Below are 549,487 nucleotides of genomic sequence, written 5' to 3' on the forward strand. Positions count from 1 at the left end.
TCCCCCATGACACGTTCTTAGCCACAGGTACACGGAGAACATAATACTGGTATTCAGTGCTACATAGCCCATGACACGTTTTTAAATCAGGATTAAATCTGGGCTGGCAATCGATTTTCACAGAGACTAAAAAAACAGAGATTAGCACCACTAATCAGTACTGCGAGCCCCCAGAATATTAACGCCAAGGACCGTATAGCAGAATGTCCATGTATCATGTTTTTTCATGCTTTTGCGGTTTTCTTTCTGCTAAAAAAAAAAATCTAGGTGCCCCGCTTGGTGGTGTGTGTGGGCCGGTGTTGGGCAACTCGATATTATCTCAATATTTTAAAATTAAAATAGCCTATCACATTTTGTTAGACATGCTCCAGCCCTAGTACACGGATATTTCTAAAGCATTATGTAGAAACTGCCATGAAGTTTGTTCTCAGATTGTGGAAACTTCTTCACTCAGTCCAAAGTATCTTCCTCAAAAAACTTTTGGTACAATTTTATCCAGTAAAATGTAAATCTGAAGACTGATGTAGATTATGCTTGGCGTACAGTGGCAACAGTTATCATCATACATTTACATAATACATCAACAGAATCGGGAAGTCCTAACAGGGCAGGGTGTCATGTGACACGTGACGCCTCCCATTCTGTCCCCCGTCACATGCCACGCCTGGTTTGTCGGGCCGAGGGCCCACCCGCAGCCCTCAGGTCATCTTCTTGCGCTTGTGCTGTCGTTTGGGTTGGTCATATTTCACCAGAGGCAGTTCCAGGGTGGCCAGCCGGTGCTCCTCCTCCAGGCCGGCCATGTCACCCGCCCCAGGGTAGCGCTTGCTCAGCCTCAGCCCCATGGACTTGGCCACCTCCACCATCCTGTGAGATCAAGGACGGGCAGCTCAGAGGCAGTGAGAGCACAGGGACCCGCTCACCAATAGGGGTATCTAGACGTGTACTGGTTCCACATTACATTTACGGCATTTGGCAGACGCCCTAAGCCAGAGTGACTTACATAAGCGCATAGAAGTCTAAGTGAATACATTCTGATACTGGTTCAACAGAACCCGGCTAAGAATACTATCACTCTAAAAATCTCTATTGGCAGGTAATACAATTTTTTAATGAGTATAAATCCTAGAATTACTAATCCAAGTACTTTCAAAAGAGGTAAGTTTTAAGTCATTGTGTGAAGGCACCTGACGACTCAGCTGTCCAAACATCTAAGGGGAAGTTAATTCCACCACTTAGTTGCCAAAACAGAGCAGAGTCTAGATGATGTCACTGTCATTGTCATACTGTAACTGTACATTACAGGACCCCCCCCCCCCCCCCCCCAGCACAGTCTCAAGGAAAAAGGGGCTGAACGAGGCTCTAAAAAGCTCATCCAGGTTCGGTCAGTCATGCTATCATGTAACAATGTCCTTCTATGCCGTCTGAAGTAGATAAGAAGTGAATATGTTTCATGGGATTTCAACTCATCCAAGGAATGTCATCAGGGATGTTTCTAGGATTTTTATAATTCACCAATGATCTGCTTCGAATCGGTGAGTGAAGGCGGAGGCAGCACCTGGTGGGCCAATCAGCCGCGGCCCCTGTACACACCTTCCATCCTCACCCTCCTGCACCTCACACCACCCCTCTGTAGGCCACTAGGCACCAGCTGCTGCACCCTCAGCAAAGGCCCCAGATTCATGGACCCCCGATGCGGGGATTGACAGCAGCCAATCACACGTAGGCTGGAAGGTCGACCCAAACACCAGGCCCTCCTTACTTGGTGTCCGTCAGGCCCAGGTCGCGCTGCAGCAGCGTCAGTTCGGCCGTCCACTGGCCCACGTGGAGCAGCAGAGCCAGGCAGTGGGCGGCCAGCTTCACCCGCATCGATGTCGGGACCACGCTCTGCAGCCTGTCGGGCAGAAAGGCGCTTCCTCACAAGCCAGTCCTCAGAGATGCAGCAAACGGAGCAGCGACGGACCCCAGCGCAGAGAGGCAGAGCCGCTCAAATCTGAGGACACACTCACCGGCCACTATTAAACACCTCGATGGTGAAGGTCCTCATTATTTTATTGTGGACCACACGGGGGCAGCCTTCGCCGAAAGCTGTGGGCGTACAGAATCGCAGATTACAAAAAAGAATTGAGACATGATATAAGCGACACTGAGCGTGACTTTAACAGGAGTCAGAGTGCAGCCACCAAATTTCACCTTTACGGTTGATGTTCATCTTCTGGTGGGACAGTCTGACGAGCTGGTTGAGGTACCAGGCGCAGCGAGCTTGGCGTTCCCGCGCCTCTGTGTCCCTGGGGAGGGTCTGCAGCAGCAGGAGCACCGTCATGGGACTAAGAACACCACAGAAGCCACCATTAGCCCAGAAAGGGGTCACGGCACAAACGCCACACCGGGACGGACGGCCCCGCGCAGCCCACCTGCCCTCCTGCTCCATCTTCTGTAGCTCCTCCGCAGAGAGCTCCGCGAACTTAGAGCCGGCTTCCTCCAGGGCGGCGTACTCCACTGGGGACAGGACTGGCATGTGGATAAGGAGGGCTGACTGACTTCAAAGCGGCACGAAGAATGCAGAACACGCAACCTTTGTCACGGTGAAAACTAAACGCTGATTAACTATCGGCAGCTTAAGTGCCAGAGGCAGCTGGAGTTAGGAAACAGAAAAAACTGACTATAAACAGGCTTGTGGGGTATGATGATATTATCGGTAATTGATATCATCACACAAGCAACCCACAATATGATAGTGACTAAATGGCGATTATCGCCTTTGTCAGGGAAGTAGGTACAGGTGACACACAAATCAAAATAACAGAAGGATTTACGATTCGGCTTTCAGTTCAGTCTCCTAGCTAACATTCCTAATGCGGTTTTAAAAAATCTTTTTTTTGCCTTGTTTGATATGTAAACATCAGTCATGAGGGTGATACATGGCTAGACCACCCCCCCCCCCCATCTACTTCCTTCCTTCCCACTAGTATGCAGAGAGCATACCACCTTCTATGGTGGTTCGTGGCTGTTTGTAAACCACTACTTTAGATGGGTTTAGAAGGTTCATGACATATTTCTGAACGCCAGCTGTTTTAGCAGATTATCAGTATTCTGTTTTCTCATGCTTTCACATTTTTCTTTCGGCTATAAAAAAAATGTAAGCGCTCTGCCACGTGCACTTTTGTGCGTGTCTGTATGTATGTATGCGCGTATGGGTGATGCTGGACAACTCTGTATTTTTTATCCCAATATTTTTAAAGTGAAATATCACATCAAATTTTCTTTAGATATCACCCACCCCGAATAAGAAGGGGGGGGGAGCCTTTTTGTTTTGTATTATGCTCAGGTAGTGACACCACACACACTCCACACTCCCCCCCCCCCCCCCCCCCCCCACTAGAATTGATATTGAACCACACAGACATACATGAGGGGACAGATGCGTAGGAAGGATACGCTCATCGAAGGGATAAACGTCTTCAGGCCGGGAAGCGTCGACGTGGCAGGGTGGGAGGTGGTGCATGATGTCATTCTGCGCCTGTGATTGGGCCACGTCCTGCTCCAGGGCTGGGGGAGCACAAAACCACAGTGTACCGGTGCCATGGAACCCAGAGGCATTTGGGTACATTCCTTGATATGTAACTTCAGGTTATACAAGCGGCAATGGGAGTCACATGGAATGAGCAGCGATGCATAGTTCAGGTCCAGAAAGCAAAAATCCGGACCAATATTTTGTTTCGACCAACCAGCTGAGTACTTTACTTTCAGCACCTGAACTATCCGCTTCTGGGAATGAGAGGCAGGCTGAGAGTGTGTGTATTTGACTGCTGCGTATGTGTGCATCCCAGCTACCTTCCACGCCCCTCTGCTTGATGATGCCGTCAGCCGCTTTGGCCACGGCGTGGTGCAGAGCCTCACTGCCCACTAGATTCAGCCTCCTGGAGTTCAGGGCCCGTTTCTGCTTGTTGGTACCGAAGGCCTCGATCAGAGAGTCCACCTGCAAGGACAGGCGAGATGTAAGGGCCAATGGGTGAAAGGGACACCGGCCAATTGGCAAACAAACACAGGCGAACAAAATGACGAGTGACCGGTACCTTCTCCCGGTAAGATGTGGCTGTGCTTTTTTCAGTCTTGTCCTCAGGGATGGATTCCCCTGTAACAAACAGGAAACAGATCATGACACTTACAGTAGATGTGAAATTGAAACTGTCTTATGTGGTTCAGCTTAAATACCTGGGATTATAGGGTGCATATTGAAGAGCTGAGCACTATGCACTTCCATGCGCTTGGTGTTCTTGTCAAGGACGCCTACATAATACCTGCGGATATAACAACCGGCGTATTTTACACATGGAATTTGCTAAGTTAGCAATATTACACCTTTTTCCACTTTTAAAAAGATTTAAATACCTTACTATCAGACGCTCAAAAAGTATCGCGATATCATGGTACGACAGAACACTGTTGTACTTGCAACATGTACTTGCAAAAAATTGTATTACCTGCCAATAGAGATTGTTAGAGTGAACGTACTTGCAAAGGGTGTTACATTTCAACGACTCGGGTCCGAAGTTATTCGCAACGTAAGAAAGCCTGTCCGTCTCAGCCACCTGCAGAAGGGTAACAAAATTAGCCCGGAACACGGCCAACAGAAAAACAACGTTTACCATAGATGGACATAAATGTACCTGTACTCGTATTTGTACAAATGGAAAATACATGTTTATTATTAGATTACAAAGGACAAAACTGGCCCGGCTTACAAATCACGTCAACCTACAACAATGCGTCTGCTCTTTTTCCTGGGGGCATTTACGTCGATATTCCTGTATAGGCTGAAGTCCACATGGTCTGTATTTTTCAAATTGCCGTTGGAAAACTGAACTAGGAAAAAAACAAATGGGTCAAAATTAAACATCATATATAATATTAAGCAACAATATGACAAAAGATGCAAACGCTTGCCGAGGATGATGCAGAAATACCCACGTGGGCACCCGAATAAGATTCTACATATGTTAATTACGAAAGACGGTTCAAACATATAACTGTGAAACACACTTTCCAGTCTACAGATTGCAATAATTTATGAAACAAACTGGAATTACCAACTACGGCACTGTTACAGGCCGCCTGTTCCCTCTCCTGGTCGCAGCACTTCCAAACACAGGACGCAGCCATTGCGCTGCCGTAACACTGTCAACATCCGGGCCGCAAACTGATCTGACGTCAGCCATGAACGCAGCCAATCGCGACAAAACAAAAGAGTACATAGCAGCATTAAGTAGTCGCTATATATTTCACAGCGCCACACCGAGGATCTATATGTTACTGCACAATTTCATTACCAGATGAATCCATAATCGCCATGACAAGGTTTCGTTGTCGGGACATTATTGTATGATTACATTATTAAAACTTATTACTGTTTTCATTTAGACTGTTTTAATACTCACGGCGACCCTCAATAAGAAAAATCACGTGGGAAGATAGATGGTCAGTACACACTTTATTTAAAGCGAATCGTATAGTTGAACTTTTTATATTTTATTTGCATATGGGTATAGCTCGGTTCATTCAAGTACTCGACTACTCGCCAAATACTCGCCCCCCACCCCAAAGGCTGCGCATCGCCACACACAGACATAATTCAGCTCCGCATCCTTCAGAGAACCTGAACGCAATTTGCATGCTCCACGGCATCACTCGTTTGCCTTTTCATAAATGGTGCGTCTACGCTGAAATAATCAAGTATTTCGATGAAGTGGAAAATGCAGTAATTTCACGTTCCCAGTTTCTGTTATCAGTGTGTACGGAGAGCCTTAGTGGAAACTGCAGTAATATTTACAATTACTTTAAATGTGTGTTTTTGCATGGATCTACATGTTGCAGTTTAAGTGACAAATATTAGGAGAAAAATGACTGGGAAATCAGACCGCCACACACACACACACACACACACACACACACACACACACACATATATATATATATATATATATATATATATATATATATATATATATATATATAAACTAATGATATATAGATGGAAAAAGAGAATTGTTGATATGGAGAGATTAACTAAGAGTTATGTCTCATATATGAAATAATATAAAAATTAAAGTATAATTAATAAAACGAAATTCGTTTTCAGATCTAACTGATTGGCCAAAACATCTTAAACTGGAGTTAAACACCAACTAGCCCTCATTTGATATACAAATGAGATACTTAAAACCCCATCCGGCGCGTCAGTGAGCCCGTCACCGGGAAAGGGAGTCCCCCGCACGCAGAGAGCGCCTTGGCTGCCCGTCAGCCCGCTTTCCACCCCCTGCCTGTGTCTCCGCCTTGTTCGGCAGAGGATCCGCACCGGGACCTTGCTCTACTTTCTGCCCCCCCCGCCTGCGTCTCCACCTCGCTCGGCTCGGAGGTCTTTCATACGGCTGCGCGGTATCGGGGCTGGAAGCCGCGCAGACACGGCGCTGAGACCGGCTCTCGGGGGCGGGAGGGGGCTGTACCGAGAAGCGGCCGCGGCTGTAACACCATACTGCCGCCCAGGGCCCTCGGCCAGGCGAGTCCGGAGAGGAGGGGGGTTCCGTGCTTGATATGTGCCCCGCCGTCCGCCGTGCTGTGGATTTCACGGGGATAAGGTAGCTGCCGCCATTTACCGAGCGCCTGATGATCATGGTCGTGGGGGTGACTATCGCACAGGCGGCGGGGATCGGACGGGAATGCGATGCCGGGACTGTGCATCCGGACGGCCTAGCGGACACCTCGGCTCCCCGTACCGACAAGATGTCGGCGGGTCGCAGTGCCAAAGCGCTCCGCCGGTGCTGCGGGGTTTGCGAGCTCCGGGGGGGGCGCTGTGCCTGGCGGAGTAAAACCGCTGAAAACTGGAGGACGGCGCGACGTCCGGGGGGGGGGGGCGATTTAGGGGAGCAAGTTACGCTCAGGGAGCAGAAACAATGGGGCGGGCAGAGCGCCGGCACCCCGTAGGGGGGAAATCCGAGGACATGGACGCTCTGTTACGGGTTTTATTATGGCGAAAGTTTGTGGCTGTGGGATTCGCTGCCACGTTTTAAAGGAAAAGCTCTCGGGCGTGTGGGAGAGGAAGGAGCCAGCGGTGCGGGGGACTGAGAGGCGGCTTCACCTCGCATGAACCCGCCGCGGAGCGCTGCGGCTGTTCCGCCTTCGCTGAGGGCAGCCTGACGCTGGAGTCCAATGCTTTTTATTCAATCAGAAGGGGGGGACCTAACCAGAAAACGCGGACTAAACATACATAGATGGAAAAAGAGAACTGCTGATATGGAGAGATGAACTGAAGGAGTTATGTCTTTAGCTAGAAACTCCCACTGTACCGTTTCTACTAAAATGTGTAGGGGAGATTTTGCACGTGTAGGTCATTTGTTTGTCATGTTTTGCGGAACAAAATGACACATAGTAATGCTCATTGGTTAAAGCCTGCTTGTCCCTCAGGGGAATGTCCCGTGACACCTTTGTTCACGGATCTCTCTCCACCCCCTCACCTGCAGGGTATGGATTTCCCAGGCCACTTCGACCAGATCTTCCAGCAGCTGAACTACCAGCGGCTGCACGGCCAGCTATGCGACTGCGTCATCGTGGTGGGCAGCCGGCACTTCAAGGCTCACCGCTCGGTGCTGGCTGCCTGCAGCACGCACTTCCGTGCCCTGTTCACAGTGGCGGAGGGCGAGGGCAGCATGAACATGATCCAGCTGGACAGCGAGGTGGTGACGGCGGAGGCCTTCGCCGCCCTGGTGGACATGATGTATACCTCTACCCTCATGCTAGGCGAGAGCAACGTCATGGACGTTCTGCTGGCCGCCTCGCACCTGCACCTTAACGCCGTGGTCAAGGCTTGCAAGCACTACCTGACCACGCGCACACTGCCCCTCTCGCCCCCGGGAGAGGCCACCCTGCACCCGCAGGAGCCGCACCTGGACGGTGGAGGTCCCAGACCGCAGCGCTCCTTCCTGCTGCAGCAGTTGGGCGTCAGTTTGGTGAGCTCCGCCTTGAGCGGGGTGGACGAGGGTGCTCCCGGTGGCGGGGCGGTGGAACAGCGTGCCTCATTCCCCATCCGGCGCTTCCATAAACGGAAGCCGACGCTTTCCTCGCTGGCTGTCGACGAGCGCCCCCGGCACCGGATCCGGACCTCCGCTACCATGGAGGGGGCGCCCCACAACCGGGGAGGCTCTGGCGACCTGGGTGAGGGGGACTTCTTCTCTCCAGATTCAAAACTGGACACAGGCATTGCCAATGACGTCAGCGGAATCCCGGAACCGCAGGCGGCGCAGGATGATGCCCAGCTGCCAAGCCAGTCAGACGGTGACTGTGGACAGGACCCACTGGGGAAGGTGGAGTATGTGGGCATGCCGCCGCAGGAGGCTGGGCTCCTTGTTAAGGTCAAGGAGGGGGAGGAGGAGGAGGAGGCACCGCAACAGATGCAAGTGGTGGTGAAGAGCGAGCCCCTGAGCTCGCCGGAGCCTGCTGACGAGACCAGCGACGTGGCCTCGCAGGCCGAGTGCAGCGACCAGGTGGAGCCTGGCGCTGAGAAGGTGGAGCTTAGCCCCGGGGGGAGCGACCGCAGCTTCTCGGACCCGCAGTCGAGCACGGACCGCGTGCCGGAGGTGCACCTGCTGGACGGGGCTGCGGACGGGGGAATCGGCGGCGGTGGCGACCAAGAGACGAGGATGTCTCGAGATGTCCTGGATGGCAAGCAGGGCTTTGGGATGCCATTTGGGGGCACCAAGGGCTACGGGTCAACACCCTGCAGGCGGGGGCTGCTGCCTGATGACAGTCTGCCCAACACAACCACAGCAGAGTGCGGGCCTGACATGGAGGCTGGCGGCTACCTGCGGAGCCCAGAGTCCCTCAGCGCCTCATCCTCCCTCCTGTACCCAGGCATGCGCCACCCCCACCAGCACCTCCTCTCCAGTGACGTGCACTCCTTTGGCGACATGCAGGCGGACTCCTTCTTCCTGCGACCTGCGCAGGACGGGCTGGGCTACCAGCCAAGCCGTGCATCCGACTCATTCCCTCTAGACTACCAACGCTCAAGCCTAGGCCTGCACTCTCTGCCCCACTCACCCAGGGGAGGAGGCGCCGGCGGTGGCCCGGGCTTCCCCTCCTACCGCCGCATCGCGCCCAAGATACCCCCAGAAGGCAGCTCCGGGCTAGCTCGCAAAGATGGAGCTTCTTCCTCATCCTGCGGAAGCTTCCAGGGCGGGCCTGGATATGGCGGCCCGGAGTCCCAGCGAGGCGCCGGCGTGGCCGCACCCCCTCTGCTGACGAGGGCCTCGGCCGACGTCCTCTCCAAGTGTAAGAAGGCGCTGTCGGAGCACAACGTGCTGGTGGTGGAGGGTGCCCGCAAATATGCCTGCAAGATCTGCTGCAAGACCTTCCTGACACTGACGGACTGCAAGAAGCACATCCGCGTACACACGGGCGAGAAGCCCTACGCCTGCCTCAAGTGCGGCAAGCGCTTCAGCCAGTCCAGCCACCTGTACAAGCACTCCAAGACCACCTGCCTCCGCTGGCAGAACAGTGGCCTGTCCGGGGGCCTGCTTTGAGCATGCTGGGGGTGGGACCAGGGCTAGGGGTGGGGCGTGGACGAGGCATGATGTGCCTATGGGCGGAACTAGGAGAGACACACCTTCTTCTTCTTTTTTTTTTTTTTTTTTAATTAAGGAAACTTATGAAAAAGTCCAGTTATTTCAGTGGTCACTGTCTCATGACTAATTTCTACACCCCCGTGCCACATCACTCTGATCTGTTTTGGGTGGAGGAGCCACTCGTGGACACTGACATGTGCCCGAAGGTACGTCCCTGTCGGGAATGTGGATCAGCCGCATAAAGTCATTAATGCAGAACTGCCTTTTATCTGCGTCCTTGCAGAAGGTGACCTGCATGGTTGCTAAGGAACAGGCCGGTGAGTATGCGAGGTTGGCTCCCTGCTTCCCCGCCCTTTGGTTTGGTTCTGAAGGCTAAACTGTTTGTTTTTGCTGGAGGGGTAAATGCGCCTGACTTCACAGGAAAGGGTGTGGGCGGGGGAACCTTTGTTTGTGTGTTTTGTCACAATTTCTCAGCCACTACGGCTATTATAATGGTGACTTTAAGTGGTATCTTCAGATTATACTCACTGATTTCGTTCTCTGTTGTTGGGCAGGGCCCCAAGGCTTATGTGTGTGTGTGTGTGTGTGTGTGTGTGTAATACACCACACTCTTGAAAGCAGCACACTGCTTAGCAGTGAAACTTTGGCTTCATTGGGCAAAAAATACAGAAAGATTTTTCCAGAGGGGATGTTCTCTTGTTTTCCGTGAGGGTTTCTTGAGGTTCTTGGTGAGGTTGTAGGAGTGACACAAAATGCATAAGCTGTTCGAAATGTAAATATGGCACATATCTGCAGAAGGCACGGTTGGCGTGTGGACTTTGTTTCACGTGAGCTTTGCAGGTCTATTTTCAGCTGATGTTTTCCTTCAACCAAAATGTCCCACTCTGTTGGGAAAAGTCTTCATAGTAAGTAACGTTTTTGTGTGTGCGGCTTGCACTGTAGGTTGATGTACATGATCGGAAAAATGAAAACCCTACACAGTGAATACTCCCTGTCTTTTAACTCCCGTCAGTGTTGTTCCCATGTAGCTTACTCTGAGCACTACACTCCCAGTGTAGGTGTGGCGGTGACCCTCTATTCTGTTACTAGTGGCAACTGTACTCATCATGGTGTCGAAGATTGAAAGTTGCGTGGTGTGTCGTATTTGCTTGTGTTTTCAGGTCTGCACCAGCAGCCAATTAACACGTATCCAGCGTGGGTCCTGGAGATCTCCATACAATAGCATTCCTTACATCACCTAATGTCGTCCCCTGTGCAACCTTCATGTGCTCACAGTCATCCTAAACAAGTGCCTGTCCTATCAGGAACTACCAGGTCAATGTTCTCCTTTGTAACAGGTGATGTACGTAAGATCATCTGGAAGGGGACTCTGCAGGACCATAACTGGGCACGTCCTCTTGTTGAAAGAGAGAATTACTGCAAAAGCAAAAACTCAACCAATCATTATGTCATCGGACAGAACATACCTACACAGTAATTATTTAAGGTTACCGGAGAAGGTGTGAATGCGTTGACCTACTGTGACAAATTTGAGCATAGCTGTGTCGTGACTTCCTTTCAGATCAACAGGACATGCTTGTTTTATTTTGTTTTTCAAAACCTCTGTTGTGTTGGTGAAACTGAGTCTTAGTTGTTGACCCCCCCCCCCATGGGTAAATATCCTCAGAATTTCCTTTTGTTTTAAAAATGGAACCGGACCGCCGTGTCTTCCACACAGCTGGAGCCTACTTCCTGACTTAAGAGTTTCCTCTGAGCCTTGGTGTGACCTAAGATCATCCATCCAAATGTAACGTTGGCTTGAGCCCTTGCCTAGGAAGAACACTGGAAACAAGCTGTGTCACCGACATGTTCCTGTGTATCAACGACATGTTCCTGTAACTAGCAGAGTTCTAGTTTACAGAAAAACCAAAACACACTTAGCATTCTCAGAGTTTCCACTAATAACACTGGAACTGAAGCTGACTTTTATTGCTGTCAAAACGTTGCTGTTGTACAACAATGCATCTGAAATATTTTCTTTACTAATTTATTAGAGTTTGGTCATCATAGTTATATTAGCCCTAACTGCTTACATGAAAGTGCACTGTTTGACTTACCTGCAATTGTGTAGCTACATCAATTAAAGACTTTCCATTTGTAAGTTTTACCATTCAAAGTGGAGGGACAGGCCTCTGCCTTAAAGCTCCTGTTTGAAAAACTAGGGCTTCGTTATGCCAAAACTGACAAACTGACGTGTCCTGTCACTTACTGTTGTGACTTTTAGAAGACAACCTGCTTTGTAGAGAAGTAACAAAAACTGTATTTTATTTCATTTGTTGTACAAGAATAAAGATGGAAATGTCTGTGTGTGTCTGGTCTCTGTGTGAGTTGTCTTAGAGGCCCTGGAGTCACTGATGTACTGAAAAAGCAGTATGGGATGTAGATGGATACTGTTCATTAATTGTTTTAGCCAGAGTTTAAAATGATGCCCGCCTCTGTGATTGTTTTGCTGGGACAGTTCAGGTTAACTGCCTTGCTCAGGCGTGCTGCTGAAGAACCTACCCTGACACGTCAGACCGCAGTTTTGGAAACTTCCCTCCGATGCGCGGTCTGGCGCCCTCCGCCCGCTGGCACAAGCAACTACAATTGTTTGTGTCACGTGGTAAGGTCTAGCTTTCTAACCGGAACTTTAGTAGCGATGAGGCCTGCTTTGGCTACGATGCACCACCAATTTAACGTTCGTCGGCAAAGCATAAATTTACTTTGTAGCCTTTGTCTGTGCTGTAAACCTTGCTTGGGCGACAGGGTACGACTATGCGTGTCCCTGTGAGATGCAAAGATATCCTCAGAATCCGTTTGCTTCATTGAAAGGAAATAATTAAAAATATTCAAAATAATTAAAAAATAGATGTGTATATGAAACGTGTGTGTGTGAATTACAGGAAACTGGTAATTCGGTCTATGTGGCCCGTCGATTGCGTAATCTCGCGAGAACGTTTCTCTGCTCGTTCATAAATCGCGCCGTCAGGTGCGTGTGGCTTTTTCGCAGCTCGCGGATTAATGATCCGGTAAAGCTGGGGGCTCCGCTTTAGGTGTGGGGTTTGATAATTCTATTAGCTCGATAAAAGAAGGTTGTCGCCGTGTTTAGATCATGGCAATCAGGCCGCATCCATTAAAATAAGCTAATATCAAGTTTTAAAAGTTTGTTTTTTTTTTTGGTGATGGTATTTAAGAGTTTGGAATCAGTCGTTTGTTAACGCTGTTCGCACTCTGCCCAATGACAGCTGTTTGTAATTTTGTAACAATGCTTTAGTCCCTTTTGTAATGTTTAAACAGTCAAGTAGTATTTAAGGACTGTATGCTTGTAGCATCACTTGTCTTTCAAATGATTTAAGCTTCTGTTTTTTTCGTAACCGTTAACCGCAGCACGGAAACCGTACCGCTGTCAGAAATATCCATTTCTTTAGGCGAACATGGAGACGCTGGACGCTGAACAGGTTAGTTGGTAACTTCATTTATAAAAGAACGAAAGCTGCATATTATTGGCTGCTAGGAATGTATACTCATATTTGGTTTTATGCCTCTTGTTAAATCCTGGCTCAAAATCGATCAAATGATGGGGACCTATGGGTAATGCTGTCATTGGTCGACTGAGCGTTTTTCGTTACGAACACAAGAAATTTACAAACGAGAGGAGGATATTCGGCTCATCAAGCTAATTTGGGGAGAACTTAGCTAATAGCTCAGAGTTGTTGAAGTCTTATCTAGCTCTGATTTAAAGGAACCCATGGTTTTAGTTTGCACTACATTAAAAGGGAGACTATTCCATGCTCTACATGCTGTGTAAAGAAGTGCTTTCTCAAATTCATTTTAAAATGTTCTCCTGTTAACTTCCACCTATGGCCATGAGTTCTAGTATTTAAACTAATATTGAAGTAGCCATTTGTCTGAACAGCATCCAGACCCGTTAGAATCTTATACCTGGATCATGTCCCCCCTTAGTCTCCTTTGCTCAAGGCTAAACAGATTCAGCTCAGCTAACCTCTCCTCATAAGACTTTCCTGTAAGACCAGGAATCATTCTTGTAGCCCTACGTTGTGGTTCTCTGTTGGCGTTTCTTCACAGAATGCAGTGAAGAGGTTGCTGGACCTCCCCCTGGTCAGCTCCACTTGTTACTTGGTGTCTGTCGTGTACTGCAACATGAAGGAAAGTCACCCTCGCGTCAAGCCGTTCTGTGAGGTGGCAGAGACTGGCGTGAAGACCATCGCCTCTGTGGCTGCTACCGGCGCCGCGCCCATCATTGTCAAGTTTCAACCTCAAAGTAAGAACGGTGGTCTTCAGATGCTGTTTCCGAAGCGTGGTGCTCGGAAGCATGCTGGAAAGTAATGTGTGTACTACTTCGTTTTGCAGTTGCTGGCGCAAACCAGCTGATGTGTAAATACCTGGATAAGACTGAGGAGGCTTTCCCGGTCCTCCAGCAGCACTTGGCCCAGGTTTGAGCCCCCTGTCCTTGGCTATATATCACCTTTGAATTGTCTTCCCGAGTGTCATTATGGCAATGGGAATATTATTCAAAACCAGAGTAGTGTGAAGGTCATGAGATCAGCCTCCTTTAATCGTTTTTGTTTGTGGTTAGTCTCCGGCTTCTGCAAAGGACCACGCAGTATACTCTATTTCCAGGTGGTGTCCAGGCCTGACAGTGTCCTGACCACAGCCAAAAATGCGAGGGCAGTGATTGTGCACATGGCTAAGGACGCAGTGATGGTAGTTAAGGACAAGGCTGGTGTGGTGTTGCGGGAGGCTATGGTAATGACCAAGTCCGCGCTGGATGGCGGCTTCGGCGCTGTGCTGGGCAGCCGTGCAGCCCAGCTCCTGAACACCGCCATGAAGACGTCCCCGACAGTCCACGGGACGGCGGCAGCCCAGTGCCCCACTACGGCAGAGGATTCTGGTGAGGGCAGGATGCCTTTTTGTTTCGGAGCTGCTGTATAGTTAGGAATTCAGCCTAACGTGCAGATTTTCCTATGGTATTCAGCCCCAGTTACCCCGGAAGGCATACTAAGACAATGGAAGCCAAACTGGAATGGCTATTGGTTTGCAGAAGTTTTCCTTAGTGTCCAACTTGGACAGAAACCAGAATTAATGGCAAGCTTGAGTAAGCCTGACTTTCCTTGCATTAGCACTAAGCCTGTCGTTCCTTGCACTTTTTTCCTTGTAGTAAAGAATGCTGCTTTCCACAGGCACTTTTTTCCCACTTGTGTTGCTGATTCTAATTACAGTGGGGTAGATGCAGAATTTCTATAAGTAAATCTTTCACCAAGAGTTCAAGAGGGAGGTCTGAATATGCATTTGAATCTTTTTTTCCTCTTCCTCCAGGGGAAGTCCCTGACTCTGCCTGCAAAAAGCCTGGCTATCGTGCCTGTCTGCCCTTGATCTCCACCAAGGTGTGCCACAGGGCTGATCGTACCACTGATGGGGAGCAGGATGTTAAGGTCAGGAGTTCCCAAGAATCGACTCTGTAGCTCTGAGTTTTGGTTTCATCCGGCGTTTCTCATGAGCAGATGGAATTGCATGCCGTGGTCACCTCCAGTGGGCTCACCAACCAGCTGCAAACCCTGTGCCTGACCGTTGTCTCCAGTCTACAAGGCTTCCAGCAGAATGTTCAGATACAGGTTCTGGCTGTGGCCGTGTCTGCCTCTGAGGTCTGCAACAGCTTATGGAAGGCCTATGTCCGTGGAGAATTCTCTGACCAGACCGAACAACCCCAAAGGGCCATTGGACAAGGTGCTTCAGTACTAGGCTTTCATCTGTATGATGGACAGACAAGAAGGTTGAAATGATCTAAGGGCTGGAAACTTACCCTTTGCACTGTGAAATGCACCTTTTAATGTGCAGGTGGAGGGTGCAATCCTGTGGGTGTTCACCTCTAGCTTAGTTTTCTTCTTCAATGGTTGAAATGCAAAACATTTTGGCAATGGTATCTGTCACGCATTTAGAATAATTACTGGAATCTGTACTCCGAAATAAATGAAAAGCAGTTTGACATTTTCAGATTTCATTCATTTCATGTTGGAAATTGTTTGCGTAATCATGCAGTGCATCTTAATTTACTTTCACGTCCACAAACTGGAGGGGCCTTGACTGGTTTTAAACTTGTGTGCCAGATTCAGTTCATGCAAAAAGTAGTTTTAAATCCAGGCTTGCACTTTGGCTCCACCTGGTGGTGTCTTAATGTAGGCCTGCAGCAACCATGAAGAGAGACGGAGTTTCAGACCACTTGCAGAGTTTCTGGGTGTCTGCTTGGAATTGTTTGGGCCTACAGTGCCTTGCAAAAGTATTCACCCCCCCCTTGGTATTCTCTTGTTCCCTTATAACCTGGAATTTAAAAGGAAATTTGGGGGGTTTGTATTTCACTTACACAACACATTTACACAACACAATTACCACTTTGTGGAAGCTTTTTTTTTTTTTTTTATTGTGCAATTAGTGACAAGTCTCTATGGTTACATCCCCACAAGCTTGGCACATCTACCCATTCTCATGGCAAAATTGCTCCAGCTCCAAGTTGGATGGCGCTGCCTGTGTACTGCAATCTTAAAATCATACCAGAGATTCTCAATTGGATTGAGATCTGGGTTTTGACTGGGCCATTCCAGGACGCCTGTTTCTCTTTAAACCACTGGAGTGTTGCTTCAGCGGTGTTTAGGGTTATTGTCCTGCTGGAAGGTGAACCTCCATTCCAGTCTCAAATCTCTGGAAGACAAACCAGGTTTCCCTCAAGAATCCCTCTATTTTGTGCCATGCATCTTTCCTTCAATTCTGACCAGTTTCCCAGTCCCTGTCGATGGAAAAACATGGGGGCATGATGCTGCCCCCACCGTGCTTCACTGCTGGGATGCACGGGAAAAGAGAGCTGATTAATGCCAGTTTTGGTGGACGACCCTCTCGGCAGATATGCTGTGGTGCCATAATCTTTCCATTTTCTAATAATGGATTTGATGGTGCTCATTGGGATGTTCAGGGTTTGGGATTTTTTTTGTAATGCAAGCCTGATCTGTACTTCTCTGCAACTTTGTCTCTGACCTGTGTGGAGAGTTCCTTGGTCTTCAATTGCTCACAGGTGTATCTTATTTAACTAATTAAGTGGCTTTTGAAGGTAGTAGTTGGGGCTTCAAAGCAATGGGGGTGAAAACATATGCATGCAGCACTTTTCAGTTTTATGTATTTTTAGAATTATTTTAGTTTTTTCCCTTTTAATCTGTAGCTTTTCTTGTAGGTCCATCACTTAAAATCAAATTGAGAATCCATTTAAATTCCAGGTTGTAAGGGAACAAGATTGATAGAATGCCAAGGGGGGTGAATACTTCTGCAAGGCACTGCACCTGCCACTTTCTGAAATGTGAGAATTATGCTCTCTGATTAATCAAACATATTTCAAACAGGAAACGGTGCCAGTTTGGACGCACCTACCCATAGGTTTACTTGTACTAACATTTTATAATTACAAAGACATCAAACTATAAAATAACTTTTAAAGTTTGATGTCTTAACTGTAATTATAATAATTATAATTTGTAATATAAAATTTTAAGTACTTTTGTCAGTGCATAATTCCATAAAATAACTTTTATGGAATTATGCATTAAAAGTATTTAAAAAAATATTTGTTGTGGACAGGGGCAGCTCTGTAGGTTGGGACTCAGAAGGTTGTCTGATCAAATCCTTGGGTCGGCAAAGTGATCCCACCATTGGGCAGTTGAGCAAGACCCTTACCCCAAATTGCTCCAGGGACTGGAGCCTTACATTCTCCTCCATGCCAGTTCCATGAGGTGGCCTCCTGGGATGCTTTTCCTGCTGTCCTGTAGGAGGTCCTACATATATGCTGAGCTCTCATTGACCGCTTGAAACTCCTCCAAAACCATCTCTATCATGTTTAGGTGAGGTGGCCAGGTCACCGTCACTCTCCAATGGAGGCAGCTTGGCGTATCTTAACTTTTGATTGCCTTTGTAATTCCAGAGACATGAGCTAATGTATGACCACCAAGCCAAAAGACAAACCGATTGTACCTTCACTGGAAAATTGGAAGTTATGTCAACATCTAATCTAAGAACATGAACTAGTCTAACGACTATTATTGTCTGGAGCGCGGTGTTTACAGTATGTTTCGGTACACCAAAGATGATGGGTGTTCCTGTGACTACTCCTAATAAGATCCCCATTATTTACTCCATGTGAACCATTGATTCGTTATCTTAAACCTTCCCAGAAACTGACAGCATGAGGATGTGCACGAATGACGTGAACTACTGTCAAAGTCATCCTAGCTTAACCTCAGACTCCATGACTCAGTTTCACTTCTGTTTTACTGTACCTCTCGGTACTTAACCGGGGAAATTGCTACGTGCATTTTTTTTTTTTACGATACAGCAAAACAGCTGAAATCAGTGTAAAGACATAGTTCCTGATTTGTGCCTTTAGATATCTTCAGTGATTCCCCTGCCACAGTAAACGCTATTGTAATCCAGTGATTATAAAAAATAAAAAAACAACTATGAGGCTCCTCCTCTCAGAAAACACTCCAGGTCCCGAACGAGAGGGACATGATAAATTCCCACCAATGGGCGAGCTTCTTAAACACTTTCATCCTCTCATGAAATACACTTTGTTTTGCTGTGGTACTGCTTCAGTCAAGGTGTACAGTACGATGTCTTTGTGATTGATATATCCGACCACGGCCCCTGACTGGGTGCACGTAGCGCTTCCGTGGGTTTCCTCCTGGGACTCCCATCTCCCCACAGACCAAAGGCTGAGATAAATTGGAGACCCCCCCCCCCCCCCCCGCGTCTGTGAAAGCGTGTGACTGCTCTGCAGCCCCACGCTGGGTGTGTCTGGCTTTATATCCAGGGTTTCCAGGAATATGCATAAGATGACTAAAAGAACAACTGGAAAATCCACTTAATGAGAAAGGATGCATGATAAATGATGATTAATTTACTAGTTCATTCGTTGCGTCGCTCTTTCATAAATCTAAGAACATTACAAGGCGCGATAACTGGATTTGAGAAGAATCTCCACTCTGTGCCATTAAATTGCAAAAGTATTCATTTACTTTTGCATTTCTATTTATTTGGCAGATACATTTTTTTGTCAATATACGCCAATACATTGTAATATCTAGAGCAGGGGTCTCCAACTCCGGTCCTGGAGAGCTACTATCCAGTAGGTTTTCTGTCCTACTTGACTTCTGATGAGCCACAGCTGGCCCTGGTATTTACCTGAGAACAGCTGTGGCTCATCAGAAGCCAGATAGGATAGAAAACCTACTGGATGGTAGCTCTCCAGGACCGGAGTTGGAGACCCCTGTCCTAGAGGTTTTTTTGTTTTTAATAAATCACTGAAAATGATGGACGACAGTGCCGGATCTGAGGCTAGGGATCTGTGCCAGCAACTGGAAGGTTGCTGGTTCAAATCCTGTGAATGCCCGGGGTGATACTACTCCACTGGGTCCGTGAGCAAGGCCCCTAACCTGCAATTGCTTCATCTTGGTTATGACATTAATCTACAACCAGCCCTGCAAGCAGGTCCTCCAACTTACAGGGAATAACTTGGGGGTTGGTGGCACGATTCGCACTCCAGCCACTGGAAAAAACCTCACACTGGTTCATTCGGACTAGTGTGGTGCTGAGGTATCACCTGCTGCATGGCTGCACTCAGGTTTGCATCCCTGCGGTGGTTTGTCGTGTGGCAGGTGCAGCAACGCACTGTAATCAGCGCATGCTCCTTACCTCTCTACTGAAAATTAACCTAAAGTCGAAACATTAGATACTGCAGTAGTGCGATCTGAAGAAACAGCACATGACATAAATTCAGCAAATAATCTGTAAATTTTACTCTGGCAAAACTATTTTTCATTACGTCAGGCTTTTGAACAGATTTGGACATTTGATATTTGCAAAGGTAAAGGAAACTTCTTAAAATGTCAGATTTGTCATAGACATGCAAAAAAGAAAAAAGAAAACTAAAAAATAATGTGGAAGCGCTCTCAGTAGGGGGCGCTAACATTTTTGATGTCAGTGTGTGACTGACCAACGAAAAGTCACTTCCTATATATGGTGTTCTTTCTTTTTGTGTGACACCTCCGTATGATTATATTATAAGATAAACTGCGGTTAATATGCAGTTATAACAATCTTACATAATCCTTCAATATAACACGTCGCAGCAGACGCATTCAAATTTTCATGTTCCGATGAATAAGCTGTAGACGTCATTTGGATTAGGCGGCCAAATAAACGCTTGCAGTAGTAAAATTAGCCTGGGTTGGACTAGGAATTAAAATAAGCCCTGGACTTTGGGGTTCCCCCACTAAAACCATCCCACAGTCCACCGAGAAAATGTACGGAATGCCTGAGTGCCAGTCCAGCCCAGACACAGATATAATGACTAGGCCTAACGAAGAGAGTGCTGGCTAATAAAGCAATTAGATACTTAAGCAAAAAATGTAATTGCAATATTTCCCGTGTTTTCCTTTGATATGTCTATGGACACATTTGGAGAGATTATGTCATAAAATTTCACCAGTTTGAGTGTAGACTTCTCAGATGCGCACCATTATGGTGAAGATCTGCATCGACACCCTTAATTCTGTCACGAGTGATAAGATAAAATGATCCTCAAAACACAAAACCCGGATTCATAAAGTAAAAGCGTCCATGTGCGAATGTCGTACTGTGAGTAGTTGTACGGTCACTGCTTTTATTCTCTTTTTGAAAGAAGACACTGTCTTTCTAAAAAGAAAAAAAAACTGTAATAAACAAATACAATTCCTTTTTTGATAGAGTTCCCTTTGACCTAATATTAGTTACAGAACCATTTCGTACTGCATGATTTTTCATATATATTAATATATTTTCATGTATATTTTTTCATATATACACCCACTAAATCATTTTATGTGACATTTTAGACACTGTACTGCCCGCCTCGGCAGAGCCATTGCGGGCGGATTAATGTGCGGAGCCGCAAAGCCGCCGCACAGACACTCATCACGGGGAACGCGGTGAAAATGCGGACCCTCTCCGCTCCGGACCCCAGACACCTGTTGCTACCGGCGGCGGCGTCTCCGGCTCAAAGCGCTGAGCAGACCGGCCTGACGAAAGAGCCGGAAATGGTGTTTTCTCGCCCCAGTCGCTGTACCTATATGGGCGGGTCCAGTCCGCCTCCAGTAGCGGACCTCCGCAGCCGACAAAAGTAAGAAAACAGAAACATGGCGCCGCGTCGCCGCTGAAAGGCGAGAGCGGGCAGCAAACAAGTGGAGAACAAACTTTACGGCTGTCATCCGGAAGGAAGGAAAGATCAATTTAAGAAATAACTGCGTGGCTATATCCGTGAGCTCCGAGCCAGGCTTTTATTATCTGCGTCAGGGCGGAATATATCCCTCTCTCTCGCTAACGAGAACTGGAAGTTGTCTTCATGTCAGCGTCTCCCTCAGTGCTGTAAACAGCTGGTAAGTGCGCCCTAATTAATTTTTTTATTCGGTATTTTAGTTAATTAGAGTAATTGACTCTCGGGTCTGGAGCTTTATTCTTCTTATACTTGGTGGAAAGTAAAGGAGCCTCATCCGTGGGCTCGATCGGAAGGGATCCACCGCGATCCGGTACGCTGGCTACACTGTAGTACTCCATAATGTATCACCATTTATTATAACAATATATAATGCGTGCAATGTCGTGTCACACTTCGGGTGGATCCTTAGCGGGAAACAGAGTCACTTTGGCAGACGGATTTCGGTGGTTATATGAAGAGCTGGGCATGCATTGTCGTGCAGGTTTCAAAGGGCTGGGGGTAGAGTTTCACGACCCATTCGACTCGGATGAAAGATAAATGCACTTATTACCCTCCATGGAGAGTATAATGCATCATTTAAACCCTCGATGTGAAGAATAGGATTTATCTAGAAGCTCGAATGGACGCGGGTACGGGCTACCATTATATTGCGCGGTATTTGCTTTCAGAATGAGAAAAAACCCTGCAACATGAATAAGTTGTCAGGAAGGAAAGTTCAATATTTACACATGACTCAAACTTTGGGATTGTTAACCCTTCGTGATCAGCCTTCCCTCCTGCATCTGTTGCGGCATTTTTACAGATACGTCTTTAAATATGGATTAAGAAAGTAATGCAGCCATGTGTTCCGTGTGGATGATCGAAGCTATCTTGACTGTCAGCCGAAAGCATCGAGTTTGTCGGGTTACGTCTCAGTCCAACGCAATGTCCCTTCATGATCTCCTCTCCAGTGCCCCGCCCCCTTGCCCATCAGTTGCACCCGGTGTAGGGGCAGGGGACGGGGGTGGTGCTAGTTATTTTCTGAATCTCATACCGTGTTTATTCATAATTTCAGAGCGTCCAGAAACATCCGGGTACTTTTTGGGATGCGTAATGGAGAGTGTTGTTAAATGTGACCCTTTGGTTTGGAGCTTTCGGACTTGTGTGGAATTATTCTGACACATTGCTTTTCTATTTTCCATTACATGTTATGAATTATCTCATTTGTCATCATCACAGCCCCAGTCCCCGGAGAGCAGAACCTGTCTTTTGACCCATCCTTGGCAATGCAGTGTGTGAATTGTGCCCCGGTGGTAACACCTACTGCATCGCAGCATCCCTGTAGCAGATATCCCAGAATGCTGTGCTGCTCTGGGTCATCTGATGCTGAGGTGTGTCGGCCTCTCTAATTCGCCGAGGCCTCGTGTTCGGGTGATGCAGGTGTCGCCGTAACCATAGCAAATCCGCGGTTTTCAGTTACCTGTTTTCGCCTCGTTGGTTCTCCGCGGATCGGCACTGGCACCGGTCATTCTCACATCCCAGTTGTGAAACTGCCGTTCAGCCGCGGCCGTATACTGGTTTTGACCGGTATGCACATGCTTTTTCTGTTTTCCAGGAAGTAAAACCCAAATCAGCATTGCTAAGCATGTTATTTGGGGGGCCGAACAATTTGTTGGATCTATGCGATGAGCCTTTGCCAGTCATGCACGGTCGTCCGGGAGCAGACGGAAGACTTGACGCAGTCTTGACAGAACTTTGTGTCACTGCAGCACTTAAACAGTACTATAGTACTTTAACCCCCCCCAGGGCCAAGGAAGCTCACAGTAGGCTAGGCTGCCGCAAATGACAGACCTGTGTCGTACGACTAGGGAATGAGAGAGTGTCATGGTTTTGGCTGCTGGTAGTTTACGACCAGGTAGGTATCTTGGGTGAACATCCACACCGTAGGACGGTATTCAATCTTGGCCTCTGTTTAACTTCGCTCTGCATGCGTCCTTCACCTCAGTAATCCCATACTTTATTTATAGACATTTTATTTAGCAATATATCGGGCTGTAGAGAAACATTGTGCTGTAACGCACGGTGGTTTGTCTGAGGGCAGGCATCCATACCGAAGACGTGTGCGTTGATCGTCCCTAGGAAGATGACCGGCACTGATACGTTAAGGCAGAGCAGTAGACAGAACCTGAACACCTAAGAAGGGTTCATGTTTATTCCTGGGACTGCCGGGCTGTTCAGTGTTAGGGGACTCCTGTGTGGTGTCCAGTTATTACTGGTGTGTCGAGTGCCATTCAGCTGTTGTGTCATGTGCTGAGAATTTACGCAACTTTCCATACGGCATGTGGCTGATCGCTATACAGCTCCATCACCTGCCATTGGCAAATGTATAATAATAATAATAATAATAATTTTTTTATCTATATGAGAATGTGTGTGTGACGTGCTTCTACCTTATTGTACAATACTTTCAGTTCAACATCCAGCTATATTGATGCCTGTTATGTGTTTTTTTTATTATTTAGTGACCAGCTACATGTGTAGTACTGATTTTCTCTTGCTGTTCATCATCCCTCCTCTACACCCTCGTCCATCACGCTTTTAATAGCCTGTCAGCGACCTCTTTAACCGAGAAAGTTAATCGCGGTGATTGGCGAGCTTGTGTCGGCCTGCTGTGCCGGACCGCGTAAAGCGATTGTCGCCTCCGTGACATTTTGAGGCTCTTCCTGGTGGCATTTCCAGAACGGTCTCCTTGTGGTCAGGCCCGCAGGATGGTACAGTGAGTAGGTGGTGGTGGTGGGGGGGGGGTCGTAAACGTCACGAGCGGACCCTGTGAGGTGAAGCCTCGTGCCGTTATGGGCTGGTGAGAAGAGAGGCTTATAAGTAACTGATATTAACCTGAGGTGAGTTGTCCATTAATAATGCAACTCCCAGGCCCAGAATTGGCACCCATATCACGCGTGCCCTCTTGGGAAGAGGTTTGCTATGTTAACGTCTTGTCTTGAAAATCGCAGCTCATCCATGGCACGTGTAACTCATTTCCTGCTTTTATAGAGTGGCCTATGATGGGCAGGACACAGCACTCAGCCTCATACCCTTTCAGGCGATGGTGGCTGGGCCTCTTATGGCAGCTGCTTAGCTTGAACAGCCCCTAAGCGTCCCGTCGCTCTCTCCCTGCTAACAGCGAATGCAGTTCTGCTTTCCGCCGGGGCTGTCTCTGTAAATAACGCGGTGGATGTGCACGCACTGCTGATTATTTGTTTACCCTCGTCTCCTATCAGACGCTACGTGATTCGGTTTGTTGACCCAGGGCTGTCACATTCTGTTCCCGCGTCAGAAACAGGATGGAGTATTACCTCATAGCGCAAGAGATTATGTTTCCCTATACTATATAAATAGAAGTCCGCTTGTTGTGTATGTTGTTGTAATGCTGTTGTTGTTATGGGTGTAACGATTCATCGATTCTAATCAATATGTTGATTGTTAAGGCCATAATACGATTTAATCAACTCAGTTTACAAATTGATTCATATCATTAAACCATGATGATGCACCAAAACGGCAAAAAAAAACCATCAATGAAATAATCTCACACACAAAGTAGTCTAGAGACTCACCTTAGTAGAAAGCTGATTCCAATACATTACAGTATATGTTATGTAATTTAGTACACCTATGTTCCTGTGTTTTCAGAGTACATTTTTTATTCAAGTACAAACACAAGATGGAATGTTTCTTGCGCGTACATTTTTTTCTTGTTTTTGAGGCGTGCGTTTTTTTTCAATATTCAGTTAACATAAAAAAGTAGCGTTTATTATGTCTTTTTGAATCAAAATTAATTCCACTAAAATCAGCTTATGTTTCACTATATTGAAAATATTGATCATGTGATCGATATTTGAACCGATTCGTGTTGTATCATTTCAAATCGCCGGATATTGACTGGCTGCCTTGCGAAATTAAAACTAACTGTAACTGACGTTGTTTTCATTGTCCATACAGGCAGGAGTCTAATGTGAGTCATGTGACCCCCCAAAAAACGTCTCCCATTCACAGTAAGCAAGTACTGCTGTTGTTCAGTTTCTTAGGGACTGAGTTTCTCATTGAAGATGGCAGTCGGTTCAGGTGAGTTTGTGCCCCCCCTCCATTGCTGACCGGTGGGAGACGGGGCAAGAGATGTGCAACTAATAGTTACGTCTGCTTGGAGTGTGACTCACCTTGGAAGCGGAGTAAACTTAAGCTGTCTTCGTTTTGCGTTTCGCATCCTTCATATTTACTTGATCCTATCATCGAAAGCAATTTTACAGGCTTTAATGAAGTGGGAAATTATGCACCCGATTCGCTGCAGATTTTCTGACCGCTCATGGGACTTGTAACTGTAAATCTCCGGGTTAGACGTTCATGTCTTTAACCAATGAGCTACCAGTCGACTCTTAATTTCAATGTTTTGACAGATTTTTATTGTGTTTTTATCTTAGTACTCGGACTTCAAATGTACAGGTTGTTTGCTTGTGTTGATTTTTTAAATGGGTGCGTGACGTTGTAGCTCATTAGTGGTGTTAAAGTTAGCTGCGTAATGATATTACAAGATTCTAGCAAGTTCCCCAGGTCCTGCCACCTGCTGGTTTGTGCCTGTCCTTCCACACACTCATGTAAAAATACCAGCGGGTAGAAGGAGCAGCCAAGTCTGACACCTGATCTATGTCTCCAACCCCCCACCTTGCCTAACATGCCCCCCCCCCGTGGGATCTGTATTGTGTGACATCACCAGCTCGGCGTGTAACGAGGATCTGGCCGCTCCCGTGTCGTTTTGGTTCATATTGCTCTTTGCGTGTTCGTGCGTGCGTGCGTGCGTGTTCGTGCGTGCGTGTGTGCGTGCTGGGTGAAGTGAGGTTTGGGAATAGCTAAAACGAAGAGGGCAGCAGCATTGCTTTGTGCCAGAGGCTTTGTTTGACTGTTTAATAATGAAACAGAGCAGGTCTTTGCCATGCGGGACCCGTACCTGTACCTGCCTGTCCTAGGGTGTCTCAGGTTTCAGCTGGAGACTCGGTCCAGACCAGAGACGCGTCTGGAGCTCCAGGGACAACTGGCTCCGTCTGACGAGCCTGGCTCACGGAGCCATTTCCTTGGAAAGGCTCTGCGATGGCGGAGCGGGAAACCACTGGGAATGTCTGGTTCTCCCCCGCAGGCAGACTAGTGAGACCTTCCTCCTTCCTGGGGAATATGTGGCAGTGACGGCACCTCCATGAGGAAGTGGTTGGCTGGGCTGCCATGACGCAAAAGGATTTAACAGGAAGCTTATGGGGGGGGGCTGTTTTGTTTACAGATCTCAACCAATGGCCTGGACTTTCCTTATATTTAAAAAAAACAAATGCAGGTTTTTGTATAAATAGTGTGGTTTTGAATATGAAGCCATCAGGTCGCCTCACTGCCAGTGATGATCTGCATCTATCCCTCCACTGCATGTTACCACACTGCCTGCCCTTTATCGACATTATATTCTCGCATGCTCATGCCCATTTCGCATGACGTATTATAAATTATTCTTTTACTGCACAGTCTCTTCTTGTATCACGCTACTCTTTATCCTGTCCCTCTCTCTGAACCAATCATTTTTTTTTTCGTTCTGCCCTCACACAAAAATGTTCTAAGTGAAATTCCCATGACCTCACGGTGACCACCTGCCAGGGACTGTGAACCTCCATCTTTGTCTCCATCCAGCCTTGATCCAGCCTCGGTGCAGCTGTAGTTTTTGCGTCCCAGAAGCGCAGGTCTGACTCAGGCTTGGTAAAGCTGAGCCAAGTCGGTCTTTCCGATTCCTCTTTGTCAGCTTGATGTCACCTCCAAAAACCGGTTATTGCGAATACCCTGTTCCTCATTTCTTACCCAGTTGGGAGTTTGGCCACCATTGTGCCAGTTTTAGTTCTGATTTTGCTTAATATAGTTCAGATGTATTACGGTCAGTTGCAGTGAGGAAAAATATAATAAAGAGTTTCATTCAGTGGTGGCATCGTGAAGCAGCAGCAGATCTTTGCTGGAATATGAGGAATGAAAGACTGTATGCATCTCTGCAATTCCAGGTTAATCATGATGTGGCATAATCCTTCTAGACTGCATTCTGCCAGAAGGATGACCTCTCCGTCTTGCCGTAATCCTTGCTGCATCGTACTTACTGTTTCTGTGATGATTACCTCATCCAGACGTGCTTTATCCTCAGTTAGTCAGGAGTCGTATGTTTATAACTCGGGAAGAGGTGGGGAACGGGCTGTCATGCGAGACCGTCTCTGCCAAGTAGCGAAATGGTTTTTGGCTTGCGGTGTCCTTTAAGAGCGACTGGCAGTACGTGTGTGAGTGTGGGGGTCAGATGTACATTACATTGTGGGGACCATTTTTTGGTCCCCTCAGGAGGAAACTCGGTTATATAAAAAATCTGTGACTGCAGTCAAAGAGAACTGAAAATGCCAAAAGTGTTTTGTTTGGTTACTTGTTTTGCCCATAGAAATGAATGGACGGTCCCCACAAAGATATGACTACAGGCCTGTGTCTGTATGTGTGTGTCCGTGTCTGTGGTCAGAGCCATAGCAACGGTCACCTGAACCATCAGTCATAGCGGCTTCTCTTTGAGTCACTGTTGTTGTCCCCCCCCTCCTGATCTTCCACGGGTTATTTAACCCCTTGTTCTCCTGCCTTTTGTCCGCGGATCCCTGTAATGGGGATACCTTTTCGCAACCATCATGCCGATTATTGCAGGCTACTGGAATATGAATGTAGCAGGTCTGTTGGGAGCCGGCCGGCTTGATCAGGCCACACCGGCCCGTCTTCTCTCACGGCCCCCCTAGTGTGCAGCCCTCCTGTGGTCTGCAACAGGCAGCCTGTTTAATGACCCACGGCTATCAGATTTTAATGTTGCTACGGTTACAGCCGTGAGGCACCGACACACACAGCCTTCAGCCCCCGGTCGCTGTTATGAGCGCAGCAGCCTCAGCCACTGGAAGTTGAGGAGCCGGAATCGATTGCAGTGCCGTTTGTACGATACTGAATACAAAACAGCCTCGGGGGTTGGGTGGGGCAGACTGGTTGTGGGGGTGGGCGGCGGGCGGCGGGGGGCAGTTACACAACTGAAGGAACTGAATGACACCAGTTCTGTAGGTTATCGGATTCTGCATGACAAATTTCACCCCCGCCTTTCTTGTAAAGCATGCCACCGTACGTGTCTCCGTGTTTTGCAACAGGACTATCTGCTGCCTAGAGGAGATCTTTGCAAATTTCTTAATTACTGGTATTGAAGCACGGCTCTGTTAACATGTTGAACCTCAAATTGTAAGAAGGGAGACGCGTGTCACCCTTGGAGTGAGGCATGCCTCATTGATGCCTTTCCCTAATTTGTTTGTTTTTTTTGTGTATTTCAAACATATTCACATATTCACATTCACCATATTTACATAACATATTTCCAGTCTTTGATGTTTGAAAAGTAGGCCGAAGTATAAACTTATTTACCCCTACCCCCATCCAATTATTCACAGCTCACTTTAAACACTTTTTGTCAAATAAAGAAAAGACAGCACAACAAAACAACACTCTTACTGTCATATAAAGACTAAACACACCAAATGACACATTTTGTTCAAAATGAAAGTTTCGAGTTAGAGGATTTTGCTTTGCGGTGGGAAAAGTCCGACACTGTCATTAAAGCCCTGAATGAATGATTGGCAGGTTGCAGTTAAAATCCCAAGAAAGGCAGTTGGGCTGGACCAGTGTCTAATTGACAAGGTTTGCTTACTGAAACTAGTCTTGGGTAAGGGGACCACCAAATCCATGTGGGGGGGGGGGGGCACTGTGAGCTAGGAGAGGGTTTGTAAAGTGCCATTTCAATGAAAAGACCTGGATTTCACTTTTTAGACTTAAGCAGAGACCTTAGAGCAGAGACCTTTGCTGCACCTACCCAGTTTTCTAACTAGACACTGCGCTGTTCTGACCAGCAGTAATACAAAGTAGTTTTCCATGCACCTGAAGAATGTACAACCCTGAGCACAATAGCAGAGCGAAATGTCAGCTTTGTTGTGTTTTCCCCAACGTCTTCAGTATTTGGATCACTTCGTCTGGAAATTCGCACTGTAAGCCAGATGGCAGAAGCCAGAACGGCCATATTTGCATATTTATATTTTCCAGTGATGAATACAAATATTAATTGAAAGGAAGTCTGCCCCCTCACACACAACCATCATCTGTGTCTTTAAAAAATAGTCAAAGCATGAATCATTTTGTATTCGTGGTTTCTGCCAAAGTCACAAATGTCATAGGATCATTATATGACCATGGCTTGGGTAGATGTAGCCACGATGCAGTGAACTTTGGGGCATGCCAGGACAAAGACCCATTTCAGATGGTCCTGGGCAGGACAGCAGACTGTCACCTGGAGAAAGTCCCTGACTTACCAGACATGGGGCTCTTCCATGACAGCCAGTAGGGCTGTGTATCGCTTGGCCTTGGGCAAGACGAACCGTGTGACGATACAATCAACCGGTTTGCAGGACATAAAAAAGCAACGACCTGTATGTATTATCAACTGTTCAAATTTATAACAGCAGAATTCCGAATGTTCTTTGTCTTTTATAAATTCAGAAATGTCAGTCATCGATAGTTTACAGTTGCATAGGCACACGACTGATGCCCTTATGTTTAAAATTCTTTAGTTTCAGTCTCGAGTTTCTGGTTCCTCCACTATATTTCAGCTCAGTACGGCAAGTTTTACAAACAAAATGGGACTCATCTTTTATAGTAAACCCAAAATATTTCCATACTTTGGACGTGTACTTAGCAGGGACATTTTGGAAAGTGGTTTACAAACGACAGCTATGTGTCATGAGGGTATTAGCACCTATATTCAGTTGATCAAGTACTGTAGGCCTCCTCTGGAAATACAAGAAGTTCCAAATAATGTTATTAGTCTTCGTTTTTAATTTATTTGAGATGTAGCAATTAAATAATGACGCATTCCACATCATTACATTTGTTTGAAAGATGAAACGAGGCTGGTAAAAATTTTATATTTGTTTTTACGAAAGTATAAACATCAGGCATCCAAATTATAAGCCAGCACGTCGTGACTCATCTCTTTGACTCGCCTTTTGCCTCGTATTGGAGGCTGTTTCAAAGTGAGGTTATGCTGGCGGCTGAGCCACCACGAAACATCTGACCTCAGGTCCGCTCCCACTTGACGTGGCCAGTCAACGTGCAGGACTTTCATCTGTAGCTGGTCCAAAGGACCATGCATTCGACTTCCCTTCCCTTTCAGTTCTGCGGGGAAAAAAACGGGTTAGATCTCAAACCCAGTCACTGTGTGGGATGATCTGTGAGTATAATTCTTATTCTGATGGCCCCCCTCTCCTGAAGCAGACCCTTTTATTACACAGGATACGCTAAAGGCTTTTCTTACCAAGCTGATCAAAGGGTGAGTCAATCCACGCGACAGCCCAGCATGGTGCCTGTGCATCTGGGAAACATGTCGGCTTGGCTTCAGGAAGGCGATGCTACATTTTAGAAACGGTACCTGTATGTTAGATTTAGATTTACCGTCAATGAAAGCTGTGCATGTGTACTGGCCAGTCCGGGAGCACAAGATGGCTGCCTGATGGCCTCCTTAGCCCCAGTCATATATTCATGCGGCTGTAGATCCTGTACATTGTGGATGACCCTGTCCTTTTCGCTTCCACTTGAAAGGCTGCTGACTTCAGACTTCAAATGTGTCCATTTGTGATGTTTACTGTTCAGGCTGTGTGTGTGTGTGTGTGTGTGTGTGTGTGTGTGTGTGTGTGTGTGTGTGATAATTACAGACTGTGGTCCCACTATCCAAGCAGAATGGCTCGGCCAGCACGCTACCACACAAAGAACCAGTGTTTTGCGCTGAGTGCATCTTTTCTTAATACTTCTGTGAGTCCGGGATGGTGGCTTTTCGTAAACAGCTATTATGGCGTCCGAGTAATTCATGTTCGGCGATTTCACGTGAATATTCATAGACCACGGGCCAATCGGCGGCAAACCGTGTCAGAGCAGCTGAGAAGACTTGAAGGCAATCAGGGGTTTATGGCGCAGAACCATAAATCTATTTCCATAAATTCCCCGGCTTCTGACGCGAAGAGCCTCCTGTCAGACTGTTAAGCACCCATGGACGGAGCAGCCTGTGTCCGCCAGAGCTCGGCCTTATCGGATTCGTGTCAGACGGAGGCTGAGAAACGGCCTTATTTATGAGGTTTCACCTTTCTGGTTTTGTCATTAGGGCAGATAGGCCCGACGTCAGTGTTTGTGCTGGTAATCCTCCGCCGTCTGCTTCCTACATTCCCAAGCTTAGAGTGACGACAGTCATCCCTTTTGATTGATGTCCAGTGCTAAACTGAAAGCTTTTTGAGGGAAGCTTGAGTGCTTTACCCCTCCTGTAATCACTTATGCTACTATCAGCATTCAGTTCAGATCTTTCAGATCAGTTTAAGCTTTTATCTGTTCTCTTGTGTCCATTTCTCTAAATGAAGAATGTTAGAAGAATTTTAATCAAGTTCCGACTCTGTAAGGGTATCCTACATGAGTGCCTTCTTGTGAAACTGACTGAATCATGATCGGCATGTCTAACCAAGCCATTGATCTACTTTTCAAGTGTCGACCGTTCCCTCAAGGCTCTGCGGCAGGATTGTCACTGATGCCTGGTTACCTACTACCTGTGTCCTTCAACCTACAGTACATGCAGCCATGATCGAGGACAAAGGTCACCGAGTTACGGACTACTTCGTGGTGGCCGGCCTGACGGAGAAGTCCACCCCGATTGAGCAGGATCTGTCGGAGACCAAGTCCAGCGGGCCCAAGGCACCCATCACCGACCTGGCCGTTATCAACCGGTCGGCAGGCGAGACGGTACCAGAGGGCTTCACCTGTGTGGAAATCACTCCAGGTGGACAGCCGGCTAACCTCAACCATGGGAGTTTGAAAAGCCCAGAGCTGTTTCTGTGCTACAAGAGAGGACGAGAGAAAGCCCCGCTTATCGACATTGGGTGAGAATTGATGGTGGGGGGGGGTACATTATCATTAGGAGGAACTCCTGTCTTTTGTCCTATATGCTAAAGCTCTAGGGAAGTTGCTGCTCTGACAAAGCAACCCTTCCCCTATTGTTGTCTAAGAGGCATGTCCTTATTCCTGTATAGTAGAACTTAATGACTAACTCTCACCTAATGACTAACTCTATGTGGAATCTGAATATGTTTTGAGTATTTTGTGCCAAAGCTGGCAGAAGGAGCAGTGATTTACTAGGCAAATCTGCCAGCAGGGAGGTCTGCAATTCCAGAACATCCCCAGAAAACAGCACCTGACTCTGGGAACAGTGTCTTCTTGTCAGTAGTGAGCAGTGGGGCTTTCCATTAAACTGACAACCATTCAACTTCTAGAAGACAACTTAATTTTGAGTTTACGTTTACATGCCTCCACTGGTCTTAAGAGTGCTGAGGTCCGGAAAGTTCTGCTGCAGCTTCTGGTTCCCTCCTTTCCCTGGGCTGGTAGCGGGAGAACTGTTTATCACAAGCAAAACTGTTGTTGGCACATCAAGAATGAAAAACCGCGTCAGAGATTATTCATCGTGCTGCTGTCATCCTCGTGGTGGAAAACCAGTTCTCTGGAGCCAGCTTTCCATCTGCATCTGTGGGCCTCTTTACCAAGAGCGTGAGTGAGGTTTGGGGGCCAGTAGGACTACTCACTCACCATATCATGGGGGCTGGTCAGGTCCACTCTTGGTAGCCTGTCATGGTACAGTCCTCCAGCAACCTCACCGACCTCAGCAACCTCACCGACCTCAGCAACCTTCTCTCTTTTCATGTTTGAGTATCTTCAGTGATGGACCCATGTCAGAATCTTTTCCTCCCTGTTGGTAACTCAAACTTGCTCTCTGTGATTTTTTTTTTTTTTAAACTCCAATTAGCCAAATTGACGTCCCGACTGTGCCAGCCTCCCTGTCAAGGGGTTTAACTGAAGTCTGAAGTTTCCCAAAAATAGATCTTCATTATTCCTCTCGGAGCGTATGTATGCAGGCGCGTGTGTGTGCCTTTAAATCAGGTCCCGCTGCTTGTTACTTGTATGAAGTTTCCATTCCCTTTAAGCCCTCCCTGAGGTCATTTTGACAGATACGAACAAGAATGAAACCATGCAAAGGAAACGATAGGAAATAGCATTCATGCTCAAAGGCGGGAGTGACTCAGAAAGCAGAGACTCCAGCAATTGGAATAGGAAGCCAGCCCTCCCTGTGGGACAAACAAGTCCATCTCCACATGTGAGAAGTCTGCTGTGTTTCAGCTCCACCTACGTTGTAGCCATGATCTGCTGTCGCCTTGTGTGTTTCTCATGGTCTCCTGAGGGCAGCAAACTCACTCGCATCTTTCAGCTGTTTTTAAACTGCCGTTCCGTCCATCTGGAGAAGTAACAGCTGGGAAGCGGGTTCTATGCCGCCGCCTTTGTTTTGTTCTTTGGGGGCCCTCGAGGGAGACTTGCTTTTGTGCCACGCTGCGGTCCCGCGCCGTCTCGTGTTTCAAACGCGCAAAACTGCGTGCCTTCTGTTGAACTCGCCTGTTGACTCTACCCAAGTCGTTGCATCACAAACCAGTAGAGAGTCAAGCTTAGTTAGTCAGATAGCCTTGCATGGACTTGCAGGTAAAGGTGTGTGCATTTGTGTGTTAATGTGTAGCCAAACTTGAAGGGTTGGACGGCCTATGTAGAAAATGTGGTTCGTGTGCTGGATTCTGAAGGGTCCCGTTTAGACTACCCCATCACTGAAGCTGCCGGTCACACAGTTTTGCCGTCCCTATCGTAGTGGGTTCTTACTGTTCCCTGGTGGCCCTGATCTTTCAGCGCGCTCTACGAGGGTAAGGAGAGGCTGATCCCGGGCTGTGAGGTCATTCAGGCCACGCCCTACGGCCGCTGCGCCAACGTGAACAACAGCTCCGCCACCTCGCAGCGCATCTTCCTGACCTTCCGCCGAGCCCCGGCAGTCCGGCCGCAAAACACTCTGGCTGTCACCGACGTGTGCGTCATCATCGGCAGCAAAGGCGAGACGCCGCCACACACCTTCTGCAAGGTGGTCAAGAACCTCAACGCCGGCATGGTGAGCCGGCACGGTGTAGGGGTGTATGACTTGTGACGTTTTAGATTGGATGATTTGTCGAGGCTCGAGCTTCCGGGTAGAGAGTGCTGATTGGACTCTGTATAGTGCCTTAACTTTGCTTCTCCTTCAACATCTAGTGGGGTTCCAGCGTGTTCCTCTGCTACAAGAAGTCTGTCTCGTCGTCCAACTCGATACCTTATACAGCAGGTAGGTTCTGCCTGTTTGCCATGTCTTGTATGTCCTGGTTGTAAGATATGGGATGTGTGGGTAAGCCTGACGGAGACTTAGGTTGTGTTTGTTGATCTCCTGCTGGATTTCTTTTAATGAACCAGCTTTTATGCTGAGATGCATCCATAAATATCAAATATTAAAAGTCAAATGGGACACAAGATCACAGCGAGTCTCATTAAGACTTGTACATTCGCAGTAACGGCTTCCTTGCTAGAGGCAACATGGTTTAAACCAAGCTACACTTTATTTTTTTTCTTACTGCTATATTTAGTTTGCCTGGGGAAATGGTCTCTGTTCATGGTGACATTGTGTTGAATTTATTTCTGTAATGAGGAAGGTATAGAGTTTTCATCTTCTATCATGTGTAAAGCACAAATGTCTTTTTAGGTGACCCAGGACAGACTATTCTGGATACTTAACATCTCAGTAATTCTGGGATAGTTGTCTGGTCAGCCTGACTTTGACTCAGTTGAGGTCACGTGTGGTTCTGCGCCTTCTGGCTTAATGGCTTTTCTCTGTGTAAATTGTCAACAGAAGTCTGTTTGTTTCCATTTGTTATTGTCGGTTTTGCAGTTTTCACCAATCTGCTCTGCATCAGGGCTGAGTTGTTGTGTAACGCCTATGAAGACAAACCTCTGAGGTCTGGCCAGACTTTTGTTGGTTGACACGGTGCCAGTATACAGTGCGTTATCGTGATTAGTTTAGTTTACAGTAACAGTGTTTTGATTGGTCTCCGCACTGGTGTCCCCTTGAGCCGACCATGGCAGTGAGCTCTCGGATTGGTCAAGAGCGTCGCCGTACGTTGAAGGTCGTTGAAGGTCGTCTGCCCGACGCACCTCAGTATGTCTGTCTTGTGCTTCATTCCAGGCCTGATCTTCAGGTACCCGGCTGAGGATTATGAGTCCTTCCCCCTGTCCGAGTCTGTGCCCCTATTCTGCCTGCCCATGGGAGCCAGGATTGAGTGTTGGGAACCCAACACCCGCTATCCGTTGCCAATCTTCTCCACGTTTGTCTTAACCGTGTCCTCTGGGGAGAAGGTATGTGCTAAAAACCCAACAGCTCAGACCCTTGAAGCGATCAAGACTGAACTCTTCAGCTACCACAGATGGTAGTAATAGGGTTAGTCTTAATGTCATGCAAAGTAGTTTTGGACTTATTCCCATAACGTTATTTCTTAAATGGATTTGAATAGCATGAGACAAACTAGGTAATACGGCTGTTTAGCCTGCCCCTCGTGTTTGGGTAAGCTGCACTGGATGCTGTTATAGCCAAGTATTACAGGAGCAGACTGTCTTAAGTGCCCGTTCGCCCTGCAGATGTATGGAGCTGCCATCCAGTTCTATGAGAAGTACTCGCTGGAGCTGCTAAACGAGAAGCAGAAAGTCCAGTTGGGCCTGCTCTCCGTGGTGGACAAGCGACCCATCCCCAACCGCCTGGTCAACACCAACAAGTGCATCTGCCTGCTGTCCCGGTGGCCCTTCTTTGAGTCCTTCCGCAAGTTCCTCATGTTCCTCTACAAGCTGTCCGTCTCGGGGCCACACCCGCTGCCCATTGAGAAGTGAGGCCCCGCCCACCCGCTTGGATCCGCTGCCTGACGTTTACCAGTCGTGTCGTCTTTGATCCGTGTCTCCGTCAAACGTTGACACTCAATCTAATTCCCTTGAATCCGTTTGGCAAAAGTCATGTTTGAGAACATGAATTCTGAGTAGGTTATAATTTGCATGTAGACCTCTCCAGGGTGCCTTTAATACCCCTCAGTCTGTTGATACATTCGCCTCAGTACAGCATCGTGGGTCTTTTCTTGATGAGTTCTTGATTATTCTACCCTCATGTGATGCTGTGAGCCCCTGATTGGGTGCTGCCTTCTAACTGTCTATCATGTGGCTTTTTGTTTTTTTTTTTTTTTTTGTTTTTTTTTGTGATAATTAATTAATTGGCTTCCCCCCCCACTTTCAAACAGGCACATCTCCCACTTTATGCACAATGTGTCCTTTCCGTCTCCCCAGAGGCCCCGGATTCTGGTCCAGGTGAGATCCTATGTCTGGGTCGCTATGTGCTTACGGTGACGGACGACCTGCAGAATACACATTACTGAAAGAAGCGCTCCATGCTAATTGTGCACGGAATGCGTTTTATAGTAGAGACGTGTCCGTCTGTTCCCGGATCGCCTGATCCGCGCACCTGTATTTAATAAGAGTCTCCTGCGTCAGCACGTCTGTGGAATGTACTGCCGAGCTCTGGAGGACAGGAGCGGCAGCCCGGCCTGTGCTCCCATGCAGTATAGAAACTATCTGTACTCTGCCGGCTTTTCGGAAGAGAGTGACGAGCGGCGTGTGTTGTGCTTATCCTTCTAGCTCTCCGCTCACGACAGCCTGATCCTCTCCCAGCCTGTCTGCACGCCTTTACCTCTGAGGTAGGTCTGTTTTGTTGCTGGTTACTTCCCCGCGGTTCTCGCTGCCGGAGTCCTGCCCACCTGCCTTTCAGGAAGAACATCTCGCATGATCATCTAGTGGCCTGTTATTTAAAATCACGTAAACGGTCATTAGTGTCCCCTTTCATTTCCAGATCACACTTCCTATCCCCTTCAAATGACAGTCTGCTATGTCCTCTGGGGGTATTAATAGTTTTGGAAGCAGCCCGGGTCTAATTAGAGTCTAACAGTAATCTTTTTACTCTCTATGCTGGACTGAGAGGAATCTGTTGATCTCATTTCCCTCCTTCATAATTCGCCTGTCTGTTATTCCAGCTTCTGCACTGGTCTCCATGCTTCTACCCAGTGGCACAGTCCTTCCCTTCAGTGGCATGTTAAGCAGCCACTCTGCCCCCCCCCCCCCCCCCCGGCTTAGCTGCACTGACTCAGAAAACCTCCCTGAGCGCCTGTCACCATGTAAGCAGCCTCCAGTAGCTACCAGGAGAATAAACAGTTTTACCAGGCTCGTATTAGCCGGCTCCATTAGCAGAGAGGGGCTGTCTCCCCGTCACGGCCGGCTTGCCCAATCAGCACGAAGAGGCTCGGAGTAACAGATCCCATGACAGCAGTGTGGTTTGTGGTCTTTGAAAACCACCTCACATCCCCTGCATGGGTTCCTACTGTAACTCTGCTTGCGCTTTTGTCTTCTCATTCATTGTGGATTCCCGCGTGGCGCGGTGCGGGCTGTGCGGGGGCTTTCCGACAGAGCCACGTGCCGTGGTGGTGGCGGGGGGAGGGGCTTCACAGTTAAAGATTTATGCCTGAGAAACACTGCTCCAATAAGCAAGGGGGTTAATGGCTGATTGAACCAGCGTAATGAAAGCAGATGTGTTTACTCAAAATGGCTGGGCGGGGGGGGGGGGGGGTTTGAGATTGGATACTGCCTGGTATCTCGGTAAGCAGCAGCTGTTAAGCAGCATGTTCAGAGATGCCGTAACAGGCCCCCTCTTGGGACTGGTGTCAGCTACTTTTCATTTGTAAATTGTAAATTTACCTGCAGGGCTTCTGCCTCGAGTGAATCAAGTGTCCTGCCTTGAAGCAACAGGGCCTTTTCAGCGCATAGTCAGCGAGTTGGTCAGACACTAAGTGGTGGGTTAGGCAGCCTTTGTCTAATCCGGTAACAGAAATCTCAGCAGATGGGGGGGAAAAAACAGGCAGGAAGGCCCTGCGGCAGCCCAGGTCTGGAAGTTTCCAGAAGAAACTCCCTTCGTTTTGAAAGCGATACTCTGGATGCCATGGGGACCTCAGTGAAGATCCTGTAGGGGATCCAGGTCGTTTTTAAATCTGTAGATACTTTTATGACATAAACACGTTTATCTTTGCTGGCTAAAGCGTCTGAACTTTGCCAGGTACCCTGTAGGAATTAGGAGGGAGACAAGAATGTGGTCCTATATCAAAGATGTCAGTCTGCAAAAGCATTTTTTCCAGTGTTTTCTTAAATATAGTTACTCCATAAATCACTGTTCTCGTCCTACTTCTGTCCTTCCCCATTACATCTGCATGCCCGTCAACATATATCCCATGTCAGCTCAGAATATCGTATAACCCCCCCCACCCCCTTTTTCGAGGGCTAATATGTAGTTCGCTATTTTATTTATTTATTTTTTAAAGGTGTAGGTCCTTTGAATGGAGCATCATTAGTGCGTAATGATGAAGCGGTCTGACTTCCGGGATTAGGGTTCTAACCTGGCTCTGCTCCCTTCCGTCCGTCCGCCGCAGCGGAGCCGACTTCAGAACCCTGCTGTCCAACCTGGGGGCGGAGCACTGTGCCACGGTGCTGCACTTCGTCCTGATGGAGAGCAAGATCCTCCTGCACTCGCTGCGGCCGGACGTGCTGACTGGCGTGGCTGAGGCGGTGGTGGCGGTGAGTCCACGGCGGGGGGGGGGGGGGGGCGCGTTCCCCTCTCTGTCAACCCTGGAAGATCGTTCCGGAAGCTTCCTTCCAGTCCTGGCTGTGTTCGCCTTCACACTGATGTCGCAAATAAGGGAATGAATTGTGATTAAAACGTCTTTGGCTCCGGCGAGTCGTAGTCTTGCCCGGGGGTTACAGTAACGTAATCCTGTCAGACTGTTCTATGCTGAACAGCTTATACTGAACTGACGGTGGGAGCAAACATCGGCTGAGGTGATATTTAGGCCACCGACGGCCCTGTCTTGTGACACTGCAGTGACGGCGTTTTGCTTTGTGCAGATGATCTTCCCCTTGCAGTGGCAGTGCCCCTACATCCCCTTATGCCCTCTGTCCCTGGCGGGGGTACTCAACGCCCCCTGCCCCTTCATTGTGGGCGTGGACTCCCGCTACTTCGATCTGTATGAGCCCCCTCCCGACGTGGTCTGCGTGGACCTGGACACCAACACCGTCTACCTGTAAGTCGCTGCACCCCCCCCCCCCAACCCCCACCCTACCCATCGTACTTGGGTGTTTCTCCTCTGTCTCTCAGACCCGCGCTCCGTCTGCTCTGCAGGTCTGATGAGAAGAGAAACTGCAACTGGAAGAACCTTCCTAAGAAGCCAAGCAAGAACCTCCTGAACTCCCTCGGCAGTCTGTACCACCAGCTCACCACAGGTGGGGCGGTCGATCTTTTGTCACCCACTCATGGGTTTATGGGAGATAGGGGTCTCATCTACTGCTGGTTTTTCCATATAATTCTCTCGAGGCCTCTGTAGAATCAGCGATTTCATTCACCCATCCAGCAGAGGGTCAGTAGGGTTGTGTTATGAGTCCTGGTCGTTCAGAACTGTGAGCATCTGTCTATGTCTATGTCTTCTGTCTATGTCTTCTGTCTATGGGCTGCATAGTCCTCAAGACATCCTCGGAGGAACAGGTGTTGGACATGGCTCCCATGGAGGCGGACTTCACCTGGCACAGGAGGAAGACGGGCCTGGAGATGGAGGTGCAGGAGGCCTTCCTGCGTTTCATGGCCTCCATCCTGAAGGGCTACCGCTCCTACCGCAAGCCCATCACCCAGGCGCCCTCAGAGAAGGCCACCGCCTTGGACTCGCTGTACGACCTGCAAGGTGCTGCAATGCTGCTTTTTAAATGTCTGTCAGTTTTCAGTCTCATGAGGGCGTTGGCCTTTCCGCTAAGGGGGAAAGTAATTCCGCTGATCGGGGGCATGGCAGGTCCGCACTCGTTCAGACCTGCACGGTCCAGTAATAACAAACGGGTGAGCAGTCACAATGGCGGCCTTCAACACAGGATGTGCATTGGGCCAGCAGGCACCCGATCCGGAATGCAAGAGGAACTCGGGGACACAATGGAATGGAGAGCAGCACGGCCCACCTTTCTAAAACACTTTAGCCGCCTTTCCCAGATCTCTGCTGTCGATAACGACTTTGTAGACCTTGGCATCATTGACATCATTCTCCTCTAAAAATATTTTTTTTACAGAGCTGCCTCAGGGTCTCCAGCAGCACATGGGAATAATGTGATCGAAAGACACGGTCTAACTACATCCGTGTCGATTTCTCGCACCAGGGTTCCTGAAGAGCCGAGATCGAGCCCAACAGAAGTTCTACACCCAGCTGACCAAAACGCAGATCTTCATCCGCTTCATCGAGGAGTGCACGTTCGTCAGTGACAAAGACACTGGCCTGGCCTTCTTTGATGACTGCATTGACAAAGTGAGCTGGTTATTCGGCGTAACGATTTTGCGTGCCTTTTGTTGGTTTAAAACCATCATTCCTGACTAGGGTTACACATGGGTGGAAAATTTCTGGAAACTTTCCAGAATGGAAATATTCCAACTTGGAAACTTTCCATGGGAATTACAAGCAGTATTTAATTAATGGGAAAATTCCCACTCTTACACATAATGATTAAATACACTAATGCAGAACCGAGATTCATTGTTGAACATGGTACGACGCCACTTGTCATCAGTCCATGCTTCCCGATTACGGCACTGCAGTGCCAGTTCCTAGCAAATCGAATCATTTACATATCCATCGCTGGTCTGCACGTGTCCCAAATGACATCCAAATCGGACCATGACTTCTGGGTGCTTAACTTTTTTTGTCACTGAGTATGGTTGACTTTGTATTAGAATCTTTTTTGCAAACTGTCTTAGTCCTAGAGATTAACGTTGGCACAAAGATGATCAACAGCCATAAAAATCTGGTGATATCCCTGTTTTATTTTGTTATCTTTCAGCTCTTCCCCTCCGATAAAGTGACGGATAAAGGAGCCAAGGTAATATCAGCATCTCTTGCTTCATTGGTTCTGTGTTGATCACATGTTCCAGTCCTCTGGAGTCACATGATCTGGCTCTTGAGCACTTGTTGGGGTGGATTATGAAAGCGTGGTGGAGTCCCATCACGTGGCGCCCAGCTGTGTGGTGGTCTTCTGCAGTTGGCTTCATATCCGTATGTTACCGTGACTGGAGGTGTGTGTGTTTGTGTGCAGATGGAAGGGGAGACTGTTGAGGACACCAGGCTGATAGAGATGGATGAGTCTCAGAACAGTGACCTCACAGTGTTCGTGATGCCCCCAGAGCCGCCGACCGAGGAGGGCGAGGTGCCAGTGGTCCGCTACAGGTCAGTGTTTGGTCGGGGGGGGGTCAGTAAAAACATAGACACATGGTTTGTAGAGACGCCCGCTGCCTCGGGTTCTGCTGCCAAGATGACAGAACCCTCATGCATATGTCTGATTGCTGTGGCTGCCCTTTTATCTCTGCCGGCATCGCCTTAGCCGCTATGTTGCGATCGTGCTGATGAGTCAAATCAAATCAAATCAGATGCCGAATGAGTCACTGCCAGGCCTGGCCGCTGCATTTCTGCAGTGTGTCTGCCTAAGCATCCGGACACTCTAGCTAAAAGCACAGTATGGACCGGAGAGCTAACAGCTTCGAATAGCTACCACTCTCTGCCTTGGCCTTTTCTGTTCCAGGGTATATCCAGGCTATAGGGTGTGTTTCAGGGTGTGTTTCATGCTGTGAAGTCACGTTCGCCAGTTGACCTACACTCCCAGTCCTTGAGCCTTATCGCTTGAGTTTCCTGCTGGTTGCTTGAGGCCGAGTCTCCATATCGGATCTCGTATGATAATCTTGCCGCTACACAGTGTGTCAAAGCCTGTTATGTAGGACGGGTGCAGCTGGAATGTCGGGTTGTCTGCAGATTGGCCAAGGCTGACAGCTGACAGTCCTTTCTTACTTAAATAGATCTAAGTTATTTTTACAGCCTATTTTGCTGGTGGCCAGCTGTGTGGATGAACTTACTGGCCAGGCTGCACTGTAGTGCTGAAATTTACTTAGTTGTAGTGGGTGTGGCTACATGAACCAGTTTACCAGACGTCATCTGTGGGATCCTCTGTAAGTCTGATTCATTTAAGATAACTTTAAACTGTCGCCTTCGTTAGTGACACAAGCGGTAGCCCGTGTGCAGTGCGATAGCAGTGTGCATTTGCAGATAGTTACCTGGCAACCAAGCTGCCTAGAGTCTTAAGGGCCGCAGTGGGCTGCAGACACTTCCAGTTTCTGGAAGCTTAGGAGTTGAGGAGGCTGGTAAACAGATCTACCCTGGGATTAATATGCAGGATAATTAGTTGTGTTGGGTGTGTTAACTTGGCAATGATTGATAATGAATGGCAGCTGGCTTCCCACACCTGCTGTTCCTCCCCAGCTATGAAAACTTCCCTCGTCTGCGACTGGAGCTCTTTGACTGCCCCCAGGAGCTGCGGCCAGCCCTGAGCCGCAGGACAGCTGGTGCCAGCGTGTCCAGCAGCCCCGCCTTGCTGTCTAAGAGGACCAAGCAGGTAGGACCATGGACCATGTACAGGACCATGTACAGCACCATGTAGCCTGCCCCGCCCCCTCATAGCACTGGTGGTTTGCCTGCCTGACCTCCCAGGTCATTATCCTTTAAGGCAGTGTTTCCCAACCCAGTCCTCGGGGAACCCCGGACAGTCCACGTTTTTGCTCCCTCCCAGCTCCCAGCCAATCAGGAACACCGAATACCTGGTACAGGTGCGCTGGGAGCTGAGAGGAAGCAGAAACGTGGACTGTCCGGGGTTCCCCGAAGGCCCTGGGGTTGGGAAACACTGCTTTAAGGAGCGTCATCCTTCTTTAAAGCTAGCAGGATCTTGGGGACTAGGTGACATGGCTTTTATCGGGTGCGTTTGCCATGGCTGAGCTTCCTTAGCTGAGACATCAGGGAAACATCCCCTCTAAAGAACATTCCTCCTTGGAGCATGAGAAATGAACCTGTGTCTCACCTACAGTAGTGATCCAAATGCTGAAGCCCTAGGTGATTTGGTTTGGGTTGTAGGGTTAGGGTGAAGGACCGGAGGTTAAATTGGGACAGGACGCGGTGGTATTCCAGGGGGGGGGGTGGTCGCAGGGCACGGAACCCACCCCAGCTCACCATCCAGACCCAGTATTTGTAGCCAGCCATTGTTCTGGAGCGAGGCTCGTAGAGGAAGGGACTTTGGAAACATCCTCACAGGATATCGGAAGCAGACGCGATGCGGATTTGTTCTGGGGGCCCGTCAGGATTGCGGGGGTGTGAATTACACGCACGGCCCTGTGTTCTTGCACCAGCTAGACTGATGGCCTCCAGGGGATAATGGTGGTTTATACTTGTTTAACCAAAGTGTTTGCGATGAAGAGCTAATCCAAAATGCATTTAAAGTGAGCAGTGCGATTAGTCAGTAGGTGTGGAGGAGGTGTGCTGGCAAAGTTTAGCTAAATTAGGTCATTATTATTCTCCGTTGTTACTACTTTACATCTGAATTATTCATTGCGTGGATGAAGAACAAACAGTAGTCAGAAATATTCTGGGAATTTTGCAGAAATCCTTGTGTAAACCTCGTTAATCCGCCTCGTGCTGCGCACATCACCCCGCAAGCCGCAGAATCGCGTTTTGACGACCGACCTCAGCCCGCCTGTTGAAATGTGACCGCAGGAGATCAAGCTGGCCTACAAGATGGCGAAGCGCTATTACTCTCATCCGCCCCTGTGGGCAAAGTGCCTGTTCAGCCACTGCTACAGCCTGTGGTTCATCTGCCTGCCGGCGGGGGTGCGGGCCTCCCGCTCCAAGCTGCACGCCATGCAGCAGGCCTACAATGTGCTGCTGAAGATGCAGAGCACGGAGGTGGAGGTCCTGGACGAGGCGAGTACCCCCAAGTCCCGGAGAGGCTCAGTGCCGGTGCTTTGCCGGTGAATCACGAGTGCGTTCTGTACTAAGGGGCGGAGTCTCTCGTCGTCCATGTGCAGGTGTGCTACCGTGTGGTCATGCAGCTGTGTGGGATCTGGGGTCTGCCCGTCATGGCCGTGCGTGTGCTGATGGCCATAAAGAAGGCTGGGGTGGAGCCCAATGCAATCACCTATGGATACTACAACAAGGTACACTGCTCTGCTCGGGGTCGCCACCTAGTGGAGGGCTAGAGGATTGTCAGGTTGAAGTGCTGGGGGGGGACTGTTCCATCATAAACTGAATGCCTGATACATGTGTATAATGGCAGGCAGTTAAAAGTGATAACCATCAGTCGCATTTTCTGCATTTGCCGTTTGTCTGCTTGCAAAATGTACGTCGCATTGTCAGATCGATGCTAAGTTTGCGGTTTTACCACCGTGGCTGTCTTCGCTCTGGTGCTCCGTCGTTTTGGAGCATTCGGTTTTTCTCGGGGTGGCTGTGTGGTTAAAGGTCCCGCCGTCTCGGTGCTTCTAGGCCGTCCTGGAGGGGCCCTGGCCCAGCCAGAACAGGAGCGGCCGCTTCAGGTGGGCCAAAGTGCGCAACGTGGTGCGGGCCATGGCGCATTTCAGACAGGCCATCGCCGCCGGACGTGCCAAAGGTAACGTGCAGAGCAGGTCTGCATGCACTGGGCATTGCGGTTGGGAGCTTGAAAATTGTATGATGTCACAAGACTGCTCCTCGTGTGAAAACGGGAAATGACATCACTGCGTTCTCCCCCAGGCTGTGCTGGGGCTATGGCAGCCAGTTCAGACATGCACGACGTGGACCACATCAGCCACGGCAGTGCAGACAGCAGCAGTGACGTCAACGGGGAGGAGCACACGCTGTTTGCACGTAACCTGGTGGTGCCCGATGGCACAGACAACCACGGCAGCACGGGTGAGACTCCTGAGTGTGATGGACAAGATGGGGCACTGTGCTCTCAGCTCTGGGGTCGCCTGAGACACACAGCTTGGCTTAATATTAACCAGCCTCACTGTTTTTCAGAGAAAAGTAGCCATGTTACTGCTTCAGAACAGTCTCTCCTGCCTCTTCTGTCACCTTAGCTTTTCAAAGCTCTTACAAACAACTTTTGTGAACATGGGCTGTTTGATGGTGTTTCATGGTGTGTGTGTGTGTGTGTGTGTGTGTGTGTGTGTGTGGGGGGGGGCTTAGCATTGTGCCGCATCATCTCCCTTTTCATCTAGAGCAGCGTTTCTCAGTCTGGTCCTTGGGGATCTCCAGATGGTCCATGTTCTTGCTCCCTCCCAGACAGTCCAAATTTTTGCCAAACCTGAACAAAGACGTGGACTGTCTTGGAGTCCCTGAGGATGGGGTTGGGTAAACACTGATTTAGAGGTGGATGGGGGGGTGGTTGTCTGCCTCTGTAGTCTCTGTATTATGTAAGGCTTGGCTTGGCATAGGGGGTCAGTCCACCAGGCAGCTGTGTGTGTGTGTGTGTGTGTGTGTGTGTGTGTGTGTGTGTGTGTTTGTGTGTGTGGTGCACTTTGATCTAGTAAAGGGTCTGATGTTTAAAAAAAATAAAAAATAAATCTCACCTCTGTACTGAAGCAGTCGGATGAGTGTTTTTTCACTCCGTCTTGATACTGCTCTATCGACACTGGTGTGGATCTTGGAAATCGGACCGTGAACATTCGTAACACTCAATGTGGTGCCAGCTTCTTCAGTATGTGAAAGACGGGCGGAGAGACCTGTGACGGCTCCGGGCCGGCTTGATGGTACTCAGGATAGCTGTGCCGTTCTCCGTCCTCGCAGGTGGTCAGTCAGACCAGGGATACGGGTCAAAGGACGAGCTGCACCAGGAAGTGTTGGATGTTCTCGGCCTCCCTGCTCCCTCCTGCTCTGAGCTGCCCAGCAAAATAAAAGCCCCAAACACAGGTAACAGAACATGCTAATATGATGAACCACTATCAGGGGATGGGATGGTTACAAGCTGGAGATGAGGTGGTCTTGGCAGCAGATGGCGCTGTGGAGTTGCTCTGCTGAGGCTTTATGCTTGAATGCCTGGCTAATTGCCAGGTATTGATGACCCTGCAGGAGATCCCGTAGAGGGAACGGGGGATGGTGTAGTGAACGACGCCAGCTCAGTAGGTGTGCCGTCACCAGGGCCAAGTATCGTCAGATTGTCCACGGGGAGTTTTGACAGCAGCCTGGCAAGAGGGTCCAGCGGTAAGATAATAAAAGGCCATTTATTCTCACTGTGTTTTCAGGAAGGTACAGACTGCCTCTGAATATTCCCCCTCAGCTTCAGCCGCCTTCTGCAGAGATACTGATGAGTCACCGAACCGGCGAAACTTCCCCTCTCTGATATCTCGCTTTGTCCACCAGGCGTCGATGGAGGCAAGCTGTTCACCTTCCGAAGCCCGAGCGAGGAAGTGGCTCTGCCTGATGTGGGCGGGGCCCTCGTGCTGGGGGGTGGGACCAGGGAGGCGAGCTCCCAGCTTCAGCGGCAGCGGGCCTTCTCGGAGCGAAGCTGCAGCTTCAGCGTGGAGAGCCGTGCGGGCATGCTGCTCAAGAAGGGCAGCCTGGAAAAGAGTGTGGACCAGATGGTGACGGAAATGGGCGCCGACGCCAAGATCCTGGCCGCCGCCCTCTCTGGGAATAAGACGCCGCCTCCCGAACCCATGGACCTATCAGAGAAGGGCTTGAGGCACTCCCACAGTCGGCAGTTGGGTGAGGACAGCGTGTTTCCAGAAGTCAAGGAGCTGGCCGAGTCAACTGGCCTGCTAGTCGATATAGCTCAGCAGAACCCTGTGGCCAAGATGGATCCAGAGGTGGTGAGGAGGAAGGAAGTGAAATATGGGAACCCTTCCAAGAGGAACAGCTCCCACTCGCGAGTGGTGGAGAGGGAGGATGTGGAGAAGGGCGCTGACCCCCTGTCTATAATGGCCACAGCGGATGAGGAGAGCCTGTCGGTGCGGAGCGAAGAGCCTGTAGCCTCAGTGGCGTCGCGTAGACTGGCAGATGAGATTGAGATGTACATGAGTCTCAAGAGTCCCCTGGGAACCAAGTCCTCCAGCATGGAGTTCCACCAGGAGGCGGCCAAGCAGGTTCCAGCAGACACTGCTGCGCAGAACAAATCTCTAGAGAGGAGGTCCAGTCTTCCAGCTGATCCTATCAAGCAGCCCGGGTCGGACAGTGGGACTTCGAAGCGCAGCCCAGCTGTTCCCCGTTCGAAAACCTTCATGGCAAAGCCCAAGAACCAGACCCAGCGGTCATCCTCCCTGTCAGCACTGGTCCGCTCCTCCCCGAGTGGATCGCTGGGCTCCGTCATCAACTCCATCTCCGCCATCAAGATGGACAGCTTGCTCCCTGCACACAAGTTAGACACATTCAAGTCAGGCATGAAGCAGGCCGCCAACGTGGCCAGCAGAGTGTGGGGGGCAGTGTCCTCGGTCTACAACTTCTCTGACGATGAGGTGAGTCCAGTGGAGCTGGTGGATCTGGTGACGGTCGGGAAAGCTGAAGTCGTACGCTAAAGTGAAAGTTTACTGGGAACCGATGGCAAGCGATATATGACAAGGGCTTCCACTCTCCTAGGATGATCATCCACAGGGCGATGGCTGCTTCCCTGCCAGGCTGGATGAGAACCTGCTAGAGGAGAGTGGGCGGGCAGGTTCGGGCCCAAGGGCACTTATGCCAGGCCTGACCTCCAGTGAGCTGACTCAGAGCAGGACCAGCCTGAGCAGTACCAGTAGCAGTGATACTACGAGAGTCTCACACCCAGCCCGTAAGCCTTGCATACACGCATTCATACACTGGAGCTGGTCATCCATTGCCATGGATACCTGAGTGATTGGTGCACCCATTAATACTCTGCTTATCCATGAACACACAGGCCACAAGTGCCAGGTTACCATGTGACGTGCATAACCTGTGAGTTAATGTATGTAGATATTTAATTAGTGTTGCTTTAATTACACAGACATGACTCCAGGGAAACCATTGAGGGGTTCGGAGTCTGAGAAGCTAGAGCAGGGCTCTTCTCATCATGCCAGCTCCTCTAGTATCTACCAGAACTGTGCCCTTGAGGTGAGACTACTGCCCCCTACTGCTTGGAGGACTTGCACATATCTTCATAACTCCCTGATTCCCATTGGCGGCTATAAATCACAATTCTTATTACTATATAAGGAATGAATGCACAAGACGGTGTTAGTGAAATTTTGTTATGTTAAAAGGTAGCAAATCTTGGGAGAATGTTTGTTTTGTTTTTTTTTGGCAAAACATACCTATTAGAAGAGCATCTGTTTTTGAGATGAGGTCCAGTGAAGTCTTTCATTGGTCAACGGTGCTCCCTGGTAGGTGCTGATGTCCAGCTGCTCAAAGTGCCGTTCCTGCGAGGCTCTGGTCTATGATGAGGAGATCATGGCCGGATGGACAGCAGACGACTCCAACCTAAACACCACCTGTCCCTTCTGCAAGACCACCTTCCTGCCCCTCCTCTATGTGGAGTTCAGGGACCTCCGAGGCACATCCAGGTGAGCTTGACCAGCAGAAACAGGGCAGACCTTCACTCTGGTAGACATCCAGCCTAGATGCTAATCACCTGTTGACCTGGTTCATGGACGAGCGACCCCCAAAAAGCCGTGTAATGTGTTGACCTATACGCCCCACCCTAGCTTTCTGCTGAAGCCCAGCACATCAGGAGACAGCATCAACAGCAGCAACAATGTGCCCTCATCCTCCCTGTCCACGGAGCCCAGCAGAGACCCTACAGACCTCATCAGCTTCGATGAAGACCCAGGAGGGAAGCCCCCAGATGTCCATGAGAGGTAGGGAGACCACTGTTAGATCGGCTGGGAATGAAGGCATTGTCAACCAGTTATGGCACTAAGGGAGTATCGTCTTGGCCCGCTTTTCCACCGCACCAGGTACCAGACTTTTGGTACTTCAAGAAGGTACCAAAAGTAGGGTACTTCAAGCTGTTGGTTTTCCACTGGCGTAAAAGCTGGCATTGGCGCTGAATGACATCCCAAACTATTTTGTATTGAATTCGAAAAATGGCTACAGTAGGACTGGACGACGTGCGATATTAATACCAACATCACATGTTATGCACATCCAATTCTTACATCACTAGTCAGCTAGCTTAAGATCAGGCTTGTATCTGTTATCCTAACTAGATTGCAATTTAAGTTTGGGTGTTTCAGTTGAACCTTGCATCCAGTATTATAACTTTTTACGTTATTGTTGTTTTCTGAGTTTGCAACTTTCTTCAAGACAGCAGATGTTTTGTGTTTCATAGGCAGGCTATTTGGATAACCAATTGACAAAGAAAACGGTTCCATCCTACCCCAGTACCCAGCACCAAAAACTTACACCAGTTGCTTTGGCGCTTTAGGTTTTGGTACTTGACCGGAAGTCAGTGGAAAAGAGAAGGTGGTTAAGTGCCCGTAGAGGTTTTAGTGTAGTGACTTACTGTCCAAAATGAGTAGATCTTTCAAGGAAAAGGCTCGTGGTCTAGGTGCTAGGAGGTGTCACATGATCACGTATTCCACCAGCAGCTCGGGGTCCGAGGATATACGCGTGGATCTCCCCGAGGGAAAAAGGAGCACCTCCCTAACCCGCAGCAACAGTGTAAGCGGACCCCTGCAGAGCCTGGAGCTGAACCAGCGACCGTCCCATGGGGTCTCCACCAACAGCTTGCCTAGCAGTTTGCAGGAGGCGTCGGTGAGCGTTGGTCCTCCACTTACCCTGTCATGGTGGCTTGAATCTCTGGTGCTGATATTACTAATGTTAAGAGTGGAGCTATTTACATATTTGAAGTGTTCAGACCAAATCTGTACTGAACTCGCACTGAATTGCCTGAATTTATCTGTTTGTCCAATTGCTGAGGCAGGAGCTTGAGGTAAACCAAGTATGTCTTTTGTATACCAGAAGAACAGTTAGTGGCCAACTAGATGATGCTCTGTTCAAGAAAAAAAGGGCTCAAAGCATGCCCCACAGCAAACCAAGAGCGCCATCTTGTGGGGTCAAAAAATATTGCAAATGGTTCATGTAGCTTCATTTGGCCATCACTACAGAACAGCAGTGTAAATGTTTTCTGTGCTTCCCAGGATGCACTGGGGCAGAAAAGGCCCAACCCGCTCCCTGTATCGGTGCCCTACCTCAGTCCACTGGTGCTTCGCAAAGAGCTGGAGTCGCTGCTGGAGAATGAGGGGGACCAGGTCATCTACACACACAAATTCCTCAGCCAGCACCCCATCATCTTCTGGAACTTGGTGTGGTACTTTCGCCGGCTAGACCTACCCAGCAACCTGCCAGGCCTGATCATAACTTCGGAGCACTGCAACAACGGCGTGCAGGTCAGGAGTCTCTCAGTGGTTCTGATGCACCCCCTGGTGGTAGGGGAGGCTCACTGCACTTGAATGATACCCCATTTTTTTCAAATGCTTTTTCTTCTACTAATATTATTCATTCCCCCGTATTCTTTCTTTGACTGGCGTGCTCTCTATCTCTTTGCCTCCCTACAGCTGCCACTGACATCCCTGTCCCAGGACAGCAAGCAGGTGTATGTCCAGCTTCTGTGGGACAATATCAACCTGCACCAGGATCCCACCGAGCCACTCTACCAGCTGTGGAGGATGTTCCGTAAGTCCCTGAAACCTGCACATCCCAGCTCTCCGCGGCACCCATTTCCCTTAACATCCTGGTCCACAGGGCGGTCATTCTCTTTGCCCACCCGACCCCCCCATCCTCACCCTGAGTTCAAAGTCTAGCAGCATCCAACTGTTTGCAGTCGATTCAAAGACAGTTCACCAAATAGCAGAAAAGTCACGCTCTCCGGCTAACATGTAGTCCCTTAACCACCATCTCCTGGCAATAGAATGCAGTCTGTAACCATGGTTTGGGCTTCTGTCTGTGGCAGTGAGGATGAAGGGCCAGTTGAGCCCCACGGACTACCAGGAGACCAGGTCCCTGCTGAACAGCATTGTCAGGAGCATCCAGGGCAACAGTGTGTCTACACCCATCGACCTGCTCCTCCAGGAGGTGAAGAAGCACCCGGAGGTCAAGCGGAGGAGGTTAGCGTTCGGCTAGGTCATTTGTCAAAAAAAACCAAAAAGCCGCTTCTGTACTTTAATGAAGAAAGATGTGATGCGAGTGATCTTTGTTGCTAAACAGGAGTATATACAGGGAGATCTTATTCCTGGCACTGGTGGCTCTCGGACCAGAGTATATCGACATCGGTGAGTGTTGCTTTTGTCTCTTTTTTTCTGCGCATCCATAGACAAGAAATACTTAAGGCTGTTGTATCCCTTCCTGATGCTCCATCTTCATCCGCCCTCTCAGAGGCCTTCGACCGCGAGTACAAGCAGGCCTTCAATGAGCTCAGCCCAGAGAAGATGAAGGCCCTCGCCCCAATAGATCAGCCTCCCGTCAACAGCGTGCAGTGGTGCCTCAAGTGTTTCGGCTCACTGGTTATTTGAGTGCGCCCCCTGCTGGACGCCAATTAGGGCAGGGATGGCAGCGGGCCAACCCACACTGCATCACGGTGGCAGACTGGGAAAGAAAAATGGAAATTTCCCCCAAAGATGGTACTTCATAAATTGTATCAGTTGGCTTTGGTTGCCCTGCCTCACTTACCTGCCTTAAGTTATTACATCATCTGTATTTTTGTATAAATATATCGAGCCCTCACTCTTCGGCAGTGATGCTCAGTTTCTATATTTCAGATGCTTAATGTATATTGTTATGCACAGCATAAGCTCTGTATTTCCTCCTAAAATGGGCTCTTCTCTCTAATCCTACTTATGGTTAAACGACGTCTGCTTTTGGACTCGCGAGAACGTCGCAGGTGAGCGGAGCGTCAACTGGCATCTTCTTTGGGGTAGTTGCCCATGTTACATCTGTGTGTATGAATTTCCTGATCGTTTCCCTCTGTGCTCCCCGCCCCCCCAACACACGTTTACCCATCAAGGTTGCCTCGGGGACCTCACCTTTTGCCCTGTGACCATCTCTACAGATGAAATCTCTTAAGCGGCTGTGGGCCTGGGCCGTGGGTAGCCCTCATGCTACCGAGGGCCCACAGGCCCTGGTCATTTGATGGAGTAGAGCTGGCCAGGCATGTGGGCTATTTTTATACTGCTCTGTATATAGCGTTGTGAACATGGGGGTCCAGGAGAAAAGGGGACCATTATACCCGTCTGATGTTACGAACCTCCATGGGCTTAAAGGGTTTCTGCTAAGCTTAGCCTGGGAGAGGCACGGTCTATAGGCTGTGAGTGCGGTCTAACCCATGTGGGAACTGGAATGTTGGGAATACCTCCCTCCTCCTGTAGGCCATGGCACCCCCACCCTGAACTATGATCAGTGTTCAGCTTGGGGTGGGCATTGCAGTGAAGGGTGGATCTGGCCCTGTTGTGTAAATGGTCATTAATAGTTTAAGGGAACCCCCCCCCCCCCTTGTGAATGTCCTCATAAGCACAGAAGACAGAGGCTGTACTATTAGGGAATGCTAACATCAACTGCCCCCCCCCGGGAAAGAACGGGTTACTTTTCAATTTCTAGATGTTTAAATTTAAAAATCGGGGAAAACACCTTTGTAAAGATTGTTCGTAGTAGATGTAATTTATGACTGTGGCTACTGAAATGCCACGACTAACACAGTTCAAGTGTTTTAATTTTTGTATTTTACGCAGTTTCGGTATATATAACAAAAAAAAACCTCCAGGGATGGGGGTAAGGAACGCATCTAGCAAAAACCTGTAGAGCTTAGGACCTAAAATGACCAGTAAACACCTTATAGTACCAGCAAATTAGAAGCAGAATAATGAAGGAATTAACAGGCCCACTAAACAGATTTCCTGCAAAAGACATGAGTTCAAACCAAGACAAATGGTTCATGGACCTTAAAACAGCCACCAACCCCCACATTAAGCCAAATGCATTAACAAGGTCGTCTACCTTTTTTTTTTTTTTTGGAGCAACTAATCAACTTAAGAGTAACAGGGACCACAAGCGCACGTACGTGTGTGTGAATGAGAAGCAAGACTGTCAAGCTTCAGTACAGGAATCACTGGCGTTACATCCGGTGTTCTTCAGTGTAAAGTCTGTGCATTTGGTTTACAGTGACCTGACCTGCTCTGTAGAAGGACCAGCTTCTGTTGGAGTTGATGGTTGTCAATGGGTAAGACCTGGACCAATTTTAATGCTCACGATTGCACATTCCAGCCTGTACGAGACCTGACGTGACTCACGGACGGACGGGCTGCCGGTGACTAAAGATGAAAGCAGTTCTTACTGTCCTGCTCGATTGTGGTCAGATTTGTATATTCTAGTGTTTCGCTCCTGCTATGAAGTGTCGCAAACGTGCATAACCACCCTCCCCATATGTCCAGTGTTCTGTTTGTCCTTCATTATGTTTAAATGTATACAGCCATTAGACTAATAAATGGGCCTTTGAGCTGAAGCTGTCACCCTTCTTTTGTTGACATGCACACTGTAGGAATCCCAGAGGAATACTCACCTTAATGAGCCCTAACTTGTCAGCTGACAGCTCTGAGCGCAGAACAGGAAAAAAAGACATAACCCGATTGGTTGGACCCACTTCCTCTACAATCCGATTGGCTACCACTCAACCATGTTACGTTCTGCCCAGAGAACATTTTTTGTGTATGAAACTCCCATGAGCACCGATTGCACAGATCACAGGCGTGAAATTCAAAGACAGGACAACGTGTTTGAGTGCCACTTTTAATGGAGGAGTTTTTACACAGTAAAAAGTCCATCAGACTCATTTCTGGCTGGACTCTGACTTGGAGGTGGAGGCCCGCAGAGAGGAGAGCCGACGACGCTTGGCAATCTGCTCCTGCTTCTTCTCCTTGGCCTCCTGCAAGTGAGATGCAAAGCTTTACCATTGGCTGCCAGTAGAGGGAGCCTCTAATCAGCAAAAGACCATTTTAACTAGGCACTGCCGAACAGCATGGCTTCTACACACAAACTGAAAGCAAGGACATATCTCTCCGAGTAAGAGATTGCACCAACCAAGTGGACTGGGTGGAGAACTTGGCCAAGAAATGCCAATATCTGCTACCATCGAGGCAGGAAAAAACCCAGAATATAAAACTTGGAAAACTAGAAGAATTATCCTGTTGTATATAAAGTCCCAGTAAGTTTTTTTTGAGGGGGGGGGTGGGGGCAGCTTGGGGGAGCGATGCAGTTCAACCAGCCACGGGTCAGCGGTCAGGTCGCATCTGGTGAGCAGCTCCGCGGTTCCTGTCGCACACACTGTCCCACCTTAAAGGCTACGGGGTCAGCCAGGAAGGGTCTACTCGTGTGCGGGGGATCAGTTTAACAGATGACAGCTGAGCAGATCGGTGCCCTTATTTCTCACCAGACGGGGGCGCTCTGCCTCAGTGCCGGTCATCCTTTTCCATGGCAAAGTGACCCCACCCTAACCCACACTACACGCCCCCGAAGCCAAGCGACGGCGCTGAGTCTGCAGGACCCGCCCACCTTGGTCCTCTTGGCCAGCAGCTTGGCGTATTCGGCGGCCTCCTCCTTGTTCTTCAGCGTGCGCTTCCTCTTCAGGGCGATGCGCTGGCGCTTGTGCTGCAGCACGCGGGGCGTCACCAGACGCTGGATCTTGGGGGCCTTGGTCCGCGGCTTCTTGCCTAGACAGACAGATGGCCGAGCACTTTAACCCACCAAAAGACAGAAATAACCAGCAGGCTTCCTGTATTTGACCGAATACTCTCCTCCCCCAAAACATATAATCATAATATATGATTTAAAGTACAGGCTTCCATTTTCCTAACAATTTAAACACTGTCCAAATGCTACTGGACTGCAAAATGGTTAATATGCACCACTACTCATGTTAAATTTACACATCTCATCAGCCAACCAATGATAAAGATCCACACAGAAACAGTGCAAGATTTAAGACCAGCTCCTCAGCCAATAGCACGTCCTGGCAGCCTGTGCTCTTTGAACTCCCGGTAAATATAAGTGGGGTTAGACTTGGGGGAGCGATGCAGTTTCAACCAGCCACGGGTCAGCGGTCAGGTCGCATCTGGTGAGAAGCTCCGCGGTTCCTGTCGCACACACTGTCCCACCTTAGAGGCTACGGGGTCAGCCAGGAAGGGTCTACTCGTGTGCGGGTGACCAGAGCCTGCGGGCGATCGACACGCCGCCGTTTTCCGTGCCGACTCACCTTCCTTCGTGAGGGGCCTCCTCACCACGTACTTCCGGACGTCGTCCTCCTTGGACAGGTTGAAGAGCTTGCGGATCTTGCTGGCTCTCTTGGGGCCCAGGCGTCGGGGGACGGTGCTGTCGGTCAGGCCGGGGATGTCCTTCTCACCTGGGACGCAAGCGCACAGTCATCCAGAGGCTCAGCCGGCACACACACACACACACACACACACACACACACACACACACACACAAAGGACTCCCTGTTGACCCTCCTGCAGGTCAATGGAGGGACCCTGTATTTTAGGACGCCTGACACAAGCCTGAAGTTTCTTCAGTCAGGTGGACCGGCTTAGGAACTTGGCTTGGGAGTTGAACTGGCAAATTTAAGCCAGAATTTAAAAACTCTGAAATCTAGAAGACTTATTCTGTTACAGATAAAGTCCCAGTAATTTTTTTTCCAGGGAGAGGGGTTGGGGGAGCGATGCAGTTCAACCAGCCACAGGTCAGCGGTCAGGTCGCATCTGGTGAGCAGCTCCGCGGTTCCTGTCGCACACACTGTCCCACCTTAGAGGCTACGGGTCAGCCAGGAAGGGTCTACTCGTGTGCGGGGGGGGGGTTCAATTTAACGTAACAGCTGAGCATTAAATGTTGTGGCATCATTGCTATGAACAGCAGCACTTTTAACTGGGAAATTAAGTCGACGTTCCATGAAAGGATTTGTTGCTGGTCCTTAAACACTGCTCGACCTAAACTGCACAGCGAACCCCCCCCTCCCCCGACTGTGGTCAGATCAGTACATTCCAGTGTTCTGCTCCTGCTATGAAGTCTTGGAAATGTGCACTACCCCTCTGCCCCCCAAAAAATAGTCCAACTTGTGGACCCTCCACAGTCCAGATTATTGCTCCCTCCCAGCACAAATTATTAAGAATACCAAACACCTGGTACAGAGATGTTCAGGCAGCCGGGGATTAGGTCGAGAGGCACTGCTTTTATCCAAACGAGCGTACCAAAAGGACAGTTAACGAAAAGCACCTTTTCTGACGATGACCAAGTTGAGGACGCTGAGGTTGGCGTCGACGATGCAGCCGCGCACGGACTTGCGCTTGCGCTCGCCGGTCCGGCGGGGGCGGTAGCACGAGTGGCCCTTGCTGAGCAGCAGGCGCACGCGGCCGTGCGTCAGCACGCCTTGTTTCATGGGAAAGCCCTGCTTGTCGTTGCCACCGCTGATTCGCACCACATAGCCCTGGAACCCAACAACAGCACGTCTGGCGGTGAAAACCAAAACCCGTCACAAAGATAGCTGCATAACGAAGAATCACGTGTGCAAAGCAACAGTTCAATTATATACGCCTCCCGGGATGTCACTGGACATCCCTCCAGCGTCAGAGAACAACCTCTCCATCCCTTCACACCTCACCTTCCACTCATCTCCCAGAGTGTCGGCAGCCACCTCCGTGGCCATGCGCTTCTCGTAAAAGATGCGCAGCTTACGATCATCGTCGACCTCGATCAGCTTCTGGCAGCCGGTGGCCGGGAAAGAGATGTTGAGCTAGAAGAACCAGGGACAACCGACACGTTAATACCGAACAGACCAGTCAGGGTACATCAGTATCAAACCGCAGAAATTGGCCCCGTACAGCAATACCACAAGGAACCGGGAAAGAACATTTACCTGCCGGCATTTCGGTACCAGCTGTCCGGTAGATAAGGTAAAGACACTTCAGCTTAAGTTTAATTAGCATTTGCTTATCCATAAACTTATCTACCGTTTAGTTTTCTAGTTCCGGGCATCGAGATTAATCAAAGAGCTTTGCCGCCCCACCATTCGAGACCAAACTGCCTAAATTTAGCCAATTCCTCTAACAGTTTATTCTGGAAGCCCTACGATACAAGGCATGCACGACTGCTGTTCAGGTTAACATTTGAAAGTGCTTGAAATATGCGCACAAAATTCCCCACTCACATGTCTCCGTGAGCGGCGGCAGCCATGTTGGCTGATTACACATCAACTACTGCACAAAAAAAAGGATCGGCCACCATCGGTCCGCTTGAAACGTCTAAATAACTACGCAAATAAAGCAGTCACGTTGCTGACATTGTGCACTTAGATAAGAGGCGGGCATTTTAAGTTTTGAAAAAGAAAGACGTAAAAAACATATCCTGCCCCCTCACCTTCATGCTGAAACACTGGCACCAGACGGGTCCGCCGCCGAATAGAGGCCGAGTTTCCGCTCCGAGATCTCAGATCACCGCGCTGTGTTATCGCGATACTTCACCAACAGGAGCGCTTCTTGCTAGTATCTAGGATTTTCAAATTAATGAAATTCATTTCGCGAACGGGACGCTGTATAATTACATTCTTTCATGTTATTTATAAAGTACGAGTTTAAACCACTATACAACCTTGACTATAATTATTAGAATCCATTTTTTTGGTAAAGGCTAATATTCTACGAGCGACAAATATTGCAACAGGTGAACGTAACAGGGATGAAACTGAAAGCATATATGTGAAAAGCCACATTTTGAATGATGTTGGAATTATTAATCAATATAGTATGCCATAATCTTTCGTGGTAGAGATAAGGCTAACTTTATCTCAATTTCAAGTAATGCTTTGTAAATAAAAATATAATATCAAATTATAGTTCCAAGGGACTATCCATCCACCCATCCATCATATAAACTGTATTTTTTTCGGCTGTAACATATCCCAGGTAGATCAGAGTACAAGGTCGAGAATACCCTGGACAGGATGCAACTTAATCGCAGGTCGCACGCAAGCTGATTCTTGTGTTTTTTCCCCTTTGGATACATAGATCGCCTTAGATCTATACTTATGCCCATAAAAGCGGCATATCCGTATCACCCTTTACTTTACTATACACCTAGTCTTTCCAAACGTAATCAGGCGATTCTTAAATAAGGCAATAAATTAAAAATTAAATCGGCACTGGAGAATAAAGATTAAATTACATTTTATGAACAAATACCGGTAATATCAATACCTATTTATTATAATTACGAAATGGGGTATGTAAGGTTTTAAAAAGTTCATTTTTGTTAAAACTCACGCATGCGCGAATAGAACGTTGCTGTGCACGCTGCGAGCCAGAAGAGGCGGTAGCATTTTGAGTCTGATCGTGAACGGGCAATATCCAGCGCAACTATAGCTCGGTAACTTTTGACAGCACGATACGGACTGCCCAGTGTTGTGTACGTTCTCTTAGGTTATATTTTACGCCGTTTCTGGTCATCGCCTGTATTTCTGACCTGGTGACTGCAGTGGATACAAATCCACAGTACGAAGTATACAGACATGAGCAGCCCGATGCTTTGGGATCACCTGCAAGCTGGCAGCTCTGAAGTGGACTGGTGTGAGGGCAATTACATAATTTACTCGGGCATCGCGGAGTTTTACAACACGGTTTGTATGCTTAATTGCCTTTTCGAATATGCATACTTGATCATGTAACGATGTGCTGTCACATAGTTTTTTTTTATTCATTTTTTAGGTCTATGCATTTCGTTGCACATATAAAAAGTGCATTTATTATTTAATGAAATTGAAATGGATGTCAAATTAAGCCAGTGGTATTCTCTTAAAATCTTATAAGTTTCCAGCTAAATAAAACATAGAGTAAATTTATGTATATAGATAAAATGGTATATAGATGTGTTGTATTGCCGTAAGTAGTATATCTAGTCCCTTAAAATGTTTCTATTATAAGTAGTTTTTTTATTATAAATATCTATACTGATAGCAAAAGTCAGTCTAGGCAACCATGCGCTCCAGTATAACACTGGAAAACAAGCCAACCAGTTTGTCCTGTTTTCAACTGTTGACATTTTTAAGATAAAATCTTTGTTTATTGATTTTGAAATTATTAATTTGCCATTTATATCATTTCAGATCAGCAATATACTGTTTTTTATTTTGCCACCTATTTTAATGTGCCTGTTTCGTCAGTACGCCACACATTTCAACAGTGGAATATATCTAATGTGGATTCTTCTGGTGGTGGTTGGTAAGTTGATTTATAAGAATAATGTGATTCAGTATAAACTTTTGAGAAGCAGCCTGGTTGCGCATGACCTGTCGCTGACATCCAAAGCAAAGCTCTACAAAACAGGGGCAGAGCGTTTCGTCAAAATTCATGTCCCTAGTTACTGAGCTGTCAAAGTGTGGTATTGCAGAGTGACAGAGCCTGGGACAGGAACTGGAATGAAATACAGCACCGCCTAGATGATGTTCATTTTACAGAGTTTCCAGCTGCCTTGGCCTCATGCCACTTGTGCTGTTTATCCATAATTTGCTCTTTCACAACTCCACAAATCCACCCTTAGCACAAGTTTTGTAGGTGAGTATTTTGAGCCACTCTTCTGAAAGGGGAAACAATGAGCCAGTTTCTTTGGTGATCGGTGGTTTGTGTAGTATTCTCACGGGAGACAAGGGGCGAGACTTAGGCGACTTTTGGAATGCAGTACTTTCATTCATGCAAGAGAACTCTCAGGTTCGTCAGCTTCTGCTCCATTCACGATGGCTCTGGTGTCTTGCTCACTGTTTGAAGTCCTGCGTCATGGGAAGATCATCACAGGACACCAGGCTCCAGTGACGCCCCTCGACAGATGTGCAGCAGTGCATGGGCTGCTCTGATAACGCCATGCTGTTGATAAACTTTTAGTAACCCTCCGGGGTTACTGCACTAGAGCTCTGGGAAGTCATGACCCTCAGCCTGGGTCATTTCTCTGAGAATCTGCTTGGTCACACGGCCCTCTGTTTCACAAGATATTAACATGTGTTCGTAGAAACAGTTACTCAATTTTGCTTGTTTCAGAATATGTACCCATTATGCTTTTGTTCTTGGATTAGAAAGTTTGTTTCCTTTGGTGAAACAGCTTTATTATTCATTATTTTTTTGTAATTGTTCAAAACTTGGCCTAAAATACCAAAAATACCACTTATTGTTTAATGGCTCACCTAGTCGTGCTCGGTTTCTGTCACCCAAAGGTATCGGATCAACATATTTCCATGCGACCCTCAGCTTCCTTGGGCAAATGCTGGATGAGCTGGCCATCCTCTGGGTGCTCATGTGCGGCATCGCCATGTGGTTCCCAAAGAGATACTTGCCAAAGGTCTTCCGCAGGGACAGGTGAGCCAATGGCATGTCGCTACATCATTGGTGCTACCATTGTGTGGCTAGCACTGCATTGCTTGTGTGACTTTTGGTATTATTTTTTTATTTGCTCTTCTGGGGCATCTGATATGTCACTCTTCCATCCAAGACGACTTCTTTTTCAGTTCATACCCACATGCTTGCAGAGAGTCATTAGCGGCTGATTCATGGTGTAGGTTTAATAGCAGGGTGTGATAGCGACCGGGTGTTAGGGTCCCTGATAGGACTTATAACGAGCCTGATGGGTCACATGGGTGGCATGATGATTCTCATCATTCACATCTGGCACGTAAGTACACTGTGGGAGCAGAAGGTGCCATATTTCCCTCCTCATGTCTGACTCAATCGGAATAATACTTGGAATGGAAATTGGCTGCCAGCTGAATAGGACCCAAAGGACTGCCAAGACCTTTGATATCACTGCTTAAAGTGCAAATTCCAAGACATGTTTCAAAACATGTGTTGCCATCCATCATTTTTACATTGTCTGTAGTCTGAAGGGAATTGCAAAACTAGACACTTCCTCTCAGGTTTTTGATTATAGTGTTTGATGATGTCATAATCCAATGAAGCTATAGTGTTTTTCAAAACAAATTCACAGGAGCTCCAGTGATTAATGCCATGTAGGGAATAATTGAGACTATTATAAAAGCTTGAGTAGCTGTAACAGCCAAATAGTAAATGTTGGCCCTCTGTAGATGGTGAATGGGTCAGACTTTCTGCAGTGGTCGTAGTGTTGGAGTTACCTGTTACATGCTTGCTCTTGTCCAGCGAATTTGTTCATGAGGGATTGTAGCCGTTTTTGTGTGTGGAAGCCTGATATCCTTCACAGTTTGTGATTACCATCACCCTGATTGGCTTTGATATCCTCCTTATGGGACTCACGGCATCCTTCTCCTCCGCAGATCAAGGTTCAAAGTGGTCATTGCTATCCTCTCGGGCATCTCCACCGGCCTGGCTTTCATCAAGCCCACCATCAACTCCTTCTCCCTGATGGTCTTTGGCATTCCCTGCTCTGTCCTGCTCTTTGCTGAGCTCAAGAGGTGGGGATCACAGCAGACACGAAGGGAGTCTTCACAGGAGCTGAAAAACAGCATGCTATAGTTACTCCCAGACAAGCTGGAGCTGGGATCTTGTGGCTGAAACCCTACATCTATCCTGGCTCTAACAAGGCAGGAAATGCTCAGGATGTGGGCGTAGCCTGTGAAGCCTTTCCTCCTTGAATTGCTGGTGGAAGAATTGCTTTTCTTCTTCCCCACTCAGCGTCCTACAGCATGCTGTTCCTACACCTCTTCACCCACAGGGAGCGCTGATGCTTTACTTACTCAGCTATTTATGGATAATATCCAGCTGTGCTTAGCCTAATCAAGCTTGACTTTCAATCAGTGATTCCTGCTGTCTGTAGGGCCTATGGGTCCTGCTCACACAGATGTGAGAAGCACTTGAGAATGTGTGAATATGTTTAGCCTGAGTAGGGGAAGCTAGGCTGAGCTCTTGTGTTGCAGGCCTGGCTTAAGTTAAGCAGTGCTTCCTGGAAGACTCCCTACAGCATTTACCCGGATGGAATGTCAGGTGGTAGGTGGCAGTGTGGGCTATCAGTGCGGACATGGGAGGAACAGGAAAGGCTAAGAATAGCCGGTTAATAATGGCTCACGTTGACCCATGGGAGTCGCGTCCGTAATTCAGTCCCATTACCTTTTCCCTCCTATCATGCGTCTTTGACTCCGTGCATCTATGTATTTTGAGGGGAAAAAACTAGTGATGGACAAAATGACACTTCATGAGCCATTTGCTATATTTTTTCACCCCACTGAATGGTGGTCTTGGATTACCTTAGGGTATGTTTTGAGCCCATTTTTGAACCGAAAGCGCCATCTAGTGGGGTCAGAAAATACAGCAAGTGGTTCATAAAGCATTGTTTTAGCCATCATTAGAAACAACATCAGCGTTAGTCCTGCTATGTAATGCATCCACAAATGGATCTTTTTGCTGGCCTACCTCAATTTCCCTCATGCCCTCCCTTTCACCACCTTCCTCTATTCTCATATCACAGCTTGTTCTCTCGCCTCCTCCGCTCTGCAGGCTTCCTGTGCTCTTCCTCGGCCTCCGGCCGGCCAGCCAGCTTCCCACGGCAGCTCAGAGCTGAACGCTAACCTGCAGATGTGAGCATGTGCGTGGGGTGGGGGGGGGGTTGTGTGTTTCTGCCGATCCAGCAGCCAAACCCATGAATCAGAAAGCCGGTGACATCAATCTCAGGGATCGAAGTGGCTCCACTGATGCACCTGTGGTCACATGTCTCCATGCTGACATTCTGCAGTTCCTGGTTGTCTCATGCTTCTGGATGGTCCCTTTTTGGGTAACCCTGTCTAGCTTAGTGCTGTGCTCTGATGAAGGCTGTGGGCATGTGCTGCTGTGTTTCTACTTTTGAGGACCTGTACAATTCTTCCATTTCGTTCTTCTGATGCAAAATAACCCAAGCTGAGACCAGTTTGCTAAGCAACCCAAATTCCATTGACTTTTGCTGAACAATGGCGGTTTGTTGCCTACGTATTAGCTTACGTATTAATACGTTAATGGTTGTGCATTTATTGGCTGTCCTGTCCCCCTGCCTTCCTCTCCCCCAGGTGTGACAACCCACGTGTCTTCAAGCTGGGACTGATCGCTGCCCTGTGGTGGACACTGGGCATCCTCTGCTGGATCAGTGACTGGATCTTCTGTGAGACATGGTCCTCTGTGAACTTCCCATACCTGCACTGCGTGTGGTAGGTGACCTGGGGAAGTACCCCGAGCGTCCGCCATGGCTGTGACGTTGATTTAGGAATATTTAGCTGCCTGTTGGAGCGCTGGAGTCTATAGCATTGCCACAGTTATTTGGCGTGTGGATTTACGTGTTTGTACACTGTGTATACTTGATACTTGGGGTGGGGCAAGAATGACATGAGGGGAACTTTACGGCTCTACTTCTGTTCTTAGTATTGCAATTGGTCTTCGGCAATTGAACAGGACATAAAACGGGTACAGGAGAACAGAAGTATAGTCAGGGACGGATACTGAGAAACATCCACGATCTTGCAGAAGCGGCAGTGAGGGCTGGATGTCTGACCTGCCGTCTCCCATCCCTCTCTCTCTCACAGGCACGTCCTTATCTGCCTGGCCTCCTACCTGGGCTGCGTGTGCTTCGCCTATCTTGACGCTGCTACCGAGGCCCCCGAGCGGGGCCCCGTCATCATGTTCTGGCCCAGTGAGAGGTGGGCCTTCATCGGGGTGCCCTATGTCACCCTCCTCTGTGTCCAGAAAAAGAGCTCGATAAAGGTCACATGACCTGGGAAGGGTGCCGAACTGCTATTTGCTTGATGACTTTTAATCAGAAAGAAGCGTCGTCTGGAGTTCATGGTGGTCTCACAGTGTGAGAGGCATACCAGACCATGTGACACAGGAATGAGCAGGAATGAGGGGATCCAGACAACACAAAATACAAACCCAAGAAAAGACTAAAGCCCTTTTGTCAGATACAAAGGAATCCAACCACCTGCTGGTTCTTAGACACACTTTGGGTAATTTAAACAAATCCCAGAACAAGGGACAGGTCAATCTCATGAACCCTCAAACATAAGCCCCCCCCCCCCCCACAGCTGCAGTCCTGAGACAAGGCTGAATAGAACATAAACAGTCAAAGGGCTGTTTTGGGACACTCTAGCAAAGCACCACGCTGGCGGAAAAGCTCTAAGACCACCTTCCAGGCCTGGGGTTAGGTTTGAAAAAGTCAAGCAACTCATTTCCTGGGGGAACACAGCAGACTACTCAATGCTGATTTATTCTTCTGCGTACAATCCACAGAGTAGGTAGAAGTGTCCCTGCTGTAGCCTGATGCACAAACCTCCAGAAATGTCACTACAGGCTTCAGTCTACAGTGTAAGGAAGACTGCTATGCGGCTACCTATGGTGTAGATTCTACACAGAAGTATAGATCAGCCTTTATGGACCAAGAGCAAACACACTCACTTATAATGAAGACAATACATTAATTTCATTAATTGAAACTGTTTATATAATTAGATGATAAATATTCTGTATTTCTACACAATAAAGTCTAAATGTATGCAAAATGTTCATTTTCATTATTGAAATGACCTGAAGCAGATTATCCCTGGTCGTCTAAAACATCTAGGCTCTGTCCTCTTGTATATCTGTGAATCCCTGCTTCAGTGTGTCAAACACGTCCACGTGCCACTTGTCACGATCAACAGGAAGCTTGATATTTACTGCTAACGGTAGAGTTAGCAACACTCTAGGAATGGTTAGGAACAGCCAAAGCCCTTCATTGTTCCAGGAAGCTGGGACACAGCTGTAGCGTTTCCTCTGCTCAGTCAGCCTGGAGAAACTGATTTTGGTTTGCTTTGGAACGCGGCACCTATGCAGCTGAACAATACTTTCAGGGTGAGATGTCGCATTGAATGGTGTATGAACATCTGGAATGAACACCAGCACTGTAGCTACCTCAGAAGGTTTCACTGCAATTAGAAAATATCAACTAAGCATTGACAGGCAGTGAAGTTTACTATATGACCACTTGACAGACTATTACACTGTCATCTATGGGAAGGGCAATCCCCAATTTTAACCCTGTTCCAAATTGAAATATCTAGTCGTCAGAGACAAAACACAAAAGGCTTTTTATCTTCTTTTTAAAAAATAAGGACATCATTCACAATGGATACAATTAATGGATACTTTAACAAGTAATATATTAGTGATATAACAATCCGATAACCTGCACATGCGTGTTGTGATGATGTGAAATCAGAAAGGAGAATCGTCTGGAGTTCATTATATAATTATCGCTTAATTTCTTATGTAACTGTTCCAGACCAATGTCATGGACATTTTGAAAACCACCAATGATTGTCTGAATAGTACATTCAAGCAATAATAATTTAGCCTGTCGTTTTAGATAAAAAGAGTGTAATGTTCTGCAAAAACAGATTTTCATCAATAGAATGGACATCTTCTGGATCATCACAACTGCTAGGCTCTGGAACATCTGACTGATCCTGACTCTATAATTAAAGGTCTTCTAGATGTTCCACACCATTGTTTCTGTGTTTCCTGGAAACGTGGGATGCATAACAGCAAACTACCACAGACTCGATAGCACATCTTTTAAAAGGACAATGAATTTCCAGTCCTTGTCGAAAGTGATGCATAAAAGTGCTTAAAGTTTCGTATCTATATATATGAAAATTTCACATCTATGTGTGCATTGAGAGCAGTGAATTTATATGTCCTTGACCATTCAGGCACCCCACATTACACATAATTAGATGTGTTACTGTGCAGCTTTGTGTGTTGGCCAAATTCAAAGATGGTATTATAGACACATGGTCACATTGAATTTACAGTGGAACATTTTGGATAAAAAGCTTTTCCCCTAGGTTTACAGCTTTTTTTGTGGTGGGGGAGGGGGCAGACGGACACCGACAGGATTCATGGTGTTCATGTGTTTCTTTGAATGACAAACTAAACATCAGAACATTTCTTTTTATGACAATTATCCACAAAGTGTGCAGCTTTTGTCACTGCAGTGTATCGTTCTGGACTTCAAAGAAACGCGGAAATTTTTGTCTGCTTTTCATATTTTTCGACGCGCGCTCTCTGTCCGCTGGTGGGAGTGTGTTCACCTGTGTGTGCGCGCCCATCGGAGCGGAACTCCGCCACGCGCGATACGGAGAGCAGAGGAGAAATGTAGACGTGCGACCGTGTAGAGACAAAAACGACAAGCTGTTGTGTAAATAAGATAAATAACATAAGGCTATTTAGTTTATTTAATAAAAGGACAATATTCTATAGGAAAGGTAACCTTAAATGACTTCTGTTGTGATCTGGCGCTATATAGAAAATAAAATAAAATTTAAATTAACTTGACCTTCAAGGGGGGGTGCCCTTGGGGGGGGGGTGCCCTCCTAATATAATGGTAGGAGAAACATTGGTTTGAATTCAAATAGTAATCGATCGTTAAACGTATGATCAAGTGTTGCGAACTTAGCGACTTTGTCGCTATATTTGGCGAGTTTTTAGACCTCTCTAGCGACTCGTTTTAAAAAAAAGCGACCAGCGACTTCTTCTGGTGTTGTTGTAGACTTTGCCGTGAAAGCACGTATCGTTCTTATTCTTCTCCCCGAGCATCGGGTGCTGCCGTGGGCTCCTCTCCCGTCCCAAAGCACTCAAAGGCTGCCGGTCCTCCTGCACCAGCCCCGCCCAGCTGCAGTCAGAGCAGGAGATGTTCGCCCCTCCGCGTCCAGACTGCAAATGAACCGCGCATGCGCGAATCCGCCGCTGGCTGATCCTGCCTTGGCTTAATCAAAAATAAGTGACCGCCATAGTGTCTCTTTGGGGTCACTTTTGCCGGTCCTAAGTCCGGGTAAAGGAGGAGGGTTGGAATTGTGATATATTTAGGGTGTTTTTTTAACCACCTTTTGTCTCACCCACGACATTATTCCTCTCTCCTACAGCGTCCATCATAGTAATTACATGCAGATTGCACATTATACAAATGAGGCGATGGCGTCATTTAGCGACTAATAGCGATTTTTGGGACAGTCAACAGCTACTTTCCATGCTGAGGAATTAAACACTACGGGCGCCCCACACTAATACACATAATTAGATGTATTACTGTGCAGCTTTGTGTTTTGGCCAAAGTCAAAGATGGTATTACACACATGGTCACACAGATTGAATTTACATAGTGGAACATTTTGCATAAAAAGCTGTGGAAACTGTTTGAATTCAAATAATAATCGATCGTTGAACGTCTGGTAGTTCTATTATTGACATCGCGCTGTTAGACGGCAGTTTTGAATATGGATCTCGGTCTAACGTACGTTATAGCATATATCTCGTCACAGCCTAAATCTTCTCTGTTTATAGGTGTGCTATTATGAGATTTCAAATTTCACGGACTAAGAGAAAATATCGATTTGTCCGAAATGCTACTAAAGCTCCAAACAGCCAGTGATTACCAGAGAATTAAGCACCACAAATAACAGGCGAAAGGCAGCAACGTTATCTTGAATAATATATGAGTAAAAATATATTACTTTTTTTTTTTTTAGAAACAGTGTACTTTCTGAAGTGCACTTTAGTACACTTTCTCGTAAGGGTGATTTCAGCCAAGCTGTCCATCGTCGTTACAACACTGTGTGCGTATATTATATATATATTGTACATACTGTACACTACAGTCGAGCACAGTTATTACGATTCGGATTATAACGAAAACACGCTTGTAACGCTTCGATTCCAAATCCCCGACCTTCAGTAACGTTAAATTCCTTAAAGAAAACACGCATATTATATAGCGATTCTTTTATAGCGAAAATTCGGCTATAACGATGTCTACTGTCTTCCCCAAAGAAATATTTCAATGAATTTTTATTCGGTTATAACGATTTGCCTCAATCATTCCAGATTTAATAGTTTAAAATAAGTCCGACGTCAGCTTAATCGCGTAGCAGAAATGGTCTGTGCGGTAGCCGTCTGCGCTTCATGCAATGGCGCCCAAATATCGCTTACGAATAGAAGATTACAGTAACATCTGTGGGTATTTTTTGAATTTTCTATTAATGGGGGCTCCAATTGTAATGAAATCTGATTGTGTTTGATAAGGAAAATAATAGCGATTTAAATATTTTCAGAAAATCACTGTGGGAAGTTCATTTTTAACTGATAGATGTACCTTTTTTCTGTGCGTAGCGTTCTACCACCATGTAATATGTTATCGATTTCGTGGTCCATACTAAATGGTTGTTGAATTACAAAATACACGTTGCTTGATAGTAAAAAAGATGTTTTATTTTAATCATTACATGAAACAAAGCTTCATAGACAGAACTAGAAGGTCAGTGTTATTTTATACAGTCATAATACATGTGCCTAGCGATCAGTCATAATACATAGCAATCTTACATGAAAATGGATATAACGAAATTCGGTTATAACGAAAGAAATCTGCCGGCCCCAGAAAATCGTAATAACCGTGCTCGACTGTAATAACATTAATCTGTGGAAACAGTCTGGTTTTTTGGCACAACCGCTGCTCGACGTAATTTAGCTAAAACCCAGTCTCTTTAACCAAATTAATTACTTTCCTGCTGCGTGCAACCAAGTTATTTAACGTAAGAAATTATTGGAAGATAAATCGATTAAAAGCGATTTGCTGCAGTAAATCAAACGCTTACTGCCTTAATGGCTCCGCTTAAGACAATTAGCGATAACAAGATAAGCTAATGTACCTACAAGTTAGATGCACTTCTAACGTTACTTCCTTAAAAAATGAAACAAAAGATTAATGTACCATGAATTTTCTGAATATTGTTTGTCTCCAACTTTCCCGTCCTGCGCCTCTGCTCTCCAAGGTCACTGAGTGACGCGCCATTTTATGAATTTACAGTAGTTACTGAGGGGGCTTATAAAAATACCAGCATACAATATGTTTTCCAGTAAAATTACAACAAAATAATATTACAACATGATATTATGATATTTTCTTGTAAAATGACAACAATTTTAATATTATATTTCAGCCAGGATTTCTTCCCTATTTGTCCTTGAATACAGGTGTCCTCTTTTACACAAAGGCGGCCATTCCTTCCTGTCATCTGTGGTGAAGGTCGCATGAAACAGCCATTTCTCCAAACGGTTTCCCTCCTTCATCAAGCCGTCACAGAGAGCATTCAGGACATTGGACCAGATGAACTGGATCCGTTCAGATGCACTTATCTTAAACCACTTGTCCTACTGTAAAAGCTATTTGCTGCAGTAAACCTAAGTAACGCTTACTGAGAACCTTAATGGCTTCGCTTAGGACAATTAGCAATAACAAGTTAAGCTAATGTACCTACAAGTTAGATATACTTCTAACGTTACTTCTTCTAAATAAGCCAAAATCAAAAGTTCTGTATGTGCTACTTAAAAAATGAAGGAAAAGATTAGTGTACCATGAATTACAGTAAAATTACAGCAAAACAATATTACACTACAATAATATAAAATTTAATTAAAAAATTAAATTACTTATTTGTCCTGGAATACCGCCTTCCTCTTCTCCACAAAGGCGGTCATTCCTTCCTTTCTGTCTTTCGTGGCGAAGGTGGCATGAAACAGCCGTTTCTCCAGGCGGTTCCCGTCGGCCAGCGGTAGCTCAAAGGCTGCATTAATGGCTTCTTTTGCCATCGCAGCAATGACCTTTGAGTTGGAAGCTATCTTCTCCCCACACCTGATAGCTTCCGGTACCAGCTGGTCGACGGGAAATACGCCGCTAACGAGGCCGGCCTGCTTTGCTTCCTGAGCATTTAGCCGTTTCCCCGTTAGCACCATTTCCATGGCCAGGGATTTGCCAACAGCCCTGGTGAGCCGTTGGGTTCCCCCTGCGCCAGGAATGGTTCCCAGGAGTATTTCCGGCTGGCCGAACTGCGCCGTCTCCCCGGCATAAATGATGTCACACATCATGGCCAGTTCGCAGCCTCCTCCGAGCGCAAAACCATTCACGGCAGCAATTACAGGTTTCCTCGCCGAGGAAACTCTGTTCCAGTGGGACAAGAAGTTCCCACTGTAGCATGCCGGAAAAGTCCAGTTTTGCATCTCTTTTATATCTGCTCCTGCTGCGAAGGCTTTCTCATTGCCGGTGATGACAACAGCCCCGACCTGGCTGTCCAATTCAAAGGTGTCTAGGGCTGTATTAATCTCCGTCATTAGCCCATCGCACAGAGCATTTAGGGCTTTGGGCCGGTTTAACTGGATCAAGCCCACATTTTGTTGCACTCCCTTCCTGTTCGCCATGATGTACTGGAAGGGAGAAGCGGTACTACGTCGCCGTGCACCCGTGAAAACGAGTGAAGCTTGTCTGACTGCAAACGCCGCGGATCTACAAAATATTGCCATCTCTTCCAGATAAGCGCTAGCAGAATACAGCGTCGCTCTACTAGAGCTTCCTTTTATGTGCTACTTAAAAAAATGAAGCAAAAGATTAATGTACCATGAATTTTCTGAATATGGTCTCCAACTTTCCCGTCCAGCACCTCTGCTGTCCTCCATGGTCACCGCGTCTGTTAATGGATAATCTGGAACTGTGGGCGATGACAAACATAACAGCATGCAATGTGATGTCCAGTAAAATCACAGCAAAATAATATTACAATACAATAATATAAAATTCAATTTTAAAATGACATAAATGATGTCACACATCATGGCCAGTTCGCAGCCTCCTCTGAGTGCAAAACCATTCATGGCAAAAATGACAGGTTTCCTCACAAAGGAAACTCTGTTCCAGTGAGACAGGAAGTTCCCACTGTAGCATGCCAGAAAAGTCCAGTTTTGCATCTCCTTAATGTCCGATCCCGCTGCGATGGCTTTCTCACTGCCGGTGATGACAACAACCCCGACCTGGCTGTCCTCTTCAAAGCTGTCTAGGACTTCATTAACCTCCTTCATTAACCTCCTTCATTAACCCGTCGCATAGAGCATTTAGGGCTTTGGGCCGGTTCAGCTGGACCAAGCCCAAATTTTGATTCACTCCCTTCTTGTTCACCATTATGAACTGGAAGGGAGCACTGGTGCTACATCACCGTGCACCTGTAAAAATGAGTGAAGCGGCTTGTCTGACAGCAAACGACGCAGATCTGCAAAATATCGCCATCTCTTCAAGATAAGCCCTACCAGAATATAGCATCGCTCTACTCAGCAAGTAGATCTTCCTTTTTATTTCTTCCTTTTTTCTCCTCTTCTCCACAAAAGCGGTCATTCCTTCCTTCCTGTCTTGTGTGGCGAAGGTGGCATGGAACAGCCATTTCTCCAGACGGTTCTCCTTATTGTCCGCTCCCGCTGAGAAGGCTTTCTCGTTGCCGGTGATGACAACAGGCCCGACCTGGCTGTCCTCTTCAAAGCTGTCTAGGGCTTTATTAACCTCCTTCATTAACCTGTCGCATAGAGCATTTAGGGCTTTGGGCCGGTTCAGCTGAATCAAGCCTACATTTTGTTTCACTCTCTTCTTGTTCACCATTATGAACTGGAAGGGAGCACCGGTGCTACATGACCGTGCACCTGTGAAAACGAGTGAAGCGGCTTGTCTGACAGCAAACAACGCAGTTCTGCAAAATATCGCCATCTCTTCAAGATAAGCCCTACCAGAATATAGCATCGCTCTACTCAGCAAGTACTTCTTCCTTTTTATTTCTTCCTTTTTTCTCTTCTTCTCCACAAAGGCGGTCATTCCTTCCTTCCTGTCTTGTGTGGCGAAGGTGGCATGGAACAGCCATTTCTCCAGACGGTTCCCCTCGGCCAGTGGTAACACAAAGGCTGCATTGATGGCTTCTTTTGCCATCGCAACAATAACCTTTGAGTTGGAAGCTATCTTCTCCCCCCACCTGATAGCTTCCGGCACCAGCTGGTCGACGGGAAACACGCCGTTAATGAGGCCGGCCTGCTTTGCTTCTTGAGCATTTAGCCGTTTCCCCGTTAGCACCATTTCCATGGCCAGGGATTTGCCAACAGCCCTGGTGAGCCGTTGCGTTCCCCCGCACTAGGAATGGTTCCCCGGAGAATTTCCGGCTGCCTGAACTGCGCCGTCTCCCCGGCATAAATGATGTCACACATCATGGCCAGTTCGCAGCCTCCTCCGAGCGCAAAACCATTCACGGCAGCAATTACAGGTTTCCTCGCCGAGGAAACTCTGTTCCAGTGGGACAAGAAGTTCCCACTGTAGCATGCCGGAAAAGTCCAGTTTTGCATCTCTTTTATATCTGCTCCTGCTGCGAAGGCTTTCTCATTGCCGGTGATGACAACAGCCCCGACCTGGCTGTCCAATTCAAAGGTGTCTAGGGCTGTATTAATCTCCGTCATTAGCCCATCGCACAGAGCATTTAGGGCTTTGGGCCGGTTTAACTGGATCAAGCCCACATTTTGTTGCACTCCCTTCCTGTTCGCCATGATGTACTGGAAGGGAGAAGCGGTACTACGTCGCCGTGCACCCGTGAAAACGAGTGAAGCTTGTCTGACTGCAAACGCCGCGGATCTACAAAATATTGCCATCTCTTCCAGATAAGCGCTAGCAGAATACAGCGTCGCTCTACTAGAGCTTCCTTTTATGTGCTACTTAAAAAAATGAAGCAAAAGATTAATGTACCATGAATTTTCTGAATATGGTCTCCAACTTTCCCGTCCAGCACCTCTGCTGTCCTCCATGGTCACCGCGTCTGTTAATGGATAATCTGGAACTGTGGGCGATGACAAACATAACAGCATGCAATGTGATGTCCAGTAAAATCACAGCAAAATAATATTACAATACAATAATATAAAATTCAATTTTAAAATGACATAAATGATGTCACACATCATGGCCAGTTCGCAGCCTCCTCTGAGTGCAAAACCATTCATGGCAAAAATGACAGGTTTCCTCACAAAGGAAACTCTGTTCCAGTGAGACAGGAAGTTCCCACTGTAGCATGCCAGAAAAGTCCAGTTTTGCATCTCCTTAATGTCCGATCCCGCTGCGATGGCTTTCTCACTGCCGGTGATGACAACAACCCCGACCTGGCTGTCCTCTTCAAAGCTGTCTAGGACTTCATTAACCTCCTTCATTAACCTCCTTCATTAACCCGTCGCATAGAGCATTTAGGGCTTTGGGCCGGTTCAGCTGGACCAAGCCCAAATTTTGATTCACTCCCTTCTTGTTCACCATTATGAACTGGAAGGGAGCACTGGTGCTACATCACCGTGCACCTGTAAAAATGAGTGAAGCGGCTTGTCTGACAGCAAACGACGCAGATCTGCAAAATATCGCCATCTCTTCAAGATAAGCCCTACCAGAATATAGCATCGCTCTACTCAGCAAGTAGATCTTCCTTTTTATTTCTTCCTTTTTTCTCCTCTTCTCCACAAAAGCGGTCATTCCTTCCTTCCTGTCTTGTGTGGCGAAGGTGGCATGGAACAGCCATTTCTCCAGACGGTTCCCGTCGGCCAGTGGTAACTCAAAGGCTGCATTGATGGCTTCCTTTGCCATCGCAAAAATAACCTTTGAGTTGGAAGCTATCTTCTCCCCCCACCTGATAGCTTCCGGCACCAGCTGGTCGACGGGAAACACAACCCGCTAATGAGGCCGGCCTGCTTTGCTTCTTGAGCAGTGAGCCGTTTCTCCGTTAGCACCATCTCCATGGCCAGGGATTTGCCAACAGCCCTGGTGAGCCGTTGCGTTCCCCCGCACCAGGAATGGTTCCCCGGAGAATTTCCGGCTACCTGAACTGCGCCGTCTCCCTGACATAAATGATGTCGCACATCATGGCCAGTTCGCAGCCTCCTCCGAGTGCAAAACCACTCACGGCAGCAATGACAGGTTTCCTCACAGAGGAAACTGTTCCAGTGGGACAGGAAGTTCCCACTGTAGCATGCCAGAAAAGTCCAGTTTTGCATCTCCTTAATGTCCGCTCCCGCTGAGAAGGCTTTCTCGTTGCCGGTGATGACAACAGCCCCGACCTGGCTGTCCTCTTCAAAGCTGTCTAGGGCTTCATTAATCTCCTTCATTAACCTGTCGCATAGAGCATTTAGGGCTTTGGGCCGGTTCAGCTGGATCAAGCCTACATTTTGTTTCACTCCCTTCTTGTTCACCGGTGCTACATGACCGTGCACCTGTGAAAATGAGTGAAGCGGCTTGTCTGACAGCAAACGACGCAGATCTGCAAAATATCGCCATCTCTTCAAGATAAGCCCTACCAAATATAGCATCGCTCTACTCAGCAAGTAGATCTTCCTTTTTATTTCTTCCTTTTTTCTCCTCTTCTCCACAAAGGCGGTCATTCCTTCCTTCCTGTCTTGTGTGGCGAAGGTGGCATGGAACAGCCATTTCTCCAGACGGTTCCCCTCGGCCATTGGTAACTCAAAGGCTGCATTGATGGCTTCTTTTGCCATCGCAACAATAACCTTTGAGTTGGAAGCTATCTTCTCCCCCCACCTGATAGCTTCCGGCACCAGCTGGTCGACGGGAAACACGCTGCTAATGAGGCCGGCCTGCTTTGCTTCTTGAGCAGTGAGCCGTTTCTCCGTTAGCACCATCTCCATGGCCAGGGATTTGCCAACAGCCCTGGTGAGCCGTTGCGTTCCCCCGCACCAGGAATGGTTCCCTGGAGAATTTTCGGCTGCCTGAACTGCGCCATCTCCTTGGCATAAATGATGTCGCACATTATGGCCAGTTTGCAACCTCCTCCGAGTGCAAAACCATTCACGGCAGCAATGACAGGTTTCCTCACAGAGGAAACTGTTCCAGTGGGACAGGAAGTTCCCACTGTAGCATGCCAGAAAAGTCCAGTTTTGCATCTCCTTATTGTCCGCTCCCGCTGAGAAGGCTTTCTCGTTGCCGGTGATGACAACAGGCCCGACCTGGCTGTCCTCTTCAAAGCTGTCTAGGGCTTTATTAACCTCCTTCATTAACCTGTCGCATAGAGCATTTAGGGCTTTGGGCCGGTTCAGCTGAATCAAGCCTACATTTTGTTTCACTCTCTTCTTGTTCACCATTATGAACTGGAAGGGAGCACCGGTGCTACATGACCGTGCACCTGTGAAAACGAGTGAAGCGGCTTGTCTGACAGCAAACAACGCAGTTCTGCAAAATATCGCCATCTCTTCAAGATAAGCCCTACCAGAATATAGCATCGCTCTACTCAGCAAGTACTTCTTCCTTTTTATTTCTTCCTTTTTTCTCTTCTTCTCCACAAAGGCGGTCATTCCTTCCTTCCTGTCTTGTGTGGCGAAGGTGGCATGGAACAGCCATTTCTCCAGACGGTTCCCCTCGGCCAGTGGTAACACAAAGGCTGCATTGATGGCTTCTTTTGCCATCGCAACAATAACCTTTGAGTTGGAAGCTATCTTCTCCCCCCACCTGATAGCTTCCGGCACCAGCTGGTCGACGGGAAACACGCCGTTAATGAGGCCGGCCTGCTTTGCTTCTTGAGCAGTGAGCCGTTTCTCCGTTAGCACCATCTCCATGGCCAGGGATTTGCCAAGAGCCCTGGTGAGCCGTTGCGTTCCCCCGCACTAGGAATGGTTCCCCGGAGAATTTCCGGCTGCCTGAACTGCGCCGTCTCCTTGGCATAAATGATGTCGCACATCATGGCCAGTTCGCAGCCTCCTCCGAGTGCAAAACCATTCACGGCAGCAATGACAGGTTTCCTCACAGAGGAAACTGTTCCAGTGGGACAGGAAGTTCCCACTGTAGCATGCCAGAAAAGTCCAGTTTTGCATCTCCTTAATGTCCGCTCCCGCTGAGAAGGCTTTCTCGTTGCCGGTGATGACAACAGCCCCGACCTGGCTGTCCTCTTCAAAGCTGTCTAGGGCTTCATTAATCTCCTTCATTAACCTGTCGCATAGAGCATTTAGGGCTTTGGGCCGGTTCAGCTGGATCAAGCCTACATTTTGTTTCACTCCCTTCTTGTTCACCGGTGCTACATGACCGTGCACCTGTGAAAACGAGTGAAGCGGCTTGTCTGACAGCAAACGACGCAGATCTGCAAAATATCGCCATCTCTTCAAGATAAGCCCTACCAGAATATAGCATCGCTCTACTCAGCAAGTAGATCTTCCTTTTTATTTCTTCCTTTTTTATCCTCTTTTCCACAAAGGCGGTCATTCATTCCTTCCTGTCTTGTGTGGCGAAGGTGGCATGGAACAGCCATTTCTCCAGACGGTTCCCCTCGGCCAGTGGTAACACAAAGGCTGCATTGATGGCTTCTTTTGCCATCGCAACAATAACCTTTGAGTTGGAAGCTATCTTCTCCCCCCACCTGATAGCTTCCGGCACCAGCTGGTCGACGGGAAACACGCCGCTAATGAGGCCGGCCTGCTTTGCTTCTTGAGCAGTGAGCCGTTTCTCCGTTAGCACCATCTCCATGGCCAGGGATTTGCCAACAACCCTGGTGAGCCGTTGCGTTCCCCCGCACCAGGAATGGTTCCCCGGAGAATTTCTGGCTGCCCGAACTGCGCCGTCTCCTCAGCATTAATGATGTCGCACATCATGGCCAGTTCGCAGCCTCCTCCGAGTGCAAAACCATTCACGGCAGCAATGACAGGTTTCCTTACAGAGGAAACTTTGTTCCAGTGGGACAGGAAGTTCACACTGTAGCATGCTGGAAAAGTCCAGTTCTGCATCTCTGTCACGACAGAACGCTTGGGCAGGGTCTGAAAGTCTTTTATAACTAGAGGGAAATCCAAGTTACGAGCATGGTCAATACCAGAATCCGTCCTGTACGAAATATCAAAGCCATAGGGGAATCTGTGATCGTTGTCAGGTCGGGTGCCGTTAGGTTGTAGAGCCGGGAGGTCCGTCCAAGGGTTCAGACAGGGCACACAGGGAGAATAGACAAGGGTAGATCAGGGTTGGGGCGGACGGAAGTGGGATGGGTCTGGAGGCGCAGGAAGCAGGAGCAGGGAGAGACGGGCGGATCGGAGCTGAAACAGAGACAAAGGAGATAGTCGCTCGGAAACTGCATGCTACAATACCTCACACGGAATGATGGTCGTGCAGGGTTTAAATAATGAAGGTGGGAATGGTGTAGCGAAGGGGGCGTGGCTTCGATAGCTTGCATCCGCTGGTGTGACAGAACCCCCCCTCTGACGACCGACTCCCGACGGTGGAACGTTGCGCCGGGGTCTGCCACGGGGCCGGGGTCCAGGCTTGGAGGGGTGATCTGCATGAAATTTAGTGATCAGTGCAGGATCCAAAATATCAGAGGCAGGAACCCAGCATCGCTCCTCGGGACCATACCCCTCCCAGTCCACAAGATACTGCAAACCCCGGATTTCACGGTGAAAGCTTCACCATTGACCAAGGGAATCGGTGGAGGTGGGTCCCGAGCGTCCGCGGGGGAATGAGCGAGGCTGTACCGAACAGGCTTGAGGAGAGAGACATGGAAGACTGGATGAATACGGTACAGCCTGGGTAGCAGTAAACGGTAGGTGACGGGACCTACTCATGCCGTAACTTTGAATGGACCGATGTATTTTGGATTAAGCTTACGGCCCCGGGGCAGTTGGAGATGTGTCGACAGCCAAACCCGGTCTCCAGGACGATACACCGGTGCGGGACGTCTCCGTCGATCTGCTTGTGCTTTTGTCCGAGCGGTTCCTCTACACAGCTGTTGGCGTGCTTCACTCCACACCTGTTTGCATCGCTGATACCACTGATCAACTGCGGGAACCTCAGTACGAGAGGGAGTCCAAGGAAACATTGGAGGTTGTAGACCCAGCACGCACTGGAAGGGAGTTAAACCTGTGACAGGATTATCTAGAGAATTCCGGGCATACTCTGCCCACAGCAGGTATTGAGATCTTCGGACATCCTTTGATGAGGAAAACAGCGGGATAGCGCGTCCGCCTTCATGTTCTTTTTTCCGGGGATAAAGGAAACCTGGAAGTTGAAACGGGTAAAGAACAGAGCCCATCTAGCCTGACGGGGGTTGAGACGTTTAGCAGATTGTAAATACTGCAGATTCCGATGGTCCGTGAGTACCTGAAAAGGGTGTTTAGCTCCCTCTAGCCAATGTCTAAACTCCTCCAAGGCAACCTTTATGGCTAACAATTTGCGATTTCCAATATCGTACTTACATTCGGCGGGAGAAAGTTTCCGGGAGAGAAATGCACAGGGATGGACTTTACCTGATCTCTCATCCTTCTGCGAGAGCACGGCTCCGATCCTGACCTCGGAGGCATCCACTTCAACAATGAAGCGCTCCTCCGGATCGGGCTGTTGCAATACTGGAGCCGTGCAGAATCTCTCCTTTAACTCAGAGAAGGCCTTTGACGCGTCTTCGGACCAGAGTAGTTTTTTACTTCCGTTTCTAAGCGGCGCTGCCACTGCACTAAAATTATGGATAAAGCGGTAGAAATTGGAGAACCCTAGGAATCTCTGTAGCTCCTTAATAGTTGTAGGTTGTGGCCACTCGAGGACAGCCCGGACCTTACCTGGATCCATAGCCACCTCTCCCGGTCGAATACAATAACCCAAAAATTGGATAGATGTACGGTGGAACTCACAGTTTTGTCCTTTAACGTAGAGCTAATCAGCTAATCGCTGAAGCACCTGTTAAACGTGTGTGATGTGTTGAGCGGCACTGTCGGAACAGATCAGGATGTCGTTGATGTATGTGATGACGAACCTGTTTCACATGTCTTGGAATACACTGTTGATGAACGCCTGGATTCGGACGAGATTGAAGGCACTCCGTAGATCTAACTTGGTAAAAATCTTGGCTTGTCGAAGTTTCTCCAGTGCTGAAGGGATAAGAGGGAGAGGCTTCCGTCTTTTTTTTGTAATGGCATTGAGCGGGCGGTAGTCTATACAAGGACAGAGACCACCATCCTTTTTCCCTACAAAGAAAAAACCTGCTGCAACGGGAGAGGTGGATGGACGGATAATCCCTTGTTCCAGCGCCTCAGATATGTAAGTTCGTATGGATTCTTCTTCCGATCGGGACAGGGCGTAGAAGCAACTCCGAGGTAGAGTAGCTCCCTCTAGGAGCTCGATAGCGCAGTCGGACGGCCTGTGCGGAGGAAGACCATAGGCCTCCACTTTACTAAACACCTTCCAAAACTTATGATACTCCTCCAGGATCATGGTGAGATCCTCCGGAAGAGGGCTCTCTAGGGAAGAAGCTGAAACAGGTAGGAGACCATGCTAGGATCTCTCCGGTTCTCCACCCGATTCTAGGATTGTGTTCCCTTAAGCAGGGAAACCCCAAAATGATGGGATCCCTGGGTGACGTAATGATTAGAAACCTGATTGTTTCACTATGACACAGCCCAACTTTTGAAGTTACAAGACCGGTGTGTGACGTCACTTTACCAGAAGTCAAGGGGTTACCGTCTATTCCCCGAACACACAATGGTTGTTATAAGGGTTCTATCTCCATCCATCCATCTATCCATCCATCATCTGCCGCTTGTCCGGGGTTCGGGTCACGGGGGCAGCAGCTTCAGGAGAGGCACCCAGACCTCCCTCTCCCCAGCTACCTCCACCAGCTCCTCGGGGGGGGACACCGAGGCGTTCCCAGGCCAGCCGAGAGATATAATCCCTCCAGCGAGTCCTGGGCCTGCCCTAGGGCCTCCTCCCTGTAGGACATGCACGGAAAACCTCTCCGGGTAGCCACCCAGGAGGCATCCGCACCAGATGTCCAAACCACCTCAACTGGCTCCTTTCGACGTGAAGAAGCAGCGGTCCTACACTGAGACCCTCCCGGATATCCGAACTTCTCACCCTATCCCTAAGGGAGAGCCCAGACACCCTGCGGAGAAACCTCATTTCGGCCGCCTGTATTCGCGATCTCATTCTTTCGGTCATTACCCATAGCTCATGACCATAGGTGAGGGTAGGGACAAAGATGGACCAATAGATCGAGAGCTTTGCTTTTTGGCTCAGTTCTTTCTTAGCCACGATGGACCGGTTAAGCGCCTGCAAAACTGTAGACGCCGCTCCGATTCGTCTATCCAGCTCCCGATCTCGCCTACCCTCACTCGTGAACAAGACCCCGAGATACTTAAGAGGGCAAACCACCCGTTTCCGGCTGAGAACCATGGTCTCGGACTTAGAGGTGCTAATCCTCATCCCCGCCGCTTCGCACTCGGCTGCAAACCGCCCCAGTGCATGCTGGAGATCCCCAGCAGATGAAGCCAACAGGACGACATCGTCTGCAAAACCAGCAAGGCAATCCTGAGGCCACCAAACTGGACACCCTCAACACCCTGGCTGCGCCTAGAAATCCTGTCCATAAATATTATAAACAGGACCGATGACAAAGGGCAGCCCTGGCGGAGCCCAACACGCACCGGGAACACGTCCGACTTATTACCGGCAATGCGGACCAAGCTTCTGCTCCGTTCGTACAGTGACCGGATCGCCCACAACAGCGGACCCCGGACCCCATACTCTCGAAGCACCCCCCACAGAGCACCTCGGGGAACCCGGTCATAAGCCTTTTCCAAATCCACAAAACACATGTAGACTGGATAGGCAAACTCCCAGGCCCCCTCCAGTACCCTTGCAAGGGTATAAAGCTGGTCCAGTGTTCCACGGCCAGGACGAAAACCGCATTGTTCCTCCTGAATCCGAGATTCGACTATCGATCTCACCCTCCTCTCTAGTACCCCGGAATAGACTTTCCCAGGGAGGCTGAGAAGTGTGATCCCCCTGTATTTGGAACACACCCTCCGGTCCCCTTTCTTAAATAGGGGGACCACCACCCCGGTCTGCCAATCCAGCGGCACCGTCCCTGACCTCCACGCACTGTTGAGAAGGCGTGTCAACCACGACAGCCCCACAACATCCAGAGCCTTCAGGTACTCCGGGCGGATCTCGTCCACCCCCGGGGCCCGGCCACCACGGAGCTCTTTAACCACCCTGGCCACCTCAGCCCCAGTGATGTGCAAGCCCCCCCCAGCACCCTCGGGCTCTGTGCCCTCAGATGTCTCAAAGGCAGTGTGCGTAGATGTATCTGAGGCAGGGTTGAGGAGGTCCTCAAAGTACTCCTTCCACCTCCGGGTGATGTCCCCAGTTGAGGTCAACAGCACCCCCCCCACACTATAAATAGTAGGAACCAGGAGCTGCTTCCCCCTCCTGATACTCCGGATGGTTTGCCAGAACCTTTTTGAGGCTGACCGAAAGTCACTTTCCATGGCCTCACCGAACTCCTCCCACGCCTGGGTTTTTGCATCTGCAACCGCCCGAGCTGCGTTCCGCCTGGCCTGCCGGTACCCGTCAGCTGCCTCCGGAGACCTAATAATTCCCGGTAAGCCTCCTTCTTCAGCTTCACGGCCCCCCTCACCTCTGGTGTCCACCATCGGGTACGGGGGTTACCGCCACGACTGGCACCGACCACCCTGCAGCCACAGCTCCGTACGGCCGCTTCCACAATGGAGGTCCGGAACAGTGTCCATTCAGACTCAATGTCCCCAACCTCCCCCGGCATGCAGTTGGAATTCTGCCGGAGGCACGAGTTAAAGCTCCAGCGAACAGGAGCCTCTGCCAGACGTTCCCAGTATACCTTCACTATACGCTTGGGTCTACCAAGTCTGACCGGCTTCCTCCCCTGCCACCTGAGCCAACTCATCACCAGGAAATATAGGACCAACAATGGAGTTCATATACTGAGAGATTTGAGTATTTTGCACTTGCTAACAAAATTAATAGAAGTGTCCTCTATTAAGTGTTATGGGTGGAAAAACATTTAACCTGTTGCGTAGTCTGGTCCAACCGGAAATGCCGGGGGACAAGTCCTATGAGGAAATAGTTAAAATATTGGGAAATCATTACTCTCCAAAGCCATTAATTATCGCAGAGTGGTTCAGATTTCATAAAAGGAACCAGGAAGAAGGTAAATCTGTTTCACAATTCGTGGCAGTATTGAAACAGTTATCTGAACATTGTAAATTTGGACCAGCACTTAATGACACTATACGTGATAGGCTGGTGTGTGGTCTTCGTAGCGAGGCCATCCAGAAACGACTTCTTACTGAGGCTGACCTGAAACTGGAAAAAGCCATAGAGATAAGTACGTCAATAGAGATGGCTGCCCGGGAAGCACATCAACTAAGCGTGTCAACTCAAGAGTATAAATTGTCCTCTTAGTCCAAAGACAGGGTAACCACTGGCAAGCCATGCCACTGATGTGGGAAAACTGGACACCTAGCATCAGAGTGCTGGTGCAGGGATTTGGACTGCAGAAGCTGTGGTAAGAAAGGCCATATAGAACGTGCCTGTAAAAACAAAAAGACCCAAACACATACACAGCACAGTGACATGAAGAAAAGTATTTATCGCAGAAACAAAAAGAAACATGTTAATAAGATGGAACATAAGGAGGATGAACAGAGTGATTGTGAGTCTGATGATGACACAATGCATGTTCTATCAGTAAAGAACAGCGATGATGGATACTGGATGATGCCACTGTTAGAGAATCAGGCTGTGCAGATGCAAGTGGATACTGGCATACGTGTATCCATGGTGTCAGAAGCTGTTTATAAGGAGAAGCTGCAGCACCTCACTCTTCTGGTGACCAAGCTGAAATTAAGGACCTACACTGGTGAGACTGTTCCAGTGTTGGAAGTTGTGAATGTGACAGTTGGACATAAACAGAAAATGATTCTTCCACTGTACATCATTCAAGGCAACCAGTCAGACCTGTTAGGTCGTAAATGGCTTGAAAAGGTCAGACTAAGCTGGCAAGAAGTGTTTCTGGTTAATGAAGGGGACACAGGTCACTTACAGAAGATCTTGGAGAAACACTCCAAGGTTTTTAATGGAGAACTTGGAAGCATGAAGGATATCACGGTAAAACTGACAATTAAACCAGACAGCCAACTAAGGTGTCTAAAAGCTAGGCCAGTCCCTTATGCCATTAAACCAAAAGTAGAGGTAGAATTAGAAAGACTAGTGAAGAGTGGAGTATTGGAACCAGTGCAAACTAGTAGATGGGCTACACCAGTTGTCCTTGTAATGAAAAAGGACGAGACCATAAGAATCTGTGGTGATTTTAAAGTTACGGTGAACTCTGTCTTAGTTACTGAACAGTATCATTTACCCCTCATCGATGACCTTTTTTCAGGCCTTGCTGAGGGACAGAAGTTCAGTAAGATTGACTTATGTCAGGCGTTTTGAAAAGAAGACAGATTACGGATTTAGCCAGGGTTTTTTTCATGATTCTACATTAAGATTTCAGTGAGATATAAACTGAAATGGACGCAAAAAGTATGGTGCGTCGCTGACGAGGCACTCGACCCCAGAGGGTTAAATACAGAAAAGCGGATCAGCATGGGAACGCGGATGGCCTCCCATTGCCTGTTGCACACACTGAGCACCCTCCAGCCGAGATCTTCTACTTCAAGGCAGTGGCTGCAGCTCCAGTGACCTCAGCAGATGTGAAGAAACAAACATGTTCTGATCCGGTTCTGTCCAAGGTTATGGACATTGTCACTCGTGGAAGGAGGGGAGAGATGACACCAAGTTTGAAGCCGTACCTGGTGAGAAGGAATGAACTCTCTGTACAGTCGGGATGTCTATTGTGGGGCTATTGCGTCATCATTCCGCCACCACTAAGAGAGAAAGTGCTTCAAGAGCTCCACTCTGGCCACTGTGGGAGAGAGCGAATGAAGGAAATCGCACGCAGTTATTTCTGGTGGCCAAGCTTGGATGCAGCTATTGAGGGGAAAGCAAAGTCGTGTTCTACCTGGCAGAGACTGAGGAACCTTCCACAACTGGCTCCATTACACCCGTGGGACTGCCTGGAAGAACCATGGCAAAGAGTCCATATAGATTTTGCTGGACTACTGGAGGGCCGCATGTTCTTAGTGGTAATCGATGCTCACAGTAAATGGCCTGAAGTGGTTGTTATGAACACTACCTCCTCAGAAAGAACCATAGACGAATTAAGGTCAATGTTCAGCCATTTTAGTCTGCAACAACAACTTATTAGTGACAACGGCCCACAACTGGTTTCAGATGAGTTCAAGACATTCAGGGAGGAGAATGGCATTCAACACATCAATTCTGTGCCATATCACCCAGCTACAAATGGGCTCGCTGAAAGATTTGTGCAGACCATGAAGCAAGCTCTGAAGTCTTCTCAAGGCACTTTTCTATTGTCATATCGAAACACCTCTCATGCTACGACAAATGTGTCCCCAGCCTCAGCTCTACTCAAAAGACAACTCCGTACTCGACTTGACCTCCTAAGACCTTTAAAGACAAGTCAGGTTGTGCACCTTCAACAGAGAGCACAGGTGGAGAGGCGAGCACGATCAAGGCTGCGGAGCCTCACAGCGGGAGACCAGGTTCTCTCCCAGAACTATGCCAGAGTAGAAAAATGTGCACCCGCGAGAGTCATAGCAAAAACAGGTCCAGCCTCATACACCATAGAAACCGATAATCATCTAATCTGGAGAAGACATTGATCAACTACTCCATGCTTCTGGTTCCTATGATGACTCTTCTCAACCCACGTCCCATGATCTGGAGCTGGAGACAGATCAGGAACTGCATCTAGCACACAAGGAACTTCTGGAGCAAGCTCTAGAGATGGACACAGTTCCTGGCACATCAAAGCCAGCCCCATTGCCTAACCAAGACATTAAGTCCTCTAGACTGGAACTTAGTCAGTCGTCACCAAAAGACACAGTGACTGATGTACCCACAGGTCGTACATACCCCCTAACCGATAGACTGCCGTTGTAGTCTAGAGACTAGCCCACAGTTTTGGGGCAGAATAAAACCCAGGGTTGGTCTGGGAACGGAGGTAGTCCATGCTCTTTCCATAGTTTAGGTAAACAGTTACAAGTGTTTTACTTTTGTTAAATGGGGGGGACTTTCAAAAGTAAAGGGCGAGTGATATGTTGTGTATTGACTGCTTAAATTTGTCCCTTGTAAGATGCTATACGCCACTCCCCCTTTTGTTGGTTGTGCGCGTTTGCTAATATGCTGGTTCCGGTGTTCTGACATTTAATAAATTAAAGAGAAGCAACGATCCCCATCTCACTCCCGTGTCTCCAGTCCTGTTCTTTATTAGTTGTAACACCAGTGTGATAAACTGAGCATATACAACATCTGCAAATTTAACCAGTTTACTGTATGTATTGGTGTCAATATCATTAATGTAAATTAGGAACAATAGTGGTCCTAAAATTGAGCCCTGCGGTACCCCACTATGAATGCAGGCCTACAAGTTCTGCAAGTTCTACTTTAGTAATGCTATCGACTAACGTTTAATATTCTTGAAATACGGAATTAACGTAATTCAGATCCACTAAAGTTGCAATTAAAGTTGCAATTAAACACATGTAATATGTAGTGCTGTCAAACGATTAAAATTTTTAATCAGATTAATCACAGGGTTGCTGTTGATTAATTTTGATTAATCACAATTAAATATAATTTATTTTTAATCTATATTAATCGCATTTCATTTTGCATGAGCAAACAGGCTCAAGAAAAAAGGGAATATATATGCACTTAACATGTTTATTGAACATCTTGGACACTAGTCGGATGCATTCCATCTGCCACAGAAGTGCAATACCATGGACCCTTATCAAAAAGCAAGATTTTTTGCTTAGCCGGACAACTTGTTGGATTTAAGGTACCTCAGTTTAAATGGTCTTTATCTTCGTTCACTTACAATTAGCCCTAACTACCGTAAATCCGACAATAATCCGACTAATCATGAAATCCAATTCTAGCCCGGTTAATTGCCATTTTTAGCAATATCAGTTGATAACACATTACATGCGGTGCTTTACGTATAAAACTCCATAGCAACACGTCCACAGATAAGTTGGACGGTATAGTGTGTGCGACCAATTTAATGAGCCACAAATGAGAAGTAGTGCTTAAACAGTATAAAACTACAACTTTCCCTTCTGTTGATAAAAGGCGCAGCCATCTTGGGTTCTGAACTCGGGATCCTCTGTGCTGCTCCGAGATATTTCTCGGATCTCCGAGAAACGGGAGCACGCATGTCGTCACTTCCGGCTTTCAAAACTCGGAATCCGACTCGGAATACGAGTTCCCAGGGCAAATGGAATGCATCAAAACTGCCCGAAATGGGTTGACAGAGACATTTCAGGAACTTTGAGTCATTCTGCGTTGCAGATGGGTTAATTTCGTTAAAAATTTTAATCAGATTAATCATGATGATGGATTAATCCGCGTTAACCCGTTAATTTTGACAGCCCTAGTAATATGTAATTTTATTTAAAAATATCTTTGGTTTTTGGTTTGTTTTGTAGACTAACAATGTTAATAAAGTATAAATAATTAACTGGTGCTTTGATTTGTTTTGCTTAAAGTTCAAAATAATTTCAATACAAATATCACTGAATATATTCTTAAGTTTGAAGTCTACTTCAGCAGCTTTTGTATTAACGACAAATTGATGTGTTAATGAAATATGCTATTTTTCAGAACATTTCATTTCATGTATATTATACACACATGCACTAATAACGTGTGGAAAGAGTCAGGTTTTTAACCTCTGCTCGACGTGATTTAGTAAAAACCCAGTCTCTTTCTAATGTACCTACAAGTTAGATATACTTCTAACGTTACTTCTTCTAAATAAGCCAAAATCAAAAGTTCTGTATGTGCTACTTAAAAAATGAAGGAAAAGATTAATGTACCATGAATTACAGTAAAATTACAGCAAAACAATAATACACTACAATAATATAAAATTTAATTAAAAAATTAAATTACTTATTTGTCCTGGAATACCGCCTTCCCCTTCTCCACAAAGGCGGTCATTCCTTCCTTTCTGTCTTTCGTGGCGAAGGTGGCATGGAACAGCCGTTTCTCCAGGCGGTTCCCCTCGGCCAGCGGTAGCTCAAAGGCTGCATTAATGGCTTCTTTTGCCATCGCAGCAATGACCTTTGAGTTGGAAGCTATCTTCTCCCCACACCTGATAGCTTCCGGTACGAGCTGGTCGACGGGAAACACGCCGCTAATGAGGCCGGCCTGCTTTGCTTCCTGAGCATTTAGCCGTTTCCCCGTTAGCACCATCTCCATGGCCAGGGATTTGCCAACAGCCCTGGTGAGCCGTTGGGTACCCCCTGCGCCAGGAATGGTTCCCAGGAGTATTTCCGGCTGCCCGAACTGCGCCGTCTCCCCGGCATAAATGATGTCACACATCATGGCCAGTTCGCAGCCTCCTCCGAGCGCAAAGCCATTCACGGCAGCAATTACAGGTTTCCTCGCCGAGGAAACTCTGCTCCAGTGGGACAAGAAGTTCCCACTGTAGCATGCCGGAAAAGTCCAGTTTTGCATCTCTTTTATATCTGCTCCTGCTGCGAAGGCTTTCTCGTTGCCGGTGATGACAACAGCCCCGACCTGGCTGTCCAATTCAAAGGTGTCTAGGGCTTTATTAACCTCCGTCATTAGTCCATCGCACAGAGCATTTAGGGCTTTGGGCCGGTTTAACTGGATCAAGCCCACATTTTGTTGCACTCCCTTCCTGTTCGCCATGATGTACTGGAAGGGAGAAGCGGTACTACGTCGCCGTGCACCCGTGAAAACGAGTGAAGCTTGCCTGACTGCAAACGCCGCGGATCTACAAAATATTGCCATCTCTTCCAGATAAGCGCTAGCAGAATACAGCGTCGCTCTACTAGAGCTTCCTTTTATACTGGCGGACTGCTGACGTCGGTGAATTCTAGCGCGTAACTTTCGAGGCAAATTGACGTCATCGGCAGATGGATCATTTTACGTGTCTAGAACGCAGATGGGGGTCGTCTACTTTGACGTCACTAGGTAATGACCTCAGGTAGAAGGAATAAGTCATATAAAATACTATAAACAAGAGGATAACAATATAAAAATATGAAACTATACAATTCTATAGGTTAAAAGAAGGACAGGTGGATGGAGAGTTGTATTTATATAACATAAATATGTTCCCACAAGAGGGCACCATTGTGATAAATCCATAATAACGAAAAAGCAGCCCTTTAGTTAAAGGAGACACTTGTCTTTGTTTAAATGTGTAAGGTGGTATTTTAAAAATATGTGAATAAGGTAATACTAATGTTAATACTGCATTATTTGTTTATTCTATTTGTGGCTTCTATATTGTACACCTTATAGCAGATTTATAATAGTATTGTGAGATGTCTGATTTGTGACCCCATTTTGTACAAATTTTCTGACACCCTTGAGTTACCCATATGTGTTGTGATATGAGGAATAAAACGTGAAGTAACATGAAGTAGCAGGGTCCGGGTATTACAGCACCTGTCGCCCCAAACTGCTGCTGTATGCTGGAGGACCAGGACAGGCCCAGTTACGTCACTGGCTGCTTCCACCCTCGTATATCAGCTTCATAGCCAAACCCACTGAATCAATCATTAGCCTCCAAATCTGTTCGTTATATTATTGCTACGCTGTTGCAGGTACCCCCAGTGCTAGATGATGCAAGCAAACTGCAAAGGCTGCAAAAAAAAAACCCCATCAGACTCAGAACAGCAGCATCCCCCAAACCCTATGCTCCGCAATACTTTTTTTTGGACCGTTAGTGGGCATCTTCTCCTGTGGAGGGCGCTGCTGTTCCTCTTCATAACACAGATCTTACTATATTGTACTACTATAGCCCGCTTGAAAAGTCTAGTTCCGCATTTCCTCAATGTCTCACAGCCAATGATGAATATAGCCCCACCCTGGCTGCCCCCTTCTAAGGAATCTAGGGCCTGACTCACTTCTTTCATCAAGCCGTCACAGAGGGCGTTCAGGGCTTTGGGCCGGTTCATCTGGACCCAACCCACATTCTGCATTTCTCCCTTGTTTTCCACCACGATATACTTACAGTATAAGGTGCACTGGTGCTATACCGCTGTGCATCCATCAAAAATAGAACAGTGGGTTTCACGACAAGCGACATGGATCTGCAAAACATCGTCATGTTTTCAAGAACAGCGCTACCAGAATTGCGCGTGACTTGGCTTGGCAAGTAAAAAAGACATAAACGTACAAGTCGTGAAAGAAATGAGTACAATATTCTCTTGCTTTATGGGCGCAATCTACACAAGCTTCATTTTATGTTACTGGACTGACGTTAAGCGATCGTACTATGTCACTTTTGAGACATACTGATGTCACCTCAAGATGGATTTTTTTGTGCATTCCAAAGTTTAGGAGCTGATACAGTAAATGCTCTGCCACCCATAGTTGAATAACCTGTGCTTAAGTTCAGTGAGTAAGTCAGTATCGGATGATCTTAATGCACGGGCAGGAGTGTAGGAGTGTAGGAGAGTAGCTCAGACAGATAATGAGGGGCTAAACCATGAAGGGCTTTGAAGATGATGAGGAAAATTTTATATTTGATTCTTGAAGAGACTGGAAACCAATCATGGAGGACAGGAGTAATGTGAGCAGATTTTTTAGTGTGCGTAAGTAGACGGGCAGCAGAGTTCTGAACGTACTGCAATCTAATGATAAGTTTAATAGGCAGGCCATAAAATAATGCATTACAATAGTCCAGACGGGTAGTGATGAAAGCATGAATTAGTGTTTTGGTATCTTTCACACTGAGGGAAGAGTGCAAAAAAGCAATGTTTTGCAGGTGAAAAAATACTGTCTGTATTAGTGAGCTGATGTGTGGTTGGAATGTAAGAAGATGATCAAAAATGACACCCAAATTACGAACTGATGTTGAGGGCTCTACTAGAATCCCATCTACATCGGTTTTTAACCCACGGAGGGTAGAGAGGACAGATTTAGTACCTACCAATAAGATTTCAGTTTTGTCAGGGGTGAGCAGTAAAAAGTTAACTATCATCCAGTGTTTGATTTCACTAATGCAGTTAGTCAACAAAGTTGGGGATGATGATGCAGTTGGATCAACACTTATATACATTTGTGTGTCATTGGCCTAGCAGTGGTAGCTGAGACCATACCAGTGGATAATTTGACCTAATGGGAGCATGTAGATATTGAACAGAATAGGACCCAGAACTGACCCTTGGGGGACAGCGAGCATAGTAGTGGTGGATTTATGTTCCCTAATGGAGACATAATACTGTCGATCACTGATGTAAGATTCAAACCAAGAAAGAGCAGCACCAGAGATACCAATGCTTGCAAGTTGGGACAGCAAGATATTATGGTTAACTGTATCAAATGCTACACTTAAGTCAAGAAGAACTAGGATAGTGGCCATCCTAGAGTCCGCAGACATAAGTAAATCATTGGTCACCTTAAGCAAAGCAGTTTCCGTACTATGTAGGGTTCTGAATCCAGATTGTTAGGGATGAAGCAGGTTATGAGAGTTTAAATAATAATTTAATTGACCAGCAACAACTTTCTCCAAGATCTTAGCCACAAATGGTAGATTAGAGATTGGGCGATAAAACTTTAGTTATGATGAGTCTAAACCAGGATTTTTTAAAAACAGGGGTTACAGCAACAGTTTTTAATTCTCTTGGAACAATACAAGTGCGAAAACTGCAGTTGATAAAGTGAGAAATGGGAGCAGAAAGTTTGTCAGTGCAAGCCTTAATAAGTATAGTCAGGGCGGGGTCTAGGTGGCAAGTAGATCAGTTTGATTTAGAGATTAGCTCAGCAATATAAGTTGATGTAGTGGGGTTAAATTTAGTTAAGTAGATTGGAGATTCAGGAATAGGATCAGTCGTCGGAGGTGAGGTCCGATTAGCAGAGAAGCCTCGATATATGGTCACAATTTTTGACTTGAAGTAGTCCACAAATGAATTACAGCGCTCAGCAGAGGGATTAGGAGTTTTAACAGGGGGTTGACAGAGTCTGTTAACTGTAGTGAAAAGAGATCTAGGGCGACAAGTACCAGAGTTAATAAGGGTGGAATAGTACTTTGAACGCGCAGCAGATAAGGCATCATTGGACGTATAGGAGTGATGTCGGCTAACCGTTTGCAAAGCCCGTAGCCCTTCTGCTTTCAGTGTGTCGGTTGAGGAGAATGTACTGAAGGCATTGCTTGTCGTGGGATCCGGAGACACTGCCAAAGCGGGTGTAGGCCTATCTGTAGAGGTTGTACTTGCAGGACTGGCAAACAACTGAATGGGGACAGTTGTTGTCCGACTTTTGACAAAACGCTTGTGCTTCTCTCCCCTGATATGCGAGTCCATGGCTTTAGAGCCCATTGTTACCAGTTTGATAACTTTTTTACAAAGGTCGCATCGCGCTTCATTGACATCAGTCGTCTTTTTCAACCAGCCACAGTATTTTTTTGAAGCATTGACATTAATAACAATTAATAACTAATTAATATTGTATTAATCAAATCATACATAACTTTTTCCTTTCACTGTTAGACATTTTACATTTCTTTTTTGTATGATGTTAGACTGTTTACTTACTAGTTGTAATTAAAATAAAAATATTTTTGCAATTCTGAATGCTTTTCAAATGTGTTGCATTGTCTATTAAATATCTCAGCAACTAGAGCCAATCTGGCAAAACCGAAGTCATATTCTTAATCAGCACCATAAACTTAATATAAAACCGTTCAGCCATCGTTGGCAACAAAATCACTGTATACCAGTGTAATCAATTATCAATTACACAATTGACATATCAATTTCTTGCAGGTTAAGGTGAAAAGCTTACACTAAGTACAAGATTCCCAAACCTGTGCATCATTACTCGCAGAGCACATATTTAGCTCAGCCGCACTATACATTTTTTATCATTATATCATCAGGGACACAGAGAAACAGTTGAATACAATGAGGTATTTTTATTAAAGTCTGATTTAATAAAAATGCAAATACAACGGGGGTGGCCAATGGTGTGGCCAGGTGTCAGTCCATGGTGGCCAATGGTGTGGCCAGGTGTCAGTCCATGGTGGCCAATGGGGTGGCCAGGTTTCAGTCCAAGGTGGCCAATGGGGTGGCCAGGCTTCAGTTCAGGGTGGCCAATGGGGTGGCCAAGTTTCAGTCCAAGGAGGCCAATGGCATGGCCAGGTTTCAGACCAGGGTGGCCAATGGGGTGGCCAAGCTTCAGTCCAGGGTGGCCAAAGGGGTGGCCAAGCTTCAGTCCAGGGTGGCCAATGGGGTGGCCAGGTTTCAGACCATGGTGGCCAATGGGGTGGCCAGGTTTCAGACCATGGTGGCCAGGGCCACCGCTTGCCACCCTCCAGATCTGCGTACATCTGAGGATCTTCACATTCCCTGGTGGTTGCATCATTTTCACTATAATAAATACAAGTTTAACAAAATAAAAACCATGTACTTCAAGTATACTTATGTATAATTACAAAAAACTTGAATTTACAATTAAATAGTAATAAAATACATTTACAAGAGATTACTTTTGAGCACTTTTAACCAATAGTCAATAGCATTACTAAAGTTCTACGTTTAATATTCTTGAAATACGGAATTAATGTAATTCAGATCCACTAAAGTTGCAATTAAACACGTGTAATATGTAATTTTATTTAAAAATATCTTTGGTTTTTGGTTTGCTTTGTAGACTAACAATGTTAATAAAGTATAAATAATTAACTGGTGCTTTTGGGGTTGTCTGATTTGTTTTACTTAAAGTTCAAAATCATTTCAGACAAATATGACTGAATATATTCTTAAGTTTGAAGTCTACTTCAGCAGCTTTTGTATTAACGACCAATTGATGTGTTAATGAAATATGCTATTTTTCGGAACATTTCATTTCATGTATATTATACACACATGCACTAATAACGTGTGGAAAGAGTCAGGTTTTTAACCTCTGCTCGACGTGATTTAGTAAAAAACCCAGTCTCTTTCTAATGTACCTACAAGTTAGATATACTTCTAACGTTACTTCTTCTAAATAAGCCAAAATCAAAAGTTCTGTATGTGCTACTTAAAAAATGAAGGAAAAGATTAGTGTACCATGAATTACAGTAAAACAATATTACACTACAATAATATAAAATTTAATTAAAAAATTAAATTACTTATTCGTCCTGGAATACCGCCTTCCTCTTCTCCACAAAGGCGGTCATTCCTTCCTTTCTGTCTTTCGTGGCGAAGGTGGCGTGGAACAGCCGTTTCTCCAGGCGGTTCCCGTCGGCCAGCGGTAGCTCAAAGGCTGCATTAATGGCTTCTTTTGCCATCGCAGTAATGACCTTTGAGTTGGAAGCTATCTTCTCCCCACACCTGATAGCTTCCGGTACCAGCTGGTCGACGGGAAATATGCCGCTAACGAGGCCGGCCTGCTTTGCTTCCTGAGCATTTAGCCGTTTCCCCGTTAGCACCATTTCCATGGCCAGGGATTTGCCAACAGCCCTGGTGAGCCGTTGGGTTCCCCCTGCGCCAGGAATGGTTCCCAGGAGTATTTCCGGCTGGCCGAACTGCGCCGTCTCCCCGGCATAAATGATGTCACACATCATGGCCAGTTCGCAGCCTCCTCCGAGCGCAAAGCCATTCACGGCAGCAATTACAGGTTTCCTCGCCGAGGAAACTCTGTTCCAGTGGGACAAGAAGTTCCCACTGTAGCATGCCGGAAAAGTCCAGTTTTGCATCTCTTTGATGTCTGCTCCTGCTGCGAAGGCTTTCTCGTTGCCGGTGATGACAACAGCCCCGACCTGGCTGTCCAATTCAAAGGTGTCTAGGGCTTGATTAACCTCCGTCATTAGCCCATCGCACAGAGCATTTAGGGCTTTGGGCCGGTTTAACTGGATCAAGCCCACATTTTGTTGCACTCCCTTCCTGTTCGCCATGATGTACTGGAAGGGAGAAGCGGTACTACGTCGCCGTGCACCCGTGAAAACGAGTGAAGCTTGCCTGACTGCAAACGCTGCGGACCTTAAAAATATTGCCATCTCTTCCAGATAAGCGCTAGCAGAATACAGCGTCGCTCTACTAGAGCTTCCTTTTATACTGGCGGACTGCTGACGTCGGTGAATTCTAGCGCGTAACTTTCGAGGCAAATTGACGTCATCGGCAGATGGATCATTTTACGTGTCTAGAACGCAGATGGGGGTCGTCTACTTTGACGTCACTAGGTAATGACCTCAGGTAGAAGGAATAAGTCATATAAAATACTATAAACAAGAGGATAACAATATAAAAATATGAAACTATACAAGTCTATAGGTTAAAAGAAGGACAGGTGGATGGAGAGTTGTATTTATATAACATAAATAATTCCCACAAGAGGGCACCATTGTGATAAATTCATAATAACGAAAAAGCAGCTCTTTAGTTAAAGGAGACACTTGTCTTTGTTTAAATGTGTAAGGTGGTATTTTAAAAATATGTGAATAAGGTAATACTAATGTTAATACTGCATTATTTGTTTATTCTATTTGTGGCTTCTATATTGTACACCTTATAGCAGATTTATAATAGTATTGTGAGATGTCTGATTTGTGACCCCATTTTGTACGAATTTTCTGACACCCTTGAGTTACCCATATGTGTTGTGATATGAGGAATAAAACGTGAAGTAACATGAAGTAGCAGGGTCCGGGTATTACAGCACCTGTCGCCCCAAACTGCTGCTGTGTGCTGGAGGACCAGGACAGGCCCAGTTACGTCACTGGCTGCTTCCACCCTCGTATATCAGCTTCATAGCCAAACCCACTGAATCAATCATTAGCCTCCAAATCTGTTCGTTATATTATTGCTACGCTGTTGCAGGTACCCCCAGTGCTGGATGATGCAAGCAAACTGCAAAGGCTGCAAAAAAAAAACCCCCATCAGACTCAGAACAGCAGCATCCCCCAAACCCTATGCTCCGCAATACTTTTTTTGTGACCGTTAGTGGGCATCTTCTCCTGTGGAGGGTGCTGCTGTTCCTCTTCATAACACAGATCTTACTATACTGTACCACTATAGCCCGCTTGAAAAGTCCAGTTCCGCATTTCCTCAATGTCTCACAGCCAATGATGACTATAGCCCCACCCTGGCTGCCCCCTTCTAAGGAATCTAGGGCCTGACTCACTTCTTTCATCAAGCCGTCACAGAGGGCGTTCAGGGCTTTGGGCCGGTTCATCTGGACCCAACCCACATTCTGCATTTCTCCCTTGTTTTCCACCACGATATACTTACAGTATAAGGCGCGCTGGTGCTATACCGCTGTGCATCCATCAAAAATAGAACAGTGGGTTTCACGACAAGCGACATGGATCTGCAAAACATCGTCATGTTTTCAAGAACAGCGCTACCAGAATTGCGCGTGACTTGGCTTGGCAAGTAAAAAAGACATAAACGTACAAGTCGTGAAAGAAATGAGTACAATATTCTCTTGCTTTATGGGCGCAATCTACACAAGCTTCATTTTATGTTACTGGACTGACGTTAAGCGATCGTACTATGTCACTTTTGAGACATACTGATGTCACCTCAAGATGGATTTTTTTGTGCATTCCAAAGTTTAGGAGCTGATACAGTAATACAGTTATTCCCCATAGTTGAATAACCTGTGCTTAAGTTCAGTGAGTAAGTCAGTATCGGATGATCTTAATGCACGGGCAGGAGTGTAGGAGTGTAGGAGAGTAGCTCAGACAGATAATGAGGGGCTAAACCATGAAGGGCTTTGAAGATGATGAGGAAAATTTTATATTTGATTCTTGAAGAGACTGGAAACCAATCATGGAGGACAGGAATAATGTGAGCAGATTTTTTAGTGTGCGTAAGTAGACGGGCAGCAGAGTTCTGAACGTACTGCAATCTAATGATAAGTTTAATAGGCAGGCCATAAAATAATGCATTACAATAGTCCAGATGGGTAGTGATGAAAGCATGAATTAGTGTTTTGGTATCTTTCACACTGAGGGAAGAGTGCAAAAAAGCAATGTTTTGCAGGTGAAAAAATACTGTCTGTATTAGTGAGCTGATGTGTGGTTGGAATGTAAGAAGATGATCAAAAATGACACCCAAATTACGGACTGATGTTGAGGGCTCTACTAGAATCCCATCTACATCGGTTTTTAACCCACGGAGGGTAGAGAGGACAGATTTAGTACCTACCAATAAGATTTCAGTTTTGTCAGGGGTGAGCAGTAAAAAGTTAACTATCATCCAGTGTTTGATTTCACTAATGCAGTTAGTCAACAAAGCTGGGGATGATGATGCAGTTGGATCAACACTTATATACATTTGTGTGTCATTGGCCTAGCAGTGGTAGCTGAGACCATACCGGTGGATAATTTGACCTAATGGGAGCATGTAGATATTGAACAGAATAGGACCCAGAACTGACCCTTGGGGGACAGCGAGCACAGTAGTGGTGGATTTATGTTCCCTAATGGAGACATAATACTGTCGATCACTGATGTAAGATTCAAACCAAGAAAGAGCAGCACCAGAGATACCAATGCTTGCAAGTTGGGACAGCAAGATATTATGGTTAACTGTATCAAATGCTACACTTAAGTCAAGAAGAACTAGGATAGTGGCCATCCTAGAGTCCGCAGACATAAGTAAATCATTGGTCACCTTAAGCAAAGCAGTTTCCGTACTATGTAGGGTTCTGAATCCAGATTGTTAGGGATGAAGCAGGTTATGAGAGTTTAAATAATAATTTAATTGACCAGCAACAACTTTCTCCAAGATCTTAGCCACAAATGGTAGATTAGAGATTGGGCGATAAAACTTTAGTTATGATGAGTCTAAACCAGGATTTTTTAAAAACAGGGGTTACAGCAACAGTTTTTAATTCTCTTGGAACAATACAAGTGCGAAAACTGCAGTTGATAAAGTGAGAAATGGGAGCAGAAAGTTTGTCAGTGCAAGCCTTAATAAGTATAGTCAGGGCGGGGTCTAGGTGGCAAGTAGATCAGTTTGATTTAGAGATTAGCTCAGCAATATAAGTTGATGTAGTGGGGTTAAATTTAGTTAAGTAGATTGGAGATTCAGGAATAGGATCAGTCGTCGGAGGTGAGGTCCGATTAGCAGAGAAGCCTCGATATATGGTCATAATTTTTGACTTGAAGTAGTCCACAAATGAATTACAGCGCTCAGCAGAGGGATTAGGAGTTTTAACAGGGGGTTGACAGAGTCTGTTAACTGTAGTGAAAAGAGATCTAGGGCGACAAGTACCAGAGTTAATAAGGGTGGAATAGTACTTTGAACGCGCAGCAGATAAGGCATCATTGGACGTATAGGAGTGATGTCGGCTAACCGTTTGCAAAGCCCGTAGCCCTTCTGCTTTCAGTGTGTCGGTTGAGGAGAATGTACTGAAGGCATTGCTTGTCGTGGGATCCGGAGACACTGCCAAAGCGGGTGTAGGCCTATCTGTAGAGGTTGTACTTGCAGGACTGGCAAACAACTGAATGGGGACAGTTGTTGTCCGACTTTTGACAAAACGCTTGTGCTTCTCTCCCCTGATATGCGAGTCCATGGCTTTAGAGCCCATTGTTACCAGTTTGATAACTTTTTTACAAAGGTCGCATCGCGCTTCATTGACATCAGTCGTCTTTTTCAACCAGCCACAGTATTTTTTTGAAGCATTGACATTAATAACAATTAATAACTAATTAATATTGTATTAATCAAATCATACATAACTTTTTCCTTTCACTGTTAGACATTTTACATTTCTTTTTTGTATGATGTTAGACTGTTTACTTACTAGTTGTAATTAAAATAAAAATATTTTTGCAATTCTGAATGCTTTTCAAATGTGTTGCATTGTCTATTAAATATCTCAGCAACTAGAGCCAATCTGGCAAAACCGAAGTCATATTCTTAATCAGCACCATAAACTTAATATAAAACCGTTCAGCCATCGTTGGCAACAAAATCACTGTATACCAGTGTAATCAATTATCAATTACACAATTGACATATCAATTTCTTGCAGGTTAAGGTGAAAAGCTTACACTAAGTACAAGATTCCCAAACCTGTGCATCATTACTCGCAGAGCACATATTTAGCTCAGCCGCACTATACATTTTTTATCATTATATCATCAGGGACACAGAGAAACAGTTGAATACAATGAGGTATTTTTATTAAAGTCTGATTTAATAAAAATGCAAATACAACGGGGGTGGCCAATGGTGTGGCCAGGTGTCAGTCCATGGTGGCCAATGGTGTGGCCAGGTGTCAGTCCATGGTGGCCAATGGGGTGGCCAGGTTTCAGTCCAAGGTGGCCAATGGGGTGGCCAGGCTTCAGTTCAGGGTGGCCAATGGGGTGGCCAAGTTTCAGTCCAAGGAGGCCAATGGCATGGCCAGGTTTCAGACCAGGGTGGCCAATGGGGTGGCCAAGCTTCAGTCCAGGGTGGCCAAAGGGGTGGCCAAGCTTCAGTCCAGGGTGGCCAATGAGGTGGCCAGGTTTCAGACCATGGTGGCCAATGGGGTGGCCAGGTTTCAGACCATGGTGGCCAGGGCCACCGCTTGCCACCCTCCAGATCTGCGTACATCTGAGGATCTTCACATTCCCTGGTGGTTGCATCATTTTCACTATAATAAATACAAGTTTAACAAAATAAAAACCATGTACTTCAAGTATACTTATGTATAATTACAAAAAACTTGAATTTACAATTAAATAGTAATAAAATACATTTACAAGAGATTACTTTTGAGCACTTTTAACCAATAGTCAATAGCATTACTAAAGTTCTACGTTTAATATTCTTGAAATACGGAATTAATGTAATTCAGATCCACTAAAGTTGCAATTAAACACGTGTAATATGTAATTTTATTTAAAAATATCTTTGGTTTTTGGTTTGCTTTGTAGACTAACAATGTTAATAAAGTATAAATAATTAACTGGTGCTTTTGGGGTTGTCTGATTTGTTTTACTTAAAGTTCAAAATCATTTCAGACAAATATGACTGAATATATTCTTAAGTTTGAAGTCTACTTCAGCAGCTTTTGTATTAACGACCAATTGATGTGTTAATGAAATATGCTATTTTTCGGAACATTTCATTTCATGTATATTATACACACATGCACTAATAACGTGTGGAAAGAGTCAGGTTTTTAACCTCTGCTCGACGTGATTTAGTAAAAAACCCAGTCTCTTTCTAATGTACCTACAAGTTAGATATACTTCTAACGTTACTTCTTCTAAATAAGCCAAAATCAAAAGTTCTGTATGTGCTACTTAAAAAATGAAGGAAAAGATTAGTGTACCATGAATTACAGTAAAACAATATTACACTACAATAATATAAAATTTAATTAAAAAATTAAATTACTTATTCGTCCTGGAATACCGCCTTCCTCTTCTCCACAAAGGCGGTCATTCCTTCCTTTCTGTCTTTCGTGGCGAAGGTGGCGTGGAACAGCCGTTTCTCCAGGCGGTTCCCGTCGGCCAGCGGTAGCTCAAAGGCTGCATTAATGGCTTCTTTTGCCATCGCAGTAATGACCTTTGAGTTGGAAGCTATCTTCTCCCCACACCTGATAGCTTCCGGTACCAGCTGGTCGACGGGAAATATGCCGCTAACGAGGCCGGCCTGCTTTGCTTCCTGAGCATTTAGCCGTTTCCCCGTTAGCACCATTTCCATGGCCAGGGATTTGCCAACAGCCCTGGTGAGCCGTTGGGTTCCCCCTGCGCCAGGAATGGTTCCCAGGAGTATTTCCGGCTGGCCGAACTGCGCCGTCTCCCCGGCATAAATGATGTCACACATCATGGCCAGTTCGCAGCCTCCTCCGAGCGCAAAGCCATTCACGGCAGCAATTACAGGTTTCCTCGCCGAGGAAACTCTGCTCCAGTGGGACAAGAAGTTCCCACTGTAGCATGCCGGAAAAGTCCAGTTTTGCATCTCTTTTATATCTGCTCCTGCTGCGAAGGCTTTCTCGTTGCCGGTGATGACAACAGCCCCGACCTGGCTGTCCAATTCAAAGGTGTCTAGGGCTTGATTAACCTCCGTCATTAGCCCATCGCACAGAGCATTTAGGGCTTTGGGCCGGTTTAACTGGATCAAGCCCACATTTTGTTGTACTCCCTTCCTGTTCGCCATGATGTACTGGAAGGGAGAAGCGGTACTACGTCGCCGTGCACCCGTGAAAACGAGTGAAGCTTGCCTGACTGCAAACGCTGCGGACCTTAAAAATATTGCCATCTCTTCCAGATAAGCGCTAGCAGAATACAGCGTCGCTCTACTAGAGCTTCCTTTTATACTGGCGGACTGCTGACGTCGGTGAATTCTAGCGCGTAACTTTCGAGGCAAATTGACGTCATCGGCAGATGGATCATTTTACGTGTCTAGAACGCAGATGGGGGTCGTCTACTTTGACGTCACTAGGTAATGACCTCAGGTAGAAGGAATAAGTCATATAAAATACTATAAACAAGAGGATAACAATATAAAAATATGAAACTATACAATTCTATAGGTTAAAAGAAGGACAGGTGGATGGAGAGTTGTATTTATATAACATAAATAATTCCCACAAGAGGGCACCATTGTGATAAATTCATAATAACGAAAAAGCAGCCCTTTAGTTAAAGGAGACACTTGTCTTTGTTTAAATGTGTAAGGTGGTATTTTAAAAATATGTGAATAAGGTAATACTAATGTTAATACTGCATTATTTGTTTATTCTATTTGTGGCTTCTATATTGTACACCTTATAGCAGATTTATAATAGTATTGTGAGATGTCTGATTTGTGACCCCATTTTGTACGAATTTTCTGACACCCTTGAGTTACCCATATGTGTTGTGATATGAGGAATAAAACGTGAAGTAACATGAAGTAGCAGGGCCCGGGTATTACAGCACCTGTCGCCCCAAACTGCTGCTGTATGCTGGAGGACCAGGACAGGCCCAGTTACGTCACTGGCTGCTTCCACCCTCGTATATCAGCTTCATAGCCAAACCCACTGAATCAATCATTAGCCTCCAAATCTGTTCGTTATATTATTGCTACGCTGTTGCAGGTACCCCCAGTGCTAGATGATGCAAGCAAACTGCAAAGGCTGCAAAAAAAAAACCCCATCAGACTCAGAACAGCAGCATCCCCCAAACCCTATGCTCCGCAATACTTTTTTTTGGACCGTTAGTGGGCATCTTCTCCTGTGGAGGGCGCTGCTGTTCCTCTTCATAACACAGATCTTACTATACTGTACCACTATAGCCCGCTTGAAAAGTCTAGTTCCGCATTTCCTCAATGTCTCACAGCCAATGATGACTATAGCCCCACCCTGGCTGCCCCCTTCTAAGGAATCTAGGGCCTGACTCACTTCTTCACTTCATCAAGCCGTCACAGAGGGCGTTCAGGGCTTTGGGCCGGTTCATCTGGACCCAACCCACATTCTGCATTTCTCCCTTGTTTTCCACCACGATATACTTACAGTATAAGGTGCGCTGGTGCTATACCGCTGTGCATCCATCAAAAATAGAACAGTGGGTTTCACGACAAGCGACATGGATCTGCAAAACATCGTCATGTTTTCAAGAACAGCGCTACCAGAATTGCGCGTGACTTGGCTTGGCAAGTAAAAAAGACATAAACATACAAGTCGTGAAAGAAATGAGTACAATATTCTCTTGCTTTATGGGCGCAATCTACACAAGCTTCATTTTATGTTACTGGACTGACGTTAAGCGATCGTACTATGTCACTTTTGAGACATACTGATGTCACCTCAAGATGGATTTTTTTGTGCATTCCAAAGATTAGGAGCTGTTACAGTAAATGCTCTGCCACCCATAGTTGAATAACCTGTGCTTAAGTTCAGTGAGTAAGTCAGTATCGGATGATCTTAATGCATGGGCAGGAGTGTAGGAGTGTAGGAGAGTAGCTCAGACAGATAATGAGGGGCTAAACCATGAAGGGCTTTGAAGATGATGAGGAAAATTTTATGTTTGATTCTTGAAGAGACTGGAAACCAATCATGGAGGACAGGAGTAATGTGAGCAGATTTTTTAGTGTGCGTAAGTAGACGGGCAGCAGAGTTCTGAACGTACTGCAATCTAATGATAAGTTTAATAGGCAGGCCATAAAATAATGCATTACAATAGTCCAGACGGGTAGTGATGAAAGCATGAATTAGTGTTTTGGTATCTTTCACACTGAGGGAAGAGTGCAAAAAAGCAATGTTTTGCAGGTGAATAAATACTGTCTGTATTAGTGAGCTGATGTGTGGTTGGAATGTAAGAAGATGATCAAAAATGACACCCAAATTACAGACTGATGTTGAGGGCTCTACTAGAATCCCATCTACATCGGTTTTTAACCCACGGAGGGTAGAGAGGACAGATTTAATACCTACCAATAAGATTTCAGTTTTGTCAGGGGTGAGCAGTAAAAAGTTAACTATCATCCAGTGTTTGATTTCACTAATGCAGTTAGTCAGCAAAGCTGGGGATGATGATGCAGTTGGATCAACACTAATATACAGTTGTGTGTCATTGGCCTAGCAGTGGTAGCTGAGACCATACCGGTGGATAATTTGACCTAATGGGATGTAGATATTGAACAGAATAGGACCCAGAACTGACCCTTGGGGGACAGTGAGCACAGTAGTGGTGGATTTATGTTCCCTAATGGAGACATAATACTGTCGATCACTGATGTAAGATTCAAACCAAGAAAGAGCAGCACCAGAGATACCAATGCTTGCAAGTTGGGACAGCAAGATATTATGGTTATTATGTGTTGTGATATGAGGAATAAAACGTGAAGTAACATGAAGTAGCAGGGTCCAGGTATTACAGCACCTGTCGCCCCAAACTGCTGCTGTATGCTGGAGGACCAGGACAGGCCCAGTTACGTCACTGGCTGCTTCCCCCCTCGTATATCAGCTTCATAGCCAAACCCACTGAATCAATCATTAGCCTCCAAATCTGTTCGTTATATTATTGCTACGCTGTTGCAGGTACCCCCAGTGCTGGATGATGCAAGCAAACTGCAAAGGCTGCAAAAAAAACCCCCCATCAGACTCAGAACAGCAGCATCCCCCAAACCCTATGCTCCGCAATACTTTTTTTGTGACCGTTAGTGGGCATCTTCTCCTGTGGAGGGCGCTGCTGTTCCTCTTCATAACACAGATCTTACTATATTGTACTACTATAGCCCGCTTGAAAAGTCCAGTTCCGCATTTTATCAATGTCTCACAGCCAATGATGAATATAGCCCTTCATCAAGCCGTCACAGAGGGCGTTCAGGGCTTTGGGCCGGTTCATCTGGACCCAACCCACATTCTGCATTTCTCCCTTGTTTTCCACCACGATGTACTTACAGTATAATGTGCGCTGGTGCTATACCGCTGTGCATCCATCAAAAATAGATCAGTGGGTTTCACGACAAGCGACATGGATCTGCAAAACATCGTCATGTTTTCAAGAACAGCGCTACCAGAATTGCGCGTGACTTGGCTTGGCAAGTAAAAAAGACATAAACATACAAGTTGTGAAAGAAATTAGTACAATATTCTCTTGCCTTATGGGCACGATCTACACACAGCACGGCAAGCTTCGTTTTATGTTACTGGACTGACGTTAAGCGATCGTACCATGTCACTTTTGAGACATACTGATGTCACCTCAAGATGGATTTTTTTGTGTTTGTATTTTGATTCGAAATGTAGGCATAATAGAAACCATTGTGAGAAGAAACACTTCATTTCCACTCAGCATGTGTACTTAGCTGTCCCTGTTTAACCTCAATAGCTACATTTTGTAGTTCCATTTCACTGGACGTACTACTTGTGTTTCAGTAGATAAATCTCTGTTAATGATGAGACCTTAGTGATTCGTTATTAATTTTACGAAATACAATACGCTATATATATATAATATATACCCTTTATTTACTATGCACTCCCTCACCATTTCCTACATACACATTACCACTTTACAGTCTGTGACTTTTATATTTTATATATACTTAATTTAAATTTTTTTTACCATAGCTATTTTTAGAATTCAGTACAAAATACCCTGCCTCACGTTGTGATGATGTAATTACCTACCAATTTTTATGGCAGTGGAAAGCCCAATTCCATCCATCCATCCATTTTTCAAAATCACTCGTTTTATTCAGGGTCACAGGGGGTCCAGAGCCTAGCTTGGAGGCTACGAGCACAAAGCGGGGAACAACCCAGGATGAAGCGCCAACAATAGAAAACCAACACCAGAAATATATTCTGCAGTAGTCTGCCAAAAGTATGGTAACGTGTGGTATGATGCAGAAGAATAGGGCTATAGGGGGTCACTGGGATAGGTCCATTGACTTCATCCCATTTCAATATATATATAATGCACAGTTATATACTGTAAGTACAACATGTTAATAAAATACACATCATTGGCCAGCTCCAAAAACTGTGAGTAAAGGAATCAGTAATGTAAAATACAATAGAAAAGAACAATATAAAACAAGTTAACAATTAAATAAGACTATTTAAGATTAGACATAAAGAAAAATATAAAATACACAGAAAAATAGATGTACAACTGGATATTAACAGAAATAAAGGCACTATGTGCAAAGAATAGACTGGAAGGTCAGATTGACTTCAAATTTCTTCTGCTGTTGCCTCTCGACGTGTAGATTATAACCTATAACAGGGGTCTCCAACTCCGGTCCTGGAGAGCTACTATCCAGTAGGTTTTCTATCCTACTTGGCTTTTGACGAGCCACACCTGCTCCTGGTATTTACCTGAGAACAGGTGTGGCTCATCAGAAGCCGGGTATGATAGACAACCTACTGGACTGTAGCTCTCCAGGACCGGAGTTGGAGACCCCTGCCCTATAAAATGCAGGAGTGTAGCTGCAACACTTAAAGTTTTAGAAACAGGAGTAAGATCTTAGCAATCATCGCCTCTGCTGAAATAATAGCCCTCCCTTATCTCTGGATGTGAAGGTCAGATTCATTCCCAACAACTTCTGTTTTTACCTCATGCCCTGTATATTACTTAAATAATTTTAGTAATTACATTTTTCTATAGTTTAACTTTACTATGATGTTCTTTTTGTTGTATTTTTTTATTTATCCGTCCAGTTTTTGGAGCTGACCAAGTGTGCAATTCACTGGCATGTTTACTTGTGCAACTGTACCTCATCTTGCTTAATAAAGCCTTTCTGCATTCAGATGAATGTTAGGTGAAAACATGTAACAGATGAACAAATAACACTGACCTGTGCTTTGATACACGAAAAACAACATTCCTCTCTGTCACCTGTCACGAAACTTGTTTACACCCAGCTTAGTAACGCTAGTTAGCGACAGAGAAAGCCCTTCATTGTTCCAGGAAACTGAGACACAGCCGTAGCATTTCCTCCAATCAGAACGGAGACACTGGTTTTGGTTTGTTTTGGAATGAGGCACCCATGCAACTGAGCTGTACTTCCAGGGTGGGACGGCCAATAGCTTTAGAGTTTGATGGGGTGTGTAAACATCTGGCCTGGATGCCTGCACTATGGCTACCTAAAACAGCACTGCAGTCAGTAGAAGAGATCAACTCTACTTTCACAAGCAGTGAAGTTCTTACCATGAGGAAACTCAACACAGCCACACGTCATCGCAAGAGTACATCCTATGATTCAGAAGGGAATCCCCCATCTTAAAGCCTGTCCCAAACTGAAATGTCACCCAGTCATCAAAACAATTAACACAAATCAGGCATATAAATCAGCGGGCCTTTATTTCAGAAAAAGGATACAAGAAAAAAAAAATCACAACAGATATTATCTTAGTAGTACAAGAAAGCAATACAAAGGCATGCAAAAGTTTGGGCACCCCAAGAGATTTCAGCTCTCAAAACTTTTACCATGGTCTCAGACCTTAATAATCCTCTTAGGGCTATGGCTTGCTCAAAGTCCTTAAAGGCCAGACGACGCCAATCAACTTCCTCACCACAAAATTCGGGGTCCGATGTTAGCAAACGAATATCCAAACAAGTCTGATGCATTCTAGAACCAAGACACGCAGAGTGCCACTTCAAGCCATTATCCCTTTGTCTTGAAGCGGAATCAAAAGTAAATGAAATTAAAAAGCAATCTTGCTTTAAATATTAAACATATGTTGTCTAACTTCATGCCTTTTAGAAGTCATGTCATCTCTTTCTTGCTTAGCTTCACAGTGCCCAAATTTTTGCATGCTGCTATACGTTAAAGTAACAACATTCCCAGTATTTGTACATGCGTGTTGCGATGTGTTATGCTACTTCGACACTTCAAGCTTTATTCCTCATATCACAATCAGTAGCCTCTCCCAAACTGCTGCTCTGTGCTGGGGGAGCAGGACAGGCCCAATGACATCACTGGCTGCCGCCACCCTCCTCCGGAACCGGTCTCGGTCTCTGGCCATCTGCAGCCAGCAGGATCCGTCACGGGAAACACGGCTGGCAAACGCCCAGGCCACAAGAGGGCGCACTTCTACCTTCTCGCTGAATGTCACCTGCAATAACAAAGGGGAGGTGTTAAACGAAACCTGGGGTGTTACACAAAGAGCGCAACACATAACCAGCCACATACATCAGCTGTTCACCGCATTTGTATTAACACATTACTGAAGATGTTGTCAAACCCCAAAAAGAATGTCTCCCTGTGGGACTGGAACACAGAGGCACTTGGGTCTCCGGTGGCATCATCCAAATTACATCCATTAATATGGCAGACAAGAAAGGCAAGCTCCGACTTTCCTCCTCATACGTCAGCTTTGTAGCCAAACCCAGTGAATCAATCACCGACCTCCATTACTGTTCGCTATATTATTGCTACACTATTGCAAGTACTCCCAGTGTTGGGTGATGCAAGCAAACTGCAAAGACCGGGAGGGGGGAAAAAAAAAAAAACCATACCATTCAAACTTGGAGAAGCAGCAATTCCCATAACACCATGCCCCACAATACCTTTTTGTGACCCGGAGTGGGCATCTCCTCCTGCAGAGGGCGTCGCTGTTCCTCTTCATCACAGAGAACTTCCACCTGCGTTCCTCTGGCCTTTGGAGTGCAGCTCTCTGGTGGGCAAGTGGCCTGAGACTGAGACTTCACCACAGAGGAGAAACTGAGCAGATTGTATGGGTCATCAGTGCGGAAGAAGGATTCCCAGAGCTGAGCATTCTCAGAGTTATCATAGTCGTCGTCGTCGTCGTCATCAGACCAGCTTGAATCACTGTCCCAGCCTGGCCCCTCCGAGGACACACTGGATTTCCCAGGAACAGCTTCATGGGCCTCATCAAAAGAGACTTCACATGAGTCCCATTCCAGCCACTCCGACAGGTCAACATCCTGCTCACTTCCGTCATATCCCCTAGGGAAGGCAGCCTCCAGGGTCTCATCTAAGGAACTCACACGCCCATCTTCCCTCAGAGTCTTCTCATCCAGAGCATACACCATACTGCCCCCCTGTCCAGCCAGGTGAGGGGTCCACATCCAGCCATGGACAGTGGACCCCTGCTCTCGCACCGAACACTCCTCCATGTGATCCTCAAGCATTCCAAATCCTAGAGCAGCCGCATCTACGGAAGGATCCGTAACAACGTCCATAACGATCGGCAGTGGGCACACCTCAGGCCGCAGAGCCTTCACGGCTGCTATACAGCGACTCATGATTTTGGACAGCGCCGCCCTTAGGTGGCGGAATGCCTTGTGAAACACCTGGAACATTCTCATCCGCGTCGGCCAGTCTGCTTCCAGGCCTTTTTTCGGACGGGGCATCCTTGGTAGGACGATGGTAGACAATAGTGTAGGCCACTCACTCATACTGACCCCCCGCATGTCACGTGACACGGAGAACATATGGGGCGATGGATACTGGGAGTGAAAGGGGGCCATATCCACACACATTCTGGGGAAGAAAAAGCCAAGGTAACTAATAAACCAAACCAAAAACGTCTGAAACAGGATAAATAGTACTCCATCACTAGACAAAGGCTGCAGTAATTAAATCTTAACCAAAATGAGCATAAGAACATTTGGTACAAAAAAAGGTTCACATATATAGGAACGGATGTGGTTAAAAACCGTCGCAAATCGAACATCTCGCAGTATTACGACCTTCCGTAGTACTACGTCGCCCATAATGTGTATTATACACAACTGGCAAACGAAAAACTAATATTAATATACTAACATTGCCGTAGTCTCTAAATAGCACCGCAGACATTTAAAGAAAAAACACCCTCCTTTAACAGACAGCGTTTTTGTTTACTAGCTTATGTCGGACTATCCTATAATACTCACATATCTATTAGACAATAAATCGTAAATAAAATTATCTAATTAAATTACCATGTTAAAATAAAACTCACCTTTCTGATTCCGTATCTCAGCCAGTCGCCTGAAAATCACTCCAACGAAGATTAGGTGACCTTCGGTTGAAAATACCTTCCTTCTCAACAACAAACAGCAACCTTGTCAGAGGAAAAACGTCTGCACTTGGTTTTCTAAAAGAATAACCCATTTTCTTGGCGGAAAACAGCGAAATAAACGCAAGTCACGAAACAACCAAATACAATTCTCTTCTTCTTTATCGGATGATCTGCACACGGCACGCTGCTTTCCTTTATATAACCGGAAGGGGGAAGGGGGGGGGGCGAGGATTTCGGCCAATCATACAGCGAGGCGTATGACATCGCATCGAAAGTATGTGCATTACGTGACTGGGACAGCTGAGTGATTCTGGGGGACTCTGAGACGGAATTTCCTCTGTGTTTTGGTTGCGAAACGTAGGCGCGATAGCAAGAGTCACTACAAGGTCTGACTGCGGTATATAAAAAGGTATTTGAAATCTGCATACAAAATGTTTTTACATCACTGAATAAAAAAGCTATTAAACGTTTTAAATCTGCAGAGAATTTAAGATTTTTATATAAGCCTCCATTTAGATACATAACATTTGCCCTCTCCCTTTCTTTCCTTCATTTTTTATTTATTTTAACTCTCCATTCTTCTTCTTTCCACTAATATAAAAGTATATGAGTCTGCTGAATTATTTCATTATGCTAAAAACGTCCAATGCACATTATGCATTGTGCACTATCTGTTGTTTGTGCTTATGCGCCAAACGGCAGTTCAGAATACCCACCCCTTTTGGAGTCCTTGGAAGGGGGGTTGGATAGCACTCCTCCCGGGGACTCTCTTGTTCTGCTGGGGGACTTCAATGCTCACACGGGCAATGACAGAGAGACCTGGAGGGGTGTGATTGTGAGGAACGCCCCCCCCCCCCCCCGATCTGAACCCGAGTGGTGTTTTGTTGTTGGATTTCTGTGCTTGTCACGGATTGTCCATAATGAACACCATGTTCAAGCATAAGGGTGTCCATATGTGCATTTGGCACCAGGACACCCTAGGCCGCAGTTCGATGATCGACTTTGTGGTCGTGCCATCGGACTTGCGGCCGCATGTATTGGACACTCAGGTGAGGAGAGGGGCGGAGCTGTCAACCAATCACCACCTGGTGGTGGGTTGGCTCCGCTGGTGGGGGAGGAAGCCGGTCAGACCTGGCAGACCCAAGTGTATAGTGCGGGTCTGCTGGGAACGTCTGGCGGAATCCCCTGTCAGAGGGAGTTTCAACTCCTACCTCCGGCAGAACTTCTCCCATGTCCCAGGGGAGGCCGATTGGGCCATGTTCCGCGCCTCCATTGTGGAGGCGGCTGACCGGAGCTGTGGCCGTAAGGTGGTCGGTGCTTGTCGCGGCGGCAATCACTGAACCCGCTGGTGGAAATGAGTTTCCTTTGCAGGGTGGCTGGACTCGCCCTTAGAGATAGGGTGAGGAGCTCGGTCATTCAGGAGAGACTCAGAGTAGAGCCGCTGCTCCTCCGCATTGAGGACTGGAAGTACTGCTGCTGTGCCCCAACTTGGACTTGAACTTGAACTTGGACTTGAACTTGAACAAGCACAACCAGGGGCAAATAAACAAGAAAAAAAACATTAGTCCTTGGATGAATTAAAAGTTACACAAAATGAATTACCAATTATTAAGTCTTTATTGTTTGAAGGTTTTGAAAAAAATACTTGCCTTAAAAAGGTTTTTTTTACAATAATGTTAACATTCCATGTATTTATTAAAAGATTGCAAAAATAGTAATGGATGTGGACGAAAAATGTCCTGCACCTTTGTATTCTTCCAGAAAAAGAGGAACTCTTGCATTGGTCATTTTAGATTATTACAACCTTGCAGATTTGCATGGTTTCCAGTGTTGTTATATGTAGCCTAGTCAGTAAGGTGCCGTAATCTTGGATGGTTTAATCCATTTTGACTAGTCTAATTCTCCAATGGCTTTTTAAGAACTGAAATAGCCAGATACCCACATTCATAATTGGACAATTCCGGATGAATTCTTTGATCTTGGATGTTTTATTTCACATACAAAGAATACCCCCTCCCCTCCCCAGCGGGTATTTCCAGAAAGCAGGTTTAGCGTGGAATCCCTAGTTAAAAGCAGCGACCTTGCTTTGAATATGAGTAATGGCATTGTGGCACGGTGTCACAGCAACGGCCTTCCTTCTTGGGGTGGCGTGTGTTCCGGCAGGTTACGAAGCTGTGTGTGTGATCGGAAGCTGACCGGTGCAAATCCTGTGGTCAGCAGAGTGAAATCACTCTTAGGCCTTCGGCCGAGGCCTTTAACCCCCAGCCGCTCCAGGAAGCGGCTGATCCTACTTCCTCAAAAATATGTTGCATTGGATAAATGCATCATCTGAATAACTACAAATATACAGTATATGGAATGAAAACTCATTCCCGAATCAATGATGTGAACCAATGTCATAAGGCAGAGTTCGGTATTGGGGATGTTACACCTTAATAATTTAAATACAAATGTCTTTATTGGGGGATGATTTAGTCCAAATTAAATGGGGGGGGGGGACATGTCCCCACCATTTCCTACGCCCCTGTGAACCATGCATGTGTTTCTTACACAGGGTGTTCCACTCGTGGAGTCACTGAGAATTCCGGTGTCACATTGGTGACGCAGTGCAGGCTACCCTGCGGTGACCTGTCACTGTCTGTAGTCTCCCCACCTCTCTGTCACCAAAGTGCAGGCCTGCTGGTGAAATATGGTGGCTTCTGGCAGTCTGGTGCAGTGGTATGGCGTTTAGCTTGATGTTTATCTCTTCTTCAGAGATCAAAGCTGCATGGGCCATCTGCTCTGTGTGAGGATGGCCCACACCGGGGTGTCATGCAGGACGCCTCTAACTGCCCAAACGCAGTGAGAGCGTCATCACGCCATCTTCCCTCTGGTAGGTCACGTGCCTGGCACTTGTGTGTAAAACCGCAGTATTCTATTTTTCTGTTATATACATGGACAGAAAGGTATTATTCAATGGGCAAGCTAATGTTGAGAGAGTCCATTCATTAACAGGCAAATTTACGGTATATGGATTTGAGTATAAACCTTATATAAACAGGTAGACCTGCATTTGAAAATGCAGCCACATAATTGAATGTTATACTGAAGGGAAATCAACCTTCAGACCTTATTTATAAATTCAACTCTTATATTTGCTACCCTATGTACATGCTGCTTATAACAAAATTGCAGTGTTAACCCTCAGGACTGAAAACACATTCATTTGCACTTGCGGAAACGTATACTGATATGAAGGGGAGAGGTAACAATACTCCCCACTGATGCAACCGCTTAGCAATAATGAACATGACGTCACAGTTATCGATCTTTGTATTACCTTTTGTATATTTTATTCGTCAGAAAAATAGCTTTGTTCGAGCTTCTATATCATAAATTTTTAATGATTCTACCATTAACAGCAAACCTAAACATCAAATGTATTTAACATTTACATAAACCGTACATACACCAGAACATAAATACATCTTTTAAAAAATAAAACCATTACATTACACAACAAATTTGGTTGATGTTAAATAAGCACTGGAGATGCAAATTGATGTTTTCCAAGGAACGCTCGTCGTCCTGTCAGAAAACTCCCTGAGCTTATTTTGCTGGTCGGAACGGAGCGGATAATTGTAAATCTGTTTTATTCTAAGACAGATTCCCTAGCAAGCTGGGATCTATAAGAGCGGGTCCGCTGTGGTGATGGGAGTGCCGTCCTCGCTGCATTTCGCACCGGCATTCCTCCACCATGGTGACCACCTTGGTGATGTGCGTGTCGCCGGCGCATTTCAGCTGGACAGCCCTGCGAGTGGACTTAACGTGGGAGCAGTAGGAGCAGAAGGTCTGGGGCCCGTCGTCGCTGTTCGGAACATGCACGGAGTTGCACCGTCCGAAGCACAGGTTGTTCCTCAACACCACCGTCTCGCAGTTTTCGTGAGCGACGCTCTGCGCAATACAAATAAATCAGGGGTCGGTAGAAATATCCAAGCTAAGCACGCAAGTGTCTATAGAGATAGAGGTGCAATCAGTACAACGCAGAATTTTAATGAACATAGGTTGGTATGTACGTTATTAATTACCTGGAAAAATGGGACGGCGCGGCACTTCTCTTGATGTACTTCGTTATTCCTGATAGGAATGATGGATTGGAAGTCAGATCTTCTCCTGAACATGAAGTGGTTCCAGAACTTCTTCGCGTTTTTAAGAGGGGTGTCAGTAGGGCTCATCAAATCCACTGAAGATGTTGGTTTCTGGATGCCAGAATCTGTGGCTTGATAACCCGTCCCTGAAAACCTTGGCAAGGACGCGTGCTGGATGCCTCGCACTGCCTGGCCTCCGTTGCCTCGGGTGCGGTTGACTATCTCCTCTATCGCTTTCTTGAGATGTTCCGCGCTCGCGCTGCTCTCCATTTCGCTGGGCAGCATCACATTATACGACTCAGGTATTCTCCGCAACTCTCCCAGTTTTCTTCCAAGATAGTGACTTTGGTGGCTCCAACCCTGTACTTCGACCTGTAAAATGGTTATCAGCAAGACGGGCATAGACAAAGCAGACATTGCTACTGCTTTTAGGGAAAACACTGACCAGTGCGCGAGAGGGACGGTGTTTGGTGGACTGGGAGAACTTCAACCCTTAAGAAGGGTGCCTGGGTTCCGTATCTCCGCTAAAGACAGTGGGGTGTCCCGCCCAACAAAACTCAAGAAACACCTTTAAGATTTTAATTATGATAAAGCACGTGCTTAAATTGGTCCCTTTGTCACGTCAATAGCACTTCAAAGGATTTTCTTTGATGCTGGTTTCTCTGTTGAGGTAAGACAACGTTTATTGGGGTGTCTGTTTATGTGTGCTCCTGTCCCAATCAACAAAAAAAGCTAATAAAATGGTTTGGACGGTGGAATTGCGGTCCGTTTAACTTATCGCATTGACCAAGGTATCTCAACATTTGTTTTATTTTATTTATGGAAATGTAGATGAGAAATGCAGTTCTGCTTTTATCACAATAATAATAGGGCCTACATAATAAAGTTTTTAAAAAAGATGTTCTCGGAATTTCTTCTAGGGCTCCTAGAGTAAATTTCTATTGTTCTCTGTACTGCGGCAACGAGCTTTTTCTCTTAAAATCAGTTCGTGTACTTGAGTGTGCAGTTACATGTCTGTATGCATGTGTGTATGAGCAGTGCTGGCTGACCCTGGACTTTGGGGATTTTTGCCGATCCACATACCCATCGGCAAACTGCCAGATGGCCAGTCCAGCCCTCTGAATAAGAGCATTGGGGCACAGGATTTCATAGCACAAAATACAGGTATATACCAAAAACACAATCATTTTATTTAAATGTATGAAAAAATGAGTATGACCCAATAACCATCGGTTCTACCTAAATTTATTAAATAGACAGACTGTTAAAATGCATTTAATTATTAAATTATTGTTGCCATTCTTTGTGAACCTCTGAATATCAACATGTCTGACTATACCACCCTCTGGTGATTTCATTTATCTGGTGCAATAAGCAATTAGGATAACAGATGTTATAAGGGGATTAAGATTTGGCCTAATTATTACCATGTTAAACTTATTCACATCACAGTTATGTATATTCTCTATTATCTCGTTGTGGCCCAATACACACCGTCTTTTAACGAAAGGGCTTTAATCCTTTTTGTTTTATTTGACGTTTGGTGGAGCATTGACTTCTGAAATGCAAAAACATTGACGGCAATGTGAGATGTGGAAGGTTTCCAGAAATAACAGAACAAGCTTTGAAAATTGATCAACATTGACGTGTTTTTTTCTTCAGCAGGCAAAGTTGAATGTCTCTGCGTTTCTGTTTATCGCAAGATGCAGGCACTGGGCAAACGAATCGCTTATATGAACTCATTCAAATGAAACGGTAAATGAATTTTAGGTGATTCTCCTATACAGGTTTTGTATTACAGTGTGGGGATTTTCGGAGGAGCTCGTGCTCCTTTGCTGTGCAGGGAGCGGCAGTTATTGGTGTGGTTGTTGTTCGGTAATGGTGCAGAGGTGTGACTGAGCATATGGTTCTGTGTTGTGGGTTGGGTTCTAATCACCAGGCTGCAGCCAAGCCGAGGAGTGAGGCTCGCGGGTGGGGTCGGATCCCGAATACACATCCAGCTCATTCACCATGTGGCGCAGATACTAAAAGTTATTTTATTTTAATTATTAGACAGGGCCTCACGCTATAATTCCCCATTTCAAACATCGGTGAATATTTATTTGCTTTTTTATAATGTATTAATGCAATACTGCCATTAGCAAAAATATCCTCTAAGCAAATTATATGATCTCAGAAAACTCTAACTATTAAAATATACTATGTGTTTATTTTATATATAAACGATTAATATTCTTCAACATGTCTGCATTATTTGCATAAATTTTCTTCTAAAAGATCGATTTCTATGAAGTTCAAATTGATATGAAAGATATTCTGAAAACATGAAAAACGTTTGATTATGCATACTTAATACATGGAACTAGTTAATACATATTTTTCTTAGGCTTTGAGTACACCAAGAATAGCCATTGAATTCAACTCTCAGCTTTCAAAACCGAAAACAGTTGAGTGACTGGGTTTAAGGGAAAATTGCTTTCATTTTCAGTTTGGCGACGTGAGGATCGCTGTAATTTCGCTGAATTCGAAAACACTGGGATAATCCCCGCAGTTTTTTGCGCCAAATGTAAGATACCATTTGTGCTGTCACAATAGGACAGCACAAGTAAAAGGTGTAAATAAACGTGTTTGGTCGTGTTTACAGTAGCATAAACTCCTGTACCTAACGATGATGTAAAACGGAGTTTACCACGGTTTGACAAACATGAATTAACTGACATATCATACTGTTTGCTACATTATAAAGCATAATCCACGTTTTGGACACAAAGCACAGAGATCCAAAGTGTGTTTCTGTAGAAGCCTGTTGTCGCAAGTGCATTTCCTTGGGCGGCAGGCAGGGGGCACCGTGTCCTATACAAAGAATTAAAAACAAGCTTTATATTTCCTGATTACAGCTGTACACTATAGAAGTAACAAGCTAATCTAAACAATTATAAAACACGTTTACATAGGAAATAGGCCTTGTATCTGTACTGTACTGAGGAAGACTCAGGAGCAGATTAAAGAAATATTTTCCCTCTAGAATTTAGGACGATCTGTTTCTCCACCAGATTCCACTGTTCCCCGGTATCCTAGTTGATTATTAATTAGAAGTTACACAATCGCGATTGTACTAAATGCGTTGGGGAATGTTTTTCATGGTTACGGTTGTATAATGCTAAATTAAAAAGACTTGGAGCTCGTATTTCGGTATCAGACACATATTAAAACATATTGTTAACGTGTACACGGGGAGGACGGGACAAAACCATAGTTCTACTTCATCCTCAACCAATATACCTTTTGAATTTCATTAGCAACGTCTATGGGTGTATTTTTGGCATGGAAAGAATTAAAAATTACTGCGAAAAAGTTTAGGTTATGTAATAATATGAATGTTAATAAGCATAACTGTCACACGTATTGATGTATACTGAGCTTAAAAAGAAACTTCTCAAGGTTTTCATTAGGGTGGTTTCCAGTTTCTGTAATGCAGAATATGTATCCTGTGCTTTTTTAAAATAAGTACCTAAGAGTCAATCACGTGGTCGTGGTTGGTTGAGATTTGAATGGCTCACTGAATTTGTGGGAACCAATATACAATTAAGGTGACTGAGTATAGTCTGGTAATCAGCTTAAAGATGTCTTGTGGGTTTTCTTGCTGACATAATGCCTTGGTGAGAATCCTCTCAGAAAATCACAGCAGCACCTTTGGGGAATAGGGACACGCTGTCCCCTTCCGGCGGCACCAGGACATCACCGCATTTCAACACGATAATGCTTATCCTCATGCAGCTCCGAATATTGATTTTTTTGGGAGAAAAACACACAATTTTTTGTTGGCGGTGGGGGTGCTGAAGGGGTGAACTAGAACCAGCACTGGTGTGAGATAAAGATGCAATACGCGTGGCTATCATACGTGATACCGAGAGCAGTAGTGATAGTTGCATTACCACCACTTGTCGTCTTTGTTATCAATTAGTAAACTGTTACAAACATTTTTCTGTCTTTATTGTTAGTTGATAAACTGTTACAAAAAAATCTGTCTTTATTGTCAGTTGATAAACTGCTACAAACATTTTTTGTCTTTATCGTCAGTTAATAAACTGTTACAAATATTTTTCTGTCTTTATTGTCAGTTAATAAACTGTTACAAGCATTTTTCTGTCTTTATTGTCAATTGATAAACTGTTACCCTTTTCTCTGTCTTTATTGTCAATTAGTAACATAAATTTCCTTTTGATGCTCAATATATAAAAACTGGCAAAACGCGGCGGTATCCCGTAGATTATAAAAGTGCAGCAGAGGAGTCCCACGGACATCTTCCAGCAACCCGCACGACTCCGAATTCCATCCTAAATAATAAGGGCGGAGGAAGTTCGTCCCCATGTTCTCGCAGCTGAACATCCTATTGGTGGCCTGCAAAGTCCATCACTGAACAGCCATGATTGCGGAGGCATGATCGCAGCCCGTCTATGACACCTCCAGATGAACTCCGTTATATTAAACGGCGATGTCCGAAGAGTAGCCCGGCGCTCGGATTTTAATTTTAATATAAATTATAACCTCTGACTTCGACGGATGCTTGTTTGACCGCGTGCCTGAGCAAAAGAAGGAGAAACCATGTCGCCTTTTTTCAGATGTGAATAAAATAGTTTTGCACTTCGTTGAATCGCCGGGTCTCTAAAACCTGCCTTACTTATATGACTTAAAAGCAGTGTTTAATACCGGAGCAAAGCGTATTCTAATGAAAACCCATAATGTCAGGGAAACATTACAAAGCTCATGAAGTCAGTTGCTGCATCAAATATTTCATATTTGGATTCAACATTATATTTTGGGTAAGCGGTTGCTCGTTTTACTATTGGGATGGTAATTATGAACGTAGCGGTTGATCCATTTGCGATGTGCTGATGTTAGGCCCCATCTTATGGGCTAAAATAAATCATTTTATGTCGGATTGTCTTTGTTTATTTCTATTATATTCAGACACCGTGAATATATGTACAGTTGCTGAAGTTTAGATTAGTTTATAGTGTATTTCACCTGTAATGTACGGACAGAAATCAAAACTTGCTTGATTTGTATCAAGATGTGTATTTTAATTGGATTTTTAGATCGACTGGCTAGCATCGTACAGGCAGGCTTGTTATTTAGAGACGTTCTCTAAAGACCTTTAATGTAATTTATCTTCATTTAGGCAGTGGCCTTAGCATCCTCATTGTGTGATTCAGACGAGCGCCTCGATGTTGACGTGTTATCGATTGATACCTTTATTGTGCAGCCAGGCAACGTTAGGATGTGAATTTCGGGAACATCGGTCACTGGAAAACGCCGTTTTCTGGTCTGCATTTACGCCTATTCAAACAGCTAATGTATATATTTTTATTTCCGAATATTCTGAATATTATGGGATGCAGTAAATAGAAAGTGTTTTCTTGTATTTTAACGGACCCTAATATTTTAGCAAACTGGGATAATTCAGGGTAATACGGTATGGCGAAAACGCATTTTAAGTCATAAACGTTCATGGCTAGTAGGAAACTCGTGCTGCATTTAGTCTTTCCCGGTTTATCGACGCGTGTATAATGGCTTTGCAGTGGATACTATTTCTGTCTCGCAAACAATTCAGACTTGGGAGGGGGGGTGGTTCCTTTGCCTGGCTGTGATGTCGATAGGAATAATGTCGACATCGTGACCGTAGCTCCGTGAAATGTAACCCCATTTCCCCGCTTATTGCCCGGCGTCCGTCGCCTGGTCCCTCCCCGCATTATGCGCTGCATAGAGGGGGGATGCCACCCGCAGGGCCGCCTTTATTAGGCGGGGGAGGGAGATAATGAACCCCCCCCCCCTTCCTATTTGAGAAAGGGTGATGTAATCCTGGAAATGGTCTTCGGAGCCCATTATATAGTGACCACAGTGGTACAGAAATAGCGCGTCATATCCAGATAAAAATACTTGTTTGCGTTTGTGAGGTGGGAGATCAGTGTGACCCGCATAGGCCTACTGCTATCTGTTAAGGTACAGTAGGAGCATAATCAGTACGAAACATCTGCCTCCACACGACACGGCAACAGCACCGATAAGGAATTCTATTCGCAGGAAACATCCAATCCCAATAAAACAGCCCCTATAAACCATGTTTATATGCCACCGCGGATCCCTTCTGCGTGGCTGTCATTTGCCTTTATGTATTTTAAAGCAGTTTATTTTCAGCGGCGTATGATCCCTGTTACTGGGGCTGGCCATGCAGACGGTGTCCCTTGTTGCACGTTTTAATGCCGATGGCTGTGTAAGGATGCGGGTCTCCCCCGCTAATACCTGCAGGGACACGTGTCTGGATTCACAGCAGGGATAAGGTTACTCTCTGGGAGCAGACTCAAGTCGCGTTTTTTTTTTGGACAAACCTAATCCGTATTCAGCTGAGTCAAGTGAGATTTCTTCAGGGGCTTGAAGAATAGCTAACTGGGTATGATGATCATGGGCGTCCTTATCCCCTATGCCAATCAGCGTCTTGTTTTTCGCACTTTTTTGACATGGCCAGGATCAGTCCCAGCCTCTCCTGTCATTTCCCTATTTGGCCAGCTGGTGTCGCTGGCCATCCCATTCTGTGTTACCCTAGTCTTGCGCCCTTCACTGTTCCCTGTGTGATCCCCTGCGCCCCACGCCACTGTACTGCTGAACAGATGAGCGTGAGGCTGAGAACTGTGCATCCTTACAGTCGTGGGTTCGAGTTCGACCAGAAACCATCCCCAAGTATGCTGGACTTCTGGAGTTTTGTTTTCCCCCTTGTTAATCATCTTCTGTTTATGTATTTCAGTACTGGTCCTTGTTTTAGGTTTCAGTTCATATTTAGTTTTGTAGTTATTCTCTGTTTTACTTTATGTTCTTAGTTTCTCCTAGTGTCTGAAGTCCTCAGTGCTTGTTAGTTACCGTCATCCGTCCCTGTAGTTACTAGTGTGTAGTTAGTAAAGGCCCACACCCATCATCAGGCCCTTCTTATCTGTGTATTTGAATTCCTGCCCTTGTTCTCTTCCTCTGTCAGCCATTGCATTTGTTCTTGTTCTTCTCTGTGCATATGCTCTGCGTTGTGTTTGTTCCTTGCCAGTGTTTCCTGAAGCTGTCGGGTTCTGTTTTCCTTTGTGTTTGCTTATAGCGTCTTTAATTCTTGTTTTGTCTCCTGTCTTTTTTTTTTTGTTTGTTTTCGATCCCTCGTGATCCCTTTTGTTTTTGCTAGTCTGTCTGTTTTCAGTAAAGCCCCTTGTGGCCATCCGGCTGCACTGTCGATCATCCTTCCCATTATGCCACGCCATAACAGACGTGATCCTCGTTGATGAAATACCAGACAACCTTTGACACTAACCCTACATGGAAGGAAAAGGAACTCAAAATGCAAAATGGGGACAAATCCCAGTATGTGAATGGAGAGTCGTGACTAGTCGCCTATGGACTTTATGCTGTACGGTGCTATCCAGCACTGTCAAATGTTGTCCCTTCTAGCCACAGTGTGTAGCGCCATATCTGCACCGGTATGGCATGAGTTCTATGTTGATTCGCTAAAAGGACTGCAATATTTTTCAGTAATGAACTGAATTGTCCTGGCAAGACACAGACATCCTTGTGCTAGACTTGTATGTAGGACTGAGGTTTGTTTGCTTTAGTGCCTCATCCTGTTTTTCCAGGAGTGTTACACTGCTATGCAGTGTGGGTGTGAAAAGAAATTCACTGCATAGAGCAAGCCATTTTTCCCCCTGTACTCATGGATGCGGTCACATGACCTGAACCAGAATGATGTCATCTATCTTGGCTGACCATCAGGATGTCTGCATAAAAAGGGAAACTCGTAATGACAAACCTGCCTTCATTTCTTCATCTTTTTTGCTTTGTTGACTTGGGTTAGTCTGCACCTTGTTTTGCTCCTTTAAAAAAAAAAAACAAAAAATGAATTTTCTGTCACTTTTGGGTACAATATTTCATCTTCATTAGAAGGATGTACTTCATGAAACATTCCCTCTCGTAGTCATTTTGAAGGACATGGTGGAGGTGGTTGTTGTTCTTAAGCCCTTGTATGTTCTTAGTTTTCATTGCTGTCTTTTGTTTTGCCAGCAATAATATTATTTCCATTTGAATCACTGCAAACCAGCCCTGGATCCAGTCTTACAAACTGAAGAGAGACTGAAACTAATATGTGGTGTTTTTCTTTCTGAATGCTTGGGAGATCAACCCAAACAAATGCAGTGCCGTCATTAATTCTCCTCACAGCCTATGGGTAGCAGAGAGGAGAAGCCTGCTTGGCTGTGAACCAATAGGATGGTGCTGGATAAGTTTTGTTTTGCCAATCATTAATTCACACTCTGAACTGGGAGGTTGGTGCAGATGTGTTTTAATATCACCTCACCCTGGACAGTCCGGGTCTCCTGCACTGGAACTCTTGTTCGCTGAGTTTGACATTGATCTGAGCAGAGCTGAGGGAGATTGACGCCTCTTTGCCCAAAGACTATCCGGCTGTCCTCAGAAACGTCTCACAGTCTGTGGCTAAGCTTGTTCTTCTGTCAGGACCTAGACGTTCAGGAGGCATCTGTGTAGGGAGTGGCTTAGCGGGCTAAGTCTCCGTGGCTGTGATGGGAAGATTGCTAGTTTCAGCCCCCCCCCCCGAGTAAGGCCCTTACCCCCCCCCCCCCCCAGCTCCAGGAGCACCACATGATGGCTGACCCTGTACTATGACCCCTGAACTATGAAAAATAAGATGGGATCGGTGAAAAGACCAATTTCTTTGTTCTTATACTTGTACTGGTGCGATGGCCAATGAAGAATGATACTTAAAAATATCTGTCACACATTTCTTTGTGTTGCCAAGCTGGGAGTTTGGGAGTGTTACCAGTGACCGGGGCAGCACCCCCAGTGATCGTGGCTCTCTGATTAGCAGTGACCCAAACCAGGTTTGCTATGTCCGCCCGAGGTCCGTTTAGCTGATCTTGCTTGGATCAACAGTTTGGTTCCCAGGGGTGGTTCCACCCCCCGGTCACATTCCAGCGAAGTAGCCCGGGCTTTCATGCTGCTTGCCGGCCGCCGCAATTCCAGTGGGGCAACTAACGTTTTTTTACAGAGGTGGGGCTATGAAGTGGGTACTGCAGTTCATTAACGGACGATGAAAATGAATTGTTTGCGGTACAATGCCCGCCTTGTCCCTTTGCCAGACAATGGCTTGGTTTGCAGCTTGTCGTGATTGTTGTTATTGGTGCTCATTTTAACAAAGAGAAGCACCAGTATCATATGTCAAGTAATCAATAGCCCCTTTGCTGTCAGTTTTGGGTATGAGTTATTTGTGTCTGGCGATCATTCTCTGTAAGCAGATCTAAGCTCCCTGTATATTCTGCCATCTTATACCAAGCTTACGGTGTTGTTAACGTTAACGCCCCCCCCCCCCCCCGCCCCCCAGCCCCTCTGGCCCCTGTGGGATTCAGCTTGCAGCTGCCGCCTACGAGTGCTGACAGGATGGTGTGTTCCACACCCTCCAGCGTGCCGTGCGACGGGATTCTGTCCTGTTTTTTTTTTTACAGTCGCGCCGGGTGATGGAAAAATAGCGGTCAGATTTCAGTCTTTTTTCTTTTTACGTTGAGTGAAAGTTCCAGATTTAACGGCCAGCGTGAAGTTAATTAACCGGAGGCCTCAAACTGCCTTGTATTGCCCAAAATAAACATTAATTGGTTCCTGGCGTCATGGTAACATAACAGTACTGCCGTGTCACTGGGGGGGCAGGGCAGGGTAGAGGGACATAAAGACACACCCCTTCACAGGTGTGGATAGGTGACGTCATTCCCAGGCGACCTCGTTTGGCGGGGGCCACAGAGTCCCTCTGTTCTGCTTTTCGGAGCGGCTCGTTTGGGGGGTAGCCGTCTGGTCGTTCGCCGATGCTTCCGGGGTTTAACTGCCGGGATTTCTGTTCTCGGCCCACGGACTAACCGTGAGAGTGTGTTTTCACAAGGCGCCGTCATTCCCTGTGGACGTCTGTGACGTCATTTGAGGTCTGACTACATGGGCCGCGCCGTCGTGGCCCAAATGCCACGTCGCGCAGCAGAGGCGAACTGAAGGGCTATTTTGAAAACTATGTTGGAAAAAAAAACATGTAATATAAGCAAACCACTCTGGCAGTAAACATGCTATTAATATCGAATGCAGATGTTTGACAAAAAGTCTGTGGTTATTACAGATACTCTGTACCTACTGGAATGTTTTGGGCTCACATGAGACTGGGCTGTTGTGGGACAGATAGGGCCACCTGATTATTCCTGTTTGATGATGTAATGGTTCTGTTGCTGTGGTAACTCTAAGTGCAGTGTATTATCGTATTGGCCAAATGTCATTGGAAATGACTTGTATTCAGTTTTAATCTATTAATCCATCTTCTAGTCACTTGATGAGGTCTTGGAGTGGTAGGGGGGTTGGGACCCAGGGTACAAATCAGGGGGGCACCTTGTATGGGCTGCCAAACCATTGTGGGGCAATTTAGAGATGTCAGTTACCTGTATTTGGACTGCCAGAGGCAACAAAGGGGGATTATAGAAATGTCCAACAGAGACTGAACCAACACACCAAAAACCCCCAGTCACCCATCTGCCAGTACTGGGAGTGGAGGCCTTTCTGAATGGGCCTTGTGTTTCCCAGTCTGGCTCCGACCCGAGTGCCTGTCACCAGCTGGGATGCAGCAAAAGCCTCTCCTGTATCGGCACGGAATCAAAGCGACTTGCCGGAATCCACTTGGAAGTGGAAACTTTTCCTTATTCATGGGATGAACGGGGCCCGACTCCAACTTGGAGCACATTCGGGACTTTCTAGCAGATTCCGACGGCAGGCGCCTCGCTGCGCCGCTAATGAGCTGCCGTTCTGCTCAGCGCATCGCATGACGGTCTCTGCTGGGCATTTTGTGTCCGAGCCGCGTGCTGTTCCTGACCAGTACCAGGACAATGCCGACAATGCGTGAGCCCTTGGTTTCCTCTGAATCGGTAGATGCGTGGGGCGTGTGACACCGAGGATCTCCGGGGGCTGGATGAGACCTTTGGTGGGGGGTGTATGTGGGTTGTGAAGTCTGGATGTTTATACCATCGGGGTCTGACACATGGGGACCAGCCTGTATTGAGCTTAGGGGATGCAGAGAGGCATTCTGGGAGAGCGAGTAGGCAGAGGGGGGTGTGCCAAGCACCTCTGCTGTCATGGAAACCATCTGGATGGGTGCCCATCCAGCCCATAATGAGGTATCCGTGCGATCATTGAGGTTCCTGCTCCTCTGGCTTTAACAGCCTCTGTTCTCTCAAGCTTTTTATGCGGCACCTAAAATTCAAAGGAGCTTGACTGGAAGAGTTATTTCATTAGTGTGGTAATGTGTGTCGGGGGATAAAGACAAATGCAGACTGAGATGTGCAGAAAGGCGGCCTTGTCAGCTCATCTGCTAGAGCCGGCACAATGGAAACACTTTATAGTTCTGATCTGGGGTCAGCAGTCACGCACTAAACCAGCCTGCTGCCAAGCCACACAGGACCCTCTTACACATGTGCTCGAGCACACGTTCACTCATGTCAGCCCCTTGTCTCCCAAGGCTCCTTCATTTGTCTGCTTTAACAAAGCCTTTGCGTTGCCATGGCGATGTTCTGGAAATTCAGTGACGTTTCTTTGTATGTATCTCCGTGACGCCTGTCCGTGGTGCAGCTGGCTAACTTGCTGGTCTCTCTTTTGTTTATAGCTGCTTGGCGTGGCCTTCCTGGGCATTGGGCTGTGGGCATGGAGTGAGAAGGTGAGTGTGATGCCGCCACGCCCCAGTGTGAATGATGGCACGCGTGGGTGTCGGAGGGCGTATGAGTGCGTGCAGTGGAACACTCCTCCGTGTTCCCATGCTGCAGCCAGAATTTCAGGGGAAAAACACGTCCATAGAAAAACTGGCTGAATCTGGATCTGGATGGAGCTCTTCAGGTGTAAATCTGAGCTCTGAAGAACCCTTAGCTCTGGCTTAAAATGATATCAAACATGTCGGCTGAAGGTCCTTAACAGAGCCACACTCCCCCTGGGCTTCAGGGCATCTTAACCACCTGGGATCAATAACCCCATTTAACGGGCATGTTCTCAAATAAAGTTCCAATAAAACTGTACTAATAAATGCCAGCATTAAAAGTGAATTCAATATACACTGATTTAGTGTCAACAATGAGCCATTTCACTGTGGTGAATTAAGCTCTGACGTGAGCGTACCATTAATCATGTCTCTGGAAAAAGCATCACCAGTTACTATAACAGTGCAGAGGAGAACCGTCCGATTATGGAGCACAGGTGAGATATGACTGCGCTCTAGACACTAATAGGGGTTTGAGACGTGAAGCAGACGGCTGACTGAAGCCTGAGATTAACGGTGAGGGAGAGCCTCGCTGACAGGCCAAACTCCGACATATCCGTGAGTGGCTCCCCCTGCTGGTCACTGAGGACCTGCTCAGATTTACATCCCGTCCGCTGTGCTGGCTACGAGGCAACGGCTACACCACGTATGGTTTAGAGCGAGAGGAAGGACAAGAGGGCCCAGAAATGCTGACCGGCTAAGATGGCGAACAACCACATCGACTTGGCGGATCAAAACGTGAGGAGCAGGGAGAGTAAATGATGAGTGGGGAGAAGAAATGTCTGGCAACGTGTGACGTCTTACAGCTGGAGCCTGTCTGACATACCCTGCTGCACCTAGACATTACCTCTGTGGCTTATTAAGGAATTCCCCTCAGTAGCTGAAGAGGCAGCAGACATCTGGCAGACATCGGGAGGGTGGGACACACCTGTAGAATGGGTCCCGCTTGGTGAAAAACCAGCGATGAGTCACCAAAAAGGGCAGATGTCAGAGGCACGCGGCCTACAGGAAGTGAGCTAATGGCTTTGTCATCTCAACGCTGAGGATGGTCCTGGGTCCTGTCAGCTTAACGTAGCGTACAATTAGCTCTGAAACACCCAGAACTAATTCCTGAACATTCTGACCTGCACACCGCAGTGCTCAGGGCCTGGCTGCACACGGTCAGCATGGCTGATTGTGGTATGTTGTCTTCTTTTATAGATTTGGTAAGAGATCACACACGGATCTCTCCCTGCGTATTTACCGTTTGCTGAAACCCTCCACACCAGTGTTCTCAGCATTTGTCTTTAAATGACAGATTCCAGGTAGATGTACATTGATCTAGGCAGTTAAATAAAATGATGCTTAAATGATCTTCATGTTGGTGTAAAACTATGATATTATGTCTGTCAACGTGTGTCAGCTTAGCGATTTTAAACCTAAAATCACGCTGTAACTATCTAATACACCCATGATTTTTTTTGATTGACCACTACCACACCTGCTGTGGCTGATCTATACCTCATTGAGTCATTTAACTAACTAATTAATTAAGTGAGCAGGTGGTGAAATGTAACCATGGAACGGCTGAGGTGCCCCTGAGGAGAGGTTTGGGAACTGAAGCGGTTGTTCATCCAGCATCATTTGTTTTTGCATCACTGTTAATTTGCATACGTTAAAATGTTAATATATATATATTTTCTGAGCAAATATACACACCCAGATACATCGACTTAAACATTTTCCTAGACTGGCTAAGACAGTGGTTGCCAATCTTATCCAGATTGGGCCAATGTGTGTGCAGGTTTTTGAGGCAACTACCTAATTAGATTACTAATTAGAGGACTGATTGGCTGATGAGTCCTCACACCTGGGTTTGAACAGCTGACCTACAGGTACTTTTGCATAGTATTATAACCAAATTGATTCATAGTTTTGTGGATGGTGAATTGATTGCAGAATCATCTTTATGTGTATGTGATCTCCAGCAGCCTTTCTGAACCCTCTGCTCTTCATCCATTAGGGTGTCCTTTCCAACATCTACTCCATCACAGACCTGGGGGGCTTCGACCCTGTCTGGCTCTTCGTGGTGGTGGGTGGGGTGATGTTCATCCTGGGCTTCGCCGGTTGCATCGGCGCCCTGAGGGAGAACACTTTCCTCCTGAAGTTCGTAAGTCGACCCCCTTGCCGCCGGAGAGTCTCAGATTCCCCTCGTCTCCCTAAGAAGCTCCTGGCAACGTTTGCATATGTTGCCGTGGCAACGCCTTTTCGGGAATCGCGGCCAGACAGCGGAATGTCAAAACAAGTTAGAAATAAAAAGCAGTATAAAACAGTGCGGGTGGGGGTCACTGTTTTGGGAGGTCAGCTGACTGTGTTTACAGTTTATATGTTCCTTTTGACTGAACGCTCCTGAAATGTAAGTGCTGACAGAGATCTCACTTTGGGAGCCAGTAACTCCAGTTGCTCCGTGTTTTACGTGGGAGGCAGGACTGTGGGTGTGACCGGTGTGAAGGCCGTTTGTGATCCGCAAAGTCGAGACTGGCATGGAATTTCAGAGCTATCAGTGAGAACTGCCTGAGTTAATTTGCTTCTACCATTTGATTTAATCTCCCGTTCATAGAAGTAAATAAAGGTCCCAAAGACAAATGATCTGTTTGTACTCCATGCAATGAGCTTTTAAAATGATTTTATGAAAATTTTAAATGAATTTTAACTATTGAAATTAGAGAACAGACGATGAGGAATGGTGATAGTGTGTAACTCTGACATATGCTTTGCCTCTGATTTGTATGGATTGATGTGTCTTTGACAACAGGAATGAAATTCAAGTTGTTTTTGGATTGCTGAAAACTGTGTGCTGTCCCAGTCTACAGATAACTGGTCTCAAATTCAAACTGGTTCTCTTTGTTATGATACAGTGCTCACAGACAGTCTTTGGATGCTTGCTAAATTCAGTAAAATTATTTCATATTTATTGGTTTTATAAAAAAATTGCTTCTTTCATATGTTTACAAAAAAATATATTAAAAATACATTAGAAACAACTGGAAGTTTTGAAGCAAAACATTTCAAGTACTAATAGATTGAAACCCAAATTGTAGCTCTAAGAGAACTGTTCTGAGTTAAATAGTTCATTGACAAGCAGTTCCACTGGGTGCTTTTTAATTAGTAACACCCTGATAATGCCATATAACACCAAACATTTGTGTTTGGTATCCCTTTGGGAGCCAGTGACTACAATTGCAATTAATAACAAAACGGCAATAATGGTAATGAGCCAGTCAAAAATAATTATGACACTTAATAAAAAGAAAATCTTTGTGCAGAAGTTATGTGCAGATATGTTAAACATTGCTTCTCAATGGACTTTCGTTATGAAACCAGAAAATTTGCAACATTATTACAGAATTGAATAAGCATTCCAAAGACTTTCTGTGAGCACTGTAAGTGGTGACTCAGTTGTCCTGGTGATGATAAATATTATACTTTTCCACAATGACCAGTGTCCAAGTATCTAGTGCAAACAGAGGCGCTCACTTCATCCCTTCCAGTTCTCCGTGTTCTTGGGGATCATCTTCTTCTTGGAGCTGACCGCCGGCGTCTTGGCCTTCGTCTTCAAGGAGTGGATCAAGGACCAGCTCAACATCTTTATCGACAACAACATCAGGGCTTATAGGGACGACATCGACCTGCAGAACCTTATCGATTTCACCCAGGAATATGTAAGCATGCTGCCGTCGCCGATGTATAGCTCTACCAGGGCTCTGTTTCCATAGGAACTCCTGGCCAGGCACCTTGCTGGGGTACGTTTCCCAAAAGCATAGCTGTGAACTACATTAGCAACTTACTCATGCAACTGAATGAGTCCAGCTACATAAGTTGCTAACGGGAGTGTTTGTGATATGCAGCCCTGATGTCTGCAGACTGTACAGAGCCTTGTGGTGCTGTTAAAACATTCTAACAATCCTGCCAGTCGATTCCAGTTAATAGATAAGTGTGACAAACTAGAGCCAAATGTTGAGTCTCCTTGGTTTCCGCCTGAGTCACAATGGAGTCATGGCAGAGTGACAGTGGAGTCACAGTTTCTTGCTTGCTGGGTGACAGCTCCTTTTTTGTCCTTCCCAGTGGGAGTGTTGTGGGGCCTTCAGTGCTCACGACTGGGACCTCAACGTCTACTTCAACTGCACAGACTCCAACCCCAGCCGTGAGAAGTGTGGAGTACCTTTCTCATGCTGCACCAAGGACCCCGCGGTACCAGTGCCCTCACACAAATCCCTCACACGAATCCCTCACACAAATCCCTCACACGAATCCCCCTCCCCAATGCCCCTATCCTTCACTTCATCCTCTGTACAGCTTAACAGCAGCTCTGCCACAGAACAGTTACAGAAAGGACAGAAAGCACAACAAAGAGTCAGCTAGACTCCAACAAAGAAGCTTTAGCAAAGAGGGAGATCTCTGGTTCAGGCCCTCATTAAAGCCTTCATGCCAAAGTGTTTCGGGGGTTTAACTAAGCCAGTGCTTCGGGGGTTTAATTAAGCCAGTGTTTTGGGGTTTTAACCAAGCCAGTGTTTCGAGGTTTTAACTAAACTAGAGCTTTGGGGTTTTAACTTAGCCAGTGTTTTGCGAGTTTTAACTAAACTGGTGCTTCTGGGTTTTAACTAAGCTAGTGCTTCGGGGTTTTAACTAAGCTAGTGCTTCGGGGTTTTAACTAAGCCAGTGTTTTGGGAGTTTTAACTAAACTGGTGCTTAGGGGTTTTAATTAAGCCAGTGCTTCGGGGTTTTAGCCAAGCCAGTGTTTCGAGGTTTTAACTAAGCTAGTGCTTTGGGGTTTTAACTAAGCAAGTGTTTTGGGAGTTTAAACTAAACCAACTGTTCAGGGTTTTAACTAAGCCAGTGTTTTGGGGTTTTAATTAAGCTCTCCTCTGTGGTAATCTGTGAGCCCCGTGCCGCTGTGCCCCGTGGCCTGCCTCATGTATAGCTGGGGGGAGGGGGGGCACTCAGACAACACGGGATGTTGGCGGCCTCTTAAAAAGCGGCTGGTACAGGGCCTGGCTGATAACCATCAGGGTCTTTCCCCAGGCTACAGCTTCGCCAGACCGGCGCTCACATCTCAGGCCAGTTACTGCTAGCTTGGGAACCTCCCACGGAGCAGCTCTGTCCCAAAATCAACCATGGCTCCCCAGAAATATGGAGGAGAATAAATTATCTTTGCTGAAATATGCGACTTAATATTCCTTCAAATATTGTAACCGAAGTCACATTTTATTTAGATAAATGGAATATTTGAACATTAGCAGTATGAATGCCATTCGGATAATCACTTAAATGAACAGATATAAACACGTGTACTTTGGTTTTTAAAAATCGATCGCAGATGCTGTCCATCATTTAAAGTGAGTCTCAGGCATCCTTTAGTCTGGTCTGGCTGGGTGCGGGAGGGTGGCCCCGACACACGCAGCTAAGACTAACCCAAAGCCCATGTGATCTCATTGTAGGAGGATGTCATCAACACGCAGTGTGGCTACGACATACGAGGAAAACCGGTGAGCCGACCTCGCCCCCCCATTCTCTTTTGACCCACCACCTTGCTGTCAATGTCACCCCTTCATTGTCCTCTGTTTGACTCTACCTCCTTCCTGCCCTGTCAGCACTTCCCCTTCATTGTCCTATATAAGCTCCACCCCTAGCTTCTCTTGACTCCACCCCCTCATTATCTCCCAGTGACTCCACCCCCTAGATTCTCCTACCTTCTCTTGACTCCACCCCCTCATTATCTCCCGGTGACTCCACCCCTTTGCTGTCTTTTTGACCAAGCCCTTTCGTTCTTCACACTCAGAACCACCCCCTAACTGTCTTTTTGACCAAGCCCTTTCGTTCTTCACACTCAGAACCACCCCCTAACTGTCTTTTTGACCAAGCCCTTTCGTTCTTCACACTCAGAACCACGCCCTAACTGTCCTTTTGACTCAGCCCTGTTCTCTATCGTCCACGCCCCCTTTCTGTCCTCTGTAGACCACGCCCCCCCTCATCATCCACTGTGGAATCTGTTCCTAAGCAGCCCTCCATCTCCTTAAAGGTTTTGGCTCACCATGTCGGAGCATCTGCAGCTCATTCTCTTTACTCTCGTGCTCTTTAATGTTTTCTTGGAGTCGATGAGCAAAACAGAGCTGTGATCAAACTCGGCAGGGGCTTAATCGGCAAGCCGCTCCAGCACGGGGGGGGGGGGGCTGACATGTGAGCCCACTGGTCTCGGGGGCTTGGGAGGGTCATCGATGTAGTGGGGAAGTGAGGAGGCACTGATCTACAAGTAATATCAAAAATACAAACCTAGAGGACAACAAAGAAAGCTAGACACCAGAGAAGGCAGAATTATGAGGGCTTTGGTCTTTTTCCCTGCCCTTGATTTATTTAGTCACTGTGTGCTCCCCCCCGCCCGGTTGCCTCTTGGCCTTGTGATGAATTTACCATTGTTCCTGTGCAGCACGGATGGTGCTAATTAATAGGGTACATCCTGCTGAGGCAGGTGCAGAACCATGAACAAACCTGTACTGAACAAACACCTTTATTTAGAGAACAATCCAATGGTCTTAGGCAGTCAAAGAAAATTATGTTTAGATGATCTTCATGTTGGTGTAAGACTATGATGATACGCCTGTCAAAGTGTGTGAGCTCAGTCATTTCAACACCTAAAATCACCCCAGTGTTTGCAGCAACCGTCCAATACAACCATGCAATTTGACTCATCCATCAGCTAATCGTTTGACTAATCATTACCTCACTGACTCTTATTATCATAGCAAATTAATCAATTAAGTGAGCTGGTGGTAGAAGTTACTGTATCCCGAGTTGAAGCTGAGGTGTCCCTGATGAGGTTTGGGAGCTGACCTGGTGTTCATCTAGACATCCAATGAGATATCAATCATTTTTTGGAGAACAGAAGAAATTCATATTTTTTTTACTCTTAATTTTCATGTGTCCTAATGTTGAATTGTGTTTTTTTTTTGTTCTGAGAAATATATGTCTACTACTGAGATAAACAGCCTTAAACATTTCCTTTAACTTTGCACAGTAAACTTCTCCTTGAGTTTAGCACGGACACGTTCAGAAACTTCATAGAAGTTATTCACACAGATGATGGCAGACCCACAAATTCAGCATCATATTCTCGGGATTCTTGAGATATTTTTCTATTTTAGTTTTTTTTTCCGGTTGGCGTTTAGCAGAATTCCAGAAGCACTGTTGTGCTGAAGAGTGAATTTTTCCACTGGGTCGTTACCTAAGACGTTGATAGCTGATATTCGTCCCGTGGGGCTCCATAAATGAAACGTCTCTGCTCTGGTTCCAGGAGTCGGAGCAGAAGATGTTCATCCACGTCAAGGGCTGCGTCCCCCAGTTTGAGAAGTGGCTTCAGGACAACCTGACTGTGGTGGCGGGGATCTTCATCGGCATCGCGCTGCTGCAGGTGAGCGCCTCCTTCTGGTGGCACAGTGGGGTGACTATCTCCACCACACAAGGCTTCCCAGTAATTCCCCTCACATTCACCTATCAGCCAAGGCAATCGCATGACTTGTATGCAAAACTGAGAATACACAGAATCTTACAATTTACATTTCTGGGTGGGCTGTCAGTAGAAAAATAAAATCAGTCTGGCGGCCATAACCCTTTTGTGAAACACGCCTGGAAAGCCAACATCTGTTTCCAGTCAGTCCCGGAACATTCTATTGCACGATGACCCCAGAGTCCACCGTCGTGTCAGAGGAGTCCCAGACCCTGATGGGACGTGTGGGGGTGTAGATGAGAAGGGAAATGCTTCAGGGTGACGGAGCACAGCTTCTGGGGCGGCTAGGAGGAATGCCCCAGAAGTGGGCCTGTAGTGGAGCATTCTGGGTAAAGTAGAGATGCAGCACTGCCCTGCACCATAAAGATCAACCGTGGTAGATACAACACCCAGATATAAAAAACATTCAAAGACACATGCTGCCGCTGGACTGTTAAGCAGAACCGGCTACAGAGCACATATATCTCCGGCTCTGTCTTCTTTACCCCGGCTACCAGAAAAATATAGGATAGAATTTAAGATTCTTTTATTTACTCTTAACAATCAGACGTACACTTGTATCTGTGACCTTTCGACTGCAAACTCAGCCAACGGGACACTCAGATCTTCATGTTACCCCCCCAGGTCTAAGTATAAGGCCAGGCCTGATGGAGCTTTCGTGGTTCTAGCCCCCAAAAGCTGTGGAACAGTCTGCCCATGGACATTAGATAAGCCAGCAGTATGGGCTCTTCTAAATGGCATCTGAAAACTTATTCGTACAGACAAACCTTTTACTGATGTTCCTATATATATATATATATATATATAATTTTTTTTTCTTGTGACATTTATTCTTGAAAGGTGCTATTTAAACAAGCTACATACTTACTTACTTAACAATTACTGGAAGATAGAAGCTCCACGGATCCTGATGTCGTTTCTTGTTGATGCAGATGCGTTTAAAACTGTCAAACTAAGTATTCAATGATTCTCTGGCTAATTCTTTTGTGTTTTTTGTTTTCCCCTCCAGATTTTCGGTATTTGCTTGGCCCAGAATCTCGTGAGCGACATCGAGGTGGTGAGGGAGAGCTGGTGAGCACGCCTTGGCTGTCTTGTGGTCTGTCAGGCACGCCTCACATTTGGTTACATGCTTTTACAAACCTTCTACACCTTTGAGCGTTTGGTCTATTGTTCAGGACAACAAAAGGAGGTACCTTTGCCCCGTAATATGTGGGGAAGATCTGGTATCGCTTCTGGTGGCCCAGTCCAGCTTCCTCACACAGAAGACTCAAGGATTAATTACAGATACATTTTCAAACCTGCCCTTGTTCATCTTTGTTTTGCAGTGAATGGATTTGGATTTTTTTTCATGTTTTCTCAGTAATTTTAGTCCCTGGTTTTATTATTAACTCTTTCACAATCAGGTAATGCAACCTTTACTTTAAGCACCCATGAGCTGACTATATAATATAGAGTTTTTTTTTAATGTATAGTGCCATCTAGTGGCAAGGATGTATAAAGGCAGTTTATTTTTTTAAATGAATATAAAGTACAGCATTCCAGGATGTTTTACTGAGGGCACTGGAGCATCTTAGGGAAGGTTGGACTGATTAGTGGTGACACGAAGTACTCGTGTGAGGCACAGGGGCACTGAGCTTCGGACATAGTGGGGACAGTGCTGGTCCATCGGCTGCCTTGCCAGGGGCATGCCGGGCCGCGCTCTGCGAGAACGGGGGACCTGAGCCAACAGTCAAGATAAATCAGTGGGCTGCTTTCCATTCCCCGGAACAAAGACCTTCTGTTTGCTGTGGAGATGTCCAGAACTGTACAAAACAGTACTGACTGCCGACGTCTTGTGCCACCCACAGAAACCAGTTGGAGGAATTCTTATTGCTCTCTGTTCCAGCATCTATAGCAACCTGTTTATAATGGTGAATCCAGGTCAGGTTGATGGTGGTTGCTGCTGGTACCAGCTACCTGTGCTTGCCTTCTGAGCATGCCCAGTTTTCTGTGCCCTTTAAATGCCCCCCCCCTCCCATCACCCCCATGACCTTTCTCAGTAGCAGTGCAACTCTTTCCCTCTCTTGCAGTTTGTACAGCTGAGATTGTAGCCAGCACCCCCTACTGGACTTCCCTGTTAACGCAGGTAGGTATTACTCCACAGCCACTAGGGCAGGGTTCCCCAGTTCCGGTGCTGGGAGGCCAGTCTGTGACACAGTTTGTAGATTCCCTGCTCAAGTGCTCCTGCTAAACCTGCCAATTGGCAGGTGAGCTGAATAAGGTGTGTTTGAGCAGGGAAATCTGCAGACTGTTGCAAACTGGCCTTCCAGTACCAGAAGCGAGGTACCGTGCACTATGTAGACTAAGTGGTGTTTCCTGCAGAGTCTGGATTTTTTTCCCCCCACTAAGAATGATCAGCACATTTCATTCACTTCATTTAAGCTGATTTCTTCTCTCCTTCCGCAAGGATCACGTCAAGCTCATCACATCAACGCCTTCGAGAGAAGGACAGAAAAAGCTACAACCGCGTAACTCAAGAAGCTGATAAACTGGAGACTCCCTGTACAGCATCTTTCACAACGTGTATATACAATATAGATAAATATATTCATAGTTTTGTATGGGTATCATGAGTTTTTCAAACGCCGGTCTGTACAGACTGTCACACAGAGAGCAGCCGTGTACGTACAGTGCATGCCTGATGGGGGCACCAGAGTTACTATGGTTACTTCATGAAATCACTAAGGCTGGCACTATGCAGATTACCAGTAGCAAAGTCTACACTCTATAGTGTGTGTACAATTTTGCAAAATTACTACACAGTAAGATACTAATTTGTAACGCTAAACTCTCTGATCTGACATTTTGTATAGGAAGTCTTTACATGAAATGTTCTAACTACCTAGAAGGTTGTGTCCCTGGTTGTACACTGTGTCACAGCAGCCAGGAATGATATTAGTTTGTACTGTGGAGAAATATTACATTGTTTGTCTTAGGAGGAGGAGGGGAGTCTGTCCATTCCTCAGCATTATTCTAATTAAGATTACGTAATTAAGGCTGGGTGTGCCTCACAGGAACGGCTAACTCCTTGCCAAATGGTCGATTTGTAAATACAGCCTCAGACGTTGGAGGAGATTGTTCTGTTTCGTATCGTTAAAGGGTAGTATTGTCCCGATTGTTTCCACGTGTGGTGTTTTTAACCCTCCCTGGCAAAAAAACTGCAGTCGAGGAAATAGCTGAAGTCTGCCCCAGATCTGATGCCGCTCACTTGCTGGAGCTCTCCAGATCTGTGTGTCGTGGGAAGTCACACAGCCCCAACCTGGAGATTCATGTGTGGAGAGAAGCCTGACTCATCTGACACCGGATTTCTCCACTCTGACCCAGAATTGTGGCGACGTACCCAGCACCAGGGGGTACTGACCTTTGAACTTTCACCTCAACCCCCAGCCCCAGTTCAGCATGGGAAAATACACCCCCCCCCCCGATGTCTGTACCCACTGCCACAGGCGTAGGAAATAAAAACGGGAGGAAATGACCAAATGTGGCGTCTCGTGTGTTCCTGAAGAACAATGACACACTGCTCCTATGTGGCCAGCAGAGGTGGGTAGTTCTGCTCCAGAAAGTAAAAATCCAGACCAAGATTTTGTTTCAGTCACCCAGTTAAATCTACCCACCTGTGGAGGCCAGAGACCTTTTGAAGGACACAGCTAATCTCCCATGGTGCACCTGTTCTAGCAAAGCATTTAAAAATGTGAACGTGTGCTGATCTAAGTAGGGTTTTCCCCCATCAGAGCGCTTCATCTTGCTCAGCTAGCATCTAAAGGAGCACTATTTAAAGAGCAAAAAACGATCGTTCACGATTAGCTTTAATATCGGCATCATTTCTTGGTCGTCGTTTTCAGTCCAGCGGAAATGTACGGCAATCATACTTGTGCTTAGTGAGCGGCCGGACAGGATTTCCTGGTGGTCATGGTGATGAGAAGGGGTGCTGCAGGGAGTGATACACAGAAGCCAGGTGCTAAACGCGGGTACGGTAGAGTGCTGTGGTGTGAGCTCAGCACTGTGGCTGAGCTGCTCCTATAGGGATGCTGGCTCCAGCACTATGTCATGTGACCTCCACCACGCACTGAACACGGCACCAAGTCAGCGTCCTAAACACTATGATTTGGAATTTCTTGGGAAATTTTTATCGAGGACGACCAGCAGGGGGCACCCATCACCTGTTCTCTCAAACAGCCGGGGGGGAAGGTGGGGTGAACACACAGCAATAGCCCCATCTATGTGGGGGTGGGGGGTGGAGTGAACACACAGGCCTCTGAGGATGAATGCCGGTACGTCACTGACGGGACAATGAGCAGCCAGGCCAACAGGGGGCGCCGTCGCGACGATGTAGAAAAAAATGGTTCTGTTTTGCTGGAAGGATGGTGAGGGCGTCTCGGATGGGGCTCAGGTTTCATGTCGGCATGCAGAGGCGTTATGGCGATGAGGCAGGACTGTGGACGGAAGGTCCCTCAGCCCTGCACCGTCAGCCTCTGCTCCGTCAGCGACGCCTGCCGGGCCACCGTCTGGTTCTCATGCGCTCGCAGCTTGGCCACCAGGTCCAGGAAGGGCAGGTTCCGCACAGCTCGATGCAGGGGCTCTGCGGTAACACACAGCGCGGGTCTCAAACACAAATCAGATGTGAGTAAGCGCTGAGAATTCTGGGACCCCGGCGCTCACTGACCAGAACCCATGATGGAACAGACAAGGATCATGGAGTTGTACTGGATCTCGGGGGCGCTGTGCTCGTCCGACAGCAGCCTGTGCAGAACCTGCACCAGGCCGCTTCTCTCAAAGTCTCCCTCCGCCACGTCTGCGCGTCACGCACAAAAACACACAATGTCAACAATTCACTTTATTTATCATGCAAACTCTATATAAGTATATATTCAATTGTAATGTTTTTTCAGGTCACCTTCAACAGTATTTCACTGAGGTATATTGAGTTCCCAAGGATAGTTGGATTAGCGTTACTGAAATTATTCACTCCATACAGGTACTGGTATGGGATTAGAGGATAAATTAGCAGAGATTGTGTGGGCCTTGTGACGCCACTGGGCATCCCACCCCAGTTTAGTAAAAGAGAGAGCCCCCTACAGGCTGAAACAAAATGACCACCCCTTTCGTGCCCTTACCCAGGTCCAGGGCTGCGATTACCCCAAGGGCCACCAGGGATTCGTTCTGCATGATCACATGCTCGTTCGTCGACATGGCAACCAAGTGCTTCACACCGCCTCCCTGGACGATCGTTCTGACCACATCCTGGGACAGAGCAATGGAAAGACAATGTGACTTTGTATTCCCAGGGAGCACGTGAGTTTGTGAGAAGGAATGGGGGGGGGGGGGGGGGGCTGCAGGTTTGAGCGCTGGGTCGTGTGACTCACAGTTTCCAATTGGACTAAGCGCTAACGAAAACAAGCCTCCCAAATAACTCAAACAGCCTCAGAGTGGGAGGTCGCGGCTTGTCAAGCACATTCGGCTTGGAACCGGAGGCCGGCCACATCCCTCTGAACGTGTGCGGGCATCATCCAGTCCTGCTAAGCTTGTTAATATTGAGCACAAACTGTGGAGTGGGTTCCTCGTGGGAAGGAGACATACACAGAGCCATAGGCAGGGTGATAAGTGCCTTAAATCACTAGCTTGGTCTTTAGCTTTAACCAGTAAGTATTAAACATTTGGCTTACATGTGATTCGAATGGCTGGTATTACGTGTGTGATTCTAGAAAATTGATCGACCCTCCTGAACATACAGATTAGAGAATTCAATAATGCTGTGGTATAATTATCCTTTAACACTGCCCCCCCTGCTGTGTGCCTGGTGAACTGCGGGTCTCATCTACAGAAACTGGGCAGGGGTGAAGCAGTGACACTAAAACGCGGATGATTCTGGGGAGTTGGTCAGGTTTTAGGTCCTGCTGGACATTTGTAGGATCATGGTTTAAGGGAGGTTCTGCTGTATGCATGTGTGTGTGTGGGGGGGCAGCAATGTTTACCAGGTGCTTCTGTGAGTTTACTTTGACCTCATGAGGATGTCGTGGTCAAGAGCCGCTGCGGTATTTGATGTAATAGTGACCAGATGATGGGGTGTTTAGATGACGATGATGATGATGATGATGATGATGATGATGATGATGTTGGCATGTGGCGTGTGAGAACCTCTGGCCCCCCACCTTTGACTTGCTGTGCCGGATGAGGGCAGAGAGCAGCCGGTTGGACTCTCCCATCACCCCAGCGTGGTCCTTGGCATCACACCATTCCAGCAGCCGCTGCACCAGTACGGGGTTGGTGCCCAGTTGCTCCGCGGCCTGCGCTGCACACCCAGGCACGGACAAGGATGTCAGGAGTGCACGGCTCGGCGGTTTGCTCCTCACTCCCGCCTAAAGCTGCCGGCTTTTTCTATGAAACGGTGACCTCACGCTCCCTCGTGCAGCAGAGGCTAATTTGATAAGTGACTATTTCTCTCTGTGTGGTTTTCATCTGAAGGTCAGGCTGCCTATCCTCCGTGCCTCCAGGGGGCAGCAGACTCACTCTCAGGGTTCCCCCAAACACCCAGCTGCTTTTCCCGCCTCCACCACAGATGCATTCTGGGATTGCTTAAGCAATAAACAACAGCTTGCACAGTTCTTAAATAAGCTACTGCACTTCTCAGTACCTCCACCTTTGATGACTGCTAATTAGTGATGGTTACATGAAGCTTCATGAACCACTTGCTGTGTTTTTTGACCGCACTTTGATGTTTGCTTTGGGGTAAGGCCTGCCGTACAGAGGGACCGCCCCGCCTCTTTTCAAGGCTCTCCACGTTAGCACGCCCCCTAGCTGCGGGAGGATGGCTCCTGCATGCTGAAGCCTCAGTCCATCACATCCCACTGCTGTGGGTCCTAAAAATAAAGCACCCCCCCCCCATGGTACTGCTTGATCCCTCACCTCCACTGCATCCCACACACCTGGCTGAAGTCCACATTAGACTGTGACATTTTCTAGCTCTCCGGGGGAACAGCTATTGCTCAAAAAAGGCGAAAGCGGAGCGCCCTGACCATGTTATTTAAAGACCAGCGAGGTGCAGCGCACGCAGCGTCTTTTAGAAATGTCCTCCTTTCTAATTCCCCTGCTCCACATCATAAAACCATCGTCTGCTGCTATTTTGGGACACTGGGAGAGCCACACAGAGGCACTCTGTAAGAGGACCAGGACCGATGTCAGCCCACGGTTCCGGGGGATTTTAGGGTCGACTCTCGCTGGCGTCGGACCAAACGGCCGGAGCCCGGGCACCGACGTACTTACCCTGCGTATCTATGAGCATCCGCAGTGCCCCCAGCAGCTTGAACTGCACCACGGGCATCTCCGAGGGCAACAACTTCAGCACCACGTCCGCCGTGCCCATCGACAGCATTTTGGACTTGTTCACCACTGGGGAGGAGACCGTCAGTGGAAAAGCTGCTGTCACCTGAGGATCATCTCTGCCAAAAGTGCATTCAGACTCTCAACACTCTTGATGTTGAGTTTCCTGCTTCTGCATTCGTATATGTCATGTGGCCCAAAACCTGCAGTTTAAAAACTATTAGGGTGACGGTACACAGGGCAACTTTTAGAGCAATGTTGCCGGGCAATGTTGCTGGCCAGTGTTGATTGGGTGCTTTCCCATTGATACTGGGCAACAAATTTCTATTTGAAACACTTTGATCGGCAATGGGCAACTTTTCGTGTTCATATACAGTTGCCCTTTGTCTCACTTGGTTGGAAATTGCCTGGCAATATTGCATGACAAGTTGCCCTGTGTATCGTCACCTTTATGGAACATATTTTTTTTTTCGTGTCCCAGTCAGCTGAGGAAGCAGCCAATCCACAGAGAGTGGGAGGGACTTGGCGGGGAGATCGGCCAATCTGGTGGCGTTTGCTCGGTGGAGCGGGCGCTCACCGGGGATGGCGAGGTTCCTCACGGCGCTGAGGGCGGCGTGCTGCACGGTGACGTTGCCATCGACGACGTGGCGCTCCAGCGATGCCAGTAGCTTCTGCACGATGCCCGTTTCCACCATGAGGATGCAGTTTGCATCTGAGGCAGGCATCATCAGACATAATATATTTAAACAGGTAACCATGCCATCGATTGCAGTCTGCTTCTTCCTTCGTGGTGGAGGGGAGGGGCTCACCGTTACGGGAGAAGTTGGCGATGGCCAGAGCCCCAGCCAGTTGCAGCTGGTGGCTGTGGGAGGGCACCCATGAGAGAACCTTCTGGAACACACAACCCGCACCTCCCTCAAACAGCTTCTGCATGGATTCATCTGGAAGGTACATCACAAGGCACATCACAAGGTACATCACAAGGTACATCACAAGGTACATCACAAGGGACATCACAAGGCACATCACAAGGTACATCACAAGGTACATCACAAGGCACATCACAAGGTACATTTTGGGCAGGGGGGTGAGGTTCATTCACCTAAATATACCCTCATGTCAGCCTTCTAAGGCCGACAGCAAGGACACCGGGATTATATATCAGCATCGGGTGTTATTTATAAGGGGGGGGGGGGGTAAAAAAATGAATGCTGTCCTGCAGCTGAAGGGCACAACTCGCACCCCCCCACCAGCCGGAGGAAACGGCTCTTCACGGCTCTATTCAGCTGAAATCGGACAGCTGACTTGTAGGTAGAATTTGGCCCCAGAAATTGGTGGATCAGATGATTCTATCAGAAGTAGTTATGGAGCTGCAGCATAGGGGCCCAGAGTAATCAAGGGGCCCCTATTGGCCGGCTAGATTTTTTTTTTTACAAGTGATACTTTATTGATCGTTTATTTGTTTGCGAGTTGCCGATTGGTTAAAACTGCTAAATGTATCTTTTTTTGATGCTCTTTTTATACTGTATTTTCTGGTATGTAATCTGTTTCCGATGTCGGACTTTATCAGTGGTGGAGGAAGTACTGAAGCTTAGTACTTCAGTAAAAGTACAAATATCCTGCAAAATACATACTCAAGTAAAAGTATAAGTACTACATCAACAATCTTACTTAAGTGAAAGTACTAAGTACTTTTAAATTTACTTTAAAGTATTTTTTTAAGTAAAAGTACTCACACAATGGTTTGTCTCAACGTTTGGGGTGTGCCATTTTGTAAAAGAATAGTACATATACTGACTTTCGCCTCTACCGATGTCATTGCTCGTAATAATTACAAACAACTATACAGTATATGTGTATTGGTTCTGGGTCCATGTTGAATGTCTCGTCTTCTTGAAATCAAGCCAGTCTACCAGCTCGTGCTGCTAACTGACGCGCGCTCTGCCATCATTGGAGCTAATAAAGCCACCTGATTGGTAGGAAATGGCAAACAACGCCAGAACGCAATAGGCTGACCATTTTTTCATGCAAGATTTTGAGGAAATTGTGTTCATAAAATGTAACGACTAACGGCATAAATTGTAGAAATGTAGTGGAGTAGAAAGTACAGATAGTTGCCGCAAAATGTAATGGAGTAAAATAAAAAGTATGTATTATTATTTTTACTTAAGTAAAGTACAGATACGTAAAAATGTACTTAAGTACAGTAACGAAGTAGAAATACTTTGTTACATTCCACCACTGGACTTTATAAAACACGTTTGAAAGAGCAGCACTAGCTAGATCTGCCCCAGAACATCCCAAAATTGGATGAAAGTGTAAAGCTTTAAGATTGCCATTACTGAGATGTGTTTATATAGTGAGGTCTCTTTCTGGTTGACATTCATGAGAAAGTGTAAGCTTGTCGGTTTGTTGGTCTTCTGATGCGATTGCTCCTACTGCTGTTTAATACGTGTCACTCTACCTCCTAGAAGCAGCTGCACTATGAGGTCCGAGGCCGTCTTCAGCTCGACCGCATCCTCCTCCAGCTCCCCATCCACTGTCTGCTCCACCAGCTCCAGCAAACACTCCACCAAACCAGCCTCCACCAGCTGCAGCTTGATTCGGTCTGGGGAGGGAGGGATAGTCAGAACACACGGGTCTGGCACAAGCAGAGAGGCAGCAGACTAGGGGGTGTGAGGAAAGAGATGAGAGGTGGAGAAGGTGGAGAAATCAAAGATGTGGAACCAGAGGTGCTGAGGTTCTTCCCGTGGAGCTTCCTGCTCGGCTCAGAACCTCCTTATGAAGAAGGCCGTCTATGAGAATGTCGTCAACATGGCACTCGCACGATAACACCTTACAGATATCTACTCGATATCTAGAAACGTGTTTTACTTGGACGTGGTGAGCCTTTCCAATGAGATCTGAAACCCCGTTGTGATCTCCGTCTGCTTATATCTGCCTGAAAAGTCAGCGGAGAGAGAGAGAACTGGGAGGGGGGGGGGGGCGCTGGGGTCACAAAGGGACTCACTGAACAAAGATCTAAAATCTCTGAGGCGTCTTCATTCAGACCAAACTCCGCATCGCTACAAAGCCTTAAAGATGTTCTTGCTGTGGATGCCATATGAAGGTCCATGGATGATGACATTGCTTGTTGACTACTTGTTCTCCGTCTTTGCAGCCTCTGATAATACCCTTGTGTCTCCCCCTGCCCCCCCAAGGCCTCACCGTTCTCTGCCAGTGGGGCGAGGACTTCCAAGATCATCTCCTTCTTCTCGTGCTCCACCTGCCTCTGGAGGAGCTTGACCAGCTCCCCAGCGATGTCCGTGGAAGCAAACTGCTCCTTACTCGACTCTGAGGTTGGACGAAACAGAAGGTCCAGTCAGCCATTATTTACCCTACAGATGTTCTTCTGCTAACATAAGCAGTCCGGAGTTTTAAAGAGACGGTTTCATCTTTAGCAGCATACAGGAAGTAGCATTTTATTTTTTAAAACACTACTGGTGGGAATTGACTCCCTGCGACAGCAGCAGGTTGAGTTTCTGGGCCTTATGAGTCTCATCTCATCACCCTGCACGTTACTGTACCGTCGCGGTAACCCTGAGCTCACCCAGCTCCGCCAAACTGGTAAAGGCAACCAGGCACATCTCTGTCACTGCTGCATTGTGGGATTGGACACTGAGAAGCTTCACCAGGGTGGGGATCACGCCCAGGCTGACCAGCTGTGCTTGTAAAGATTCTGAGGAAAAACAAATGAAAATTGTGTGACTGCCACCCCCCCCCCGGTAGCCAGTTATAATTAACATGCTTTTATCCAAGGCAATGCTCATTCGTAAGGGAGAGGATGGTCAGTCAGTCCCTGCAGCAACTGGAGGTTAAGGACCCAAAAGTGTACCAGTGGGATTTGAACCAATGACCTTCGAAACATAAACAAGAGCCTTTCAATGTCCTAAACTGCTAAGCTGCTTACTTTGCCTGCAATTGAAAAAAAAAACTGCTTAAAATACGATTAGACCAAGATTTTGTTTCAACCAACCACATAAGTACTCTGTGACTGTGACTCTTTATGCTGAACTGGTTGGTTGAAACGAAATCTTGGTCTGGATTTGTACTTTCTGGACCTGAATTTTCCACCTCTGCATGGGAGCCCCCCCCACCTACCCAGAAAACTGATATCATCTTACTTCTGGCCCTGTCAGGGTGACAGGACGGCGTAGAATAACCCACAGATTAACGTCTTGGTTTGTATGATAATGTGAAGCCGTCTTCTGGCCAGTGTACTGTGGCATTTCAGTTGCTTGGTTCCTGTGCAGTTGCGAACACGGTTAGAGTAGCTTTGAAAAGGTCCTGTATTTTTCTTCAAATAACGCCCTTTGTGCCTGAACTGATTCCACAGAAAGCTGCAGAACTGGCTCCACCGTGTCCTGAAATGTCACTCACCTGCGCTACACTCGTCAGCTGCCATCCACACGCTGACCCGTCTTCTTCTGCCAGAGAGCCACAAGTCAGCCGGCTTCCTCATTAATGCACACATCGTGCCAGGAACACACAGAATGCTGCCGATCGTTATGGAAACGGTGGTCCATGTGAACGACTCTGGATTGGAGTTTAATAACGCCAGTTCATTGTCGGAGCGTCAGCTTCGGAGTATTCACGCCGATGGCCTGTTTGACTTCGGGGCTGTGGATTAGCGTTTAATTACTCTGAATTATTGGCAGTACAGATGCACCCCACTTTACGATGGTTCAACTTACGATACTTCGCTTTTACGACGGTGCGACAGTGACGCACATTCGGTAGTCATCAAACTTTGAATTTGAATCCGTTCCTGGGCTATCGATATGCTGTACGATACTTTCTGCTGATGCTGGGCGATGGCAGTATCCACCCATCCACGACTGCAGTCTCCGTAGCAACTGCGAGCATCAATATCTCATACAGTGTTTAACAACGTATTATAAAGTGCTTTTTTTCTGTTTACCCTATTAAACTTGTATTCATTGATTTACTTTCCAATTACTGGTATTTAATTAGTTACAGTATTTATTTATTTACGTATTTAGTGACAGTAGCTATCTACTGAGCGTAACGCCATGGTAAGTTGAGAAGCATCCGTACTCACTCAAGCCGACGTTTCTGCCAGGGGAATTCAGCGACCCCCGAATGCCATGCAGATGTGGCCGCCATCAGTACTAATGACAGCCACCGAGGGGCGCCGTGACGGTGTACGAACAGTGGGCAGCTGGCTTCCGCTTGAGCCCATTAGCTGCGTAATTGGCCTTCTGCTGTCCGTGGATTGAGCGCCGGTCCCGGGTGCCCCCCCTGTCTTCCAGCCCGGGCATCTGGCAAAGCCGTTTTCTGCCCACTTACCTGACTGTTGGCTACGGAGTCACTGGGAAGCCGCTGTTAGCGCTGACTACATTAATTCAAATTAGATTCAGTCATAAGCTGCAAATAAACATGGAGAAATTACACCTGCTAAGAGTGGAGCTAAGGAGAGGGGATGACTCAGTGGAATAGGACACAGTGCTAGTGATCAGAAGGTTGTGGGTTCAAGTCCTGCAAACAGCAGGGGGATTTCACCATCAGATCTCTCAGCAAGACCCTTTATCCTCAGTTACTGTGGGGATTACTGGACCCTGCTCCCCCCCCCCATAAAATGATGTCTCCTTCTTTGGATGAAAACATTTGCTAAAAACAAATTAACCCTAACTAATGGAATTACTGTCATACATGAGAGTGAGACTATGTTGGGTTATTAGGAGGCAGGGTAGTGACAGTGTTTTACATTAACTTGACACTTTTATCCAAAGCAAATTAAAGCAGAGGGAAAGGTTACAACTTGTGCTTGCTCCTTGGGATTTGAACCCACAACCTTCACACTGCCAGCACAGAATTCTACTTGATGAGCTACAAGACTTTATAACAATCACGACAGAGATGACTCGCAGGAAAATAGCAGGATAACCAGGAGAGCCACGGACATATAGGACACAGGGGCGATTACCGGATTTTTGAAGATGGGCAGTATAAGAGGTGCCATAATTCATACAAAGCGGCCAACCTTATCATTAGCCAATGACATGATTTGAATTTGGCTCTGGGGGCCAATCAGCTTTCGGCTGGGGCCCCCGCCCATATATGCACCCCTGATTGGAAAGCCCACTATCAGCCACGATGCACGTTAGTCCCTAATGGCTGCTGCCAAACGTGACTGAATTCTACACTACAGAATTACAGTTATAACCCAAAGCCAGTGGGCTTATCATGAATTTGCAGCGTCAGCCATCTCCTGAGGTAACGGAGCCGCAGCTTGAGCGGATGGCGCGTGATTTGTGTAATCCGCTGAGTCAGCGAAGTCCGCGCTGCTGCCTTGGGCGTCTAGTCTCTGTCCCTGTCATTCTGTCACGTTATTTTACTGGATGCCGAGAGCCTCGAGCATGAAGCTCTCCAGCAGTAATATCAGTGGACTAATCTGACAGGGTGGTGGGAATCAGTGTCGCACGGCCTGTTCCCATCAGCTGGAGGATGTCAAAGACGCACTGCAGCACACAGCCCCCCCCCCCCCCGTAACTATTTTAGTTACAGTTTAAATTGGTAATTTTATTTCTAGGGGCAAACAAACTTGCACAGCTAGTCCGCTTTTCTGAGAATCCTTTTTGAATACACAGTGCACATTACATACTAATGTCCCTGAAATGGGCAAAACTTAAAGATAAAGTAATAATTTCATTAGCTACATCCTAAATAGTATTAAAAATGGTAACAGAAAGTATCTGACATTTTATTTAAGAATTTCAGAAGCAATGTTTATAATTTCCAATTAGCTGTAGTTTTTTATTTCCTCATTTTATTTTTTTTTCGGTTTATGAAATTGTTTTCTGGTAACACTTTACTTAGGGGACACAAGTAACTTAGTAACTCAGTTACTACTCAAGTACAAACCATGAACCAATGTAATAACTGCATGAAATACATGAACTGTTATGTTTGATTAATGATGAACGAACATGGGATCAGTACAAAACCAATACTTCATTTCTGATTAATACATTAAGTAAGTGTATTACATTATGTGTGTCCCTTCATGTAAAATGCTACCTGTTTCCTTATAGTTTTTAGTTTTCATTAATGTTACTGAGCTGGGTGCAGACACAGCTGACCGCTTACTGCGACTCTGGTCTCGTTGGTGATTTTTCCATTTAACCGAGATCATCAGTCAGTCAAAACAGATTAAGGCTGAGAGAAAACCCAATAGAAAACCTCTGGACTGGCGTGTGTGATGATGAGACAGGTCACATTCATAAGGGACTGTCCTCGGTCCTTCCCTCCATCTTCAGTAACCACCTGCCCTATTCATGGTCACGGGGGTCTGGAGCCTATGGGCACAAGGTAGGGAACAACCCAGGATGGGGCGCCAACTCATGGCAGGGCACAATCACACCTCATTCACTCACACATGCACACCGACGGGCAACGCGGTGACTCGGATTAACCTCAGCATGTCTTTGGACTGTGGGGGGAACCCAGAGTACCAGGAGGAAACCCCACGATGACATGGGGAGAACATGCAAACTCCACACACAGAGCCATGATGGAGAACCCTAACCCCAGACAATTGAGACAACAGTGCTAACCACTGCACCACCCCAGTCCTTCCTGCCCCACACTGGAAACAATGGCCAGCTGACAGCACCCCCTCAGTTTGCACCAGCGCCAGAGAGGGTGGGTTTTTCCATCTCTCTCCTCTAAAGCTTAGAATTTGTACACTCAGAACAATTATTCCATTGGGGGAGAGAGTTATATTGCCTGTTAATAGCTATTTTCACACACAGAACTGGGAGAGAATTCAAGCCCCCCCAGCGCTGGAGGTGTGAAGCAAAAGTGCTGCCGACCAAGCCACCCTGTCATGCTTTAAAGCAGACACAAGGAACAAAAACGCGAAAAACAACGAGCACCATGACAACGCTTACTCGTGTGTGCGCAGCTGACGCAGGCTAAAGAGGCGAGACGGCGTATTCAATATCCAGATCTCTTCAATCATCATTCCCCTATCAATCACAGTGCAGTATCACCCCGAGTAACTCTACCCATGTCCTTCACAGGTGCAGAATGAGAGATCAATCACAGTGCAGTATCACCCCGAGTAACTCTACCCATGTCCTTCACAGGTGCAGAATGAGAGATCAAACACAGTGCAGTATCACCCCGAGTAACTCTACCCGCGTCCTTCACAGGTGCAGAATGAGAGATCAATCACAGTGCAGTATCACCCCGAGTAACTCTACCCATGTCCTTCACAGGTGCAGAATGAGAGATCAATCACAGTGCAGTATCACCCCGAGTAACTCTACCCGCGTCCTTCACAGGTGCAGAATGAGAGATCAATCACAGTGCAGTATCACCCCGAGTAACTCTACCCGCGTCCTTCACAGGTGCAGAATGAGAGATCAATCACAGTGCAGTATCACCCCGAGTAACTCTACCCGCGTCCTTCACAGGTGCAGAATGAGAGATCAATCACAGTGCAGTATCACCCCGAGTAACTCTACCCGCGTCCTTCACAGGTGCAGAATGAGAGATCAATCACAGTGCAGTATCACCCCGAGTAACTCTACCCATGTCCTTCACAGGTGCAGAATGAGAGATCAAACACAGTGCAGTATCACCCCGAGTAACTCTACCCGCGTCCTTCACAGGTGCAGAATGAGAGATCAATCACAGTGCAGTATCACCCCGAGTAACTCTACCCATGTCCTTCACAGGTGCAGAATGAGAGATCAAACACAGTACAGTATCACCCCGAGTAACTCTACCCATGTCCTTCACAGGTGCAGAATGAGAGGATGAGAGGCGGACAGGATGAGATCACTGCCGGCTCACCTAGGCCCTTGGATATATTCCAGGAACCAAATATTTTTCTCCATACAGTGCAGTGCAAAAGTCTTAGGCAGTCAAAGGAAACATAAGTACACATTTGTTCAGAAAGAAACACAATTAACATTAGAACATATGCAAATTAAAAGTAATAAAATGAAAGCTGACGAGAATTTCTTCTGCTCTCCAAAAGTTACCGGTATCTTGCTGGACGGCTAGATGAACACCGCTTCAGTTCCCAAACCTCTCCTCAGGGGCACCTCAGCCGTTCCATTTGTTTGTTACATTTCACCACCAGCTCACTTAATTAATTTAATTAATTAGTTAAATAACTCAATGACGTATTGACTAGCCATACGAAGTGTGCTAGCGGTCAAGTCAAAAAATACACGGGTGTATTGGACGACTGCTGCCAAATACTGGGGTGACTTTAGGAGAGGTTTAAAATAGTTAAGCCGACACAAGTACACACTTTTGGTTTGTACACACTTTGACAGATATTTACACAGTATTGTACTTTTGTAACTCAGAATAGAAAACCTGAATAGTTGTCCTGTTCATAACTGAGACTTACGAAGCTAACATTAACAAAGTAACAGATTTGGTGCCACATTGCAATAGGACAGGACATCACTATGAGCCATATTCAGTGGATGAGCTCTCCATAAATATTTTTCCTGAATTTATTCATATGTAGATGTTCCCAGATGGCATTCCCCTATACCTCAGCCACAATTCAGGCAGATGCCTTTGACGAAATGTTCTCATTTCTGCCAGGACTCTTTAGTTGCCGCTTCCGGAATTGACTTTCAATCTGGACCCTTTTCATCCTGTAACCTTTCGAGTTCCGCAGAGTCATTCTGTGCTTCCTGAAAGGATAACGCCTCCGCCAATCCCGACGCCGATCGTCTGATTCAGGGAGCTGCATCATGTGGATTCCGCTTCGAACAAACACAGCACCGCTTCTCTCGGCTCGGAAGTTCACTGGACCAGCACTGCACTGAAAGCCAGTTATTCAGATTCTGGGCTTTTCCCCTCATGGTGTTCCATTCAGGCCCCAGGGCAAACATCGGCACCGAAGACCTCCTGATTCCTCCAGAATATTTCTCTTAAAACTACTCTGGCAAGGAGGCCTGGTCACAATGTTCCCTCATCTTTTAAACCTGTGGTTTCCCATCATTCAGGGCCCCAGAACAATCGTAGAACAGGTTTCAATGCCTTAAAAAGCCATAACCTTTCTAACACTAACCCCAGCTACAGTTGGTTAACCCTAATTTGGGGACATAGGGTGACACAACAGGCAGTTGGAAAGTATTATATATGCTATTGAATTATGTTAAACTGTGGTTTCCCATTATGGGGGGCTGAACTATTATAAAAACAGGTTTTGATGTCTGAGAACCTTCCTAAACCTAACCTTAACTTCAGTCGGCTAACCCTAATTTGGGGACGTAGGATGAAACAATAGGCCTTTGGAAAAGTATGAAATATACTATTAAATTGGGTTAACCTGTGGTTTCCCGTTATTCAGAGACTCTGAACCATTATAAAAATAGGTTGTGGTGTCTGAAAAAGCATAACCTTTCTAATCCTAGGCCTAGCTTCCGCTGGCTAACCCTAATTTGCGGACGAAGGGTGACACAACAGGCCACTGGAAAGTGAAATATGCTATTAAAAAGAGCACTTTCAGTCACCCCAACATGATTTGAGGCAGCTATTCTTTGCATTAAAATAAGTAAAACCATCCTGGCCTAGACGTTGATAGTCAACCATCACCATCTTGAGAGTGGAGAGCCAGCACACGGTTCAGGAAGCCGCTGGAACGGTCGGTGGTGCTACTCACGGCTCTCGTAGCAGATGTTGCCCAAGGCCCGGCCCGTCTGGAGCAGGACCTCCTGGTCTTCACAGTGCAGCAACCGCACCAGGGGAGGGATGAGGCCGGCATCCACACAGGAGCTCCGCATGAAATCTGCGGGGAACGTAAGAAGAACCGTCAGACCTAGCAGGACGGCCTCACGTTTGCATCCTGTGGGGAGGAGGAGGAATGCAATGGCGTGGCTCCAGACATAAAAGTGGATGATGATGGCAGCCCAATTCCTCCACCAAACTGGTGGGTGTGTGTGGCTCAGTGGGCTAAGCTTCTGTGTCTGTGATCAGAAGGTCACCAATTCAACCCCAGCCTCAGCATGTCTGCGGGTCCTTGAGCAAGGCCCTTAACCCCCAGCTCCCTGGGCGATGCTATGGGTGGCTGCCCTTCACAGCCAGCTTGCTCTCACCTACAGAGAGCAAGTTGGGGAAGAAATAAAGAGAAGGAATCAATAAAGTATCAATTATCATTATTACTACAACCAAACACTATATGGGAACTACACACGTTATGAATCTCTTTATGACATACCAGCTGATAATCCACTGACTATGTATATTGGGGGTCTTCAAATCTGGACATTGATTCCAAATCCAGGCCATGTTTTCAGTTCTTCCAGGTAGTTGGTGTAATAATTACTGATTCTGATTGGCCAGAGGCTTCACACCTGGCTCATGATTAAAGGAAGGCTGGAAAATCAGCAGGGTTCAGACCTTGTGGACCGTGATTTGAATAGCCCTGGTATATATTCATTTCAATATTATGGAAAACCCAACAAAAGGCAGAACTGAGTCCCTCAAGAGTAGGGTGACCAGATAATCCATGTCAGGGGGGATCACTTTGAGTTAGGACAGGATTTATAAGCTACAATTTCAATTAAAAGGACCTCAAGTTTACTGTGTACTTCTTGCCGTGTGCTGATTGGTCAGTCTCCTATAATCATGCTTGTGCTACTAATGTTAATGTGAAACAGCTGGATGAGTCTTCAATCAAGGAAACAAGCCAGTCAAAACGCAAGAAGAAATGAACTATTTAGCCAAATACAGGAGCCTTTCAGTTTTAAAGTAGTTTGTAAAACTATGCAGCTCAAAGTGTCCCTACTTACATGGATTATCTGGTCAATCCTACTCAAGAATCCATTACCTCTGGCCTTCTTCTCATTCGGATCTAGCGGACTGCAAAGGGATTTGGCCCGGCCCACGTCCCCGGAGCGAAGCCAATTTATTACACAGCTAGAGAACTCGAGGTACGAACAGCGCCGATGGTGACGGACATCGATGCTGAGCATCACATTTAGACAGACTCAGCTGCTTGAACAGCCAAAGTACCTTTATTGCCCACGCCGGAAGGACGACTGTGACCTACGTGATGTGTGATGTCGAGTGGCCTGGAGAAGATTCTTATGCCTTGTCCACACGTACACGGGTATATTTTAAAACGTACTTTTTACTTGTAATGCAAGTAATGCATTGCGTACTTTTCTTGGGCTTTTGTCCACACATAAACGGCGTCTCAGGTAACTGAAAATGGAGCTTTTGCAATACTCCATCCAAGGTGAAGATTTTAAGAAACTCCATTTTCAGTGTCGACATGTAGACAGGGAAAACAGAGTTTTTGGTTTGAAACGTCAGATTATGTGCCGTTGTCCACTTTGTTTAACGTCAGAGCGTGCGCTGTTTGCTGTATACATTAGGCGAGTTTGAGCAATGGCGGACTTAGCCGAAATAGTGCTTGTGCTACCCTTGCTGACAGGACTTCTTACATGTGTACAGATAAATGTTGAGTCACTCTCGCATTATATTGATCAACACAGGCGTCGGAATGTGCGCCATGGTTTTCAACTTAACAGGACTGGCAATTAGGCTTCTGATTGGCTAACACGGCAGTACGGTTAGTGTTATAATGTCATAATGCTTTTGACGGCGCATTTTAGCGGTTTCATGTGGACAGAAATTCTTTACAAGACAATGTTCGTGTGGACGGGGATTTTTTTTTAAACAGAGGAGGAAAAACACCGTTTTAAAAAATATCTTTGCACGTGTGGACAAGGCATTAGCTAGAGAGCCAGACACACAGGTTCCTGGCACGAGATAAACATCCTGCAATTCCTGCAAAGTCTGAGCCAAGCAGACTCAGTTAACTTATGGCAGGGGTGGCCAATCTTATCCGCAGAGGGCCGGTGTGTGTGCAGGTTTTTGGGGTAACCTTCAGGTCAGATGTTTAAACCCAGGTGTGAGGACTCTTCGACCAGTCAGTCGTCTAATTAATAATCTAATTAGGGAGTTGCTACAAAAACCCGCATACACAGCGGCCCTTTGCAGATATGATTGCCCACCCCTGTTAAGGTAATAAATACGGCTAGTGGGACCAAACCCAGGGGCCAGAAGACAGCCAGACGAGATGCCACAGATGCACCAATTATTCGTACGAGTATATGTGTCCCTCTGCAATTACTGTAAACATTTATATTGTATTTTCTTAATTTATCACCATATTTTTCAAAGCCTGCTCCTCAATAAACAAGCTCTTCACATCCTTGAGAAACTCCTTCAGGTGTCAGGTTGCTGGATAACACAATCTGGTTTGACTTGCAAAGGGAAAGGGTTTGTTTTGTGTCGCCAAACCTTTCTGTGAATTAATAAGCACCCTTCAGTCTGGGTGTTGACATGGTCACCTTCTCCATTGTCTGTATGCATATTGGCGCAGTGGCAAAGTGACTGAGCTTATTCTCTGTGCTAATGAAAGGTATCAGCCACAGTTCTGCCGTCCGGCCTCCGCTGCTCTTCACGCTCATTTAAGATTCCCTCTGGTAAATGTCACTTAATATCCAATTAAGGTTAATTTGTCTCACCGAGATCCTCTGGGGATTGTCGTCTTTTCTGTGAAAAAATGGAGCTCGGTAACCCTGGGGAACGAACATCTGAAACCCTCCTCACTCATTGTGTCATGAGTGATGTCATAGAAATGGACGTTAATGACATCATAGGGCCGTGAGCAAGTCTGTGCATTACAACCGAGACGTAAACTGGATCCAGCGCATTCATGCAGAAATACAGATATCAGTTTGACACATTACATCCAAATAAATACAGCAGACTGAAGCAGAGCCATTGCATAAAGACAAACTTTGACATGAAACTTTTACAAATGCTGAGACAAACATCAACACTGTCATAAGTAACAAATCCATATGGCAATCGTTGGTAGGCTAACCAAAGCCATGTTCTGTGGTTGATCTCAGTAATGTTCTACCACACCACTGACCACCTTCCACACCTGAGAACAAATACACCAGAAGACAGACCTGCTGTGACAAATTATCCATACAAAATCAAGATTCTGTGCGGAATAAAAAAAGAAGCCTGATGAACACTAGGGGGCGACACGCACCATTCTTGGAGACTTCGGCTATGATCTTAGCTGCTTTGGATGAGCAGGAGGTTTGTGGGTCCAAAAGGGCAGGGAACTGTGAGAGGACCTGGGCCTCCGCCATCTTTCCACTGGCTTCTGCATCTGGGAGGGGTCAAAAACACACAGACTGCCTTTTAGATGGGGACAGAATGGATGGACGAGGTTTTCCAGGATGGCTACCACCAGCCAGAACCCTGGATCGGTGCAGAGGTGCTGGAGTCTTGCATGTGACAGTAAATCGTAATTTCAGGTTGCCACAACTACAGCTAGGGTCAAAATGAATGTAGGGTGGTTTCGGAAGATGACAGATGGCATTCTCTTCATCACCGCCCCCAAGGACCTGTCACTGTGCAGCGGCTCTGGTCTGTGGTTTACGACTGATGGCATTGCAATGGAGTGTGTGTGCGTGCGTGTGCTGCTTATGTATGTACATATTATATTGTTGGGAAAACCCCATAATGTGATAAAAATCTGTTATTTTGTCGTTGTGGGGACTTGCTAGGTTACTTATGGTTAAGGTTAGGGCTGGGTAGGGATAAGGTTGTCGATGTTGGGATTAGGGTTTTGCCCATAGAAATGAATGGAGAGTCCCCACAAAGATATAGACACTTACTGTGTATGTGTATCTTTGTAGGAACCACTCTCATATGTAACAATATCCCAGGCAGGTACAGATATGGATGCAGTTAAAACCTTTGGATGTCTGTGCAGTAGGAGCACTCACCCCCCCCCCCCCCCCCCCCAAAAAAAAGGGAGGCGACCTCGAAGCCACAGTGTTCCACGCACGGTAAGAACAAAACTGCTATCTGACGTTTTATTGCAAACAAAAGGTGCCAAAGGCAGTGGAGTAATTTCTGTGAGGAACCACTGAGGAACGTCATGCTGTTTCTGCAGTAATGAGGTGATTACACCGATATTCCTGAGGTCTACATGTGCTCACGTCTCCCAGGCACACCCAGACACCGTGAGACTCAGCTGACTGTCTCAGACAGGAAGTGACACGTGGAAACTGTTGGGTAGTAGAAGTCATGACATTAGAGACCGAGTACCAAGGGGACGTCCCATGTTATGCATGTCTTTGATAAACGACGGCATGCATGAGGGAAGTGTCTTTGGAGGTGTAAAATGCATGGGTGTAACAATGCACCGTGGCGTGAAATCATTTATTAATATTAACACCAGAGGGCACGATAATCTCAGTTTTTCTTTGAGATTTTATTTTTGGATTTTGCACTGGAGTTTGCAGAATAAGGAAAAAAACTGAAACTGTAAGATACGAATGAATAGTTTGAAAAAAAGTGTTTTGTAAATAAATGTACATGCCTAAAAACAAATACATACGAATTGTGAATTTCTTGTTTTCGGTCTTATTTTGTTGAATATACTGTGAGTGTATCGAACCGTGAGCCTTGAATCGTCCATCAAACCAAATCGTGAGAATACCGTATCATTACGCCCCCAGCTAAATGACATGGATTGCTGGATGGATTGCAGATAGGAAGGTAACATGGGCGTGATGTATCACAGAAAGACGGTGCACTTACTGTTGAGGAGCAGGGCCTTCAGCAGACAGTCCAGGCAGGCCTCTATGCTGTCTGCTGTGCTGTCAGACAAAGCCAGCTGCAGTGTGGCCAAGGCCTCGCACAGGCTGTCCCCTGCAGGAGTGTGGGGACACCAGGACTGGATGATTCTGGTGGAACACCTGGCTGACTTAGGCAGAGCTGGGTAATTCAGGTCCATAGACTAAAAATCCAGACCAAGATTTCGTTTCAACCAACCAGTTGAGCATAAAGAGTCACAGTCACAGAGTACTCAACTGGTTGGTTGAAACAAAATCCTGGTCTGGACTTTTACTCTCTGGACCTGAATTACCCGACTCTGGACTTCGGTCACATGCACAAGCGGGGATGCAGGACGGCAGCTGGTCTGTGAATGCTGGCGAGAGGAGCCGAGCGGCCCTGCTGCTAACGAGGGCTATTGGGGATTCGTGTGAGCGCACAGGTCAGGCCCTGAGTGGGAGGTGTGCTATCAGCTGGCTGGTTTCTGCACCAAGCCTGTTTTTGGATGGAGCAAACATGAGGGTACACTGTCAGAAACAAAAGGACCAATTTGTTCCTTTGATGGTACAATCACTTGTCCCTGGAGATATACTCTCAAGGGTCTGCCAATTGTACCATAGCTGTAAATGTACCTTTTAAGGCAGTGGTTCTCAACCTTTTTTTACACAGCGACCCAATTTTTTACCATACCAGCTCAGTCGTGACCCTATATCAAGTATAGTGGTTAAATTAACGCTACGATCAACCATGCAGTGCACTCAATGCGCCAATCAGTGCCTAGCGCACAAATCTGATTGTATGTGCCAGTGAATTTTAAATTAAGCATCTGTGCTTTGAATTCTTGGATTGATTGAGTGTTCACTAGTTTTACGCTAAGCATTTGCAGACCCAAAACACTTTTATATAGGTTAATTCGAGGATTGGGGAAATCTGATTGTGGATCAGCATAGGAGCTTGCTGGTTTTGAAATGGTTGCATTTCGAACTCTGCCTCACAACCCTTTCAGAATGTGCTATGACCCAAATTTGGGCCGCGACCCACGGGTGGAGAATTGCTGTTTTAAGGTACAGAAAAGGACCGTTGGGGGTACATTAATGTTGTTTGTACCATGGGGAACAGAACTGTACCAGGGCTGTGCCCTTTATTCTGACAGTGTAGATCTGGGTAGTGCCAACTACTATGCATCACCATTGTATCCTGATGGTTAACACTCCAATATTGAAATAATGCAACCGATAAATTTCAAAAACAGGCCAAATTTAAATAACAGACATTAACAGCTAACTACTAAGGACCAGTCAGTATCTTCAATAAAGTTGTGGCACACATCAAATCACGGTCGCATATAATATGCACACATTGCTGTTTTTAAAACGGAAAATGTGGAAAAAACACGCACAGCAAAACCTCTGACTTGTACTTAAATATCTCAGAGGTAGCCACTTCTCTGCATTTTTACATTGCAGTGCATTTAGCATAGGCTACATAAGCAGCATATTTTTAATCAGCAAATGAGAAAAAAAAAGTTCGCAAAATATAATTAATGAATCGATGCGACAGTTCAAAATAACGATAAATATGTCTATATTCCAGTATCTAAGGTCATTAGTGTTGGTTGACAAAATTTCGGCTGACAAAATTCTTGCTATAGTATCGATTCCGTCACTTCCATGGCATACAACTGCAGGGTTCCAGTTCAACAAAACGGTAACTTCTGCCTTCTAGCGAGTAACTTAAGTTGCCAACACTAAGGATAATAAGACGGAATAACTAAGCAACATGTGGTTTGCGTAACAGAGAAATCTCTATCTTTTATCCTGAAACGACAGTCAACTTTAAAAAGTATGTGCACAGCCGTCATCAAATATCCTTCATTAATAATATAAGGCTGTAAAATACATGCAAAATTTGCATTAGACTGCAGCCTATTTGATAGCATGACAAAGAAAACAGAGAGAGATCAAATGAATGAGGTGCTATTATCCAGTCAGCGTCCGGTCCTCCTATTCATTATACTGGCTCGATAGGCTAACCACACCATTACCGTCTCCTTGATACCCATTTATTAAATATAGCAAAAAAACTAGTGACGAATGTTGTTTGAATCAAACATCCCTACTTACCCATTAGATTCTCTAATTAAGCGCTCGTTAGTCCGGGTCGGGCTCAGGTTCAGCAGTGCGGCACCGGAACGTCGGGATCTAGTTAAAACACAGGCAAGATCCGCCTTTTTCAGAACCACACAAGACCAGCACTTAGTCCCTTGCGGGCGGCACATCTAACATTTGCAGTCTGGGGTGAGCGACGGCACTAACGCGGCGATGCCCCCACAGAGATAACGGTGTGTAATATTCACTGAGACTCCCGTCACATGGATGATCTGATTGATAACTGCGCTTGTTATTCAGTTTCATTTACATTATTCATATCGCGTTATTTGGTGTCATTCTCCTACGGAGTACCTGCGATCGTGCCTGGCGGACCCCTTCCTCATCTCCAACACACCATTTGTGAACTGGCACCATTAAATAACCCCCCCCCCCAAAAAAAAAAATAAAATAAAAATCTATAAATCTAATAACTAGCGAAGACAATAAGTTCAAATAATGTATAATAAGCCTTATGAATATTTAATATTTGACTTCAGTAGCAGAACTATTAATGTTGTCAGTTGTACAGCCATCCGCGGGCGCCATCTAGTGGGAAGAAGAATGTCTGGAGAATGTCAGCCCGCTGCGACCAACAGCGAGGAGAGGCAGGGGAATCCAATTCTGCGTGACATTCCTCACAAAGAACCGGAGGATCAGGATAACACCAGAGGTCCGGTCCAACTTGATGAAATAACAAACAAATTACTATGAACAAGGGTCAGAATGAAGTGAGCAGAGTATTTTCGCTCTCTATATTTTAACCTGCCTCTGGCGTTTCCTCACGCAAATTTCTGAGATACATGATAGCGTTTGCTCAATTCTGTTTTTGTTGTTTTTGTTGTTGTGCCTATTGTTTTATTAGTTACTTAGTTACTTATTTCTATATTTATTTGTTTATTTAATTATTTATGCATAATTGTCTTTCATGTCTTTTGTCCTTTTTGTCCTTTTATTTACTTTATTAGGGATTTCTGTGACTCTGTGAGCAGTCATTGATGTTGTTGTAAATAATCCTCAGGACCCCCAAAACAGAAGCTCTGAGACTGAGCCGAGGGTCCCCCCAGGCAGACCTTCAGTCCCTCCCTCTCAGGGTTCCGTCTACTAGCAATAATCACTTGTGTGAACCCCCCCCCCCCCCCCCTTAATTTTTCACTCCCTCACTGACAAAATTTTCATTTGTATTTCTTATACATGTCGTATAAGTCTCTTATTCTACATTATTGCAATCACAGATACTGATTCAGATTCTATTAATACTCATTATTTATATCACACCATGTAAATAACCACCAAAGGTCACCAACAAGACAGAGAGGTCAGATACCCAGCAGTAAAGCACATGCGCGATGGGTAATTTATTCAGTGGCTAAAGAGACGTGAGGATCGGACAGGGTTTACGCAAGACACAGGGAAGGGCACACGCACGACAATCGGGAACAAAGCAAGTATTAACAAAACACAAACAAGGGACTATTTACAAACATCTCCCAGAATGCTCCACGCTACAATATAACAAACATCTCCCACAATGCTCCACGCTACAATATAATGGCTGCCCAAGGCCGAGGCACCAAAGCCAGTCCTTTGCAACATGCCTTGTGAGCTCTTACACAGAATCCCATCAGCTAGCCTTAACTCCGTTTCTAACAATGGTCTTATTGTGTCAGACAACATGTGCATGAAGGTCCGATCCGCCCATTTTCACTGCTGAGGTCACAGCTTAGACACCTACAGTACTGTGAGCCGCAGACACCATGCCAACTGCTGGTTAAGATGGCTCCCCAGGGACATGGTGCCCCCCCCCCCCAGGCTGAAGGGGGACTCCCTCTCAGGTGCACAGGGGCTGCCTGGGAGGTAAAGTCACATCGCGCGATGGAGAAGAAGGACGTGGGACGTTTATGCTGGAGAAGCATGCTCAGAAAGAGCCCATGTCTTATTGCTACAGTCGTAGCTGTGATTTTAGGTGAGCAGATTTTAGGTTTAAGGTTAAACATGATGCTATGTTACTGGAAAAACTGTGTCATTTGTCAGTCATGAATGACCTGTGGTAAAAACCTTTATAAACGTAGACAATGTATATTTCAATTGTTAATTGAAAGTTACATAGCAATGTGTATCATTAAAACAATGTCATTGTTGCATTGTTCAATTCTTTCTTGTTAATGTTGCATCTTAACTGCTGGTTTACTTGACTTGTGTGGCATTAAAATGGGGACAAGTTACAGGGACAATTTACAGGTTTCTGAAGCTGTTCAAATGATTGGTCGATATGAGTTTTCATATCAGCAAATATTTGATTTGGGTAAAAAGCAGTAATAAATTTCGCAGAGGTGGGGTACAGAAACCCTGCCGACACTTAGACCCGGGAAGACGGTCAATAGACCTTGTTGAAGTTCTTTTGTATGATCAATAGCTATCAACACCTAACAAGGGTAGTATTTTTGGAGAGCTAATCATGAAGTTGCCTCTAAGCCAACATACGTTTTTCATTGCCGAAACACCCCTTCTTCCAGTGTTTTTCATTGCCGAAACACCCCTTCTTCCAGTGTTTTTCATTGCCGAAACACCCCTTCTTCCAGTGCTAATGTATCGATAGCTTCTCTCTGTAAATTTTTCTACCTGGCTTCCTGGTTGATTAGTAACAAAGACATTTTGAGGGGATTCAAACTTGTCTTTTGAGTGTGTGGTGACATTCTGGGTAAAATGGCAAGCATTTAAACGTAACGCTATACTGTGGATGACATAATGAAGGCAGACCACGAGCTGATCCCAAAAACTTTCTATGACGCTGTCCAGTTCCTGTCCTTGCCCATTTGTCTTACCCAGGGGCCGGACTGGGAGTTCTGGTTCGGGAGTTTGGCTCCCTGTCCCGACTCCAGAAGCAGTATCTGGGCTTCCCAGGAGAGGTCCTGATGAGGATGCTGAAGCTGGTCATCCTGCCGCTCATCGTCTCCAGCATCATAACAGGTCAGGGAGTAAGGTGGAGGTTTCCGCCTGGGAGCGTGTAGAGCCCTATCTGTAGTCTGAAAGGTGTATTAGAAACGCAGGCTCTTTCTGGGTCTCTCGAGTGGTAAATAAAGCACCAGGCGGCTGAAAACTAAAGCACCGGCCATGACTATGACCTGAGGAACCACAGACTTATATTTCACATTTGAAAAGTAATTTGCTAATTTGTTTCATTTGGCTGAGAATCACATGTTTCTTTTAAGATCTTTCTCACCATTAAGTATTCATTTTTCTGGGTCTTTCCGCAGGCGTGGCTGCTCTGAATTCAGAAGTGTCATTCCGCATCGGGTTCTGTGTGATAACTTACTATCTATCAACCACTGCTTTGGCTGTTTGCCTGGGTAAGTCGACCCCTCCCCGCCCCACAAAACACAATCAAGGCTAATTTAGTTAATCTATTATTGTTTTCCAGGGATGGTGTTAGTTGCAACAATCAATCCTGGACTTTCACACGGACCCCACAGTGTGGTCTGGAATGGATCTGCAGAACATGTCTCCACTCTGGATGCCATGTTGGACCTTATCAGGTGAAGGATCACTGACAAATCCTCTCTTGGAATCAACCACTATTCCGGAGCACGGAATTCTTATATACGTGCATTAAATCTGCGTTGACTTTGACAAGAAGGCTTTGACGTGTGCTGACCGACCGCCGAAAATGGGACCTCAATCCCCTGTTTTATTTTGCCCGCAGGAATATGTTTCCTGAGAATCTCGTCCAAGCTTGCTTTGAGCAGGTACAGTACGATCATGCGGCAGTGTAGTGATGGCAGGAATTGACTGCAGCTTGAGTCAATATACTGTACAGATGGATTATGTGTTAAGTGTAAACTTTATTCATAAATTAATTTGCTAAACATTACAATGCTGTATTTAATAAATCTTTCACTTTTGAATTTCATTACCCTGAGGGTATTCCGCTGTCTATTTTTGCTTCAACTGTAGTATAAGACGCAACGGAAAGAAGCTAAACATCAGAGCATGCTCTATGGGAACCGTGAACACACGCCTGGGCCTGTCACCATGACAATGCTGTCCCCACAGGTAAAACCTGCCTTTGACATTGCAGCTGGGGACATAAGAAACCAGCTGGCCTCAATGCAAGATAACAGAAAATAAATGTATTACAGTACGTTTTTCTGACAGGGTGTTCCCCAGCCTTGTGCCTTACGCTGCCTCAGGGTAGGCCCAGGATAAGCAGCTGGAAGATGGATGGATGGGTATCACCAAAATATAAATGTACATGACCTTTTGGCTTTGCCTTATCAGAACCTGACTAAGGAGTACACCATAGTTGGAGTCTACACCGATGGGATCAATGTTCTGGGCCTCATCGTCTTCTGCGTGGTGTTTGGGCTGGTCATCCGGCAGATGGGAGACAAAGGCCGTATTCTAGTGGAGTTCTTTGATGCCATGAATGAAGCCACCATGAAGTTGGTCCAGATCATCATGTGGTGAGGACCATCTTTCTCCAGCACCCTACCGTGGGAAGAGTTGTAGCAGTTTTTGGAGTCCCAAATACTTCTGAAGTTTCTTCTTAGATGGGATTCCTTTCAGTATCCAGTGACTGTGGTCGATAATTGTTCTGTACTTTTTTGTAATTCACAGGTACAGGCCTGTCGGAACACATTTGTTATGAGGTTTTCAGTAGTCATGGTAGAACTCATCCCAGAAGGATTCTTGCATCACTTAAGATGCCTTATCTGAGTACTATGGCAAAGTCTTAGTCAGTCAAGCAAAATGTTTAACACTATGTATCGGGGTAGTAAGTGTGTCTTTGCAAAAAAAAAAACAGCTAATTTTAACTTTAGGACATATGAAAATGAAGACAATAAAAACTAACAAGAATTTCTTCTTTTCTTCATTTTCTGATATCTTGTTGAATATCTACAGTAGATAAACATCGATTGAGTAACCAAACCTCTCCTCAGGGGGACCTCAGCCTTCCCACGTATTTGTTAAATTTTGCTACCAGCTCAATTAATTACATAAATTAGTTTAAACACATCAATGAAGTACTGATGAGCCATACGAAGTGCACTGGTGGTCGAATCAAGAAATCCATGGGTGTCTTGGACGGTCGCTGCAAATACCGGAGTGACTTGAGGAGAGGTTTTGAAATAGCTAAGCTGACAGACTTTGACAGATATGATATCATAGTTTTATGTCAATATGATGATCATTTAAACATATTTTTTTTGATGGCCTAAGATTATGCACAGTAGCGTATACGTGAGTGAAGGGTTCCCCTGCCTCCGCTCTGTTTTTACGTTTCGTTCGCAGGTACATGCCTGTCGGGATCCTGTTTCTAATAGCAGCCAAAGTGCTGGAGGTGGAGGATTGGGGCATTTTCCGGAAGCTGGGGCTTTTCATGGTGACCGTGCTGTGTGGGTGAGCGGCTGCCACAGCTTTGTGTTGTAGGACTCTATGGCGCCCCCTGCTGGCCTTTACACTGCTCAAAGTCTAGACCCAGCTCTACCAGCATTTGATGCGTATAAACTCCAGAGAGACTCATTAGCCAGAAGTCACAGCTGTGCACCAATGCATTCAGAGCTGGTAGAGTTAGCGCTGGGAATCATGGTATATAGTAAACACCAGTTTTTCTAGGTCCTGCTCCAGGTTTAATTCCATGCCCATTATTTAGGTACTTGGTTATCAATATTGCAGCGTTTTTTTTTTTTACAACATTTCATAAACCATTTTCTGAACCCACTAGATCAGGGGTCACCAACCTTTTTGAAACTGAGAGCTACGTCACGGGTACTGAGCCATATGAAGGGCTGCCAGTTTGAAACGCCCTCCTAAGCTTCATCCATTGTTGGGGAAAGCGCCGAAGCTTTGACCCCTGCAATACCTATGTGGAGAAAGCGTACTGGCTTCTCACTCCACACTTTGCACTTCTAGGACTCAGGAACAATAATAATGAGACAGCACACTTCTAATCTTTTACTTGCGCAAGGGTGCCCACTCACTTAGATGCAACAGACAATATCTGCGCCTCAGTTCAGTGTCACACAGGGCGGTCCCTTGGCTTCTTTATTTATACAGGAGGGGAGTGGTTACAATGGGGAGTATCCTAAAGCTATACTGCTGTTTGTGCTTCTTGCGAAGGGGTTAAAACACAGGACCTTGCATTCCTCAGAGTGGGCCCCCTCGATGTATCGACAGAGTCTATTTCCACTCCCAGGGTGATTGTTCCTTTTTCACAATCTTACAGAGTTACAGAAGATGTCCTGTTCTATCAGGTCTCTACGTCAAAGTTGATAAACTATTTGCCTACATTCACACAATTAATATGATAAGAAATTTACATTTTCATTCTAACATCCATCCATCTAAACTTCATGTATAATAAACATGTTTAAATTTTTTTTTTAGATATTGTCATTTTCAAATCTATATAAATGCTATTCTTCTTTAATCACATCTGCAACAGGATAAAATTTAATTTTAGACGCTGCTCACTGGTGAGTCGCGCTATTTTTAGAACAGGTCCGCGGGCCGCTCATGTGGTCCTTGGGGGCATCCTGGTGCCCGCGGGCACCATGTTGGTGACCCCTGCACTAGATGGTGCCCTTGGTTTACTCTGGGGCATCTGGAGCCCTTTTTTGAGCAAAGAGCACCATCTAGTGGGTCCCAGAAAACACAGCAAATGGTTCAGATGCATCGTTTCGGCCCATCATTACAATTTTGAGTCATAAAGTGATCAGGGAATTGATTTTTTTTAAATTTATAAGCAGTAAAATTATGTTTAGCCCTTGAAGGAGAAGGAGGAAGTTCAAAGAATAGTAATAGTGACCTTTTAACTTCGGAGAGACTGGCTCTAACTCATATGATGTGTTTTTTCCCCTTATCTCCAGACTCTCGATCCATTCCTTAATTTCCCTCCCATTTCTGTATGTGGTTATCGTAAGAAAAAACCCCTTCAGATTCATCTGGGGCTTGGCTGAGGCCTTGACGACTGCCTTTGTGCTCTCCTCCAGGTACAATGCACTGTGTATATAGTATGATTAAATTGTCTGGAAAAGTGCTCAATTAATTCCCAGAGAATTCATGAAAGGTATTTGTGTAGCAATGCATAAAATATTTAGTTTTACCAACCTTAGGATTATGAAAATAATAAAAGAAACCTTAAATAAGTGGTTCAAAGATGGAAGGATATATGAAAGCAACCCCTTTTTTTTGAGTTAGCATTAAGAAGTTAGCATTAAGAAGTTAGCATAAAGAAGTTAGCATTAAGAAACGTTCTTAAAAAAAGCTAAAAGCACAGTTTTGATGTCCTGCTTGTTTGCAATTTAACGGCTAGCTCAGCCACATTGCCAATCACCTTCCGCTGTGCAGAAGAGCACAACAGGATCGACAGGAGGGTCACTCGCTTCATGCTGCCAGTGGGCGCCACCATCAACATGGACGGCACCGCGCTCTACGAGGCCGTGGCCGCCATATTTGTGGCTCAGCTGCACGACTATGAGCTGGATGTGGGGAGGATCGTCACCATCAGGTATGACGACCGGGCTGAAATGTATCATTAATAGATGGAACAGGTGTCCCTATAAACCCACCATGAGGTTATTCCTGGCTGTTGGTTCCTGTTACTGAACTTCCACAGGCATTTATTGAAGTCAACCACAGAGCTGTTTGATAGATCCTTGAAAGCTGGTAGTTACAGCGCTTCCTGTGTTGCTTGCATTATCTGCAGTATAACGGCGACGGTCGCCAGCATCGGAGCGGCGGGAATCCCTTCCGCTGGTGCTGTCACTACGCTAATGGTCCTGACCTCCGTGGGGCTGCCCGTGCATGACGTGTCGCTGCTCATTGCTGTGGACTGGCTGCTGTGAGTCTCTCTCTTACCTTTGTGCTTCACGTACTAGCAAGGTCATTTTTGATTCGCTCTTACGCTGGAAGAGTAGAGGCTGGCAAATTGAAAAGTACGTTACCGAGTGAGAGGCATGCTCGGTCGCGATAGCTTCAAAAGGCAAATGGGAATTTCCCATTGAGTTTTGTTACGGTTAGGGTTTGATCTTCAATCAGATTCAGCGTCAGATTAACTTTATTTATCCACGAGGGGAAATTTTTGTGCTGCAGTAGCAATCTACATAAATAACAGGGACACACAGACATAAATGCAGACATAACACAGAATTACAAATGACAAAAATGTACAAATATGTAAAAACTACTATGCAGTCAGTCCTGCTACAATGAGACTGATGCATTCCTGGAAAACCTTGTGTTCACTAAAATTGCACTAAAATACACACATCCAATGGGAAGAATAGGGTTAGGGCAATGTGGCTCCAACACTTAGTAACTTAAGCCAAAGAAAATGAATTAAATAATAAAAACAGTGATACCAGCGGCCAATAATATAATAATAATGTAACTAATAATATGCACAAACACAACAGATTATGGTATCCGGAGTTTGTGAAAAGCAAATGCCAGAATTATGCATGAATTAAAAAATGTTTCAGAATTTTTTACGATAATTTGTCAAATATTTTTAGATTTTGACCTGTGCATTGCGTGGATATAAAAAACGTTTGATAATTTTAGATTTGAATACTGGTCCGATCAATTCACTGAAAAGTAATGGTTCAAAAGAAAGATTTCAGTCGGACATCATTGTCGTTCACTTGATGTAGTGCAAGAAGTGTGTCTAGCTAAGACCATATCATATACAGTAGTTTACATAGTGCTTTTCTCTGTGACTGAAAATCATGCCAGTACAAATGTGATTCCGTGTTGTACTGAAATTGGGTTCTAGTCTATCATTCGTGTTAGATTCGCAGTGTGATATCATACATTGTAGCAGGACTAACTGTACTAGATTAAAAAACTTTCCAATTGAGATTTACCTTTAATGTGCAAAACAAATATAAATATATATTGTGTATTGCCTCAGAGGAGGAACTAGAGGAGGTGGAACTGGAACCAACCAATCTGATGTCTTGGTCCCGCCTCATCTAGTTGCTTGGACCCACCTCCTCTGTAATCTGATTGGTTATCTCTCTGAACCAATCACTTTTTGTTCTGTCCTCAGAGCATTTTTGTGTAAGTAAAACTCCCACAAATATGTTGATGGTTTCTTTCCTCTTCTGTCATTTAGCGATCGTTTTCGCACAATGGTGAATGTGCTCGGAGATGCAGTCGGTGCTGGAATAGTGCAGAATCTGTCCAAGACGGAGCTGGAGAGGACTGTGTGTGAGCTGGGAGTCCCCAGTCCCAGAAGCCTTGATCTGGTCCTGGATGCCGCTGAGAACTCTTACATCAATGAGGTCTATGCTGATGAGAACACCGACGGTGATTTGTTCGGTTCTTCTCAGTGCTAGAGCAGTGTTTCCTAACCCGGTCCAGAGGGACCCAGAGCCAGTCCACATTGTTGTTCCCTACCAGCTCCCTGGCAGACGGTCCACATTACCGGGAGATGGGAGGGAACAAAAATATGGACTGTCTACGGGTCCCGGAGCACCAGATTGGGAAACACTGTGCAGAGGATGCGAGCCTCCTGATCTGCACGGCATTACAGCACCAACGAGGCGGTGCATTTAACTAAGCTGGCTGGGGGAACCAGAAAAAGCCAGAGATTTATGGCGATTTGTACCGCAACTTCACTTACTTGAGCAAATTTGTGTAAATCTGCACCCGGAAGAAAGCCTGAGCAATCCTCCGTGTTTGTTAACCTCAAAGGAGTAGGATCCCAGAAAGGGAAGGGCCACATAAAGCAGTGGTACCACGGCGACATCCTGCTGGTCCTGTATGGATCATTCTGTAAGGGTCAGCACAGCCTGTCAGGACTTTAATCCACAAGTTGTGATTTAACCCTCCGGTCACACGCCTCACTATCCGGCATGAGAATAAAATGAAATATTTCACTACAAAGTTCGGCCGTGCGCGTCCTGAATTCATCTATCTGTGATGGACATTTTTGTTATATTATGCTGAAGCCTCGATTCTAAGGCGCTACGGTTTATGGTCCATTGATGGCCTCGGTTAACGGGGTCTTAGGCAACAGAGATTAAGGTAACACTTGGGTGCAGTGATACAGAACACATGCCCTGTGTGTCTGTGTGTGTGTGTGTGTGTGTGTGTGTAGGAGTGCGTGCTTCTGTGCGTCCCATGATGGACTGGCATCCTGTCCAAGGTGTCTGCAAGCCGGGTGCAATTTGTTTGAAAGATGGATGGATGATTAAATAAGATGGTGTTGAACCCTAGTAAAGTGCATGCAGAATAAACACACCCCCCCCGGGAACAAAGTCCCCCGGCGAAGGAGGTAATACGTCACACTGTGGACATAAAGCACTGCTTCTAGCTGCTCTCCTGACACACACACTCGCTTGCACACTCACACTTGCACGCACTGGTCAGGGAGCATTGCGGCAGCCCCCCACCCCAGTCCACAGGAAGCACCCGCATCCTCCAGCGGTCCCCAAAAATCTCCAAGCCTGCCAGCCCCTGCCCCTCTTTCGCCATGGCTTCCAGTCGGCAGACGTCGGGGACGAGGGAGAAGAACCAGGCGAGCTCTTCGGGGTTTAGGAGATTCCTGAGGAAGAACTGGCTTTTGATGGCCACCCTTCTGTCCGTGCTGGCAGGTGAGTGATTCTGTGCATGAAGTAGGAGGAGAAAGCGGCTTCCGGCCGGGAATGTTGGCTTGAAGTCTGCTCTCTTTAGCTGTTACTGTATCCCAGGAGCGAATGATGGCTCCAGCTGTGTCCAGCTAGCTGGCTCATACTAAGATCTGCTTAATTTCCGCTCCTCTCCGTTCCCGTGGTCTCCACAAATGGGGGGCTGTCCTGCTCAGTGGCTTAAACTTCTGCCCCCCCTGTAATGACAATGACCAACAGCAGTTACAGGGCTGATATAGCTCGCTATGCATGCCGATTAATATGAAAGGGCATCTGGTAGACGTTTACCCCTGGCACGTTTGCAAGAAAAGCAAAGAGAAAAGCCAGAAGTCGGAGCTGGCGTGGTCCGGCTTGGTCCAGTGTGGTCCAGCGTGGTCCAGTGTGGTCCGGCTTGGTCCAGTGTGGTCCAGCGTGGTCCAGTGTGGTCCAGCCTGGTCCGGCTTGGTCCAGTGTGGTCCGGCTTGGTCCAGTGTGGTCCAGCGTGGTCCAGTGTGGTCCAGCCTGGTCCGGCTTGGTCCAGTGTGGTCCAGCGTGGTCCAGTGTGGTCCAACGTGGTCCAGTGTGGTCCAGCATGGTCCGACTTGGTCCAGTGTGGTCCAGTGTGGTCCAGCCTGGTCTGACTCGATCCGTCACAAGATGATTCATTATACTCATTAATGCTATATTTGGTCACTGTGTAAAATGTAAATAAACACAGAATGCAATGATTCCCAAATCATATGAACCAATGTTTAATTGAAAATAGAACAATATATCAAATGTTGAAACGTATTGTTTTATGACAATTATATGCTCAATTTGAACTTGATGTAAGCAACACATTTAAAAAATATTGGGACGGGGGCATGTTTACCAGGGTGCTGCATCACTAGAGGTAACAATTGTGCCTGTTAAAAATACACATTTCTATTCCATTCCGCATGAGGTTTTTTTTATTGTGATTTAAACATTATTCATGTCATTTTAATAGATCTCTATTCATTGATTTACTATGAGCTTGCAGTAACGAGGTCTGTGCAGCAAGTGTTAGATAAAGTTTTAGATGATACTCAGCATCTCTAAAAGTTAGAACTTATTCACTTAATTTCAGCTTTATTCAGTGACTCTAGCTCAGAGGGGTTTATCTGGTTACCTTGACAAAATGCAGTAAGTGTAAATAATGCAGTTCTGTAAAAATTAAGAGACCACTCTATATATATATTTTTTTAAATCTGCATTTTTAAATTCTGGGTTAATCCTGTTTCTGCTGGCAGAGGCTACACTGTGTGGCAGGTTGTTTCCAGTCTAGAAGTTTCTAAGACAGCAGTACACAAGAAGACCGTGAATGGTAAATGGTAAATGGACTGCATTTATATAGCGCTTTTTACTACTCTTACGAGTACCAAAGCGCTTTACAGTTATGCCTCACATTCACCCATCCACACTTACATTCACACACCGGTGAAGCAGGAGACACTAGCAGTGACTAAAAACCAGTCAGGTAGAGGGTAAACGCAGCTTTCTAAGGCCAAAGACGAGCGTCAACTTATCCGGCAGTGCCTCATAAATCGGAGGATAACATAAAATGAAACGATTAAGTGGTGTGAAGTGCACTGCTAGGACAGGTTCATATCAGGCTTCTAGAAGCAGGACTGAAGTCCCATAAAGCAAGGAAGAAGGCCTTCATCAATGAGAAACAGAGAAGATCCAGGCTGGAGTTTGCAAAGAAACACCCCTGCCGTGTTTGTCTCTCCCAGGGGTCGGACTGGGAGTTCTGGTTCGGGAGTATGGCTCCCTGTCCCGACTCCAGAAGCAGTATCTGGGCTTCCCAGGAGAGGTCCTGATGAGGATGCTGAAGCTGGTCATCCTGCCGCTCATCGTCTCCAGCATCATAACAGGTCAGGGAATATGGCGGAGGTTTCGTACAGGTTGTCGTCGACTTACAGACCGGTTATAAGTTGGACGTAAGTTGGTCCTTAATTTTATGTGCGAAAATGATCATATGCATAGCATAGTATACTGTGTAATACAATTATATCATCTTTAAATCATATTGATTGGTGTTTCTGAACTTTTTTATTGCCATTTTCTTAGTTCATTGCTGCCGGCAGTTGGGGCGGAAACTGTCGTACGGTCGGGGCCACATATTTACGGTCCTCGAAAAGATTATAAAGTCGATCAGTCGTAAGTCACAAATGTTGTAAGTTGACGACCACCTGTATTAGCAATGCATCGCAACAGGTCAAGAATGAACAACCATCATGCTCTTAGTGAACTGTTTAGTGAAAAAGCGAGAATGCAGTCTTTTTCTGGGAGGAAAGGGCCTCTCTTCTTCCGTAGGAGTGGCTGCTCTCGATTCTCGGGTGTTGGGAAGAATCGGTGCTCGTGCACTAGTGTTCTACTTCTCCACCACCATCATCGCGGTCGTCCTTGGTGAGTAAGCCGCTGTTCCCAGCCTTTACACCCCAGGCCACATCCCTGCGTCAGACCATGGAAAATTGGTTGTTCAAAACACCTCGAAGCCATCTCCTGACTTATAGACCCAAACTGTCGACACACAGAATAACAGTCAAAATTAATAGAATTGCGTCTTCGTTCTCCATCAAACATCTTCACAGAGATGTGTCATTTGCAAAATGGTTGCCTTTGGCACTGCCTACAGTATCAGTCAAAGGTTTGGACACACTTATCTATAGAAAGGTTTATTTGTACTAATCTCAGCACTTCAGAATAATTATAGACATTAAAACTATGCATTGGAACTATGCACTGACCAAAACATTATCAAACAAAAAAAATAATTTTGGGTGGGTGGGGGGGGGGGGGGCGCAGCTCTGTGGGTTAACACTCATAAAGTTGCTAGTTAAAATCCCACTATTGGGCCCTTGAGCAAGGCCCTTAACCCCAGTTGCCCCAGGGACTGGCTGACCCTACTGTCCCCTCTACACCAGTTCCATGAGGTGGCCTCCTGGGATGCTTTTCCATCTGTCCTGAAGGAGGTCCCACATATGCTGAGCCTTCATTGGCCACTTTTCCTTTACTTTCTAGTCAAACTCCTCCAAAACCATTTCTACTTTGTTTAGGTCAGGTGACCAGGTCATGTGATGTGACCATACCACTCTCCTTCGTAGGTGGCATGGCTTGTCCAAATTTTGACTGGTGCTTTAGGTGTCAAGTCTCACATTTTACCTGTGAGACTCACGTCTTTTTGTGTCATTGCTGCCATCACACAATGTACATGAACCGAACAAGAATGTTTTCTTCAGTTTCTGAAATAACTTGCTGCAGAGGCTTTCCTGAATACACATAGAAACATGCCTGCCACCCTCGTTAACCTGTATTCATTTCTGGGTTATAAACCAATATGCTGGTGGGGGGGGGGGGGTCTCTGTTGTGACCCTGGGAAGTAAAGTGGTTTTGCAACACTGATGTCAGTCGCATCCAAAATGACTGAGAAAAGTCAGCCCGATGCAAAACGCCCACGGCATTATTTGTCAGAATTTTCAGATCAGTGGAGCATTCAGCATGACTGTATCAAGAAATCAAAACTGGGAAAAGTTATGTGTTTTGTGACGTGTCAGTGAATCTGTTTAAGTGTTATTTTGTAGTAATAACAATAATATACACTAGCGTTCAAAATTGTTCAAAACATTTTTGGCCTATAAAAATTACTGCACGAATATTGCCGGTAATATTTATAAACAAGCAAAGAATGTTACAAATATCATACACTGGATGATTCAATAAGTAGTTGGAGCAACAGTTGAACAAAGCTCTGCAATCTATAAAAATTGTAAGTGTTTCCACAATTCTTGCCACTAGTATAGTATAGTTAAAGATATAAGCGCAGGGAGTCTGTTTTGATGACTCACGGTTTTCACCTAAATGTACAAGTTGTCCTTCAGCCAGCTCCCTGTTTTCTTACTGCAGTTTGGTTGACATGTATGTCATGGAGAGTGATTATGACACAGGGACTGACGTGGGCTTGCAGGGATTGTCTTGGTGACGACCATCAAGCCAGGGGCTTCCTATCGAGCAGACATTCCTGACGGGACGGGGTCCGTGCCGCAAGTCAGAACCGTGGATGTTCTGTTGGATCTATTCAGGTAACAAAAGAAAAGCACAAGTGTGTCGAATCGGTGTCGTGCCTTTTGATTCAGAAGGTCTCACTCAGCGAGAATCTCAAGGTACTATTTATACTCACTTATTTTAAAATAAGACTAATTATTGTACAACCTTTAGGAAACACAAAAGTAAGAATTTCAGTGCGCTGTGTACGCAGGACAAAAAAACGCCTTGTCACTTAAGGTTGTATACTGTTTTTTTTTAGAAATTGAAGTCACGTGTAACTGCATTCGTATTTAATCAACAGGAATATGTTTCCAGACAATCTTGTCCAGGCTTCCTTTCAGCAGGTAAGCGTGCTTTAATAATCAACATCAACCACAATAAACATCAGCTGATACAAATCATGTTCAATTATAAATAAGAAATCGGCAACTGCCTAAAAATAGACGTGTAACTAACCAAACAAGAGAATTACAGTACAAGACAAGCCGCAAAGAGGATAAAGCCTGTCAGCCACTGGCCAATGCCTCCGTCACTGTGAGCGTCCCCTGTGATGTCACCAGAGCACCGACGGAGGTAGGTATCACCCCCGTCCCCTCATATCTCACTCAGTGAGGAAGCAGGTGTACTTTGCTCGTAGCTGCGTGCAGTTTACTTCATGAACCGGCTTAAAATTAAAAGTGTTTTTTTTTAACGGAAGTATTGTCGGTAAACACAAGAAGGGATCGGTTAGATTTTTCTCTTTATCTTTCCATATAATTGTCACACTAATTTATGTTAGTGGCCAAACTTGTGGCAACACTTCCAGTTTCTAGACATTATAGAACTTTATTCAACTGTTGCTTCAGTTACTTATTTAATTGTCCAATGTATGATATTTGTAACATTCTTTAACTGTTTATAAAGATTGTTGGCCACCAGTGTAGGTTATTCTCACAGTTTTGTTAGCTAGCAGCATCCAGAGTGATAATCGTCAGAATTAGTGCCATTCACGGTTTACTCTGATTTACGGTCTACGTTACAGAATATAACCAAGGACTACGAGACAGTAGGGGTCTACACCAATGGGATCAATGTTCTGGGCCTCATCGTCTTCTGCGTGGTGTTTGGGCTGGTCATCCGGCAGATGGGAGACAGAGGCCACATTCTGGTGGAGTTCTTCGATGCTTTGAATGAAGCCACCATGAAGATGGTCGAGATCATCATGTGGTGAGGACCATCTTTCTCCAGCATCCTGGGAAGACGTACTTTAGCAGTTCTCAGAGACCCAAATTCCCCTGATGTATCTTCTCAGATGTGATTCCTTTTAGCATCCGGTGACCGTAATTGTTCTGTACATTTTTTTTTTTAATTTGCAGGTACACGCCTGTCGGAACAATGTTTCTAATTACGTCCAAGGTCCTGCAGGTGGACGACTGGGACATCTTCCGGAAGTTGGGGCTCTACATGGCAACCGTACTGAGTGGGTAAGTCATGCTTTAGTCCATGTTGAGGGACGGATGAAACATGTTGTGGTTCGACGTCAAGAGCAAACTATGGGCAGACCTCACTATCCATGGGGTTATGAACAGGGGCAAAACAAGCTATAATATGGTAGCCTGTACATCCATATTGAATGGCTAAAGTCTGCTCCATGAAAAAATCTAGAACATGCACATTATCTTGTTTTTGCATTGTTAGCAAGATAATGTGTGACCATATTTGGTAACGCTTTACATTAACCATACCTTCATAGTGCCTTTATAATGGATTGGTACAACATTCAGTGTACCTTCATAAAGCATTCATAGAACATTCATAAGCAGCATGTAAGTATGCCGTAACATCTTAGCATACTTTGACAGCTGTATTATACATTAACAACAAACATTATATGATTATACAGTTATGATGTTTATCATTATCATATGATGTGTGTTATTAATGTATATTAAAGCTGTTAAGGGATGTTAGGATGTTAAGGTATACTTACATGTTGCTTATGAATGTTCTATGAATACATTATGAAGGTACAGATAATGTAAAGTTGTGTATAGTCTTTTATTTTGTTTGACAAGTTTGTATTTGTTCAAAATTTCACCGTTATTAAAAACGAAATTCCCGTATCTGTAAATGACCTCACCCACAATGTCCCTCCCACCCGACAGGCTAGCTATCCACTCCATGGTCGTCCTGCCACTACTCTACTTCGCCTTTGTAAGGAGAAACCCCTTCCCGTTCGTCTTGGGCATGACGCAGGCCCTGCTGACTGCCCTCACGGTTTCCTCCAGGTCCGACGTCTCGAACCCCCTCGCTCAGACACAAGCTCAGCTTACACATTCTGATTGATGACACTCTCATTTTGTTAAGGGGTTCAAAATTATTTCCTTCATGGGAAATTCTTAGGATCCTTGATACTGTCCAGAAAATCCACTCCGAATATTTGCTTCTGTTCGGCCAGAGATATTAGGCTGAAGTATTGATTTCCATGATGTAATGTTATTTTTTACAGTATAATCTTAGTGTGACCAAAATGGAAAAAATGTTATTCACAATCATATACAGTGTATACCACAACTATTCCCATGCAATGTAATTTATAACACACTTCTTGACTTTCACTCTGAACTTATGACCTAACTCTACTCAATTCAGCGTTCAACGTGACATTCAACTGATTTTGTGTAAAAACTCGTCGGCTGATGTTTAGCTCGGCCACGCTGCCCGTGACCCTCCAATGTGCTGAGAGGAACAACAGGATCGACAGGAGAGTCACTCGCTTCATGCTGCCAGTGGGCGCCACCATCAACATGGACGGCACCGCGCTCTACGAGGTCGTGGCGGCCATATTTGTGGCTCAGCTGCACGACTATGACCTGGATGTGGGGAGGATCGTCATCATCAGGTGCGCCACTGAGCTCACAGTGCATAGTTTTGGAAATGATCTGGAAAACAGATGCGGTATGTTGAATAGGGGATGATATGATAATTGTATTGTTTTGTATACCAGCTGAGCCGTTATAGCGGTGATGTGTCTTCTGCTTACTTTGGTTACAGCATCGCTACAACAGCGGCTAGTATTGGGGCAGCAGGAATGCCCAGTGCAGGTCTGGTAACCATGGTGATTGTCCTGACAGCAGCTGGTCTACCAGCGAGTGATGTCACTCTTCTTATTGCAGTGGATTGGTTCCTGTAAGCTGTCTCATTGTTATCCAGTGAGCTGAGGCTCAGCATGCAATACGGTCTGGTGAACTGGTTATAGAAACAAATAGGATCTATCCCTATTTTCATTCAGAGATCGATTTTGCACCATGATCAACGTGCTGGGTGATGCTATTGGAGCTGGAATAGTCCAAGCCCTATCGAAGAAGGAGCTGGAGAAGATGGACCACACCTCAAACGCGGGTGTGATCAACCCCTTCGCCCTGGATATGGCTAACAATGACGACTGTGAGAGGAACATGTGTGTCAGTGAAGGATTTGCGGTTGAGAGTTCTGACGCTGTGTCATTCACGCAGACCTCTCAGTTTTAGGGCGTGTCCATTGGTTTCCCAGAATGGTTGGTCTAAACCCAATGACCTCACTACTGGGAGGTGGCTGGGAGTTAGGGGCTCAGAGACAAACGGGCTCATAATCGAGTCTCATATTTGACATAATCAATGTGGCATTATTACTGCGACACACCAAGAAAAGTGGAGAGAAACTGATGATGATGATAATGATGATGAAGACAGAATCAGGTATACATTCAAATCTAGACATACTGAGCTTCAAGTCCACTGCACCCCTCCAGTATTTTTGTATATATAGGAAAAGAGTCTCTGATGATTAATGTATATAATTTTGTAATTGCATGTTTCCAGTAAGAAGGTAGATACAAAGTCTGGTCATGTCAGACTATGTATTTACATTTTTCTATAAAATGTTTCATTACATACAGTAAACATGCCAAAGTGTAAAGACCTAGGGCACATCTGTTTTTGGGAAATGGGCTCCAAATGGTTTGAGGTAAGATTCTTCCGTATGGTAATCAGTGCCTGACCTCTGTCCAATTATATGGTAAAAAAAATTTTAAATGATAAATCCTTTATCTTCCATTTGCAAAAGTGATGGTACAGATAGAAGATGGTATCCTAGGAAACACTTTGTCAGATATATTTAGAGAGTTGGTTTAACAAGAAAAAAATCTCTTTTTTTGTGTGCATGTGTATTTGGGACAGTTTCCTTTGAGTTTAATTGCAGAGTGTAATAAAGAAGTCGTTAAGAAAATGTCTGAAATTTTCTATATCAAAAAACCAAAAACCATGATGAGATTAAGGACTAAGAATACAAATGTCTCAGTAACATTAATTTCTGGAAAGATTAAATAGAAAATTAAGAGTGATGCCTCATCAACCAGTCTAACCAGTTCTTTACTTAACAAGATAAACTACAGTGAAGTCTGAAAGGATTTCTGCTTTATAAAGTAACCAGTTTATCACCATTAATACAACCCAATTGTGCTGTGTTCTCCTGTTTCACCATGTCATACCAATTGGAAATAACAGCTTAGATCAGCAGCAGCTAAATTGATTCTGGCTCCGAAGTTTCTGCTGAAATTATAGTTCATTTCAGTTTTGCAAGCGTAGCCTTTATGGTGGGCAGAGGGAATTTCGCATCTATATTTTATGTCTGATGAATGCAGTGGATGACAAACCATGTGCTGTTTCCAAGGGAATTATGGTGCAGTCTGTTCTGGAAGCTCTGGGAAATGCAGTCCAAGGTCAAACTCTAAGCCAAGGACAACATGGATTATGCTTGGCAAACGGTAAGTAGATATACAGAATCCAAAGTTAGTGAACTGAATTGCCCATGACCTCATCCTTCTGAGAAGGTCTGTGATGGACAGCATGCACCAGAACCTGCCAGGAGACAAATGACATCATCTACCTCAGATGAGTTCGCAACATGTCACTCTGAATGTCCTGAACTGCCTGGGAGTGACATGCTGTCATCAGTTTTGGGACATTAATAGCTGGTTCCAACTGCAAAATCTAGGTATTACTGGCCAAAAAAGTAATTTCTTACCATTTGGGTTTCCTCCTGCGTTCCAAAAACGTGTAGTTAGGTGAACTGGCATCTCTAAATCATACTTTAGTGAATGTATAAAATATTCCAGAGATCATTATTAGTACAAGACTGAAAATAGATGCTAAACTGTTTGAAAGACAAGTGTCTATGCTAAACTCTACATACCCAGACTGTAAATAATGAAAATCCATGATGTTAGTGTATATACAATCAGACATACATGATACCCCCCCCCCCAAAAAAAAACGCCGCTGAGATACGACATACTACGGAGTAACTGTTGCCATCTTCTGGGCGCTGTGAACCACTGCAGACCTTCAAGTTAATGCAGAGCAAAACGGACATGTATAGCAAAATAAAAACAACGCATATTTACATAAATTGCTGACATAAAGTGATTCTTCTGTTTATTTCTTTTGAAGCATCCTATCGATGATAGAATATTCCTATCAACATGCAGATAGAGAATTAAAATCTGATCATTTTAAGAGTTGTGTCGCAAATGAACTTGGACTGTGATTGGCCTAAGAATACGCAGAAGTGTAAGCGTTATATATAAATAGTGCGTTTCGGCGACATGATATTTACCGCATTACAGCCACATGCTGCGACGTGCGGCACATAATCCTCATTGCCAGCAGAGGGCGCCAGACTAGCAACTCAGGGGCGCCTCAGGTGAAGGACTGAAACCGGAACAACGTACATGCAGAATGTAAGGACATTTAAGAAAAATCTGCACAACACTCATTTTCCCTTGATTATTCTTTTTTTCCTTCATAACCTAAAGATATAAAAATATAGTTTACACATCTAAAAGAATGACACATTTCTTCGGGGGGAAAAACAAGTAAAATCAGGTTAACGTAAAAATTTAATTTCCCTCTCCGTAAAGCCAACTTAAGCTATAATCCGTGTTGCTTTTGCAACTACTCAAGAAAATCAAGGTATTGATTCTGCTAATCAGACGCGTGGAAAATACAGGAAAAGAGTGTTCAGTCGAACTTGGACCTTGATTTTGATTAGTTCAAAAATACATTATCAGCACACACAGAATGGGCTGATAATTGGCCGAGTTAGTCATTATAACTGGAATACCCGGGCATTTCTAGTAATGTACTTCTGTCACCACCGTCCCACACATAATTTCTGAATGATTCAGCTACTGATCAGCGATAATACTGATCAGAGCATGAATATCTGTGATAACATCACGCTAAAATATATCAAATATTACAGTTTCCATATACTTCTCTTATTAAGTACAATCCCTTTTGGGGTTATAAATGTTTCTTTCTCTCTTTGATTCCACGTCCGGCGTCCTGCGTCATCAGCTCGCGCGGCTCCTGCACCATGAAGTCAAAGTGAAACAGAGTTTAATTCAAAAGGCGTCTGTCGTCAGCAAGTCAAATCCATCCGATAAAACGGATCTACAGTATATTTGCGAATTTTACTTTTAAAAATCTCCTTTACGCGTTATGCATGGTGCGGGAAACGACTTATGATAGTAAAAGCAGCCGGAGAAATGCATTGCAGTGCATACACTTCTATCGAATGACAGTAGTTAGAAATGAAATATGTGGCGTTAGCGCTGCATCCGAGTGCCAGTTTGATGTAGACAGAAGTCCATAGACAGGCTGGCCGGCTCGCACTCTGTTCGCCCCCCCCAAGAAGCGGCCGGGACGCCCGGACTCAGGCTGCACGATGTCTGGCCTGAAAGCGGGTAAAAAGGTTTTCCACCACAGACACATAAAACAGACGACAGCTGCCCAATCGGAAGAGAATACTACAGATGTATAGATATATTTATTGACCTAAAGTTCACCCTTTCGCGTCAAATGTATTTGATTTATTTTTTATTTTTTTAAGAATATGGCCAGATTTTAAAATCAAGATGCTGTATTACTCATGCAAAAATTCATTTTTATTTTTTTCCCCAATTTCAAGGGCTGGCTGACATTACAACTGGAAACTAAACTTTAAGTTGATTTTTTTTTAAATATCCCTCAAAATCCGTCTACGTGCAGAATAATCCTTTCAAACCGAGGCGCTGTCTTTTGAGTTTTAAATCCAATTAAGAAGAAGACATTGATCATTGATTTCAATAGGCTCGCATTTAACAGGGCGGCGGGGGCGCATCGCATCACTATCGGCACCGGCCGCATCACCAGGGGCTCCTCAGCGTCGACGCCCCTGTCACGGCGGCCGCTTATCGGCCGGTTGATCATTGACAGGCGGCGTGACCTTAGTACCGGAGCGTGGAGTCTGGATTCTGCCCCCAACCTGATAAACGGCCCCGGAGCGGCTCTGCTCCTCTCTGCGGACACTCAGACGGCGCGAGGACACCCAGTTTGATTCCCCAGTACCCCCCAGCCACAAGGCACATTATGTTTAGATCGGTGCTCATTCTCCTCTGCACGATTTCGCCCTGTTTGTCTGCCTCTGTTGAAGGTGAGTGACATCTGCAATTTAATGTAATTTCTGTTACTATTGATAATTTCATTTCATTAATCATTTTTGATTTAAATTTGCTTTTAATGTTGGGGAAATTTGGCATTTGCCGTAAAAGCATTTATGGAAGGTATGGATTTACAGAAAACGTTAACTTTAGCAGTTTAATTAATAGTTCCTAGGTTTTTACTTCCAGAGTTTGAGGTTGTTAAGATTCTTGTTTACAGTCAGCTGTAGTTTTTTCAAGCAAGCTGAAGTCTTAATGTGTGATTTTAGTCCGTTAGTTTTATTAGTCCAAGGCCGAACATCTTATTACAGCAAAAATACGGTGAAGGATAACTGGTTAATTGTTATGCTAAATGTCTATGAGCGTGTGGATCGTGTTTACGTTGTAGTTTTCTTGTGAGAACTTTTATGAACAAGTTGCTGTCCTATATCTTGAAAATCCCAGAACTGAATAGCATTAGTGATTCTGCAGTTCCGAACACTTGGACTTGATGATGCAACCTAACAGTGACACGTCAGTCTATAGTTCCCTCATCACTGAGTCATGCCTCGATAACTCCTGCCCTCGAGACAGGGCGCTTGTTTCGGTTTGCAGTGTGATAGAGCTGGATTTCAGTTTGTTCACCCGAAGCATCGTCGAATCAACATGAGTTCCTTGGAACCGTTTCCAAAATAGTCTCTTCATCACAAAGGTGGTGGCATCTCTGCTGGCCCATGGGTTTGGTGTGTGAGTTCATTAATCCCACTAGCAGTATTTATTACCCTAACCCAGGGGTGGGAAACCAGAAAGGGCCTGTATGTGTGCAGGTTTTTGCTGCAACTCCCTAATTAGATTACTAATTAGGGGACTGCTTACCTGAAGAGTCCTCACGCCTGGGTCTGAACAGCTGACCTAAAGGTTACCCCAATACTTGCATATTCGTTAGCCCTTTGAGGATAAGATTGCCCACCCGTAACCCTTACCTATTCTGGTCTGAAATAGCGCAAAACTCCATCCTACTATCAGGTGTGGAGATACGAGACACATTTCTAGTGATTCATGTGAATACGAGGCATTAGTGAACTTAACAAACGACCAACAGTGTATTAGTGATAACACCGGCCCTGTCAGAGGCACGGCGAGTGATTACATCATGGATTTGGCGGTGGTTTTTGAGGATGGGGGGGGGGGGAGATATTTGGAATAGGCCTTCCGTTGTATGGAGAGAGGAGAAGCTCCCTTTCACATGTCACTCATTGCTCGTCTTTGTTTTTCCTGAAAGCACGTTCCCCTGTTGTTCCAGGTGGCGTCGTCGGGCCCAGGCTGAGCAATGGCCAGCTGTACAAATTCAGCTACTCCACTGAAGTGCTGTTGGACAGGGCCAAGGGGTCGTCTGAGAGCAGCGCCGGCTATAGGGTTTCATCCAGCGTTGACATCAACTTGGTGTGGAGAAATCCAAGCAGTAAAGATGATCAGCTACTCAGAGTGCTGGTATGTGACTCTGGGTTAAATGAGGGCTTTGGGTCCGTTTCCTGTGTTGCCGGCAGGAATCAGGAAACCAGCTGCCATGGCGATGAAAGACGACTTTGATTGGCTCCAGCCTGCTATGGGGGCTTTGCTTTCCTGTGAAGGTGTGAGGTTGCGACCCCAGATGTCAGTAGGCCGCGTCAGTCTGTTATATACATTAAATACTTTGGGTCCCTCACAGTCAACGTCTTTGTGGAACAAGTGTTTTGATGAAACCTCCTCTTCTGAGGGAGTGTGAAATGCCCAGATCAACTTATAGCACTGGTTGGGGGGCGGGGGGGGGTGTGTGTACAGATGTCATTCCAGCTCTTCTTTGACTGCCGCAGATCGGAGATGTGAAGATCGAGAACGTTACGCCACGTCCGGAAAAGAAAAATATACTCGCTGGCTCCACGACCCAAAGCATTCTGGGAAAAGGCAATTTGGAGACGCTGCAGAGACCGTTCCTGGTGCACTGGAAACTTGGGAAGGTGAGCGATGTGATGGGCATTCTGTTAATGTATTTGGCAAGTGCACGCGGGGACACTGAATGGCGGAATGATGGTAAGGCAGGCCTCCCGGTGGTGTGCGGAGTATTACAGAAGTACTTAAGCAGATACTTATTCCCCAAGGAAGTTTCAGGTTTACAGTAGCACAACACATTCAGAGAGTAACAAATAATAAATTACAATGAAGTGTAACAGTGCAAAGAATGTCGGGGAAAGTACTGCATGGAATTCGGTAGTAACGGCCCAGTTGGTTGTACAGTGAATGCATGAATGTTCTGTGAATGCAGGCAGTTCAAGGCCATTCAGACAGTCGGTCATCCCCTTTCTACAGGGCGACCTTGCTGTAGAGTCCATTAGAGTCAATAGTAACCTTAGACGTTATAATAGCAAAGGATTATGTCCCAGGTATTTAGTGAGCTCATCCCAGCTTACCTAAAGTCAGACTCCAGACACCTGGCACTCGTGCGCAAAGGTCAGGGTGTGAGGCGTGTCAGGCTGCCCTTGAGATCGCCGTGACAACACGGGCAGGTCAGCGTGGCTGGTGTGCCACGTCGGGTAAAGGGCACTTGACGTACCGTTAGCCAGGACGTGCCGAATGCTGGGATCCTTACTGGAAACGTTTCTATCAGATATGGAGCGTTGAGATTTGGTTGTTGTCTAAAGCTTCTCTTTCGTTTGCTTTAAAGGTTTATGGCAGGAGAGAGTAAACAGGAGATTTTAACTTAACGAGCAGATACTTTTTATCCAAAGCTATGTATGTTTTTTTGAGAAAGCAATTGGAGGTTAGGGGTCTTGTTCAAGCACCCAACTGTGAAATCACTCTGCTGACTATGGGATCGGAACCGACGACCTTCTGATCGCAGACGCAGTGTTAAAACCCACTGGGCCACGCACCTCTTTTTTGCATGAAATGATCATTCAGTGTCAGTTATACTGTAAATGACTTAATTCACTGTCTGGAAATAATATCTTACTGTTCTGTTTCCTCGTGGCAGGTGAAGGGCCTGTACTCGTACCAGAATGAACCTGCAGTAATCAGAAACTTCAAGAGGGGCGTGGCCAGCCTTCTCCAGCTGCAGCTCACTTCCGGAAAAGTGGAGGAGGTTGTCGTCTAGTCCTCTGTCGCTGGCGCGGTGACACGGACGGCCACAAGGGCCTTGTTACACGAGCTCGTTAATACTCATGTAATTAAATTAGACGAGATTACATTAGATTAAGTTTATTGATCCTAGAGGGAAATTTTCTGATCATACGGCAGTTTTAACAGAGAGCTGAACATAAATATGATACACTTGAAATGTGATTAAAAACTGTGCAGCTGTTTATTAGCCGTTTATTAACCGTGAGCTCTGATTGGTGGCCTGGTCATGTGACATGTCCTTCGACGCCGTCGTTTCCATTTGGAATCAGGTGGACGTTTCGGGGAGGTGTGCAGTGGAGTACAAGGTCGGGAAGGACCAGGTGACCCGGGTTAAGTTGCTGGACAGCTGTAAGACGGCTGAGACGGGATTCACCACACTCAACCCAGTAAGTGACGTTTCACCATTTCTTTATGGGGATAAAACTGGTATTTCTGGAAAGCAGCGTCTGTCTGATCAGATCATTAGGAAGTCAGGATGACCTGGAGCACTGTAAGCCTTCATGTGTTTAAGGAGGATTCTGCTGATGCCTACATACAACGTTCCTGCAACTGGCATTTATTAGTGATCAGTATAGCTCTGTGCCATCTGCTCTCTGTCTCCCCCTACAGGTCCTGGGTGTTAATGGCAAGTCCTCCTCTATCACGGAGTTCACCCTGCATGAAGGTTTCATCAAGTCGGCCGTTTCCGAGGAGACACACATCATCTCTGTCAATGCACGTCGCACCATTGCCACCAAAGTGGTCTCCCGGTAGGTCTGTGCAAAAATACCTCCGACAGTGAATACAACCATACAACAATGGGAAACCCATTACAGATTTACAGAAGTGTTTTACTTTAAATACACTGACATTGGCCTAATACCTAACTAGTCACTATTGCTGTGAAATATGCTGTGTTTTTGGCATTCAGTCCTGTCACTGCAATCCTTCCCTCCACTTACTGCTACAGCTAGTGCTTAAACTTGGGCTTGCGTGTTTGATTTCGGGTTTCTCAGTTGGGAGGCCGCAGGAGGGCTTATCCAAGGCTTAGCACCCTTCCTGAGCGCTTACTGCACAGGCCTCAAATAAGCGTGATCTTAGGCTGCAGTTTCAGATGTGCCGTTTTACTGCATTATATATGTGTGTTTACCGGATGGGGCCGTCAGGTGTCCTGGGAGGTTGCTTCTGGGAAAATCCGCATTCTGCTGTAGTTGATTTCTATTGTTTTTTTTTTAGGCAGTCACTGGTGCTGGTGAAAAAAGAGCCTGGACCTCAGGAAAGTGCCGGAAAACAGGTCACCACCGTTATCAAATCGCTGGACGCCGATTTTGTCGTCATTACCCCGTCACCGCCGAAGGGCAAGCATCTCTGCAAGGGTTGCCCTTCTGTAAGTGTCTGGAACATTCAGTGGAGTTCACGCCATTAGTGGCACTTTAATGAAATATTTCGGTAATCTGACCGTCTTCTGGATGCCCCCTCCCCCCCTTCCAAGCTCTGGGAGCACTGGCGGGGTGTTCACAAGGACCTGGAACCAGAAAGACTGTCAAGAGCTACGGGACCTCGCACCTTCCTAAGGCTGATTAAGACCCTGAGGAGAGCCTCCAAGGAGGAGATCCTTCGAGTGTTGAGGAACAGCACCAAGACAGCCCTGTAAGCCCACGCAGACCCACACTGTCTTCTGGTTTGAGCCAATATATGGCGAATCCTAACCACAGTTGAATGTTTCAGTCTTCAGGAGAACTTCTTTTTGATGGAACTATTACATAAGCTTGGTTCATCCAGGACATTACATCACATAGCTATTGTTGTATATGGTGGGAGCCCTTGAGGGTACAAATTTATAGTTGGTGCTGTGTTTGCCCCGTGTTTGTGACTGTGTTGCCCCTATCTCCTCGCTGGCAGGCCTCAGTTGGTGGATTCCGTCACCTCCGCCCAGACTCCCGCCTCCATGGACGCCATCCTGGAGTTCATAGACTTCTCCAACTCGAAGCAGCTGGTCCTGCAGGAGCGGTTCCTCTACGCCTGTGGCTTTGCCTCCCACCCCAACGAGGATTTGCTGAAGTCCCTGCTGGTGAGGAGGACCACCCTCTATTTGTCTTGAGGACATGAACTCATCTGCCTTTCATATGGAATAAAGTCTTCAATCTAGCATTGGATGTTTGTCCATGCATTCTGATCTGAAAATATATCTGTATTATAGACTGAATGTTGTTAGTAGTCCAAACAGGACTCCTGTTTTTGTAGCTTCGAATATGGTTGACCCATCTGCCAATATAATTGTGTAGACATTTGGTCACCCATGTGACGTAGCGTAATTGGGTTAGTTGTACTGAGCTTACATGATTTATGGATTTGACACACTTTCTCACTTCCTAATAGATGGACAGCCTTTGGATTTGAGGCGATCTATGCTTGGAGATCCTTGTTTTATTGGTGTAACTTGTTTTTACGTTCTGCCAAATACACATAAGCTGTCTGTGTAATCTAAGTTACCGTGTCTCTTCACCCAGGGTTTGTGGAAAGGGAAGATCGCCAGTAATGACATCAGAGAGTCGGTGATGATCATCATGGGTGCCCTCGTCCGGAAGCTCTGTCAGAAAGGGGGCTGTGACCTGCCTGTGAGTTCGCTTGTCATTTTCCGCTTGAGTGACAGTGTCTGGATGTCATTGACCTTTTCTGGCTGCGGTGTAGTTAGACGGTCACATCAATTTGCATGTCATCGCTTGCTAGGTGGCTAGTGGAATCTGTTTAAGCACGTAATCCAGCCCATATGCTAAGCAAGGTGACATGGAGGCAGCTCTGATGCTGCGTTGTTGTAGCCCCAACCCTAAACCCAACCCTAACCCCAACCCATTCACCCCCAGACTGTAGTGGAAGTCAAGAACCTGATCCTGGAGGGTCCTGACAGCACACAGGTGGAGTCAGACGTGCAGATGTACCTGCTGGCCATGAAAAATGCACTGGTCCCCGAGGCCATCCCAGTGCTTACCAAGTACACCGAATCAGAGGTCGGGGCCTACAGCACCATCGCCATCACGGCCCTGCAGAGATACAACTTCCATCTCATCACAGACGAGGTGAGTGACTTGTGTCAGCGTGGGGCCTGGACATGCACAAACCACATGTCCGCTGTGATGACATTTACTCGTGAATGACCTGCTTCACGGGACAGATAACTGACAGATACTTAATTACTAACTGGGCCAAATAAATTATGGAAATGGATATGGCTTTTAATGATAACCAAAAGACATGAAGCCGAACCAGGAGTCAGGTTTGGCAAATCTGGCCTTTAAGCGTGGGATCCTTAACAAACTTGAAGGGTTTGTTGAGCAAACGCTAGCTTGGTAATGTTTTGTTCAGTTTCCTTCTGTTCTGATAACCATTACCAACAATGTAGAGTGGAGACACTCAGTGACCGTCCTAGAAGCCTGTTGGGTTTGCTTTCCTCCAACATTAACTCTTAATTTGACCTGACAACCAAATACACTCCGCTGGTGTTTTATAACTGATGTAGGAGCACAGAAGGTCTTTTTCTCTTTTTCTGGAAGGGCGGCCATGCTTAAATCTTTTGGCTTCCCCACGATCCAGGTGAAACGGACTCTGAACCGCATCTACCACCAGAACCGGCGGGTCTTCGAGAAGAACGTTCGGGCCGCGGCCGCCGACGTCATTTTCAGCAGCAGCCCCACATACATGGAAGTGAAAAACCTGCTGCTGTCCATCGGGCACCTGCCCCACGAGATGAACAAGTACATGCTGTCCAAGGTGCAGGATATCCTGCGCTTCGAAATGCCTGCCAGGTGCGTGCTGGGAAGTGTAGTCCAGTGGTAGCGAGGCTGCTCTCTCAGTAGGCTGTAGTGTGGCTCTCTTACATGAAGTATCTTTAGCTAATGCATTATGGTAAAATCATTTTGTTGCAGGTTGCTAAGAGTGCTGGTGTCATTGTGAATAGGAAATATATAAACAAATAATAGTCCTGTTGTGCTTTGATAGTTCTGATCTGGTGCTGATAACCATATATCATGTATGTGAGAATTTACAGAACTGGATCAGAAATGAATGTGACTTTTGTTTGTGGTTCTTCAGTAAGGTGATCAAGAAAGTCCTGAAGGACATGAATACACACAACTATGACCGCTTCTCCAAGCTGGGGTCCTCCTCTGCTTTCTCGGGCTACATGACAAGTGGGTGATCTTCTCTTTTTGCTCTACCTTTACTTTCTTCTGCCATGGCTGTGGTTCTAGGTGAATCCTTATCATAGTCCTATAATGTTGAGTCTGTTTTTTAATGAATGAATTGTGTAGCAGTATTTCTGTATTTCCAGTGTTGTGGGGAATTTCTGTTGGGTGTATTCCTACAGTTGTGCATTGTAACACACACAAAACAACAAAATATGTGCAGTTGTGATGAACAAAGGTGGAAAGTACAGGTTCAGAAAGTAGTAATCCAGACCACGGTTTTCTTTCATTCAACCAGTTGAGTATAAAGAGTCACACTGACAGAGTACTAAACCGGTCGGTTGAAACAAAATCTTGGTCTGGATTTTTACTTTCCGGACCTGAACTTTCTAACCACTGATGATGACTGTGTCCTCCTGCAGAAGAGACGGACATCACCACCATCTACAACCTTGACCTCCTGTATTCCGGGTCCGGGGTCCTCCGTAGAAGCAACATGAACATCTTCGCTCTCAGTGGGGGTTTCCATCTGCATGGTCTTCAGGTAAGCTGGAGAAACGATGCCCCACAGGAATGTCAAGGTGACAACAGGGCAGACGTCACAGCTGATGTGACGTGACAAACTCCTGCTTCCCAGGTGGCCATCGAGGCGCAGGGCCTGGAGTCCCTGATTGCCACCACGCCCGATGAAGGCGAAGAGGAGCTGGAGTCTTTTGCCGGCATGTCGGCTTTGCTCTTTGACGTGCAGCTACGTCCCGTCACCTTTTTCAAGGGCTACAGCGACCTTATGTCCAAGATGTTCTCCATGTCTGGAGACCCCATGAACGTAGTGAAAGGCCTCATACTGCTGCTGGACCACTCCCAGGTATGAGCTCACACTGCCTTCACTCTAAACCAGTGTTTCCCAAGCCGGTCCACGGGGACCCAAAGCCGGTTCATGTTTTTGCTCCCACTGACCTCCCTGATAGTCCACATTTTAGCTACCGGGAACTGGGAGGGAGCAAAAATGTGAACTGGCCGGATTGGGAAACACTGCTCTAAACACCTACCTTCACTTGCATCAACCGTACAATTAATGTCTGCACTAAATAATATGGTTTATAGCATGGCGCTGTTCTCAGATCTGATTGGTCAGAAGGATCTTAATTCATTTTCTATAACCAGTTACTCACAGTAGGTTAACGCGCTATAATCATATTTAATTCTAGGTAATATTTCTTAAAATTTTAGAACACAATTTAAAAATTAACGGTAACTGAACAGAAATATTTAATCATTGGCGGAACCAAGTAGTTCTACTAATAAATATGTTTTTGGCTTGTAAACAACAATTATGATGTATAATATAACGTGATGCTTAACGTATAATGTTTAAAAACATAATGCATGGCCTGTCATGCATTAACCCTTACTTTATACACCCTGTCTGGGGATTGCAGTCGCAGATTTTTAATGCATTGGTGCCGGTGACCTTTGATGTTCTTACCTCAAGATATTAGTCTTGTAACATTACAATTAGTCCATCTTTAGCGGAATGCTTTTGGTTTCTGCAATGAAGGGGGATATATGGGGTCCTCCATCAGGAAGCCACTTCATTGGGCTGTGAAGTTTTAGGCCGGATTACCATAGTTGTTTTACGGCGGATGAAAGGGTTTGTGAGATTTGAAGCTGCGTGGCTGGAGTTGATTGGCGACGTAAAGGAAGAGATTTGGGCTGTATTTAAACTGTAATAAATCTACTGTAAGCAACAGTTGCATGTTTCGTATACATTACAGGAGTATTACGCCTGTATATAAGCAGTAATAAATTAAGAAAAATGCCTTTGGGGTACAGGCGCCGTAGGCTGGGGATGCCTAGAATAGACCTCTACACCGGATAGCTTGAAATGCCCTGCAGGCAGTCATTGCTTGAGAAGCCATATTCATTTCATCTTTCCACAGTCCAGTGCTGTTTGCTGGTTTTTGAATTCTTCCGTGCGGACCGTCTCCCCCCCCCCCCCCCCCCCCCCCCCCCCTATCCCCTACCCCAGGTCCTCCAATTACAGTCTGGGCTGAAAGCCAGCATTGAGTTCCAGGGAGGGTTGGCCATTGACATTTCGGGCGGCATGGAGATCAGCCTGTGGTACCGGGAGTCCAAAACCAGCGTAAACAACAGGTATGGGGTCTGTTCCTTGGGTGTGAGGCCCGGAGAGCGGACCTGGCTCGTTACGGATCGATGTGGGCTGCGGTGTGGTCGGGAAGGCTCTGTGAGTTGGGTCACATCCCTCTGGTGTACCGGGTGAAGGGCAGGTCATGCGTACACTCGGTGATGGATTTACACCCAGGATTTCGCCGTTAGCTGCCTAACATACCCTCTTTACTACAGAGCAGGGGAGAGGATGATTTATGGCGCGGAACATGCCAGTCATGTGGTCGCAGCCAGCTAAGTGAGCTCTACAAATCATTTTAATTCATTATGCTATCATACATAGCGTTTTCTGAAATTCAGGAATATCAGTCGATTGTCAAAATTCCATTTTCTCATGAAATTTTACCGTATTTCGGAATGAAAAGTAACATTAAGTATTGAATTAAAAAATGTTAGCCTTAGCATTGGCTATGTTGCTAATGGTGCTAGCCGTTTGCCGTGGCCTGCATCATTGGGCGGGTTCTAACGGGTAACTGTAACAAGACGTCCCGGCTGTCGTCTGACGGCGTGTCGGCGAGCTTTGCCTGTCCTCGTTTTGGGCCGGTCTCTTGGACCGCTCTTTTGGGTGGTATTTGGCGTTGGGTTTGCACCGGCATGCGGGAATGACAGCGGCAGGTGTGCGATTTGCTGCTGGTCTTATATCCCATCTTCTGTTGAACGCGTCAGGCTATCTATAGGACTACAGTAAGCATGGGGGCCATTGTCAGCGGTTGCTGGGGTCATTACTATATGGACAAACTTGCACACCTCTGCAAAGGTGCTCGTAAACACACAGCCTTGTCACTGTCCGTTTAGAATTCAATAAAATAAAGCACACAGGCCGCATTCACCCAGTAGGAAAATTCGTACGAGTATTTCATTACGCATCTTGGTCTGGAAGGTGTTCCGACGCGGATCCGCATGTCGTCGTTCCTAGCTGCTACTCTACTTGTTGCCTCTGCCAAAGTCTGCTGTTGACCGTGGCATTCGGCTTGTCTCACTGCCGTCTCCCAGAGGTGCGCTGGTGATGAGTGCAAACGTGACTGTGGACCTGGAGTTCGCACGCGCTGGAATGGAGCTCGGCTTTGAGTCCGAGGCATCGCTGGACTTCGTCACCACGGTCCAGTTCTCCGAGTATCCATTCCTGGTCTGCCTGCAGATGGATAAGGCCACCTTCCCCTTCAGGTGAGCCCAGCTGCTGTGGATGTTGCTCTGCCACCGGTCGCCAATATACACAATGGTGGATGCAATGTTCCTCTGCTAACCCTCATGAATAGCAAGGGTTACTATACTGGAAGAAGTTTTCTGGTGTATTATCCTGTACTGAAATGTTATCAACGAAACTAGAAGGGCAGTGGTGGCTTAATGGTTAGGGAAGCGCACTCGTAATTCAAAGATTGTTGGTTCGAATCCCCGACTGAGGTACCGCCCCCAAGCACTGCTCCCCGGGTGCTGAATTAGCTGCCCCCTGCTATGTCACATATGGGTTAAATGCAGAGGACACATTTCATTGTTGTGTACTGTGGTGTGTGTGGTGTGTTTCTAAAAACAAAAACAAAAAAACCCATCATGATCATGTGATCTCCATCCCTTGCAGAGAGACCCTAACAAAATATGAGGGCCTTCCATCTGGGAAAAGCTTTATCTCCCGCAAAGGCAGGAAGGGCCTTGTTCCCGGCTCGGAATTCCCCCTGCACCAGGAGAACTCAAACATGTGCAAGAAGGTGTTTGAAGGGTAGGCCCTGCTCACCCCCAGATCCCCCACTCCAGGATACCCCGGGAGTGTGGCAGCTCTCGTGGGGGTTAGCGGGATGAGCAGAGGAGTGCTGTGGACAAAGGACCTCACCCCGACCCCCCAGCTGAGCTCCCGTTCTATTTATTATTTAGGAAAATGTCCTGAAATGAATCTCTCAAGCCGACAGTGAGATGTGGGAATGCATAGCCAAGGAAAGTCACACATGCAATGTTTACATATTTGTTTTGCGAAGCAAAAATATACATATTATTGGTATTGGGGAACATTGGTGCCTTTTCGGATTATTCTGTTAATATATTATTTGAATTTGTTTTTATATGGGTATTTACAAGTATCCTTTGTTCCAAGTACACACTTTGTCGTATGCTAAAAAACATTTACGCATGCATGTACGTTTAAATGTTGTATGAAGTCGTCTCTGGCTCCACCTGATGTGTGACCGTTTACAAAAACACTAATTAACAATGTAAATTTTGAACTTGAAACTAGGCCTTAAATGCCAGAAAGAAGTAGCTGAGGGCGTCTAGGTGTGGTGGACCAAGGATGGCGACTGGGTTGGGCCGGGGCATACTCAGGGGCGGGGCCACAGGGCTACTAGCCTCAGCTGAAAGCTGATTGGCCCCTGGAGTGCCTCCTCCCCTGTCACTCACTGATTCATAACATTTTATTGGCTTTTGGATACATTTTCTTTAAAAAAAATCACAGAATTGCCCCTGCGACAGGGGGAATATCCTGACCTTACTGTAGACCTGGGTGTAGACCTCTCAGTAAGTGTAGTTCTGGTCCTTCATATCATTCCTTAAACCTGACCATGGCATGCAGACTGTCATTAACTGGCCTATAGATTGGCTCAAGTAATTGGGTTTGGCTGTCCAAACATTTAACTTACTCTAATCACCTGGCAAGGACAAACTTCTATTCTTTTGGCATGTATATTGTCCCTCCATTTCCACTAAGCTAGTGCAGCCAAGGGAGAGCCTTAATTGCTGTGATTGTGCTCCTGATATGAAGAAATGTCCACGTGAATGCAATAAACGAGCAGTCTGGCTGTGTTTTATCTTCGCCCTGGTAAGTGTCCTCTGAGAATAGTGTGTGTGTATGTGTGTGTGTGTGTGTGTGTGTGTGTGTGGAATGCTCTTTGGTAAGGCAGCTAAGACTATGGAACCTCTCTGACTCTTATTTCCACTCACGGCTCAGCAGCCTTGGGTAGGAGAACGGGTACAACGTGTTCTCTTTGGAAATTGCCCCGGGGCTGTTGGCGTCATGGCAACACCGCCCGGTGTGCCTCTGCTGGGATGGAAGTCGGAGGTCCCTGGATGTTGCACGCTGGCCTACCGGGTCGTCGTTCCGCAGGTCCAGTTGGGCCCCGTCTGGACATGGGGCAGTGACGGGTGCACTGGAGAGCAGTATGACACCTAATACCAATGAGGCATTACTGCTCTAATAAACACCGAGGGACATGGATGGCACTGACGCTCATACGACTAATTAGGAGTGTTGGATCTCGAGTACCTCTCGCCTTTCAAGTGTTTTGGAACGGTCACTCGAAGGAGCTAAATATATTGCTGATTTGGACGAGGTATGAATAGGGCGGTGCAAATGTGTGCATTCCTCATACTTTGGATCAAACAATGAGCACGACTATTTCAGCTCTCGGCGATGCCGACATTAAACGTCCTTTGATAAACTGTCATTAAAATTAAGCTACGGCTGCAATGGTCTGTGGACACGTGTCTTCTGGCCGGCCTCAAACGTAATATATCGCTTGGCGCTAGATGTGTCAGACTCATGACATCAGAGCCCCTCCCCTTGTTGTCGGGAGAGATCTCAATGCAACAACTGGGCGTTAATGGGGATTCTTTAAGAGCGGAGGGACAACAGCTGGGAGCACTGGGGTGCCTGTCACTCATCCCGTTTCCGTAGCGACCACACAAACAAACCAATAAACTGACAGGCTAAACTGAACCCGCTAGCGAGTAAGGTTTCACATACCGCTGGAAATCCTGCTTCTCGTCATGGTATAATCATCAAGATTCACATGTCTACAGCAATAAATTAAGCTATATATTACAGCGAGCAGATGAGACTATTTACCTCGCAGCCTAAACTAATATTGCAAATGAACCTATTCATTTACACACAAGCTAAGGAAAATTACCAGGGAAGACTTCACCCATAATTACATCTGAAAAATAATGTTGGTTATATATATATATATATATATATATATATATAACTTTAACTAGGTTCTTGTTATCCTCAACCCCGTCTGTAACCCCCCCAGATCCCTTATAACTCTGACTGCAACTCGAACCCTTTCAACTTTCCCCCATTACATTAAGTCTAAATGAAACTGCAAGGCTGCTCTGAAAACCACGATAACTATGTGGTGATGGTCAAGTTTGGTCAGACGCCAGCAGACGTAAATGTAACGCTCAGGGGGAATCCGTGCGATGGCCCTGATCAGCACCTCCCTCTTTTCCCCTGGGGTTCATGGAGGCCGGTAGAGTAAACAGGTAGTGTTCAAAGCCGACCGTGAAGCTGGGTGCAAACAGGAAGAGAAAATAATGATCGACAGGCAGTTGTGGTGGAATAGTACATCATTTAGGCATCGGTCTCAATGTACACCAGCTTGCAAAATCCACACATTCACTCTAACAAGCTCTATTCTCGCCATTTCCCATTGCAATTCCTCTGAGGAACCTCATTTCCTAAAGTCCGCTCGCTGTCCCTCGTCTTTTCAAGGAATCCGTCGTTTCCCAGGAATTCCAGTTCCATTTCGTAGCACGATGTTGGCATCCTCGAGGTAGCGGGAGTGTGCCGCTTTCCAAACCCCTCCCCACCTGTGCCAACCGATTCTTCTGCAAAGTGTCCTTTGAGGTCTTCACACACATCTCTCTTACCTTCACCACGTTACATTGTCCAGTTCAACCTTCATCTCAAAAACACTTCAGGCCACAGTGTCTTTTTCACCAAGTAAACATTGGACCTTATAATTCTTTGCCCCCAACCCCAAAACTTCAAACGGGTTTCTGATTGAAGGTTCATGTTGATAGGGGGGATTTTAAACCTCTTCTTTTTTTATGAAGGGTCCTTATCCCAGCAAGGCTTGACTCGCTGCACTCTTGAAAACCCATAAACCACAAGCTTTCCCTAAAGTCGATGCATCCAAGCAATAAAAGTCTTGTCTATTCGCTATTATTAGAGAGTTTGGGTTTTCACGGCTCGGATAAGGTGCACCTCACATTAAAAAGAAATTTTGCCCAAAAACAAGGCTGACACAAAGTCAGGTACAGTGTGAAACGGAAACAGGATCTGAGATTTAATGATTAGCAGCAGACTGACCTTGTGAAGGAATTGTAGGCACTTTTTCTTAATTTCAACTGATGTACTACCACCTTGGTTAACCAGGTATATGTGCTGTATTGCTAGGTTGAGACTGTAGTGAAACATTGATCCACTGTTGGTCTTTAAGTGCCTTCAAGCATTAAGATAGAAATTTTCTGTCTAAATGTGGATCTGGGGTTTCACTCACATATACAGGTTTCATTTTGAGAAAAAAAAACAACAGAACTACATACGGCTTTGCAGCCATAGGGCCTGAGAGATTAACGGTATTCCAAAGTGTGACATTCATTCCTTCTTCCAGCACACAGGGAGTGCACAGACCATTAATCACAATCAACCATTTCAAAATTACCTCAGTATTTATGACAGCAGTAATTTCTATGTAAAAAAAAAAAAAAACACAAACAGAACACATTTTATCTCAACGTCCAGAGACCTAAATATTACAGTTTACATGACAATCTGCTGTGGCTGTTGAATGAGGTTATGTGTTTTATCAACAGTACTTGTCTGAATAGCTCCTATTATTAGGAAACCTCAATCTGAAGTTAAAAATAGATTATGGTAAATATAGCAGGAACTTCAGCTTAAGATCTTTCAAAGTGCAACAGTTTTTTTTTTAAACAAAAGGTGTCGTGCAAACCCACTTTGTGTCCTCGGGAATCGACTGAAAGCCACACTCTCACTGACAGAGACACATGGTGTGACAGTGCTGGTTATAAACAAAATACTTCTACAGGTTTTCAGGTAAACGGACTGACCAGCAGTTTAGAATACCTGTGATTCGTGTTCATTTCAGTGTAACAAAAAAGAAAAATATAACACCAACGTATGCGTACCTGACCGTGGATCTAGACAGCTTCACTTTGGCCTCTCTTACACTGGCGGAACATGCCTCTTAGAACGTCAGGTGGCCCAGCAGTGGGAGTTCAATAGTATGCCGCACAGTTTTCAGTTTTATTTTGCAAATATTCAGCTGATTACAGCTCCAGTATTTTTTTTTTAATATTGAAGTTTGTTTTATTTTTCTTCAATTTTGTACCAGAAATACAGGTGGCCAGGAAGCCAGGTTATTAATTTCAAATTCTTACCTAAAAAAAACAGCTGGAGTACGCGTGCACCAAAAATGTACAGTCACAGTGAAACGAACTGTAACAAAGATGAGGTTGCTCACCCAGGTTTTAAAGTTTTGCTCTTTCAAAAACCACCAAAGATACTGGGTTATGTGCATACAATCGCATTTATACATTATTAATTTCTTGACCCAAATGTTTGACCTAAAGGTTTATTTGTGGGTATTTTTTTTATTTCTGTTCTGAAACGGCTTGCTTGCAGCGGCCATCTTTTCAGATTCTCGGGGAATGACAGTGCCACGGGCTAAATAGCTCCTTCCAGGGTCGCTCTGCCAGGCCTGGAACCCCTCCTTTGTATTCAGTCAGAGAGACACATGGTCATTTATAGCTACAGCGATAACCTTAACACATGCAAATTCACACATACACACATCCACCCTCTCTAGCGGCAGGTCTTCCCCTTTCATGGGGGTCCGAGCCTGGGACCCATAGAGGAGACTTTCCCCTAAAAAGTCCCAGCAGGTGCCTCCATTGACCTGCTGCTACTTTGGTAACTTTTGCCAAAGTAAGGCACAGGCCCGACTCTAACCGGCCCTGGATTTGGAGCCAACGTTAGGCTGGAGTTCCCGCTGCTGAGAGCACATGCCGTTCTGCAGTGCACTCAGTCCGTCATCAAACACAGGGGTGCACAGAGGGCGTCCATGCTCGCATACACACTGCTGTAACCCATGTGTGGTACACTGCCGTGTACCATGATATTGTACGCTGTGGGCATACATGAGAGGTAGACCCTCTTCAGAGACCAAGGAGGGGAGAGAGGTCTGGCGCTGCGCTTAAGCCGAAGGGCAACGAATAGAAGCTGTCTGGCCCAAAGGGTATGCCACCCCCCCCCCCCCCCCACTGCAGCCTGGTGGCAGCCTTCCCAAAACCAGGAGTTGTTTAGTGCACAGGACAGCAATCTCTACTGTTGGTTAAGCTTTCTTTCGCTCTGCAAGGCAGAGTTTGATGATTGCATGGGATACCCCTGAGCTCCGCATTTCCCAGGGCTGCTTGCATACCGTTCTCCAGACCACAGTCACAACCATCCTATTGTGGTCTCCTAGGAAACATCATCATAAGGCCAGATCATGTTGTGAACCATTCCATAATAATGTCGAGCAAGTATGTCGGTACTGCCTCGATTCAGCAGCATCTTACGCGGGCTTTTGCCAACCACCCAAAGATTATTTATCTACAAATGAAAGAATAGTTTTTGGAGGTTTGAAGTGTACTGGGGTGTACAGTTTCGTTTGCTGCACGCATACTCAAGATTTTTTTTTCCTGGCTTGGTCATGCCAGCAAAGGTGTTAGTAATGGTGCAGTGACTGGCATGCATTTCATTTTTTAGCAATGGATTTGCAACTTGGTTGCAACAGTCAAAGGGAAAATCAAAAGGGAGAGATGGCTAAATGAAGAAGGAGGGGCGTAAGGGAATTGAGCAGGTTGAAAGAGGAGGTGCGGCTGGGCGGGTCAGGAGTGGGCCCTGACTGATGACCTCGAACCAAGCCGTGCCAGGATAGGCTCAAGAAAACCAGGACGATTGTGGGAATTGCAGGAAAACTTCATGGATTATCCCTGAGAGACACGGAAAGCAGAAAGGAAATGAATTATTAAATAAGCCCTCTGGTGTGTCACCTCATCATTAAACTGAATAAGACCCTCTAATGCTTTCATAGAAATAGATACCAGAACATTTGAGTAACTGTTCTTGTTTAGTTCTCTGTCTTAATAAATATGAAAAACATTGCCACTGCTTCTGCTTGTTCTGCAACACATCTGTTATCCTATTGCAGGATGCTGGAAAATGATGCCCACATATTTACAAATAACATTGAAACACTGCAGAGGTCCAAATCACAACAAAAAAGGGTTATGAAAGCAAAAGTAGGGCAAGGCCAATGTGGTGTTCTTGAACTTTACCTTACTCTACCCAAAATGTGTTTTCCTTGACATGTTGACGCTAGCAGAATGTGCGTCTCTCATTTCGACAGACAGCGTAAGTTATTTCGCAAGACTTATTATTAACTAATGACTGCTGGGACTCCTTGTGTTCCGGACAGCAAACCGAACTGGCTTTTGTGTTCCCAGGGTTACTATGAGCGGTTTGTTTATGTGAATGGGCAGTGCCAGTGCTGGCCATCTGGCCCAGACTTCCTGACAGCCCCGGCCTATTAAAAGGTGACCTCGGTGCAACAGCCAGCCTCTGATGTCTCCCAGCAGCTGAAGCTCTTCCTGCATCAGCACAACAAATGCTCGGCACGGTGTGACCTTCTCTACCACGCTACCCCCCCCCCACCCAAAGTCAACCCACGCAGTCCTGTGACACACCCTCTTCTACTGCAAAGCCCACTGGCCTGCCGGAGTTGTGATCTGACCTTGGTTCTCATTCTAGCTTACATAAACAAATATCTTCACCGGGAATTAGGCTATTCTTTCCAAGCAGGATACGTATGTGGAAATACGGCTAAATAAAAGCACCATTAGAACATGCATACCCTTGAATACCGCGATCAAAATATTAATAACAAAGTTTATACTAAAAATGAGGCTTGGTGTCTTCAACAGCATGATGACTTTAATCCAAAGTCATTAAATAGCATCATCTCTTCAGGCACTGGAACCTGCCACCCCTGCAGTATCAGAGATACTACTCCTTGTGCAAATCTTACATTGCTGCTATGTACGCTTTACACTTGCCCACGAGGAAAGGCACTGAATGTAATATGCTTACTGGATGATGGTGGGATGACTTGAACAAGCTAATACCTCATAAACAGATAAGCAGGAGTAGGATAATCAGTTTATCAGAAAACACCAACCGACTGATTCCTTATTAACAACTTGGAGAAACGGTTACTGCAGATTAAGCGCCTGTTTACAGAGTCTTAAGGAGGCAACTAAACCAAGCAAAACATACTAAGATGGAACTGTACAACACTAATAAACATGGAAATACCCAAAAGATTCCACAGGAACCTTAATGTACAAATCAAAATGGATACAATGGTCTATATTCTGAATGATTCTGCAGGTGATTAAATGATGATATTATTGTCATTTTTCATTCTACACTAAAAAATTAATAAACCTTTGCAAACCTAGCGAATACATTCAAAAGACCATTTCCGATCTCCTTCCTTTAATACATACAGCAACGTCTTTGATGTCCCCGTTTGATGGATATTGTAATTATGATTTTGTTAAAAGAATAAAATATGCACTATAATTCCGATCATTGCAATATGTCATAAAACTATGCATACAACAGAAAGATCAAGAGTACTTACATGTAAAAATCACCTGCAGTTTACCTGTGCTCTACAACAAAACTCATAGTGGTTCCATCAAACGATGGTGGAGCAATGATTCTTGGACCTTGCTGCGTTGTAATGCTGATGATAGGCTTTCCATCAAAGGGACACTGGAAGGCCTCGGAGCCCCTGCTGGTGATAAACTGGGGCTTGGTGGCGCCTTGTGGGGACCACCCTGTGGGGCTACAGTAAGAGCTCTCCCAGCATACCGCGTCCATTGACTGCCCCCCATGCGTGACCTCTTGGCTGGCGAGCTTGTCTACACCGCTGTCTGCCTCTGGTGGTGTTTGGCTGGGCAGCATGGCCGTCGAGGGCATAAAGCCTGGGTAGATCACGTAGGCAGGGCTATATGAAGTGGGGCTGAGTGCCAGAGGTGAGACGGACACAGGAACAGGAGTCACAGATGTCTGTGACATGGGGACATCAACATACTGTCCGGTCTCGGGGTCAAACAGCCTCCGTGTAGTTGGCTGGACTGGGGTATCCACCAGATAATAGTGCCCTGTGGTGGGATCTAGTAGCATCTTCCGCTGGGTCTGCTGGAAGGACTCGGCCGATGGTGTCGCCGTTGCTGTAGGCACTGGTTGTGATAAGCAGAGGACCTGTGGTTGCACACCTTGTGCTGCTATTGGCAGGGAGTGATGGTAGATGGTAGCAGTAGGGGAGTCTGGGGACTGTGTCTCTGAGGTGACAGTTTCGTTGGCTGTCGGCCTGCTGTGTCTCCTTGCATCGGCTTTGGTAGGGTGACCGGCGGGCCTTTGGTACTGATGTTTGGCACTAGTGGATGACCACGTACTAGTCGACTTGTTGATCGGCTCTCTGCTGGTGTGACATTTAACGGGTATAGTCAGGTAATTCTCAGAATCACAGAGGGCAGACTGGTTCCCTTCACTGGAATTGGGCGTCTCTTTCTCCTCTGCTGCAGGCCTATCCTGAGATATTTTTAATGACAGAGGTACTTCTGTGTTTTTAGAAGCAGAGCATTTGGTACGAGGATGTGCTGACGACATGAGAACTTTATTATCGCTGCTGCTGCTGCTGATTATCCTATTTTTATTCCCCAACGGGAATGCTGTTTTGTTACTGAAAAGTCCGCTCTGGTGAGATGCTGCTCTAGATGAATGTTTTTCCTCTTGATTAAATGGGATGTGTAACGTTTTAAGAAATTCTTTCTTTTCTTTTTTGGAGCACTCTTCCAGAGTGGGAACAGCAGGCAATGTTGGGGGTGACTGATCTGAGTTTTGGTGGGAGTTTGCTTGGATTAACTTCTCGTTACCTGCTGCTGTGCAATGAGTCAGGTTTCCAGGCTCTGCTCCGGATTCCGATTTTCCTGTAGTTAAGTGTTCTGCACTGGTAATAAGTGAAAGTACGTGGCTGTCCGTAACTGGCCTGGGGGCCTGGATTTTACGCTTCCATTCATTCCGATCGAAGACGTAGAGCTGTTCCATGGTTTTGACCGCCGCCCTCAGTTTCTCAATGGCAGCCTGATTAGCCACTTTCGACTCTGCTTTCCTTTCACCTGAGTCAATGACCTTTTGTTTAGTGGTAGCTAAAGGAACTCGACCCGTTGCACGTTTCACTAGTATGCTTCTATTTTTAGCGTCATCTGCAGGCACGAGGGAAGATGACGTGCCAACCTCAGGTTTACCCTCAGTAAGCCTTTTCCACGAGACTGCAGTTATGTTTTCCATTTGTTTCGTGTTACTGTTTGTATTCACTGACTGACACTTGATAACTAGGGGCGACGGAGATGTTGTGGTTTTGACGGATTCCTCCTTAGATGCATTCTGCTCCACGTTTGAATCAGCTACAGCTGCTGCTTTTTCCTGATTATCGAGTGAAACAAAGTGATAAGAACTTTTTACCAGCTTCCGCACATCTCTAACCTGGTAAATCGGAGGCTGCATCTTTCCCTTGGTATCCCTGATGTCTCTGACTATGAAATGAGGCACTTTCTCCATCATCTCTCCCTTCAGTGATGTGATGAGCGTTTGGCATTTGGAGTCGCCGGCCGACCTTACAGCACCGGTCGCATTGGACACTATGTTTGGAGTTAGCAGGTTAGCTATGTTGAACGGATTGGGTTTGTTGTCCTTCACACTCCGCAAACTTATTTTGATTCCAGGCGGCTTTGACGACACAGTACCGCTTGCGGCGCTAATGCTATTGAAGCTCAGTTTGGTGTCCTTTAATTGTCCTTGCCCAGTCATGGTGTGGGTTGGGTATTTAGTCTTTGTTTTCCTCTGTCCCCTGTCTTTGCAGGGAAGCTGTATGCTTGGCACAAATAAGTGGGACATTTTAGTTAGCCTGCTGTTCCCCGTTTCGAGGTCTAGGTTTGCTTTGCCGAAGTTGTCGGTGAACGACGTTAGCTTCTTGGCTGGAGGCGTCTTACGTTCCTGCTCCTTTTGAAACTCCGGCCCGTCTTCTCTCCAGTTCCGAAATGCACTATTGTGGCTACGATGGAGGGTGCTCTTGGTCGCCTCCGAAGCTCCTTTCTTAGTGTCCGCCGGCTTTTCATTTGCCGCCTCGCTCGTAGGTTCAGGCGAAATAGTCAACGATCCATCTCTTTGCCTGTTATCCTTCGGCTCACACGAACTGCTGTCCACTATGTCTCCGAGTTCATCCAGAGAAAGGATAGTGATCCCTGACCCTGTCTCTAACATCTTAGAGCCTTGCCTTTGTAGGTCCTCAGTCTCCTCCGTCATAACCTTCTCCCTAGGAATTTCATGGTCTTTGTACAGGAAGCTTGGAGACAGAATTGGAAATGTGTCCGATATCTCTCCCCTTTCCATTTTACGTTCCTGTTCAAACTGCATTTTCTTCGAAATGACATTTTTTAGAAGACTTGAGGCAAATATGGACTTTTTGTGCGCGTCATCCATGGCTTCCCCTGCCTCACAGACCTGCTGGCTGGCCTCAGTCCCTGGCTCATCTGGCAGGGTGCCTGTAACTTCATCTGCCGAACGTGAGCCCGCAGCATTTTCCGCAAATTTCACATGCCTGTCTCTGTCGTCAACAGTCGCCCGTATGTTACAATGGAAATTCAGAGTCTCTGTCAAAGTTATCAGGCCGCTCTGCCCTTCGGCGAATTTGCTCTTCACTTCAATTTTCTTTGTGGACGACGATGTGCCACTGGGATCAGGCAGGCTGCTATTCAGAGCAAAAATCTTTGTTTGGGTTCCTTTCTGACTGGGTAATGGCAATGCATGTTTGCCTTTTGCCTCTGAACTACTGTTTATTTCAAACGTCGAAGCTGAACTTTTGTGGGACATATTTTGCTCCCTTCCCTGTGTGAGATTACCGCATTTTAGATCAACAAATGCAGACCACCTGTTCAGCCCCAAGCCGTGCTCTGATGCAGATGACTCGCTGGAGGTGCTGAAATTAATGGCATCGAAGTACGGACAGGCCAAACTCCGAAAAGCCCTGGTCGTTAAATTGCGCACCTCCTTATCCGCATCGTCCATTTCGCTTATTGAACTTGATGCACCACTGGAGTACTCCGCTATGTCTTTCCCCTTTAATTTACTGCCAATATGCAGGCGGCCAGGGGCCGGGATAAAGCAGTTCGCTCTGTCACATGTTGCCTCTGCTTTCACATTTTGGCTTTTAAAAACGTAGCCGTTCAAGTCTCCGTCGTGCTTAGCACAGTAATGCAGGTTTTCATTGTCCGGGCTGTTGCGCCTGTCGTTTATAGCCCTGGAGGCGGTTTTGATTGACAGATGGATCTGTCCCACAGAATTCCCACCGCCGTTCTGGTGCTTTAACAGGATTTCATCCGGACTGGCGCATTTGTCCAAGTCGCACAGATCGTGTTCGTGCTTAGTGCTGACTGCTGCCCCGTTAGTGCGACACAGGAGCGTAGTATTATTAGATTGTCCCTGGTTGCTTTTCAGTTTCGCCACAGTCTTGTCCTCTAATACCTGCGCTTCCTCGATCGTCTCGTCGCTGTCAAAAGAAGCGTAGTCGACGAATGAGTAGACCCGGTTGTCATCTTCAATGTCCCAGCAGGATCCGCCGCCAAAATCGTAATCCACGTCGTGGTCTAACTCTAACAGCTGAATCTCATGGGTCGTGATGTAGTGAGACTCGTCCTCTGCGCAAATAGGGGTGCAGTTTTCGGATAAGACCACGCTTACGCCATCGTCTGATTCAGTTTTCCTGGCCAGATACATATCCGTGTAGCGCAATTCTTCGCTTTCAAACGAAGTATTTTTTGTGTTGTAGCTTTGCCGCAGATAGTCCCGTTTATGCTCCCCTACTGCGTCCCGTTTGTCGGCTGGAACTTCGTCGCGGTCCCCGAAATCGTTAGGAGAGTCCGGGGAAGACGCTGTTTCGGACGAAAGGTTACTCGCTGCTCTCTTTTCGGGTCTGACGTGCCCGGTATGTTCATCATTATTATATTTACAGTCCTTGGTGGGGATGTAAGCAACATGTTCCCTCCGATTGCAGTCGACTGCTGTCTTGTCCCCTGAAATCGGCGCGTCATTATTGCATTTAATTATAGCCAGTTGGTTCCCCTCCCCAGTAAAAGTAACTTTTACAGTTTTTGTACCTTCCGCTTTCATGGCAAGCAAATCATCCAAATCCACGTATTTCGATTCTTCCTGTTGCGTCCCAGGATTACAAAGACCCTTGTCGGACTGGAGCTTTCTGTAAGGACTGGTGTCTCCTCGGTAAGTTAAAGTTTTCTGGAGCGCTTCCATTCGCTAGGTTCCCCCGATGTTGCAAGGTCTTTGTTGTTATAATTTTAATCCGGGACGCTTCCGAGACGAAAAAGAGTGAGACACAAGTCCCCGGGAATCCCCGCTTCACTCCCCGGTGTACAGTGGAACAACCAGAGTCTCCTAGTGGAGCTGTCGCTCTGCTCTGCCCCTCTCGTCCACAGTTGTTTGTGAGGCGCTCACGGCTGTCATTTCGGATGCCTTTGGTAACAGTAGCAGAGGCGGCATTCCAGCTGCCTGCCTCATATAACAGGACACAAAGCATATGGAAATTCTTACTTTTGCTGCAGACGAGACCGTGTCATCGACCGGGCACCATTTAAAAGCCACACTCTCTCATTGTCTTGTCCCGTATGCAAATCTGTTATTACTCGGGATAACTCGCAGGTAGCTGGCAGCACTAATGGTAAAAAAAAAAAAAGGTTATTCATAATTTCCTGGGAACGTTTTACGATGTGTCAATTAAGAAATATTTTAAAGAGCTATTTTAATCGGTTTGTCATTTAATACTCTTTACTATATATATATATATATATGTATATCTGTGTGTGCAGCCTACCATTAGGCACTATATGTAGTAGTACAGCTAGTTTGTTTAATGCATGCATGTAAATATATAAATATGCATGTGTGTGTGTGTGTGTGTGTGTATATAGCACACATGTAGGCTAGCATATATATATACACACACACACACACACACACACATAGTGACGGTGATTAGATGCATATTCATAGTATTATATTGATATTGTATACACGTGAATTTTACTTTTTATTTGTTTTATTTTAGACGTGCATGGGGTTTACTTTTTAAAGTCCTTGTTTTCAAAATAATCATAGTTTAACATTCAGAAACAACGTGCATCTGCTAAGATACGAAAACATCTGTTTTGCAGCTTATTTAAATTTCTTTTCCCTTTCGTGTAGACTACAGGAGTCGTCTGACAGTCCTCTAGTGCAACTAAGGATGGGCGGCAAAGTTTGAAGACTTCTTGTTACGTTTGCGTAATGAAAACTATCGTATTGCACCCAATAATAGCCTATATTACAATTCAGTGTTTTAAAAATATATTAGGTTTTAGGCAATAAAGCTAGTACGTTTAATGCATGCATGTAAAACTCTCAAGGTTAAAGTTGTTAATCATTCGCAAAAAGATATATAAACAATTTGATACCGTTTATAGGTTAGGCTACTTCCACTTTTTTTGGCGAAACATTTAGCGCAAGTTCAGCACCTGAATCAACGAACAGCTCCCTGTTTTAGAAAAACTTCATCTTATGCTGAAAACAAATCTTTTTTTTTTTTTTTTTTACATTTTTTTTTTAAACTTAATTCTATCTAGGCATATACAGATAAAAGATCGGTTATAGCACAAATAACTATATAGATAAAAAGTAATCGAATTTATAGGCTACTTATAGATGCGAAAGTATCTACGATATTGATATGTTTCTGATTTTTGTAAACGCTGTATTTTGGAGTGATGCAGTGCTTGCAATGCACTTTGATACAACGTATTTTACCACTCACGCAATCAGCCGTCGTCCTCGATTAATCGGTGGCATTTTCATTCATTTTAATACATTTAATTGATAGTATATATGACAAATATTTTTCGTTTAAGTTTTGGAACAGTTATTGCTATAATGGGTACAACACATTGAACAAATTGTTATTAATTATTATCATTTACAAGTTGCCGAGTAATAGTTAATTTGTACGAACAACACAGTTGTTCCTGAACAACACAGATGATATAATGCGAAACCTGATATAAACGCGTCTTTTGAAATGTAAACGTGAACCCGATCATCTGCAATCCGTAACTAGATAATGTTAGAACCTATACAGACACGTATACCAATCGGCTCGACGTCGAAACTATTATACCGAATTTTAAGCCAAGCAGGTGACAGGTACCTATGTAGCGAATTCCTCTCTAAAGTCGCGGCCCTATAAATATAGTTCGGCACACGCCCAAGTATGAGCCACTGACCTTTTTACACGGCTTAGCCGCGAAATTTCCATTATGTATAAATATCCATTTATACATAATGGATATGTATAAATCTTAAAAGTGAAACAAAAGTACTAATATTATAGACCGTCTTAATTTAAGCGAAAACAAAACCCCGGTAATACTACACACTGCTCAAACCGTAACTTAATTATTTGTCATCAAATCATCATCATTTTAGTTAGGCCTACATATGAGTACTTCTTTCTGCAGATTATTTTGTGGCATGTTACAGTATGCATGACATCCACCCACTCCACATTAATCCGGACGCCATTTTAATTTCATCAAAACGTGTTCGATTGGCTGCGAAGTTCTTCATAATGAAGGAAATTTGTTTTATTGGCATTTAATACTTGCAAAGAATGTGGAATAAATCTCTGTAAATATCGCTGTATTCTGCATGTATGTCAGCTTCGAAGGGGAACGCGAGCACGGAAGCAGGCGAATGAAGCCAAAAAGTCCGGTGAAGGGTTTATTTGAAGGGTTAAGGACAGGTGCAGACATCGACGGACTATACAACGATGACAGATCTGGGGAATACAGACTGAGACTCGGACTATATACACAAGACTAGGTAACAGAGAACGAGCTACAGGTGGGAACAATTAGGGCGAAACAGGAGGTAATGAGGTGGGCGTGGCACACATCGGGAGCGGACGGAGCGGGGTGTGACAATGTAGGCCTATCTATCTAGATATCTATTCTGACATTGGTGGATTGATACCACAAAAAGCCATTAGAGTGTGATACTTACATGCCCTATGATAGACCAACAACACATTCAGGCTTCACCTTGTCCTAGGCGCTCTGCTTCCTAGGATGAATTCCAAGGTAACTGTATCACTGCACTTAGTGGCTATGGAAAATGGTTGGATAGATGGATTGACAGATGGATGGATATCTTAACAAACAATAGTAGCTATATTTTTAACAGAAATAGCTCATACCTGTGGCATTAGAATGTTAATTTAGTCGACATGACAGGCTCTATACAAAAAAATAACAGCAGCAGAGATTTCTGGGAAATGCTCAGGAGTGCAGGGGAGATCACATGGGCAGCAGCGATTAGTTACCCCGTTCAGTGCTCTTTATATGTAACTTACGACAAAAATAGTCAGCATATTCCTTGTGTGTATGACATAATTGACACGCCTTGTCCACTTATGTGCTGCCCTGCCTCCTCTGAAGGGTCTGGCCACTCCGATTCCTCACCTCCATCCCAGAATGCATTATGGCCAGTGGCTCCTCCTCATTAGCCGGGTGAACTAGCAGGTGTGTCATGTTCTGCTTCTGGCAAGTGCTGCTGGTGGCCTGGTTTGACTCACCAGCCCTGTCGAGCAGCCAGATAAGCGACAAATAATGGCCATTTCGGAGCCCCCCTCCTCTTTTAAATCCCAGAGTGATGCCTTATGGGAAAAGTGCCTGCTTTTCTGCTTATGGGAGAGAGGGCACCGCGTAGGAGTCTCGCAGTGTTTTACAATACGGTGTTCATGGTTTTTTTTTTGGTGAAAAGCGGCTCGCATGAGAAGAAGAGCCAGAGAGAGAGTGAGTGAGAGAGAGTGAGAGAGAGAGTGCTTCCTGTCAGGCATGATCAGAGCTCAGCTCTCAATTCTAACAGCTGCGAGCTGTTATTAGAGAGAGGCCTACAGGCCTGGAGCTCCCAGGGATCAGCTCTCCCAGCTGAGCATGCTGGGGCCGTCTGGAGAGGCTTGAGCCTGACAAACTGTTCCCTAGGATCGAGGCATTCTTCACCGGGTTAGGGTTAGAAAGAGAGGGCTAGGGTTAGCGTAAGACAGTAAACTGTAAGAAAGAGCCACACAAATCAGATTAATGCACGGAATCATCACCTTCTGCCCGTTATTAATATGTCAATAATCCAAAGTAATGAGAAACTGCATTCCATAATCTCTCCCCATGTCCAGAACTTTTTATTTTGGATGTTTCAGGAAGTGAATTATTATTTACCTTCTTTATTTGTCATTGTTTTGCGTGGAATGCTGGTTCAATTTTCAAGGGCTTTTTCGCTTTAAACTGGCAGAAGTGAAACGGCTAGCTGACGTTTGGTGGTGGGCGAGCATGTGACCCTGAGAGTTAGTCCCGCCCACCGCACTGGGCTGCTTTCAGCATGGCCCGACACGGGGGGCGGAGTCCTGGGAGACTGCGGCTGTCAGTCCAGTGTGGTTCTGGCCTCCAGTCCCGCCCCCTTTTTTCCGGATTCACAGTGGGGTGGCAAGGAACCCGACTCCTCAGCCTGCCCGCTTCCTATCCTCACATCCCCCAGCGCTAGGGTTCGTTTTCTGCGCTCCTTTGGTTCATTTTGCTGTTTCTCTAAGTAAAAGCTTTTAAGGCCAGGTTTTCAATTACGTCCGCAAGTGGGATAAATTTAGACAGCTATTTAAAAAGTGGGCTTGCCCACACAAGTATGGAGAGATCAGTTACTTTCAGGGGCTACATTAAAACGACAGGTGGTAAATCATAGTGACCATTCATCATGCTTCTTAGCTAAATCCCGCTTAACTCAAACACGCGTAAAGTGCTTATATTTTTCACTCCCTTCGGTTTTGTTGGTTTTCATGTACGTTTCTGCACTAATAGCTACATGATTTTCTGATGCATGCGGAGGCAGATTAAGACATGGATAGAGGCTCCTGAGCTTCTTGAGTCAGAGGTACATTATGATTTATTAATAATGATTTATTATTTGCTGGGGAACGGGGATGGAGATGGTTGTCAGCCATTGGTGACTGTGGGGGTGTGTTAAAATGTCCTTAAATATGCCCAGATAAACCTGTTTGTGATGTGTGATATTATGGTCAGATGCCACATCCTTCAGCGCTGAACCAATCCTCTGATGGAAGGTTTCTGTCCTACACAGCAGAGCAGCTTATCCTGTAGCCTCTGCTAGATATCGGGATCTAGGAAATGGAGACTTGCCAGTGATGAGCTTTCAAAGGATTTGTTTGACGCCCTCGATTTTGCTGTTATCCTTTGTCAGGCTCTGAGCTTCAGGTCCATGTCAATCACATGAGCTGTTGACCTTGACATACTGTAGAGTGTGAATTCTAATGGACTGGATACGTCCAGGAGTCTTGTGACCCCAAATCTGAATAACCTGTGTGCAAACCCCAAACTCCCATCTGCTGGTTCCTCACTTGCCTACCTACCTTGTGTTTACTCCTCTCTATTGTGTATCTTGCGTCTTGTGTTTATTCTGTCTGTTTATACCCTAGTTGCTACTGTCTATTGTCCAGGGATGTAAACTAGTCATTCGTTGGTGAGTCTGAGTCAAGTCTCGAGTCATTTGCCCTCAAGTCCAAGTCAAGTCCAATTCTTTCCATCATTTTTGCTGTCATCAAATTAATGACTCGAGTCCAAATTGTGAGACATGTAACTTGAGTCCCTACCTATGTGAGTTTTTATTACCTTTAGTGATTAAAACTTGCTACAGCAAAAACCTGCCACAGTACATAGGAGGATATGTTCTTTATAGGTAGAGATGGGTTAAAAAGAGAGTGTCCACTCATGGTTGTCGTCACACAGTTTTTACGTCCATGTATATGCAGGGAGTGATGTGTCTTTCCTACAAACTATCTCAAGAGACTGTGCATTCAGCTAACTGAAAATGCAGACAGCAGGGATTTAATATACACTGAAATTCTAAAATTAATGTTATGGTATCCTGAGGGAGACTATAACCTCAAGTCTTCTCGAGTCACAAGGTCCAGGTCATGTCCAGATCTCGAATATTTGTCCTCAAGTCCAAGTCAAGTCCAAGTCTTTCCCTCAGTTTTGCCAAGTGGAGTCACAAGTCATCAAATTTGTAACATGAGTCTGAGTTGATTCACGAGTCAGTGACTCAAGTCCCAACCTCTGCTATTGTCATGGTGTCTCCAATAGTAGCAAGCAGTGCCGGCACAAATTGGTCATGTGTCAATAAAGATTCTGACTCTGATGTCCCTTCTCAAAGGCCTGCTGAAGTCCAGATGATGCCACTTGCTGTGTTGGATTTGATTGGACCCTCCCCCAACTCTGCCCTCACGCATCCCTCGAGTGCCCAAAAGCGTCGGACTACCACAGAGAAGACAACCACCTGCTGGACTGTAGGAAAAAAACTCGACATACACCCCAGGTGACGTGTTCAGTCACGGGAATTTGAGTGGGTTGACATCATCTTGTTCCACATGATGGCAAATAGGCGTCATAGAAAATGTAAATCTTGGGTGTCGTGATTCATGAGAAATGCCAAGTTGATCCCAGAGGATGGTGCAAATATGTGAAAGGTAACTCACTCTGTGAGGGGCTCGTGGCTCTTGGTCAGATGGATCATCTGCACTTGACCCTTTGACTCAGCCATAGTTCGCAGTTCTGAGCGAAACTATAGAAGCCGTAGAACAACACGGTCAGGGCTGCATTTACACGTGAGAGTGTGCTGCGTTGGGTCTCACGTAACAGCCTGAAATAATGCAGCTCTGAATCTGGGCTTTACAAACTCCCAGTCTCTTACAATGGACCCCACAAATTTGTTTACTGATTTTTTTTTTTAAGCGTTACTTTTCTCGGACATGTGACACCACCCGAGAGCTTGTGCCAAGGGTGGAGAAGTGCATCGACCAGTCATGGGCCAATATCACCATACTTGTCACCCGGAAAATATTGTCACCCTGGCAGCACTCTGCTTGGGCCCATGGTTGTAAACACCTTTATAAATATTTAAATCATGATTTGGCAGACGCCATGATATTAAAAGATGGAATGTGTTCGCTGAAGCTTAATGGCGCATGTACCACTGTAAGCTTTTACAGAGATTCTTACTACAGAACTGCAAGCATGTTACTAAGCTGTAGGTCCAATGGTGATGAGGACATTTTCGTTTGGAAACAGTGTATCCAAGTAGGAGAAGAAGTTGAAAATGCTGGGGTCTGCATAACATTTGCTAATGGTTTGCTAATGAGGGCTTGGTATGGGCATAGATTCCACAGGGAAGGAATAGCCTAGACATGCAGTATATATATACATCGATTGTAAACTTTCAAGGATTTCTTTAGTGGAAGCATATTTATGACTCTACAGTCGCCATTAAAATTAATCCCTTAGAGCCGTTTTACAGGTACAAACTTTTTTTTAAAGGTGTCAATCCTTATGCTACAGTACAGCACCAGTAAACACTGCAGCTGATATTGAAAGAAAAGGTGAATGTAATATTATATTGTAAGTACGATGCATACTTTTTAATTAATAAAATACTTATTTATGTCAGATTTTGATGCTTGGAAAAGTATTTCATCAGGCACTTACATGTGAATTTCATAGACTAATTTTTCAGTTTAGCTGTAAAGTAGATTTACTCTAGCAATAAAACAGAAGTTACCGGAATGGGTGATTTTAAGTCATTTAAACAGAAAATACATTTCTCTGGCTTGTCCAATTGCCATTGTTATATAAATACAGTACTGTGCAAAACAGTCTGTTGGTGTAAAACTGTGGTATTTTGCCTGTGAAACTATGTCAGCTTAGTCATTTCAAAACCTCTGCTCAAGTCACACCAGTTTTGCAGCGACCGTCCAATACACCCATGTGTCAATATCTCATTGAGTATTTAACTACTTAAATTAATTAAGTGAGCTTAATGTAAGAAATACCTGGAATGGCTGTGGTGCCCCTGAGGAGAGGTTTGGGAACTGAAGTGTTGTTCATCTAGCCATCCACTATCATATTGGTAACACTTCACTTGATGGGGCACAAATACTTAGTAATAACTCGGTTACTACTGAAGTACAAATCTTGAACAAATTATGAACAAATATAGTTGCTACTTTGTGATAAATGATGGATCACGATTCATTAATGATGAACAAACATGATATCAGTATTTAAACTTGTGTTACTCATTATTTATTCCTTCAGTAATTCCTTCAGTAGTTCACAAAGGTTTACAGAATTGACAGATATTGTGACAAATACACTAACTGCTTGGGATGAAAGATGCATCATGATTTATTAATGATGAACAAATATGAGATCCATATTTAACTAAGACCTAGTTTGTGGTTAATTAATACATAATAGTATATAATAGTATAATAATAGTATATAGAATAATACTATATTATTTGTGCCCTGTCAAGTAAAGTGTTGCCAAGATATCAGTAATCACTAATTTTTACTAGTTTTTATTGTGTTACTCTTACTTAAAAATACATTATTTCTAAGTGGAACATACTTGCATATGTTCTAATGTTAAATTGTTTTTTTTTTTTCCTGAGCAGATATACACTTACTACTCAGATAAACAGCCTTAATCATTTCTTTTGACTGCCTAAGACTTTTGCGCAGTACTGTATATATAATCAGAGTGTTTATCTTCAGCTGCGTGACTTTCTGTGCAAAGCTGGTGGGCGACTGTAGTATTTCAGGTCCCCTGTAACCTGGGGCCATATTGCAGTCGGGGGCTGTTACAGTAGCTGCCAGATCCACGCGGCTGTCTAGGGGGCTATATTAGGGGCTCGGTCCGGGGCAGCCGAGACTGACACAGAGAATTTGCTTTCACAGAAACATGAATCACCAAACCCTTCCTATAGACACACATCACTGCATGATTAATGTGTCGCAGAAAATGTATGTGTTTCTTTTCTATGCTCATTCTTTTGTGTATGCTAATACAATTATTTGCCAGCATAATGCACATCACTTAAAGAACAATGTATACTTGTCTCAATATTTGTCGAAATGTTTGCCTTGCCTTGGCAAATGGAACTTTGGGACAGCTTCCTATTTCTTGTAAGCATGGGATGGAAGAGCAATTGGCCTGTTAACAGAAGAAGCAAGGAGGTGACACATATATCAATGCAGTTCTGTTAAGTTCCTGGAGTCCCGTTCCTTTAAGGGTCCTGTACCTTTAAGAAAAAGTCAGTCTGGACACAAGGCTGTCATCAATACTCTGGGTAGTGGAAGGCATCTATGGTTGTCTCTTCTAGCTCCAGAGTCTCAATTACACATCCGTCTGTGGAACACTGACCTCCAGGGGACCCACGAGGGCCGCAGGGTAGCCGGTGCCCTGACCTTATGGGCAGACGCGACGCCTCAAAGCACAGCTTGGCCACACTGCCGGAGGTTTCTGTGCCCCACGGTGACCCAAACGGTCTGCTACCCTTCTCAGCCAAATTCAGCTCAGACTAGAGACGCCATGTGCTCAAGGGGGAGACTCCTGCTTATTTGTGCTTGCCAGAGTCCAGGGGCAAGAAGTCAGAGGCGGTCAAAGGGGCCTTTCCGTCCCCACTGAAAGTCAGGAACCCAGGAGAAGAATTGAGCAGTCAATCCCGGCGTTTTTCAGCCTCACCAACAGAGGGCGCCATTACGCAGAATGTTTATTTATTCACATACACTGCACTTCATCAAGTTATTATGTTGAAGTCAACTCAGTTTATTTTTATATAGGGCCTCTTGCAACAGAGAAAGAAAGAAAATCAGATATCAGTGGAGGAGAGGAACCAAAAACACCGAAGTAGGGAAAAAAAATCTTCTGGGGGTCAACGGTCAGCTGGCTGCATACAACCCCACTGCGCCCCCCCCCCCCCGGGCAGGCTAACATTCCAAGAAAAAGAAAGAGTCGGCTTGTTTGCTAAAAGCAAGTTGTACATTGCGGTAAAGCTTTACAACATACACGTATTCAGCTAGGCAGTGCTTTAACATCTCCTGAATTTCACCTAGAGTGCTTAAGTTCTAGTGCCTTCAATACACTGGGCTTATTTCCATCGTCTTCCAACCATTTGTTGCACCGATTTCCTTTCTGGTCTCGTTCTCCTCTTGCCCTGACGTCACCTCCTCCTCTCCCTCTTCTGTTCCTGGTCTCACCTCTCCAACATGAATTCCTCTGTCAAACCGATATTCCGCTCCCCCGGCCTTGCAGGCTGCTTCATCCTCTCCCTCCTGCCCCCGGGCCTTTTGCTCCCCCCTCACCCTGCGCCCTCTGGCACTGGCCCCCCCTCCGCATACTTCTGCGCCCACTCTGTCTGCCCCCCTCCCTCCTTCACTGCCCTGCCTGGCTGGCATGACAGGTGTATGAAACCATGACATCAGTCGTAGATTTTAGCTCCGTGACGTGAAGGATGCAGTTGCTCAGAGCTGAACTGCCCACCCTCCCAGGACCACGGCTGAGCCTGTTAATCAAGGCCACTTTTAGCCTTATAAGTTCACCTGAAATACAGCCCTGTCTTCAGGGACTGAATCCATTCCTCATTTACATTTAATTCCGTACATAAAGAAAGGATTAAGGATAAAGGATGTTTTATTGCCAATTACTGTCAAGGAGCAACCTGTGGTACTCAGGTCCGGTACAGGTCGCAATGATAAAATAGAAATAAAATCCAAAATAATAATTCAATGAATAAAATTAGGTAAAAATAAATAATAAAAATAAAATAATAACACTAGGATAAGTAAAAACAGAATGTAAAGGAGAGGGTGAAAGGAAGGACCACCTGGTTCCACTAGAGGGCGCCATCATAAACTGAGTCCCTTAAACAAGACGTTAATGTATCTTGTTAAATCCTTTGTAGCATTATGTATGATGCCAATTACATTTCTCTTGAAATTGAATAATACATATTGCATTGACAATGACGAACGCTTCTCTGTGACTGATCTTGTTGTTTTGTAGCGTTACTTATTGTAGAACAAAATTTTTCTATAATCTAATCTGGGGCATAGGACCTGGGGGGTGTACCCCCAATATTTAATTTGACTTAATTTGTCCCCCCTATAAATAGACCTTTGCCATTAAATTATTAGGTTGTGCCCCTCCCCCCCCACCAAATCAAACTCTATCCTACATTGAATCCAAGTATAAAGTAGATCTAATTACCCCTGTCCATATAGAGCTGTACTATAGTTTTACTCCAGTTTATGACCCTGTTCTGGATAAGCAATTGGAAGGTGAAACACATGGATGGATGCACTGATATTTTTAGCACACAACAACTAATTTTATATGAAGATTATGTTCGTAGGCTAGTGCATCAATAAATCCAGTGACTGCTCTTCAAAGATACAGATGATATTGAGTATCGTCCGGTGCTAATTTTATATCATGATCTATTTTCCTTATGGCAACACCTGTGATTCTCTCAGGAGGAAATGACATCACTGTGCTTTATGGGTATCTATCTGTTGTCAGAGTACTCTCTTTTCTCCTTGTATATTTTAGCACTATGTTCTGTTGAACCGAGTGACCATGAGGCTACTTTGGATACAGGACCATGTTAACCTCCCTCGGGTATGTAATTGTCTGTAGCTGCTCTTGGATTGGTGTTTTTTTTTTTTTTACTAATAATCCCAGTAGTCCATTCCATTCATAAAATGATCTCATATGACTGTGGTAACACTGCTCTCAGGCTGTAAGATGTAAGGACATCACTCATGAACTGGCCTGTGCGGATTTAACTGAGCCCGTCTCTCCTGCCCAGGGGAGGTTGTCTGATCTCCAGCAGCCAGGTACTAGAGGTCACGTTCCTAGCTATTTTTAGAGCCCATGCAGGACCTTGGGGGACATCAAGCTGTCATGGTATCACCTCCCTATAGCCGCCCTGCCATGTAAACCCACACTGAGGCATAATGCCCCTCAGAAAAGCAGAGGCGAGTGTTTTGAGTGAATTATTTACAGCAGGAGTCATGCTGATTATCTCTAGGTGGCTTCCAATTTAAATATGGCTTTAGTGGTCCTCCTGTGAGTCTCTTCTATTATATGCTGAGATAAGCTGCAGATTTTCCTGACAGTTATCCCTAGGAAATGGCTTCTGGTGTTTAACCCTTCGCTTGCTATTATTTAGTTAACTTTGCTTAGGTTGGAAGGTTGTAAAAGGGGGGAAAAAATCCGGTAAATTTCTGAAAACTTTCCTGGAACATTCCATGGGATGTAGAGATGCAAATGGCAGAAACTTTCCAGAAACTTTCCATGTGGACACTGTCATCTAAAAATCCCATATTGGAGTGGTCGGTTTATGAAGTGTTTGTACGGGAGGGCTGCTGTGTATCATGTGACTGTCCCTGTTTACCTTACTTTGTCTCACCAGTTCATTACTGTGATTGTCTGTTTGCATCATTGCATATCGCATTGACTTCCCAGAGACCCCTGGGGCTGTTCATGACAGAAGTACACTTACCCATAGTGCTCCTTAAAGGGGAATCACTATGTAAATTCTTTCCCTAGTGTTATTTTATTCCAAGGCAACGTGCTATATGAAAGTTTGGGTCCTTCAATGGATCTAGGCTCCCTTTCCCAGCACCAAAACACTTCCCCCGTTCTCTGTATACACATGTGTGCCTCATTGCTTCTGTGTCTCGTCATCATTATTTGCCACACAGTGTTCTTGCTCCTGTTCCTGTTTTGCCCTCACAGCCAGAATCAAATTACAGTGATGGGAACACAGGCACGTCCGTTTTTGTCATCGCTGTTACTAAATAAACTGGTCAAGGGGCAGTGAAAGTGCTTTTTGCTCGGTGATTGGGCAGAGGGCCTGGGGGACATCTAGTGGTTCGGGAGTCTTAACCAGGGGCAACTCAGGTCTGCCGAGGAAGAGCAAAGCCCTGCTGCTTACGAGAAGCCGAGTGTCCCATCTTTGAAAGCATGAGATGAGGAACTTTTGTAAGCACTGCAATGGCCGAGCTCAGCCTCGAGCGATTCATGTTTACGCACATTTCATACCGTTTCTGCAGCTTGCATTTGCTGAAACGGAGAGTGCTCTGTTACTGTGAATCCACTGAGCTTTGTTAATATAAGCATTTTATTTTAAAGTATTCTAAGCAATTAAGCATGTTTGTGACCATAACGAACCGCAGAACGGTTAGATGAGCTTTTACGGTCTGCTCAGTATGGTAAAGAATGACTTAAGGGGTTAGGTTGTAGGTATTATGGAAATAAATGGTTTCACAAATCATGAAGCTTTATGTGTCTCTTAGCGTTTCTGATAGGGCACTGAGACTCCCTGTTTGAGACTGATAAATAATAGTAATAAATTCCTTGGCTGGTCCATTAAAGCCACAGCCACCCTTAATGGGTGTTCATTTCGTATTCGCTCAGGTTTCCACCAGCTAGGCTAAAACTTGCTCTCTACTGTTACCTGTGAAAATACATTATATGAGTGGAAGTATTGGGACACCTGGCCATTATAACTAAGGAAACTTGTACAACAACCCATTCTAAATCCGTAGGCATCAATATGGAGTTTGTCTCCCCTTTGCAGCTATAATAGTGGCCACTCTGAAGGCTTTCCACAAGATTTTGGAGTGTGTCTGTGGGAACTGTTGCCCATTTAAACCACTCCATCGAATGCTTACCATTGCGCTGGGTCACGTGAGGGTTTCATGCAGTTCCTCAGCCATGAAAGCCCATTTCACGATGTTAGGAGGATGTATCCAGCAAGATTGTTGAGAACCAAGGATTCTTGAGGAGGAACCAAAATTTTACAGGGGGGTCAGTGTGCGTCTGAGAACCAGAGAAGCGAGATGATGGGTGGAGAGGTGAGCTGTGGAGATCAGGACCAGAGGGAGCTTGTGGAAGGACCTGGAGTAAATGCCCATGACGAGGGAGCTACAGCAGTTAAGGAGGCTGGAGATGCATCAGAAATCAATGGGAGATCCCTCAGGGGCAACGCCTGCTCGCAAAAGGCCTGCGAAGGGCCTGACATCATCATCGGCTGCATTAAAAACTCATCATCATCATTCATTGTGCAACATGGATGTTAAAACGTACAATCCTAAAGTATAATCCAGGAACGTGTCCAGAGGTTCACCGAGGGTCAAGTTCAAGTTTCAAACGTCAACTTTTATTGGTCACGTTCTCTGCCTTGTAATCATAGTGTTGTGCCACGGAGCGGGCGACCAGGAAAGCAGGTGAGAGCAGGCAGATACAATACAATGACGGAACTGGGGACTACTGACTTAGACACGGACTAAATACAGGAGACAGGCTAAGGGTAACGAATCACAGGTGAGAACAATCAGGGAATCACACGAGGTAACGAGGTGGGCGTGGCACACATTGGGAGCGGACGATCGGGGCATGACACATAGCTTCTGGGATGGGCTCAGGACCCCCTGTGACCCTGAATAGGACAAGTGGATGCGGAGGATGAATGGATGGACAGAAGACAAAATGACTGCTGAATAGACAATAGAAATAGAGAGCAGTATTCAACAGTAATGAAATTATATACAATTTACAACATGGAGTATAGAAGTGTTTAAAGTGATAGTGCAGTTGAAATATACAACTTAAGTTCCTGGAAAGTTCAGCAGAGCACGGTGGTGATGAGGAGATAGTCAAAGAGATCCTTAGAGATCTTCCTCAGGCACTGATGAAGGTGGCTGCAGCTGGGCCCGGTATGATCTGCGGGATCATCTCTGCCCCATTCTGTCACGCTGCAAAGAAGTTTGGGGGTGGGGGGGGGGGGGTTATTTTTGTCTGCAGATGCCAGCAGTGAAATGCGCCAGTGAGAAAAATACTTGCAGCCCACACCTGCCTGGCGTGTGCCCCGATGCAGCAAAGCTGCGCTGTTACTCTCTGCAGTTCTGGACCGAGCTTCAGGGAAAGTTCCCTCTCTGCAGAAAACATAGCTAATCACCTGCACCTTCCAGGATTCTGCTCGCCGCCCCCCCCCCCCCCCCCCCCCCCCAGTGAGGGCTCCCCTGGATAGTGCTTCACATTAGAGGAACCTAGACAGACACCCACTGGTCACCACACTGCACTGCTCATTGGTGGCTGGTCTCCAAGAGGAGCTGTTTGGTATTCTATCCCAGCTTTACATACCTGAACATCTGCCAGTCATTCCAGAAATATTCCACCCCTTTTTTCCCCCAACAAAAAGTCCTACATTTAAAGGAAACTAGCAAACTAAATGGAGTTGAAATATTCACAAAACTACCCAAGCAATTATAAAACATATAACAAGCCCTACAAATCCTGTAACTATCTACAAGCTGAGCGTTTACCTTAATACTGACAGTGAAGAGAGGAGCCCAGACACCATTAATCAGTTTAATCAAGTCCTTCATTGACCATTGTTAATAAGCTACTTGATGCCTTTGACAACCATCTCAGTGGCATTAATTTAGCTACACTTGAAGCTAAGGAAGACCCCATGATCACATTCCATTCAGGTGCCTTATAAATGAACAAATAAGTGATCATTATATACCTGCCCATGTCTCACTTGATGTCAAGCAGGGTTCGACTGGGATTAAAAACTAGGCCTAGATGTTGGGGTCCCCTGTAATGGATTTTGCTGATCGCGTTGGAGGTGTGGGTGGTTCCCCATGATAACTTTTGCAGAGCAATAGATCTTGCCGACCCCAAGATTAATTTTGCCGGCTCACGCGCCCATCAGCCCGATGGGAGGATGCCCGTATGCCAGATGGCCAATGAAGATCTAATGCCAGGCATGTATTTTTAAAGGGATCAAATCATGCTGAGCTGTTAATTAGCATCTAAATGTTTTTTTAGATGTTATTTCAGACTAAATGGCACCATCAGTGCTGTGACCCCATGCCCGATGAGGGGTTGGAAGATGGATGGGTAGGCGGTGATATCCGAGGGCTCTGAAATGACGATGCACGCGCTCACAAGGGTCCGGGGGGCGGCCCAGCCCATCGGATCTGGACCCACCGTAGTGTGAAAACTGCGGCGCCTCCCACCTCCTTGCCTCCTCTTTGCAGACACGGAGGAGCACTCAAAGCACAGCTCCCCCCTTTTTTATTTTTCCAGACTGCCCTGCCTTCCTCCAGCTGGTACCTGCCTCTGCATTTATGGCAATATAACCCCCCCCCCCTCTGCCCCGTGCGCTGATGAGGCACCATTTCCTGCCGGCGCTGAATTCCCTGGCCATCCGCTGCTGACTCGGCACAGATATCCCACAAGCTGAGGCCAGGTTGCCTTTGCTACACTTTCTGTGGCCACTAATCATCAAGCCCTGCATCTGCGGGAGCTTCTCGCTCTCTGATGTGCGTCTGGCCTATGAGTTTGCTTCAGGTCCCTGTTCTTTATACCTCGTAGCTACATCATGTATAGATGCAACCCCTGCATGTCATATATATATATATATCCAAACATATATGTGTTATGTATAGCTGGGGTACGGAGCGAGGAAACAGGGTAAGAGGTTTAAGCAAAGGCAGGGCAACGATCAGAAGACAACTATACCACAGATAACGTCAGTGACCGGACTGGGGGAAACATACTCTAACGTGGACTTAAATACACAGGACTAATTAACAACAACGAGAAACAGTTGGTAACAAGGGGATTCCACACGAGGTAGCGAGGGAGGATCGGACGAGCAGGGCATGACATATATGGATGTATGGATGTGTAGGTATGTATATATGTAGATGCATGTATGTGTGTGTGTGTGTGTGTGTGTGTGTGTGATAAATATACCCATAGCTAGAAATACATTTCATGGGGTGTCCAGCAACCACCCCAGTAGGTCCCCCTTGGTATATGCCGACTGGCGGCGCGCAGGGACGGGGTCAAGCAAATCTTGGGGGGTGAATTCAACTCAACGGTAATTTTTACTAGCAGGCTATGTGCCGGATATGTCATACGGAGAGCAGCTGGTTGACATGCACCTCAGTGTCCCAGTAGAAACCTGTGCGTATAGAGACCAGCCCTCATAACCAAGAATCACAAGTACTGATAGTTAATGCTGATGAAAGCGAATGGACGGTGCACCATATCAAAGAGTACTATCCCTTTAAGACGCTCAGGGTCATATAAATATAACACTGTGCGTTGTTGGACGCTCTGTTCTTACGAGTTGTGTTTGGTAATGTTATCCTCATCTGCATATACTGTATTAAAACACATTGTGGTATCTATTAATACACCGGAAAAAAAGCATCACAATAGCTGTACAAAGGGTCACTCTAGGCCTTCAGCTCCCCTTCAGGAGAGTTCAAGGTCGAACACCCTCCCCTTTTATGCCACGTCTTTGCCCTAACCTGTGACATTTCCTGTTAATTGGATGAGCTTTTTCAGTATAACTAATAACACTTTACTTTAGTACACAAGTAATTTAGTATTATACTATTACTTATGTATTAATTAAGTCTTAAATACATACAGATTTCATGTAAATTCATCATTAATTAACTGTGATGCATGTTTTTTCAGACGAAGTTACTATATTTGTTAATTCTGTAAACCTTTTTAAACTACTGAAGGAGCAAGTCATGAGTAACACAAGTGAAATACTGGCCATGTTTGTTCATCATTAATGAATCGTGACGCATCTTTTATCTCAAGTAGCACCTATATTTGTTTATGATTTGTTCATGATTTGTACTTCAGTAACTCAGTTATTATTACGTATTTGTGCCCCGTCACGTAAACTGTTACCATATAATGCTAATGATACATCTCAACTGGTGATAACACAAATCCCCATATGTAACCTCAGTGAATGTAATCTGCGAGACCCTTTCATGCCAGTCACGACACCTTCTGGCAATATCGTTACTGCCAAGGATCATGTGAACCTCAGCCCTAACTTACTGTATATCTTCACATTTCAGACCAAAGTAACTCTGAGATGATGCTTTTCTGTACCAAGATGACTCAACATCCCGTCAAAGAGCAGCCGTCACTGAGATGCTGTATCATGAATCGGTTCCAGAATAGCTCACGACCCTATACTCCGAAATGTCACAGAAATGTCACAAGTTGAAGCAGTTCTTCATAGAGAACTTTAGCCAAAAAGCTTTCAGGGACTGATCTATTAGCATAGATAGTCTTTGTTAGCTGCTACTAATGGTAAACAGTTAGGCTTCTCAGTAAAGGGATTATTTTTGTCATCTGGAAACACTGCATTGTGCACAAGTTTGTAAATAAAATTATATTATTTACTGAGGTAAATCCATTCTGTTGAACATTTTGTATTAGTTCATGCAGGTTTCTTTTAAACTAATTTTAGTTTTGATAGAAGATCTGACAACTAAAAATCGGACGGAGGTATTTATATTTTGTATACAGGCCGAGTTAAAATATTCTTAAGTAAACGACACATCTGGTGCAGTTGTAACACAAGCACTTTTCAGCCTCATTACATTATTTCTTTAGTTGTATCGTACACATCATTCAAAATGATTAAAACTCGTAACGACTTAATTAACAAACTAAAACATATTATTACCCATATTTTTTTAGAGAAATGTTTTTTGCTTAACAGAAATTCCCAAACGCATGTGCAGTTAATACACTGCAAGCGGGTTTGCACCAATAAGTTGCACTTTAGCACGTTTCCAGTCCGCTCGTGGAGATGCGCGCGAATATGCAATGTCATTTCTGCACCACCCATTGCTGTCCATCCTTCTGTTCTACTCATTCTTCGTTCATTATGTAAAAATTTCCCTCCCAGGCCGTCTACCAACCACAACTTGCATACTGGGGTGGATAAATAATTCGCATGAATATATAAATAAATAAATGTGGGAAGAGGCTGCAACTGAACTGCTGATGTCAGGACTCCAGTGCAGCACTGCACAGCGCAGGCTGGGGGCGAGCCGCTTTCTGCTCCGGCGTCTTTTTCGTTTCACGCATTTGAACATCTGGAAACCAAGATGTCGGTAATCAAACGCTGCGGTCTGCTTTGCACCATCCTGCTCTGTCTGGCTCCTGCAGTTCATCCCAAAAAGATATTCCGATGTCCTTCTGCATGCGCCTGCTCCAAAGAGTCTATCGTTTGTGTCGGATCCTCCAATGTCCCTCGCATCATCCCCAACGACATCAACTCACTGTAAGTATTCTGCAGATGATTCACTGCAAAATGCCATTGAATGTCTTAAGTTATCTTTTTACGGTTTAATAAATGTTGCGGCACCATTTTAACTGTTCAGACATTTAAATGTTTGCGCTGGTGGATTTTCCGGTCCTTTAAAATAAGCTGCATTTTTGAAAGTCATTTAATGCACAGTACAGTATGCCTCAGGGTGCATGCTAATTAGAATTTGTCAGTTTGATGTCTTTTTGTAATTGGTCTTATTTACCGTCTAGCTTATGACCTCCGATTATGACATTGTCGCTTGGGGAAAATTTACGTGTTTGCACATCATATTAATTCTTTCAGGAGTATCGTCAACGGGACCTTCCCTGAGATCAAAGAAGCTATGTTCTCCCACATGCCTTCTTTGCAGTTGTTGTAAGTAAACTTTTAATGGGTCAGAACATTTTCTGTTCAAGATATATTCAGCTGCTGTCCATGTACATTTTGCAGTACAATGTCTTTGTGTGGTAATGAATTCTATTAAGCACATGTGTTTGGTTAAATGTGACCAGCAGGCTATGGGGAACACGCGGCAGTGATATTGATCTGCAACCAACACGGAGAGCAGAGATCTTAAGCATTTACTAATTAGCCAGTCTTAGTACATCCGGCTACCTCCACGAGCATATTTCAATTCAAGCCAAAAGCGTTGCACAAAGAATTTTTAATGCAGATAGTCTGTACCAATACAATCTCACCTAGACGAGACTAATGGGCTACTGTCATACTTTTCTTGTTTTACTAGTGTGCTCTATCAGCAGTTACTGCACACAGTTATGTGAAAGGACTTCATCTGAGTGGAACAGGAGAAGCACCATGCAGTAAATTGTACTAGAACTTTGGAGAGTTTGTGTTCCAGGGGAGAAGCTGTTCCGTTTTTTTAAAAGCTGGATCTTAATAGCATTTCTATCAATGGCAAGCAAAGATCTTTCCTAATTAACAAGGAGCAGTGAAATGGCTAATTGGGTTGAGATGCGATGGCTATCCCACTTGGGTCCAGGCATGGAGACCAGCAAAGTTCATTCTGATCAGGGCGAGGGGCCCCCACCCTGGATAACACGAATAAGACCCCCACAGAGCTACAGCTGCGTGCACCACGCTAACGGAGATGACCGTAATTAACATCGCACTGTTGCACAATGAGACCTTGAGGTGGCAGAAAAGTTATTTTCACCAAACCTTCTGTTTTCTAGTTCTGCTCTTTAATATTTTCTTGTAAGCATATACTGGAGATCATTTGGAACCATGGCTAGCTCTGTTGGGTTTACGGCAACAGCTATAATAAATGTATACAATTAAAAAATTTTTCAGATTTCATTTTGTCACTTAGGTGAGCTTGTTAGATGTTTAAGGTGGCCGGTCGCATGGAATGAAAGGCAAAACAGCGGGAGCATCCCTCCATCCATCAATCCATCCATCCATCCATCCATCCATCCATCCACACAGACACATACCCGAACACCTACCCACCAGCACTGCCTGTCTTTGGAAGTCAAAGCAGACTTGGAGAGATACTGCAAGCAGGACAGACGCCCAGCCTGGTGGGGTTTAAACCACAGCCCCCCGGTGGTCTCTGAATATATATTAAACTGCAACTTTACAGGTTGTTCAGCATGATATTAGGGGGGTGGGGGGGGGGTTGTTATATCTGTGCCTGACCTGCTAAATCCCTTGAGTTTGATTCAGAGTATATTTCTAATACATCATTTTCTATCCCCACAGGCTTCTTAATTCAAATTCCTTTACTGCCATAAAAGACGATGCCTTTTCCGGCCTGCCGCATCTGGAGTATCTGTAAGTTTCTGTTTGCACACTATCAGAAAAAAAAAGTATCTTTGAGGGTCCAATTACTTGTCATTGGGGCTGGACCCTCAAGGGTTTGCCAATTGTACCCTAAGTGTAGGTAAATGTACCTTTCAATTTAATAGTAAATAGTCTAATTTAAGGTACAGAAACGGACTCTGATGAGTGCTTTTGTACCATTGGGGGTACACAGGGCTGTAGTCAGGATTTTTAAAATACCAAGGATCATGGTTATTGGAGTTGTAGAAAAAATACTGAGGACTTGATCTCGGTGTCCTCACTGGTAAGAATGGGCATACAGTAATGTTCTTTGTACCTTGGGGAACAAAACTGTTCAGGAAGAGTTCTGGTCCAGGAAGTACAAATCCAGACCGAGGTTTTGTTTTGACCAACAAGTTGAGTATAAAGAGTGACAGTCACAGTGTGGTCAATGTGTTGGTTGAAGCAAAACCTTGGTCTGGATTTGTACTTTCTGGACCAGAACGTACCACCTCTGACCAAAGTTCGATAAAATGAGATTTAATTAAGGCTAAAATGCACAGAGATACCTGTATGACTCCTCGGCCTCCGGCTTGGTCCCTTGTGCTCCGCTGTCGTCCTCTGTCCTCTATGCCGTGCCGCTGAAAAACATTCCTTCAATTTGCCAGGTTCATTGAAAGTAACAAGATGGAGACCACGACCAAGCACGCCTTCCGAGGCCTGCGGGACCTCACACACCTGTGAGCCACCGTCTCCTGTCATACGTCACCATCTCTTACTCTGTGCCACCATTCCTCAGAGACACTCGGCCATTCTCCAAGCCTTTCCTGTTTCCTGTCCGGCTCTTTTTGCAGGTCTTTAGCAAACAATAATCTCAAGGCTCTTCCGCGGGACCTCTTTAACGACCTGGACTCCCTGATTGAACTGTAAGCGGACACTTTCTTCGTCTTGTATGCACTTATTGTACTTAAGGGCATCCTAAAATTGCGTTGCTTATAATGACTTGGCTGCTTATGCAGTGAAGCGTTAATGTAACTGTAATAGACACAAAGAGTGTCCTCATTTCCTGCTCTGCATGCCTGCCAGTATTTGGTTGTGGAAAACGGGGAGATTTTGCCAAAGAGTACAAAGGTACGGGGGGTAGAAGATCAGGAAAAACCCAGGGAAATTTGGAAGTGTTGGTAGTAACTTTTCAGCTGGGACTGTTGGGGGTACCAGTCTCAAGCAATGATTGAAGTGCCAACCTTGTGGTGTGGTGTCATGTGACCGCAGATGTTTCCTGTGTCATGTGACCACTGGCATCAATATGCTGTGATCCCCGGTCTCTTACACTGGGTGTCCGCCCAACGTTTCCCATCTCTCCACCTCTTCCACATGCGGCAGCGACCTCCGGGGCAACCTGTTCGAGTGCGACTGCCGGGCCAAGTGGCTGATGGGATGGCTGAAGAACACCAACGCCACAGTGTCGGACGTGTTCTGCGACGGCCCCGCGGACATGAAGGGCAAGCGGCTGAACGACCTGGCCAGCCTGCGCAGCGAGTGCATCTCCACCGGTGACGACCGCCTCACCCCCCCTCCCTTACTGTGGGCTTCACGTTCCAAAATGCTACCTGCTGATTTTTAAAGATCTGATTTTTAAATTTGGCTTAATTTAACTTGATTCAGCTTTTACTATTATTATACAATTTTCAATCTAGTTGCAAAATTGCCTGTAGATGTGAATGTGTGTGTGTATGTGAATGGTGTGAGTGTGTGAATGGTGTGAGTGTGTGAATGGTGTGAGTGTGCCCTGTGATGGGTTGGCGCCCCATGCTGGGTTGTTCCATGCCTTGTGCCCGTAGCCTCTATGACCCTGACAAGTGGGTACGGGAAACGGATGGATGGATTTCGATTGAGTTTTTATATGTTTTAGGTTCAGTTCAAGCTTTAGTTATTTTATTTCTAGGGACAGACTGAAAGTTGTTGAACTATTTTTTTGTGTCTGATCTTCAGAGAATCGATCAGGAATATACAGTGCGTATTATATACAAATGACCATTATATACACATGTCCTCAAAATAGGCAAAACATGTTCCTGGTATTATTAATGATCATTACAAATCATTACTTTAGTTAAATATTTTCTAAAACTGGTAATGGAAAATATTTAACGTTTGTTTTTATTTTATTCCAATCACTTCCAGAAGTAATGTTTGCATGTTTTCATTTAGTTGTAAAAACCCTGTTTTGCAGCGCAGCCATTATGCTGGTTTGTATGTATCCGCAGTAACGACCATGGTTAGTTTTCAGGAGCCAGTAGCTCATCCATAAAGCCCCATTGATCTTACAGCGCACATCTGCAATTTGCGCTTGTGCTACAAAGATTCTTTGTGGGCCCTACTGCCTCACAGAGTATAGAGCAAGGAATCCGATGTATTATAAAATTTGCAGCCATCATCATTTGCATGTGCCTTGTTATACGGACCGCTAGATGATGAGGTATTTAGTAGACAGACAATGTTATCAGCATCACATCTGAGATTTATGGAAGGGTCACATTTTCAGAACTAAGAGCGTCGGCAGTAGTTCTGTCGTAAATATTCAAAAATAGCCCACAGAAATGAATTCTATAAATTCACTTTTATGGGATACAATACCCTCTCTGTGCAGACTTTGTCCTTCATCAGTCAGTGGGAGTGGAGTCGCTCTCCACCGACACCTTTTCATATAAGAACGATGTTTACGTGGCGCTCGCTGCCCCCAACGCAGAGGGCTGCATGATCATGCAGTGGGACCACATTGAGATGAACTTCAGGACGTACGACAACATCACAGGTCAATATCCCTCCTTCCAGTTTTTATACTATAAAGAGAACCTTAGAAATTGCCCACCACTTGACTGTTAGATGATGGTGCGGAAATAAATCTTTATGAATTAAATTTTGCCTTAACAATCGCTGAATGTAACATTGTAAGACAGTAACTTTTGTCTGACTTTGAAACTCAGGCCAGTCCATCGTTGGGTGCAAGTCTGTATTGATCGACAACCAGATTTTTATCATTGTGGCCCAGCTTTTTGGTGGCTCCCATATATACAAGTTTGACGAAGACCAGAACAAGTTCACCAAGTTCCAGGACATCGAGGTGTCCAAAATATCCAAACCCAACGACATCGAGACATTCCAGATAGCTGATGAGTGGTTCTTTGCGATTGCTGACAGCTCGAAGGCAGGCCTGTCCACACTTTACAAGTGGAACGGCAAGGGCTTCTACTCAGTGCAGACGCTCCACGAATGGTTTCGGGACACAGATGCCGAGTTTGTCAACATGGATGGTAAGGCCTACCTCATCCTGGCCAGCCGTTCCCAGTGTCCAATCATCTACCAATGGAACAGAGGCACCCAACAATTTGTACAGCACTTTGAAATCCCCAACATGGAGGATGTGGTGGCTGTCAAGGCATTTCAGATGAAGGATGAGCTTTTTCTAGCCATGACACGCTACATCGGTGACTCCAAGGTTCTTCAGTGGACTGCAAGGCGCTTTACAGAGGTACAAGCCCTACCTTCGCGTGGCTCCATGATTCTACAGCCCTTCTCCTTCAAGGATAGGCACTACCTGGCCCTGGGTAGCGATTACACCTTCTCACAGATTCACCTGTGGGATGAAAACAAGAAGGTCTTCGAAATGTTCAAAGAGATCTACATCCAGGCACCTCGCTCCTTCACCCCAGTGTCCACGGACCGCCGAAACTTCATCTTCTCCTCCAGCTTCAAGGGCAACACGCAGATCTTTGAGCACATCATCATTGACTTGAGTTTGTGAATTCAGGTCAGTTGCTCAGGGCTCCAGGAACTAGAGGAACAGAGACTTAATGCACCTTTGTCAGATACAAATCGGTTGTTTGATGAAGTAACCCCATATCTATAATAGAACCACTAATTGACAAAATCCTGAGCAACTATACACCGGCTGATGTAAAAAAATAACAATAACATTTCATTGAAAGTGAAAATGGGAAGAAATCCATTAAATTAGACAATAATGGCCAGTAGAATGAGAGGTGCCCATTAATTCTTATCTGCATAGGATCTGCTGATGTGCATTAAGGGCAATTACAGTCCCCTCATCATCATTCATATTTAAAAAGATTTAGCATTTTTTACACTTTCATCCATTCTATTTTGCAATTTAATACACTGCACACTAACGTGATTAATTCTAATATATGGGTGACACTTATCCATAAGATGAGCAGTTGACTTAGGTAACATCAGTTTGTCATATCATACACTGGAATATTGCGTAACACTGTTTTAAGATTAACGTTCTCTGTGCACACGGACTGGCAGAAGTGATCATGGTCTGTTTTCAGTCTCTACCTAAAAAGGCACCTCTGATTACACTGAGACCTTCTGAACGATAGTCTCAGGCTTTTGTAAACAGTCTGCGAATCCCATGAAAAAAGTCCGGAAAGGCTTTAACGTTTTCCATATGCAGCAGTGACCTTCTAAGTACGTCTCAGTCAGTTTTTGGGGAAACGGCTCACCAAAATAACCGAAGGTAAGACATCTCCATGCACGACAACATCACAAACGCCACATGAACCATTTTGTTTATTGCATCACAAAATCACTGGCATCTGACTCTGATTTCAAAGAAACAAATCGTGAGATTTTGTATTACAACAGATTTATTACTAATCTTAAAAGTTCACATAATATTTCACTTGCCAACTAATGGTATGATTTATGTACAGGTAAGTAATTAGCACGGATTATATATTTTCTCATTAGAGCCGTTAAATCAGCAGGAAACTTAGCAGGTAAACCACATAATACCCACTTCTATTGCCTCTTTATAAAACAGCCAGTCAGTCCTGGAACATTTCACCAAACTCTGGTGTAAATAGATCCTGGCACTGGAGGATGACTTGTGTCTTGTAAATAAAATATAGAAAAATGGACGTAAATAAACGAAGAGTTATCTTTGTTACTCAGGACAGTGATGAGTAATTTCACCTATAAAACACTGTAGGTGAACATTGCAGCTGAATGCCATCAAGGGGTAACGTACGACATAACTGAATCAAGTTTTATACGACGTTTCAGGATTGTTGGAACTGACAACACAGCAACTATTATAATTCATAATAATGATAATAACTATCATGAAATACGCTCTGTGATCCTCACACTTTTTGTATCACGATTTTGTGCATCTTGCGTTACCCTGGAAATGTAGCTATTCTTCGAAACTGTATGAAATGTAAATGAACAATGCTTATGATGCAATAAAAACACTGAGAATGAACAACTGAAATGTGGCACGGCATGAAAGCTTCTTCAATTAATAAAATAATATGAAGTGATTCACACAATAAGGGGAACAGATTACTGTATGTGGTAGTCGGCCAGTTCCGGATAAGTAGATAATGCAAAATACAGAGTAATAGTAGTATTATACATGCGATTTTGGGTTTGCATTACTTATATTTTCATTCTGCAATTTTTCACCAGGAATATCCTACAATAATTCGGCTTCCTGAAGAAGTGGCCTCAAGCAGTTGTTTTTAAAGCCAAAAATACATTAGCAGCCTACTTCCATTATGTGGATGATAACAGTCCTGATGTGAAAGAGCTCTTGTAAGCTTTTGTGCAGTACATGACCTTACTGCTAACGAGTCTCAGTCATGGCAAATGTGTGCTGCTCTTAGCACAAAAGAGCAGCAACAAACAGCTGCGCTGTCCACTGAAATATTGATGTGAACCTGGGCTGTCCAAGACGCAAACGCTTAGGTGAGCAAGGGCAGGCTTTTTGCTGGCTTGGTCCAGGCCGCAGGGATATGTGACTCCTGATGGCGCGATATACGTGGGGGCCATGACATTGAGTCATAGAAGAGTCACCGTTTAAGATCAGACTCTCAGAAATGCAAGGCTTTTGTTGTGGATTTCTGGCTTTCTTCCAGATCTGTAGTTATATCCATCATCACCATAAACTGAATCCTTTGCACATTTTTAATAGAAAAACAGGCCAAAGTTGGAAAGCGATTAAATCAGCGTCAAATGGTTTTATTTACAATCCCAAAGAACCCCAGCGAGTAGTCCCTCTGGGTCTGAGAATGGGACGAGCCTCTCTCGTAACAGCTGGACGTGTCTGCTCTGGATCTTGGTAAATTTTCACAGCTGTATGAGGGCGCTGAGTCAGTAAAAATAAAGAGCGAGGACCTATTTAAAGCTCAGCCAACCAAAAAAGAAAAAAAATACACCATATATGACAAACACATTTATCTTCAGCAAAATCTGCTAGTTAATCAAGGCAAAGCTTCTTCGTTCCTCCCATCTGCCAGTAGCCTTGACAAGATATATATTCCATATCATATATACACGTTTATTTATAGACTGTTTATATGGACTATATATGAACAGGCTTATATAAATAACTTCAGGTTACAAATACCTTCACATTCCTCAGAAATTAATGTTACATCCATCTTCTGAAACCACTTAATCCCAACTGGGGTTGTGGGGGTACCAGAGCCTATCCTGAGAACAATGGGCACAGGCAGGAACCAACCCTGGGCAGTCAGTCACCAATACACACACACACACACACACACACAACTACAGGGTCAATTTAGACTCACCAATCAACCTATCCTGCACACTTTTGGACCATGGGAGGAAACCGGAGCCCCCTGGCAAAAACCCACACAAACACAGGGGGGAACGTGTGAACTTCACACAGAAAAGACCTGGGACCAAACCCAGAACCTTCTTGCTGTGAGGCAGTAGTGCTAACCACCACACCATCTATTAATGTTACAATCCACAAATATCTTTTTGGGTAAAAATGTATCTTTGTGATCTATAGAATGATAGAATGAATCTATGTTCACTCTAAACACATCAATTTATCAAAATAAACAAATTGCATAATGTTATGGCTAATATTTGTCATTGTACCCTGTAGAATGACGTGTCAATGTGTCTATTGCCTGAGCATAAAACATCAATAATTTTTATATACACATTCATGCATATATGATTGTTTGAGATGGAACATCTTATTTCCGGTGATTTCTGACCATTTCATGCTTGATGGAGGAAACCCAACCTTTTTAACAGGGAGACTGTTTTAGAAGTCATTCATCAACAGTTAGAAAATATACAGGGGTGAGCAAAATATGAGACACCGCAAGTGGGAAAATAAAGACTTTTAATTGTGAAGTATCTGAACTGCAGTTACACGCAGAGATACAAGGTGAGTCATATTAGGTTGAAGGGCTGATGACTGAGGCCATTTTACAGGACCAGGTGCAGCCAAGCTACAAACTGTATTTCTATGATATTCCCATTTTCCTAGCAGATAATGCCATCATACATGCTCCTAAGCAAATTCAGCAGTGGTTTCACCTCTAGGATGAAGTCAATCTCCTCCCATGACCTTCCCAGTAATCAGATCTAAACCTAACGTAAACTTCATAGAAGTACTGGCATGCAGAATGAGAAATAAATTTCTGCATCTTTCATCTCCGAAGGACCGGTACTGATTTTCATTGATATACTTCTAGCCATTACCGATATTTCGCCCACCGTCTGCGACTTACAGTAATACACTCACATAACAAAGCGTCTAGTTTATTACACGTATCCGCATCGAGATATGTAAAGCCCACGTTATCATGTTAATACTACGTACGTCCCAAGGCATAACTAGTACAAAACCGAACTCCCGTCATCCGGTCCTCATTACAGCGATCAATGGTAATACAGAATGCATTATCGTTTTAATCTTTAAATTTCAGGAAAGCGATTATATTTTATAACATTTATATAATGGTCAACATCACAGGTCAATCCGAGCTCCGGTATATACAGTGTCCTTATGACTACAATCCTGATCAGCTGCTCCCCGTGCTGACGCGAAATGCATGGGGGTGAGGAAGAGGAGGAGGAAGAGGAGGAGCCTGTGGAGGAGATCCCGAGCCACCTGGCTGTAAATACGGCCGCTTTCTCCTCATCGCTCCCCGATACCTTTGCCGTCCTCGGGCGGTAATATCTGGAGGTTGCGGCACGATGAATTCCTCCAAGCGGAGCGAAAGCGACTGGCAGGGCTTGGTGAGCGAGGTGAGCCGCGGGAAGGAGCGTCCTGGGCCGTCGGCGCAGGGGATGGTGTCCGCGGGGGGCGGATCGAGGACCGATCGGTCGGACCGGGGTGCCTGGTAATGGAGTAGGCACGTCACGTTAAGCCGTCCTGTCGCCATAGGCTCAGTAATGTATGATACTGCGGGGTGTGTTTTAGCGATGTGCAGGCCGGCGTGGGTGCAATGCACCGGTGTGGATTGGGGGGGTGGAGAAGGAAGGTAAATGAGATGCAGCACCATGACAGCCGCGTATAGCTTGTCAGTAAGACTGGGATATCGTACATTTACAAATGCAAACCCGTTTTACAGTGGATTTCACACGCAAACCCGTGAGGGTGCAAGTTTATGGGGATGTAGGACGCAGCGTCCGATTTGAGGTGCGATGTAAAGCAGCGTAAGCCGAAACGGCGGCTCGGACAGCTGCATCTGAACTTAATACGCATTTTTATTTCCCCCGAAAAACCGCTGTATCGTCCATTTGAGATCTGTAATCATTTCTGAACCATTGAAGACCCCTGAACGCTATGTGAGAGGTGCAGTACAGACGGTTTTGCTTTATATGGCCTGCACAGTATAACAGGTGTTCACATTTTACACGCGCATGGAACATAATTTCCTTATGGACTTGTGCTCGCTAGATAAGCATTTATACAACATGAATAGATGTATTTCACCGAAAACACAGCGCAATGTTTGCTACTTTTGTGAGCATTGTTTATCAAGACATTTTCCACTGCAAAAGGTTGGCGTGGAAGCAAGTCCATTACCCTCACCGTAAACAGAAACACGCGTGTAAGTAATATCCACAACACTGCCGAAATCTCTCTGCCCTGGAGTTGTGCTGTAGTAACATATCAGCTGTGCTTTGTGCCTCCCTGTGTACACAGCCCTGGCCTTTAGCCCCAAACACCCCTGTAGCTTAACTGTGCTCCGCACACTGATCTGCGTCCTGTGAGAATTGATCGGATTAATGGATATTTTTAATGTTGGAAGCTCCAAGGGCTGTATGGCTGCACCTGTAGCCGATTTTCTGTGACTTCTTTGTGGTAAAGATTTTAGTATATTAAAAGTAAATGTGCTTCAAAAAACTGTTGTATAAGTGTAATAATAACGATTTAAAGTTTATTTACCATCTCTTTAAATATGAGTACAGCTGTATTGGAATACTTCCTTTCACATATCCCATCTTGCTCTCTTTTGAGAGATATATACGTACAACAAGGTTTGGGCTCTGAGTGTAGAGTCTGTCCAACAGCCCTACAGCATTTTTTTAGATAAGAGAGTATGGAAGATGGATGGATGCCTGCAGGGATAAAAATGGACATTTCCCAAAAGCCGTAATTGGCATGCCTGCTAACTGTTACTGTGACGCAAATTGAATTAGCAGAGATTTGACAGCTCTGGGCAATGAACAGGTCCTGCCCTAAAGATTACCTGTCATTTAGAACCTTCTGCCTAGCGAGGTGCACAATTTCGACCTGAGGTGCTGTGAGTGGAAGCTAAACCCAGCTCATCATAAATATATGAATACATGTTTTTGTTTTTTTTTTGTGCACACCATGAGACTATGCTGCAAGCTGCAGGTAACACTATCCAGGACCTCCAAAGAGACGGGCCACTTCCTCTGGGAATGGGTCTACCCTCCTGACAGCAGAGGCAATCAGAATATTGCGTCCGTGGTTTGGGAATAAGCTTTTGGATTGAAAACGTGGGTGTCACATTTCTGACGGGGGGTGGTGATGCTGGCTTTTCTGTAGAGTGCCGAAAACATAATGACCTCTGGAAATGTGTATTTGGAAAGATACTCTTACCTTTCACCCTTGGTGTGATACGCTGTGCTATACACGCATCAGGACTCCTCGCTGTGTACTGTGAATGCTGTCATCACTTGAGCTGCTTAGCTTTTATCCTAAAGCCTTTATATATTCGGTAATGACTGAGTGTCTGATGTGTAAACAGCAGATGATGTGAGGCCAAGAGCTACGCAAGTTGCTGTTTGAATAGGTATTTGAAGATGGTAATTAGTGTAAGGTAGTGTGTCCCAATCGCCATGGCAGCGAGCTGCTGTTCTGGGTGTCGTTATCTGACTTGGAAGGTGTGAGGTCATCGGCGGTGACAGAACAATGGAGGGGGACTGAGAGGGAGAAGGGACCGGGGCCCGCAGCTGACTTGCTGTTCTGTGGCTGCTTTTGCTGGGGCTGATTTCCTGTCTATCCTTTTGGAAAAATCCATATATGTTGACGCTACACGGCGCGATAGGTTATATGTTCCAGTCCCATCCTGAGCCGTCTTGAAACCAGGGGCGCTTTTCCACTGCACCAGGTGCCGCACTTTTAGTGCTTCAAGTGCTGCATTCCATGTGAACTTGTAGCTCGTTAAAATGGAAATTTCAACTAGAACGCCCCCTCAAGTCAGAATTTCTACTCGTGAACTCTGAGGAATCAACACACCCCTGAGCTCAGAATTCAAGATGGCTGCGCCCTTTATCAACACAAGTTAAAGCTGTAGTTTTATACTGTTCATAAGCACTTGCGTCTTAAATCGATTGTACACACAGTACTGTCCAACCGCTATCTGTTTTACGTGTTGCTACGCAAAATACTGCCTAATGTGTTGTTATCCACTGATATTGCTAATAATGGCTAACAGTTAACCAGGGTAGAACAGATTTAAGGTAGTCTGGGCTAAATGTAAGTGAACAAAGATAAATGCCATTTAAACTGGGCTAAGTTAAATCCAACAAGTTATCCAGATAAGAAAGAAATCTTGAGTTCTTCAAACTGGTCCCTGGTACATCATTACCTATAATGAAATTTCTTGGACTTGAAGCCCCCACAAGATTGCATACTAGCAGTAAAAAACACTTAAGTAGAATAAAATAAAGTGGCAAAGTATACAGTAGTAAATGGTAAAATAAGATAATAAAATAATAAGGTGCATAGTACACAGTAATTTGCAGGAACTGTAGAAGAAAGAGTATAGTGTTTACTTGTACCTGTGTATATATACATTCCTGCATATGTGCAAAAGGTAAGTTTCTTCTTAGGCCGGAGAAAGAACGCAAAGTTTGCAGGATGCCAAGCAATGGCAGCTATCCTCACAGGCGCCATATTGGACCCTAAAGTACCAAAAAAGTACCCCAGCTGGTTTACTACTTTAGGTACTAGAACTTTTGGTACTGGTACTCAACCAGAAGTAGGTGGAAAAGGGAAAGTACCTTACCAAAAGTGCGGCCGAAATCAGGTATGCATTCAGGTAACCTGAGCCCTGTCCCACATTGAACCACAGGCCGTCCCTCTCTGTACTCCTCTTTTCACAGTTCCTGGTGTGCAAACGCAAGCTGGAGAGCAAGAAGGAGGCCTTGCTGATCCTGTCCAAAGAGCTGGACTCCTGTCAGCAGGAGCGGGACCAGTACAAGCTGATGGCCAACCAGCTACGGGAGCGACACCAAGGCCTCAAGAAGAAGTACCGGGAGCTCATAGTGGGTGTGGACGCTGGGGACAGTCCAGTACCGGGAGCTCATAGTGGGTGTGGACACTGGGGACAGTCCAGTAGAGGGAGCTCATGGTGGGTGTGGACACTGGGGACGGTCCAGTAGAGGGAGCACATAGTGGGTGTGGACACTGGGGACAGTCCAGTAGAGGGAGCTCATGGTGGGTGTGGACACTGGGGACGGTCCAGTAGAGGGAGCTCATAGTGGGTGTGGACACTGGGGACGGTCCAGTAGAGGGAGCTCTTAGTGGGTGTGGACACTGGGGACAGTCCAGTAGAGGGAGCTCATAGTGGGTGTGGACACTGGGGACAGTCCAGTAGAGGGAGCTCATAGTGGGTGTGGACACTGGGGACAGTCCAGTACCGGGAGCTCATAGTGGGTGTGGACACTGGGGACAGTCCAGTAGAGGGAGCTCATAGTGGGTGTGGACACTGGGGACAGTCCAGTAGAGGGAGCTCTTAGTGGGTGTGGACACTGGGGACAGTCCAGTAGAGGGAGCTCATAGTGGGTGTGGACACTGGGGACAGTCCAGTAGAGGGAGCTCATAGTGGGTGTGGACACTGGGGACAGTCCAGTAGAGGGAACTCTTAGTGGGTGTGGACACTGGGGACAGTCCAGTAGAGGGAGCTCTTAGTGGCCTAGTCCTGTTCTATGACATACCATTCCATCCATAATGTATGCTAATTGCACCTTTAATTTACGTTACAGGATGGTGACCCTTCCCTGCCCCCGGAAAAGCGAAATCAGGTATGACAGGAAACATCCCCGCTATGATTCACTCTCGGGGGGGGGGGGGACGCCGAACAGGGAGGCTGCATTTACTGTGTGCTGTATGCCGGCAGAGCTGGTCCTTTCAGAAGGAGAAGCCTCATGCCCTTTCCAGATTTTCCTCTGGCTGTCACAGCGCCAGTGCCAGTGCCAGTGCCAGTGCCAGTGCCAGTGCCAGTGCCAGTGCCAGTGCCGAAGAGATAAGCCCCTTTAACAGATAAGCCCCGTGGCAGCGCTGATCAAAAGCCTGTGAGCACTGAGCAGTTAGCCAGCAGGGCCTGATGACGAGCCGGATCCGTCACGCATCTGAAAAGCTGCCACAACTGGGAAGAATAGGTGGTGAGGGATGTTTGTACTCGTCTGTGTATGCCGGGGGGCGGGGGGGGGGGATGGGGGTGCTGTCCTCACACCCAGCTGCCAAGCCGAGTCTCTGCTGGATTCTGCAGTTTCATCCTGCAGTGTTTAAGTTTCTGCCCTAAAGGGTCCGAATGACTTACTCGCTGTGTTATAAACGATGGTACCGTCTGTCAGGATGCTGCAGACTCGTCTGCTTGACGCGTCTTACTGGTCGCCGCGGCGAGTTTGTGAAGAAGCGCGCAGAGAATATCAACTGGGGCGCACCGCGTCATTTCTGCTGGTCAGACATCCAAGTGATTGAATGGGGTTGACAGGAAGTCATAGACTGCTATAGGATGGGAATGAGGGATCAAGATGAGGGAGAAAACGGATGTTGATAGAAGAGGTGTGTTTCGTCCCAGAATGAGCTTGCAGGCATAGCGCCCTCTGCAGGTCTGTTAGGGGGCTCTGTTCCAGTCAGACCACAGGAAGCTTCACCTGCCCCTGGAAGCCACCGTCACCTAACTCAGTTGCCCATGGCTGGTCCCTCTTCTCGTCTTCACCTTGGCTCCGCCCCTTTTCAGGTGAACCTGGCGCAGCTCCTGCGAGACTCCAGGGAGAAGAGCAAGCGGCTGGCGGAGGAGGTGAAGGAGCTGAGTCAGCGGCTAGCGGAGGCGCAGGGTGACAACAAGGTGGGGGTGCCAGCTGCTGAATCGCCGGGTCGCGGTGGGGGCCGTGCTTATGAGGGACGCTCCCCAGGACTGATGGGAACCAACTAATCTGCTGGCTCCCAACGACAAGATCAAAGCTCGTTGAGATGTAGAGCAGTAATTCACGACGAGGACATCCCGAGTCTCTCCACAGCGCCCCCTGGGGCTTCTCAGCTGACCCAGCTGCAGTGAGAGGCAGGCAGACTCTGTCAGGGAGGGTTTCCCAGCAGCGATGGAGGTGGTGATGCACTGTAGGCATCTCATACTCGTCTTGCTCCTAGCTCCTTAGGATGACCATCGCCAAGCAGAGGCTGGGGGATGAGGAGGTGGGGGCGCGACACTTCCCCGCCCATGAGCGGGAGGACCTGGTGCAGCAGCTGGAGAGAGCACGGGAGCAGGTGCGAGACTCGGCAGAGGAGAACAAAACCTACTTGACACTGGTCAACAAAGCATTTTGAGTAGCGCCCAATTTAAACTTTACGCTATACATACATTTACTGTACATGTGCACGGTGGAAGTGGACTCGTAGAAACGTATGATTTTCTGTTGTACTTGGCCTCAGAAACATCCCTCTATAACAGGGGTCTCCAACTCTGGTCCTGGAGAGCTACTATCCAGTAGGTCTTCTGTCCCACTTGGCTTCTGATGAGCAGAACAGGTGTGGCTCATCAGAAGCCAGGTAGGATTGAAAACCGACTGGACGGTAGCTCTCCAGGACCGGAGTTGGAGACCCCTGCTCTAAAGGGTCCAGGAGAAGTCTGCAAGCGCACAGGGACTCCGTTTGCCTTGATATCATGTTGCCACGTCAGACAGAGAGCAGGAACCTGTCTCAACATCTCCACACGCGTTACATCCTATAAACTCTGGCACGACACTTGCAGTACTGTACATAGCGCACTTCTGTAAAGTCTTAAAAATGTTCAGGAATGGAACTTAAATCATTTTTGCTGTATTGAACTTTAACCCATATATTCTTAATGAGGAATTATAGGTTCTATTTATAGCCTAAAAATGACATAACTATGGGTGATGGCAAGATTCCGAGTGCATCTCTGAAATCGGCATAAACACTATCACAGATCAAATAAGGGGTCTTTGTTGAATAGCGTTATGAACAAAGTCATGATGTAACAACCCAGTGATCATGTGACCCTGAGGCTTTTGACTAAGAGCTCCCTGGTGCATAAGAGTGTGAATGACCTTCCAATGATGACACACTACAAACCAGCACAGATATTACTTAAGCTATTAAAAATATTATCACACTAATAACTCAAATCCCTAATCTTTTAGATTTGAAGATTATGTAGTAAAAGCTAAAGGCATCAGAAGCCGTTGACCCAGGTCCTGCATTGACATTTATATTCATATTCGTTTGGTCACACTTGACTTGCCTTCGCCCGGTGGTATAGAATGAAGAACTGGAGCAGAATCTTAAGGCGGCGACAGACGAGTTGCAGGACGTCAAGGCCGAGCACGCGGTGTTTCAGGAGAAGGCCGGCCGCCTTAACCGCGAGCTGAACCACATCCTGGGGACTCCGGAGATCCGCATCATCGACGTGGACGCGCTCTGCATGGAGAACAGGTGTGGGCTGAACTTGACTGAGAGGAGTGTTTCCTAACCCAGTCCTTGGGGGCCACCAGACAATCCATATTTTTGCTCCATCCCAGCTGCCAACAAACCTATTCCAGGCATTGGGTGTTCTTGATTGTTTGGTTCTGGAGTCCTGGGAGCTGGAAGGGAGCAAAAATGTGGGTTGAGAAACACTGGCTTAGAGGTTGTGGCAGCATGGGGGGGGGGGGTGATTGTCATTGCTGTTTGTCAGTGTCACGGTTGTCTCCGTCTTTTCTAGTATTTTCTACGGCAGGGAGCAGCCTTGAGTAGATGAGTATTCAACGGTGATCGAACTGACGGTTCGTGTGGTTTCATTTCAGGTACATACACGAGCGGTTTAAGCAGCTCCAGGAAGAGGTCCGCCTGCTTAAAACCAACATCATGAAGTACAAGGTGTGTGGACATAGCAGGCCAGATTAAAATCAGTCCACGGTGATTAAACAATAATTGTCAGCAGTTCACCCAGGCGTGTCTTTCCAGAGTGCCCTGGAGAGACGCAAGAACTCCAAAATATACGGAAAATCCAACAGCAGTGCTCTCACTGGGGTGCTTTCTGCCAAACAAGGTACAGCAGTATCCCATCGCCATACATGAGTTTCTTTGGTGGTACCCTTGCGTCCTCTGTGAGGCTGCATCCGAAATTGCACACTTCCACACGAAATAGTGCGCCGAAACAGTGCACAAGACATAACAGGACGTCTGAAACTGTAGCATGCATCGCTTAGTGCCTTGGAACACGAATAGTTCCTAGATGGCACCCTACATCTGTTCAGAGTCCGAAGTGTACACTATTAAGTCCCAGAATCCTGGAGGAGACTTCCGAGGAAGTCGGGGTTTGTTCGGTACTTGTCGTTATGCAGGACATCTGTCATTAAAGGTCAACGTCCGGCAATTCAGAGGTGACGTGCATCCAGAAAGTGCATGAAGTTTTGTACTTGCACACCAAGGAATTGCACTAAGTGCTGTAGTGTGTACTTTTTCCTCATTTAAGTGCAGAGTAAGACGTGTGTGAATTCAGATGCAGCCCAATTCCCTTCTGATCCTTCCTGTGCCCCTTTGACCTTTGCTTTTAAGATAAGGTTTCACAAAATATAAGCGGAGAGCACAGAAAAGTTATAGTATAATTTAGTCCCAGCTTTTTGACTAAAAGTATGACAGACGCTGGCTAAGAGGTGATTAAGTGCCGGGGATTCTGGGACTGCTGGGTTAATGACCGATGGCCCCCCCTTTCTCCAGTGCAGGAGCTTCTGCTGTCTGAGGACAATGGCTGTAGCCTACCAGCTACACCCCAATCCATCTCCGACCTCAAGTCCCTGGCCACTGCACTGCTGGAGACCATCCATGAGAAGAACCTGGTCATTCAGCACCAACGACAGACCAACAAGTGGGATGCGCCCAATCACACATTGTCCTCTCTAGGGCTTTGTTGCATTTCTGTTTATTAGTGGCACAAAAAATATATGCCATAAGGCTTCAAGGTGTGTTTATAATGTGTAGAAGATTAAATATCTGACAGGTAGAAAATGGAAAAATTCTAATTTAATGTGGTATGAATTTTTCATACTATGTCATGCATTTTAAAAGAAGTGTCTGGCTCTATAAGGGTAGGTCACATGACATCAGGTAAAGCCCCAGTTGTGTGTTCACAGGATTCTGGGAAACCGTGTGGCAGAGCTGGAAAAGAAGCTGAAGACTTTGGAGATGGCTGGTTTGTGGAGCCTCCCAGGTTAGCGTTGTGTCGTCGCCCTACTTTGCTGGCTTCTTGCGATAGGCTGGTGTACCGTCCCGCAATTGTGTAACCGGGGCCTCGGAGCGTCGTGCCCCAAAGTACACATGGTTAATCTTCACAGCTGGTGTGGTGGGCCACCTCTTCTGCATGCTAAACACTCATTGGCCGAGGTCGGCCTTGCCCTTATTTGCATGGCTTTGCATTGGTTAGCTGTTTGCGCCCCCTAGTGGTGGGAGGGATGTCTCCACCGCACTGCTACTGTTTTCTGCTATTGTTTGTCTTCCGCTGAAATTAGAAGGCTAGAACTGAACTGTGATGCCTGCAAAGTGGTGATGTATAGAATAAGCGGGGAATCACAGCAGTAGACTCATTAAAATAAACAACACACAGGATCTAAACAGCCGCATATTAAAATGGGCACTAAATGTAATGCAAGAAAATGCACAAACATTGGCTGGATTTATGAGAATTGGCTTCAATTAGAATTCTCTCGACTTGCCTGGTCCCTGGACATCGCTGAAGTGGGAAAACATTTGGATTTTTAATTTGCAAAAAGATGCAGCACAGCTACTCGGAGCTGGAGATGCCAAAGGAAATGATTTTCATTTCCACTGGTTCTGTTCATGGCCCACGGGAAACACTAACAGCAAAACCCAATGAAGACGTGTGTATTTAATGTTGTTTCCCTTTAACAATATTTACCGAAGACTCCGGGGTTTAATAAAAAGAGAAATGCAAAAGGCATGGCTGTCCTCGGTGACGCAGAATCCACCATGAGAGCGCCCCCTAAAGGTGGAGCTGGGTCCAAGACCCTTCATTACCCATAATGCCTTGAAGTAGGGGTTTTCAACATTTTGATATCCATGAACCGGTTTATGCCATACAACAATGTCACAGACCGGTGGAAATTATTGTGAGGGGGGATGTTTGCCGATAAATCGGTGTGAGAGATTTCATAATTTTTATGGATTCCATCTTTTTCTTCATTTGCCTTGGAAATGTATCATAAGAAAGGCCATAGCTTGAAAATGTTGTTTATTTTTTTGGAAATTACCCAACCCCTCCACAAAACCCCCAGCGTTCAAAAGCCTGGTGGTTGACAACCCCTGCCTTAAAGCACGCCTTTGTGGCATGGTTCCCCGTGTGTCCAGCGTAGCTGAGGGACTGGGTGTGATTTAGCTTTCTGCCTGATTGTGCCTTATAGACCAGGATTTGTTACCATTTCTGCTGACTTGACTTTTCTCTGTCTCCCCCTGCTGCCTGGAGGCCTCACCTACAGTGTGTCGCTGGGATTTGGAAGTACGTGTCTAATGAGCTTGCCATGCTTTCAAAGCTTGTGTTTTCATTGTACTAGTCAGGGTGACTCAGAGAGGATCTGCGTGGATGTGCAGCCCGTTAGTAAACCAGATCAGGGGCCCGTGTCATCAAGCAGATCATTTGAAGGACATCTTTGTGAACTGGGAAGCTGTAAGGCTTTGATCCTTGTTATCCTGTAAAAAATGGCAGATATTGAACTATGAGAGTGTTCTGTTTGCTTAGGCAAGATGCTTCAATGGACATTATTCTGCCCTTTTGAATGTAATGCATGTGGTTTGAATCTCATTTTTAATATAAATATTCTGTGTGTGTAAAATAGAATGTACTTATTTGCTTGTGTATATATGGAGAATATTAAAGGTTAGCCTGGCAAAATCAGTATAAATTTTAGCATCGGTCAGATTTAGCTATTAAAATCAGGTGCAGGAGTCTGTTCTGTGAACAGCAAGATGTTTACAGAGCGTCTAGAAATCGGCGCAATACCTGTCTTGTCCAGCAGAGGGAAACGCAACACCACTTTGCGGACCCCTCTCAAGCTTGACTGAACCAGTTTGTCTGTCTTAAGATGGCCATTCGGCCTCTATAAAGATGACAAGGATCCATTACAGAAAATGATTGCCCACATTACAAACACATTTAGGGAACGTGGCGTTATTAGGGAATTTTGTAGACCAGACGGAACATGGCTGAGGGCTCACCGCCAAAACTGACAGCTATGAGGTCCGGTAGAGAGAGACTGATAGGGGCTAAATATGCGAGATCAGAAAGAAACCCTGTTGTTACCACCTAGGGAGCAACTGTATGGGAGCGTTAGATGACTGCTCACCATTTATCACCGAGCCTGGAGCAAAGGCGATCAATCGTGCGGCTGAGCCTGTCCAAAACAAAGCTCTCCGCAGTCGCTCGCAGCAGGAAGGGCTTTTGTAAAAGAGGCGTCATGCACGGAGTGTCGGGGAGGGGGGGGGGGTGCCAATCCTCCCCATGACGCCCTTGCCCCGCAAAGCTGCCACGACGCTGCGAGCTCGCCTTGCTATTTTGAGGAAAATCCTGCCCCATTATCAAACCTCCCTGGGTCACGTTGGGGGTGGTGGGTTGGGAGGGGGGAGAATCCCCCGCTAGGAGGACAACAGAGAGATCCTAGGCAGGTGTGCTTCAGAAGAGGCAAGTGTTCAGGATCGGCACAAAAGCCCCCCGGGAAGATTTCAGAGTCGGCTGACATTAAGTGCTTCAGCGAAGGGCTCTGATCTAAGAATATAGTGGAGGTCTAACGGGTGAAAGCCATGGTGGGGTCTGAGGAGGCCTGTGGAGTGTTTGGGGGGGACACCTGCCTGTAAGCCTCTTGGTGTGGACAGGGGGCTTGTGCGATCACGGTTTCACCAAACTGACGGGTGACCGTTTGGCCAACAGGAGCAGGAAGAGGGACCGTTACCCTGAATGACAGCGAGCTGCCCATGTCCCCTCCGCCTCCACACCTGAGAGAGGCGCCCCCCGAAGGTGAGGGTGGGCCGGTGCGGCCGCCACTGCGACACGCTGCGGCTTTTCAAGGTGAAATGGTATTGCGGTTTCAAATTTCGACGTATTTTGTCAGGTGTGGACTTCGTTTTTGGGAGGAGTCTGTGCGTCATCCACGATCTTTAGCGCAAGGATTTAAAAACATTACATAAAAAATGCCAGCAAAAATGCAGGTACCTCTGGGATTTTTTTGGGACAGTGTCCAGCTCTTCTTGCGTCACCCCCTCATGCATTTGTCCCTGCTGTCACCGTTCTCCCTGTTATCCTGTAAGCTGCTGACTCACTGGACTGAGGCACGACGTACAGTGACCTATAAATATTTGCTTTGCTTTCCAAGCACGTTCTCCTGTGCATTCCTGCAGGAGCTGTGCTACCGGTCACACTTTAACCCTGTGTGTGTTTTCAGATGACAGGATGGGGGGCAGGGAGGCCTATGTAGGCCAACGGGACGTGCACCACTGCAGCGACCCGGAGGTGTCGCCCCGGTCGCGGGTTGGCCCGGATGGAAGCAGCGAGGAGAGTGCCCCCTACTGTTCAAACCGAACAGAATCAGTCACTGGAGGTGGGCTCAGCATCCCAGTGGTCAGTCTGAGGCTGGAGACGGTGGTATCCCGTGAGGAGGGGGGAACCGCCCAGGTGGATTCTGGGACGGAGGTGGAAAACACAGCCCAAGTTCCTGGTGAGGAGGGGTCAGCTTCTTTGGATTCCCTTCCCCACAACCCCTCACAGGATGACTGTCCAGACTGCTGCCTTTCACTAGCCCCGCCCACCCACACAAGCCCCACCCCTTCCCCAAACCACGCCCAGTAAGCGGAGCTGACTGAGACCTGCGGTGCACAGCTGTCCTCTGGCCTTGAAGCCAGGCCCCAGGTCAGCACAAATAGCTGCTCTTCCACAGAGTCGTCGGGCCCAGGCCGGACCTCAGAGATGAGCGACAGCTCCTGCAGAGAGAACCTGGCATAGACCATCATCCGGGTCCCACATGATGGGATCCGGTCTTGTTGCAGAGACTGAGATAAGCCAGCCTGCTTGGACTCCTCCTTTCCTGGGGCCTTGCCTGGCTGCCAGGGGGGGTCCCTCCCCTGTTCAAATTAAAAACCGAAACACTGCGTATTGTCAGCCTGTCCACTTGGCACTGAGCCTCTGGGTGGCCTAATCTGAGCTGACCAGCACGTTTAGAAGTCTGGCTGCCACTTAAACCCTTGGGCCACAAAACTTCTACCAAGTCGAAGATGTCACTTCCTATTTCAGATATGTATCTGTGGTTAAAATATTTAGGATTTTGTTTTCCTTATGTTAAAATATGGATCATTTGGACTAAATGGTCAGTGTTGCTGTTCTTGCCTGAATAGGGCTGCTGTACACGCTGTATATTGGTCACTTGCTGACGGAACATTTCTGAAGGTGATCCGAACCGAAGTTTCGGATGACGCGTCCCTTTGTGCAAAAGCTTGGCATCCCTGTCACCTTGGTTAGAGGTGCACTACCAAAAAAAAAAAAAAAAAGCTGTTGTCCAGTAGGGGGCGCTGATGCTTATCTCGAGCTGGCTGGGCCCCAGATAGTAATCAGGAAAGTGACAGCTTTGTGAAAACTTTGCACCATCCGGTTTTGGATTTGAGCCTGAGAGTAAAGTGGGATATGAGTGACACCACATCATTGAATGACCCTGTTTCGCGTCATGCTTTGTCCCTTGGGGGACATATTGGCCAGCGGCTGGTGTATGGTACTGATATCTGTCTGAATGATCTAAAATTATGTTTGATAGGACTGGACTTAAGAGTCAAAATGTACTGAAAGCAAGACACCGAAACGTATAAATATTTCAGTTGCGAGGGGGTGGAAGGAAGTGTGAGACATTTGATGTTGACTTTCCATCTTTTTCTTTTGCACGACTGCTTGGTGGATTTTTGTCTCTCTTTCCTGCGGGAGAAAACCTCTCCCTGTTTTATCCTCTGCATCTCTCCATATTAGTCAGTAGAGCTGCTGAAAGGAAAAGCTCAGCCGTTAGACTTTGTCGCGTTTCACGGCTGATAAACGTGGGACCTTTTTCAAATCCGTATCCGACTGAATCCGCAGCTGTGAGTTCAGCCGTTTCCTGCAGCTAATGTCCTGAAGGTCGGCTTGACTCCCTATGCCTGTATAGTTTTACATCTGTGCACCACTGTCACCTGATACTTTCAGAGATACAGTATGAAGCAGTTCAGGGTTCTGGGTATTTTTGGGGTCTTTGGAGAAGCACTCAGGTAGGTCTTGGTACTGGAATGATTTGATAAAATGCAGTAAATTGGAAAACCTCGGTCAAAATATTAGGGCTGGACAGGATAGTTCTCAAACAGAGAAATGAAAAATGTTCAGTCAGCTGTAATCTTTGTTTTTTTCAAGGTATTTAGTCTCTTTCTCTATTTGTTTACTGTTCATCTACAGGAAGTTCATGGTGCTTAGATACCAGGAATGTTTGCTTCGACCATCTTTCTGGAAGAGTGATGTTCTATCGATTTCATTTCATTTCTGCTGTTTTTTTTTATTAAGTTTTCAGCCAAAGAAGGTGTTAAGTCTTTTATGGACAAGGATATCTTATTATGAGTTCGGCTGCGGGAAAAAACTTCCGAGAGACTGAACTGGATTTTCTTGTCCGGGAGTCTGAAACGTCACGTGTCACCTAGCGCTGCTGCCGTAGGAGAGGAATTTGGTGACTTAAAATTGCGTGCATGACTGTGTTTCTGCATTAACTTCTGTAATTACTTGTCTGTGGGTGTAGTCTTTCTTTACATCTCTTTAAGGCAGCTCTCTCATGCAGAGATGAGGTAGTACTTTTAGCCTGGAACAAAAAAAAAAAAAAAAAACTCCAGTTCTGTCACTGCCTGCATATTTTTGGTATGGGGAAAAAAACTGCACAAAATGAATATATTTCTTGTGGGGATAAACCTTTGAATTAAAAGAGCAGTGGTGTCATGCACAGGCAGTCTTGGCTTTTTGACTCCTTAGATTTTTCTTTAGATGAGCATTCTCACTGTGACATACCATTATGGAATGTGTCATTATGGAAAAAAGCTACCCATGATGCACCTGCACTGACAAAATGATTAGAAACATTACTCTTTTTATCATTTATTTTGTATTACTGTACTACTGGATCATTACTAGAATTCATTTAACAGTATTCTTTAATAGGTGGAAATTACTTTCTATTAACAATCAAGGGCATATACATATATATAAAAAAATCTGTTAGATCACACACATGTAGGTCTACCCATAACCCATTATGATGTTTGCAAACATCTGATTACAGGTATAATATGCTTGTGCATAAAAAAGCAATAAAACAGGTTTTCACTTACAATTGAAATGGGAATGGTTGGAAAAGCTATAATAAGAAGACTGATAATGATTTATCCAGTTTTATGCTTCAGTTTTAGATCATTGTTTAACATTGAACGGGTAAACTAGTATTTCTGATTAAAAAAAAAAAAAAAAAACTATGTGTTTCGTGGAAATATAAGCTGTTAGTGATGCTGTGATGAACCAAATAAATGATATTTTTCTGACAAGACCTGGTAATATGAAGAATGGTGGCTCTTTTTGCAATCGTAGTGTGCGACAGACCCAGCAGTGTGTGAACGGGATGACCTTTGACCTTTCGTTTAGCCTCCTCTGACGCTATTGGCTCACGTTGTCCCAGAGGTTTCTGCTGCCGATCCCGATGATACAGCAAGCCAGCCGGTGGCCTGCGTTGCCGTGAAGCAGGCTCCCCGCGTCGCCCCCCTGGCCCAGGTCATCCTCCCCCGCGTGGAGCACCACGGATCGGCCCAGCACCGACAGCGGACCGAAGAGGGTGACGTCGCTCGTTGTCCTCTCGCGGATACGTCCGCCACGAGGCATGAAGTTTCCGAAGTCGCCTGGGTGCTTGGGGTGGTTCACCTTGTCGGGGTTGTAGTGACCACCAGTTGAGTCACAGCCTTCGCTGAGGTCACCAAACTGGTGAACGTGGATTGCTCGCATCTGTTTGGCGTCGGGGAAGCCTTTCAGTTTGAACATCACCTCCAGCGGCCTGTCGACACGGCCCTGTCTGAAGAGCACCCGCCCGTAGACCTTGGGCTGGTCCTCGGCCAGTCTGGTGTTGGGTTTCATCTTGCAGCTTGCGTACAGGGTCCCGTTGAACTCTGCCAACTCTGGTTGGACTATTGGCTTCATAGGAAACCCGTCACTTTGTGACGGCAGATAGGCAGATAGGAAACAGGGCAGTCCAAACAGGAGGAGCACTGGAGGCCAGTTTGTGACAATCAGGTGCATTTTGATTTTCTAGAAAAGATTCATGGCATAATAACATTATATTCATAATAATACTTACTCGTCATTGTATAAAATCACATAACACGGTACTAATACCTTCCTCATATTTCATCTTAATTTCCCAAAAGATTTCTACTCCTGCTTCACCCGCATGCGCAGTGAAAAAAAATCTACCAAATTAGTTACGTAAGAGAAAACTCAACAAAAGGTAGTTTCGTAATATTTATACTGATCGAAGGTATAATAAAATAACATCTACGCTCGTTTCGTTAAATCGGTCATAAGAAACGGATCTAGCAGTATTGTGTGGCATAGTGTTTATGGAAGTTTGCCACGTAAGATATTCCAGTAATACAAAGATTATTCAGGTACATGTCTGCACGAGACTCGCAACGGTTCGAAGAAATAAAACGGATCAGGTTAAACAGATGAGAATTGCCACACTTTTCTCAACAACAAAAAACGAGAAACTCCTCAGAAAATATCCCAATTAATTTACATAAATCAGAATTGCTTTGTGCGGCGCTGTAGATACATTACCTTAGACGCCTAGAGAAAAAAAACTTAAAATGGAGTCGCTTTCGTAACTTTTTAATCGACAAATTCGCTCAGAAGACCGACAATGTTGTTATGAAGCCTGCCTGCCTTTTGACTGGGAAAATTGCACAAGAGCTAGGCGGTTATTTAATGACCTAACAATGCATAACGCACGCGGAAAAACAAAAACATTTCGTTGGTCATGAATAATGAATTGATATCACTTTACAACAAACTGTGAAACACAACGGGTTCAAATGAGGAAAAGTTATGTGAAATTATTAAATAAAATGGCTTGAAAGCATGCATCTAAATAATAATAATAAATTACATTTCAGTTACATATTGCGCCTTTCACAAACCAAGGGCAGCTTTACAAGGAGAAGAAGAGAGGGTTGAGGAGGAATAGAAATGTCCAATAAAGAGTAATCTGATTGCTGCATTAATTCCAGGCGAATATTTAATACAGATACAAAGTAATTTCATTCCCATCATTAGATACACATTACAATACATGGCACTACATTGTGATGCTTTTTGACTGACAATGGACCAGCAATTGTTGATGTAGCTCAGCTGACGATAACTTCCCAGTTGCACTATTAAATATTAAGAGATTTGAACGGTATCGGTGTTTTGGGAAGGGGAAAAGTAACTAGAAAGTATTCATGAGTAAAATATTTTGGGCTGTATGTTTCCATGCAGGGATCTAAAAGTCCTGCACTGTATGAAGTTTCCATGCAATCAATGGTTATACGGCCATCATGAGGTAAAGCACAGCAAAGTTTTTCTTTTTAAATATCTTTTATTGCAGCTAACAAAAGGCAATAATCAGCCCTTCTCTGCATGTTTTTACTTTGCTGAGACAGCAGACAAACACAGGAAAACTAAAAGTCACAAAAAAAGAAAAATACAGAAGTTCCAAACAATTCCACAGGGACAGAAAGTAAGAGAAATAAATAAATGCTACTAAAATAGTGCATCAAGGGAGGCACATACATAACGAGCAGCTTGCTTTTCTATCAATTTCAGAGATTCATGACATTTTTTAATAATCTTAAGGAAATTATTAAATCCAGATCCAAGTGTGACTTTGCACCATTTTGCACATGTATAAAGAATTTACCCAACATTAAGAAATAGTTAACCACAGTGTTATGCTTTTTATCCTTCAGAATGACTCCTAAAATTATATCCTTTGGAGTAAAGGGGTCTAAAATGGAAAATAAAGGCGAAATCAAATCATACGTGTATAAAAAGCACACTAAAGTGCCCATGGGGTTCAGCCTTTTGGGGGCGGCCCGCTCCTTTCCCAGCCTCCTTTCCTAACCCTCCACACCCACGCAGCATCCTCCTTCATGCATATACAAAGCGCGGACGGTTTTGCGTGTGGGTGATTTCAGCGCATGCGTAGTACAAATCGGGGCTTCGGTCCACTTCGGGTAGTGACACCTTCCCCCCTGAAGCGGCGCCCAAGTTACGGCTTCCGGGCGCCATCTTACCCCCGGCGCGCTTTCCTCTGTGGTGCTGCAGTGTCTGCTTCGGGCTTACTCTTTAGCACCATTAAGGAAGGATGTCTAAAAGACATCGTCTAGATCTGGGGGATGATTACTCATCGAATAAAAAGAGGATATCGTCTGACGGGTAAGGGCCGGCTCAGGTGCATCTTTGTGTTTGGATGTGGATGTAAGCGGGGAGATAACGGGCTAAAGCTAACGGGGCCAGTCGCGCCGCCGTGCCGGGCCTAGAGCAGGCAGATCCAGCGCACCATACCGCCGAAAATTGCGCTTATGCACGGAGTGGCTCGAGCAGGTCGGCGCTCGCGAGGCTCCTCACGTGCGGCCCTCACACGCGGCCCTCGACGGTGAACTTTCTTCTCCACCGAATGCTATAACCAGGGCTGTCGCGTTTTAGCACAGGTACCGGCCATGCTGGATTGTGCGAACATGCCAGAACCTTACCGAAATGTGACGCTTACCTAGTGGTCTAATTGCTAACTAGTCAGGTAACTTGGTGGGCAGTTGCGACGCGAGCCCGAATTCCCCAAAACATGTGGCGCGTGTGAGCCCGCTAGCCGCCCCGCACAGACGTGCATCGCACCGGCTATGTGCGCGACGGGGGCGTGGATCGCTCGGGGTCGGTACGCTGCGGGCCTGCAGGAGAAGCGCGGATACAGGAGATCAGGACATTGTCCAAAAAAATGTCGGAGAAATAAATCGCGAGAGTAAGGGCCTAAAGCGGAAGTAGGAACTCACCAAAGGCCAATCGGCAGCGATTTATGGCTTGTGAATGTGCAGGTTCATCTCGTGCCCGGTGCAGATAGAACCCCTTCCCGGCATGTGATGTACCGGAAACATTCGTCAAGCGCATGTAGCATGGTTAAATTTCAAAACAGCAAAACGTGCATTAGGTTTTGGTTTTGGTTTTGCACTGTGGTTTCCTGTGTTACACCCGGACACTTTTAGTGGCTGAGTGTCACACAGCTGAAGTTGTGCCCCTGTAGCCGCTTACTTTCTGGGGTATTTTAAGCTCCCCTACCCCCGCGACAGGACACTGTACTGACAGGGGTTCAACCGACTTTCAGAGGTCGGTTGGTGGTGAAGGAGGCCCAGTTGGGTGGCACAGTCCCAGTATGCCAGTTTTTTTAAATAGGCTGAGTGTCTTGTAAATAAATGTATTGATTAGCCATAGATTTTTGTCGTGTAATAATATCTGAGGTGGGTGATGATCCATGGCTGCTGGTCATTCCTTATTTTCTGGCAGGCCCTGAATATTTTGACTGATTACAGACGATACAGGACATGGTTTTAGAATTGAGTTTGCATTGAACTTTAGTTTAAGTGCATAGTTTAGCAGAACTGAGTTCTAATTTCTGTATGAATTCTGCAGAACTGTCTGAAATGAGCACAAACTGTGGCTTTTTCTTTTCCCTTCTTGTGATAGATTTTACTTTAAATTTAGCTGTAGCCTAGTTAAACTTTTATTGCCGGGTGCACTCTCGGGTGGGTTATCTTAAATTACTCGGATGGGCTGGCTTGCGGGGCTAGGGAGTGTATTATGGCATTTATCTGGGTCAGCCTGCCTGAAGTGTCTGAAATGTCCCCCTTCGCCTCGCAGGAAAGACAGGGAGCGTGACCGAGACCGCGATGACCGCTCCAGAGACCGGGAACGGGAGCGAGACCGCGACCGTGACAGGGAAAAGGAGTCCAGGGCCCCTGGTAGCATTACCAGCCCCCCGGTGACGGGTGGGGCCGCCCCTCTGAAGCAGATGGCCATCCAGCAGCAGATAAACCCGTTTACCAACTTGCCCCACACGCCCCGCTACTACGAGATCCTGAAGAAGAGGCTGCAGCTGCCCGTGTGGGAGTACCGGGAGAACTTCAACAACATCATGGCCCGGCACCAGAGTTTCGTGTTGGTTGGGGAGACCGGCTCTGGGAAGACCACGCAGGTCAGGGTCCGGCTCAGGCTCTGGCCGCCCTTCCGGGCCGCATGCCGTCTCCATGCCAACCGGCTACCGGTGCCAGCTTCTTAGGCCGTTTGGTTTCGGAACTTCCGTCGGAAACATATTTGATTGCTTGTGAATTTTTCTTAATGTTCAACACAGCTTTGTTGTGCTTGATTGCTTTTGATTGCTTGTGAATTTTTTAATTAAAAAAAAACTTATCAATTTATGTGAGACCTGTATTTATGCAGTTACATGCTTAATATCAAGTTCTTTTTGAACATGTTAAAGACTCACAAGTGGGGTGATTGTAGCACTCTTTATTAAATGGTCATTTTGGTTTGCTTCCCTTCCCCCCCCGGTGCACAGATCCCACAGTGGTGTGTAGAGATGGTGCGCTCCCTGCCAGGACCCAAGCGGGGCGTGGCCTGCACACAGCCCCGAAGGGTGGCGGCCATGAGCGTCGCCCAGCGCGTGGCCGACGAGATGGACGTCATGCTGGGCCAGGAGGTGGGCTACTCCATCCGATTCGAGGACTGCAGCAGCGCCAAGACCCTGCTGAAGTAAGAGCATGGCCGCACTGATGGGCGTGGCCTCCGCGGGCTCTCCCATTGGCTCCTTGAATCCCTGGGCGGGTTTGAAAGAACGAGTGTATTGCACAGGCCATTTAAATGACAGGAATCTCTTTTTGCCCTGACGGTAGTCAATTACATAAAGTCCTGAATGAAACTAAAGAGTAAAACCATAGTATTTGGTCCTCATTGCTAGGTGTTACTCACTTGCGTCCCCCCCCCCCCCAGGTATATGACTGATGGTATGCTCCTCCGGGAGGCCATGAATGACCCTCTGCTGGAAAAATACGGTGTCATCATCCTGGACGAGGCCCACGAGCGCACGCTGGCCACGGACATCCTCATGGGTGTTTTGAAGGAGGTGGTACGGCAGAGGGCGGACCTCAAGGTACACCCCCGAACCCCCCCCCCCCCGCCCCGCCCCGCGCTCCCATCTGCTGTTGCCGCCCAATTTAGAGCCCAGCTCTAGTTTACGGTTGTTCTCCAGTTTGTGGCACCTCTATTATGGTGGTTTATTAAGCTGTAAATTAAGGTGTGGGAGACCCCGCAGTGCTCCTAAAAACTTCATCGTGGGGCTGGTCGTCGTGCACGGGGTCTTTTGAGGCCCTACTGACTTTCATCCTTGATGGGAGCGCGGGCCGGTTGCTCTGACACGCCCGTTGGGTGTCGCGCGTGTGTCTGTGTTCCCGCACAGGTGATCGTCATGAGCGCCACGCTGGATGCCGGCAAGTTTCAGATTTACTTTGACAGCTGCCCCCTGTTGACCATCCCCGGTCGCACACACCCGGTGGAGATCTTCTACACGCCGGAACCCGAGAGGGACTATCTGGAGGCCGCCATCCGGACCGTCATCCAGATTCACATGTGTGAGGAGGAGGAGGGGGACGTGCTGCTCTTCCTCACCGGCCAGGAGGTGCCTGTCGCTCCCTTAGCATGTTGGCCTAACCCCCCACCCCAACCCCGCCTCATTCTCAATGCAGATCCCCCACCCAAGCCAGCACGCTGGTGCCCCCTAGTGTTCAACGGGAAAAGGTGGTAAGGATGAGCGTCGTGTCACGCTGCTGTTCAGGTGCTGCCGAACTGAGGGACTGGTTTAGACATCCTAGGATGCCTGTTGGCGCCCTGATGCGCGTCTCACACGGCCTGTTGAAGGAGAATCAGCTGTGGTAGGCTTTAGTGGGATGGTTGTGAGTCAGGACAGGTGATGAGCATTCTGGTGCCATTTTAAATGGCCTCGCTATCTGGCGGGGTGCCTTCCGAGTTGACGGAATGCGTCATTGAGGATGGCTGCGTCCAGCTGATTGGCATGCAAGAAGCCGCGAGATGGTCTGCGAATGCTCTCCGGTGATTTTTAGCCCTCCGCTTATCAATAACGACCATCTCTCTGGAATTAAATTATAAATTTTAATTTGTCGGGATGAGCGCACGCACGTGTTGTCCAGTCAGGGCACGTATTGTCCGGAATGTTATAGTGCGTTCGATTATTTTTCTCCAAGTCGGAACTCGGATGAAAACGTCACGAAACGTCAAGAAAAACGTCACTTCCCGTCGGAAACACGCCTCTTTTATGACGTTGAAGTCGGACAAGATTTTATTGTCCGAGTTGCCCCTGTGGCGTAATTTCAACATGGCGACTTGATTTGTTTGTAGTTTGTTTACCGTTCAAAAAAAGAATATCACTATGAATGTACTAAAATATTTTATAAAGCTTTTAATGTGGTTTGACTAGTTTGTGTTTCTTGTTTGTCTCTCAGAAAAATTTCCATTTTCTCCATTTGGAAAACTCCAAATCTGCTAAAGTATAAAGCAACAACACACAGCAACGTGTTCATGGAGGCAGCCATGTTTGTTCCGAGATGTGGGTAGCTCGAACGGGAGATTGTCGGACGTGATGTCACTCAACCCGGAATTTCCGAGTTCCGAGAGAAAAACGAACGCACCATTAGGTATTAACACAGCACCGGTAATTTTTGGAGGCTCTCCTCAGTCCTGCTTTTGTGGATTATTTCCTCAGGTGCTCAGCTGCCCGGTGTTTTATGGGAGTAGTGTGATCGCTGAGTCGCTGCGCTTTGCTGCTCTGACCTGCGGGTGGTGCTGTAGCACACATCATAGGTTTTTTTTTTCCCCCCATAGAAATAATTTTTATCAGTTCAGCAAGTGAATAAGTGTTTTTTTACGGGTGCTAGTTCATGGAAAAAAGGCAAGTTATTGGTGTGGCTGGGGAAAACATCTTTTAGATTGTCTTACGAAATAAACAGTCATAAAAAGTGCATCTCGTTCAAGTTTACATTTTTGTGTTTAGGCGAAGGAAGATTCACTGCGAGGAATTTCACGTGCCTTTGCACAGCTAATGGTGACTGTAAAGCACACTTAACGTTCATCTGTCTACTCACTAATGTATGTGATTTCCTGCTGTAAGCACTACCAGTGTCCCTCCCTGTTTGGGGAGGGGCACGTCACCTTTTTGTGACGGTTGAGTAGCTAAATCTGTTGTTTTCCAAGTAGCTGTTTGGGTGTTGGGCTTGTCCCCCACCCTTGAACTGTATCATCAGCGTGCCTCAGTTTGCCGATGTCGCCCTGCGATGCTTCCCGTCTGCCTGCCCTTTACGCCCCATGATCCGCGCCATCCTCATCGCTCGAATCGCCCTTTCAGGAAATCGACGAGGCCTGCAAACGGATCAAGCGGGAGGTGGACGACCTGGGACCCGAGGTGGGGGACATCAAGATCATCCCGTTGTACTCCACGCTGCCCCCCCAGCAGCAGCAGAGGATCTTTGAGCCCCCGCCCCCACGGAGGGCCAACGGGGCGATAGGGCGGAAGGTACGAGCACGTCGCCGGACCTCACTGAAGTCAGCTGATGGTGTCAGCTCTTGCTGTCTCTCCCCCCCCCTCCCCCCCCCCCCGCACTAAAATCCCCGCAAAGCGCTTCTGTGTGCGATGCATTTTCATAAAATTCAATTCCGAACGAGCCCAATTGGACCGACTGCTTCTTCCTGATGTGCGTGGATTTTTATTGGAGCCGAAAACTTTTAGTGTGTTATGCCCCCCCCTGCATGAGGGGGGCTCTGTTGAGATGTGTTGTGCCATGATCTGTCATGGGGGGGCGATGTGGAGGCTATGTGAGTTACAGAGCCACCCATATTGGGGGTGATTGGATAAGACATTCAGTGGCCCAGACACTAGGGGGAGCAAGGAATGTGTGAGCTTAGATATACCTTTGGTTTGGAGAAGGGGGGCATTCTGTAGAATTCTTGTACAGCCCCTGCTGGTGGCTTTTGTGATGTGTTGCCTGTCAGAATTGAACCCCCCCCCCCCCCCCCCCCCCCAAGTGCAGTGGGGGTGTTGGGTCGCGTGTAAACTCCATGGCGGTCTCGCGAATGAATGATCGAGGACGCTGGGTCGCGAGGGGGCCGCCATGTGCGAGACTGCCAGGGAATGGGGGGGCGGTGGTGCTGAGGGGGGGGGGGGTGATTGAAGATGGGCGAGGTGTGAATTTCCCCTGTCAGAGACTGATGATGGCGCGACAGCTGGACGAGGAGTAATGGCCGGCGGAGATGGTCACATCGCACAAGATCTCTCTGAGAGGAGGAGTGGTTCTCCCCGAACCCGTGCTTTATCTCCCTGCGTTCCTATTTAATGGGTTTGTATGCGGGTAATTATGGAGTCCATTTCGGAGCGAGTGGAGATATTTCCCAGCTGGCAGGTTCTGTGCCACCCTCCGGCCGTAAGACGGGAATGATAGGCGCGGGCAGCGCTTTGACTTGACGCGGTGGCATGATGACACCCCCTACAGGACAGGCTGGAGAGAGTGGTGCAGGAATCTGAATTTTATGTGCTGTGCATCTGTAGTGACCAGAACTATTCTAATTGCTGATTTGATGCAATGCGTGTGGGTGATTTAATTAAAAGTCGCAGCTGGGTGGCGCTGTGGAGGCACAGTGGGAGGTCGAGGTGTCCCGTTATTTGCTGATCCGGTAGCCACATTAGCCGGGGGGGGGGGGGGGGGAGGTCTGTGACATGATGTGATGAAAATCCTGGTTCCCATTGTGTGTCCTCTAAGATCAGAAGGTACCTCTATGTCAAGGCTCTGGACGTCATCCTGGCCTTCTGTGTGTTCCCAGAATGCTTTTCGCTTGGGGGGGGTTGGGATCACTGAATGTAACGAGGGATCGAGTCCTTCCCATGCCGCCGACTCATTTCAGCAAGTCTGGCTGTAGTACAACACAACCAGTTTAAGAACTGATACTGTCATCTGAAATCTGTTCTGTGCTGGGTGAGTTGGGGGGGGCGGCGTGTAAACCACCTAAATGGTTTACAGGTGGGCTGCTAACGGGGCACAATGAAGGCGTTTCCTGGGATCTGAACACCTAAAGGAGGGCATCTGAATGCACTTTGTAGGATTTAGGATGATAATTAAATTCCTTTGTGTGGCTGTTCAGAGGCATCAGTTGAGAGGCGCGGCGGCTCGATATCGAGAGGCCTGGATTGATGGGGCTGGCGCTGCGGACCCACGTGCGTCGTTAGCCGCAAACGAGGTCCGGGGAGCAGCGCCGCGTGGCCGTGAAGGTCGGCTCCGGCTGTCCCCGATCCGCCTCCCCGCGCTCCAGCACGACTGGGCTCCAGCGCGATTCAATTGAACGGCTCAGTCAGGAGGTAACAAATTATCCAGGAGCGCAGAGGAAGGGCTGCACAATTAAATCCCCTCCTCCTTAAGTGGAAGCTTAAGTATTTCTCATACAAGTCGTGTTTAAGTTGCTTTAAAGTCGGGCACAGCGTGTGCTTAGCCGTCTTCAGGGGCTTCGAGTCCCGAGCATCTTAAATTAAGCATCTTAGACGGATCCGGATGCCGCGTGGCCCCTGTGTGGCTCGCTTTTCCTCGGAAGCGAGCGGGTCGGGACGTGCTCGCTTAATCGCTAAGCCGACAGGGCCATAAATAGTGCTGCAGAGCCGGGCCGACCCTGCATGCTTTGGTGTGGGAATGAGGCTCCGACGGCTGGAGTCGGGGCGGGGAGGGAGGGTGGAGTGATGCCATGCCTTATGTAACGGTGTTCCCTGGCACACGACATCCGCGGCACAAACACCCCCCCCCCCCCACTCGTTTACTTAACCGCTGGCAGAGAGGCCCAACAGGCCTGGTGACTCATTCTATCTATCAGTTGCGATTCATCATTTGCTGTCATTTCTCACAGACGGACCCTCCGGAGCAGGTTGGGGGGGGGGGGGGGCGTGGGCAGGCGTCATTCCCCAGGCGTGCCTGGCCCTTTAAATATCCAAATGCTCCTTAAATTGGCTTTAATTTTGTTTGCGAGTCTTTGCTGGATCCCCGGGAAAATGAGACGACGTCTCCTCGCTTTTCATTGGCTGCCCGCGAGAGGGTTCTGCGGCGTGCTCCTTCGCACCGGCGATTAAGCGGCTCCCTGTGCTGCTGGTAATTTGGACCGGCGTTCGGCGCGGTTCGGTTCGGATCGTTAAGGTTAATGGGGAAGTTAGTCCCGGTGTCTGTCGCATCCGGAAGGTTGTGTGTGTGTGTGCCTGCCTTTAAGCTGCTGTGTCCCCCACTTCCAAGCCTAATGACAGAAATACGCCCGCTTCTTCATTTCTCTTGCTGGCAGCGCTTGAATGCAGCGTGAGCGGAGTGTGTCTGGGAGAGGAAGCCGGCTTTCGGCAGCCATTAGCAGCGGCGGCGGGGAGCGGCCGCATGGTTGAGACGGCCCAGAAATGCGACCGGGAGTGATGCATTCTAGTAGAGGGATTAGCGGATGGCCAGCTGACTGCTAACCCTCTCGGGCCGATTTGCTGCAACCACCCCGCCATTACCCTAAGGGATTAGGAACGCTCTCAATCAGGAGTATGTACAGGGGGGGGCCTCAGCTGCACTGACCCCCAACTGAAAGCTGATTGGGCCCTCTTCCTTGCCACTCAACGATTAAAAAAAAAAAAAAACCATATCATTGGCTAATTATAATAATGGCTAACAGTATCTGTCATCGTACATGTACAACTAATGGTATTATGTTTGTACAATGACAAAGATATTCAACTTTATTCTTACCATTATCCAAAGATACGGTAGCTTGGGTTCCCACTTGGAGGAGCTGGTTTGGAGACGGAGGTCTGGACATCTCCGGTCCCGCAATCTGGCTGATGCCGATCGGCGCTCATTTCGCAGGTCGTGGTGTCCACAAACATCGCCGAGACGTCGCTGACCATCGATGGAGTCGTGTTCGTGATCGATCCCGGATTTGCCAAGCAGAAGGTGAGACCTTCCTTTCCGCTCATCTCCTTCCTTCTAATCTCCTCCAGCGATCTGCTGCCGTTAAAGCCGCTCAGCTCTCTGGTGCTGCTCCGTTTGTTCTGCGTTTATCGGCGCTCATGTTGTGCCGTCTCTAGCCGTGCGTGACTCCGCCCCTCCCCCCCCCCAGGTGTACAATCCGCGCATCAGGGTCGAGTCCCTGTTGGTGACGGCCATCAGCAAGGCGTCGGCGCAGCAGCGGGCTGGTCGGGCCGGCAGGACCCGGCCCGGCAAGTGTTTCCGCCTGTATACAGAGAAGGCCTACAAGACCGAGATGCAGGTGAGTGCGCCTCCTTGTGGCCATTCTTCTCATAACACTGTTCTTAGGTGGGGCTCCTGAGCTGGGCAGATGGATGCACCGGCAGATTCTGGGGGTTCAGCCCCTCTACATGAAAAATTATGTAAACGATAGTTTGGGGAACCAAAGGTTACGTTTTATCACGGGGCCTAGAATTTCTAGCTACGTCCCCGCTGAGCTATGTCGGGTTCTTGATCCAGCACAACGTTTAACGTTTCCATGGCGATGTGCCATGGCCCTGCCCACAGGACAACACATATCCCGAGATCCTGAGGTCCAACCTGGGCTCAGTGGTCCTGCAGCTGAAGAAGCTGGGAATCGATGACCTGGTGCACTTTGACTTCATGGACCCACCAGGTAGGATATACACCTGTTTGTCTGTGGATACATGGTCCTCGAATTGACATCATATAGGGACAACAGCTACTCCGTTCAGATTAGAGATGCACCGCGTGATCGGCCGATATCCAATTTTTACAGAATCCGATTTTCTTTCTAAGAACTATAATTGACAGCATATACAAACAAAAATCAGTTTTCTTCACCATGCAAAATGTTGTTTTCATAATAAAAAAATAAATTGTACAGTTTAACAATTTCCCCCCAACTGCGCTAAGATTCAGGATCTTGTTTCACTTAAGTCTCACAGTAAAGTGCTCTGTGACTGGAAGGTACAATAGGAGGCGCAATTAACTGAAAATGAGTTGCTGTACACCCAACTTTATCAGAGACGTTTTACTTTACCTTCACCGGTTTTCAAGGTACCACATACTTGACCTTTTTCTATTTTTTTTTCTCTTTTCTTTTCTTTTTACTTGTCTTAAAGTCCACAGGTTACAAATCTCCAAATAAATCTGAAGTGTACTATTCTCTTCCAAATAGTAAAAGGTGCGATGTAATATTACACCAGCGTCATATGTTATGCACATACAATTCTTACATCGCTAGTCAGCTAGATTAAGATCAGGCTTTATACCTTCATACTTCATACGTATTGACATTATAGTGCAGGGGGTGAAAGTTTAGCTGAAACATTTTTACTCTGTCATAGGAAAAAACCTTATCTAGCTCTGCAATTATTCCTTTTCAAGATTATCTAGTATATATTTAATAATCGGTTTAGAGTTTACCTTCAATACGTTTTCATCTTGGTTCCCCTATGGTTTTCTTTGGCTTTTATATGTATTTTCAAATTGTAAGTTTTGTGTCGTCTTCAGTCACAGTTAGCGTGTAGCTGCGCGTGTGACGCTGTGTGTGTGACGTGTGGTGCACTTGCAAACAGACCGGTTCCGTATGGGAAATACACGAGACTGATCGGTCGGTCAAGCGTGCCAAAAACAGGCCGATTCTGGTCTGTGGCCGATCGATCAACGCATCCCTAGTTGAGATATGCAAACAAATGCTGGCAGTTCCCAAGTCACTAAGCCTGTTAACTTATAAGAAGTTACCCAGTGTTCGCTGCTCTCTGTTTTGGGGGAGGTGGTTGGGCTTAGTATGTCCATGTTTTTTGGCATTGAAACTTTGTTTTGCTGTCAGTGTTTTCAGCTTTGGGGACGGGGGGTGAATTATATGACAGTACAAACTTCTGTTCTGTGGCCAATATTTATTGTTCTGTCCTAACTTGGTGGATCTTCAGTATAAATTTTTATGCCTTAACGAGACTTTGGCTTAATGTTGCGTTAGATGTTGAGCGATGGATGATTAGGGTACCCACCGCAAAGGAATTTATAAGGCGGACAGAGAACGGGACTGTGCCCCCGAACAATCATCATCAAATCATAAAATCAAAGCCGATCTCATGCATGTTTGTCAGCCTGTTAATAAGCCTTAACAGGGAAATGGGGTGTCGCATAAACATCTCGATCGCTTTTAGTGCTGCCGCCTTACACCTCTGGGGTCCAGCGTCTGAATCCTACACCGTTTCTGCTCCTGTTAGCTTCTAGTTATCAGTAAGTAGATTAAAGGTGAATAAGGCTGCATCAGCATCCTTGTTGTCAAAAAGGCCGGTTCCGCTGACGGCGTTAAACCACACGTTTGGTGGTAAAGACCAAATCTGCCCCCGTACCTGCAGCACTAATCTTGTCTTTAGATGGTTGTTTCTGTGTCCCCGTGACTGCAGAAGGCTGCCCCCTTCTGGTTGGTTTATGCCGCTGCGTGTAGCACTCCTGTACCCCAGTCACATGGAGGGTAGTGTTAAATGCTCCAGATGCAGTGGGTTTATTAAACACGGGTTTCCTGTGGCTTCTCTGACCACCAGGTGATTTGTTATCCTTCCCGGTATTTCAATTAAGTGCAGAATTTGGTTTTTTGATTATACTGCAGTTTGTCAGGATCGATTCCAGCCCCCCCCCCCCCCCACCAGCAGACACAGCCGCTGATCTATGTAATGATCCGGTTCACAGTCCCGTTTCGCTGGTCCGTTTCTCCATCCTGAAGCGCCGCTGAAAGGTTGCGATGCTATTTCCTTTATACTTTATAATTTAAACAAACATGTAAGCAGAAAGTATTCCTGTGCTGCTCCTGATTTCCCAGACGTGCTGTGGCAGTACAACCTATTAATAACTGCTCACTAAAGTGATTTTATTTTTTATTATTTTTTAAAAAAAAAAGATGCATGTGGCAAGTTTTCCTGCCGTCTCCATTATTGAGTTCTGCCGGCCTTGGGTGAGTGGGCGGGGTTTTCGTGAGCTTCTGCAGCCCTGTGGCGAGTTTGGTGTGTTTAACACCTGTGTTTCAAAGCACGCCCACTCCTTCTGTGTCCTAAGTATCAACGTTTATTGCCGACATCCTTCAAATAAAGAGTAGCTTGGTGTACCTTCCTAAAAAAAAACAGCTGGGCAGTATATGACTGAATGATTAATGAGAGAAATTACGATATCTGTGGCGTTTTCTTGTCGCCACTCTGCAAAGGCCGCATCCTGTTTACTTGCCGGCGTCTGTTCATTCTCCTGAATGTAACCCTGAGTGCTCATGGGTAATTGCAGTCACGAATCGGTGTGCCGTGTTAAATATGATAATTTCGGCCGTAGTCCTGTAATTTCGCGCGATTCGTACGGCGGGGTTGCCAGGCGATCAGCCCACTCGCTGAGGGAGAACTTGGAGGGAGGTGTCTTGCCTATTACGAGACAGTCCAGTCCGTCTCGGAGGCACTCTCCCGCCGTGTTCGGGTCCGTCTTGCTGCTGTAACTCCCGTGGCTGATGCCAGGAGTGGTGACTTCCCTCTGAATAGGTGACTGCTCATTTCAACCTCAGCTCCTCCGTGCCAAAAGCCAGTAATTGCATTTTGAGAAAGTCTTTTAGCCAGACAATATAAGGCCTTTGAATCCGGTAAGTGAATAAACTCTCTCGTAATCATGCTGCCGGTGGTATAGTCCTTTTTGGAGTGAATAATAGACCTCGGTGCTTGGTGAAGAATGATGGTTTTGTGCTCCGCGGAGCTGACTGGAACAATGCGCCAAGGTTCGACTTACCCCCTGCCCCCCCTCCGCATTCCGGCAGCCCCCGAGACTCTCATGCGGGCCCTGGAGTTGCTGAACTACCTGGCAGCTCTGAACGACGACGGCGACCTGACAGAGCTGGGCTCCATGATGGCTGAGTTCCCCTTGGACCCACAACTGGCCAAGATGGTGATCGCCAGCTGCGAGTTCAACTGCTCCAACGAGATCTTGTCCATCACCGCCATGCTGTCAGGTAACACCAAAGGGGGGGTGGAACAGGGCGGCTGACGCTGGCACCGTCTTCCACGCAAGCCTTGTCCTCTTGCCGGAACGTTCCACTAATAACACCTGTGTGTGTATATAATTTGTTTGAATCCCTGTTGCTTGTAGTATTTGGCTTTCGGCCCGTTAATATGGAGATGTTAGCACCATGCTCCAAATGTGTTAGCTACTGTAGAAGGCTGCCATAAGGACTCTCGTATCTGCATGTGCAGAAAGCTGCTCCCTGTTAGCCAGTCGACACTAACGGAAACGTGGAACTCATTCAGGGTCTGGTGATGGCTGAGGAGTTGAAGCATGACCAAGAAGTGAGAGTCAAGCTGCTTTTGTGAGCTAGTCAGTGGGATGTCCTGGTGTTGGAAGTGCTGTGGAGTGTTGAGTGTGTCTGTTGGATTAATGTGGTCTGGGCCCGATCCTTCCTTCACTTGGTGTTGAATGTCCATGACCTTCGGAAACTTCACCGAAACAAAGAGTATACTGGTGATTCTGAAAGATGGTTCGATAGTTTGTCAGTACATGTGGAAAGGTCTTTAACTACAGCAACATACTGTATTGGCCTCCACTTGTAAACCCTTTTTAATTGCTTATAGACTATGGTCACTTACGGACCCCAGGAGGTGGTGCTAAAACGGGACCAATTTTCTTGTCATATTTAACTGTAAAATTTATGCGTCTTCCCATACTGGACCTTTAGGGATACATTTGACCTTGGCAGAACTGCTGTAAAGTAGTTCATGCTTGGCCCACACTGTACCCAAGTCTGTTGTTTCAACAAAATCCCTAAATGTGTAAGTGCTGGTGTCTCGCAGAAGGAAATAGCTGTTGACCTCCCAACAAGCTGGCGGGCAGGTCACCGTGGGTGGGGTAGGCGGATGAGAAGTCCTCCCCTTCAGCCTGCCTTGCGCTCCGTGCACTATTGTAGCTTCTAGGCCTTGTTCCCTGTATCTGTGAATGTTTGACTCATCCCTATGGGCGTCCGTGTTGGGCCCATACCAACCTTGTTTAGTCCCGCAGTGTTTCGTTCGTCCCACGGAGGCTAAGAAGGCAGCCGACGAGTCCAAGATGCGTTTCGCCCACATAGACGGCGACCACCTGACGTTGCTCAACGTCTACCACGCCTTCAAACAGAGTAAGCGCACTCTCATGTCCGTGACCATCTCCAGTTGTGAGACAGGGGTGATGTCTCTCAGCAGTGTTTTCGAGGAGCCGTATGACCTCAACCGCCTCTTCCCTCCCCAGATCACGAGTCGATGCAGTGGTGCTACGATAACTTCGTCAACTACCGCTCGCTGATGTCGGCTGACAACGTACGCCAGCAGCTCTCCCGCATCATGGACCGCTTCAACCTGCCGCGCCGGAGCACCGAGTTCACCAGCCGTGACTACTACCTCAATATCCGGCGGGCCCTAGTCACCGGCTTCTTCATGCAGGTCTGTTGTCCTCGGAACGTCATGGCAAAGTCTTTTCTGCAGTAAAGAGGACTCCGTTGACTTGGGATCCTTTTGCATTGGTCTTGTTTTAACGTGGTAGAGGTGTGTGTTAAATGACGCATTTTCCTAACTAGTGAAATGATTGTTCTTCATATCTCTAGGTTTTTAGTCTATAGACAAGTATTTGATTTGATTTGGTCGTTAAGTGTAGGTATGGGTGATATCCAACAAAACTCCTGGAGGTACCCATGAAATCTCTGGATGCAGCTGCACAAGACAGATGACTGTCTATATCATGAAGATATCCATCTTGATCCTGTTTCTTCAAATCTATTGCTTTTTCCTTTCTCTTGTCCTGCTAAATTGAATTGTTTTTTGTTCGGTCCCTGGTGTCCATAAACAGTTACTTGGTGTTCCCCATTGTGTCTTGCCATGCTGAAAGTGTTGGGTCTGAGGCCGTCTTGTCTTGTCTGGAGCTTCATCTCCAAAATGCGCCTGCTTATAGTTCGTGGTGACCTAAATTTCCATGTGTAAATCAATTGTGGTATCGTCTGGGACCGTTAACGTCTTCAGAGCCTTGTCTTTCCGCATCATTCTGCTTTCTGTAGCAGAACAGAATTGGGTTGAGGGAAAGAAAGCAGAGGAGGTGACCCTGTGTGATCGATCTTGCCGTCTGTGCAGGTGGCACACCTGGAGCGTACTGGGCACTACCTGACTGTCAAGGACAACCAGGTTGTCCAGCTTCACCCTTCGACAGTCCTGGACCACAAGCCTGAGTGGGTACTCTACAATGAATTCGTGCTGACCACCAAGAACTACATCCGCACGTGCACGGACATCAAGCCGGAGTGGTAGGGTCTCGCCCGCTAGCGCTTGGCTTAGCTTCACGAGTCTCATGCTGTTGGCTAACCGAGACGTGGTGTCCCGTTGCAGGCTTGTGAAAATTGCGGCCCAGTACTACGACATGGTCAACTTCCCTCAGTGTGAGGCCCGAAGGCAGCTGGAGCGCATCATCGCCAAACTGCAGACCAAGGAGTACACGCAGTACTGATGGACGGCTTTGTGGGGTGGGGTGGGGGGGAGGCAGGCTTGGGCGTTGGCGGCTCGGCGCAAACTCACCCAGAACTCTTGGACTTGGCCGTCGTCCATAGCAGCCCTTTTCTTTGAGAGATCCTTTGCCCTTCAGATTTTGATTATTTTTATATAACTTTTGGCTTTCCTTTTGTCCGCTTAATAACAGGGTGTAAGGTACCATTCTGGAAGAGAGCACTGCAGATGTTTCGGGGTCTCCACTGGAGTTTGGTTGCATAACGTGTTATGTAGGGTCATTCATGTGGATGCTGACATTCCTCTTAGACATTGTGAACTCGATCTACTTATGTAGACAGCCCTCTTCAATAAAGGAGCTTTGATTTCAATAAAGTATTAATTCCAGACATGCAGTTTATTGATGGATGAGATCAATAATTGAGGAGTAACTTGCTTCCTGTAGAGGTGTAGTTGGCCCTCATGGTTTTCCTTTTCATTTGTACTGTGTGGCAATCGTACCATTTACCTGGTAAAACTGGTAAACAGGTCTGTGGACGGCCCTGCATTGTCTGTTCATTAATATGGCTGCCAGTCAGCTGTACGTCTGAGTGAGTCGTCGAGTCTGCATTGTCACTGGCTTTGATCGCTACTTTTGGACCGGTGGTGTGGCCTGGGGGGTGTTCCTGTACTGGCCGGCGGGAGGAAGATGTGAGAAAGGGGTCAAGAAGAGATCCGGCTTAGAAAATCACACGTCTGCCCGAGTGCCAGACTGGCCCTTGTTACACTAGTGTTTGGGGGAAAATAAGTACCTTATAAGGTGGGAATGAGTATTGTGGGGACGCAGCCCTTTTTGATATGAGCTGCACCTAAATTTAGAAGTGATGTCTTGTTTCTTACAGGAGATGCTACACCTGGGGACCATGTGGTGAGGGTGGCATGTCCATATAAGCTTATGAGCTCGACAGTGCAGGCCTGAAGTTGGGCTTCTCTGTTACTTTGGTCAATGCTGAGATAACGATTAACAATGTTGTTCACTGACTTTGGAAATGTGCATTTATTGAACCTAAAAAAAAAAAAATTGCCTAACAGTACATTTCCTTGAACTCTAAATATAATTCGGCTGAAGAACTATAAATGGGCTGGAAGTGGTGCCCCGGTTTTATAACACGAGACAAAACCAGGGAATTGCTGCGAAAATAAATGTGGCACAATAATTCATCATGATTTCGTTTGGAAGCCAAAACTGTAATTGAAATTAAAATACGATTAACTGCCCAACCCCTAATTTGAAGATTTGCGTAGAGCTGCTTCCAGGTTCCCACTGAACGGTGCCCACAAGCTGCGTTGTCGTGCTGCTTCCGTACCTCAGACGGAAACGCGAGTTTGCTCTTCTGCTGAATGAAGCCGTGCCTGATGTAACGGCCTGTCAAAGTCGTCGGAGTTGCCTGGTATTGGGGCCCAGGGGGATTAGCCGTTTGATTTTGATGTATGGCTAACCTGTTAATCCGTTTCGTTGTTACCTTGTTACCTTCGGGTTCAACTGCTTAGCTGATGCTTACAAGTGGATCGTTTTTTCTTTCTTTGTGCGTTAATGCGGCTGTGCATTTTTCTCATGGCCGCACTAGTCAAACGCCTCGTTCCTGGGTACAGATTCCGGGCCCCTCCTATCCCTTGCTCGTCCCACCCGGGTTCCAAATCTAGGTCCTTTCCCCGAGAATGCCACCCAAGCGCATCATGCCACCCAGGTTGCAAAACTCCAAAATGGGCCCTTCACATTTAGCTTGCTCTTCTTCCCTTAGCAACTTTTTAATACCATTTTCATAGTTTGGTGTCTTTTTAGAGCAGTCGTGGATGGTATCTTTGAATGAGGCCCCTCCTGGGGTGTGTGTTGGGTCGAGTCCCTATCGTCTAACGCTGCGGAATGTCACTGGCCCTTCCTTTATGAGGGGGGGGTGATGCATAATGTCATGTCCACTTGTTTGGTTTCAAAAAAACGTATCTTTTTCTTTAAAGTATATAAATCAAGCTTTTATGAAAAATTTAATTGGCTTACGTTTTTGTTATTTGTCAGCAATTTCATCACTGCATTTTTATAATGCTCCGAAAATGCCCCCCCCCCCCCCCCCAATATGCCAATTAATGCTTTATTCTGTTTCCCTTCTGTATTCCTGGAAGCGTTCATGGGGCTATTCTGAATCCACCCCCCCCCCACCCACATCCTTATTATGGTCTTACAGGTGTTGAGAGCTTTGCTTAAAAACAGCCGGCTCGTGATTAAATGGATTGGAAGCGTCACATGACACGTTAACGGAACGTGCCGGCCTAGCCGCTGCCGGGCCTCTCCGTTACCACGGTAATCCATTAGACACAGAAGACGGACGCGCTCTGTTCTTATGCAGCTTTTACATTAAGGCGCCGTGTGCCTGAGAGGTGCCAAATATCACAGATTGCTACGTGTGAGGGGAGAACTTCAAAAGGGACCTTAAGTAAGCGCCAGCTCTCCGTCTGCAGTTTCAGAAGCATATCGCTGAGATGAGGGCATGTTTGTCTATCTTTGGCTTTGGTCTTTGTGAGCTGATAGATGGAATATGGCTGTCAGATTTAGAAATTGAATATTATGTGCGTTGCGTAAGATTCAGGCTGAGAAGATTAACTTTTTTCCGCCCTAATATCTTCAGCCCACGGAGAAGCATTGTGTACCCTTGGTTAGATTGCCTTTTCCGATTAAACCTAAATTTATGTGTGAAATGTAAGAATTATTTCGGTAGTAAGGAATTAATCTTGATTAGAGTTCCTGATCAAATCAGTCTATTGCAGAGTCACAAAGGAAAGGGTTTTTGCATTTTAATTTCAATACAAAATGTACAATGAACCAATGGAGTCTTGATAAAAATAAATCTAAAAAGTTCCATGTTTTTTAAATGAAGGTTGATTTAATTTCCTGTGAAACGTTAGTCACCTGACCATCTGTTGGCGATGCAGTAAACATTTTATACGAGTTGCAATTAAATCTGTTAATTATCCATTGACTTACTAATTCAAAGGACAATAGTTTTGTGGCTGCTCTAAAGCTCAGGGTGGTTTCTGCAGTTTACATATTAAGTCCAAATATTTTCTGGATTCTCACAGCCTGCAAAATGGTGCATTTGTATCACGTCCGGTCTGTCCTATAGGCAACACAGGACATCGCCTAGGGCGCCATCTGATTAAGGGGCACAAAAAAGCGAGTGAGAAAAAAAACTGAATTACGTCATGTTGCAGTTTTTTACAATAAGGCTTTCCTGCATTTTTTTGTGTCAGACAGACACCAGCGAGCCAGTCAGCAGCCAGACACAATAAACTGCTGAAATGTTTTTAATATAAATGAACTTGGGGGAGGGGGGGGCAGGAGAATCTCACCTATAGGGTGCCAGAACACCTTGGGCAAGGTCTGATATGATGCTTAGACTTATCCATGTTTTCAACTGCAGGGGTATTAAAAAAACAAACAAAGCATGAGTCAGTGTTGATTAGGATTATATGTTATGAAAATCTGTGTAACGCTCTCGGAAGTTACGCATGTAACCCTAATACTATTTTAGGTACTTGTCGTCTTATTTAATGCAATTTGAATTGTTCTTTAGAGTCTTACTTTAAAGAACCAAACTTAATTCTATAGCCATTTTACCTTTTCAATTGCATTCGTTCTCTTGGGTCAACTTGAGTCAATTCAATTGACTAAAGTACAAACACACACAGTCATTCTGGGGCTCAACCTGCAGTCTTTCAATAACGTTTCATATATCAGGAAATGCTTGTTTAACAGGGAAAGTGTAGTTCGGGGACATTTTTTTCCCTGTATCTTCTCAAAACTCCCACCACCTCAAGAATACGTCACACCTTAAAAATATTAATTTTTGCGGTCATGAAACTGGTATTGTGGAGTGACGGATAAGCACTTCCTGGCCAGCAGGCACGAGGGACTGGAGCGCCCCCGATGAAGCTCTTATTTGCTATTTTTCTGTTACACAGGAACAAAAATCCCTCTTGGCGGCTGCTGTCTTCCTCGAAGGTACGACATACGAAGCTACATTCTTCTTATCGCTGCCTCCCTGCATTGCTCCTTACAAAACAGCTTTAAACGGGTCCGAGTTGAGCATGACTGGACTGAAGAATTCACATCAACACAGCGAGAAAAAAAACTTAGGTATTTCACAGTGTTTACTTTCACATTTAGCGGCAAAAATCCACATTTGCTTGCATGGAAGAAACAAACTATCGGTTTAAAAAGATAAGCAGTAGAACTGACAATAGTTGTATCTAAATATACGTAGGTGTCATCAACAAGAAAGGCAGCATGCCAGAACTTAAGGCACACTGTCACTCCCCTTCCTTCCATTGCGTCATCCTCTGAAGTGGATGTGTCATTTTGTTTTAGACCGGGTCCTTGTTCTCTATGAAGCCACTCAAGCAAAATTGAAAGGGGTTTAAAGTAACGCATTATGCACACCAGGAAAAATCTGAATAAAAGAGACAAAAAACCAGCTAGGACAAAAAACATGCCCCCCCCCCTCCGCTCAAAATCGGGTCAGGCTTCTTCATTATTCCGATGCCAGAGACTAAAAATGCACCCCATTAGGAAGGGCCAGATAAACACCTCCAAAAGGACATAAACGACCATTCAGAATGGAGCCTGGCCGAACCGTGTGAATGGAGCTATAAGGTTACGGGGAGTAGCAGACCATGCTGGGGAGAAAAGCTGCACCCCGCTCGGCACAAGCAGGTGTTGGCGTGGCATCCATCTTAAAAAGCACGCGGAGTCTCCAAAGCCCCCCTCCAAGCCGCGATGCATCAGCCTTAATCTCCTCACCTGGAATTTCAGTCACTTTAAACAGGCGCCCTTCTTAATTATCACTAATTAAGCAGGGAAGCTCCCCAGAAGCATCATTCGGGCTGTTTTGTAAGTCGAGACGGGACCTCTCCGGGACCAGGTGGAGGCACCGCGGTCTTAAATGATTACCCGTATCTACAGTTACACTTCCATTAAATTAGGACACCGGGAGTCAGTCAATCCGCTTCTAATTTTGCCTTTGGGCGATAACCTGCCGCTACTTGGGCTCCGATAGCGGCAGCTGAAGTGCTATCAAGCCAAGCGTCTCCAGACAGACGCAGGGGCGGCGGTGTTAAATCCACGTCTCATCCCGCTCCTTTCGCCTGCTTTAATTTGACCAATTATCCTTTTACCTGCCTGTGCTATTTATGCTATTTCCCTCTAAATTGCAGCACTTTTATAGCGCTGCAGGGCGTTAAATTGTAAAACGGGATGGTGATGTAGGAGTGTCTATGAATGCAGCTAGGGGAAGGTTCTGCGTTTAAGTTAGGTGATGCGTGAATTCAGGTACTCCACTCCGTGACTTCGTCTCAGATTAAACACTCTGCGTGCTGGTGTGTAAAGGATCGGGGCGGGGTTGTCAAAACGGCCACCAAGTTTCATCACTTGTTTTGGATTGACGTATTTCACAGCATACCCGCAGCGGAGGGAAAGCAACCTCCCATTAAAAGGGTGCAAAAACACACGCCCGTCGCTGTCTTCTCCGGTGCGCCGCTACGCCGAGCAGATTCAGAAGCCCGTAGCAGCGATCGCTCCAGCCGCCCCTGCCACCTGTTGCTGCCACCATTGAATTATCGCCCTGACTGCCGGAGTGTGCATCCATAACCCGGGTTGCACGGCGGGGGAGCGCGTCCCGAACGCAAAGCGAAACGCAAGCCGCCCCGCCGAAGGCATCGCCCGGTCCGGGGAAGGAGGCGCACACGTGACAGGCGGCCGGTCCCAGTTAAACGCGCTGCGCATCAGACCGCACATTCCGAGCCCGGCGACACCGGTAAAAACATCCGATCACTCCCAGAACCGTACGCGATGGAGGGCTATGCGCTGTCCGAAGACACCCTCATTCCCTCCTGTCTTCAAAACTTCACCGGGGAAAATGCGCACGACCAGGTAGGACGGACACTTTTTAAATTAAACTAAATGCGTATTACTTTTGTTATTGCGATCGACGTGGTGCCTTATTTGGATAAACGCGATATCTTTACTAAGAGAAAAAGTCAGCAGAGCCCGGTGATTTTTATACGGGGGAGGGTTAGGCAAAAGCCCCGCATTACAGCTGTATGTTCGCCTGCTCAAACAGACGGTTCACTCAAACCGTGGCAGATTTTTCGACCGCTGTCAAAATAAATGTCACAAAGCAGCGACATGCGGGATCGTCGATTATTCCCGTGTCATTAATAATGCCGAAGCGGTGTCCCCAAACGGGGGATCACCCCAGCCACTGGTTGATCCGTGAGACGATGAGGTAACACTGCCTATGATTAAAATTATTTGTGTGAACTTATTTCTAATTTCTGAGAATTTACAGACACTTCTTCCACACACAATCAAGTCATAAATTAATGAATTAATCCACCATAATGTATTTTTTACCAAAGATGCACATTTATAAGGAAGGGTAAATTACGGCTTTAATAAAGTTATTTTGTTTTCCACGTTTGTCGAAAGCTCTGATGTTCGGTAAGTAGTTGGCAAGCTCTCCAAACCCTGAAGGCTGCAAATGAAGCATTACACGGACGAACTTTCAGGGGTATCACGGATGTGGAATGATGCAGATTCCGCGTGGAGACCCCGACGCACCATTGCGGGAGATGCGCTCTGCATCAGGACAGTGCTGCAAAAGTTCTTACTAAAATTTTATTATCTACGGAATCATGCTAATTAACAGCACGCAAACAAACGCACATCCTGCTTTCGTCTTTCAGCTTTTCATTGTTTATCCAGTGCTTGGCTAGGATGTTATTTATAGTACAGACTGTAATTTAATGATTAGATAGGTGCATATTTAAGCGCCTAAAAATCTCTCTGCCTGAAACCGTATTTAATAATTTGTGCTCGATGTTGCGTAAGCTCATCCCAAAGAAACCCGTCCTGTTTTTGAACGATAACAATATTATGATTCTGTAATACGTTGCTTTCTTAAAAATGCATTTGACCCAGGTTGAAGCGCCCATCTTTCATGTACCTACCTGATACTCTAAGACAATAATGTCAGTGTCATTTTTTTTTTTTTTTATTAAAAATTAAATTAACCTTGAATGATTGTTAACCTGCTGCACTGCATTCATGGAACAGTATGAAAAGCCAACGGCCTTTTTTTTACAGCCATGGTTAATTGTAAGTTTGTTGCTCACCAAAGCAGTTTTATTGTAAATAGAAAATAAATTCATTCTGCTGGGTATAATCTGTAAAAACACGTTAACGCAGCTCACGTGTGTCACGAGCTGGGGGTCACTTTTTCAACGTGTCTTTTGACATAGCTAAAGTCAGGATGGTGCTGAGAATTTCCACGAACAAGGGGAATCTTTCGCCGAGAGATCCTGAGTTATGGGCACGCAACTCCCAGTAAGAGATTAAAACTTGTACAAGGGAATGTGCTCTGAAAAGAGTCTTGAAGTTAAACAAGTTTGACACGAAAGCTGTGGCAGTAAACCAAAAACTTACCTGTCAGGAACGTGAGTAGGAACCTGCACCAATGATCTCAGAGAAATGACATAATTGCAACAAGCAGAACATCTCATGTCACACAGTAACGCAGCTGTTGGCTTAATTAGGCCGAACGGTCAACACGGCGACTGAAAAAGCCTTCGTTTGGTTTGAGAGTAAAACTCCTGAATGTGAGTTGTGGGTGACACAAGATTGCCATCCTTCTGCTGAGGAGAAGGGAGTAGCGGTTACATGATGGCTCTTGGAGCCACGCTTCTCTGCTGAGAGTGGATGGACAAGTACAGTGTTTATCCTGGTAAGTATCTGAAGAGCTCCCTGCTTTGGAGGAGGAGGGTGGACGAGCAGTGGATGAAACGATGAACGTGTGTTTGAAATACCCTTGGCGTAGAGCCGACCATGTCGGTAAGGGCGCTGTCCGCGGTGCTGATCCATTCTGAAATTTCACACCCGCCCGCAGCCTTGCACTTTTCCCTCAAAGTCAGACGGCCCCACGTTGCTGCTGGGGGGGGGGTGGGGGGGGGGGGGGGCTGTGGTCGCAGATTTTAATCTGCCATTACTGCTGTTTCATCCACTCCTTAGTTAATACTGTGACGTTCAATCTGTTTGCGTTAGCAGGGTTCAGCATCACATTTTTTCAATGTGTATATTTACAGCTTTTAATATAATACCTTGAGTGACTTTTTTATTAACAGGAAAATGTATAAAGTGATTTCAGCTTCATTTAAGTACCGGAATATAAAGGCTAATATTATGCGATGGCTTGAACGTAATCATATTGTCTCTTTCTAGCAAATTGCTGTTTTGTGGATGATAAATTATCTAATCAGACTTGGTAAGAGTGTGCTTTATTTTATGGTGTAGTGCGACAAAACAAATGAGAGCGCTCTCTGACTCGCGTGTAGGTACACAGCTTCAGTAAATAAGGGGGGGAATACCATAGCTCAGCAGCGATCCTCCCTCCCGTGTGTTATAAATGACATTAGCAAATTTGTGGTTGCTTTACGGACAGGAAATGACACGTAGCTTGTTGGAGGAGCTTAAATTATGGTGAGCGTCTCTACAGAGAGCAGGTTGAGACAGATTCTTTTAATGCGTGGTGCGCATACTATTCTGAGCTCCTACATGATGATCAATGGAACCAAAACTATCTCCGGAGCAGAAAATGGTAATAATCCATGCTTAGCACCTCACTGAAAGCGTAATGTAGCATAACAGCGGATTCTGAAAGATGGATTGTTCTGGAAAAAGAGAAACTGCACCGCAATCAATTAACTTTTGAATAGAAAAACTACAATTGGATATTGATGTTATTACCCAATGCATTAACTTTGGTTTCTTCTGGGTTTGCGAAGTGGGTTTTTGGTTCCACGAAAGGTAAACAAATAATTTTTAGAAAAGAAACTTAAAATGTTCTAAACCTCAGCTGGCCCGGAATGTTGGGCTTGCCATACTTGAGCATAAAAAAATCTTGTGGGGGGGGGGGGGGGTTTATCATTTAATTTTTTTTTTTTTTAAATAAGGATTTTACAACTTGAACTTGTTTTTATGATAACGTATCATCTCCGAGCAAATGTACAGCGAGGCCCTTGGGCTCTGATCGCGGAGCAGGCGAGTCCCACTGGGCTTCCGTAGTCTTATGTATGATGTATCGCTGATAACACGCCGGCCTATTTCTGGAGGAGTGAAGATGCCTGTTTATCACTGAAAATTGAACCGGTGGTTCCTGTAAGGCCACTAAGGTAATTAATGTCAGGAAATGATGCAGGTGTTCAGAACAAAATACTGTAGTTAGATTTGATTGAGTCGCTCCGTGTAAAAGCTCTAAATAATTCAAGCGTTAATCATTTATCAAGGTTGAGAATATAGACGGTCCAGTGGAACTCTTTGTCTTCGGGAACGTGTGTGTAGTTTGTGGCCCGAATCCTAGGCCAGGTGTTTTAAATATTTGGCAGGAGCGCACATGAGGAGTTACTGCCCTTCTGTATTGGGAGTGAGGCGGGAGGGTTGGATGCGGGTGGGGGGAGTGGGTACTGGTTTAATGGCTCCGCTGTTCATATTCTGTGCCAAAGCAGATCATGGCCCCCATTTCTGATGCTTTGCACAGGTGTTTATAAACTTTTGCCCACACAGTGCGACATCTGCCCTCACGTGGATCAGAGGTGGACGCCCCACCCTCGCGGTTGGCAAGCACGGCATAGACAGCCCACTTCCAAATGAATGGTTTGCTGTGGTCTGTCTTCAGCTTGTGTGTATGACTGCATGCTCTTTGTCATCACTTTAGCATCTCCTTGGGTCCCCCAGAGCGCCCCCTATCTTGTGTAATTAGATTCATCCTTTAGGTGGCGTATCGGCAGAGATAACTGGCCGGGTTTGGCGGGGAGTGGCCATGGATGGACATGGAGCGGGGGTGGGGAGGCAGGAAGATGCTGTCTGGGTGTCCTCCTTTCTCCTCCATCAGCAGAAAGTCTGGGTGCAGGGAGCTAATTGAGCTGGGAGGTCCTTCTGGAGCTGGGGAGCCTCCTGAGAGAGGAGGCGAGCGGAGCAGAGCTGACTCCACTGTGCTGGCTGCTCCCTCAACAGCGTCCTGCAGATGAGCAGTTTGTGTCCATGTGTGCGTGTCCCTGTGTGTGTGTGTGTGTGAGTGTATCTCTATGCGTGTTCCTGTGTGTGTACAGTATGTGTGTGAGTGTCTGTGTGTGTCCCTGTGTGTGTGTCTGTGAGTATATCTCTGTGCGTGTCCCTGTGTGTGTATCTCTGTGCGTGTCCCTGTGAGTGTATCTCTGTGCGTGTGCCTGTGTGTGTATGTGTGTGAGTGTCTGTGTGTGTCCCTGTGTGTGTATGTGTGTGATTGTCTGTGCGTGTCCCTGTGTGTGTATGTGTGTGAGTGTATCTCTGTGCGTGTCCCTGTGTGTGTATGTGTGTGAGTGTATCTCTGTGCGTGTCCCTGTGTGTGTATGTGTGTGAGTGTATCTCTGTGCGTGTCCCTGTGTGTGTATGTGTGTATCTCTGTGCGTGTCCCTGTGTGTGTGTCTTTGTGTGCGCATCTGTATGTGCGTGTCTTTGTGGGGGTTCGTGTGTGTCCGTGTCCATAAGTATGCATTTGTAAATTTGTGTCCATCTGTTTGTGTCTTTGTCTGTGAGTGTGTGTCTGTCTGCATCTGTCTTTGTGTGTGGATTTGTATACACATATCTGTGTGTGTGTCAGTAAGGATGTGTTTGTGCATGTCTGTGTCCACCTGTGTGTGTGTCCATGCATGTGCAGGTGTGTGCCTGTGCTTGGGCGTCTGTGTGCGTGTGTGTTTGCGTGTGTGTTTGCGTGTGTGTGCTGTGCTTCCGAAGTGAATGGCAGAGGACAGCCCAGAATAGCCGGCAGTCTCCACACAGCTGCATCCTTGGATCCCCTCGTTTCTGGGCTAATGTATGTAAATCTGTGACAGTCACTTATTACAGCCGTTTGTGATGCATAATACGGCCGGCAGGCTTCATGATTAAGAAAGGCCCGTGGTGGTTTATCGTCTTGTGGCGGGGTTCGAGATCGCTGTTAGCGCTGAACTTTGTAGCTCTTCAGTTCAAGACACAATTAGGAAAGGTCAGCTTGTTGTTGCCTTTGTGGTTTGACAGTCAGGGGAGCGGAACCACAGGCGGATTGTTAAGGAGGGAGCCGCGGAGCTGACTGAGCGAAGACGTCCTCATCCTGGCAGCATGAGGCCCAGCCCAGCCCAAGCCTGTCAGTGTTGGCGCACATCAAAAGCAGCAGTTTCGAGGGCTTGGACTACGTGCCCTAATTGGTTGTGTGTGGTGTGTGTAAATGGCCATCAATGCAAATGATTATGAGAATATTCAAAAGCTGTGTTGGTCATGAAAACTCAAAAAAGCAGTCCCCCCCCCCCCCCCCCATAGTTAGACAGAAAAATGTTCTGAGGGCAGAAAGAAAATTGATTGGTTCAGAGAGATAATAACATTGTAGAGGAAGTGAGGCCAAGCAACTAGAGAAGGAGGGACCAACCAATCAGATGTCTTGGTCCCACCTCCTCTAGTTGCTTGGACCCACCTCCTGTACAATGTGATTTGTCTGAACCAATCATACCTCGTTCTGCCTGTAGTAAAACTCTCACAAGCTCATGGTCAGGGGTGTGTACAAAGGAGGGGCCACAGGGGCACTGGCCTTAGCTGAATGCTGATTGGCCACTAGAGGGCCATTTCCCCTGTCATTCACTGATACATAACACATTATTGGCTAATGATAGAGCCCCCTCTGTATGAATAACGCCCGCTTTACGCCCCTCATTTAAAAAAACATCCTAGAATCACCCTTGCGTAGCGTCATCTTCATAATGGTGGCTGAACTTTCACCTTATCCCCCGTTGTTTGCATGAAATTGTCCCTAGATGTGACACCAGCCACCATGCAGTGCGTTTCTTTAGAGGAAGATATCTTGTATGCTTCAGGGAAGCTGCTCTCTCTGTGAGGAGCTGTTGAGGTGGGAAATGGTTTAGTTATGATGCTGGAACATGTCGTATCAGCCCCCCCAGTTTCCTAAGACCTTGTGAATTGAATCCCACTCCCAGAGCAGGCGAGTCACAGACAGCGAGCACGTCTAATCACATCCGCTTTACAATAGGACATAATTTCCTCAAAGTTATTGCGATATTTTTGAGTCGGTGCCGAATAAAAATCCACCATCCATAAAAAAAAATGAAAAAAAAATGACTTGTAGTTAAAACTTCGTATCTGCGACGTTATTTGCGACACTGTAATTATTCTGTTAGCTGTTCCGTCCCTGGGAAAGACAGCCCTCACTTTAAAATTCATTGGGTGTAACAAGTGTTTAATTTTATTTTGTCATTCCGCGGCCGTAATGGAAATGTGAGTTTCGATAATGCATTTTGATGTTCTCAATTAGTTGCAATAAATTTAATGGAGAAAATGAGTTAAGAATATGCCCATCCCTGGACTACTATTATTAGTGTTATTTGATAATAATAATCAGCATTTGTACAGTACCACTGTAGTTTAGCAAATGTGACCCACCACAGAACACACTGTGTAGAGATGGATGGATGGATATTTAGCAGCCACATGAGCTTTCTGGGTGATTTACTAGAGAAACATTAATCCAGTTCATTAGACTGGATGCTGATTAGATGGCCTAGTGTTTTCCCTCCAGTGGCCCAAGTGGGAATTTAGTCAAGGCACCGTGGTTAAACACTCCTACTCTTTTAATAAGTGATAACTTTTAATGGCAGTGGTGGCTGAGGACCTTGGTGCAGCATCTCAATTAAAGTCTGGGACCCTTAGAAGTTCAAATCCCCTTCGCTACACTGTGATACAGGTTCCTTATTTGGACCAGTGGAAAAGCGCCCCCTTCTGGCCACGCTGATATCAATCATGACGTTACCCCCATAATCCACTTTATACCCGTCCACGTGCAATTGATCTTGCACATTCTTTGCCGTTTCTTAAGTCTGATGCATATAAATAAGTCGACGTTTCATGCCTCACGGCTAGCCAGCTGCGCCAGCTGCCTGAAAGTTATGCCAACATGTTGATATCAGTTTTATTTTATTAATCAAACCCTCAATAGAGACTGCGAGCGGAATGAAGAGACGCGGTTCTTTTATTGATAGAAAAAACTGGTATTTTCCCGTAGATCAAAGTATCCGTCTTGTCTCACAAACGTTTCTCTACGTGATGTTTTTTTCAAAGACTTATACAATGAAGATGTTAGGAATATATAAATTGCTCTGGGTAAATCTGAACTTATGCCTTTGTTTATCTCGTCTAGTTTGCCTTAGTGCTATTTTGACTGCTGTTATTTATTAATTGCCATATGAATTATAAATGTGCATTCTACCTGATTGCACACTCGGGCTCTAAATGGGGCTTTACTCATCGTTGGCGTAGAGGTGGGAGGTCTGTTTTAGGGTGAAAGCTGGGTATGAGATGTCCCATTAATGCTGACACAGATGAACCGTCTTACATCATCAGATCATACGTCAGAACAGCGCAACCCCCATTTTCTCTTCGTCTTTACCAGTGACGCAGATGACGTTTAATTAGCGCTCTCCGTTTCATATACCGTGTCGGTTTGATATGTAATGGCTTGTTTTAAACAAAACGTTACTGGTATAAACCCTAACGGCTTGTTCAGCTTTCCTTGGCTATTTGGGCGGCTTAATTGTCTGTTTAATTCAAAAGATATGTAAATTACCGTCACCGCACCGTTTCCGGAATCGCGCGTTTGGGACTTGACTTTTTTTTAAATTTTATTTTTAAGGTTTTCTTCATGGTAGCTAATTTGTCGACCTGATTAAACCACCCGCCCCGTTCCAGTATCTGAATATTCTGACCCAGTCTAGCCTCGTATGTGTAGCGCTGAGCCCCAGCTTCTCGCGGCGGGCTTCAGTCTCCGCACGGATTCGGATCCGGATTCGGATCGAGCGTTTCCGCGACGCGACTCACTCCGTTTCCCGTTGCTTCCTCTTGCCCGGCACCCCATGCCAAGACGTCGCAAGTGTAATTTAAAAAAAGAAACCGTGGGCGCCTGGGTGAATACAAAACAGATGTGTTGTTGTGTCCCACGCAAAGTGAATTTAAAGTGGCTCCATTCGGCGGCGGAGTACGTCGAGCATTAGCTTTATTAAGGCACATTTTAAGCGCTGTGGAGGAGGAATTTATTTCAGGTGCCTCTCGGTGTAATTTACAGCCCTGGCAGCAGGCTGCTCTAATAGGGACACATTCGCTTGTTCCTCGGAGGGATGTTTTTTTCTACAACAATGAAGGTGACACAGCGAACCGGATCACATTTGATTATGAAAGCTGCTTTAAAGAAGCCTTTTGTGGGAACGGGGGACTGCAGCCATGTGTCCTGCTGAACAATGATCAATCTCCCCCTTTTTTTTCCCTGCATGCAGAACCTCCCTGAGGAGTTTCTTTACCTTCAGCTGCTGTTAATGTCTGCATTGATATATTGGAAGCTCTGATCCCAAAGACCCCCGCTTCGGTAAACGCAGGGAGCTGTCTGTTGTTACATTTTGCGAATTTCTGTAATGAAAAATAGGCTCACGCCCACTCGTCTCGGCTGATAGGCTGACGGACGGCTGCTTGGGCGTGGTCGTAGGCGTGTTGACGGCATGTCGGGGAAGCCTGGTGAGATTCGGAACTGGTGTCAGGAGTGCGGACACTGATGGCAGGCTGAGCAACCACAGACTGGCACCCCCACGTTCCCTTTGGTGCCTGGTTGTTTCTGTTGTTGTGGGGGGGATTCCAAAATGCCCTTGTATGAGTGAGGTAATTGGGTGGAGGTGTGTGGCCCAGCTGGTTTGGGGACTGTACCTGTGATAGTGTGGTTGCCGGTTCAGATCCTGTGGTCGGCAGAGTGATGTCACCATTGTGCCCTTGAGCAAGGCCTTAACCCCTAATTGCTCCAGGGACTGTCTGACCCCACTATTTGAGTTATATGTTGCTATGTACAAAAGCATCTGCTATATACAGATTAGACCTCTTGGTGTCTGCCTACTTGGTTGATAGCATCCAGTTGCCCTGGCTTCTCTAGAGTCATTGGCTGTGTCCGAATTCTGGGGCTGCATCCTTCTAAGGCTGCATTTGAAGACCGAATGCGTCACGGCGGTGCGACAAGACTGTCCCATTTTGAAGGCTTCTTCAGATGCGGTCTAGAAATGCGTCCTTCTTTTGCCGATGCAGCCCGACATATCCCTAGATTCATCGCACGCACCTTCGAAGGATGCAGCCCCTGAATTCGGACACAGACACTGTTACTCTGTACTGGAGAATGAGCCCAGAATTCCCGTAGAGGAACCAGTCGCAGCCACCATTATCTGCAACACGCTCCCGTTGCTCCCGCCAGCTCGTGACTGCATTGATCATGAGATTAAAGGCCTGCTCCTCGAAAAGTCTGTATTTTCTACCTCTTACAGCTTTAAAAAATTTTAATATGGCTGTTCATGCATTGTCAGTAGTGACACGATGGGGCCCATTCTTCCCGGTGAGCCATGAAAATGACAAGCCGCCTCTTTGCCGTAGTTTTTAATCAGTGTTTGTGTTCTCTTTTGAAAAAGAACGTGTCCGCTTATTGACTCTCCTTCAAGCTTCCTTTTTACATTTAGCTTCCTCAGATAAAGGCACCGTAATTGTGCCCGTCTGTGACAAGGAGGGGGCCGCTCTCAGAGCAAAGAAATTAAACCTCTTAAAAGTCACTTAAGGCTACCAGACGAATTGTTGTGGCTTTGCTGTAATATAAATATCTGAATAGCGACGTAGATGAATAGCAGGGAGAGACAGCCCACAATCAGCAGCTCAGAAATGGTGCGCTCTGAAAAGCTGATTTGCGATACTAGGATTTATGAGACGGCAGATATTCCGTCACTTCAATTAAGGGAACAATATATATTGTCTGTCTTTAGTTGGCGCTTGTAAAAAGAAGACTCTAAATTGTTTTTTCCATACTGACTAAAGACTTAATATCCTTGCAATACTTACTTTCTTAAGAAGAGATTACAGAAATTGCACCTTGCCTGCAGATGCCTAATTCAAATCACCCTAGAAAAGGCAGGCCATGGAAGGTTCTGGTCATCCAGAACTTATGGCTCGGCCCAACCTTTAGAAATGACTGGATCTTCATCACATCTGGGGACTGAAAGATGTTACGCTAAGTTTGTCTGGGTGAACATGGGTACACCCTGACCGACAGCATCTCATCTCGCTTCTGCTGGGCGCCCCAGGAGATGTATCTGAAATAGACTAAATGTCGATATTATCATCCCCTTTATGTAACGTGATGCATTATCCCAGCGGAAAATACCCAAGGGGGACCCCCCTCCGTTCAGAGTGAAAATTATTCAAGGAGGACCACAGAAAGAAATATCGTACCCCGCCGGGCCTTCTGCCTGTCACATGGTAGCAGTAGGGAGTCCCCAGCTCTGCTCTGTCTCCGTTTGGGGGGGTCTCGGGGGTTAAGAACCTCTGGCTAGTGTGATGGTGTGAGTTTCTGTCTGCTTCAGAAGCCTCACATTAAGGATGTGAGGAGTTAAACCTGGAGGTTGCAGGTTAAAGATCCAGGAACATTCTGAAGGTTTATCCTAGTGTTTGAATTTTGTCAGAGGTCTTGGGGGTTTCCACTTTATCAACCTTGGTGATGGTATGAGTTGTCGACTGGGATTGTAAGATGTTTGTTTGAAGCGCCCCCCCCCCCCCCCCCCCTTGCATCTTTTGTGTCCTTTGGGGATTCTCTGGCTCCTTATGGGTGTTCCCCAGATCCTTCTCAATTCAGACACTGGTTTAGCCCAAAGTTCAGCAGTGAATACGCAGAGGTGGGTAGTTCAGGTCCAGAAAGTAAAAGTCCAGACCAAGATTTTGTTTCAACCAACCAGTTGAATATAAAAAGTCACAGCCACAGAGTACTCAACTGGTTGGTTGAAACAAAATCTCGGTCTGGACTTTTACTTTCTGGACCTGAACTACCCACCCATGTGAATATGAGCAGCTGTGTAAATAGCGAATTCGACCATCGTCGGTGATGCTCCCGCATATCTCCAGCGGGGGGGGGGTCACATGGGGTTCCCCGCTGGTCGATGAGCAGAACTTTGGGACCGGAGTTGGGCCTCTGCGGCTGTGGTCTCCAGCTCCGGTGAGTCTCAGACAGCCGTAGAGCAGTGGGGGGGGGGCGGTCGGGCCGCCAAAGCCAGCCTGTCTAGGACCATATGCTGGCATCCGGGCCCCTGGCCCGCGTGCCGCATGCCCGGTGTGCGGCTTGTAGGTGGCGCCGGCCCACTTTCCTGTGCCCTCAGCGGGAGATGCCAGATGTGCTCTTTGAATCCCCCCCTGCTTGGGTGGGGTGGGGTGGGGTGGGGGGGTGATATAAATAAGTTTCTCCTCAGCCGGTTCAGGAGGAAATGAACAATTTGGAGACCCAGCTGAGCTCTGCTTTTGGGGGTGCCGCCTTCCATCAGCAGGTCCCCCCCCCCCCCCCCCCCCCAAAAAAAAAAAAGATAAAAAAACAGAAGATTGAGTGTGCCATTGAGGGGATGCTCTGTGTCGTCGTAAACGCTTCAGAACCTTCTTGCTCTCGGCTTACCCCGTCGCCGACACCTCGTTCCGCTCCGTTTCTTTCGATGGCGTGTTCGGTGTGTAATGGAAAATGGCCGTATGGAGTGTCCTCTCATTAGGGGCTTGTATTCCCGTCCTCATCCTGTCTTTCCCGTGCTTGCTGACTCGCTCTTGGGTCGGACGCCGCTCTGTTTTGGGGCTGCCAAAGGGAAGGAGGGGCGGCAGTGCGGATTGAGCTCGGATATTACTGTCATCTTATGGTCACACTTGTAAGGTCGTACTCATGGTCATACTCCTATGATCATACTCATACAGTCACACTCCTGTGGTCATGCTTGTAAGGTCACAAGTGTACAGTGATACTCAAATGGTCATACTCCTGCGGTAACAACCGTATGATCATACTTGTACGGTCACAACCGTTTGGCTAAACACACAGTCATACTTGCACAGTCACACTCATACAGTCATACTTGCACGGTCACACTTGAATGGTCACATTCATACGGTCATACTTGCACGGTCACACTCATATGGTCATATTTGCATGGTCACACTTACACGGTCATACTTGCACAGTCACACTCATACAGTCATATTTGTACGGTCACACTTGAATGGTCACATTCATATGGTCATACTTGCACGGTCACACTCATATGGTCACACTTGCATGGTTACACTCATGGTCACACTCATACAGTGACACTTGCAGAGTCACACTCATACGGTCATAATTGCATGGTCACACTAGTACGGTCACACTTGCATGGCCACTCTCATATGGTCATACTTGCATGGTCACACTTAGATGATCATACTTGCACGGTCACACTCATACACTCATACTTGCATGGTCACACTTACATGGTCATACTTGCATGGTCACACTTACATGGTCATACATGCACGGTCACTCTTACACGGTTATACTTGTACTCCTGCCAATGAGAGCCAGCCTGATGTATCAGTAACATGTCAGCCGAGGCTCTCTGTGATTATACTGCTGTACTTCACCAGACCTCAGCACTGCATGCTCTGATTGGTCTGTTTCCTATAGGCCTGATTAGTAATGACCGTCTCCATGTTTGTCTCCGTCCAGCTAAATATGTCAGATACTTCCGGTAACAATAAGTACAAACACAAATACTTCAAACCGACTGTCACACCTGACTCCTTGTACTCATTTTGTCTGTTTCGTCTGCTGTTTACCTCTTTTGCTCGCTTTTGTCCTTAAGATTCATTCTTTGTTTATGTTATGGTATAGATTGTGGCTGTTCTCTGAGTGGGTTTCTAAATTACACAGTTTCCTGGCACAAATATTGCTTTTCCTTTTTACACACACACTCACACACACACACACTCACACACACACACACAATGTGAACTGAAGGTTCATCCTACAACATTCCTGTACGTTCTTCTCTATGGGCTTTTGTGCTGATAACAGGATGTTGTTCTTCCCTGCTGTTTCTGGCCAGTGTTCTGGGGGCCCGGTTTCCCAAACGATCTTGATTATCTAATTGTTACATTCGTGACTGTTCCAGGAAATGGCCCGAGTCTCCCTCGCTTGTCCAAAAAACACGCAAATTTCCTCTGTGCCGTAAAAAAAACAAAACAAGTGAATTAGCATAGCGCCTCACGGTAGACTGAACTTATCTGAGTCATAACGAACTATTTAAGAAGCAGATGGCAGGTAGCGGGGGTTTGTTTTAAGCGGCTCTCTGCTCCATCTCCGCATATTAATGCTTCGCCACCGTCACGACGAGCTGCCGCAGAAGGACGGCATCTCCACCTGCAGAGGATTGCTTCCGGGGTGCTTGACGCAGTGCATGCTGGGAAGGGTCACTCTGTGCAGCCTGGCTTGCTGAGCCCCCCTCTGAGCCCTAGCTTTCATCACCAAGCTAAACAGAGACCTCGTGCTTGTGATATTTCGCTATATTCAAGGCAGAGGTGATTCTAGATTTGTAAAGGTGGGGGCTTAAGGGGGGGCCATACTTCATATGTAAACAACCTTATTATTAACCAATGATATGTTTTGAATCATTGAGTGACAGGGGAAGGGGCACACCGCAGGCCAATCAGCTTTCAGCTGGGGCTAGTGCCCTGTGTGGCTCCGCCCCTGTATATGCGTGGATGCTTGTTGTGATGTCAAGAGGCCAGTAATAATTTCTCATGTGTCTGGCTGCTGTTAAGGAGCCAAGCGGGGCGAATGTCTCCAAGCTCGGTACAGCAGAGCTGCTGGAAAGTTCTGGGCATCCAGCCTCCTGTCAGGAGGTGCTGAGTGATGAGGACGAGAAATGTCAGTGTGTGGAGATGGCCAGGCCAACCACGGGGGGTGTCTGTCTAGGGGTGTATAAAGGGGCGGGGCCACAGGGCTCCAGCTGAAAGCTGATTGGCTCCGGAGTGCCCCCTCCCCTGTCACTCACCAAATCAAAACATGTCATTGGATATGGTATGAATTATGCAACTCCTATGCCTGCTATCTTTAAAAATCCTAGAATCTCGCCTGATTTCCATGGGCGTTAAGGGAAGCGTCACATTCTTCTCCCTGAAATAGCCCGAAATGAAGTGGACCCTCGAGAGGAGGACCAGCGAAGCCCTTGCTGCCATCACCTTATTAAATCATATTCCCGGCCTGTCACAATTGCGCTGCTGATGTGTGACCGTGCTGGTGATACGTACATCTCATCAAACGCGGAGACAGTTGCCTTTTTAATTGGTTGTTTCTCTAATTCCTCCTTTATCTCTGAAAGGCTTTGTAACACTCTTAAGGTTCGCTGTCAGAGGAGTTAAACAAATAAGCCGTATGAAATCTAAGTCCAATTTAAGTATATCTTAATGGAATCTTGTGCAGAGGAGAATGCGTTAATATTCTTAAGCAGCCGGAACGGAGACACAGAGATAGGGCAAATCCTTTGTTATATTTCTTGAGAATATCAAAGAGGTGTAAAGGGTGAGATGCTGTCCTGCAGTAAAAGTAGGTTTGTTTTTTTCTTTTTTTTTGTTCTGAAAGTTTGGGTCAACGGCTTTTCCGGTCTGTGTTGCACAGTTCATCGCCCAGAAAGACAAGCTGCTTATTTTCTTTCTACGCAAATAAAAGGATGAGGCGATGTCCTTAACGCTGCCATCCCCTCATGCGATGCGGTGGAGCCGTCCATCTTGTTTTTTTTTTTTTGTGGCAGAAATTGCCGGAAGCGCAGGCAGCCGCGGCACCAGTGCGCTTTATGGCCCGGCTCGAGGTCGGCTTTAATTTCACGGACGCTCGTTTTCCCCGTGCATGTTTGGCGAGCCACATCTGGAATGTGTCGGACCATGGGTAAATAAGTTTTTTGCGGTGGAGGCACCCCCTGCTGGATGTGTCGAGTATGGCACGTGTGACCTTGCATCCCCCCCCCCCCCCCCGCCGGAGCTCGGCTCTGTCACGCGGCCCTGGGAGTTTCCAGGTGGCTTTAATGCGGAGTCATGGAGAGGATGATGAGGCAAACAGAGGAGGCGAAATGGGGTGATGGAGTGCACTGCTTGGGTGATTAGGAGTGACTCCCCTCCCGAGGAGGCCGCTGCCATCCATCAGCCACCTGTGCCACCCTCCTCTCCTCCCTCCCCTCTTCCAGGCTGCATCGGCCCAAACAGGAGGACACTGTCCCGTGGCCCGGTCAACGTGGCACAGCTGCGGTAGGATACCAGTACTGTGGACCTGAGTTTTACAAACGGGTCTTGAATAACCATACCGACACAAGAACTTGGTACAGCAGACCTGGGTCTTACAGCGCGCTTGTCCGGCATGGCGTTGATACCCAGTGGCCTGTATAGGGTATGTGATTCAGGCCCACCGTGCATAATTCCCAAACTCCCATGATGCCCATTCCTGTCCGGCCTCTCAGGCCTGGTACAAAATGTGAGCGTGTTTGGGGGTACGATGAGGGGCAGTTCGGAAACGTGACGAGTGGCTCTCGTGTTCCCCAGGATGCAGCGTCTCCTGCTGGCAGACCGGGAGGACACCATGTGGTTGTCGGATTGTGCGCGGCGTCCTAATGGCCGCCCCCCCCCCAAGTCGTGAGCCCGTGCAGATGTTGCCGTAATGATGCGGAGGGCTCTGACGATCAGACAGAATGGGCGAAATTAGTAAAAATTAGCTTCTCATTACCCCCCTCATTGCTCCTGTAAGTGGGCGGCATTCTGGGTAATTAGAGAGCGAGCTGAGCGCGGCTCTCGTGGCGTGTCGCCGTCACAGTCGGGTGGTGGCAGTGGGCGGGGCCTCACAGTATCTCCCCCCTGCCGTGCTTCCCGGCCCCCCCGCCTCTCACCTGATTGGGGGACGCCGAGGCGTCACCGCGCCTCTGCCGGTGATCCCCGTCGTGGCTGATTCACGGCTGTGCCACCTTGCATTTTTAAACATTTTGGGTTCTTTATTAGGCCTCCGGGGAGCTAATTACCGCTGGAAGTGCGTGGGGCGTCGTGGGCTGCGTTTATTCCGACCTGAGAGGCATTCATCCATCTTTTGATGAGAATTACTCACTGAGGTCATTCTGGCCTCAGATGCCTGTGTTGGCCGTCAGGGGCTGGAAGGGATCATCATAAAGTAAATACGATGCGTATCTAAGATTTTGGCTTTAAACTGTGTTTTCTGGACCCTTTTTTTAAGCCTCGAGACTGATGCAGTAGCCTAGACAGGAATTCAGGGCCGCACCTTTTAATCCAGACTGCAGAAGGGAGATTTTCCCGGTCTGTCTACGGGTGGCTAGGCTTTGGGGGTGGTGGGACGGGGTGGGGGGTGTTCTTACAAGCTGCCTGGTCTTCTGGCCTCCTTGGTGCTTCTCCTTGGCTCCTGGCGTCGTTCGCAGATAATCAGCCAGCACATGTTCGGAGTCCCTGTGGGTGGGGGAGGGGGGAGGAGGGGGGTGTTTCTGAATTCTGTCGCCGAAGCCTTGTCCAGATTGAACGGCGACTCTCTGCTTCTGAGAAACCCCAGATGTCATGCCACCCCCCCCCCCCCCCAAAAGCCATTGAGTTTTAGACCGTCATCACTAGCTAGTCAGCCAGTCGCTAGGGTTTAGAGCTGCATCTTCATAACGAGAAATCGGATCTTATCTACGAATGAATCCTAATTCCATTCCCACTGGTCCTTTAGCCATCAGCAGGCATGACGTTCACCTGGGGGGGGGTCGCGCGTTTACACACCGGGGGGGGGGGGCGCTTGTGAACGTACACATCAAGAGAGAAAACAGTAAATAGACTGAGGAGGAGGAGCGCCAGTGAGTCACTGTTTGGCACCAGTAATATGGGAAGCGCTTGTAGCGAGCGAGTACGCTGTGGACCTCGCGGTGAGCCGGAAGGGGGGGGGGGTGAAATCCTCTCAGCTGGAAAAGCATCATGGGAAATCTGCTTTATGGCTTTTCTGAGCTCTGTTGTTCTGTTTTTATATATATATTTTTTTGTCTACCTTCCCTGGCCAAGTGGGGGCGACACGGAGGGACCCAACAAACGTAGATGGTGCGTCTTTGGGATGAGACCGGCCTGGTGCTGTTTAGGGATGGGGACTCCGAGGGTGATCGTCTGGCATCCTTGTGAGCCACAGCTCTCCTAATATTCAGGACGCGGAGAGACATCGATTCCTGCTTAGCCCGGGAAGTGAGATGGCGGCAAGAAGCGAGGAGGCAGGCACTGGACGCCCCATGTGTGTGAGAACCTCAGCACATCATGGGCGAGAACCTCAGCACATCATGGGCGAGAACCTCAGCACATCATGGGCGAGAACCTCAGCACATCATGGGCGAGGAGTGATCAGATTTCACAGGGCGATGCTGCGTGATGCAACACGCCCTTCGAGGGGGTTTTCTCGGAGAATAACATGCTTTTGTGGACTCATACAGGGGATGGTAACAGTACCATGTTACCACCCGCATTGCTGAGTTCTTTTCAATATCGATGAGGATCGATATCTCGGTCAAAGGGTTTAAAAGAAATGCTGTGAGGAGGTACACCGGTCGATCTCTTCGATTTTCTACCCACACTCAAATGACATGACATGAGGACCTATAAAGGATCCCTGGATGAGCTGGACTGGACAGAGCAGGTCAATCTGGAGAGTGGCTACCTGTAAAGCCCTTTCGTGTGGCTGAAGATCTCCTCAGAATCAGGCGATTCTAGGATTTTTTACGGTGTCGTTTTAAAGGGGTCAAAATTCATATTCATATTAGCCAATGAGATGCTTTGAATCAGAGTGTGACAGGGGGAGAGGGCAATCAGCTTTCAGTGCCCCAGGAGCCCCGCCCCTGCTCAGAACCCTCTGCTAGATGTGAGATGTGGAAATGAGAAAGAGTTGCAGTCAGTCCTGCCTCACATGCTGTTTTTGTGAAATATTTATTCTTGCGTGTGTTGATAATGGAGAGACCTCCTCATAACCTAATGCGCTGTTTGCATTATTTGTAGCGTAATGCTAACATCATAAAAGTGATGCATATTTAACTACACCCAATGCCTCGATGCTTTTACCGCTAAGCATTCTGGGAAAACTGATGCTGCATGCTGCGCTTATAACCCCAGTGATGTTTACCATTACCAGTGTCGGGGTTTTCTCAGGACTTTGTCATCACTGCGACATTGCATTTTTGTATTTCTACATCATGCTCAAATGTCCTTATTTAACACTGTTGAAAACCTTTCTGGCGTCCTCGAGACGTATCAGGCTGCGCATGTTTTTGAACCGTTTAATTTCTGGTTCTGGCAGTTTTTCTGCGGGTCGCAATTAATTGGACGCGTGTCAGTCATGGGACGCCGCAGCTGAGGGCTCCGCCGTTTTTAAGTCTCCTGTCAGCCGGACGCCGCTAAAAATAGCCTCGTGCCTTGCCAAAAATCTGTATGTCATTTATCCGGGCCCAAAAGGACAGCTGATACCATTTTATCTTAGCAGACAATCCCGCCGTCACATTTGTGGAGCAATGACTTTTAAATGACATTTCCTGATTTATTTTTTTTACGTTTTATTTTTGTGACTGTTGCCTCGTAAGCCGGTCCGGCTGGAAGACGGCTCTGACATAGCTACTTTCCGATGCCGTGCTGAGTAGGGTGGAATCTCGCCTATCCGGCTATAATTATCCCGGAGTGTTCAGCAGAAACCGGCGTAATGCTGTCCCGTCTCCAAAAATACATCCCCGTGCCCACGTCAGAAGAGACGGGGGCCAGACGCCAGCACGCACGCTCTTGGCCTGTGGCGGGGCTTTCTGGAACTCTCCGCCAACTCTCTCCAGTGTGCATCAGCCAGCGCTGAAAGGGAGAGACGATGGCGAGGTTCCTGATGAGCCTCCTCCTCTGTTTAGGAGAATGTGAGGTTTATTTTGGGCCTGCCCCTACGGGTCTTGTGATGGCGCAGGCGTGACCGCCTCCAAATACCCCAGCGCGCTGCCAGCGAGGCGTGGTGAGTCAGACGTGAAGTAACGTGGCCTCTGTCTCGCTCTTGCACGTCACGGCCGAGCAGGGACGCAGGTGTCCATGCTCTGCTCAAGAATAGATCCGTCCACAGGACACACCAAACCCCCGACCCATGGCCCCTGATATTAATGCCCCCCCCCGATTTAATCACGACCCGCAGCCGGTGAATCAGGTCGTCCGAAAATTGTTTCCACTTCACGTGGATCACTGTCAGATGTACGGTGCCTTGCTGAGGTTACGTCACCCACTGCTCGCGTGCTTGGAAACGATCGCAAATATACACACGTTGGCATAATTGGCATGATCAGGTTTAGGGTTACCCCCTCCTTATTAAAACCATCTTGCCCCGTGCACGGTGAACTGCTTTAGGGATTGAAGTATGATGGATGGACGTTACGGGACGGCTGGCGCGGAACCTTCCGGAATGTGCGAGGACTGCGGCCGCCTGTCCTCAGGGGAGGCCTGCTCGTGCGGAGCCGGCGCCACAGGACCACAGGTGGGCGAGATTAGCGTTAGCGGATTAGCATTAGCGGTGCGCTACAAAAGTTTCAATGTCACAGGAACGTTTTATTTACTCTGGAATTCAGGCTCCCCAAAAGCATGAGGTGCCTGAGGTCCCGGGGCCTGGACAGTTTCCATTGCATTCACTTGATTAAGCGTCGTAAATTTAGCGGAGATCAGTTTTTCATAATTGATGGCGCGGTATAATGGGAACCGTAGAGGACACTGCGTTACGTAATGCTTCATGCTGATAGGTGATGTGTGGCTTTTAGAGAGTGAATTGAAGTCATCATGGCCCTTCAGGTAAAGGGAGGAATCCTGGTGGACCTGCAGCCGTGATGAGGTTTCTCGTTTTTCTGTGAGACCTTTTGAAGCGATGTAATGGGGTGAGCTTCCTGGGAGAAAGTCTTCAGTGATAGCTGAGCATCCGTAAGGTAACGCTGTGAGGAAAAATGGGCACACGTTTAAATGCATCAAACAAACCTGAGCACAAGTAACCATTTTCTAGTTTTAATGAACCCAGATGCAAAAGGATGGTATATTTTCATTACATTTTGCATGGAGAATTCTGTCTTAAAGGGGTAGGATATCTTTGTGATGTATATTATGTTTAGGGTTAAGGCAGTGTATTTCAATCACAGGATACTTGGTTCAGGTTTGCTGGGAGTTGGGAGGGAGCAAAAATTTGGACTGTCTGTGGGTCTCTAAGGACTGGGATCAGAATCACTGAGTCAGGTTATCTGTGTGTTGATGTTTATTGCATTTGGGATGCAGAGATCTGTCTTTATGAGAGATAAACACACACACTCATACTGTGCATAAAATCCTACTTTGTACTCAAACTCCTACGCTTGCGGAAGAGGTTCAAAACAATGGTTTACACCTGAAAGAATCTGTGTTATTTTGTTTCTTTCTGTCGTTCATGTTTGTTTCTGGCCAGCCAGCTTCCAACAGCCAAACCCAGAACCAATGGACTAGATAATTAAAATGTAATTGGGACATTGTACTGTTCCTACTCAAAGCATCATTCTGACTCATTATGTTAGGCTGTGGAAAAATGTAAACCCCTCATCTCCCACAAAATGCGTGGTTGAAGACTAACAAAACATGCCACAGAGTGAAACAGGCATAACCTTTTAAATTCAGACATCGGATGTTCGTTCTTCATTTCACAGACACCTGCTTAATTATAGCTTATTTTGCATTTAATTATTTTTATTTTAGTTCTTTAGCTGAGACCTGTATCCAAAGTGAATTGTACAGTAGCTTCCGTTTCAACGGGGATATCACACTTCTGCTCGTGCCCAGCAAACCTGAACCAAACAATCAAGCAATCGAAGAACACTGGCTGCGTCCCATTCAGCACAGTTAAGGCCAAGCTCACCGAGATACTACACGCTGTGGAGACTTTTTTTGAAGTATGATGCAAAGTGCACCAGTATATGTGATGAGGCTAAGGGCGCAGGGATTTCTTGAAAGCAATGGGACACCCTTGATGTCCGGATAGGTAAGCAAGAGGCACACTACAACTTCGTTATCATTTATGTTGTTGTGTTTGGGGTTGTCCTTCACTGTAGCTATTCAAACATTTGTTGTACACCTTTGCACACTTACATTTAAACTTCGTTGGAGGCATGTTGGGCTCTGATAAGCCTCGTATTTCATGTAAACATTAATCATCACTGCTGCAGTGCATTGTGGTCTATATACTTAGCCAAAGACTGCTTCCATGCTTCCAATCTGAATAATATACATGTCAAGCGTGTTGCACTTGGATTATTTGAGGAATGGGACACCCTTGAATACTTGTACTAAGTGCATGAACGTGCATGCCAAGTGTACAAGTGTGTAAGTGTGGCCCTAGTGGGATAAACTGGACAGAGCCATTGAATACCTGCTACAGGTTTGCTGGGAGGGAGCAAAAATGTGGACTGTCTGGGGGGTCCCTGAGGATTGGGTTGAGAAACAGGGAGGGGTGGCCAATCATATCCATAAAGGGCCGGTGTATATGCAGGTGTTTGGGATAACCTTTAGGTCAGCTGTTCAAACCCAGGTGTGAGGACCACTCAGCCAATCAGTCCTCTAATTAGTGACCTAATTGGGGAGTTGCAGCAAAAGATTGGCCACCCCTGGGCTAAGGTGGCGCCTCCAGTGAAGTCTGCAGAAAGGTTAATGGAGAAGGTTCAGTATCAGCGGCATCATAAATGGAAAAGGTGAGGAGCGCACAGGACACGCAGGATGCCGTGACGGATCTAAACATGTGGCCGTGCAGTACAAAGAGTGAGCACCTGTGTGTGTGTGTGTGTGTGTGTGTGTGAAGGCCACCCCAGGCTGTTAAATGTGTCCTGAGAGTCGGTGTCACCCCCGATAAACGTGTGCTTTTGTATCCTAGGAGACGAAAACAGAATCTTGGCAAAAAAAAATAGCAGTTTGGGCTAAACAAGATGAAGTGGCGAGCTTGTAAAGCCGTTCATTACAGTGACAAACGCAAGCATTGGGCCCGGCCCGGCCCGGCCCGGTGGAGGGAGGGGGTGGGGTTCATACGGATGTTCAGAGTGTTCCTGTGGGCAGCGCCTGCTTCTGAATGCAGCCTCGGGGTAATGACTGCCTGCTTAGTGACGCTGTTATTGGCGTCCATGTACCCTGAGGCCTACATCAGCATACAGCACTACTCCACATCAACAATACCCAGGCTGGTTCACCTCAGCCCCGTTAACTGATTAAACCTTAAATGGGACCATCTGCTCCATCACGTGCATTTGCACGTGATGGAGAGCTCAGATAAATGGATTCAAATATTACGATATAGAATATTGATATTTTATTGATCCCTCTAGGATCAATAGTGTTTTCACGCACCACAGATACAGGTGAGATCAAGCTTGGGGGTCAGAGTTCAAGGTCAGGCGCTATGCTGCGGCCCCGGGGCTTTGCTCAGGCGCCCGATGGTGGCATCGGTCCCGCTTCTTGCCCTTGGCACCGTGGGAGACGTTACATGACGTTATCAAGCAAAACGCTCCACAGACCTCGGGAGCAGCTGAGCTAAAACTGTGACAAGCCTGCGATTCGTGCTAGATAAACACAGGCTCCCCGGCGTGCCACAAGATCTGCTTCTTTTTTTTTCTTTCTTTCTTAATTGGGAATTTTATTGCTGATAATACAGCGAAAACAATGCGCCGGGGTGGTTGAGCAGAATCCCAGAATGACATCGTCGCTGGGCCGAGGACACCGGCTCCCGGGGAAATGACGGATGTGAGCGGGGAGGCGAGCGGGGAGGTGAGCGGGGAGGCGCAGGAGCGCCGGGCAGATTGGGATCAGAACAGCCGGCCCTCAATCTGCTGACAGCGATGGATTATAGGAGCGACGCTCTATGCCGAGAATTTAAATGCTGCCCGTAACAGTGAAGTAATTACGTGTGACGCAGGCACAGAAAGCACCGGAAGGCGGAAGGCTTAGCTACTGGATTCATCATCATCATCATCATCGTCATCATCATCGTCATCATCATCGTCATAATCATCATCGACAGGCCATTTTGGAGGATAGATAAGACAGGCTAAGCGGATGCATCAGCTAAAACAGAGCCTCAATCTTTAATTGGTAATAACGTATATTAGGGATCCAAGCACTATAGGAGTCTGTAATGTTTTTGTAATATGAATTTTGTTCGAACGTTTAGCTTTCAGGTTTTAATAGGAAGTGGTTAGCCTCGCCACCAAAGCCATTTGCATAGCAGCACGTCTCTGGCCTGGCTGTGTTTCGCAGGGGACCTCAGTGTAGATACAGCATGAATCAAATGTCAAAAAGGCTCCTAATTTGTTCCGCTGTCGCCTTGGCGACAGACGCTGCTTTGCGGGGCCCTGTCGGTGGAAGCGGGGTCTCACTCACTTCCTGTTTTATTATTTATCAGCATACCTGGGGTGGTGAGGTGGAATCCTCGCATCCAGCCAGCAAATCGGCACCCCGCCGGCTCATTATTTCAAATGATCTTGTTCACTTTGTGCTGTGTGGTGCAATAGAGAGTCTGCCTGAATTGGGACCTATTTAATCTCATATTTACATAATAGAAAACAAACAAGGCTGTCAGAAACAACAGGAAAGAGTCACTGCCAGCATCTCCTGTTTTTTTTTTTTATTAATGCCGGTTGCACGATAAATGTTATTTATATGTGTCTGGGGAGCATTGCAGTAATGCACGATTCTACAGGAAAGGAAGGACTGTTACCTCATCAAAAGACTGAAATTGGATAATAGAATAGCAGCTGTCTTTCACTGTCCATTGTCTGTCCACCCAGCCAATCAGGACCACAGATGCATGACCGCTCATCCAGTTCATATTCCAGGTTCTAGATTTCTCTTTTCACAGGAGTACATAGGAATTCTTATTTTCACAATGCAGTCAGTAGCTCATAACATACGACAGAATTAGACAGCACAAAATAAGACAAAGGCACTATGAAATATCGAAGTAGACAAGGAACTGCTGAGGTACTGTTAAGAAATATATGAATATATTATTATTCGAATATAAATATAAGATAAATGCCTGAAAATAGCTGAAATGGAGTACAGCAGAGTACTGTGTGCAAACAGCTGCTCTGTCCAGTAAAGTGAACTGTGCATTTTTGAAGTTGCAGTATTGTTGCTTGGTATTGTGTAATTGGACTGCAATGGGGTAGAAACTGTCCCAAAACTGGTTGCTGGCGGTCTTGATGCTAATGTTTCTTCTGCAAGACCGAAGGAGCCCAGGTTATTCTAGAGGGACACAGTCCAAGATGTTTTAAGTGTGTCTTCAGTGTTGACCATCTCTCACAGTGTAGCTGAGTCCAAATGGAAAGTGTCATTAGCTGCCTGTCTGCTGGAGAATAACTGGTCATAATATCCTGATGCAGAAGCTGACATCGCTGTCGACTGGAATGTAAGTACCGAACCTGTTGGCCAGCAGCCACCAGATTGTGGGTCTCCTTTATGCTGCTCTGTGACACCTGCCCACACACCTCCTTTACAAGACCTGATTGACAAGACCACCCCTCCCCCCCCCATTTATGGGTCACGAGTCACCCGTGTGACGAGAGTAATTGGAGCCGTTGACTCAGACGTTGGCTGTCAGACGAGCCGGCCTGAACCCTAAACGTTCGCGCGCGTTAAACGGCTTGGACACTCCATCTCCGCTGTCGTGCGAGAGAGTACCTTTGGGCCAGAGGTGCTGGGACTCCCAGAGCCAATGTCCACCGGACCAGGGATGATTATCGTCATCACCCCTCATGCCATCACTTCCCCTTCAAGCTGATTGCATGTTGAAAGGTGCTAAAATCAGTCCTGGCCAAACCAGGGTAGCAGAGCAGTAGGAAGGACAGCGATGATGGATCTGTGCAAAACCCCAATGAACACGTACGTTCCAGAAGTATCGTGTGCTACAGGCAGGCTAATGAGCATCCCATAATAGCAGGTGGAAATGGAACCCCATGCTGGTTTACTTTCTAAATATGTTTATGGGAACGTCTCGCATCTGCAGCGTAGTCGGAGCTCAGACGTAAGGTTGCCTTAGATCATAAATTGAGCAGTTAAGGACATGTGGGATGGCTTGAGGAGACTTTGTCTGCCTGAAGGTATGTTTTACGTGCAATCTGCAGCCTGCCCTGCCAGGGAGATGTTAAAGTTCAGTCTTTGCAGAGTAAAGCGTGCATCGCATGCCGGTCTTTGATGGGGCTGAACTAACCCTCCAAGAGACAAATACGGGCGTTTGCGCAGCTGTTCATAGTGAAGAACCTTGCTGATGAGTGTGATGACCTTTCATTGTCATGTAGGTTGACGAATAAAACTCCCTGTAGACCCTGTGTTGGTGTAAGAAGCTCCATATGGGGCAGATGGGGTACTAACCTATACCCTTTGTCCCTAACCCTAACCCTATACCCTTTGTCCCTAACCCTAACCTATACCCTTTGTCCCTAACCCTAACCTATACCCTTTGTCCCTAACACTAACCTATACCCTTTGTCCCTAACCTATACCCTTTGTCCCTAACACTAACCTATACCCTTTGTCCCTAACCTTAACCTATACGCTTTGTCCCTAACCCTAACCTATACCCTTTGTCTCTAACCCTAACCGATACCCTTTGTCCCTAACCCTAAGCTATACCCTTTGTCCCTGACCTATACCCTTTGTCCCTAACCCTAACCTATACCCTTTGTCCCTAACCCTAACCCATACCCTTTGTCCCTAACCCTAACCTATACCCTATGTCGCTAACCCTAACCTATACCCTTTGTCCCTAACCCTAACCTATACCCTTTGTCTCTAACCCTAACCCATACCCTTTGTCCCTAACCCTAACCTATACCCTATGTCCCTAACCCTAACCTATACCCTTTGTCCCTAACCCTAACCTATACCCTTTGTCCCTAACCCTAATCTATATCCTTTGTCTCTAACCCTAACCCTCTATACCATTTGTTCTTGTACATGTCAACTTCTATGATGTCAACACTGATGTCAACTCCTCCCTTCCACATTTCAGAATCACCCTCAATATGCACTTTATTACATCAACAGTCCAAGTATAAGAATTTTTTTTTCGATGTTAATGGTCACATTCAAGTAAAATATAGTCAATTACAAAAATAACGTAAGAGTATTAACATAGAGCAGGGCTCTTCCAATCTGGCCCTCGAATTCAAGTCCATGCCGTGTTTTCAGTTCTCCTAAGTAGTTACCTTAATAATTACTGATTCTGATTGGGCACTGAGGCTTCAGGAAGGAAGGCTGGAAAATCACCTTGAGGTCTGTGGTTTGTATAGCGCTGGCATAGAGCAATAACAAACCACGAACACAGAGTACATACAAGTAAGCAAAACCAGGTGCAATTGGAAAAACACCCCCGACAGTTGAGTGGCGACTTCTTTCTATAAATCTTCATTAAATGGAAATTAAATTATTATTATGTACACGGTGCAGCTCCATCCATTAACAGATATTTTTACTGGGGGAATCAGGTTATCCTGGACCTGCAGCTTTGGGTGGCAGATTGATTCCTGTAATTGGGCCCCTATCTGATGTCCTCCTCGTCTCAGGCATGGCGCTTTGCTCTCCTCTTAGCTTCCTGTAAACCGGCAAATGCCTGCCCGCGCTTCCCATTGTTTGAGTTTGATTCTTATTGGCCATATGGATCTTTCGGTGCAGATCCTTGGCTGAGCCGGTTCTTACTCGCCCTGGCTGCCATTGCCATCATTATATGAGGCCGTTGGGTCTCCGTTAGCAGACGGGGCATGCCGGCCACCCCGGGAGGAAATCCTTTTGATCGGCGTGATGTTACTGAATTGTTTTAGACCCCGATATCGATCACGGCCTGTAACTGGATGCTGCGTTGGGGGAGATGTCGTTAGGGACGGTCCACCGGCGTGTGACGGGGCTGGATGGTGGCGTGGGAGGGCAGGAATCAACGGTACTAAGGAGGCCCGATTTGGCATCTTCGCTGTGCTGAATGTGCACATGGCCAGCTAGGCGTTAGTGAGCAAGGGGTGTATACAGGTATGAGGGTATAAGGTCACTGGCCCCCAGCTGAAAGCTGATTCGTCTGCTCCTTTGTCACTCACCGATTCGAGATGTATCATTGGCTAATGATAAAGGTTGCCCGCCCCTGTATAAATTATGGTTCCCCTTATGCTCCCCTTCTTAAAAATATTCCTGGAATCGCCCCAGGAGCCTGCCCCTTCTTAATCCTGGAATTGAACTAGAGTCTAAATCTAAAGTAGACCCTGGGGCAACTATAGGCTTTACTTGCTGTCTGTCACTCTGCCGCTTTGATGTGGACCTCGGGATCATGGTAAAGATGAGATGTTGGAGTGTTGGACTGTCCGGGGGCTGAAACTCCATCAGTGCTGTCACTGTGAGGCCGCCGAGAGGGAGAGACCCCCGTTTTAAGTTTAATTTTGGGCCATTATAAGCGTTTGTGTTCCGTAAAACAAACCAAGACTGTGATGACTGAGGAGTTGGATCCTTACAGCTGTGGCTGATCTCGCAAATGTGGCAGGAAAACTGGAGCGATAGATAAAACCGTCAGGCTGTTTTTATTTTATTTTTTTTTAAAGCTGTCCAAAGATTTAGTCAGAAATCCAATCGTCTTCGTGCCTAGCCCTAAACGGTAGCAGACAGTGAGTGTTTCTGTCCCTGCTAGCGGCTTCTCTGAAGGTTACCCTTAGCATCTTCTCAGGAAGTCGTTTACAGTGGACTGGCGGTGACACGCTGCTTTCTTATTTCCCTTTAATGACCCCGTGATAAACAAGGATGCCTGCGGTAATGAGTAAATGGCCTCAGGCTGCCCAGGGGTGGGTCGGCTTATTGGAGAGGTCGGGCCTGGCTGGCGTGGTGTGTTTTACGGAATTACGGTTCGGGAATTGATTTAACGGTTGGGGACAGAGGGGCAGACTCGTGCATCCTGGCGCCCAGGACACGTTCCATCCTTCTGACGTCTCCTTCGCTTTTCACGGACGAAGGTCACCAGTAACGATCGATTGTGCAGAGCGCCTCTGGTCATGGGCCTTTTGTGGGCCGAGCTCTTTGGACCAGTTGGTCAATTCTTGCTCTCAAAGTCATTCCAGGTTTGAGAATCCCAAGCATTGTTCTCCGGCGGCAATCGAATAAAACGCGGACGACTTTTGTTATTTATGAGCACTGACATTGGTTCTATAAGGGCTACGTGACACGAATTGGCGCCGGTGTTCAGGTCGTCCGTGGGCTGCGAGGATCTGCCGGAGACGTCACCTGCGTGTAGCCGGGAATTTCTTCCGGAAAACAAGCGTTATGCGTTTCCTCTGTACTCTCCCTTCATCTGGCACTCCTGGCTGTCATCTCATTACCCGGCCGGCGTGCAGAATTTTCCGGGGGCTCGTGAAGCAGATCCCTCTTTCACGAGCGCGGGAGTACAGGACACACAGTCCGGACCACGTGAAGATGGTCGGAGCGTTTTATCTCGCTAATTCATTCGAACGTTTTTAATTCGCGAAGATTAACCAACCGTCGTGGTGCAGCACCTTTTTCCTGAAATAATAGAAGTGAAATCTCGGGGAAGGATTAGAGAGGATGTGATGGCTTCGGCGTCATTATAAGGGCTACGTCACTGTCACCGGTGACACCTTGAACAATGGCGACAGGGGTATTCAATGCTCCGTGTCAGCAACCCCGTCTCTACTTCTCCCAGAAGGTTCCGGAACCTGGCTGCCGGCCGCACCAGAAAAGGGGACAATCAGCCCGGCCTAATGGAACTAATTTCATCTCTCCTTTCATGCCGCTCCACTCATCTCCTCCTCCTCCTCCTCCTCCTCCACGGGGCCTCCAGCTTTGCAGTCACGTTTCATTCCTGCGCGTGATTCATTCTGCGCTATAAAGCCCCAGTCTGCCCGTCTTTCTGCTTTTCTTTACCTCCTCTGCCTGTTCTGTCGCTCTCGTAAGAAGGGGACTGTCGAGTTTTCGCCCGGGGAACCCGGGAGACCCATATTTTCCAGGCGATCCATGCGTGAACGCGTGTAAACACACCGTATTTGTGCACAGGCTGAGGAAGGCGTCCTGGCCCTCCCGGAGTGAGCTTCGGGGGGGGGGGCGAGGCTGCAGATAAACTGATGAGCCTTCAAATGCGGACAGAAAATGAGTTTTCCCACAGATCCTTAAAGGGGTTTTTCACGTCCGCTAATTCTGAGATCAGTTTTACTGGCTTGTGAAAGGAGGGGGGGTGTTCTAAAAATAGCGCCATAAATGCACGTGTACGAATGAAGCTGGAATTTCTATTGAGAGTCTTCAATACTGCATGACTGAACGGCGTCATTCCTATTAAAAGGCGGCTTGATACCTTCCCATCCATCTCTCCCCCTTAAACTCCCTAATAATAATTTGTATGGCATTGCTGTGTGAGCGAGTGGAACATACTGAAGATATGAAAGCTTTCAACGTTTTCCTTTCCTCAGAAGCCCCAAATGGGATGTAAATGCATAGCTCTTCTGCGCATAAATTAGGTAAACGTGTGCGCCGTAAATACAGCGCTAACCGCTGCAGCACCAGTGCATCTTCTCACAATTATAGAGCTGTCCTTTACAGGTTTACTGACAAACAGGAGAGACGTGAGTCATTTATTTAAAGGACAGCGATATTTATTACCTTAGACAATGAGCACTGCACCGGAACTTACATATGAGAAAAAATTGAAGGGTTTTGATTAAAATTGATTTCTCTGCCACTCGGAACGTGAGAAGTTAGAAATATTTTCTTGCGTGCCTGTGAAACAGAATAATTCATTTGACACCGAGGCTTGCTTGATAAACAATTAAATCCCCGTTACCCGAGACAGAGGTGACAGCGAGCGGGATATATGTTCCCTGTGGCCACGTGGTTTTATAGAAATGAATATAGATTTCCCGCTGTTGTGTTTGTTATTGAGATGGTGCTGGGATGATCAGGTGCTGGTAAAGACAGCGGGCAGCGTGGATGGATGCGGATGTGAAGATGAATCCCGTTTAGAAATGTTGACGCAGACCCAGTGGCTGATTTCTTTTTCTTCTCACGGGCTTTGATCACTAATGATGCAATGGTTGTTGGTTCAAATCCTTGGTGCAGATAAATTGCAACCCTTCCTTCTACTGTAAGTCACTTTGAATAAATACACCAATGAATAAAACATAAATACGGAATGTTTGTTTATTTGTAGGGACTGCTTGTGGCCAACAGGGGGCGCCACACAAATGTGTGGTTTTAGCGGTGATGAATTCTACTGCTGTGCAGGGAGGACTCAGACCGGACCAGGTGGAATGGAGATCCACTCGTGGGGCAGGGGGATTTAGGGGGCCAGGGCGTATCTGGGTGCAGGTATCCGGAAGCTTCAGAGGAATGTAGAGCCGGGACGGAAGCTAGCGCACAGCACCATTGCCAGCGAACAGGAGCCCGGCCTGTCGCTGATTTATCTCCGTACAAAGAAGCTGCTCTGAAAGGCGGCGCATCCGTCAGACTCGAGCTGAGACCTTGAGCTTCTCAGCCTGCCGCCGCCACATTCATCACCGGGGCATCGCCCAGATGTTTCAAACCCTAAATCGTACCGGCTGTCAGAAGTTTTAATGCATATTTTAACTCACTTTTTATTTATTTATCTGTCCGTTCACTCATTCATGCCATTGCGTGATGCAACCATGTTTTAGTCTATAGGCAATTCCTACAGTGTCCGCTCATGATGTCAGAGACTGGATGTGGAAGGTCTGTCTCTGTGGTGCCGACGTAAGCGTGTGTGTTTGAAGGCCAAGTTTGCCTGATGGGTCTTAGGCTGAGAGAAATAGAGGGACCATGTTTTGTGGCTTTCTCGGTTAGGGTGCTGATCAGAAGGTGGCTGGTTCAAATCCCAGGGTTGGCAGAGCGAGGCCCTTAACCATTAATCGCTCCAGGTACTGGTTGTCCCCACGTTGTTAAAAAACAAGCCTTGTGAACCCGAAGATGCTGCGTGTTGTTTTGATTTTTGGACTTTCTGACCTCTTGTTGCCCTAATATTTCTGGGAAAATCTGTACGGCTTTCCTGGCGGGGCTGAGGAATGGCCTTTGAAGCAGGCATGTACTCTGCCTGCGTCTCTGAGCTCCTGGATCAGCCGGCAATCCTGGTTAGCAAGAGCATGTTGATGTTGTGTCATTATCTTAGGTTTTTTTTCCCCCTCTAATATAAAACCAAGAAATAATAACGGAATTCAGCTGAGGCATTAGATTATAAATTAGGTTTGCGGCAGGCAACATAATGTTATTTAGATTTCTGTGTACGAAGACCTTGTTTCAATTCCCATCAGCAATGTGACAGAATCGAATGTGAATTTGAGCTGATAAAAGTAAATTGGTTTGTAATGTGTGATGCTAAGGAGACCCCTGTTTCGTGTGTGTGTGAGAGAGGCGATGTTTTAATTAATAGGTCTGGAATGATAACAATATTCCCTTCTCAGAATGATGCTAATTTAATAGGGTAATTGCTTTTTTTTCTTTCCGGAACATTCTGTTCTCTCAAATCGTGCTGTGTTTGTTTTTCTCTCCCCGTCTCTTTTTCGGATAATTTCAAAATGTCCGGGGGGGGGGGGGCCCTTCTTAAAGTGGAGGTGGTTCCTCGTCTTCAGCTGCATCTGATCAAACGGCGGCGGTTCGGAGGGGGCTTCCAAGCAAATCGCTTTGACCCACCGGAGTCATTCTGAGGATTTGCTCCTTGCTGTCACATCCCTCATCCTTCGGGGTCACGAGGGGTCAGTTTAGTCCCCCACCAAAGTCACTTTTTATGTCTCCTGTTGGGGTGTCTTCTCCAGGGCCGGCGTGGACCTGGGCCGGCCTCCTTGCAGAGGCTAATGAAGCAGGATGACGACCTTGATGGTTCCCTGCCTTATTTACTCATTCCCCGCACGCGCCGCGTGCCTTGAGCTCCACAGTGAGCTGTGACTAAATGACTGCCATTTAATCAAAAGAGACGAGCATGCGAGACGGAGGCGGTCACCTCAGCCTGCCGTCCGAGCGTTCTAGAGCGATGACACGTGTCCCCAGGGTGTCCGTCGGAGTGAGAATGATAATAAAGAGGATATGGCCACGTGATTGGTCCTGAGAGGGACAATCCGGAACCCGCTGCCGTTGGCTCCGCCCCTGTTATGTCATGCCCCTCGGCCCTCACCCCAGCAGCAGCGGGGATATCCTGCAGCGTCTTCTTGCTGTTTTATGAGCTGCAATTCATCTTTGATCAAATTTCCTTTGAGACACTAGGGAGCCTCTGTCCTTTCCCTTTGTGTCCTTTCCCCCTTTTTTTTGGGGGGGGGGGGGTCACAAGGCCCTTCTGCAGGGATTCCCCCGGCAGCCCCTGATGCCGTTCATCTTCTTCCTTGGGTTTTGTAAACTGCTGCTGTCCTTCTTGGCTCCATCCATGCTCAGCTCCGTCCCTATTGGCTCCGTCCATGCTCAGCTCCGTCCCTATTGGCTCTGTCCCTGCTCGGCTCCATCCCTATTGGCTCTATCTGCGCTTGGCTTTGTCCCCATTGGCTCTGCCCGTGCTTAGTACCAGATGTCACTCCGGGGTCACAGTTACAAACAAGGCAGCATTTCTGCTCTGAGATTATTGTATTGTGGTCTTGCACTTTCTTTGATAGTAAATATCCATCCATCCATTTTCCAAACTGCTTATCCTACTGGGTCGTGGGGAGTCCGGAGCCCATCCCGAAAGCTATGATTATATCTTCGACCTACAGATTTTGGGTGGTACCTTGTAATTTGGTGTCTTATTTCAACCAAAAATGTTCTGAATGTTTTGCATGTGTCACAGATCTGCATAGGTCATTAGAAGCATTTCACAATGCGCCAGACTGTCAGTTGGGGGAACCTTCAGTCTTTGACTGTCATTTGGGGGAACCTTTAGTCTTTGACTGTCATTTGGGGGAACCTTCAGTCTTTGACTGTCCTTTGGGGGAACCTTCAGTCTTTGACTGTCATTTGGGGGAACCTTTAGTCTTTGACTGTCATTTGGGGGAACCTTCAGTCTTTGACTGTCCTTTGGGGGAACCTTTAGTCTTTGACTGTCATTTGGGGGAACCTTCAGTCTTTGACTGTCCTTTGGGGGAACCTTCAGTCTTTGACAGTGACCCAGAAAACCAGGTGACGCGCCTGGTGTGCTTCGTGGTCAACGTGCCGCTTTTCAGCTGGGTTGTGCCCAGTACGCGGTTCTCACACAAAGCCAATAGCAAAGACACTTTCTCGTCATGTATCAGATCATTCTGGAGCAACTTGCAAGATGAAACGTGTTGAAAGGCATCCTGTCTTAGAGTTTCAGGTATCAGCTTTGGGTGGTTATGTTTTGCCATGTCTTGCGTTAAGTTCCTGTGACTGTCTCCATTGTTACCCTGGATTATCCCGCATATTCATATCTGAGTCTGACTCGTTTCTTTTTTTGGTATGTTTAGGCGTATGTAGGAGACCAGCTGTGCTTAATACCCTCAATAAAGTGACCTGCTGACTAACAGCGGTTCAGAGGCTGTGTCATGAATATTTACAGCTGTTTGTTCCCCTTGACTTTTGAAGTTACCCTTCACATTTACGTTTGGAATTGTGCTTTTTTATGTGTTTTAAAAATTGTTTTTCATGCCTCTCAGACTGGATCATAATTAATGCAAAACAAGAAAATAAATCTCCCGGACGTATTACAAAGGCTGTGTATGTTGCACTTTGATATTTAATGTGTTTAGTCAGCGCAACAAACTTCAAACCCTACAGCTGGGCTTGGTACAAACTCATTAATTTCTCTTCCATTGGGCAGATAAGAACACAACGTAATTCATAAAGCCGTAGATCTACAGGGATAAATCTCCTTCCTGTGGGTGATGTTCTCGTCAGTAGAGGAAAACTATGTATTGGTTTATGTTAATGAGAAAAGCTCTGATTGGCTGCATTGCGGCTATCGGGAGGGCAGGCCTGTGCAGGAAGCTGGTTCTGACACTGTTTTCTTTTGTTGGGAGACTGTTAAAGACCAGGGAAGAAGGTTTGCCGATTAATCAGTGGGCAGTGGTGGCTTAATGCTTAGGGAAGCGCCCTTGTAATTGAAAGATTGCTGGTTCGAATCCCCGACCACCAAGGCACCACTGAGGTACTCCGAGCAAGGTACCACCCCCAAGTACTGCTCCCTGGGCACTAAATTAGCTGCCCCCTGCTATGTTGTGGTTATATTGCTGTGTGGTGTGTCAACATTGATCACTAAATTCTAATGTGTTATTTTGTTCTTTTTAAGAAGGCCGTGGTATAGGCTCTCTGGCCTCTCTGCTACCGGCAATTATCGACACTAATTGGAATGCGCCATTTGGCGGGGCGCATTCGATCTCGGGGGGGCGGGGGTTTGCGTGGATCGATCCCGCAGCTAACTCCCCCGGTTGATCTAATCGGAAGGGCAATTTGGGGAGGACAGGTGCGAGCCAAGTGGCCAGGATGGGGGATGCGGGGCATGGGTTCGGTCAGAGGCGCGTGGTGAGGACGGCCCTCCTGTCATTTTTGGATTCCTCCAGATGGCCTCTTCTTCACGTGATGCACGTTACCACGGGGAGCGCATTTCAGCACGGCGGCTCAGCGCCCTTTAAAGTCTCAGAAGCACCAAACATAGTCACTCGTTTATATTTCCTGTGAAATTAAATGCGGCTTTATTCACCATTTGTACAAGCACAATCTTCTTTTCACATATCCCATCATGCTCTCCTTTGAGAGCCACACACAGATGTATGTGCAATGCTCACAGAAAGTCTTGCAGTGCTCACTTAATTCTGTAAAAATGTTGCAGGTTTGTTGGTTTTATAATAAAAGTCCATTGACGAACAGTGTTTAACATATCTGCTACTGTATATTCTGTACAGACATTTTTCTTAAGTGTCATAATTTTTTTACTATTTTACTATTACTTGTAATTAAAGGGATACAACACCAAACATTTGTGCCTAGTATGTTATTGTGGTCTTATTCAATTGTTAATTGGTGTTACTGATAAAAAAAAGTTAATTAACCATGCAGTCTCATTCGGGTGCTTTTTAAACTCAGAACAGTTTCAATTGAAAATCATAATTTAGGTTTCAATTTATGAAGTTCAGTTTCATGAAGTAACTACTGGTTGTTGCTAATGTGATATATATTTTTGTAAACAAATAAAATAATGATTTTTGTTATAACACAAATTATCAATATTTTTACTGCATTAAGCAAGCGTCCCAAGACTTTCTGTGAGCACTACACACATGCACACACACACACGCGTGCACACACACATGCACATGTCACACGCACGCACACACATGCACACATGCACATGTCACACACGCACGCACATGTAGGGTAAACATATCCTTATGGGGACCGCTCATTCATTTCAATGGGAAAAATGCTAACGCTAACTATAAACAACCTTAACCCCTACCCTGCCCTAACCATAACCATAAGTAACCTAACAAAATACAAGAGTTTTTGCATTTTTAGTTTTTTCATAGCAGTCACCGATTTTTATAAAATAAAAGGAAACCGGTCCCCATAAGGGAAAAAAAACGGATATTTATCACGTTATGGGGACATTATGTCCCCATAAGGATAGATAACCAGCTCACACGCACACACACACGGACATGTCGCACACACACATGCACGCACGCACACACACACACCATTAAGAGTGAAGCTTCGGCTATAAGTACAGGGTCAACTGTCCATTCAACACCCCTGGAACATTTCGGGGCGGGGTAAGGACCTTGCTCAAGGGACAGGGACATGTGAAACCTAACCCTCATAGCCAGACACTGCCTTCTCCAATGTGCACTTGAAGATGTGTATATGTGTCTAGTCTACGATGGATATTTAACGGCAATGTACACGATGGTGGAGTAACAATGTGTGAATATGAGTTATAGAGTCTATCTTGCTGGGAAATCCACTGGGATTCGCACCGAACTCTCCCTCACTTTGCAGAGCAACAAAAAAAGCTTTGATTAGATGGCAGGGGATCCGTGTGGAAGGTTTATCTCGCAGATCTCATCTCGCTAATGATATGAGGAGGCCTGCCTTTTCGGCGGAATACACCGGCAGCTCTGAGGACGCGTACAGACACGCGCGTGGTTGAATCATGAGCGCGGCCTACGAGGGCCCGTCTCCAGACATCGTTGAAGAACGTCGTCTGGGCGCTAACGCAATCTCTTTTCCTGATGCGGCTCGGCGGTCTAAGCAATCACGGTCTGAGAAGGCTCTTGATTGCATTTCAGATCTACAAAATTATTCCTCGATGTCTAATGGAAAGATATTGTAAACGTTAATACCGCTAAGACTGATTGGGTCTCCCTGTTTGGTGCTGTATTCCCACATGTACAGTGTGGTAACCGTTCATTGAATTTGAGATTTCTGTGCAAGAGGTAGGTATAGATACCTAAAGACCAGTACCTAGCAGTGATGTTGCTGCAGGCCGTCAAATCACTGTCTGCTCTTCCCCAAAGACTAAACACTGCTAACTACCCAAGCTACATGACATAGCTAATTGCATTTCTGGAGTACAAGGCCCCGTGAATGAGACTCGGGTTAAATCATTCTCATCTCAATTTGCAAACTGGCCTCAGACTCGCTCAGCAGATAATTGTCTTGATGAAAATGACCCTCAGTTAAAGCAGAGCGGGATTTCGGATTTTCCCGTGTGATACTGCTCACACACACATCTCGCTGTCTGTTTTACAGTATTTATCAAAAAGAAGACAATATCAAAGTTGGCAATTCTTTTTTTTTTATTGGAATCTCTGTAATATTTCATCTGGACTTGGTGTTATATAAAGCATGCTTTAATTTTTCAAATAAATTTGCATTTTTCCCAAAGAGAACATTCCAGAATCGTACGCCTTGTGTCTGACAAATGAGGGACCGTTTCAACCTTTTTTTCCGCAGCTGACATACATCTCAGCTACCAGAAATGTACATTTTAGCTACATAAGCTCTCAGCTGACCACTAGAGTCGCCTGGTGACCCCGTAGACCACAATAAGATCCAGACGGCGATATCACCGCTTTCCTTTTACCTGCCAGGGGGTGGTCTGGGCCACTTTCCGTCTGTGAGCCAAGGTCACTCGTTACAGCGGCTGTATGTTCATCTGAGAAATTGAAAATCCCCATTCGGCAGCTCAGTTCCCATAAGGGTCTAGTGGAAAGGAGACGTTGAAACTCAGTTGTGGTTCCAGCCCTGGACACCTCCCCATTACCTGGCTCTATTTCCCTATTGGCTAACAAACATACCTGGCTCTATTTCCCTATTGGCTAACAAACATACCTGGCTCTATTTCCCTATTGGCTAACAAACATACTAGCGTTATACCAGTCTATCTGAGTACATGCAAAATATTATATTCATAAAGCTACCTTTATCTTTTGCATGTGTCTCCTCTTATTCCTCTTTTTTCTAAACTCGGCATCTGATGCCTGAGACCTTTCTTTATCCATTTGTGTTAATCTGACACTCTTGAATCAATACATCACCCAACCCCCGCAACACTGTCAACCAAGGGTCAAGACTAAACCAATTCACCGTGGCGGTGTGCAGGCTGACTTTATGTTATTCTGAACGATGTTTCCAAATCAGAAAGGAATGTCTGTGAAATTATATATGCGCAGTGTCATGAATTAATTTTTGTTTATCGCATGGCGTGACTGATTTGCTAATTGCCTTAGTGCCGTACAAAGTTAAAAAGCATCAGGTTCCTCTGTTCCCCCCACCTCCACCTGAGGCTCATAAGCCCCGCCCCCCTCCTCTTTTTATACTTCTCAATGGTAGCCGGTCTAGGTCACAAACTAGTCCCAGGGTGCCCACTGCGACAAGGTTTACTGACCCACACAGTGACGTGACATGCAGATGAACGATAGAAAGCTGATTATGTGACAACTGTTTATTTTTTTTGTTTGTGGGTCCCCTTGCCGCCCCCTGGGAAGTTCCCACCCTGGGCGCCTGCCCATGTCCCCCATGCCAAAACCTGCCAGTGTTGAAGCTGGTTGGAGAAAATAGACATTGTTTATGTTGTAGACTGTCTTGTTTGAGAAAAGTCAAACAGTGATGCTTTCACATCATGTTCTGCAAGGTTATTGGCCCCCTTAAAATCTCTCTGATGGGGAATTTTAATTAAACTTATATAACAGTGTAGAAGTTAGGTGTTTATCTTCATCTTTGACTGATCAAACGTATAGAAGAGTCAAAAAATGCGTGATACGTTGAGAGGAACAGCTGTTCGGCATTAACTTAGGGCTAATACGTTGATGCGTTCAAGAGACTGTCTCCGTTATATTAACTGATAAATCGCAAGACTGCCTTCCGTTTATTTGCCCACAACAAAATCAGTCTTGGAAAAAGTCTGATAAAATAAAAGCAATTAACTAGAACAACATTAGTAGGGACTTGGTGCAAACAGATGCCGACGGCTGACGGTCTGTTCCTGAGAGGATGCAGAAATGCAGGTCTTGAACATCCATTCTTGGCTGCTTTTATGATTCGCTCTAAATTATCGGAAATTATACGCAGTTCTCAGCTTAAGCAAACTCAATCAGCAGATTATACCGTCCCATTATCACTACCAGTGTGCAGTCCAGGTGCTGTTTTATGGTGAATAATACATTTTTTTTATGAATAACCTGAAATGTTACCGTTTTAAGTGACTGATGAAAAGTGAACAGTTTTTTCTCAGTTCTACTGAATTTAAGGCTATAATGTGTATGTTTGCGTGACTCTTAAATCGGTTTATAAATAAACAGTCTAAAATCACTGTAAAGCATCCCGATTCAAGCCTCTCATTAAGCTCTAAGCTCAGGCCAGAGTTAACTGCCTTTGATCGATGTCTGTGTCTGTATTTTCCTCCATCATTCATACACGCAAGCGCAGAGACATAATCATTTTTTCAGTTAATCAAATACAAATTATAATTTTATATTTAAAATATATATTTTATGTGTCGTGTTAAAATATATATATATACGGTATGTGTCAGACATACTGTCCATCCCTGCACAAGCGTACATTTCAGGCTACTTTGTAATCGTCGTTTAAGGCCTCTTGATCATGATCGGGCTTCGCGATGCTGTTGAACCATTTCCTTGTCAAGACCTTTCTAGAATAATAGCTCAAATAATGAATGGCGGTGTAAACCAAGCGAATGTAGCTGCGAATCGATCAGTGACAGTCGGTCTATATGTGCAGGTGTGTATGGGAAGGTTTAAGACTCGTCTCCCGGTGAATTCCCCGCCTGATGCGGCGTCGAAATGCACCCATGCGCTTTTTCCAGAATGAGACACTAACATTTGATGAGGAGGAATCGGAGATTGAAGCCCAGGGTGCGACGGAGGTAAGTAGAAGCAAGGCAGAGATGAGACGTAACCGCTGATCTGAGGCCTGCATACTTATCAGGAGCGCAGGTGCGATAACACGTAGCATGGCTGGTTTTACAATTGCTGTTTTTTTTTTTTTTTCCCCATTTCGGTTTTCAAAACCCATCTGGAGATTTCTGTCTGTGTAGACTTCAACTGAAATTTAAATATTCAGCAAAACAAGCTTGTAGAACGGAGAAGCATCTCCAGGGTGATGAAATATCCCTTCAACCTCAATTTTAGGGAATTTAAATAAATGATAATTTAGAGATCTTCCTGACAGAGGAAAGAGAGGGTTTCGTAACCGCAGTCTTCGTCTCGACCCTGTAGCTGTGCTAATTGTTTATCGTTTAGACGCCCATCTCAGCCCAGTCACTGCTGGTATTGACGTTAATCTTTATTCCCTGCTGTTGCTTTCCTGTCTTATTTGATTTTTGTTAGTAGGTTTTACAGCTGCACCATGTACTCTGTAAATACTCGCATTTGCTGAATCTATTGGGATCCTCGGGGGGAAATAAACTTCCCAAGCAGAGTCGATGATCCTTTATCCAAACGATTCCTGATTTTTAATTGAGGTGCATGGACATTCCTGCCGTTCTGGGTATGTTTGTGCTGGTGCACGCCGTCCATCTTTGATGCTGCCGTTTGCTCGGAGGCTGGAGCAGATTTTGTATTGCTCTTTTTATTTTTGTGGCGTCCCATAAATATAAATTCAGTTCCATCCTGTGCACGGAGTCAGGACTGAACAAGCTGATGAAGCTTGTCCCAGCTATTGGCCTCTGCGGCTTGCTGGGTGACGTAGGACCCCGTGTCCCGTCCTGGCCGGCTGCCTTCACCCAGGGATGCCAACAGGTCAGCTGAGATCACGCACAAATCGATTTCCTATTCGCGTCGCCGCACATCAAAGCCGTCGGAGGGAAAAGTAAATGATATTTAGCAGTGAGCTAGTCCCATCAAAGGAACTGGAACTTGATTTTTATTATGGAAATGCAATCACAGTAAATGGAATGTAAAGATCCTTATTTCAAGTACTGGGTGGCCAGTATACACAGTGCACTGAGGATCCTTAACCAGTTAAAACTGATCAGGACTCAGTAGTATTGTAGTATTATGTTACTATTATGTTACTTTGTCTACGCTTGGTTGGTATTCTGGGGATACGATATACTGCGTTCTTTTCAGTACATCTTGGTGTTTTAAAACTGTGCCACAAAATTCATCCAGTCTCCCATGATATTCCGTCCCCCCCACTCCCCGCTTGGCGAATTTTAGCGCCAAGATATCAAAACACAGAAACTGTGCTGTTTACCATCAAAACATTGTATCCCGCTGTTTAATGTTTGGACGGTGTAACGGTACCAAAAATGTGATGTCGTCCATGCCTAACTCGTTCCAGTGGTTTACAGCACGCTCGTGTCTGGTATGATGTGCTTTTGCATATAGATGAGTGTATGTAATACATACCCAAGTGCTCCACTGCTGAGTGCAGCCTGAGTGTTTTTGTGAGCTTAGTGAGCTGGCGGGGGACCTCTGAGTGGATTTCTTTTGATGCCGATCCACGTTAATGCGATCAAGCCGCCTGTAAGCATTGTATTTGATTTCATGTTTTGTGTTCTGTTTTATTCAAATATCTGGCCTAATTACGGTAGATATCAAAGGTTAACTCCCTTTTCCCGGGGGTCTGGAGTGTTCGGGAGATTATTTGTGTTCTGACTGATGATCGTGGCGTGGGGGGCACTTTACGCCGTCAGCCGCGAGGGTATTCATCCCTGCTATCGAGGCGGACACACGCGCGCCCTAATAAGCGGACTTCAGAAATGCGGACTGTGTGTGAAAATGGCCCCGCTGATAAGGGAACCAATCAGGGGATATAATTGTCGTCATGTGTTTTTTGTTGTAGCCTTCTGGCAAAATTAGCCCACAAGGAATATACCTCATCCTGAGGGAAAATTCCTGTAATTCTGCATTAAACCATCCAGACCTTAGTTTTTCATCTGGAGGGAAAAAGGCAGGGTTGTTATGAAAAAGCTTTTTATGATGTGTGAAAGGGGATTATTATGGAGATGCTGCAGTCTGCTCCCAGTCAGGGCTTTTCTCCTCCAGTCTCTCTCCAGCTCTCTCTGCGGGAGTACAGAGTGTGACCGAGGACAGCAAATGCATGGCGTGATGCCTTGACCCACCCCGGCCTGTTTTATTGTGCCTGGGGATGGCGTGGAGTAGATATGAAGCGTTATAGACGTCTCGGCAGAAATATGCAGAAGTGACCCATTCCCGACTCCTGCCCGGGTCACGCTTGTGCTGATGGGTAATTCTGTTAGACAGAGCATCCACTGGGGAGAGCGCGGCCGGGTGAAGACTGACACCCCGTCGCTGGATTGGCTCTGTTCTGCTTCACCTACATCCTTCACATCTCTTGCATAGCGACTCCGTCACAGAATAAGATAACGGTTGTCGCGTATGTTCGCGTTTCTCGATGGTGGGTGAGGCATCCCTGAAGAGAGTATACTTCTGGTCATCCTAAAATGGATTTATAACAGATGCATAGAATGGGGGGGGGGGCTGAAGTGTCTTGTGATAGAGTTGTAACAGTTGTTTGATCATCTTTCCATTCCTCGTTCTGAGAAACCCTCTAAATGAGCTCATCAATAAACCTGTCTTGATATTCCCCCGTCTTCGAGCTACATATTGAACCGGTCAGATCGCTGCCCCGTAAAATATCAAGGGTGCTCTAATGCATGGGTTTACCCGGGCTTCAGCCCGTGGGCCTCTACTAAACAGGGGCCTCGTTAACCTTGTTTAATTAAATTTTAAACCAAGAGTTGACGCGCATATTTAATGGAATCGTCCGATGTTGAAAAATATGCAAGTATCTGCAAATTTTATATGTCATCGTTGACACCCCTCCCTTGGCCAATTTTTAATTTGGGTTCCCCCCTCCCCGCAGTCTACAAATAGTAGTGAGGGACCCCAAGGTTGGTCTGAAGAGAGCATCCTCTGTGGGCGGGATCTTTGTGACAGCCTGTGACAGCACCCCCCCCCCCCCCCCACTGGTCAGATCCCGCATCGGGCCTGTGAAAAAACGCCCGAATCACCATGCAGATTCGCCGCGGCAAATGGCTCTGAAGCACCCAGAGCAGTTTTTGGTTCCATTAAGTAGTGCTAACTCAAAGCATAACTGGATTTAAGGTTTTCAAGTGGAATAATTTTATAATTATCGAAATAACAATAATGTTGTATCTACTGGAGATATTTCTGGAGAAGAATCTCACAGTCAAAAGAATTTAATTACCATAATTCTAGAAATGACATGTATTTGCTAATGACTTATTGTTTAATATCAGTATTTGGGGTTTAACAATGCTCGCTATAATTTCTCCCGACAGCTGGCATTGTGCTGTGTGGAACAGTGTGATCACGTTGCCACGTCATGAGGAAAGCTGGAAAAGCAGGCGCGATGGGAGAGAAGCTGAGTTTTAAAATAAACTCGACGGCAATCTGCAACCGCAACAGTTTTTTTTTTATTATTATTATGTTCTAGGGTACATCTGCACTGCTTTATGGTTCTTTGAAGCATTTGATGGATTTCTGTTCTCAGAAGATGTTCGGGCTCTCGTAACTAACTTACCGGGCTCCATACAGAGGCAGTCTGGCCATTTCAGCACCGAAACGAGCTCCAGAGTGCCTCGTGGCTTTGAATTGTAAACCCTGAGTGAGATGTGGCTTTACAGCGGGGGATTCCTGGCCTGGTACAGGTCTGACTGACAATCTAAGAGTAAGAAACACAAAAATTTGAGTATCAGTAAGATCAATATCTGTCCAACTCCACTAGTTGAATCGGCGTTACTTGTATTGAACCTGGTAGAGGAGTAGTCCACACCAATGTGCGAATTTCCTTATCTCAGGTGAAGTGAACATGCGTCTACCAGTAGGGGCAGCATGGCTCAGGGGTAGATATGGCGTAAACACATTTTTATCTCCCTTGTATAAATGGACCTCTCTAGGGGGATTTGGTCTCCACGGATCCGCATCTACATCCCTGATGATACAGAGATACAATAAATCGGCCTAACATGAAACACCTATTAGCCTTTCCGTCAATCAATAGGAGTGGCTGAACCACAACATTTAAAATAGTACTTCAGCGACGGTGTCACTTTTTTGCGGTTCGCTGGAAAAAATCGGAGGCTCTGTTGAGCACCGCTGAGGAATCCTGGCAATTTTTAATGACGAATAATCCAGACAGTTGATATGTTGGGCTTGTGTCCGTCTGGGAGATTACTCTGAGCCTACAGGGGGACGTCTCTGAGGACATCCTGTCAACTTCGGGAACGCGGAGGTGGTTATTCGGACAGGGGGCATGCGCCGGACTCTAAGCACCCATTTTTATCCCTGTTCGGAAGCAGCGCTTCAGTCTGCTTTTAATTCCTGAAGCGACTGGAGTCTGGCGATCCTGTCGGAGCCGCTCGTTACGTAAGAGAGGGTTGGCCTCTCAGCCTCTCCCCTCTTCCTAACAAATGTGTCCTACTTCTGCAATCTGCAGATCCTGCCTGACCCACTAAAGATAAAATATAATTCCGAGAAAATAAAGGATAATGCCAGATACTTTATTTACTTTCAGCTCATTTTATAGCATAAAGAAAGACAGAGACCCCCCCCCCCCCCCACACACACACACACAGTAAATATGTGGGGAGTCACAGCTAAGCTGTTTGTCCCATTTTATCACGTTTTTTTTTTGTATCTGTGGTTTTTCAGTTTGTGTCCTGGGGTCAAAGGTGTTTAAGGAAAAAGAATCACGTGATATGAGTAGAGTGCAGGGAGGGGGGGCGTTTCTGTGGAAGTCCCACCAAGCAGAGACCGCCTGTTCCTCAGGGCAATAGGGGACAGTGTTGTTTGGCTCAGCAGCAAATGAAGAGCTGGTTGGGACTGATGGGTCAAGTGGGAAGTGTCTGGGAGGAGTGGGAAGTGTCTGGGAGGAGTGGGAAGTGTCTGGGAGGAGTGGGAAGAATCTGAGAAGAGTGGAAAGAAGTTGGGAAGAGTAGAGAGAGCCAGGAAAAGCGTAGGAAGAGTGGGAAGAATCTGGGAAGAGTGGATATAGTCTGCGAACAGTTAGGGAAGAGTGGGAAGTGTGGATATAGTCTGGGAAGAATGGAAAGTGCGAAGAATGGGAATATTCTGGGAAGAGTGGAAAGAGGCTGGGAAGAGTGGAAAGAGATTGACAATAGTGAGACACGTCTGGGAGGAGCAGGTAGAACCTGGGAAGAGTGGAGCACTGTGGCGCTATGATTGGGAAGAGCTCCACGATGATTGGGAAGAGCTCCACGATGATTGGGAAGAGCTCCACGATGCAGCAGAGCCTCACCTTCCCCTTCTGTCTACACCTTTCCCCACCTTTCCTGAAGTTGCATCTGGGGGGGAAGTTTCCGGACGTGATGTGGCGTGTTGCACTGTTTACAGGTGCACGGTAATCCTGCCTGCAGGCTGTACGGCGTCAGCAGGAGTGTCCGTGGAATTCACGGCCGAAGTGTTTCCTCCCATTTGGCGGTTGGGGGGGGAAGGGGGTCGCCATGAGTCAGCGGTCCGTGGCTGCGACCATAGTGATGAATAATGAAGGACAAACACAGAGCGACAATAAAACGGCTTATTTTTAGGACGGCAGCAGAGCGCTAATCTGCCTTTTGAAGTCTGTTTTTATCGTCCCTTTAATGGCGTTCATTAGAGCATGAGAGAAGTTCTGTGCCATGCCATAAATAGTGAATTGTGGAACGTCAGTAAATGAACGTGAAACTAATCTGTTCCAAATGGGCCCTTACGTTAATTAGGCCTTGTGTACTTTTCCCTAACTGCTTAATAAATTTCGTTGATGAGCGTCCCTCATCGATACGAGTCACACTCCCCGGGGTCTCTGCCCTCTTCGGTAGGGGGGGCGGGGGTGTGTACTGCACTGTGGCCCCCATCCGGGTCAGCACTAACACGGATCAGAACAAGCTCGGCCCAGAGTGAAAGCGTGGTACAGTTGCAAGGAGACTTTCCCTGGATATTGACACAAATATGGTTGTGAGCTGTTTCTGACTGCAAGCCATTCAGGTGAAGTGAAAAACAAAAAAAAAGTATATAAAATAACTTCCTAGCACTTTTGAAAATGGTTATAGCTGTAGAACAGCAGCGTTCTGGGGCTCAGTAGCTGCTGTGTAATTGTAGTCAGGCTTTGTTAATGTCAGCTTTTTGTTCTGTGCCTGAAAGCTGTTTAAAGTACAGCCCCCGTTTCCTTTAAACCTCCGATTTATTCTCCGTAGTGGTGATGCGGGGGGGGGGGGGGGGCGGGGGTGTGAATTTCCTCCCTGTGTTCCCCCGGCTTAGGAGGAAGGCAACATCATCTGTCTGTAGGTCAGCTAGCTTCCCTACCCTATGAAAACTGACATCGCCTAACTAAATAAACGTCTCTGAGTGTCTGAGGCTGAGTGTAGTTCTGATACAGTTTGTCGTTGCTGTACGGCGTTTAAAAAGATTCACGCATGAAGTAAACCGTCCTTGACGGAGGGGTTCTCGCGGTGCTCCGGTGTTTAGGACCTGCGATTATGCTCCTTAGGATAAACGCCGATGTTGAAAGGGAGTGCAGCCTCCAGTCCGCTCCGGAAGTTTCCGGATTTTAATAGTGCGCCTGTACTTTAGTGCCAGTTGCGTGATGCAAACTGAGTCGTGACATGGTCTCGCAGGAGCAGCTCTGGCTTAAAGTCAATTTCGGTGTCGTGCCGAAGTCCGTGGCCTCTGTGTCTTGCAGTCCATGATCTTTTTCTTCCTTTATGATTTATTTTTCTTTCGGTGATGCGGTGAGTCTTTCTGTAATGTGGCTCAGCTCCAGAACCACACCCCCCCTCAACCAAGATGGCGGCCAGGGCGCGGTGTGAAAATCCCGGGCTCCTGCCTCCAGCCTGTTTCTCGGATGGCCTTTTCATGCCCGGTGGGGGGGGAGAGCACAGCTCTCAAAGGCTTTGGCCTGGCCATCTGTGTGGGTTAATTGTGCATGTGGCAGCCCCCACCCGTACACAGACACGCTTGTTTTCATTTCTTTGAGGGGTCTGTCCATTCATTTCTATGGGCAAAACCCTAATGCCAACAATGACAACCTTAACGGCCACCCAGCTCTAACCTCAACCATAAGGAACCCAGCTAAATACAGAAAGTCTCTTGGCATTTTTGATTGCAGCGAAAGATCTTTATGAAATTGAATTTAGAGATCAGTGTTGACACACCACAGTGCACAACGTGTCCTTTGCATTTAAGTCATATATGACATAGCAGGGGGCAGTTAATTCAGCACCCAGGGAGCAGGTACCTTGCTGGTCGGGGATTCAAACCAGCAATCTTTCAATTACAAGTGACCTTCCCTAACCATGAGGTCACTACTACCCCAGCGATGTTAAGGATACTTTTTAAGTGATGTTAAGGATCACTGCCCCTGAGTTTCCCCTTGTGGGGACCAAAAAGGTGGTCCCCACAACATATAAATAACATTTTCTCTTTTCCCCGATCCCTGTCCGGCGACCTTGCGATTTCGTGTCACCTGACCGGCGTAGATGATGCCCATTGGATACGTGAGTGTCGGGAACACCCAAGCAGGGGGGGGGGGTGAGAGTGGGTCGGGTTGCCGGGTGACGTGTGCAGCTCAAAGGAGGAATTAGCCAAAATGTGATCATTTCACAAGGGGGGGGGGGGCATTTCTGTTTACTGTAATATCAATCAACACAAATGAATGCTGATACTACAGTATGAAAAATGTGGGTTTGTTTTCCTGTTTTGTTGGCTGGCGCATGAATCACAAGCAGAAGCTGCCACTGTCCTTACATCCCTAATGAGCTTCTTACCATAATCCAGTTAACTTTAAAAATGTTAGTAATACTTGGGATTGAAAAGCGCAGAAGAGCTAGGTGACGGATGTACTCTTAATGAAAACATCACGATTCGGGGTGCCGCTGAGCGCTGGGCTGGCGGGAGGTAACACCCCCCCCCCCCCCCACCCAGCCCCTGTGGTGCTCGCATTCCCAACAGAAAAATACTGACATTTGCAGATCGTATCATTTCTCCTCTCTGCAGTCTCCCGAAACGCACTGGAGCCACGATCTCTCCCCGTGACATCTCAGTGTGACATTTTCCGGGAATAGAAAAGCCCGAACCGGTTTCCCGGCCCGCCGCCACCTCGTTCCGGGATGTGTGAACTGGCGCAAAACTGGGGAGGATTTCCCTGTAAATGCGCCGTGTTGAAAAAGCAGCGTTTCTCAACCCGGTCCTCAAGAACTCCCCAGATGGGCAACATTTTCGCTCCCTCCCAACTCCCAGCACACATCTACCAAGTCTTCGGTGTTTCTGATTGGCTGGGAATTGGGAGGGAGCGAAAACGTGGCCCATCCGGGGGTCCCTGAAGACTGGGCTGACAAATACTGTTGCAAAGGAGCCCCTTTCTTTGTTGGAACCGTTTCCTGTGGTGACTGAATGCTCAGCAGGGGCATTGTAAGGGGAGGGGGCGGAGTTAGGATGATTCTAGGGGCCCCTGAGTGACAGGGGCCCTAAAACACTTGGAATATTACTGGATTGGTCTGGATTGGGGGCCCAGTATCTCTATGTTCAGCACTCACTTCACCAGCGTGGGGCAGTACATTGATGGTAGGAAGGGTGACGACGGAGAATATCTTTGTTTTGATTTTTCAAAAGACTTTGCAAAAGACCCTCAAAAGTCATCTACCTCACAGTGTATTTGTACACCTTTAACTCTTTTCCGAAATGCCGGTATTTGGTTTCGTTTGCCCTTATTTATAACCCCTGATTTTTACTTACCCCCCCTCCCCCCCACCCACCCCCTCCCCCCGAAATGGGATGATTGATTTGTTCCGTTTCACCTTGATAAGAAAAGCAATGGAAAAGCAAATTACAGTATCGACACCGGCTGGGTGACGCTCTTGGCTCAGATGGCTGCCTCTGAAATGGAGGTCGCGCTGGGGGGGGGGGGGGGGGGGTGTACTCTAAAAAAATTACTTGGGGGTGCCTTCTCCATCTCGGGCTGGATCAGCGCGAATGACACTGTTTACCTCGCCCCTTCCTGGCTTCTCTCAACAAGAATTTGCCTGGATTGAAATGTAGCCTTCATTCAGAAAGACCGTCCTTTTTTCTATTAGCCGTTTTATTGATTTAAAACTGTGTGTTTTTTTTTTTGCTTGTCCTATTTACAGCGATAATACACTAAAGTACTTTGTAACTATGCTATATTTAATTCTACTCAATTTATTTTTATATAGCGCCTTTCACCCCAAGGCACTTGACAACTGTGTTGCAATCCATCATTTATACGAAGCGGTGCATGAAACAGGGAAAAAGAGAAGGTGGAAAAAATGCCAGAAAACGATGGATGAGAGGATCACACCATTCTTCTTTGCATACCATAGAACTGGCTGGTCATTGTTCTAAATGGCCTCATAACAGAGGCGATTCTCGGAGTCTAGGACCATACGAGGGACCACAATTGATACAGAGGGGCCAACCTTATCATTAACCAATTATATGTTTTGATTCCTTGAGTGACAGGTGAGGGGGCACTCCACTGGCCAATCAGCTTTCAGCTCTGGCCAGTGGCCCCAGCACCTGATCACACCCCTTCCGTTCCTTTCCTCCAAAGAACCCGAATGAGAAGATATCATTTTGTCGCATCATCTTCCGTCAGGGTCGGCCCGCATTCTGAAGATTGCCCTATCCCGTTACTTCAGCAGCATTTCTTCGCGAAGAGGTCGATTCCGGAAATAGGTGCTCCTCTCTCACCGCTGTGGGACACGCTTGTTTTTCCCCTGGGGAGGGCACGTAACATTAAATTAAGCTTCCAGAAAATGCCGGCTTAAGTGAGAAAGCGACTGCTATTTCAAGTCGTTCTCTGGAGTGCGAACATCTTGAAGCCTTCACTGCACAACAGGGGGGAGCTTCATTCTCTCTGCTTTAGCTAAAGGTGCTGCAGGGAGCCAGGGTGTCCCTGGGGCGCCTCCCACTTGGGGGCGCTATTGTCACCCTTAAATGTCAGCGGATCCTTTATGCCAGGCTTTGTGTGGCATTTTGGCGAGGCTTCAGTCAGGCATGAGCAAACGGTGGGGGGGTGGGGGGGCTTGGCGCATTGTGCGGCGAGAATAGCGCTGCCTTTCTGGGCCCTGGATTTGTTTTTTCTGCACAAAGAGATACTCGTACCTACACTACGCTACAATCTGCTCCACGTCTGGGATCCATCCTCGCTCAGATCTGGCAACCCAGGCTGAGTCCTATTAAGATGGCTAAATCTGTAGCTCAGATCTGGCAGCCCCCCACACATCTGAGTCCCCGCGCGTGGGTAACGGCGATGGTCCGAAACTGGGATTCGCATGAACTTGGAGATGGTGTATCTGTGAATTCATCTCAGGGGCTCTCAGCATGTTCCGGGAACTCTGAGTCATAATCTGGGGCCTCTTGAGCCGTAATTAATGCAGGAGTCTGTTGGAGGTGCTCAGGAGTGAGGCGGCTTTATTACCGCGCTCCCGAGCATGGAGAACCAGAGGTTCACCCTCCGCCCGACACTCTGGCTCTTTCGTTAATAATTCAGGGGGCGGCGCTCACTAAGCCCTAATGTCGGTATTCTGTAGGGATGAGATCACATATTCTTATTTATGCTCATTGCGGCCGGAATCGCAGGTATTTCGGGGAGCGTGGAGAGGTTGGCTCTCCGGCAGGCTGGAGCTGAAGCCTCATGGTGGTAGGAAGCCTTTAAAAATGCAGCCAAGGGCGGAATTGACCGCGGTTACCTGAGGAGGGGTGCGCCGCGGGGAAGCCTGTGCTCGGAAGCAGGCCTGCGCTCGGAAGCAGGCCTCTCCGCGGCTGCTCGTTTGATGCCCGCTTAGGTGTCTCTGGGCATCCTCCATCTGAGCCGCTAATCAGCCGCTGACATTAAGAGGCGGCGAGATGAGGGGAAAATGGGGGGGCAGGCTGAAAGTGGCGCAGATTGGGGCTCGGCCGAAATGACGGCGCCGTGATTACCCAGCATTCATAGCCCCGTCAGGCTGCGCTCTTCGCCGCCGCAGCTATTTACAAGAGACAAGACAACGGTACGTACGTGTGTGTGCTGCACCGTGGTGAGAAAACGTTTGCGAACCCTTCGGAATCGGCTTCATTTCCGTGGCTCCAAAAATGGCATCTGCTTTTCTGCCCGTGGCAGGGGCGTCATTGGGCGTATTTTAGGGAGGCTTTACCCCACCTAAAATGTTTTTAGCCCCCAAATAAATGTGTATTTATTGGCTTAAGTCATGAATAGCATTTTACATTATCTCCCCCCACCCAGTAAGGACTCAGCCCCCCGTTCATCTCTACCTACTCCCCTGCTCAGTGGGTTCGGGTGCTGGACTTGTGGAATGATGACCACTGATACTTTAACCCCCAAGGTCCGTATGATCCTGTTTTCTCCAAAATAAAATGCTTGTCGCTTTGGATAAAAGTCTCTGATAAAAAAAAAAAATATTGTCACAGCAATGAACAAAACCAGGCATATCTACCAAGCAAAAAGCACACATTTTTTTTGTTGTTGCTGTATCTTCATTGAACGAATAGTTTAAACAATCAACAAGGTCACCGATGGCAAAAGTGAACTCACAGTGACTAGCGACTGGTGGAACATCCTTCATGAGTAACGCCTCCATGCAGATGTTTGTAGATGTTGATCTGACTTGTTTGGTGGATAGGAGGTACCTTGGGCCATTCTTCTGTACAAATCGGTTTCAGTTCATGTATATTTTCGTGATGTCTTCCTTGAATGGTCTTCTTCAGATCACAACACAGCATCTCAATGGGACAAGCCTCGGACTTGGCCGTGCCGAAAATGGAATTTCTGATGTTTAAATCGCTCTGTTGTTGGTGATGTTGCACGAGCCGGCCTCTTTTGAATTGTAGATCACAGACGGACACTCTGACTTTCTGCTATAAGACTTCCTGCAGCTTCGACTTGGAATTCGCTGGTTCCTCCATGATTACAAGCCATCCAGGCCCTGAGGCAGAGCAACACCACACCATCGTGTTGCCTCCACTGTGCTTCACAGTTTTTGTGTTCTTATGCAGTGTTTTGTTTTATGCAAGCATAACACCTTATGTTTACCAACGTTGGTGTCTTCTGTCCACAGAACATTGTTCCAGTGGTGCTGTGGGACATCCAGGTAGTCTTTAGCAAACTCGAGACAAGCAGTGATGTATTTTTGGAGAACCCTTCTTGGGGAAAGTCCCATGAGCACCACTCGGCTTCAGTGTTTTTCTAACGGTAGACTCATGAAGACAGATGTTATCAAATGCAGGAGTTGCCTCCAGGTCACCCCTATGCTTCTTCGTCACTTGTCTGAGGATTCTGCAGTGTGCCCCGGCACTGATCGCTGTATGATGCTCACTCTTAGGGTGCTGAATTTTTTCCATTTCTAAATGATCTGCTTGACTGTGGATTGATGGAGGCCAAGGCTAGACTGGCCATCCGGTATTCCAGGCATTTCTCCGGTGGGACGACGGGGTTATACGCTCAGCAGATTGATCGGCAGATTTTTATCGTAGGTACTGTACGTATGTGCGGTGGGCCAGTCTGGGAAAACGTCCTGGGCCGATTTTTAATCTCAGTCCCGCCCAGATGGAGGCCCGAGTTTTCAGAAGTCCTTTTGTGACCCTTTCCCATTTTAGGGGCTTCTGGGGTTTTTTTTTTTTAAAAGACTGGCAGGCTCCGATGACATGTGTACGCTTCCATCATCAAAGCCCCATTTTGATTCCCCAAGCTAGGCTTACAATTTACACACGGTCTGATTAGAGTGAGGAACGTCCTTCAAAGTCACAGGAAATTTGTACTTAGAGGTAATCCCTTTATAGTTGTTACCGTACATCAGAGGTGGACATTTCAGGTCCAGAAAGTAAAAATCCAAACCAAGATTTTGTTTCAACCAACCAGTTGATTACTCTGTAACTATGACTCTTTATACTCAATTGGTTGGCTGAAACAAAATCCTGGTTTGGATTTTTACTTTCTGGACCTGAAATGTCCACCTCTGCTGTACATACAGGGATTGGTTGAAGCCCTTGGTTTACAAGGTTTGTTTTTATCCACTTTTATATATTTTCATTCCTCGGTAATGTGGTGCTGTCATGTGTCTAAAGTACAAACATTCCATTATTTGCGTTCGTCTCTAGAATGTTTCCGCACGCACATTGCAATTTAGCAAACTGTATGCATGCGCTCCCTTTATTGGATCTGAGTGACTGTTCTGAAATGAGGAGCTCGATGCTAAATTAAGTTTCTGAACCTCTGGCTTATTTCCCTCAAATAAAATGCTTTGGAATTGTTGCCATTTCAAAAGCTTCAAGGGTGAAATGCTGCCCAAAAAAATAAGTAAATAAATAAATAAAGGATTTCCCTTCTGTATCGCAGGACTGGAAGAAAAAAAAAAACACATCCAAATTAGAACTGATGTTGTTATCATGGTTTGGACTGGAGGCTGTTGGCATAAGTCATTCAATTCATGCCAGAGAGTGACGGACAAAGGCAGAAAGGAAAGGACTGCTGCAACCGCGATTATGTATCAACGATGATTATACAATAACCACAATTACATAGCAACCATGATTATATAATAATCAGAATTATACAGTAATCATGATTATATAATAACCACAATTATTCAGGGACCACAACTATATAGAATCCATGGTTATATAATAACCACGATTATACAGTAATCACAATTATATGGCAACAATGACTATATGGTAACCACGACTACACAGGTTCCATTACTATGTAGAGGCCTTGATTACATATTAACCATGATTATACAGTAACCATAATTATAGAGCAACCGTGATTATATAGTAATCATGATTATACAGTATCAATTATATAGGAACCATGATTATATAGTAATCACAATTATATAGCAACCATTATTATACAGTAGCTATACTTATACAGTAACCATGATTATATAGTAACCACAATTATATAGCAACCATTATTATACAGTAATATTATACAGTAACCATGATTATATAGCAACCAGTATTATATAGAATCTACAGATTTACAATGACCATGACTATATGGCAACCACAATTATTTAGTATCCATGATTAAATAGTAATGGAGATTATATAGTAACCAAGATTATATAGTTACTATGAGTATATAGTAACTACAATTATATAGTGACCATGATTATACAGTAACCACGATTAAATAGTAACTGTGATTATATAGTGGCCATGATACTTTGGTCCCGTGTCAGTGCCGGGGTTTGCTTGTAGCAGGAGGGGAGCGGATTCGGTACCCGGAGAACTCCGAAGGGAACATCTGAGACGATCGTGTCACCAGGGGTCCTGTGATTAATGCATCAGACAAACCCCCCCATACGCCAGTCAGATCCCACAATGAGAAAAGACCCAAGTAAACATTACGTTAAAGCCAGATCTGCTGGGAGACCATTAGCACGGTTGCCGTTAGGAGTAAATCAATTAACGCGGCTTTCTAATGGCTCTGAACATTGTGAGGGTTCTCATTTTCTTCCCTTTGAAAGAGTGTGTTCAGGTGTCACGTGTCATATGAGGTTAAATCATACACCCAACTTGCTAATCCAATTAAGGAAATTATATTAACAGATTTAGTCGTTCTGTCGTTTGCTTACTGCCACGGCGATGCTTGAGACGGAAATCACCTGGACGTCCCGTGGAGGTGCAGCCGCTTAAGTTCACAGCTCAGACAGGAACCCGGTGGAGCTGTGGAGCAGAGTATGGAGGTGCCACTGCTACTGTGGAGGATTTCTGATGACATCTGTGGAGGGGGGGGGATGGGGAATTTTATTTTATTTACATGCCCTGGCATGCAGGGGGAGTTGTCGGGTTTCAGGGGGCAGAACGTCTAAACCAGTTTCCAATGGATCAAAGGGAAATGAACGTTTGGGTCTCCTGGGGGCAGGAGAGAGAGTCACTTTGCACCTTCAGGGTCCCGCCTCTGGGGGAGGAAATTGCAGGACCTCTTAGCTTCAAACGAGCATAATAATAGTAATATTACAGTGCTATCTGTTTGTTAACTGCACATATACCATCTACTATCAATCAATCAATCAGTCAGTCAGTCAATCAAACAATCAGTCAATCAAACTTGCACTACCTTTACTTGTTTCCACCATGTGTACATTCTTTGCACTCGTGTTGCACTAAATGCATGTTCGTCGTGGTGTTTGCACAATAATTTCCCCCTGGGGTCAATGTAGTTCATCTAATATAATATGAATTACATATGCAGAAAACCATCTAAGACTGTCATAGTATAGACTTGTGTGCAACCTATGTGTTTAGCAGTTCAATTTGACTTTCCAGGATGGCTCAAAATATATTAAATGTTATACTGAGTCTCCCAGCAGGCAGTAATGTCTTTATACCGCATTGTAAACCAGGACTGAAATGCTGCATTTTTTCGATTCTGTATTAGTCCAAGAAATTAAATTTATTGTCTGTAGTCCGTCTCACAACATCCAAGGCATTTAACCAAGGATTTGGCCATTGTTCCTACGAGGCAGGTGTGAAGTAACCTGCCCACAAGAAGATGTGTTTTCGTAAACTACAAACGAGATCATTCCTGTCTGAAACTTTAGCTGTGTCAGTGTCACTAAATGCCACTGATGGGGGGAGTCTCAGAGAGAGGCTGTCACTTTCACGGGCATGTCACTAACAACCTGGCGATTGTGTGAATTACCCCAGAGGTTGGGGGGCCTTACTGTCGCATTTCTGATAGGCCCTCGTCCTGGAGCGAGTCTCCCTATCAGCCAGTGAGCATCGGCGTTATCAGGATGCTATTTTGGGGCGGACAATTGGCTATGTTGGGTGGGCACCAGTGTTTGAATTGTGTCATGTATCTTGAGGGGGGGGGGAGGGGTAAAAATTGTCCGGGGTGGAGATTGATGGGGGAGGTAACTGAAGATAATGTTGACCGGGGGGGCGGGAGTTCTGGGTCAGATTTATTCGTCTGCCTTTCTTGCCAGTTTGCGTGCAGCAGAAAGCGTTACAGGGTGCATCCCATGGCAGTCTGTTTAGACCCCTCTCCCTGCCCCCCCCTCAAATCTCAGTCCGCCCCTACGAATCACATACTGTCAGTGTGACGTCACAGTCGTGACCCTCCATCCATTTCCACCCTGCTCGTGTTTCATCTGCCCCCCTCCCCCCCATAACCCCAGACTTGGGGGAAAGTGCTGAACCAGGCCATATCGATTGCCGGTCCGGGGGCACAAGGACGACTGGGCTGCGCTTCTGTTTCGGACGACTCTGGGTCATCGGAAATTAGCGGAATATGAGCTTGGCCGGGAGAGCGAGGGGCGGTCGCTGATGTGGCGGCAGATTCCCGCGATATTCCCTCGCGCCTGCACTCGCGGGCATACCCATAATCCCCTCTGTCATACAGAACGTTTGTTTGGGGAATAAGCACTGCGATTTTTAGAATATTAGAATTAAATGTTTATAAGCGGCTCTGTGCAGTGACTGGCAGCTCACAGCTACGTCTGTCTGGGGCTCACGTCAACCGCGGTGTCTTAACAGACGAGCGGCATCCTGACAGCACAAACGGCGAGCCGTGGGTGCGCCGCATATATAAATCCCGAATCACGCCCGCCGGATCCGGGCCCAGGTGCCGTGGGACCGCCCGCCTTTGTAGTCGCGGGGCCCTCCCCGTACAAAAGCACGGCGGTGAATCGTAATCTTGATAAAGTGCTCAAAAAAAAAATACCAAAAAGAAAGTTAATTGCGGCTTTATGGATGAGAGCAGATGTTGTTCTGCGGGGCTGCCATTTTGAATTAGTGTCGTCGTCGCTCGTCTTCTTCAGCGTCTCCGACGAGGGGCCCCGGCGGGGGGTGGGGGGGGGTGCAGGGCCTACTCCGGTGCACTTCCATGCTAAGTACAGCTGATGGGGTTGAAACGTGCGAAACCCAGCGTGTATGAAAAGCCTCGCCGCCCCCCCACCCCCGGGTCCTGTCGTCACTTAGCTGGGGATGTCCGGTGTCGCGCACGCCGCCGTCTGAGGTGATGGTGACGTCTTGCCGGGTGGCGGCGTTGGTGGCTGCGTGTCATGTAGCGATGCTACGTGTGTGGAGACGCGCGACTGCACGCACACGCATAAACACACACGCTCTTAGTAAAGAACCCAAGAGAAGACGAATAGCACCAGAACACCTGAAAGCTTTTTCCAGGTAGAGAACTCAGCCATTTCTTTAGAGGATTTATTCTCCGCTCTTCCCCCCTAATGGCTACGGGGGGCGTCTCTGTCGGTCCGGGGGTCACGCCACGTGTGCCGTAGCTCTCCGGCAGGACAGAACCTCGCCCGGACACCCCAGGGTTCCGGCACTCCGGTTCCGTAATGACCAGGAGGGGGGGGCGGTGGTCTGCTATGCATATAATGACTTTCGGGGTGTCTGTCTGTGCTCGGCCCCGGAGAGGCTCCCGACAAATGGAAACTACCGGACTGTGGCCTCCAGCAGCGCCGAGATTCGGCTGGATGAGGAGCCAGTGTTTGGTGACCTGCAAGTGCTCAGTGGAGTGGAGAAGTAGCTGCTGTGCATCCCTGGGGGGTCAGTCCAGCAGGAGGAGCTGTTTACTCCCGGGAGCCGGATAGGAGCAACTATGTTATTTTAAAGGGCGGACATAATTTATACAGAGGGGCCAACCTTACCATTAACCAATGAAGTGCCTTGAATTGGTGAGTGACAGGGTGAGGGCCAATCAGCTTTCAGATGGGCCCTAAGGCCCTTTGGTCCTACTCTTGTTTCTATTTAGTGGAAATGAGTGCAGAAAAACATTTATAGCAGTAATACGACTAATTAGTGCACATTTAAGCGTATTAACAAAAGAAACTTGCTCCATACATTGACTTTCCTGACTATTTCTAGCTGACTGTTTTCAAACAGCCAATTTTAGGAGGGGAATGAGCAAACACGGGATACGCAGCAAACACCCCTGCATCGTCACAGAGCCTAGAAGGTGACATGATATATAATGGTAGGAGAGCCCCGGGACATACCAAATGAGCTTCTAGCGGGGGGGGGTGGACTCTGGCAGCATTTCCATTGTGACTCATTCACTGCGGTCCTCTTCATTCATATTTTAAACGACACCCAGAGTGTTTTTGCTCGTTTTAAAACATCTCATTTATTTATGTGTTTATTAATTTTGCAGTTAATAAAATCAATGCAAGTCAAGTTTTCTCATTCACGGTTGCATGATTGTTTCAGGTTTTAGTAAGGAAAACATAATAGGGATTAATTATTGCTAAGCAGCAGTTTAATGAGATGCCATTAACTGACGAGGTCAGGCTCCCCAGAGATGCCATTTACACTCCTATCTGGCTGTGTACTTTTAGAATAATTGTCGCCGTGTTTTGCAGTGTCATACAGAGTGAGGTACCCCATTCCATGCTTTGGCGTTAAGTGAACCCAGCGCTGTATATGTGTCTGGGGAGATCAATCACATTTTGTTTTACACTCTCTATACTACGGAGGGAGGCACATCAAAAAGTCAATTTCATTTATATTAATTTTTCTTTCTAATTCCTGCCTCTTAGCGCTCTTGTTTCATATTGTAAAACAAGGATGTACAATAGACCTGAAGAGAATGAATTATGAGATTTAAACTACGTTTCATGTGTTGGACTCGCAGGAAATTTCGCTATAATAAAAGTTTAAAGCTCGTCTTCTTTCATTACCGCGACAGTAAAACGCAAGATGTCTTCATGCCCCTTGCCAGGCGGCGGGCGTGCGGGCGAGGGATGGGGCGGCGGGCGGTTTGCGCGTGCGTGCGAGTGATGGGGCGGCGGGCGGGCGTGCATGTGTGCGAGGGATGGGGCGGCGGGCGGGTGCGCGTGCGTGCGAGTGATGGGGCGGCGGGCGGGCGTGCATGTGTGCGAGGGATGGGGCGGCGGGCGGGCGTGCGTGCGTGCGTGCGAGGGATGGGTGACGGTGATGCTACGTCACGCTTCCCCAGCCTCAAGTGCCGACAGCGCCGGTTCCGTGATCCTCGCCTCGCTAACAAAGTCATTTTCACAGATGGTTGTCCGCATGAATATTCATGCACTCCGGATGGAAACCGTGCAAGTTTGTGGGAAAATGTGGCGATTATCTATGCATAAACTTCCTTGGGAGTGCACGCCCTTAAAGAGTTTGGGGTGACGGCAGGGGAACGGAGCAGGCTGTCGAGCTCTGCACTGCAGACACTGCCTTCTATTGGACAGAAGGTCCGCTGCTATTATGTCCTCCATGTCACCTGAGCTTCTCTCATCAGGACTGGAGATGAGACGGAAATTGGCTCTCTGATTCTTCTGCACCGTGTGTGCCTTCCCTAGATCACGTGTCACTCTTAAGGACTCCAGTAAACCATGTACTGGGGGGCGGATTCATTGTTTGTGGGGCCCCTTTCAAAAATTCAGTGTACTAACCGTTTGTGACCAACAGGGGGCCCCAAAACTCCAGGAGCCCCATGCTGCTGCCCGCGTGACTCATTTACGGCTAATACGTCCAGCAAAACCCCGTGGAGTTTTATGACAGAACGCAGCTTATAAGACAAATGGATCAGTTGTAGCAAACTATATATATTTATGATAATATTTCTGACTTTAATGCATTTTTATTTGTGCTTGAATGCGAGTGTGCAGCTACGCGTATTTATATATCGAGAATGTCAGCCCTGAACGGCGCAGTAAGACAAGGCCCCGTGGTACCTAATTCATTCTTTTTATAAGCTTTGCCAGGGCCGTATCTGCTGTAGGGAGCTGAAGCAGTTAGAGGGAGACATTTGATGCTTTGCTTTTTCCAAAGCACCATCTTTCAAGATCAATTCCTGCAGCAGCAGAGACAAATCAGGCTGCAACAGGGTTGATTGTCCTGCACTGAGGCGAGGGTGCGGGATGCTTGCGGGTGTTTTGCTTGCACAAAAATGGGCAGAAGGAAAAATGATTGGTTCAGAGAAATAACCAATCAGATTGTAGAGGAGGTGGGTCGAAGCAACTAGAGCAGGCGGGACTAAGACATCTGATTGGTTGGCTCCACCTCCTCTAGTTGCTTGGACCCACCTCCTCCACAATCTGATTGGTCATCTCTCTAAACCAGTGATTTTTCCTTCTGCCCTCAGAACATTTTTGTGTTCTCACAAACTTTACAATAAAATGCACTGCTTGTTTTTTGTGCAGTGATTGACATCGCCTTAACATTTTAGATATATTCAATTTTATACTCAAATAAGTAGCCAAAAAGTCTTATTACTATAACAGTTTTAAGATGAAATATCACAAACCTAGATAAATAAAATTTAAATAAGCCAACTTTACTGCATGTAATGCACAATAAACAGTTCAGTTTTATGATATGATATATAAATGTTGGTATTTTTTTTTTCTAAAATCCATCTCTGTAACTCTAACGCCCATGAAAGGCTTTCATGAAAGGCTTCTTTGTTTGTTTATTACAGAAATAAATGGTAATAAAATGATTAACTAGTGCAGAGGTGAAATCGACACTTCGGACAATGAAGTTGTGTCATCTGAATCTGCCTCAAATCTAATTCTAAAAGTTAGAGAAAATCGATGTGTTACAGTACTGAGTTACAATGACCCACGGAGTCACGGATGCCACCTGCATTCTGCTCGTCCTTTTTCGTCAGATTGAGGGTCTTAAACTGGCCTCCGGCAGCAAACGGCAAGCTGGCGGTGAAAAATCACCGTCGCCGTGACTGTGTTTTTTTTCCGGACTGTCACTGGACCAAATTTGATTCACGCGGCGCTACGCATTTGGCTAGGCGATGGTTTATTGATCCGACCATCTTATCGGGCTATTTGCAGAAACGGCCCAGACAGACGCTTCATCACCCGGATCGCCAAGGAGAGCTTCTTTTGGCCAAATATGTCGTCTTGGGATGGCATTACCGAAAACACATACAGTGCTCAAAAATATATACAAATATAAATGTATTAAAAAACATTACTGACTGCCAGAATGCCATCCATCACAGATGCTACCCATCTTCTTGGAAAGAAGGAAAAAATGTGAGGGACTGAGCTTTCTAAAACCTGTTAAAACTTCTAATGGTAATGTTACAATTGCGGCTCATCTTCCAGCATTTTAAGAGGTAAGGGTCTCAAACAAAAAAGCCACAAAAATCTGTCCATTCTGTCGCGTTCATAATGTTTTCTGCATGCTCATCAGGCCTTTCGTTGTGTTTAAGAAATTGCTCAGCTTTGGCAGATTTTCTGTCACATTCTTCCTATCTTTGATTTCTTGGCACTACTGAGTCATGATCACTTCGTGGTTGCATATAATGTTAATGTTCGCTAGCAAGTCGGGAGATTGTAGCGAGCTAGCCGGTTAGCAGAACATGCTGCTTAACTGGCTCCTAGCAAAGAATGCTTTTATTTAAAATTTAGTGTAGTGATTGCTTGTGGCCAACAGGGGGCAGCCACATAAATGCGTGGTATGACCGCTGCTGCTCAGAGTAGGCTGTTTCTACTGATGATTTATCCAAGACCAAGACTTTTTACAAATGTTAACCAGCGCTGAGCGAAACGCCTCTTTGGCCATTCTGGCGTGTGGTGATGTTCCATGACGTCGCCAAAGAGCCGCTGAGCAAGGAGATCGAAAGGGTCTGGTGAAGAACCAGCCATGTTGCAGGACGCGTGAGATGCAGAGCTGAAGAATAGAGCACAACTATGTCGCACGCCGCCACTGCGTGTAAAGTCCGCTCCGCTTTCTCTTTCACCTTCGCGGTTGTCGTTTAGGCGAGCGTGTTGGAGCTCAGTTCGAGCAGCTCGCGTTCATCAGAGATGGGGGCTTTCTGTCATTAGGCTCTGTGGCGAGGATCTCCGTTCACACAGAAAATGAAAAAAATCTGCCATTGACGGCAGATTGACGGCTAACGGTGGTAACGATTCCTTTCCGGATGATTCCTCGTTAAAGCTGCCGCTAATTATTTCAGGTCCGTGACAGCTTGTCTTACACAGCGGTGTCCTGCGTGGGTCTCTTTGCCGAGACGATGCCCGCGTTTGTCTCCGATAGGGTCAAATTCTGGAGACCTCACCTAAAACCCATCGTGCCGATTCCACCGATTCTTCTGGCCGTGTCTGAAAGTACGTGTTTTTATCCGACAGTCTTTCCCTGCAGGACTTCGACAGGAGCCAATTTCCAGTAAGCAGAGGGCACGGTACACACTGCACACAGGTTCACACTGCACACAGGTACACACTGCACACAGGTTCACACTGCACACAGGTTCACACCACACGGACGGACCCGCGCTGCACACACAGGACCAATCCTACACGTCCCACTTCACCGCTGCTCATCTGCAGCCGCTAGATCACCTCCGGGACCCGGGCCGCCTCGTCCATCTCCACTCCGCGAGGGGGGAGACATCCCATCCCATGTTCCACCCACCCGGCAGGCCGGAGATTAGTTACGGACTCCAACCCCAGCCCCTCGTGGGACTCCGTCTCTGGGGGGTGGCACGGCGGGAGGGGGTGGGGAGGTCGGTGGGTCACCGCACACAGAGTCACTCCATTCCTGCTCCCCTGGGGCTCCTCGATAGTCCTCCTCTGCAGTATATCCTACCAGGAGTCACAGTATATATTTACGTTAAAAAAAAAAAAAAAAGTATGCTATAGAGCTTGAAAACAGAACAGATCTGTTTGCGTCTGTGTCTAGTTTCAGGGTCGGTCTTAACCTCGAGTGCTCGTGCGTGTTACACAGTGGGTATTCTACACCTTTAGCTCTCAAGAGTGTTCCACGTTGCCGTGTGGGTGGAGAGTGGGATGGAGGCAAGGTGTGACATGTCTCTTTCTGCTGAACGCGTCGAGATGCCTTCAGGCCTCCAGGCGACTGCACTGGATGCAACATACCGGCTACCCGGCTAAAGCCGGCACGTTAGCGTCGGTGTTTTCCTTTAGCCGCTTGCACAGGTTACGCAGGTCGTATGAAAGAAGCGGCGATTTGCCAAACTATCATGTGTCTATTTTAACTCTGCCGGATGCAGTAATGTCGATTTTTGGAGGATGTCAGCGTGGAACCCGCTGTACCAAAGTAGACATAAACATTAGGCGAGATTGAGGGCCGCAAACAAATCCGGCAAATGCGTTTTTAACTCCGCTCTTGCGTAAATTGTGGTATTAAAGGGTAATTTACTCTAGTCTCAGTGTAAACAGCGGCGTGCTCCAGTGCCTAGTAACAGGCTTTTATTATAATTCTAGCCTACATTTCGAGCTATATTTGTATATACAGGGGAGATTCTGGGATTTTGTAAGGTGAGGGAAAGAAGAAGAGGGGTCATAATTCATACAGAGTGGCCAGTGATATGCTTTTAATCAGTGAGTGACAGGAGAGGGGGCACCATGGGGGCCAATCAGCTCCCAGCTGGGGCCAAGGCCCCGCCCTTCTATACGATCCCAGTCTATATAGCCAAGCTCTCAGTCTGAACACGGCATGGAAGATGCTATCTGGCACTGAGCTTTAGTGCTGATCTGCTCCTAAAAGGAGCTGCTCTGCCTCAGATCGTACCACTGTCACATGCCCCCCCCCCCCCACATCAGAGAGCCTGGCTGCAGATCTGGGCGCCGTGGAAACGGTAGCCTTCGCCGTCACTGGCTGCGTTGTTACCCTGGACCCTGTTGTCCTGTCTCGTCCAGGACGTGAGCGAATGTCCTTAACGGCGGGGAGGCAAATAAGCGACTTTGCTGGAAAAGAAGGAAATATGCTGATCTGAGAGCAGAGAATGACAAATACGTCAGCAGTTTCCTGTTCTGTGTCTCTGCTGTGGCAGGACGGGGGCGGATCAGGGTGGTGGGGGGGGTGGGGGGTGGATGTTAGGCCGATCGACGCGACCCCACGTTTCATTTACACATTTATGCATCCCTCCCGTCGCGGCTGGCGATCTGTCCCGCTTAAAGGGCAATGCTTGTGTGGGGAGCTGCCAGTATGGATGGTGCTGGCGGGGGGGGGGGGGGGGGGTAGTCACGAAGGATTGGATGATGAGTGACGGAGGTGGAGGCGTTATGAGCGCAGAAATCGAGCTGTCGGGAGTTAACGCTAACCACATTAGCACGGGCCGCTGATCTGAGGTCAGAAGCTGCTGGCATGTTGATCAAAGAGGGCACTGACTGTGCATTAGCTCTGCGGCAACGGCTTTTAGTCTTTTATTCTTTTATTTTCCGGGTAAATATTTTCTTAAGCATGGCAAGATGGTTGAGTAGTGAGCTCTGTAGCCACTTCTCTCCAGGGTTGGGAGACTGATTTCTCAGCCCCACTTGTTTTTGGGTATGGCTTGGCCTGTTAGGCATTTTTGCCTATGGTCGGATGGTCGTTGGTTGAAATCCCATCCTCCCCAGAGGTGTCACTTCGTCTGTTCATCTGCTGCAGAGGCAGCCGAAAGCTGCCAAAATGCAAGTCAAAGTGAACCTATAGCACATAATTTTTAATAAATGGGTTTTCATATTTTACATATTCCTGGTAAATGTTATTCTAGCGTGGCAGGGTGGTTGAGGAGTCAGCGCTGTAGTGTCCTCCCTCCCGGGTTGTAGGTTCGAATCCCACAAACTGCCCGTCTGCCTGTGTGTGTGGCTCAGTGGGTTAGGCCTCTCCAGTGATCAGAAGGTCAGCAGTTTGAATCCCATCCTCAGCAGAATGGTTACATTGTTGTTGAGCCCTTAAGCAAGGCCCTTAACCCCCTGGAACGTGCTCCAGGGTTCTCTATAAATGGCTGATCCTGTGCTTCGACCCCAAGCTTTGCTTTCACCTGCCTGTGTGTTTATGTCTCAAAGGAAAGCAAGATGGGATATGCGAAAACTAAAGAATTCCTGTCCACTTATACAAATGGAAAATAATGCATAATTTTCTGTTGCTAAATGTGGGTTTTCTCCTGTAGCTCAAGAATGTGCGGTTAGGTGAATTGGTGACTTGAAATTGCCCATGGTGTGTGTGTGTGTGTGTGTGTGTCCTGTGATAGGCTGGTGATCCCATCCAGGGTGTCCTCTGCCACGTGACCTGTGCTTCTTGCAATAGACTCCAGGTTCACATAAGACCCTGCCTTGGACCAGCGTTTAAAAGAGATGGATGGGCGTTTTTATTTGACTACTCCTACAGACAACCATTCCGAAGCATGTTTTAAACATGTATGTGTGTCTCTCTGCCGGAGATTGTTTTTTTTTTTTCCCCACCTGTCCCTCAGTAGATGACTGGGTCACCGTTTCCGTGTCTGTGTGTCCCGGACGGCACGGATACCAGGCAGAGGAGTCGTTTTGCAGGCGTCTTGTATTATTGATGAGGAGGTTCTCTTCGAGCCGGGGCTGATTTCGGAAGCAGGTTTCCATCTGTGGGTGTCCCCTGGAGACATTCCCACAAACAGAGACCCTCAAATTGTGGGTTTTGCCTCTAGGGCAATGGGGGGGGGGGGGGGGGTGGATTGGGGGGGTGGTAGGGAAGAGATAAGCGGATGTGGGGGGAGATGGGGGGTGGATGTTTTTTAAAATCATATATTGAAAAGAAGTTAATGGCAAAATATCGAGACGCCCTTTCTCTGGAGGTACGTGAAACGTGTAAGTCAATATAACCCGCTGCAGTTTATAAAACGAATCGGCTGTAATATTCCTGAAAGCCTTGCCATGTTCCACGCCGTTCTTTCATTATTCCTTTGACAGTGATTGCAGTCTGCTGCTGAAGATTAGGATTTATTATCCGGCCGACACGGCCGATGGTCGTGCGCCTCGAGAGGCGGCGAAGGGCGTTACAGAATCCTACACGGCCGATGGTCGTGCGCCTCGAGAAGCGGCGGAGGGCGTTACAGAATCCTACACGGCCGATGGTCGTGCGCCTCGCGAACTGGCGAAGGGCGTTACAGAATCCTACACGGCACTCTTCACATCCTGTCAACACTCAGCCTAACCCGACCTAACCACCTCAACCATGTTAACCATGAGTGCTGTCACATGACTGTCAGGGATGCATACAAGGGCAAGGCCACAGGGATACTGAAAGCTGATTGGCCTACAGAGTACCACCCTTCCACTACCCATTGATTCAAAACATACAGGGGTTGGAAAATGAAACTGACACACTAGCCAATAGCATTTGAGGTTTCACGCCTATATATGAGCAGCCTGGTGGCCAGTCTTCACTCACTGCACGTTCTGTCAGTAAGAGCGGAGTGTGAAGGTTGAATTAGCGGAGCAATAGCACAGCTGTACATAATAAAATATTTCAATACGCGCAACATAATGGGAGACATATCAGAGTGCAAAAGAGGACAGATTATTGGTGCGTGTCTCGCTGGTGCACCTGTGACCAGCAAGTCTTTGTGGTGTATTGAGAGCCCCAGTATCCAGGATAATGTCGGCATACCATCATCAAGGATGGACCGCATCCAACAGGAGTATCTGTGGACACAAGAGGAAGCTGTCTGAAACGGATGCCCGGACACTAACCCGGATTGTATCCAAAAAACATAAATCCACAGCTGCCCAACTCACTGCAGAATTAAATGCCCACTTCGGCTATCCTATTTCCACCGGAACTGTTCGTCCGGAGCTCCACAGGGTCAGTATTCATGGTCGTGCTGCTACAGCCAAACCTTTGGTCACTCGTGCCAATGTCAAACGTCGGTTTCACGGGTGCCAGCAGCGCAAATCGTGGGCTGTGGACCATGTGAAACATGCATTGTTCTCTGATGAGTCCACCTTCCCTGCCCCACATCCGGGAGAGTCACGGTGTGGAGAAGCCCCAAAGCGGCTTACCACCCGCACTGTTGCGTAGCCAGAGTGCAGCATGGGGGTGGATCAGTGACAGTTTGGGCTGCAAAATCATGGCATGCCCTAGGCTCACTACTTGTTCTAGATGGTAAGGACTACTGAACCATTCTGAAGGACCATGTTCACCCAGTGGTTCAAACATTGTACCCTGAAGTTGGTACCATGTTTCAGAATGATAATGCACACACTGCAAGACTAGTGACAGAGTGGTTAAATGAACATGTAAACGAAGCTGACCATATCCCATGGCTTGCACACCTAGCAGATCTGATTATTTTTAAGCCACTTTGGGGTGTTTCGGAGGAGCGAGTCAGCATCAGCATCACGTAGTGACCTGGTCACTGCAAGATGAATGGATCAAAATCACTCTGGCCACTGTGTATCATTCCCAAGATAAACTGATGCTGTACTGGCCACAAAAGGAGGCCCTACACCATATCAATAAATTACTGTGGTATAACCAGGTGATTCAGTTTCATTGTCCAATCATCACTGTATCATTGCTTAATAATCATCACTGTATCATTGCTTAATAAGATCGGCCCCTCTGCATGAATTATGGCCCCTCTTATGTCTCCCACTTCAAAAGAAATCGTAAAGTCACCCCTGATGAATATATGTTTATTCCCAGTTAAAAGCTGACTTGTACAGTTCCTTGAAGTTAATGTAACAAATTCAACATTTTATTAGCACTGAACATGCCTGCAACACACAAATATAACGGATCCTGCCACTATCACATGGATTTATAGGACCAATGTCTTGTCGGATTTGTTGATTTATATAGTTCTATGTTTATATAGGCGGCTTTGCTGCTATTTTTAATCAGAATTTAGAAGGGTTAAATTATGTGGTTTGTTGCAGATAAAGCCTTTGCATTTGCAGAGGGAGTTATATTGCCAGATAATCTTTTAATCTGTTGCCTGTTAAACTGCCAGTAAGGGAGCAGATTAATTTGTACCCAGAACTTTTTGAAATGTACAAAATGCTGTTGATGAACTCTTCACACGAGTGCACGTTCAGTTGGCTCATCTTCCGTCGCTCTGCCGTGTCACTTTAACAACAAACCATGTCACTTCACTGTCAAGCAAGAGAGTATACAGGGGTGAGGCCAAGAGGGCACTGGCCTCAGCTGAACACTGATTGGCCCCCAGAGTGCCCCCTCCCTATTACTTAGCTATTCAAAACATATCATTGGCTAATAATGATGCTGGTCCCTCTGTATAAATTGTATCTTCGGTAGTGTTTGGAGTGTATCTCAGGTCAGTGTTTCTCAAACCAGTCCTTGTGGACCCACAGACGGTCAACGTTTTTGCCCTCTCCCAATTCCCTGAAATTCTTTCTGTCTCAGGTAATGTTTGGAGTGTAGCTTAGGCAGTGTTTGGAGTATATGTTAGGTAACATTTGGAGTATGTCTCAGGTAATGTTTGGAGTGTAGCTTAGGCAGTGTTTGGAGTGTATGTTAGGTAACATTTGGAGTATGTCTCAGGTAATGTTTGGAGGGTAGCTTAGGAAGTGTTTGGAGTATATGTTGGGTAACATTTGGAGTATGTCTCCGGTAATGTTTGGAGTGTAGCTTAGGCAGTGTTTGGAGTGTATGTTAGGTAACATTTGGAGTATGTCTCAGGTAATGTTTGGAGGGTAGCTTAGGAAGTGTTTGGAGTATATGTTAGGTAATGTTTGGAGTGTAGCTTAAGCAGTGTTTGGAGTATATGTTAGGTAACATTTGGAGTATGTCTCAGGTAATGTTTGGAGGGTAGCTTAGGCAGTGTTTGGAGTGTATGTTAGGTAACATTTGGAGTATGTCTCAGGTAATGTTTGGAGGGTAGCTTAGGCAGTGTTTGGAGTGTATGTTAGGTAACATTTGGAGTATGTCTCAGGTAATGTTTGGAGGGTAGCTTAGGCAGTGTTTGGAGTATATGTTAGGTAACATTTGGAGTATGTCTCAGGTAATGTTTGGAGGGTAGCTTAGGCAGTGTTTGGAGGGTATGTTAGGTAACATTTGGAGTGTATTTTTTTGGTAACTTTTGGAGTGTAGCTTAGTATATCTTCAGTAGTGTATGGAGAAGCACTCTGTTTGTTCAATTCTGTTGTGGCCACCAGTAAATCGATACTGAGATTTCAGCTACTAAAGGACAACCGATGGCGCAAGCGCATTGGTCACCGGCAGCACTCCATTCCTAACCTCCATGGTAATTTATGATGTCCGTCCAGCTGTCACGCTTCTAGCCCACTCCTCTCCGCGAGCAGAGATGTGGAATAATTAATGCGGCTGTAGAATCTTCTCTCTTCCTTGACACACTTGACTCCATTTAATAAATGATGTTCCATATTTTCTCATTCATTATAATGTCATTAAGACGTATTAATTCCCCCGTCGCTTTAACCTTTCGCTCACGTTACCGTGGGGACCTCTTGCTTCAGTTCATGCTGCACCTGTTCTACACTTCTCGCCGATCGCGTCCCGCATCGCCGGGATAATCGCAGCCCATTATGCGGCGGGCGTCTCCCAAACAAACGGCCACACGTCGTTTCCGTCTTCGCCGTTAACGAGGTTCCCTGTCGGCCTTGGATCTGCCGCCACGGCTGGACGGCTATTCCTCTCCGCGCTCCCTGCCGATTCCCGGACGGGATGTTCTCCTGCTGAGACGATCCCGGCCATTGGCGGCTGGGAGATCACGCTTATGCTTACTGATTTCGGAAGAGCTAATCTGAGGGAGGCAGCTGGGTAAAGAATGTACCCTGGAGCGCCTTACGCTAGCGAGAAATCTATTAATAAAAGTAAACACCTCGCAGATGAGATGTAAGAAGGTTCCCTACAGTCTTATCGTGCAGTAAAACCTGGAATCTGCATTATGCAAAACGCAACATATAACGCTGGCAGAAAGGCCAGACTGCATGATAAATTTTCCTCATGGCCTATAAAGTGCGTTTGGCCTCCACAGTGCATTCGATGCCAATTAACATGATCATGTGACTATAGCAAGAATCAGCAATTGGCCTGAGAACGTCTCACAGTATTAGAAAGTGCCCACGTGTATTCTTTGTCCGTCTGATCCCTTTCAGGGAATCGGCTATCCATCGTGGTGTGGTGGGACCCTGTTATGATAATATGCCAGGTGGAAACATGACAGGATGCCGGTCCAATCAGCTGTGGACCCTGGGCAGGAAATAAACACAGCAGCTAACGATGTTATTGGCTGGTGGGTGGGCAGGATGCTCCTGATTGGTCAGCTTGCTTATCCAGGTGTGGAATTCCTGCTCGTTCCTATTTTTTTTAATTTTTTTTTTTGCAGATGCCACCTTTCCAATAAAGTCATAAAACTAAACAGCCACTGACACTTAGCAAGTTACGCGAAGCCGCAAAGTATTTTCGAACTTCGTTTTCAGGTTTGCTCTCAGGCACTATTCCGAAGTCATTATTCCGAAATAATTAAGTGACTGCTTCTTTCACCGTGATGGTTTTAGTGTATAATACGCCACTTAAGGAAAAAAAAGTATGAAATTGGCAAAGCTTTTCTAACCCCTGCAAGTGACTTTGGCAGCTTCTGAAGGCGGCGCTGCAGTGAAGAGCGCGATGCATTTTTCATGAATATCTATACCTATGAAAATCGCTATAGCTGTGCAACAGCATTTGATGTCAGTGGGGGCTTGGGGGGGGGGGCTCGGTGGGGGCCCGAGCCCCAACCAGAGGAGGCAGCTGTACCGCCTTACTTCCTGTTTACTACAAACACCTGAAATCTGTCATGTTTTATGCTATCCTGCTGCTCTAGACTAACCTGCCGTGCGCACGTTTTATCACACCTCCCTGCCTTGCTCCTCTCGGATCGTTCCGGAGAAGGTGGACAGAATTAGGCTCCCGCCTGCGCTCCATCGCTAAGGGCCGGAAACGGCGTACACGGCCGCAGTTAAGCTAAAAGCTGGAAGCAGGGGGTGCGGTAGGAGCGTGGATACCCTGGCAGATTCGGGGGGGAGGGGCAGCACTTTGTGGGGACCTTTGAATATGTAAGATTATAAAATTTAAGGCGGGCTGGGGGAGTCATGGTTATGTTTTTTCCCCTGAGCCGTAGTCCTGATCACGTGAGATTGGCGATGCAGAGGTGGTCCAGTCCTCAGGTTGGAACGAGGTTCCCTAGGTCTCAGCGGATACAGCGCCCCCCTCCCCCCCGGTGCCCTGTACCGTGTTCCGCAGTCAGGCCCAGACACCTGCATGGAGCCTCGGACTCATTTTGTTGTCGGATTAAAGCAATTTCTTCAGCTCTAATGCCACTGTAATTAATTTGCACTTCTCTGATTGCCGGTAAGCCTGGCTACATATTCTATTACGCGGCTCGGCGTTCTGCGCCGTGCTGATTGTGGCGCTATTCTTAATGCCGAGATTTTATTATTTTCTTGAAATGTTTGAAGAGAGTTCCGGGTAGCCCTGCTCCGTCCTACATTATTAATGCCCGGCACGAATCCGCAAGTGAAGGCAATAAGCAGGGGGACGGACGACCCCCACTGAGACTCCCCGTCCTTGCCGGTCATGAGTCAGCTGCTGTTATTCAACAACTGGATCCGCGTGAATGAGGCTTATCCAGGGCCAACTTAATGTACGGGTTTACCCAGGCCGACACCCAGGGGCCTCTACTAAAAAGGGGCCTCGAGTAAAACCCCCCCCCCGCCCCCGGCCGGTCAACAAGTACCATCCTGGGGCGTATCTAGAAATTCTGGGACCCCTTACAAAATGTCACCTTGGGCACCCTGTTATAGTTCCCACTTCCAGCCTGTAGAAATATGGGTCCCGCATGATAGAATTTCCCAAGCGTTGAGGGGGGGGGAGCGTCTGTATAGTAAAATTATAATTTTAAATTTTCAGAGGCCCCAATAAAGTGCTGGACCCCCTGAATCTGCCAGCGTATCCATTCCCCTCCCATGGCCCGACACCATTACGGGAAATAGCCTTTAGCCAATATCTTTTTCATTTTGACCCCCCCCCCCCGCAAAATTATTATGCTACATCCATTTAGTGATTCCATATTTTTTGGGGGGCTGTGCCCTCCCTAAGGGTCGAATCCTAGAATCGCCCCCGGTAAATAGTGAAACAGCCCAGGGGCCCTTGGACTTATCGCTGCCGTTGTGCCACTGGAAACTGGCACTTTGAACGCACTGCGGACCCATGAAAGAGCGTAACACGGCATCGGGATTCTCCCGCCGCGTTGGACGGGTGCCTGTGGCGCTAATGAGCTCCATAAAAGACCACCTGTTTCGCGGGGCTCTGCTGGGAAGCCCCCCCCCCCACCTCCATCTTTGCTCGGTGTTCCCCGTGGTTGAGGGTTGCCGTCGCAGAGCCGTCAGGCCCGGCGCGGGACAGCTGACGCCCGTGACGAGCTGCTTCCTGTAGCCGTCGGTACCTGCGGCGACTTGGCACGGCTTCAGTCTGGCTCTTCGGATGAATCATTAGCGTTCGCTCGTTCTCGAGGGGCATGGGCAGCCTCCAAACGATTTCGTCAATTAAAAAGCATTTTAAAAACTGGAACGCGTACGTCTCGGAGAGCTTGAGTGCTAAAGCGGCGTAGGTCGGCCTGGCTTTCTTGGGTGATGGGGGACGGGGGTTTGAGGGAGGTTCTAATGAAACGCTGGACCGGGCGAGTCCGTTGGCCGTGGGTGGCTGTAAGATGCCATACTGTATGAAGTGCATTTACAGCTCTGGAACAAGTGAGACTTTGTTCCCCGTTAACTAGCTGGTAGCTCAGCTGGGTGTTCATGATCATGTCTACTGGTCCTTCTGCGGGATCGATTTCAGCTCTTCACCACCCGCATCGAGCGACAAGCTCTGGTTGAGTCTCAGGGGGTGGGTTGGGAGGGGGGGGGGGGGGGGGGGTGGAACACCCACAGGAAGGCCAATGGGAAGCGGAGATAGGACGAGCAATGTGAACGCAGGGCCGCCTGCTGATCAGAACCGGATCATCGGGTCCGTGGGTGGGCTCGTCTTCTGGTCGCATTTACCAGACTCATTTACGCGAAGAAACCTGCGGCTGCACCGCGGCCACGTGACCGGAAAATTGAATTACGCCACGATGTGTTTTATGGCCCGTTAGCCGAGCGTTTTGGCAGATAATGTTTTAAGAATGAGCGCGGCGTGAGTTTCAGGATCCGCACCGAAGCTTTCAGCACCGAGGATTTGTTGTTACAGATACATGCACCCGGCAATGAGTTACCCAAACATTACTGACACATGATATGAAACTGTTCATTAAAAAAAAAAGCACAGCATCGGAATTATAGCTGACCAGAAGAGGAGGACATAAGAGGAAAGGAAATATTGACTTCTGTGAATTGATCTGAGTCATTTCACTAATACTTCTCCCCTGTTGAATGAAAAGTTTCAGGTCACAGACAGTGTCTGTATTATCGGGAACTGACCGGGAATTTCATCATCTCGAGAGCTACGCTGTCAACCTGTTTTAATGTCAGCTAGAGACACATTCTGGTGCCGTACGAGGTTATAATTATAAAAAAGCATGTTTGCGTTGCAGGAGGCTACATTTGTTTAGCTTGAGTCAGACTCACTTCAGAGGAGCATCGATTTACAGTACCTTATAACTTTTATGCAGCTTCCTGCTTTAGTCCGGTCGGCAATAAAGTCGCGTCCGGCTAATGTGATTCCAGCAGCATGTCTGGGGTGCTGCGTGTCCGTTAATCAGACCGGATTAGTTCCGGCAGAGCCGTGGAATTTTTCGCAGGCAAGGTCGGGAAGTCGGTGGGATTTTCAAATCACGATTTGCTGTTATTTTTAAGCTGTATAAGAACGTGTAATCAGTTAAGAAGCATTCAGTTTTTTTCTTTCATAAATACTAAATTACCACATTAAAGGATATTCTCAAAATATTCTCATTCTCAGCAGCACACTTTGCCGTTTTTGCTGCCTGTGGAGTTTAGCACGAGTCCTGCCGAGTCGGGACCATCACATGTGGTCTTCTGTGACTGTAGCGTGTCGGTTGGTCTTAGCCGGTCTTCCTATCGTGTCTAACACACTGATGATTTTCATGAATAATATTAAAATCACTTTTATAATGCGCCTTCATCATACCCACAGTGAAGGGAATTGTGTAACGCAGTGGTCTTCAATCTCTTTTTAAAGTGAGAGCTGCATTATGAAAAAAAAATTTAAATCTGGGGAACTACAGAGTCACATCAGTAAATTTTGCTAACCAGGGAGGGGCGGGGGGTCCCCTTGGTAGATTTTTGCCAACTAAGGCGGGGGGGGGGGGGGGGGGGGGGTCGACAGGAAGGTGTTGCGATAAACTCCAAATGTTGGACACTGATCTGGCAATCACAATCGACCGGCTGGTCGTTATTTCAGCGGTGTGTGGCTCAGTGTGGCTAAAGTGCTTATGATCAGAAGGTTGTTGGTTCACATCCTAGGGTCAGCAGAGCGATTTCACCTTTGGGTCCCTGATCAAGGGCTTTAACCCCCAGTTGCTCCAGTCACTATCTGACCATGCATTGTGAAAGACTGTCACCTTGGATGAACACGTCTGCTAAGTAAACAAGTGAATGCATTTCTCTGTCCAGCGGTCATGTGTTACTCTGCCGTTAGGGTTGGCTGCATAAAAAAATGCACGTGTAAGTTTGGAGGGAATTGGTGATGGTGATGAAGGAGTGTAAGAAGGTAAGAAGGGATATTTTTTTTCCCCAGAGTTGAGCTGCAAGACCTTCATCTATCTGCATTTCTGGATGATGGATTATGGTGGATATTTCACCTTTCTGGTCAATGTGCTCTCTGTGACTGTATATTAACACGCACACGACGCAGGGAGAGTTTGCATTTTAGCTAGTCTAATCTAACTTTTCCTGGAAGCGTTTTCGAGATTATATATGGCCACGTTCACCTCCGGGGAAAGATAGATTATTGCAATTAATGGGTGATGTGGAAAGAAAGATTAATACAATGAATTGGCGTCTATGGGTGTTTATTTTCACTCATATTTTTTGGGAACAGTTCGCCAATGTTTTTCTTAACAGTTCTATATTACCATTAATTCAGTTTTGTTGCAATGAATGATCTTAGGCTGTTTGTATTGATATTTTTGATTACGGTTTTTAAGTAGAACAAATGGCCTGTGGTCATTTACAGCTTTATAGCACGACAAAAGATCCGGAACCTTCCAGGGTGCAACCAAACGTGACATCAGTGCTCCTTTTGCGATTTCCCTTATATTGTTACATGTTTGGACTTTATGGAATTTCAAAGGATTTTTCTTTTCATGTTTTTCTGCTTTACACCTGCAATATTCTGATAAAAGTATTAAGCGGGCATCGCAAGGTTATCAGATAACAGGAATCTTCATAGAAGTAATCAAACCTTGATGAAATAAAGGAATGCATTAATCCCTGTGTCCAGAACAGATAGAGCTGACCTTAATTTAAATGATATTCACGGATGATAGAGAAATCCCGGGTTTTTCAGCGCTACGCACCCGCAAGCCTAATAAAGCTGCAAATAAACCTACAGAAGGATATCAGAGGAAATATTGACGGTGTGTGGTAGCGGTGTGTGCTGTGTCTGAAGGGCTACCTTAAGCAGTAACATGATAACACGGTTGGGTTAGGTTACACATGTCTAGGTCATCACTCGGTCACCGGCAGTCCTGTCTGACATATGACATAGACTGGTAGACACTGACCTGACCTGTGCAAACACTGGCTTTTGTTTTTTTGTGCCTGCTCTCTGTTGCATCCAGGTTGTTAGGGTTTATATATTTTCTCCCCCGTGTCGTTGTGGGGTTTCCTCCGGGTACTCCGGGTTCCCCCACAATCCAAAAACATGCTGAGGCTAACTGGAGTTACCAAATTTCCAGTAGGTATGAGTGACTGGCGTGAGTGTGCCTGTGATGGGTTGGTGCGTCATCCTGGGCTGTTCTCTGCCTTGTTCCCATATGCTCCAGAACCCCTGAATAGGACAAGCGGTTACAGAAAATGGATGGATAACTGGAGTCAGAAACTGTAGCACATCCATCCTCATGTAGAAGAATAGTCTTCAGCGCCACTGCAACACCACTGCAACACCACTGCAACACCACTGCAACGCTAAAACGTCTTTCTTCTGCAGCCAGCCAATCATGTTATGCTAGTGGCCACCAATAGACTCTGTAGGCCCGGTAATTAGCCCCGCCTCTTGGCACGTCATCCTCCAATCATATGCGGCTACATGTAGTGAAAAGGTTGTAAACAAGCGCTGAGACTTTTACAGTCAACACTAGGTTAGCTTGACTTGTGTTTCTTGGTTCATAACTTGGAATATCTCAATTGCTTAGTAGGCAGCCTTCGCAATTAATTGCAATTAATTTTGCACCTTATTACTTCAATACATAACCCATCAGTAAAACTCAGTATTTTTTACTGATGTTGTTTGAGTTAATGACCTCGCCTGAGTTTCCGGAAGCAGACCCCCTCCTGGGTCCTAAGCAGAACTTCACACTTAACAGGAAGTGTGGTGAAAGGCTCCGTATCCCGACCCGTACCTGACTGGTCCGTCGGTGGAAGTGGGATCCTGTCAGGAGGCGAGCGATCACGCTCATTCAGCTCCGCTAAACGGGCCACGTAGGTTCTGGCATTGCATCTGCACAGAGACACGTGACCCCCCAAACCCCCTACCCCCCCCCCCCCCCCCCACACCACCAAAACGCCAAGCGCAACGCTCTCAGCTGTTATGATTATGGAAGTAAAAACAAAGCACATTAATTAGGCAGCGGAGGCTCCTATCTGAAAATACCTGGGACGGAGTCTGTCGCAGTAATTAAGACGGCACCTGCGGTAATGAGCAACGGGTTTGATGAGGGAGTCACAGATTAACTAACTGTCTCAGCACAGCAATAATTATTGCTACATTTCAGAGTTGGCCGATTCTGGAATTTGTCATTTGGGAGTGTTTCTTTCAAAAAAAAGTCATCTTAGCATTATAAACTTAATTATCTTTACCTTTTTTCTCGTATGTCTTCATTTGTCACGTTAATGCTTATATACTGTAGCGGTCTTTTATTATTATTTTTTTAAGTGTTTGCTGGAAAATAAATTTGTTCTATGGATAACAAAATTAGCATGATGAAACCCATTTGATTATTTTTAATACACCCAGAGAGAGGTACGTCTAAATCCCTTCACTGGAAGAGGGGGAGAAAAGAAGTGGAATTAAAATAATGATCATCCGTTAAAGTTATTAAAATGTATGTGTATATTAGCGGCTTATTTTCATGTGCTGTATCCTGTAAACTAACCTAGACATTAGACAAATGATTGATCCAGAGGAGAGCTTTACTCGTTAACACCTGGCCTTGACTACAGCAGGCTCGTTCGCTCTGTTTTCTCTAATGTTAGCCTGTCTGTTCGGGGCGGTGGGGCTGTTGACCTTCGACCTCCAGAGTTTTCTTCTTCCCCCTAACTGGGAGTTGCTGGTTCGTCTCCTCCGTTGTCATCTTTGTCTTCCTTTCCTGCTACCCATTCCTCTGCGTCACGCACCATTCTGTATAAATGATGTACGGATCGCCACACACCCTTGCCGAGTGCCCTGGACCGACTCTGTTGTGAAAGTCGCTATATAGAATGGACGGGAATTGAAGTGACTATAGGTGTTGTATGGTGCCACCATTGTGAATGTGGGGGGGGGGGGACCCCACACTCCCTGGCTGCTGTGTCTGTGAGTCAGACAGGCGATTACAGTGGGGATCCTCCTCTGAACCTCCTCTGAACCTAGGCACAGTGTTTAGGCCCAATTCAGCTAAACACACAGACCATACATTGGACTGAGCCTGGGATCCAACACAAGACTGAGACCGTCGTATAGGACAAACACAACACCCACGTATGCGACAACCTGGAAGCTGTCACTGCTTGACGCAACAACATTCACGGAGCATCAGATATGACAGCCAAACCTACAAAGAACAACCACTGTGATATAACTGTTACTAACCGCAATAAGAACACTAATAATAAATAGCTACAAATAAAATTAATAAACCAAAGAAATATATCAAACATTAACTTCAATAGGCATGCTGCAAAGCATTCTGGGATGGGCATCCCAGAAGTAAAGCAAGCTGCAACTTCAGGATGCTACAACATACACACTTACAGGCCGGAACCTAATGGCCAAAGCACGCTATCAAACTCAGGGTGGGTGCCGAGCTTCAATAAACCCATGTTCTCAGACTGATGCTTGTCATTTCAAGATTGATTTGTCACATAGAGTTATACTCAGCACAATATGCAGTGACATGCAGACTGCGAATATAAGAGACAAGTCATAGGACATTAAACAATAAACAATAATCATAAATCTGTAGTGTGCAGCTGATTAAATTTCCAAAACTTGCCCAGTCAGGGTTACATGAGGACTGCGTAAGGTTTGGTTCCCATACTGTAACGTGATGAAGAAGCCTAACTTTAGTCATTGGTAGTCTCATCTAAAAAACAACCAAAAATAGGCGGAGTTTCGGAAATTTGCTCGTCAGCCGCCAGTAAAATGGTATGTAGTGCCAGTAGTCTAAGATTAAATAAGTACTGGCGTTTGTAAACTCCATGTTTACGTTGAGGAGGCTGGAACGTTGGCATGTCGTGTCTACGCTCGCCCGCGCCCTCTAATGGGCTCCTATAGGGTGACTTTCGATTTCCCTCCTCATCGACCAAATCCTTTGTCCGCACCTCCTCTCATTGAATGTTTCAGTACCTGGAATGCATCCTGTTCAGAATTATAAATTCATGTTTGTGCCTGCCAGTGACCGTTCCGGAACTCTGTGGATATTTATTATTCCTTTGAGCCAGGAGAAGGCTTTGGTGGGGGGCGGGGCTGGGGGGGGGGTAGCAGCAGAGAGTCAAGCAAAGGACTCCCCCTGGCTTTCAGAAGTAGCTCAGTGATTCTTTATTTCTCTCTCTGGATGGATAATGGGTGGGGGCTGGTGTGTTTAGGTCAGCAGCACCCCCTACACCCCTCCCCCGCTGAGCCCCCACTCGGGGGACTCGCGGTGAGCTCATCAGGTGTCCCTAGAAGCCGCCCCCGTCAAGGCCTGTCTGTCTTGTCCCATTGCTCGCTGTCATGGACGTTATCCGAGCTCATGTCACACGCTGCGAAACGACGGCTTTGGCGGCAAACGCTGCCTTATTGCTGATTGCTTTGATTTTCGAGATTCGGGGGTGGTGGGGGCGGTTGGGGGTGTCGAGGGAATTTCGGCCGACCTCACCGACGCGCTGCGGGAACCTGATTGCTTTCAGATGCTCTGTGGCAGATTCCGGCCCGCTGTGGGTGGGGGTGCATCGCACCCCATGATGGCAGCCGCGTGCCGTACTGCGTCGATGGCACACCGCATATCTTCATAGCTCATCCTGCGAGGCGTGCTGCTCCCTGTGGCTTCATAGCCCCTGTGGCGAGGTCCCCTCTTGGGCTATGAATAAACACCAGCCTTTGATGGACACAATGTTGTGCTTTTGTCCCCTAGACAGGGATTATACAGGGGCGGGGCCAAAGAGGCTCCGCCCCCCGGATGAAAGCTGATTGGCCCTCAGAGTGCCCACCCCCCATCACTCACCCATTCAAAACATTTCATTGGCTGATGATAAAGTTGGCCCCTTGTATGAAATATGGCCCCTGTTATGCCGCCCACCTTCAAAAATCCTAGTCGCCCCTGTCCCCAAACACACGCCCGATCCTGCTGTCTAACTGACGCGATTTAATGCTTCTGCGTTTAATATGGCAGTAGAAGAAAACGTAAAAGACTTAAGCATTCTCCATTCAGGGAGCTTGCTGCCATGATTGTATTAAATAATGAATAGAGTTATAAATCATACAGAAGCCTGCCAGATTCATCCATATCTCTTTCTGAGAAACGCGCCCAGTCTGAGGCAGCAAAAGCTCCGGTATTTCAGAGCCATTAACAACGAGGCCGAAACGTGCTTCGTTAATTAAGGCCGAAAGACACAATATCATTCGTGAAGCGGGCGTTTGTCTGTGAGTCATTGCCGATCTGAATGGTTGTTTCAAGGACATGCGTTTGGGGAAGCTAATTCGCTTTGGAAATTTCTGTGCAGCCTCCTGAACACCGGCGCTTGTACCTGTTGCAGTTTTCCTGATTGCTGTTTTTTTTTTAGTCTCTTGTTTTTATTTTGGGGAGAGGTTCACGCTTTGATTTTGTCTGAAGAAGGCCCGGGATAATCACAGCTGCTAAATGATTTGACTGATAACGGCAATTTGCTGTGTAAACATTGCATCATGATCCTGCAATTACCGCGGATCGTGTGAAGGAACGCGGCGGATTGTCGCCGTTTTTATTTTGGTAGCTTTTGACGGAGCTGAACGAGACGAGTATAATGAGCGATCGCTGTTTCTTGATGCTGTTTTGTGACTCGGATCTGTCAGGAGAGTGCTTGGAACACCATGTAAATAAACAAACAAATAAGGACGTCTTCCAGAGCAAATGTAAAATTTGTTGGTTCTATTGAGTGATGGGAATAGCAGATTAGGCCTCTGTGCCTATGATCGGAAGGTTCCATCCATCCATCCATCCATTATCTGCCGCTTATCCGGGGTTCGGGTCGCGGGGGTAGCAGCTTCAGGAGAGACACTAAGACCTCCCTCTCCCCAGCTACCTCTACCAGCTCCTCGGGGAGGACGCCGAGGCGTTCCCAGGCCAGCCGAGAGATATAATCCCTCGGAAGGTTGCTGGTTCTAATCCCACGCTTGGCAGAGTAGCCATCGAGCATGGTCCTTAACCCCAGCAGAAATGCTCCGTAGGTGCTGGACGGATCTACGTGTGCGTCTTAAATAAAGGGACAGCAAGAAGGGATTTGTGAAAAATCACAGTCCCCTGACTGTACCTTCAAATGGCAAATGGAGCTCGATTTGATTTCGACCAAGGACGTAACCAAGGGTTAATCCAGAGAAGTGGCTTGAACCGGTGGCTGCCTGGTTGCTCACATCACTCCCAACCAATGTGTGATTCTCAGGCCCTTATCTCATCAGCAGAATGGGAGGAGCCACGGAATTAAGGAGCAGTGGCGAGAGGGAAGGTGGGGACACTTCAATCGAACAGCTGCCCAGGGGTGGTGTGTACGTGTTTATTACTTTGTGTTGTTCCATGTATGTCTGGTCGTCCCCCCCCATGTGATTATGGGTTGGGCGGCTGATTATTCCATCCGGTGTCACCCCCCCTCGTGGGTACAAGGTGGTACGCTCCTGTCTGCGCCCTCCATGAGTCCCGTCTCACAGATGTGGCGCCATGGGCAGGGGGTGGCCGCCTTCTCCCTCCAGCATGGCTCCCGGCCCTGCTGATTCGGGCGCCCCCCTCGCTCAGAAAACATGTAAGGCTCCCCTCCATCTTCTTGTCCCTTGTTTGTCCAGGGGAGGATCTAAGAGGTGGTTGATAAGTTTTCTTTTCTTTAGCATTCCCTCAGATAAGAAGTTTATAACCCTTGCTAGCTCTCTAAGTATAACTGCCCCCTGGTGGCCATCCCAATCAAAATTTTCAGCAGGGGCCCCTGTGTGCGGTCGTCAGCTTTACAGGTCAGCCTTCTTAATCCATATTTATTTGCCAGCGATAACCCCTTATGGCGCTGTAGGTCAGCCTAGGGTTACCATATTTGGTGAGACGAAAAAGAGGACTTGTCCAGGCATCGGAATATTAATGAGTTTTCACGCGCACCGACCAATCAGTTAGCGCTTCTCTCATGAATTTTAATGCATTTCCGTGGTCACTGGCCAATCAGGTAGCATTTCTCTTATGAATATTAATGAATTTCCCTAACCACCCTTTATCCTGGGAATCCCGGACGTGTGGTAACCCTAGGTCAGCCGTAGGTCATGGCTGTTCAGATGCAGAATGGTCCGACCGGGATCTGGGCATCCGAGCACTTGCGTGAATTCTAGATGAGACACTCCAGACCTGCGCTCCCCACCGATCCCCCAGCCTCACGATTCCCTGCAGCCCGTCTAACTTTCTCTTTGTCAGAGTTCGAAAGGAGCCATTCCGTCATTCTTGATCAGGAGCGGGAGACGCCGTCTCGTGTCAGACAGCGGCATCCATAAAGCATGGAAGTGATGGATACAGGGGCTGTAAAGCGGATACATAAAACACAAAACAGCAAGGCTGCTCTGCGTATTTATGGATGATATTATCAGGCCCTGCTCACCAAATCTCTGACAGACTTCCTGGCTTATGGATTACTTTAACTGTATGGCAGCGACGGACACTGTGCGCTGACCATGTGCACTGCACTCTAACCATGAACGCTGTGCTTTAACCATGTTTATTGTGCTCTAGCTACATGTACTGTGTTTTAACCACACACATTGCACTAAAACCACAGGCACTGCGATACAACCACAGGCACTGCACCATAACCATGTGCACTACGCTCTAGCTACAAACACTGTGCATTAACCACAGGCACTGCATTATAAGCACAGGCACTGCACCTTAACCATGCACACTACGTTCTAGCTGCATGCACTGTGCTTTAACCACACCCACTGCACTATAAAGATACAGGCATTATGCTTTAACCATGTACACTATGCTCTAGCTACACACACTGCACTTTGTCCATGTGCACTGCGCTTTAACTATGCACAGTGGGCTCCCCAGTGTTTTAAATGTCAGTCTGGCTACGCCTGGCTTCGACATTACTGCGTAGTAACACTGGCATGTATCGGATGGCTTGCATGTGAAATCGGGAGGTGTGAGCGCATACACAACAAGGCCGACCATTTACACACGACTCACGCGGATTCCCCCCCCCCCCCTCCTCCACTCCACTGTGTAACGCAGCGTGTCGCTTAGTCTTGTGTTTGCAGCCACTCATGGATGTGAAATTATGGGCCGAGGGGCCAAGGCTGTGGTCCCTGAGGGGCGGGGCCTCCGTAGGGCCATTAAACACACACTGCGGCCCGCTGCTATCTGCCAGCAGGGGGCATGTCCCGCTCCGCCGCTCGCTCCCTAGGATGTTTGGGCAAAGATAACGACAAGACACTCTTCACTGCAGCAAACAATTTGGGGAAATCGAATCCAAACGATGGGGCTTGTCAAACAAACACGGCAGGCTGGGCCAGCGATATGTCCTCATGCTGTGCAGGGCTTCATTTGAGATGATTTTTTGCGTTTTCTAAGGACATGGCTACCATAACTTTACTTTTAGCCGATGCGTTCAGTAATGTATCTCTGCTACAGAAACCGGGAGCTGTCCCCACCCCCATTAACGCCCCCGCCCCCTTAAGGGGACCCCTCCCACCCCCTTAAGGGGATGCATGCTCGTTCCTCTGTGTCCTTTACTTCAGTTCTCCTGGCTCCCGTGCTTAACGTAACGCGATGGCGCGATACGCCGTGGACACGTTCCCACCTCGCTGTGAAGGACGTCTGCCAAACCGAGGCCCTGCTGTCAATGCCGTAATTCCAGATAAGCGCCTGAGACGGACCCGGAAGACGGATCCGGGCTGTCCGACGGGGCCTGTTTTGGCTGCCTGGTACATCACGTCCTTAATCGGGACACTGTCCTGGCGTGCAGAGAAATCGGGATGAAGGTTCTTCATTTATCCAAAAGGTTGTTGAAACCATTTATAGTAACGTGTGTGTTTTTTTTTATTCTTCCTTAAAAAGGAAAGCTTCCGGAATGTTTAGAGAGCTATCAAGTGTTCGGTTTCGCCAGTGTGTTGGAGTGCATCACAAGTTGCTTGTAACAATGTGTTTATAAAGATCTTCCCGGTGTTGGCACAAGGGAAGTTTGTTGACATTTAATGCTTTGCGTTCATGGTCGATTATTGCTGGAGGGCTTGGACGGACCCATGGAAGCGTATTAGTGGTGGTTCAGCGGATCAACGTGCTGTGCTGATGTCTAACAAACGGTGGGGGTGTTCCTGCATGCCTTGAAACGGCTGGCGTTGGGGGTGGGGGGTGCTCTGGTCTGGCCCGACAAATTGAGTGAAGAATCTCTTCGCTTCATTGGACAGCCCTCTCAGACCCACGTGGAATGGTACTGAGTCTGACAGGAATACAGCTAGCGCCGTACTGTGATTTTACCGTCCCCCTGTTATATTTCTCAGTAGGGGGGTGGTCCCTGACTGTCTAATAAGCAAAATTTCCAGGCTGCTTTGCCCCCCACAGTGGGGAGATCTGGGTGTGGTCTCCCTCCACTGCGCCTGTTGGGCAGTGGTGTATTGGGGGGGGGGGGGGGGGCACTGGGGGCATTATTCAGAGTGGGGCTTTCCCCTGTACCCATCCTAGTTGCTGGTACTCTGATATTGGGCATTCATTAGCTGTCCCCCCCCCCCCCCACGCCAATCCTGCTAGGAAGGGGGGGTTAGGGTGAATGGGATAGACTGCCAAGGCCAGCGGGGGTGTTCTGCCCAATCCGGGATAGAAAGGTGAAGGCTCCACATGATTTACTTAGCTGGGCCAATGGAGAAGAGTCGTCTAAATTTACAACTGATGCATCCCCCTTTTTTTAGCATATGCTAGTGATTAATGGCGTTTAAAAAACCCTCAGAGATAATGGAGGCGCGATAAGAAATCCAGAAGTTTCTCTTTGACGGGAGCGCGCAAGCCCAATCCATGATCTCTCCAGCATCTCCGAAGAGATGCACCTCTGAGATGCCGACGCAATTTTCCAAGGAAGCCAGACGACAGCACTTTAAGCTACCGAGCGGATCTCAGAGACGAGAACGGGAGTGAGGCTCCTGTTTTGCGCTGACCTCCTTTTTCCCATTTATGGCAAGTTGAAGACTGGAAGCTTCTAAATAAGGTGGAGAAGAGTCAGGCAGGAAACAGGGCAGCAGCATGTGTGAGGGGTCCTCTCAACCAGGACCCCGTAGGTCACCTGACAGGGATCAGTGCCTCAGGTTCACTGAATGCAAATATTTATGTCCTTGATTCCTTTGAGTGGTTTTTGAAGGTCCCGCTTTAATCTTTTTCCAGTCTGTTTATCGTTAGCATTCATTTGACAAATTAAGATTTCGGATTGTCTGTGGTCGGCCTGTGATCCATCAAAATGAAGCCTGATCCAAACCGCCGGAAGGAACGCTTTTGCTCAAAACTGTTGCACAAACTGAGCTTGATTAAGATTTCACTCTGATCTCAGTCAAGATGTGATGAAGCATTCGCACACGCAGGTGGAATCGCTGAAGATCTCTGGGTAACAAAATGTTGGACTTTACTCATGGGCACACCTGCGTATTAAATAAGTTTATGCTGAGTGTAAGGTTAATGTGATATGGCGGTGAGAGGTGGCTGACTCAGTTAATAACCTTCATGAACACCGCACCTTGTTTCCAAGTAAAGATTAAGAATTAATAATCATAGTAAAGGCAAAGAAAAGGCAAAATATTTGCATTTTTTAGTATTAGGCCAGACTGAATAGGACATAAGTGAAAGAGCCATGCATCAGTTTTCCGCAGAATGAGATCTTAATAATCGAGTGTGGCATCCACTGATATGTTTAAGAGCAGCTGGTCAATTTGACCTCGGTGTTATAAGGTAAATATGAGGGAAATTAGCGAGCAAACACATTGCTTGTAACTGTAAGCCTTCCTGACCTCATCATTGATTCGAAATTGATTATCAAGTCTGGATCATGGCGGGGGATCAGACAGATTACAGCTTTATTTGAGAAATGCATGTGGAGCCGTAAGAAGGGGCCTTCTGATCCAAACACCATCTGTAACCCTCCCTCACTGATTGCTCTTAAAGATGTCACTTGAAGATTATGCCTCTGGTCCATTTTGAATATGTTCCCTGCAGAAATCTACAGAGCCACTTTCAATTGGTCTGATTTTATAATATATGCAAAATGTCCCATGTATGTATTTTCCCCAGGCTGGGCACCCCTGGGTGAGACTGCGGTTGGCTAAAGGTTAAAGCTTGACGTGTCTGCTTCGCAGCGCACTTGCAGAAATATTGTGGCCTCTGTCGAGCTCTCTGTGGGTGTGGATGTCATCCACTCCCTCTCCTGTTTAGCACCGCATCCGGTAAATTAAGTTTTCAGTGCTGAGGAAAGTTTCCGGATTGTCAGGCGTTCCCGTAGAGCCCTCGGCGGTCCCACGTCAGCTGCCCGAGATGTCCCACCTCATGTCCGTCTCCTAGCCGTGATGTCCCTATTCGCTTATGGGGAAAACTGCAGCTGTCACCTTGGTGTAAAAGACCGCAGTCTGCTGAATGTGTAAATCCTGAACGCGCCGTGATGGTGCAGTGAATCAGAGCACAGTGTTTACATTGCTAAGCTCCAGGGTTGCAGGGTAGAATCTGTCCTTGCCTGCTCTTCCTTTTTGGCTCCCTCATCACAGTATCTCAGTCGCCCTTTATGTATGACGAGTGACGGCATCTGACGGACGCACTCTTGCTCTCGGACCTCACCTCGTGCCCTGCGTGCTTTGGCATTGCCCCAACTTTGACCGGGCAACTTCACTGGACTTCAGCAAATGGCTGAATGCATTACACATCTCCTGCTTTATTAAAGTTTAATTTCTCCTGCATCTGCAGATAGATTCGGAGACTTCTAAAATGTATATCATGCGGCACGTTTATACACTGGCGGACAATCTGTTTTGCTTCATTCCTCCCCTCTGTATTGATTTTTTTCCACCTATCCAAGCTATCTATATATTATCTTTTAATTGTAGCACTGAATCCAATTTTAAAAACTGAAACCCTTAATTTCACCTTGGAGGATCAGGAGTGCTAGATAGGAGCAGTGTACACAGTTAAATTTCACCCCCGATTGAGCACAGATAACAATAACTTCCCAGCTTATTCCCCTCCCGGGGTCACAGTGGTCATGTGACTTTTTGGATGTTATCATGGACCGAAAGTGGAATGTATTTGTTAGGCATTATGCAGAAAGACAGAATGTAAATACCCGGGACCTAAAAAGTAATAACATTGTAATTGTGGTATTTAGGATGGAAAGGATCTTGTAGGGGGCGGGGGGGCTGGTCAGGTTTGTTATTTCTGGGGCTCCACTCAAAAAGTCACTTTGGGGCCCTTTGCCCTCTCCTCACCCCCCACATCCCAAATGCTTCAAAACCCAAAGAACTATGTAGCGAGTGGAGTCAGAAGATCTTGTTGCTTCATCATGTCCTAAATAAGAATCGTATTTAATATTTAGTGTAGTGGCTCCTCCTTGTGGTCAACAGGGGGCCCCGGGCCCCAAGCAGATGTGTCGCTTGTGTAGCGATAAACATCATTGCTGGTTAACAGGTTGTTGCGGATTGATTAGAAAAGTCCCGGCGAATCAAATGTAAATAGTCTCTAAGTAAAGCACTCGATCATATTTGCCTCCAACTTTAAAGCACTATCTCTCCGAGGTGCCAGGAACCCCTGGGTTTAGGTGGAGAATGTAATCCATCCCCCTTCCCGAGGAGCCTTGCTGCAAATTATGGGGTAACAGGCCACCCGCCACTTGGCGAAATAATCTATCTCTCTGCGATGGACTCTTGCCTGAACTGGGCCGTTTCCTGTTTGTGTCTTATGCCGCTTGAGTTAAGATCTAGATCATCGCTGGTCCAGCTGGGTTGCTTATTGGAGACAGATGGACAAGGAGCCAAATGGAACGATGCTTCTTTTTAGGCAGTAGTACAATATGGTTTCTGCCCTTAAGTAAGCAGGAAGGATTAAAGAAGAGAATAATGGTTATACTCGTTTAGTTGAGGCAGTGATGGGCTGCCGTGGATGCAGTGGCCAGCCTCCCCGTTTTGTGTCCGTTCCTCCTAACGCCTGGACCTCCTGTCATCACAGTCTCATTAGGTGCTTTGCAGGAAGGAGAATGTCAGTAGCCGAAACCTGCCGCTTTCCAGTCCTCCTCCACTTATTCAATTTCACTGGACTCCCACCAGTGCTCAGGAGGGGGTCGGGGAACCACGGCTCCTGTTTGGACAGCGTGTGACTTGGGGAGGCGGGCTGAGGTAATTTGATATGTGTCTCCAGCGCCTCCGTCGAAGAAGCGCAGAAAACCTTGGCTAATACGTACTGTCTGACTGGACAGGGGCGATTCTACGATTTTGTAAGGTGGGGGAAATAAGAGTGGATATAATTCATATAAACGTGCCAAACAAATCATTAGCCAATGATATGTTTGGAATTGGTGAGTGACAGGGGAGTGGGCACTCCGGGGGCCAATCAGCTTTCTGCCGGGGCCAGTGTCCCTGCGGCCCCGCCCCTGTATATGCCCCTGCTATTGGACGTGATGGGACCTGTCCGTCACCAAACATGCCCCACAGAATCCGCAAGATGCAAAACGGCAGAGCGAGCCTTTCGCAGGCTTGGATATAAATGCCTGTCTGTCATTGTGTGCGTGCTGAACTGGCAGGTTTCTCCAGGAGAATGGAGTGACGTTTTTCAGAGAACAAGAAGACCTTTCAGCTTAAAGAAACTGCACAGAATGCAGAGAATCTAGTTCAAAAAAACACACAAGGCAGTAAAGGAGTACATTTACAAAAATATAACCTAGACAGATAACAGAAACCCCTGTGCTAATTATAGATGCTATTAAACATTTTGGTAAAGCATTGTAGCATGTTCATTCATATTCATTGCAGGTAGTTAGTGTGTGGACACTCATTGGTGATAAGCTCCTTTCGTGGGTTTTTGTCAGTCAAGCCGAACATGTGACGTGCGAAACTATAATAACATTTCAGAAGTTGTATCTCTGTGTAGCTATCGTGTTAATTCAGCCAATCACTTTGTTACGTTCAATGGGCCGGGAATGAAATTCCTCATTGGCCGTGAGCCTCTGCAGGTCAGAAGCGCTACGCTGGTTTTTCGTCATTTGATGTATGGCTCTTTGTAGGGTCACGCTCATCCTTCACGGTTTTACGCACGCGGGAGACGACTTTCCCTTCTCCCCGAACGTCTTAACCAATTGTCAGTTACTCTGAAGCTCCTCTGCTCCTTGGCCTGTGTGTCCCAGTCATGAGATTTAGTCTCTTTTTATCTTTACGGCCATCAGAGGACCATTTCCTGTTCTCTCCCAAACGTCTGTCTTTGCATTTTGTGGCTGCTTTTATCCGCGCTAATGGGATTTTTTCGTACCTCCCTGATTAATTTCAGGAGCCAATCATCTGCCATCTTTAAAACATTTACCTTAATAGAGGAGTCAGAAGGCAAGCTAATAAAGTAGGCTGGTATTGATTGGTTGTCAGCATTTGATCACTGGGGGTGCGTGATGCTGATGATGACGAAGGTGTAGGTCTTTGGCGTTTTTTCACCATTACTGCTGGGCGGACAGTGCAATTTACTTGAATTTGACCGATTTTGATGCTTTATTGTCTTGTTGCTGTCAGTGCATTTTTTTCCCCCACACTGAATAATCTGTCTCTTTTGCATTGTTTTAATACTCGTTCACTTCAGTTGGGTGTCAGTCTGCTGACTGACGACATCGTGGCGCTCTCTTCCCCCCTCGTCACATGACCCCCCTCGTCACATGACCCTGCTGGTCACATGACCTCGCAGCTATCTTTTAGTGACTTCATGGACGCGACGTGCGGCTGTGCCCTTGCCACCTCTACCCCTGAACATTCCGGAATCTTTCATCTGCACAGCTCCCCAGAACTTCCAGATGAGACCCGTTCTATATCGAGCCCATAACTATTTCAATTTTAAACGTATGTATAATAATAATCTTATTTGGCACACATTGCCTGTGTAATGTGTTTCCACTGATGCGTGTTTAAAATAGCATACAGTAGACAGGGAGTCACTAGCTGGCCAAGTTTTTTTTCTCACTGGAAAAAAACGCATGCAAAGAAGGATATTAGCATGAAACAAGCATTCAGAGGCCAAAAGAGAAATAATTACTATTGACAGATTGAACAACACATTAAATCCCAACAATAATTAGAAAGTCAAATGTAAAACAGTCGAGAGTCAGGAAAGGACATGTTTTGTCATCTAATTTGAGTTTTAGTATAATTACTTTTATTTTTACTTTCATTTTTAATTTATTTCATTATCAACAAACATTCTAAAATTTATTTTTTGTTGTCAGTCTCAGCCATTAATTCCTGGCTTCTCTTTAGAGAAAAAAAACAAGACAATATGCTATTGTTTTAAAACCAGGAGGCTCAGATTGCCTGAGAACCTGGAGTTGTTTAGTTTAGTTTTTGTTTAAATGACATGTTCTATTTACTTATGTCAATTAATGCTTTTTGAAGTTTACATTTCATCGTAAAAGAGGATGGTGTATGCTTCAGGGCACTGTGCTGATTGGCTGTCGATGACTGGACCACGTGGAACATCACTGTTAGCGATTCCTGGAGAAAAAAAATCAAGATTCTAGATTCTTTACTGTCATCTCGCCACAAATGTTTGTGTTCCAGGCCCCAGGTGGCTACCATAAAATGTTGTTTCTCTGGCGCCACAGGGGCCATATACAGGGGCATACCCCAGCCATACACGCTATATACAGGGGCATACCCCAGCCATACACGCTATATACAGGGGCATACCCCAGCCATACACGCTATATACAGGGGCATACCCCAGCCATACACACTATATACAGGGGCATACCCCAGCCATACACGCTATATACAGGGGCATACCCCAGCCATACACGCTATATACAGGGGCATACCCCAGCCATACACGCTATATACAGGGGCATACCCCAGCCATACACGCTATATACAGGGGCATACCCCAGCCATACACGCTACATACAGGGGCATACCCCAGCCATACACGCTATATACAGGGGCATACCCCAGCCATACACGCTACATACAGGGGCATACCCCAGCCATACACGCTATATACAGGGGCATACCCCAGCCATACACGCTATATACAGGGGCATACCGCAGCCATACACGCTATATACAGGGGCATACCCCAGCCATACACGCTATATACAGGGGCATACCCCAGCCATACACGCTATATACAGGGGCATACCCCAGTCATACATGCTATATACAGGGGCATACCCCAGCCATACACGCTATATACAGGGGCATACCCCAGCCATACACGCTATATACAGGGGCACACCCCAGCCATACGCTATATACTGTACAGGGGCATACCCCAGCCATACACGCTATATACAGGGGCATACCCCAGCCATACACGCTATATACAGGGGCATACCCCAGCCATACACGCTATATACAGGGGCATACCCCAGCCATACACGCTATATACAGGGCATACCCCAGCCATACACGCTATATACAGGGGCATACCCCAGCCATACACGCTATATACAGGGGCATACCCCAGCCATACACGCTATATACAGGGGCATACCCCAGCCATACACGCTATATACAGGGGCACACCCCAGCCATACACGCTATATACAGGGGCATACCCCAGTCATACACGCTATATACAGGGGCATACCCCAGCCATACACACTACATACAGGGGCATGTCTTTATAGTTAAATGTAGAGAACAGTACAAACAAACCTTTCTATGGGTAGGTGTGTCCAAACCTTTGACTGGCTACCCTGTAGGGATAAGCGGTTAGTAAAGAAGCGCCGTTTAGATAAATGCCGTCCGTCGCTGTCCCGTCAGGCCGAGGCGCTGACCTCCGCGTAAAGCGTCACCTTCACCGTGCCACAGGGGCCCTCGAATCCGAGCCCCACCGCCAACGTGTCCGGAAATCAGAGAGGGCAGGTGGCAGGTCGGGCCGTGAGCTCCGCTGAACATCGGATTAGCTGCGATCTCAGTGTGTGGGGTACACTGTGTATGGCCTCCTTTGTGGGATAATCACTCTCAGATGTTCGTCATTGTTTCGTCCCTGAGAGTGGCTGTGGGTTATAAAGGATCTGATAATCCCCTTGTTGTGGTACATTACTCAGCGGGGAAGTTTGTCCGGTCTCATCCGGACAGTTCGCTCAGGCGCTCCAGGGCGATGCGAGAAACGTCTTCAGCTTCGATTCTTCATCCCGGCCCAGGTATATAAATCCGAGCCGGAAAATGGGAGAATTGGATGTGGACCTGAGCGAAAACGGCTTCTAGATTAAAGACACGCTGGCAGGAAATGGCTTAAACTGTACACAGCCTGTTGCCTTCAGAAGTGAACATCAGGAAAAGCGAATGATTCACCTGTAACGAGGCATCCGGCAGGATAAACTGGCAGCCGGAATAATCTGTCATATTTTTAATTGCTCTGTTATGGGCAAAATGCTCTTTGTATCAATATTAGGAGCGGCCATCGATTTCCGCCGCTATCCAGGTGGTATTATAGGGAGCTAGCGGCTCGCATAATGGACTCGTGCTGGATCGATACTCCGTCGTCGTCTGTCAGTTTCACAAATTCATCAGTAAGTTTTACTCCCGCCTGGACCGTCCCGGGTGTCATCCCTTAGGTAACACTGGCGATCGACACCTCTGGCGGTCACCAGGAGCGAGGTGACCGTCTGCGGTCCATGTGCTGTGAGATGAAGTCTGCGGTTCGACCTTTTTCCGGTTGACGTGGGGACATTGTAGGTGTTTTGTGACTGAGGGGAGAGTGGACCAGAAGGGCCCCCACTTTTGGGAATTGCTGCCCCGTGTCGGGGGAGGGGGGCCGAACAGGACTAATGATTTCACGCAATAGATAATCATGGAAACAGGAATGGAATGTGGTTTTGCCGAGGATTTCGTTGACATCAATCGAGTTCGTGTACGGAGCCTGATGCAGGCTCCTTGATGCCTTCGCTGCCGGGGACACTGTTCACATGATGTTGGCCCCGTGTTGGAGCCCGCCCTCTGGGTGAGGGTCACAGAGCCATAGCTGAATTGCCGCCTGCTCTCCGCTTCCCAAAGGGGCTATCTCCGGTTGTGCCCGCGAGGACGTCCGTCGGCTATTTATAGCGGGAGAGTGGTGATCAAAGTGCCGTGTATCAGAGGACACCAAATCTTCCTCCCCGAGCGGTTCTGGAATGGGTATGGGAAAGCCCAGATGAGGCAGGAGACCCCCGTGCAAGAGAAGGCATGTCAGTGTTGATCCTTTGTTAAATCGCAGACAGGGACAGGCAGATGTGAAACACCCAGATGCTGGTTATCCTGGTGGCCCCCTTGCGCCGTCACTCAGAAATATGACCCATTTGTGATCTATTCAGTTCTAGACGCGCCGGGAACCCCGGCCGTTTCATAGCTGTCTGAAGCCTCCCTGACACAGTGAGCTCACAGCCTTTTCCGGGCTGTCAGGGCACCGATCTGAAAGGGCGTAAGCCATGCGTGATGTTAAATGCTTAATCAGACCTTGGGTGACACTGACAGTTGTATCTCTTGCAAGCTGTGTGTGGGGGGGGGGGGGGGGCAGATGAGGGCAGCCGGTGTTTGTGACAGCGCCCCCCGGAAGTCTGTTTGCTTCATTTCACTCATCGGCGTGTAAACGCGTTAAGACTAGCGTGACGTGTGGCTGTGCCTTCTTCCGGTAGCTGTCAAAGACCCTTGCTAGCTTCTCTTTTCAAAATGATACGTTAAACGCTGCAAGCCGTCCGATTAGGAAGTCAATATAGCCGGCTGAAATTCCGATGTTGTTGCCATTAGCGCTTCTGCGGAGGCGGGCGCGCCAGACCCCGTTTCCCCGCACGTACATTGAGACGCAGCCTATCCCTGGCTGTCCTTAACCACCTCACCTTTACAGCTGCTTTGGGCCCGCGCCAGACACCGGCTCTGTTGTGTCCATTCGGACAGCCGGTGCGAACGCCTTAATGCCCGTGACAGCCTTATAAATCAGGCCCGGCGACGCCCTCTGAAGGCTCATTGTGCATTCGCTCCGCCAGCAGCTGTTCCTCTGCAGGGAAATCCTTTGTTTTTCGGCTACGACTGTACGTACGTACATTCCAGGTTCGGTCCTCTCTTTCCCCGACCTTGGTCGTGGCCTTCTCCCTTCCCATGGTCACCACAAGCCCCGCCCACTGCTCCTGTGATCACAGAGAGCACACATCTGTGGAGGCTGCGTGTAATTAAGAGCTTGTCTCGCGTGTGCAGGCCTACACACAACCCCCCCCACCCCATGCTGCTTTTCTATACCTATATTAGCACATCAGCATGCGTACGTACCCTGAAATGCTGCACATGCCCGCATCGCTAGGGGAAGGGCCACTGTTATTTTCAGCTCTGCTTATATGCTGAAAATGGTGTACAGCATAATAACCTTTGCTGTTGTGCTGGATAAATGGTTATGGAAGATGGATGGATGGATGAGTTTTTTTTTGTTATTCTCCAGCCAAAAACGTAAATCCCTTTGCTGTACTCAAAGGTTACTTCTGGGTTATGGCAGCAGGTCCCTGATGCATTTGCACCTCTGTGTGTCATTGGATTTCCTCTTGCTGCCGGTCCCCTGAGTGAGGCTGAAATGTGATTGGTTAAAAATCACATGCTAACCAGACCAGATGACAGACTTCCCCTCCACTTCCGTGGGGATAGTCTGTGTCCATAGCACTTGCCACACAGTTTGACTTTTTCTTCTTAATGGCTTGTCAGTCACTCTAGATCTCTCTCTCTTGGTCCTGCATTGAGCCTCCAAACGGAAACATCTGGGTGGTAGGTGTCAACAGGGACCTGGGTCAACATGGGCTGGTCCAGCAGTCTGGACGGCGAGACTGAAACACTTGAGCCACATTTGTGCAGTGAGCAGAAGATGGGGCTGATATGGGGGGAGACACAGAGAAGCGCTTGATCACTGCCCTGCCCTCCTCAGTCCATATGCCATCCCAGGGGACCTCTTGAGAGGCTGGAAGTGGGCCTACCCAAGTCTTCTTGCCCCGATGCTTCACCTGAAAACGCTCCATTTGAGCCCCTGTTTATTACGGAAATATGTTCAGTCTCAAAAGTGCCAGGAACTCAGGAGAAAGGGGAAAAAAAAACCTAATGAAAAATGAATGGGCACAGTTACTCACACGGACGAGATTCCCTAGAGAAAATAAATGGCTCCATTCTGGAGGAGTCGCAATTCCTTTGTAGCAGCCATCTTTGCCGGAATTGTGACGACCGCAGAATCTCACGATGAGCTGTTTCCACACCGTTTCCCACCACACCACGTGGCCCCTGGCGGTGCAGTCTGCATGCATGAGAACACGCCACATGCCTGTATCTTCTGAGCTGCGCTGTAACAGGACTGGATGCCTTATATTTACGTGAATGACCACCCTGCCGGCGAGACGTTTTTCTATTTTACTTAGCGAACACTTTTATCCAAATGTCGTTTTTCCATTGAAGAACGCGGGATTAGACGGTCCCTGAAACCCTGCTCAGCGGACCAGCAGCGAAATTTCTCGGTCCACCCTGGGATTTGGACCTTCCGATCACAGCTGCCTAACCAGCTACGTCATACGTCGCCCCCCCCTCCCCTCAGTCACGGAGACAACCTTGGCGAGCCGTAGAGACTGGTTTCCATCAAACTGGAGCCCCAAGGCTGATATCTAGGTACGGTTCGAGTGATGGAGTGGCCCGTTAGTCTCGGCAGCGTGGGCGGGGCCAGGCGTGTGTTAGCCTGACCGCCGGAACCCGCTGCTGTTTAAACACAGAGCGCCGTTCATCGATCAGCGGGAGATTGGCTCGCATCAGGTTTCTTCCCGCGGTTGCCGTACCGTGCTCTCCATTCCCATATATTTATTTATATATTTCCCCCCAGTTGGCTTCTATTTTTGGCATGCTGGCTCTGCCTGAATTGGTGGGGGAGCATGGCGAGGGGGCCCCCCGTTTGGGCGCGGAGCTCATCGCAGTCCGAATGGCATCATTCTGTGTTTCTACTGCCCGCGGCTCTTTCTGTCGAGCCGGCCGGATAATTCGATTGTCTGGCGAGATCCCCAGAATAACGAGTTAAATAATCATATCTATAATGATTTTAGGCCGGTGGTTTAATTGTACCGCAGCTGTTTCCGTGCTCCCTATTGTCACCGAATGGGTTAAAGCTGCTCGTTTGCTGGCTAGCCCTATTTAGCTGGAGGCTGGCGGGGTTTTCTGGCAAACACCATCTCCCAAAAGAGATTGACACTCCCATGGCCGTCTGGGCCTGCGCTGTCCCTCCTCTCCGATGGGGCCTCCAGCCTCAGTGCTGCATAGATGCCCAGGAGATGCATCACTTGAGCATTTCCTGCCCCTTTGCATTATGATAATTCAATTAAGGAAACACGAGTTTCATTTCTACGTCCCGGGCAATCCATCTCACTGACGAGGGCGTGTGGAGACGCTGTAAGACAACTTGAAGGCAATACCTCGCTGTGCTTGATTACACTTCTCTTCTGATTGTGTTTATTGCATCTGCAATTAATCTTTGAGGCAGATACTGTGGTGTTGCTGCTGGCCACACACGTATTCACTCCGGGAAAAGTTCTAGAAAATCCAAGTCTGTTGCCATCCTCGTCACCCTTCCTTACATATTCTTATGTTTGTAATTAGAGGATCTCCCCCTTGTGTATCCATTAAATGTTTGGGGTGACACTGTTGTGTGTGTAATTTGAAAGGGGGTTGGATCAGGGGCGTGGCTTAGTTTGGGAGCAAATGAGAGATGATGGGATTCACAGAGCGTTGCATGATAAATTGATCCTGAGCCTGCCGGCCCTGTCCATGGCTCTAGGGACTCCTCCAGCTCCCGGTTGCATCGGCCCAGTTCCGGTGCCGGTTTCAGTTTAAATCTATGTACCTGTTTGAGTTCAGCACTCAGCTACAGAATCCTGAGGCCACATCATACCGATTCCTTCGGCTGCCGGCCAGCCTTCCTCCCGCGTCCCTCTAGGGGGCGCCCATATGTGTTTGCATCTTCCCGTATTGGCTAATTGCAGTCATCTGTCTCACGTGTCGGCCTTTTTCTGAGGGTGGCCGTGGCCACCTCCATGTCGCATGAATGCATTTGCTCGCCCTGTGCATTTCTCCTGCCTCGGGGGAGGGGTGTTTGGTGCTGATCCGTTTCGCAGCCAGCCCAGCTGATCCTGATGCTTGGCTCCTGCGTTACCTACCGAGTCCGAAGCAGGAGGGCCCTAATTCCCACAGGATTAATGAGCCGGCTTTATCTCGTATACAGGTCCTGCTACCCTTCCTGGCAGCGAGCGGCCCGATAGGTCGGCTCAATTGAGATAGTGCCTCTGAATCTAATTTTTTTCCTTCTCCCTAATGGATTTATCCCATTTAATAAGGTCAGTATTCGCAGGGTGGCCAAAATACCTGTAAATCTAAACCTGGGGGCCTGTGGATCGTATAACGCTGGGAGGGATACCACGTCTGGCTGAAAGGGGTTTTCAGAACCGAGTCATAGGTTCACATATTGGGGTGACAGTGAAATGGGTTCTTCCTTACCTGTTTTTAAAGAGGGGCGCCCCTTAGCGCTAGCTCACAGACACCGGCCTCGCGTGTGGTCGTTCCACAGCGTTAGCAACCCCACGTTATTCTCGTCTCATCACCGTACCCCGGCTCCTGATTCATGCTGCCTCTCAGTTTTTTAATCATGCCGATTTCTTTGTAAGAAAAAAAAAATCACACGGAGATTGCGAGCCCTTTTGGCCGCAAGCCTTGTGCACCGGACTGCTGGAGAAGGCAACATTCCTGCGCAGTAAAACATGCTTCCCGTGAGCGTTAGCGCATCGCCGCTTCGGCTAGGTTATTACGGCGTCGCCGTCCGGCTGAACGACCGGGGCCGCGTCCCTGAGACGCACAAAGGAAGACGTGATGCATTGTCTTCCCGCGAAGGCAGAAGCGAATTGGAACAAGCAGAAGCAGTCACTTCTAATGCGGCTGGCCCTTAAATGTGATTCAGCCTTATCTACCGATGGGCTTTCCTGGGCCTGAAATGATTGTCTCGCTCAAATAAACAGATTGAGCGTACCGTGGCCCCTTCGTTGTATATTGAAATAAATCTTTCAAATCAGATTGTTTTTTTTTTTTTCTTCTCAAGCCATTTCTTTGGCTGCCTGCTCTGCTTTGGAGCTGTCGCTCATAAATTTACCCGCTACGGAGTATAAATCTCCCTCCTGGAGAGCTCTCGGTGTATGCTGACGGCAGGGGCGACGGGGGTGGGGTGGGAGGCAGCCTACTGAGGCGCTGGGGGCTGCTTCTCCCCACAAGCCCCCGGTCTCTCTTTCTGTCCCTCATTTTAAGTGAGAATGTGACAGAGGAGGATGTGAGGGGGCTTTTACTGTCTATCTCATGGTGATGAGCAGCCAGACACACCCAGGGGGACCTTGGAAGGTGTCTACACTTTCTCAACCATCCTTTACTGCTTGTCTTTTAGTTATATAGTTTGTCTATTTGCATTTTAAAATGCAAGGCTAATCATTTTTTTTTTTTTAAACTTACCAGACACTTTTATCTGAAGCAACATGCGCCATTTTCAGCCAATCCCTGGAGCAACTGGGGGAGATGCTCAAGGGCCCGATGGTGAAACCATATTGCCGATTCTGGGATTTGAGCCAACAACCTTCTGGTGACAGACACAGCATCCTAACCCACTGAGCCACACAACATCGTTATGAACAAAAAGTAAACAAGCACACGCATAACGTTGCTTTTCTTTTTAATGCTCCATTAATTATAATTCACTGTCTAGTGTGTCCTGGCTGCCTATTGGCCAATTAGCCGACTTTAATTCCCTTTATCGGACCCCATAGAGGCGTATAACGCACCGTCAGTGGAAAGCGGGAGATGAGGACAACACTGATCAGCCTGCCAACAGAGACTTTGGGAGGCTAAGCTACAGTAGCAGCTGATATGTCTTAAAATAACATCACAGTCTCCCTGCCAAATTGAAAGGATGCAATTTAACACGCTCCGCACGTGCTCAATCAAAAGTCTGCCGCTAAAGATCGACTCCGCCCTGTTCTCAGTCATATGTTGTTACAGGATTTGGGAGAAAGGGCTAAAAGCTGCAACATTGTCCCAAATGCAGCTGGAAATAGTCCGTAATGTTCATTAAGAGCAGTGTTACTGTAACTTACGGGCCATTTGCATTCACCGATCTTGCATGCCAGTGCACTCATATCTAAATCTGACCTTTGACCCAGCATGCACACACTACAAGCTCGTAACACCTCTCTTAATTATAGTGACCCTGTACTGGAAATTACAGCTAACGGGAAACTATACTGCTCTCTCCGGGCAACTTCAACATGCCTCTGTGATACCACTTAGTGGTCAGTGAGTACACACAGGGGTGCCCCTTGGCCCGATGGCCTTTAACTCCCAGAATGCACCACACTAATGTAAAAGGATAGTTATATTTTTTTTGTTATTTGCGATTATTGCTTCTATCAAGTACCTATTCACGGACTAGAGGGATGATTTACAGTGATCCTGCAACGTAATGACCTTCTCTGGTAAAAATTCAGACTGAGCAATAATATCAGATGGGTCCTTAGATCTGTCTCATCAGAAAACCTCTTCAGATCGTCGCCAAGCTGTGCCCATTCTCTGTTGTGAGGACGTCTTTGGATTATTTGACAAATAACCTTTTCAGGAAATGTATGAAACATCGATAAACAATTAAATTATTATTCAACGTTAACGAACAAAGGGAAATCACTTAATTTTATTCCATTCGTTTGTTCTGTATATGTGCCAAGAATTTATCTAATAAACACACCAACAGGAATGTTCCATGTATATTGAAATCAGCACACCTACACGGCAGGTACAGTGAACCCCCTGCAAATAACCTTTTACGTAGAACGGGCGCGACGCGCTGACAGTTAATACTTGGAGCTGCTTAAGTAAATCGGGAGATTTTTTTAGGAGGCGTGAGAAGACGCCAGTGTGACTTTGTATGTAGCGCACTAATATTACAATTCACAAAAGCAGCGAGCGTGCCGCTATCTCGATCCGGGAAGGGAATACACCATAAATAAAATATTTATAAAATCAGATTACCTGACAGTGAAAATCAATATCACATTTCATAAACGATACGTACGCTCCCGCACTCCTTTTACTCCACACGCTACAATCGGCAGGAAGACAACATGCCCTGTTTCCTGCTCCTTTCGCTGAGATCTACTCCAGTGGTTAATCAAGAAAGCACAGGGCCCATTATCAACGTGGAGTTGGAGTTGGCAGACAGCGACGGTAAAACCAAGGCTGTTATTGCCATAAATAACCATGCGGTAATAGGGAGACTACTGGTCTGTCTGACTATTGTAGCATAAATGCAGAACTTACAATGGGTTTCGGCTAATAAGTGGTTTCTGTGTGGCTCGGTGGGTTAGGATGCCGCGTCTGAGATCAGATGGCCACTGGTTTCCCAATTGCTTCAGCACTGTGTGAACCCTCCTTTTGCCACAGAAAGAAAAAAAGATGTATGTCGCTTTGGATAGAAGCATCTATTAAATAAATTAGGCCTAAATGTAACGTTTATATTGTGGGTAAACCCAGTGCCTAGAGTTTGTTTTCCGAGAAAGTGCTATGATAAGGAAATGGAAATATTGATTTTACTTGTACAAGCCTCCATTTTGCAAAAAAATAAATAAAATGTTATACTGCTGAGTTGTTAATGAGATGTTTACTGAACTAAAACGTAAAGTTTAATTTCAGAGTGGGATTACCAGTCTTCCTTAGGTATACAGTCATGCAGAATTTTATTTGTGTAGTGTAAGTTTAATAGTATTTTTTTAAGGCATAACATTCTATAATGCGCCACAAAAGTGATGTTTGCAGTATCTCAGTGCAGACTCTGCCACCTTTACACTGTATTTGTCCTTTAATCGTCATTTTTTATTTTTGTTTTTTTATATTAAAGCTTTAATGGTAATGTTCTAATTGTAATTGCATGGGGGGTTTGAAATAGGTTGGGATGCTGTGTCTGTTATCAGAAGGTCACTGGTTCGAATCCTGGGGTCAGCAGAGTGATGTCATCATTGGGCCCTTAACCCCCAGGTTGTTCCAGTGACAGTTTTTTCTCAAAAAAAAAGAAAACGTACATCACACTGGATAAAAGTGTACAGTGAATAAATGTAAATGTATGCCTGCGCACAGTTGTGTGGCGTGGGGGGTTTTAGGGCTGATACGCGGTCAGCAGGAAAGGTACGGCTCATTTCAGGAGTGCCGCCCCCAGATCAGGACTCCGGGCAGAGCAGGTACTTACGGGGCGAGTGTCCCTGTGACTCCTGTGAATTAGCGTCTGCTGATGAGTCAGCCCTGAGTGGGGGCGACGGTGGGGAGGGGGGGCACCTGTGCGATCCTATCGATCGACCGACCACGGGATGTCCGCACAGGTCATCTCTGTCCCGGAGGGGAGGACTATCGATTTCGCACACTGTGGCACGTAGCGGAAGCGGGGGCTTTAAAGTCGTTTGGGGGGCACTCTCTCCCCCCCCCCCCCCCGTGAGAGCTTGCTAGGAATGAGCACCTATGGCTCAGCTAGTAAACAAACGAGCTCTGTTATTGGCTGAAATGTGTACTGGTGCCGCTGGTGTTTGCTGGCTGTTTATGAGGCCTCTGGTACTTTCCTTCTGTTCCTTAAACAGCCAGCGATCAGTAATTAGCTAGCGACCTCCGTGCTATTATGTTACCCGGCCTCTGCGGAGGTGGGGGCCGCAGCAGTGCCTGTCACAGGCCTCCCTCAGGTCCTCTTTAAGCCCTGCATCATGCCGCTCCCCACCAGCAATGGTGAGTCAGCCTTGTTTTGTCATTGTTATTTTATTTTTTTCCCCCTGAATCATGGTTTTATTTCTGTGGAAAAAAAAAAAAAACGTTCCTGTTTTTCCAGAGCTGTTTCTCTTCCCCCGCCCCAAATTCCACCCGAGAGAGAGTTTCCTAATGCTTGCCTTCGGAGTTTGATTTTTGGGGCTGTAAAAGTCGCGAATAAAAGTCACGAATAAGAGTCACTTCAGGAGCGGCAGGTTATCGGATCCACCTCCATGTGTGAGATGGTCATGGTTTACCCTCGGGATAACACCGGCGAGTGACTGACTTGCTCGCAGCCTCACAATGCCCATTCACGGTGCCGGGAATTATGGGAACTGCCATTCCATAAGTCTGGGTTGTGGGGGGGGCTGTCTGGTAAAGGCCCCGATGTCTTTCCTGGTATGTCACCTTCCAATCGATAAGCAGTGGGCTGGCACTTAGCCTGTGTCGGTGTCTCTGTGCCAAGCCCTCATGGTCACAATAGCACTATGGCGCACTCATGCCACCTTTAACCTCTATTACCCATGTGACCTCTGCTTCGTTACACATTTTCCTCTATTTCCGTGGCAACGACCCTGTTCTCCATAGTAACCGGCCCAGGTTACTATGGTATACCTATTGTATCGCCTGCTATTGCGGGCTGTCCGTCTCCACCCCAGCTTTGGGTTCACCGGCCCAGGAGAGACGGTAAATGCCGGTATTTCGTCATACTGAATGTTCGAGGGACGTTCGAGAACCTGGCTGGAGTCTACGGAGTTTATTTATTTATTTATTTATTTTTTATTCCAGTCATTTTAAGATCATTAACACTGGGAAAGGTTATTACCAGAAGCCAGATAATACAGTAAACAGTAAATGATACGTCTAATTAAAGTCAGCGATGCAGGGCTTTCTGTGAGCCCTAAATGAAACATCAGCGTGACCGACATGGCGGATCCTCGTGCCTTTGATCCTGCTCTTGTGCGGTTATGGGAGGCGTCCGCATCGTCCAGGGGCAGCACGCGTCGCGGTATAGGGTGTTCGACCCACCGCTGAGTCCCACTTCTGGCCAGGAGCATAGCTAGACATTCTGGGACACCCCCCCCCCCCTTACCTAATTTTATGTATAATTTTACATATTCAAAGGCCCCTATAAAGTGCTGAGCCCCCTGTGACTGCCAGGATATCCATGCCCCCCCACCGCGCCCCTGCTTCTGGCCCCTATAACTTTATATCCAAGCGGGTAAATGTAAGCTGGTCATGCTGTACAAGGGAAACGGCATTTATGAATTTGCAGAAGGAGAAAAAAAGCCATTAAAAATGACAGAGGATGTTCAGAGTTTCGGTGGTTGAGTATAAAAGCAGAGGGCTGCCTCTGACTGGTCACTTCAACTTATAGTCACTTGGCCTGTCTGACAGGGGCGGGGCCACAAGGGCACTGGCCTCAGCTGAAAGCTGATTGGCCCCCTTTGTGCCTCCCCCCCATCACTCACCGATTCAGAACACACCATTGGCTAATGATAAGGTCAGCCCCTTTGTATGAATCATCCACCCCCCCCCCCCTTAAAAAAATTCTGTTGCCTGACACCGTAGTAATTGCCCTGGCAGAAAGGGGGCACAAAGGATGTGGAGAAACACGTTCCTGCCGACTGCTTTGTTCTGCTAATGAGACGTTTCCGGAACATTTCCTTTCGGCCCGGATCTCTGATCCGTTTGAAGCCACGCGTTTGATCGATTGTGGTGGAAGACAGATACATTAAGATATAAGTGGGGAAAGTTCCTTTTTTTTTATTTTACACACGGTAAAACTTCTACTTTTATACCCTCTGAGCGTGTAGCTCCCTGGAAACTGAAAAGGTCGGCGCAAATCAATGAGATGAGTGCAAAGGTCACTTATCAAAGTTCCCGTTTTTGGGACAGTAGTGCCCAAAACGAGCCGTACTTAACGCCAGAGCACAAGACAGTTGTTATGCCATCTAAACATCACAGGTGGACTTTACCACGCTCGCGTATATTAATTAGGGCAGTTGTTTTTCTGCTATTGATGGCTTTGTTTTTATTACAAAAGGGTACAAATGCCTAAATCAACGGAACTGATTTTATGGGGAGTGCCGGAGCATTTAATCAATCGTTTGATTTATCCAGGCAGCGCGCTGTGCAAACCCAAAGGCTTCGGGACCGATTTCAGGCCCGCTAGCTTGCCGTCTGCCCCCACATGACCCAAAGTGTGCATCTCTAAACACTATCTGACCAAAAAAAACGGTTCAGAATGAACTACGCACCCCATCGCCTTATCATAAGGTCTCAACAGGTCATGTGACCGACACACGAGCCCCAAACATCATTTACGAGTCGCTTATTAGCATAACGTCATTTGCTGAAGTTCTAGCTTTCAAATAAACATGATTGTGTTCAGTCACACAAATTATTATTAATAATTGACACGATGGCAATGCAGTTACCTACAGACAGCATAACCCTGGAATTATATTACAAGCAAAACCAAAAGTAAAAGTTTTGTTTGGAATATTTGATTATTACTTTTCTTGTATATATATCTATATATTTTTTTGTTTATAGCCTAAACCATATATTAATCCCGGCAGGTTTTAGGTGAAGACAGACCCGGAATGTAACATGTAAACAATGTTTCCAGTGCGTCATACCAGCTTCCTGTTGGTTGACTGTAACTTGAATAACATTGCTACTTGTCAAAGTTGGGGAGCATCGGTCCGTGTTGTTCTTTTTTGTTGACGGCCCAGTGATGGAAAATATTTACTCATTGTACTTTATTTTACGTATTTGTATGACCAGGATATGTACATTCCGCAATATATGGAGTAAGTCAAGTATCTGTGTATTTAATGCTATCGAGAGTGAGGATTTGGACAAGGGAGACCTTGTTAGTCCTTCTTTCTGATAACTGTTCCGTGTTTGTCTGAAGCTCTGCGGTCATGGTAAATAATATACTTTCAAGTGACGAACAATTCATTACCCGCCACGACGCGGTGCTTTGTAATGAACTAAATTCATTAGTGTGGCAGTAATTACACACTTGTCTAATTAAAGATCTCAGTGCTGAATATAATTCGGTTAATTATTCACTGTGCTCGGAGTCAAGTGTGATAACCCTGAATTGTCAGGTTGGAGGTTGCCACCATGACCCCAGGGAGCCATTTGGAAACGTTATTGTTCTATGGTTCGATAAAATAACGGCAGAAGCTGAAAGTTCTTTGGCTGCTCTTACGTTAATCTGACATCAATGGGTCATTTGTCATTTGGTTGAATGTTCAAAGTCATATGACTGTATGCGACTGAATATTCACTAGTCTCTTTGGATTGTCCCGTCTCCTGTGCCCTTTTCTTCTTCGCTACTCGGACACTGGCTTTGACATAAATGACGGGCGCTGTGGCTATCTGGTAATGCTCTTTGGACTGAGCGACTGCCCAAATCGGCGAATCGCTGTTATAATTGTGGGTGCTTCCTGACACTGGTCCTTGCTTCAGGCACCTTTGTCTGTGTGTGTGTGTGTGTGTGTGTGTGTGTGTGTGTGTGTGTCTCACTAATACGCAGTGTGACCTTTGCGCTTAAAGGGCTCGTGCTAAGCGAGCGGTTCCTGTTAGGGGCCCCCAGCCACCGTAGCACTGGAGACGCTGGCTCATGCCCCCGAAAGCGTTGCCGTTCATATGTCCTAGAGATGGGGGTTGGGGGCACACAGGGAAGCACCCGGGCAGCCAGCCGTGAAATGAGAGGATAGGGAAGCTGCCGAAAGTCCTCGGAGACGAGGGGGTGGGGGTGACGTGCCTCGTGATGTCATGCCACAGACGCAGTTGGGAGGAGTTGGATGTTCAGGTGCCCCCCTGTCCTCCTCTCCCCTCCTTTCCTCTTATCTCCTCTCCCCTCCATTCAGTTTTGTTATCCTCACCTGCTCTCAGCTCCACTCTGCTCCTCTCCTCTCTCTGTACTCCTTTTCCCTTCCCCTCCTGTCTCTGCACTCCTTTTCCCTTCCTCTCCTCTCTCTGCACTCCTTTTCCCTTCCTCTCCTCTCTCTGCACTCCTTTTCCCTTCCTCTCCTCTCTCTGCACTCCTTCTCCCTTCCTCTCCTGTCTCTGCACTCCATTTCCCTTCCTCTCCTCTCTCTGCACTCCTTCTCCCTTCCTCTCCTGTCTCTGCACTCCATTTCCCTTCCTCTCCTGTCTCTGCACTCCTTTTCCCTTCCTCTCCTCTCTCTGCACTCCTTCTCCCTTCCTCTCCTGTCTCTGCACTCCATTTCCCTTCCTCTCCTCTCTCTGTACTCCTTTTCCCTTCCCCTTCTGTCTCTGCACTCCTTTTCCCTTCCTCTCCTCTCTCTGCACTCCTTTTCCCTTCCTCTCCTGTCTCTGCACTCCATTTCCCTTCCTCTCCTCTCTCTGCACTCCTTTTCCCTTCCCGTCCTCTCTTGTACTCCTCTCCTCTCCTCCTCCCCCCGCCTGTCCTTAGCAGACCTGTAGACAGAAATTAATCTCGGGGGTTGAGTGGGTGCAGTAGATTTTGTGGGGGGGGGGGTTTGGCTCCTGCTCTCTCCACTCCCATGGCAGTCATTGAACCCCTCCCTGATCAGTGCTTTGCTGGTGCTGACCAGACAGGAACCCGGCGCCGGCCTGTGGCCTCCGGCTCAGCCCTGGGGAGGCGGGGGCTGGTCTTGAAGCTGAATGTCGAAATTTGCCACGCCCCCCCTCCCCACCAGGGCAGCCACCCACTGTTCTTCCTCCGTCCAGCCTCTTCTCCTCCTTTATTCACCTTCTGTGGACGACCGCCTGTTCCTTTCGCCCGCTAGGATCTGAAGCTGTTTCCAGTCCTCTAACAGGGTCAGGGTTTGGAGCCTATCCCAGGCAGCACTGGGCCGGGGTCCACGCTGTGTCTATCACAGGCCACACATACACATGCATAAAGCAGTGCTGGGACTCGAGCCAACAACCACCAGTACAATGCACTGAGCTACCATGCTGCCCTATAACCTGTCTCTATAATAGGTATGAGGTATAAAAGGACTGTGGTATAATATTCAAATCCTGATATTTTCCACATTAATAAATTCATGCTGTTTCTCACACGCGCTCAGATTAGACGGACGCTTCAAAATGCCCCTTTATTTGAAGTCTGCAGAAAACAGGCATCACACATCAGCACATTTCCCAATGACATTTCCATTTGTAAATGAACTCGTTAACAGCAAGATGCGAGTGCTCTGTGGGTCCGGTGACACGCTTCATTATCATATTTCTGGGATGACGCCAGAGAGGAAGTGACATTTCTCCGTGAGGTTGTCCGGTCCCTGTCGGATGGCGCGCCTGCGATTCCCGGCGAGAGAAGGAGCCTTTAAAACGGCAGCAGGCTGGGGAAAATGTCGGTTCACAGCAGAAGATCGGCATTGTTATGGGAGATTACTGCGATTGCATCCCCCTTGCCCGCTTCGTCTGCAGCTGACAGCTGCTCGTGTTGGGGAACACGGCGCTTAATCCCGCACGCTAAATCACGTCTAATTGAAAAAATACACTAGGCCCAAACTCCCTGCGATTTAGAACATTCTAGAAACACTTTACATTTGTTCCGTATAGTGAGAAGCATGGTTTTATAAATTGGAAAGCAAGAAGTGTACATTCGTAAACATAATGCCTACTTGGAAAATATGTACATAGCTGGCATAATTATAAAAGTGAGTTTAGCGAGTGTCAACGAAAGCCTGATTAATTGTGACCTGCTTGCCTCTGGACTGTGGAAATGACTCTGATGGGCAAAGATGAGCAGCGTTCCGGGTTCGAGGTCTCTGGTGTGAGGCCAGTAATAATGTACTGGAGCTGACAGTGTGTGTGTGTGTGTGTGTGTGCGCGCATGAATTATGTATATATTATATTGTGGGATTGTGGGGGGCAAATTTTGACATTGTGAGGACCATTTTTTCTGTATCCACAAGGGGAAATTCAGTTTTATACAAATCTCTGACTGCAATCAAAAAACGAAAAATGCCAAATGTCTTGTATTATGCTTGGTTACTTGATTAAGGTTAGGGCTGACTAGGGGTTAAGGTTGTCATGCTGGGATTAAAGTTTCCCCATAGAAGTAAATGGAGAGTCCCCACAAAGATATATATGTGTGTGTGTGTGTGTGTGTGTGTGTGTGTGTGTGTGTGTGTGTGAAAATTCCACTGTGAGCCTGAGGGTGAAGGGTTAACCCGTATGGAGTGAGTCCCCCTTCCGCCGTTGCCATGGCACTGAGGAAACACCAGAGGGGTGCCCTTACGTTGACTTTGACCGCTCCACAGAAAACGCGTCCTCGCTTGACGGAGTGAGACAACCGGCCCGGTGATTTATGTGGCGACGGAGAATGAAATATGAAATACGGGACAAAAGAATGATACTCTGTCAGGTCATTAAGGTCCGTATTAAAGCCCTTATATTACCCCAAACGGCTCCCGTGAAGGCTTTCGCCGTCCATCTGCGCAGAGAAACACCTTTTGCGTCGAGATGAATTCGCTAAGGTGTTCATGTTAATGTCATTACATTTATATAATGCAGCCAGCCAGGTACACCTATATATACCGTGGTAGGAAGCGTGGAGCACACACACTGCTCTTTGGGGGTAGTCTGCACGCCGCTGTAGAGGTGGAGTGCAGGGTGTATCAATCTTGAGCCGGCCTCACGCTGGGCGTCTGCAATCTGTGCCGAGTGATTTCTCTCTAATCCTCTGAAGATCAGCTCTGCTGTAGGGGCCTCGGCCTCAGAGTCATACAGCACTTTCCTTGGCTCAGGACTTTTCTCTCTCTCTCTCTCTCTCTCTCTCTCCGTCATTTTTTCCCCCAGTAAACAGTTGCACAGGAACCATTTCTGCTTTTTGTTTGTGGTTCCTGTTTACTTGCTTGTTTGTTTGCTCGTTCGTTTGTTTATTTGGGGAGGGGGTGTGGTGCCGAGGTGTTTAAATCCCCGGGATCGTCCGCATCTGGGGGGCCACTGTGCAAGTGCTAGAGGACATCAGAAGCTGGGGCTGAGAATGCGACACCCCCGCCACACTGCTCCTATGCCCCAGCCTCTTAAGTTAAACGAAGCTTTATTTACCATCTGCACAATTATGTCAGAATGTGTTTTTTCACAGATTTCTGTTTAATTTAGTCATACACACATGCATACATAGAGGTGGGAGTGAAGCTTGCAGTCTGAAGGCCAGGTCAGCTATTCCTCTAGTACCCCTGAAGCATTTTTGGGGGGGGGGGGGGGTTGGAACTTCTTCAAGGGTCTGACAGTGATGTGCTCTTTCTGCTGAGAATAGGATTCAAACCCATGACCTTCTGGTTGCAGGCACAGGGGCCTAACCCAGTGAGTCACACCTCACCCCCTATGGCCTCCCTTTTGCTAAGCTTGGTTCCACTCTCCCCTGTTCGCATCCCTCTTTGGCAAATAAAAAAAATCATAGGCACCTTCTCTGTTCCCCAGATGGGCTCCAGCTCAGGTGTGGCTGACACCCCCCCCCCCCCCAAAAAGTCTTCACCATCAGGGTGAATTCCCCCCTGTGAATCCTGGGCCCCAAGAAGATCCCAGAATGCAGCTCTGTGGCTGGGCTCCGTTTTCTTGTCACGTGAACGCGGTGCAGCTCCGCTCCTGGTATTTTTACACATACACATAAACAACGCTCGGTATTGAGGAGCGTGAAAACCCCTCAACAGAAACTCCCCGTGTGATAGATGAGGAGGCGTGAGGCCTCGGAGGTAAGCTCCCGCAAACTGGAAGCCGTCTTAAGTCTCAGGTCCCGTAGCGATGACTCACTGTTGTCGGTAGGCATGGAGAAAGTCTGGAAATGGCCGTTCCGAATGGGGACAGAGTGCAGGGCTGAAGCCTTCATCGACGGAGAAGACGAAGATTACTCACGACAGGTGTGGTACGGTTGCAGGCTGTGTGCTGGACACGGCGGTACTTTTTCGGCTGAGAGGGTAGTAGCGTCCAGGTGACGGGGCAGGGGGATCTGCTTCGTGCCTCACCGAGGGCTGTCGTGTCTGACCTGCGTCCCACTGGGGAAGGGGTGGGTTGGAGATTTAGTCCACTCTCTGGCTCTCTCCATCTCTGTCTGGTGTCCCTGCCTGACAGCTTGTCCCAGGGGGGTCGACAGGCTCCCTTTTAATTACTTCCCCTGATGGGCGGTCCCGACAGCTGTCCAGGAAGAGGTAGGCCACCGTCTCGGAAGCCAGGCAGCTGCCCCCTTTAGAAAGGATGCAGTTATGTCATGCTTCAGCGAAGCCTCCAAGTCAGCCAGCCTGCAAATGAGCTTGTTCCGTGACAGTGGGAATAAGAGGACAATAAGATGAAGTGTGTTGTAGTATTGTTTTTGTAGTATTGTTTTAGTATTATTGTCATACTGTTTTAGCAGTATTCTAGCACTGTAGTATTGTTTTAGTAGTATTTTTCTGTAGTGTTGTAGATTGTTTTACTCTGAGTATTGTTTTACTCAGGAAGTATACAAAACATCAGTGATTCCAAAGAGTTTATAGACGGCAGTTTTTAGGTTTGAACTGGCACAATGGAGGCTCTCACGTTTATTTGCATGCGTGCTTGAAATACGGCTGCTGTTTCCTCCTGCTCATAAAAAGAACACGTGCAGTGGCAGCTTAGTGGCACTGGGTACGGCCGTGCCCGCGGCAGGGACAGAATGTGAGCCTGAGTCACGCGCCTTTCCTCAGCACGCCGGTTGCAGTCAGGGTCCGCCCGTTTCCACCGGATGGAGTTTCAGTCCCATGACCAGCTGGCGGGCTGCCACTGGATCCAAGTGGCTCACGGCTCGCCCGCGCGTGACCCCTGCCGTCATGCCTGAACTGTGGCCTCCTTATCCTCCCCCCATCCCCCATGCAGGTGTTCTGTTTTTTTTTTTTTTTGTTTATCGTGACTCCAAAAGCCACGCCGGTCGGATCCTATTCCCCGCAAGCAGCAACTCTCAGCAGACAGACGTAGCAAAAAGCTGCCTTATCTCCGTCCCTCTAGATATATAATGAATGTGTTTAAATATTAACTGCGCATAAACGCACACGCCGTGCCAGAATCGCTTCAAAATCTAATCAGCGGTTATTAAGATTGGAGGGAACGTGGTTGCCTTAGGAGATGAATGACAATTTCCCCTTGAGAACCGTCGAGCATAATCCGAGACCTTTATTGTGGTCTCTGAGCTCGGAGCTGGAAGGGTGTGTATATGAACCTCCCTGTGGCCCTGCCCACCAGTGGCATGAAGACACGGGTGGTCCGGGTGTTGGCGGGCTGGGTTTTTTTGGGTCGTCCAGCCACAGATCGGCCCTCGGTGACAATAAGGCAGGGGGCCGGCGTCACCAAAGACACCGGCACCGCTGAGGAGAGCATTCCGTGCCGGATTACAGAGGGAAGCAGAGCCACGCATGAGTGCAGCGGGGAACATTTTGGGATGGGAGCGTTCCCGCGGAATACCGTGGTGCTCCCACACTCGATCCAGGACCGTAAACGTCAACAAGGGGTTCAGCGCAGCTCAGCCGACCCGAGGCTCACAGAACTGCTTACATCCCGCTCCTGGAAGTTCGCCGAAAGCCTTTTTCCCAGAATAGCCGTGAGGCGTTTCTAGTAAGAGGTGGCCACCTTTGAGAATTCAGGGGTTATTCACCTGCCTCTACGTTCGGAGAACTGCTCCACTTAAACGGGAGGTTAATTGCTGGCGTTTCCGTTTAGCGGTGTAATAAAACCTCCGTCCTGTTAGGCGCGCGTCACGTGGTCGTGCCCGCTTACCCAGTGGCCCCACGATGCGCATCAGCATGCGCCAAGCTCCTCCCCCTTGTCCGCGCCCGAATCCGCTCCCTCATGGATAACTTGCGAGGAACCCCCACCTCACCGGGGTCCCACCTGCCGCCTCGAATTTTCCTGCCCGTCCTTTTCCGCGTAGGACTATCGATTTCGCCTCGGATGTGCATTATTTTCCGCACCGGCATTAGTTTTGAAAGCATGACGGGAGATGGATCGATGGTAATCATACTCTGCCGCCGATTCCCCGACTCCATTACCGCCTAGGGAGCCTCCTCATGCCCGTCGGCGTACCCCAAGCCGCCGCGTGAGTCCTCGCCTGCGGACGGCGTGGGTCGGCCACCTGGGGGAATCGCACGGGGACCGGGCCTTATCTGAGCCGACCCGCGCATCAATAACACCCCCCGCCCCCCGCGCCACTTCAGATAAAGGCAGGATGAAGTGGAGTGTGTGATATAGTATTTCATCGCTGCTATTCTGGGATTATTTACATGCCATTCTTATTAGAATCCCCGTTCATCTGATTTAAATAAACGTCGCTTCTGTGGTAGTTTTTATTTTTTATTTTTAAAGCTTTTTCCCCCCTGTGGTAAAAGCAGCAACCAGACAAATGGTACGGAAAAGTGATGATACTGGAGATTTCAGGCAGGCAAATAAAGTCTGATAGAGGAGGAGATGCAGGGAGACGGCCGCTCAGCTTAGGCTTGGAGGAGGACCGGGCGATCAGGCCCGTACGCTCATCTCCAGTCCTGCTCCTGTCTCTCTGTGTATCTTGTGGAAATTTCCGGAACGGATCGGTCAAACAACACCGACGTTAGGCGAAAAACAAATGCGGTATTTTCGTACAGATTTGGAAATGAGACGATCGTATGCATGTTTTTTTTAATTTCCCTTTTGCTGTCAGAAGGAGGAATCCTTCATAATTCACTTCTCAAGACTCTGTAGAGGGAGTAAGCCGCATTATTTTAACGGTGGCTGGTTTGATCCTTCACTTAGTATTTCTCGTATGATTTACCGACTTTGTATCTCCTTTAAATCCACTGCAAATAGCGACGATTATGGCTCCGCAAACGCCGTATTAAAACAATCATCATTCTTAAATGTCAGCCGGAAATGTTTCTGCGCATTTTTGATCTATGCTCTGTTTGATGGATTATGCGAATTAGCCCTGTAATATTTAATTAACCCTGCGATGAATCAGTGTTTAAAAAATCTGCCTCAGATGTGGGAAATCTAGCGGTTCTCCCACCGTTCGCCCGCATAACCCCGCGGAGCAAAGGTGCGGCCCTTGTTTCCGGGAGTCTGCCAACAAGCTACTGGCTGCTGTTGACTTTTAGGACTCTGTAAGTCGCATGAACCGCTATTAGCTTTAGGGAAAACAATGTTAATTCTATTAATTAGGCTTACGTATTAGCGTAATGCATAAGCGCCTGTCAAGTTAGGGACGGAAGGTACGTGGAGGTCAGCATAATCGGGGGTAATTCTAGGATTTATTTAAGGTGGGGGGCCATGTTTCATACAGAGGGACCAACCTCACCATTAGCCAATGATATGTTTTGAATCAGTGAGTGACAGGTACTCCGAGGGCCAATCAGCTTTCAGCTTGGACCCCATGGCCCCACCCCTGTATACGCCACCTGATGTAATTGAATGTGGGTGTGAAAAGTCACATGTGCAGCCGGACTCTGAGCTCTCTAGGCGGGAAGCGAGCGCGGCGCCACCTGCTGGCAGTGATGAACACAGATGCCATTCCACGGCACAATATGCTCGCCCTTGCAGCAATCAGATGGCCTGTTGGTCAGTTTTTTATCAGCACCGCCTGGCCTGTTTTTCGTGGCTGCCCTTGGCGACTTAGGGATGTAACGTAGGCGCCAGGGAATTATGGGTAGCTGATGCATCACTGTCCCAACCGCGTCCTGATCGATGTGGTAGCTGGGTGTGATGAGCAGGTGCTTTCTGCTGAGCTGGAAATCCCGTTTAATCCTGCTGGGGTGACTGAGAAAGGGCGAGCGGCCTCAAGGGAAGATGGGGATGGCGCAGGGGGGGGGTCAGCCATACGGCGTTAACGACGGCCCTCCGCTGAGTGCTGACCACGCTTCCTCCTTCTTTTTAAGCTACTGAAGTGCCTTCATGCAGCTGGTCATGTGACCAGCTTTACACTTCAGCTGTGTTCTTGTGATGCGTACTTCCAGCGGTTAAGGGAGAATTTAGGTCATTCATCTCGAGTGTTTATTTATATGTGTGTGTGTGTGTGTGTTTTGATGTTGGTCCACAGAATATAGTTTAAATTCGCTCATCGGGCTTTAAGCCATCCATCCATCCATCGTGCGACCATCTATCCAGTACAGGAGACAAGGGGATCTGCTGAAAGGACGCCACTACATTCAAAACATGCTAAACTATATTAAACTATATTATTTTATTTGTAAATCTTCTGGACTCATGTAGCAGCAGCAACTCATTCATGAAGTGGTTTATTGTCTGAATTAAGCGAAATTGTGCATTTGATCATGTTTATGATTTGGGGGGGGGACTCCCAAAACATTGAGGAATGGCTCCACTAAAGAATCATGCCCTGTCTGTAAGAGCAGCTGCTCCCTATGGGTGGAAAATGAACACCTTGTCAAATTGACATCATGCGGGGCCTGTCCCGGATTGCCACCGCTGTCCGATATCAAAGCAATCCCATCAGCACTGTCACGCAAGGAGGAAATGCAGGGATCCGATTGGCCGAAAGCATCCACTCCTCAGTGGCTTTTCTTGTCCCTGTCACAGGTCACTGCTCTCCAGGCAGATTTAGCCGCTCCTTACGGTCACCCGTCCCACAAAGGTCTAATTTCCTTTGTTCCACTGCCTTAGAACAGTGTTTCCCAATCCGGTCCTCAGGGACCCACAGTCAGTCCATGTTTTTGCTCCCTCCCAGCTCCCAGTAGGGAGTTGGAAGGGAGCAAAAATTTGGAATGTTCCATGTCCCTGAGGAACGGATTGGGAAACACTGCCTTAGAATTTCCCAGTTAAAACCCCTTTCCTGGTGTCAGTGGAGTCCGGGTTGGTGGCTAGCTGGCACGTGGTGCCCCGTACTCCCAACTTAACCTCAGTGACACTCTGGCAAGAGACACGCCTGGTTTATTTCTGACAGAGAGCACCTCCATTGCCGGCCCAAATATACTTTGGGATCTATTTATAGGCTGAGGGTAGGATTTCAGAGTTTTCGTGCCGGGGATGGACCGGGGGCACTTAGCTTGCTGGGTCCTTCTACAATTATCAAGATTTTGTGGATTAATTGGGTGGGAAACAGGCATTATTAACTCGGGACACGCTGGGGAGGGATTGGATGATCTCATCCGTGTGAATGAACCCTCCGACGAAGCGGATGCAATCCAAGCAGATGGACGATGCATGATGAAGACGGCAAGTGGCGGGGGTGTGGGGGTCACAGATGGGTGTGGCAGAGGGGGCAAAGGGCACAGGTGGACAGGCGGGCCGTGGGGGGGCCCACTACGACGACAGGTAGATTAGCAGAGGTGATCCGACGGCCAAATGGGATATTGTTCACGCCCAATCTGTTTCCTGTAGATGACGAACACCAGATTTCAGCTGGAACGCTCTGCCGAGAGAATAACAATTTCCGATTTGTGTCTGGAGAAATGGCATTTTTCAAAATAAGAGTCGTGAGATGCTGGTAAAATATACAGGAGCCAAAAGCGAGGAGAATGTGAAATGTGAGCGAGTCAAAGACACTAAACACATCACGCTCAGCACTCAAAACATCTCAGCTCAACTCCCCATGGGGCCCGGAGCTGTCAGGGAACACAGTTAGCCACTAGAGCCTGTTACACCCCCCCCCACACACATCCTGCAACCTACATCAGAGGCAGGAACCCAACCCTACAGTCCTCTATCCATTTCCTTTCTGGACTGTGACCTCTTGGCCGACACAAACCATGGCTTCTTTGCAGTGCTCCTTTCCCCATATCCCACCTTACTCGCTTTTGAGACACGCACAGTTCAGAATGAAACTTCGGCTCCCAGCATAGGGTCAAGACTTTTATTTAGCAGCTTTGAGCATCTTGGAGGGTTATGGACCTTTCTGAAGGTCCAACATCGATGTGGCTGTTCTGCTAAAGCCGGGGCTCGAAAAAGGCCACCTTCCGATCACAGGCACCAAAGCTTAATCCACAGTGACGCACATTGTTATGGCAAATACATGGCTACCTCTCTCTGGTTGGAAAAAGGGGTCTCGCATACCTCCGGCCTCCGGGGGGCGCTCTTCTTCGACAGGACAGCTCTCTGCTACCCGTAAGCGCACCTCTGGCCCGGGATTAGCTGCATACCAATGAGTTTGCAGACACGACTGTTGCTTCTTTATACAGTTATGCTGTCGTTACACGTGTTTCTGTAGTGACCTAAGCTGCCATTTACTGACAAGCAAAGAGCAACACGAGACACGTCGCTGAATAGAAATGAGAAAAATCCGGACTGCAACTAGCAGCAGGATTGAGTAGCAGTTCTTGTGCATGGATTTGCCCCAATGGCAAAATACTGTGTACGTTTGTATACTGTTTGTAACTGCGGCACTTCCACTTTAAGATTGGACAGATTGGACTTCCATGTACTCATTTTATAATGCTATGTTGTGTTTATGTTGTTCTGTTATGTTAATGTTATGTTAATATTGTGCTAATGTTGTGTTTATGTTCTTATGTTCTATTATGTTATGATGTGTTGTAAATATAGGCAGCAGTGTTCCCTCTGTCCCCTTCTTTGCACTGTAAATTATTCCAAAAGTCTATCTTTAGCAGTGTAATGTTTGCCCTGCCATGAATGTTGTACCGTGAGTTTATGTTGTTACCGGAGTGTTTTTTTGTTTCACTGTGTACATGACTGAGATTACAATAAAGCCTTACTTACTTGATAAAGTAATAGGCACAGGTTTAGCTTTGGAGTGAGTCAGACTGGTGCGGATGAGGAGTGAAACAGCAGCTTTTGATATTTTCCACACTTCGGGACAAACGACAGAAACAGCTGCTGGCTTTTACAAACGGATCATGTCATGCAGTTATACAAACCAGTGAGGAACAGGCCGCGTCGAGACCCGGCTCGAATTGGCCCATGTCCTCTTTGGAAAGTTAGCTAACAATGCTGGACTACAATGACAACAATTTGCATAACTTGTGCATATCAGAAGTATCTTGTAGTTCGCGTCTATCGGTTGGTTTGGGCTTTGTTAAATTTCCATCATCATCCATCATGAGATCATGGGGCCTGGAACCTATGCCAGCCAGCCTGCATCGGGTACAAGTTGGGGTACACCCTGGATGGGATGTCAGTCTATCATAGACCACTTGCACACCGTCATACTTGGGAGCCATGTGATAATGATATGGAATTTGAACTAATAACCTTCTGGACATGGGCAGAGTCCTAACCCACAAATCCACACACCAGCCACATCTGCTCTGTGTTGTTAATATTGCCGTAATTTTGGCATGATTTAAAAATCGGTTTGGCCTCTATCCTTCATGTCACGTGAGTGGTGTTTTCTACACTCATCAATCTGAGCAGTACAGACCCAGAAATGAAAATCACGACACCATCATGATTTTACTTTCTCCTTCTTTGGTCTCCCGGGGTGAATATTGATCTCTCGCTTTATTCTCCGGATAAAAGTGGATTTGCAAAAGTAATCACCAAAAGTGAGGGTTCTGTTCTTGCCGTTTGGAAACGGCACATAAACACAGAACGCTCACAAACGATTTGAGGAAGCTTTAATTAGAAGCCAGCTGGGATTCTTCTTGTGAAGCAGGTTTGAGAAAATTTGTTGAGTTGCAATTTCTCCAGAAATACATGTGGGTTGTGTTATTCTAGAATTTTGTGTAAGAGCGAAGAGTAGGTTTGGAGTAGTGTGGTCATCTGGGACTTTCCTCTAAGTGTGCAGATCCTAAGGTCCTAAGTCCAGTTGGTTTTGGGTTGTCCTGGATTTTTGAGAGACTGCCACAGTAATTAGACTCAGATCACTCTGTTATCTTGGCCTAGAGAATTCACAACGATCTCACACTTTGTACCAGTGCCACCATCAGTCAGGAGACCGAGGATGGCTTGAAGGCGATGAGATCACGATGGGATTACCACCTTTATTCCCCACTGTGTTCAACTAAATGGATTTTTTTTAACGACACCACAGAGCTACAGAGAGATTAGCGAGATGGCATCCTTGAAAACTAAAACCTATTAATCAGGACTTTAAAAAAAATTAAAAAGAAGAGATCATTAACCTACATTGTCGTAATTTATGTGGGAAGGTCCTCTAATCCTTTTGTTAATATCATGGCCTTTTCTGTTTGAACTTGGTATTCTCACATCACATTACATAATTCCGCAGAAAAAGCTCTTCTTTTTTTTTTTAAATGAAGCTTGTTGGTTTTAAATGTTTTTGCCTTCAGGATAATCCCCTTGCTGAAGGATACAGTAGTGGCTCCGATCCTGGGACGGGCCATTAGTCACTCATGCTGTGTTACTCATTAGAAGTATTTACCGTCTCTCTACCTCGCCCCCTGCAGGTCGCTGGAGGTATCGTCCTTGCAGTTGCCTCTCCCCTAAAATGAGCTCTTTACTAACATTATTCACATGCAATTTAGCAGACATACGACTGAGGGAGATGGATCAGACCATCCCTGGACCAATGGGGGGGGGGGGGGGTTGCTCAAGGGCCATACTGCCCTGGGATTCAAACCTGCAACCTTCCCATCAAAAACACAATGTCCTACCCTGAGTCATGCACTGCCCCATATTTTATGGATGTGCTGTTTGGGTGGTGGTTGTCTGGGCGGCTGGCGGTCACCCCACACTTGCTGTTGTCAGATGCCGGTTGAATCCCAACAAACCCCAGACAGTACCGGTGAGGGCAGATGGCAGTAAATTGAGGGAGGCATTATCCTGACGTGGCCACATGGGGTGCTAGAGAGTTTTAGCACCCAGAGTGGGTGGGCAATCATTAACGTCAGAGCTCCTACTTTCACATGCTGTGTCATGGCAGATATGGTTTAGGCCTCCAGCACTGTGGTGTCTTCCCCGAGACCTCCTCCTTCCCCCCCCGGCAGGTTTCTGCTCAAATCCTGAGGCCCCTTCTTCGCCCCCATTGTTTGTGAATGTAGAATCGGCTCAGCTGCGGCAGAAGATTACCTGCCGCTCCATGCTTGAGAAGGCCGGGAATGAAAGTGATTCATGACAGGCGGAATCCCCGCCCCCCCCCCCCCCCCATGCTGCCGGTTAAGGATTATCCCTCTCTAAACGAGGGCCGTTCCATCTCTCCGGGTTTTTAATTATGATACCGTTCTGAGGGTCCGCTCATGTTGTTCAGGCCTAGTGGAACTGTGGGTGGGTGGGGGGGACAGCGAGATAAACCGGTCTTCCCCCGGCTCTCCCAAAACCTTATTTTACACACCTCTGGGGTCATTAACATTTAATCATTAACCGTGCATGGGCATGGCGAGGAAGACCCTTCTGAGGAAGGTGATAATCCCCAAGCCGCCAAGGCTGCCGTGTGTGTGGGTTATCGCAAGCGTCTCCCTGGCTTCTCCTCTAGACATGTTTTATTGATAAGGCATCCAAGACAGATGGGCTCGTGCAATTACATGTCCAAACAATTATGCCCTGCGCCCATGCAGGGGAATCCGAGTGTGTTTTTCAGCTAAACAGAATCAAGAAGCGCCGATCTAATCTAGCCGGCCCGCTCGTAACGCCCGCTAGCTTTTCACACGCGCTTGGCATTCCTTTAAAACACCGCAGCGGTAAATAATTGATGTCTGGTATTACTAATTCAGTCCATGAATGTCAATCAGATTCCTTACACGTCCTCGGAATTCCATCAAAATGAAAATGGCAAAGGCTTCCCGACCGTACACGTGACTGTACCCGAGACGCTATGTGAGGGAGATGAGAATGAAGCGGGGACAGATTTGGGGAGTGCTGTGGCACTCTACTCTACGTTCTGATACTGCGCCTGATTTCCCTCTGTGGCGTTTTGTTCTTCATCCCGCTTTTCCAAGAGATTGAATTACTTCCTTTCCACGCCTTGTCTCCGGCTAGGAGTGCTTTAGCCCTCCTATGTTAATTCGCGGCAGATCTGGAACTGCGTAGGCAGATACGTCACTGAATTTCATTCCCGACCATGATAAATGCCAATACTGGTAAGACTAAGATGTTTTCCAACACCCGTATTTTCTAAAGGTTAATGGAAATCTTTAACTCCACTGTCACACGGGTCCCTCTGAATGTCACCGGGAAGCTGTCCGGATAAGGCCTCAATTTGGTCCGAGCCTCACAGTGATAATACCCTTTATACAGCAGGGAGGGGGGCAGCATGGGGGTTTAACCACAGATGCCGGGAAAATGACTCCAATGGTCAGTTACTCAACAGTCAGGTGAGACAGACGTCTCTAGAGAACGGTTACCCCTGCCGAACCTTATCACTGGGGATTGGCTAAGGTCTAAACGGATCTGAAACGCGGCAGCCAATGGCAGCCCGGGCCGGCCTACACCTCAATTTTATTCATGTCCTTCTCGCTGGACAGATTAGGCGCTGGATTTTCTGCTTTTTGGCCCCGGTGCAATCGCGCAAGAGCATAAAAATACATGAGATATATCAGTCTGGCGGCTAGCTGCACCCGAGCCACGGAAACGGCTCCTATAGCATCGGGGGGGGGGGGGGGGCTGCGATGATCCATCAATAGCAGCCAACAGAACGCTGGGGTGAAGCTGGCCTGTGATTGATTACCCAAGCTCTCCGCACCTGATCACCTGTGGCCTGCACCCAGACAAACAATGTTGACTTGTGATCAGTGGACTTAATATAGAGGCACACTGCCCTTTAAATCTAGAAACACAGATATGTACCCTATTCATCATTCCTTTTATGAGTTCTGATGGGGTATGATGCTATTTGTTTTCTCAAATGCCGATTCGAGATCGAACTCGTTAAGTTTCTCCATTATTGACCAGTGCAGAGGGCAGGTTAGGCCTCTGTGCATATGACTGGAAGGTCCCCAGAACAAATCCCACCTTTGGCAGAATAGTCATTTCTATTTAACACCCCCCCCCCCCCCCCCCCCCCCCGTGAAATGCTCCAGGGATGTTGGATGGACTGCTAACCCAGTGCTCAGAACCCAAGCTTCACAGTCAGCTGTATATAAGTGTGTGTACGTCTCAAAGGAGAGCATGATGGGATATGTGTCTCAAAGGAGAGCATGATGGGATATGTGTCTCAAAGGAGAGCATGATGGGATATGTGTCTCAAAGGAGAGCATGATGGGATATGTGTCTCAAAGGAGAGCATGATGGGATATGCAAAAAGAAGCATTCCGATGCACCTGTACTTGTATTTGTCCAAATGGCAAATAAAGCGTCGTTTCATTGCAGCTGAGATAAATCGGACAGAACATTAAATCAAACAGTTTTATTTTTAGTAAAACACAAAAAAAAGGGCCACTTGCCCTTTAAGGACTGCGATCAAAACAGTGTCCAAAAATGAACTAAAGTGCCAACAGTCCCGTCCCCCTGGGCAGCAGGCTGCAAATGGCACCCTGTCATTATCCCCCGCAATACGCTCTCTCACTCCTGCCGTGCTCCCCCGGAATTCACCCCACTGACCCTATTTAAAACCCTAACAAGTCAATTAGTCCAATCAGGACCAGCTGAGTTTCATTAAGTGTGGCATCTGTGGACACTGATCATCAATCGCCATGGAAACACGGGAGCTCACCCAGACCCAGCCCTTTGCTACGGCGGCACCCCCTAGCCACCATCACACAACCTTCCAAATGTGTCCAAACTATCGTTTGAAGTGCATTCATGACTTTCATGACGTCCATAATTGTATTAGCACTGATTATGTAATTCCCCTACTTGGTTAACTCCATCTCTCTGCCGGCGTGGGTTCAAATCCCGTCCTTGGCAGAATAGTCATATGTCCATTGGGCCCTTAACCCCCCCCCTAGTGCTCCTAGCACACAAACAGTCTGAGCCTGTGTTTGGACCCCAAACTTCACTCTCAATTGTGTATATGTGTGTGTAAGGAGGGCAAGATGTACTCATGTACTCATATACCTGAGCAAGATGTACTCATACTTCTGCAAATAGAGCATCATTTCATTAAATCTATTATCTGATAGTCAGTATGGAGATCCCTGACCTGGGCTGTCGAGTGTGGGGGACCCAGGCTGTGTCTGAATTCAGGGGCTGATGTAAAGACTCAAAGACTGAATGTGTCACAGCGGTGAGACAAAGCTGTCCCATTTCGGAGGCTCATTCAAATGTGGTATAAAAATGCATCCTTCACTTACCAAGTTGTGAAGGATCCACCCGCTGGATCAGTCGGAGTCCAGCATTGCACAGACATTCAAAAGACCCCTCAGTGCCCCAAGGATGACCTCAGTCTGTCTCATTTATCTCTATTCTTGATTTCTGGAAAGCAAAAGGATCATCAGTAACGATGCACCCAAAGATCATAATCATCACCTTTATATGGTGTCTTTATCCATCTCAACTTACAGCACAAGTTTACAATTTATGGGATCTGAACCCACAACCTTTACCGTCCTAGCACAATTCTCTACTTGTTAAGCTACGTTTCCACAGTGGCAGACTTACCAGGTGGTCTATCATTGCAAAACTCTTCACTTGGTATGGTGGTGTCACACAAGCACAGGTAGACCCACTCAAAAAGACACGAGAAAATATATATGCATTGTGAGCAGGAGACAGGAGAAAACATAAAATTTTCAGCTATAATTATTGTCTGGTCGTCTTCTATTACGTTGTTTCCTTGAAAACAGGCCTGGAGCTCGTCATAAAAAATAACGTCTGTAATGAAATATTTACAACTCGGCTGTCATATATATTTCCAGTAAATGCTCATTACATAAAATATGTTCAGCTTTATATTATGCAATAAAAAATAGATGTGTGGGCATTTTTATATAGCAATAAGTTTCCTCGCCAAACACCAAGCTTAGTGAGCTGTTACATTAAGTGTTACATTAAATGCCAAAGGCAAACACGTCACATTTAAACGGTTTGGTTTGAGTGGAAATCAGTACCGCTTCCGCGTAGCGAGAAGCCGATAACGTGCACTTAACGCCGAGATTATTTAAGTAAAACCCGTCATTTCCACACAAATTTCCACCACTGACTTGACTGTTGTGTGAGTATTGCGGAGTTAGTCCCCAGTCTTTACCTCTGCTTCTGCTGAGAGCATAGTTGTTACCCAGCCCGTATTTCATGGGGTGCTGTGCCCCAGAATGCAATTTGTCCCATTTTATGTAAATACCCCCCCCCCCACACACACACTTGGCAAAATTTATTGGGGGGACCCCTTAGGTTTGGCAAATTTTATCGTTGGCTGGGGGCTGGGGGTCAGGGTCAGGGCCACAAGGATAGGGTTGTCCCATATTTCTTCAGAATGAATGCACCAACCCTATTTGAGGTGAAACCAGTGAAGGGTTAGGGTCATCTATTAACCTGGCCTATCCTGTTTTTAGGCGTTTCCACTCGATTTTTAGGGCGATAAGATATTAGCTGATGGAGGAGGGTGCTTCGGAATGAGAAAATGATCATAATGGGCAAACGTCACCGAGAGAGAGCATCTGAAGTGAAGGACATTCCGTCTTGAGCCGTTTCTTTCTTCATTCCTTCCTTTTTTCGCTCTAATTTCCCCCCTTGGGTTTTCCTCAGCTCTGTCCACCAGATTCACTTCCGGCTCCAGCTTATTCCAAGACTGGCTGCTCGGAGGACCGTCCTGCAGGAAAACAACGCAGGTCCCCGTGCTGAAAATTAAATTCCCAGACCTATCCAGTGACTCTCTGTTTGTGTCTCTGCCGTCTGAATCAAAAGGCACCAGGTGAATGATGCTAAACAAAGGGACGCATCACCTGATAGGCTTTGAGTCGCCTGGCGGAGCAGGAGTCGGTGCTCTTTGTGCGATTTGTGATGTTTTTATTAGCTGGTTTCCATATGTGACAGCAGCCTGGCTAATAATACAGTGCAATGCAGATATGTAGCGGGGAGCGGCCTCACCATTCTGCTCAGGCGCACTAACGATGCCCGCGTCTTCCGGAGCCTCCCCTTGGACGCTCTCTCGTCCGTGACCCTCTATCTCTCCTATCGGTCTTTCCCCACATGTCTGAGGGCTGGTGGTGTCGCCTCGCCGCTCAGATTCACAGATACGCCACTCCGAGTGACCGACAGAATGCCTCTCCCTCGCAGAGAAACTCACGAGGCAGGAAATGCTTCGGTGTGGGCCTGGGAAATGGCACTTTTTTTTCCCGTTCATTGTGTAGTTCCGGCTCTCGATAGACGCTTTCAGGCAGATTGTCTGCGGACACGATCAGCCGGCGGACCCTCGAGCGAGGCGACCCGCCCCCCTTGGTAAACAGGAAGCTGAGAGAGGGGAGGACAGGAGCGATCTCATTAAGAAATCTTAGTGCATTTAGTGTGTCACTTATCGCCCGAAGGCACGCTGCCTGTTGGATGGTATTATGTCCACAGCCCCTGGCGAGCTCTTTTCATGCCAAGAAAAGGGAGTAAACCAGAAAGATTAGCGTTCGTGAGCCAGTAGGCCGAGGGCACAATGATGCCGCGTTGATGCGGCCGCTTGTTTTCCTCCCTCCGACGGTCAGTACTTAGGCCTTTCCGACATTTAACTTCTTTTGGTGGCGAAATAGAAAAACAATGTAGATGTCGAGTTAGGATCTAGGAACCTGAAAGTGCACCTTACTCTGTTTTCCAACACTTCATGTGGATTGGGCTCGCCACGCGGTTGAATGGGCAGCTGAGGACCGTGTGTCCCTAACTGTTGTGGGCTCGAGGCTGGCAAGAGGCCATCTCACCTGTGTTATGAGGAGGTGCTCAGCTCTGTGCCTGGGATCAGAAGGTCGCCAGTTCGTGTCTCATGGAGAGCAGGATGGAGTCGGCAACGAGAGAATTTCCCCACAGGGGAAATCAATAAAGTATTATTCTATTCCACACAAACACTCAAGTATCTATGAAGATAAAGCTAGCCTCTGCATCTAGTTTAAAGGTAAATCTCACCATCCGTCTGGTCAGACCGGCTCTCTCGTCTCAACAGGTGGTCCTCAATGGGTCTGAAGGTCTTACAGCAATAATAAACAGCCGCCTCACAGGCGATCTGGATAATGGAGAAACCGAAGGAAGCTATCTTTGTCCTCTGATACAACGGTGAAGCAGTCCTGCCTCTTTTAGGTTACTTCACATATTGAGGAATATAGAATATGCATAATGTACAGCAGTGCATTAAATTCACAGATAAATCAATCCGAGATAAAACATGAAGCGGGCAGGATTGATGAAGCCCTGGCCATGGTGACTCATTGGCTGTGAGATCAGGATCGTTTAGGTACCGGTAGGTATTTGGGTCTGGGCCTGAGCGACAGCGTATCTCCGGCGGCCCAGTAGCTGCCGTCCTCCCTGCAGATTAGCTGTTTCTATCAAACTCGGCCCATTTTCTTGGCCACGAAGGTGAAGCGAAAGGGAAGATCGGGGAGTCCGAGCAAAGATAAAACGGCTTTAATGCGCCTCTCGTATTTATATACTGTATATGATGTACTGACGTGAGAGGTGTGTGAGCTCTGTGGAATTATCGGGATTTCTGCGTGAATGCTCCACAAAATGTGATCCCATTGTTACTGTCCTCGAATCGAATTCTTTTGTGAAGAGTGGGTAACCAAAACTGTGGGTTTATACATATGATATATACACACAGCAGAACTGGGCAAACCCATGCATGAATTGACCCATTACCCTCTTTTCTCAACCCTGTCCTCATTTTTGCTCCCTCCCAGTGCAATCGTACCTGGTGTTCGGTGTTCTTGATTGGTTTGGGAGCTGGGAGGGAGCAAAAATGTGGACTGGATGGGGGTCCCCAAGGACCGGGTTGGGAAACGCATCTTAGACATTTACATTTTTAAACACTGGTCATTGATTGTTTAAACGATTTCTTTAAAACACATATAGAAGTATACTACATTGTTCATGTTTTGTCAGATAAAGCTGCCTTTATGACTGTACCTCAGATCCGATCTTATTTTGGAGCCACTCGCGCAGAAATCCACTAACTCCACTCACGCCTGTATTTTCAGTTTTTTTTCCTGGCATTTCACAAGCACATTTTCCCTTTCTGCTGCTCTGTGGACCTTCAGCTTGCATCTTGATTCTTCCATTGGTGTGGAAGCCTCATCGCAGCTGAAAGCTCTCATGTTTGTGTGAGCGACATAGATCTGGGGTCTCGGGTGTCTCTGAGGAGTGACCACAGAATTCCACCTAATAAATCATCGTGTCCAGTTAAAAGACCAGTGGGCCCAGTCTGCTCACCAGCAGGGTGCTTTGACCTCCCTTACATCACGGCATATTGTTGTGCTTCTACATCTGTTGCCTCATGGTCTGTGGGCTAACAGGCCCGCTGGTATGTCTGAAAATAATCTGGACTTTGCATTGTGGGCCTCTTCAAAACATCACCCATTGGCTCAGCTGCCCAGAGCTACTGCAGTTCATTGGTTGCCCATTGAGCATGCTCTCTGATGTGTTTTTTTTGTGTGTCCTTTAAACTGGAAACAATCCAGCCATAACTAGGTCTTAAAATATTGGATACATTTCCCGGTGTCATATGCTGTAATCTTTATCCATATAAGGACTGTACTGTTCTCTTTGATATGTGAACCCCACAGAGACACAATATGCAATCATTTGGAAATGAGTGAATGAATAAATTAATGTTTACTTTAACAACTATATAATTAGTATTGATTACTGCATTTTCATAGCTGTCTGTGTCATACAGATTAGAAAGAATGTCAAGACATATGCTGATAAGAAAATGAGAGAGACTTTTCTTTATTGACACCGTAACGAATATTCTTTCCATGAGCCAATGGTTTTATTCTTAAAGGATCCTCTGCTTTGAAGACTCACACATCAAATAGTGTTTGTAATGTCTCCAGTGGCTCTGTCATTCACAGCGACCACTGATGGTGTGTTTTGCTAATCAGAAATCGAGGTGGAAATGTCCAGTATGATGCAGGGCGGATACTCAGCCCGGTGCAGGGCGGTTATTCAGCCCGGTGCAGGAAGGTTATTCAGCCCGGTGCAGGGCGGTTATTCAGCCCGGTGCAGGACGATTATTCAGCCCGGTGCAGGGCGGTTATTCAGCCCGGTGCGGGGCGGTTATTCAGCCCGGTGCGGGACGGTTATTCAGCCCGGTGCGGGACGATTATTCAGCCCGGGGCAGGGCGGTTATTCAGCTCGGTGCAAGGCGGTTATTCAGCCCGGTGCAGGGCGGTTATTCAGCCCGGTGCAGGACGGTTATTCAGCCCGGTGCAGGACGGTTATTCAGCCCGGTGCAGGACGGTTATTCAGCCCGGTGCAGGACGGTTATTCAGTCCAATGGATTCTCTGGCCCCTTGTTTCGGTTCAAAGCACGAATCAGGAGGCAGATTGTAGCTGTTAGATGTGGATTAAAATGTAGCAGGTTTGATATCTATCTTCTGGGCTGGGATGCATTGACTCTGCACACTCTACAGGGCCGGGTAATGCTCTTGGTTTCGACGGAGACGGAGGTACTGTATGATGGAGGTTGGGGCTCAGAATGGAAGGGGTGTCTATAGGGCTTACTTAATCGATGTGTTTATTGGACCGTAGAGTGCAAGGTGTGGATCCTTTAATTCGGCGAGGCAATGACTAATCTGCAGAACATTGCTGACGATAGCATATAGTGCAATTTGGATATCCTGATGCATACAGACGCATCACGCCCAGACCTCAGTCCTGGAGACCTTTTTGCACTTCCCTGGAATGATTGCTCGTTGATGCATGTGACACCATCCCATCTAAGAGCTTGGTTTTGTGTTGATCGGCATTGGTTCGTCAGGCCTGATCTCCAACAGAGCAGAAGAACCATCATGCCAAGTTTGCTGTTGCAGGCAGTGGTAAGTTAAGAAGCAGTAATGGTGTGTGAGTCGGCCAGTCCGCATCCTCAAATCGCTTCTAAATGGGCTCCCGCAAAATCTCAGCCGGATAAATATTCATTCAACCAGCAGCTTTTACTTTCCAGCGTTTGCTGACATGTGACTTTTACCTGCGACAGAACGTGAGATTCCTTTCTTGATTAAGAACTCTTCTCATACAACCTGCATCTGCATCATGCGTAATTTTAATTTAGGGAAATTCTTAGCGGCAGGCAATTGATTTCACGTGGAGTTTCTGTGCCTCTTTTTGCGCCAATAGCGGTTCATTATCTGCAAGCATGGTTTTATGCGTTCGTAGCTTAGCTGCATGGAGAGCCTGTGGGCCGTGCAGCCCTGGCGCTCTGAATGCCCTCGGGTCAGTCTCTGCCAGTCCCTTATTTCATCTGTGGATGTGCCCTTGGCTGATCTTCTGAAAGGGGCCCATATCCGCGGACTCCGTGTTCCCCTGCTCTCTGAACAAATGCTGGCACGCAGGCCGTGTCCACCGTGACCTCGGCGAGCAGGGCCTGGAAGGGTCGCCTCTTCAGAAACCTGAGCCGTCTGCGCCCCCACCCAAACACCCCCCCCCCCCCCCGCCCTGGCACCGCTGGCTGGGCGCATCGGGACTTTCATCCGGGGCTGTTTCGCAGTTGACATGCAGTAAATCTCCCCCTGCAAGTCCATCAGCTTGCTCTGAACTGTATGTCCGGAGAACCCAGAGCGTCGCCAAGGCACGACTTAAAGAGCGTGTTTATGCTCTTGTTTATTTTTAGTCTTCCTCATAAATCGAGGTGTTGTTTTGTACTCCAGCATATGAGGTGAAACCTTGAGCTATAAGTCTTCCCTTGCGGCACGCATCTGACATTTCTAACGTGGACGGCAAACTCGTCCCCTGTATCTAGTAATGTTTTATCCCCCTAAGAACTGTGGGATCACTCTTGTGGAGCTACGTGTGGGGAAAGAGTCTTGCAATCATAGACCACGAGCTCACCAGAAGATAAGGTTTTGCAGCAAACCACATATTTGTTGTTGGTGATCATATAGGTTTTGGTAGCAGTTATGAAGTCCTGCATTATTTAAGTTAGTATTAGAAATGAAGGAATAATGACCGGAGAAAGGTGTGACACTTGAAGGTCCTTATTTGGGTTCTTCTGGAGCTGCAGGGATTGTCTACATAACCCTTTACTGAGCAAATGTGGATGTAGTCTTTAGGAGGGTGTGATGCATAGCTTAAGTAAGCTTCGCGGACCTTTGCCGAAGTTTTTCCCGAATATCAGACGCAGATTTAATGGCAGATTTAAAAAATATATGAAGGAATAGTTTGTCATTTAAAGGGCGATGAGATAAGCTGACAGCTAAAGGGATATATACCCGCAGATCTGAATTTCCTGCAATGGTATGTCCCAGATGAAAGGTAGCTGTACGGTTCATGGCTTTAGCCTGTTTTATATGCATACAAAGGGCCGTAAACATGCACAGATGTAGCCTGATGGAGATGCAGACGCGTGGATGGATCGGGCCGTACCAAGTGCTGAGCTCTGAAGGGGGGTGACAGGATGGTCATCTCCAAGGCACCCTCTCCTCTGCCAGGAAGAGGCCCACCCTCTGAGACAAATGTAGGCGTTCATGTGTCTGGCCAGGACAATAGGATGTTTTTCCGGCCAGGAATGTGAGTCAGGTGTGGCCGTCCCTCGGCACGATGGCTAAGTGAGGCGGCGTCGAGCTGAAGGGTAAACTTTGGCTCACGGAGGCAGCCATGTGTCTCGGAGGCGGGCGGGAAGTTGGCGCGGAGCTGACTCTTATCTGCCCCCGGTGCGATGACTCCGGTGTTGACAGCCCCGGGAACTGCGAGGGCCCCAGCCCCGGTTGCCAGACGGACGCGCTCGTTTACCCGTCGCGGGGACCCGGCTGCCCGCCCGCTTTCCCAGTATCTCTTATTTATTCCAAAATAAAAAGCCTGTGATTACTTTCCCAGTGTATAAAAGGGAAACAAAGGCAGTCATCTCCGTGGCGTGTCGGCCCCCCCAAAGCCCGCCCCCCACCCCAGCCCGGCGTCGGTGAGCAGCAAAACCACAATCAAACGAAACAAATAGCTCCAGGTCCAAAGTCGGGGGGAAAAAAAAAACCTGAAAGTCAGAGATCATACACTCAGAGGCTGCGGAAATTCAAGCCTCCTGACACACACACACACACACACACACACGTACATGTAGGGTAAATATATCCTTATGGGGACCGCTCATTCATTTCAATGGGAAAATGCTAACGCTAACTATGACAACCGTAACCCCTACCCTGCCCTAACCATAACCATAAGTAACCAAACAAAATACAAGAGTTTTTGCATTTTTAGTTTTTTCATAGCAGTCACCGATTTTTATAAAATAGAGTTTTCCCTTATGGGGACTGGTTTTTATCAGATATTTATCACGTTATGGGGACATTGTGTCCCCATAAGGATAGGTATACCCGCTTGCACACACACACATACACACACACACACACACACACACACACACACACGGGTTTGTAATTATATCTTTGTGGGGAATCTTCATTCATTTCTATGGGGAAAACTCTAATCCCAACATGACGACCTTCACCCCTACCCAGCCCTAACCTTAACCATAAGTAACCAACCAAAATACAAGACTTATGACAGTTTTAGTCTTTTGATTGCAGTCACAGATTTTTATAAAATTGAGATTTCCCTTGTGGGGACCGAAAAAATGCCGCAAGAACAAAATAACAAGGTTTTCATCACATCATGGGGACATTTGGTCCCCACAACATAACATATACATAAGCCAACCACACAAGCTGCATTTAAATGCCCCCTTGCCACTGTGATACTTAAGGCACAGTTCTCTGGTTGCCGCTGGCTCCGTCCCAGGCAGATTAAACATACATCATTGTTAATCTGGCCTGAGAAATGGGAAGAGACTATTCGCATCATCAGAACTGAGCTTATGTTTTCCCGACAGGGTGTTGGGGATCCTGCCTGTGATTTATGACTCACTCATGAGTGACGTGCCAATAACTCGCAGCTCTCATTCTATCTGGAATTAATTGCAGACCGGCAGGCTCTTCCCGCCTTTGAAAAGGGATAAAAAGCCGTGATATCTCTTTCACGTTAATGACGGAGCCTTGTAAAACAACAGCAGCCTAATTGGTTACCTTGCGAATACAGTACCGTGCAAACCAATCAGGATCCGGAACGGAAACGCAGGTATTTGGGTATGATGCTAAACCGCGTGGCATTAAACTTGCAGTGTTATGGAATTAGAGAGCATTTGGTTTTCTCCTGACAAAAAGGTTTTAAAAAAAACCCACCAATAAGGCTTCATGCTGGAACAGATAAGTGTGCCGTTCATTAAGAGAAGCTATTTTAAGGCAAAGCATTTAAGAAAATAAAAAAGCCAAACTGGTTTCCTGTCTGGAAAGAAAAGTAAGCAATTTTTACTAAATACACGTTTAATTCAAAGGAAATCCTGGCACGTTGCTACGTGCGCTAATCAGCCTGTGAGCTTGGCGTAGCATTCCAGAAGCGTGGTGCAATTAATCACTTTACTGTGAATAAATTCCAGTTTGTAATATGCTATGCATTCAGACCCTCACGTGTCCATTATGCTAGAAGGCGTTAGTGTGCGGTAATAACGAGGAGGGCCCGTGTTACCGGGGCGACGCAGGCCCTGTAACTTCCATTTTTTACGGAAGGTTCTAGAAAGGTTCCAGCCGATACGATCACATGGACGGCCCGGTGTCTGCACCCACCTGTGTATCAGATAACGGCGGACGCGTGCACCTGTGCTCTCAGCATTTCCACCTCGCTTTAGTTCCATAAACACACCTGTAACGGCACAAACCCGCCGCCAGATTCAGATCTTAGCGAAACAGCCGCGTCTGCAGGGATTTGCTGGCCTGTGGGCCGCATGCACGCCGCACACGTCATTCTCTCTGTGAGTGACGCCGCCGCGGTCGCTGATGGCTTTCACGAAGCGCAAGGAGATTCAAGACTCTCCATACTTCACTGGCATCTCTCCATATAAGGACACACGCGCACAAGCATCTGTGTACCCCGTAGCAACCACAAAATGTTGTTTCTCCAAGGCCACCATGCAACATTGATGAAGTAAAGATACGCTTAAAAAATATAAGAGGAGGAAAAGCAAACGCATATCATTCACACCTTTGCCAAACAGTCGTACATCCAAAATACTAAAAAAATATTTCGAATAAACAGTACATACATCTGTTCAGAGGTGCACATGCCACAGCCATTTTTGTCTTAGTGATGTAATGTATCACAACACACCCATGTAAAGCTCCCTGAGGTGACTCTAGAGAAAGGCACTATATAGAAATAAATTGAAGTTGAGTACAGATTATATTCTACATATACCTAAAAATTTCCATGCATACATATTGCACAAGAAGGTAAAAGCATGAACAAGCAACATATATGATGACAAAACATTAAATGTAGCATACAGTAAGCAGTGAGCCAGATGGTTAGACGCTTTAGCACCTATTATTAACGTAAAAATGAGTGACGCTTTTGTGGGCATGGAAGGACAGGAGCAGGTGTGACATTGTAAATCACAGAGGGTTAAACATGCATTGGGCCGACGTGGAACGGCCTTATGTCAGCCCTGGGCGTGACGAGGGACCCTCTCCCCCACCTACCATTCAGATCCCTTTAATAAACACCTCCTCTTTAAAATGCCAATTTCATTATCACCCAGTCCCCCGCTGGAGAAAAGTTGGACTGAATCTGCCATCTTCCAGGCAAAAAAAAAAATCAGACCTTAAAATATATAGGTCGGACCTACATACTGCGCCCCCCCCCCCCAGTCAAAATCTGTCATTCAGACTAAATGCATTTCAGCAGCAATTCAACGAAAGCTGTCGTATTGATCCTTGGGACTTGCACTCAATTGCGTATGAGAGAATTATGAGCTTCTAATGTTCACCTTGATGCTAACGGTAATTAATTACTCAGGAAGACACACCCAAGATAAAGGGTCGCGGTCAAGCAGGATAAGCACGTCCAAGTTTGCTGAACACGCTTATAAAATAAGGTGTTTAAAGTCGCACATGGTCATTCCTCAAGCGAAACAAGAGGGTGTGACCCCAGACGGGGGGGGGGGGGGGGGGGGTGCGGCGTGTGGCTGGACACGCTCCCTGATGAAGATGCGCGTCTCTGTTGGCCCTGGGACAGCACCCCTGGGATCACCTGCCTCACGCCCACCCAAGGGGGCTTTTCAATCCATTTCCGACATGAAAAATTCTATTTTGGGTCTTGGGGTGACAGGCGGTAGTTCATCATTTACTGCAGTTTAACGCTGGTACCGGGAAAACCCCCCCCCCCCCTCTGCCTTTAACAGCTGGAATCCGTCTCCCTTCAGCACTGGATGGTTTCCTGTCTTGCGGCAATGGGAGGCAGGCGATTAAGAAGGATCTATCTTAATTACTAGGAGAGCCTATTTTACTTAAACAGGTGAAGTCTGCGTGTATTTTTTCTTTCTTTTTGGTGGGGGGCACCACAGATGATATGTCCCCTCTAATGTAGTCAACAAAGGGTCCGTTAAGAGTCAAATCGGTTTCAAACCAGACCCAGTCCCTGGTAGACTCATCTTCAGAGGAAAAGCAGAGATGCCGTTTTCAGCTGATCTCTTTCTGTCCTGCGATGCAGACTAGCTCTCAGCTAGTGGCTGGGGGGTTGACAAAAGGCAATTTAGTGGCCCAAGTCCCCAGGTGTTACGGCCAGCTCGTCCGATCCTCGTGTGTGCCACGCCCACCTCGTTACCTCATGTGAATTCCCGATTGTCATCACCTGTTTCCTGTTCCTCTTGGCTTGTCCTGTGTATTTAGTCCGCGTCTGACTTAGTCTTCCGAGATTAGTCAGTGTCATGTTTGATGTTCGTCACCTGTCTGCCCCGAAGAAACCCCGTATTCCGGTATTCACGGCTCTCTCGCCGACTTCCTTGTTCGCCTGCCCGCCGAACGCAACACCAGGATGGGTCTTGCTCTTGAACTCTAGGGTGAATGATTTGGTTTCACCTATAAATCTCAAATTAAAGCAACTAAAGGTTCACTCATTGGTGCAGGAGAGAGTTCATATGGAGCAGAGATGGAGGACATTTGCAAAAATGCTGTAAACTCGATACCTTGTTTCCTCTCATATCATTTTGGTTAAGAGAAGAAAAAAATTTTTTTTCTTCTTTATTTTTTTTTTTTTTTTGCTTGACAGCTTGAACAAGACCAATTTCGTTTCAAATTCATAGCAAATAACCCACAATTAGCTAATGCCATCAGAATACCCAGACCGGCGCGGTCCGCTTCAAATCGACAGCATGACCTCAGTATTTCATAAAGGGAGATTTCACAAAAACAGCCGCAGAGCCGCAGAATTATGATATTACGGTAGCTTTTGTTCAGGCCTCTCGACCAAGCATGGCAGGCCACCGCGGCGGGCCGTCGGATTTCAAAGCTGGCCTTCCCCGCAGACGCACGCACCTTTAATCTTGGTGTAAAAACCGACAACCGCAAATAGGCTTTTTTTTGTTTCCTTTTCCGCGCTAGAATGTAGAAATTTGCCATCAAAGGGGATCGTTCCGCTGTCGATAATCCCCCACCTCAGAAAGGGGTTCTGGAGATTGCCGGCGGTGTGAGTGTGATGTCTGCGAGCATTTAAATTTATTTCTATTTGGCTGAGACTTTTGTCACACTTTGTGACACTAAAGCGACATACAAGTAAGGCAAATAGAACCCTAGAAACATACATTTTGTCAGTTACTAGGCATAAGTGCAGCTAGGCTGAGCTTCCAGTGAAAGCCCAGGGAGGAGGAGCTACAGAATAACTCTTAATCAATCAATCAATCAATCAATCAATCAATCAATCAGTCAATCAATCAAGAGGTTTATTTGTCACATACAACATGTAGTGAAATGTAACCCTGGTCTCTCCGAGCAGTTGTACATGATAAGGAAAAAGAGAATGACATATAAAATAAAAAGATAACAATATAACATAAAAAATATATATGAAATATATTCAGCTGTATATAATCTATACATAAGTGACATAGTCAAAGTGATTGTGCTGTGCGATATCAGCGCAATGTGCAGGAGACCAGAGATCTGACAAAGTAAGACTCTTAACAAAGTAAGAAACTGAAAAGACGACTATCCAATGAGCAGAAAGTGCAACTTCAGAGCGTTCCGGAAACGCGGAGCGGTGTCAGACTAGTGGAGGTGTTCCTGGAACAGGTGGCTCCGCGAGGCGTTTCTTGAAAGGGGATATATAAATGAACGGACGTGCAGCAGGAAATGCAGAGCTTTGGCGTGACGCCCTGTGTTTTCCAGGCTAACCGTATCTTTCTGCCCCCGGGCTTTGGCCGGGACAATGTGAATCGGGCTGCCTTTTGTGAAGTGGAGACAGCAGGCTAGGTTTACACCGCATTGAACATAATTAAAAACTCACAAAATGTCCGTGTATGTCTCTGTGCAGCTTGTACATCGATTTAGTTGGAGCGGGGGTTAGGTGGTGGGGGGGAGGGGACTTAAATAACGCAATTGTGTGAAGTCTGGTAATCCACCTTCCATTTTCTAAATTTAATTACGCTCGGATCAATTAGGAGACGGAAGAAGTTTTACAGGCGACTGCTTCTGGGGAGGCAGCTCACGGCCGAGGAGCGGAGAGGCCAGAGGGGAACGCGCACGGGCCCCTCTCCGCTGAAGGAGACAACGGCTAAAATAACCTTTGAAGAGCCGCGTTGCACAGGCTGACAAATGAGGAGGAGACTTAGTGGTGGATATTCAGGGACGGCGTCACAATACATAAGGAATTGTGAATGATAACACGTTGCAATAACTAGAAGAGCATTGTTTATAAGCAGAGTGGGAGGTGGGCGGGGTTGCAAATCAGCCCCCCCTTGTCAGACAGGTGGACCGGTTCTTGCCTACGGGGCCATGTCATTTTTTTGTGGTATTTTCTGCTTTGCCACATGACCAAGGGAGGATGGGCTCTGACGTGCAGCGGAGGCGCGACGCCCTCTGGCAGTCTTACAGCGCCGAAGCGGCCCGACGGCCAGACAATATCAAACCGATTCCTCAATCAGGGAAATAGACACAGCACCCGCACAGCGCTGCCCATTAAGAATAGTAAGGAAAGCACTTACATTAAATGAGCCGGCTACCCATTGCTCTCAAAAAGACAGATGATTTCCTGAAGGGAATTACTGAGATCTGGTCCCTGAACAAAGCCCTGCATATTAAACGAGGCGATTCTAGGCAGGAGGCATAAGAGGGGTCGTAGTTCATACAGAGAGGCTGACCTTATCATTAGCCAATGATATGTTTTGATTCATTGAATGACAGGGGAGGAGGCACTGCAGGGCCAATCAGCTTTCAGCTGGGGCCAGTGCCATTGTGGCCACGCCCTCATACACGCCCCTGCATATTAATAAGTGAGCCCGGCTGAGGGGATTTAGTGGAGCAGGCAGAGCTTCTTGCTGCCGTCACCTGAAGGAGGCGCTGTGCTGACGGTGCCCTGAGGGCCGCGCGTCACGCTTTGGGGGCAGCACCTCTGCTTCGCACACCTGTGGACTGGGGATGGCGTCAGCGTCAAGCTGGGTCACGGGGCGGCCAGCAGGACTCCAGATGGCTGCGTGCCCCCGCCCGCGCTCTCTCTGGCAGGGGGTTACACCCACGGTCCCCAGGACGGCCTGGCTGTGAAACCAGGGGGGGCCAATCTTACTGCCACAGCCCTGCCTGAGAGTATCACTCCTCTCACCCCAACCCACAGATGGGGGGAAAAAAAAATCAGTCTTCCTGCTAATTGATTTTACCTCTAGATTGGCTCACTCAATAGATTACTTAAGCCCTTTGGAAATATTGTTAGGGGAAGCGCAGTCTTTAGTGTGATTTAATTGTAAATGTTGACCAGAGCGGGATGGACAGGTCGCGTTTTAAGCAAAGAGAATATCACTCGATACGCATGAGTTTAAACATTAGCTGTGCAAATACCCTCAGCCACACATTTTAGAGCCGATTCGGGGTTAAACACTCGTCATGGTAACGCACGCCGTTTTTATTGCCCCGCTTGCAGGGGCGATTCTGGGATTTTTTTTAAGGTGGGGGGAGCATAAGAGGGGCCATAATTCATACACAGGGGCCAGCCAGGGGCGACTGACCCTTAGTGTGGCTCAGCCTCCTGGAGAATGGGACACCAGACCCCCCCGCCGCCTCCCCAGAGCCCCACAATAAAATTTGCCAAACAGGGGCCATAAATTATATGCAAAAATACTGAAAATTATTTTTTAGGGGGGCGCTGAGACAAAAAAATAGGGTCTACAACCAACAACGGGGCCAAACTTATTATTAGCCAATGATATGTTTTGAATGGATGAGTGACAGGGGAGAGGGGATTCCGCAGGCCAATCAGCATTCAGCCTCTCAGGACCCGGCCCTGTTTACGCCCCTGCTGCTTTGGTGCTGTCCCACTACATGCATGTAAAGCTGCACAGTGCTGTAAGACCAGGAAGGTGGGAGAGGCTACGTTCGGCACCTGCTCTGAACGCGGCCGCAATTCGCCCAAGGAGACGAGGCCCGGGTTCTGGGACGGCCTCCCCGCAAGCGGCGTCCATTAATAGCAAGGTAACATTCAAGGTTGTGAGCTTGGGGATTGGCGGGGGGGGGGGGGGGGGGGGGGGGGCAGGCAGGGGGCAGGCGGACGCGGCTCGGGCAGCTGTCGGTTAGTCAGCTGACGGGCCGCGGCCCTGCTGGCGTGGTGGGGGGGAGCACGTTGGAGCGGTGCGTCCATGGTGACCGCCTGCCTTTCCACCGCAGAGGGCATGGTCACATGGCTGGGTCACATGACTGAGTCACATGACTACCCCAGGAGCTCCAGGAAGACTTCATCGTTACACAAACAGCCAGACACAGAAAAACCAAGGTGCAATAATGCAAAGAATCTCAAAATATAGCTACATATATGTGATCCACACATTTACACTTGATTTATACACAATATTTTTTTTCGTACTATTTGGTAATAGTCACGGAAATATTAAAGCTAAATTGATAAAATAATGAAACAGACACATGTAAATCAAGCTTGAATTTCTGCCTGTAGCTAAGTTTCTGTCTTAAATGAAGAATTACATTTTTCAGCATCGTGGGTAGTGCAGGTTAATCCATTCATCCATTTTCTGTACCGGCTTGTCCTATATAGGGTTGTGGGGGTATGTAGCTTATCCCGGAAGCTATGGCCGCAAGAGTTAGGGTTAGGGCAGCTAGAACGGATCTTTTTCTTAAAAAGGAAATTATGTCTTTAGGTGCATCTATAAATGAAAGTAGAATTCTGACCATTTGGGAGTGACATGGAGGTGACGGTAAATCATAGCAGGGTGACAGTTGTGTCAAACTGGGTAGGGTGGTCTCAGGAACAGACCAAGGGGGCTGAGGGGTCACAGGAATGATTAGATCAGGGAGGGAAGGTCTCCTGACCAACAGCTCTGTCCTGGCTGCAGCGAGCCCCTCGGAATGTCCCACATCACATGTGCAGAGTCATGTGACCTCCACGGCTCATTTCAGCTAGTTTGGGTGTCATTCAAGCACTCAGGACAAAATAGCTCAAGAGCAAACAATGGAAATTAGTATCAAAGTAAAGCTTATTTAGTGAACTAGGTAGGGTAACTTCAGTGCATGATCCTTTCCGTTTTATTCGGAGGAGAATTTTAACATTTTGCATATTTAAATCGATCATAAGAGAGCGAGGTAACAGTTAGCCAGAGGCACGCGTTACGAGGTGCACCCCATGGGGTATGATTTTCTACGGCGGATTTAGCAAAGTCACTCACACAGGTCTATATTAATGAGGAACAAGATTGCTTTCTCTCGTCCGAGATTGACCTTACGTCTCTTGCACCGACGCTGCGGCCTCACTGATGGTCTGCAGTAATGTTAACTTTGCTTTTCTCGAGCTCCACACACCCACAGAACCGTGGTGATACCCAGAGTTCACCTCTCCTCTCTCTCTTTTTTTTTTTTTTTTTGCACCTGTGGTTCCTTTTCAAGTTATTAAACCTAATTAGTTGCCCCTGCGTTGTACTGTACATCGACAGGCCCTGCATAGTAACTGCCTATAGTGACAGTCTGGAAATGTCATATTAATGCCACTTATATTGAATGGAAGTGTGAAGGAGTATGGTAATGTTAGACCGTTTCCTGTGAAGGTAAGGGATGCTTCACCTCGGGGCGTGATGAGAATCCAGCGGGCGATGACGGAGCATTTCGCATCGGCGGACACGGGAGGTGTGAATCCGGCGAGATCTTTATGGTTGTGGCTTTTGCATCATACGCTCATTTGGCTAATAAAGCGGGGGCCCGAGAGGCAGTCAGCCCTCCCCTGTGCGCTTTTACGATAGGTGTTATTCTTCAGGACAAGGCATCCATATGGTTCGCTTGCCGGCCCAGAGGCAGCCTTTTAACAATCTGCCGCTCTTTTTTTCCCCCCTAGAAGAGATGATTACCACCCTGAGAGGTAAAACTGGAGGCAATTCAACTGTCAGAGCCAATAGGAAAGAATCATCCATTGTGATTAAGCTACGATCTCTGGTTTGTATCCAATATTCACAAGCGTCCATAGCTGATTTGCAAGTCCTCATCGTGCTTGGAATTGGTTTTTTCTTTTGACACCAAGTTTCTGTAGGTTTCTTAGCACGTCTGGTCTAAAGCTTACGTGCACAGCTTAGGAATACTTAACCGAAACCATCAGGGCTGTACTTTTCCGGGAATTGAGATCAGAGATCTCCGTAGGTATGATGGGTCATGTACCCAAAGGTGGAAAGTTCAGGTTCAGAAAGTACAAATCCAGATCGAGATTTTGTTTCAACCAACCAGTTCAGTCCTCTGTGACTGTGACTCTTTATACTCACCTGGCTGGCTGAAACAAAATCCTGGTCTGGATTTGTACTTTCTGAACCTGAACTGTCCACCGCTGCGTGTACCTGACTAATCGTGGCGAATGATTCATGCCAGAAATAATGAAAGGCTGCCACATGTGAGGAAATGAAAGTGGAGCCGGCTTTCAGCAGGGTTGCTTGAGTGGGAGCGTTGTCCGGTGGGGATCCCAGTTAGGTTCCTGTCTATTGGAGTGGTCCCCACTTCCTGCTAGGAGAGTCGCTGGATGTTTGATAAGGCAGCCTGTTCTCCCAACTTCCTCTTCTGTGAGCTGCTTGTTCATCTTTGTCAAGCTGTCCCTTCGCTTTTCCTGGGAACGTTTCCTTTTGCCCCTGCAGTGAATCAGCTTGCAGAAGATGGGGAATTCAAATGCATCCAATCATCTAGTTTAAGCCTGTAATGCTCTTGTGCGAAAAGTCCTCTAGAAGACCTTATCAGGCCTACGCTTCCTACTCAAGTTTTAAAGAAATCCACTTTAAGTCCTCTTCCAGTTCTGAAGTAGCCATCAGCTTGGGAGTCTGTCTCTCAGATGCCTGTTGTGGCGGAGACGATGCAGCTTAATTATTCTTAAAAAATGTGTTTAGGGGACAAGTTTCTCTGGTTGACTGGGTCGCCTTCCTTAGAGATTTTTTCTGGTAAGTTCCTATTTGTGCGCTTGGCTCACGCACAAGACTTGGCAAATAATTAATGGCACAAATAATTAAAGCCTGTCACAGGTGATGGGCCACAAATAGAGTCGTGCTTTTGCGTTCAAATGTATGAACTGAGTGAAATCAAAGTGCATGAGCTTAGGGTGGCCCTAATGCATTAGAGCAGCTCTGTCTTGTGAGTCCGGGGTCACATGACGAAGTCCCCCTGGCCATGTGACATCACTGCCATGTGACGAGGTGGGACTGCAGAATGTTCAATGCAAATGGTAGTTATAATATAACCATATCAATGACACATGAATTCCATTCATGGTGAGTCCTCTCTATACTTGAATATTGTTTCAGTTATTTGTTTTGCAAAACTGCCGATTGTTCAATTAAGTTGAGCTGCGTTTTCTTCAGAATTAATTCTCACTTGCAAACAAACATTAAGGTTCTTTCAATATTGTGATTAACCTCCGAATTCATATTACCGCAGAAGTCAGGTTAGCTGGCTCTCTTTCTGATAATAAGTATGGTTGAAAATTTCTAGAAAATGTCTTGATATATTAGCCTGGATAAAATCTTATATGGCTCCCTCTCCATATGGTGGCATTAGGGCTGTTGAATGGACAGATGAAGAGGTCAAAGGCCACACCAGTTCCAGTGGGTGGGGCTTGGACCAAGCAATGACAAAACACTCCATGACAGGTCTGAAATGGGCAGCCTTATGGTAAATATATTTGGGCTAATTAGTGGTTTGTTAAAGACAGCTGAGCTTATTGTTGGGGTCGCATGGATTAATTTATAGGATGATAGTCTTGAGAAATGAAAGGTGTCCGAATCATCAAGCATTTCAAAGCAGATTCTCATAAATGCCTCATTTATGTTACAAGTCAATGTCTAGTATTTTACTTTTTACTCTCCAGCATGATACGCAATGTAATTATAATATGTAGAAACATTAGGAACATGCCAGAATGTAATTTTAATATGGCTTTAAAATTAGGTTATTCAATAGTGGACAAATCTTTCCCTGGAAATCTAATGTGAAAACCATCGTAACTTAAAATAGTCGATAAACAGTTAATCATATTACTTCATTTTGAGAACGTAAGCTCCTCATGGCCAGCCAGCAATTAACCTCGTTACAGAAAGGTATAGGAAGCCAGACACAATTCCGTTTTTTTATGGAACGGCTCCAAAACAGTTACGAAAGCCCAGATGGTGAGTCGTCTCTGTACTTGAATATTGTTTCAGTTATTTATTTTTTTTGCAGAACTCCTGATTGTTCACTTGAGTTGAGCTGCGTTTTCTTCAGAATTAATTCTCACTTGCAGAAACAAGCATTACGGTTTAAGGTTCTTTCAATATTATGATTAACCTCCAAATTCATATTACCGCTTCAGTCAGGCTAGCTGGTTCTCTTTCTGATAAAACGTACGGTCTATAATTCCTAGAAAATATGTCTTGTTGCTGTTTTATATATTACTTATATAGCCTGGATATAATTAAGGTCTTGTACGGCTCCCCCTCCATATGGTGGCATTAGGGCTGTTGAGTGGACAGATGAAGAGGTCAAAGGTCACACCAGTCCTAGTGGGTGGGGCTTAGACCAAAAACTGTCTGCCTCTCCAGCAATGACCCTGCACCCGTCATCTGTCTCTCAGGTTCTTTAGAAAGACATTGGGCCTATTAAGACCCGATTTCCAAACTCCTCTGATTATCGCTCATCCAGCTGCATCTTACAATCCTTGGATCAGGGGTCCTTCTGAGATTAGAGGAAGACAGACAGGCATCCATCATTCCTCACGGGAGACTCTGGCGTTTGGCTTGATCCCGTGCAGCTGACGGAGGTGCCCAGGTTAACTCTGGCTTTTCACTGTCCTCCATCAGCATTCGCGATCAGTGCTGTAGCCGCTGCCGGGACCTGCTCCCTCGGGCAGCCGCCTGGATCTCGCCAGCCGAGAGCCCCCCGTAAGCCCCCCGTTAGCGCAGCAACTCCGCTTTTGTGAGAACAACCGCACGCTTCCCAAGATGGCGGGGCAGCCTCACGGGCTTCCGCTCGCGCGCCCCTGTCGTCGAGAGTTAGCCGATGCTAATGCTAACACCGGGAACACATGGGGAGAATGTGGGCTTCACCCACCCCCTCCTGGCAGGGTGCCCCCGCCCATGTATATTTACAGTGCGAAACAGACACACATGCTCTTTAGAAGCTGAGATGCCTCAGAGGTGCATGTCTGCGAGTCCAGGATTCCTAATCAGAACAGAAGCTTCAGCCAAACTTCCACTCTCGCTGCTTAGCACTTACTAAATCTGCTAACAGGTGGGCTTGATGATATAACGCTGTGCTCACCTTCCTGGCACTGCAAGTGCATTTTTTTCTCCTTAGACTCTTCGCCCAGATTCAATTCCACAAAGCAGTCACAGTAGATGCGCAAAACCCTAACGCCGTTCTGAACGTGAACGGTCCCCCGTTCGTCCGGCCGTTTAAGCGTCAAAACGGGCGTCGCATTAAGATGCATGTTTTTTTGCGCACTGCTGTGCTCCTCGTCCATGCGCGGCGGACCGTTAATGCGCCTCCCTCCTGAAACATCCAGCCGAACTGCATCATAAACTCACACGCTTTCGGCCCGGAATTGTGCCCAGGCACACGCACTGTATAAACACAGAACGTCCACCTCTGCCACTGCCAGAATACTATTTATAACCCGGCTGCCTGCTGTGGACGTTCACATACCGACAAGAATACACCCGCTTTGATGCACTTTTATAGGTGATGAAGCTCCCGTTTCACTTTTGACCCTGGCATGGACTGACTCGGCCAATGTGCCAGCCAGCTGGCGGCCAAGAGGGGCCCGCAGTGCCAAATCAAACGTCGCAGACCATTCAATTCAACCCCTCCCCCGCGCACACCACGGGCGAGAAGCGCATGGATCTTCATGCGGTTGCAATGCTGCACACGTGCGTCGTCCCTCACGGCGCCGAGAGATCTCGCATCCCGGGCAGGAAAAATAATGCGATCGCAAACTGCCAAGGTCCGTGAAAATAAACTGCCAGCCCCTGGACAGGGCCCAGATGTGCGTTGGATCCGAACTTCTGCGTAGATCCTGTAGTGCCCGCTGATGTTGGAGACTCCGGCCGTGGTGAGGATGGACGTGATCCCCGGGTGACCAGGGAAAACGTCGCAGGATGAAACAGCTTTTGGGCTTTTTCTATCCATCGTATGTTTATTGACAAATCCGTAGTGGATGCAGACCGGCCAGATGCAGACCGGCCAGAGGAGGGTCTGTCAGCTTGGCAACACTCTCAGATTATGCATATGAACTCTGGTCCTGTTATCATTCCTCCCACATTCTTCTTGTTAGACATTCCCCCCCCCCACCCCCACCCCCCACCTTCAATGGTATCATCTCAGTTGACATCGTGTGTTTTAAAGCATCTGGTCCCAATTTCACATTTTCAGAAATCCCCATGGTCGTTATAGCAAATTAATATACGGACAATTAAATTAAAATAAAGAGAAAAATATGTATATATCTTTGCTTGACCAGCTTCACTTGTTATTTTTTTTTACTATTTTCTAAAGAGTAAGAGAACAGACAGAGCGATAAATTTGGTGACACGTATAAGAATTTTAAGTTATATTTTGTAGAAAGATTAAACAAATAATGTTCGCCAACAACATTAAGTGTCGCTGGAACTTGGAGAGTCAATGATGAGATCATCATTCATTCTGACTCTCTGTGTCACAATTGTACGTTCATTATTATAATAACCTCTTTCAGATTTCCCCTTTCTGAAATGTAATGTCATTTCTTGTTTGCGTGGTGCAAACATCCTTTCTACATATGTAGGGAGTTCTTTTCCACTCGTTTATCTGGAACGGATCTGTAGTTGTTATCTCCCTGAAGAGAAATTACAAGGAATTGTGGGAAATGGTCACTATGTGAGCAGATGGAGTCTCATTGACAGTCCGTTCTGCGTATGTAGGGGACATCGGATCTGAGATGCCTTGGGGACTAGATACAGAACAAACTGGATCACTATGGGTGTTCTCCATCCCACAGATATGCTTAAAATCAGCCCGCAAATCCAGGTGACGGCATTAAGCTTCCGTAAACATGTTTGTTTTTAGTGATGATGTGAATCGCGGATAAGCGACGGACTCACAGAAAGCGCCGTGAAAGGAGATCCGTGGGTGACGAGGTGCTGTCACATGGATTCGTTTGGGAGAAGAGCTGATTTCAAAGAATCTTGCAATAGCATGAAAGATATTTCGGAAGATAACCAAATCTCTTTAAAAATAACACAGTTCAGCAAGAAACACCTTACCTCAAAATACGCTTGTGTAAAAGTGTCATGTTACTCAAAAACAAGCCCTAAAGCCATATTAGGCAGCCGGTGTTGTATTGCAATCAAGTTCATGGAAAATGTGACTCTTTGTAAGTCTATGGAAACATTGCAAACTTCCCGTAAGCCGTCTTCATTATCAGTAGATTTTTTCGTCATAGTAATTGACATAAATATTTCTGTTTACCCAGAATGTTATGTTACCATCGTGTCAGTCAGCTTGACACCCACAATGGCTGCATGTGGGCTCCTGCAGGATTTTTTCCTCACATGTCAGATGATAAAATGAAAGGGGGGGGGGGGGGACAGGAAGGAGAGAGTAATACAGGCAAATGCGTGAGTCCCACAGCAGGTGGTCTGAAAGCCTGGTGACCCAGTTTGTGTCCCCACGTGACAGACTTTAGCAGGAAGCCCTGGACAAGCCTTGGTATGTGGTGTCTCCTGTTTACACCTTATCCTTTTATTATCATTATTCTAATTATATTCTTCTTCTTTGTCTTATTTATTATTATTATTATTATTATTATTAACTTCTGCAGTTCAGGTCCAGAAAGTACAAATCCAGACCAAGAGTTTTTTTCAACCAACCAGTTGAGCATAGGTTGAAACAAAATCTTGGTCTGGACTTGTACTTTCTGGACCTGAACTCTCCACCTCTGACTAACATACCGAAGAAGATGCTGGTAACTCAAACTTGCTGCACTTTTGGGAATTATGCCCCCTGCTTTATAGGAGCCATGGCTCACTGTACCACCTGTGTCCGCTGCCACGGGTCAGGGGTCACTCTCGGGGAATGTCCGGGCTGAACCGCATCGTGGGTTTAGCGTCCATCTGTGATTAGATTGATTTGTCAGTACAGCACTGATAATATCCATCCGTCCATCCGTCCATCCATCCCTCCCTCCAGCCAGCTGCTCTTCCTATTCAACATTCCACTAAAGGCAGTATATACTAGTTGGTGATTTTCAGTATTTGGTGCCAGAGTATCCAATATGATCAAATCTGGTCCGTGCTGACAGATGTGTGGCTGATATCAAGCCAGTAGTAATGTACTGTATCACAGTTTTACAGAGGACGAGTGACACATATCCATGTCCTCCTGACGGGATAATACCAGGTTATTCCCTTTGGCTGGGACAAGGGGGATCCCAGTTGTTTCAGTGTGCTGGGGGGGGGGGCACATAATTAATCATTTGGAACAGAACTTAGTTTTACTGGCTTCAGTTATTATCCTGATACGCATAATATGTGTGCAAATTCATAGTCCTTACATATTTGTATCTGTTAAGCAAATAATAATTAAAGCATTATTATTAGGTAAACATCCATTCTGTAATCCTTCAGCTGAATTTACTGCAGCAAAGGGAACGGAACCAAAATACCGCTTCCCACTGATTAATACCTCTCTATCCTCCATTTAATAAAACATCTCCTCAAATCAGCATTCGAATGCCAATCGAGGTTACGCAGGATGTGGAGCTTGCAGCTGGGAGTCCGAGGAAGAAGCCAAGGTTGGTTCCTTGTACCTAAATTACCTTCCTAGTGGCGATCATCACAGCTGGGGTGCTTGTAAGGTGACGGAGGGCAGAATCGGTCCCGTGGTGGACTAGCCTGCTGTCACCTAGCATTATATGGGGTCATTAAAGTAGTCTGTCATCTCCAGTTTATTCAGGGAGAATGGAGAATACCAAGCGATAACCACCCCCCCAGCAAATATTTAAAGGGGCGGGCCAGAGATGGACATGCAAGCCTGCTCTCTGTGCATAACAGTTGAGATTCTCAAAAAAGCCATGAAAACAAGAATTCTAGTTATGGAAATCAAATGGACTTCTTCTGGATGTGCGTGCGTGTGTGTGTTTGTGTGTGTGTGTGTGTGTGCACTCCATGTCTGTGGGTAGTTTTTATTCCAATGCATATCTTAATAAGTCATTATGGTTTTCATTATTCTTGCAGTTTACATGAGCATATACTGTACATACAGTATGTATATATTTGCGCACATTTCCCCTGAAAACTTTTCCATTAAAAATTGTATGCCTTAATACACAATGAAATAGCAACAATCTTAGGGAGGAATTTAATCCTTTAATGGCAAAAGTATTAAAACGATGGATCAAATTAGGTAATCGAAGGGGGTGGATGGAGAGGGAAAAAAAAAAGTGTATCCACACGATTCCAAGAATGAAGTTTGCCAGTCCGGACCTAAGCAGTCGGGGCAGATTGTTTTTACCGAGTTTCGCGACCAGCGTGGCGCATCGATCTGAAATCCGTAATGCCTAGAAATAGTTTCCATTTATATGTCGCGGAGCATGACTTTGGGTCTATTTTGGTGCCTTTTGACAATGATACTCAGTCATGGAAGGTCATCCATTGATTGACTAAAAAAGTATTTTTAAACCCCCCCTGCTCTCTGTCTGCCTGCTTCTCTCTCGCTGGCTGGAGCTTCTTGTCCTCCTACCCCCCCCCCCCCAGAGCTGGGACATTCGCTGTGGAAGACCTCTCACAAAAAAAAATGGAGCATGGCTACAATGCTCCCCCCCCAAGCAGTTTTTGCTGGTGGCTCTTGAATGTCAGAATCAAGTTAGTGGTTTATCAGACTCAAAAGGAGTAGGGTGCAGTGACAGGCAGCTTCTGACAGCTCTCAGGTTCCGGAAGGTTCACCGTGTGCTTTGTTTTTTTTATAGGGACAGTCAGTGCTGGAAAGATGGTCGCTGTCTATCTGGAGACCTGATATCATACATGTGGCTTCTCTATGAGAAGCATGAAGAGAGTGTAAATGGTCTCCCTAGCTTGGACATGAGCCGTTCCAAAGCCGACACAGGGCATGTGCTCAGTCATTTTAGCTCTGACCCCTACACAAAGTCCTTCTTGATTTAGCTCACGTGAGGGCGCCTGGTGTTCTTCCAGTCAGCTTTTTCGAGAACACCAGCAAGTGAACACCGTACCTCAAGCAGAGGCGTGCCATCATTAAATTATGAGGGTCCGGCTTGGTCTTGATCCTCCACGAATACTGAAGTATGGATGGAGGAATGCTCTCTCCAGTCATGATGAACAGTACTGTGCAAAAGTCTAAGAAAATGTTTACAGCTATTTAACTGGGTTCTAAGCGTGCATTTGCTCAGAAAAAAAAACACAATTTAACATTAGACCATATGCAAATTAATAGCACCACAAAAATTAACAAACAAAAAAAAAACAAGATTTTCTTCTGTTCTCCAAAAAGTTACAGATATCTTATTGGATGGCACCGCTTCGGTTCCCAAACCCCCCCCCGGGGGCACCACAGCCTTTCCATGCATTCATTAAATGCCAACATTTCACTTATCTAGTTTACCTAATTAGTTAAATAACTCAACGAGGTATCGATTAGCCAAACAAGGTGTGCTGTATTTGTCAAGTGAAAAAATATGCGGTTGTATCTCACGGTTGCTGAGCTAACATGAGGAGAGGCTTTCAAATGGCCAAGCTGACATTTTGACAGACATTAAAATCATAGTTGTATAATAACCAGAAAATCATCTAAACATAATTTTCCTTGCCTAAATGTTGACAGCTCTGACCACATAACCCATGATTATATCACGACAAACCCTAACATAAACATAAACTATATGGTTTGAAGTTTGTGTACAGGGCATTGCTTTTTTTTTTTTTTGGGGGGGGGGGGGGGTACGACCAACACAGAAAAGCCTCTGTCCCTGTGCTCTTCGTGCAGTCCCTGCAATTTTCATTGTCGGTCAGTTGACAGGATAACATTATGAAATACTGCCACGCGATTTCAAAAGGCAACTCATTCTGTTTGTCCACTGAAATTACTCTCCGCTGGTGGACTTCAAGTTATTATGCTAATTATTATGTCGAGGCAACAACATTAACTTGATAAGTTCTTTAAACAGAATGTCATTTTTTCGAAATGGTTTTGCATTAAGTCGGTGTTGATATAACATAATAGAGTGTCGAACTTTATTTCCTCTGCAGGCCGTGTGTTTAGCTGTGCCATCAGGGCCATTACGATATATGGCAAGCACACAATAGTCTATTTAAACCAATAAAAGCAGAAGAGTATAACATGGGGTTCTGTCTTAATATGCTTTCAGCAGCTACATTTGGATGGAACTGACAATAAAATTAGCTCTTTCCGGTCGACATTAATAAGAGAGAAAAGTCAGGTTGATCCCAGTCCCTTGACATGAAGCTACTTAGAAGAAACATTAAAATCAAAGAACGTCCATGTTCTGTGCAAGGTAAGAAGCAAAACATGCATAGAAATCCTGCTGTCCAAATATGATGTACATATGTTACGGTTCTCCCCCCAACCAGCAGGGGGCGACTGGCCCAAGACAGGTCCAGGTTGACAAAAGTTGTACATGTACAACCTCATTGTTATCCTTGAAGTCTTTGGAGTTAGTGAGGCAGCTGTGGTTGCTTGTAGGCCGGCATAACCTAGTAGCATTAACAATGATACTCACTTTGTCGTTCACCTTTTCTTGTGTTCCAGTCAATGTCTTTCATATTCAGTTGTTTGCCTCTTTGTTTTTGTCTGTGTTCCTCTGATCTCTGATGCTTCCAAGACGTGTTCCCTTGGTTCCCCTGATTTAGTTATCCTCCGGTTCATCCTCATCACATGTCTGCCGCCACGTTCTTGTGGCTGTTGTTTACTTTGGAGCCCCTCTGATGAGGAAAGACAGTTACTCTGCTATTACACACAGTTCCAAAGACAGGCCCATAGTCAAGGGTGATGTTACGTGCGGGAACCAACAAGATTAAAATAAAACTCCAGATCTATTCAAGACCTGAGCAGCTCGTGCCCTGACAAAGGTTGGTAGCTGGATAGCGTGCATCAGGATACACGGTATGAAAACTAATAATTATAGAAACCACCAGCTATGTGTTTACTGTAAATGCACAGACAGACCACCAGGGCACACGGACATGCTGCTCCAATGACTGATGCACACGTACCTCATTAGCAGCTTTGGCTAATCCATAATCCCACATTTTACAAAGGTTTTCCTTCACAATAGTTTTGAGGGCTTGACGTTGGATGGTTCTAAGCCGCTTCTCTTCCAGGAGAGAGGTTCTCGTCCAGCTAGCTCATCCAACTGAAAACATCACACAGAAGGAGTACTTCATGATTGTTCCACTGCGGCCTATTATATTTTTGCATATTGTATAGGTCCAGCAACAAAACAATGGGTTATTTATAACAGGTAGGCTAATTGACCACATGATGATTACATGTCAGCTGAACCAGAGCATGTTCCTGGCGTCCACACTAATCTTTGGTTATTGTTTGATGTGTTTTCTGTGTGTTTGGTACACACAATGTGTTGATACTGCCCGCTTGTTAACCTACTGATGTTTTATAGACGATAGTTTTAATTTATCCAGCCAAAATTTAGGAATAAACGGCTTTTCTGCTCTTTTTCTGGGACACATTAGCAATGTAATTACACCTAGGGAAGTCAACTTTGTATCCGTAACAAGAATAAATAACCGACAAATTAACCAGAGAGAATGGGGGGAATGTTGGGGAGTGAGAGACTGGGGAATGGCTTGGCACGTCCAAAGTGGTGCCGACACTGAATTCAATTTGCCGATAAGCATAAAGAACAAAAAGAAATAATAACACAAGGAGCAGCAGTTCTGCTTTCGGTCTCCATATAAACAGTGCAGTCCCATGCTCTATTAAAACAAGTCAGCACTTCCTGAAACACATTCCGAATGACAACCGAGGAAACACTCTTCACCCACCCGGAGGATGAAAGACTAGCGGGTGTGGGGCGAAAGGGAGCCGTTTGATTTACCGTCTACACAAATTAAAGGAGTATCTGAGATAACGAGGGGAAAATGCACAGGTTTCTGTTTATTCTCGGTATTTGCTTTACGAGGATTTAACATCTATCGCCGCATTCGCTTAAAACGGATGAGGCGAAATTGCATGTATCCCGGAGTTGGCCGATCTATTAGGAATCGATTTTAATGTTTTGCATACAGATTCGTAATCTTTGCAAATCTTAGCTGCTGTTGTTATTCCCCCCGCAAATTATGCCTGATGATTTCAGCCCCCCGATCGCCCGCAGACCGCTCTGGCTTTGCCGAGCGCCGCCGCCTCGGACGCCCGAATCGCGGTGCTACTTGCGCCGCTTTGACGTCAAACGTCAGCAGTTAAATGTGCCGGTGGACGCACCCGCAAAGCATATGGATCTCACCGTGCTCCCGACGATCGGGGGATTTAATCGTGGAAAATATTTACTATGCGTGTGCCAGAGCCCGCCTGCCTGACGGGACGTCATTGGCTTCACTCAAGTAGTGAGGAGGGGGCGCTGGAAGGAGTCACTCCCCTGCCTACTTTTAATAGCTTTGTCATGTGATGGCAGGCAGTTGTAAGACAGGTGCCTTCAGTTCATTCTCAGTTAGGGGGCAGTTCCCTGAGAGAGAGCAAGTGAAAAACCGCTGGATTTCCTTTTTGCTTGATTTTTTTTTTAAATCCGTCATTCATTGCGTGGATGGCGTGGGAAAGGTGTAACCAGGACTCTTTGTGGAGGGAACTAGAGGTAAGTAGCATAAATGAAATGTTAGTAAACTGTCATTTTTTCCCCCCCCCCCGGGGTTGGGACGATTTGGAAAGATGGACTGCAGAATGGGTTAAGAGTAGTACGGTATTTTATGCTTGTCAAACAGCCCGTTGCACGGAGGATGGGGGATCACAAAGCGTGCGAATGGTAGGAATGAGGGAGTTAACATGTCTGTTTTTCTCATGTGCAGGGATAAACTCCGTAGTTATTGCATACCTGGTGGTCCCGGGCTGCTCGTTATCTCCGTACGATGCCCTGTAATTGGAAAGTATGTCCACATGTTCTAAGACTGACGTGAAATATATCCGATCGCTAAGTCTTTCCAATGAAAGTGGCTGATTGCCAGAATTATTTATAAGTCAGGTACAGTACAACTTTTATTTCGCAACGACGCCCTGTCAACCTATAAGTATAGACTGAAACACTTAACAACAGAGTTAAAAATCATTATTGCAATTTACTATCCAGTTACGGTAATGCAACCCATCTGAGATACGACGGAACCGAATGATTAAAGCGCATCTTCAAGCCTGCGCGGCAGCGGTACAGCGTGCGGGTCTGTATAAACATTAATTACTGGAAAAACAAGCCATAGTTGTAACATCACGTTTGCTTGAGGTCGAGTTAAAATGTCCAACAGTTTATCCCGTGAGTGTTTACTCTTACAAGGTTAACGTTGGTAAAAGATACCCGGCGCTTTAATAGCGAGAATAAGTGAATAAGATGCGTCGTGTGTCACTGGCATGATGTTTTACCCACACACACACACACACACGCCGATCGCCGCACAGCAATCCCGACACGCATGCATGGATGCAGCTCTCTCCCTAGCGCTCGTATTAAAGACGCTTTTCTCCTCCTTGCCTTTTTGCACGATGTCATGTAGACAGCGACACCAGCGCAGCCCCCTTTCGTTAAAACTGAGCATCACATCTGGTCTCGTTTTGTCGGCGTTTTGCCACCGAATCTTTCAATAAGTGCCGACGGTATTTGCAGGAAGCCGCTGTAGATCTGCGTCTCAGTTGGCTTCCCTGAGATATTAATTATCTGGGTTCTTGCGTGAAATCTCACATGCGCCAGAAGTTATTTGCTGTGAGCGCCGGCCTTCCGATGCTTTCTGGTGTTCTGACGCTTCCAGGGCAGTGTTTCAAAGCTCCGGGGCATTAACACCCTCCACTCGTCGCCTAGCCTCTGGTCTGTTATGGTTTTGCTAAAACGTTTTTTGGTGAAAGCCACAGGGGGGCCGTAAATCACGCGGTTTAATTACCAAAGGCCGTTACAATCAGTGAATTGCTCCTCCGCTCCATCGCCATCATCATCCCCACATAGCTGTAGTATTAAGTGTCTTACGCGTTCGCTGTGTATAAATCAGGCAGCATGTCCGAGGTGGTACCCAATAGCCCACAATCTGTTCTATTACTATCCCGGAATTAACAACAGAAATTAAGCTCTTGTGGACACACACACACACGTGTTCTGTCATCTGGTGGTGGAGAATTCAACTCTTGCTGTAGCTAGTGGTGCTTAATGTCTTGCTTCTGAAGTCTTGTACGTTAACGAGAGCATGACTAAATTGCAGATGTACAGTAGCACATGATTTGAGCCCCCCCTCCCCCCCGTTTTGCATTGTGAACTTTAAATAGAAATATGTATTTGGTGTGGGGTATCGTTGCTTTCCTTGAAGGCCTTCAGCCTTCGACCGATAGCATAGCTTGGCTGATAAAGCTGAAGTTTAGATCTGACTCATACCAGCTGTGAGTGGCAAAAAAAGGTGTTTGGCTCAATTAGATCAAGTGCAACTGAGCACGATGACGGCTGGAGCTGACATCTCTCTGCTCACTTGTTTCATGGACTCATTTTTAACAATATCCCAGTCTGCTGTACTATAGCTGCGGCCAAAATGGAAAGATTAGTTTGTCTCTCTGAGACCTGGTGTGTTGCACCCTGTCCAAGGAGAAGTTAAATTATGTGTACATAGGAGTTTATAGTGGTATGTGATAAATCATATTCCAAACCATTGAAAAAGTTATGTCTCAGAAGAGAATTATGTGAGAATTCCATCCATCCATCCATGTCACTTATCCAGTATGGGGTCGTGGTCACACTGAGAGTCACGTTTTCCTCTGAACACATTTGCCAAACTGTAAACCTTCACAGAACAGTTACTGAGCCAACACAATCAAACCCAGCTTGCAAAACAAAAAAACACTACTCTGAATGTTATAATACACATTTCGGTTTGCAATGTTTGACATGATTGTGCAACCCTGCAATTAACATCAAGTGGCGTGTCAGTGTGCTGAATCTTTGGGGTTGAAAGCTTTTTTCCGGGAACTCGTCATGCCTTTAAAGCTGGACTGCCTTTGTTATAAATTATATAGACCCAGATAACGATTAAAAAAAAAAAAAATCTGCAGATTCTCCGGTCACGGTTCCGTGGACCTGGTGAACCTGATTTGTATCCTGATTGCAGTGCAGTAGCTGGCAGTCAGACGGACGTCATCTTGGCCAATGAATAATGAAACTGCAATGGGGCTTCAGTGACATGGAGACTCGTGCAACGCTAAACGGCACTTTGATTCCGACGGGCAGTTGATCACGCCGAAGTTGACTTGCCCTCGAGCCGCGATGTCGAAGGAGCTGACCGGCTGCTGGTAGCATGGCTAAGATCCTGAACCGCTTATCAATTTAAAATGTCCCTGGAAAATCACTGCCTAAATTGCAGGGGCATTAAACTGTGCAATACATCACTGAGTCTTTTGAGCTGTAGAGTTATTGTTGTAGAAAAAAAAAAAATATCCAGAACCAACCAGCCTTCATCAAATGTAAAGACAAAAGAAAATGCAAAAAAAAAAAAAAAAGTCATAGCAGGGAGAACATCCTACAGATGCTGGGCTTTGAGATGTTCTGGTGGAGATGCTGTGCAGCCTTCATCCCGTTATAGCCTGTGTTTTGTGCTGTGCTCTTGCAGTGTGCGGCCTTGGTTGGGGAAGACCAGCCCCTCTGTCCAGACCTCCCGGAGCTTGATCTCTCAGAATTAGATGTCAGCGACCTGGATGCGGATGATTTCCTGGGTGGACTAAAGTGGTACAGTGACCAATCAGAAATCATTTCCAGTCAGTACGGCAATGAGTCGACAAACTTGTTTGAGGTAAGGATACATACCAGTTGCTACGCAACCAGTTCTTCTCTGATGTAAACATGCATGATCCATAATCTGCTGAATGGTCATTTTCATTTTGTTTTGCTACTGTTTGCTTGCTCTGCGTGGGAAATTTCTAGGTGCCGTTGACTCATGTGACACCTCTTCCGTCCATCTTGCGGCTGGGAAAATGAAACAATTATTTATGGACGGCGTTTGTAATCCTAATATAACTTTGAATGGTGTTCAAGTAGTTTATAATAATGGTATCATAAAACCCGTTTATTGCCTGAGGTTATAAACTGGACTGTAATTTCTTCACAAGTTCAAAGTATAAACATGGAAGGTTTAGTATATGGAGTGACCTAATGATCCTCTTTCCTTTGACAGCATTGCAACAAATCCAAAGCCAGTAATTTGAATAAAAAAATTATCAGTAAATGTGATGATGGGAGCAGTGCCTTATATAAACCTGCCCATGGTTATAGGTCACATTGTGAAACCTCTTTAAAGGCGCAAAGTGAAACTTTAAACCCATTGTTCTCCTATGTTTGCTACATTATAGAAGCAAAGTCCATAACAGTAGCAAATCAGTGATTAAGCTGCTTGTTCCTTTAACCCAAATGGATTTGCACCACGTATGTGAAAAATACGCTCGTTGCACTTTGCGATAAAAACACATTAATTCCTGAACACGATGATTAATATTAATTCCTAATCTGTTTCAACCTCTGAGGTGCGTTTTGTTGCAAGTGTGTCCAAAGGTAATTATAGTTTATATTCCCCCTGTAAATTCTTTGCTATTCAATAGCAATTTTATAAATGGAGTGGCTGAACTGCTCAGAAATGAATCCCAGCCCCCAGGACTTTCATTACTGCAAGCTTGGTTCCTGCTCTAATGTTTGAACACGATACGGCCAACAACTGATAATTAAGGCTAGGTGTGTGTGTGTGTGTTCTGGTGCTCCGCTCAAAACCCAAGGCTTCCGTTTTCACCAGTAGGATCTGGGGAGAGCTTGGTGTAATGACTGGCAGGTGTTTGCGATGCATATGCTAATTAAAATACATCTCATTATTTCCTGTTTCCCTGTTAAAGCTTGTTTGTGGCCAGTAAGGGGCATTGTTGTGTTGTCGATCATTGAATTCATAATATAAACTTTAATGCAAGAGAGAGTATAGTCTTGGCGTCGGTAGTAGGTGTATTACAGCCTTGACTGATGAATAATAATATTCAGTGCTAAAAGTTTTTAGTTAAAATTTATGACAGCATGCACATTTACCCATCCTGCATCAGCATGTGTTTTTGCCTTGCATTTGACTAATGAATCACCAGTTCCTGTGCAAAGCGGTCTCTTATTTTCTCTGAAGCTGTAAGCCCGGGGTTTCTTGTGACTGCAGTTAATGGGTGTCCAGGGAGGTCGAGTTTTTGGACCACGCCGTGAGAAGCCCTCCTCTAGCATGTTTTGCACAAATTCTCTTCCGAAACTCCAGGAAAGGCCATGGGACACGGGCATGACGTAAGAGCAGAAGAGCCTCCCGGGGTACCAGGCTCTAGCTACTGTACATCGGTCTGTTAGCTAAAATGAGGTGAAGGGGTGGCGTCTAGGAGCAAAAGACTGGGCTGAAATCAAACATCCCAGAGCTCTCACTGTTCCCTGCTGCCTAGTGGACCACAATGCTACACTCACTTGTAGGTCGTCTACCAACACTGGTCTTTACCGGGAGTCTGAGGAATCGACTAGCAATAAGCAGGCTTACTGACTTCTTGTTTTGGAGGGAATCTAAAGGGAAACTGAAGGGGCAGACGGCCATGTTTAGAGTGAGGTGGTCAGCCAAGCTCGGGGGTGGGGGGGGGGTGTGCTGACAGAATGCAGGGCCTGAAAAGGAGGCTGTGGATACAGGCTTCTTTTTTATCATTGACAGGGAAGTGATAAGAGCTGTACGCTGTATAGCTTCAGTCGGCTGCTGAGGGGCTGGAACTGAGCCATATCCTTGCAACACCATTGAACCCGGCGGGCTTTGAGGGGCTTGGGGCAACTCGCTCGTCTCCGAACCGCAGGGACCGCGCGTCGAACGGGGAGCTGTCCAACTACACGGGTCAGCGCCCTTCTTTTTGGACCGTGACAGGCATTTTGGAAATAGTAGCATGTGTTTAAAGTGAAAGCGCTCAGCATCTGCAAACGCCGTGATGTCATAGGGCTCCATAGGGACCGACTGTCGGGTAAAGATACCAAAGCATAGCGCTGCCTTACCTGACTTACACAGGAAAATGATTCGGTATTATTTCCAGGATGTGTACAAGATTTGTTGCTTTTTTGAACTACCCAGTGGTTTGGTAACTTAAGGAACAACATCCAGCTAAGACATAAAATTTTATCGAATAGATTGACAGCAAAACCGGCTGGCGTGATATATAGTCTATATCTATATATTTTTTATTGATCGACTATTGGCTTTAGCTGATAAATCCATTGAAATTTCTAACCATAAAATTGATCTTGAGTATCCTGCCTACCACTGGAGGCTGTGGTTTTCAGAATATGTCAATGACATCACTTTCACAATGGTCAATGGTCGGACTGGTGTGTTGTATTCCTGCATGGCTGAACAGCATGAAAGGCTCGCTCGATGCAGCTGTGTGCCTACGGCGCATGTCCAAACAGGAATCCCTGCAGCTGTGGCCACTGTGTTTTGAGTAGGTGTTGCTTCACTGTGTTACCCTGGCTACATGCTGCAGCCCCCCCCCCCCCCCTACCAGGTGAACATCTGGGCCTAAAAGAATCAAGGCTCAGACATGCAGCATGACTTCCGTGTCAGCAGAGTCTTTGATCACCTTATATTGGTATCACTGTCTTCTGGCAAAAATGTGTAGTTGTCTTTCTCTTGACCAGACTGGCTTAGCCCTCTTCCTATTGGTTATTTCTCCTTGGATCGATCTCATTGGTGGTTACCCAATGCGTTTCACCAGCTCACGGTAATCTCCCTTTGGGTTTTGAATTCTCCTGTCTCCCATTACCGCCTGGCAAGTGCACACAGAAGTGAGGACCAAACTTAAGGCAGCTGTGATTTTTAGGGCTGCTCTGTTCACTTCCAGTAGCACTGCTTTTAGCAGCGGTGGTGGGGTGGTCTTCTCAGATCCTGATGAGCAAACATTAAAGGAGGACTGGTTACTTTAGATTTGTGGGTCGAATGGGTGCTGAAGCAGGCAGTAACCCCAGAGCTGTGGATGTGCCGGACGGCTAACTGTACCACCGTGTCCTCCTGGGCTATTCTTAGCAGCAGGGTAATCTGCTTTAGGAGCTGTTCAGGACAGCCCTTCCCAAACCTGGCCCAAAAGCTTACCTTCTGATAGCTTCCTTTTTTAAAGAGACCAAACTGACAGTTCTGATCCTGCGGCCGTTTCCTGCTGGACCTGTTCCTTCCCTTAACCTATTAATCTGTTTATACAAAATATCCGTGCATTCACTATAGTTACAATTCCCAGTTACAAGTCACGTTTACAGCTGCTGTAGCGTAGTGAGTGTACTGTATGTACTTAAGGATACATGGACGTTTATCCTTCAGTTTGTTATTATTACCTGCAACCCTGTAGATAGTATGGATGGATTTTTTGTTTCAGTATTTATTGTCATTACACGTAGATCGGGTGTTTGCATTTGGGATACTCAGTATTTAGCGTAGTGATTAATCTCAATACATAGAACACATGTTTTTTTTTTCTTTCAATTATAGTCACTATATTTGACAAGAAAAATTTCCATTGACCCCCCGTCTTGGACAGAACAGTTGTTCTCCATTCAATACCATGTGAAAGTCTCCCCCCGTGGGAGGGTTATTTAAGGATGTGGAGACACTTGTTGTGGTAACAAAAAGGCATGCTCTCTGACCACTGCTCTCTGGGCCACCAAGCCATTAAGAAAATGTGCTTTAACTTTGATGACCCATTGTGGTGTCTTATTTGAGTCGATGCTGGCTAGTCTGCATTGAGACGGCTGTTATCCCAATGGGCAATCTAGGTCCAGTGGGCGGCACCGGTTCCTTGTTCTCACCTTATAGTCCAGTTCTAGCTCTTGTGTGCAATGTTAGCATGTTCGATTCAGGCTGACATAAACATCCAAGTATGTGTGATTCTGTATATGTCTCCTGAGCATGGGTGTAAATTTGGTTATGGATGGTAGGGACGTGTCTCTAGCAGTATGTCGGGAGTTCTATGTGTGTTTAGGGGCGGGGGGTTCGGGCTGATTTGGTCCCTACACAACCTATGCTCTTGCTTCTCAGTGCACCCAACCTAAAATCCTTAGCTTCTGGGGTAGACCCTGGACCGCATTGGTTGTAACAGAAAAAGCAGTCATTGAAATTGGATGGACTGAGTACATTTTCTTCTAGATTATCAAATGAATGGCAAGTCAAATGAATGCTGGTCGGGAATTAGTTGAATTGTTAATTAGTAGACAGACTTTGTTTATAGATCGGTAGACGTCATGTGCGTTTTACAAAGTTTCTTGCTACATTTTTCTTGTTTTACTTTCCCTGATAGCTCACTGTCTGAAAAGCCACTAGAAATAATGCTAAATAGCTAAAATAAAGATCTCTCAAGACAGGTAGTACCATGCTTTCAATTTCAAAGTAATGATGATGCTAATTTTCTGAGTCCTCAAACAAAAACGCTAACAGGAGCGTTTCTAAGCACGCTCATCCAGACAGAACGTGACATAATACGAGCAAATAAACGAAAGCCAGCACTGCAGTTCCCTGAAATAAAATGCCTTTCATCTGCATTTTGTTCTTTCCGAGAGATGCCTACTGGGGCTAAGAGATATTTGCCATTTTAAATCATCCTTTTCCTGCAGTACTTTTCCCACATTAGTAAAATAGTTAAAAAGAGTTTGCCGGAGAATTCACGATTTTTTTATTTTTTTTTCCCCAGAAATCACATTTGAAACATTGCATATTCCTCCCCCTCCCGGCATTTCTGGCATGATAAAGCCGTAATATGGAATGGGAACCAAAGAGTCAAAAGATGAGTCATCAAAGATGTTTTATAATTACTTTTAAAAGAGGCCCCAGCCATCTGTCTTGCAGATACTTGAAAAGCTCCGCCGGAAACTGTGCAGTATTAGGATACATTACCCCAACGCTGTTCATCTCAGCTTTATTAGTTTGCCGGTTTAGAAACAGAAGCCTCTACCTTGCCTGCTTTTTGTGACTAATCCCTTCAGCAGACTTGAGTCATCCGCGATCTCCGTTGCCTCTCGCTAAGGTGACGTGATCGTCCCATGGCCCCCGCTGTTGCTTGGCCTTCTGTCTCAGTGTTTGCTCGGAACTTGCTGGAACGCGTGTCGTGCCACAGACAGGCCCGCCGACCAGCTTCAGTCCTCAGCATCCAAGCGGCCTGGCCACACAGATTCCCAGCCATTGCTGTGCCCAGGAAGTCCTTCAGGGGGCGACAGTGTAGATGCCACCTTAGCGTAGTGACCGTCACCTCGCGCTTATGTGGATTTGCTAGTCCTCTGAGATGCTGGCAGATCATAACGCCGTTTGGCGGGGACCGGACAGCCTAATCCATCAGATTCAGGACTTGTAGAACAATGAGGCACCAGCAGGCTTTAGCATTGCTGGGTTCTGGCAGTCTACAAGTTAGGCCACAATGAAAGATAAGATGGTACATTAAACTGCCAGTCAGGACGCTTTCTCATCCCTGGTCGCAGGGAGCTGTGGTAAAGCATGCCTCACTAACCGCTTCCTAAATCTGAAAACCAGCGATAACAGGAAAGTGGGTTAGACCGCTGAGCCCTATAGAGCTCTCCTGATATCAGATGTTCACTTCCGTCAATTAAGAGTTTGCAATGTTTGTTTTATTTATGTGTGGTCTCGACTGATTTTAGGTTATATGTTCCCTATATGGATTATGGAGTTTTAGGAGTGTCTGGCAAACACCAGGGCAGTGTCTGTATTTCACCTGGTATTTGATGCTAGCTGTATTTACATTTAAATGTTTATCTATGTGTGGTCTGATGGGCCTGCAGACAACAGTCTGCGGAGATGTTTTCATTGCACTCAAACAGCCATTTAGCCTTGTTTGCACAATGCCGGGAACCTGGAACCTGTGACAAGAGAACCTCTCTATGATAAGTGCCGTTGTGGTATACAGTGTGGTGAAGTTATGCTGGCGGAGCAGCGTCGGTGACCAGAAGGGTTGGCACTGAAGGGGACTTGCGTGTCTGGGTGTCCCATGCTCTCTCTGTCCTTCGAGAATGTCACTGTACTTAGGGCTCTGAGGTTGGGTTCCCTGTGCTTCCCAAACTGCAGATGACTTGCTTAGACAAAGGACTTGTGTCCAAGTCTCAGTTGGCTGGAAGGAGTTGAGAATATCGGTGGTATTTGGGCTCAGATAATGTTATGAGGAATTCACCAAAAGGGCAACACATACCACGTGGAGCACCTTACATGTGATTTGATGGATATATTTTTTCATTACTTGGGGAAACACTGTCTGTTGCTATAATTGGACTTCTCATTTGCCCTAACTGCCTGGGCTAAGTTAATTACCCGTGGATCAGTCATGTTCTCTAGTCTGGTTAGATTTTCAAGAGTGCCAGGAGGGTTACAACTGCGTCACTAAGTAAAATGACACATTTTTCAAACCGGCAATCGATCTTAAGTCTTTAATATACACAAACAGGTGCTCCTGACATTTCTGACAAGGTATTTGAACGATGCATTGTCTGGATCATGTGCGTTTGAGCCGAACCACAGAGCAGCAGGTAGACAAAAATGTGTGGGAACGTTCACCTGACGTCCCGTCAGATCATGGCACGCTTACCATTCTTACCATTTTCATCTTTTTAATAGGCTTTTTTACTCATCCCTTGTGCGGAGATCTGGAATTTGGGGGATTTGTATCTTTGCTCCTAATGCATCTTGCTATTGGGTATGCATTTGTTTCCTTTTAAGGAGCAGATTTAGTTGCAAATACCCTTCAAAGAAACAGGCTTTAATTGCTGGTTCGGTTTTATATGCCAGCAGATTGGCAAGCGGTGGGTCGATCATATGTGATCCGTCTTTCCTGAAGTCACGTCCATCTGTTGGGTCTGTGCAGCAGCATAGTGCCGCAGCGAAACCCACGTGCCCTTGTTACAACTATGAAATGTGGGGCAGGGTTAATGAATGAAGAGAACGGTATTACTCATTTTCGAAACCTAGAGGGCTTGAATGACAGCATGAACATGTGACCACGCCCATACAGAATTAAAGATACTTCCAATTTAGTTAAAATGAATGTTCAGCACCCCAGTTATAACTAGATTATAATGGGTCAATAGAGTAACGGTGAACTTTTCTGATCAGTTGTTATCAGAGCAGCCCTCTGTTTGTTTAGGACAACGTATATATAAAAACGTCAATGTAAATGTTCTGCTGTGGTGGAATTATTTGCTTATTTAATTCTTCAAACTTCTTCTTGTATGTTAAATGTTTGGTTCTAGAGTAGGACAGTTCTGTTGGAGTGGTTGACTTAAAAGACCGGACATTGACGTAAAGCACATTGATGTAAAAAAAAAACACGGCCCCGTTATTTGCAGCATGGATAACGGTAGTGAGGTACTCTCCATTTTCAAAGCGTGTCGCTTCCTTTAATGTCTGATTCATTGATTAATTGAACCATTTTGAGAATAAAAAACAAAAAACACCCACAGGATTGGCGGCCCTCACTAAACCGAACGTGAGTGATGTGTTCAGGCACCACAGTTAGATTCGATTGCTAAGCTTGCGCTAATTCAGTAAAGTCTGTTAAGTGATGCTTGGTTTGAAGGCTGAAGGACAATAGGAAAGATGAGATAATTCTCTTTATTTATTCCTCTTTGTGGCTACGAGTTACCACAGTTGATAACGCTTGCCTTACTTGCTGGGTATTTTGCAGCGGCCTTTGCTTGATCTTTGCAATGCCACAGAAGAGGATTCTGGGACTTGGTGGTTTTGCACTAAGGTTAAGTGAGGCTATTCTGAGGAAGTGCCCCTCCCACCACGTGGGTGCGGTCACGGCCATGCCACGTTGGCATGTGGGAGATGGTGGTCCTCTGCTGAGTGTCAAGGGCAGGCCCGTACAGCCAGGAAGCATCTCAGAGCCTCATCGCTTGCAGTAAAGATGTCACTTCCTCTGTGTTGAACTTGGGAAGAGGGAGAAGGCAGCTAACCTATTTATTAAAACCCCTTAAACCTAAAAAAAAAAGCATATAAGTCCGAGTGATTAGACTTGGATCACTATCTAAAGTGATCCTCAAGAAATGAGTGTCTTTATAAGGTCTGGAATGTGAAGACGGCGTTCAGTAGCACTGTAACACTGTGCTAATTAACAGGAGACAGTCGTAGAGGGCTACCAGCATGACTCAGCTCGAGGCAGCTCGAGTTGGTATTTCTGCATCCTTGGAAAGAGGCTAATCATCTGTGCATTAATGATGTCGTATGATCAAAGTGAAGGGTGTCCAACATGTCATAGTGCCCAGTTCCCATTTTCTCACTGTTATTCCCACTCATTTATAGCAAAAATAACTCAGAACCTGGGTGAACTTTTGCTCGATCATATAGAAAGCTAGTTTTACCTATAATGGTGTGTCATTGTGGGGAATAATATACTGGACACCTATAGGGGGCTCCACTGAGGGGCCTTGGATTCAGGCATGACCGTTATCAGCTAAAGCTGTGTAGTAAGAGAGTGCCGCAAATGTAAGTCCGGTCTGCAGGCAGCCCAGCCCATGTGACACCTTGGGCGACCTGCAAAGTAAGTCCAGAGAGTGCTGTTGCCCCTCTGCTCTATATAAACATGCATCATTCAAATTGCTTTAGCAAAGGACGACCAACCATGCTAAAGGATTACAGGTAAAGCCGCAAGTGCTTTCAGTGTGTAAGTGATTCCGACGGAGGCCACACGGTAAAGGTGTGGTGGGGCGTCCCAGAGATCAGCTGCCGCCTTCATGATCCAAAACACCCTTCAGAATGAGTGTATTATACGCATCCCAGCTCCTGCTACTCAGTCTCTCTTGAAGCCACTCTTATTCGCCGTTAGTCTCTTCAAGCATCTTTCAAGTGTCTAGTTACCATGGTGATTATTCTGGCGTGTTGGTATTTGTGGGGAGAGTCGTCAATTTCTACTTCATTATCTGGATTTTTCCTGTATTTTTCCCCCTGGGCTCTCACTGTGTGTCTGATTTGGTCATGGTTTATTTGGGGAGGAGAGATGTTTGTCTCGACACCATGCGGTTAAGGAGAGAGCTAACTTCTTCTTCTTTTTGTTTTTTGGGTTGGTTTTCCTTTAATAGTGGTTGTAAAAAGCTTTGGCTTCTTCATTTTCAGAAGATAGATGAGGAAAACGAGGCCACTCTGTTGGCCGTGCTCACGGAGACCTTGGACAGCATCCCGGTGGACGAGGATGGGTTGCTGTCATTCGAGGCTCTCGCCGACGGGGACGGGGACGGGGACGACGAGCCTGCTGGGGATGGGGAGAGCACCGGCGCACAGTGCTGCCGCTCCGCCCCTGACGAGTCTCCCCCCGCCTCAGAGGCTGAGGAGCCCTCCCTGGTAAGACCCCCCCCCCCCGCTGTCAGCCATCCCAGAGCCAGCTAATGGCGTAACTAGGTGGAATGGAGGTTTACCATCAGTGATGTTTATTAATGGGCCTTCTGACAATTTTAGTTTATTAAGCAGTGTACAGCACCTGTGCTCATGAGGTGCATCTTAATGCTCGGAACACAGCGCACCCCTCCGTCTATATAGCTTTTAAAGGGCAGCTGATTTATCGTGAGGTTCTAGGGGTCTGCAGATTAATTTCATTCGTAATTGAATATGTGCGAGATCAGGGGGCTTAACAGTGTCCTATAGGGCCGTAATTCAACAGTATTATAGGTCTGTTTAAATCTTTAAGTGTTTTTAGTAGCAGTAGTGAGATACTGTTATTCAATCAAACAGCTCATTAAATAAATTGGGTAATTATGTTCTGCCGTTCTGGTGGGGAGTTTGCAAACTATATTTGATGATTCTGGCAAGGTGCTGTAATGGTCATTTTCAAAGAAACAACCCCATGTTCTCTCAATTACCAGTGGAGAGAGAGGATAAACATTTACTTAGTATGCAGATATAGCATGAGAATTGTATGCAGGATGTACACTGTAATGAACACAGTGTGCTGATAGGTTCAGGTCCTGGATCAGCCTAATTCTGGCATCTGTATGTTCTTACATGTAGGCAAAGCATTGCAGTTGAGTTTTAAAGTTGAGGGTGTAGCATGACTCATTCCCGGTTCCACTCTTCTGAGACATCTCGTCTTCCATCTCCCCCAGCCTGGCCGGCTCTTTGGCTATTTCCATGAACCCAGAAAGATAGGAGCTTCTCTGATTTGTAGAACTTTTCTGAACGACAGGTGTAATGAACTTCTGTCTCGATAATGTGTTAAAGACACGCCCGATGCTTCTGTCTCCTGTCCATAGCTGAAGAAGCTCCTTCTGGCTCCGGCAAACTCGCAGCTCAGCTACGGTCAGTACCCGGCCAATGGTACACAGCACGGTACGGCCAGCGCCCACCGGATCAGGCCATCATCTGCTGTCAGCAAGGTAGCTACCATCCGCAGACATGCCAGTGGGGGGCGCTCTCACGGTGCCACATGCTCACGTCCATCTTCACTTCCTTCCCTCCCACTTCTGTCAGTGTTGGTACTGAGAAATCTCGCCATGTTATAAAACCGCCTCCTCCTATGCAATAATGTTGACGTCTGCAAATCGTTATTATATTTTAACTGAATCAATTTCCTGTAATTACTGACCTCCTCTGTAATGTTTAATAATGGAGAAGCATTAGAGAATCACGCTTTTCCATTAGAGAGCTGCAATCGCTACCTTCAGGTGTTAATAAGTTCCCTCCTCAAAACTTCAGATTTTTGACTTAGTCTGAAAAAGTGGATCATTGATGCCGTTTTGATTGTTTGGGAAAAACTGTATTGTGGCACTTTCAACGTGTCGCCTGAGGTTTTGTGCTTCCTTGTCTGTAACTGAGACCCCTGTGAAAAATCATGAATATGAAAGGCGGTAAATGTAGCTTTGAAGTGTTTCCATTATTTTTCAGAAGTTTCCCGGAGCCCTCTACTTGCTGTGGATGGTGGCGTTTGTAGTCGCGTATCCCCGATTATGATGGGCTGAGCGTTTCCGTGGTTCTCCGCAGGTGGAGAGCCTGCCGAACGGTAGGCCGAAGGGACCCCCCGTGCGCCGCCCCTGTGCCGAGCTGCTCAAGTACCTCACCTCCAGCGACGACGCCCTCCAGACCAAAGCGCAGAAGAGTGACAGGGCCAAGGCCGCCGGCGCCCCCTCGTCCTCACCCTCGCCTTCATCGTCCTCCAGCTCCTCTATTTCATCCTCTTCCTCTTCATCCAAGAAGAAATCCTCATCCTCCTCATCTTCAACCTCATCCTCATCCCAGCAGCAACAACAACAGCAGCAGCAGCAGCAGCAGCAGCAGCAGCATCAGCACCAACCTCAGAATCAGCAGCAGCATCACCAGCAAGGTGAGGGCGGGGCTGCTGGTGAGAGCGCCATGGCTGACGAGGGGCCTGGGGGGCGGAGCCGGACATGCACTGGGGGGCCGAGACCCTCCGCTTTTACAGTCCCACCCTATAGAAGCAGTAGTGGTCACCTCAAAAAAGGACGCAGCCGGCCTCCAGGGCAGCACGCAGCCCATGCAGCTGCCAAGTTTATTAGCTGCTTGCATTCATATTCCCTCCGCCCTAGGGAGATGGGTTTTGCCAGCAAAGTGGGTGGTCTGCCGGTTAGTGAGCGCCCTCTTGGGGCTGAGGGCGGTAAGTACACCTCGGACCGGGTTAAAGTGACCATCTGGAAAAGACAAGAGCGAGGATTCCCTTTATCTAACCAGCCGATTGCACCCGAGCGAGAGCCTGCCCCTCACCTTGGCGATGCCAACCCACGCCCCCATGCGCTGGTGACGCTCCTCATGCCTAGAAGCAGCGACCCAGGACCCGGACAGGCTGAGAAAGAAGCCATGGGGCTCCCGTGCCCCGGAGAGCTGGGCACGGATGGGGGGGATTATGACTGGACACGGTCAGGGGGCTGGGTAGGGCAGGACGACTGTGCCTTTCGCGACGGCGCCCCTGACAGCCACATGCCAAACTCACTGGAGATCCCAAGTCCCATCTTCCCAGACTCTGGTTTCCCATTGGGAGACTCTGCCCACTTCATCATACAAGCCCCACCCCCATACAGGCAGGCAGTCCGCAGTCACCCTGACGACCAGGCCCTCCCTCTTTTAGGTAATCACCACCGTGCCGCTGCTCTGTTTCCATCCTCGTGCTGCCTTTATCTGCTTCCGCGCACTGCTCCATGCTAACCCCTTCACTAATTTACTCATTTAGAGAGCACCGGTAAGGTACATGAACACAGTGGGACAGATGCGATGAGATACAGAGGAAATGAGCAGGACAGAAGCAGTATCCGATATATTCCGGGGCGTTTAGGCATCAACCGATTTCAAGGTGAACGTGTGTGTTTAAGATGCAGGTTAATCCTACTCAGTCACTTAGGCCTTTATTCTCTCACCGGATAATTACTGTAGATCCTCAGGCATCTGCACAGGCCGCCTTGATTTTTCTTTTGTCCACTTTCGTTCCAACCATTTGAAAGTTCTCTCCCCTTGTTGGATTCAACGAAGGTTTAGCTCATCATATCCCTACTGTTTATTTTTTGCATCATTTTTAAAAAGTATTTTCTTCTTTCGGACATGCTGTTGATTACAGAGATTAGGCATCAGAATTCTCAAAAAGTATTTAGCATTACTTTCCATCCCACGGTGAGTTGTAGGGATGAAAAGATATGAGATTCTTTGAGTTACTGATGTGTGCGGTTGAAGGCTTTAGAGGAACGCGTGTGCTGCTGAACTCTGACTTTCTGTGATCTAGTTAAATGATAATTACCCAATAATTTCCCATACTCCTTTGTATTCTGCAGCCAAACCAACCACCCTGCCACTTCCTTTGACCCCTGAGTCTCCAAAGTAAGTGAGAGAATTTTTAAAAAGAAAATTCAAAGCCTTTCCTGTTGTCTTATTCCACGTACAACCATTTAAAAGTGAGTTCTAGACCCTAACCCCTAAGTCAGGAGTCAATGATGTTGGATTTATGTTTCAGCGACCACAAAGAATCACCGTTTGAGAACAAAACCATTGACCGCACATTGAGTGTGGAGCTGTCTGGTACCCCAGGTAAGAAGACCCTGTGTTCAATAATCCTATCGATACCAGCATGTGGTCACATTGATTGTCCATAGAAAGGGATCGATGGAATATGTATTCTGGCCCAGAAAACCATGGGGAATAAATCAACCTGCTGTCGGAAAATGAGAAATCAGTTTTCTAGGACAGAGTATGCTGAAAGGCTGAGATGGTGATGCTGCTTTTCCCTGAAAGGGGTATAAAAAGCCCAGGGTCCAAGGTGAAGGAGCCTACAATGTGTTTTCATGAGCCTCCATATTGATCACACAGTCCAGTTTCCTTTTTATGGGAAATGCTGACTTCCAAATGAGGGCTTAATCTTTGGCTTCATACACTGTCCCTCCTTGATCCCCTTGCACTTTGACCGAAACACTTATTTACCTGATAGATCGCAGCAATACAATGATGCATTATTATTAGTTTAATTGTTTTTTTTCCATTAATTGGTGTGCAGATATCATCTAAATAATCTGTCTTGAAAATAAAGGTCATTAATGATGTTGGTCCAATTTTAAGTAATTAAAAGAGAAAACTAATCGTAATTTAAGCCTTAGACTAAAAGATCACGGTACTAGGTATACCTGCTTTTTCATCGTTAAGAACATGTTTATCCTTTTTACCCACAGTCCTTTGTGGTGCTAATCATCTTCATACTATTCTGATGTATTCTTAGGTTTCTGCTTTTACAAACCACTTTGTGATTCCTAAAACACGAGACAGTGGATGTTCAATATGTTCAAGGTCTAATATATCTGTACAACTATTGAGACTTGTGGTAGCACAAGACTTATACTGTAACTAGTCTACGTCTTGTATATTTTGGCAGTCAAGCTTTTTGCAAATGCTTTGGGTTGTGTCTGTGTGCAATATATAGAGATGGGCAGTTGTATTCAGGTATTTGACATTAATTACATCTTTTTCTCTGATCTATAGTCAAAGGTGTGCTCTTTTCAGAAGGACAGGCCTAAATACAATTACCTAGTATGGCAGTCACAGCAGTCATGTTAAATCCTCTGTATGTCTTTGATTTATCCATAGTTAAAAAGGGTATACCCTGTCACTCTGACTGATTTAAGGGTTATAGGATTACATGCTTCAAAAAAAAAGTCATTTCAGACGAAAACCAATGGAGATCAAGCCTTTCAACTGCTAGATTAGGTTGTCCGGTACCGTCAGGCGCTCGCTTGAAACCTTACATGAAAGGAGTGTTCAGTTCGCTTCTGAGTTAATGTGCCCTGAGGGAACCTGTGTAGGTTTTCCACTGGAAATCTGTTTCATTTAAGATTAACTTGCTTTAATTGTAAAATTGGTTGAAGGCTTGCTGGGGCAAGCGGAGTATATGAACTTTTAACGTCCCGTCCAAACGTAAATGGAATTTTCCAGCAGAATATATGGGTCGAATATCAGCTTAATTAAACATTTCCTTAGCGTTTGTTATATTGACAGTTATATTATGCCGGATTTGATGGACTATTATCCTTATAGAAAAAAAAATTGCTTTTTGTTGTAAAATCAGATTTTAATGTGTGACATCAATGTGCACATGCCCCGACCAGGATAAGCAGTTGGAAGGGTTTTTGGTTGGATATTGATGCTTTAGCTATAGGATTCTGTTATACAAGTAAAGCAAACACCCACACTGGTCAGAAAGGAAGGGAGGCTTTAGAGCACATTATCTGATGGGCCAGCCAGCTACAGAGTCAAACTTAACAGTAATGTGGGGCAGGAAATGCATCGAACCAGCGTATCAGGACGTGGACGCGCTCTACAAATGCAGTTTTAGTGGTGAGCATGAGCCTAGCTGGGTTTCTCATGCACCGCAGTGCATGTGCTTGTATACTGGACGGGTGAGGCAGCCCCTCTCTGCCTCCTGACGTGACAAAAGATAGAGCGAGTGTAGTGGTATTAACGATGGCGTGAGCAGACTCGGAGTCGGGTCCTCCTGGGTAACAACCATCTGTCCCCAAGCAGAGCTGCCCCCCACCCACCGCTTAGTGATAGATCCGTGTTTTAATAACCACCGGACTGCAATGGAAAAGCTTTTCTCTGCCCATGGCTGCTGGCCGGAATCCAGAGGAGTCAATGTAACATTTCTGGAGGATCTGGCTTTTGTAATTATACCACTAGGCCAAGGATGTCAGCTTGTTTGTTTGTTTGTTTGCAGCTCTGGGTTTCGGGAAAACTTTGGAAGCTTTTTAGCTGTTTAGCCGTGGCTGTTTTGCACCTTTTATTTGACACTGTCACATTAAGCATTTAATTATCATCATTAGGAAGAAGTGAACAGAATATGTCTGTAGTCAAGCTTTTGTTGACATTCCAAATCCAGAGGGGTATTTTGAATTCATTTCCATTCTTGTCATCCTCCAGGTCTAACACCGCCCACGACGCCTCCTCACAAAGCTAGCCAGGAGAATCCATTCAAGGCTTCCATCAAGACTAAGCTGTCGTCATGTGGGTCCTCCGCCTTGGTGGGCACGGGGGCTCACTGCGGTGGGCCAGCTCCCTGTTTCCTGGCCGTGGGCCCGGCCCGGAAGGACCGTGAGCATACAGAACTGTTCGCCCAGCTCAGCAGGGTGTCAGCCCCGGTTCCACCGGGTCAAGAGGAGCGCAGAGGCAAGCGGACTGCGCCACGTGTCTTCAGCGACCACGACTACTGCCAGTTCACCGGCGCCAAGCGGGGCCTTGGCCCCTGCCCAGGGACACTGGACAGCCGGCACTGGGGGTGCGGCACCTCGGTGGCTCTGCTTTCTGCCACCCCTTCCCTGGAGGGACATCTGCAAATGGCGTCCTCTGTTGTGCGATCCCCGGTGCTCAACAGGGAGGCTGGGAAGCTCGAGCAGCCCCCTCGTGCCAGGCCTGCCGCGGGCGGCTGGAAACCATTGGAGGATATAGAAATCAGGGCGGAGCTCAACAAGCACTTTGGTCACCCAAAACAAGCCATGTTCAGCGAGGAAGCCAAGGTGGCAGAGGACCATTACTGCCAAACAGCAGGGGGTATGATTGTGGGTCTTCCCCTGGAAGGGGTCCTGGAGGACAGTGAGGAGGAAGGCGAGCGGCTCTTCTACCCATGGGAGGACTCTCACCTGGGGCTGCAGTTCGATGGTTCGCCCTCGTGTTCTCCAACCAGCTCCCCATCGCGGAGCTCTGTCTCACCTTCCAAGGCCCATCCGAGATCTGCCTCCCAGTCTGGATCCCGGTCTCGGTCACGCTCCAGCTCTGCTTCCCACGTACCTCGACGTCGCACCCCCTCCCGATCTCCCTACTCACGCTCCCGCTCCAGGTCTCCCCATGCCTGTCCACGGTATGAGTCCTGCTCCTACCATGGTACTCTTAATTCACTGATGGGTTTTTATTTCAGCCTACACCGTTGAGCTGAACAGTCAGTTCTGCTGAGTTTGGATAATGAGGGGAAAATCATTATGAGAAAGAGTTTGATAAAAAATCCTCCTTCCCCTTCCCACACGAATATCCCCACTTGGAACCTCTTTCTGTTGTGTTTGGACAACAAACGGAAGATGTTCCGCTCCGAGGTTTTGGAGATGCTTAGAATTCCGGCTGGTTGAACAGCAGTGCTGCGCTGAATCACACGCCGGACATAACGTGGCACACTTACGACACCTGTTCCCCCTGCAGACACGCAAACATTTGGACAAGACGTTTGAAGGACGTTTCACATTTACAAACTCGAGCTTAAATTATACTTCGGCTAAACAGCATCCAGAATTCAGCAAAATGTCCAGACTGTTCCTGCCCTATCTTACCCCTCACCCTCGCTCTGCCGGAATGCCTCCGTCAGCGCTTTCTATGAAAACATTCTCCAACCGTTTGTCGTGACGTTTTTGAAAAGTTACCTTTCAAGGCCTCTAAAATAGATGGATTCAGTACATCTTGCAACTCAGGGCAGGAGAAGCCTGAACCTTTTCTGTGAGCTTTATTACTTCTTACACAGTTACTGTGGCTTTAAATGACTTGATGTTCCCCAGCTCCAGTTAAAGGCTCCAAGCAAAGAAATCTTGAGCTCTGGCTGCAATTAGTTATGTCTGTTATTTAATCTGGTTTTATTATTTTGCCCTGGAACCATAAGAATAGTGCTTCTCTGCGTGACGTTTGACCTGGAAACATAATTGAAGCTGTAGTTTAGTCGGATAACAGGGGACATATTACAGTACAAGTGGATAAAAGAATGTAAAATGTCACATCATTTACTGAACGGCACCCTGGGATTTTGAGTGTTAGGTTTCTTTATGGTTTCTTGGTGGACTACTGTCTCACAGAATCAGACTTCTCCCTGTAGACATTATGCTTGTCATTGTCCCGTTTGCTGCATGCCAAGGAAATTCAATGAGACAGAAAGTGTCATACAACCCACCCATTAGAGAGGGTCATCAGTAGTCCATTAGTTTGACAACCACATGAGGACGAATTTGTTCACTAGAGTTTATGAATATACACCAACATCCGATGAAGGAGAATGCATTTGTTGTGCATTACATTGTTACTCACATAATCATGGGTTAGGTATAGTTATATATATATTTTTCTTTTATTAGGTGACCTTATAAATAGTCCCTGTAACCTAGAATCTGTCTCTTCTAATTATAGCGTTTTTAATTAACTGTACAAATTGGTTTTTCATTACACGTTACACTGGTATAATTAATGTGTACAATTGTGTGTGTTTGCTCAGGACTGGCCAATTTGTGGACACCAGGAGCAGAAGGACCCAGAGAAGCCCCCATGCAGAGTCGAGGTCCCAGTCCAGATCTCCATCTGATCGGAAGCCCGGGTTTGTGTTTACCGTTTGTTCTTCTGTGTATGTACAACTGTTATGTGTCATGCTGAACACCCTGGTTGGTTAGGACCTGATCCACAAGTATGGTTTCTGTATTTGTCATGTGTGCTTGATTATGCCATAATATTTATAAACCTGAGCATCTGCTCCTGGTAACTCAGCCTTTCTGTGATGGAGAAGAGATGCAAGATGCACTTAAGTGGTGAGCGGAGGAATGGATCGATAAGTCACCACAGGGAATACACAAGTTGCTAATATAGTTAGCACGCTAAGCTACAGACTTTTTTTTTTAAAGACAGCAACACCAAAGAGATGAAAACCATTTGATTCCTGCCGATTATGCTGAACAGCAAGAATAGAAGAATGTACCCCTGTAGATTAGCAGTGGGTCTTAATTCCTCCTTTCTGTTCCATTGCATAATACTATAAATGTACCTGTTGGAAACTTTGAACACAACCTTCAAGCCCAGGGTTTCAGACTCTTCGTCAATCACTTTTTCTGATCAAATGGGAATCACATGGTTTCCGACTATTAGAAAGTCTCTGGGATTATGGTACACTGGATTTTGGGTTCTGGGTTATTTTCTGTAAAAAAAAACATTATATGGAGGAATTATATACTTTTCTGCTCATTTTAAACTATGAATGGTGTGAATGGTATGAATAGTTGTCTGACCCTGGTTGTGATAGCTGGGTCAAACACCCATGCTTCTGTATAAATAATGACACATTAAAGAGGTGTTTTCCACCCCAGATGGTCCACGGTTTTGCTTCTTCCCAGCTCGCTGCTGGGAGGGAGCTGGGAGGGAGCAAAAATGTGGACTGTCTGGGGGGGTCCCCTAGAACTGAGTTGGGAAACACTGCTTTAAAGGTTCTTAGGAGGTCTCCATTGATTGATTGATTGATGAAACCCTTTATTGCTGTTGTCCATCATCTGATATCTGCACTGGTGTAGGGTGTCAGTGAAGGACAACCGGCATGTTTCGCATAGTGACCCAGACTGTTGCCCCCAGGTACGACAGCTATGAGGAATACCGGCACGAGCACCTGAGAAGACAGGAGTATCGGCAGGACTGCGAGAGGCGGGAATCAGAGGGAGCCGAGCAGAGGGAAAAGCGGAGGCAGAAAGCCATCGTGAGTACTGCTGTCCCCAGACCTTTCCCGAGATGTTTGACATGCCCCAGAGCAACCTTCTTTAGTTCCTCATCCCTGAAACTTAGGGCTCTCGGCGAAGCGTGAGGACATGTAAAGCAATTCACTGAATTATTCATGTAACACACTTTCCTCCCCCTTGTAAGCTCTATGTTATAGGGCCTCAGGTGTCTCCAAGCTGTGCCAGATAGCTTTAGTTGTATTTGTGTTGTAACATAAACAGCGTGTTCTCTGAGAGAACGTGACAGTGAGCCGATCCAGTAAATGACGCCATCTCACAGTAGAAAGGTGTCAGCTCTCATATCACTACTGGCCTCCCTAGCCAACATATCAGGGTTGGTAATTACAGATTGTCTGGATGAGGAGATAAGGGAGATGACTTGATGGCTGCATTAAAGTTCGGTATCAAATGTGAATATTGTTTTCAGACAATTTTGTGTGCGTCATATTCTACTCATGGGATTCTACACCATATGATAATGTATCTTAAATATATATATACTCCCAGATAGGATTCTAATCCATTGCAGGGCATGCACAGTTATACACTTTGAGCAGATATCTCAGTTTACCTAAGTACATGGGTTTTATCAACATACGTATCAACATTTTATGTCACCTTCCATTGCGGAAGTATAATTCCAATACTCAAGAACAAAAGTACGAAGGACGGTAAAAATCCCTGGACGTCGTTCTTGCCCAGCCCCAAATATCAAAGACCCATCAGTTGCATCCTCGCCAACTTGAACATTCTCATGATTCACTGCATCCCGAGTTGGTTCTTGGGAGGCAAGTTAGCAAGAATGCTCTTGCCAGGAACGCAAGTATGTTCTTTAAGTTCCTGGCATTGATGAACACCCCATGCCTTTGGACTGTGGGGGGGAAACCCACACAACATGGGGAAAATAAGCAAAGTCCATACACAACAAGGGGGTGGGCTTTGAACAGGTCCGGTAGTGTATTGTTTCATTATTAAATTATAAAAATAATTTCAGAAAAGGACCTCCTGATTATGTACATATAGAAATATGTTAATTTGTACCTAGAATATATTACTACATGCTAACAGAAATCTCAAAGGCTTTGTGGTTCACAGTTCCAGACAAGCTTATGATCTGAATACTATTACGGAAGTACAGACAGGTTGTCTGGTATCATATACTGTCCTATATTTACCATGTGAGGTATTGAGGTCTGGAGGGTTTTGCTCCTGATTTTCAACTGGAATTTGAGGGTGGGGAGTGTGAATCACTATCTTCACTTTTACCGAGTCATTCTGCTTCCATTCAAAGCGTCTTTGGCTATGGTTCTCCCTCAAAGACCAGAGTGTAGGCCTAGAGGTTTGGGGACTGAGCGTAGATCTATCTTGGTATTTATTCATAACTTACCTCTAGTGTGCATACTCTTCCTAAAATGGCCTTTGGGTTCGGTGAAGGAAGAGACAGGTCTTAGGAAAAGAAACAATAGATCAGGACCTAGATAATATATATTTATTTGTTGGCCGATGCCTTTATGCAACTGGATATTGGTTTGTATATACAGCAATCCTGACTAAATACCTCGTAGAGCACTTGACCCATGAGAGAATAAAGCTGGCATCCATGTATGAACAAGGTCCATGCCTTTAACGACAGCATTAAACTCCTATCCTGACAACATCTAGCATCAAGGACTGTATCTTTAAATCATGTCATAGTATTGTGGCTACACCATAACTCCTTCAAACAAACTCACTTTCACAAGACAACCCTCCTTTCTCTTGGAATCCAGGAAGAGAGGCGTGTAGTGTACGTGGGGAGACTCCGGTCGGACATCACGTGGACAGAGTTGAAGCGGCGCTTTGAAGTCTTTGGAGAAATGGAAGAGTGCACCGTTAGCTTGAGAGATGACGGGTAAGGCTCCAGGGGATGAAAAAGCAATCATCTCGGACGCTTGTTCACTTGAATTCTTTTCCCTTTTTCCTGATTAACTGAGGCCGGATGCTCTCCATTTAAGCGGTGTTTATTTTGCCTCAGAAATCCTGAGCTTCAGAATCTCCATCTGCATCGTCACGAGATTTATTCTTTGTGAAGATGGGTGGCGATCTGTTTTATTTCGTAGATGTTAAGATAGCTGTATGGCACTGTTAGTCCCTCAAACAAAGGCTTATCTTTATATCCAGGGACAACTTTGGCTTCATAACCTACCGGTACACTTGTGATGCCGTGGCGGCCCTTGAGAATGGACACACTCTGCGTAAATCAAAGGAGCCGCACTTCGAGCTCTGCTTTGGTGGACTCAAACAGTTCTGCAAAACCAATTACACAGACTTAGGTAAGAGGTTCCGGAATGCCGAGGAGACACTTTCAAATGGTCTGAGGTTTAAGGGGCAGCCCATACACAGAAGGCCTATTGCTGAGCATTCCAGTTTATAACGCAATTCACAGCGTGCTCAGGAGCGTCAATAAGTGCAGAGCTTCCATGCCTTCCATCTTTCATGTACTCGGTCCTCAGCAGTTAGAGATCTCAAGGGAACTTCCCAACTGTTGCTGAATAAAACCAAGACCTCACTGTGAACCCTGCCCCCTAGCACTATGATTCAAGCAGGGGATAGGGGTTGGGCAAGGACACTATAGAACAGTCTCTGTCAGTATGATTTTCTGCAGGAAGTCTTGTGGAAACACTATGTGTACAGTTGGGTTATGGTTGTACTGGCTTACCCGCAAAGGTGACCTCACAACCGGATGAGGATTCCATGGTCGGTCCATCACGAAACCACTACTTCTCATGTCACCTTGACGGTGCCTATGTTGAGTGAACAAATTTCTTTACGATTCAGTGTTTAGCAGTGGAGATAATGTGCACTGGGTGTGTTGGGGCAGGTGAGCAGTGGTGATCCATCTCCCCTTGAAATTTGGGAGTTATTTTAGGGATGTTTATTACTGTGTGCTCTGTTATGCCCCCAGATGATCAGCAGTCCTACTGAAGGAAGATGCTGCTGCTCGTTCAGCATTTTTACATTGACACCCAACTAGAAATATGTTTAGGGATTTAACTGAATTTCAGCTGATAAAATTGGAGGGAAAAATAGTTCTAAGGAATAACAAAATAATTCTTTTATCATAAAATGTATACTTAACAGCAGATGTCTTATAAAGAATTTAAAATTGTGTCATGTAGTGGCAATGCCACTAAGTTTTTTTTTTTTTTAAATGCAGTTCACCATCCATCTGTGAAATCATTACTCAGTGAAAATAAAATATATAAATTTGAATATCCAATATCTGTCTGATCAGACCACTGCCAGAGAAAGATTGTGGGCAGCTTTTGGTTGTCACTCCATGTCACGTCAAACCACACACACGTCTCCCACTTCCTCATCGGCACGTTATTGATAAGCACATTTCCTTTTTTTCGATTTTTGACTCTCGCGTGGTCAGGGCTGTTGAGGGGAAGCTTAGGCATGTCAGTTAAATCTGTACAGACTTTCTGAGCACGTTAACATCCCTTAGCTGTGGCTGTCACACTTAGGGCAGAACTCAAGATTCTTGTGGGCCTTTTATAAGCCCCTCGTTTACCATGAATGCTGAGTATCCGCTCGTTGACACAGTCATCGTCGGCTATAAGATTCCACCGCCGGTCGCGGGGGTGGAGAACAGCCGCATGTCGGGGTTGGCCCTGCAGCGAAGGGCACGAACCCACACATCCGCTGAAACTCACGCACGACTTGTCGTCCTTGCAGACTCCCATTGTGAAGACTTCGACCCGACCTCCGCTAAAAGCAAGTATGACTGCATGGATTTCGACAGCTTGCTGCAGGAAGCCCAGAGCAGCCTGAAAAGGTAACTGGTGGCAGCCTTGTCACCAGAGGGAGAAGCAATACCTCACGGATGTATCCGTCCTCGACTGCGAGGCCACTGGAAGTTTTACGCTCTTTGAATGAAGAAGAATATATAGTATGAATGATATATAACACAAAGTTTACATGAACTAAGCTGCTGGTAAACCGGGAAGCAATGATATCAACTGGTGAAGTCAATAATATGTCATATCATGATGCAGGTCTATAGCCAGAGTATAATCAAAATGCTAACTCTCTTTGTTCAAAAAAAAAAAAAAAAAGAAATTAAATACATGCGGCTTGTTCAGTTCTTTTTTTTTGTTGTGTTTTTGTGGAGTTTTTATCTACTGTTTGTATGTGGTGTTACATTTAGCATTTGGGGGTGAACTCTACCTGGGGTCTTTCAGATACCACTGTCATCCATTCACCAGAAATATAGTTGTGTATTTGAAAATATGGAATATGTTCAGATGAATTACTATTTTTATTTTGTGTATATATCTGACAAAAGTTCTTTATTTGTTACAGCTATGCACTGTAAAACGCAGCCTTTATAAAAGATGAGATTTTCTTAAATAAGAATGTTGATCTGTAGTTACTATGATGAAGTTGTTCTCCTACATGAAGTTCAGATGACGTGATATGATTGTAAAAACATATATTGAATTGAGGTGATTTTTTTTTCTCAAAGGGGAGATGCTGAAAATTTTTTAAAACTTTATTTTGGTGAAAAAAAAGCAGTTGTTACAGATGTCTATTGCAGTTTGTATAGTTTTATCTGTTTTTAAATATTCCCCACTCAGTGTTTTCCATGTACAACATCTAGCATAAAATACATTTTTACATATTTTTCTTTTCATAATTAAACACATGGGCCACAAAGGTCTATCAGTAATTTTAATTTGAAAATAATCAGCAGTCTTCACTTTCTTCAGTTTTTATATATACAGGAAATTCTTTTGTTGTTTTGTAATTCTACTTTTTTTGGGAAACAAAGTTTTTTTGAACAACCTAGGTTTTACCTCGCTGCTGCCCCTGGAAACCATTTATAAATTTAATTTTTGTAAATTAAAATATTTATATTCTTTTTTTTTCTCTCCACGCAATGGGTGGTCTGCTAATTTTAGCTATTTATTCTGTTATTAAATCGTGTTATTGAAACGTTGGTGGAAATATATGACAAAGACATGGTGTTATTAAAATAGCATTTTCTATGAAGAAATGAATTATTCAAAGTCATCAACAGTGAAACCCTCGTCAGATATGCTGCTTCTGGTTAATTTATCTATTACTTTTAAAACCAGTTGGCTGCAGCTTTAAACACTTTTTTTGGCTCCCAAGTTCCTTCTTTTATAACTAAAGACATGAAGCAATAAAAAAAATATTTTACCTTATTTTTCCATTTTATATGTTATGCTGTATTTATGTCTCCCCATATGTAAACGCCAAGCTAAGGTTTACGCCTTCATTTTGAGGATCTCTGTATCTTTTTGCAAAGATTTTTATTATAATGATGCCGTGAATAACAGATAATTTAACAATTAGATGAAGAATTATTGAAGGAAAATTAAACTTTTCTTTCTTTTTTTTTTCCCCTGACGTGTCATTTTGCTTGTAAAGTAATTCTCGGATCACACGCCTTGCCCAGCTGCTCACAAAGTGTATGTATCGACTTCCAGTGCGTGTGCATACTGTAAGCATTCGTGACAGTGTAAGGATTTACGGTGTGTGTCTGTGTGTGCAATTTAAGATTCGACTTTTGTAATCTCAACATCTTTGGAAATCTTAGCACTTAAGTAAAACAGTATTTCAGTGATAAACTGTGTGAATTGAGAAAATATTCAGTACTCTTCTTTGCCTGGTCCAGACAGCCCAGGATCTTCCTGATAATCCGGTCATATCTGGTCTATGTTCTTCGAATCCATCATATACTGTATACTGGACCATGCAATGAGAATACTAGCTTACCCCTGTTTAAAATGCATTGGATTAAACCTGCGGATCACAGAACTGTTTTTTTGAGGTAAAATGTTGGTGCTGACAGCATGTTTTACATCTTCCATTTGACATGTACAGACGATGCAACTCTGCACACGTTTCATCCTTGTGCAGCTTGGTGATGTTGTCATGTCCCATTTGGAGCGTGTGACTTTAAGCATAACATAAACATGCTTTGTAAATTGCCTCGAGCAGCAATATAATATAATTTGAATACTGCGGCGGGCATTTGGGTAATGTGAAGCACAGAGCAACGCCATGTTTGTAGGCAGAGTCGTAGTTGCCCAGGAGATCGGTGTAGAAGAGGGGCATGGTGGGATTTCTGTCGACTTATCGTCTTTTCCCATGCTGCCTTCCCGCCAACCCCTTGCCAATGCCTTCGTGTATCTACCTATTGTACGACTTTCTTGTGGATTTTATTTCTATGTGCGTTATTCATCAACCTCACCAAGCCAATAAAGGGATACCTGTTTTAGCTAAGATTGACTTATTCTGCTCTTCATTCATCTCATGGGAAAAACCGCAGGCCTCATGCTACAAAGGTACTTGGGTACAGTGAGTAATGCAAACAGGCAAGTTGACCATTCAGCCAAACTTGCACTTAGATCTTTAAGCCCTAAGGCAACACATTCTCTAAACTTAAACGTAAGCTAAACCTAAACTTAAACTAAACCTAACCATACCTCTAAACCTAACAGCAACCCTAAGCCTAACTCTAACTCTGACCACAATCCTACAGGCAACCCTTATTCCTAACTGTAGGACAAGATGATTCATGCAAATCTTAGCCTAACCCTATGTTCAAATCAAACCCTAAATCTAAAGCCAAGCTTAATTCTAATTAAAGCTATATCTCTAAACCCAGCTTTAACCCTTAGCCTTAAATCAAGCCTAAACTGCAACCTTAAGCTAAGCGACAGGTGCAACTCCTGCAGACTATAGCGGTTAATTTTTTATGCATTTGGTGGCTGCCCTGCTCTGCAGAATGACTGCCTGGGACTGCCTCCTCAGACAGACCACATGCCGGCAGACAGCCCGGTGGCCTTTGCCAGTGCAAGAGATATATGGAGAAAAGTCACGTTAAAATTTAATGTCGGTTGCAGGTGGGCATGGATGGCCTGATTGTGTTTTTTATTAAGCAGGCGATTTAGCCGAAGAGTGCAGGCAGAGCTGCTTTCATTTGGGCCACGCAGTATGTGGTAGAAGGTGTTCTGAAGAGTGCCCTTTCCAGCAGAATGGACAAGGAACAGTGTCCCCAGATAGTTCATTTTGCTACTGGCCCCTTTCTTCCCTGCGTGTCTGACTCCAGCGAGTCATTTACTGTTTTACATTAAAGGCGGACGGCCCCATTTTCTACACCATACAGTCAATTTCTTGGTAATCTCCTGCTTTTATCATAGCATAGTTTAGCTATATGTGTAAGACAAAACAGGTACATGGCACAGGGCAGCATAGGGCCCAAGAGAAACGTACTTTTATGGTAATACCCGACATAACGGTACAGTTTGCCTTAGCGAATGAAACACTGGAGAGCTATTGCCTAAACAAGGACACTGTGCCCAAAAGACTTTTAAACGGTTTTTTGACCTTTGAGATAAAAAAAAAAGAGCAGCAAGCACTGATCCGCACATTAGATGTGATGTGTTATCTACCGCTCGCTCTGCACCGAATAAGCAACTTTTTTTTTTTACGTGCACTTTTCCATTTGGCCCATGTCAAGTTGTCATCCTGCGTTCACCTTGCCGTAACTGACAGACTAGTCGTAATAAAATTCATCTGCTTAGACCACAATCCTATCAAACATATATTAATGAATTCCCTCTTTCGTCAAAACAGCATTGTGAGATCGCTCGGCTTCAACATGTCACACACAGTATGGGTTGAAGTGTATAAATGAGTTACTGTGACTGAAAAATGGCTGGAGGCCCCCGTTTCATCGCTTTCGTTGAAGCAGCTGCTGTAATATCCTCTATTTTACCCAAGTTTTATTGTGCTTATTTAGTGGTTAAAAAGAAAAAAAGAAAAATCAAAGAATTCAGTGCAAAAAATCTTTCCATTTAAATTTTCAGTAACACTTTCCTTACGAACATGTTTTTAGTAATTTATAAACACATTCGTGACAAATAATAATGCATTCATAAAGCATTATAAATATGCCAATAAATATTTAACAAAAGGCAGACTATAATATAGCCATACCTGCATTATGAATGCTTTATGAAGCTGTCATCAATAATGCCTTTATAATGCATTACAATGGTCGGTATAAGAATGCTTTTAAACTGCATTATAAAGGAATAGAAATTATTTATAGTGCAATACAGATGAGCTTCATAAAACTTTCATAATGCATAATAAACATGGCTATAATGTTATACCTTTTTATAAATAGTGATAGTCATGTTCATAATGCATTATGAATGTACTTAAAGAAAATGTTTAATATTATCAATAGTAACTAAAGTAAATGTATTCTACATCTTTACTATAATGCAGAATTCCTTGCTCATTCCTATTTAAATAACAGGAAAGGTTTTAGCCGAAGGAATCTTCCACTTAAATGCTTTCCAATCTGTCAAAAGGATTAAGCTATATCCTTGTAAACAACAATTAAGTCACTGAAATAACATTTCGAAACAATGTCATGGATGTTTTTAATTGAGTTTTTTTTTTCCTTTTATTGAGTAATGAGACAGAGGAAGATGCTATTAGTTTTCTTCCCAAATCACCAGCGCTGTGACTGACTGAACACTCCTCAAAATTATAAATGGCTTTACGCTAAAGAGAGCTGATTGAGCAAAACGTCCCTGCGCTCTCAATCACCGGTCTGGCATCAATTGTCAGCAAAAGCACGGAGTGCATTGTTGGGAATATGACCGAGACGCTCGTATTAATTGGAAACAAGGGGCGTCCAGATCAAAAGTGTTGAATTAAAATAAGGAAAGAATAAATGAACTTCGCCCAAGACGTGACATTTGCTAACGAGTGCGCCTGGGAGCGTTGCATCCCCGTTATTGGCACAGGAGAAGTGAAACCTGCCCGACAGCGAGAGCAGGCTTTGGGACGCTGGGCTGGGCAGCCTTAGGGGTGCTGGGACTTCAGCGGGGAAGAAACATCCGTACTGGGGGCCACAGGGATTGCTGCACTGGCGGCTCGCAAGCAGGGCAAAAGCTACTCTGTCATCTGGGGAACTGGGGAGGGGGGGGAAGCCATGGGAATCGTGGTATTTATCTTCTTAACCTGGGCTTTTTTAGGGTATAACTGCTTCGAGTTCCAATGTAAAATGGATGAGGTTCATGTTACCCATCAAAATCAAATCGAACACCCCTAAGTCAAACTGAATACATCTGGCAGGTCGCAGATCGGAGGACAATATTGAACGTTGAATACAAATAAACAGTTGAAAACAAACACAATAGTAAAAAAAGAAAAGGGGGGGGGGGGGTTAGTCAAATACAGTTCTGGAACACCAAGCATCACCAACGGGGGGGTGCGCCCTTTCTCCGTAATTAAGCAAAGGCCCAGTTAGCTACACGTGCTTGCTATGTCGGATATAGCTAGGACTTTCAGTATTCCCGTGATAAAATGGACTGTGTGAATGCTCTACAGAATGAATCAAGTGGGTATCTGCTGTAAAGGTATAGGAGAAGCACAGAACACCAGCCTTCCTGTCTCTGTCCAGACACGTCTCGAGCCTCCTAAACTGCAAGAGCAGATCTGCTGGGCGCAGCAGCTGAGGGCCCTGTGCTGAAAACCAAGAAATTCAGGCTCCTTCACTTTTCATTCATTTCAATCACGGACTCATCGCAATTCCCTACTTTAGCGATGTTTCCTCTATTTGCCTTTTCGACATCAGCCACCATGCCCGACTCGACCTCGCGTTAAAAGCGTCCAGAGACCGTCTCCCGGTGTGATTCCCACCTTTCCGCCGCCTGATCTGGGCATTGCCCGCTCCTCCATTCCACGGTCACCGTTTGTTTCCCATCGAGAGTCATGGGTCCATATTAAAGACTCAGCATAGATACAGGTCAATTTATATGGATGATGTATTGGACACAGTACACGATGTAAGCTGTAACTTTGTTTACCTGCCAGTGATGACACAGTGGGTACAGTTAAAGTGTCACTGGGACGTACAGGCTGCTTTGCCAACACCCCCCCCCCCCGTGAGGACAGCAGCAGACGGTTCTAAGGTGCAAGAGCCAGTACGCAATGTTCTCACAGGACTCAAAGCTATGTGACAATGAGAACAACCCTGTGCATTTTTTGTTGGCCTAACAGGGGCGAGCATAACACAAGCTGGACAGCTTTGATTGAATGCATTGCAATTTCATCCGACTCTTGCCAGAAATTAGACAAATATTTATGGTGTGAGATTTTTTCCATCTCTTTCAATAAAGATGTCTACTTTTTAATTTATTGCACTAACTAATCCTAGAAGTCATTCTTGTATTTCATAAGTATCGTCTAAGTCCGAGTGATGTCACTCCTGTGCCTTTGAGATCATTGTCTTCCAGTTGCAGCTCCCTCAGCTCAGAGCTGGCAGAGCGTAACAGTAAGGCCAGATCTCCACAGCACACCTCTGTGAGGCAGCAGTTACCCAACCTGTCAAGAGAAGACCTCCAGCTGTTAGTCAGGAGTGCCATTCACCCACCCAGACCCGTGTGAAAATAGTATGTGAGGCCCTTTATATGTAGAAGGAAAAAGGAACTATTTGGGAAAAAAGTCATCCTTTTTGTACTCACTTCAACTTCTCAAGTTTACAACCCGCACGGATCAATTCGGCACAAAGCTCTTGCACACTGCTGTCTCCTGCATCATTGTGGCTCAGATCCAGCTCTCTCAGGTGTGAGGGGTTTAAGAGAGCCGAGGCCAGGATCTCACAGCCTACCCGAGTGAAACGACAACCCGACAACTTGGAAGAAGGAGAGCAAATGCCTTGCAGATTTTTATCGTCCTTCAATTAGATACTGTGTCTAGGCTATGGTTTGGAGTACTCACATCACCACGTCCACCATGTAACTTAGCATTACGCATTTCATCCTGTTACTTTAGTCACAAGCTTCATCTCTTTTTAGGAAGGGCTCATCTTTTTATAGTCCTTAAGCTATCCAGGACATTTTTTTCTCTCATGTATACATTTGTGCATAAAACAGTGGAAAGGTACAGGTCATAAAGCAGAACTCTTGATACATCTCAGACTCCTCCGTAAAGATTTCTGTGCAAACTACACAGATGCTTGACTAACGTCTGTGCCATAAGCTTTCAGATGCACTTTATAAAATATAAGGTTCCCCTTTTCCAAGACACAGTAAGACAGCTCACCGAGTTCGAGAGAAATGTATCTTCCTATAACAACTTTTTTGCATTTATCTCATAGTTTTCTTGATATTTTACGTTATGCTTCTTTGAATGAGCGAGAAGTGAGCGTACGCTTCCTTCCTGACTTTTTCACCTATTAGTTGCTCAAGGACAGTCGCCGAAATCCGGCAGAAGATCGGCATGTGGCACATGATGAACAGGGTCCTTGATGACGTGATGTGTGCAACTACTTTGCTGCTCAGGGTCTGCTCTCTTGATGAAGTATTCTTCCTTCTGTGCATCATTAAACCCCCGTACCTCTGTCAGCTGTTGGATGCAGTCAGGAAGGATCTGATCGGCTGCTGCCAGCTGGGAGGTTATCCAGAGGAGAGCGGAGGGAAGGAGATTCCCTGTGATGAACTGAGATAATGGCATGACAACTGCATTTGACTCCCCACACCCGAAGTCATTGTTTTTGAAATTAAGGGGAAAGGCATCATCATAACAGTCTTATACGTCTCCCACTTCATACTGTGAATTGCTTGCATTTTCGAAAAGCTTCAAAATATGTTCTTATATTTAATTCCTAGTCGCATTACACAAACAAGTACAATTAGAGTTCAGGGAGAACTTGTCTGATCATGTTAAACTTGAACACTAGAGAAGCTAATTTAGAAATAATCAGGTGAGGTATGTGAGCAGCCTCAGACAACGTGGTCCAAAGAGCCGACCAAGCAGGATTGGCTGACACAAAATGACCCAATGCGTATGTGAACCCTGCGTCACCTCAGCTGAAAGGCATTCCAAAAAAAATTAAACGAATTCGTTGCGGCATACTTTGGCGGAAGCACTGCAGAAACTAAGCTAATTACCACAGCGACGGGACTAACATGGGTCATCAGTCATGTGATATGAACAATAAGGTTCATTCACAACGGAACACATCAAGGTAGGAAAAAAATGGTTTAAAGATAAATGATTCAGCAATCCGACAGCAATCAGTAGGATGGAGAAAAAGAGGGACGTAGATCGGTTTATAGGAAGCTAGCTAGATGTGCTTTTCACATACATTTCAGCAATACTATAGGGTGAGCATTAGGGTAATGTTCACCGTTATGATTGCACTTTAGGGTTGATGCTTGGGTTAGAGTTAGCATTTGGTTTATGCTTTTGGTTGCAATTAGAATTAGGGTTTGTGCCAAGGTTAGCATTATAATAGGGCTATGCTTAGGGTTAGGATTAAGGTTATAGTTCAGGTTAGAGTTAGGGATGGGGTTTAGGTTTAGGTGTGCAAGACATGCACACAATTCATGTGCACATACATTGAAAAACGTGCTCAATAAATATTTAATATCACTGATTTTAACCTGTATCGGCTACAGTAATAACAAATTACTTTCTCACCACGATATAGCTTTAAGTACATGCTAAGTCATCACATACCTCTGCCGAAGGCTGAAAAAGTAACAAGGACACCCTACATAAGCGTCTAGAAAATTTATGGAATTTTCCTCACAGAATGGAAGCTCACACACGGATGAAAAACTTGAATGAGAAAGTGGTGCGCCAGTGCAAGGGAAGCGAAATTCAGTGCGAGCGCACGGCAAACGCAGAGAGGGCTATAAGAAGACATTTCAGAGCAAAGCACCCAACAACAACCCAGAATGACCCCATTTTACTGGCCTACGACTACAAGGATACAACTGAGGAACTGAAGTCCACTGTCATCAGAATGCGACGGCCGATCTGTTCCTCTTGACTGGGATATTAACTGCAGTTGTGGTGCATTTCAGCAGGTGACCTTTAGTCATTTTTTTGTCGCAAGTGTCTGCTTAAGTATAAAATGCGCGCTATCTGCAAATCTTCGCCTGGACAAGCATTCGAACAACACAGAATGATTACATTTACACACGGGTGCTGTACTTTATCTCTCTTGCTGATTTTAATGCATTTCAGCTGCTAGCAGCTGCATCCAAGCAATATTTACAACAGTATGGATTTTATATACAATCTCTTGTATTTATGGCGACATTTAACTTACCGCTGCATTATGCCACATGTAGCATGTTGCAACTGCCATAAATATACCTGTTATCTAATTGATTAACTGAGTATTAGTAGGAATTGAATTATTACCTAAGATTGCTGCTATAACTGCTTTGACCTGATATGATGATATAGAAGGATGAAGCTCCTTTTCCCTGAGAACAGTGTAATCCCAGCGGTAGCTAAATAGTGCAGAGGAGAGCAAAGGGCTTCACGAAGGCCTGGTACGTTTTCCTATCAGGGTAATTTTAATGCATTATTACGCTACTCTCGTTAATTTCAAATATCCCCAACCCCCACTCTCCATAATCGAACGCCTTTACTAGAAATTTCACAGGTTTAACTAGGTATAAATCTAGCTTTTCCGTCACATCACCCCTAAGTAAATTTCTCACAAGATCGACTATGTGATTTCTGTAGTTCCTGCCAACGTTGCTCAAAGTATTCCAGGCAGAAATCTCTGCGGGACCACCTTCCGGAAAAAGAAAAAAACTTCCAGAGAACACCAGTCACAGTCCTTTAGGGGATCTGAAGCCCGTCCTCCACCTTTTCTAGTGTGAGCACAGTCCGATGCCATGGAGTGGATACTTGCACAAACAGGAAATAAGCTGTGCGACTCCTAAGCCCAGAAAATTAGCTGGAATATTACGACAGAAGAGATGCACAAATAGGATGATGATCTAAAATTTTACATTTACTGGCAAACACTTTTATCCAAAATGGCGTACAATTAAGAAGGCAACCTCTAGAGCAGGGGTGTCAAACTCCAGTCCTGGGGGGCCGGAGCCCTGTGTAGCTTAGTTCTTTCCCTGTTTCACCATAAATGATTCAGCTCAACAGCTATGTGGTAATTAGCACAAGGAGTTGAATCAGGTGTGTTAAACGAGGGGAAACCCAAAAATGTGCAGGGCTCCGGCCCCCCAGGACTGAAGTCTGACACCTGTGCTCTAGAGCAAATGGGGTTGTTCAAGGATGTGATGGTGACATACCTGACCAAGAGATTTGAACCAACAACTTTCTGATTACAGGAACAAAGCTCTAAACTGCAAAGTCACCACCATAGTTAAGATGCAGCTCTAAATCACCTGATACAGATAATCAGGACCTTCAATAGCATCACAGTATTAGAGCCAACTTAGCTTCAACATAGCTGGCTCCAATACTTATCTGTACCAGGTGCATTAATTTAGGGCTGCATCTAAGCTCTGCAGGGTGGCAGACCTCCAGGAGCAGGGCCGGTGACCGTTGATGTAGACCATGCGATGCTCCTGATATAAGGTGTCGCTGGCTGCTAGTTAATTAATGACTGATTGCAGTGCTGCGTGAGACCCGGAGAAGTTTGATGCAGGAGATAAAGCAAGTCACTTGCCACAGTGGCCTCTGTGGAGATCCTGGACATCTGTGCACGTGCTACCCAAGTGGTGCCAACAGTGGAAGAGAGGAAGACTGTACTATAGTCAGGACCCAATGCATTGTGGGTAATATTTGCGAGCTGCAGCAGAGACACCATGATCCAAAAACCATTTAAAAATAACCTAAATATAAACTAGTTATTTTACAGCTATACAGACATATACGGTATATACTGTCAGTTTTGGGACTGTATGTGTACTTGTGAGCAGGGACATTTTGGATCATTTGAGATCAAGTGAGATCTTCAAAGCGCAGCCAGTGTATTGGCTGAAAGACACAAAATGCTGATCTCAATACAGCCCATGAAGCTTTTTCTGACACCACAGAGGACACTAAAAACTAGCCGCACTATTATCATAACAAATTTCTCGTATAAATTACTGTCCGCTTTTTGCAGCAGCTAATTGTTATGAAACAGGCTCGTTTTGGAGTTTAGGCTCTTATTGCTAAAGAGCAGTTCATAGTAACTGGTGTCTGGCCTCCTTTTTCACAGAAAATTCACTGATGCTCTTTTGTTCTTTCTAATATTATTCCGATTCATGTTGTGATGAAGGATGGAGTTACCATGCGAGGTTTTTTATTTCAGCTTTGAAGTAGGTTAAAACTCAAAGCGAGATGCAAATCAATGGAGCCGACATTTAAATCTGAAAATAATATCATGTAAATCTGAGAATACTACTGCTTCGTAATCGAATACAGGCATTTCAGAATATTAATCCCAAAATACAGTGTGCTGGGTAAACCATCAAATAACGGCATATAAAATACACGATGAGTTTGAGAATCTTTTAAAGGATATTGTATATCGGAATATCAGATACATTTCTTTGCTCCATTACAGGGAATATGAATTGCAGATAATCCATGGTTTCTCTTAGTAATCTTTAAAAAAAAAAAGTACATAAAGGTGAGAACACAGATTCCTGGGATGTTTGTAGTAATCGTTACATCAGGGAGTAAGTGTCACCCAACATACCACCATAAAGTTAGCAATGATTAGGAGCATAGATGACTGGTGATAGACTAATGAGTAAGGTGAGTGTCCTCAGATGTCAGGTTTTCCACTTACAGACAACACAGTCCGTGCAAAGGTGTAAACATGAGTATGTAGAGCCCGTTTTGACTCAAAAGAGCAAATATATTCAGCAACGGAACAAGAATAATACACAATGTTAAAGGCCACAATGCACTAATATAATCATCAGTCACAAATTCCTTACTCTAAAATGCCTCATTTAATCACTAGAAAATACTACCATATCTTTACATGAAAACATGAAGCAATATATATTGCCTAGTTTTATTGACACAATTTCTGAACATTGCGTTTTACTGCTGTATCCGGTTAATGGAAAATCATCGCCCAGGTTCATCATTTGGAAATCGCTGTCTAAATGTGAAAATTAAGACATTACAATGCACCTGCCGTTAAAACATAATTAATATTTTAAAAAATGCAATGCATTAATCCACTGGGTTATAAAATAATTGAAGTGGTCTTTTATGGATTCATAATCTGTGAAAGGCTAAAGATTTAATTAACCTTACTTCAACACTTTAAAAAACATATAAAGAAAATGTACTTAAAACTTCCTACATTTAAAGTGATTGCACAGGTGTACAAATAACAGGTGTACGTATTTTTAGAACTCTCTATTGGTCATTTAAATCCAAAAAGCTCCTATGGGTGGGATTTTTTTTTTTATTATTAATTGTGCTTGATACACGGAAAGCCGTAACAGAAGGAGGTCTTACACAAGATCCCTGCAAGATCTGGGCAGTTCAAAGGTAAACGGAATTAAATTTTACACAACTGGATGAAATAAAGAGGTTTTTGTATAAGTCCTGCAGTGGGGCTCTCACTCTTCTCCAGGACGCTGACTGGCCTACATCTAAGCACTGAAATCAGGGTAGCAGCCCCTCTCAGTCAAACAGAGCTGCATCACCAAGGCACAGATGTAGGTCAGAGGCAACATGCTCCCTAGAGCTTTGCTTCTTTCTGCCACGTTAGCCTACCAAGCACCCTTAATGCCACCTTCCCTTACAGCCATCGTCACTAAGACATATTGCATGCAGCAAACCTATATATCCTGCATGACAAATGGCAAAGTTCTTCTGAAGTATGCATTCTATTATACATCTAATTTATTCTAAGTGGGTAGGTAGGTCCCATAACATTGACCTTATGAGCACCTTTTAGACCTCGTTCATACATCTTTTGCAAAACTGCAAAATGCAAACTGTCCATCCAACCATGGCAGGGTCGCAGGGGCCCCAACACAGACAGCACCAAGGCTCAAGGCTGGGGTGAACCCCATGGGAGACCATGTGGTTGGCAGATATACATGTAGCTGACCACATGACAAAGGAAAATCACATATACATGTCTGAATGTTTCTCAGACTAACCGTGCATTGCTCGGTTTGGCAGATATACATGTAGCTGACCACATGACAAGGGAAGAACACTCAAACCCAACACATAGGGGTAGGGGGATTTGAACCCCAGAGCCTGGAGGTCCGAGGCAAGTGTACTAGCCGCTGTACCATCCGTAAGTGGTCAAAACCTATTTGATTAAAAGTGACTAAATGTGTTTTGGAGGAAAAGAAATCAGAAGACTGGTGGGTGACAAGAAAATTGTCCCCCACTCTAATTTCATTGGTTGCCACCAAACAGATGGGCACATCTGCTCCAACCATCACAGCGCAGGAAAACCATTTTCTTCACGACATGGGGGGGAAAGAATGTTGAAACTGTCTGCGACTCTGTTTGCATTCGTGCGTTTCGCTTGGAAGGACCTTCAGGGCCAGATTGTGCTGCTGCGGAATGAACAGCAGCTGCAGACGATGGTCTCTCAGCGCTGGCTGGCTCGGCGCGCCGGCGCATGCCCGCCCGCGGTCTGGCACGGCGCGGCATCGGGAGATTACGCGGCTTGTTGCAGACGAGTAGCCTCATTTGTCAGTGGTACACTTGGGTTTGCGGCACGTGTCTATGACACCTTGGAGCAGCAGGAGATAACTGTGATTCTGTCCTAGACATGTGATTACATTTAGCTACTTAGCTCGTCCAGATCGACTTACATTTTGCCCCCATTTCAGTGATTGGATATTTAAAGGGAAGTATTACAATATGACCAACAACCACAGCATTACAAATCCACTTTCCTTTGTCCGACATAATTTATACTGTCTACAAAGCATTACACATTCTCGAGAAGAGCGGCAAAATGCAGAAATTTATTTAAGACGCAGTCGTAATGTAGATTAAAAAATAAATCCCCTTTACGGTACTTGAAGCCAATATGTGCTTAGATGGTTCTATCCATCCGTCTTGTAACTTCAGCACAGGGTACAAGGTTGAGACACAGCGTGGACAGAATATCAGTCCATCACAGGGCAGACACGCATCCACATGCAAAATGCAGCTCGAAGAGGCAAGTTAGCCTCTGGTTTTTTCATCTGCAGGAGGACACTGCATTACCAAGACGACGCATGACCCGCACATATTGAAGGAAGGATTTAAATCCCCAACTCTAACGGTGTGAGGAGACACCCCCCCCAATACTGCCAATCTGGTCAGGTGACACTGAAATCTACAGAGCGATGCACGGTTAGTCTGAAGAACATTCAGACAGCAAACGTGTTTTCATTTTAGGTTTAGCTGAAATGAGAGAGAATAAGAAAGTCACTCTTTATCAGCTGCAGGAGAATTCATTCGAGTTTGCCATTAATTCAGTCTTGCCCGGCCCTTTACGCAATACTGTAAGACGTCCTCCAACAGTTTGGAGTTGCTCAATAAATAAACGCTAAATAAACTACTGAAAAGCACAGAGACAGCAGGATTCTTTTTTTTTTACTGAAGCCCCAGGGAATGTGATGTTGAGGAGGTCAAACAGGAACCATTGCATTTTTCGTACTGGTTTCCAGTTTGCATCAGGCGACGTTAATCATCTGGACAGTGGGGATGCTCTCTATGCATAAGCCTCTGCCTCTGCCTCCGGTCCACGGTCAGGGTCCAATTGAAGGACTACATATATGACGTTCTTTCAGAAAAAAACTAGCAGCCGAGAACATTAATTTAAAGACAAATCTCCAATTTCACCTTAAGAAAACATACCTGTAGCATTCGGGAAACAACAGCAGCTGTATTTAGGCTTTTGGTGGCCTGTCACACTTAATTAAATCTCATCAACCCATTTCCTCGTTTGGGGAGTAGCAAATAAATTTTTTTGGAAAATGCGCTGTACTTTACCAACAGGGAAGCCCAAAAAAGTCTAATTACTGACAGGGCGTTTATGAACTGTGGAAGGTATTCGTGCTTTCTGTGCCTCATTTGTTTTAGCTGGTGTTTTGTACAAATCCACCTGCTAAGCCAAAATACGAGGCTGACAGTTAATCTCCGATATCCATCCGTCCATCCCTTTATCCGAGCGGTTTCAGTAGGCAGTCACCTGCTTGGAGCTACAATGACTTGGAGTCATCCCAGGAGACATGGGGCGTACAGCAGGGCGCCCCCTGGAGGTGATGCCAGCCAGCCCCCCCCCCCCGCGTGACTAAATCCCTAAACTATCCTGCAAAAATTATTATGTTGACATTTCATAAGCTGACAATATGTACCACTTAAAAAATAGTTTGACTAATGCATTTTCACGAATATATAACAAGATAGTTTCCTGCTGCATCCCTGTAAAATCACCATGTTCGCATGCATGGATTTTGTGTTACGCCGTTACACCCATTAGCCTGGCTGTTGCTAACAATGCCAAACAATGACTGGGGAAGCTACTATTTAATTCTCCCTTCATTTGCATCAAGAATACAGACAGAAGAATACGCTGCCGATTTAATATGTGATTAGATGTTACGCAAATGTCCCTGCATTCCTGTAAGGCAAACCTCGTGGCTCAGACCCAGATTAATTCAAGCTTTTCTGCTTAGAAAATCATGTTTTAAATCAGTCGCAAATACCAGCACATTTTTCACTTTTTTTTTAATATCACAAGGCAAAAATAAAGGTGACGTTCATATGGAATATGAATGAAGGTCTTCAGTATTTATGTTTTTTAAACAGTCCCCAAGGTGTTGGTCTATTAGAGGTATTAGCTTCACAAGGGTTAGCACCTGAATTTAGCATTCATGAAGAGATGCTGGGGATTACACAAGGAACACCTCGTACTGCTAACCTCATATTAACACTAGAGCACAGTCAGCCATAACGGTTTCATTCTAATGCAGCTCTCTGATTGGTTGGCAGATATACATAAAGTGTCGAACCTCTACATAGCGAATTATCTGAAGGACATACAGATGACTGTCTCTCCTGTCCGGCATACTGGTCTTCACCATTTCTTGACCGCGTGGTCAATGCCGGGGAATGGTGACTCAGAGGAGTGGTTAAGCAAGCAGGAGAGGGTCAGTGAGTTTTGGGGAACCGCAAGGCTGGGCCAGTGTGACCCTCAAATGCCATTGAGATGTTCCCCATTTGGGGGTGGTGTGTAGCACAGGGGGGTTAGGGTGCTGTGCCTGTGACCAGAAGGTTGTTTGTTCAAAGCCCAGGTTTGGCAGAGTGATTTCACCAATGGGGCCCCGGGAACGAGACTCTTAATCAGTTATCTGGCTGACCCTGCGTCCTTCACTGTGCATCACACTGGACAATAGCAGACACTAAATAAATTAAATAAATCACTGTTTGTGGAGACCTGTCAGTAGCAGAAGAGGCATCCACAGAACTCACACTCGCTGCTGGAAGAAAACTCCACTCAGCTTCGAGAAGCAGGTCTTGTTTTTCCGCTTGATATCTCGTTTTATATGTATTTCCGATTGCAAAGGGCATAATGCCTTTTGTTATACGATTGCTTGGCTGCAATTAGGTCAAGTCTCAAAAGAGCTGGGGAGGGAAGCTTGTTAATCTGCTCTGCTTTTTATCTGCCAGGCTTTCGTCGTTTAAATCCAAACTTTTGCTTCCCTCTGGGCACATTTTATGCAGCGCAAACATACAAGAAGGAGACAACCTTTACATAGCCCCTGTTCCATTCGTGCATTTCGACTTTTTTTATATTTCTAAAACCTCTAGAGCTTTCTAATACTATAAAATGTAAAACTCAAGTACCGGTGCATAAATCTTATATAATTCGGAGAACAAATCTCAGTGTTTTCTTATTTTAATGTAGCCATTATATTCCAAATAGTGGCCCCATAGAAAATTTGAAAATATTCCCCCGGAGATCTTGTATTTATTTATTTATTATTATTTTTTTAACATAAAGTAGTTGGTAGTTTTATATAACTTGTATAGGTAGCGAACATCATCGCTAAAGAAAAATAAACTATTCACACAAAACAAATGCAGGTACCAACAAATAACAGGAACTGCCAAACAAATATTCGGCAGCAAACTCTGGCAGCTGTTTCCCTTGGTGGTTATGTGCATTAGCTGGTATTCCTGTGAAGACTTGCTCCGGGCGAGACAGTGAACAGAACCATGTGACGCCGGGAAGGGAGGATATGGGACTTTGGGTGACAAGAGAGGCAGAAAAACAGCTGTTTTAGCTTCAGCACAAGGGAAATACAAAATAGGCACAGGGTCTTAGGAGGGATGTCAAAGGGGTGGATCATGTGATCTGGGCTGAGAGAAACACTGGAACTTTCTGTTTTAAAAAGGGTCATAGACACAGGTGAAATGAACGGCTGGCCCCATCCTTGGATACCCACACCGGCCCCCATCTTACAAAGGGCCATTTTTAAATAAGATGGATGAAAGAATCCAGGGTTTGACCAGGACCTAGAGCTTGGTCAATTATGGCAAAAGTCAAACTCACGATCATTTTGGTCAATATTGAGATCACGATTATTTAACACGGTTACTCATTGACTTAACATATCATCAGTAAATATCACGCATCTATTGAACTTTCAAAAGGCTTGTCTTTTTAACAGTGGATTTTCCTGCACTCTAAACATCATTCAACTGAGAAACAAATAAGATTCTGGAATGGGGGTCGCCACATTTAGAATGGCCGTACTTTATTAATCCCTGTGGGGAAATGCTCCGTTTGCCCTATCTTGCTCTCCATAGAGGTGAAAGCAAGCTTGAGGGTCACAGTGACAGGGGCAGCCACCTTGCAGCACCCAGGGAGCTGGGGGTTACGGGCCTTATCCAAGGACCCATGGACATGTGACGATTCTGCTAAGGCTCGGCTCAAACTGGCAACCTCCTGTTCGCGGGCATAGAGGCTTAGCCCGCTAAGCTACACGCAGCTCCCAGTAACACACAACAAATCCAGGTCATCGTCGAGAAACAAAATGCAGCACAAAAATCATTTCATCTCGATGATTTCGTTTTGATTATCACTGGAAGCCAAAATCCCAATTTGAAATTAAAATTCGAGTAGCTGCCCAGCCATACCAACACCAAAAATTCTAGCCTTGATGCTATCTGGCTAAAGTTGAAAATGAACCATCCATGACAAGGACAATTACAAAGCAGCCACCAGAATCTGAAAAGTAATAACTGGATGAACATAAACCCATGCGCTCACGACCAGTTGTCGCAATTTACAGATGCCAGTTTGGTCAAATATCTGTGGTTTGAACGTACAGAGAAGTTTCCAGAAGAAACTCAAGAAATTTGGCAGAGAGCTGCAGAAATTCTCCATGGTGGAATGGTCAGAATCGTGAAGGAAACATACCGAGCATGATAAGAGGCCATGGAGAGGATCTTCACAATGTCATCAAAGCAGAAGGTGGACAAGCACCTACAGGGGTGTGAATAATTTTGGTGTCAGTGTTGTTTAAATAACACAGGTCTGAAGGAAAAGGCAAAGTTTGCCAGTCTTTTTCCAAGTGCTGCTTATTCACGATTCATCTGAGCCAAAATAAAATACTACACAACCTTTTCTTTCTATTTCATTGCCAACATTTAAACAAGGTCATGATAAATATGGAAGCTACTATAATCTGTAAATAGTATTGTTCATGTAAGTACACAGATATTATTATTCAAGAATAATAATGTTCAGGTCAGTATTTACTCAGAACTCATGTTTTTATCTCTTTGATGATAGCAAAAAGCAAATTCCACTTTCACTCAAAAGAACAAACAGAAATTTTCATCAGAAGCACTATTTTGATGATTTTTCTGAGGGAAAAAAAAAAAAGAGAGATCTTTTTAGGTGTGTTTCCATGAGTCTTTCAAGCGCGGTGATTGATTTGAACATGTCAGCATTGAAACCCGAGGAACCCAGTAGAAAACCATAAAGCCACGGCCCCCCGTCCCCTGGTAACATCTTTGAAGCCCCTTTAACCTGTCAAAGAAGGTGTGACTATACTGGTTCGCGTTGGCGCCTTGCAAGTTCTGAGCAGAAGAAAACACGAGGAGTGAGCCCACTCCCTCCCTACATGCCATCTTTCTGAAGACTAAGCCTCTTTCAGCGCAAAACCAAGTAATTTGTCTTCAAAGCAGTGAATCAGCGAGAAGCGAGTCCAGCTCTTCACACCGAGAGCCGCCACACTGTGCCTCTTGCACGGAAAAGGTGGGGCAGAGTCTGGATGGAGGCAGGGGATTCAAAAGGATTCTGACCCCCAAAAAGGGACTCCAGCAGACACATAATCACCTACCTGACCTACCATTCCATTGCAAAAAAAATAAAGCCTTTTCTTGCCACCCAAAAAGTTAAATGTGCAATTAGCTGGTACAAGGCAGGCAACCGTGCTTTGGGAATGTTCGCAAATATGACATCTCCCCTTGGGTGCAGGTAACATCCCTGTGGGAAGATCTACATGTTCCCCACTTCCCTCAAGAAGGGCCTGCTTCAACTGTATCTCCACCAGGAGGGTCGGGCTTTATCCTGGTGTCACCGAGGCTACTGGACTTTTCGCTTTGGGAAAACAACCAAAGAACGTCGGTTCTCAACTTTCGGGAAGGCAGAACCTACACATCTGACAAGAGGTTAGGGGTTAAAAATAAAGAAGCTACTGTCCTTCGGCCGCTTGAAGAGATGTTGGAGAGGCTTGGTACGCTGCACGGGAACCAGCACACACAGAAAAAGCATGGCGAGGACGAGAAGCCGACGTTAAGCTTTTATCGATTTCCCACGGCCTGACCAACTAAGGGTCTCTCTAGGATGTATAAGAACTTTAGATCTGTAACTGGGGTGACAACTACCTGCTCGAGCTGCAGAATGCATGCAAAAATCAGAATGAGGAGGCACGACCATAGCCTCAGCACTGCGGACGAGAGTCAAGAAATGCAAAAATGCATCACATAACAAGGTATAACACGAAAGAGAAATGCAGTGAACACAACACTGCAATGTACAGTGGCCAAAGGCACAGACAAGATATAGAAGGATGGACAGAACGCGGCAGGGAGTGCAGTGTCAAGTGGCTCCCATTTGTAGGGTCCTTAACATATTCTTGAGGTTACTTTCTGGGGCGAGAATGAAATCTGCGAAATAAAGACCTCGAGAAGTGACAAGCAGTGACTAACGGCTCGGAAGCCTTATGTTCACAGGGTGGGAGCAGAAATAAGAATGAAGATTAAAATATCAAGGGCCTTTTAACAGGCTGACTTTCTTCGTGATGATTTAAAATTCCCATCCCAGCACTGCACTGAGACTGCAGCTACAGAGCTCGTGCTCTCACGCTACCCCTGCACAGTCTCTAAGCATGAAAGCTGTGGTTGCTAGGAGACCGTGAAAGTTAGTGTCTCATGTTATAGGTTTCATGATTGGAAGAGCTCAGAGGTATTTGATATAAAATTCACAAGTCAAACATAAGCAAGTGTGTCGACGTCCTGTGTTTGCAGTCAGTCGCTTCGGAGAGAATCGATGGCTAATACAAATATTCCATTCATTCGTCAGCTCTGGGTTCAGACTCCATCATACTGCTTGCAAAGACACCTTATTCTTGTTCTGGAAATTAAACCGTAACCATATTGTTCTCTGCCATTTCTTCCAATCTATTACTCAAACAGCGTGTTGGCAATATGCCTTCAAAGAGCTTTCTAATGAATAGGATCTGCTTTTAAAAAAAGGAAAATTAAACATATGTATAATAATGATAATAATAGTTGCTGGAATTACTGTTTCCAGCCCTTGATATATTATTGCAAACAATACAAGAACAGCGACATAAGGCAACAGGCAATAACAATTAATATCAAATATAAGTGTTTACCACTGTAATTGCATTTTAACTACAGTGTAACTGCTACAGATGGATGCTGTAGCCCTCAGGGAAGCGGAAGCTCATGCTGAATCTGACGGCGTGTTATTTGAACGCTGGCTGTACTCCAACAAGCCACATCTGAAGTATGTTAATGCTGAGTATATTAAAGTACGGTGTACTTTGAGCTTCCATAAACACTCATTCGACAATCACAAATTTCAACTTTTAAATTAGAATACTCCTTTAGAGAACGTTTTTTATACATGGATTGGTAAAAATTTGTTAAAAGTTTTTTTTTTATTTTAAATTTGAAAAAGCCATGTTTAACTTTATAAACGTACAGAATACATTCAGTTCTGAGAGAGAAATGCAGCTGTTTTTAATGACTACATGTACATGGTTATGCAAAGGATTTGGATTAAATTAATGACCTGCTGTAGTGGGATCTTACTGTTTGGAGGTGACGTGGGTAACTGGCAGAGCTGGAAACAGCAGGCGGCCCTCATTTGTGCTACGCTGGGTTTTTCCGTTACAGAGCGCCGCATGCTGAAACGGAGCGCGTGCGTGTGACTCTGGAAAATGCTGGCCGCACAGAAGCAGCGGGCGATCTGCGTGTTGACCGTTAAAATATCAGGACGGCTTACAAATCTGGAAGGTGCAGCAGATATGATTCAGACAGCACTGTCTAACAGTGCATCTCTGAACGCAGCATTATAAGTGGTTTTTATTAAAACACAGGTGGTTTTGGCATTAAAAAATAATAAATCAAGCCGTTATTCAATACCATATTTATCGTTGTCACCGACACCCCAGGGGACGAACCCACTTGAGAGTTTTATTAATTTCAATAGCTGCAGCAGGACCAATCAAAACTAACTGTGGCTGACACTGTAGCTAACGGCAGTCCTAGTAAACATGGCTATGGTGTGTAGCTGTGTACAGACATGTAATATGAGTCTCCCTGCATATCCCTTAACAAAACCCGTACGCTGCTGTTTTTGTGGCGGTTTTTTTCTCCAGATTATTCACAGGTCGTCAACAACCTGCAGTTCGAGCCCGGTTCTCCAACTTGACAGGAAATGATGTAATGTGGGTGGGACAGGCCGCAGGCCCTTGCCATGAAAATGTGCCCCGATGGTTCCGGGCTCAGTCGGGATTCCTACGGTAGCAGGACGCCTCCCACCGGTGCTTAGATCCAAACCTCCCCGTCCAGTTACATACAGGGCCTCTAGCTGGCCAAGCAGGGTTCACAACCGTTAGCCACTTGCTAAATTTCCAGGGCCCCCCCCCCACACATGAGCGACTTACCCCAAACACTTTAACACAGGGCCAGAGTCCTGCAGTTTTCAGAATTTCACCCGCTGCCCATTTGACACAGCAGACGAGGCAACTTCCAATTCCAATGAGCACTTTAATAAATGAATTAAAGCCTACGAATGAGAACAAGGGAACGCCATATAAGGAAAATAAGGGGATTTTTCCAGACATCCTCTCATAAGTAAAAGGTTAATTCCGATACATTTATGCAATAATTTGGTTTGAGTAGAAGACTATGAATCTGGCTCATGCTTTAAGCTCACTGGTTTCCACTGTGCCACAATGCTTAATAATAATTATTATTCAGATGGATTGGTTCAGCTGGGTCTCCAGGTATAAATCAATTTCTCATGAATGGATGACTAACAGTCTCCACCGTGACCCTTGATTAACCACTGAGCCTCAAAGACTTCATGTGATTACTATACAAAAAAAAAAAAACTCATTTCACATTTCAATTCCAAATGAACAATACTTCTTCAATGAAGAATATCATAGTTTATATGTACACTGAAGGAAAAAAACGTCAAGATGTCATCTTAAGTCTTTTAATTTTTTCTTTAAAATTGGGAACAGTGCCCAATTGTCATCTTAGGAATGAACCGGACAGAAAATTCATTGTCCTTGAAAAGCAAGTTTTTTTTTTCCCCCCGAAACGTGAATTAGATAAAAATGTGCTCAGCAGCGGATGGACATTAAACTAAGAACAGACTTGTTCTTTATGTTGTAAAGCAAACCACTTTCAGCCTAATTTACATGTAACAAAGATTTTCCTTGCCTAATTATCATATTTATCATCATAACTGATAAAATAAGCAATACTTTGACACTTTTTCTGCATTCTGAAAAATTACTTTCATAAGCGGGTGATTTTCAAAGCACTGACATGAAGCTTCCATTGAAAGACCTCAATCTTTTTTGCTCCTGCTATCGAAAGCTCGAGTAAGTGACCTTAATGACGAGTTTGATACTTGTTTTACATTAACTGAATAATTCACTTGCCGTTTACATATAACTTACATACAATGAAATTACCTTTTTTTTCCCCTCCTCCACATTTTTCAAACTGAATTAGGTCGGTCATTTTCATAAAAACTCTTCTGTTGATATAAGCCAAAGATTCCACAGTTCCAAGGCCAATCGAAACCATGGTGTTAGCATCGTGCTTTGGGTCCGTTTTGTTGCTTCAGAACACACATGACTTGCCGTCTCATACTGACTGGCCACTTTATTAGGTACATCTAGTTAGTACCAGGTAGGATGTTCTTTAGCCTCTAGAACCGCTTCAAGGGTTGACAAGCTGTTCATTCAGAGAAGCCGTCCTGCACACCACTGTTGTACTGAGCTGTTATTTTGGCACTTGTGGCCTTCCTGTTAGCTTTAACGAGTCTGTCCGTCCTCCCCTGACCTCTCTCATTAACAAGGTATTTTTAGCTCCAGCCTTTCTTCTGACTGGATGCTATTTGTTTATAACACCCATGTCTGTAAATTCCAGGTACCATATTGTGTGAAAGTACCATCCATTTTGCCTTTTCTGAGAGGCTAGATCTACAATGTATGGAACAATCACACTCAAAATCATTCATATCAGGCTTCTTAGCTGTTCATAGTCGAACTTGCTTAAATTGAGCAGTAAGTGAACCTCTTCAGCTGCAGTCACGTGACTGCATGAGCAAGCAGATATAGATAATTAACTGGCCGCTCTACCAGACACTTCCATAGCAGGAAGTCAGTCCACTGGGGTTGTGCCACAATACCCAGAACACCTTGTGTTTGCATAATAACGAAAGAACAAGACAAAGGCATGAAAACAATGGATATTTTGCAACTTGCTACCAACACACAAATTCAGATCTGTTCGAAATGATTCAGTGTTAAAAACAAGCAAACCTGCAAACCATCAGAATACAAGCAGAGTACTGTATTTCTCTTTAAAGCCCAGACTAATTCAGCACTCCCTGCGTGTCAAATTATGATTTTATCCAATATGACTTTCCGTTTTTACTGGAGGACATTATCCTGGAGCAAATTACTTGAGGTACAGTACCTTTCTTAACTACCCTTAACCACTACACTGCCTACCACATGAGTATTAATCAGAAATAATGAAATTCCTTCATCAAATCTGACTGCTGGAATGCCTGATTACAACAGATGGATTTGTGCTGCATATCTGTGTTCACATTTTTCTTGTAATAATACTTACCCTCTGCAGAATTAAGGCTTTTACCACACAGTCACCGAGTTCTATCGAAAGAGCATCCATTAGTTTTGGAACCTGTGTACCTAACTAAACGAATTCTCGTATTTCCACTGCGCTGGCAGAATGCAGAAGAAAGGCCCACTCTAAGGGTCTTCCAAACTGAAAGGATTTTTTTTCAGCCTGAAATATTAAAAAAGATCTACCTTAAAAATGACTATTGAGTCGCTACATCCTGAAAAGACCTCGCTCTCCCAAGAAATTTTCAAAGGCTCAATTCTTTACTCAATTTAGATACTGTGGGATCCTTTTGATTCTGATGGCCCTCACCGGCCAGTCGTGGGTTTCAGAGTGCCTCAGGCTATCCTCGGGACTTTCTGAGCGCGTCTATCATATTATTCGCTGCACAGACTCATATTGTTCATTGAATATTGCTGTCGGCCTTTCAAAGGTTGCCGTTTCAAAGCCCCAAAAAGCGATGTAACCGGTTATTCACATTTTCACTGTTTTGGAGGAAATGGTTTATATGCTCGTTGTCAAAAGGAGTAAAAGTCGAGCGCGTGAGCCGTTCAAGCCATATCCCCGTCCAATACGCAGTGAATGACCAGAGCGGTGCATAAAAAAAAAAATGCGAGCGCATGGATTCTGTCTGAACTGCAGCTCTTCACCACCCCCGTACTTCCTTTAGAAGCGGTAATAACTATGAACAATCAGCCATTAAAATCTATAATGTGTCCCGGCACCTACTGTAAACATTTGTCGGGTGCTGTGAAAAGAGGCGAATTATTCTCATAAATCTTTAACACGCGTAATGGGTGCGTAAACATGAAGGAGGCAAGGTGAATTAAACCAGCCACTGCTCTGATAGGGTTTGACTTGATGTTGGGCAAGTGCAGAAATCTCACGCTAATATACAAAAAAACATAAATCCAAGATTAAATACATGTATTTGTTTTTCTTACAGAAGTGAAATGCGCACATTTTCAACACAGTATTTGGTAGCTGTTGCTATAGAGTACATTTTAATTTGACAATATTAAAAAAATTGACAGGCAAACCAGGCCTGGACGGAAAATATCAGCCGTTCTCCTTGATGTCTAATTCCAAAAAAGGTCAATGCTATATTTTCTGGTGCATCAAGCAGTTGGTTTTCATTTCACTGATTGAAATCACAGGTACTACTGTGGTATGTTCAAATGACCTAGCATGGTTCAAGTTAAATGAAAGCGGAGGTCGATTAAATCGCAGGCAGCACAGAACCCCAACACGGGACACTGTTAAAAACACGATGTACAACAGACAGACCGTCGCAGTCTGACATTTAACTGCTGACTGCAAGAGGTCTAGCAAACATTAATATTTTAAAATTGTAAATAACCTGTCAGAATACAACAAAGCATGCATTTTGTCATTGTCATGAAACAACCTTGCTGCATACACCATCACAGACGAGCGTGTGCTTTTCACCAATGCGTCTGGCTATGAATCACCTAGACGGCGATTTACCGAAACGAGAGACGGCCACACATCCTTCTAAATGCTGAAGTGCTCACTGAGGCTTTTACATAATAGTTTGCTTGTTTATTTTAACACGCAATTTCACGGTGTTCAGAGAAAGCAGCGATAATGTTTTGAAGAGCCGCGGAAAGGACTTTATTATCAATTTCGGCTTATTTTAGTTCACGTTGTTAGTAGGTCAAATTACAGAAAAGTCCATGAAATGGTCGTGGTTGCGTATAAAAAAATGGAGTTAATTGCATGATCCTGTCCCAGTTTCCTGAAAGGAAAACTGGATTTTGTTCCATGGGAGAAACCAGCTTTGGGAGTTAATGGCAGCTAACAGTTAAAGCCCAGGTGGAGAGAGACACAGGGGAATCGATTTTATGACACCATCGTCAGTGTGCGTTTCTTCCATTGCCATCAGGTTTGTTTGGTTAAAACCAGCCAAACAAGTTGAAAGCTCAGATAATCCAGAGAATTAAGTGTACCAATTAGTCAGGGTCATTATTACTTGATATTCTCCATATTGAAATGCTGAGGTCGGTCTGAGAAAAGTTCCCAAATTTACTGGGTGGATGGAGAACCATTTGGGACTTTTAGAAGCATCTTGTTCTCTTCCGGCTCTAAGCCAAAGGTCTATCACTCACCTTCCTGGTTTGCGGTGAGCGTGAAACAAACTGATCAAATGTGTCGGTCCCAATTTCAGCTGAAGATGTAGCGGCAATGGCTCAGATAGGTATGCGGTATGACCCTTTGATCTTGCCCGGCGCTTTGACAGAATATACTTCCCTCTTCTTTGGTCACGTTGCTCCTGATTTTAGTGCAATCAGAGTCCATTGTCTCCCTTTCATTACTTAGCCACACTTCAAAGAGAAGCCGATGATCGACCATGGTCGGAACACATTTGCAACGATTTACATGCCCTGTTATATGTCAAGGGCTGTCTTTTGTCGCTGGCGGTTTGAGTGCCTCCATTATAAATATCTTGTCTATTGTAGTCAAACCAGAGAAACCAGTAGTTATTCGCAGAATCGTAGCTTCTTGGCTGAAACCGACGCAGACTCGCATATGGCTAAGAAGCATCTCCAGTGCTCACACTGCTAATTACATTGGTTGCCAGAATTTTATTGCCAAAAATAGTACGTCCTCTTGCTAGAGGAATCAATCCTGAAAAGGGACAATCACCATGACTGAAGCCTTATCTTATTAAAGCCAACATTTAGATGCCCAAGAAAAAAAAGCGACAGATGCATTCAACTTGACTTGTGCGTCATACACACTTTCTCTGAGTCTCCAAAGTCTGAGAGAACAATATCAGTCGGTGCTTAAAAGTAGAGTGGACTATAAAAATTAACAGCTAAAGAACCGGTGAATAATATTTTAGAAACTCCTCTCACACCTGTGACAGATACTCCAGTGGACGGGCTGCCCGAATCTGGCGGTGAGGGTAAACAGACTGTGTCAACACCGAAGACAGAGCCCCACTAACACCACCAGCCTTCATATGTAGAGGGAAAAAAAGCCTCTGTGATATGAAACAGTAGCAGTTATTAAATGGTGGGAGCAATACAGTGGAAGAGCCTATTTCCTAAAAAGCCACAAGAAGCACAAACCATCTATTTTTTTTTTTTTTATTGTAGTAAAGTAACAGAATAGTTCCTAAGTATTACTGAGGAAGGTTATTTCCACAGGTCTTGAGAATCCCATTTCATCAAACCACGCTGTTCTGAAGGCGGGGGTGCCCTGTGACTCTCTCATTCCTCCGGTTCGATTGAAAGCATGCCTTGTGACTGCAGGTGAGCGTAATTGCTCTGCTTCTTGGAGGGAGAGAGTCGGGCACGCTCGACGTGCCGCTCGACGTGACGTCGCCCAGCCAGAGAAGGCAGGCCTCTTGTGCATCACACCGGCTATTAAAACCACCTTACAATAGACAGCTAGAGGCCTCGTGTGTATCTGCATTAGGCCTCCAGGGCATATATACAGATGGAAAGGTATAAAAGACTGCATGCATTTTTTTTTTTTTTTAAATACAGCAGCTGTGCACTTTCATTATAATTGTACTAATTACTGAAACTTTACCATTAAACCCGGAAGAAAGAACAATGATTTTGCTTTAAACCTTGGGCCATGAGCATCGCATTCCTTCTGAAAACCACAGACATGGACTTTCGTTGTTCTGCAAACGATGACATTCTTAGTTTCCATACATTGGGCACATCCCTGAGATAAAAACCGATAGAGAAGCACCGGGAGCTAATCGTTGTTATTGTGTTTTCATATATCCGGCCAATTATCTTGCCACAGCAAAGCGGGAGAGGGAAAGAGTACCTCAGACAGGCACCACACGAGACGAGAGGACACAGGACTTCAACCTGACAGTACTAAACACTCATCATTTTCATGTAGTCATTTACATAAATTCATGCTGGGCCTCACAATTTTTAAGCAAAGGAGTACAGAATCAGATGAGTATGACGTCATTCCGGAAACTCCTGTAAAGCGATTGCTGAGGATTGCCGAGTTCAGCTCGAGGTTCGTCGAGGCCGGAACAAAAAGGAACCCCGCAAATGTGAGCATGGAAAAGCAGAAACCAGAGCACAGACATGCATGGGGGCCATCGAGAAAACACACACAGCCAGGTCAGCACTTATGTCCCAGTTCTGTGAGATATGATGCTTTGTATAATGTGACAGTTTTAATGAAGTCAGAGATGTGACAGCATGAGCTGTGGGTGAAAGAAACAGAACTTCTGACCCGTAGTTTCCATATATACCCAGCCAACAGGGGGCAGTGTGTGTCTCGATGGGTTACGATGCAATCGGAAGGTCCCAGGTTTAAAACCCATGGCTAACAGAGTGATCATATCACCACTGGGCCCTTAATCCTAATAATGGATACATATCTAACCCTGTGCTGTGACCCCAAGATTCTCTCTCTCATGTATGTGTCTCTCCGGGAGAGTAGTTAGGGATATGGAAAAAATAATTCCCATGTACCTGTACGAATGGTGAAATGAAGCATCATCATCATAATCATATAGGGAAATTGGGATTCCCTTTAAGACACTAGGTTGAACATCAATAATCTTCACTGAAACACACATGACACAGGAAGGCAGACATTACCGTGACAGAATCCCCAAGAGCGCATCTGCCATCCTCTCACCATGGTTAGTCTTTGCTCGGAATTTATTTTTGAAAAATACCAGTAAGAGGCAGCTGAATTATGAAATCACCCCGATGTTACGAGGATGCTTCTCTTTCATGTCATTGACAAGCGGGGCCTGGTGTTTGAGGGTTCGAAGCCTAAAAAAGCCTTCAGCCTCGTCCCTCGGAGGTGCTGTCGACTCCGTTCTTCCGCCTTGGTTGGGGTGTTTGAATGGCGTCTCTGATCCTGTGATAAACTGGCATACCGTCTGCGGCGCCCCCTACCTTTGGCCTCGTGCAGCCTGGGAGGGGCTCCCTGTACTGCACAAGAGATTCGCGAGTCAGATGTTGCTATTCGACAGCTGGGGGAAAAAGGCTTTCGCTCAGCGGTTGCCATGTCGAATATGCTACAAAGGCAGAGGAGAGCAACACCACATGATGTTCTGGAGAGCGCACATGAACACTCACACGCGTCAAGCACAAGATCAGGCGTGAGATCGACAACCCATGCCACCACAAACCACAGTACTAAAGTCAGATACGTGAACATTACAACATGACTAGGTGACCATGTCAGAAAAGCCTTCCTTAAAATAATCACCTCATTAAAAGTATTTGGTATTGCACCCACTCAGATAACAAAGACGTCCGATACTGGCAAATGGCTGCTATTAAGCCTAATTGGGCCTTTAATTGTCAGTCTAGCCAAACATTTTTTGGTTGTTATCCATGTGAGGACACTTGATGGATTATTGACCCACAGCGCCTGACTCAGCAGGTCAATTAGCGGCCGCTAGATGTTCGGCGTCTGGGTCATACGGCAGGGAACGCCAACCGGCACCGAAATCCCGGCGGGGGAACGACCGTCAAGAGCCACACGTGGACCTTTCCGGCTGGGAGCTCGGAGGACGGCAGCAGGTAGCCGCAGGAGAAATGAGGCTTGGAGGCAGCAGGGGGAGGGATTACTGTGCACTGTCACTCACCAGCTGGCCTCCCTCCCCCCATTGGAGGGACAAGCAGCTCGTGATCGATGGCTGACAGTAATCCCACTCACCACGGCTTTTAAAGCCTCATTGCTCCCATGACTACCTGAAGCGTTCCTCCATCACGCCCAACACTGGAATGTCACTATGAAGGCTGGGTTGGAGAGTTGGATCAGAAAGGTTCACGGTATAGCAGCGCGGAGGACAATGTGTGCTGTCGCTTATATTAACCGTGTAGGACAGAAGACAGCGATGGCCAGTCGCGGGTTTCAAAGAGTTCTTGAATCACCAGCCATGGTACCAAGTAGAGATATAATCAGCAAGCTGCATCATGCAGTCGTCAGCAGGTTGAAGAGGGCCACTAGCCCGTCATTCCCCACCGCCCGCCCCTCCCCCCAAAGCTGCCAGCCCTGCAGAACCACTTCCCACACTGACATGGAGATTCCTGTCACAGCAGGACACACATTCCACGCAGAAGCCTGGAAATAGCTATCCATCCGTGAATGTGTTCATTCACGCACTTTCGGAAAAGCCACATATCTAGGCTGGATTCGGGTGATCTGGGTGTGTTCCAAGAGTTACAGGACAGAGAGATACATGCTGGATGGGATCCATCACAGGAAAATTAAAAGTATCACTGATAGTTCTCATAATATCCATTATTGTACTTAATTAATCATTCCTCTTATCTAGCTTACGGCCGTAGTTATTCATATTTTGCTCATGCAATAAGAAGGATAATATTTTTAATTAGTTTATGTAATAATGAATAATACACAGGCATCCCGCCAGTGTAAAAATATATGATTTCAGGGGTCCTAAGGGGGACTTGCCCATGCTGCCTGTGGTCACCCCAGAGGGTTAATGGAACAGTGACATTCTAAAGGGCGCCATCATTTCCCAGGTAGTTCTGCTCTACAGCGCCACCTAGAGGGAAAGGCTCCCCCGGATGCTGGTTCCCATTGGGTACGGGGATGCAGACGGACAGCACCCTCCAGCCTCGGCATACTGTTACATATCAGGAGACATGACACTCCATCAAGAAAGAAAAGACTATGGGGATTGACTTAAAAAAAAAAAAAAACTGAAAATAACATCAAGAGCGGCTACAGCAATCCAAGTGACAGTTTAGAGAATGAAAGCTTTTATTTTTCCTCTGTTCTCCTCTGTCTCTCCTCCTGGCCATAACAAATCGACGGGGCGGTCGCTCTCTGGGGAAAATACACAGGCCACTTCATGGCTGATGAAGGTCTAATAGAAAGCACCGGGGGTCTGAAGCGGCCATTTTGTTTTTGTGACTTGCATGACAAGAGCGGCGCAACCAGATGATGACCATGTCTGTCTCAGCTACCTGAGATCGGCTATCGCATGGGGGGGGGGGGGTGAGGGGGGGCTGCTGAGACTTTGACAGGTGGAGGCACCACACTGGAAGGGTGGGGTTCGGAGAAGAAGTCGGGTCAGTATACCATCCATGGGCCTCAACCAAGTTTTAGGTTGATTTTTAAACAATGATATTAATATCATAGCAAACAATCCTTCCATCCAATCATCTTCTAGCTACCTATCATGGCCAAGTTCATCAGGGGCCTGGAGTCTGTGGTAGACCCTGGATGGGATGCGCAAAAATGCCCACCACGGGCAGATTAGAGATGCCAATTAACCTAACTGCATGTCTCTGGACTGAAATCAGAGCACCCCGAGGAAACGTACGCGATACGGAGAGAGCATGCATAACTCCACACACCCAGAGCAGAGGTGGGACTCGTACCTTCAATCCTGGAGGAGTGAGGTAACATTGTTACCCACTGAGCCACCCTAATCAGTCGTTATTTTGCCATAAGCAAAGCAATTTAACTTACAAGTTGAACATAGTATTACCCAAAAAAAAAAAAAAAAACAATAAAAAATAAGTACTTCACACACAAGAAATACAGCTTTGTTACCTCATTAACTATGCTGGCCACGATTAAATGCTGAGAACGTTATTATGCCCTGGATGGAGCTGACTGACCAGGAGAGCCTTCAAACACCAGCGTGCAGTCGCAGCGCAACACCTCCATCAAAACGCATATTTACGAGGCAAAGGGCCACGTTGGAAGGTTCAGTCTGCCCCAACAGGAACGAGACGGGCAGCACCAGAGACCCAAATATGCGACAGAACGGCAGATTAAAGCTTCCATTCCCCAACGAATTGTACTCCGCACTATGTTCATTTCTGTGAAGGATTAAACTGTACAGGTGCGCACACTCTGTACCACCGTCAGCTGAATAAATGTAATACACGATGCGTTTTCCTCCCTGCCAGACACCTATTGTACAAAGGCATGCAAACATTATGCATAGTAATATTAGAAGTGAAGACCAAGTTTAACAAGACAACAGATATCGCAGAATTCATCAGCACCACTGACTCCGCAAATATCACCAGGGAATTTAAAAGTAGCAACAGGAATGTTTGAATGGCACAAAAATCCTTCCCTATGAGTTTATCCTTTTAAAATACAATCACAACTTTACACGCCACCTTTAGATTTTTATGTAAATATTATTGCAGGGACATATGTATTCTGATGGCAATTTACATCGGGATGTAGGTTACATTTGTAAAACGGCAGAGCAAGGGTATGGTGTTCGGTGCAGGGAAAGTACCACTTCAAAACATCCAGGGAGCTGTGTAACTGAAGACAGCCGCAGCTGCAAGCCGCGGGACAGCCTGGAACAACAAGCCCCCCGGCAGAGACCCGTCTCTCACGGCGTGTCCGCACGAAAGGCTGCAGATCAGGGCTGCAGGTCGGGGCCGCACGCGGCTCGGCTCACGCCCCGAATCCCCCGCACGCTCGTGCCCATCTTACCCCGTCCACTGCGAATCGTTCTTGTCTCCGTGCTGGTCAGACTCCCGAATCAGGCCCTGTTCACTGGCATTGCTGGGTTGTTTAGCAGTACGTGAGCTGGGGGCCACCGGTGCTTGAGAATAAAGATTGACATTTCGCCCCCCGGGAAGCGAAGCGACTCACGCTTCTCCGAGTGCACGGTGGCTCGATACCAGGGCGCTCTTACAGGAATGCAATATCCCCGTGAATAAATATATAGTATCTGATTATTTTGCCGCCTTATTTCAACGGGAGCAAAGCGGGAAATCTGACTACTAGCATTTCCGATCCGCAGTCACGCCCAATCGGTGTCCCCTTTCCGGTTCTACACCCGGTTCCGGATAGGAAACCCCACTAGCGCCTGTTTAATCTGAAAATGGATACTATTGATTTAATGCCAGTTTTGAGGGTAGAAGTTTCATAAGGATGCACACTGATTGATTCACTGTCTGCAGAAATGGCAGATATACAGTTAAAGAGAATAACTTAGGCAGACAGGTTATTAATAAATGCTGATGGGCTTGAAGTGTTAACGGCCACTGTTTGTTATTATGATTATCGGGGGGTTTTCTTTGGTTTTGTTAATGCTTTTCTTGAAGATTGCTTTCCTCTTTATAGTAAATCTTTACAAGGAGACTCCCCCTGAAAGGGACAGGTTTTTTTGACGAGACCCAGATCTTCAGCACTTGCTCGTAAAACATTACGGAATGGGGGGGTCCTTCGGCGACGTGGCAGCGTAAATCTTGAAGGGTGCGCGGGGGTATTAAATGCAGCCATGAGATTATCGCACCCTGCATGTTAGCGTTAGCGCCATATAACGCTCATACGGACTTACGATTCAAACTCCATTCATTTCAATACGGATTTAAATCGCCAAGAAGCTATAGGTCACGTGATATTAATTCCCGCCCCCCTTTTGAGATAATCTATTGATAATCTGAAAACTATTTATGGGTAAATACATTATATATACGGAATGCACGTGACTTAAACATTAAGTTTCCAAGCGTGGACTGGCCATAGGGAAGTTACGGAAATTCATCAAGGGCACCCCGACCTCCTCCCAGGTCGGCGGCAAATTATGAAAGTGGTTCCTCTTGACAGCAAATTCCTGGTCCACTCCTGTATGCTGCTTTACTAACATGAAAATTGAATTTCCCACTTTATACTGCCTTTTATTACATTGCACTTATGGAAAAGTTTATTGTTGGACAAGCAGAGTAATTAATATTTTAATGTACTGCATTATCTCAAAAGGTTACTTGATTTTAATAAACAATTCCCCATTTTGAAAGTTGCTTGTGTCATTTTCATAATGAATCGGCTGAACTTTTTCATTGTCGCTAACCCGGTGATAAATTTGTTTGGTAAATTAATTTCTGTTTTAGGAGCCGGCTGGAAGTCTGTCTGCATGGTAGCTTTAAATATTAATGCAAAGAATTTGTCCTTGTTTTTGTAAGTGTTTTTTAAAAAAAAATAAAAAAATACTGAATCGTGACTGGTGACTAGAGGAGAAGGAGGATATAGTTTTAAAAACTTCAGATGTTTGCATTTTGTTTTAAATATTTTGTTTTCCCCACTATGGGTGGCCCTACTGAATTTCAAGGGTGAGATTTGACAAGTGACCTCGCTTCACGGGTGCTGGGGCCATTTTAGGCTCTGGCAGTCGATTATCTCAAGCCAGTGAAACGTCTGGATTCGTGCTCGATTAGGAATGATTAGGTCTGCCCCCCCCTATGGACGCTGGTGGTGTGTGTCCTCCTTCAGAAGACCATGATTTTCTCTGCTTCACGTACATCCCATTTCAGCTCTCACAAGGACATAACCTGGCTCTCCTGCCCTGATCCATCTTGGGCGCATACAGGGGCGGGGCATTGGCCCCAGCTAAAAAATAATTGGCCCCCAGAGTGCTGCCTCCCCTGTCACTCACCGATTCAAAACATATTATTGGCTAATGATGAGGTTGGCCCCTTTTATATGAATTATGGCCCCTTTCATGCTCCCCACCTTAAAAAAAAAAAATCCTAAAATCGCCTCTGCATGGAATACATCTACGTGAGATCTGGACTCCTGCTGATCTGTAGCCATGGATTCGGGAGGCGGGGTGAGGAATGGTTACGACTCCCTGCCATTCATATTCACACCTCATCGTTAAAAACGCTCGCACTTATCCGGTAATCTAATGGAAGCCCATAAATCCTGTTACCCCGAATGCATCATGATGTCCTTCAAAAGGCTTACACCTAGACATCAATTACATGGAAGCCAAACATCCAATAATTCAGCATTCCATTAATTGTTCACCAATCTGTGATGCTAAATTTGGATGCCAGTTTATTTCTTGTTTATTATTATTATTATTATTATTATTATTATTATTATTATTATTACGATGTCTCATGCTAAGGAACCCTCCAGAAATAAAAGTACTGTGGGATCGAATCTTTTATTCATGAAATGTACATAGCCATTACTGCTGCAACATAGAGACTCTCCAAGGTAGCGTCCAGAATTGCAGATTAAGCCAAGTCTTACTGCAAAACTTGAGCATTGTTCAAACATGATTAAAGAGTTAAAGAGCCTTCAGCTGGCCTGATTTGGGGGTCGGGGGAGTTACATTCCCTCTTATCTTCGCCTCCCAATTTTCTCAGCCAAACCATCATTTATATGTTTTTCTGTATCCTGTTTGTGCCCCTGCTCATGAAAGATTAGGCACACTACTGTATATTGTTTACTGGTGCATGCCTCAAGAAACATGGGATATATCCCAAAACTAATTGAGTTAGTGGAGCAGATGTATTTAAAGAGCCTTAAAACCATATTAATGCAATAAAGAAAATATTTTGCAGCTTCTGATAAGCTGGTAAGAGGTTCAGATATTTTTCTGTGTTTTTCTGTGTTTTGGGATCATACTGAATTTTTTTTTTCTGATCCTTTCAAGCTCTGTACAACAATGAGCCAATTCAACAAATCTATATCTAGATTTGCATATATGAAGTCTCATAGCAATGTTACTTTTCATATTTTGGAGCTGGACATGTCTTTTGGAGGCCTTTCTGCACATTACATTTCCATATTTGAAAACATTTTGTCTAATTAAAATTTGATGTTAACTTCTTTTTTACTCTGGAGAGTTGCCAAATCGTTTCTTGCTCATTCATCCCAGATAAGGCAGTATAATTTTATTTCCTTGAAGACTCCGTCCCTTGAAGTCTAAACAGCTGAAGACAGACGCAGATGTGCATTTTTTACGCAACCCTACTGTGTGTTAGCCTTTTAGCATTCTTTAGCTGCTGAATTTCCCATAGCTCAATATTTGAAAGCTTACTGTTAAAATTGTAGACTTTGATGTGAAATTATCGCATCTAATTCATCCATCCTTATACCCATCCATCCATCCATTTTATACATGCACTTATAAAAAAAAAATGCATTTTATACATCCACGGGGGTCCGGAGTCTATCCTGGAAGCTACTGGCACAATGCAGGGAACAACCCAGAATGGGGCATCAACCTGCATCTCACCCAAGATCCAACCATATTCCTGAAACTTATATCCTAAAAGTACAGCAAGTGAAAATACTCTAATCATTATAATGTAATATATATATACAGTCAAATATCCAATACACTGTTATGAACCATGCACTTTCTGGAAATTTCAGTTCTCGTATGTGCCAAATGGAGTGTGACATGCTAGCAAGATGCTCAGTGAGGAGAAGTCTCTCCCGGCCAAAGCTGAATTCCACTGCGTTTTAAATCTTTCTCAGGTCCTCTGATTTCCAGCGGTCCCGTGCCGCACTTCCTGCAGCGATCTGATGTAGCCATGAGGAAGTCATATGACTTGTCGCGGACGCCGGCCGTCTCCTCCGGCGGAGCTGCAGTATGCGCTGAAAGGAAAGCTGGCTCTTTCCTCTCGCCCCACAGCCAGGAGTGCCTCTTTCTCGCTGGGAGGGGGGCTTTGAACTCCACACTCCCGGTTACCTCCCCCAGAGGGGAAGCCCCCGGATCAGAATAAGCGGGAGGTCAACCAATGCGGCGGCTAAAAGCGGGGAACAAAGGGGGGGTACCTAGTGGGATTCCCCAGCGCCACGCTTTGAAACACGCCAGACCAAACCGGTTTCGGTGACAGCACTGCGTCTCCACAAGCCATTTCAGCAGGATGGTGGGATATATTTTTAATGATCGCTTCTTTTCAAGGATGCGAGATTTGTTTTGAAATTCAGACAGCTGTGCATAAAAAAAGTTTCAACTGTCAGCCCCCAAAACAAACGCTGGTAATCTGCATAAAGTTAATTTTGAATTTATGTCTTTAACTTCTCTGGAGGGATTTTACTATGAATTCCCGTTTCTGCCCCATTGCCGTCTTTATCCATCCTAATTAAAGTGCACTCTTGAAGTTTAAATCCCGCAATTCCATCATACTTTATAGTCTTAACAGAATTACTGACAGATGAACATTCCCTGAATTAAGCTCCTTAATTATAGGTTTAAATGGTTGATTAAAGAGCCACGACTGTTCCCCTTGATGAGCATACTGTATGGATGAAATGCAATCGGTGATTTCTCGTTTGATTGAAAACCTAATGTGCGCCACCTTATTAATTATGAAATCATGAAATACATAAAGTGTTAGGCGTGTAAGGCGGTGGGGGAGGGCCAAGCTTCGGGTGTCCGTTATTATCGTGCTATGAATCGCACCGTTGGATGATCTGGATCTAAAAGGGTAACGGGGATTGACAAGCCAATTGGAGCCTGCCTCTGTTGTGATGTCACCCATGGCATTCTGGGTAAGAGTTTAAGGAGCTCCCACCTGAATACAGGTAATGGGATCTCATGTTGAAGGCTTGATCAGATTATGATTTGTGTTGTACAAAATATGAGTCTGTTCACCTGCACATATTCCCACCTGCTCTTTCCAACTGTTCTTTAAATACATGCACGTTGCTTCCTAGTATTCAGCATCTGCTTGTGAAAAGGCAACTGAAATACATTTGTTTTAAGCTTTCCGTGACAAGTCTGGCGGCTCAATTGGTATTCCCTGTTGCTTTGCATTTCCAGAGTTGTGGGCATGAGTCCTGTGTTCCTTGTCTGTATGTAGAGTTTGCTTGTTCTCTGTCACATCAGTTTCATCCTGGTACTCTTACTCGTTCTCAAAGCCAAACACGTAGGCCAGTATTTGTAGATTGCGTGTGCGGCATGCGCCCTGCGATGGAGCATTTACGTATCGGAAAGGTGGACGTTACGGACCTCTTTTTACAGTCCCCACTGCTGATTCTGAAGCCTTTCTCAGCATAGTACACTGTGGCCTGTCATTTGCATTCTCCTGGGCTAAAAAGTATATTCACGCTGGCGGCGAAAAGTGACACATCAATATGTATGTGGACCAGTAAAGCCGTTTGATGGAGCTTTCTCAGCCTCCCCCATAAACTCTCCTCTGAACCACCCCCCCCCCCCGAGATGTATTAAACCTGGCACGCCGTGTCTTATCCCACTTGTTTACTGGAGAACGTTTCCATCGCCATCAAGGCGCCCCCTTCCACGTCGTGGGATCCCCCGCATTGCCAAGTGCACCATTCTGCCCCCCCCTCTCGCCCATATGCACCAGTGAGGCCCACCACATAGGGCCACCGCAAGAAGCCTGGGGCATGTTTTGCTATCAAAAAGGTTATTTGACAGCCCTCCCCCAGCACTGCATCCAAGTGGCATTACTAACCTGCTCCCCAACCCCAGTTAGCGTCCTCCTCTCTGTGCTCCTCGCGGTACCTTCTTACAGTCGTTACATTATTCACTAATTCAGCTGCTCCGCGGCGTGATTAAAGCTGGCCGCTCTGCCTGCTGGCTGGAGTTTTTAGGTAGCTGGCTTTTAAAAATAGACTAAACGTTCCCTGATGTCAAGGAATTTTCGGAATGGCACATGGGCGAGGCCCCCCCACACTAAAACTTCCATAAACCAGCTGTTATACGGCCCCTAAGATGCTTGACGTTTCCATGTTCGTTCTTCCTACAGAGAGTGGGCGGGGACAGTTGCGACGGCAACAGGATGATTCTGACACCCCCTGTGTTCATTAAAATCAGATCAGGGCCGTTTGAAAAAGCCACGACTCTCTCACAAGGTCCCCGGCGTCGCCACCAGTGGAAATGCAGCCGAAGCAGTTTTTATTTCTGTAATGTGTCGTGGTTTTCCCCGCCGGGTTTACTTTTATTGTTTAACCGGGCATAAACGTCAGCGGCACGCATTGTGAAATTAAAACGATTTGGTGGCATTAGAGCTGAACAACAAAAAGGCAATTTGGTGTGATTGAAGGAATGATGTAGCCACAATAAACAGATAAGCGACAGGGAAATTGGCTAACAAGAGACGTGGCCGACTCCTTGCAGGAATTACTCACGAACTGTCCCCCCCGGCCCGTGGGAAATCAGCCGTCACTTCGGCGCGATTGTTTCTGTCACGAAACGGACACTAGCCCGGCTGACGGCCCCCCTCCCATCTGTCTTGTACGCAGTCTTTTATCGCTCGTCAAAGTGATATAGTCTTCACGTTAATTCAGTAATGTCCTGGCTGAGTCTGTCACCCTCCGTTTGCCGGTTATCTGGCGAAGGCCTGTCCGTTCCTGTAATGACCAGCCTTCACGGGCATGCCAGGCATACGTGCATGTGAATAAATGTGTGTGCATGCGCCCGTGCATCCTGAAACTAATGTTCACATGTGCCTGCACGGTACACAAACTCTCATTCCTCTACCGCGATCATAGACCCTGTATATACTGACTGCCTGGTAACTTTACATTCAGTGCGCCTTTATAATGCATTCATAGAACATTTATAAGCAGCATGTAAGTGTAATTATGATTATGAACTGCATTTGTGACATTTTCAGTGAACAAGACACGGCAGTTTAATATATATTAATAACAAAAACTGGTATTGATTTACATGAAGGACACCTTCATAATGCATTTATAATGCATTCACAGAACATTAAGTGTACCTTCATGTGGCATTCATATAGCATTCACAGAACATTAAGTGCACCTTCATATTAAGATTTACTTACATACTGTATATTAATGCTATAAGAATGCATTACAAGTGCATCTTGAAGGTTCACTTAATATGAAGCATTACCCATTATTTATTCCACATCATGTATTCTGCTGTACCGATGTCCATTTTTCAATTTATTTATGACACGTATATACTGCACAGTTGTGTCTAGCACTCTTGCACTGTTTTGCACTTTCGGATTAGATGCCAAACTGTATTTTGTTATCTGAGCACTTCTACTTTGTGCATCAACAATAAATTTCAATCTAGACACCATGTGGATCTGTGATGGTCAATTGATTCTTTGGAAGTGCTTACCACGTGTGCATAGGTTTTAAGGTGGGGGGCATAAATGTGACCATAATTCATACATTGGGGCCAGCCTTATAATTAGCCAATGATATGCTTTGAATGGGTGAGTGACAGGGGAGGGACACTGTGTCGGCCAATCAGCTGGGTCCTTTGAAGCTCACAGGCGATAGAGGACAGATTGATACGAAGCACAAACTGGAGGGGGCCACGATATCTCCTGATACGTCAATGAAGGGACACATGTTTTGATACTTGTCCTTCATTTAAGTCGGATATAAACCTCTTGCTGCCATCTTTTCTCCTTTCCTCCTCCTGTTTATTCTAGTCTAAAAAGTCTCGTAATGGTATATTAATAGCTTTATATGTATAAATGTATTCCTATAAGAGAGGCAGTGATGTTTTGATGTATAAATTAATATGTCTTTTGATCTATGAAGCTATTCACAACATAAAATAAACATCTTTTCATATCCACTACATTATGGGCTGCTTTGACAAACACAAGACCTGAATAATCTATTACTAGAATGATATGTTTAAACAGCAGTTTTCACTATTGCAATCAGGCATAATAAAACTCGAGTGCTACATAATACTGTGCATTATGCCTGATTGCAATAGTGGAAATGCTTCCGAATAAATCATTTAGGTATTTGCAATGAAATAACACCATTATAATCATCATCAAAATGATAAATAGATGAGAAGGGTTAGGGACAATGTTTATTCTCATTTTTAGGGTTTAGGTCGTTTTCCGTAAACAAACTCAAGTGTAAAACACAGACGAACCTTGTTTCTGCAGACGGCTCACGCGTCGGCTGAGGCGTTCCCGTCTGTGTGGAGGCGCGCCGAGGCACGAGTGACGGAACGGCCCACGACCGTGTCAGACAGTCCCATGCGGCGCGCGAACAGGAAGTACTCCAAATGAAGCTTCCTCTGGCGTGTGAGCAGACTGGGGGCTCGAATTTGTATTCGCTCTGGAAATGAGTGGTGGGCCCTCAAAGTCCATGGTCAGCAGGATCGTTCACCGATGTATGTCATTGGCTGGTTGAGCTGGCTTTTGATTGGTCAGCCTCCTAGTTAGTCGAATGAGGCATTGGTTGACGGCACACAGTAATCCCATCCTCCATGTCTTTTTGTGCCTACTTTCTCTCATCAGAAGTATTACTGACATCCTTAATCAAGCTAAATACCACTGCTTAATATTGTGAACAAAGATTAGCGTCTCTATGTCATTTGACGACAGATTATCGCATGTGCTAGAACATATATGACTGGTGTAGCTGTTGGAAAGAATATAAGCATAAGATTGATTCCCAAAGCTCAGCATTGCCTAAACCCTTATCTCTCAGGGCAGATTCTTGTTCCTCCTTGCACAAGCTCCATTGTTATACCGGGCTGTCCATTACATACATCATTTCATCATTCATTAGTGACATTTTCAGCTTGCTTGATGATTATTTGTACTGACCATCTTAATTATGTTTGAATTTTAATTTGCACCGTTTTGTTTGAGCTATGCAAATGAACCAAATTGAGTTAAGAAAACACATTTCGCCTCCTTATTAGCACAACCGCTCCTTTTAGCGGCTAACGTTAATTATGTTCTCGATTAACATACAGGTTGTACCTATTAATTGACGTGACGTGCACATCTGTACTTCATAACAGCCCAATCAGGCCTAATTAATTAAAAAGTTGATAGCAATTAAGCGGGTGATGGCTGAGAATTGCTGGATTACACCACATTGCAACTTTATGAATATTTTACATGATTACTGATTGATAACATCGGGTGCCTGCTCTGTTGACTTTTCATGTTATACCTCCTGCTGGGACGACAAATGATATTTTGATAGACAATTATGTTTCTTCAGGCCTATTTTGTGAAAAGAACTCCTGCATTGATAACCATAGCGGTTCTAGGTAACAAATATCCAAGGATGCACCAGAAGAGCCTTGCCTGTTCTTCGTACAGATGAACGTTCTGGATGAGCTCTACAGAGGAAGCTGTGGAGCAAACACCAGTGTGCCCACATGAAGACAGACATGTGCCTCTGCTGTGTCTGACATATCGATCGGGGGCGTTGACTGACCCACCCTCCTGCATCTCCTTGCCTCCAGCTGACGAGGAACTTCAAAGGCCACATTAAGGCATGCAGGTTCCCCTTGATGCAGCCAACCCCAAGGGACATTCACCCCCAGCTCTGTGTGTGTCGAGTTTGCACATTCTTCTCCTGTTATCCCGGGTTGCCAGCAGGTACTCTGGTTTTCCACCGCAGTCCAAAGAACCATGATTTAGGCAAATCGGTTTCTCTACACTGGTATCCCCTGCCTGCTGTCCCGTGCCTCCGGGGGTAGGCTTGAGGTTCACTACATCCTTCTACAAGAACCCTAAACCTAACCCTAACCCTAACCCTTCTAAAAGGTATGAAGAATGGACACGTAGGGTGAAACCGTGGTCCACCTCCATCTCCTGTTCTGTTCTCTGGCAGGTTGTGAACATTGTAAAAGTGACAAAAGTGACAATGAACATCCTGCATCCTTAGGGTTGTTGGTATTAAACAGTCATGCACCGGGAAGTTCCAAGAGTGTGGAGAGACTGGGTGCAGGATCTGCATTGGAAATGACTCTCCTGGAGTGTAAAAGGGCGCGCACCAGTGTGTGACTCCACTGTGTTTTCGTGCAAGGAGCTGGGAGTTGATTTTAGAAGGAAGGACCAATAACCTTCTGGTCCCCACAAGGGAAATGATCTATTCTTTGCATCAGCAGAGTCCACTGCTGTGCTTTGAGTCTTACGTTGCGGGCAAAATTCCGGCCTCAGAGATAGAGACAGGAACTGAGGGTAGGTGGCTGTGTGTGTGTGTGTGGGGGGGGGGGGGGGGGGAGGTGGGTTTGCACAGATCACATTTGGTGAGCAAAATGTCCCCAAAGTGTGCTAAAACCTGAAACTTTCTTACTTTTGGGAACATTTTTCAGGTCCCCATTTGGATAACCTCGATTTTATAAATATCTGTGGATGCAATCAAAAAAGTAAAAATACCAAAAGTCTTGCATATTATTTGGTTACTCATGGTTACGGTTTGGGCTGGGTGGGAGTTAAGGTTACCATTTTGGGATTAGAATTTTCCCATAGAAATGAATGGAGAGTCTCCACAAAGATATAATTATAAACCTGTGTGTGTGTGTGTGTATATATATATATATATACTCGTAGACCCATACCCACTCATGGACTTTTTAAGTGCTGCTTGATTCTCTGCGCTCCCGGTCCTATCTGAGAGGAACATGTGACTTTGGTGAGACACAGGAGGTCTGGATGAATTGGGAAGAGGGGAATCATGACGTAGAGAAGTGTTCAGACGTGATGGAGAACGTCGGCAGAATTTGAGAGAACATCCGCCGTACATGACGTGGGGTTCCTAAAACGGTGAGACAGCCATATATATATATATATATATATATTTTAAATAAATGTCAATTTTGCACAGCTAAAAAGAATATATTGGTAAGTTTATAGCATGTATTTTTCATTTTTCGTACCAAGAAAGGTGATTCCCAGGTAATTCCCCAAGCGTGAAAGGACAAGACTGAAATAGCACTTTCAAGAAAAGCCCTAAAGGGGAGATAAGGGACCCTGAACCATAGTTACAGAGATCCCCCTAATGCTGAGTGCAGGATAAGTCAAAAATAGAGCCAGGGGACGTTCTTGACCAGGAAAAAGGCCTGAAAGTGGTGCAGCTGTGTTGTTCTTGAGGGGCTCACGTGTTGCTGTGACTCGGCGCCCTCTCTGTCAGAGCCCTGTATTGACAGCTGCAGTAGCCCCTCCCTCCCAGCTCCCCTCTTATCCAGGGTTACACCTTCCCCCCATTCCTCTATTCCTTAGTGGGGCCCTCCCTGTATGCATCCCAGCATCCCACGTTTGGCCCAGTCTGAGATGGCATATCTCGGGTGTCAGGGCTCCGGCAGACAAAATCCAGACCTTTCGGCACATGGGAGTTACCTCAGGAGAGTCGCACATGACCTGCTCCAGATGCATCCAAAAAATAAAAATGTACACTGGGTGTCGATCTTGGCTCCACCCTCTAGCCTCAGCTGACCAGGCTCCTGATTGGGTGAGCCTCCAAACATGCCGTGTAGGTGGCCAATTGTCCGAAACTCACTGCCAGCTGGGAGCTGCCCCGCCCAGGTCTGATTCCCAGCATCCTCTTGCTCATTGACTCATCTATTTTTACCCAGGATGCCATGTGCACTTCAGTAATCCAAAGCCCTTACAGGCAGCCAACCGGGAGAGCTTTTAGGGTGCGCTCTGGACTGGTACCACGCAAGCAGGGGACTAAATATAGGCTTTGTGCAAAGTAGGAACTATCAGCCGCTCGTCAGATTTTCTGTTACACTCCTTTGTTAGCTTCTGACGAAATGTAACCCTGGAAGCAAAGCCTGTGTATGAGATATAGGTTTAATTTGAAAATTCAGAAGTATTATTGTTAAAAAATTATCGCCCAGAAAGGAGACTTTCCTGTTAACCCGTTAATCTCAGACGAGAGCTCTGCTATGTCACTGACTGTGAATTTTGAGAGATCAGTCTATGAAGTGAGGGCAGGGGTGGTTGTGGGATTTTTAAAGATGGAGAGCATAAGATCGGCCAAAATGCATATAGAGGGGTTAACCATATCATTAGGCAATTATAGGTTTTGAATCTGTGAGTGACAGGAGAGGGAGCCAATCAGCTTTCAGCTGGGACCAGTGCCTTGTGGCCCCACCCCCGTATATACCCCTGCCTAGGGGTGCATTAGTCACCTACAAGGGACCAGCTGAGTTGCCTTATTACTGTACCTTCCACATGGCCTTACAGAGATTGGATCTCTATGGGATCCCTATCTCTATCTGGGTGATCGCTTCAAACTCTTGAGATGGTTTACATTATGCAGATGCGTAGGCATGGAGGTGTACGTCGAACACCTCAACTCGTCCCCTTCAGTTTGCCGAACATCTAACGACAGAGCGGACGGCCGCCCGCGGCACAGCCAATCGAACGTACCATTAGTCACCGTCTTCAACACCTCAGAATGACTGAGTCATCCTTTCAAATTTAACGTGTTCCTGTACATATGCACACTTAAGGAGAAAATACCCGCCCTTTATTTAGACAAATGAGAGGGAGAAAGTGATTCAACAGCATTGTGACACAGAGACACCTGCTTGTCTTCCTACAGGCTGAACCGCCTTAAACACCTGCCTCAAGATTTGCGCTAAACTTAACGTGATGACTGTTGTTCTTACTCCAAATAGGTCTCTGCATTTAAGTGCCCATGGTCTCAGGTGTCCAGGTGCATATCTGTTATGGATGTTATATCTTATCCCGTCCACGTGCAGTTTAGTTGCATGTGCAAATAATTGGTTTCCACGTAGGACTGGAAAAACAATCAATAAACCATTCTTCGCCATATCAAGGGTGATGAATGCTTGCTCGCTATGGAATTCCATTCCGTGGAGATGAAACCCATTTCTGTGACCGCCGCAAAAGAACATTCCAGAAGGAGGTGCGTGGTTAGCTTTTAGCCGCTCGTGCAAGTCAACCGGACGCAGCATAAAATCCGGATTCTTTAACAATCTCGCATAATTTGTGAAGAGCTGAACAAACAGAATAGGATTCTCCATGCGATGCTTAGGAGCCTCTGTATGTTGTCTATTAAGCTTCTTATGAAACCCATCTACACCGAGCAGAGCCGTGAACCTGATCAGACTCTCCACTGTCTTATTTCAACACAGATAATTAGAGCACTTTATTCCGTTTGAGTGAGCTACTCAATAATGACAGTATGTGGGAGAGGAATCTGGTCTGAGAGCTTCATTACAACTTCAGAAAGTTCAAAACACAGCCCCAATGCACTCTGGGATATTTATTTATGGGTCTGATGTTCCTAGAACTCTGCCTTTCATTTGTTCGTAGTCGAGTGCAATTTATAAGGAATAATTTATTTCATTTCCTGAGTCACTAAACCTCGAAATGGGACAAAACTCATGTGTGCTTTCGGGTTTTGCAGGAAGTACAATGATTGTAGGAGGCTTAGCTCCTCTAAAGGAGCTTCACGCTCGAATATCTCACTGCTGAGCCTAAGTGTCGTTATGACGACTCGAGGTAGACGGTTTTTCCAAACTTACTCTGCCACGAAAATGACAGCCGATTTTATGTACGCCATGAAATCTAGCGTCCTTCTTGCCGTAGCTACTTAAAGAGCTCCACTGAACCGCCGAATCGTGTGAATATTCATACCCAGACAGCCTGGCTCCGTCTTGACTCCAATTGATTGGTGGCTACAGTCGTTTGACACATATTGACAGCAGAGCTGTTCGCTGGATGGCCCCGTCGCTAATGAATATTCATAAGCACCTGCCTTCATCAGAGCCCCGCAGAATCAACAGTATGGAGTCGTGTCTCTCACCGTAAAGTAGATGGATCTGATATCTCCACAGTGGGCTGTGGCCTCCAGTATGAATTACAGGCACTCAGACCCAGCAATTCCTCAGTTTTAAATTGCCAATAAAACAGAGACGAGCGTTCAGAAATCTCAATGCGTGACCTGCCGTAGATGATAAAAAATAAAAACGAATCTGGGTGCGATCAGAGATCTGTGCGTTTGGAGCACAGAGACCATTTCAATCAGGAAGCCCCTTTGATCAGTCAGTGATGCTGTGGCGATACTGGGATGGCTTTCTTATGACAGGGTCACTTAGCCTCACCGTGATGTGATGCTAACAGGACCTCATGCCATTGGTGGCTGACAGCCCAGAGTGGCGCAATATTGTGACGGCCGATGCTGCTTCCTCTTCGCGCTCGTCGCCGTGAGTCATAGGAGGAAGAGAGAACGTGACACGTGTAGTTATATGTAACGTGGGCCAGCGGTCGGCCAGGAAAGGTACGGCGATGGATCGTGCTGATTGTGTTGCCATGGTGATTTATCACCAGTTCACTGCATATAGAAAGTTGCTTAGTTAATGGAGCCCAGCTGGTCCTACTCATCTTCAATGGGGTAATCGGTCCCCTCAGGGCCAGCTGGGTGGTTAGTTGGCTTTAACTCATGAATTAGTTTTCTGCTTTGGGTAGGCAGATCCTATGTGGTAATTAAGTGCCTTTCAATGTGTTTTTTGCCTTTTTTTTATTGTTGGCTGTCATTTTTCGTAAAGCAACATGGGATTTTGCGTAATTGAGGTATAGCGCCTATGGGCCGCCGTCTAGCTCACGGTCCACCGCGGTACAGTACGTAGCACTCGACCTTTCCTGCATCTGCTTTGAGGGAGTGACAACCTGTACCAGAAGCACGGAGCCTCCATCGAGGGCAATCAATCACCCCCGTGAGATCCATCTGATTATTGCGTCCAATGCATGCCCCCCCCCCCAGGGCATTTCACGTCACACGCCTTCTAATAATGTGCCTGAGAATAGCTTTAGGATGAAGCCCGGCTGCCTTTGCTGCCAAGGACGGCGTCGACCATGCGGTCAGGCCCCAGATAGGAGGCTGGTGTTTTCACACCACGATTCGTCTACATGTGGCCTATTATCACGGCTCCCATGGCTCCTGGAAATCACCGGCTATCTGCCTCTTTTCTCTCAGCCAGGATCGGGATAAATGGACTCTCTAAAGCCTGTCAGCGCCGCTTCCACGTCGACGGCGCCGTCCGGCGTAGCCGATTGGCCGGTGCTCCGTCACAGCCCGTCTTGCGTCGCATGGATTGCTCCACTCAAACCCCGGCGCCACCGTCGTTTGTCCAGGGGCCCTTCAGGCGTGTACGCTAGCACCAGCACGTTAGCGTGGCCTGCTAGCTTTGCTGCGCTCGGTCGATAGGGGAAGCCTTCCCCAGTGACGGGTAAGGACCTACCCCCTGCCAGCCCTCCACAAAGCCTGCGCCCACCCCCTCCCCTCCGCGTTTGATAACAGGAGAGCTTTGTTTTATCACACGCTTCTCTTGTGTGTGGTGCATGTGTGCAGACCAGGGGGGGGTAGTCGGGGGGGGGGGGGGGGGGGGAGTAGTCAGGGTGGGTAGGTGCCTGTTTGCTTTCTGTCCTGAATCCCAGCTGGGCTGCTGGCAATGCAGGACGGGAGAAATCTGCCCTGGCCATAATTACTTGACCCCGTGGCTCCTTTCATCTGGAGAATGAAAATTTCTGAATATGAATGGGATGGAATTATATTATCTGCCAGTTTAAGACACACATGCTCGGCTGCAGAATTCCGTGGTTCACAATTACGGCGGTAGAAGGTACCGGACAACACTGAGCACCAATAAATAAGTCAATCATGTCGTTACAAATAATGGAACCTCTAACAGACTAAAATGTGTTTCTGGAGGTCATACTTAAATAGTATATAATTAAACATGTATAAATAATATATTTCATAATTGAATCAAATTAAAGATAAATTTTGTTTCAATAACTCTGGCTGCTAATGCAATAAACAAACATTTGGATAGCTGCATCTTTAAATACCGGGAGAGGCAATATGTTCAATTTGCAGGGCGAAGAAAAATAATTATTTCAGTTAATTAAGTAAGATGTGAATGGCTAGAAGCTAAGGTTATATAAAATATGTAATAGTTACATCAGAGCTCGAGGCTGACAAATAAATAACCTTTTGATTTGAGTAGTGAAACCGTCTCCGTGTTGCAGTGCGCTGGAAAGAAAATCTGTTTTCATTACACTTCGATGGATCCATCCACCATTACCTGCTTGGTATAGCTAGCTAAATCGAACGACAAGGACCATCTTGGAAAACCAGCCAGGAGATACGATGGAAACCCGCCTCAGGTATAACCACCGACCTGCGAGCACATGTGACATCGTCACTGCCGACTCTGGGACCGCCGCAAACCTCTCGCTTGCATCCAGCTGTGCGACTCGCTGGGGATTACGGTCGACTAACAACCTGGCTGAGGGACGGACGCCTTATTATCCCAACGGGCAACCGCGGGGATTTAAAGCTGGAAACAAGTGACCTTAAATCCTAGCAAAATCCAACCAATGACTGGGGGATATAAACCATAGAATAGCGTGGCAGCAGATTATGACAGGAGGGGCCAAACAATAATCTTCTCCGTATGCAGGGCCTCCCCCTAGTGGCTGCCCATGGAATTTCCATATCTGTCACATAATTATTTTCATGCTAAATTATATATATATATATATATGCACACACAAAATGAATTGCTAAAAAAAGAAAACAGTTGTATTGGACACTAAACACCACACCCATTGACTGAGCTGTTAATTTGTTGTTTTTTTCTTAATTGAGGTGACAACACATAAAATTTAAATTTAAGGGAAAAAGGTCTGATATATTGGCAATGCAGCAGACTGCAGTAATAATTCTGTTATATGACACTGATCTCATTTTCAGACACTGCGACACATATTGGTAACTGTATATTTCATTAAAATTTGCACTCATTACGCCGCCTAACTCTTGAATTCTGCAGTTCGACAGAAATGAGCCCCGTTGTAATAGGTGCGCTGACAGAGGCGGGCGCCGTGGTTACCGCTGCACTGGGGATTAATGCGGGCATCCCTCACCACAGAGAATTTAAAAAGGATCATTCCTGAGACAAGCCTGCGAGGGTCCTGCAGTTTCAACTCAGCTCCAGTGAGGCAGTTAGGTTTCCCTTTAAGCCTCGCGCAGTGACTGCGACCTTACAGGCCACTGCTCTCTAAGTAAATTGCATGCATGACCCTGCAATTCGTGGGCATTCAGACAATGGTGACATTGCGGTGTTGAGGTCGCGTCTTGGAAATCAGACGTAAATAATACTCCCCCTCGTCCCGTTTGTAAATAACACGGTGTAGACGATTCTCTAAGATTTATTCCGTTCGGCACATTGCTAGAAGAGGCCCACCCACGTGTGTGTCGGTCTCTAAGTGCGAATTTGCAGTCTTTGAAAGGTTTTTTTTAGAGAGAAGCTTAGAAGTATTCCTTAGGGCGGGCTGCAGACCCAGCAAAGGTATTTTGTTTGTGGCACTTAAGGGTGAATATACAATGTAATGCAGAGGAAAGGTCACCGGATCACCAGGACTGGGGGCAGCACGCACGAGGATGGATGGGTAGCGTGAGGAAGGACCTGCTTTCGGCCGTGATGTGGCTTCCCCTGGTGTAAGACACCCCCCCCCCCCACAATCGCCACCCCCCCTGCTGAGGCCTGCAACAAATTCCCCAATCGGCGCCCTGCAGTCAGTGTGTCACTTTGAGCGATACTGACACACTTTCCCTGGGGAGTGAGGGACTCAAGGTCCAGGGGAGCAGGGAATTAATCCTGTTCCTTTGTGGGATAGGGGTTAGGGGTGGGGAGGGGGACTTCATGGGCAAGAGAGTAACAGAGGTGGATTGAATGGTGACTGTTTTTCCAGACACTGTATCCATTACCAGTAACATTTCTAGCACCATAACATCGGCACCAGTATTAACATCTATTCTTACTATTTCAATTTGCGAAAGGTTCCCGAGAACGGCGAAAGGTCAGGATTAGTTTAGTTATTGACAGGTTCTGCTGTTAAAAAAAATGAAAGTGGACTCACTGTGGTGAGCGGTGTTGACCTTACCACCGCAGTCGACCTTTAAAATATATAAATCCAGTAAAATGCTTCTCGTGATATACAGCACATAGGGGAAATACCGGTGTGGGCCTTTCTAACATTAAAGTATAATTTACTGTTTTTAAATTAATTTTTGGGGTATCACAGCTAAGCTTTTATTTCTCATCGCTATGGTAAATTAAAATGAAAGAAGGACATTGGTGTATTGGTACGGGGGGCGTAATGGAAGATTGGGATGGGCCAGACATTGTTTGATATTCCTCTTGTGCGGCAGGAGAATGAAAGATAAGGATCTGATGAGTCAGAAGCAGCGTTAAGCCCTTTCGTTCCTGATGCATATTCACGCGGCCTTCGGCATGTTTATGTCGGGTCTCGGGGTGTCACCGGTGCGGCTGTGGAAAGGTCAGGAGCACCGGGGCCTCCTGCACACGCGACCGGGAGAGAAGCCTGTCTCTCAGCCCCCGTCAGGTCCCCGTCAGGTCCCCGTCAGGTCCCAGTCCGCGGCGTGGGCCACAGCCTCCTGAGTGATGACTCAGCTGCCTGGAAATGGAATCAGCCCGTGCGGGCGCCTCTCGTGCTGGAGTGTCTCTGCACCAAAAGCTGCATGGCTGGGCCAAGGTGACACACGTCTGCAGGAGACCCGCCGCCCCGGGACTGTTTGCGGGCGGCGGTGTGTCACCGGTGGCGTGTCTCTGCGGCTGTGCGACGTTGCGACAGTCTCGCGTCATGGTCTCATACCCCCCAAAGGCTGGAGTCTCTAAGTCATCCCAAGTTACACTCCGTGATTGACAGGCCCAATCATGGCGTCCCGCATGCCCAGCGTCTCCTGGGATACACTCCACGCATTCTGCAACCATGCATGGAGTAAGTGGTTATGGAAAATGGGCAAGACCAGTGGATGGAAAGGTCTATTTTTAGCGTGCTGCCGTAGGTGGTCCCTAGTCCGGGCACCCCGTGCTCTCTGGGATGGGCTCCAGTCTCCCCATGACCCTCGGCTGGTCGTCATGGAAGCGGATGGATGGATGAATGGAAGGACGGATGTTGCAGAGGATATTTTAGAGCTCTGAGATTTGTCAAATTATCCAGGGATTGTACTGACATTATCTCATTATTTCCAAATTAAACAAACAGATAACCAAATAGTTTTCTTAGGCATTTTGGATGCAATCAAAGGAAGCCATATTTCTAAGCAATATATATCAAATGGTATATTTTAAAATGAATAAACGATAAAGACATAGAAACGACATATATAATATTAATTCTATACAATATATATGTATCATTTCATCTCATTCTCCTGCTGCTACTGTTATTCCTCCATTGTAATGTTACATAACATTGTGGTACTTAAGTGTGTCTTTGTTTCCTAAATCCCCCGCTGCAGCATAGCTGTGATTTACTTCTGTCCAGCTTTACTGCCTGTTAACAAGAGCAATTCAAGTCAAGTGCCTTTGCTCAGAGAGGCCAGAACAACATCTCACCTGAGATCCTAAGCAACCTCGTCAGTCACGAACGGAACTGATTGACCATCATTTCGGAAATGGCCCGGTTTAACAAACAAGGCTCTCGAGTTTTACCCACTAAGTGTCATTTAAAGGTGTTTATAGTGAAAGCCCAAACAAAGCATTCTAATTGGTTGTTCAGGAACCTGAAATCACCCCTCCTTAATTCAGCCCCTGGCCCTCACGTGGGGGGGGTGGGGGCGGGGGGGGGGGCGGGGTAGGTGGTTGGGTGGGTGTCTGTAAACAGGCACATGCAGAGGGGTGAACGATTGAAAGTCCCTCCCTATTAAGGTTCTAAGTGCCCCTTTTCAATGACGGACTCCCCCCACGGCCAGCAAAATTTGCAGGGGGGGACCTTCCTGCCTGGTCGACAAAATCATGCTCCTGTCAATTCAAGCACATACCCTTAAAAAGGCAACTTTATGGCATAACAATGCGAGAGAGGTTAGGGTCACGCTGGCCTACGTTCCCTGAACTCAACAATGAAATTGATGCTAAGTGACTTGTTAGCGAACGCAACCTAGCCGTGAAGCTGACGAATCAGCGATGACGTCAGCGCTGTACGCGTTCATCTCTCTGCTTACTGTACATGCGATCAGTCATACAGTTTGCAGGCAAATCGACAGATCCGGGCGTCGAACTGACAACCTTCTGGGTGTGAGTGATAGACTTGGCCGCCGCGCTACCTGCTGCGGCCACGCAATGAAGATTAAATGGCAGAAACGTTGCCCGCACCCTCAAAGATGAGCTTCTCCCCAAGCCTGTTAGAGTCCTTCTTTTACCCAATTACAGCCGTACGGTGATCTGCCCACGATTGTCTGATGAATTGCAGTCATTTACATTTTATCTACAAGCATCAGCAGTATTCGTCGGTGTAGGGAGGCAGATGGACTTTTTGTCCGCCGCATCATTTATAAAATCTGAACGTGCGCAGGTTTGCTGCCGAAAACTGAGTATCCAATCAGAGGCATGAAACAGGAAGCCATCAGGGCAGAGATGAAGGCCCCAGAGGTCCCGTTTGTGCGGAACGCCACTTTGATCACATGGTTAGCTGTGTGAGGTGAAGGGCGACTGCTGGTTTACACATTAAGCTATTACATGGGCTAAGACAGAGCTTATCGCGTCTTTCGTAAGGGGAAGAGCGCAGCCTTAATGCTTTTGGGGAAAAGCCTATTATTTCTCCCTAACGAGTCGCTTTTGGTGTGATTCATACCGGGGTGTGCTAATCTCCCCCCATTTGACACGGAAACAGCTCCGGGATGCTTGGGCCACGCGGCGTTATTGGTCTTGATATTAGCCTGTTAACAGAACCTGCAGACAATAGGGAGCCATCGACTGGAAGCAATGCCTCATGGGAGATATCCGAGGACAGAGCCGGGCCACGTCCTTTCCAAGGAGTTTTTCTTCTTTAATCTGCCCCTTTCCAGAAATATTCATGCGTCATAAATACGTAACTTCAATCTCTCTCCACAGCAGTCGAAATATCCAGCCATAACCCCCTGTACAAACAAGGAATTATTACGCAATTATGTTACTATTTCAGTCACCAAGAAGGCTATGAAATACTGTGTTGCTTATATATGACATTTTACTGTTTTTACATAACTGGTAGCTTCTGACTCATAATCCAGATTGTTCTTATAAAGGACTGCCCAAATTCGACTCCTGTGTGTATGTCTGACTAATACATTTTATACGACTAATACGTAATAAGAATCTTACTACTTATAAAGTTTTACTTTGTAAGAATAAACCCGAAACACTCCTAGGAATGTGCTGCTATAGTGACAGGCACTTGCTGATTCCTCATAAAATCATGCTGCTTTACAGCACTCAAGTCATTTAGTAATTCTGGTTTTTGCACTACCGACTTGAAATAAATGAAATTTCACAGCAACTTGATATTGTTTTAACTGTTTAATGAACTGAGAAAGCACAGCAGTTAATGTCTGAAGGAAAAGTACCGAGCCTGGTACTGAATATAGGGTTCTAGAACTGCCTCCTGGGAACCACAATCGGGCCAAGTTCCTGCGGTGTGAACATGTCAAAAGTTCCTGGTTCCGGAACAAGGTTTTAGTTCCAGAAAAAAGTTCCGCCAGTAAAAACGCACCTTTTGTCAAGCCATTAGCAGGAAGTCCCCTGATGGTGTCATAGACTTAACCATGAGTCCTGGAGGAGATCTGTAAGCGATCCCACAGGAAATCTTCTTGAATTTCCAAACAGTCCACGAAGAAGACAGTGAGGCCACTCTATCCTGCCTGCCCTGTTGATGGCTGCTTCTGCTCCCGATTTCATTTACAGGTCCCATAGAAGCTGATACCTCTGGGTCTGTCAGGAAAAGTCCGATTGAAAGGCAGACCCTCGGCTCAGAACGGGCACAGGTAGCACATCGGTGGGACGGACAGCAGCTGAAGGGCACTATTTCGGATAAGGTAGGGGGCATCGGGGACGAGAGCAATCAGCACAATCTCCCTCGGGAGGAACAGGGTCAGCTGACACCTCCAGTCGCGTCCCGATGAGCGGAAACGTGTGACCCTCTGGAGTGTGAAAAGCGGCTCGCTGCCATGTATGAGATGGCGGGGGGGGGGGCTGTTCCCAAGGTGACCATAATGGATTACAGTGTGTAACATAGATCTGCTATATGACACAGACTCTCCACTCTGATTGGCTTCTAGGCGATGTCATAATCAAAGTCAGGGTACTAAGTCTCAATGACTGATAGTATCCTTCTTTTGTGGGTCTGATACCTCAGTGTTTAGTAAGTTTTATGGATAATATATTCCCAAAGGGTTTACCATAAGCTATAGTAGGATATCCATCCATCCATCTATCCATCCATCCATCCATCCATCCATCTATCCATAATTACTTATTGAGGAGAGGGCCACACTGAGCCAGCCTATACCAAGAAATAAATGGTTGAAATCCAGTCCGGTTCAGTCCACACACACATCCACGCAAGATCACAGAGCGTGAGACACTTTCTCAAATACGCAGGACTGGAAAAACAATTTGAAGACATCGGGTGGTTATTCTGTCGGTAGGAGCAGAACAGCCACACCAGCGGACGGACGGGGCCGGCTGCATTCCCGCTTCACTCATTTCCCCCGTCTGTCACTCTGCGCGACGGCGAATGTTAGCATATCAGAAGCATGGGGCCGAGCGGCGGATCTGTGAGGGGAGATACTGGACTCGGGAAAAAGGAAAAAAAACGAGAGGAGAATTCGAGCTGCACGTTAAAATTGGAGGAGCTGGTTTGACGGGTGACCGTGGAGGAGGGCGCGTGGACGGTGGTGTTTTGCTCACGCCGTCGCTGCCGATATGCATCTCTCTCTCTCTCTCTCTCTCTCTCTCTCTCTTTCTCCTGGCTGATTGCTTTGATCCTGACATTTGCCGATTCACAGCTGCTGTCACCGGGAAGACAACAACAACAACAACAAACAAGAGCACGACTAAGTTCCTCTCGTTCCTGGCGCCCGTGCCCAATGCAGAGGCGTTTGCCAGAGCCGAATCATCCCAAAAATAATGTTAACGGAAATCCCTCTGTTTCCGTAAATCCCTGTTGTTATTTTAAAATAAAAACCGCAAAAAAAGCAGAATCCGAATAATGGACTGTGCGGACTCTCCAGGACTGACAGGACCTGTAGCTGCAGGTGTCACTTTGACACGGCTGACAGAGCAGAGCGATAACGGTAAGGGTGCGGACAGGCCCGAAACGCGGAGGGACCCAGTGTCGCCGGCGGGGGGGGGGGGGGGGGGGGGGGCATGTGGTGACAAGGCATTGCCGTGGAGACGAGCAGGTAATGAGCGGCCCTGGCGACAGCGAGTTCCACCTTGTTTTTCGGGAAATCCGACAGCGGCCCGCCTGTCGTTCTTTGAGGAGCCGGGGGGGGCGGGTGGGGTGGTGAATCACAGGAGCTGGGACATGGAGGGTTTTCTATTATCATATCATATGATGTCCACGCCGCCTTACAAGATGCATGGTGAGGCAAGTCTGACATCACTGGGTGAAGTTTCCAGTGTAATCAGCTCCCGGTTTTCCGGGACGATGTGCCTGGCCGTCTGCGGCGACGCCGCGCTGGATACATGGCCCCCGTGAATCATTTATTCTGCACTGAATCAATTACACTGAGCGTCTGTTCGGGGAATCTTCAAACATGGTTGCGCTGCATTATACACTAAAGGCTGTGCATCATAAATACTGTATATCTAGCCAGACAGTTGATTTTCTTGTATGCTATTGGATGCATTTCGGTTTGTTCTGTGCGATTGGGAGGTGTTTTATCTACTCATGCTCAGCTCGGCATTGATGGGACAGGCAGCCTGGTGATTGCCCTGCCCTAAACCACTCTTAAAGGCCGTGAATAAACACGTGGGCAATTAGCCACCTTCAGGCACATTTAGCTATACCGAATCTTGACATACTGGCTCATATCTCGGCCTCCGACCGCGTGTGTCTGGACACGTCACACGGCCGGCGAACCCAGGTTCCACCCCGTCGCTCTGTTATTCTTCCACTTTCCTCGAGCACCCCTGGATGAACTGATCGGGCTCCATGCGTGTTTAGGCCTCGCATGACTACAAACAGCAATACACGCCCCCAGTGTTTAAACAGCATATGTACACGCAGTCTGTTAGCGATACAGTGCTATGCAGAAAAAAAACCCAAAGATTTATGAACTGTGGTGTGTCCTCTCACAAATCCACATGGGCTGAGAAAGAAAAATGGCTTTTCTTGTCTACTGTTCCTGTGTGGTTTGATCCTACCAGAGCCAGTAGCGGTCTTTACCTAATACCATCTCATATTGCTCTCTTGGTAAGCCCAGAAGCTGGGGGCGACATCTCAGTGCCTCTAAGACTCTTTCCCTCTCCACTCAGGTATCCCTACCCTAAATCCTATCCCCCATTACCAGGGAGATGTTCTGTCAACCTCAACCAAAAATTCTTTAGCACAGCGTTTCCCAATCCGGTCCTCGGGGACCCACCGACTGTCCACATTTTTGCTCCCTCCCAGCTGGAGCAAAAATGTAGACTGTATGGTAGGAAGCTCAGAAGGAGCAAAAACATGGACCAACCCTGGGTCCCCATGGACCAGACTGGGAAACGCTGCTTTAGCATAATGATGCTGCTAAGGCTTGTGATATTCTAGTTTAAAATTTGGCTTATAATGTGGCTTTTTGGAACTCATTGAAATTTGATTCTGCTTTTGAGCTACGTGATGAATAACTTAACAAGATAGTAAAATTATTGTAATTATTGTTCTTCTGGCCGTAACTATGAACCAGCACTAACTTCTGTAATAAGGCGCTGCAGGACTGTTGATTTTGCACTACAGATGAGTGTGAAATACTGAACAGACCCAGCGTCTCCCACTCACTATGCACCGGTTATTTGTCAACCGTTAAAAGCGGCAGAGATTTTAGTCAAACTTTCACTTTAATTTGAAAACGAGTCTCTATGAGCGATGCCCTGTGGGGGGGGGGGAGGCTGTGTGTCCTTGGGAATGCTGAAGGGTGCCCTTAAATTCTGAATATTCATAAAAATGTAAGGACAAATCGCAAAGAAAAGCGACTACTGTCAGGATGGCGTGATAAAAACATCAAAGAGATGCAAACCTGCCCCATTCGGATCATCGTGCGGAATGGGGTGACATTTTAAGTATTCATAAAAATTCAACAGTATATTATGATGTCAACAGTTCAAAACTAGTCTGTTCCACAATGACTATATTTCAGGACTGAATGGGAGGAATTTCACCTTGTATTTGGGGGAGTTAGAGATATTTACAAAACCCTGGACTGGAACTGAGCAAAAGAAGTGAATCCCACTTATAAAAAAAGGTTATAAAATATCTCAGTTATTTATAATAAATGAACAATATATTGCAGTGTTCACAAAACTAGTAAGAGTTTTCTTTTGATGACAATAACAAATATAAAAGGTGGACTGGGGCAAACCTATCTTTTCAGGGTCTTGGAAGCCTTGACTTTGGTGGAAAACTCGATCTAGGTTTTTTTTTTTGTGTGTTCTAAAATAAGGTTTTTCTCGATATAGATGTGAATACGGCAGGGTTCCTGTCCCAGCTGGTTTAATAGAAAAGATGACCTCAACACAATGTTGTCTGTTGGACTCAAGCCACTTCCAGCAGCAGATTTATAAGGTTAACATGGTGAAGGAGGGGGAATTGGGGAAACTCCTGAGACATCACATATCTGTCTTTCTTCCTGTTATGTTTCTGTTTGTTTGTTTGCTTGTTTCCCCGGTGATGGAATTCCTCGCGTATTAATACAAATATACTAATTTGGGATATACATTTTTTCTGGCAAATGCATTTCACGCAGATGTCATCACGAACACGTAACTCACGCCGAGCACATTAAACGCTACCCACTCTGCTGAATGTGTAGCTAAACCATCCATTTCAGTTCCTATTTAAAACCTCAGGCCTGTGTTAAGCTGTTATCTCGATTTCAGTTGCGCGGTGACAGTTTCCGTATGTGTATCTGGGATCTGCGGGCTGTCCAATCCATGCCTCAAACAAACGATTTCCCCGAGCAGTACGGAAAGGTGCCCAGCGCCCTCTGGAAACACCACAGCCTGCTTTGAGCGCAAACAAAGCTATCACGGGTTATTAAGAGCACAGCATAAAGAAAAGAATGCACCGTGGAATGGTGGTGTGTGCACGATTTAAAGCACAAGGAAGGAGTCTATAGAGAAAAATAGGATTTATAAAAAGAAGTTATGATTCACCATCAATGACTGCTATTGTACAAATTCTTAAAAGAAAATGAACTATTGCACAATGATTGAGATGGGGTGTCAAAGGTGGCAGTTCTGACTTGGTGGGGGGGGGGGGTCCTCCTCCAGGCTATTAGCATGGCACATGCTCCCCCTTGCCTGCCCAATCGAATAAGCTACATGTTTGCCTATATCTGGATGAGCCTGACTTAGCCCTATCTACAGCCTGCCGCAGCGAGTGCTTAGCGAAACGGGGCGGAAACCTGCGACGCACCGCATAATTACCGGTGGGGAGAGGAGGCGGGGAGCTTCTGAGGGCACTGGGTGGAAGGGCACTGCGTGGAGGGGAGCTGCATGGAAGGGCACTGTGTGGAAGGGCACTGCGTGGAAGGGCACTGTGTGGAAGGGCACTGCGGGAAGGGCGCTGTGTGGAAGGGCACTGTGTGGAAGGGCACTGCGTGGAAGGGCACTGTGTGGAAGGGCACTGCGTGGAAGGGCACTGTGTGGAAGGGCACTGCGTGGAAGGGCGCTGAGGGAAGGCAACGGATTACAGCCCGTTTTTGTACAGAAGTGCAGCAGGCGGTCCGACTTCCTGGTCGCTCTCGTGCTGCTCGTCGCCGGGAGGTTTCCTTCCAGTGACCTGCTTGGCTGCCAGCTTTCAAAGCCCCGGCCTTCAGGTTCATTCATGAAGGCGACCCCCAGCTACATGTCCATCTGCGGCCTGCGCTTCCTGCCTCCGGTCCCATCCCTCCACATCCCACTTGGGTGAATTTCCTGGGGGTGCAGGTGGTGTAACTGCATCCCCTACTCCACCCACCCATCCACCCATCCATCCATCCATCCATCCATCCATCCACTTTCTATACCAGCTTCTCCTATGCAGGGTTGCATGCAGAGCCTATCCCAGTAGCTATGCTAGGATTCCTCACTCGTCAGGTGAAAATGATTTAATTATATTGTAAAGTTATATTTGAATATGTGGCTTTTGTTAGTCATAATGATGTATAATACTAATTTATTATAAATTTATCTATTTTTTTTTTTTTTTGCAAATGTATTTATCGAGTTGACAGACTGAGTCGGGCTCTCTCACCTCACACCCCCTTGGAGAAAATCACCTCACACCCCCTTGACATCACTGACTGGACAGGTTTCTGAAGTGCCCTTAGCGGTCCCTGTATCCAGGTATGGACGTTCCCATTTCAGGTTTCCAGTCTCGCGGATACTGTTCTGTTGAGGTCACATGACTCAGCGACGGCTTAGAGATGGCACCCTCGGTCATGATTTTTTTATTTTCTTTTTGACGGGCCCGGGAAACACGCCGGCACCTTCTGAGATGTTCGCAGATTAAGTCTCGTCGAGACGTCGCTTACGGCTGCCGCCCTCATCCTTCAGGTGACCCTCAGCCTGGTGACTGCCAAGGCAATCTATCCATTATGGAGTCCAATCTCTTTGCCAGATTGCTTGATATGGCCCTTAACTCCGGGTGGGGTGCCGCTATATAATCCCCAGGCTCGAGTCTGCCCCCCGTTGGCGGAGTATGGCTTGAGCTATTCTCGGCGCCATGAATTAAGTACCACCGGCGGGGGGAAATGACTCGCACCGATGTGTGCACGGACGCCAGACAGCCTGCCTCGGAAGCCCGCGACGGAACGCGGCTGTGAATTTTCCGGTATATGTCATCTCAACGGCGTAATATCAAGTCATCGGATTGAGCCCATTGGGCTGACGTGTTGGCTGCCTTCTCGAATGAGACACCCGGGGCAGGTACAGGGCATGTGTTACGGCTGCGGTAGTGTCCAGGGCCTCGCCGATGACCGTAGAGGTCACACTGGCTCTGTGCCTGTCCTCGGTGTCACATCCTAGCAGCAGGACGCATCTTAACATTCGTGATTTTTCCATTACAGGCCATGAAATGGAGGTTCGGTCACATTAAGATTCGCAGGGAGCGGAGAGTAATTACAGTCGTAAGAAAAGTGGCCCGGATTCAGTCTTGTAGCGCCAGTCCATTTGTTTTAATCACGTCAATTGATTTCCGCGTCCCTTTGAGCCACCGGCACTGAATTCATCAAGTGCCCTTTCCGTCGTGTGCGATTCGCCAGCCTTATTGATAGCGGGCATTGATCAGCGCATGCATGTCTGACCAGCGTTTCCATAATCACTGGGATTTAAGAAGTCACCGACAGCTGGTGACAGCCGTATTTATTTAGGCAGAGAGGCTAGCACTGGGGGCCGCCCGGTACACCCCCCCCTACTGTCAGGGGCACCTCAGATAATGTTTTCATCTGTGTGGGCGCCGTGGCAACCAAGGGGTGGAGTCTCTCAGGATTGGGCGTGAGAGACTGGCAGAGCTTTCCCAGGTGAGCAGGCTTCACAAGCTGCTCTTCAGGCGTGGTTAGGATCTTCAGAGAGGTTACCCCTCCAAGGCAGCGAACGGCCATCGGCCACCCGCCCACCAAGGTGGAAGAGATGGAGGATCATCCTAATTTTTACATAATTTCAGCCCCGTCGTCGCCGTCAAAATCAATTATAACGGATGTGGTAGCTGACCTACGTTTAACAGCCATCCTAATGTGTGCAGCTCTGCCTGACAAATACACGGTAAGTGTAGAGGAGGCCTGGAAGTTATCTGGAAATCTTGACAAAACTTGTTATTGCAAGAGGATCACGCAGAGTGGAACATGGCAACCATTAGCCAAGGGAATCTCAAAGGCACCTCAAGGACATGCAAAGTTCGGTGGCTTGAAATCATGCACCGCAGTTCACATTTCAAATCTACTGCTCTGATAATAGCACAGCGGGGGGGGGGGGGGGGGTTGGGAGCTGGTACCCTGACAGCTGTCTGTCGGCACTTTCTGACAGGGGCTTCATGGGGAAGATCACTGACCCAGATGACACGGCTGCTCCTCGCTGATCAATCTCCTTTATTCACTCTGGAGTTTTGATATTTGTTGGTGGCCGACTCTTACAGGACCCTGGAAGGCTCTGCTTGGTGGGTCCACATGCAAATTTTTCAATATATTTTCAGGCCTGGCAAATTTTCCATGAAAATGATACTTTGACAAATGATATTTATCTATAGAATAATAATAGCAAGACTGGGTTGTATATCCATGTGTTCTCACTGCCCGAGAGGATATGGCAGGTTACCAATTGAATATTTATGATTATTGTTATGTTTATCGTTTAATGCCTTGTCTCCTTATGCTTATGTCACAGTCCGGAGCTTGGCAATAATGCATTTCATGGTAACAATTTACTTGAGGGAGCACAAATAATACAGTATTATGCTCTTGCTTATGTATTAATTAACCAGTCTGTTACATACTGATCTCATGTTAATTCATCATTAATGACTCGTGATGCATCTTTTATCTCAAGTAGTGACTGAAGTAGTGTTCATGATTTGTTCATGATTCGTACTTCAACAGTAACCGAGTTACTACTAAGTATTTGTGCCTCCTCAAAGTGTTACCATTTCATTGTACTGAGTATAATTATAAAACTTTTCTGGTTCGGTCTTTATGCTGGAAGTTTCGTAATGTAAATCGGGCCTTTTCGGCTTTATTTAATTACAGTTTTATTATCAAACATAGCTGGATTATAATGAAGCTGGGGGTGTGAGAGCTGGAGAGTAATAATAACGCCGATTGCAGAGCTTTTCCTGAGCTGTGCGTTTCAAACAGCCATGTTTACGTGCTTTTCTCTTTTTGTTTGTTTTAGTCCAATCGTTTATTTCTGAAAGATCGGTTAAAGTTTCTCAGCGAGCCGACGATCGTGGAACAGCACGTCGCCACCCGTCCGGCCTCTCATCTGCTCCCGTTAGGCTGTTCCTGCGGGTAACACTCACTTCCTGTTGCTAACAAGCCGACAGGAAGTGGGTGGATTTACTTCCTTCACTTATGGTTCTCGCCTAACTGAATCGTGGGCTTGCGGTCATGAGGACCATAGTTCTTCTGGGGGGGGGGGACAGCTTGTGGCTCAGTGGGTTAGTCCACCGTGGCCGTGATCAGAAAGGGTTAGAGTTAGGGCTTGAATTCCAGGGTCGGCAGAGTGATGACATCATTGGGCCCTTGAGCAAGGCCATTAACCCCCATGTTGCTCCAGGGACTGGATGACCCTGTTTTCTCACTTGTGTATCACTTAAGATAAAAAGCATCTGCTAAATAAATATATGTCTGCTCTGAAACACACAATAGCCCCCCCCCCCCCTCCACACAACCCATACACACAGCTTAAGTGCAGAAATACGGGGGAACCTCAAGAGTCACATGGGTTGCCAAACCTGGCAATCCCCCTATATCGCAGAGTCAAGGACTTCAAAGCCACTGCGCGGTGATCATTAGGCATCGCAAATGTATTCAAAAATTCCTTTTGAAAATACGATATTTCCGTCTAATGTGGATAAATAATTGGGTTATAGTAATTAAAAGGGAATTAGGTGCTTTGCTAAGTGTCCGTGGGTTTTTTCATTACGTCTTGAGCTGCGTGTTGCTCGTTTGTCGGTCCCACCTTAGGGTGCCCAAAGGCTGCAGTTATTATAACAATCCCGCGGAGCTCCTTTGTCGGCTTGGGAATTTAGCGGTAAACTTGCGACCTGGCTAACTCGTCTAATCCACTAGCTTTATGAACATAAGAGGATTTACTCTGGCGGTCAGAGATGTTGCGTTTCATCTGGGATGGTTCGTTATTATTTTGTTGTGTACCTGAGAGCTCTGGGGCATGTTTATTACTACCTGATTATTAATTGTATTGGGAATCGGGAAAATGAAAGGGGTGGGGGGGGAGAATACATAAAAAAATGGGTAAAGAGGCTTTCGCGACGCTTTTGGAAAATGCTTCCCGGAGGATTAAGCTGTTCGATAAAAAAGCAGCGGCCTTAGACACTCGTCAGGCCTGTTATGTTAATTTAAATGCATTACATGTCAGTACAGATAATTCTCCTGTAATAGACTCCAGGAGAGATGGATAACGGCACCTATTGCAATAATGGCTTTCATGGAAGGCGAGTTTGCGTGCATGTCTATCAGTGTGTCTGTGAGAGGTCGGCATGGGGCACGTTTTAACGGCGGGCCTTTGTGTAATAATAAACGCAAGTAAATGTGCAGTGAACCAAACGCACGGAAGATGCAGGAAATCAGCCAGATAGAGTGAGGATGAACAGAGTAAACTTCTCATTTTCTACATGTTTCAGGTCTGATGAGGACACCTATGTCAGCGTATACAGGCCGTACCCGCGCTAAGAATACTTACTAACGGACTGCCATAAAGACTATTATATAAGAAATTTGGGTTAAGTACAATGGTTCATAATAACAAACACATGGACTACTTCGTGACGCTTGTGAAAACATTGTGCGGCTTTGGCAGTTCGATGGCTCGAGATATAGTATAGTATAGTATAATACAGTATGTAGTTACTTTTAGTATTACTGCAGTATTATTATTATTATTATTAGTATTTTGTACTTTATTATTTTTTAAAGACAGCCTTAGGGAATAGATCTGCTTCGTAATCTGGGGACTGCCTGTATGGTCAGGGACGCTGTAGGGGTGTGGACACCCTGGCAGAGGGGGCCGGTGCTCTTTAGGGGCCCCAAATCCTACTGTTGGGGCCCCCTCGCTCACCAATATCTACTGTTCGGTCCGTCTTCCTTCACACTGGAAGTTGAACGTGCCAACCCACTTAAGCGTGGAGGGGAAGGTAACGTTTTATCAAAGGGCGCAGAATTGCTAGCTGGGCCCCTGAGTGAAGTTCATGATGTGTGATTTGAACAGAATTTGTCAAGCCTAAACATTTCTGTAGGTGGTTTCCCCCCGACCAGGGCTGTTTTCATTCCAGTCTATTTGTTTTCTAGAAACTAGTCTGACCAATAGAACTGTTAGCATATTAATAGCCTTATAATCCATTAAACCATTAGTCTCTGTTCCTATTTTGGCTTTTCCTGTCTCCGCCTGGCTGCCTAATAAGCCTGCTCTTTCCTCGTGCCACAGTCCCTTCTGCCGTGGCTCCGTGCTGACGCCTGGGGGTCACCACGCCCGCACTCATGGGGGGGGGTCGGTTCCCAGGCCAGCAGAGCCCCCACAGCCTGAATGGTAGTAACGCGCATGGCCATATCAGAATATCCCTAAATATTTGAAGGAGAAAAACCGAAAAGGTTTACACTTTTCAGATGATCCCTGACGGGATATCGTTATGTTTTACAGTAAGCACGGCGGGGGCCGGGGTGGGTTCGTTTTTCTCGAACGTGTGCCCGTCTCGAGGGAGGCGGAGGGGCCCGGTGAGGGAGAGTGTCTCTGACATGCCTACACCTCGTTACTGCACTGTCTGACAAAATAAAAAAGGAAAATCAATGGTGGAATTTCAAAAGCTGTCCAAAAACCCACTGAACTCTGGCGCCTCGCCTCTTCTGGTGAATTGATGAACGCAGAGGCCCGGATTCGGAGGACAGGTGGGTCAGTGCCACAGGACAGCACATCCTGAGCGGAAATGTGTGTGCTGTGGCACAAGTGCATGATGGGAAATGGCACTGGCGGGTGGAGGCCCAGTGGGCGGGGCCTGTCGGAGACACACGCATGAACGCTGCTCCTACACCCATTGTTTTCTGGCATCTTTATTTTTTCTTACCATTCAATTTAAATGATGTAATATGGATTACCACACACTCTTGTCAAATGCCTTGTAGTGAAAGGCGCTATATAGAAATAAATTGAACTGAATTACCCAGTGTCTCACTTTAATGAAAATCCCTCACAAATAAATTGAAAAGTAGGTCAATGTGATGTGAAGAGTGGGGAGCCTCTCTCTCTCTCCCTCTCTCTCTCTCTCGCTCTCTCCCTCTCTCTCTCCCTCTCTCTCTCCCTCTCTCTCTCCCTCTCTCCCTCTCTGTCTCCCTCTCTCTCACGCGTGAGTGTCAGCCAGGGCTGCATGCAGATGAGGGCCGCGAGCCCATGGTGTGCCGGAGAGAAGCCCAGGAGGGTGAATCCATATGCAGATAGCCGTCTGCCGGACAGACACATGCGGAGCGGCCGCTGAAGGACGGAGTCATTATCAGTCGGTGACAGCCTAGCCACCAAAACAAGGGTCAGACTCCATTAAAGAGAGTTTCACCATGACACCGGTTACCAAGTTCATCTGAGGTTCTACAGAGGCACCTGCAGATCAATATTTCATAGGCCCTGCCACAAATGTTAGATGTAAAAAAAAAAAACAAGTGACATTTCAGAGTCCTTTCACTCCTTTTTTACGAGTCTCACTTACGCCGAAGAAGGCAAATTCAACGGAAGGTGATTGCTTCCGAAATTGTTCCCACTCCAGTCATGACCAAAATGTAACAAAACCCAGAGAAACCACTGCAGTTAAATCGGAACTTAAGCTAGTGGTAATGCATACATTCGGAGCGATTAAAAACAACGAGGTCATATTTCGAAATATATCGCAATCACAGCTGTACCCTCATGTCGTATCATGTTCTTCGCATGTAATGAATTCCGTGGCTTTCTGTGAAGATACGCAGTAGTTCTGACACTAGGCTGACCAGAGCGGTTCGGTTCCATGTACCAGTGCCATGACTGAATAGTCCCGTGTGGCAGAGTTTGGTACCTTTTCGCTTGCATAAATGTCAAGGTAGAAAAGCGTATGAATGTGGGAATTTTAAATCATAAGGTATGTTGGCCTTTACAAAGTAACCCAATAGTGTAATGTAATATATCACCTATTCATTGGACAATTCATCACCCAGCACAGTCCAATAAAACAGCTCTCTGTGGTAAGACTGGCTGTGCTCTCATTGGTCAGTTACATTTCAGCATGGACAAACAGGATTGGAGCAGCTGTCAGGAAACGGCAAATCTGTGACTTGTGTATACAGGGTTTTTTCCTGTTGCTTCCAAGGTAAGGTGCCGTCTCCATGACAACCTGGGGTCATGACTGTCTGATGCCTCCTTTCGCCACGGCTTCTTCTAAGGTTTGCGTGAGAATTCGTGGCAGCATCGGTGCTACGTTTCTGCTGTGTATCACAACACTGAGAATCAAGGCGCAGATCTTAAGAATGAGTAATGATTCATCTCCGAGCTCAGGGCAAGAAACAAAATAAAATCAGCTCAGATTTCATCTTTAAAATTCCCTTTGTTCAAACCCAATTGTAGCTTCCCAGTCTACAGGTATCAACCCTTGGGCCTTCTAGCTTGTAGAAGTATGAACAAAGTTTATAAAGCCTGCCATGAAAAAGTCTACGCAAGTAATTTAATCTCATACAAAAAAAATATGCATTGAAGAACAACCTGTCCCTGTACTACAGTGCTACAAAAGTGTATTTTAATCAATCAATCAATTAATTATTATTATTATTATTTACTCAAAGTTGCTGTGTGGTATATGCTTTTTTTCCCAATGTCTATTTTGATTGATTGCAGTACCGTTAATGTCCACATAAAGGCAGTGTAGGTCAATAAAAAGAAACATGACTCCAACAAACATCTGTTTCACGTAAAACCCTCTTCACTTTTCCATGTCCCATTCTGTGTAATTCCAATAAATATGTGCCCACTGCTTTTACGACGCATGACACTGTAGACTAAACCAGGAAAAATGGATGGGGGGGGGGGGGGGGGGGGGGATGCAGAGGACGGATATGTTGAAGGGATCCTCGCCCGCTCGGGATAATCTCCGGGCCGCGTCCATCATGCGTCTGGCTTCCGGCTGTGGTGCCACATCCTCGCCGGGTCGTTTGAGCCCATCGGCTAAAGGGGCCGCCCACAGAAATCCCCTTTTCACGGCTCCTTTCATGGCCCTGCAATCAATTTGAGTCCCCTGTAGGCTGGGAGAGGCCTACTACTCAGAAGCTTTCAATCTGTCAGAGTGCGAAGCGAGGGGCTGACAGAGGCCCCCCCCCCGGGGAGAACCGTCAGCGCCGAAATTACTTTTCATAGCTTCTCTCTCACCTTTCATACATCCCATGGGGAGCTCTGCCTGCACCGGGCCCAGAAGCTAAATGACCGGGAAAGGGGGGGGCGTTCCCGGGCTGCGGTGGGGGTGGGAGAGAGACCACCGGCGACGGCACCGAGGCCACGCCCTGGAGAGGCAGCCCATGCCAAGACGCTGGAGCTGGGGTGCCAGAAATACAACCAGAAATCGCCCAGGGCAGCATCTTCCAAGGAGGCACCACCCCCCCCCCATTTCTGTTTGAAAACTTTCACCATTTCCATGCCCCCCAGCACTGCCGGTCCCCCCAGTACAGGTTTTTTCGAAAGCATACCTGATACTGTTTTCACTACAGCTAGACTGACAAAATTGACCAGTTCCCCAATGAAGGGGGTGTGGCCAGTTCCCATGGAGGGGGTGTGGCTAGTTCCATGGAGGAGTGGCCAGTTCCCAGGGGGAGGGGCCTAGGGTGCTACATAGGCTTCGACCGCCACTGAACACGACCCCCCCCACTGGGCTGTTTCTCCATACACTTCACCTCAGTCCTGGCCCACGCATTATATTGGCTACGACAACGAACAAGGGTGCAGCTTAGAGTAGGGGTACAATGGGCAGTATTGTACCTTCCTGTGCAATATGGGGGCAATCCGATAGCTATGTCTGAACCATAGGGGCTACAGGTTGGATGCTTAACTGCAGCTGCCCTGGGGTATCGGGTAACAGAGCTGCACCACCGCCCCCCTTCCTGGCTGGCTGGATAGATTATATCTGACAGCCATGTCTGTGTTAGGGAGTTTCGCTACATTGATTGTGGGGCCCTAAACATATCAGGCTGGCTGTCATTTCAGCTCTGCAAGTAAATGTTTATTTTTGTTATTACCCACGTTATTTGTTTGTTTGTTTGTTTGTTTATTTGCCACTTGGCACATTTATCCCCGTTAGAACCAAAATTCTGTTCTCATTCTCGCACCACTGCTCAAAATATCATTAAACGCTGCCGGTTTATTTTGTATTCCGGAATTTAAAGGGAAGTAAATGGCTCATGAAAGTAGACAGAACTCGTAAACAAATGCGCTATACGGTGAATGGAAAATCCGAAAATCGAATCAATGGCCAAATTAGACTCTTCTGTGTTGGTTGACAGAGACAATGACACGTAAATCTAAAAATACTGCATTAATACTAAAGAGAAAGTTCTTCAGCTTCGTTCATGTCTGAATGACCCCATGTTTGAAGAAGGGGAATCGTTTTTTACATGTCATTATTTAATTTTCATTTCGTTCTCCCTCAGGTAGTCTGAAGCTCAAACTGCCTCCAGCCACTCAAACTCCATGTTGATGCTCTGAAATTATACTATAACTTTCAGCAGAAACCAAAACTATGAAACCCAAAGAGGATGTCCTTTGGTGATGTACAACAGCCTTTTATTTAACCTGACAATAACAACCATTGTAAGACTTGTAGTTAATAATATGATGTGCATCATTTGTTTTACAATTCATAAAAAACAAAAAATTAAATCAAACATTTTCTTAATATCGTCCAGCTCCTTAGAGCCTGAACGGTGCTATAAACGGAACCTACAAGAAATCCACGATTAAAACATTTTGCTGTGATTCCTGATGAATGTTCTGCTGCACAGAGCAAAGACCTCTGCTTCTCCGGGAAGCTGCGTCATCCTATATCACGGGGGCGACTTTCGAGGGGCCATTTTTATTGGTGGGAGATGGGAGGCCAAACAGACGAAACACGTGAAAGCGATTTTCTCATGAACAAAATGCTTTTCAGAATTGAACAAGTGGGGATAGAAACAAACGAACCAAGGAATATGGACGATTTCAATGACACACACCCTGTTTTCCCGTTTCCCATAGGCTCTGAAACTGGCCACGATCCTACTGTCTTCGTCCCACAGGGTTCCCAGCATGTCGGAATGATATACAGTGACATGTGTAAACTGTTATTGGCTAAAATGATCTTTTTACTTTGGTTTGTTAGCTGCCAGCCTCGAAATATTGATCTGCCGCGGGTAAACAGAGTGCTCGCCTATTTGATATACTATCCATAGGTCTGAAACGCTAAAGCTGTCAAGGGAACGTTACTTTTTTCTGCAGTAACAAACTGCTCTCCAAGTGTTTAAGCAGGGCCCACAAAGCATGCTGCTAATTTATTAACTAGCTATTTGTCTGCGAGGCCAATAGCAGTAGGATCAGTTGGAAACGGATATACGGCCCAGCAGCGCTCACGCAGCCTGCCTAGCGCTTGATCAATTTCATGGGAGAGCATTTTAATATTTTAAGGCTTTAAAATGCTTTCTCGAGAAAAATGCTAGCAGACTCGCCTGTTTGCTGCAAAATGGAGCGCTGGGCAGTTGTGAAGAATGGTAATGGATGACAAGGATTTAAGCAGCAGTCAACAGGGCCTGTCAATGCAGCGTAGAAAAAATAACGTAAGCCTATTCATTGGTGATGGGCAAAATGGGCCTTCACGAAGGCCATGGTGGGCGGAATCGCTGCCTGCTGTCTTTCAGTGGGAACCAATGGGCTTTTTGAATGGGCGTGTCCTAAACCTGTCGGCGAATAACAGAGCACAGTGCTCCCTGAGCCTCATTCTCCACATAGTGTATGCCATGTGGCATTGCGCCCCCATCTGGACATTATGGTTTCTATGCAAAGTGCACCGACAGAACCAGGGTCAGGAATCGAACCCACAGCCCTTGAAGAATGAAACCACAGCGCCTCCTGCAGCACAGTTGCTGTAAATTTACAGAATATCAGTGTGATTCCCTCATCAATTATTAGTGCCAAAGCTATTCGCTGGTAACTTTGATCAGGTGCTGTAATAATTTGTAGTACTAAATCTTACAAACCCTACAGTAAATCTGACACATTATTTCGCATTATAGCAAAAGATCGGTTTTACAGCTTTCATAAATAAGCTTTAAAATGCATGAAAATCCCTGCACATGTTCTTTGGCATTATACACGAATTTTAAATAAAACACATATAAATGACTAACTTATTTACCGGTTCATATCCAAAGATCAGCTACAGGCTCGCATAGGTTAGTAGAAGCTGATCATCTGGCAAATTCAGAGTGTTGCTACTTCACTTTTAGTTTATTATGATTTCAGAGTCGGCCCTTCGTCACGACTGCGTGCGCTCCAGCAGATTTTGCCGGGGGTGTTTCAAAGATACCCGTCATGCGCTTTACCACAATCTGCTCAACATCTAAAATAGACCATTATTCTTTAACAAAGCCTTTCAGGTGCATGAAAACGCTGGCATTTCACTTATCACTAGAGAGGAACAGACAGCATTGTGAGGTGTGATTCTTTTTTGTCATCTCCCAGTCTTGTCTTTCCCACAATGCAATTAGATGTCAAGAACATGGATATAACTTAAATTGTCACTCAGTCCCTTTTCTCTCCACGTCTCACATTTTCCTTTGAAAGGTAAAAGGACTTTGAGGTTGAGGCGTACGAGGACCAAAGGAGGATCAGGCGACTGTATGTCAGGATGTGTAGTTCAGCTCTACCGTAAACAGGTAAGCATTTAAATCCGCGTGACGTATTCATAACATTTCAGAGGATTTCCTGTAAGCCTGGATTCTGTTGCAATTTTGCATCAAGGGTTTCCAAGCACACTTTTGAATTTTAAGTTCATTTTTCTTTGAAATTTAGAACAAACAAAATAACAATAAGACGTGTGAAGTTATGCAGTGCCTGTTCCTTAAGCCTGGGGACTTGTTAAGTAAAATCCTTGTGTCACGTATTAGACTTGAGGTGAGTTTCGCAGAACATTCTAGGCGATCACATCCATAGGGGTTTGACTTGAAGATTTTAGCCTAAAGGATTTCAGCTTGTCCTCCCCAGCGGTATGTCCATGAAAGCACACAACTTAGTCATGCTTTCCAGAGTGTCCCTGCGGTATTTTTAGACTTACAGTAGACAGTTCCAGTGCATAATATCCTAATGTTCATGCACTACATACTGCTATGGCAAAGTGCATTTAGATGGTGTCCCCGACCTGAATTCCTGACCATAATAGGTTAAGTGACTGCATGCGGCTATGATAAGGGAGTTATAAAATAACTGTAGCTCTTTGTTCATATGCTGCACGCCATCCCTAAACGCTTGAAAGCTCCCTGTCCACCCAAAAACTTTGATCCATTTCACACTATTTTTCACACCTCTGCAGAAAAATGTGGAAAAAGATGGAATTAGTGTTAATGTAAGACTACAAATAGCCAACAATGTCTAAATAGTACTATAATTATAATACATACGGAATCAGGGGTGTAGTTAGAGATGAATGGATAGGGGGCTAAGTCTTTACTTGGGTGGTGGGGGGGGGGGGTGGCAAAGATATATAATATAAAGAGCTATTAATGATTTAAAATAATTAATGCACATTTACTTGGGGGGCTGTGGGACATTTTAGGTGGGGCTAAGCCCCACCCCCCCCAAAAAAACAGGCCTAACCACACCCCTGTACGTATTTATCGTAAGAATACAAATGTAAAATGAGCAACAATTGGCATTAAGTTCACATGACAGTAAATTATGCATATTATATATCAATCGCTAATTAATTACTAAAACCTATAGGTATATCACAATTAAATTGAACTCTAAAGTTATATTTTTATATATTTATTACAAATAAATGCGCATTATTATCAAATTTGGAGCACATCCAGGCATCGGTCATGCATCATTTAATGGTATAATTAACATCGGGAAATTAAGAAATATGTATGCATTACAGTATTGAGTTTGTTTTAGAATTAAATAGTTAAAATGGAAGTGTTTGTGGTCAGTCCTGACGTCAAGGAACAGAAGTACAACATGGAGCCTGCAATCGGCCGGAGGGAGCGGGGTTTCTCAGTGGGAAACCCGTGAGATCATCACGGAGACCCGGGCGACGACTTACAACTGCGTGCCAGATATGGATTTCTGTCTTTTCCATATGGGACACTTTGTTTTCTTTTCTATTTTTACGAAAAGCCGGAAAGTGCATTTGAACAAAAGCATCAAGGATTTAAAGTATGCAGAAACCTGATCCACTTCAAGAAGCTTTTCAAGAATCTGCACAGTTGTTGCATTACTCTGAAGGCAAATGCGAAGCTCTTAATAGTGTGAAGTGAATGCATTTCTTTTATTATCTTTCATAAACCTGAATGAACTTACGCGTAAATAGTTCTATGTGTGATAAAACAAAAATACGCTGGACAATAGGAAGGTTTCATGTTGACTTTGTGGCTATCAAGTTTCCTCAAATCCGTACAGAATTTTAAATGCGGAGATGCAGTTTGCTGGTGGAATGAAGTTTTAATCTTGGAGACACAAAAACATTGCTCGATGCTGGGAATTTTTCTTTCACGCACATGGTACCACGTTTGTGTTTTATGGACAGAAAATGATCTGCAGAGCCTGTCACTGTACTTATATTGAACTTAATCAGTATAAAATGATTCATGCACCAAGTAAAGGTTAATGTCAAGAGAGTTTGTCCCGCAGCGGAATACTAGTAAACATCAGTCTAAAGTCTAAATTCAGAGGAGATTCAAGGAAAATACCTGCATTTTTCAGTCTTGGTGACAATTGCAACGAAATGGCATGGGCCGTCTGTTCTACTCAGTTTGTAACCTCGCGAATTTGATTATATTTTAACGTTTTCTTTGCTTTATATGTGCCGTTATATATTTTACATCGTATTGTATAATTTAGACATGAAGGTTGTTGTGTTAGGTATCTGCGTCGTTGCATTATTCCTTCTCGAAAGCAGCAGTTCCGCATCTATATCCGAATGCAAAACCTATGGCGAACGTCGAAGAAACGTAGGGAGAACGTTGTGGTCTGGCCCCACGCGGGAGCGGAGAGTGGTGTGCAGCGGCATGGAGCTGCGGCGCGTGCTTCCTCCCAGTGACTTCCCCAACACCACGGTGACACTGTAAGTACCACACTCACTGGAGTTACGTCTCACTGTACCATTTCTATGGAGCGAAATAATATTACAAGGGAATCGTAGGCAATAGGAAATGCTGCAATATTGATGTAGAAGGTCTGATCTGGATGTCTACTTATTTAATTAAACTGTGTCAAGTTATCTCGTTGTTAATACTATATCATGCCTATGGATAACAATGTAGTAGTTCTACTGTTTTAAGTTTGCAATAAAATAGTTAATTTAGCATATTTGTGTTGTTACTGATAGGGACATTTATTCTGAAATCGTTTTTATAATAACATGGAAATTCGGTGAGTATGGCTGTTTTCTTTCCTGCTGAATTTGTACCCCCTTAACCAGAAACTTACTGTTTTGCCTAATTAGTCAGCATAATTTGTGTTGTAGACTAGGTGTTCCTCGCCATATCTGCTCATGACGAGAAATCTGTTGGAACGTGTAAATTTCCACATGGACTGTTGTACCCCATTAAAAGCGTGTCCCCCCCCCCCCCCCCATAAAGGCGCATTGCTTACTTTTGCTCTCTCCTGAGTGGCTGGTGCATCCATTCCATGCAAATAGTGTCTCATTGGAAATTCCAGTGGGAAACAGAGCATATAAATAAAGTTTATAAACAAAGCATATACATCTTACTGTGCAGTTTTGATGGATTGATGGTCCGATTAGGAACGAGGACAGCTGTTGAGTGGCATTACATTTGCCCCTTTACAGGCATCAGCTGTAAATGTACAAATTACGTTTGACTTCCATGGCATCCACATGAAATTTAAAAGAGATAAATACAGGAACTCATTTTGGGCCATGAGATGGAGGTGGAGCTGTGGAGAGCCACATCTGTGCCCTTGTGTGGAGCAGAAAATTGGCCGCAGATCAAACGATGGTCCGACAGCTGACAACCGAGCTGGCAGGATGGCTTTTGAGTACCGCTGCTTCGCAGCTGCTTCTGAACACGGTCGGTGTAAAAATGATTGTTTGCACGCCGACCGCAGCCTCCGTTAGCCTCCGTCTCGGGCGCGAGCCGCTTCCTGTCACTATGTGTCACTGTTTATGGGGGAGTCGATGAAGCCGTAAGGGAGAGTGGACTTTGCTGAGATCGTCTCTCCGGTTAGGCTGCGGTGCCAGAGACGGGAAGGTCGCCAGTTCAGATCTCAGAGTTAGTAGAATGATTGCACTGTTGGGCCCTTGAGGGAGGCCCTTAACCTCCAGTTGCTCCAGGGAAAATAAAAAAAAAGCATGTTGCTTTGGATAAAAGTGTCTGAAAAACAGCAACATGAGTGGTTGATTATGTTTGAATGAGTAAAGTCAAGGGCATAATTTTGGGTTGATCATTGGGGGGGGGGGGTTGTATTGGCTGGTTTTGATTATTGGGGGGTTACAACCCCCCCCTCCCATCCCCCTGTAATTTGTGGCCTTGGGTAAAGTGGTTCCTCAGAATCTGCTCCGATTTTCAATAAATTCAATGTCATCTACAGTTGAGGAACATGAGGAGTGTTGGCGATCTTTGACTTGCATACACAGCTTCTTCTCTTATCTTCAGGCTTCCTGTTTTGACGCTGAGTATTATTTTGCCAGATGTGAACATACTTAAAAAGGTTCACTTTTCGTTTCTTATCTTGTGGAGCCTCGAGAGGGTTCGTTCTGGCATTAGCTACCTGTTATGTTAATGACTGGCATGCTTGAAGCTGGTGGTTCGCATCTCTCTGTCGGGATGGCAAGAGACGACACCTCAAAAAGTGTGAACAGTAGGCATGGCTCCTTGACCTAGCTTGTGGTAAGGGGTGCTAACGCTCGCTATGCAACCTCGGATGCAGAAGTGGTATATCTAGCAGAAGACAAGCCGGGATGCTTAATAAACAAAACATGCCAAACACGCTAAACAACAAGTCTTAAACTGCAGGAGAGACGATGCTCAAGGCTATTCTGTTGCAATACATTGGGAATCATTTACCGTGGTGTCTGTTTGTGTACAAGCGCAGTTCCCTTCACTGTGAGGTAGGGGGTGCTGTTTAGGATGATACGGATAGCATGTGTTGTACACAGGTATTACAGACACACTGACCAACGTCGTTATAATGTTTGTGCCATAACTTAGAGTACCCACCAAACACACAAAGCTGTAAATATTTTCTGGACTGCTAGTTAAATATAGATTTTCTTTATAGATGTTTTTCAGGGTGTGGGCATGGGCTTGTTGTCTAAGAGATTCAAACTGACATTGCACGTGGCTGCCTAGTTACCAAGATCTGCAGCAAAATCGATTTTAAACAGTTATCCCACGCTCTTATTTACCACAGTCAGAAAAGCAGTACTTTATTCATCCGTGTGGGGAAATTGGGCCATTTACACATATCGTGTCTTTCCCTCCATGTCAGAAACAGACTCACATACATATGACAGGGTCAGGCAACACCCAGCGCCACTGGAGCAGCTGGGGTTAAGCACCTTGCTCAAGGACCCAGCTGTGATACGATTACATTGCTGGCTTTGCTGGGATTTGAACCCACAACATTCCAGACAGACAGAAATCCCTCACCTGCTGAGCTTAACAACATTCTAATGGCAAAAGAATTGAATGATTTGCATAATAGATCCTTCAAAGTGTTATATACAGTACCAGTCGAAAATCTTAGCACACCTCACCTGAAAAACATTTGTTTTTTAACAATATAATGACACTAAGCACATCTGGAGGTTATGTAGTAAGTGTTATCTTGCAAACGAGGAAAGAGATGGAGTACTGTGACAGAACAAGGTAGCCTACTTGTGCTCAGAACTTTTGGAAACTCCTTCAGGACTGAAGGAGAAGCATTCCAGGTGGCTACCTCTGGAAGCTGGTTGAAAGTATGCCAAGAGTCTGCAACGCTGTCATTGAAGAAAAGGAGGGCTATCTTGAAGTGTCTAAAATATGAGAATGTTTTGAGATGTTGAACACTTCTGTTGGTCGTTGCAATATTTAATATGTATTACTTCATCACCTCGAGGCCTACAAGTTGAATGACATAGCTGAAGTACAGACAAAAGCATTAAAAGTAGGTGTTTCCAGACTTTTGACTGGTACTGCATGGTGCCGTATATGGTTGATTAGACGGCCAGTCGATGTCCTGAATGTGGTTGCTGTTGTCGCTGGATGGTCAGCCTGTCCCTCACAGCTGAGAGTCTCCATTCCCCATGGAACAGTCGACTCGGGTTTATAGAAAGAATCTGGGGGCTGCAGCTGTCAGAGACTTGGTTTCCTGAAGCGCTTGGAATCTGTGGTAGAAGGGATGAGATGGTCTGGACAGGGCAGCTCAAAACTCCATCTAATTTAACAGTCATTATGCAGACCGTATATAAATCTGTGGTCTTGAGATATGTGGCCTGTCCCTCAAGACCTTGTCTGCCGGAAGATTCAAGATTCTCTTTTTGTCACATACACTGTTATACATGGCGTTGCTTGCAAGTAATTTTACCCATCAGGCTAAGCACTACAGTCTATGGTGCCGTTGGGGCACTAGTGTGGAGATCTGTCAGAGGGTGATCAGCGAGTGCACTCCAGTGAAAGATCTGTTATTGTTGCATGTCCAGGATGGATTGTACTTGATTTCAGGATGCCCTTTATTGTAGCCCTTTGAGTACATAGAGAATTTCAGAAGAGAACTATTGTACTCCATCTCTTTTGAGGCTGTCCTTTAATGGATGGGGGGGGGGGGGTTGTGCCAGGCCAGATATTTCCCCATGGATGTCTGACGTTATCAATGAAGGAATGGGAGGTCTGGTGTGGGAGAGTCGGCTACGAGGCACAGTGTAGGTGTGATGGATTAGAGAAGTTGCGTTTTTAGCTTGGAGGGATGGCTTTCAGCACTGGAAACACATCACCCTTGTTTTTCCCTCAGAGTGTACCCTACCAGTACAATGATCACATGTGTAACTGTCTGTAAATGCATTTCACCTAAGCACCAATAGGGGGCAGTCATGGGTGGGGAGCATTTCTGATAGCACTGCTTTAAAAAATGTGCTCAGGGGTCCAGAGGAACTCAATGTTGAATGAAATCTTTGTAGATTAAAATGAAGTGTTGCTTCTATTAACAAGGTTTTGAAATTAGTTTTTACGATTACTTGATTGAGAATTGATGTTGTCTTGAATGATAGTCTTTTCTCTGAGGACAGAGCGTGTTTGTCAGTGGATCTGTTCCTGCCTCAGTCGCTTTCACATTGAGTTGAGAAAAACATAAACTATTTTTGAGTCGGCATTCCTTGGAGTGATGTCAGCTGGCGATAGCCTCATGGAATCTTTGTGGAATCGTCAGCCACACACATTCCGAAGTGTAAACCACACTTCAGGCCCTGGATGGTTTTTAAAACCGGGGTTTAATCCTGGACCTCTGGCAGTAATTAAAGCATAGATTTTGGTTAGACAAAGGGAATAATAGGCAAGTCAGGAGAATCACATGAGATGAGATCAAGAGGATCCATCTGACTTTTAGCAGTGAAATTTACAGCATGGTGATCCGCTCCTGAAGAAGGATTCAGTTCCCATGTTTGGGGAACTGCAGTCTACAGCCAGCCCCTTCTGTGTGTCGAAGGGGTTTGGCTACTGTCCCGTCAAAGGATCCCTTTCCTTATGTTAGGAATGCTCAGAATGACAAGTACTCATGGACATTTCAGTGATTGGCTGCAGGACCATCACATGACCTTGAGGTGAAACAAATGTGCAGTGGATATGCTGTGTTACTTTTTATATTTTAGTTCAACACAGATAATAAATCTACAGTTATAGTAACTGAAATATAGAATGTGGTTTTCGTTTTTTTTCTATTTTCAAATCAATGATCTTCTGTCAGCATTAATACATTAAAATTCATAAATCCTTTGTTTGCTGTTGTTTAGGTTGGCAAGTGTACTTGTCAGCAGATTGTGAAATTTGTGCTGAAATAGGTCAATAAAAAAAACAAATTTAGACTTAAGCCACCATACCCATAACGGCAAGCCGTAGAGGGACATATGAAGGGTAAAAATCAACCAGGCTTTTTACTAAAAACTCAGCACTTAATGGGCCATTCTTCAGTATAAATAGTTCATTTACCCTCCTGTGTTTTATATGTCTGTGATATCCAAATTACATCATGTACAGGTCCTTTTTAAGAATCACTCATTCGGTTTATTGTTCTCTCCACAGGATTTTAAGCAACAATAAAATTGAAGAACTCAGAAATGGCTCCTTCCCGGGTCTCTCATCCTTGGAAAGACTGTGAGTATTTCCAAACACACGTTGTCTTTGCCTGTTTACTGGGCATGCGATCGGTCGGCCACCACATGGTGCTGGGCTCCTTCGGGGCCTTGCGTCGTACCAGGAGAAAGTGCCTCTGTGATGAAATAAAGGGGGGAGTATTTATTTTGTGTTACTCCCCAGAGCAGTTTACACTCCGCCTGTTACTTTAACCATTCAGTAAATCTCAACCGGACGTTAAATATTTTTAAAAGGTTGCAGAAATCGGTCATTTTTTTTTTTCACCTAGGAAGCTGACACTCATTAATTTGGGATTGGCGGGATGCTGGTTTGGTGGAGGAGGCCCCTAACCGCCAGGATTTCTGTGCCGAGCTTTTCCCACGGTGACGGCGCACAACCCTTTCCCATTTGTGGGGCTGGTTGGCGGAGCATTGACGTTTACCATCAGAGTCATACTTCCAGGACAATGAAAATGAAAAATATCATGGCCAGGGAGGGGTCGTGTACTACAGCATGGGGGGGGGGGGGGCTTGAAAGGGGATTGTTTCTCGCAGACAGCCGAGCGTATGGCTGAGTCATTTATACAATCGCTTCCCCTTCCCCCGGAGAGCTGTAGGAAATGCTCCGGAACCTTCCAGCGATGGCCGGCGCGGCCGCCTGATTTATCGCCCCGCGCTGACGTTCCCTCTTAGACAGCGTGCTTCCCCAGAGAGGGTCCAGCTGACGCTGGGTGATTTTTAGCTCGCGTTCCCCTCGGTGAAAAATCAGTGCCCCGCCCCGGCCGCCGAACACGATTTCTGCGGGAGTCGTCACCAGACGGCCTGCTTGTTGTCAGCTTGAGGGGAGCAGACTCTGACGTGTGAGAGTGAGGGTCCTGCCCCTAACCTTCATTCCCGTACCCTACGCAGACCCCCCCCCCCCCCAGCCACTCCTAACCTTGAGCAGAAGACACACTCTGTCCTGGCCTGAAATGACTTAGCACTTTGTCTGGATGCCTGTCGCCGTGACATCACTCAGAGGTGCGACTGTACCTTCCATGCAAAACGGCCTGATGTTTCCTCCAGGCCGACAGACAGCAGCCTTGGATGCTGAAGCCAGAGCAGGACTGGGATTAAAAATTGGCCCTGGGCTTAAAAATTCGCCCCCATACTACAGTTTGCCTGGTAGGAGTGGGGGGAGGGGGGGTCCCATGATGGATTTTGCCAATTGGGGTGGGTGTGTCAGCCCATACACCCATCCCCCCCCCCTGGGAAAATGCCTGGTATGCCAGATGGCCAGTCCAACCCTGGCTGCAGCTGTTAGGATGATACGCAGAGAGGTGTAGGAATGGCTGTCAAAGCTCACGCCTTCCCTGTGCTCAGGCTCCGTCACCCCGGGTGGGGGGTCAAACATCCGTCAGTCCCCCTAGCAGCAATCTAGCGTGCGTCATGGTAAATCTCTGAGATTGATAAACAGACTCGGCACAGTGTCCCTTGCTAAAATGTGGGAAAATGGTGCTTTCTTCCAGTGTCAACAAGCCAACAAACAGGTATATCAATGGTGTGCCTCATTTGGAGCAGGGGGGAGATGATCGCCCTGCACCCCTAGAGGTGATGGGTTTTGTTTGTTTTACCAAACACTTTTATTCAAAGCGACATGCATTTTGAGAAGCCAGGGCCAGTCAGTGCCTGGAGCAATTGGGGGGGTTAAGGGCCTCACTCAAGGGCCCGATGGTGAAACCACTCAGTTGACACTAGCATTCGAACCGGCGACCTTCTGATCAGAGGTGCAGAGCTACATAGGTAAAGCACGCCGATGTATGTGCTGCTTCCGGACCTCGAAGCCTCGGCTCTCTGGCCACCGCAATGAATCGTGAAGTTCTCTTTGAGTCTGTGTCTAGGCAATGGCTACTGATGTCACTCATCAACAGCCAATGAGAAGCGCCGGGGCTCACGAAGGACGGCCAGATGGCATAAATGAATCAATGATAGTCGAGCTTAAAAGCCCCGCCCATTCTCGTCTGAGCCTGTGAGCGCTGGCAGACTTTCAGTCGGGCCAATAATACGCCGTGTCCACCGGGAATGCCCCTGATTGCCAGCCAATTAGGACGAGAGTGTTACAGACAGTTCAGCCGTCTCCCTCTCTCTCTACCCTCACTGCTATTTCATGTTTTATGAGCCAGTTTGATAATTTCGCAAGCGAGGGTGGGTTTTTTGTTTGTGGGGGGCCCACACAAAATGTCACTTTGTGGCCCCTCACCACCCACACTGTAGCAAACACATGTCGGGCGGGGGGGGGGGGGGGGGGGGGGGGGGCTAGGGCTAGGGGAACTTAAGCATCTGCCCCATTAAAATCAACAATATGGGGAGAAAATATGTGGAACCCTGGTGGAAACTCGAACCCGGGTCCCAGAGGTTTGAGGGTCAGTGCTGACTGCTGCACACATGTATTTATATGTGTGTGTGTGTATATATAGTTCAATTATGGATGTACTTCAAGTGGCTTAGACAAAGCTTTGTGTATGAGCGCCTTTCTATTCATTTAATTGTCCAATTAGCTTTAAGCGCACTTGTCACGCAATCAAATGCTGCCGAAAATTAGACTGCCCTACAATTGGCACCTGTTCATATTTTTGACAATTTTCAAAACCGCCGCTGCTGTAAAAACACAAGATCATGGACAAATTTTTGAAAAGGGAAATTTCAGGAAACGTATTAGATCCTGAACCAGCAGGTTAAGAGCAATGTGATACGTGTTCTAGGTACGAGCCACTTAGTATTATATGTTAATCAGAGGTGTGCTATGGGATAATTACCTTATGACAAGTGAGCCGTGGTAGATAAAGGGTGGGAAAAATTGCTGTAGTGTAGTGACTGTTTATGGCCAACGGGGGGCAAATGGGTGGTTTACGTGGTGGTGAACGCCGCCAGTATTCGTGGACCATGGTAATACTACACCCCAAATCATGCTCATTTTGCTTTCATAAATAATGAGATTCCCTGTAAGATACATCATGCGATTACCTTTGTGCGCGTGTGTATATTTGCTTCACAAACAACAGCACCAGATACGGTTAGCGGTTTATGCTGTGTCACGTCGATCGGGTCCTGATGTTGCATTCTCCGTGTTCCACAGGGATATTCGGAATAACCTCATCAGTCACATCCAGCCGGGGGCGTTCGCTGGACTCCTGGCGCTGAAGAGGCTGTAAGTATTCCGGACAAACCGGCTTTTGCCGTGGGAGGAGGTTAAATCACTGGCAAGCTGTGATTCTGCCAAGTAAAGATAACATCACGGACCTTGGCAGAGAGCGGCCATCGCAGGGACCTCCGACACTGGGGCTAGTGGTTTCCGCGTCTCTTTTTACCGCGGACAGAAATGTTTTGGCCCGTGATGTATTTATATTTCAGGTAGATTCCAGCAGCTGGCTGTTTTGGCTGCACGAACAGCTTCTCCTTCGGAGGTCATCGCCGGGCAGATGTGGCCCCACATGTCGCGTCTTCATTAGGTCACTGAATAAGGCCCGCCTCAGCTGACGGTTGTGAATTTCTGCCTGAACCGACCTTTGTTTTCTTGCAGGCAGGACCTCCCTTTTTCGGGGGCCCTAAGACAATTTTGATTAACGTAATTATTTGTTGTTTTCCTTCCCATTCTGACAGGCTGATCAGATGGAGAGCGCCCTCTGGTGGCCACTGGGCTCTAAGCAGCCGTTTAATTGGCTTATGCCTTGGGCCACCGATGCTTGTATTTTTTTATATATATATACAGAATGGAAAATTTATTTGAAATACATATGAAAAGCTTTTCATGCATTTCAAGGCACAACAGAACAGTGAATAGTAATAAAAACTGCAATATTGCGAGGAAGGGAGGGGTGTCTTTGTCTTTTCATGGAGGTCGAGGCCTCCTCCTTCAAGTTTCTCCATTGTCGTCATCTCGATTTCCACGCCTGTCTCTTCTCACCGTTCTTTGAGGTGTTGCCACCCTCACTGGCCAACTGTACCCCTTACAGCTTTTAATATCCGCTCTCCTGCTAGTTCCTGCCTCCTTAGATGGAAAGGAGTGGGGGGGGGGGGCGAGGGCGATTCTAAGATTTTTCAGGGTGAGTGGTGCATAAGAGGTACCATAATTTATACAGAGGGGCCGGACTTATCATTAGCCAATGGCGTGTTTTGAATCAGCGAGTGACAGGGAAGAGGGCACTCCATGGGCCAATGAGCTTTCAGTTGTGGTCAATGCTACTATGACCCCGCCCCTGTATGCACCCCCGGGAATAAGCGTTCAGCTTTGTCTTCTTTCAAGGTTGGGAAATGTTTGGACCATTTTATATTATTGTATGTATAAAATGCCCAGGAGCCAGATATTCGTATATTTGCTGCAGCTCTCCACGTTCCATCGGGGCTAGCCCCAAGTCCGTGTCATGCGACCCCTTGGCATCAGGAAGGCGGAGCTAGAAGCCACAAGTGCGTTAGAGGAAAGTGTACAAGCGGCCAGGGACAGGTCTGGCACCATCAACGTGCCCTTGCACGCTCAACCCCCCAGCGCTGGAACAGAAGGTGTAATTAGCTGCCTGCACTGGCGACCCGTACCCCTGGCTGAGATCGGACTCCTTAAATAGAGGGAGCGATGTTATAGCGCAACCTGTCATCACCTGTGAGTGTGTCTCTGGGTGAGCGCGACTCTAAGTGCAGGTAGAAGTCGGCCGCTGGAATCGCGGAAATGTCGTGCAGCGGTAATGGTGTCACTGTCCAGAGCAGAGCCTGACCTTTAGTCTGGTTAATAGTAACATTTCGTACCCTTTTCTGTTTTAAAGTCTTTTAATAAAAGTGAAATTAATCATCATAGGAGAAACACTGTCAGTAGCCGACAGGTTTGACCCTCTTCTCACCGGTTCGTACCGGTTCTCACCGGTTCGCATCCCAGAGAGGGGGCACTTCTCTGGGACTCCCGAGCAAGTTAAGCATCCAAATAACACCAGTAAAACATCCGGTTGAATAAATTAGCAAATAAAAATAAAAATGAATAAACACAACGGCTAATTGTAAATATTGAAAAATAGGTTATTTCTAAGTAGTGAAAACTAATTCAAAACCTTTTTTGAGATTTCCCTCTGTTTGTATAAAACTTAAAATAAAAATTCTCAGTCAGGGTTTATGAGTTTGCCCCTCAAGTGAAGTTCATTGCGGACATTAATGCGATGGTCTGAGTGCATTGATAATAGTCAATAGGAGCTTCTTGCCTATGACCTCAAGGTTAATCCAAAATATCTGTACCCTGCTCTCACCAGTGAACGTGGTTCCGGATTTGCCTGAGGGCGATGATGGTACCATTTGGACTTCCAAAGAACATGCCGTCCTAATTATTTTAGTCCTTACAAAGCTCAGCACTGTACATACGCTCTTTTTCCCCAAGTGCCCAGTATTAAACATCTGGTTTCTGTCATTCAGTGGTTAACGCGATTCCGTCGTAATACACAGTCATTTTATAGCGTGCCTTATGCTCCTTTGTCCCGTGGTCAGGTGTGTGCCTCTCAAACAGGCTGTTTATTTGAATCTTTTGGCAGTTTTACCCTTATGGAGATCTGGCGATTGGTTTCCATGAAGAGAGCGGAGTTGTGCTTTCATAATCAGTGATGCGTAGATGGTGAGATGCACCTTATGCACGTTGTCCGGATTTTGGAGGTGGCATTCTGAGGAACGATGGCCTCCTTGGAAACAAGTCAGTTCCATTCAGTTGGATTCAATTCAGCTTTATTGTGACTCCTGTAGCTGGTGCAGCAAGTTTAATATAGAATAATGGAATGGAATAATACAATAATATAATAATAAATTTTTATTGTATATTTGTATATTGAATATCTTCAAAAAAAGTGTGAAGTATAATCAGAGTGTGAAGTATAATACGTAGATATGTTAAGGTATAAACACTGAGTTCTGTAAACAACTGCAATAGGTAATGGATATTTCAGCAAATATGTCAGATAAGGAATCATACCTTATCGTAGGTACTGTATCATACCTTCAGGCCAAGCCTGAAAAGCAGGCCGACCCTAGAGCTCATCTGCATCCTCTTGTTTTGTGGTCACATGACCTATTCTATGCACCGTTTTGTTTACATAAGAACATAAGAACTATACAAACGAGAGGAGGCCATTCGGCCCATCGAGCCATTCGGCCCATTTATTTGTCTGGTGGTGTGAAAAAACTATGTTACGTTTAGGGTAAAAGGCACGATTGAAGGCGATGGGGACTTGGGCAGTTTGGCTTCTTCTGGTCCATCTCTGCATGTTCTATGCCTCGTTAATTAAATATGGGGCTGGCCGTGAGTAGGCGAGGCCCAGCGAACAGAAGACGTTGGACTAGCCTTCCTCAGAAATCTGTCTTGGAACAGACAAAACGAGACAAGGAGAAGCATTCACGCCTTTAGTGTTAGGGCTATGCTTTGGCTAGAGAGACCCAATAAGCCCTGGTACTCACGCCCAGCCCGATGTCCAAAGTTATAACACACAGGCACATATAGGGATGGATGTCGATAGTAGAGTATGATGTCTGTTTGTTTGGCTTTGAGGAAGTAGGTGATTCGTAATGGAACTTTGTGTTGTGCACCAAAGTGTATTCCTTGAGTATCTCTCCATTTCGCTAATTATTACGATTTTTTTCATGCATCGAGATCCATATCGCAGCATGTGTTCGCATGTTTGCCAAACTGAGCTCTCAGTAATCGCTGATAAGGCTGTAGTTGACTGTCATTTTTTTTTTCTCCGGAATCTAGGGTCACAAGTAGATTAATTGCCTTTGATGTTTACAATGTTCATCACAACTCGTTCATCTTAAGCCTGAAGGCAGGAAGTTCAGTGCGACATTTTCACGAGCGTTTAGCTGTTATTTGAGTTACATTTACATTTACAGTAGTTTAAGTAGGATGTTGAAGTGCTTCAGTTAAAGCAAATATATTTTTCATGTCCACATTATAGCACAGACGTATCATTTAATATTCTTATTCCCTGCATAGGAAATTCCACTGAACTGGTATGTAATACTACATGGAATACTTCTATCATCCTGAAATCCACTCATTTATTTTTGTCCTCTGTACAGGAAACGATGTTTTTGCTCATATATCTTATATCATATATCAGGACTTAATTCTATTAGGTCCTGTTGTTCCTTAAAGGTGACGTTTAGCGGTTTGAAGATTATGTCGGCATGTGACCTTGCCATCGTGAGCTCGTCTTCCTATCAAATCAAAATTTGAACCAATATTTAAAAAAAACCTCTCTGGATCTCAGGAGGGTATAAAACTGTATGATCTGGGATTTCCTCACATACATTTAGCCATATTAAAGTGTTTTTTCCGTAAGAGTGTCATGTGCCTTGTGATCCTGGTGCCTATCCAAGAGGTACACGGCACAAAGCCGGCAATAACACGCTTTATTTTGGATTTTTTTGTAAATATAACCTCCCGTCTTCTTTCCCCCCTTCCAGAGACTTGTCGAACAATAGACTCGGCTGCCTGCATGCAGACGTGTTTGCCGATCTCCCAGGTCTTGTTAGATTGTGAGTAATTCGAATTTACTGACTCATAACACAGTTTGTCTGGAGTAACACTTGGTCATTTATGACATCATTTATTTTTAGGTTTAGCAGCCTGTAAAATCACACCTATATTTTATGCTATCCAGAATAAATATTCACAAGACCACAGGGCAGAACAGTCATGCTGGGGATACAATACTGTGACCTTTTACTTATGAGACCAGCTCTTTAATTGCTATTACACTGGGCCCCATAAAATGAAATAAAAACTCAGAATCTCTCCTGGAGATGGTATTAGATGCACATCATTCTTGTTTCATTACACTGCCCCCATACAGTGTGAAGTAATTAACTTTTTTAACTACTGTAGGTCAGCCATTCATTAAGGGGCCAAAACAAGGCCTTTTTTAATTTGATTCTGAATTTCTGACTTTCAGAAATCTCTCGGGGAATCTGTTTGCGTCTTTCTCCCCAGGAGCCTTTGACAGACTCGCGTCTTTGAAGTCGGTGTAAGTTTCACTCCGCCGTGTTGTTTTTGCCTAACAAACTTCACCTGCAATGTGAGAAAGTTTGAAATCACGCGCATTCCGGCGTGTGATGGTGCAGGATTGATTGTGTTTGTTGAACAAAATGATGCAATGTTCTTGTTTGTTAGCTGGGAAAAAAAGTATGCGAAACTCCTACAGAACTTTGATCTGTTTTAAGGGAATAATTTGAATCGGTTATTCCAATCAGTGACAATTGGGTGTGAGTTATGCTCTTCCTTATGAAAACACACTTGTCATTATCAGAGCCTGTTCCCCATGTCTGGGGGCTTGTGGATGTGAATTATCGAAAGCGGTTTTTGAGGATGTCAGAAAAAGAGCTGTCAAAAAGAGCTTACGAGAATGAAGAGCGTTATAAAGCCCTTCGGACTCCATCAATCCCCAGTCAGCCATGGAGACTAAAGTGGAAAAAATCTGACATGCTGTTACTTTTCCCAGAAGTGGTTGTCGAACAGAAATTCCTCCAGGGGTTCAGTTTCCCGCGGTAACAGCGATGGATTTGCAGAGGCCTCTTGGCTAATTTCAATGTTCCTGAACCCACTGTAGGGGAAATACTGAGCAAGGGTATTATTCATGGGAGGAGAGTGAGGAGGAAGCCAAAGAAGATGGCTTCTCATCTCAAACTTGTTAAAGATACAGTAGATACAGTTTGACCTTTGGCATAAATAGGAACCATGTTTGGCTAACACCAAGCACTGAAGTTTCACCATCCCAACTATGAATTATGGTTACTATGTTTAATAACAATGCTGAAAGTGATTTTTCTGTGAATAAAATTCTCTATTATGAAGGCTAGATGAAGATCTGATGAAGTCAAAATGACACAGGAACGAAGGTTTTTAAATCAGTGAACTTGGTAAATGTAGAGTGAATGGCTTTTCATTCGAGGATCTAGGAGTGCTTTCTGGTGAACTGGCATCCCAGCAGCAGGACATAGATTTTAAGGTAGACTCCATCAGCGGGTCTTATTGCCCTACCGAACCTGCACTCTGTATGACCCTCGTCCCGCAGGGAGCTTCAGACGCCCTACCTCCTGTGTGACTGCAGCCTGCTGTGGTTGCTGCGCTGGGCCAGGGACAGGGCTATCACCATAAGGGACACCCGCTGCTCATACCCGCGTCTCTTACGGGGCCGACCCCTGCCTTCCCTCCAGGCGGATCGCCTTACCTGTGGTAAGACATACCTAGCTATAGATCTGATTGGCTGGGAAAGGACGGGCCTGCTGTCAATCATCAAAAAAGTAACAAGCTGGGGTATTTACTAATTTTAATAATATAGCCTGACAAGTCAGCTCTTTGTGCTGTTAGCTTAATGTTAGGTTTAGACTGCTGGCTAGGGTTAGGTTTAGGCTGCTGGTTTAGGGGTTAGTTTTAGGCTGCAGGGTGAGGGTTTAGGCCGCTGGCTAGGGTTAGGTTTAGGCTGCTGGTTTAGAGGTTAGTTTTTGGCTGCTGGTTTAGAGGTTAGATTTAGGCTGTTGAGTTAGGCTGAGGGTTTAACTGTTGGATTAGGGTTAGGATTATGTGTCAGGGTCAGGCTGCAGGGTTAGTGCTCGCTTTAGGCATCTGGGTTAGGTTTAGACTGCTGGTTAGAGTTTTGGTTAGGCTTCTTGGTTAGGCTTAGGCTTCTCGGTTAGGGTTAGGCTTCTCGGTTAGGGTTACAGTGTTAATGCTACAGTTTTTGGTAATAACACTCTATGGAAAAATTAGTTTTTCACTCGGCAGATGTCAGTATTTGAATGTGATATTTGCAAAGGATTCATCCCCTAACAATTTGTCTTCTCTTTTGAATAAACCATCATATTCATTTTTGTGTTTTATTTTTTTATGTATTTATGTTTAGAATATATGCTAAAGAAGAATTAAATGTCACATTTGCATTGCTCTCATTAAGGGTCCATTCATCTTTGATCCTGAGCAGAATATGGTAAAATACTGTTTTATTCAGGGTTTGGGCATTTGGATACTTACTTTTAGCATAACTTTGATGCAGCTGACGGAAGAGCATGCTTGTGTCCTACAGTAGGTGGGGGTCATTAATGAGGTGTTTTAATGGCCAGAAGCTGCTCGTTCTTTGAAAAGCTTTAGTGGTTTTCGCTGCGGTAATAAGGACACCACCCTTCCCAATCCCAGACGCCCCTCTGGAGCTGCCTTCCTTCCAGATGATTCCATCCCAGCGGCAGATCGTGTTCCAGGGCGACAGCCTTCCGTTCAGGTGCCTGGCTTCCTATGTTGACCAGGACATGAGCGTCCTCTGGTTCCAGGACGGGAAGGCGGTGGAGGCCAATTCCACCGAGGGCATCTCCATCGAGAGGACATTAGGTTGCTCCTACATCTCCAGGTAGGGCGAAATGGAGGACTACAACTGGCTTACAGCTGCAGTCCCAGCAATAGAGTTTCCCATGAAGCCTTGGGGTTTATTCGGGATATTTGTTGCTGTTCTGCATCATATGATAATTTCATATTTTACCCATTTAAAGAGCTGCTTATTTTACTGGAGTGATTCAGGATGTATATCTCACTGAGGTGCAACATCACTCTTGGGAATAGAGTGGCAGCTGGTTTTCAGGGGTGTAATGAACACTATACGGCGTCTGCCTGAGTAGCCTCTCTCTCTTTCCTCTGCCTCCCTCCATCTCTCTCTTTGCCGGCTGCAGCGTGCTCACCATCTCCGACGTCCAGCCGGACTCCACGGGCAGCTGGGAATGCCTGGTGAGCACTCGGCGTGGGAACAGCACACGAGCCGTCCACGTGCTGGTGCTGGAGAGGTCTGCTGAGCACTGCCCACCTGATACAGTGACCAACAACAAGGGCAAGTTCAGGTGAGGGCCCGGGGTTGTCAGGGAAGGACTGCCGCAATTGGAGATATCCGAATACCCCATCATCTGCAGCATTTTTCTGCAGTAGAGGACGCCTGTGTGTGTCTTTCACATATCCACGGCAGCTACATGCTAAGTATTTAATAACAGTAATGTTGTTTATTGTTGCTCTAACCTTTCCTGTTATAAATGTGACGCAACTTCTTCTGTCTCAGCTGGCTCATCAGTGACATCTACTGGTGAAACATCGCTAGTCCATCTCTCCTGTCCAGTACTGTACTGTAATATCATTTATTATTTTTCATGGAACCCGTACCAGCACCTGTGACCTTTACCTCAGAGGTCCAGGAACATCTCTGGATGCTGCTAAAGTAAAACCAATTAAACATACTTTTAATTTTAAGGTGGGGATTTCAAATCACCATTATATTTTACATTGGACAAGATTTACTATTAGCTCTGCTGCTTATCTCCTTGCTACCCAATGAATATACATTCCGTGCTGACCAGAAAGTCTAGGGACGCTTGCAGAATTCTGTAAAAATTGCAAGTTTATTAGATTCACAACAAAAATCTATTATCAAGCAACGTTTAACATATCTGCACATTTCTTCCGCACAGACATTTTCCTTTCATTAAGTGTCGTGATATTTTTTTTGACTGACTCATTCAATTCTGCTATTACCATTTTGCTGTTGTTTGCAATTAGAGTCATTAGAATCATTCTGAATACTTAAAACTACTGGTTGTTCCTAATTTGACATATATAATTATTATTTTATTTTTTTTGTAAGCAAATGAATAAAGTAATGATTTTTTGTTATAAAGTCCAAAACACTTGTGATATTTTTCCTGAATTAGGCAAGTGGCCAAAGATTTTCTGTGAGCACTGTAAAGGAGAATAAATTATGAGCTGCTTATCAGCAGAATGCATGGAGCTGTCGGCCACAGGGTTAATTATTGTTGTTGTCGTTCTCCAGGTGGCCGTGGACTCTGGCTGGGATAACAGCCTATCTGCCCTGCAGCCGGGTGAGCTCAGGAACCGGCCTCCACGGCAGCGTCCCCGGAGAGGAGCACCGGGCCTGGCGGAGGTGCGAGCGGGACGGCATCTGGGCCCAGGGCGACTACTCAAACTGCCAGTACCTGAAGGACGTCACCCGTGTGCTCTTCATCATCAACCAGGTCACAGCCAGCCGCTCACATGCCTCTGCTTCTGGTCCGTTTCACAGTGTGAGGGTCTCGGTAAAGGCCGACCAAGGGCAAGGCCGACCACAACTGAAACCTTCTTGGCTCTCATCTTGTCAACGTATGAACTCCTTGCAAATGCTCCTCAGGCCATTTTAAGGGTCGTATTTGAAATAAAGTCACTGTATGCAGGGGCGTCAGAAGCATTTTGAATGTGGGGAGGGACACACTGGCATAAAGCTAATATTTTATGTTAAATGTGGGGGTGTCCAAACCAATAATTATGAAATCTGAGGGGGACACGTTCCCATGACTGTATGGGAAAAAGACTTAAAATGCCCCACTCTACCTACACTACTGGCCAAAATTGTGTGAACACTTCTGTTTTTAGAGATTGCAGAACTTTATTCAATTGTTGCTCCTGTTACTTGTTCAATCATCAAATGTATGATTTTACAAATATACACTGGATGATTATATAAGGAACTTGAACAACGATTAAATAAAGTTGTGCAATCTCTAAAAATTGGAAGTGTTTACACAGATTTTTGCAACTCGTGTATGCAGAAGATTGATACGTTGCTTCGTAGACAATGCAATGCAATCGGGTGAAGATCAATGATCAAGGCTTAATGTGGACCCGATTTTCATTGTTAAACATCAAAAAATGCAACACAATGGGGGATGAAAGGATGTTCAGTTGGGGGGACGTGGTTGTTCAATCACGTGAACCCGGAAAATCAAACACTTAGCCAACCCCCCCAAGTAGGCTTACTTAGTGAGGTCTGTGGGGCCCATCAGGCGTTTCTATAGTTCAGCATCTCCTTGATGACTTACTCTCAGAAGTCCTCCTCTGACTAGAGTCACTGACATCAGAGATCAACTGAACGCACCCTCGAGTCGCCTGTCAATGCGACAGCCGCAGTGTGAAGGTTGATTAGGAGCTGCGGGATTTCACTAAGGTATTCTTTATTGACATGAGCAAATGCCGTGTCATTTTCAGGTCTAAGGTTAATGCATGTATGCCCATATTTTACCACATAAAGGAGCAGATGGTTCATTTTCATACTACTTCAGAAATCCTACTTTGAAAAAAATGCGAAGATCGTACACGGTCTTCAAAACCTGGCTGTTTAATGCTGGAAATCCAGATCACCAAGAGAAGCTCGGCACCAGAGGATTTTCTCTAATTCACATTCCCTCAGCGAAAAACCCTCTACACTTCACTGCATCTTTCCGAGTGAATCAATTTTCAATGTATTTGTTTCTGAGAAAAGACTAACAGTCTGTAGCAAAACCAGATTTTTGTGGCCTATCTTTTATGGCCAATGATTAGTAGATGATTATTACCAGTAGGGGCTCCACTGAGCACATAAAGTTCATGCCTGTATATATATCAGCCAATGCCTTGACGAGGGACAATCAGCAGATACTGGTCACCTCCCCCAGATGCCCCTGAACCTCACCAACGCAGGGACCATCGCCAGGCAGCTGCTGTTCTACGCCGAGGAGGCTGCCAGCTTCTTCGACAAGATGGACATCATCTTTGTGGCTGAAATGATCGAGAAATTTGGCAAGTTCGCTGGGACGTATAAGGAGGTGGGTTCTGCTGATGATTCCTTGAAGATGGCTTGGTCGACCATATTTTGACGAGTGACTATTGCTGCGTGATCACATATAAGATATGAGCCCTCGGTGTTGTATGGCATTGGTTCTCAACCCAGTCCTTGTGGTCTTGGGTTCTCAAACTTGGGTTTCAGTGACGTTTCTGGGAATCTAGTGAGGTGTGATGAAAAGACCAACATCAATTTTCATTTGACCGTAGTAGGAAACCAACATGTACTTAGAAACGGCTGAAATAATTACAGTGCAATTCAATGAGATAAGAATAGTCAGTAGGTGAAGTTAAATAACGATTTTCACACTGTAGTTCTGAAGCACAATTTCTAAAGTGTGTTTTTTTTTATCAAATACAGAATAATTAGTAGAGAACCAAGAGCAGTTTTAAGGTAAGACTGGCTCCTGTAGCGTAGTCCGGCTTGAGGATGTGTGGAACAGATAAATCAGAGTTTGAGAGTCTACAGTACCTGCATGGCTTCGCTGTCCTCCATGCAGATGGCAAAACGCCATATTTTGTCATTACCCTTGTGTTCTTGACCCTGGATTCCGATGCCGCTGCTCCCTGTGGTGTGGAGAGGCTGAATTTACCGCTCCTTTTCATGGTAATGATTTTGAGGGAGCCATCTGCCCTTAGCTCTCGGAGATGAAGGAAGGCCCAGGCGAGCAGGTGGAGGGAGATGATGGATCTTGAGAGGGGTCATTACCTGCGGCTCACTCCGCTTATCAGTTGTCTGCCCTCAGACAGCTGGGGTACCTCGGGATCCAGGCATGTGGCTCCGCTGTGTCACATGACCAGGGAGTAACCCTAATGCTCCCACACTACCCCACTAACTACAGCCACTGAACCAGCTGGAATACTACGCTAAATCCTCTTTAACTACCTCCCTGCTGGCATTCCCAATTCCCCTGCCACAGAGGGCCACTTTGCTCTTCTGAAACAACGAACGGCTCCCCCTGCTGGCTTTCTGGAGGAGCTCCATGTTTGTCTTTTATTTCGTTTATCATTTACTTCGCCATTTCACTTACTAAGAAACCCCGCCCCCCAATAAAACCAGTAGCTTGTCCTCAAACCTGATGCTTAATTTTCCTCTGTGATTGGCCCTGTCTTATGGCTTCTGCTCCACCCAACCCCAGTCCTGCCCCCTCAGAAGAGCCCCATCCATTCCTCCTGTCTCAGCATCATGTGGTCCCATATACCCTCATGTAAATGGACTTACTACCCCCCCCACATCCCGCTGTATGATATCCCACAATGCCTCACTGCATCTTCGTACTCATGGTCCAGCTGCTCTCAGGCTGAACAGAGTGGCCTTGTGGCATTTAATCCCCAGTGGGATCGCAGTGACAGTTACAGATAGCATGTCGGTGGGAAACCACAGGAGCAAGCGGACCACTGTCTGGCTACCGTGCTGTGACAAGAGAGCTGGCCTCATTCCAGCGGCCAAGCTACACCGGCACTGACAGGAGAGCACCTGCAGGGGGTGCCGTCAGTCATCTTGGGCTCAGTAGCCAATCAGAGTTATGGGGCACACTGTATTCTAGTATATTTGCATCCACACAGGAGAATGGTTTCTTATCAGGAGGTAAGGAAGCTGGTGCCCATGCGTGAACTTGGTGGCCTTATGGTGAACCAGGGCCTGGACAAACAGCTGAGCTTCAAGTGCAATGCGACCAGCACCTGAAGGGGTAGGGCTAGGGGTGTGTATTTGGGGGATTTGGGTCCTTTTCGGGGCCACAAACATAGCGACACGTGCTATCAACACACAAAATTCACATTGTGTTGAAATGCTATCCGATAGCCTAAACACGGCTTGACAAGAGTGTTGCTGCTGAAGATGCTACATTTTTAATATTTCCGGCTTTATGCAAGGGTTCACTGCAGCTGTATGGTCATCCTTGAATAACGGTGATGTTTCCCAGCAGCCTTTGCTACTGTAGCGGCACTGACCTGATGTGACGCCGGTGCACTTTGCACGCCCACAGCTAGGGGACGTGATGGTGGACATCGCCAGTAACCTGATGCTGGCGGACAGGGAGCTGCTGCGACTGGCCCAGCAGGAGGGGCGGGCCTGCTCCCGCATTGTGCAGTGCCTGCAGAAGATCCAGGGCCACCAGGTGCACGAGTGAAGCCTTGAAAGTTGGTCGCAGAGAACATGTGATGTGTGGTGAAGCCATTCGGTCTCTTCCGTTCATCTGGGTCCATCCATCCAATACAGGGTCACTGCGTTTGGATGTGTGCCAACTTGAGTCACTTCATAGAGCTCCAGTCCACTTTTAGGGAGCTTCTTTCAAACATTCGTCGTCCTTCATGTAGAGAAATGTTCCTGTGCTCTTCTGTTTGTGGCCCTATGGCCTCAGATCAGCACTGCATGTTTACAAACAATTTTGTATACTTGGCTCATTTCACCCTTGACTGAGACTAAAAAGTAAAATATAAGAACCACCCTAGAGCATAAGGACTAGAGATTTCCTTCCACAGCTTCAGAATTTTAGCTAATCCAACTTAAATCAGGAACGAGACAGTTCGGGTTGGCAGAGAGCCGAGGCATCACAGCTATCTCACGTCGCCTGAGGTAGGACAGGGGGCACAGTGTGGTCACTGGCACACGCTTGACATTGCAGGCCTCCCGTAACATCGCCCTGGAGGCCCACATTCTCCGAGCCAGCAGCTTCGATGGCATGACCTGCATGCTGTTCCAGAAGGTGGCTCCAGATCGGGGAGCCCCCCGTGAGCTTGGTGGCCGCGAGGCGGACGGGAGCCTGGACAAACAGCTGAGCTTCAAGTGCGACGTGACCAGCACCCATTCCAGTGCAGCCCTCAAGGTCTGTTGGCCTCCATTGTAGCCCTTTTGGGGCTACAGTCTGGGCTATAGTGGGTTTTTCTTGAGGGCACTGGACATTGATCGATCAGCTATCTTATTAGCATCTTGCTGTGTTTGTAGTGTATTTTATAGCTCCTATTCCAATGCTAACTTGCACTTTGCATTTCTTACATGCAGGGGTTACACCGGAAAACCCTTCTTTCTCAACTTATGCTTCCTTGACTCCTTGATGTACTATCTGCATGGCTTCTACATCATATTGGGCACAAGTGCCTGCTAAACATCTAAACATAAACGTAAATCCAATTTTAGATGTCGCAGAGATTACCATGTAAAATAAACCTTAGGCGAGACTAACACAAGCTTTGTTCTGAACAGTAGGAGCTGAAAGTGATTGAATTTCATCAGTACCAACACTCGGGTACTAAAGAGGAAGGAGCCTTAGAGAGATGCCATGGTTAACGGACTTGCCCACGTGACGTAGCTATGATACTCTCCTCTCGCTCGTTTGCTAGAACAACATGGTGGAGGCGTCTATCCAGCTGCCGGCCTCGCTGCTCTCCCAGCTGCCAGGTTCCGGCCCAGATGACGACGTCCACAGGCTGCAGCTGCTGGCCTTCAGAAATGGGTGGCTTTTTCCATCCATGGGAAACTCGGGCAACAGGACGATCGTGGCCACACCAGTCATCCTCATCCAGATAGGTGCGTGTGAAAAGCCTTACAGTAAAAGCATGTAACATGGGTCACAGGGCAAGGATAAACACGTTTACAGAGGGTCAACATTAAGCGAAAGTAGCCTGAACCAGCACCTCTAGTGTCATGTCCCGATCGTGCCCTCCTGTGTGCCACGCCCCCTTGTTAACTACGTGTGGAATCCCTGTGTTACCAGCTGTATCTAGTCTTGTTTAATCGAGTTCGTGTATTTAAGTGCCTCCCTGTTCGACTTTCCCTAGTTCTGTCATTAACGTCATTACGTGTTTTTGCCTCGTGTTCCGTTATGTTCGCCCAATAAATCCCTCGTTCCCCGCATCTTCTGCTCCTTCTCCTGCTTCCCTGGTCCATGCTTCCCCTTGGGTGTGACATCTAGGTCTCAGAGCAACTGTTAAGATTTAGTTCAGGTTAGTAATGACTATATAAAACAGAAAATAGTAATACCGTATTATTTATTGTTAATTAATTTTGTTATTATTTAGCTATTATTTAGCTTTATACTACAAAATCATTTATTATTCAGCTGACATATTTTATTACAATATTTACAACTACCTTATAATTTATAATTATCTGCCATATATTTTATTTATCTACCATGTAATTTATTATAATTCAACTACCAAATAATTTATTACTTAGCTACCTTATATTGTATTATTTAGCTACAATGTAATTTATTTAGTTAGCTAGCAAACTATTAGAATTTAGCTACCATATTGATTATTATAATTTAATTATGATTTATTATCATATCTTTTATTATTATTTAGCTATCATAATTTATTATTATTCAGCTACTATATCATTCATGATTATTATTATCACGTTTTATCAAGTTGTGAAGTTTAAGGTTAGTGGTATACAGTAGTTGGCCAGACTCTGTTTGTTTTCCAAAGTTTGTGAGGTTTTATTGTGGAATTTGATAAGAACGCCTCTGCACCATGCAGATGAGCATCCTGAGACGGCCCTGCTCAGCCCCGTGAACGTCACGCTCCGCCGACCGAGCCACGGCTCCGACCCCACCGCTGCCCGCTGGAACGCGAGCCTGATGGACGGCCAGGGGGACTGGGAGCCCAGCGGCTGCCGTCTCCTCCACGCGGACGCCAACCTCACCACCATCTCCTGCGAGCGGCTTGGCGGATACGCTGTGCTGATGGTGATGCTTGCAGTCACCGACAGGCTGCACTCAGTATATATGCAGCTTCTGATCTGCTGGGGTTATTAAGGTGTGCGTATCTCCCCCAGGATTTGAGTGGAGGGGAAGGCTTTGCCTCGGACGCTGCCTCGCTGCACCCTGTGGTCTACGCCACGGCAAGCGTCCTGCTACTCTGTCTTCTGCTCATCCTCGCCACTTACGCTTTACATCACAAGTACTCGTCCCCATGTTTTTGCTACAACATGCTTCCGTTTTCTGCTCATCTCCTACTATTCACATCCTCACTTAGGCTTTAACACTCCGTCATCTTCTAAATCAATGGTTCTCAACCTTCTTTTATTCAAGGACCCCTTGTGTCCAAGAAAACATGTTTGCCCCCCCCCCCACCTACACAGGTTATAATATCGTTTCTCTTGTAATTGTTAATGTTTCATAGCCCTTTCGTTTGTGTCCCGTGTTTGAACATAGTACAAGCTATCAGACCATCCCAAAATAACACACGTAAAATGCTCAATTATTGAACTAAGTCACAATGATTCCCCGCCTTTCCCCTCCACCAGCTTTGAGCGTGACAACCGAAGCTCTCGTGCTGTTTACAACCAGGAAGGAATACTATTAGTTTCCATGAAAAATCTTTGATCGATAAAGACCCAAAAGAAATGTCGTAATAAATGTTTATTGATATAAATGTTATTGTGTCATCCTATATCTCCTATTGAAAACACACTGATAGCGATGTTGTACATTTTTCCATGCTTTTCAAGTAAATTGCACGACCCCCCCGTCCTTATTGCAGCCCCCTTGTGGGTCCTGCCCTTGCCCCCAGTTGAGAACCATTGTTCTAGAGGAAATGATTTTTCTTGGTGTGTCTTTTAACAGTAATCAACTGTATCTGTCTGTGTACATTGTTTTGATAACAATCTAGCAAGAATTTTCAATTCAATTCAATTCATTCATCTTACATTCCTTCAGGAAGTCGTTCATGATCATACAAGACGTGTGAAAATGTGTGCCACACAAGCCATCCTTGCATTTCTTTGCCCGCCAGGTCTGTTCAAGTCAGCCGCAAGAGCTGGCACATGCTGGTCAACACGTGTCTCCACATGTTCCTGACGTGTGCCGTGTTTGTGGGCGGCGTTACTCAGACGCTCCAACCAAGCGTCTGTCAGAAGGTGCGTATCGCCTCTGAAGGCCCCAAAGTATCCGATCCGTTACATTTGTATAACTTTCAGCTGCTTTGCGGAGAGTCTTAAACCAAGCGCATCCTCTGGGAATTACGAGTTTAAGGACCGTGCTCCGCAGGTCCACTCCTGCAAAGCCATATCTACAATTTAACATCTGATCAGAGTCTTAAGATTATTCTGTCATCAAACGGACTGTCTAACATCAAGTGATGGTCCAGGAGAGTAGACCCTCATTCATCTTACTGGTGAACACTCATTTAACAGTAATCATGTTAACTAGCTAGCTGGTACTATCCTGTTACTCTGTTGCTACATCCACTGTACAATACACACATTGTGCAATATCATAAATTTCTCTTTATTTACTACAGAATTCCATGCAGGACGATCTTTTCACTGTTTCTGTTTATTGTTGGTTGTTATATATAATATGGTTACTGTTTATTACTGGCTAAATATTTTTTTACTGTGTAAATGTATTGGTTGTGCTACTGTAAACCTGCAGTTTAATGAATCCATCCATCCCTTCCTTCCTTCCAGGTTGGCATTGTCTTGCACTTCTCCTCCCTGGCCACAGTTCTCTGGCTGGGAATCACTGCACGCAACATTTACAAGCAGCTGACCCGCAAGGCCAAGAGCTCAGAGGAGTTGAAGGAGCCCCCCGCCCCAGCCAAGCCCATGTTGAGGTAGGAGCACTCCCCAAACTCTGGTGGGGGGGATTATACCAAAAATATACCACATCTTCTTTTGATTAGTGTCTTAGAGCAGTGATTCTCCAAATTCTACACTGTGAATCACCTCAGAAAATCATATGCTCTCCATTTACCATTCTGACCGTCGTTTAAATAAGGTGATAACTCAGTATACCACTAGAGGGAGCTTGTGCACCACCTGTGGTGTGCAGACCAGAGTTAAAGAATCCCAGATTTAGAGCTTGTTTCAGGAATCCCTGAAAGGCAACTATTTGCTAAATATCACGGCAATGATGGCTGTTCACACCATGATAACTAAAACTGCTATCAGGTATGTGGTAATAATGATAATGATGGTGTTTGAGTAGTAAACGCCAGTCCTTTGAAACACTTTTTTCTGCAGTTAAACTGTGGACCACAGGAGGTCACTATAGTACGAAGAATCCCACCTTTGACTGTGCCCAATGTTTTTTTTTTGCATCCACTGTAGACAGGAATATTTCAGTTTTTGCTTTTCGATTTGAAAATACTCCTTCGTAGCAATAACCAGGGGCTAAAAAAGAAACAAGACTGCTGAATTTGACTGAAGCGTTTCATTTTCGCGCTACGCAACACCTCGCTTATTAGGGCTAATCTGGGCATCAGTGTGGCTGTGACCAGCTGTTCTGGTGATGAGCTGACACTGTGGGAAGCTTCCCTGTGATTGGCTCTGAACACAGAAGCGATGGGCGTGTCTCTCCCCACAGGTTCTACCTGATTGGCTGGGGCGTACCGATCGCCATCTGTGGTATTACTGCGTCAGCTGACATGAAGAACTACGGCCAGCAGGGCGGCGCAGCTTAGTAAGTAATGGGAGCTTCTGTCCATTGTCCCGTTCCGCCTCTCCAGTGGCAGCAGGGCAGAAGACAGGCCTTATAGCACAGTGACATGGTGAAATGCCCATGCATCCCTATTACCCAGTCTGCCACCTAGCTGCCAGTACTTGACAGTAAGTTTTATGTGATCCTCCATCTTCCAGCTGTTGGATGGCGAGGGAACCCAGCATAGCTGCTTTCTACGGTCCGGCCTCTGTCGCCGCCCTGGTGGCCTGCCTGTACTTCCTCGGCACCCTGGTGCAAATGAAACGCCATCCAGGCCGACGCTATGAGCTGAAGGAGCCGGCTGAGGAGCGACAGCACATGACGGGAGATGCCGCCCAAGACGTCCCACCCGCGGCTTTGGAGAACGAGCATTCGTTCAGGGCCCAGCTGCTCGGCACCTCGCTGACCCTGCTGCTGTCCGCGCTGCTCTGGGCAGCCGCCGCGATGGCCGTGTCCCAGGACAATCCGCTAGACCTGTGCTTCTCTTGCCTATTTGGGGTTCTGGCTCTGGCCACAGGGACCTTACTGCTTGTGCACCATTGTGGATACAGGGAGGACGTGAGGCGCCTTTGGGCTTCGGCCTGCTGTAGCAGGAGGCGAGACAACTCAGGCCAGGTCATGTTCAGCGCGGCTAATGGATGTCCGACCCTGGTGCCAGACGGCAACACGGGGTCCTTCTCAACCAATGGGAGCCCGTCCAGTACAAGTAACTCCTCCCAGGAGTGCAAACTGACCAATCTGCAGGTGGAGGCGGTTCAGCGTAAGCCCCTCCCCCTCCCCAGTAATGGAACCGCCGCCCTTCTGGACTGCAGCTTGACGGAGCACTCTCTGGACAACGAGATCCAAATGCATGTGGCTCCGATCGAGTCATCATCCCGGGTCGACTGGCGCTCGGGGAGGTTGCAGAAGAGTCGGACGCGGGCCCAGCGACTTGGCCGGCTGGAGGCACTGCGGGGGTACGCTTATGACGTACCCACCAGCGTAGACGGCAGTGAACAGAGGGGGCCATGCGGGAGCCGACAGGCTAATGGGGGCCGCTTTCAGAGTCGGAGCCAGGGACATCTGGACAGCAGTGACACCAGCACCCCGCTGCCCCGCCGATGCCGCAGCATGGACAGGCAGTGGAGCAGCTTAGGGGCTAGCATTGGGGCTAGCGTGCCTAGTGTGGGGACTAGCTTAGCATCTAGCATTGGGGCTAGCGTGCCTAGCGTGGGGACTAGCTTAGCATCTAGCATTGGGGCTAGCGTGCCTAGCGTGGGAACTAGTTTAGCGTCTAGCATTGGAGAGAGTGGACCTAGTGTAGCGGTTAGCATGCCAGCTAGAGAGGCTAGCAGCCCGAGCAGAGCTAGTAGCTGTCCTGGGGAAGGAGAGGCAGCTGGAGGCTTTGAGTCAAACACAAACATGGATGACATAAAACAGAGCATGGAGGAGGGTGGGCAGTCTGGGTCACATGGGCCCAACCTGGCCAATCAGAATGGATCAGTTATGGACAACGGGAGGGATGGGCTCTTAATTATGGCAGATAACCCTACCAATATGAAAATCGTCTCATGGAAACATGAAACCACTGTGTAGCAATTGTTCTTTCCTAAAATCGTGCCTCATTCTCTGCAGTGTGAGGTTTCCATTAATTCAAATAGAACATCCTGTGTCTGACAGATGTTAGCAAAAACGCGAATTGACTTTGATTAAATTTAAATGCAGAAGAACACCATGTTCATTATGAGGTAAAGGTGTCATATTACAGGCCTGCCTTTCTATTATGTGATTGCTCTCGTACTTTTCTATACAGAATTATTGCATGGCTCATATCTGTATGAAGGTATATCATGTCAAATCTCGGCTCTGTCTGTGTGAAGGTATGAGCTGCTTTTCTTAATTTTATAATAAACTGAGTATCTTCTTTGCACAAGCTCTTGATATACCTATGCCCGACAGAACAGCGTCTGCCTTGATGATCTTCAGTGACATTCAGATGATTAGTTGAAAGTGACTAATTTCTGTTTATAAACCAGCATGTTTTACAGAGAGCTACTGCCCATTTGAAAAGTTAAACTGGGTGGAATGTGGATTTTTCTAGATGCTGGAGCCAGAGCCGTTTCTTTATAAGGGCCGGGGACGCTGCCTGTGATGGACGGCTCTGACGGAAATGTGTGGCGACCATTGGGAAGCGTCACAACCTAACGCCGTGAGTCGCTGTCAGGGTCGGAAAGGCGAGACGTGTGGTGGCCGATAAGGCAGGTTACTTATAAGTGTCCCTGGACGCTGTCACATGCATATGACAAGAGGTCAGGCTTATGGGACAGAATCAGAGGACCAGCGTCCCTCGTTGTGCAACTGAAATACTCTGTGACCCTCAGAAGGCCCAGCAAAGCTCACAGATACCTGCACTGCTT

At 46.3% G+C, this 549,487-nt stretch overlaps 19 protein-coding genes, 6 long non-coding RNA genes and 9 pseudogenes across 52 annotated transcripts; 15 read left to right on the forward strand and 19 right to left on the reverse strand.

The window, feature by feature from the left end:
• Nucleotides 1–475: 475 nt before the first annotated feature.
• Nucleotides 476–5,219, reverse strand: polr1e (RNA polymerase I subunit E). The gene is made up of 12 exons (XM_023829583.2): nt 5,088–5,219; nt 4,760–4,863; nt 4,513–4,589; nt 4,213–4,298; nt 4,074–4,132; nt 3,832–3,976; nt 3,436–3,546; nt 2,412–2,508; nt 2,191–2,324; nt 2,007–2,085; nt 1,760–1,891; nt 476–864 (listed from the first exon to the last, which is right to left on the reverse strand). The coding sequence occupies exons 1-12, from the start codon at nt 5,158–5,160 to the stop codon at nt 699–701; spliced, it is 1,263 nt and encodes a 420-aa protein (XP_023685351.1). The 5' UTR covers nt 5,161–5,219; the 3' UTR covers nt 476–698.
• A 1,037-nt stretch (nt 5,220–6,256) lies between these two features.
• On the forward strand, nt 6,257–11,953 carry zbtb5 (zinc finger and BTB domain containing 5). Of its 2 annotated transcripts, none has more exons than XM_023829695.2 (2): nt 6,257–6,632; nt 7,515–11,953. In XM_023829695.2, the coding sequence occupies exon 2, from the start codon at nt 7,518–7,520 to the stop codon at nt 9,567–9,569; it is 2,052 nt and encodes a 683-aa protein (XP_023685463.2). In that variant the 5' UTR covers nt 6,257–6,632; nt 7,515–7,517; the 3' UTR covers nt 9,570–11,953. The 2 variants fall into 2 exon arrangements, with proteins under 2 accessions (XP_023685463.2, XP_023685464.2); XM_023829696.2 differs by having other exon boundaries at nt 6,257–6,553.
• A 261-nt stretch (nt 11,954–12,214) lies between these two features.
• On the forward strand, nt 12,215–15,635 carry LOC111853112 (perilipin-2-like). 6 transcript variants are annotated; one of them, XM_023829702.2, is made up of 8 exons: nt 12,215–12,658; nt 13,017–13,087; nt 13,716–13,911; nt 14,001–14,083; nt 14,271–14,541; nt 14,626–14,745; nt 14,967–15,082; nt 15,181–15,435. In XM_023829702.2, the coding sequence occupies exons 2-8, from the start codon at nt 13,064–13,066 to the stop codon at nt 15,289–15,291; spliced, it is 921 nt and encodes a 306-aa protein (XP_023685470.1). In that variant the 5' UTR covers nt 12,215–12,658; nt 13,017–13,063; the 3' UTR covers nt 15,292–15,435. The 6 variants fall into 6 exon arrangements, with proteins under 6 accessions (XP_023685470.1, XP_023685467.1, XP_023685465.1 ...); XM_023829699.2 differs by having other exon boundaries at nt 12,254–12,618; nt 15,152–15,635; XM_023829697.2 differs by having other exon boundaries at nt 12,259–12,658; nt 15,152–15,635.
• A 5,029-nt stretch (nt 15,636–20,664) lies between these two features.
• LOC111853113 (DENN domain-containing protein 4C-like) lies at nt 20,665–53,352 on the forward strand. Of its 4 annotated transcripts, none has more exons than XM_023829704.2 (33): nt 20,665–21,097; nt 31,646–31,955; nt 33,796–34,048; nt 34,186–34,255; nt 35,147–35,316; nt 35,596–35,837; nt 36,240–36,306; nt 36,634–36,692; nt 38,469–38,613; nt 38,941–39,116; nt 39,215–39,315; nt 39,549–39,767; nt 40,228–40,373; nt 40,903–40,941; nt 41,155–41,285; nt 42,369–42,501; nt 43,650–43,856; nt 43,961–44,089; nt 44,415–44,538; nt 44,661–44,819; nt 45,696–45,818; nt 45,960–46,109; nt 46,269–47,359; nt 47,481–47,670; nt 47,866–47,972; nt 48,246–48,421; nt 48,563–48,715; nt 49,445–49,613; nt 50,000–50,248; nt 50,417–50,534; nt 50,812–50,965; nt 51,066–51,130; nt 51,234–53,352. In XM_023829704.2, exons 2-33 carry the CDS (start codon nt 31,657–31,659, stop codon nt 51,368–51,370), a joined length of 5,751 nt encoding a protein of 1,916 aa, XP_023685472.1. In that variant the 5' UTR covers nt 20,665–21,097; nt 31,646–31,656; the 3' UTR covers nt 51,371–53,352. The 4 variants fall into 4 exon arrangements, with proteins under 4 accessions (XP_023685472.1, XP_023685473.1, XP_023685474.1 ...); XM_023829705.2 differs by having other exon boundaries at nt 20,666–21,097; nt 49,448–49,613; XM_023829706.2 differs by having other exon boundaries at nt 20,666–21,097; nt 45,978–46,109.
• A 270-nt stretch (nt 53,353–53,622) lies between these two features.
• LOC111853115 (small ribosomal subunit protein eS6) lies at nt 53,623–57,396 on the reverse strand. The gene is made up of 6 exons (XM_023829709.2): nt 57,252–57,396; nt 56,497–56,628; nt 56,112–56,322; nt 55,099–55,245; nt 54,399–54,556; nt 53,623–53,772 (listed from the first exon to the last, which is right to left on the reverse strand). Exons 1-6 carry the CDS (start codon nt 57,255–57,257, stop codon nt 53,677–53,679), a joined length of 750 nt encoding a protein of 249 aa, XP_023685477.1. The 5' UTR covers nt 57,258–57,396; the 3' UTR covers nt 53,623–53,676.
• Nucleotides 57,397–58,126: 730 nt separating this feature from the next.
• On the forward strand, nt 58,127–64,362 carry LOC111853114 (alkaline ceramidase 2-like). 2 transcript variants are annotated; one of them, XM_023829707.2, is made up of 6 exons: nt 58,147–58,506; nt 58,993–59,107; nt 60,091–60,232; nt 61,162–61,299; nt 62,881–63,018; nt 63,391–64,362. In XM_023829707.2, exons 1-6 carry the CDS (start codon nt 58,399–58,401, stop codon nt 63,575–63,577), a joined length of 828 nt encoding a protein of 275 aa, XP_023685475.1. In that variant the 5' UTR covers nt 58,147–58,398; the 3' UTR covers nt 63,578–64,362. The 2 variants fall into 2 exon arrangements, with proteins under 2 accessions (XP_023685476.1, XP_023685475.1); XM_023829708.2 differs by lacking the exon at nt 61,162–61,299 and having other exon boundaries at nt 58,127–58,506.
• Nucleotides 64,363–68,837: 4,475 nt separating this feature from the next.
• Nucleotides 68,838–70,296, reverse strand: LOC111853142 (enoyl-CoA hydratase, mitochondrial pseudogene; annotated as a pseudogene).
• Nucleotides 70,297–70,374: 78 nt separating this feature from the next.
• On the reverse strand, nt 70,375–71,315 carry LOC111833399 (uncharacterized; annotated as a pseudogene).
• Nucleotides 71,316–71,340: 25 nt separating this feature from the next.
• Nucleotides 71,341–72,442, reverse strand: LOC140582776 (enoyl-CoA hydratase, mitochondrial pseudogene; annotated as a pseudogene).
• Nucleotides 72,438–87,407, reverse strand: LOC111853141 (enoyl-CoA hydratase, mitochondrial pseudogene; annotated as a pseudogene).
• LOC140582700 (enoyl-CoA hydratase, mitochondrial pseudogene) lies at nt 72,578–74,003 on the reverse strand (annotated as a pseudogene).
• LOC140582777 (enoyl-CoA hydratase domain-containing protein 2, mitochondrial-like) lies at nt 74,045–75,788 on the reverse strand (annotated as a pseudogene).
• Nucleotides 75,915–76,725, reverse strand: LOC111853161 (enoyl-CoA hydratase, mitochondrial pseudogene; annotated as a pseudogene).
• Nucleotides 87,408–91,527: 4,120 nt separating the features above from the next.
• Nucleotides 91,528–93,687, reverse strand: LOC111853143 (enoyl-CoA hydratase, mitochondrial pseudogene; annotated as a pseudogene).
• A 4,040-nt stretch (nt 93,688–97,727) lies between these two features.
• LOC140583023 (enoyl-CoA hydratase, mitochondrial pseudogene) lies at nt 97,728–99,876 on the reverse strand (annotated as a pseudogene).
• A 5,455-nt stretch (nt 99,877–105,331) lies between these two features.
• LOC111853052 (uncharacterized) lies at nt 105,332–108,186 on the reverse strand. Its single transcript, XM_023829518.2, has 3 exons — nt 107,958–108,186; nt 106,558–107,494; nt 105,332–106,103 (listed from the first exon to the last, which is right to left on the reverse strand). Exons 2-3 carry the CDS (start codon nt 107,491–107,493, stop codon nt 105,894–105,896), a joined length of 1,146 nt encoding a protein of 381 aa, XP_023685286.2. The 5' UTR covers nt 107,494; nt 107,958–108,186; the 3' UTR covers nt 105,332–105,893.
• Nucleotides 108,187–108,311: 125 nt separating this feature from the next.
• Nucleotides 108,312–112,902, forward strand: LOC140583024 (uncharacterized). The gene is made up of 4 exons (XR_011985810.1): nt 108,312–108,426; nt 110,772–110,889; nt 111,663–111,905; nt 112,141–112,902. It is a non-coding gene; the product is annotated as an uncharacterized lncRNA (long non-coding RNA).
• Nucleotides 112,903–116,559: 3,657 nt separating this feature from the next.
• LOC111853095 (tetraspanin-5-like) lies at nt 116,560–135,066 on the forward strand. The gene is made up of 10 exons (XM_023829661.2): nt 116,560–116,967; nt 123,864–123,914; nt 126,010–126,156; nt 127,538–127,708; nt 128,112–128,237; nt 129,485–129,532; nt 131,335–131,451; nt 132,557–132,618; nt 133,617–133,672; nt 133,994–135,066. Exons 1-9 carry the CDS (start codon nt 116,887–116,889, stop codon nt 133,627–133,629), a joined length of 816 nt encoding a protein of 271 aa, XP_023685429.1. The 5' UTR covers nt 116,560–116,886; the 3' UTR covers nt 133,630–133,672; nt 133,994–135,066.
• Nucleotides 134,176–157,136, reverse strand: LOC111853094 (rap1 GTPase-GDP dissociation stimulator 1-like). 3 transcript variants are annotated; one of them, XM_023829657.2, is made up of 15 exons: nt 157,059–157,136; nt 156,720–156,797; nt 154,582–154,692; nt 153,017–153,139; nt 149,603–149,728; nt 142,493–142,621; nt 142,111–142,236; nt 141,368–141,511; nt 139,713–139,844; nt 139,481–139,615; nt 138,847–138,972; nt 137,736–137,875; nt 136,701–136,827; nt 136,250–136,378; nt 134,176–136,165 (listed from the first exon to the last, which is right to left on the reverse strand). In XM_023829657.2, exons 2-15 carry the CDS (start codon nt 156,721–156,723, stop codon nt 136,038–136,040), a joined length of 1,680 nt encoding a protein of 559 aa, XP_023685425.1. In that variant the 5' UTR covers nt 156,724–156,797; nt 157,059–157,136; the 3' UTR covers nt 134,176–136,037. The 3 variants fall into 3 exon arrangements, with proteins under 3 accessions (XP_023685425.1, XP_072563707.1, XP_072563708.1); XM_072707606.1 differs by lacking the exon at nt 157,059–157,136 and having other exon boundaries at nt 156,720–157,015; XM_072707607.1 differs by lacking the exons at nt 149,603–149,728; nt 153,017–153,139; nt 154,582–154,692; nt 156,720–156,797; nt 157,059–157,136 and adding an exon at nt 143,323–149,596.
• Nucleotides 157,137–158,502: 1,366 nt separating this feature from the next.
• On the forward strand, nt 158,503–166,622 carry LOC111853120 (excitatory amino acid transporter 3-like). The gene is made up of 12 exons (XM_072707002.1): nt 158,503–158,709; nt 159,573–159,713; nt 160,001–160,093; nt 160,165–160,279; nt 160,447–160,489; nt 160,698–160,796; nt 161,022–161,206; nt 162,036–162,143; nt 163,613–163,735; nt 164,059–164,253; nt 164,452–164,586; nt 165,862–166,622. The coding sequence occupies exons 1-12, from the start codon at nt 158,520–158,522 to the stop codon at nt 166,082–166,084; spliced, it is 1,650 nt and encodes a 549-aa protein (XP_072563103.1). The 5' UTR covers nt 158,503–158,519; the 3' UTR covers nt 166,085–166,622.
• Nucleotides 166,623–171,397: 4,775 nt separating this feature from the next.
• Nucleotides 171,398–175,219, forward strand: LOC111853159 (excitatory amino acid transporter 3-like). Its single transcript, XM_023829801.2, has 9 exons — nt 171,398–171,462; nt 171,729–171,771; nt 171,902–172,000; nt 172,449–172,633; nt 172,783–172,890; nt 173,572–173,694; nt 174,114–174,308; nt 174,461–174,595; nt 174,699–175,219. Exons 2-9 carry the CDS (start codon nt 171,733–171,735, stop codon nt 174,934–174,936), a joined length of 1,122 nt encoding a protein of 373 aa, XP_023685569.2. The 5' UTR covers nt 171,398–171,462; nt 171,729–171,732; the 3' UTR covers nt 174,937–175,219.
• A 6-nt stretch (nt 175,220–175,225) lies between these two features.
• LOC140582851 (uncharacterized) lies at nt 175,226–178,114 on the reverse strand. The gene is made up of 3 exons (XR_011985641.1): nt 177,721–178,114; nt 177,062–177,156; nt 175,226–176,304 (listed from the first exon to the last, which is right to left on the reverse strand). It is a non-coding gene; the product is annotated as an uncharacterized lncRNA (long non-coding RNA).
• mttp (microsomal triglyceride transfer protein) lies at nt 177,159–191,207 on the forward strand. Its single transcript, XM_023829528.2, has 19 exons — nt 177,159–177,185; nt 178,594–178,921; nt 180,211–180,398; nt 180,761–180,904; nt 181,918–182,025; nt 182,333–182,449; nt 182,673–182,812; nt 183,279–183,429; nt 183,535–183,692; nt 183,945–184,113; nt 184,553–184,660; nt 184,907–185,119; nt 185,634–185,845; nt 186,132–186,229; nt 186,646–186,767; nt 186,861–187,088; nt 188,253–188,377; nt 189,404–189,574; nt 189,987–191,207. Exons 2-19 carry the CDS (start codon nt 178,858–178,860, stop codon nt 190,126–190,128), a joined length of 2,658 nt encoding a protein of 885 aa, XP_023685296.2. The 5' UTR covers nt 177,159–177,185; nt 178,594–178,857; the 3' UTR covers nt 190,129–191,207.
• A 1,520-nt stretch (nt 191,208–192,727) lies between these two features.
• LOC111853105 (uncharacterized protein C4orf54-like) lies at nt 192,728–202,944 on the reverse strand. The gene is made up of 2 exons (XM_023829688.2): nt 197,893–202,944; nt 192,728–196,180 (listed from the first exon to the last, which is right to left on the reverse strand). The coding sequence occupies exon 1, from the start codon at nt 202,620–202,622 to the stop codon at nt 197,913–197,915; it is 4,710 nt and encodes a 1,569-aa protein (XP_023685456.2). The 5' UTR covers nt 202,623–202,944; the 3' UTR covers nt 192,728–196,180; nt 197,893–197,912.
• LOC111853107 (uncharacterized) lies at nt 202,454–209,922 on the forward strand. Its single transcript, XR_002840384.2, has 2 exons — nt 202,454–202,592; nt 208,632–209,922. It is a non-coding gene; the product is annotated as an uncharacterized lncRNA (long non-coding RNA).
• A 7,436-nt stretch (nt 209,923–217,358) lies between these two features.
• On the forward strand, nt 217,359–228,559 carry LOC111853061 (leucine-rich repeat LGI family member 2-like). 2 transcript variants are annotated; one of them, XM_072707456.1, is made up of 9 exons: nt 217,359–219,027; nt 220,229–221,448; nt 221,779–221,850; nt 223,198–223,269; nt 223,926–223,997; nt 224,112–224,183; nt 224,641–224,810; nt 225,908–226,072; nt 226,245–228,559. In XM_072707456.1, exons 2-9 carry the CDS (start codon nt 221,273–221,275, stop codon nt 227,060–227,062), a joined length of 1,617 nt encoding a protein of 538 aa, XP_072563557.1. In that variant the 5' UTR covers nt 217,359–219,027; nt 220,229–221,272; the 3' UTR covers nt 227,063–228,559. The 2 variants fall into 2 exon arrangements, with proteins under 2 accessions (XP_072563557.1, XP_023685307.1); XM_023829539.2 differs by having other exon boundaries at nt 217,359–221,448.
• Nucleotides 228,560–231,036: 2,477 nt separating this feature from the next.
• On the forward strand, nt 231,037–245,820 carry LOC111853151 (coiled-coil domain-containing protein 149). 6 transcript variants are annotated; one of them, XM_072707247.1, is made up of 13 exons: nt 231,037–231,366; nt 234,703–234,864; nt 235,585–235,623; nt 236,565–236,672; nt 236,972–237,088; nt 238,104–238,276; nt 238,627–238,699; nt 238,787–238,871; nt 239,543–239,690; nt 239,956–240,032; nt 241,302–241,334; nt 242,760–242,897; nt 243,271–245,820. In XM_072707247.1, exons 1-13 carry the CDS (start codon nt 231,316–231,318, stop codon nt 243,672–243,674), a joined length of 1,608 nt encoding a protein of 535 aa, XP_072563348.1. In that variant the 5' UTR covers nt 231,037–231,315; the 3' UTR covers nt 243,675–245,820. The 6 variants fall into 6 exon arrangements, with proteins under 6 accessions (XP_072563348.1, XP_072563349.1, XP_072563351.1 ...); XM_072707249.1 differs by having other exon boundaries at nt 231,042–231,366; nt 242,760–242,846; XM_072707251.1 differs by lacking the exon at nt 231,037–231,366 and adding an exon at nt 231,443–232,175.
• A 136-nt stretch (nt 245,821–245,956) lies between these two features.
• LOC111853153 (extracellular superoxide dismutase [Cu-Zn]) lies at nt 245,957–247,854 on the reverse strand. 2 transcript variants are annotated; one of them, XM_023829795.2, is made up of 2 exons: nt 247,698–247,854; nt 245,957–247,166 (listed from the first exon to the last, which is right to left on the reverse strand). In XM_023829795.2, the coding sequence occupies exon 2, from the start codon at nt 247,155–247,157 to the stop codon at nt 246,525–246,527; it is 633 nt and encodes a 210-aa protein (XP_023685563.1). In that variant the 5' UTR covers nt 247,158–247,166; nt 247,698–247,854; the 3' UTR covers nt 245,957–246,524. The 2 variants fall into 2 exon arrangements, with proteins under 2 accessions (XP_023685563.1, XP_023685564.2); XM_023829796.2 differs by lacking the exon at nt 247,698–247,854 and adding an exon at nt 247,254–247,547.
• A 1,292-nt stretch (nt 247,855–249,146) lies between these two features.
• Nucleotides 249,147–264,884, forward strand: LOC111853150 (ATP-dependent RNA helicase DHX15-like). Its single transcript, XM_023829787.2, has 14 exons — nt 249,147–249,338; nt 250,812–251,145; nt 251,509–251,702; nt 251,940–252,099; nt 252,406–252,624; nt 254,365–254,532; nt 257,882–257,968; nt 258,135–258,284; nt 258,551–258,659; nt 261,801–261,992; nt 263,025–263,147; nt 263,258–263,448; nt 264,130–264,299; nt 264,382–264,884. The coding sequence occupies exons 1-14, from the start codon at nt 249,268–249,270 to the stop codon at nt 264,497–264,499; spliced, it is 2,286 nt and encodes a 761-aa protein (XP_023685555.1). The 5' UTR covers nt 249,147–249,267; the 3' UTR covers nt 264,500–264,884.
• Nucleotides 264,885–269,634: 4,750 nt separating this feature from the next.
• On the forward strand, nt 269,635–449,235 carry LOC111853036 (peroxisome proliferator-activated receptor gamma coactivator 1-alpha). 5 transcript variants are annotated; one of them, XM_023829494.2, is made up of 13 exons: nt 269,635–270,454; nt 423,563–423,742; nt 433,082–433,306; nt 434,212–434,334; nt 434,939–435,278; nt 436,732–436,777; nt 436,911–436,984; nt 439,361–440,294; nt 441,681–441,779; nt 442,799–442,919; nt 444,708–444,829; nt 445,099–445,250; nt 446,659–449,235. In XM_023829494.2, exons 1-13 carry the CDS (start codon nt 270,374–270,376, stop codon nt 446,760–446,762), a joined length of 2,601 nt encoding a protein of 866 aa, XP_023685262.2. In that variant the 5' UTR covers nt 269,635–270,373; the 3' UTR covers nt 446,763–449,235. The 5 variants fall into 5 exon arrangements, with proteins under 5 accessions (XP_023685262.2, XP_023685261.2, XP_023685263.2 ...); XM_023829493.2 differs by lacking the exon at nt 269,635–270,454 and adding an exon at nt 406,574–406,724; XM_023829495.2 differs by lacking the exon at nt 269,635–270,454 and adding an exon at nt 420,403–420,570.
• Nucleotides 359,731–369,729, reverse strand: LOC111853043 (uncharacterized). Its single transcript, XR_002840373.2, has 3 exons — nt 369,584–369,729; nt 367,975–368,098; nt 359,731–359,994 (listed from the first exon to the last, which is right to left on the reverse strand). It is a non-coding gene; the product is annotated as an uncharacterized lncRNA (long non-coding RNA).
• LOC111853042 (uncharacterized) lies at nt 391,458–420,390 on the reverse strand. Of its 4 annotated transcripts, XR_011985646.1 has the most exons (4): nt 420,226–420,390; nt 418,976–419,115; nt 418,483–418,684; nt 391,458–391,512 (listed from the first exon to the last, which is right to left on the reverse strand). It is a non-coding gene; the product is annotated as an uncharacterized lncRNA (long non-coding RNA). The 4 variants fall into 4 exon arrangements; XR_002840371.2 differs by lacking the exon at nt 391,458–391,512 and having other exon boundaries at nt 417,955–418,684; XR_002840372.2 differs by lacking the exon at nt 391,458–391,512 and having other exon boundaries at nt 417,955–418,684; nt 420,204–420,390.
• On the reverse strand, nt 423,537–479,968 carry LOC140582856 (uncharacterized). Its single transcript, XR_011985647.1, has 3 exons — nt 479,680–479,968; nt 423,757–423,915; nt 423,537–423,670 (listed from the first exon to the last, which is right to left on the reverse strand). It is a non-coding gene; the product is annotated as an uncharacterized lncRNA (long non-coding RNA).
• Nucleotides 479,969–519,353: 39,385 nt separating this feature from the next.
• Nucleotides 519,354–549,003, forward strand: LOC111853034 (adhesion G protein-coupled receptor A3-like). 2 transcript variants are annotated; one of them, XM_072707245.1, is made up of 19 exons: nt 519,354–520,763; nt 525,934–526,005; nt 529,099–529,170; nt 533,448–533,519; nt 533,936–534,007; nt 535,055–535,215; nt 536,173–536,380; nt 536,697–536,861; nt 537,839–538,040; nt 539,493–539,642; nt 541,647–541,786; nt 542,255–542,486; nt 543,001–543,187; nt 544,147–544,355; nt 544,445–544,569; nt 545,404–545,527; nt 546,080–546,225; nt 546,978–547,073; nt 547,250–549,003. In XM_072707245.1, the coding sequence occupies exons 1-19, from the start codon at nt 520,501–520,503 to the stop codon at nt 548,664–548,666; spliced, it is 4,113 nt and encodes a 1,370-aa protein (XP_072563346.1). In that variant the 5' UTR covers nt 519,354–520,500; the 3' UTR covers nt 548,667–549,003. The 2 variants fall into 2 exon arrangements, with proteins under 2 accessions (XP_072563346.1, XP_023685247.2); XM_023829479.2 differs by having other exon boundaries at nt 519,355–520,763; nt 541,647–541,778; nt 542,286–542,486.
• The last annotated feature ends 484 nt before the right edge of the window (nt 549,004–549,487 follow it).

The sequence above is a fragment of the Paramormyrops kingsleyae genome, chromosome 25 (genome assembly GCF_048594095.1).
Source record: "Paramormyrops kingsleyae isolate MSU_618 chromosome 25, PKINGS_0.4, whole genome shotgun sequence".
Lineage (NCBI taxonomy): Eukaryota > Metazoa > Chordata > Actinopteri > Osteoglossiformes > Mormyridae > Paramormyrops > Paramormyrops kingsleyae.

Bases quoted from the DNA above. Each gene is read 5' to 3' on its own strand.
- polr1e (XM_023829583.2), bottom strand. From the start codon at position 5,160: ATGGCTGCGTCCTGTGTTTGGAAGTGCTGCGACCAGGAGAGGGAACAG. The intron at 3,547-3,831 runs GTAGCTGGGATG...GTGCTCCCCCAG, and splicing joins CAAGCAGAGGGGCGTGGAAG to CCCTGGAGCAGGACGTGGCC. The intron at 1,892-2,006 runs GTGAGTGTGTCC...TCTGCCCGACAG, and splicing joins GAGGTGTTTAATAGTGGCCG to GCTGCAGAGCGTGGTCCCGA.
- zbtb5 (XM_023829695.2), top strand. From the start codon at position 7,518: ATGGATTTCCCAGGCCACTTCGACCAGATCTTCCAGCAGCTGAACTAC.
- LOC111853112 (XM_023829699.2), top strand. From the start codon at position 13,064: ATGGAGACGCTGGACGCTGAACAG. The intron at 13,912-14,000 runs GTAAGAACGGTG...TTCGTTTTGCAG, and splicing joins TGTCAAGTTTCAACCTCAAA to TTGCTGGCGCAAACCAGCTG. The intron at 14,084-14,270 runs GTTTGAGCCCCC...CTCTATTTCCAG, and splicing joins TCCAGCAGCACTTGGCCCAG to GTGGTGTCCAGGCCTGACAG.
- LOC111853113 (XM_023829704.2), top strand. From the start codon at position 31,657: ATGATCGAGGACAAAGGTCACCGAGTTACGGACTACTTCGTGGTGGCC. The intron at 36,307-36,633 runs GTGAGATCCTAT...TTATCCTTCTAG, and splicing joins GGCCCCGGATTCTGGTCCAG to CTCTCCGCTCACGACAGCCT. The intron at 50,535-50,811 runs GTAAGTCCCTGA...TGTCTGTGGCAG, and splicing joins CCAGCTGTGGAGGATGTTCC to TGAGGATGAAGGGCCAGTTG.
- LOC111853115 (XM_023829709.2), bottom strand. The intron at 55,246-56,111 runs GTGCTTTTCGTT...CTTGCGTCCCAG, and splicing joins CTTGGTCATCGTCAGAAAAG to GTGAGAAGGACATCCCCGGC. The intron at 53,773-54,398 runs GTGGGCGGGTCC...TCTCACTTGCAG, and splicing joins TGCTGGCCAAGAGGACCAAG to GAGGCCAAGGAGAAGAAGCA.
- LOC111853114 (XM_023829707.2), top strand. From the start codon at position 58,399: ATGAGCAGCCCGATGCTTTGGGATCACCTGCAAGCTGGCAGCTCTGAA. The intron at 59,108-60,090 runs GTAAGTTGATTT...TGTCACCCAAAG, and splicing joins GATTCTTCTGGTGGTGGTTG to GTATCGGATCAACATATTTC. The intron at 61,300-62,880 runs GTGGGGATCACA...CCTCTCCCCCAG, and splicing joins CTCTTTGCTGAGCTCAAGAG to GTGTGACAACCCACGTGTCT.
- LOC111853052 (XM_023829518.2), bottom strand. From the start codon at position 107,493: ATGTGTGTGGATATGGCCCCCTTTCACTCCCAGTATCCATCGCCCCAT. The intron at 106,104-106,557 runs GTATTGTGGGGC...TTGTTATTGCAG, and splicing joins CCACTCCGGGTCACAAAAAG to GTGACATTCAGCGAGAAGGT.
- LOC111853095 (XM_023829661.2), top strand. From the start codon at position 116,887: ATGTCAGGGAAACATTACAAAGCTCATGAAGTCAGTTGCTGCATCAAA. The intron at 123,915-126,009 runs GTGAGTGTGATG...TTCATCCATTAG, and splicing joins TGTGGGCATGGAGTGAGAAG to GGTGTCCTTTCCAACATCTA. The intron at 131,452-132,556 runs GTGAGCGCCTCC...TTTCCCCTCCAG, and splicing joins TCGGCATCGCGCTGCTGCAG to ATTTTCGGTATTTGCTTGGC.
- LOC111853094 (XM_023829657.2), bottom strand. The intron at 142,622-149,602 runs GTGAGTAGCACC...GTTTTTCCTCAG, and splicing joins CAACATCTGCTACGAGAGCC to AATCTTTACAAGCACAGCTG. The intron at 138,973-139,480 runs GTGAGCGCCCGC...TCTCCTCCCCAG, and splicing joins GAGGAACCTCGCCATCCCCG to TGGTGAACAAGTCCAAAATG.
- LOC111853120 (XM_072707002.1), top strand. From the start codon at position 158,520: ATGGCTCCCCAGGGACATGGTGCCCCCCCCCCCCAGGCTGAAGGGGGA. The intron at 159,714-160,000 runs GTCAGGGAGTAA...GTCTTTCCGCAG, and splicing joins CGTCTCCAGCATCATAACAG to GCGTGGCTGCTCTGAATTCA. The intron at 162,144-163,612 runs GTGAGCGGCTGC...CCTTATCTCCAG, and splicing joins ATGGTGACCGTGCTGTGTGG to ACTCTCGATCCATTCCTTAA.
- LOC111853159 (XM_023829801.2), top strand. From the start codon at position 171,733: ATGTTTCCAGACAATCTTGTCCAGGCTTCCTTTCAGCAG. The intron at 172,001-172,448 runs GTAGGTATCACC...TCTACGTTACAG, and splicing joins TCACCAGAGCACCGACGGAG to AATATAACCAAGGACTACGA. The intron at 173,695-174,113 runs GTCCGACGTCTC...GCTGATGTTTAG, and splicing joins GCCCTCACGGTTTCCTCCAG to CTCGGCCACGCTGCCCGTGA.
- mttp (XM_023829528.2), top strand. From the start codon at position 178,858: ATGTTTAGATCGGTGCTCATTCTCCTCTGCACGATTTCGCCCTGTTTG. The intron at 182,450-182,672 runs GTAAGTGACGTT...CTCCCCCTACAG, and splicing joins GATTCACCACACTCAACCCA to GTCCTGGGTGTTAATGGCAA. The intron at 184,114-184,552 runs GTGAGGAGGACC...CTCTTCACCCAG, and splicing joins ATTTGCTGAAGTCCCTGCTG to GGTTTGTGGAAAGGGAAGAT.
- LOC111853105 (XM_023829688.2), bottom strand. From the start codon at position 202,622: ATGGAAGCGCTCCAGAAAACTTTAACTTACCGAGGAGACACCAGTCCT.
- LOC111853061 (XM_023829539.2), top strand. From the start codon at position 221,273: ATGTCGGTAATCAAACGCTGCGGTCTGCTTTGCACCATCCTGCTCTGT. The intron at 224,811-225,907 runs GTGACGACCGCC...CTCTCTGTGCAG, and splicing joins CAGCGAGTGCATCTCCACCG to ACTTTGTCCTTCATCAGTCA. The intron at 226,073-226,244 runs GTCAATATCCCT...TTTGAAACTCAG, and splicing joins GACGTACGACAACATCACAG to GCCAGTCCATCGTTGGGTGC.
- LOC111853151 (XM_072707247.1), top strand. From the start codon at position 231,316: ATGAATTCCTCCAAGCGGAGCGAAAGCGACTGGCAGGGCTTGGTGAGC. The intron at 231,367-234,702 runs GTGAGCCGCGGG...CTCTTTTCACAG, and splicing joins GGCAGGGCTTGGTGAGCGAG to TTCCTGGTGTGCAAACGCAA. The intron at 242,898-243,270 runs GTGAAATGGTAT...GTGTGTTTTCAG, and splicing joins ACACGCTGCGGCTTTTCAAG to ATGACAGGATGGGGGGCAGG.
- LOC111853150 (XM_023829787.2), top strand. From the start codon at position 249,268: ATGTCTAAAAGACATCGTCTAGATCTGGGGGATGATTACTCATCGAAT. The intron at 258,285-258,550 runs GTGAGTGCGCCT...CCCTGCCCACAG, and splicing joins CCTACAAGACCGAGATGCAG to GACAACACATATCCCGAGAT. The intron at 263,148-263,257 runs GTAAGCGCACTC...TTCCCTCCCCAG, and splicing joins CTACCACGCCTTCAAACAGA to ATCACGAGTCGATGCAGTGG.
- LOC111853036 (XM_023829493.2), top strand. From the start codon at position 406,575: ATGCATGTAAAGCTGCACAGTGCTGTAAGACCAGGAAGGTGGGAGAGG. The intron at 423,743-433,081 runs GTAAGGATACAT...CTTCATTTTCAG, and splicing joins AGTCGACAAACTTGTTTGAG to AAGATAGATGAGGAAAACGA. The intron at 433,307-434,211 runs GTAAGACCCCCC...TCCTGTCCATAG, and splicing joins AGGCTGAGGAGCCCTCCCTG to CTGAAGAAGCTCCTTCTGGC.
- LOC111853034 (XM_072707245.1), top strand. From the start codon at position 520,501: ATGTGCCGTTATATATTTTACATCGTATTGTATAATTTAGACATGAAG. The intron at 526,006-529,098 runs GTGAGTATTTCC...CGTGTTCCACAG, and splicing joins CTCTCATCCTTGGAAAGACT to GGATATTCGGAATAACCTCA. The intron at 544,356-544,444 runs GTGATGCTTGCA...TATCTCCCCCAG, and splicing joins GCGGATACGCTGTGCTGATG to GATTTGAGTGGAGGGGAAGG.